Genomic DNA, 487,587 nt, shown 5'->3' with positions numbered 1-487,587 from the left:
CTCACTTGAAAATATAAGCATTAAGTGGTTTGAGTTGTCGCCCATCTGTGTTTGCAGCTTCATGGATGTCCATACGTGTTGGCCAGGTCGCACCCATGATTCTCGCATACTTGTCAACTCTCCGATCTACATAATTGCTGAAGATGCAGGTGGTCTGCTATTCCTGTGATGAAAGTGATTTCTAACAGTGAATTATGATGCCTTAACTGTGAAGTGTCTGATAAATCCCAGCTTTGTCACTGTTCCCTTCTGCTCCTCACCCACACACTATTTGATTGTATCACAGGTCTCCAGAAATGTGAATGGTGTGGAAATGTGCATTTGATCAGGGATCAAAAATGGCTGATGAAGGGGGTTCAAGCAACATCACATTCAAGCTAGAAGGGTTGTGGAGAATGCATTCGGTCGTCTCAAATGTCGCTGGAGGCGCCTGTCCAAACGAATAGATATTAATACCGCCTTTGCATCTGATGCAGCTGTTGCCTGCTGTGTCTTGCATATCTATGAGCTGAACAAGGAGTACTTCCTGGAAGAGTGGAAGGCTGAAGTTTCTGATCTCCCTCCTCCAGAAAGTGTCCCTTACAGTGGGGCCACAAGCTGTGGTCCACAGGCCATACGTGAGGCTATAATGACAGTCCTGTGTGGAAATGAGGATATGACTGAGTATAATCTTATAGAAGTCTATAAAACCTTATTGCTTGTCCTTGAACATAGTGCAACTGTTAAATTCAAAATTTAAAATAACAACTGTCTAATAACCATTGGAACTTTATGTACAATATCAATGTAAATATGGACAATAATTGTCAATAAAGGCAGTGCAAAAACTTTCTTGAATAAAACATTAACATGTTTAAAACACACATTTGCCAACTTTTGGTTCATATTTACCTTCAACTGGACTTCAACATACTACAGAATTGTAAACCTTATGACTTTGGTGAAGAACAAAGGATGTAAACTGATATTCTCATCCTCATTCTCCAGCAGGTGAAGAGCCGAGATAATGGCTTGATCAGCTGAACCCTCAGCACCTACAGGTAATGAACCAGTATGTCCCACCCGATCTGATGCCAGCATTGAGCAGATTTTGCTTTCAAACTTGCCACTTTAAAGACTGATTGGTGTTTGATTCCTGGGATCACTTGCAAGTGTGAAAGGGGCTACAGATTCACTCAAGGACTCTTACTTTGTAATTTATTTATCACCAAATCTTTATTTTCTGCATTTGTACAATTTATTTACATTTCTTTCTATGGTATACATTTTTTTCCCTTCTCGAGTACAGTTTATAGTTCCAGTAAATAAAAATGTTGCCTAGCCCAATGAAAAAGGATCTCTGTGTTGTATTTGATGTCATGCATGTACTCAGACAATAAATTTGAGCTTGAATATAAAGGTGCTACACAAAATAATCCTTGTCTGTATTCTGTTTCTCCAGCACTTCTGTATATTGCACTTTGCTGAACATTTCAGTTCCATCTCTCCAGTCAATTTACTTCTATTTTTCTCTGACCTTTGCCTTTGATCTTCTACATCCAGACAATGAGATCTAATAAGAGGTTAAAGAACAGCATCTAATCTTCCTTCCAGGATCAACAGAATATGATAATATCAGGTAACCACTCCAGTTTTCTTCCTCTCTCATCACATGTGGCCATACCTCTTGGTTGAGCTTTGTTCCTTTTCCTCTTCCATCTACCAGCATTTTTTGTGTGACAACTTTGGCCCTGTAACCGAAACAGACATTCCCTGCATGTTACACTCCTCCTCTTCTCGCATCTCCAGTTCTGATGTAGGGCTCTTGGCCCGTTTCTCCCCATTGATGCTGTTTGATTGACTCAGAGCCTCCAGCAATTTTCTGCTTTTGTTTCAGATTTCCAAGATCTGCTGTCATTTTGTTCCAAGAAATTGGGGTGGGGGGGGAAAGAAATACTGTTTACAGATAGGTTGCAAAACAAGCAAGAAAACATCTAATTTGACATTAAGACCCGAGGAAGCAATGCCTTTTGTAGATCACGTCCCATCCTGAAAGCAACACACACCGCCACACTCCAATACCATCGTCACTTGCTTTATAAGCCAAGGTCCTGCGTCAACCAAACTTTATTGGACATGCCCTTGCCCTGGTCCCTTCTGATTTGCTGCGTGACGAAAACATTGCCGCGACGCACGCGAGGGAACGGCAGTGTCCCGCTCTCCGATTGGCGGGCCGCGCGTCAATGAAAGCCTTCTCTGCACTTCCGCTGGGCGGGATTGGTGGGTCCCGACGCGAAAGGAGTGTGTTTTGGAGCCCTGCTCGCGCGCGCGCGCGAGGGAGGTGGAGGAGGAGGCGGCGGCGACGACGACGACATTTCGGCGTCTTTTTGGGGTAAATCCAAATCGCGACTGACCTTGAGGGGGTCCAGACCATCGAAAGGCCAAAGGGGGGGAAAAATCGTCCCCGTCTGTTCTTTCGGCAGAACGAGAAGCTGCGAGTGGAGGCAACAGGGGGCAATGACAGCGCGCTAGCCGGCTCCGTGGAGATCGTCAGCTGGAGACGGACAGCCACTCCCAGGGGAGAGGGGTGGTGGGAGCGGAGCGGAGCAGGCCGCGGGGGGCTGGGGAAGCAGCTCCGGCCCTCGCCGCCAACGTTCACTGCTGCTCCCACTCGTTTTATTTTGCACCCCTCCCCCCCCACCCCTCTCTCCCTCTCTCTCTCTCTCTCTCTCTCTCTCTCTCTCTCTCTCCCCCTCCCTCCTCCCTGAGGGTCCCTGGACTTGATCGCTCTCCGCACCCCCAACCCGAACCCGCTCGTCCTCCTGCTGCCCACTGTCGCGGTGGCTTTGGTCGTTAGAAGATGTCTGCAGCAGCGGCCGTGGTGACAGCGGCGGAGAAAGTGGACGGGTTCACCAGGAAATCCGTGCGGAAGGCGGCCAGGCAGAAGCGATCGCAGGGATCATCGCAATTCAGGAGTCGAAGCAGCCCGGTTGAGATACAGCTTCTTCCGCCCCTCAAAGGTACCGAGGTCCTGTTTAATGGTCTATTGACGCAGGTTCGAAGAACACACCTATGGGCATTCCATATATTAAGGATTAAAGACCTCACCCAACCCAGGCTGCTCCCCCCTCACACATCTCCCGCCCCAACACGCCAGTAATGACCCCCATCAGTAAAAATACAGAGATGCCGAGAGATCATGCCTCATACTGGAGCCTCTGGATACATCTGGACCCCTATTAATCCCAATACAGCGTGCTAAACTTTAGAGAATTACCAACAACATTTAATGTAAAACTATATTAGGGTAGCTGACTAACATTTTGGATGAATGAGTTGGGTCTTAAAGAGCATTTTGCAGCAGGAAAATATGTAAAAGCAGCAAGGTTTGAGGAGTGAAGCTAGGATAGGGCTTTCCAGCTTATTTTAAAGCATGATCCTTCTTAAACATTTGGATTTTTTTGTGACTTCAAGATGTTGACTATACCTGACAAACAAGTTTTTGAAATTTGTTTTTATCTTTATGACCTCAGAATATGTTGGGAATCTAAAAGGGTTTAAGAGTCTAAAAGTCAAAGGTCTGGCTGTTAGTGGTGGCACAATAAAATTGAGTTGTTCAAGCGGCCAGATTTTGGTGAGATGAAATTATAAATGCATGGAATGATTGGAAAGCAACAGATATAATTGTAAAATTGGGAGTTTAACTGGGATAGTTTAGATCAGAGAGTACTGCAGTGATGGATGAATTGGACTAAGAGTACTTTGGGATGTGGTAGTGAGATTTAGCATAGTCTTGGGTTAATGAGAAAAGATTGGTGGGACAATCAAGTCTCGAGATAACTGATGTGGACCGTAGAGTCTGCAGCAAATGAGCCAAGACTGTGAATGGTGGTAAATTAAGTCTGAAGTTGTCTTTGGAATTGGAAGCTGCCACCGATATTGCAATCTTGTCCTCTCTGATGTTTGCCAGATAGTGGCCGCTCCTGGTTATATGTTTATGATAGGTATTTTTCAATCAATAATTAGAGAAATTTTCTCATGCATTTCAGGACTCTGGAGAAGCAACTTGACAATTTGCAGTAATTGTAAGAATTAGGAGAATGTTGATAAGATGGAGTTTGGTGCCTTGTGTATGTACGATGAAATCGCTGCTGTGTTTTACAAGTTGTAAGTAATAGAAGTGTCCTTGTCTACTAATAGGACACCATTTATGCACACAGAAAGAAAAGTCATTGCAAGTGACTTGCATTTTGATTATGATTGGAGATTAAAACAATATCTGGAGCAACAAACAGTCTGCTTGAGGTGCTCATTGGGGTGAACAGCATCAATGGGAGAAAGAGAATTATTGATGTTTTGGGCCAGAACCCTTCATCAGATGAAGTTCTTTTTTTAAACCACTAATGTTGTTCGATCCACTGAATCCTTGCAGCAGACTGTTGGTTGCAACAAAACCTGTCTATTGGAAAGTCTTTGAAAGAGGCCATCAGTGTAGAAATAGGAAAGGATGCGAGTTAAGGGTCAGGGCAATTCATGCCCAATCCTCTTCCAATGCATTGCAATATGGAGATTCTATTCCCTCCCATTCATTGATAAATGCAAGTTCAGGTGTTACTGCTCCATACTTGCTGGGGTTTTACATTGGATTCCAGAGGATCCTCCCAAGCCCATTATATTTACCACACAGAATGTCACATACTGCAAAAGCAACCAAGTGCAAGTTTATCACAGTCATTGCTGGTGAAAATCTTGAAATTCCTTGCTCTGGGTAGCATGGTGGGAGGGCTTTCACAACAAGGATTGATGTGGTTCAAGGTGTGTTACCACAGTTTTGAGTGGACTTAGAGAATGGACTTTAAATGTTGAATTTACAATATTCTCATCCCATTTGAAAACTTCAGAAACATAATTGTACTGTACTTAGATTTTTTTTTGGAACCATCACTAAAGCAAAATGATTGATGTTTTTAAAAAAATCACCTTACTCGTGTAGAATTGTTGTTGATCATTAAAACTGCCATTCACAACTAATGTGCATAGAGATTGGGCTGCTGCAGGCATTTTTGATATGTTTTGTACAACATTTACATCAAATTGAAAATTACAAAAATGGTGGCAAAATTGTGTGATTTAAGAAACTAATTTTTTCCCCTTGAGAGATATTGAAACCTGACCTGTGTTGGGAACCATTGTTGCTTGTTAGGTTTGTGAGAGCAGTGACAATTACATTTATGTACTGACCTGCATGATAGCCTTGAATACATGTAGGGGTTTGGCAGGTAAACAAAATCAGTTTTTGGCTGAAGTACAACAGGAAATGATCTGTTTAATTATGTGAGGAACTATTGGACACGGGCATTTCAAAACTAGAGTTTGCTTTGTATGAGCAATTTATATTTATTGGGTGCTATTTCTTTGCACTAATATTGTTTCAGAACATTAGCTTTCACACAGCTTGAAATATTCAGATTTTTACCTATCGTTCACCAAGAATATGAGGAACTTGAGATTTAAGCTCACATTTGTTCATAAATATCAAAGTTCAATTTATTTTCCCTCCACCTCTCCAGCTACTGATAGTATTTAGGTGAAGAAAATATATTTTCAGCCTTGCTGAAAATTCTCTTTCTCTGGACTTAATCAACAAAGATTCAGAGACTAAAAGACTTTAGTTCAAGTTCAAATTTATTGTCCGAGGACATACAACCCTGAGATTCTTTTTCCTGCGGGCCAGGCAGGATTTCTACTTATCGGTAATCAAGAAAGGATACATATAGAGAAGAGAGAAATGTAAACAAACAGTGCAAATACAGAAAAAAATTCAGTAATACATAATGTGCAAATTATGAGTCCTTAAATGAGTCTCTGAGTGTTGTTTGGAAGTTTGTTGGTGGAGGGGTAGCACCTGTTCCTGAACCTGGTGGTATGACTCTTGTAGCACCTATAACCTCTTTCCTGATGGCAGTAGCAAGTCAGAGCATGTCCTGGGTGGTGTGGATTCTTGATGATTACTGCTGCTCTAATGCAGCTCAGTGTTCCACTCAGTTTTTCTCGATAATGGGGAGAGTTTTGCCTGTGATGTACTGGGCTAAGTCTGCTACTTTTTGAAGTTTTTCTGCTCTGAAATATTGGTACCCCCATATCAGACCATGATGTAGCAGTCAGCATACTTTTCACTACACATCTGTAGAAGTTTGCCAAAGTTTCTGACATTGCACCGAGGAAGTAGAAGCGCTGATATGCTTTCTTCACGTGATATTAGTATGTTTGGTCCAGAAGCCGTGATTAGCACAATACTGTTAAAGCGCCAGTGATCAGGACTGGGGTTCGAATACCACTTTGTATGTAAGGTGTTTGTATGTTCTCCCCTTGAGTGCGTGTTTTTTTTTCGGAGGTTGGTGCCAAGAGTGGGGAACTACAGGCATTCCCCACCCCTCCCCCCCCCCCGATATGTTCACGGAAAGCCCTGGCCATCAGACCCGCTCCCACCCTATCCCGCGTCTCTAGCGTCTAGGTTGACGCACGCTAGCGACTCTTCACCTGATCCCAGCTGTGTCACTAGCATGTGTCCAGCGTTAGTAGTGAATGGTGATGCTTGATGCAATAAAAGGAGCACCCTCGTGTCCTACATCGGAGGGGCAGATGGTGTTAACAACAGGTTAACACTAGAACCTCCCACCCCCTGCTGACAGGTAGGTTCCAACCACCAACCTCACCCCCATCCCCCTGGCTGAAGGAGCCCGTAGCTGAACTCTAGCTTGCTAATGTCCTCTTAAATTTGTTTTGGTGCCAACCCTGGACTCTGGTTTCCTCCCACCATTCGAAATGGGGGTGGAGGTGAATTGGGTGTTATTGAGCAGCACGGGCTCATGGGCCGAAAGGGCTTGTTACTGTGCTGTATATCTAAATTTAAATTTAAAATGTAATTTAAATTTAGGAGAGGTCCTCTGAGATGGTGGTTCTTTGGAATTTAAATTTGTTCACCCTCCCTCAGTTCACTAGATCCTGCAGTTTAATTAGTAAAAATTAAGTTAGTGGTGTGAAACAACCATGAAAATATATTTAAGACAAACATTTAAAATGTAATGGTGGTTGCTTAAAATGAAGGTTTTCATTTTAAAATGTCGTCTGTTGTAAAACAAAATTATGCCCTAATATGCACATGGCAATTTAGGTAAAATTTGTTTGGCATTGTTTTGTTTAGTGCATAGAATGAGAAGCAATTTGATGCATTCTCAATTACAGAAAGTTTACCACTGAATCATTTTACTGCAAAAAAGACTGATGCCTCGTTCTGATAAAGCATTAAATAATTTAAGAGTGGCTTACAAATATAATGCCACGAAATAAAAACAATATTTCTTGCTGGTTTTACAGTATAGGCTCTTGATGTTGGAGAATTGCTTGCAAAGTTGCAGTTATTTGTTATCTTAACATACTTTTGTTTGGCTTTCATCAATTTTTGGTCTGTAATTTTACATGTTCGTTATTACTTTCTATTTGGTGAAGGTGATAATTTTACACTGTAGTAATCAATTAACGTCAATTGTGGAAATTAGTCATCTTTCTTCTTTCTTCCTATTATAATTTCAAAGCCTTCCTTACATTTTTATTGTCACTTGATAATGGTTTCCTTGAAGTGCCTTTTTTTTAAAAATTTTTTTATTTTTCACACCATAAATCACATTAGCCATGATATACACTATTTCTTTTTCACACATATACAGTGAGTTTTTCTCCCCCCCCCCCCCCTTTCCTCCCAAACCACCCCCCCACCCCCCCTCTCATCCATTTTAGGTATACAATCTAGGTTGCATTAAGCCAGTCAGACAATGTTGTCATTCAACAAAATTACACCAGAAATTCTACTGAGTCCATTCTTTTCTTTCCTTCTCCTTCCATCAACTTAGATAATGTTTGTCCCCGGTAGGTTTTCGCTATTGTATTTAATGTAAGGCTCCTATACTTGTTCGAATATATCAATATTATTTCTTAACCAATATGTTATTTTTTCTAATGGAATACATTTATTCATTTAAATTTGGTAGTTTCTTCCTTTTAATTTGGTTATGTATTCCATTAATATTTAAAGTCATATAGTTCAGCATAGCCCTTTTATATTTTGTTTATCTTCTCTTTCCGTTTTTCCATCATTACCTTTCCTCCTTTTCCATTTCTGTTTTCTTATTTTCAACTCTTTATAAGACAACATTCCTACAACATCCAACATTTTCCTTATTCTCCTATTTCTATCTTATTTATCCCCAATCTCCCCTTCACCTCCTGAGTTGTCCTTTAACCCTTGTCGGACAACCACATCTCCCCTCTCCATTTGGATTTGCGAATCCACTCGCAAGCATCAACTGATTTTGCAGTGACCGCTATTTCCCCCCACCCCGCCTCCCCCAGAAAAGATTTCACTTTTCATATGTCACAAAGGTCACTCTTTTAATTCCCTCCTTATTCTCTCTATTCCATTACCTTCCCTTATTAATTCTTGTCTATACTATCTATATTTTCCTCTAAGTACAGATGCATTCACGTATGCACATTGTCTCTATTCACTCTTATACCTCTTTACCCGCATACATATCAATCGTGATCATTTTTACTCTCATTACCCGTCTTCATCCCTCAGTCTATTTTTGTCTTTACCCACATACATATCAATCGTGATCATTTTAACTCTCATTACCCGTCTTCCTCCCTCAGTCTATTTTTGTAATTGTTCTGCAAATTTTCGTGCTTCTTCTGGATCCGAGAATAGTCTGTTTTGTTGTCCTGGAATAAATATTTTCAATACCGCTGGATGCTTTAGTATAAATTTATACCCTTTCTTCCATAAAATCGCCTTTGCTGTATTGAACTCTTTTCTCTTCTTTAGGAGTTCAAAACTTATATCTGGATAAATGAAGATTTTTTGCCCTTTATACTCCAGTGGTTTGTTGCCCTCTCTTACTTTTTCCATTGTCTTCTCCAGTACCTTTTCTCTTGTAGTATATCTTAAGAATTTTACTACAATAGATCTTGGTTTTTGTTGTGGTTGTGGTTTAGAGGCCAATACTCTATGTGCCCTTTCTATTTCCAATTCTTGCTGTAGTTCTGGACATCCTAGGGTCTTAGGGATCCACTCTTTTATAAACTCCCTCATATTCTTGCCTTCTTCATCTTCCTTAAGGCCCACTATCTTTATGTTATTTCTTCTGTTATGGTTTTCCATTGTATCTATTTTTTGAGCTAGTAGTTCTTGTGTCTCTTTAGTTTTTTTATTAGATTTCTCCAATTTCTTTTTTAAGTCTTCTACCTCCATTTCTGCTGCTACTGCCCGCTCTTCCATCTTGTCCATTTTCTTTCCCATTTCTGTTAAGGTCATCTCCATTTTATTTATTTTCTCTTCTGTGTTGTTTATTCTTTTTCTTAAATCCTTAAATTCCTGTGTTTGCCATTCTTTAAATGACTCCATGTATCCTTTAATAAGAGCAAGTATATCCTTTACCTTGCCTTTCTTTTCTTCTTCTATTTCACCATACTCTTCCTCTTCTTCTTCCTCTGGGTTGGCCATCTGTTGTTTCTTTGTTGCCCTTTCCTCCTCTTCTTTCTTGTTTCTATTGTCTTCTGTGGTCTCTTCTTGCTGCAGGTGTTCTGCAGCTGTCGTTGCTGGCTGTGGAGATCGACTCCCCAGCTGGTCCCCCCTCCCGTCGGTGTGTTTTTTTTCATTCGCATCGCGCATGCGCGAAACTTCGCGCATGCGCGGTTGCGCGTTTTTACTCGGCTCTGCGAGCCATTTTTGTAGTCCATTATTTACCGACCTGAGGGAGCGGGTTTCTCTCTCCGCAGCGGGCCTCTTCGGACAGGTAAGGCCTTCACCTTTTTCCTCCTTTGTCTTCTCTTCCTCTCTTCTTACCGTTGCTTTCGACTTTTCTTTTTTTGTTGCCATCTTCTTTCCACCTTTATACTCACTTTTCTGTAACTTTTATTTCTGTGCCTTTGTGTTTTCTCTTGTTTTTCCCGACTTTTCTGGAGAGGGCTGGAGTTCACCGTCCGGCCACTACTCCATCACGTGACTCCTCCCGAAGTGCCTTGAAGTATTTATTACACAGCTGCTGTATTTATTGGTAATTTGAATATACTGTGTATCTCATTCCATGTTTTAAGCTCTTGTGGCCAAATATAATATTTTAAATGTTACTATTCTGCTAAGTTAATGTACCGAAGTAAATTGTGCTATCTGAAGTTACAAAATTGTGTACATGGATTAAAGTAGCTTTGGAATCAAATCTAATATTACAGTGATATCAGTGTTCATTTGTGAATGTCTTATACAATCAAAGGGGTTTGCAGAAATGTGAATCTGTATTTGATAGTACAGGTGCCTAACCTTTTATCTGGAATTCCAAATACCAGCATTTTTTTGGTAGATGATATCTGCTCATCAAAGAGTTTTGCACCAAACGTGGCCCAACACAACCCTTGCTCAACTCACATCACCTAATAAGTGGGCCTTCATGGCGTGCGCCGTCCCTAATTAGTTCGATTATCACTTTATAAGAGCAACTCCCAGTCAGGCGCCGTCACTGATTAGCGCAATCATTACTTTATGAACCCCTCCCTGTCAAGCCCCTCCCAGTCGACACTACCAGTTGAAAGCTCTGAAGCCTATGAATGTGGCAAAGATAGCTGCAGAGTCCCTTATTGGTAGCAGTGAGATGCAGAAAAGGAAGTGTCTGTAGTGGTGGCTACACTGCTCCTGCAATAACACGTACAACCAGATGGGTTGAGCTAAGTGAGCAGACTAGTTTATTGCAGGCTGCTGGGCTGCACTTGTACTCTCAGCCCGGACCTGGCTGAGAACCGTGCTGGAGGACGTTGATGTCACCCGGGCGTCACGTGGTCCCCAAGTGCTGGTTTCTGAGCCCCGAGCTGGAAGGAAGGGAAACCCCCGACGGTGCCATTTTGGCCGGCTGCCCCGCCACGTGGCTTACAAGTGGGGCCGGTTCACCTGCCTTGAGGTGAGCCGCCACACATCTTTCATTATCGATTGTGCAGATGATGGAGTTACTGCAGAAGCTTGATAGAGGTGTTTCTGTGAGTCGTCTAATGGAAGATTATGGTGTGGGATCATCTACTGCATACGATTTGAGGAAACAGAAAGAACAGTTGTTGAAGTTTTACAGTGAGAGTGATGACCACAGACTAATGAATAAAAGGAAAACTTTGCATAGGACAAAAGTTGTAGATATTGACTGAGTGTGACAAGGAAGAAGTGAATGCATGCTGACTGGTCTGCTTGTAATGAAACAAGCTTGAAAATTCCACAAAGAACTGAACCATGAGGGTGACTGTGAATATGCAAAAATTTAAGAAGCGTCACGGTATAAAATATCTTAAAAATTTGTAGGTGATAAAGCTTCTGTAGATTATGCACTTGTTAATGCATGGAGAAATGTAACTGAAGCAACATTAAAACATGTTTTGGCATAGACTTTGGCCATCTACAATGTTCAATGAAAATGAGCCTACAGGTGAAGACTTTAAAGATTTTTATGTCAGTGACGAGAGGAGGATGATCGCTAACCTCATTGCTTTATGCTAAAAGTGTTGCAGTGGAAAATGTCAACAGATTAGAGGCAGCTGACATTGAAGAGGTGTTGAACAAACACATTTAACTGAATTGGAGCACAAGAAATTAAAGAGAGATTGGGTAGGACATGTAACAGCAGCATCGTATAATTCAAAAGCAAGAGGAGTGGCTATATTAATTAGCAAAAATGTGCCATTTAAAATAGAAGAGGAAATAATAGATCCAGCAGGGAGATATGTTATGATAAAATGTCAGATATATTCAGAGCTTTGGAATCTACTTAATATATATTCACCTAACGAAGAAGATCAAAAGTTTATGCAAGATATCTTTTTGAAGGTAGCTAATACGCAAGGGAACATACTAATAGGAGGGGATTTCAATCTGAATTTGGATCCAAATATGGATAAAACGGGGAAAAAAATTAACAGGAAGAACAAAGTAACCAAATTTATAATTAAATCAATGCAAGAAATGAAACTTGTGGACATATGGAGGAAACAAAACCCAAAAGAAAAGGAATACTCATACTACTCGACTAGACATAAAACATACTCAAGGATAGACCTATTCCTGTTATCAGCCCACATACAAGGGAGAGTTAGGAAAACGGAATATAAAGCTAGACTATTATCGGACCACTCACCCCTGTTATTGGCAATAGAGCTAGAAGACATCCCTCCAAGAATGTATAGATGGAGATTAAACCCCATGCTACTTAAAAGACAGGATTTTAGAGAATTTATTGAAAAACAATTAAAAATGTACTTTGAAGTAAATACGGAATCAGTGGAAGATAAGTTTATACTATGGGACGCAATGAAAGCATTCATTAGAGGGCAAATAATAAGTTATGCAACCAAGATAAAGAAGGACTATAATCAGGAAACAGAGCAGTTGGAAAGGGAAATAATAAACATAGAAAAAAAATTAGCAATAAAGGAAGATACAACCAAAAGAAGAGAATTGGCGGATAAAAAAATAAAATATGAAACATTACAAACATATAAGGTGGAGAAGAATATAATGAAGACAAAACAGAAATATTATGAACTAGGGGAAAAAACACACAAAATCCTAGCATGGCAGCTTAAGACAGAGCAAACTAAGAAAACGGTATTGGCAACAAGGAAAAAAGACAAACAAATTACATATAATCCAAAAGAAATTAAGGAAAACTTCAGAGAATTCTATGAACAATTATACCGAACCGAAAACGAAGGGAAAGAAGGGAAAATAGATGAATTTTTGACTAAAATTGAACTACCAAAACTACAAATAGAGGAACAAAATAAATTAACAGAACCATTTGGAACAGTAGAAATACAAGAGATAATAAAAAATTTACCAAATAATAAGACACCAGGAGAGGATGGACTCCCAATAGAATTCTACAAAACATTTAAAGACCTAATAATACCGCCCCTCCTGGATGTAATCAACCAGATTGATGAGACACAAAACTTACCAGATTCATGTAAAACAGCAATAATTACAGTGATACTAAAACAAGGGAAAGATCCACTCTCACCAGCGTCATATAGACCAATATCTTTGCTAAACACAGATTATAAGATAATAGCTAAACTATTAGCGAACAGATTAGCAGAACAGGTACCGAAAATGGTAAATTTAGACCAAACTGGATTTATCAAAAAAAAGACGCACAACAGACAATATTTGTAAATTTATTAACTTAATTCATGCAGTAGAAGGAAATAAAGCACCGGCAGTAGCAGTTGCTTTAGACGCAGAGAAGGCCTTCGACAGAGTAGAATGGAATTACTTGTTCAAAGTATTGCAAAAATTCAGTTTACCGGAGAAGTATATTAATTGGATTAAAGCATTATATAAGGGACCGTTAGCGAAAGTGACAGTAAATGGACATGTATCAAAGCAATTTAACTTAAGCAGGTCAACGCGGCAGGGATGCCCACTATCACCATTATTGTTTGCGCTAGCTATAGAACCACTAGCAGAATCGATAAGAAGAGATAATAATATAAAAGGAATAAAAATAAAAGACAGGGAATATAAAATCAGTCTGTTTGCGGATGATGTGATAGTGTACTTAACAGAACCAGAACTATCAATAAAAGAACTATATAAGAAATTGAAGGAATATGGAGAAGTGTCGGGATACAAGATAAACGTAAATAAAAGTGAAGCAATGCCTATGAATAACGCGGATTTCTCAAAATTTAAGGAGGAATCCCCATTCAGATGGCAAACGCAGGCAATAAGATACCTAGGTGTGCAAATAAACAAAAATCTAGGCCAATTATATAAACTCAATTACAATCCACTAATGAAAAAACTACAGGACGATTTAGAGCATTGGAAAGAGCTACCACTAACACTGATAGGAAGGATAAACTGTATTAAAATGAACATTTTTCCAAGGATACTATACTTATTTCAGGCATTACCAATACAACTGACAGAAAAATTCTTCAAAGAGTTAAAGAAAATAATAAGGAGATTTTTATGGAGAGGGGGGAAACCGAGGATAGCACTAGACAAATTAACAGAATGGTATAAACAAGGAGGCTTACAATTGCCAAACTTCAAAAATTATTATAGAGCCGCACAATTAAGGTACCTATCAGATTTTTATCAAACAAGGGAAAAACCAGACTGGACGAGACTAGAATTAGATAAAATAGGGGAAAAGATACCTGAACACATATTATATAAATGGGACGAAAAATTGGTACAACATAGAACTTCTCCAGTATTACACCATCTCCTCAATATATGGAAGAAGATACATGTAGAAAGAAATAAAATAAATTACCAAATACCAAAACTAATATTGACGCAAAATAAGCTACTCCCTTTTACAATAGACAACCTTGCCTTTAGAAAATGGGAAAAAAAAGGGATTAAAAGAATAGAAAATTGTTTTTCAGGAAGTAGATTCTTATCCTTTGAACAAATGAGAGATAAGTACAATATAACGGGAGATACAGCGCTGGCATATTACCAACTGAGATCCTACTTGAAAGATAAATTAGGAAGCAACTTGAGTTTACCAGAGGGAAGTAACCTTGAATATGTGATTACAGATACAATGTTAATCAAAAGATTTATAAAAAATATGTATATTAAACTGCAAGAAAAGGAAAATGAGGAAACAAATGGTAAAACTAAACAAAAATGGGAACAAGATTTAAATATAAAGATAAAAAAGGAAACATGGGAGAAGTTATGCTCTGGAACGATGAGAAATACAATAAATACGAGGCTGCGTATGATACAATATAATTGGTTACACAGACTATACATTACACCGCAAAAGTTAAATAAATGGGACCCAACAGTATCTGATAGATGTTTTCGATGTAAAAAAGAAAGGGGAACAACAATTCATGCAATCTGGACATGTGAGAGAGTAGAAAAATTTTGGGATGATCTCAATCAGATATTAAATAAAATAACAGAAAACAATATACCAAAGAATCCAGAGATCTTTCTCCTAAGTAACATAAAAAATAAAGAATTTGGAATTGACTTGGAGGATGCACAAAAAAGATTTGTTAAGATAGCCCTAGCTGTAGCAAAAAAATGTATTATGTCAACCTGGAAATTGGAAGATAATTTGAAAATACAACAATGGTATATAGAAATGAATAAATGTATTCCATTAGAAAAAATAACATATAGTTTAAGAAATAATATTGAAATATTCGAACAAGTATGGGAGCCTTACATTAAATACAATAGCGAAAACCTACCGGGAACAAACATTACCTAAGTTGATGGAAGGAGAAGAGAAGAAAAAAATGGACTCAGTAGAATTTCTGGTGTATTTTTGTTGAATGACAACATTGTCTAACTGAATTAATGCAACCTAGATTGTATAACTAAAATGGATGAGAGGGGGGAGGGATGGGGGGGTGGCTTGGGAGGAGGGAGGGGGGAGGGAGAAAAAGTCACTGTAAATGTGTGGAAAAGAAAAAGTGTATATCATGGCTATTGTGATTTAGGGTGTGAAAAATAAAAAATTTAAAAAAAAAAAAAAAAAAAAAAGAAGAGGTGTTGAACATTGATGGAGAATTTGCTGAAATGGTGTAACATACCGATAAGCATGAGAGAGTAGTGATGAGGGCGAAGACATTGTGCGCACAGGTGAAAAATTGCCCATTGATGATAGGGTTAAAATGTGTGATTAGTTAATTGGTGAGATGGAACAATGTTCATTTATCAATGAGCCTGAGATTATGGGTGTTTATTCAATTAAAGAGAGACAACTTGGTCAGAAACCTCTTAATTAAACAGTCGACACTGGAAGAAGTTTTTAAAAAGAGTTCATTCTTACATAATGTTTGAGCTATAATGTGCGTGGACTGGATTTGCACTATTTGATATGTCTGTGAAGTCTCAGCCAGTTTTATTTTAAAGTTCACTTTAAAATAAAAAAAACCAAAATGCGAGTAATATTATGGTCTAAATTAATTTAATACCCTGCGCTCCCTGTTCTGTGCGAATTCTCTTTATTTATTTATTTATTGGCCACGATTTGGAACATTACATTTGCTTAAAGGGACGAATCCTGTTTTGTGTGATTTCTATTTATTTATTTATTGGCCACGATCTGGAACATTACATTTGCTTAAAGGGACAAATCATTTTAAAATGATTCTGAAATCCGGAAGATTCTGAACAATGGCTGGTGTCTGGTCTCAACAATTCCTGATAAAAGGTTAGGCACCTGCGCAGCAAAATCCCTGGTATCTGGCACCTACAGATGCCGGATAATTTCCCAGTTGCTTGAGACTACGTGGTTGTGTGAATGGATATCTATGATGAGGTGTGCCAATTTTAAACTTATTTTTTTTTAATCCATTTGTTTTCTTCATTTTGTTTGCTGGTTGCTAGAGACGGCCTCTTGCATGAATTCTGTATAACAGAGATTTTACTGTATGTAAATTTGTCAGTGTTCATCTCTGCTCACATTTAAAAGTCATTTTTCAAATGGGAAAATTGTAAGGGTGTTACATTTAATATCGAGGGAAATGTAAATATTTAAAAATGCTTTTGTTAAAAATATTCATAATTTTGTTAAATTCTGTAGTATGGAAAGCTATTCCTTGCTCATTTATCTTTCTGTAGCTTCCTAAAATGAAGAGAGACCATCACTTTTTTGTAATCAGCATTCATTTTGAATGCTAGCCTTGAAGAAGATGTGATTAATTTAACTGTATTTATTTCCTGCTTTATGCAGTTGGGATTGATACAGTTGCTACCAAGAAAAAAAAATAGCAATACTTCAGAAGTCTGTAAAATGGGAAACTTATTCAACTTTCTGTTTGCTATGCGCAGAGTTATGCATGTACTTCATTTGCCACAAGACTTTTCTTTGCCCTCTTGTATAACTTTCAGCAGTATTATCAACTCTCCCTTTCTTTATGTCAAATATCCCTTTCTTAATCTCTTCCCCACAAGTAAGCTTCCTACAAATAGCAGAAATTCAGCTCAATTTTTTAATTTTCTTACTGGTCAAAGGTGTTAATCCATAGAAAATAATTCCAATAAACAACACAATTTAGGATTATTAAATAAGATAAACACATAATCAGTTAAACACCACAGGCTGCAGACGCTGTGATTGTAGTAAAAACACCGAAATGCTGGAGGAACTGAGCTGGTCTTTTCAGCATCTAGAGGAGACAAAGATATATTGCTGATGTTTTGGGCCTGAACGCTTCTTCAAATAAAAAAATATAACTAGTTAAATCAAGACTATGAACAATACAGATTATAGTGTTGTAGACATTCACAGTATTTTGTTGCTGCCCACTTGTCTGCTGATATATTTGTCCTCAGTCTAGTTTTAAAAATTACAGTTTAGTGCAATTATTATATACTTTACCACCCTCTACTGGATCTATATGTCACAATGGATCTAATTCTGATTCTGCAATGATCATACAGATCTGTTCTTGAAATTCTATGACCAGTTCTTACATCATCTACTCATAATTGTGACTTTCCTGATACAAATTGGTTAGGTGATCATCACCTTAGTAAGATTGTTATCTTGGGTTCTATCTCCTGTTTGAAGAAAAATTCACATCATGGTTAAGTTTTATTTGTCATTTATAACATTTTGCATAAAATGACCATATTTTAAATAGACAATTATAGTCAGTTTTTTTAATGGAATGCAGTGTATTCCATAATTTCTTCATTTCTAATTTGCTTTTTTCCTGTGCAGTACTTGGAATTGTCATCAAATTGACCATCTAATGTTAAGATTTTTTTAAATGTTTAATTGAAATTGGTTTTTTTTTTGGGGGGGGGGAAATTGTGTTACATTTTATGAAAAGATTAAAAAAAAAGAAAATAAATTAACAAGAAAAATCTGAAGGTGCTAGGGTTTAGTGCAGTACACAAAAGTGCTGGAGAAACTCAGGAGGTCTGTAGAAGGCAGTCAACGATTTAGGCCTGAGCCCTTCTTCCAGATGCCTGAATAAAAAGTTGGGGGGCACGAAGGGGGAGAAGTGTGAGGAACACTGGGTAACAGATAAGTGGATAAAGGTGGGAGGGCAGAAGAGAAAGAAGTGATAGAGCTAAGAAAGCTCTCTGATAGAAGCAAGGGGAGAAAGTAAGTAGTTGAAGGGAAGAAGACGCATAGATGAGGGAAAGAGAGTCCAAGGGAGAGGGGTTAACAGTATTTGGAGGTCGATATTGATGCTATTTGGTTAGACTGCCAAGATGGAATACAATGTGTTGTTCCTCTATTTTGAGCTGGCCTCAACTTGACAATATTACAAGGCCATGAACAGACATGCAAGTGTGGCAATGGGGTGTGGAATTGAAGTGGTTGTCCACAGGGAGGTCCTTGCAGTTGCAGCAGAAAGAGCAAAGGAGCAGAGATTTCCATAGATTCACTGCTCTCCAGGGAAAGCAGTTCTTCCTCATCTCCGTGCTAAATTTACTACCTGAGTTTTGAGGCTATGTTCCCTAATTCTAGTCTCACCTACCAGTTGAAAGAACTTGCCTATGACTATCATAATTTTATTTTTCTATGATGCCCTCTTTTTCTTCTGAATTCCAGTGAGTATAGTCCCAGATGACTTGATCTCTCCTTCTATTCTAACCCCCTCATCTCTGGAATCAAAATCTGCACTCTCTCCCAAGCCAATATATCCTGCCTCAAGTAAGGAGACCAGAGCTGCATGCAATACTCCAGATGCAGCCTCACAGTTACAGCACAAACTCGTGCTCCTAAGTTCAATCATCCTAGCAATGCCTTCTTGATAGCCTGATCCACCTGAAAGCCGACTCCCAAGCACTCCCAAGTCCTGCACAGTAGCATGCTGCAATCACTTGCCATTTAAATAATAATCTTCCATTTTTCCTTTCAAAGTGGATAACCTTGCATTTACCAACAGTACACACAATTTCCCAGTCACTTGCCCACTCACTTAACCTATCTATATCTCTCTGCGCACTCTCTGTATACTCTGCACAATTTCATGCCATCAGCAAACTTGGATGCACTACACTGTCCCCACTTTCAAATCATCAATGTACAATATATCATGTTACATTGTATAGGGAAATATTCTGGTGAAACTTCTTACCAATAACATTTTTAAATAATTTGAAATCTAATCTGCCTGAGGGAGTACCAAAACTATTTGAAGATACTGTTCGGTTAATGCTATTGTTTTCAAATAGTAATACCATTTTATAAAACTTGCTACTACATATATTTAACTGATAAAACCTACAGTAGTCACACAATATGACTTAACAACTCCCTAAAGCTATTAGATTTAAGAATTTATTAGCTTTTCTTTTTTAATTTTCTGTTTGAATGAATCCAACAGAGCAAATTTAAAAGATTGTATTCCTATATACTTCATATTATTTGGAAAGATGTTTGCATTTATTCATGGTATACTGTTGTCATTCTGTTCAGACCCTGAGTTGATTAGATCTCGATGAAATTGTTGTATACCATTACCAGGTTTATGATACTTAAGTAACAGAAAATGTATATTTAAACATTTCTTCAAGTGTTTCCTTTCTGACAATAAATGTTTAGTCAAAAGGTATGTTTGTGAGAATTGTCATTTTCTTTTATTAGGAAGGATCCATATCTTCATTAGCGAATGCTGTGGTGATTCTCATGTGTTCTCTGAGATACCTTGCATGCATTATGGTATATGAGGAAGACAGTAAGAGTGGAGGTAGCACAGTCTGAAGATGCTGGTAGAATTGGAGAAGCTTCAAAGTAATCTTCATTATGAAATAACCTTTATTATTTTCAATGAAATTTAAAATAGAAATTATATTTTGCCGTTCTTGTAAGTCTTTTACTTTTTGTTCCTTCCTTTATCTATTAATTTAACAAACGTTTTTTAAGACAACAGTATTTAATGGGTACTCTGCTTTCTAAACTTAGAATTTTGTATCCTTACTTTAAACCTTACTTGCTGGTTTTAGACTTGTTTTGTACATTTAGTCACATGTATTCTTTTGATAAATTCAGTGATATTGGAAAACCACCCAAAAAGATCTTGTTTTATTCCTTCTTGAGTAAAACATGCAAGTCTCCAGATTCTGTGATTGTAGTAGAAATATAAAAATACTGGAGGAACTCAGCAGTCCAGCAGCATCCATAGAACATGGATTATTACAGCAATGTACAGGCCCTTTGGCCCACAATATTGTGCCAACCTATATAAACCTACTCAACAATCTAAACGTTCCCTACCTCATACCCATGACCCTTTAATTTCTTGCATCCATGTGCCTGTCCAAATGTCTTTTTAATGTCCCTATTGTATCAGCCTCCACCACTACCCCTGGCAATGGATTCCAGGCACCCAACTACTCTCAGTGTATAAAAGAAACAAAAAAAACCAACAGACGTTCCCCTAACATCTTCCCTAAATTATCTTCCCCTCACCTTTCACAGATGTCCTCTGGTATTTGCTACTGTCACCTTGGGGGAAAAGGTGCTGGCTGTCCATCCTCTCTATGCCTCTCACCTTTCACCCTTCTTTGCTCCAAAGAGAAGAGCCGTAGTTCTACAAACCTTTTCTGATAAGACATGTTCTCCAATCCAAGCAACATCCAGGTAAATCGCTGCACCCTCTGTAAAGCTTCCACAACCTTCCCATAATGAGGCAGCCAGAACTGAACATAATATTCCAAGTATGGTCTAACCAGAGTTTAATATAGCTGCAGTGTTACCTCTTGACTCTTGAACTTGATCTTAATACTAGGAGAAGGCCAGCATTACAAAAGTCTTCTTAACTACTCTATGAATCTGCGGATTTGGACCTCAACATCCCTCTGTTCTTCAACACTATTAAGAATTCTGCCATTAACTATATACTCCCCCTTCAAGTTTCACCTTCCAAAATGTATCACTTCACACTTATCCAGATTGAACTCCATCTGCCACTTCTCCACACATCTCTGCATCCTGTCTATATCCTGTTATAACCTATGGCAACCTTCTACACTATCCATAGAACCACCAATCTTTGTGTCATCTGCAAACTTTCTGACCCATCTTTCTAGTTCTTTGTTCAGGTCACTGACCTCTATAAAAATACGTTCCATCCACTACTACCCTCTGCTTTTTGCAGGGAAGCCCATTCAGAATCTACAAAGCCAAGATTTCATGGAAGTCATGACTTTTTGAATGAGTGTACCGTGGGAGATCTTGTCAAATGCCTTACTAAAATCCAAATACACCACATCTTTTGTTACTTCCTCAAAAAAATCCAATTAGGCTTGTGTGGGATGATCTTCCTTGCACAAAGCCATGCTGATTATTCTTGAACAGACCATGTGTCTCTAAATGCTTGTAAATCCTATCCATAAGAATAATTTCCAATAATATGCAAACCACTGACATAAAACTTACTGGTCTATAATTCCCAAGATTCTCCCAATTACATTTTTTTAAATTAGGGGATTGTAACGGCACTGATTTACTACAGTTTACAAACAACTCACTCATTTCTTTCAGCACACATAAAGTCAACTTTCTTTTATTATTCATGAGACACCACCAACTCCCCAAACACCACCCAGCTAAACTCCTCTTACCTTCTCATTGACTCACTGGCACACGGGTGATCCTGATGCTCTCACTCTCCTCCTCCTGCATCTGAGATTCATCACCCATATTCTGATGCTTAGCACACCCTCACATGCACGCTGTTACCCCTTCCCAGTGTATCATATTGCTTACGCCATCAGCAGCGGCCGGCATTGTCCCCGATAAAGGTAAGTACGCGATCACAACAGGATTAAATTTGCTATTCTCCAACCCTTCATTACCTCCTCTCCTGTGGCCAGGGAGGACGCCAAAGTTCCAGCAGTTTCCTCGTTTTCTTTCTCATCTGGTCATGGGGACATTTTGAAGCAGATCCAGAATGTTTTCTTTCTTAACCTCAACTTGCACCAGCATATAGATATTCTATACTAACTTCATATTGTCCAAGATCACTCTCCTTGTGAACAATGAAGCAAAGTATTCATTTAGGACCTCCCCTACCTCATCTGCCTCCAGACACGTGCTGCCCCTTTATCATTAAGCATCTCTATCTTCACTCTAGTCATTCTTCTCTTTGCATATGCATAGAACATCTTTGGGTTTCCTTAATCATTCTTACCAAGACTTTTTCATGGCCCCTTCTTGCTCTTCGGTCCTTTTTTTCAGTTCCTTCCTGGTTACCATATAATTCTCATGAGCCCTTCCTTGTCTTTTACTTCCTAAACTTTCTTTATCCTTCTTTCTTCCTCCTATTGTCAACCACAGTTCCCTTATCCTACCATCTTTTCCGTCTCAATGGGACAAACCTATCCAGAACCCCGCGCAAGTGGTTTGTAAGCATCCACCCACATTACTTCTGTGCTTTTCCGAGAACATCTATTCCTAATGTACTTTCCCCAGTCCCTACCTAATCCCAAAGTAAATAGGACTTGTCCAATTAAATACTTTACTATTTTGTCCACTCCTATCCTTGTCCATAGCTATGTAAAGGTCAGGGAGCAGTGGTCACTGTCACCAAAATGCTTCCCCACCAAGAGGTCTATCATCTGGCCTGGTTCATGTGAGGTAAATATGTACAACCAACGTTTTGGGCCTGAGCCCTTCTTCAGGGAATGAGCAAAAGCCAGCAGGTACCTGAATTTAAAGGATGGGGCAGAGGGAAGAAAGGGGGAATAGCAAAGGCCAACAGGCAAAAGGATATATTTGCATAAGAATAGGAGGATAGAGAGGGAAAGGAAAGAATTGATCAGGGGAGAAGGTGGTTCTGAATACAGAGCTGAAGGAAAGGAGTCGGAGGGGCAGGAAAAGAAAGAGAGCGAGAGGAAAGGCAAAAGAGGGTTAAGGGAATGGAAGAGATGGGGATGATTGGGTGTTGTGGGAGGTGTGTGGCTACTGTAAACCGGAGATGTCAATGCTCATGCTATCTGGTTGGAGGGTACCCTGGAGGAATGAGGTGTTGTTCCTCCTATTTGCGGGTGGTCTCAGTCTGGCAGTGCATGAGACCATGGACAGACACATCCACATAGTAATTGAGCATGGAATTGAAATGGGTTACCACTGGGAGATTCCCGCTATTGCAACAGACAGAGCAAAAGTGCCCGACGAAGTGATCTCCAGTATGCGTCCAGTCTCTCCGATGTAGAGCAGACCACCACGGGGGTACTGGATGTGGCAAATGACCCCTGCAGATCCACATGAAGTGTTGCCTCTCTTGGAAGGCACAAATGCAGCTTTTTAAAAAAAATTTTAATTGCGGCCACAGGGTAAGCGTCAAAGAAACAATTAGTAGGAAGGGAGGAGTGGATAAGGGAAAGGTCCTTGCAGAAGGAAGAGAGGGGATGATGCGTCTGGTGATGGGAACAGTGGAGTATAATATGTTTGTGTGGAGGCTTCTGGGTTGGTAGGTGAGGACAAGGGGAACTATGTCCTTGTTATGTGTGGGGGTGAAGGGGGCCAGAACAGGTATGCGGGCAATGAAGGATATGTGGATAAGGGCCGAGTTCATGGAAGTGGAGGAGAGGTCGCATTTCTTTTTGAAGTAGGAGGACATTTTAGATTAGGGGTTTCCATAGTTGTTGATATTGACTCCCTGAGGTCAATGGGGCAATCCAGGGGTCAATAAATGGCAGGGGGTCAATAACACTGGGAGTGGGGGAGAATGTTGATTTTAAAATAGTGCCTCCACACCATCCCCCTCCATCAAGCATGGGTGGGGGGATGGCTTTACCTGCCATGAACCTTTGTGCGCCACCGTCATGTTTCCCTTGTCACGCATGCGCCAGCCAGCTCTTTGAGCATTGCTGTCACATTTCCTCCTCATCGCACATGCACCAGCTGGCTGAGCATGGCCTGGGGATCCTGGGACACTGCATTTATTAGGTAAATGTCCTTTCTGCCCCTTAATTTGTCCTCCATTTGGGGATGTAGGTGCTACACCCCCAAATGGAAGGCAATTTAACATCCGGCTTGAGGTGGCGCCAGAGGGCTCAAAAGCTGGATTGTCTGGCCTAAAACGAGATGTCTGGCTACCCTACCCAGTGCCCTTGCCCCATCCAGCAACACCCTCCCCGGTCCTTGTTTGGGGGTTGATGAGAGACCATGTAAACCATGAAGGGGTTGATGGTCTAAAAAGTTTGGGGACCCCTGACCTGGAGGATCTCACATGGAAAACCTTGCCCTGGGATCTTGATACTCATCACCTTTGATCCCCATAATTTCCAGATTTTTATATGGGAATTGTCTGAAAATTTGCATTCTGTTTAGTATTATCACCCCGAGACCCATGATCCACTGAATTATCTCTGCTCCTCACATTTTCTTTCTTTGTTTGAATATGTTTGTATCATTGTTCTTATGCTTTTGATTGCTAAGGCCCAGTGCTCAGGTCCTTTAATTTGTCTGTTGCTCTATTTTTCTACCTCTTTGTTTTAAGGTGCTGTTTAAAACCTTTCACTTTGACCAAAATTTTGCTCATGTGCTGTCATACTTTCTTGTATAGCTTTATTTCACATATTGGTTGTTAAAATTTCTGTGATATGCCTTTTAGCTATTTTGCTAAGGATTGGGATTTGTTAAATATGGTAGTGAAATGCAGGTTGATTTGCAATAAATTCTTCTTTATTTCCTATTTTCCTTTGCTATCCTTAATTTGGAAATGTGAACTTTTGTGTATAGAAAAGCTCAGATATTCAATGTTGAAGCTTTCAGCACTCTTGCTTCTCTTTCATAGAAAAGAAACACAACGCCATTATTTTTTTTCATTCAGCATCCATAAAGCATGAATATTTTTTTGAAATAGGGAGACATTTTTAAAATGAGCTCTTGCTTTCTGTTATAAAAATTTAAAAAGAAATATTGGCAATGATAAATAAAAACACAATCAGCACCTAATAGCCTGAATATGCCTGGGATTGTCTGAGCTTAGAAGCTAAGCAGTCTGATTAATACTTGGAGGGGAGACCAGGTGCTGTAGGTTTCCATGAGGGGCGCTGGACAAAGTGGTGACTCTGTCTGCCTTACAGTAGACAAAAGTTAAAGAATTTCATGTATGTTACGTTCTAAATGTAGTCTTTTTCTTCTTTGGCTTGGCTTCGCGGACGAAGATTTATGGAGGGGGTAAAAAGTCCACGTCAGCTGCAGGCTCGTTTGTGGCTGACAAGTCCGATGCGGGACAGGCAGACACGATTGCAGCGGTTGCAAGGGAAAATTGGTTGATTGGGGTTGGGTGTTGGGTTTTTCCTCCTTTGCCTTTTGTCAGTGAGGTGGGCTCTGCAGTCTTCTTCAAAGGAGGTTGCTGCCCGCTAAACTGTGAGGCGCCAAGATGCACGGTTTGAGGCGTTATCAGCCCACTGGCGGTGGTCAATGTGGCAGGCACCGAGATTTCTTTAGGCAGTCCTTGTACCTTTTCTTTGGTGCACCTCTGTCACGGTGGCCAGTGGAGAGCTCGCCATATAACACGATCTTGGGAAGGCGATGGTCCTCCATTCTGGAGACGTGACCCATCCAGCGCAGCTGGATCTTCAGCAGCGTGGACTCGATGCTGTCGACCTCTGCCATCTCGAGTACTTCGACGTTAGGGGTGTAAGCGCTCCAATGGATGTTGAGGATGGAGCGGAGACAACGCTGGTGGAAGCGTTCTAGGAGCCGTAGGTGGTGCCGGTAGAGGACCCATGATTCGGAGCCGAACAGGAGTGTGGGTATGACAACGGCTCAAGCGTATACAGAGATCTTTGTGAGGTTTTTCAGTTGGTTGTTTTTCCAGACTCTTTTGTGTAGTCTTCCAAAGGCGCTATTTGCCTTGGCGAGTCTGTTGTCTATCTCATTGTCGATCCTTGCATCTGATGAAATGGTGCAGCCGAGATAGGTAAACTGGTTGACCGTTTTGAGTTTTGTGTGCCCGATGGAGATGTGGGGGGGCTGGTAGTCATGGTGGGGAGCTGGCTGATGGAGGACCTCAGTTTTCTTCAGGCTGACTTCCAGGCCAAACATTTTGGCAGTTTCCGCAAAGCAGGACGTCAAGCGCTGAAGAGCTGGCTCTGAATGGGCAACTAAAGCGGCATCATCTGCAAAGAGTAGTTCACGGACAAGTTGCTCTTGTGTCTTGGTGTGAGCTTGCAGGCGCCTCAGATTGAAGAGACTGCCATCCGTGCGGTACCGGATGTAAACAGCGTCTTCATTGTTGGGGTCTTTCATGGCTTGGTTCAGCATCATGCTGAAGAAGATTGAAAAGAGGGTTGGTGCGAGAACACAGCCTTGCTTCACGCCATTGTTAATGGAGAAGGGTTCAGAGAGCTCATTGCTGTATCTGACCCGACCTTGTTGGTTTTCGTGCAGTTGGATAATCATGTTGAGGAATGTAGTATTACGTGACAATAATGGAACCTTTACCTTTAAGATGTGACATCACCAGGCATCATCTTTGAATAGAAGAACAGTTAATGCTTCAGATTGATTGTTTCTCCATAGAATTTTAATGAATTAAGAGCTGTAGAGCAATAGATAGCAAAAATATAGGGATGTGAATTGGGAGAGGGGTTGAAATGGAAGGTTTATAAAAGCTTGAACAGCAGGATAAGTTAGTTAACAAAACAAATTAAGGGGTATTGAGAGTGCAAATCAAGGGAAATGTAAAGATGGATGGAAATGAAGCGTAGAACCACATAGGGGATTAAAAGCATTAAAAAAAATCTGACAAAGGTTGAAAGTTTTCTTTGGCTGGGAATGTGGAAAGGAAATGTACATGCAGACTATTCTATGTATCAGTGCAAATATTTTTCTACTTGGAAGACTAAGAAAATTGGGCATGTCCTTCAACAACTTCAACAGGTGCAGTATATATATGTGTGTGTGTGTGTGTGTGTGTGTGTGTGTGTATGTAATATATATATTTTTATATATATATATATATATATATATATGCCTAAGATTTGTTGTTCTCTTGTCTTTGGGGACCCTATGATAGATAAGACCAATCCAGCATGTGGAGACACCAGCTTGATGAAGGGTGGGTTTAGTTTGATAACAAAGGGGATGAGGCGGCATGATCCCAGCTGATCCATAACCCCTAGTTAGGAAGTACTGGTGTACAAATTGTACTTTCTACTCTTTCATTAAATTTGTAAACAATTCTGGTTTAATGATCTTTTGTTGACACAACTTACCTTTGTTAGTAAATGACTTTAAGGTTGATGATACTATCTGTGCGCTGGGATTTATATTTCCTTGCCATCAATTGGAATAGAACACATTTTATATCTATTTTTGAACAATAAAATCTGCTTATGCTGGGATTGAATGCAATGCACAGAAGTGTTGGAGAAACATAGCAGTTCATGCACTATCCATGGGATGTAAAAGGCAATCAGTGTTTCATGCCTGAGCCTTTTGTCAGGAATGTGGAAAAGCAAGTAGATGCCTGAATAAAAGTGGGAGTAGGGGAGAGAGGTGGACGTTTGGATGCTTCCTATGAATGCTGCACACCTATAAGACCAAAAGCTAAAGGAGAACAGATAGGTGATTTAGCCCATCGAGTCTGGCGCGCCATTTAATCATGAGCTGATCTATTTTCCCCATTTGGCCCCACTGACCAGCCTTCTCCCAATAACCTTTGATGCCCTGATAAATCAAGAACCTATCAATCTCTGCGTCAAATACACCCACTGACCTGGTCTCAACAACCAACTGTGACAACAAATTCCACAGATTTGCCACCCTCTGGCTGAAGAAATTCCTCTGCATCTCTCTTCTAAGCTGACATCCTTCAATCTTGAAGTTGGGCCCTCTTGTCCTAGACTTTCCCACCATGGAAAACAATCTTTCTACATCTATTCTGTCCATGACTTCCAACATTCAAAATGTTTCAATGAGATCCCTCCTCATTCCCCTAAATTCTGAGTACAGGTGCTCCTCTTATGATAACCTTTTCATTCCCTGAGTCATCCTTGTGAACCTCCTCTGAACCCTTTCCAATGTCAGCACATCCTTTTGTATATGAGGAACACAAAGCTGCTCACAATACTGCAAGTGAGATCTCACCAGTGCCTTATAAAACGTCAGCATCACATCCCTGCTCTATTCTTTTCTATTCCTCTTGAGATGAATGCCACTATTGCATTTGCCTTCTTCACCACCAACTCAACCAAAGTTAACTTTTAGTCATCCTCCCAGGTCCCTTTGCATCTAGGTACTTTCAATGTTCTCCTCATTTAAAAATATTCTGCCCTTTTTCTCCTACCAAAGTGCATGACTCTATGCTTTCTGACATTGTAGTTCATTGCCACTTCTCTGCCCACTCTCCAAATTAGTCTCAGTCCTTCTGTAGCCTCCCTGTTTTCCCAACATTATTAGCTCTTCCATACAACCTATTCTACCATTTATATTCATATTATTCTCAAACTTAACCACAAAGCCATTCATTCTATAATCCAAATCATTAATATACAATATAAAAAGAAGCAGCCCCAATACTGACCTTTGTGAAATACCATGAGCAATTGGCAGCCAACTGGAATAAAATCCCTGTATTCTGACTCTCCACTTCCTGCCAACCAGCATGGGGAGAGCCCTGGCTGATATGCTTCCTATTATACTATGGACTATTGTTAAATAGCCTCACGTGTGGCACCTTGTTAAAGGTCTTCTGAAAATCAAAATACACAACACCCACTGCATCTCCTTTGACCTATTTTGTCATGTGGCTCCAAGTAGTCTGTAACCTCATCCTTGACAATTGACTGTTCTTCCCAATGAGTTTTTTAGTGACCTGCAAGTTTTTGAAAATTTCCCAGTACTCTATCTTCCCACTAATAAATGCTTCTTTGTATGCCCTCTTTTGTTTTTTCATTGGCTTTGACTTTGCTTGTCACCCACAGTTGTGACATTTTTCCATTTGAATATTTCAGACATCAGGCTAACCGGTCTATAATTTTCTTTCTGCGTTCTCCCTCCCTTCTTGAATAGTGGGGTGACATTTGTGATTTTCCAGTCCTGCAGGACCATACCAGAATCTATTGGTTTCTGGAAAATCATTCCCAATGCTTCCACAACCGCAACCGCTACATCTTTCAAAACCCAAGGGTGCAATCCATCTGTTGCAGGGAACTTATCCACCCTGAGAACATTCAGCTTTCTGAGTACCTTCTCCCTTGAAATAGTAACTGCACTCATTTCCCTTCCCTAATATGCTTCGACATCTGGTACACTGCTGATGTCTTCCACACCGTGAAGCCAATGCAAAATACTCATTTAGTTCCTCTGCCATCTCCTCATCTCCCATTATTATTTCTCCATCATCATTTTCTAGTGGTCCTACATTTACTTTCATCTCTCTTTTATTCTTTATATATTTGAATTTTTTTTATATCCTCTTTGATTATTATTTGCTAGCCTACTGTTATACTTCATTTTTTTTTCCCACCTAATGTTTTTTTTAATGACCTGCAAGTTTTTGAAAATTTCCCAGCACTCTATCTTCCCACTAATATTTGCTTCTTTGTATGCCCTCTCTTTTGATTTTACATTGACTTTGACTTTGCTTGACACCCACAGTTGTGATATTATTCCATTTGAATATTTCCTCTTTTTTTTTTGGAGTGTATTTATCCTGTGTACCTTATTTTTTTTCGGAAACTCCATCCATTTCTGTTCTGCTGTCTTCCCTTCTAGTGACCCCTTCCAATCTACTTTGGTCAGTTTCTCTCTCGTGCCACTGTAATTCCCTTTACTCCACTGAAATACCAACACATCTGATTTTAGTTTCTCCTTGTTAAATCTCAAATTGAACTCAGTCATATTGTGATCACTGCCCCCTAATGGTTCCTTTACCTTAAGTTCTCAACTCACTTCTGATATATTACATATATTTAGTCCAGTACAGCCGATCCTCTCGTGGGCTCATCAACAAGCTGCTCTAAAAAGTAATCTTGTAGGCTTTTTACATATTCTCTCTCTCTCGAGATCCATTCTTAACCTGGTTTTCCCAATCTATTTGCATGTTAAAATTCCCCATGACTACCATATCATTGCCCTTCTGACACATCTTTTCTATTTACTGTTGTAATTTGTTGTCCATTTTCTAGCTACTCTTTGGAGGTCTGTAAATAACTGCCAACAGTGTTTTTTACCCTTGCCATTTCTTAACTCAACCCACATGATTCTATTATCTTCTGATAATCTGTCACTTCTTTCTAAAGATTTAATGTTGTTCCTTACCAACAGAGCCACACTACCCCCTCTCCTTATCTGTCTATCCTTTTAATACATGATCTATTTTTTCAATACATGATGCATCCTTGGACATTCCACTTCCAATGACATCCATCTTTAAGCCACAACTCCATGAAGGCCACAATATCATACTTGCGAATGTGTCATCCACTACAAGGTGATCCACTTTATTTTTTATGCTTAATTCATTCAAATATAAAACCTTTAGCTCTTTATTTCTTTTGACTCTATCCCTGTTGCATTGCACTCATCCCACTGGCTGCAATTTTGCCCAATCTGTCTGTCCTTCTACACAAATTCCCTAGCAGCTGTCCCTGTTCATTTGCCAACTGCCTCTATCTACCTCCTTACTTTGGTTCTCATCCCCATGCAAATTTAATATAGCCCCCCCCCCCCCCACACACACACCTAACAGCATCTTTCAGTTTTGACCTTCCCAAGCTTGTGGCACTGGGAGTAATCCAGAGATTATTACCTTGGAAGTTCTGATCTTCATCTTTTTTAACTCCTGAAACTTGCTTTGCAGGATCTCTACCACACTCCTGCCAACAGTGCCCACCATAATGTTTGGGACAAAGGCAGATTTTTTTTTCCTTTATTTACCCCTGTGCTTCACAGTTTTAGATTTGTAATCAAACAATTCACATATGATTAAAATCACATTTCAGATTTTATTAAAAGGTATTTTGAATGTATTAATGGGGATTTTGGTTTGACCATGTGGAAATTACAGCACTTTTTATACATAGCCCCCTTATTTCAGGTCACCTTAATATTTGGAACGTAGCAATGGTATTTATATTAAAGTAGTCATGTCGAGTACTTGGTTCTATATCCCTTGCCTGCAATGACTGTTTGAAGTCTGTGATTCATAAACATCACCAGGTGCTGAGTATCTTCTCTGGTGATGCCCTGCCAAGGCCTCTACTGCAGCCATCTTCAGCTCTTGCTTGTTTTGGTGTCTTGTTCCTTTAAATGTTCTCCTTAGCACATGGTCATGGAAGGCATGCTCAATTGGATTTAGATTGGATAACTGACTTGGCCATTCAAGAATTTTCCAGTTTTTAGCTTTGAAAAACTCCTTTGTTGCTTTAACAATATGTTTTTAAAATTTTTTTTATTTTTCACACTATATGTTTGAGAACATTGTCTTGCTGTAGGATGAAGCACCGTCTAATGAGTTTGGAGGCATTTGCTCGAACCTGAGCGGAGATGATGTTTCTATGCACCTCAGAATTCATTTTGCTACTGCCATCAGCAGTTATATTATCAATGAAGATAAGTGCACCAGTAACTGTGGCAACCATATATTCCCAGGCCATAACCACCACCATGTTTCACAGATGAGGTGGTAAAATTTGGACCTTTATGCTTCCATGCTTTGCTCTTGCGATCACTCTGATACAGTTGAATCTTGGTTTCATCTGTCCATAGACCTTTATTTTCCAAAATTCTACAGGCTCTTTTAAATACTTCTTGCCAAACTAATCAGGCCATCCTGTTTCTGTGGCTAACTAGTGGTTTGCATCTTGCAGTGTAGCCTCTGTATTTCTGTTTATGAAGTCTTCAGTGGACAGAAGACATTGAGACATCTACACCTGCCTCCTGAAGAATGTTTCTGATCTGTTGGACAGGCATTTGGGGATTATTTGTCATTATGATGAGAATTCTTCTGTCACACGCAGCAGACGTTTTCCTTGGCCTACCAGTCCCTTTGTGATTACTGAACTCACCAGTACACTCTTTCTCTTAATGATGTTCAAAACAGTGATTTTGATATTCCTAAGGTTTGACCGATGTCTCTTACTGTTTTATTCTTGTTTTTCAGTCTCATAATGGCTTCTTTGACTTTCATTGGCACAATTCTGCTCCTCATGTTGAAAAATAACAACTACAGATTCCAAAGATGATCAAAAGCTTAGAAGCAAGCCTAGTTCTCTTTTGCCTGCACCAATGAAACAACTAAACATACCTGAATAATCACAAACACCTGTGAAGCCAAATGTCCCAAACATGATGCTGCCCTGAAATGGTAAAACTATGTATAAAAAGTGCTGTAATTTTTACATAGTCAAACCAAAATGTATGCAAATAATCTAGAATAAATGTGTCTTTGTCCCAAACATTATGGAGGGCACTGTATTTCATTGGTACCAATATATGCCACAACCTCTGGCTGAGTTTCTCCAGCACTTTTGTATATTGCATTCATATGTTCTGAGGTTTCTGCTATGTAGCTTTAAATGTAAGAAAGAATTCACACGTAGAATCATATAGTTTAAAGCAGGACTCTTTGGGAGGTCCAATAAAGAAAAGGTAAATGTTCCATTATTGTCACAGACTTTGTCCAGAAGTTAAAGACAGAGAGTCACCTCTTTGTCCAGTGTTTCTCACAGAGTGAGGCCCCGGTGAGGATCAATCTCACAATCCCTGGTTTACAAGACCAGTGCTCTAACCACTGAGTTATCAGAGCCTCTCATTTGAAGGTAGAAGGTGAGTACTAGGGACAGAGGAATTTCGATATAGAAATCCAAGATTTCGACAAGATTATTGTACAGTTAATTAAGGTGGTTATGAAGTTATTTGGAATATTCTCTTAGCTGGGGTAGAGAATATATAATTGTACTGGAGAGTGTGCAAAGGAGATACAAGAGCTGTTGGTAAAGATAGGGGCATACAGGAAGTAAAAAGTGGGAAATCTCTAAAATGCATATATTTTAATGCTAGGAGCATTGTAAGGAAGGTGGATGAAGCTGAAGGTATGGATTGACACTTGGAAGTATGTGGTTACAGGAGGGATGTGACTGGCAGCTAAATATTCCTGGATTTAGTTGCTTTAGGTGTGATAGAACTGGGGGGGGCAAGAGGGGGTGGGGTGGCACTACTCGTCCAGGGAGGCTATTTGGGTGGAATTGAGGAATGGGAAAGGGGAAATTATAATTATAGGGGTGTATTATAGACCACCGAATGGGGAATGTGAATTAGAGAAACAAATTAGTCGGGAGGTAGCAGATATTTGTAATAAGCACAGGGTAGTGATTGTGGGGATTTTAATTTTCCGAATATTGATTGGGAAACCCATTCCGTGAAAGGGCTGGATGGGTTGGAGTTTGTAAAATGTGTGCAGGATAGCTTTTTACATCATTACGTGGAGGTACCAACTAGAGAGGGAGCTGTGTTGGATTTACTGTTGGGGAATGAGATGGGTCAGGTGAGAGGTATATGTTGGGAAGCACTTCGGGTCCAGTGATCATAGCGCCATTAGCTTCAAGGTAATTATGGAAAAGGATCGGTCTGGGCCCAGAGTTTAGGTTTTTGAGTGGGGAAAAGCTAGGTTTGAGGAGATGCGAAAGGATTTACAAGGGATGGATTGGGACAGTTTGTTTTCTGGGAAGGATGTAATAGAGAAATGGAGGGTCTTTTAAAGGAGAGATTTTAAGAGTAGAAAATCTTTATAAACCTGTTAGGTTGAAAGGTAAGGTCAAAAGCTTAAGAGAGCCATGGTTCTCAAGGGATATTGGAAACTTGGTTCGAAAAAGAGGGAGTACTACAATAAATATAAGAAACAGGGAAAAAAGGAGATGTATGGGTACTATATTAAATGTAAAAAGAATCTTAAGAAAGAAATTAGAAAAACTAAAAGAAGGTATAAGATGGCTATAGCAAGCAGGGTGAAAATAAATCCAAAGGGTTTCTACAAATATGTAAATAGCAAAAGGAAAGTGAGAGACAAAATTGATCCAATAGAGAATCAGAAAGATCAAATGTGTGTGGAGCCAAAAGAGATGGGGAGATCTTGAACAATTTCTTTTCCTCAGTATTTACTGAGGAGAAGGATATTGAACTGTGCAGAGTAAAGGAAGCAAAGGGGGTATATATGGAGACTATAGTGATTAAGAAAGAGGTAGTACTGGAGTTTTTGAAACATATAAAAGTGGGTAAGTCTCCAGGACTTGACAGAATTTTCCCCAGGACCTTGAGAGAAGTTAGTGAGGAAATAGAGGAGGCTCTAGAAGTGATTTTTCAAATGTCATTAGAGACAGGTATAGTGCAGGAGGATTGGCTTGTTGTGCATGTGGTTCCTTTGTTTAAAAAGGGTTTGAGGAGCAAGCCTAGCAATTATCGGCCTGTAAATTTGACGTCTGTGGTAGGTAAATTGATGGAAAGCATTCTTAGAGATAGTATATATAAGTATATGGAGGGACAGGGTCTGATCAGGGACACTCAACACGGATTTGTGCGTGGAAGGTCGTGTTTGACCAATCTTGTTGAATTTTTTGAAGAGGTGACTAGGAATGTGGATGAGGGTAGAGCAGTGGATGTTGTTTATATGGACTTCAGTAAGGCCTTCGATAAGGTTCTGCATGGGAGGTTAGTTAGGAAGGCTAAGTCCTTGGGTATTAATTTGGAGATAATCAAATGGATTCAACAGTGGCTGGAAGGAAGGTGCCAGAGAGTAGTAGTAGATAATTGTTTGTCAGGATGGAGGCTGGTGACAAGCGGTGTACCTCAGGGTTCGGTATTGGGACCATTGCTATTTGTCATATATAGTAATGATCTGGAGGTTGTGGCAGTAAATTGAATTAGTAAATATGCAGATGATACTAAAATAGGGGAAATTGTGGATGATGAAGAGGGTTTTCAAAGATTTGCAGAGGGATTTAAACTGCTTAGAGGAGTGGACAGAAAGATGGCAGATGGAGTTTATGCTGATAAGTGTGAGGTGCTTCATTTTGGAAAGAATAATCAAAGCAAGACATATGTGGTAAATGGGAGGGCATTGAAGAATGCAGTGGAGCAGAAAGATCTAGGAATAACGGTGCATTGTTCCCTGAAGGTAGGAGCACATGTGGATAGGGTGGTGAAGAAGGCCTTTAGTATGCTTGCCTATATAAATCAGTGCATGGAATATAGGAGTTGGGAAGTTATGATAAAACTGTACAAGGCATTGGTGAGGCCAAATTTAGAATACTGTGAGCAGTTCTGGTCACCGATTTATAGGAAGGATATTAACAAGATAGAGAGAGTGCAGAGAAGATTTACAAAAATGTTGCTTGGGTTTCAGTATCTGGAATACAAGGAGAGATTGAGCAAATTAGGTCTTTATTGGAATGTAAGGCTGAGAGGGGATTTGATAGAGGTGTTTAAGATAATGAGATGGATAGATAGAGTTGATGTGGAAAGGCTTTTCCCATTGAGAATAGGAAAGATGGATACATAGAAACATAGAAGATAGGAGCAGGAGTAGGTCATTCGACCCTTCGAGCCTGCTCCGCCATTCAACGAGATCATGGCTGATCTTAGAGTTCAGTACCCCATCCCCGCCTTCTCTCCGTAACCTTTTATACCCTTATACTGAAGAAATATATCTAATTCCCTCTTAAATATATTTAATGAACCTGCCTCTACTGCTCTCTGTGGCAATGAATTCCACAGATTCACCACCCTCTGGGTAAAGAAATTCCTCCTCATCTTGGTCCTAAATGGTTTGCCTATTATCCTCAAACCATGGCCCCGGGTTCTGGATTTTCCCATCATTGGAAACATCCCATCTGCATCCATTCTGTCCAGTCTTGCCAGAATTTTATATGTCTCTATGAGATTCCCTCTCAATCTTCTAAACTCCAGCGAGCACAATCCCAATTTGCGCAATCTTTCCTCATAAGTCATTCCTGCCATTCCAGGTATCAGCCTGATGAATCGCCTCTGCACTTCCTCCATTTCAAGAACATCCTTCCTTAGATAAGGTGACCAAAACTGCACACAATACTCCAGGTGGGGTCTCACCAAGGCCCTGTACAGCTGCAGTAAGGTATCCTTGTTCCTATACTCAAACCCTCTTGATATGAAGGCCAACATACCATTTGCCTTTTTAACAGCCTGCTGTACCTGCATGCTCGCCTTCAGAGACTGGTGTACAAGTACCCCTAGGTTTCTCTGCACTTCCCCATCTCTTAATCTATTGCCATTCAAATAGTAATCTGCCCTCCGGTTTGTATTACAAAAATTTATCCACATTGTAGTGCATTTGCCATGTATCTGCCCAGTCCCTCAATTTATCCAAATCACACTGGAGCTTCCTGACCCCCTCTTCCGTGCACACAACACCTCCTAGCTTAGTGTCATCTGCAAATTTGGAGATATTACATCCAATCCCCTTATCCAGATCATTAATGTAAATTGTGAACAGCTGGGGTCCCAGTACAGATCCCTGTGGCACCCCACTGGTCACCGCCTGCCACTCAGAAAACGAGCCATTTATCCCAACTCTCTGTCTTCTACCTGTCAGCCAGTTCTCAATCCACATCAATACTTTGCCCCCAATCCCATGAGCCTTGATTTTGGAAGCCAGTCGTTTATGCGGGACATTATCGAAGGCCTTTTGGAAGTCCAGGTACACCACATCCACTGGCTCTCCCCCATCTATTTTACCTGTCACCATCTCAAAGAATTCCAATAGATTTGTCAAGCACGATTTACCTTTTGTAAATCCATGTTGACTCTGTCCAATCTCTTCTCTGCCAGTCATATGCTCCGCTATTACATCCTTAATAATGGATTCCATCATTTTACCCACTGATGTAAGGCTCACTGGCCTATAATTTCCCGCTTTTTCTCTACCCCCCCCCCCCCCCCCTTTTAAATAGTGGGATAACATTAGCAACCCTCCAATCCATGGGTACTGATCCTGAGTCTATCGAGTTCTGGAAAATAATTCTTAAAGCATCTGCTATCTGAATGGCCACTTCCTTAAGTACCCTAGGATGTAGATTATCAGGCCCTTGGGATTTATCTGCCTTCAATCCCATCAATTTCCCCAAGACCATGTCCTTAGAGATACTGATTTCTTTCAGTTCCTCCCTTGCATTAGTCTCTATGTTTCCCAACATCCTTAGGAGGTTATTTGTATCCTCTCTTGTAAAAACAGAACTAAAGTAAGAATTTAATTGGTCTGCCATTTCCTTATTCCCCATTATATATTCCCCTGATTCCAACTGCAAGGGACCTACTCTGGATTTCACCAATCTTTTCCTCTTAACATATTTATAAAAGCTTTTGCATTCGGTTTTTATATTTGCCGCAAGCTTACTTTCGTAATTTATTTTTGCTCTCTTGATTAATCCCTTCGTCCTCCTTTGGTGCATCTTGAACTGCTCCCAGTCTTCGGTTGTGGTACTTTTTTTGGCCAATTGATATGCTCTCTCTTTGGACCTAATGCTGTCTCTAATTTCCCTTGTTATCCATGGTTGAGTAACCTTTTTTGGTTTATTTTAATGCCAAACCAGTATAAACGATTTTTGCAATTTCTCCATTAGATCTGTGAATGTTTTCCATTGTCTATCCACAGTCAACTCTCCCATAAACACCACCCAATCAATCTTACTCAACTCCCGTCTCATGCCATCATAATTCCCTTTATTTAAATTCAGGACCATAGTCTCGGTTTTAATTTCATCACTCTCCATGTCGAGTGAGAATTCGATCATATTGTGATCGCTCCTACCCAAAGGGCCTCGTACAACAAGATTGTTGATTAGCCCCTTATCATTGCATAATACCCAATCTAAAATGGCCTGCTCCCGAGTTGGTTCCTCGACATATTGGTCTAGATAACCGTCCCGTAAACATTCAAGGAATTCCTCCTCCTCAGTATTTTTACTAATTTGGCTAGTCCAATCTATATGCAAATTAAAGTCTCCCATGATGACAGCTGTTCCCTGATTGCACGCTTTTCTAATTTCTCTTTTAATGCCTTCCCTCACCTCTACACTACTATTTGGAGGCCTATATACCACCCCCACTAACGTTTTCCGCCCCTTGCTATTCCTCAGTTCTACCCATATAGATTCCGCATCTTCCGCGTTGATCTCCTTTCTGTCAATCGTGTCAATCGACACAAGAGGTCATGGATTGAGAGGTGATGGGCAAAGGTTTAGGAGTAACATGAGGGGGAACTTCTTTACTCAGAGAGTGGTTACTGTGTGGAATGGGCTTCCGGGAAAGGTGGTGGAGGCAAGGTCAATGTTGTCATTTAAGAAAAAGTTGGATAAGTATATGGATGGGAGGGGGATGGAGGGATATGTGCAGAGTGCTGGTAAGTGGGATTAGAGGAGGGTACTTGGATCAGTGCAGACTAGAAGGGCCAAATTGGCCTGTTTCCGTGCTGTAATTGTTATATGGTTATATAGGTTATTGACTGAGATTGAGCATTTTGGTTATGATGTAATCGGCTGAGTTTGTTTTGCTTTTAACAGAGGGAGGATCTGATCCAGATTGGAATCTTTGGCCCATTGTAGAAAGATAACAATGTTTAAGATGTATTTGGATGAGCTCTTGAATTACTAAGATATGGAAGGTTATGAACTCTGCTGGTAAATGGTAGGCATAAACATGGTGAGAAGAAGGGCCTGTTTCTGTATTGTATGGATCTTTCTATGGTTTATAGGCAGATTAGTGTATAATCAGGTGATTTTTAAAAATGTCGATACCAGTGTTTTTGATGATACTGTAATTTTTGTGCATTGAAATTTAGTGGATGTCATTGATTTATTTTCATTACTTTTCATTGCTAATAGGAAACTGTAACTTGTATGGAAAAGGTCACTTGTATACTGATGTGATCTGTGAATTTTTTATATTGAATAGAAAAATATTAATGAATATTAATTTTATTGATTAGTATTAATGAAAGCAGAAAATGCACAGAAAGCTGGCCAGACAGCATCAGTGGAGAGAAAAACAGCCTTAAAATTTTAAGTTTTCCTCAGAACTCCAAAAGCCCTAAAATCAAACAGATTTAAAGATGAAAATTATCTGTGATTGGATGGAAGGACAATGATTGATAATGGATCTCAAATGAGAGAAGCAGAAGGAGTAACAGTGGTAAAGGCAGCTGAGTGATTGTTATGGTCTTAAGCCTCAGAAATATATTTGTGATCACTTAACACTTTCCTTTGGAGTTTTAGGAGTTGGTTGTGAGCAAGCGGATTCAATGGGGCAGCTGAAAAGAAAGCTACACTGGTGCTCTGCTAAGCAAACTCTGGCAGGGGATGACAAATATCCATGAAGTTAATTGTATTTTAAAGCCTCCAGTTTAAGAGAATAATGATATGGACAATACCAGGAAAGTGCACCATTTGAAAGGACGAGGGACAACAAAGAATGGGATAATTGGATTATTGAAGAGGTTGAAAAGATCTTTCAGAATGCATTTATGAAACTTGGGGTTTGCCAAGAGTGGATAGCATTAGTAGTGAATTAAGGGAAGACAGCAATGTAGTGAGAAGTTAGATAAAGAGATGTTCAAATATTGCCTGTATCAAGATCTCTGTAGTGGGAACATGTGGTCTAAGGATGCCAGCAGAAGTTAATATTAGGTGCGTAAGAGGTATTTAATGATAGGCGCAACAGACGTAAGATCAAAGAGGTTAGCGGATTTAAGTAGTAAATTGAGAAATTCGTCAGAGAAGTTGTTAAAAAAAAGGTTTTCTAAATTGTAGATTGTAGTCACTTAGAATGGAAAGCAATCCTTCACTTGGGAGTAGAAAGTGGCAGAGGAATAGGAGAATTGATTTCCCAATAATAAGATAAATGTTAGAAAATTGAACTATTTGAGAGTCTCTGGCTTGGTGTGAGAAAATAATTAAGGATTGTTATGGTACAGTGGCTGGTGTTAAGAAATCAGATTATGGATAATTGGGTGATATAATTGCTTTCTGTGAATGGTTGAAAAGGATAGAGGTGGAGAAAGGGGAGTTGGTGTAGTTGAAACAGTCGATATTGCTACTAGGAAGAATTAGTGATGTCGAGAATGTCATGGATTGCACTTTTAATTGTTTGAGAGACAGGTTAATGCAGAGCTGGTTGGAGAGATAATGAGCTGAGTAATGTATTAATTGAGAGACACTTTCAAGAGAAGGAATAGGACATGACAACATTGAATGATTATTGCATTGAAACTGCAGTAAAAGTATATTGGTGTTGGGATGAATGGAATACACAGAAGGCCTTTCAAAAATTAGAATATGACTAAAAAAAATAGAGGCAATGGTATAGGTAGTATGTTAAAGTGGAAAATATTGGAAAATAGTGGTATTGAAAATAATAAGAGCATAAAATCTTTGAAAGTAGAAACATGGCCAGGTGCGAATAAAATATATTGCACATTGATAAAGAATACTGCCCATTGATTAGACGTGAAGCAGGAAATGACAGAGGCTCTGGCTGTCATTGGTGGCAGGGCTGGTGCTGTAGAACTGTAAGGCTGCCAAAGTCGGCTGTTAGATTGGAATTTGTAATTGTTGATTATTAATTTAGTACAGGCCAGTCAGCTTAACCTCAATAGTGAAGAGTATTGGAGAATACTGAGTTAATTATTGGAAATGTATTTCAAGGTATATTTGATGATGAATCATTCTTGAGGTTCAGGTTATTCTGGAGCAGTCTGCGCGGATGTACTGGGAGAAGATTGACTAACCCGATCAGATTTTTTGAAGAGGATCATTAAGGTTAGCACATTTGATGTGTGGCTTTTAATGTGTGGTACATTTGTTAGGTTAGAAAAGTAAACTTCCATGAGGTTGAAGAGCAAGTGGAAGGTTAGCTTAGTGACATGAAACAAAGGATAATGTGTGACAGCTATTCTTGTGATCACAAAGCTGCTTGCAAAAAGATTTAGAAAATACAAGACCTCTCACCATTAATAATGCATAGAAATCAATTGGACTTGAATCTAGAAACCAGATTGCTGTGGGCTTAAATACACAAGCCACAATTAAAAAATTAATGAATGACAACAAAATTGGTCAAATGGATGATATTGGAAATATATTTGTTGCTGTAGTAAGATATAAATTAATCGGTTAAGAGAGTAGCTAAATTGTAATCAGTTCAGCCATGAGAAATGCATTTGGAGTGAAACAAGGCAAGAAAATGCACAGTAAATGTTTGGATAGAGATTTGCATTCAAACATATTTTCAAGTATGAGGTACTATTATCATTTTTACTGGTGATCTTTTTTCTGTTGGCTGAAGCATAGAGTTACGAGAAGATCATTCTTGATCTAAACAACAGTTTTGGTCATCATCTTGCAGCATTCAAGTTTATTAACATTTGATCTAAACCGCAGTGCACACACACAATACACAACACAAAAATCACGTGATGTAGCGGCTGTGTGGTGTCGCGAACTGTCACAGGCATGGTTCTGCGGGCCGCGGAACAACTCAACAAACAGGTGAATACTCACCTAATGGAGCGGTACTGTGTGCTGGAGAATGGCGCGTTGTTCTGCTGAGTATCCTGCTGGAAGGTGCGAGATACGCAAGGATCAATTTAAACCTGCTGGTCCCGTGGATCAGAAGCACTCCAATAGCAATGTCCCACCTTGTTCGTGGTGCCCGTGATATGCAGGGTATAAAAGAAGATTGTCTTTTTCTGGAACATGGTGCACATCTGTCGTGAATTCTGAAATGTTTGATAAATGATGCTACTGTCTTGGCGACCATGGATCCGTTATTTTGCAGAAGGCAAAAATGAGTGGCTTATGATCTGTAAACACAGTGAAATGCCGACCTTCCAAAACATATCAGAAGTGCCATACAATGCCAACAGCTCCCGATCAAACATACTATATTTCACTTCCGCTGGCCTTAAATGTCGGCTAAAGAAAGCGAGGGGTTAGTAATGGCCATTGAAGTACTGGTGTACTCGAGGTGTCAGTACTAAGCCCCAAGGTAGCCTCAGGGTTAGGATGAATGAGCATTGCTGCCTTGGCCAAAGCTTCTTCAGCAGTCATAAACGCAACCTCTGCCTCTGATGTCCAGATAACGTCCCTGTGCTTGTTGGAGAGGATCTGAAACAGTGGTTGAAGAATGTCAGCAGCTGTGGGAATAAACCAGTAATAAAAGTTTATCATGCCCAAAAATTTCTGCAGTCCTTTAACTGTGGTAGGTTTGGAAAAAGCACGGACTGCGTCTACCTTGCTGGATAAGGGAAATATGCCTTTGGCCGTGATCTTGTGTCATAGGAAGTCGATGGTGCATCTGCCAAATTGACATTTGCCAGGGTTGATGATAAGTCCGAATTCCTCTAGCCATTGGAAAAGGCTGTGCAAATGCAGGTGGGTGATCCTGCTCAGTTTGACTGGCTACGAGGATGTCATCCAAGTAAATGTATGCAAACTCCAAATCCCTGCCTAAAGTGTCCCTAAGCCGCTGGAAGGTTTGAGCGGGTTTTTTTTTAATCCAAACGGCATTCTAAGAAATTCAAAAGCCTGAAAGGGGTAATAATTGCTGTTTTAAGAATATCCTTATGGATTCGTATTTGATGATATCCCTTGACCAGATCAATTTTGGAGAAAATGCGGTAATTGTATAGATGGACAGCGAAATCCTATATATATGAGGAATAGGGTACCTGTCGGGTGTAGTAACATCATTGAGCCTATGGTAATCACCACAGGGTCTCCATCCACTTGTTTTCTTGGGTACCATGTGTAATGGTGATGCCCAAGGACTGTTGAAGCGTCGAATGATACCCAACTCCTCCATTGCCATAAACTTGCCTTTGCTTGCAGCAGTTTATCAGGTGGAAGATGACGAGCCCTGGCATGAATCGGTGATCCTGAAGTGTCTATGTAATGAGACACACCATGGGCTGTTTTGGAACCATTGAAATTAAGAGTAAAAATTACAGGGAAATTCGTTGAGCAGGGCAGCATAGGCATCTTTATGCAGGGTATGCACCCCGCTGGGAAACTCTCCCTTTGCTGCATGCCAGTGGGTATGTTTGAACCAATTTCCTCCGTTTCACGTCCACCAGTAAGTCATGGGATTGTAAAAGGTCTGCACCCAAAATGGGCTGAGCAACAGAAGCTAAGATGTAATTCCAGTGGAAAGTGGTCCCTCCTATTCCAATTGTGATCCGTTTCGTGCCAAAGCTGGGAATAGTAGTCCCATTTGCCATTTGAAGAGCCAGGTGTTGTTGTTTATGTGTTTTTTTCAAAATAAGTCGGCGGGAGCAAACTGACCTCAGCACCCATGTCTACAAGAAACTTGCGCTTACCAGCGTCATCTTGAAGATACAATAGGCTGGAACTTGCGCCAGCTGCCGAGGCCACTACTGGCAGCCGTCTCTTTCATTTCCCGCCTTTTTCCTGTAATAGGTACATGGCTGGACACATTTATAGGCATTTCTTTTCCCCAACGGCGATGGTAAAAACACCATTCTCGACTCCCATTAGCACGTTCCTCCTTCTTTGATTGAACTGCAGATATAGGAGGCTCATAGAACGCGGGAGACGTATCTGCTTCTAAAATGGGCTGTATTTGAGCAGACTCTTATTTTGGAGTACGATAGAGCCTGTCAGCCTCCCGTGCTATATGTCATGGGGATGGCGGAAATCCATGTTAGCGATGGGTATTGCGACATGAGCTAGGATCTTGGATAGGAATAGAGTTTCAAAGTGCAGGCAATGAGAATAACCATCTGCTAATGTGAGCATCTCATTCATTAGATCAGATGGAATCCTGTCACCCAGGCCTTCCATATTCAAAAGCTGCTTGCCGTATTCACATTTTCAAGCGTATCCAGGAGAAATTGGCAGAACCTGGTGTACTGGTTTTCCGCTGGAGGATTGGCAATACATTCGCTTACTCGAGATGCGGTAGCAGCGTCCAATGCACCTACGATGTGCTAAAATTTTGTGTCCTCCGCCGTTATGCCCCGAAGACAAAACTGGTTTCAGCCTGAATAAGCCATACCCGAGGTTGATGGGTACTGAAAGGAGGCAAGTTAAGCCTTACTGCGTTAACTGCCGCTGCTGCTGTAGCTGTGTCCATTATAACTGTGGACTCAAGCTTCAGTTGAATCTTGTAGTCGGGGTCACCACCAATCTTCTTTTATACCCCACATGTCCTGGGATCCATGGGACAAGGCGGGACATTGCTACTGGAGTGCTTCTGATCTACGGGACTGGCAGGTTTAAATTGATCTTTGTGAATGTCCTGTGCCTTCCGGCAGGATACTCAGTAGGACAGCACGCCATTCTCCAGCACGCAGTACCACTCCGTTAGGTGAGTATTCACCTGTTTGTTGTCCCGCGGCCTGCAGAACCATGCTGGCGACAGGTTGTGTAAGGTAAAACATCATGAGATGGGAATGTGTAAGGAGTTACCCTGTACAGGGCTGTAACAAGATGTGAATGCATCCTTGTACTTACAAGATAAGAGAGACATTGATGGATTGAGAGGCAGGAAGCTAGCAGGGAAAGGATAGCAACAGTTTTAGTCATTGGACAAGTAATGATATGATGATGTTCTAAGCATGTATCCAAGGGTATAAAAAAATCACCATTTTGCTGATAACGGCAGAATGCATTCTCCGACTAACATTGTTAGTCGCAAGTGTTACAATCCGGTAATAAAGAACAAAGAACCCTGATTTCGACTCAGTCTGGTGTTTGTCTCACTCATTCATGAACAAAGCAGACCTAACAGTTGCGACACCGTGCTGTGTGCTTGCTCGGCCCGCTACACGGCTGCTCCAATGTATACATAAAGATATAATAGAAAATAAAGAATATATAGGAATAATTTACTTCTTAAGAGACCAAGGTTACAGAATAAATCTCACACCCTACGAGATGAAGCGATTTCCCAGCATGGCAGGCCTAATTTTCATGATGCTGTACCGCCTTCCTGATGGCAGTGGGCCAAAGATCCTACGTGCTGGATGGTAGGGTTCCTCAATATGTTTTTTAAGCCATATTTAAGGGACACATGCAGGTAACATCAGTGGAGGAAAGGGAGACCCCAGGGATCATCTCAGCCATTTTAATGATTCTTTGTATTGACTTCTGGTCTGATGCTTTGCAGCTACCGAACCACACAATGATACAGCCAGAAAGGACACTCACTCTCAATTGTGCTCTTGTAAAATGTTGTTTAGCATTGCTGACTAATGAGATTGTGTGTGGCTCAGGATAGGTTGTTTATTATATGTACACCAAGGAACTTTGTGCTCTCTACTTTTTCCACAATGGAGTCATTGATATGTAGTGGAGAGTTGTTGTCCTTCATTCTCCTGCTCCACGATCATTTCCTCTGTTTTGTTTACACTGAAACTCGCGGACCAATTGACAAGACCCTTAACCTCCTCTCTGTAATGCAACTCGTCATTGTTGCTGATGAAGTTAACTCTTGTATCATCCACAAACTTGATGATTCTGTTTGAACTGAGTCTGGTTGTAGCTTTGTGAACAACAGAAGGTTTTTAAAAATTTTTACACTATGAACCATACTAACCAAAATACACACAAACATTTCCCTCTTGAATGTACACAGTGTCATTTTCTCCCCTTTTTCCCCCCTCCCTTCCCTCCCTCCTTCACCCCCCCTCCCCACCCACTCAACGTTCAACCTTTATGATACATTAAACCCATTAACCAATGTCATCACACAATGAAAATAAACAAGAAATTTGTGTCTTCTACTTTTACATACTGGGTCAGTTCATTTCGTCGTCTTCTCCTTCTGTCATTTTAGGGGGTGGAGGTCCAAGGTAGGACTTCTGTTGTGTTCCATGTACAGTTCCCAAATTTGTTCGAATAATGTGATGTTATTTCTTAAATTATGTTATTTTTTCCAATGGAATACATTTATTCATTTCTATGTACCATTGCTGTTTTCTCAGACTATCTTCTAATTTCCAGGTTGACATAATACATTTTTTTGCTACAGCTAAGGCTATCATAATAAATCTTTTTTGAGCTCCATCCAAAGTCGAGTCCAAGTTCTTTACTTCTTATATTACTTACCAAATAATCCAGAGATCTTTCTTTTATGTTGCTTTTTGTGATTTTATTTAATACCTGGTTTAGATCTTCCCAAAACTTTTCCACTTTCTCACATGCCCAAATTGCATGTACTGTTGTTCCCGTTTCCTTCTTACAATGAAAACATCTTCTGATACTGTTGGGTCCCATTTATTTAACTTTTGGGGCATGGTGTACAGCCTGTGTAACCAATTATATTATATCATGCGTAACCTCGTGTTTATTGTATTTCTCATAGTTCTGGAGCATAGCTTTTCCCATGTTTCATTCTTTATCTTTATGTTTAGATTTTGTTCCCATTTTTGTTTGGGTTTACAGCTTGTTTCCTCGTTCTCTTTCTCTTGCAGTTTGATGTACATGTTTGTTATAAATCTTTTAATTATCATTGTGTCTGTAATCACATATTCAAAATTGCTTCCTTCTGGTAACCTCAGTCTGCTTCCTAATTTGTCCTTCAAGTAGGTTTTCAGTTGGTGGTACGCAAACATTGTACTGTGAGTTATACCATATTTGTCCTTCATTTGTTCAAAAGATAATAATTTATTTCCCGAAAAACAGTTTTCTATTCTTTTGATCCCTTTTCTCTCCCATTCTCTAAAGGAAAGGTTATCGATTGTGAAAGGGATTAGTTGATTTTGCGTCAATATTAATTTTGGTAGTTGATAATTTGTTTTATTCCTTTCTACGTGAATCTTCTTCCAAATGTTGAGCAGATGGTGCAGTACTGGTGAATTCCTATGTTGCACCAGCTTTTCATCTCACTTGTATATGTTCAAGTACCTTCTCCCCTATTTTATCTAGCTCTAATCTGGTCCAATCTGGTTTTTCCCTTGTTTGATAAAAATCTGATAGGTATCTTAATTGTGCTGGTCTATAATAATTCTTAAAGTTTGGTAGCTGTAAGCCCCCTTGTTTGTACCATTCTGTTAATTTATCTAGCGCTATCCTCGGTTTCCCCCCTTTCCATAAGAATTTCCTTATTATTTTCTTTAGCTCCCTGAAGAATTTCTCTGTTAGGTGAATTGGTAACGATTGAAATAGGTATTGTATCCTTGGGAAGATATTCATTTTAATGCAATTTACCCTTCCTATCAGTGTTAGTGGCAAGTCTTTCCAATGTTCTAAGTCATCTTGTAATTTCTTCATTAATGGCTGATAATTTAGTTTGTATAGATGGCCTAGATTATTATCTAGTTGTATAACTAGGTATCGAATTGCTTGTGTTTGCCACCTAAATGGGGATTCTTTCTTAAACTTAGTGAAATCCGCATTATTTATTGGCATTTCTTCATTTTTATTTGTGTTGATCTTGTACCCCGATACTTCTCCATATTCCTTCAATTTCTTATGTAATTCTTTTATTGATATTTCTGGTTCTGTTAAGTATACGATGATGTCATCTGCAAATAGAGTGATTTTATATTCCTTCTCTCTTATTTTTATCCCTCTTATTTTATTTTCTGTTCTTATCAGTTCTGCCAGTGGTTCTATAGCTAACGCGAACAGTGAGGGAGATAGTGGACATCCCTGCCTCGTTGATCTGCTTAATTTAAATTGGCTTGCTATATATCCATTTACTGTCACCTTCGCCAATGGTCCCTTATATAATGCTTTAATCCAATTAAGAAGATTCAGCATGATGCTGAACCAAGCCATGAAAGACCTCAACAATGAAGACGCTGTTTACATCCGGTACCGCACGGATGGCAGTCTCTTCAATCTGAGGCGCCTGCAAGCTCACACCAAGACACAAGAGAAACTTGTCCGTGAATTACTCTTTGCAGACGATGCCGCTTTAGTTGCCCATTCAGAGCCAGCTCTTCAGCGCTTGACGTGCTGTTTTACGGAAACTGCCAAAATGTTTGGCCTGGAAGTCAGCCTGAAGAAAACGGAGGTCCTCCATCAGCCAGCTCCCCACCATGACTACCAGCCCCCCCACATCTCCATCAGGCACACAAAACTCAAAACGGTCAACCAGTTTACCTCTCTTGGCTGCACCATTTCATCAGATGTAAGGATCGACAACGAGATAGACAACAGACTCGCCAAGGCAAATAGCGCCTTTGGAAGACTACACAAAAGAGTCTGGAAAAACAACCAACTGAAAAACCTCACAAAGATAAGCGTATACAGAGCCGTTGTCATACCCACACTCCTGTTCGGCTCCGAATCATGAGTCCTCTACCGGCATCACCTACGGCTCCTAGAACGCTTCCACCAGCGTTGTCTCCGCTCCATCCTCAACATTCAATGGAGCGCTTTCATCCCTAACATCGAAGTACTCGAGATGGCTGATCCAGCTGCGCTGGGTGGGTCACGTCTCCAGAATGGAAGACCATCGCCTTCCCAAGATTGTGTTATATGGCGAGCTCTCCACTGGCCACCGTGACAGAGGTGCACCAAAGAAAAGGTACAAGGACTGCCTAAAGAAATCTCTTGGTGCCTGCCACATTGACCACCGCCAGTGGGCTGATATCGCCTCAAACCGTACATCTTGGCGCCTCACAGTTCGGCGGGCAGCAACCTCCTTTGAAGAAGACTGCAGAGCCCACCTCACTGACAAAAGGCAAAGGAGGAAAAACCCAACACCCAAACCCAACCCACCAATTTTCCCCTGCAACCGCTGCAACTGTGTCTGCCTGTCCCGCATCGGACTTGTCAGCCACAAACGAGCCTGCAGCTGATGTGGACATTTACCCCCTCCATAAATCTTCGTCCGCGAAGCCAAGCCAAAGAAGAAGAATCCAATTAATATATTTCTCTGGTAGGTTGAATTTTTGTAGTACTTTGAATAAATAACCAATCTGCAAATTTACTTCTGACTGCTATGAGCCTGCATCTCTTTTTGCTAAGTATTGGGAGGTGTCATATTACTGGTTTTCTGTAATGTTATGCTCCACATTGTCCTGTTTGGTACTTTTCATCACTGAGTCTTCCAGGTAACCAGAAACCAGCGAGACAGTACGGCAATGAGACAAAACTTGAACATTCATTGCGATGTGAGCAGTGGAAGAAACACAGCCACCACATTCAGGGTCATTAATGACTGTTTTATTCAAATTCAGCACGCCCCTATAACTCAGTCACCTGGTGCATTCTGACATCATAATCGCTGCCCAGGGTGCGCGCTGGAAGGGATGCTGGAGTCAGAGAGAAACCTCTGACGACGCCATTTCCCCATGGCTGCCCCGCCACGTGGTGATACAGGCGGGGCCGGTTCACCATGAGGATGTGCGCCGCCACACAAACCCCCCCCCCCCCAAGAACCGGCTATGCGTCCTGTTGCTTTGGCGGCCGGCCCCGGTGCTTGGGCGCGGCCGTCTGCACTGAATGTGATAAGTCCAGATGGGCTGCCTTGAGGGGGTCCACCGTTTATATTAAAAAAAAGTCCTCTCACCCCCCCCCCCCCCCAATGTCCAGGGTGAAGGTTCTGCTGGACATTTTGCTGAGGGGGTTGTATGGCCTCTTGTACGGTCACTGTAGCGGTGCACCTTGTGGTCCCCTCCGCACGAAAATGAACTGGGCCGCGTTGTAGTCTTTGGGGAGATGAAATGGCCGGGTGCCATGGCATGTCGGGGGTGGGGGAGCTAGGGAGGCCAGTCGACTGCGTAGGTCTGCCAGCAGGTTTTTGTCGATGGCCGTGATGTCAAGGTCTGGGCCGAAAAACTGATCCGGCAGGGAAAGTGGTGCACCATAGACCATCTCCCGTGCTGAAGTCTGCAGGTCCTCCTTTGGTGCTGTCCTAATCTCGAGGAGGACCCAGGGTAGTTCGTCCGCCCAATCTGGTCCAGTGAGTCTGGCCATAAGCGATGCCTTCAGGTGTCTGTGGAACCTCTCCACCAACCCGTTGGACTGCGGGTGGTTTGCTGTGGTGTGATGGAGCCTGATCCCCAGGAGCTTCGCCATCTGAGTCCACAGGGCAGACGTGAACTGCGCCCTTCTGTGGCTAGTGATGTGCGCTGTGACTCCTAAATGGGCGATCCATTGGCTGACCAGAGTCCTGGCACACGTCTCCGCAGAGGCCTCCTTAATTGGGACAGCCTCTGGCCACCTTGTGGCCCGATTCACCACCATGTGGAGGTAACGAGCCTCCTTGGACATCGGCAGGGGCCAAATGACATCAACATGGATGTGTTGGAATCTGCGAACCGCCGGGTCGAAGTCCTGGATGGGGGCTCGTGTTTGTCGCTGGACCTTGGTGGTCTGGCACCTGGTACAGTTCCTGGCCAGTTCTGCCAACTCCTTCTTCAGCCCGTGCCGCACAAATCGCTCTGCGACCATCTGCATGGTTGTCTTTACTGCTGGGTGAGCGAGGTCATGGAGCAGACTGAAGACTTTCGCCCTCCAGTGAGGCGGGACCACTGGGCGTGGCGGTCCTATTGAGACATTGCAGAGCAATGTGTCTGGGCTGCTAGGCACCCGGACATCCTTGAGTTTGAGGCCCGAGATGACGGTCTGCAAGGCCTGCGTCTCTGCATCGTTCCTCTGTGCCTGAGCCAGTTGCCCGTAATCCAGGCCAGGCGCGAGAGTGTTGATGGCTGGATGGGAGAGCGCATCCGCCACTACATTGTCCTTGCCGGCCCTGTGTCGGACGTCGGTTGTGAACTCAGACACGTACGAGAGGTGGCGCTGGTGTCTGGTGGACCACAGATCCTTGGCCATCGCCAGTGCTTGAGTGAGGGGGTTGTGATCCGCGAAGGCTGTGAACGGCCTGCCCTCGAGGAAGTTGTGGAAATGGCAGATGGCCAAATACAGTTCCAGGAGCTGCGGTCAAAGGCGCTGTATTTGAGCTCCGGTGGGCACAGCTGCTTGCTGAAAAGGCCAGCGGACACCATTGTCCAACAAGCCGCTGTTCCAGAATCACCCCCACTGCTGTAGCTGAGGCGTCCACGGAGAGCGTCGTGCGAGCCTCCGGCCGTGGGTGCACCAACAGTGTGGGACTGGCTAGAGCCTCCTTTGTCGCAATGAAAGCCCTGTCCGCCTCCTTTGACCATGATAAAGTCTTTTCTTTAGTGGCCATGAGCGTGAACCATGGGCACGTGGTGGTGCGTGCGGCTCCAGAGATGAAACAATGGTAAAAGTTCACCATCCCTGCAAACTCTTGGAGGCCTTTCAGGGTGGAGGGTTTGGGAAATCGTTGAACAGCCACTACCTTCTCCGGCGCTGGTGTGGTCCCAGCCACTGAAATGGTGTCCCCAGGAATTGGATGGACTCCTTGCCGAACTGGCATTTGGCCACATTGACTGTGAGGCCAAAGTCCGCCAGCCGGGCAACGAATGTGCAGAGGTGGCCTTTGTGTTCGACGTGGTTGCGACTGGCAATGAGAATATCGTCCAGGTAAATGAACACAAAGTTCAGGTCTTTTCCAACCGTGCCCATGATGCACTGGAACGTTTGTGCCATCTTCTTTAGACCGAAGGGCATACACAGGAACTTGAAGAGGCCAAAAGGGGTGATAATGGCCGTCTTACCCACGTCGCCTGGATGCACCAGGATCTGATGGTATCCCCGCACAAAGTCCATTTTGGAGAAGACGTGTGTGCCGTGGAGGTTGGTGGAGAAGTCCTGTATGTCGACCACCGGATACCTGTCAGGGGTGGTTGCGTTGTTCGACTGATGGTAGTCCCCGCACGGTCTCCAGCCCCCGGATGATTTCGGAACCATATGGAGCGGCGATGCCTAGGCACTCTCTGAGCGCTGGACGATTCCCAGTTCCTGGAGCCTGAAGAACTCCTCCTTTGCCTACTGGAGCTTCTCGGGTGGCAGCCGTCTGGGTCTAGTGTGCAGCGGGGGGCCCTGTGTGGCAATGCATGGCAGGGTGACATTGAACCGTGGCTCTAAGATGGCGAGGAATTCATGAAGGATCTCATTGAACACGTCCCTGGCGGAGGCTACTGTGGCGATTTCGGACTTGCGGGCATCTGCTGTGTCCAGTCGGGTGGAGTGGAACGTTTGGGCGTTGACCAGCCTTTTGCCTTTCATGTCAACCAGTAGGACGTGAGCTCTGAGGATGTCAGCCCCTAACAGCATGGTGCCCGCGGAGGCTAGGACGAACCTCCAGTGCAACCTCTCCTTCCTGATCTGGATCTGTGCCCTGCAGGTGCCGTAGATTCTGATGGTGGAGCCATTGGCCGCCCGCAGGGTTGGAGCATGAGATTGGGTGCGAGTCTCTAATGCTGTAGGGGGAAGGACGCTGAGCTCAGCCCCTGTGTTCACCAGGAATCGACGGCCGATGAATTTGTCCATCACATGAAGGAGGATATTTGTGTGGCCAGCTGTCGCAGCCATCAACGGCGGCTGGCCTGGTCGTTTCCCTGAAACCCGCAGCGCTGGCGGCACTTATGGGCTTGCGCTCCCCAGCGCTGGTGGTAGAAACACCAGGTCGACTGGCCCTCCTCTGGCTTGGTCTTGGGAGCGGTTTGTGTTCGGCTTGTGATTGAGGGCTGCCTCATTCTCCCTCTTCATGCGCCAGAGGGCATCCGCACGGGCTGCTGCTCTCCTCTGGTTCGAGAAGTCTTCATCTATGAGGAGCAGCTGAATGTCCTCTGCATCTGTTCCAGGAATATCTGGCAGAAGAGAAAACAAGGCATGTGGTCTTCTGCCAGGGCCAGCATTTCGTCCATCAGCGCCGACAGACTACGGTCCCCAAGCCCATCTAGTTGAAGGAGCCTGGAAGCCCATTGTTGGGGAGTTAGCCCGAAAGTTCCAAGCAGCAGGTCTTTGAGGGCGGTGTACTTTGCCGTAGCCGGGGGGTGGTGGATGATGTCGTCCACCCTCACTGCCGTATCTTGGTCCAGAGCGCTCACGATATGATAGAACATCGTGGCATCTGAGGAGATGTTGCGGAGTTGAAATTGTGCTTCCGCCTGCCCGAACTACATTCTTGGTCAGTGGGTCCAAAAGGGGGGAAGCTTGATGGAGACAGCTTTAACCTCTCCTGACTCCATGGTGTTTTGAGTCCAGAAAAATGCCTGGGCTCGTCAGGGTCACCACTGTGGCGATGTGAGCAGTGGAAGAAACACAGCCACCACGTTAAGGGTTGTTAACGACAGTTTTTATTCAAATTCAGCACGCCCCTATAAGGGCAACATGAGCTCAGTCACCTGGTGCATTGTGACATCATAATCGCTGCCCAGGGTGCGCACTGGAAGGGATGCTGGAGTCAGAGAGAAACCTCTGAAACATGCCATGTGGTGATACAAGTGGGGCCGGTTCGCCGTGAGGATGTGCGCGGCCACACGCCCACATTAAAACAAAGTTTACTTATGGCAACTGGCTCAATGTGGGATCAGTGGCCATTTCCGATACCAATGACTGCTCAGCATTACCCTGGCGCTGACACTGGCAGAGCGGTTCCAGCTGCATGGGGGATTATAATTAGCGAAGATGGCCATTGTTCCATCTCCATGAGCTTCCAGGGTGGCCCTGAAGCTGCCCGATCAGATGGAGGAGCAGCGCTCTGGTGAACTCTGGCAGCACTACACCCCTGCTGCATAAGGTTAGCAATTTTAGCTAATTATCATCTTTAATCTTGGATGTTAACACAGATTATCATTGAGGTATCTTATAGCCACTAGCTGTTTAAGTTCATAATTCATAAACACGGGGAGTCCTTTAAACTGCGGGGCCCATAGCTTTTGTTACTTTTGCTCCTACGTTATTCCAGCCCTACCTTTTCATTAGTTGTGAGCATATGCCACTGTCTGATAGGGTGGTGGAGGCAAAAACCTTCAGCTAATTTAAAGACTACCTGGATAAAGAGTTGATGTGCAGCAAGCATTCAAGTCCAGTTGGAAAGTTGATTCTGTCTGAATATCTCTGTATTTAGCCATAAATACTGGTCCAAAAGACTGCCTCGTGGTGTAAAGAGTTAATGAATACAATGTCATGGTCTCTGCAAAGAAAATGAAGCAACAGTTTCGTGTGGATTTCTAGACCAGAGATGAGTGGAGATGGATGAAAATGTAGCTTAGTAATAATGACAGCAGCCTTTGTAGTAATAAAAGAATAATCTTTTGGAAAGTGTTTCAGCTTCTCTATTAATGTATGGACATTAAGTCATTTATGGATCAGAGATGGACCCAGTTAAGTTTTGAGGATGAAGTTACCTAGTGAGTTAATGGAAGAGAAATCAAGAAATGGAAATGAAAATGAAATTAAGTAAACCAGATATAGAACAAGCTCTGAAGGTGAAAGTTCCTTGAAGCATTCCTAATCAGTGTGAACGTGGAGCTAGATCCCAATATAAGCTTGTATTGATATTTAGGTTTATTTATTATTTGCCACATGTATTGAGATGCAGTGAGAAGCTTTTTTCTACCATGCATTCAGAATACTAAAAAGTCATCACACTCCTGCAATATCTTGCAAACAAAGAAAAAAAAGAGAAGTGCCTCAGAGACAGCGTGTGACCGAGGATCACACCACCTCCTCCAATGTAGCCGCTTCTGCAAGCACTACATGTTTCTGTTGTTCCCACATTTTGTCCAGTGGCACGGGTCCTCATATCCAGATGCCTATTCTTCTCAGCCCTCGTTCAGAATTTTTGAATCTGTCGAAAGCGGAAAGGCACCTGGTCTCAATAGCGAGAAGCTATTGGAAGATGGAGCTACTTGTGGCCTGTAGTAGATGGAGCCTGCTTTATTCAACCACTTTCACTCTACTGAATTCAGCTGCCTACACTCCATTCCAGGAGTGACAGAAGCTGCACCGGCTGCAGAATTCCAGCCTTTGAGTTTTGAACTTGTACCTCTTCCTCCTCAGTGTTAGTCACAGGTTCAGATTGTTGTAAGATTGAATCCATCCCTGTTCACACAGTGAATATCTTTAATTATAATAACATCTTTAAGTTTTACCTCCATTTAAGGTTCAAGTTTATTATCATCAGATTGTACATCCCATCGAACCATTTAATAATCACAAAAATTATCAAAATAAATACATATAAATTATTTAGGATAATTTACACAGTTCATCACTCTCACAGCCTGTGGGAAGAAACTTTTCCCCAACCTGGCAGACCTGATTTTGATGCTCCTGTACCACCTGGTTGATGATAGTGGTACTGTGTACTGAATGGAAAGGGTCTTCTATAATTCCTTGAACCCTATTGCCAGAACACTTCTAATAGATCAAAGGGAAACCCCAGTTATCCTCCTGGCCCTTGTAACGATCCTCCCTATAAACTTCCAGATTGTTGCTTTGCAGCTGCCCTACCCACAATGATACAACCAGACAGGACACTCTCATTTGCGCTCCTGTAAAAGGTTGTCAAGATGGAGAGCAGTAGCCTTGTCCTCCTCAACCTCCTGAGGAAATATAGGCACTGCTGCATCCTCTTGTCTAATGAGATGTGGTGAGTCCTGGATAGATTGTCCTTTAAGTAGACTCTCCACTCTCTCCACGATGGAACTATTGATGTATAGAAGAGAATGGTTGATCATCATCCTGCTATAGTCCACAATCATCCCTTTGTCTTGTTCATGATGAGACTCAGGCTGTTGTTCTTGCACAGTTTTACAAAACTTTCAACCTCCTTTCTGTAATGTGACCTATCCTTGCTGCCAAACAATCCAACTAGTGTAATATCATCTGCAAATTTGATGATTTGTTAGAAATGAATCTGGCAGTGCAGTCATGAATGGTCGATCTACTTTCATTAGAGAGTTTTTTTTAGTCCAGAAGCATTGAGTGTTTATACCAAATAAACATTCTGTGTGGATCAGTATTACTGTTGGAAAACATATATTTCAGATGAATGTCTAATATTTAGTAATTAAACCTAGGCTTGTATGACAGGCAATTAATGGAAACAAATAAAACTGAAGATGGTGGAATCTGAAACAAATACAGAAAAACTTGAACTGGGAGCGGATCTGTGAAAGAATAGTCAGTTAACATTTTGGATCAAGAACCTTCTCAGATCTGAAGTTGGACAATTTAGTGTTCATCCCAGAAGGCTACAAAATGCCTTAATGGAAAATAACAAATAACTTGGGCCTCACTCTGGCGGTGGAGAAAGCTGCAGACAAACAGGAATAAGAGAGGAGACACAAATGATGAAATCTGGAGAATAAAAAGCTGCAAGCTGCTGGAAGAACCCAGCAGGCTGATCAGCATATTTTGAGGTGGGTGATGTGGTGGGGGGAGGGGGGGGTAAAGAAAGAGGAGGGAGAGGAATTGTTGATATTTTGAGTTGCGACCCTGTAGCAGGACTGAAAGTGGTAAGCAATCTAGAATTCATCAGGAGAGCTCCAGTCCAGGACTTTAGTAAGCTAACAGAGGTAGTAATCCTGAAATTCAAGAGGACATTGGTCAGACAAACCTTGCAATATTTTTGATTTTGATATCAGCCTTGCCTATCTAATTAACATTTGAACTTCCTCCCAAGCATTAATTAATTTCTTACTATTGTGTTGTGCTGTGTAGCCATAGCAAAGGTGCAATTTTATCATACCCCATGGTCTGTTGCTTGTATGTTTATTCCAACATCAAAACTCTGGCAGTTACGTTTATTCACAGCATACCAATTCTGAGATCCATCATGTGCTTTTTATCAGTTAACAGTTCATTGTTTTATGAGATATTCTACTGCCATCTTTGTATGTTGAAATAGGAGGTATTTGGCCCTCTGTCAGTTCTCTTCATTTTGTAGAGAGAGCAAGAGAGATGCTGTTTGTTTTGAAGATATCTTTGGTGTAAAACAAGGAATCTATCATTTGCAGACAGAATATTAAAGGTTTGTTGTTTAGATATGACCTATCTCCCCATAGTCATTATTTTAAAGCCTCCTTGGTTTGCAATATTTGTAATTTTTCTAAAATAGATTTTTGAAAAACACATGACAGTTCCACCTCAAAAATGTTGCACAAAATAAGGGCCTATTGAGTTTGGGTAACATATTGATATGGATAGAAAATTTTCTTTTTAACGAGAATAGGAAGGAACAAAATATTTTCAAATTGTCAGACAGTTTCTCCTGGAGCTTCAGCTACTGACAAATTATAGGTCTGATTTTGGTAAAAAGATAGGTTACATTTTAATGTGATCAGAAATAAGCTATTTAAGATTAGGATGAGAAGAAAGTGAGTCTGAGGTGGACAGTCTAAAAGAGCATGAATTGATAAGCAAGTGGAAGATGGACAACATCAAAATATGTGAAATAAAAAAAACAGAAAGTGCTAGAAACATTCAGCAAATGAGATACTATTGTTATGAGCCCAGAGGACCCATAAACCCAGCAGCAATAGATATTCACCAAAACAAATGGTTACTTAAACAAAAGTTGCTTTTAATTATCTTTAAACATGAAAATAGAATCACACTTTAACTTGTCACTATTGACTTAACTAGCCTAACTTAACCCCTTCTAATTCTAAGCACGTGTATGTAATGTGTGTGAGTAAGTTCAAAAAGTTCTTTGGTTCACAGTCCAATCTCACTTCTCATTCCTCCAGGTTCACTGGTTGCAGGCAATTCTTATACTGTGCACTGAATTTAACATTTATAAAGTTGACCAGGCTTCGGTGCTTGGAAGGTAAATGATTACCACTCAGGAACATTTCTGTCAGTTTTCAGAGAGAGATTTGTTGTTCCAGACATGCACAACTGGTGTATTTCCATCAGCCACTCGAGTGTCTTTTTGACAAAACTTGCCTCTTCAGGGTTCTCCAGATGATGACCTCTTTCTTTCAGATCACCACAGAGCACCTTTTTGTTTCTCTAATTCCAAGTGAAACATTAGACAGCCAGTTCTCTCCTCTTGCATGAACCACAAGGGCTTTGACCAGGCAGAATCAAGCACTTCCAACCCGTTTTCCACAAGCTTGCCAGTTTGACCTGTTCCAGTTCCAGCTGCTATTGCTGACTGTAACATTGTCTAAGTGATCTCTGTCTGTCTGTCTGTCTGTCTGTCTGTCTGTCTGTCTCTCTGTCTGTCTGTCTCTCTGTCTCTCTGTCTCTCTGTCTCTCTGTCTCTCTGTCTCTCTGTCTCTCTGTCTCTCTCTCTCTCTCTCTGTCTCTCTCTCTCTCTGTCTCTCTCTCTCTCTGTCTCTCTCTCTCTGTCTCTCTCTCTCTGTCTCTCTCTCTCTGTCTCTCTCTCTCTGTCTCTCTCTCTCTGTCTCTCTCTCTCTCTGTCTCTCTCTCTCTCTGTCTCTCTCTCTCTCTGTCTCTCTCTTTGTCTCTCTCATATCTCTGTCTCTCAGAGAAAGCCTGTTTGACTCTCTTTTTGAAAAACCACATGACTCTCTTAGAACAGCTCCAGACAATCTGCGGCTCCCATTACCTTTTTGCAAACAACAATCCATTAGTGAAGTATTTTGGACTCTCTCCAAAGCTCTTGCAAAAACTGGCCCTGACATGTCTAGCATGGGCCAGAGATCCAGTATTTTAAATAAGATCTGTTTTAAAATGTTTGTATGTGACCTACTCTAACAAATCTTTCCCAATTTATCTCCCCAAAACATATCTATATACTCTTGTCACACTATCAAGGAAAATAGAAGCAGTTAACATTTCAGATTAAAGATACCAGATCTGGTGAAGGAAGGCCAGGACAAAGGTAATATCTCTAAAAAAGTGAGTCCGGAGTTGCTGAGGTAATTCTACTGTTTATGGAAATTCCACTGAGAGGAAATAAATAAAGGGAGATATAAAAACTTAAAATGATGGTCAGAGCTGCTTTTTTAAATGTGAACTCAAAAGAAGAATGCTGAAAATGCTCTGTAGATCAGGCTCAGTTAATAAAGAAAAGAGAATTTGATTTAATATCACAAATGGAACTGTAATATTAGAGTAGAATTTGGCCAGTTTTGATACAACCAGAAGAAGCAAGTTATCTGAAATAATTACATTTAATATTGAACCCTGAAAAGAGTAACATTCTGGTATGGAATAAAAAAAATCCAGTTCCTCAATTTTGTAGTAGGCTTTGTGAGAACAGGCAGATAGGTCAAGGCAGAATAAAGGTGAGATGGATAATTGATAGGTCAGGAAGCAGGTGTCATTTTTCTTGTAAATGAATTTTTGAATGTACCAAAGGAATTTTCTTTATAAACCCTAAAACTCTTTGCACCCAGAGGAACCTGTGTGTGTGTTGATTCAGGTAAAGTTGAACATTAAAGCTCAGACACTATAAACAATGGGCAGCACAGTTTGTATAGTGGTTAGCATAATGCTATGACAGTGCCAGCGACCTGAGTTCGAATCCGGTGCTGTCTGTAAGGAGTTTGTACGTAATCCTTATGGATGCATGGGCTTTCTTTGGGTGCTCCGGTTCATCCCTCCCTTCAAAATGTATGGAGGTCATAGGTTAAATAGGATATTTGGGCAGAATGGGCTAGAATGGCTGTTCCTGTACAGTATGTCCAAACTAAATTAAAATTTAAAACATCATCTTGCTGAGATCAAACTGAAAGAAGAATGTTCTTGCCTGGTGACGTGCAGTCTAGATTTTTAAGATTAATTTTTGGTAGGAGGCTGTTGCCCTATGAAGAACAATCGAAGAAGGTCAATATATTCATTCTAATTAAGAATAATGAAAATTGTGGTGAGATGTTTGAGATTTTGAAGACAAAAAAGACTGCAGATCCTGGAATCCAGAACAAAAAAAGTCAAGGCTGGAAAAACTCAGCAGACCAAGCAGCATCCATGGAGGGAAAAGTTATCAATTGATATTTAGGATCAAGACCTTTCATCAGGATTGAGAGGGAAGAAGAAAAATTGCTAATGCATTGGGGCTGTTGGTAATACCTGGAAACTGATGGGGAGGGGTTGATGTGTGAATGAAGAGAAGGAAACTAGGTGGGTGTTTGTTTTCGTAAGAAGAAGACCATGGTGTGGGTTACCTGAAATAGGAAAACTCAATGTTCATACTACAGACTACGTAGAATATAGAACACTGCAGCACAATTCAGGCCTTTTGGCCCTCAATGTAGTGCCAACCCATATAATCCTTCCAAAAAAATGAACTAAACCTTTCCTACCTTATAACCCTCTATTTTTATTTCATGTGCCTGTCTTAAGAGTCTCTTCAATGCCCCTAATGTTTCAGCCTAACCACCATCCCTAGCAAGACATTCCAGGCACCCACAAATCTCTGTGTATAAAAATAGACCCTGATGTCTCCTCTCAGCTTCCATCCCTTCACTTTGTACATATGTCCTCTGGTATTTGCTATTCTTGCTCAGGGGGAAAAAAGCGCTGGCTGTCCACCTTGTCTAAGCCTCTCAGAATCTTGTAGTCATCTATTAAGTCTCCTCTCATCCTTCTTCATTACCAAAAGAAAAGTCCCAGCTCTGCTAACCTTGCCTCAAAACTTATTTTCCAATCAAGGCAATATTCTGATAAATCACCTTTGCTCCCTCTCCTTAGCAACCATATCCTTTCTGTAATGAGGTGACCAGAATTGAACACAATACTCTTAAGTATGATCTCACCAGAAATTTGTAGAGTTGCCACATGACCTCTTGACTTTTTAACTCAATCCCCAGCATCCCTTAGGCCTTGTTAACTATTGCAACCTTGAGGGTCAAATGGATTTTGATGCCAAGATCCCTCTGTTCATCTACACTGTTAAGAAACTGACCATTAACTCTGTACTTAGCCTTCTGGCATAGGTTGGAGATGTGGAAAAATGCCTCTCCTGGCAGAATTAATTAAAACCTAAATTGAAAATTTTAAAAAACTTTTCTTAAACCTTACTAACAAAGGCTATGAAGAAATCTAAAGATCAAGTTGTGGAAAAAAAATGACTACTAAAGATTGAAGAAGCGGGGCCTACCTTCATGACTGAGCCTGCTGAATTGGGGCTGTTGGTAATACTTGGAAACTGATGGCAGGCGACTCATCAGAGTCCATGTTACTCCAGTGCCACTTCTCCGGGGAGCTGACAAAGATGGTGCTGGAGTGAGGAAGAGAATCCCCGAAGTAATGTCATAAGAACAACTGTGCATGTGTGCTACGACTGGAACGGCTGTAGTATATCAAACTACGAAGCCTGTGAAACCCTTGTCAACTAGCGTTGCTGGTCAGACCTGGGGTAAACAAAAGGCCCATAGGCAAATAAAGCCTGTCGCTACATCTACAGAGGAAGAAATAAGATCAAAAGATGAGCCTTCACAAGAATTAGAGGGAGAGGAACTGGTAGAATATGAATATATGCCCCAAACTCAACAGACTATTCAAGGTACAATTTAAACCTCTCAGATTGTTCCATACTCTGTTGATCCTTCAGGTTAAATTTAGTTTGATTTCTCAACAAATTCAATCAATGACGAATCAAATGAAACAGATGTTTACATCTTTAAGGCTCAATTTAATTCATAATTTGAATCTATTAAAGATGAAATAACTACTATTAAAACTGATATGCCAAAATATGCTAAAGGTGTGGATAAAATTAAAGTTCAAAAAATTGAAGAAGACTTTCAAGACTACCATTTTGATGTGGAACAATATAAAGATACAGTCAACAAAATTCCTTTATAGTCAACAAGATCCCTTTATAGTTTGGGAAGTTCAAAGGAAAGATAATTCACAGAAAATTGATGTATTGGAGAATAAAAGCAGTAGGTATAATATTAAAATTGTTGGATTGCCTGAAGGTTTTGAAGGTTCTATTCCAGTACAGTTTTTCAAAAATGGATACCTGAAGTTTTAGGTTCTGAAAATTTTCCTAATGATTTGGAATTGTATAGAGCTATTAGAAAGAAACCATTTCCAGGACAGATGCCACGCTCTTATCTTAATCAGATGTTTGTGTTATCAAGATAAAGAAATAGTATTAAGATTGGCAGTCCAAAATGGTAGAAAGCAACAAGGTCTTGATGATTGGGAATAAGAATATTTTTTAATGCAGACTAGAGTCAAACTATTGTTAAGAGAAGGAAAGAATTTAATCCAGCAAAATCAGTTTTGTGGAAGAAAGGATATTAATTTGCTTTTCGATATCCTGCTGTACTTAGTTTTTTTTAATGGAGAGTTTCAGTCATTGTTTTTTACTGATGAAGATGAAGCATTGATGTTTGCTAAGGTGTTGCCTAACAATAAACAAAATGGCAACCAAAGTTATTCTTAGCATCCTAAAATGAGTCAAGATAACCCACGAGATGGATCTCAGATGTTGGAATGTCAAGAATCGATTGAGATTGAAGATGATCAAGTGAATAAAGATCTTGAAGAACCTTATCATACTTGATGGACTGATAAATAAAGATTTTCTGTATTCTGTCCAGGTTGGAGGTGGGGGACAGACTTTGTCTTCTCCTTCCGAACTCAAGTACCACTTAATGGCAAAGGCCACTTCCCGTATAGTAGGAGGTAGTACTGTTTTTTTTTTCAGTACTTTTTTTCCTCTTTTTAGGGGTTTTCTTCTTTTCTTTCTATTAAGTGATGTTATTTACTTTAGGAGACTGCTGTGGAGCTGGGACCTACTGGGATGGGGAATGAGGTTGGGTATTTTAGGTATTTAATATAGTGGTGGAATATTAAATTTTGTAATATATAATATGAACGAGCTCAATAATCCAAATAAGAGAAAGAAGATTTTGGCTTATATTAAAAAAAATTGAGAGTTGATATTGCTTTTTTACAGGAGACTCATTTATCTGAAAAAGAACATCAAAGATTAAAAAGGGAATGTGTTGGTCAAGTTATAACTTCATCTTTTAATTCTAAAGCAAGAGGAGTTGTTATTTTAATTAATAAGAAATTACTTTTAAAATTACAATCTACTATTATTGATTATGCAGGGAGGTTTGTTTTAGTTAATTGTCAAATTTATTTGGAATTTTGGACTCTTATGAATGTTTATGCTCCTGTAAAATGTATTCAGGATTCTTTTCTTAATCTTGCAGAAGCATATGAAAATGTGATAATTGGTGGTGATTTTAATTGTTGTTTCAATCCATTATTAGATAATTCTCAAAAATCAATAACAAAAATGAAAACTGCAAAAATAATTTAACTTTGATGAAAGATTTAAATTTGGTTGATATTTAGAGAAGGTTGAATCCGAAGGAAACGGATTATTCATTTTATTCTTTTAAGTTTGATTCTTATTCTAGAATAGAATTCTTTTTAGTTTCGGCTCAATTTCAAGGATGAGTAATTCATGCAGATTAATTACAAGGCTAGGATTTTATCAGATCATTCACCTTAATTGATTTCATGTTTAGGATCTTAAGAGATTACTTCAATTTATGGATGGAGATTTAATTCTTCATTGTTAAGAAATGTTGATTTTTGTAATTATATGAGAAATCAAATTCAATAATATTTGGACATTAATACTGATTCAGTGGATAATAAATTTGTTTTATGGGATTCTTTAAAAGCTTATTTGATGTCAAATTATAAGTTTTTCTAGCAAAATTTAGAAACATTATCTTGAAGTAAACTTGGAGAAAGAAAAATTATTTAGAGAAAGATCTGCAGAAATATTCATTTGAAAAGAAAAAGATAGATTTAATAAATAAAAGATGTATTATAATTCGATTCTGAATTATAGAACAGAGAAGTTAATTCAGAGAATTAAACAGAAAAATTACAAATTGGGGAGAGGGTTCATAAGGTGTTAGCTTTGCAATTGAAAACGGAACAGGCTTCTAGAACTATTAATGCTATTAAAAGAAATTCAAAAGTTGCTAATTTAATAATGATGAAATAAAGATCTTTTTTTTATCTAAAGTTCATCTTCCTTCTTTAAATTGCCAAGATTGTAAAAAATTAGATTCCCCATTTACAGTTAAAGATGCTATAAATACACTTAATTCTATGCAGAATGGTAAGTCTCTAGGTGAAGATCGTTTTCCTTCTGCATTCTATAAGAAATTTAAAGATTTATTAATGCCTCCATTAATTGGAGGTATTGAAACAAGCAAATGAAGTCCATTCTTTACTGGAGTCTTTTTCCAATGCAATTATAACAGTAATAACCAAGAAGGATAGAGACCCATTAAAGACTGAATCTTATAGACCAATTTCATTATGAAATGTTGACTATAAGATTGTAGATAAATTTTAGCAAATAGATTGGCTAAATATTTACCAAATCTGATTCATTTACATTAATCTGGATTTGTTAAAAAATGATGTTCTGCAGATAATATTGATAAGTTGATTAGTTTAATTCATGTTTCTCAGACGAAATGTGATTTAGCAATGGTTTTATCGTCGGATGCTGAAAGAGCGTTTGATAGATTAGAGTGGAATTTTTTATTTAAGCTGTTAGAAAAATTTGGATCAGTATATATTAATTGGATTAAAACGTTATATAAAAATCCTTATGTTAAAGTGGTGACAAATATCTTGTGCTTTTTCATTAACTAGATCAACTAGACAAGGATGTCCTTTGTTTCTGGCTTTATTTGTTTTAGCTATTGTACCTTTAGTACAATTAATAAGACAAGATATTACTATTAAAGGAATTAAGGTTAATTCTGATGAATTTAAAATTAATTTATTTGCTGATGATGTTTTGATATACTTGACAGATCTTGAAAATTCTGTGTTAGTTCCATATGAGATTAAAGGAATATGTTGAAATATCAGGTTATAAAATTAATTGGGATAAAAGTGAAATTATGCCTTTGGTTGAGGGAGTTTATATTCAATGCAAAAAAAATAAGTTCAATTTAAATGGTCAGTTAAAGGAATTAAATATTTGGGTTTTAAAATTGACAAAAATTTAAATAATTTATATGAATTGAAGTATTTATCATTACTTAATAAAATTAAAAAGATTTGAATAGATGGAATGATTTACCTATAACTTTAATAGGCAGAGTGAATTATATTAAGATGAATATTTTCAGATGGATTCACTATCCTTTTCAATCCATTCCTCATAGTATACCTCAAAAAACATTTAAGGATTTAAATTTAATAATCAGTAAATTTTTGTGGAAAGGTAAAATGGTAAGAGTATTTTTAGAGAAATTAACTTGGAAATTCAAATTAGGAGGAATACAACTTTTACATTTTCAAAATTATAAAGCTGCTCAATTGAAATTTATTAATGGAATGGTCGACTTAGATAAATCTTTAACATGGGCTAATATAGAATTAGCTAAAATAGGTTAAAAAATCTATATTAGAATTTATTTATAAGTGGAATACTAAATTATTGATTGGTTATAATGATCCACCTATATTGAAACACTTAATTGAATTGTGGAATAAAATAGATTACGAGATAGGTGGAAAAAGTAAGATTTCTCGTAAAACACCATTATATCAAAATAAACCTTTTACTTTTATTATTAACAATCAATTTTTAAAGATATAGAGTTAAATGGCGATTAGAGTGATAGAAGATTGTTTTGAAGCTGGTTATTTTATTTCTTTTCAATGAATGAAAGAAAAATATAATATTCCAAATATTACCTTTTTTGTTATTATCAAGTTAAAGCTTTTTTAAACTGAAGAATTAGGACAACATTTAAGATTACCTAGACAATCTGAGTTAAAAAATTTTACTTTCAGAAGGGGGTATTAATAAATTTATTTCAGAAATGTATAAATTACTTCAAAGGAAAATGCCTAAATGGGATATTCATAAATCAAGATTAAAGTGGGAAAATTATTTAGTTAGAATAATATATCAAGATGATTGGAAAATGTTATTTAAGGATAATGTGACTAAAATTATTAATGTAAGATATAGATTGGTAAATACAATTTTTTGCATTAATTATATTTAACACCTCAAAAATTAAAAAAAAGATTTGATTTAATTTCTTCAGAATTATATTTTAGGTCTCATAAAGAAATAGGTTCTTTCTTTCTTTCGACTTGACAGTGTATAAAGGTTAAGTCTTTTTAGATGCAAATTAGATTATTTTTAGAGAAAGTGTTAAAGGCTAAACTTCCATTAGATCCAATGTTATTTTTGTTATGAAATATTAAAATGTATAGTTTAAAATTAAGGTTAACTATGAATCAAATTGAATTTTTAAGATTGGCTTTAGCTGTTTCGAGGAAATGTGTAGCTATTACCTGGAAGTTTGATATAGATTTAGGGATGCAAAGATGGCATATACTGAAATGAGATCTTGTATTCCTCTTGAGGAAATAACATAATTTACGTGAATAAATATCATTTTTTTTAAAATATGGAGCCCATATTTACAACAAGTAGCTTTGAAAATTTAAACTCTCAATGACTTGTCCTGGTGGTACTTGGGTCCATAGCGGCTAATTATAATTTATATATTCATTGATATCTCTTTCTTTTTTTCTTCTTTGGGGTGTTTGGGGGTAGGTTTGTGGTATGTAAGGGAGGGGGGTGGTGGGGAAGGAGGTATGAAAATACCACATACATTCCTTAATATGTATAATCCTTTATTAATTGATTGTATTGTGTTTTTAAAAAAAATTTAAATTAAAATATTTTTAAAAATCCAGAGATCCAAGAACAGATTCCTGTGGAATTCCATTAGCCACCTGAACTCCAGGCAGAATACTTTCAGTACACTACTACTCTGGTTTCTACATGCAAGCCAATTTTTTATCTACATACAAAGATTCATGACTTTCTGAATGAGTTTCTCATTGGGGACCTTGACCAATGTCTTACTAAAATCCATATAAACCACATCTACTACCTGCCCTCTTCAATTTCTTCACTTACCTCCTCAAAAAACTAAACTAGGAGGCTTGTGAGACACAATCTTCCCTTCACAAAGCAATGCTGACTATCCTTGAATAGACTGTACGTCTCCAAATGCACATAGATCCTATCCTAAAGAATCCTCTCCAATAGTTTGCACACCACTGATGTAAGACTCAGTGGTCCATAATAACCAGGATTCTCTCTTTTACCTTTTTTAAACAAGGAGACTACATTTGCCATTCTTCAATCCTCCAGTACCTCTCCTGAGGCCAACGAGGACTTAAAGATCATACCCAATGCCCCAGCTATTTCTTCTCTTACTTCCCTAAGCAACCTCGGGTATATCGCATCTTGCCCTGGGGATTTATCAATTTTCATGTTTTTAAGAAGATCCAACGCTTCCTCTTCCTTAATCTCAACATCATCCAGCACACAAGCCTGTTCTATTCTGACTTCACCCTGATCAGGGTCCTTTTTTCTTGTGAATATTGAACCAAAGTATTTATTTAGGACCTCACTAACCTCCTCCACCTCCAGGTACATGTTGTCTCCTCTATTTGCCTAACCTTCATTCTCATCATCCTTCTGTTCTTCACATGTGCATTGAATTCCTTGGGATTCTCCTTAAGCTGATGTGCTGAGGCCTTATGCTCCCTGTTATGCTTGTTCTTTCAAGAAGAAGAATAACATTACATGGGTTTAACACTGAACTGACTTTATTTTCCTTGAGCTGCTTCAACCAACTTCCAACGATAACCCCTGCCATATGTCACTTCTGCTTTCTGACCAACCATGTGCACTGCATGCTGGGAAATGTAGTTCATATTTAGACATAAAATAATACATCTTTCCCCTTTAAAAAAAAACACAAACACAGTACTATGTCTGCATATCAAAAGTATCTGCATTCCATGGTCAGTCTCTTTCCACCAATTGCATCTGATGACCTCAGTCTTCACAAAGTCAGTCAGGTTTATTCAGGTCTTCTGCAAGATTCAGCTGAAGTTCAGAAATCCGTGAAGAGGTTTTTTTCTTGCTCTTCATTTTCCAACCGTCAACAGTAGCTGTTGATTTTTGCTGTTGCAGTTCCTTAACATTACGATAGGTCACCAGATGCTTATGTCAGCAGTACTAACTTCATCTTCACGTAAAATATGATTTCCTTGTGCATCTTCCAGTTCCATCAAAAGCAGCTTATTCTGCTGTGTAAGATCTGACATTTGTATTTTGTATCTGATTTTCCCTGTTGAGTAATGCATGCTTATTTGCCTCATCATTGTATTTTTGCAAACAGTGAATTTTCCTCATGGCATCTTCTAATTTAGCTGAGAGATTTGCCACAGATTTTTGCACACATTCATATTCTTTATGCTGGCACTTTAGAAGTGGAGCTTTCAGCTCCACTTCTTTCACAATTTCATCCAAATATTTTATCACCCTCTTATTTTCCTGTTTTGCTAATACCAATTGATCTTGGGCTTCAACATAATCATTATACAATTCTGTGAGCATCATTCCAGGCTTCACTATCTCGCCCACAGATGTTGCAGTGGGTGACATAGCTGCCATTTCCTCTTTAGATAGTGTGGTAGCTCCTTTAAGCTTTGTAGTTGAAAGAAGATGGTTTAGATTTTCCAATTCCTTATTATGAAGAGACTCTTCAAATTGTTAAGAGTTCAGGTTCTTGTATTAATATATTCTTATCCTCTTATGCACCCATTCTTTCTTTTAGATGAAAATTAAATCACTCATTGGAGTTGAGTCTCTCAATGCCTTAAACATTCTTCTTTGCTGCCATACCGCTCTTCAGCTTTTGTCAGAGCTGAAATTCGCTGGGCAAGTTCAGCTTCTACTTCTGGTAATTTTTTTGCTTGCCTCATTGTTTGCTGCAGTTTCTGTTCAGCAAATTCCAGACATTCCTGCATCTTCTAGCTGGCGTAAGAAGGCATCCTTATTTGGCAACTAATTTTCCAGATTGTCATTCATGTCATGTAATGAGGTTGATTCTCTATACATTCAGGTATTGCTTCTCCATTGTAGTTCTCCTTTCTTCCATGAATATTGTGCACTTATCTTTGGTCTGTGAAGCCACTATGAAAACTCTTTTCATCAGGTTGAGCACTTCATATGCACATAGGCCTAATATTGGCTGTACTCTCTGCAAACAGTAACTATGACTTTAAATGCTACCCTTTGTGTTTGAATGTCACATACAGCCCCCTTTTACTAGAACGTTCTCTCTAGTGTAGCCTGTCACTTTTAATTTCACAGGATAAATCTTGCTCTTTATGGTGAGTGTCTTGTAAATGTCCATAGAAAACAGTTTCACCTGGGCTCCAATGTTGATCTTAAATGTGTCTCATTCACAGTCACTGGAAGGATCAATTCCATTTTTACCAGCAGCAGTTTGTAGTGAATCCACAAAGAATTCCTCCATTTCTTCATCCACTGTGTATACCTTTCTCTTGGTATCCCCTGCTTTGCAGAACTTTGCAAAATTCTTCTTCTTATATTTATAGCAGGACTTTCCAAAAGCAGGTCACATCTTTGGAATATGTCTACCTCTGTATCTGCTGCATTTACTGTTTGAGCTTATCACTTTGCTTTGTTGTTGCTTTGGGAAACTCTTCGTCCTCTGCTTATCTGTTTTCATCGCATGCACTGTTGTGTCTATCCTGTGCAGTTCCTTAGCTTATGATTGTGTGGTCTCTGCTGTCCTACACATATTCACAGCCTTTTCCAGAGGCAAGTCTTTTTCACGCAATTGTCTTTCTCTAAGCCCATTATCTGGGATTATGCAAACTATTCTGTCTTTAGTGAGTGAATTTTTGAAACTCCAAATTCACAGGATTTATTCAGTGTGTGAAGCTCAGCTCAGTAATGGTCGAAGCTCGTATCTTGTTTCTGGTCACAGGAGAAAAACTTGAACCTCTGAAATGTGACATTTAAAAAAATTTTATTTATGATTTTCAGAACATAAATTCAAACAGTTATCAATATTAATATCAATTTACATTTCTATTATCATTTCTATACAAGATTTTCTGAAGATTTTTTTCTGTCCCCCTTCCCTCCCCCCTCCCCACACCCTTAACATTTAACACTTACTTAACCAACCACAATTACACACAACATTCAGGACCTTCACAACAAATGAATAACATATCTATCAGGGGTTTATGGGTTTGTCATATCATGGCAGCTAGTGCTCAGGCTGTTTTCTTTCCCTTGGCTTTTCCTGGTTGGGAATGGATGGACTACCTTTCTCCCCCCCCCCCCCCCCCCCCCCCACAAATTGAGGGGTAGGCAGGAAAGGTAGGGCGGCGAGGCACAATGGTCCACATTATAATTGTGCTCCTGTGGAATTTAAGTATGGTTGCCAAATTTTCAAAATTTTTAAATTAAAAAAATAAAGTTGTTAGTAATTTTCTTCTAGGGAACACAGCTTTACATTTCTGTGTTCCAGCACGCAATGCTCAAGCAGGAGTTGGACTTCCAGCTAACCACTATGCACTTCCTGGCCACTTCCAATGTGATCATTTTGAGTCGAATTTGAAATTTGGACAGGTTGATCATAAATCTTATGTCTATTATATTTCCCAACAGGAACAACTCTTAAGTCCTGTAGGAATTCTTTACCTATTATTTTTTTTCAAGGCTTGGCCCAGTTCCACCCAGAAGGGTCTCATCTTGGTACATGTTCAAGTTGTGTGCACAAAGGTTCCTGTCTTAATGAAGCATTGGTCTAATAATTCTGATTTAGATTTGTTCAATTTTTGTGGTGTCATGTACAGCTGGTGTAGGAAATTGTATCGTGCATTAATAATTACAGTCATGCTGATCTGACACAGGTTGGACCTGCACCACTCATCAATCGTTATTTCTAAGTTTGACTACCACCTCTGCCTTGATTTGTGAAGGTCTGGTTTAAGTCCTTCTGCTTGGAATAAGAAATGTATCACCGAGATTAACTTCCTTGAGTTTCCCCTTTGAATCAAGGTCTCTATGTCATTGCATGCTGGTAGGTCCATAGTTGGTCCTAATTTGTCCTGTAGAAAAGATCTTATCTGAAGGTAGCAGTGGAACATATTATTTGATGTATCATTTGAACAACTTAGAAATAAGTATGATTTTCGCTGCCCTCTCTTGTAACAGTCCTATGTGCATCTGATGCCATTACGACGCCAGGTATCCAGGATCTTGTTACCTGCCATTAACAGTATTAATCTATTTGGAGTTAGGGGTGTTTTTGGGGACCATTTTGATTCCAACATATTAGTTAATTTTATTCCAAATGAAGATTATTTGTTTTAGTATAGGGCTGCCTGTCTTCCCAGAGGTAGGTGGTCAGGAGACACTCACCTCTTCTTCTGGCGACTCGTGAGGAGCAAAATGCTCCTCAAAATTTGTCATCAAGGTGTCCAACATGAAAGCTGTCTCATAATTTGAAAACTGTTTTAGATGTCCAAGGCATCTTCACCCATCACGTGCAGAAACATAGATGCATTCCATTTTCCACTGGTCTCTCGCATTCCACCAGCTTCTAAATCAATGTTGAATTGCTCTTTGAAGCTTTTCCAGTTATTGGTTAGATTGCTGGTAAATTGCATTGGTGTGGGAGGACTTAACTTATCCATGCTTACAAATTATTGTCTTTTACTCACTCAGACAGTTCTGACACCATGTTATGCTTGTAACGTTGTCATACTTGAAAGAACGTAGGTTTAACACTTACCCGACTTTATTTTCCTTGATCTGCCTCAACCAACTTCCACTGATGACGCTGTCATACGTCACTTACGTTTTCTGCACAACCGTGTGTATTGCATGCTGGTGCAATGTCGTTCTTATTTATACACATAATAAATAATAAGCTCCTTCCTGGCTCCCATATACTTCTCATGACCCCTTCATGTTTCCTACTTTCTAAATCTAATGTATGCTTTCTTCTTCCTCTTGACTTGCTGCCTCACCTGTTTTGTCAACCTCAGTTCCCCTTTCCTACCACCTTTTCATGTCCCAGTGGGACACAGCTCTCTTGAATCCAGCACCTGTTCTCTAGACTTCCTCCACATTAGTTCTGTACTTTCACCCTTGAACATCTGTTTCCAATTTACTCTCATCCTGCCTCATCCCATTGTAATTATCCCTTCCCCAATTAAATATTTTCCCATTTTGCCTGCTTTTATCCTATACATAGCTATGCTAAAGCTCAGGGAGTTGTGATCACCGTATAACCATTATTAATGCTCCTCTATCAAGGGGTCCGCCACCTGACCAAGTTCATTACCTAGAATTAAACCCATTTTATCCTCTCCTCTTGTCAGCTGGTCCACATACACAGGAATCCTTCTTGAACACACCTGACAAATTTAGCCACATCTATCCCTCTTCAGGAAGTGCCAGTCAATATGAAGGAAGTTGAAGTCTCCCATAACAACAACCCTGTAAGTCCCACATCATTCCAAAATATGCCTGCTTATCTGCTCTTCAGTGTCCTGAGGACTATTTGGGGGTGGGGGGGTGGGGGGGGAATGCTATAGATCACTCCCCCGGTACAGTGATTGCTCCCTTCCTATTTCTGACTTTCAACCACACCAACTCAGTAGCCATTCCCTCTGCAACGTTTATTCTTTCTACAGCAGCAAAACTATCCCTGACCAGTAATGATACCCCCCACCTCTCATACCTACCATCCTATTCCTTTTAAAACATCTAAACCCTGATACCTTCATCAGCCAATCTTGCTCTTCTTCCAGCCGTCTCTGTAACAACCACAATGTCCTAGTTCCATATACTGATCCATGCTCTAAGTTCATCCCATTTATTCCTAATGCTCCTTGTGTTGAAATAGACACATTTCAAACCCTCCAACTGACTACATTTATGTTTCCTCCCCTATCTATCCTCCCTCAAAACTCAGAACACATTGCATCATACTTTTGACCTTCTGCACTAGTTTCTCCATTCACATTCTGGTTTCCACTGTTCTGCCAAACTAGTTTGGGTTTTTTTCTCCAAAACTAAATAAAAAATTCCATTCGACCCTATCAAAAGCTTTTTTAGCATCTAAAGCAACTACCGTTGGTAGGTTGGGTTGCTGACGTGAAGCGTTGATCAGTGAAATCACTCTTAAGAATATTGTCAGAAGCATACCTATTTTTAATAAAACTAGCCTGGTTAGTATGTACCAATTATGGTAAATACTTAGCAAGTCTATTCACCAATAATTTCGCTATTATTTTATAATCCACATTTAATAAAAAAATTGGCCGGTATGAAGCTACATTCAAAGGATCTCTATCTTTTTTTGGTTATTATTATTGCACTTAAACACAAATCTGGTAGAGCTTGTTCCTGCATTACCTGATGAAGAACATCCATAAATAAAAAGGACAGATCATTATAAAAATCTTTATAAAATTCAACAGTGAACCCATCATCTCCTGGAGACTTCCCATTAGGCATTTGTTGAATAATATCCTTTATTTTTAAATCTGTAAAAGGAGAATCCAGTTTCCTCTCATCATCTTCCCCTAATATTGGCAAATTTAGTTCTGACAATAAAGATTCAATGGAACCATCATCTCGAACTCCCTCAGAAACATATAATTTCTGATAAAATTATAAAAATTGGTCATTGATTTCCTGAGGTTTAAAAGTAACTGAGTTATCCTTCTTCACAGTGTTAATAGTTTTTGATGCTTTTTCTGTTATCAGTTGCCACGCTCTGTCCCCTAACTCATAATGACGTTGTTTAGATCTTTGAATCAAACATTCAAATTGATATGTTTGTAGTGTATTACATCGTAACTTCAATTTAGTCAAAGCTGCCTTATTATCCTCCGTACATTTCCTCTGAAATTCTTTTCCAAATCAGTTATCTGTTTTTCTAATGACCGAGTCTCTGCCAAAGATTTCTTTTCCTTTGATGCATAGCTAATATTTTGACCACGTATAAACGCCTTCAAAGCATCCCATAAAGTAAAATTACTCTGAAGTGTATTCCTATTCAAATCCAAAAAAGAAACAATTGTTCCTTAATGAATTTGACAAATTCCAGTTTTTTCAATAGCATTGCATTAAACTTCCACCAAAAAGTTGATTGAATAACTTCCGGCCCAACACAAGAAATGAATAGCAGTGATGATCAGAAATTATTCTACTCTAAAATTCACCTTGAATAAAATGAGATTGCAAATATATTGATGCCAAAAAGAAGTCGATCCTTGAAAATGAATCATGACGCAAGGAATAAAATAAAAAATCTTTCTCAGTTGCGTTTAACCTTCTCCAAACCTCTGTCAAATTTAAGTCTTTCATCAAGGAAACCAATTGGACCACTGCTTTTTCCATTTTTTCTTTATTACGATCCACTTGTTCTCTACAAACTTGAAAGGCACCTTCATTTTCTTAAAATTGTCTTGAACTGTATCCACCATATTCAAGCATCTATTAACATCAACTTTAACAATAGAAATATCTTTCTTAACAGAAGAAACTTCTTCACAAATATTATTCATTTTTTCAGTCATGTTCATAAATCCATGATCAATCTGGGTAGACATTGATGTAGACATATTACCCATTTGATGAGCTATAGATTCCAAAATTGTAAAAACAGCATCAAAAGTAGTGTCACTGGTGTCTCCTTGAGGCATACCTTCTTTCACTTCAGTAACAGTCAATGATTCTTCTTCCATTTCTTCAGTTTGAAAAGAAGTTTTCCCTTGTTCTTTTGATTCTACCTTTGATTTTATCATCTTGCTTCTGGTTTGCATGCCTACAGACCCTGTCCTGACGTGGTCAGGCCTTTGCTGACCAACTTCGCTGACAGCCCAAATCCTATCCAGAAGATCGCAAACCCGGGACGCACCGCACATGCCTGGCAGTGCCGGGGCCCATGCATGCGCCTCTTCCAATGCGCTGCCTCAGGCCTCCGCGCCACTGGGACCTGCAGTGGTGTCGCGCACAGGGCCCGACACTTAGACTCCGGCAACTCTACAGCGCACCCAACATCGCAATCGCGCTGATTAAGATAAGAGGAAAAAATTGGAAGCCCGGTGCCATCTTGTGAGGGCGCCGGGGTAATACTTAAGCGAGCTGGAGTGCATTGCTGCTTAGGTGGCTGTCCAATTGATTCTGTGGATTCCACTTGGTAAGTAGGCCTCATTTATTCTGTACTCTTAAAAGGAAGTTTCTTCTGAATCTGTGTTTTTGATTTCTTTGTATTAGCAGCCATTGTAGTCTTTTAACATTAAGACAACTTCAGAGCAATCTTTCAAGACTTTTTTAAGTATTTTAATTCGGGTATTTATTAGTCCAACTGGGGGAAGACGGAATTACACTACTTCCTTTGCCATCAGGCCACGCCCCCCACCCCCACCCCGCCAAACTAGTTTAAACCCTCCCCAGCAGCTTCAGAAAACCTGCTGGCCAGGATGTTGATCCCTTTCCAGTTCAGGTACAGGGTGTCCTTTTTTTTACAGATCAGACCTTTCCTGATAATCCACAAATCTGAACCCCTGCCTCCTACACCTCTTCAGCCACGCATTCATCTGCCACAACTTCCTATTCGTATTCTCACTGGTATGTGTCACAGGCAGCTTACCACCCTTGAGGTCCTACTTTTCAACTTCTTTCCATACTCCCTATATTCCCTCTTCAGGACCTTATCCATACTCCTATCTATATCATTGGTCCCCACGTGGACCATGACATCTGGTTGGTCACCCTCCTGCCTGAAGATGCTGTGTACTCGATCAGAGTCCCTGACCCTGGCACCTGGTAGGCAACATACCATCCAGAAGCCTTGATCTCATTCATAGAACTTCCTATCTGGTTCACCTAACCAACGAATCCCCAATCACCTTATCTCTCCTCTTCTACCCCCTTCCCTTATGAGCCAAAGGGCCAAACTCTATGCCACAGACGTGACCACTACGACTTGTCCCTGATGGATTGTCCTCCCTATCTTGTATCCAAAACGCTATGCTTATTGTTGAGGGGAACGGCCACAGGAGTGCTCAGCACTTTGCCTATTCCACTTTTTTCCCCTAACAGTCACCCAACCACCTACCTCCTGACTTTTGGGGGTGACTGTCTTCTTGAAGCTCCTGTCTTTCATTGCCCCTGGCTCTCAAATGATCTGGAGTTCATCCAGCTCCAGTTCCCTAACTCGATCTCCAAGGAGCTGCAGCTGGATGCACCTTTTGGAGGTGTAGTCATCAGGGACAATTGTGCTGCCCCAGATTTCGCTCATCCTACATTCATGGCATTCTACTGCCATAGCTGGCAATTCCATTAACTATTCTTTGTTGAAATGCAAAGATCTTACTTGGCCTTACCTTGCTGGAAACAAGCTCATCCTCAGCCTCTGGTCACCGAAGTCTCGCGAGCCAAAGCCTTAAAAGTCCCAGTCTTACACTGGGGCACTCGCACACTGGCTACTCTACTTGAGCTTCCCCTTTTTCTTTCATTTGCCACTGTCCGTTATCTACAGTACTCCCACCAATCACTGTTCTGTTTTATACTTGTCCTCCGCTTCCTTTTTTTAAATGCACTTACTGAAAACTTGGTCCCAACACTCATTGTTTTCCCATGTCCCTTGCCCCTCCTCTTGCAGCAAGTGTCCCAAAACATCCAAGTAGAACAAAATAGTTTGTTCTTCCAATTTGCATTTGCAAAAGAGAAAACCAAGAACAGAAGAGTCAGTATGGGAGTTGAAAGGAGAGTTAAAATGTCATTCATCTGGAAGCTCAAGATAGCTGTTGCAGAGTGCAGATGCTCTGTAATATGGTAAAACAAGTTCCACCAATAAAATAATATAAACATAAATACTACCACCAGTATGTTAGATATTAGATGACTCTACTGCATGTAAGATGTATTATTCTACAATCTGACATACTCCAATAGGTCACCTTTGGCAATTTAATTGTGCAAGGATTCCTTTTGATGATTATCACCTCCATTTCTCTTTGACCAATATACAAATCTTTTATGCCCATTACCACCATAAAGATGCTTTGATGGAGGAAAGGTTTGAATTTATCAGCAGCACCCCCCCCCCCCCCCCCCAACCGATATTTACATTTGGAAGTGCCGACTGAACATAGACCTAACTTCGCAAGAGTCCTCTTGTTAACGATGCAATCAATGACTTGTCATTTGGGAGAGATTGTCACATAGTGTGATCCAAGAAAAGCTTGTGTTAGCATGAACATATAATTCAGGATTTTCTTTCCAGCTCTCCTGGCAATGAGCTCGGATCCAAATTTAAAAATTACAAAGTTGCTCCAACCCTCAGAAACCTGGCAAAGTTTGTTGACTTGTATCTCAATTGCACAAAATGTTTGGTGACTTGTACCTAAATTGCCTACAACCTGAGATAGATATACTTGCAGACTCCCATCTTGCAGACATGCCAGACTGCTCAATCACAGACACTGGGGATCTCTTGTTCCATTGGCTGTGAAAGAGGGCAGGAAAAAGAGTGGTAGGGCATTAGTCATAGGGGATTCAATTGTAAGGGGAATAAACAGGAGTTTCTGTGGCCGCAAATGAGACTCCCATTTGGTATGTTGCCTCCCGGGTGAAAGGGTCAGGGATGTCTCGGAGCGGCTAAAGGACATTCTGGAAGGGGAGGGTGAACAGCTAGCTGTCGTGGTCCATATCGGTACCAATGATATTGGGAAAAAAAAGGGATGAGGTCCTGCAAGATGAATTTAGGGAGTTAGGAAATAAATTAAGGAGTAGGTCCTCAAAGATAATAATGTCTGGATTGCTACCAGTACCACGAGGTAGTCAGAGTTGGAATAACAGGATAGCTAGAATGAATATGTGGCTTGAATGGTGGTGTAGGAGAGAAGGCTTTAGATTCTTGGAATATTGGAACCGGTTCTGGGGCAGATGGGACTGGTACAAACTGGAAGGGCTGCATCTGAGCAGGGCTGGTACCAATCTCCTTGGGGGTTTGTTTGCTAGTGATGTTGGGGAAGGTTTAAACTAATGTGGTAGGGGGACAAGAACCACTCCAGAGATTCAGAGGGGTGTAAAAAGAAGAAAGAGGCAAAAAATAGCAAGGTGAAAAGCAACAGTGACAGGCAGGTAAGACCGGGGCGAAAGTCAAAAAGAGATACTTATTTACATGATGGTGAAAGGGATAAGAATGTGGCTAAATAAGTCTGAAGACCTTATGTCTCAATGCAAGGAGCATTCGTAATAGAGTGGATGAATTGAATGTGGAGATAGCTATTAATGACTATGATATAGTTGGGATCACAGAGACATGGCTTCAGGGGGACTGTGACTGGGAGCTCAGCATTCAGGGTTACTCGACATTCAGGAGGGATAGTCGGAATGGAAAAGGAGGTGGAGTATCATTGTTGGTTAGGGAAGAGGTGAATGTGATAGCAAGGAAGGACATTAGCTTGGAAGATGTGGAATCGATGTGAGTCGAGCTGCAAAACACAAAGGGGCAGAAGACGCTAGTAGGTGTTGTGTACAGGCCACCTAACAGTAGCAGTGAGGTTAGGGATGGCATTAGGAAGGAAATTGGTAATGCATGTAACAAAGGGACTGAAGTTATATGGGTGACTTTAATCTACATGTAGACTGGGTGAACCAAATTGGTAAGGGTAAGGAGGAAGAGGATTTCTTAGAATGCATACGGGATTGTTTTCTAAATCAGCATGTCGAGGAACCGATGAGGGAACAAGCCATTCTTGACTGGGTACTGAGTAATGGAGGGGTTAATTAACAATCTTGTCAAGAAGAACCCCTTGGGCAAGAGTGACCAGAATATGGTGGAATTCTTTATTAGAATGGAATGTGACACAGTTGATTCAGATACAAAGGTTCTGAATTTGAAGAGGGGTAACTTTGATGGTATGAAATATGAATTGGCTAAAATAGATTGGCAAATGGTACATAAAGGACTAACAGTAGAAATGCAATGGCAATCGTTTAAGGATAGATTGGAATAAGTACAACAGATGTACTTCCCAGCTTGTTAAAAGAATAAATGAAGGAGGGTCGTGCCTCCATAGCTAACGAGGGAAATCAGAGAGTATCAAATCCAAAGAAGCAGCATATAAATTAGCCAAAAAAATAATATTCCTGATGATTGGGAGAAATTCAGAGTTCTGCAGAAGAGGATAAAAGGATTAATTAGGAAAGGTAAAAAGAGATTATGAGAGGAAGCTGGCAGGGAACATAAAAAATGATTATAAGAGTTTTTATAGATACGTTAGGAGAAAGAGGTTGGTTAAGACAAATGTGGGTCTGTTGCGGACAGAAATGGGTCAGTTAATCATGGGGAACAAAGGTATGGCAGACTGTCTGAATGACTACTTTAGTTCTGTCTTCACCAAGGAGGACATAACTCATCTTCAGTAAATTGTTGAGGATAGGGGACCTAATGTGAGGGAGGATATAAAGGAAATAATTGTAAGTTGAGAGGTTGTATTAGTTAAATTGCAGGGATTAAAGGTGGATAAATCCCCAGGGCCGGATGGTCTGCATCCAAGAATGCTGAAGGAAGTAGCCTAGGAAATAGTGGATGCATTAGTGATAATTTTCCAAACTTCCTTAGATATTGGATTAGTTCCTGAGGATTGGAGGGTGACCAACGTAACCCCACTCTTTAAGAAGGGAGGGAGAGAAAAACCAGGAAACTACAGACCAGTTAGCCTGATATTGGTCATAGGGAAGGTGCTAGAATCAGTTATTAAAGATGCAATCGCCGTACATTTGGAGAGTAGTGGTATCATCGGACAGAGTCAGCATGGTTTTGTGAAGGGTGATGAACCTGATAAGAGTTTTTTGAGGATGTAACCAGTAGAGTGGATAAGGGGAATTCAGTGGATGTGGTAGATCTGGACTTTAGAAAGGCATTTGATAAGGTTCTAGAAGATTAGCATACAAACTTAAAAAGCATGGTATAGGAGGATGGATTAAGGTGGATAGAGAAGCAAAGAGTATGTATAAATGGGTTCTTTTCAGAATGGCACCCAATGACTAGTGGGGTACTGCGGGGCTCCGTGCTGGGGCCACAGTTGTTTAGAATACATATCAACAAGATGTGGGTATAGATAGCAATATCTCAAAATATGCGGACGACATAAAGTTGGGAAGCGGGGTTGGCTGTGTTGAGGATGCTAGGAGGGTGCAGAGTGATTTGGACAAGTTAGGCAAGTGGACCAAGATGTGACAGATGCAATATAATCTGGATAAATGTGAGGTTATCCACTTTGGAGGTAAGAATAGGAAAGAGGACTATTATATAAATAGTATCTGTTTAGGAAAAGGGGAGATGCAGCGAGAGTTGGGTGTTGTTGTCGTTGAAAGTAGGCGTGCAGGTGCGGCAGGTGGTGAAGAGGGTGAATGGAATGTTGGTGTTTATAGCAAGAGGATTTGAGTACAGGAGTACAGAGATCCTGCTACAGCTGTACGGGGCCTTGGTGAGACCACATCTGGAGTACTGCATGCAGTTTTGGTCTCCTTATCTGAGGAGGGGGTGCAGAGAAAATTCACTAGAATGATACCAGGGACTTGGATATGAAGAAAGGTTGGATAGACTAGGCTTGTATTCTCTGGAATTTAGAAGATTGAGGGGCGTCGATCTTATAGAAACATATAAAATCCTTAAGGGATTAGACAGACTAGACGCAGGTAGGTTGTTTCCAATGCTGGGAAAAACTAGAACCAGGGGTCACAGTTTAAGAATAAGGGGGAAGTTTTTTAGGTCTGAGATGAGGAAAAATTTCTTCTCTTAGAGGGTGGTAGATCTGTGGAATTCTTTGCCACAGGAAGTAGTTGAGGCCGGTTGATTGTCAATATTTAAGAGTAGGTTAGATTTGGCCCTTGTGGCTAAGGGGATAAGGGGTATGGGGAGAAAGCAGGAACCGGGTACTGATCAGCAATGATCATATAATGAATGGCAGTGTAGGCTTGAAGGGCCAAACGGCCTACTCCTGCACCTATTTTTCTATGTTTCTAACCACTAAAGGTGGCAGCACAGGTGGATTGGAGAAGCTCTTGGAGTACTCAATATTGATGTTCAGACCCAATCAGATCAGCCATGGTAATGAGGTAAACCTCCTAGATTACAAGCTATCATCCTCCTTCAGCTGATAGATCAGTGCTCCCCAAGTTGGAAAATATTTGGAAGGAGCTCTGAGTAGCAGGGGCACAGCATGCACTCTAGATATGCATCACCAAGGACAAATGGATACCTCCATTGACCAAGCTCATTGAAATCTAATGCTGCACACTGCCTCATTGGCAGGTCATTGAATAAACATGAGAGATACTCTAAAGTGACCTTGGCCTCATCAATCTACTTGTGACAGATCCATTTGCCCATGATACAGTTGGTAAAAGGTGATCTCTACCTTTCATGTGCATACAACATTTGGTTGATTGTAAAAATGGATATTGGAAGATCAAAGCTTCTGAGCCAGCACAGACGTGGCCAATTGAGCAGCAGTGATCTCTGCCCTCTAACTACCACAATAATCTGGACCATAAAAAACTACAGCACAGAAAAGAGGCCATTCTGCCCCTCTAGTTTGCGCCAGCCATCATCTCCATAGTCTCACTGACCTGCTCCCATACCATAACCCTCCAGTCCTCTCACATCCATGTACCTATCCATTTCACTCTTAAAACACATGATCGAGCCTGCATTCACCACATCAGATGTCAACTCATTCCACACTCCCACCACCCTCAGAGTGAAAAGTTTCCCCCTAATGTTCCCCTAAACTTCTCCCCCTTCACCTTAAAGCTATGACCTTTCATATTTAATCCCCCAATCTAAGTCGAAAAAGCCTATTCGCATTCACTGTCTATACCTCTCATAAACCTCAGTCAAATCTCCCCTCATTCATCTTCACTCTAAGGAATAAAATCCTAACCTGTTTAATATTTCCTTGTAACTCAACCCCCGAAGACCTGGCAGCATTCTAGTAAATCTTCTCTGCACTCTTTCAATCTTATTGATATCCTTCCTGTAGTTTCCCAGAACTGCACATAATATTCCAAATTTGGCCTTACAAATGTCTTAAACAACTTAAACATAACATCCCAACTTCATTACTCAATACTTTGATTTATAAAGGCTAAGATACCAAAAGCTTTCTTTACCACATGTGAAACCATCTTCAGGGAACACCTTCTGCTCCTCCTCATTCCTCGGTGCCTTATCATTTACCGTATATCTCCTATCTTGGTTTTCCATTCCAAATTGCATCACCTCACACTTGTCTGCATTAAACTCCATCTGCCACTTTCTGGCTCATTCACTTAGCTGGTCCAGATCCCTCTGCAAGCTTTGTTAACACTCCTCACTGTCCACAGCTCCTCCTATCTTTGTATCATCAGCAAATTTAACTGATCCAACTCACAACATTATCATCCAGATCATTGATGTAAACAACAATGGTCCCAACATGGATGCCTGAGGCCCACCACTGGTCACAGGTCTCCAATCTGAGAAGCAACCTTCTCCCACACAGCCAATTTTGAATCCAGTTTACCAATTCTCCTTGAATACGTAGGAACCATATGCAAAAAGAAAATGTATTAATAATCCTGTTTTTTGTATTCTTCTCCAAATTCCCAGAAGGGAAAAGTGAACTATTTCAATACCGTCTCCCAGATGGAAGCCTAAGTCATATTCAGTAGGTTGGCTAGGCCATGTTGCTCAAAGATTTCCTAAACACTCTGATCTCTGCCAGAGAAACAGCTTAGGAGATTGCAAATTCAAAATGACTTACTTATCCCAATTCTGCTTTCTGTTAGTTAGCTAAAGTCTATGTCAACATATTCCCTCCAACACCGTGAGGAATTTTATGGGAACATTTAGATGCTACTCCCCCACATTGTGGAGGTGATTTGTTCCTTGAAAGCGGTCGGCATCATGATTTTGGGTAATGTGAAATCTTATTTCCCTTTGAATACCTTGCCAGAAATTAAGGTGCATTCCTTCAAGAGACTTTTCCACATAGTGATTGTACTGAAGCTGCATGGTGGGTTGGGTGGGGGCACTTAAGAGATTATCTTGTCCGTTTTCAAAGCAAATCTTTGAAGGTGCCAGCAGCTGTCTTTGGTGATGCAAACATCTGCAGTTGCTCATCAGCTTGAATAGGCACTTTAAAGCCAAATCAAATATAACTTGGCTGAATGGCGCACCAACAACAACCTTGCACTCAACGTCACCAAAACTAAGGAGCAGATTGTTGACTTTAGGAAAGGAAAGCTGAGATGTACAATCCAGTGATCATTGGGGATCAGAGATGGAGAGGGTGAGCAAATTTAAGTTCTTGGGAGTCACTATCTCGGAAGATCTTTCCTGGACCCAGCACACCAATGGCATTGTGAAGAAAGCACGCCAGCACCTCTACTTCCTCAAGAGTTGTGGAGGTTTGTTATAACACCAGAAACTCTGGCAAATTTCTACAGAGGTATGTTGACCGGCTGCAAAATGGTCTGGTATGGGGACACCAATGCTCCTTGAGTATAAAGCCCTCCAAAAGGTAATGGAAGCAGCCTAAGACATCACAGACAAACTCCCCCATTATTGAGTACATCTACAGGGAATGCTGCCTTTGGGGAGTAGCAACAATCATCAAAGACCCTCACCACCCAGCACACCCTCTGCTGCCATCAGAGAGAGGTCTAGATGCCACAAGACTCACACCACCAGGTTCAGGAACAGCTGCTACCCCTCCCCCATCAGACTCCTTAAGGACTCATTTAAGGACTCTTACTTGTGCACTTTATTGATTTTCTTTTTTATTCTCTCTTTCTTGCACAGTCATTTTGTTTATATGTGTTAGCTGTTTACAGTTCTTTGTTTGCATGTTTATGCTGTGTAAAATTTTTTTTTGCACTACCAATTAGTGGTAATTTGGTTGTGCCCGCAGGAAAAAGAATCTCAAGGTTGTATGTGATGTCATGTATGTACTCTGATAATAAATCTGAAGTAACTCAACAAACAACTTCCTGTGGCGGATCGCGCCACTCCATTATCAAACTGGGGTCCGTAGTTGCTGGCCCCCGCATGATCAGGAGTTCCTGGTGGCCGGGGGGCACAAAGAACTCTTGGAGGCGTGTGACTTGTGAGGTCAGGTGATTGTGATAATGTGCCAACTGTAATTATTTAAACTCCTCCAAAGATTCCATGAAACAATTCTGTTTTTAGCTCACAGACAATATTTGTTGCACCACTCGCTACATTGGTGACCCTGATGGTACAAACGATATTTTGGATTTCACTATGGATGCGCAGAATGCTGTTGCTCTCGGACTTCCAGTATTTTGGACCTCACAACCACAGGTCTGATTTGAGCAGGCCCAGCTCCATCCTCACCAGATAACTGCTAATGCAACAAAGTTCTACTATGTTGTGGCATCGTTGCACCAAGACACCATGGGGCGTATTGTCGATTTCTTATGCCAGCCTCAAGCCAACGACCGGTATGAAGCCATTAAAGTCCTGCTCATACATATTCTTGGCCTTCCCCGACACAACAGGGCAGCAAGACTTCTCTATATGGATGGCCTGGGTGACTGCACTCCTTCAGAACTAATGAACGAGATGCTTGCGCACATGATAGATACATGCTCTGTCTACTTTTCAAGCAACATTTCCTCAAGCAAATGCAAGAAAACATTCATTTACTGCTTGCAGATGAAGATTTTAATGACCCCAACCCCTGCCGTTGCTTAGCAGCCTGTGCTGATGAGTTGTGGCACACTAAGCAGCATGGTAGACTTTTGATTGGGTGCATAGTGGGGTCTTGGCAAAGGACACAAACCCTGCCCACCCTGACACTCTCGGCGTCAGACTCGATGTAGCGCAGACAGAGCAGTGGTGCTATTACCTTCAGAGACGGAGAGCAGCAGCTCTGCTTCTGTCCCCCCAAACACATCCAGGAAATGCTGAGGCAAGCCATCAGTAGTGGCCGCACTGGCCAGCCACAAAAACAACCTCCTTTTCCTCTGGGATCGACACTCAGGCTGTTGATTCTTGGTCGATGTTGGAACTGAGATTAGCTTGCTTCCCTCCTCCGGCCCTGACACAGGCTCAGGAAAGAAGGGCCCTCCTCTCACGGCCTCCAACAACAGCTGGATGTATGGGTCATGGACAGTTCCACTCAATTGTGGCTCATCACTGTTCAGTGGCCCTTCACCATTGCTGATGTATCACAACCATTCCTGGGAGCTGATTTTTTTTTGCAAACACATTCCCTTAGTTAGTTCAAAACATTTTGATTCCCTCACCTTGCACCCCGAGGCATTGCCCATACCTCGCCTCAACTCGTTGACACTCTTGCACACTCAATACGCCAGAATCATCGCAGAATTCCCCAGCATATTACTCAGCAGTTTGGATGGCCAAACTGAAATATGGAGTACAGCACCACATTCCGACTCATGGACATCCCCTGCATACTTGAACACACAGGCTACCTCTTGGTAAATTGCGATTGGCTAAAGATGAATTCTGATACATGGAAGAAATAGGGATTGTTCGCTGCTCTGACAACCCTTGGGCATCACTGCATTTAGTACCTAAGGTGTCTGGAGAGTGGAGACCTTGTGGGGACTATCGGCGTCTGAACGACATCACTGTGGCAGATTGCTATCCAGTTCCCCAAATACAGGATTTCTCTGCGATCCTTCACTCCACTAAGATTTTCTCCAAAATCGACCTGGTGCATAATTATGATCAGATCCCAGTTCACCCAGATGACATTCCTAAGACTGCCTTGATTACCCCATTTGGGATATTTGAATTCCTCCGTATGCCGTTCGGTTTAAAAAAACGTGGCCCAGTCATTTACAGTTATCTGGAGCCTGGATTTTGTATCTGTTTACTTGGATGACATCCTTTGCGCCAGCCACTCACGGCAGCGGCACTGGGCCCATCTCCGTCAACTATGGTCAGTGGCTAAATGATCACAGGTTAGCGATCAATCTGGCCAAATGCCAGTTTAGCCTCACATCAATTGATTTCATCATCCACTGCCTCAGTCAGCATGGAGCGGTTCCACTACCTTCCAAGGTTGAGGCCATTTGCAAATTTCCAAGACCCTCTACTTTTAAAGTCCTGCAGGAGTTTGTTGGAATAATTAACTTTCACCATCATTTCATGTCAGCTTCAGCCAAAGTTATGCAGCCACTTTTCAAACTCTTGCCTGTCATCCCAAGGAATTAAAAGAGAATGACGAGGCCTCAGCGGCATTTGAGACTGCAAAAGGGGTGTTAGCAAGAGCCACTATGCTCATGCCCCTGAGGGTTGACGTACCAACAGCTCTGATAGTGGATGCGTCAGGCACTGTGGTAGGCAAGGACCTGGAGCAGCTCATCATCGGCATCTGAAAACCCCTAGCTTTCTTTAGTTGTCATTTGAGACCACCAGAGAAAAAGTACAATGCTTTTTCCCTCTACTTGGCCAAACAGCATTTTCACTATATCCTAGAGGGCAAAGGGTTCACGATCTACACGGATCACAAGCCGTTGACTTTTGCCTTCGCCAGGATGTCAGATCCATGGTCAGCACGACAGCAATGACAACTCTCCTACATTTCAGAGTTTGTGACTATGATAAAGCACATCACCGCGAAGAACAATCTAATCACCGACATGCTGTCCCCCACCACCATCGCTTCCCTCCATTCACCTGCTCCCAGCTTTGGCAGCAGCTCAGCAGGAAGATGAAGAGATGGCCACGTATCACACTGCCATATCGGGACTGAAATTGGAGGAGGTGCGTTTTGGTCCAGCAAATGCCTCCCTACTTTGTGACGTATCCACCGGCCAACCAAATGCTATTGTACCTGCTGCGTGGTGCCATCAGATGTTTGATGCCATACACAGTTGGCTCATCATTTGATTAGGATGACAACACGGCTTGTGTTCAGCAAATTCATGTGGCATGGCCTGCGCATGCGTCGGCACTTGGGCAAGGACATTCATCCAGTGCCAGACCTCAAACGTTTAACGCCACACCAAAGCTTGACTACAGGATTTTTCACCCCTGCAGTGCAGGTTTGATCACATCCATGGGGAATCCGTCTGCCCGTTGCCCCCGTCCAAGGGTGCTACTCACCTCTTCGCAATAGTAGATCGCCAGAGGTTGTCCCGCTCTCCGCCACCTCCGCCTCAGCTTGTGTGAGAGCCCTCATCGCCATTTGGATAGTGCATTTCAGATTACCCATGCATATCTCCTCTGACAGAGGAGCTCAGTTTACATCCACAATCGGACAGTTGCTGGGCACGCAGCTGCATCAGTTAATGGCTTATCATCCTTGTCCAATGGCTTAGTGGAACATTTTCACCGTTATATGAAAATGGCTCTCCTGGCATGTCTTAAAGGACTGGATTGGATAGATGAAAAGCCTTGGGTACTTTTAGGTATCTGTACTACACGGAAGGAAGATCTAGCTACGTCCTCCACAGAATTGGTTTACGGAACCTCCCCTAATGGTTCCAGGGGATTTCATTCCAGCAGCATGTGGGCAACAGGAACCTCCCACTTCGGTACTCACATGCTTAAGGGAGAACGTGGGTACACCAGCCCCTATCCTAGCCACTTGGCATGTGTCTACAACTTCATATTCCGCCTGAACTCAAGGACTGCCTTTATGTATTCCTGCACAGGACGCCATGGCAACGGCCATATGAATGCCCTATCAAGGTGGTACGGAATGACGGCTCCACATTTGCTATAGATATGGGTGGCAGGCAAGAAACGGTTTTGGTAGATCACCTTAAATCGGCACATGTGAACCTAGATCAACCGGAGCAGGGGGCATCTGCCAGCCCATTCTAGCAGTAGAGGTGAGACTGCAGTGTCATCTCTGAACTCCGGTTCTTGGAGGTGGGTGGGGTTTATGTACGAACCACACCACTCCATCATCAAACTAGTTGTGGGCCCCTGCAGGGTCAGGAGTTCCCGGTGGCTGGAGAACACAAAAAACTGGGAGGCGCGTGACTTTGGAAGTCGGGTGATTGTGATAGCGCGCCAACTGTAATTATTTAAACTCCTGTGAAGATTCCATTAAACAATTCTGTTGGTTCAGCTCACAGACAGCTTCTGTTGTGCTTTATTCACTGCACCACTTGCTACAATTCACCTAAATTTGCTGACCCTTTTTCAGACATCTTGAAGTTAAATAATGTGGGAACAGCAGGTTCAGATAGAAAAAAAAACTGCAAATAAACTAAAATAAACCCCACAAAATTTCTGGACCCAGCACATTGAGGCAACCGTGAAAAAGGCATATCAATGCCTCTATTTTCTTAGGCATCTAAGGAGATTTGGCATGTTGTTGGATACTCTTATCAATGCCTCTTGTTTCTTAGGAATCTAGGGAGATTTGGCATACTCTTATCAGATTTCTTCAGTTGTACTGACTGACTGCATCACAGCCCAGTTTTGAAATTCAAGTGCCCAGGAACACAGAAGCCAGTGAACTTAGCTCCGACCTCCCATCCATTCCAAAAGTCTATGAGAGGTGCTGTCTCAAGAAGGCAGCAACATTATAGAGGATGCCCACCACACTGGTCACAAGCTCTTCTTACTGCTACTATTAGCCTGAGGATACAGAAGCCTGAAAACCAACACTTCAGGGTTCAAGAACAATTCCTTTCCTACTGCTATCAGATTCTTGAACCTGCCCTTGTTATTCTAATCGTGGACTACCCTGACAGCACAAAATGACAGTCTTCACTATTGCAAGACACTTTTTTTGAATTAGGATTACAGTGAATATTTGTTATCTATCTATCTTATGTATTTATTATATTTTCTATTTCAATTAAATTTATTATTATAGTTTTTATTTACAAGAACTTGTTTGGCTGCAGCAAGCAAGAATTTCAGTGCATGTGACAAACTCATTTTTATCCTCCGTGCATATGTCAAAGAAATATGGGGGAAAAAAGACATTCTTTCTTTCTTGTATCCTATTTTTTCCCATATAAATTTTGTCTAATTATTGTTCCGCATCTAAGATTTTTTAGTAATGATTTGAGAATTCTGTAAGATCAAATTTCCAAATTCCATAATCCAGGGATTGTCTTTTTCAGGACCTTATTAAATGCCTTTATTTCATCCACTTTGTTGCTCAACAAAGTTGATGCATTTTGTAATGCACAACAAAAATATACGCCAGTCAGGAAAAAGGGCAGCAAGGGAGGGAAAAATCAACCGTGGTTAACAAAGGAAATAAAGGAGAGTATAAAATTGAAGGCACAGGTGTACAAAGCTGCAAAGAGCAGGAGGAAACTGGAAGATTGGGATAACTTTAAGAGACAACAAGGGGTTCCAAAGCGGGTAATAAGAAATGGGAAAAAGGATTATGAAAGTAAATTGGCACAAAATATAAAAACAGAAAGCAAAAAATTGTATAAATATATAAAACGGAAGAGGGTGGCCAGAGTTAACATAGGACCCTTGAAGGATGAGAAAGGAAAACTGGTAGCAAAAAATGAGGAAATGGCTGAGGCATTGAACAAATATTTTGTGTCAGTCTTCATGCCCAAGTGCGGAGTTAAGGATGTGAATGTTGGGGAGGGCCTTGATAAAATAGTTGTTACAAAGGAAGTAGTGATGGAGAAACTAATGGGATTAAAGCCAGACAAATCACCTGCATCTAAGAGTTCTGAAGGAAATGGCAAAAGTTATAGTTGATGCATTGGTGGTCACATACCAAAATTCCTTGGATTCTGGGCAGGTCCCGACAGACTGGAAGACAGCAAATGTTTTTAAGAAGGGATGTAGGCAGAAGACTGGAAATTATCGGCCAATTAGCTTGATGTCTGTAGTTGGAAAAATGCTTGAAGCCGTCATTAAAGATGAAATAGTGAAACTTTTGGAACGTAAGGGTTCAATCAGGCAGACGCAGCATGGTTTTAGAAAGGGAAGATCTTGTTTGACAAACTTGTTAGGATTCTTTGAGGATATAATGGGTGCGGTGGATAGAGGGGAACAGGTTGATGTTGTATATTTGGATTTCCAGAAAGCGTTTGATAAGGTGTCGCACAAGAGACTTATCAGTAAGTTACAGGAAAGTGGAGTCTGGGGAAGTCTATTGGCATGGATCAAAAATTGGTTGTCTGACAGGAGGCAGAGAGTTGGGATAAGTGGGAGTTTTTCAGGTTGGCAGAGAGTGGTAAGTGGAGTGCCGCAGGGGTCGGTGCTAGGCCCACAATTGTTCATCATTTACATTGATGACTTGGAGGAGGGGACAAAATGTGGTGTAGGCAAGTTTGCGGATGAGACCAAATTGAGTGGAAGAGCAAATTGTAATGAGGATGTGGAGAGTCTGCAGAAGGATATAGTTAAGCTGGATGAGTGGGCAAAGGTCTGGCAGATGGAGTACAATGTTAGTAAGTGTGAGGTTATCCACTTTGGCAAGAAAAATAAAAGAGCTGAATATTATTTAAATGGTGAAAAACTACAGCATGCTGTTGTGCAGGGGGACTTGGGAGTGCTTGTGCATGAATCGCAAAAAGTTAGGTTGCAGGTGCAGCAGGTTATTAAGAAGGCAAATGGAATGTTGGCCTTCATCGCTAGAGGAATTGAATTCAGGAGTAGGGAGGTAATGTTGCAACTGTATAAGGTACTGGTGAGACCGCACCTGGAGTACTGTGTCCAGTTCTGGTCTCCATATTTGAGGAAGGATATACTAGCTTTGGAGACGGTCCAGAGGAGGTTTACTAGGTTGATCCCTGGGATGAAGTGTTGAATTATGATGAAAGATTAAATCGTCCAGGATTGTATTTGCTCGAGTTCAGAAGAATGAGAGGAGATCTTATAGAAACATATAGGATTATGAAGAATATGGATAGGATAGATGTAGGAAGGTTTTTTGAGCTGGCTGGGGAAACTAAAACGAGAGGACACAGTCTCAAGATTCGTGGGAGTAGATTTAGGACAGAGATGAGGAAAAATAGTTTTTCCCCAGAGAGAAGTGAATGTTTGGAATTCTCTATCCAGGGAAGTGGTTGAGGCTGCTTCATTAAACACATTTAAAATTGGGTTAGATAAATTTTTGCATGATGGAGGAATTAGGGGATATGGGGAGAAGGTAGTAGGTGGAGTTAGATCATAAATTAGATCAGCCATGATCTTATTGAATGGCGGAGCAGGCTCGATGGGCCATTTTTGGCCTACTCCTGTTCCTACTTCCTATGTTCCATTCTTGAAACACCCTGGAAAATTTGTCAAATATAATTTCTCCTCCATAAAACCATGGTATCACACTCTTATTAAATAGCAAGGTGAAGAATATGTTCCTGTTGGGGGTGAATTTTGCAGTGTCTCTTTGGCTGGCATATTGGAAGTATATACTTCAACTAATGTTACTTTTTGCCCACCAGAATTACATTGACATACACTGGTAACAGTATAATTTCATAACATGGATTTATTCCTTCTGTGTTTGGGATTTCTCATGTGGGAGTATTTTTGTGAGGCATTTTGGAACATTCTACTTATTTTTTGTTTACAAAGCAAATAGGCTATTTTCAAAAGATGATCAGAACTTTCATCCAATGTGATTCTAAGTATTACATTTTAAACTTATTCCATTGATATAGATGAAGGACAAATTGAAAGATGTTTTAGTGCTAAAATAAGCATCTTTCAATTATCCATCTCCAACTTAAATGTCTCTATTGCTTTTCACAAACCTATTTAGTGGATACATTTCAAAGGAAATATTAGAATTTGTGATTAATGTTGCAAGAAGCTATCCAATTTAGAATAGAATTTCAAATAAGCAGATCAGGAGGAAGAAGAAATTCTAGTATTCTACCTTTTGATATTGTCATCCAGTCTTTTGAAATTCAGTTATTCATGCATTCTCCGTTAATGTGAAAAATTATTTCCTTTCTCATGCAAGTTTAAATTCCCCGTGAGATATCTTTTAAAAGCCTGATTTGTTTCGAATGAATATTACTGGGTAAGATCTGCAATTTTCCCTGAAACTCCAAAAAGATTTTTTTTTTAAATTTAGATATACAGTGTGGTAACAGGCCATTTCGGTCCACAAGTCCATGCTGCCCAATTTACACCCAATTAACCTACACCCCTGGTATGTTTTGAAGGGTGGAAGGAAACTGAAGCCTCCAGGAAAAACCCACGCAGACACGGGGGAAAACGTACAAACTCCTTACAGACAGCGCAAGATTCGAACCCAGGTCCTGATCGCTGGTGCTAACTTCTTGTCGCCTATTATTGAGTTTTTCTTCACATCCCAAAAAAGCGTTAAATATGTTGAAACACAAAGTGCTGGAGAAACTCAGCAGGTTACGCAGCGTCCATAGGAAGCAAAGGTATATAACCAATATTTTGAACCTGAGCAGTTCATCAAGGTATGAGCATAAAGAAGGCAGGTGCATGAATAAAAAAAGGTTGGGGAAGGAGTGAAGAAGCACAGGCCAACAGATGAGGGGTTATAGGTGGATATGGATAGGAGGGCAGAAGAGAAAAAAATCTGAGAAGTGATAAAGAGAGGGTGTTGCTCTCTGAATGGAGAGGGAAGTGCGTGGGGAGTTGACAGAGAGGAGATAGAGAGACAAGGAAAAAGAGAAAGGAGTGGGGCCTAATGGAATCTGGAGAAGTTGATGTTAATGCCATCTTCTTGGAGAGTGCCTTACTCGAGTGTTCTGGCATTGAAGATTGTGATTCAATTGGAATATTCTGGTTTTTTTAAAAATTCAGTTCATGATCCAGATAGCTGCACAAACTGCCAATGCTATATTTAAGAGCTCTATCTAATTCTTTCTTGAAAGCATCTAGAAAATTGGCCTCCAGTGCATTCTGAGGCAGATCATTCCACAGACCCACAACTCTCTGGGTGTTCTTCCTTAACTCCATTCTAAATGGCCTACCTGTTATTCTTAAACTGTCGCCTCTGGTTCTGGACTCCCCCAACATCAGGAACATGATTCCCACCTCTTGGATGTCCAATCCCTATATATTTCAATCAGATTCCCTCTCATCCTTCTAAATTTAAGTGTATACAAGCCCGGTCGCTCCAATCTTTCATCATATGACAGTCCTGCCATCCCGGGAATTAACCTCGTGAACCAATGCTGCACTCCCTCAATTGCAAGAATGTCCTTCCTCAAACTTGGAGACCAAAACTGGAAAAAATACTGCAGATGTGGTCTCACCAGGACCCTGTACAATTGCAGAAGGATCTCTTTCCTCTTGTACTCAACTCCCTTTGTTATGAAAGCCAACATGCCATTAGCTTTCTGCATGGCCAGTTGTACCTGCATGCTTACTTTCAGTGACTGATGACCAAGGACACCTAGATCTCATTGCACTTCCCCTTTTCCTAACTTGACACCATTCAAATTGTAATCAGCCTTAATAACCTCACATTTATCCACATTAAACTGCATCTGCCATGCATCTGCTCACTCACCCAACCTGTCCAAGTCACCCTGTATTCTCATAACATCCTTCTCACATTTCACACTGCCACTCCACTTTGTATCATCTGCAAATTTGATAATGTTACTTTTAATCCCTTCCTCTAAGTCATTAATGTATACTGTAAATAGCTGCGGTCCTAGCACCAAGCCTTGCGGTACCCCACTACTGTGGATAAAGGAAGATCCATGGATGTAATATACTTAGATTTTCAAATTACATTTGATAAGGTTAGAGGGGAAAAAATGCAGGAAGTAAAATAATGGTGTGGTTGGTTATCATCAAATAGTGGGTATAACTATGAATATTTAATTGAAATGTGAATATTTATGCTTTTACGCAACTGTGAATATTTATTTATCAATCCTTTTAGATTTATATTTTTTCTTATAACACATTATAGTTATGTAATTTTTACAATTGTTGGTATGTCTTGCGTATTCATGTGGCTGTTTTGGTGTTTATGTAGGTGACAATACACTCCCAAATGAATCTTTTGCTCGTTGGCAAGATAGATAGAATTAGTAACATGCCATGGGGATTAAGGCAAATTTAACAACTTTTATGAATGTCTAAGCTGCCAAGTCGGTCCTGACCATTGTGCTGTCTATATGCTGTCTATATGTCTATATGGATGACTGGAAATAGGTAATTGTATGGATTTGGTGAGCTGATGGGTCTGTTTCCATGCTGTGTGACTTATTTGCCATGGGAAAAAAAAACACAAGCACCATTTTCTAAATTTGCTGATGGCACTAAGGTAAGAAAGTAAGTTGCAAAGAGATCATAAGAAATATGCAAAAGGATTTAGATGGACAAAGATGTGGAATATAATATTGGAAAAATGTGAGATTGTCCATTTTGGGAGGGAAATAAAAATGACTAGAAATTGAAAAGTTCTGTTTTAAACCATATATGGTGGATGAATCCACAGGGCCTGACAAGATATTCCCCCAGATGATGAGGGAGAAAATTGCAGGGGCCCTGGCAGATGTATTTAAAATTTCTTTCGTCATGGGTGAAGTGACGGAGGATTGGAGGGTAGCTCATATTGTTCTATTGTTTAAAGAAGGCTCCAAAAATAATCCAGGAAATTATAGGTCATTGAGCCTGACGTAAGTAAGACGTAAGTTATTGTCAGGTGTTCTAAGAGATCAGATATACAAGTATTTGGATTGTCAGGGTCTGATTAGGGACATTCAACATGGCTTTGTGCATGGTAGGTCATGTTTGAACAATCTAGAGTTTTTCGAGGAGATTATCAGGAAAGTTATTGAAGAAGAGGCTGTGGATGTTGTCTACATGGATTTAAAAAAAGCCTTTGTCAAGTTCCCAAATGGGAGGTTAGTCAAGAAGGTTCAGTCACTTGGTATTCAGTAGTAAACTGGATTTGACATTGATTTTATAGGAGAAGCCAGAGAGTGGTAGTGGATGATTGCCTCTCAGACAGGCTCAGGCTGTGAACTGCTGGAGTCAGGCTCATGGGGAAAGAAAGGGGCGCTGAAGGGCCTCTAGCACTGAAGGCTTCCAGATTGTATCAGAGGATTGTATCAGAGATTTGGACCTGAAGCTCAGGATGCTAATGGTTTGAACACGAGTCTGTGTGGTAGCAGAGGTGGCAGGTGCACTGGCTACATGCGATGTCTTTGCTTGTCATTCGTTAAAGGCACAGGACAATGCTCATGGAGACTCTTTATTTGCCTCATGACAGACAAAAGTTGAAGTATATCATGTATTTTGTTTATTATTACATGACAAGAAACTTTAACCTTGGCCTGCCTGTGATTTGTGGTGTGCCTCAGGAATCAGAGCTGGGTCCATTATTGTTTGTCATTTATATCATGATCTTGATATTGTTACGAGCCCAGAGGACCCATAAACCCAGCAGCAATAGATATTCACTAAGACAAATGATTACTTAAACAAAGGTTGCTTTTAATTATCTTTAAACATGAAAATAGAATCTATTGACTTACTTAGCCTAACGCAACCCCTTCTAATTCTAAGCACACATGTATGTAATGTGTGTGTAAGTTCAGAATAGTTCTTTGGTTCACAGTTCAATCTCACTTCTCATTCCTCCAAGTTCACTGGTTGCAGGCAATTCTTATACTGTGCACAGAATTTAACATTTATAAAGTTCACCAGGCTTCGGTGCTTGAAAGGTAAATGCTCAGGAAGGTTCTTGTTGGTTTTTAGAGAGAGATTTGTTGTTCCAGGACATCCACAACTGATGTACTTCCATCAGCCACTCCAGTGTCTTGCTGACAAAATTTGCCCCTTCAGAGTTCTCCAGATGACAGCCTCTTTCTTTCAGGTCACCACAGAGTTCCTTTTTGTTTTCTTTATTCCAAGTGAAACCTTAGACAGCCAGTCCTCTCCTCTTGCATGAACCACAAGGGCTTTGACCAGGCCGTCTTCCAAATGCTACCTCTGCTGGTTATAACACTGTCAAATGATCTCTGTATCCCTCTCTCTCTTTCTCTCCCTCTCTTAGAAAAAGCCTGTTTGACTCTCTCTGCTTGCAAAACCACATGATCCTCTTACAACAGCAAGTTCTCCTCCAGACAGCAGCGGCTCTGACATGCTCTTTCATCTGTTGCCTTTTGCAAACAACAATCCATTAGTGAAGTTTCTTGAGAACTCTTCAAAGCTCTTGCAAAAGATGTGTAGCTGATATGTCTAGCATGGGACAGAGCTCCAGTATTTCAAATAAGATCTGTTTTAAAGTGTTTGTATGTAACCTACTCTAACAGACCTTTCCCAATTTATCTCCCAAAAACATATCTATATACTCTGTCACAATATAATGTGGTAAATTTGATCAGCAAGTTTGCAGATGGCACAAAATTGGAGGTATTTTGGATAAAGAGGGATACTTTCAAAATTTGCAAAGGGATCTGGACCAGCTGAAAAAATGGGCTAAAAAATGGCAGATGAAATGAATGCAGACAAATGTGAGGTGTTGCATTTTGAAAGGTCAAATTAAGGTAGGACGTACACGATACATGGTAGGGCACTGAGGAGTGCAGTAGAAAAGAGGGATCTGGGAATACAGATATTATTCCATGAAAGTGACATCACGGTTTGATTGTGATGGAAAGAGAGTTTTGGCACATGGACTGAGCTTTTGGACTGTGGACTGTTATTATAAAGGTTGAATTTCTGCTAAGAACTCTGTGCAACTTGTGGAACAGCTGAGTGTTGAATCGCTAATTGATTGGAACTTTCAAGAACAAAGGGAGAATCCAGCTGTGAAGCAGAGAGAGGCAGTTGGAGAGACAGAGGCCAGCTGGAGAGCTGTGTGAAATGCACATGCCTCATAAGAGAGGATTCATAAATTTACTGCCACACAACACCAATCATTTCTCTCTCCAATGTTCAATACAATGTCCTTTATTACCAGTTAGAGAACTGAACTTGGACATTGAACTTTTTTTTGTAATTCTTTATTTATCGCACTATGAACCATATCAACCAATATATTTACAGATGCATCTCTTTAAATATTCTCAGTGACTTTTTCTCTTTTCTCCCCATCCCTCCCTTCCCCCTTTCCACCCCCTCCCAAAAACAGTAAATATTGAACATATAAAATACAATAAAACAATCCCCCTTTCCACCCCCTCCCAAAAACAGTAAATATTGAACATATAAAATACAATAAAACAATATCTTTATAAAAAAGGAATACAAACAAAAAAGACGTATCATCTACTTATACACATTAAATCTGATTGTGTTTATCTTCTTATCATTTTAGGTGGTGGTGGTCCTAGGCCTGCTCTTTCTGTTATGTTCCATATATGGTTCCCAGATTTTTTCAAACATTGTAACTTTGTCTTTTAAATTGTAAGTGATTTTTTTTTTCCAGTGGGATACACTTTAACTTATATATTCTCTTAATGTTTATAGTCATATAGTCCAACATGGCCATCTTATATCTTTATTTTCACTTCTTTTCCGCCTCTTCACTGCCTCCATCCCTTTTTTCCATTTCTGTTTTTTAAGTTTTTCTTTTTAATCTCAATATATGACAATGCACTTAAGACATGAAATACCCCAACAATCCCCACAAGCATTAACCCTTTAACCCCAAATGAACCTCCCCTCCCTGGATTGCCCCTTGTTCCTTGACGGCAACCACAACTCCCCTTTCCATTTGGTTTGCGAACTTACTTGTAAACGTCAACCAATTTAGCAATGACCATTATTCTCGCCCCTCCAGCCCCCCCCCGAGAACATTTTTCCTATACTTATAACAAAGCTCTCTCTCTCTCTTTTTTACTTTCTCTTATCCATCTTTAAATCTTTATATGTACATTATCTTTACTTTATATTTTTACATATTTTTGTATATTTTCTTGCCGGTCAGTCATCCTTCTTGTCACTCCTCCTCCTCTCTTTTCCTGTCCTGCAAATGTTCAGCAAATTCTTGGACTTTCTTTGGGTCTGAGAACAGTCTATTCCGTTCCCCAGGAATAAATACTTTGAGAACTGCTGGATGTCTTAATATAAAGTTATACCCTTTCTTCCATAAGATTGTTTTCGCCGTGTTGAATTTCTTCCTCTTCTTTAAACGTTCGAAGCTTATGTCCGGGTAAAAAAATATTTTTTGTCTCTTATATTCCAACAGCTTATTGTCTTCTCTAACCTTCTTTCTTGCGTGCTCCAGTATGTTTTCTCTCGTCAAATATCAGAAATTTTACCAATATGGATCTCTGTTTTTGATGTGGTGGTGGTTTCGGTACTAGTGCTCTATGCGCCCTTTCGATTTCTATTTCTTCATGTGAATCTGTCATTCCCAACACCTTCAGGGTCCATCCTTTTATAAATTCCTTCATATCTGACCCTTCTTTGCCTTCTTTCAGGCTCACTATTTTATGTTGTTTCGCCTACTGTAGTTTTCCAATACGTCAATTTTTTGAAACAAATTTTGTGCCTCTAATTTTTTTTTTTGCTCTTTTCCAACTTCCTTCTTAAATCATTTATCTCCATTTCTACAGCAGCTTCTCGTTCTTCCACATTTTCTACTCTTTTCCCTATTTCAGTCATGACCAACTCTAAGCTTTGCATTCTGTCTTTAGCTCTTTTCATTTTTCTTTTGATAGAACTAAATTCTAATGATAACCATTCTTTTAATGACCTCATTTGTTCTTCGAAAAAGGCTTTATCTGAACTTTGTCCTTGTATTTTACCTTCTTTGAAATTCTTGGTCTTCTTCCTCCTCTTCTTCTGTGTCTGTATCTATGTGTGTGTCATCTTCTCTGTATCTGTGTATCTTCATCCTTCTCTGGTGAGCTGCTTCTGTATCCTTGCTGGGCCTCCAGCTGCTGTGTCTCCTGTTGTTGGGCCTCCTGCTGCAGGTCGACCCGTTGTTAGGCCTCCCGCTGCAGGTCGACCCGCCGCTAGGCCCCCTGCTGCAGGCCGACCCACTTCTGGGCCTCCTGCCGCAGGTCGTCACCCTGCTGATCGCCCCGTTGCCGCTCATCCTCTTCCAGCCCTTCATTCTCTTTCTCACCACTCTTCTTCTTTCTTGCTTGCTTCCCCCAGCCGAACGCCCCTATACTGGGCGTCTCTCAGCTGGCCGCACCTCAGCTGAGTCCCCTCCCGCCGGCGTTAACCTTTTCTTTTACTTGCGCACTGCACATGCGCAACTCTTAGCGCATGCGCAGTTGCGCATCTCTTCTTGGCTCTGAGAGCCATTTTTGAAGTCCGCCGGTCGGGAGGACACCGCTCCTCTGGGGACTCACCAACACCGGAGATCGGCCGCTCCTCTCCACGGTGGCTTTCTGCTCCGACGTGTAGGTAAGGCCTCCTTCTTTCTTCTCCAGTGATTTTCCTTCTTCAATTTTCATTGTTATTCTTTTTCTCTTTGGGTGCCATCTTCTGTCTCTTCTCTGTAACTTTATCTTTCTCTTCCTGTATTTTATGTTTATTGAGCTCTGTTTTTTCACACTTTTTTTTTCTCTGGAGAGGTCTGGTTCCACCCGTCCAGCCACTACTCTATCATGTGATTCCCTCCAGACATTGAACTTTGAGATTGAATTCTCTGGACTTTTTTTGGACTCCTTTACTTGACTGACTGACCTGGGGTTTTGGGGATTTTTTTCTTTCCTTTTTTAATATTGGGTACAAACTGTAATGGTCTGGGTTTTTCACATGCACAGTTTTTATAAATATATGACATCTGTATATTTTCTATAGATACTTATAATGGGGTTAATTGTGTTCAGACATTATATTGTTAATAGTCATTAATAAATATAGAATTAAAATTTAACCCTTTTGAATTGCGTCTTCTCTTGTTGCTGGTTTGAGACATAACACTTCATAAATCAAAATATTGATTAAAGGAGTCGGATTATTCATGGTAAAGTTGGTGAGGCCAAATTTGGAGTTGCACTTATGATGGTTAGCCTGTATCCAGGAGTTACAGCAGTCAAGTTGTACCACACAAACAGGACCTTTGGCTCACCATCTATATCTCAACCTTTTGACTCATATACGCTAATACCATTTGTTTACCTATGGAATATATTCTCTATGTCTTGCCTATTTAAGTATCTGTCTAATGTAATAATGGTATTGGATTTCACCAGGCCCTCTGGGTGCATGTTTTTGATATCAGCGTCTTCTACGTTGGAGAAACCAAATGCAGATTAAGTGACTAGTCTGTAGAGTCCAAAGGGGGAAAACTAAACTTCCTGTTGCCTGTCTTTTTAATTTCCCCATCCCACTCTCACTTTGAACCATCAGTCCTCCTATTACAATGTGACCCAAAGCAAGCTTGAGAAATAGCATCTCATCTTCGATCTAGACATTTTGAAGCCTTCTTGACTTTGCAACTTCAAGTAACTTGAGTAAAAAAAAAACAATCTGCTGAGGAACTCAGCTGGCCAAACAGCATCAGTGGGAGGGAAAAATTGTCGACATTTTAGATCGGAACCTTTCATTAAGACACATTATCAGTGGTTCTTGATCTCGAAGGTTTCAACATGAAACATTGACAATTCTTTTTCCTCTACCGATGCTGCAACAGAAGCTTGTTTTTTTGCACCATATTTCAGCATCTGCAGTCCCACATGTGTTTCAAGTAACTTGGTCTTTATCAGTTCCCGACCTGCTATTGGCGCGGCTTTTTTTTAATGTTTCCTTTTTCTTTTTCTGATGGAATGGAGGACATGCCCAGCCTAACCAGCCGGGCAGATCTTTTTCACTGTATTTTGCAACATGTCAGAGCAGTAAAACATAGGAATATGTCCTCCTGCCCACCATATCCTTGCTGACCACGAATGCCAATTTAAACTATTCCCATCTGTCTGCACATGGTCCATATCCCGCCATTCTCTGCCTGTTCATGTGCCTATTGGAATCCAGTTTATTGTCATGAACATGTGTCACGAAATTTGTTTTGTGGCAGGAAATGTTTTTTAAATTTTGTTGTCAGCTCTCCTTCCACCCCTTCCTTTGGTTGCGCATTTGAGGCATCTAACACTGTTTTTAAAAAAAAAAGTACTTGTCTCATAAATTTCCTTTTAAACTATCCCCATCTTACCTTAAATCTATGCCTTCTAGCATTTGTCATTTCTATCCATGGGAAAAGACATAATCTGCCCCATTTATATTTTTCATAATTTTCTATTCTTCTATCAAGTAGCCCTTCAGCTTCTAAAGCTCAAAGTCCTCTCAAAATCACATTTAAATTTCGTTGCTCAACCATACAGTTTATCTGAGACTTCAGACTTATTTCCCTAAGTGTCATGGATGTTTTGATGGGTACTGTTAGGGTTTTAAATCAGCCTGAAGTCAAGAATCTTCCTCACACAAAGCCAACAATGTTCTGCATGGTATAATTTTCTCAGTAATCTCTTGCCATTGGCAAAAGTAGGGAAATAAGGGGAAGTGATGGGGAAAGATGCTTTGATTTGTCCACATGAATTAGTATCAGGTTATCTGGGGGAATATGAATGAAGTTAATTGCATACAAGACTTATTTGCAGGCATGGATTGCAGTTCTGTATGCAGAACTATTAACACATTTCTGTAGGGGAGAAATGCATCTGGAGTACAAATAGTAATGATGTTATGTGAGTAAAATGTAATTATTTTGAAGTTTATTTCAAATACACAGGCCACTTAATATGGCTAATGAAAGTAATTAAATGCTTAAAACAGTAGGAAATATTTTTGTTCCCTCTGGAGGATATCAATTTTAAAGCAATATTATATGAAGCATGACTGAATATAATTAAAAGTCTTTAGAATCAGAGGCTGAATAGCTAACTCCATTTTGACGTTCGCAAAATTAATTAAAATTATTTTTTCAACGATAAACCAGATAAGATTTCACAGATTTTTTTCACTACAAAATGGGAGGTCAATACAAATCAAAACTTATTCTTCATAGATTTTTAACCTGAGAGGTATGTGAAGTTTATATTTTTTGACTAATGGGTAATGGCTTTTGTTATAACAAAATATATAACATAAATTCTTGAGCTTCAAACATTAAAATCATGAAAGAATAGTGTTGATATTAAATTGAAATATAAATGTATGTGATTTCTCTCTTTTCTCCACAGATGCTCCGAATGATGACCAGCATGATCTCTTCTGTCAGAAGCTGCAGCAATGTTGTGTTATTTTTGATTTCATGGATTCTGTTTCGGACCTAAAGAGCAAAGAGGTGAAAAGAGCAACATTGAATGAATTGGTGGATTTCCTCACATCCAATAGAGGTGTGCTTCTTGAATCGGTTTATCCTGAAATAGTGAAAATGGTATGTAGTCATTTTTTGTGTAATGTCATTTGCGTCGGGAAAAATCTGATATAAATGTTTACAGGAAAGAGAATTTACATGCTCCAAATGAATAAGAGCTTAACCGATACTATAAGGTCTGGTATTACAGAAAATGACCACTGTACAATCATATTATTGTGACTACGATTGGCTTTCAAAGACCATGTTACTAAATCAATATTTGCATGTTGATGTAACTCCATGTTGAAACAGAATTTTTAAGGTTTAAATCCAGGAGATGACAACTCTATCATTACAGCTAAACTATTAATTTTTATTTTCTTCAACCCCTGATATGGTCTGCAATCTTTTGCATAACTGACCACACATCCAACATCCCTCCACTATTGTCAAAGGTTACGACATATTCTTTGTTCTTTTTTTTAATTAGCTAGTTGTAATCCAAGAATCACTTGAAATAAATTCCCTTTCAACTGGTACACAGATCTGTAAATGATCTCCCAGTTAAATTTTACAAAGAATTAGCCGTTGTGTTCATTTTCCAATTGCAGCAAATGCAGGCCTAGAAAAAAATGAGTGAGCCATTGAATGTTACTGAACAGAAACAGGTCCCTTCGGCCTTTCTAGTTTGTGCCAAACTATTTTTCTGCCTCATCCGACTGACTTGCACCCAGCCCATAGCCCTCCATACCATGTGCTTGCTCAAATTCTTCTTAAATATTAAAATTGAGCCCACATTCATTACTTTAGCTGGCAGCTTGTTCCACACTCCCACCACTCTCTGTGTGAAGAAATTCCCCCTAAATTTGTCCCCTTTCACCCTTAACCCATGTCCTCTACTTTGTATCTCACCTATCCTCAGTGGAAAAAGCTTACCTATATTTACTCTGTCTATCCCCCCTCTATTATAAATACCTTTATCATATCTTTCCTCATTCTTCTGCATTCCAGGGAATAAAGTCCTAACCTACTTATCGAGGCAACATCTTAGTAAATCTTTGAACACTTTCTATCTATTGATATCTTTAGTCCAGGCTCCGAGTGTCTGGGATTATCCATTCTTTTATTTATTAATTTGTTTTGTAAATGAAATCTTTCGTCACTGTCTCCCCCATGCTATGTAATCATATGTTAACCCATTTTGGTGGTTCACCTTCTTCAAATAAAGATGTGAGGAACCTCAGCTGGGCTGCCAAGTAATATTTCCTAAAATCAGGTAATTGTAGCACCCCCCCCGCCCCCTCATTTATAATCCAATGTCAATTTTTCCATGGAGATCCTGGAGTCTTTACCATTCCACAGGCAAGTTCTTAAGCTGCCATTTAATATTTAATTGTTTTTTGTGGTATATAAATAGGAATGGATTGAAATAAATACTGTAATCTCGGCAACACCTTCATTTTTCTCCATCTGTTTAAATTGTCTTCAATCTTTTCAAGGCTGATGTTATAGTGTACTTAACAGAACCAGAACTATCAATAAAAGAATTATATAAGAAATTGAAGGAATATGGAGAAGTGTCGGGTTACAAGATCAATGTAAATAAAAGTGAAGCAATACCTATGAATAATGCGGATTTCTCAAAATTTAAGAAGGAATCACCATTTAGATGGCAAATGCAAGCAATAAGATACCTAGGTGTACAAATAAACAAAATTCTCGGCCAACTATATAAACTCAATTATTATCCACTAATGAAAAAATTACAGGACGATTTAGAGCATTGGAAAGATTTACCACTAACACTAATAGGAAGGATAAACTGTATTAAAATGAACATTTTTCCAAGGATATTATACTTATTTCAGGCATTGCCAATACAACTGACAGAGAAATTCTTCAAGGAGTTAAAGAAAATAATAAGGAAATTTTTATGGAGAGGGGGGAAACCGAGGATAGCACTAGATAAATTAACAGAATGGTATAAACAAGGAGGCTTACAACTGCCAAACTTTAAAAATTATTATAGAGCCGCACAATTAAGATACCTATCAGATTTTTATCAAACAAGGGGAAAGCCAGATTGGACGAGATTAGAATTAGATAAAATAGGGGAAAAGATACCTGAACACATATTATATAAATGGGATGAAAAATTGGTACAACATAGAAGTTCTCCAGTATTACATCATCTCCTCAATATTTGGAAGAAGATTCATGTAGAAAGAAATAAAACAAATTATCAATTACCAAAACTAATATTGACGCAAAACAAGTTACTCCCTTTTACAATAGATAACCTTTCCTTTAGAGAATGGGAAAAAAAAGGGATTAAAAGAATAGAAAATTGTTTTTTAGGAAATAGATTCTTATCCTTTGAACAAATGAAAGATAAGTACAATATAACTCAAGATACAGCGCTGGCATATTACCAATTGAGATCCTACTTGAAGGATAAATTAGGAAGTAGTTTGAGTTTGCCAGAGGGAAGTAACCTTGAATATGTGATTACAGATACAATGATAATCAAAAGATTTATAACAAATATGTATATTAAACTGCAAGAAAAGGAGAATGAGGAAACAAATGGTAAAACTAAACAAAAATGGGAACAAGATTTAAATATAAAGATAAAAAAGGAAACATGGGAGAAGTTATGCTCCGGAACGATGAGAAATACAATAAATACGAGGTTACGTATGATACAATATAACTGGATACACAGGCTATACATTACACCTCAAAAGTTAAATAAATGGGACCCAACAGTATCTGATAGATGTTTTCGATGTAAAAAAGAAATGGGAACAACAATTCATGCAATCTGGACATGTGAGAAAGTAGAAAAATTTTGGGAAGATCTAAATCAGATATTAAATAAAATCACAGAAAACAATATACCAAAGAATCCAGAGATCTTCCTCCTAAGTAACATAAAAAAACAAAGAATTTGGAATTGATTTGGAGGATGCACAAAAAAGATTTGTTAAGATAGCTCTAGCTGTAGCAAAAAAATGTATTATGTCAACCTGGAAATTGGAAGATAATTTGAAAGTACAACAATGGTATATAGAAATGAATAAATGTATTCCATTAGAAAAAATAACATAGTTTAAGAAATAATATTGAAATATTCGAACAAATATGGGAGCCTTACATTAAATACAATAGCGAAAACCTACCGGAGACAATCATTACCTAAGTTAACGGAAGGAAAAGGAAATGAAAAGAATGGACTCAGTAGAATTTCTGGTGTATTTTTATTGAATGACAACATTGTCTGACTGGTTTAATGTATCCTAGATTTTATACCTTAAATGGACGGGAGGGGGGAGGTAGGGAGGGTGGGATGGGAGGGGGGGGGGGAGAAAATGGCACTGTATATGTGTGAAAAGGAAAAAGTGTGTACCATGGTTAATGTGATTTATGGTGTGAAAAATAAAAAATAAAAATAAAAAAAAATCTTTTCAAGGCTAGGGGTATAGTTGAGTTTATATAAGTTTCCAAAATCTCTATCATTGTTATCATTAAGTATTTAAAACTACCTGATTGCTACTTGATGCGGCTCCCCTGTTTGTATCTTTCATAATCTGAATCAGTCAGGGGCATAATCCTACTTTTTTCCAAATTTACTTTATATCCAGAGATTATGCCGTAATCTACCAGGGTGGCCTACAATTTGGGCAATGGTTCAGCTGGTTCCGTCAAGTATAATAGCACATCGTCTGCAAATAGGTTTATTTTATGTTCATCTTGGCCCATCTTGAATCCTTTTATGTGTGGGTCCCTCCTGATATATTCTGCTAATAATTCAATAGATAATACAAATAGCCCTGGGGACAGTGGACAACCCTGTCTGCTAAACCTACTTAAGGGGAACTTTGATGAAATTTGGCCTTTTGTTTTGATCCTTGCTATATTGTTTTTACCCAATTAATATATGTTTGTCCCAGCCCAAATTTTTCCATTACTTTAAATTGATATGGCCATTCTATTCTATCAAAGGCCTTTTCTGCATCCAGAGATACTGTTACTCTGGGATCTTCTCTGGATTGTGTCAAATGTATTATATTCAATAATCTTCCCAAGTTGTCAGCAAAATGTTTTTTATAAAACTTGCTTGGTCTGAATTTATTAATTTTGGGAGATATTGGCCCAATCTCTCAGCCAGTGCTTTGGCTATCTTGTAGTCTATTTAATAGTGAGATGGGTCTGTAAGACGCAGGTTTTTATGAATCGTTATTCTTCTTAGGTATCATCACAATTATTGTTGTTGAAAAGATATCCGGGAGAATCTTTGCCTCCGCTGCTTGATTAACCTCATGAGTGGCATCAACAAACCTTTAAATTTTTTGTAAAACTCAGGCAAGAAACCGTTCTCTCCCAGAGACCTATTAACTTGTAACAGTCCCAAAGTTTTATCAATTTCCTCCCTAGTGAGGGGGGGCATCTAACCTCATCTGGTCCACTTGGTTCAATCTCGGCAGTTCAATTCCATTCAGAAAATCATCTATTTTTGTTTGATCCTGTGGTGATTCTGATTTATATAATTCTATATAGAATTGATTAAAAGTATCATTAATTAATTTTGGATCATGAGATATCATATCTGGCTCCGGTTGAAATCGTCCTTGAGGTTTCCTCTGCCTTTAGCTGCCAAGACAAAATTTTGTGTGCTCTTTCCCCCAATTCATAATATTTTTGCATTATGTATTTTTACATTTTGTATATTTGTATTGTATTGTATTGAAGCTTTTTATTTATTAAGATTTGGTATTTACCTTTGAGCCAGATTTGTAATATTTGTTCTTTAGTGCTTTAATTTCTTTTTCCAGATTATTAATTTCTGTCATATGTTTTTCTTGACATTTTTAATGTAAGGGTACGAGATATCACAAATTGGGTCCAAAATATTCTGAGATGAGAGTGAGAGCAGCCTGATGTCTTGGTACATGTGGGTACAAACGACATTGACAAGAAAAGGGAGGGGGTAATGAAAAGGGATTACAGTGAGGTGGGACAAAAGCTGAAAGACAGGAACGCTAAGGTGGTGATCTTGGGATTACTATTTGTTCCAAATGCAAGTGATGAAAAGAATGTAAGGATAAGGAAAATGAACGTGTGGCTGAGGGGCTGGTGTACAGGGCAAGGATTTGGCTTCTTGGATTATTGGGATCTCTTTTGGGGAAGGCATGATCTTTACAAGAAGGACGAGTTGCACCTAAATCCAAAAGGTGTCAACATTTTGGCAAGTATGTTTGGTACAGCAGTGGGGCAAGGTTTAAACTAATTTGGCATGGGTATGGAAACCTGAGTGATAGGGAAAAGGGTAGGGAAGATAAAGAAATGGCCAGGAAAAGTAAAATAGGAAAAGAAATGTTGGGAGGAGAAAGTAAAGAATCAGATGGTGCAGTGAGTTTTCGGGTCAATGATAGTGATAAGAAAATTACAAAGAAAAATAGTGGGCAGAAAAGTCAAAAGAAAAAGTTACAGAAGTCGCTAGATATTAAAAGGACAAAGAGCATAAGGGCACTTTATCTGAATGCCCGCAGTAATAGAAATAAGGTTAGTGAACTTGAGGCGCAAATCGGTACCCATGCCTATGTTTTGGTAGCCATCATGGAAACATGGCTGCAAGGTGACCCTAAATGGGAATTAAACTTTCAAGGGTATCAGGTGGTGCAAAGAGATAGACAGGATGGTAAGGGAGGTGGAGTTGCATTCTTAATCAAAGATGAACTCCAGGCAATAGTGAGGGATGATATAAGATCTAAAGAGAATAATATTGAGTCCATTTGGGTAGAGATAAAGAATAACAAAGGGAAAAAAATTATTGGTGTGTGTTATCTATCGCCCACCTAATAACAATAGTTTAGTGCGACAGGAAAAAATAGAGAGATAAGTGAGGCATGTAATAATGATACGGCAGTAGTCATGGGGAACTTTAACTTCCACATAGATTGGGAAAATCAAGTTGGTCGTGGGAGTCTGGAAGAGGACTTCATAGAATGCATCCGCGATAGCTTTCTTGAGCAGCATGTTAAGGAACCAACAAGCTCCAAGAAACGCTGTGCCACTGGGGTTCCGGGCGCTGGGAAGTGGCCTTGGCTTCCCCTGACACCGGCCAGGCTGCGCTGCGGTGGGGGGGTGGGGGGGTGGGCGGGGGGACACGACAGCGTGTTTTAATTTGGTTATGTATTCCATTAATATTTAAAGTTATATAGTTCAACGTAGCCATTTCATACTTTGTTTATCTTCCCTTTCCGTTTTTCCATCATTACCTTTCCTCCTTTTCCATTTCTGTTTTCTTATTTTAAACCCTTTATAAGATAACATTCCTAAAACATCAAACATTTTCTTTATTCTCCTATTTAAAACTTTTTTAGCCCCAATCTCCCCTTCCCCTCCTGAGTTGTCCTTTATCCCTTGTCGGACAACCACATCTCCCCTCTCCATTTAGGTTTGCGAATTCACTCGCAAGCGTCAGCTGATTTTGCAGTGACCGCAACTCCTCCCCACCCAGCCCCCCCCAGAAAAGATTTCACTTTTCATATGTAACAAAGGTCACTCTTTTAGTTCCCTCCTTATTCCCTCTATTCCATTTCCTTCCCTTATTAATTCTTGTCTATACTATCTATATTTTCCTCTAAATACGGATACATTCACGTATGCACATTATACATATACACACTTATACCTCTTTACCCACATACATATAAATCGTGGTAATTTTTACTCTCATTACACGTCTTCATCCCTCAGTCTATTTTGTAATTGTTCTGCAAATTTTCGTGCTTCTTCTGGATCCGAGAATAGTCTGTTTTGTTGTCCTGGAACAAATATTTTCAATACCGCTGGATGCTTTAGTATAAATTTATACCCTTTCTTCCATAAAATCGCCTTTGCTATATTGAACTCCTTTCTCTTCTTTAGGAGTTCAAAACTTATATCTGGATAAATGAAGATTTTTTGCCCTTTGTACTCCAGTGGCTTGTTGCCCTCTCTTACTTTTTCCATTGTCTTCTCCAGTACCTTTTCTCTTGTAGTATATCTTAGGAATTTTACTAAAATAGATCTTGGTTTTTGTTGTGGCTGTGGTTTAGAGGCCAATACTCTATGTGCCCTTTCTATTTCCATTTCTTGCTGTAGTTCTGGACATCCTAGGATCCTAGGGATCCACTCTTTTATAAACTCTCTCATATTCTTGCCTTCTTCATCTTCCTTAAGGCCCACTATCTTTATGTTATTTCTTCTGTTATAATTTTCCATTATATCTATTTTCTGAGCTAACAGTTCTTGTGTCTCTATAACTTTTTTATTAGATTCCTCTAATTTCTTTTTTAAGTCCTCTACCTCCATTTCTACTGCTGCTTCCCGCTCTTCCATCTTGTCCATTTTCTTTCCCGTTTCTGTTAAGGTCATATCTATTTTATTCATTTTCTCTTCTGTGTTGTTTATTCTTCTTCTTCTTAAATCATTAAATTCCTGTGTTTGCCATTCTTTAAATGACTCCATGTATTCTTTAATAAGAGAAAGTATATCCTTTATCTTGCCTTTCCCTTCTTCTTCTATTTCACTGTACTCTTCCTCTTCTTCTTCCTCTGGGTTGGCCATCTGTTGTTTCTTTGTTGCCCTTTTCTTCTCTTCTTTCTTGTTTTCATTGTCTTCTGTGTTCTCTTCTTGCTGCAGGTGTTCTGCAGCTGTCGTTGCCGGCTGTGGAGATCGACTCCCCAGCTGGTCACCCCTCCCGTCGGTGTGTTTTTTTTCATGCGCATGCGCGGTTGCGCACTTTTACTCGGCTCAACGAGCCATTTTTGTAGTCCACTTTCTACCGACCCGAGGGAGCGGGTTTCTCTCTCCACCGCGGGCCTCTTCGAACAGGTAAGGCCTTATCCTTCTTCCTCCGTTGTCTTCTCTTCCTCTCTTCTTACCGTTGATTTCGATTTTTCTTTTTTTGTCGCCATCTTCTTTCCACCTTTTTCTTTAACTTTTATTTCTGTGCCTTTGTGTTTTCCTTTGATTTTTCCGACTTTTCTGGAGAGGGCTGGAGTTCACCGTCCGGCCACTACTCCATCACGTGCCTCCCCCCCCCGCCAGCGTGTTTATAAAACCACCCACCACTACTTTTCAAGGATCAGGATTTTTCTCTCTCTCACCCTGGGACACAGCGGTTACTGTGCATGCGCTATACTGGCGCGGCGGCCAGCGGGCCACCTCTAATACATTTTTGATATGATCTTGCAGGCCAAATATAATTATTTCGCGGGCCAAATTTGGCCCGCGGCCCAGAGTTTGACATGTGTGCTTTAGAGCAATGGTTCTCAACCTTTTTCTTTCTACTCACCGACCACTTTTAAGTAATTCCTATGCCATAAGTGCTCTGTGATTAGTAAAGGATTGCTTAAGGTGGTATGTGAGTGGGAAGGGAAGGCTGAGAATCACTGCTCTTGACCCAGTTGTTACTGAAATATTTTGCTTGAGAAAAATTGTCATTGGCCCATTTCCTTTGGAGTTTTGAAACCGTGCATATAACAAGTTAATTAGGTACGATTAAAGTAGGCGTTTTAAAACTTTTTCTTCCCACCCACATACCACTTTAAGCAGAGCACCTATGGCAGAGGGAATAATTAAAGTGGTATGTGAGTGGAAAGAAAAAGGTTGAGAACCACTGCTTTAGAGTTAGAAGATGAAGCTGTAACTTGACCCACCCAATCCCTTTTTAATTTAGAATGTTCTTTTTCTGTCTAATAAGTTTCTTGTAGAAATGCATTATCAACCTTCATCTTTTTCATATTACTTAATATTCTTTTCCTTTGGATTTTACTGTTTAGCCCATTAACATTAAAACTAAAAGAAAATATTTTTATCATCTATTATCCTGAATCAAAGTCTCTTTCAATCCCATTCTCCCAGGTCTCTTTATCAACTCTACCTGGCTCTTTTGTACATCTCTGTCTCTAAAGAAAAAAAATAGAAAAAGAAATTAATAAGTTAAAAATTCAGTAATAATTCAACAAAGGAAATATTACTTAAAAATTTTTTTTAAAAACCCTGAAAAGCACTGAATAAAATTATTACAGCACTATTTCCCTCCACCGTATGGGTTGTGGCTCCTGACATGATATAGCACATAATGGTTCAGGCAAGCAAGGAAAACCCCCCTCCCCCCCTCCCAAACCCCAAAATTAATTAAATATGCATTAGGAAATAATAAATCACTGGCTGCTTCAAAGACCATGTTAACTTGATCATTATCAATTAAAGATGATTCCTTCTGAGTTTCTGGCTTCAACTGTAACTCTTTTTGACAACTTACAATCTGCTTCGGCACAACCTTCTTTGGTGTAATTTGAATCTGTAACACTTCTTTTTGTACTTCTCATTGAGGACTTAAATTCAACAGTTCTTGTTGCTCTTCCTTAATTGTAGCAAGTGACTCTGTAAATCTTTGTGCTTCTTCATCTTGGGTTCTTCATTCACCAAAACACCTTCATCACAGCTGAATATCTAAAAGTAAACTTACAGCCCTTGTTCCAAATAATCACCTTCACTGGATTAAATTGTTTTCCTCTATCCACCGCTGCCTTACTTAATTAAATTTCCTTAATTTACTTAATTTTATTTCCGTCAATAACCTTGGGTCTCATGTTCTGTCTTGTTTTCTGGACTGCCAACCTTAAAATTTTCTCTTGATATCGCAGACATTTAATCAATATAGCTCCAGATGGGTGATTTGGCAGTGGCTTCCTCTGCGAAGTTCTATGAGCCCTTTCCAATTCAATTCTATTCGGAAAATTTTCTTCCCCCAAGATTCCAGGAATCCATTTTTGAAAAAAATCCACAGGGTCACCACTTATTTCACAATCTTCTTTAAGGACAACAATCTTTTCATTTATTTGGATTTTCCAACATATCCATCTTATCTATAATTTATTTCTTTTGTTTGCCCCAGAGTATATCAGAATTTTCAACCCTTTCAACTCTATCCATATAGATGCCCATATCATTTTTAACCCTCTGATATCAATGCCCATATCGATTCCCATATCATTTTAACCCTCTGATATAGATGCCCATATCATTTTTAACCCTCTGATATAGATGCCCATATAGATGCCCATATCATTTTTAACCCTCTGCAGATCCAAGTCAACTGTTGCTTTAACTTCATTCACTTCTGAAGCATATTCAATATTTCACTTTTAACTTCCTTCATATTAAATCTGACATCTGTAATATCTGCTCTTCTAACTTGCTATTGGACCCATTATTAGTCAGTAAAGATCTTTCATATTTGGTTATTTTTTTCCAAGACCTGAAGCCCCGGTATTTCCTCTCCATCTTCTTGATCATCTTCATCATGATCTGATTCTTTTTGAACTCCCTTCTTATCTTGATCACCAGCTGTCAAAATGGCAGATGCTCATGACAGTTCTGGCACGTCTGGTATGTGTATCTGGAGTTCCTTCACTCCACCAGTACCACTGTGAATGGCGCTATGGGGCGACCATTCCAGAGTATATTCTTCGCGCATGCGCATAAGGTTAGTATATTCTTCAGGAGAGATCTGGATCGATCTGGCGCCCATCTTCCCCGGTATCCACGGGAGGTGGCGCTGGCTTCGGTTGAAAATAGGCTGTCATCACTTGAGTTAGTCGTGGGGGCTTTGGAACTTACCAACTGTAAGGTAGGCTGCTCTTCTTCAATTTTCTTGGTGTCTTTACTTATAATTTTATTATCTCTTGCTGCTTTCCTTCCTCATATCCAACAGCTTCCAGCTAGGTTCAAGAGGATTTAATATATTTGAAATCTAAAATTAATTTTTAATTTAGACTTTGTATTTTAATCCCCCAGGAGAGATGCGAGTCCACCTCCTTCCCCGATGGCTTTATGCTCTGCCCCCATCTTTGTCATGAGCTAATAGCGAGATTTCTCTGAGACACCATTACCATATAATGTGTTTTTTACAGGCTCTGGTTTTGCAAGGTGACTGAGATGTGATACTCTATGTTTGGCCAAACATTCATTCCTGGACTGTTCTTGTCAATGTCAACAGACCTTCCCAGTGAGTTATAGCAGATCCTTGTCACGTTTCAGCTATTGAACATCAGTGCAGACTAAGATTCTGTTTCTGTAATTTTGATGAGGAGCAGGCAGCTTTTCAGGAACTGGGATTTATAGCACAGCTGGTTTCCCATGAATGCAGCTAGCCATTGATTTGATTAATGCTTTCATGGACACCCATGAATCCAATTCTTTTACAAGGAGAAAAGATTTCCACTTAGTGTGCAGCTGATTGAGGATCTTAAGAAGAACTTTTTCATAATGACTGTCAGTTTTTTGGGAAGCACATTCAACTTCATTATCTTGAGGGATCCACCCTTCTGGGGATTTCCAGAAGGATGGATCTTGGAGGATTAGGGCTGATGATCATTTCTGGAACTTCTCACTAGTGTGTTCTCAAGCACCTATACCAGACACTGTGAGAGCTATGCAGATAAACACATTTTGCTGGAGGAACTCAGCTGTTCAAACTGCGTTAGTGGGAGAAAAAGAATGATTGACATTTCAAGCTGAAGACCTTTATGGAGACTGGGAAAATGAAGGAGAAGCCAATGCTTGATAGTTGTGGGAAAACTCCAAGGTGAGATTTTGTTGCTTGTGTGAGTCTGAGGTCACCCTATAGACATGCTTTTCAGGTGTAGAAAGCTCATTGTGCAGCATCCCACAAGTCATAGACGGGAACTGTTGACAGAAGGATAACAACAAGGACATTTGGAAACCAAAAGCAAGAGAAGATTATAAAGAAGAAACTACGAGGGGATGCCCCTTCTCAACATTACACACCGAGTATAGATGTCAGGCATTGGTTTTGCCTGTATAGGGGTTCTCTAATCAATGGATTTCATGAGGACCCTGCAAATAAAACTTCCTCATGCAAACTATTTTCACCCTTTAATCATTAACACCTCTGGTTAGTATAGTGGTTAGCACAATACTGATACAGCGCTAGCGAGCAGGGTTCAAATCCGGTGCTGTCTGTAAGGAGTTTGTACATTTCTCTGTAGCTGTGTGGGTTTCCTCTGGATAGTCCGGTTTCCTCCTATGTTCTATCCATACTCGGATTGTAGGTTAATTGGGTGGCATGGGCTCATGGACTGAAACGGCCTGTTACCATACTGTATGTATACATTTTAAAAATGATATTGATATTTAGCCCAGAGAGGCCCATGACTCGTGTGCACCTCATAGCTACCTGTGCCAAATATAACACATAAATAAATGAATCCTGCTACATTTATTTTCATGACTTGCTGGAAAATCTGAAGATCTATTTTCTAAATCACAGTGTGGATTATATCCATCTTGAGATACAACGGATATGACCTTCACCAAACCTCAATTCCAAGTTAAAAACCAGAGGCAGTATCAACAACAGTGCAACCTGTAACTCTAATTATAGATTACAGCAGGCCCAATTTCAGTGTATCTTGGTGTCGAGTAAGGCCAAATCATCACCCCAACAGTTTTGTCTTTCAGGTTGAAGTACTGTGCCTCACTTTTACCAATCTTCTTGCTGGAGTGCAATAAAAGCACAGTGCTGGAGAAACTCAGCAGCTCAAACAGTGGCCTTTATATAGCAAAGATAAAAATGTAGAACCGATGTTTTGGGCTTGAGCCCTTCATCAAGGTACAGTACAACTCTGAAATGGTCGGGTCCGGGCCTATTTCAGTTAAATGATATTTTTGGATAACTGGTCAGTTTTTGAAAACAGCCCAGTAGCAACAGCAAATCACTTGTAACAGTGTTAAAAGATGCTTTCTAAGCATGAAATAATGTTTTATTCTCACCAAAAAAAACCCAACTTGAACAAAATAATATAAATCCAACACCAAAAACTCTAAATTCTACTTAGAGGTTTTTTCAAACTTCCAAAGTTTTTTCAGTCTGTGACATCATTTCGGCTCCAGAAAAAATTTGGATAAATGAAGATTTCTGATTTTTCTGAAATCATCAGTTATCCAAAAAATTTTTTTTTGAGCCGAACAGACATCACTTCCGGGTCCAAAAAAATTTCTGATAAGTGAGGATTTTGGAACATCTAATTTCGGATGATCGGAGTTGATGAATAGAGGCAAATAAGTAAACTGAAAAAATGTCCTTTCTCAGAACAAGATCCCAAGAATTGAGGCTATTGCTTCATTTAGTCAACAGATTCCCAAAACAGAAACTCGAGCATGGCATCTTCACCAAGAGGACAAAAGAAACAATTGAATAATGTTCTCTAATCTTCCTTGTGCTCCTCTCTCCTTCTCCCACAATCTTAATGACCGATGAGCACTCAAAATAGAGATCGAGCCTTTGGAATAACATTGAGAATCTCAAATCTCTTCAGGAATATACAATAGCCATACATCAATGGCAAAAGGGGTTATCATTTCCCATATTACCCACCTTATCAAACTGATAGAAGATTATACTCAATTGCAAATGATTATCTAAAATCATTGGCCAGAACATTAAAAATATATTTCTGACAAATCTCTACAAGTCTCTAAGGCAAACATGAGAAAACATATTTTGGTCAGTTTTGATAACCTTTATTTAAGGAAAGATATAATCAGAATGAACAGTAAGAATTTTGCTGAATACATACAGTTTACAATGTAAACTCATCATTAATTATCAACTGATTTTCCTTATCAGTGAGCATAATATCTAAAGGACATGGATTTAAGTTATTTAATAATGAAAGCATAAGAAGGAACTGAAGAATTTTGTTTCAGCGTCAAGAAAAAGAGTTTTGGAACTCACTGTCTGAAAGTTGGTGGAGGCAGAAATTTCCATTACCAAAAAGAGTACTTGGATAGGCACTTGAAGAGTCATGACATGTGTAACTCCGTACGAGGACAGCATGGCTTTCAATAGGTTAAAATGTTGACTCCGAAGCCAAGACCACTAAATGCTCTATCTATGACAGTTCAGTATTCAGCTCTATCATCCCTTCAATTGATTAGCAAACTGCAAGACTTGGGGCTTTATACCCCACCATACAATTGGATCCTGGATTTCCTCACCTCCAGACCAAAATCAGTGAGGATTCATAAGAACATCTGCTTCACAACCTCCATCAGTACCGGAGCACCACAGGACTCTGTTCTTAACCCCCTGTTTTACTTGCTATACACCAATGACTGTGTGGCACCATATGACAAACAACACCATCTACAAATTCGCTGTTGATACCACAGTAGTGGTAGTCAGCATACAGGAGAAAGATTGAAAAATTGGCTGAATGATACACCAACAATATTCTTGCACGAGATGTCACCAAAACCAAGGAGCTGATTGTTGAATTCAGGAAAGGAAAACCAGAGATGTACAATCCAGTGATCACTGGGGGATCAGAGGTGGAGAGAGTGAGCAAATTTAAGTTCTTCGGAGTCACTATCTTGGAGGATCTTTCCTAGATTCAACACGCTAATGGCATCATGAAGAATGCACGTCAACACCTCTATTTCCTCAGGAGTTTGCGGAGTTTTAATATGACATTGGAAACACTGGCAAATTTCTACAGATGTGTGGTGGAAAGTTGACCCAAGATATTTCTCCAAAGCCCTTGGTGAGCTTAAAAGTTGGAAATGGACAAGGAAGTAGTGTTACGAGTCCAAAGGACCCCAAAACCCAGCAACAATAGACATTCACCGAGACAAGTGGTTTTTAAAACAAAAGTTATTTTTAATCAACTTTAAACATGAAAATAGAATCAAATTTTAACTTAACTATGTACTTAACCAATGCAAATTAACCCCCTTCTAATTCTAAGCGCACGTGTATGTAATGTGTGTATAAATTTAAGAAAAGTTCTTTGGTTCACAGTTCAATTTCACTTCTTCTTCCAAGTTCTCTAGATGCAGGCAATTCTTATACTGTGCACAGAATTTAACATGCATAAAGTTCACCAGGCTTTGGTGCTTGAAAGGTAAATGTTTACAGCTCAGGAAGGTTCTTGTAGGGTTTGCAGAGAAAGATTTGTTGTTCCAGGATTTCCACAACTGAGGTACCACCATTAGTCACCTCAATGTCTCACTGATGAAACTTGCCCCATCAGGGTTTTCTAGGTGGTAACCTTTTTTTCAGGTTATGATAGAGCGCCTTCTGTTCCTCTTATTCCAAGAGAAACTTCGGACAGATAGCACTTCCAGCCATCCACTGCTTTTGGAATTTTTCATCAGTTTCAACCAGCTCTTCCTGGCTTGCACTGTGTCACACACACACAAGCTGAAAGGGCTTCTCTTCTCTCCCTCCCTCTCTCTCCAACTGAAACTTCCAGCCAATAACATGTGATTCACTCACTTACAAAACCCCCCACCTTCTTTAGCAAACAACAGGAGTTCTTTCTTCTGCTCAAGCTGTTGTTAGATAAACAAAACCCAGGAGTGACATTCCTGTAAGCACCCTGCAAAAAGGCACTTGGAACCATCCTGGCTCCAGTTCCAAACAATGGTTATTCATTTTATGACGTCAGTTCAATTAACACCTACTTGTGAAAGGTGCATAACATTCTCCACAGAACTTCAATATTTCTTCAGTCTTTCAAATAAGATCTGTTTTAAAATGTGTGTACGTATGTAACCTACTCTAAATCGTATAAATTCTCCCCAAATATTACCAAATTCTCCCAAATTATTTAACCATTACAGTTGAAAGGTGGAAACTGAACAATTGATGGATTTCTGCAACATCAGAAGCGTAAATTAATTTCTAAAATGTGTTACATATTTCAAAGTGAGGGCCTGAAGCTGGGTTTACACAGGTCGAGGGAGAGATGGGAGTTGAACTTGGGCACAACAATAAATGAAGCATGGTAGCATGACCTGTGTTTGAACTGCATGACTGGAGTCATCAATTCCAAATACAGGTTGGTGCAATACAATTTCTTGCTCCAACTGTACCTCACACCACAAAAATTACACAAATCAAAGCCTGAAATTTCAAAAATCTGCTTCAGGTGTGATGTGGAGGTTGGAACTTTTGTCCACTCCATCTGTCTATGGTGGTAACAAGGTGGGATCCTTCTGGGAAGACCTGAGGGGCATTCTGAAACAAATTATAAAAGTGGATTTTCCACAGGATCTAGAGTTGTACCTTCTGGGAGATATTGGGGAAGTGCAGTATAGACTGACCAGATCTGAAATTCTATTCGTGAACATCGCATTGGTGGTAACCAGGAAATGTATAGCAGTTTCGTGGAAGTCTGACTCCCAACTAAATACCACATGATGGAATATGGAAATTTAGAGTTGCGTTCCCCTGGAGAAAATCACATGCAATCTAAGGAAGAAAAATGATGCATTCGTTAGAGTGTGGAAACCTTACTTGAAATATACCAATGTACACAGGTTGATTAGGCTTCCCCCCACCCCAAAAATAGGGCTATGATAGCAATCCGTTCTAGCAAGGAAATAAAAGTGATCAAGGAAGTGGGACATAGTGCAGGTGATATGCTCTTTTAGTTTAGTTTTTGAGTTTTTTTTCCTTTTAATTTTTTTCTTTAGCCTTTGTTATTTAACCATTTGTTTTTTTTTCTAGGCTTTTTGTGGTGGTCTCCCACCGGAATGTGTATCTGTACAATTTAATTGACTTTTTCCCAGTCGGGTAAAGGTGTGGGTGGGGGAATAAACACAGACTTTGTTGTATGAATGTTGAGACATTATACAGATTGTTTGAAATTTTTGAGTTTATGAAAATCAAAATAAAATATTTTAAAAAAAAAAGAAAGTATCCAACAGCAAAAAGGAACTTGGTCAAAACCTCTTCTCTGCTACCATCGGGTAGAAGTTCTAGGAGCCTGAAGACCAATACATCTAGGTTCAAGAACCGTTTCTTTCCAACAGTTATCAGACTTTTAAAAACATTTTTTTATTTTTCATGCTATGAACCATATTGACCAAAATATACATAAACCTTTCCCTCTTGAATATACACAGTGTCATTTTCTCCCCTTCCCCCCCTCCTTTCCCTCCCTCCTTCCCACCCCCCTCACCACCCACTCAACGTTCAACATATATGATACATTAAACCCATTAAACAATGTCATCACACAATGAAAATAAACAAGAAAATTGTGTCATCTACTTTTACACACTGGGTCAGTTCATTTCGTCTTCTTCTCCTTCTGTCATTTTAGGTGGTGGAGGTTAACGGTAACACTTCTCTGTTGTGTTCCATGTACGGTTCCCAAATTTGTACGAATACTGTGATGTTATTTTTTAAATTATATGTTATTTTTTCCAATAGAATACATTTATTAATTTCTATATACCATTGCTGTATTCTCAGGCTATCTTCTGATTTCCAGGTTGACATAAAACATTTTTTTGCTACAGCTAAGGCTATCATAATAAATCTTTTTTGTGCTCCATCCAAATTGAGGCCAAGTTCTTTACTTCTTATACTACTTAGAAGAAAGATCTCTGGATTTTTTGGTTTGTTGCTTTTTGTGATTTTATTTAATCCTGTTTCCTTACAGCGAAAACATCTATCTGATACTGTTGGGTCCCATTTATTTAACTTTTGGGGTGTGGTGTATAGCCCGTGTAACCAATTATATTGTATCATGCGTAACCTCGTGTTTATTGTATTTCTCATATTTCCGGAGCATAGCTTTTCCCATGTTTCATTCTTTATCTTTATGTTTAGATCTTGTTCCCACTTTTGTTTGGGTCTGCAGCTTATTTCATCGGTCTCTTTCTCTTGCAGTTTGATGTACGTTTGTTATAAATCTTTTAATTATCATTGTATCTGTAATCAAATATTAAAAACTGCTTCCTTCTGGTAACCTCAGCCTGCTTCCCAATTTGTCCTTCAAGTAGGTTTTCAGTTGGTGGTATGCAAACATTGTACCGTGAGTTATACCATATTTGTTCTTCATTTGTTCAAACGATAATAATTTATTTCCTGAAAAACAATTTTCTATTCTTTTGATCCCTTTTCTCTCCCATTCTCTAAAGGAAAGATTATCTATTGTGAAAGGGATTAGTTGATTTTGCGTCAATATTAATTTTGGTAGTTGATCATTTGTTTTTTTCCTTTCTACGTGAATCTTCTTCCAAATGTTGAGCAGATGGTGCAGTACTGGTGAATTTCCCTGTTGCACCAGCTTTTCATCCCACTTATATAGTATATGTTCAGGTACTTCTCCCCTATTTTATCTAGCTCTAATTTGGTCCAATCTGGTTTATCCCTTGTTTGATAAAAATCTGATAGGTATCTTAGTTGTACTGCTCTATAATAATTCTTAAAGTTTGGTAGCTGTAAGCCCCCTTGTTTGTACCATTCTGTTAATTTATCTAGCGCTATCCTCAGTTTCCCTGCTTTCCATAAGAATTTCCTTATTATTTACTTTAGCTCCTTGAAGAATTTCTCTGTTAGGTGAATTGGTAACGATTGAAATAGGTATTGTATCCTTGGGAAGATATTCATTTTAATACAATTTACCCTTCCTATCAGTGTTAATGGTAAATCTTTCCAATGTTCTAAGTCATCTTGTAATTTCTTCATTAGTGGCTGATAATTTAATTTGTATAGCTGGTCTAGATTATTATCTAGTTGAATACCTAGGTATCGGATTGCTTGTGTTTGCCATTTAAATGGTGATTCTTTCTTAAACTTTGTGAAATCCGCATTATTCATTGGCATCGCTTCACTTTTATCTTGTACCCCGATACTTCTCCATATTCCTTCAATTTCTTATGTAATTCTTTTATTGATAATTTTGGTTCTGTTAAGTATACTATGACGTCATCTGCAAATAGACTGATTTTATATTCCTTCTCTTTTATTTTTATCCCTCATATTTTCTGTTGTTATCAGTTCTGCCAATGGTTCTATAGCTAACGCGAACAGTGAGGGAGATAGTGGACATCCCTGCCTAGTTGACCTGCTTAATTTAAATTTGTTTGATATATATCCATTTACTGTCACCTTCGCCAATGGCCCCTTATATAATGCTGTAATCCAATTAATATATTTCTCTGGTAGGTTGAACCTCTGTAGTACTTTGAATAAATTATTCCATTCTACTCTGTCAAAGGCTTTTTCTGCGTCTTAGGCAACCGCCACTGTTGCCATCTTGTTTCCTTGTACTGCATAGATTAAGTTAATAAATTTACAGATATTGTCCGTTGTTCGTCTTTTCTTAATAAATCCTGTTTGATCTATTTTTGGTACACAGTCGGCCAATCTGTTTGCTAATAGTTTAGCTATTATCTTATAATCTGTGTTGAGTAGAGATATTGGTCTATACGATGCTGATGTTAGTGGATCTTTCCCCGTCTTTGGTATTTCTGTAATTATTGCTGTTTTGCATGAATCTGGCATGTTTTGTGTTTCTTCAATCTGGTTCATTACTTCTAAGAGAGGTGGAATTAATAAGTCTTTAAATGTTTTATAGAATTCTATTGGGAGTCCGTCGTCTCCTGGCGTTTTATTGTTCTGTAATTTTTTTAATATATCCTGTATTTCCTCTATTTCAAATGATTTTATTAATTTGTTTTGCTCCTCTTCTTGCAATTTCGGTAGTTCACTTTTAGCTAGAAACTCATCTATTTTGTAATCATTACTTTCGTTCTCAGTTCGATATAATTGCTTGTAGAATTCCTTGAAGTTTTCATTGATCTCCGTTGGGTTATATGTAATTTGTTTGTCCTTTTTCCTTGATGCCAATACCGTTCCTTTTTAAGCTGTTTTGTTCTGTTTTAAGCTGCCAAGCTAGTATTTTGTGCGTTTTTTCTCCTAGCTCATAATACTTCTGTTTTGTCTTCATTATGTTCTTCTCCACCTTGTACGTTTATAGTGTTTCGTATGTTTTTTTTTGTCCGCCAATTCTCTTCTTTTTGTTGTATCTTCCCTTGTTGCTAATTCTTCTTCTGTACTTGCTATTTCCGTTTCCAGCTGTTCTATTTCCCAATTGTAGTCCTCCTTCATCTTAGTTACATAACTTATTATCTGCCCTCTAATAAACGCTTTCATTGCATTCCATAGTGTAAATTTAACTTTCACTGATTCCATATTTATTTCAAAATACATTTTAATTTGTCGCTCAATTAATTCTCTAAAATCCTGTCTTTTAAGTAGCATGGAGTTTAATCTCCATCTATATGTTCTCGATGGAATGTCCTCCAGCTCTATTGCTAATAACAGGGGTGAGTGATCCAATAACAATCTAGCTTTATATTCCGTTTTTCTAACTCTCCCTTGGATGTGGGCTGACAACAGGAACAGGTATAACCTTGAGTATATTTTATGTCTACTCGAATAATATGAGTATTCCTTCTCCTTTGGGTGTTGTCTCCTCCATATATCCAAAAGCTGCATTTCCTGCATCGATTTAACCATAAATTTGGTTACTTTATTCTTTCTGCTAGTCTTTTTTCCAGTTTTATCCATCTTTGAGTCCAAATTAAGGTTAAAGTCGCCTCCTATCAGTATATTCTCCTGCGATTCTGCAATCTTCAAAAAGATATCTTGCATAAATTTTTGATCTTCTTCATTAGGTGCGTATACATTGAGCAAATTCCAAAATTCTGAATATATCTGACACTTTATCATTACATACCTCCTGCTGGATCTATTATTTCCTCCTCTATTTTGATTGGTACATTTTTATTGATTAATATAGCTACTCCTCCGGCTTTTGAAATATATGATGCTGCCGTTACGTGTCCTACCCAGTCTCTCCTTAATTTCTTGTGTTCCACTTCCATTAGATGTGTTTTCTGCACGAATGCTATATCAATTTTTTCTTTCTTCAGTAAATTTAGCAGCCTCTTCCTTTAGATTTGGTTATGAATTCCGTTAATATTTATAGTCATATAGTTCAACATGGCCATTTCATACTTTGTTTACCTTTCCTTTCCGCTTCCTCATCACCACCTTTCCTCCTTATCCATTTCTGTTTTCTTTTTTTGAACACACTGTAAGACAACACTTCTAAAGCATAAAATATTTCCACTAATCCCACATCTAAAATTTCCTTAACCCCAAATGTCCCCCCCCCTCTGAATTGCCCCTTGTCCCTTGCCGGGCATCCACAACTCCCCTCTCCATTTGGATCGCAAACCTGCTTGCAAGCGTCAACTGATTTCGCAGTGACTGTTATTCTCTCCCACCCAACTCCCTCCAGAAAAGACTTTTATCTTCACATATAACAAAGCTCACCCTCTTCATTCCCCCCTTACTTCCTTTCTTCCCTTTTCTTCCCCTCACCCCTTGCTTATACATTATTTTTCTTCTTTATATGAAGTTTGTCGTCATTCTCATTCTTGTTAAATCTCTTCATCTCTCTTTCTGTTTTGCAGGCGTTCTGCAAATTTTTGTGCTTCCTCTGGATCCGAGAACAGTCTGCTTTTCTGCCCCGGGATAACTATTTTAAGCACCGCTGGATATCTTAACATAAATTTATAGCCTTTCTTCCATAGGATCGAATTTGCTGCATTAAACTCCTTCCTCTTCTTCAGGAGCTCAAAACTTATGTCTGGGTAGAAATTTTTTTTTGACCTTTATATTCCAGTGGTTTTTTGTCTTCTCTAATTTTTTTCATTGCCTTCTCCAATATATCTTCTCTTGTCGTATATCTCAGGAATTTTACTAAACAGTCACTTTTTGTTGTGGCTGTGGTTTTGGGGCTAATGTTCTGTGTGCCCTTTCTATTTCCATTCCTTCCTGCATTTCTGACATTCCCAGGACCTTGGGGATCCATTCTTTTATAAATTCTTTCATATCTTTGCCTTCTTCATCTTCCTTAAGGCCCACTATCTTTATATTGTTTCTCCTATTATAGTTTTCCATAATATCCATCTTCTGAGCTATCAACTCCTGTGTTTCTTTAACTTTTTTATCAGTTTCTTCCAATTTTCTTTTTAAGTCATCCACTTCCATTTCTATGGCTGTTTCTCATTCTTCCACCTTGTCTACTCTTTTCCCTATTTCTGTCATGACCAGCTCTAATCTATTCACTTTTTCTTCTGTACCTTTTATTCTTCTTTTTATCTCACTAAATTCTTGTGTCAGCCATTCTTTTAATGCTTCCATATATTTTTGAATTTTTTTTTATCTATGTACTGTCCATTCCCTTTATCTTCCATTTCTCTGTGCAGAGCTTGATGTTCTCCTTCTTCTTCTTCTGTGTCTGCTCTAGGGTTTGTGTCTTCTACTTCTCTTCCTTGTATCTGTGTCTCTTCTGACTTTCTTGTTGGGCTGTTTGTCTCAGTTTGTTGGTTATTTTTATTTTATTGTGTCTTGATGTTGGTCCTCTTCTTCTGGGCTGGTTATCTGTTGTGTCTCTGGTTTCCTTTTTTCATTCTCATCCCTCCTGTTCCCGTTATTTTCTGTATCTTCCTGCTGGGAGCCCTGCTGTCAGTTCTTTTTCAGCTGTTTGTGCTGCGGAGTTCTACTCCACAGCTGGTCCCCCCTCCCGTCGGTGTTGTCTTTGTCGTGTGCGGTTGTGCACCTCTATTTGGCTCTGTGAGCCATCTTTGCAGTCCTGTTTTCGGTGGGTCATGACCCTGCGGGGTTTCCACTGATCAGGGAGTGGGCTCCTCTTTCCACAGCGGGTCCCTGTTTCTTTGTACAGGTAACCTTTCTCTTCCGGTGTCTTTCCTTCTTCTTTTCTTCCCGTTGTTTTTGGCTTTTCTTTTTTTGATGCCATTTCCTCCACACCTTTATTTTTTATTTGTTGTGATTTGTGTGTCTGGGGCTTTGCTTTTTCTTCCCTTTTTTCCTTCTTTTCTGGAGAGGCCTGGTATTCTCCTACCGGCCACTACTCCATCACATGACCCCTCCAGTTATCAGACTCTTGAACCTCCTTTGTTACACTAATCAGGGACTTCCCTGACACCACAAAAGGATTGTTTTTATGAGGATAACTGAATTTTTTTTTGTATTTATTGTTTCCTTTTAATTCAATTAATTATATTATCTTAGTTGTATTTGCAGTTTTCCCTCCACAAAGTACCTGTTAGCTTCATCAGGTAATAATATTTTTGCTTATGTACATTGTAAATGACAATAAGCTCATTATCATTGATGTTCAATAAATTATTCTGAAATTTAATTTACTTGGAAATGCAGACATTCTGCATAAACATCACTTCCATTTGAAGTCTGTATTAACTAAACTAAATGGGTTAGCAGATTGCAGCCAGAGGTCTGCTAATTGTAGTTTATAATTTGAGTATTGTTCAGTAAGGCTGACATATGGCATAAAGTCATACAAAATTTATTATAGAAACTACATCCTAGGTAATATACATGTACTGAACAGCTGTTACTGTCATTAAGTTACTTTCTCCACCATCTTCCTCTTTTCCTCATTTCTATTCCTCTGGTATTTGACATTAAATAAAAATGTGACCTCCTGTCACACTGTACAATTTAAGAACAGTTTAAAAATCGAATGCTTTAATAATTCTGAATGCAAAAATTCTGTGTAATTAATTTCAATTACTTCACTTCCAGAATACAAAAATGGGTCGCTAATGTAACATGATGTGGACCTTGCTGCAATGTACTATTGATTGAGTTTGATATCAATGTTAACATTCTCTGAGAGGTGGATCCTAAGATATGAGATGGATTTTTAGATGGCCTTTAAGAGCAGCTTGTTGATGACCCTACTAGGAGATTGGCTGCACTGGATTGGGTATCGTTTGCTGCACCAGACATGATTAGCGAGCTTAGAGTAAAGGAGGCAGTGATTACAATATGACTGAGTTCAATTTGAGATTTAACAAGGTGAAAGTTAAATCAGATATGTTAGTATTTTAGTGGAGTAAGTGGCATGAGAGAGGTATTGGCAAAAGTAGATTGGAAGGGGGCACTAGTTGGGAAGACGGCAGAGCAGCAATGGATGGAGTTTCTGCAAGAAATGGACAAGGTGCCAGATAAATACATTTCAAAAATCAAATTTCATGCCAATAAATTCTGATTCTGAAAAAAAAGAGGAAATATTCAAGTGGAAAAATGTCACAACTGTGGCTGACAAGGAAAGCCAAAGTCAATGTAAAAGCAAAAGTGAAGACATACAAGGAAGCAAAATTTAGTGGGAAGATAGAGCATTGGGAAGTTTTTAAAAACTTGCAGAATATAAATAACAAGCTCATCAGGAGCGAAAAGATGAGGTTTCAAAGTGGATTAAAAAAAGCATCTTCAAGAATAAAGAGTACAAGTGAGGACTGTTAGAAAAGGACACTGGAGAAATAATGGAGACAAGGAGATAGCAAAGAATTAAATGAGTATTTTGCATCAGTCTTCACTATGGAAGACATTAACAATGTGCCAGATGCCAGGGTATCAGGGAAAGGAAGTGAGTACAGTTACTATTTCAAGGAAGAAGATGCTCAGAAATCTAAATGGCCTCAGTGTGGATAAATCTCCTGAACCAGATGGATTGTACTCTTGGGTTTTGAAAGAAGTAGCAGTAGAGATTGTGGAGACATTGTAATGATCTTTCAGGACTCAATAGACTTTGGTATGGTCCCAGAGGACTGGAAAATCTCAAAAGCCATCCCATTTTTCAAGAAGGGAGGGAAGCCTCAAAAAAGAAATTATAGATCAGTTAGCCTGATGTAAGTGGTTGGGAAGATGTTGTCGATTGTCACGGATGAGGTAGAATGTGTTGACATTGGAGATGATTCAGAGGATGTTCACAAGGATTATTCCGGGAATGAAAGGGTTATCATATGAGGAGTGTTTGATACCTGTTGGCCTTTTCTCTTTGGAATTTAGGAGAATGAGGTGGGATCTCATTGAAACATTTTGAATGTTGAAAGGCATGGACAGAGTATATATCAAAAGGTTGATTCCCATGGTGGGAGAGTCTAGGACAAGAGGGCTGAGTGGATTGAAGGTCATCCATTTAGAACAGAGATGCAGAGGGATTTCTTGAGCCAGAGGGGGGTGAATCTGTGGAATTTGTTGCACAGGTGGTTGTGGAGCCCAAGTCATTGGGGGTATTTAAGGCAGAGATTTGATAGGTTCTTGGTTAGACAAGGCATCAACAGTTATGGGGTGAATGCTGGACAAGGGGGCTGAGTGGGAAAAATGAATCTGCTCATGATTAAATGATAGGACAGCATTGATGGGCTGAATAGCCTTTTTCTGCTCTGATGTCTTGCATGGGAAGTGATCTGTATTTACATGGGTCTTGTCATGAGATTTGGTCATCAGAGGTTAATGTGGTGAACATGGTCAGGTTGGTGAAAAAAAACTGGGTTTACGGGTGTTGAGTGTTTTATTTTCTGAACTCTGTCTTTGTTCATGTACAAATATTAGCACTGTCTCCCCATTAAGCTTGACCAGTTTGGGCAGCCTCTTGTGACTTTGGTTCTTGATTGTAGTCACCGTAGATTAGTTTTGCATTAATTTTTAAGATGTGAAGTTGGTGTGCTGAAGTGAGTTAAATTCGCAGACAATATCACTAGCCGCTTTCAGGTGTTCTGATAGAAGATTAGGTGCCTGCAGGCGTGGCTAGAGGAGTTCACTTAGCACGTTTAGGTGGCCACGGAATGGACAGCTTTCTGGCACCTAAACGAGCCAGATGACTGCCAGTTGTCTAGCAGCGAAAGCCGACTACTCCGTACAGGTTCCTAGTCCCACCCACACTGACCTCACATCATAGAAGCGTGTCAAGGCATGACTGACAAACAGTTCAGGCATGATTTGACTCCCGCTGCCGGCTCCCACCCCCTCACCCGACTCCCGTTGCTGCTGCCAGACTCCTGCTGCTGGTTCCCCTCCCCTTGCCCGCCCGACTCACGCTGCCGGTCCCGCTCACCTGCCCAACTCCTGCTGCCGGTTCCCACCCTCACCTGCCTAACTCCCGCTGCCGGTTCACCCCCCTCGCCCGCCCGACTCCCGCTGCCGGTCTCCCTCCCCCCCCACCCTAGAAGTGGCAGCGGGAGTCGAATACTCTTACCAAGCTTCTATTGGTGTGCTCTCACAACCTGATATTGAAACTTGAATGGAGTGATTGTGACAGAGGCCTTGTCCTGTAGGTAGCCTTGGCCAAGGTGGAGACCAATGTCAGAAGCTCGGTCCTGTATGCTGCCAGGTTCAACCTGAATGCTCAGGAATGAAAAGGCTGCATAAAGTGGCAAACCCAGCCAAGCCCATCACAGGCACCAACCTCCCATCCATTGACAAAATCCATGAGGTCTTGCCTCAAGACGGCAACCACATCATGAAAGACACTCAACACCCTGGCCATGCTCTCCTTTTCCCACTACCTTCATGTAGAAGGTACAGAAGCCTGAATTCAGCATTTCTAGGTTCAAGTGTTTTTCAATCTAACAGTTATCAAACTCTTTGTCCTCCCCACACTGCCTTTACAATGGCACAAGAAATCTATTTGGACTACTTTTTTTTTTTGAAAACTTTATTTATAGTTTTAAAATACATACATGTAAAAAATAACAAGACAAACTAAAATAAAATAAACAAAACCATCCTCCCTCCCACAACAAACCCCACAAGGGGAGCAAAAAAAACATATATCTGTTAATTACTTACATACGCTGTGTGATATTTCAAACTGACAATAAAAAAAATTAAGATACTTCTAAACCCATAAATTCCAAATAAGATGACCACATCTGAACAAAAAAAAATAATTATCATGCAAATTATAGGTTATTTTCTCCATATGAATACAAGATTTCAACTCATTATGCCAGCGGGCTATATTTAATTACACATTATCTTTCCAAATAATTGCAATACATTTCCATGCTACCGCCAATGCTAAACGAACAAACACCATGTGAAAATTATCCAACTGTAAACCAATTAAAGATACAATATAACCCAACAGAAAAATTAATGGATCCAATGGTAATTTAATCTTAAATAATTTTTCCAAAAAAACTTTAATTTTTTTCCAAAATGGTTGAACTTTATCACAAAACCAAACTGCATGTACAAATGTTCCAGTATGAAGTCCACACCTAAAACATAAATCTGAACTACTAAAGCCATATCTTTTTAACTTCTCGGGAGTCAAATACAACTAATGTAGAAAAGTATAATTAACTAAACTATATCTTTCACTTTTGTCCCAATTTACATTATACCCATATTGCTCCAAACACTTTTGCAAATGTTTTAAAGATTGTTCTGGATATGTTAAATATATCAAAACATCATCAGCAAATAAATTAATTTTATATTCATTTCCTGCAATTTTTATTCCTTTAATCTTCTCATTTTGTCTAATTGCTTGAGCCAATAGTTGTATGACCAATGCAAATAAGACTGGCAACAATGGACAACCTTGATGTGTTGATCTTGATAATTTGAATGACGAAGAAGTTTGGCCATTCGTCACCACACTAGCAACTGGATTTTTAAATAATGCCTTAACCCAACCAGTAAAAAGTGGTCCAAAATTAAATTTTTCTAGTACTTTAAATAAAAAATTCCATTCCACATGATTAAATGCTTTTTCCACATCAAGTGCAACAATCATTGGTTGGTTGGGCTGATGTCTCGACGCATTGATCAAAGTAATCAATCTAAGAATATTATCTGAAGCATACCTATTCTTAATAAAAGCTGCTTGATCAACATGTACCAATTGGGGTAAATATTTAGCAAGTCTATTTGCTAATGCTTTAGCTATTATTTTATAATCTACATTTAATAAAGAGATTGGTCTATATGAAGCTACTTTCAAAGGGTCTCTGTCTTTCTTTGGAATTACTGTAATTCCTCTCTTAAAGCCGGCAAATCTAAAGCAGATAAAAATGACTCAAAAGAACCATTTTCCTGAACCCTTCAGAAGTATATAACTTTTGGTAAAATAAACAAAATTGATCATTAATTTCCTGAGGTTTATAAGTAACTGTTGAATTCTTTCTAGCAGCATTAATAGTCCTGGATGCCTGTTCAGCCTTCAAGTGCCAAGCCAACACCTTATGGGGTCTGTCCCCTAATTCATAATAATGTTGTTTAGATCTCTGTATTAATCTTTCATATTGATACATTTGCAGTGTGTTATAATGAAGTTTCAATTTAATCAATGCTGCTTTTTTATGTTCAGTAGTATTCTTTTAAAAATCATTTTCCGAAACTGGTATCTCCTTCTCCAACTTCAAACTCTCCGCCAAAAATTGCTTCTTAAGTCTTGCTGAATAACTAATAATTTGACCTCGTAAATACGCGTTCAAAGCATCCCATAAAACAAAATTATTCTGTACTGAATTAGTATTTATCTGTAAAAAGGAGATAATATATTCTTAAATGTAGCTAATGAAAGCAGGCTGTTTCAACAACATTGCATTAAATCTCCACCAATAAGTCATCTCCATAACTTCAGAACCAACACAAGATATAAACAACAGAATGATCAGACACAATCCTACTCTTATATTCAGCCTGAGTAATCCGAGCCTGAAGATGTGCCGATACTAAAAACAAATCTATTCTAGAAAAAGAATCATGCCATGAGGAATAAAAAGAAAAATCTTTTTCTGTTGGATTTAATCTTCTCCTAATTTCAACCAAATTCAAGTCTTTCATTAAAGATGCCATCTGTACAGCCATCTTAGATTTTTTTATATTTTTTGGAGATTTATCCAAAAACTGATCAAAAACACTGTTAAAATCTCATCCAATTAAAATGTTTTCATTAGCCTGATTCAAAGTCAAAAAAAAGTTTCACATATAAATTGTTTGTCATCCACATTAGGTGCATACACATTCAATAATGCCCTTGATTCTGCAAAGATTTTACAATTCACCATCAAAACTCTACCAGCTGTTTCAAAAAATGATTCCAGTTCAAACGGTATCTTCTTATGAACCAGAATTGCAATTCCTCGTGCCTTAGAATTAAAAGAAGAAGCAACAATGTGGCCAACCCAATCTCTTTTCAACTTCATATGTTCTTCTTCAGTTAAATGTGTTTCTTGTAAAAAAGGCAATATCAACCTTCATCTTTTTGATATGCTAATACACATTTGCGCTTAATCGGATTATTAAGACCCTGAACATTAAAAGTTGCAGATTTCAAATTAGCCATATTTTACTATAAAACAACCCACACAGCTATTACAAATATATAAAAAAGGCTCTCCCTTGCGTAAATAAAAAAAACCCCTCCTTTCTAAAAAAGACCAAAAAACCCTAAAAAAAAATATATATATATATATATAAAAAAACCCTCCCTAAAACTACAACAAATGTACTAAGTCCCCAATTAACTGGGTGTGGACAATGCCACTAGTGGCAGATGACTTTAGGAAGTATCAGTGTCTTCCACCCCCCACCCCCCAACTGAACTTCATAAAAATTAATCATCTTATTCAAATTCATCCCACTGACTCCAGTCCCAAAGATTGTTCTGGATCTTCAATGTCAAGCAGACTTTGCGTCATTTCCTCTTTCTTCCCATTCCCATTCCCATTCCTCTTGTCAGATACTGTTCTCTTAGGCGATTGTGGTCGATCGGATTGAACACGTACATTTGGCAAAGAATTTGCAAAAATTAATGCATCATAATCACTCTCAAAAAACTGAGATTGATAATTCCCATAGAAAACTTTCAACACAGCAGGGTACCGAAAAGTAAACTTATACCCTTTTCTCCACAACACATCTTTAGCTGAATTAAATTCCTTATGCCTCTTAATTATCTCTTGGCTCAAATCTGCATAAAAGAAAACTCTACTACCCTGAACCATCAATGGAGCCTGATTTTGATGGGCTTTTTGAACAGCCATCCACAAAATCATCTCTCTATCCTGATATCTCAAACATCGAATTAGGACAGTCCGAGGCGGCTGACCTGGATAAGGTTTCTTCCTTCATGCCCTGTGTGCTCCCTCCAATTCCAAACCGTCTGGAAAAAAATCAGCACCCAAGATATCTGGAATCCACTTCTTAAAAAACGTAACCGGATCCGAGCCTTCAATATCTTCTGGAAGGCCTACATTATCTTCACATTATTACGTCGACTTTGGTTTTCCAAAGAATCAATCTTCTTCAACAATTCTCTCTTATGAATTTCCCAACCCAGAAAAGAATCTTCCACTTTCTCCATTTTTTCTCTATTTTGTTCCACTTAATCTCTACATTTAAGAAATGCCATTTCAATTTTCTTAAAATTATCCTGCGCTGTATCAACTGCCTTCAAACATTTGTTAATGTCAGCCTTCACAGCAGATCGCGCACGCGCGTATTTCCATAGCGGGTTCGTGCGAACTAGCTGATGACATCGCTAGACGCCTCTCTGCTGCCTCGTCTGCGCGCCCAACAACACGGGCGCGTGTTTCCGACTCAGCCGTGCACCGGTGTTATCCTCAGCAGGTTCAATCGATTTCGTGGCTTCTTTCTGGTAAGTTGGCTTCAGTGCCTTGGCACTTTTAAAAGGTAATTTCTTTTGTAATTGAGTCTTAGACTTCTTCACATTTGTAGTCATTGTGTATCTTCAGAAACTTTTTTTTAATCTTTCCAGGCTTCTTAATTCAGGCATTAAATAGGTCAGCTGGGGAGAGGTGGTTTTACACGTCATCTTCCTACGCCATCTCGCCACGCCCTCATCTGTTTGGACTACGAACTCAGCACATTTTTTGCACTATGATCTTTTTCAGATTGTGAATATATATTACTTATTTTTGCCTTCTTGTTTTTTTTCCTTTTGTATGCATCTTTATGCATCTGGGAAGCTACAGCAATAAGACTTTCATTGCAACTGTACGTAGTTCCTCGTTACAATATATGACAATAAACTTAATTCATCAGAAAGATTGAAAAAGTTAGTTTGACCCCAGTTTTCATTGAGATTTGTTTTTATTGGAAGTCAGTTGGTCAGTAACAGCATGCATGCTGTCATGAAACAAACACAAGGTAGAGACTAATTTCTGTGGGCTGCCATCATGAACCAATGTTTTCATACTCTCATTGAAGCTGAGTACTTACATTTTTCTGTGTTGGGCATGCCCTGCCCGATATTGATTTGAAATACAGCTTTGTAAATTTTCAGTGATCTTCACACTATAATGCTATTTGGCCTGTTGAATTTGCTCTGCCATTTTATCATGAACTGATCCACTCAGTCTCACTCCCCTGCCTTCTCTCCATAAACTTTGATACTCTGACTATTCAGGTACCTATGAATCTCTGCCTTTAATACACCTGGGTCTCCACAGCCACCCGTGGTAGAAAATTACAGCAGTTCACCATTCTCTAGCTAAAGACCCCTGCCACCTAATTACTCCCAAATCAACATACAGCCCCGAACGTTTGGAGGGTGGGAAGAAACCTTAGCACCTGGAGGAAACCCACACAGACATGAGGAGAACATACAAACTTCTTACAGGTGGAACTGGATTCTAACCTGGGTTGCTGGCGCTGTAATAGTGTCACGCTAACCACATAAAACTACCATATTATTGCACTATTTGTGGCTGTCATATATTTGAAATGGAAACTAATAGGATGAAGTCATAGGTGTGCATTTTCTTCAATGCAGTTTAAGATAATGTGTTACTTTTCAACTTTAATGCTTAATTAATCCTTTCATGTGGCAGTTTAATTTGAGTCAATATTTTTTGCTGCATTAAGATTTTGACAGTGTATTCCCCAAATTATTAAAGATATAATTTGTATGTTACTAAACTTTATTGCATGGTATCTACTAATAATATCATTGTGGCAGCTTTTAAGGCAGAGCTGCAAAGGAAAACACTGACTCAAGTTGTAATCAACAAGAACTGTTTTAATTTCTTTATAGACCACTTTTTAAGTCACTTCCGGTTCGGCGGTTCAGAAACTGGAAGTGACATCATAATACTCCCAACGCGTTTCTCAGCCCACGGGCTTCATCACCGAGGTGGGGGGGGGGGGTGTCCAGCGCCATCTCAAGCCGCTTTCAGGTGGAATAGCTGGGAGAATGAGGCTCCAGAGCCGGCTACGGGTGTGTGCGAAGCGACATTCAAGTGGCAGTGCTGAAGGCGCTGTTCTGGAGGGTTGGGTAAGTACTCTTTGGATCAGTGTTCTCCGCTTTAAGGTGGCCTCTCGACTGCTGGATTCAGGTATTTTAGACGGCTTTATGTTGGGGTATTCTGGCCACCTGAAAGCGGCTTCAGTATGGGCCCCCGGGGCTCTTGGTTGGCCGGCATTACAGGGACCATTCGAACATGAAGCCCCCCCCGCCCAACCTCGACTGCCGCTACAATCACTTTAATTCATGAGACAGTTTATCCAACATGTAATCAAGTTCTGCTAGTTGTTTCTCAAGAGTACTTAATTACAGATTTAATTTATTATTTTAAATTTTCTAAGGATGCACAAATAAAACTGATGACAAATACCGGTTAAATATTGGCTCATTTACATGTGACTTACTTTAATACTAAAACAATCAAATTCCATGCTATATTCTTTCCATTTGTTTAATGAAATATTCATTGACATTGGATGAGCTCACGTGAAGTTAAACAAAGGATATTTTCAAGGATTTGTATGCACTGTAGTGTAATTTGGCCAAAGTTATGAAAAGGCAGGTTATGTAAGATGTTAAATTTGATGGGTTTTTTAAATAATTTGAATAAGTGTGGTATGTGTAATGAATTTTAATACAATATTTTGGTATAGACTTTTTACTCTGTGTGTGTGTGTGTGTGTGTGTGTGTGTGTGTGTGTGTGTGTGTGTGTGTGTGTTTGTATAAATATGTGCATGTGTGGGAGCACAGAATAACAAACAAAAGATGTTAATTAGATATGGGTAGGAGGGACAAGAGAGAGGAAAGGTGAGAATTGATTGAGGTAGGGGGTGTTTGGCTCTGTGAATACCTCAGCTCTTTCCATTGCTATAACCGGGATCTCCCAGTGACCGCTCATTTCCCTGTCTCATTCCCTTGCCGACATGTCCATCCATGGTCTCATGCAGTCCTAGACTGAGACCACTCTCATATTGGAGGCAGATCTCCCCATATTCCATCTGGGCACCTTCCAATCAGACTTCTCAAGTTTCTGTTAGCCCTGCCTCCGCAATCTATCCCTATGTCTCCTTTCCTCTTTTGCTTTTTAAAATATTTTTTATTGTGTTTAATAGAAAAACCCTTTATACATGGTTTTCTAATTAATAATGTGACAGAGTATATAGATATGTTTTTGGGAGATAAATTGGGGCATGGTTTGTTAGTATAGGTCACATACAAACACTTTAAAACATCTTATTTAAAATACTGGAGCTCTGCTAATGCTAGACATGTCGCGACCTCAGAGCCTTTGCAAAAGCTTTGGAGAGTGCCCAAGAGACTTCACTAATGGAATGTTAGTTACAAAAAGGTAACAGATGAAAGAACTTGTTGGAGCCGCATATTGTCTGGAAGGTAACTTGCTATTCTAAGAAGTTCATTTGCAAGCAGAGAGAGTAATAACAGGCTTTCTTGCTGAGAGAGAGAGACAGAGACAGAGATCAGTTCTACAGTGATACAGTCAGCAACAGCAGCTAGAACTGGAACAGGACAAGCTGGCAAGCTTGTGGAAAGCCCCATTTGGAAGATGGATTGTGAGTGCTTAGTTCAGCCTGGTCAAAGCCCTTGTGGTTCATGCAAGAGGAGAGGTCTGGCTGTCTAATGTTTCACTTGAAATAAGAGAAACAAGAAGGAACTCTCTGGTGGCCTGAAAGAAAGAGGTTATCATCTGGAGAACCCTGAGGGGGCAGGTTTCTTCAGCAAGACACTGAAGTGGCTGGGTATCCATCGTACAAAAAATCTCTCTGAAAACCAACAAGAACCTTCCTGAGCGGTAACCATTTAACTTTCAAGCACCAAAGCCTGGTGAACTTTATAAATGTTAAATTCTGTACACATTATAAGAATAGCCTGCATCCAGTGAACCTGGAAGAATGAGAAGTGAGATTGGACTGTGAACCAAAGAACTTTTCTGAACTTACACACACATTACATACACGTGCGCTTAGAATTAGAAGGGGTTTAAGTTAGGTTAGTTAAGTCAATAGTGATAAGATAAAGTGTGATTATGTTTTCATGTTTAAAGATAATTAAAAGCAACTTTTGTTAAAGTAACCATTTGTCTTGGTGAATATCTTTTGCTGCTAGGTTTTGGGGTCCTCTGGGCTCGTAACAATAACATAAATCAAATCATATCATATACATATCACACAAAAATTGTAAATCAAAAGTATAACCATAATTATTAACTTATCCCATTCGAATTCTATGATTATATTGAGTTAACAGATATTCCATTCCTCATAATATAGCCAAAATGAACGTTGAATAGAAAATAGATAAGATATAATTAAGATTTCCTTTCCTCTAGCTCTGTCTCCTTTCCCTGAGTTTTACATTCACAGAGCCAACCCTCCCCCTCACCCAATCAAATCTTATATTTCTTCTCTCCTGTCTCCATATCCATATCCAATTAACACCTTTTGTTTGTTGGTCTCTGCTCCTTCCCCTACCCTTTCTTTCCCTCTCCCAACTTTTAATTCAGGAGCTTGCCTGCTTCTTGCTCAGGCCCAAAACGTCAGTTATATATTTTTACCTCCTATGGACGCAGTGAGACCTGCTGAGTTCCTCCAACATTTCTGTCTTTTTACTACAATCTGTAGACTTCTGTGTTTCACTCTATTTGCTTTTTAAATTAATTTAAGAATTTATCCACATTTAGTATATAATTAATTAACAACATGACTGTTCAGGCCCATTTGCAAAATCAGCAATTTTGAAATATATTTGCACCTATTGTTCTAATTTTGCTTTGCATTTGTTTCTTGCCTAGTTTTACCAATTTCGGTTTTAGGCACAGATACTGCTTCACTAACCACACAAGGGTAACCTAGTGTAACCATTAGTGCAATGCTATTTCAGCACTAGCGATCTGGGTTTGAATCTGTTATTGTCAAAAATGAGTTTATACATTCTCTTTTTGTTTGTGTGGGTTTCTGCCGGATGCTTCTGTTTCCTCCCACTTTTCAGAGACGTACAGGGTTAGAAGGTTAATTGATCACATGGGTTTATGTGGATGGTGCAGCTTGTGTTTTCATGCTGTATCTCAAAAGTTAAAAAAAAGAATTAATCGGCTTGTAGTTATTCAAAACTTTCAAGTAACTAATAGAAAAGGATACATTGTTGCTTTGGTGCCTGAGGCAAATTTGAAAAAAAAATTCTACATCAAGTTATGTATTGCATGACCTTGAAATTTTGAATGCCATGATATAAATTAAAGCATTGAAGTTTAACCCTCATAATTTGAGTCAACCTCAGATATGCCTTTAGAATTTTGTGGTAAAGATCAGAAGCTAAATTTGATAAATCTAGACCAAAATGAATATTGTTTTTTGCCTATCTAGTTAAATTACCAATTTACTTTCCTTGAGATTACTCATATAGACTGTGGTTTAATAAAACATCTTTGTTCATGTTATAATCTTGTTGCAGATTACCTGTAATATTTTCAGAACTCTTCCTCCCAGTGACAATCCAGATTTTGATCCAGAAGAAGATGAACCATCCTTAGAAGCAGCATGGCCTCACATGCAGGTAACAAACTTCAGGAAAAGGAATAATATAAACATCATTCTAAATCTGTAGTTGCATGTTAAAATACTGATATTACTCGGGGGGGGAAAAAATTGTTATTACAAATGCATCAGTGCATTTGTTTGGATATAAAAGAATCTGTCTTGACTTTATGATCAGTTACGGGAAATAATATATATATTTTTAAACAACTGTTTTTTTTTGCCTCTTGAATAAAAAGCTCTGGTCCTAAATGTTATTATCAATGGGCAAATTGGATCCAACTTTGACTTGGTAATAGGAGACAGATCAGGGTAATTAAAGTTGGTTTTGTGACCAGTGCTGTACCAAGGTGTTCGTGCTGTGATCCTTACTATTCATTATACATTGTAATAGTATGGACGTGAACAAAAGAGGTATGATTAGGAAATTTGCAAATGGGGACACATTGTTGATAATGTGATGAACAGTCTTGGGCGACAGCACAATATTGATTAGTTGGTGAGATGGCAGATTAATCCTGGTAAGTGTGAAGTTATGGATTTTGGACAGACGAATAAAGATACAATATACACAATGAATGTTGGGGTTCCAGGAATTATTGTGGAACAGAACAACCTTGATGTATATGTCCAAGGATCCCTGAAGGTGGCAGCACAAATAGGTAAGGCCATGAAGAAGGCTTGACGGCATCAGCTGAGATATAGAATACAAGATCAGGAAGATTATTGTGCAATATTATAAAACTTTCATTAGGACATAACTGGAATACTGTGTGCATTTCTTGTTACCACACCATAGAAAGCATGTGATTTCACTGGACAGGAGGCAGAGGAGATGTGCTGAATATTGCTTGAGATGGAGCATTCCAGTGGCAAGGAGAGCCTGAATAAGCTAGGATTGTGAGGTCTGAGAAGTGATATAATAAAATTGCGAGGGGTAGAAATGAAATAGTCAACAACCTTTCCCCATAGCAGAGTTTTTAAAACCAGAGGGCATAGATTTAAGATGAGGGTAAAAGGTACATTTTTCATCTGCCTGTTTAAGGTGGGAGGTAGTAGGGAGGGAGGGGGTTATACTTACATTGAGGAACAATTCAGAGATGATGTACTAAGTTGATTCTTTGATTTATGGAGGTTGTAAGGAATAGGCTTTTTTTCCAGTTGGGTTGGGTCCATTCATGAAAATTTTAAAAAGAAAAGATCTTTTGAAACATTCCCAAGATAATTAATGGGGGATAGATCCTGAGAGGATGTTTCCTTTTGAGGGAATCCAGAACTAGGATGTGTAGATTCAGATGAAAGGATAATTCATTTAAAATGGAGAGTTACATGTTTTTTTTTAAATCTGGAGAACTGCCTGTGTTCAAGGCTGTGAAAGACCATTTTAAAAATTAATTTTTTAAAAAATTTAGACAAACAGCATGGAAACAGACCCTTCCAGCCCACAAGCCCATGTCCCTCAAATACCCCAATTAATCTACAGCCCCAAAAATTTTGAAGGGTGGGAGGAAACTGAAGCACCCAGAGGAAACCCATGAAGACACGGGGAGAATGTACAAACTGTTTACAGACAATGGCAGATTTGAACTCGTGTCACTGGGCACTGTAATAGTTTTGTGCTAATCATGCCGCCCTCTTTGAGCTTTAGTATCATTAGTAGGTAACGCAGAAAAGACAGGAAAGTGGAGATGAGACCATGATTAAATAAGCAATGACCTTTTAAATGTTGAAGATTGCTTGAATGATATACAGGTACTCCCTGACTTATGACCATAATTGGGACTGAAGGATCATAAGTTGGAATTTTGCCCATGAGCATGGAGTATCTAAGTCTTAAAGCAAACTTTTAAATCAAATGTTGTATTTGACAAACTAGAACAGGGATGCAGGGTATGTAAGAGCCAAAATGTGCGTACTTACCTTGTTAGTCGGCGTCTCAGGGTCCACAGGCTGGGCATGGCTATCTTGATTCCTGTGTGCACGTGCGAGTCTTTGGTTGGTGCAGTGAATTGTACTGATGACTGGCTCCAACCCCATATGTTCACATATATCCCTGGTTTCCCTCCTAAACCTAGAACCCTTCTGAAGACTACTGTGAAATCCTACTCATAGTTATAAGCTAATAGAAATATTTGTTCTCCCTCCAGCTGTGAGAGCTTTTATTCATGCTACAATTTTATTAGCTTATTCCCTAAACGATGGAAGCGCTACTCAAGCCAGGTGTGCTACTGATAGACCCACTGCCCCCCAATGTGGCTGAGGAGTTCACATACTGGCTAGACTGCTTCCAGGCCTACCTAAATGCAACCAGAGAAGTCTTCAACAGCGATGAATTCAGGAGTTCCGCACTCGTTTCGAAGGTAGGAACAAAAGGATATGCAGTCATCAGGGATTGCTCTACATAGGGCATTGAAGGCTTGGTACCTGAAGTCGCAAAATGAGGTCCGAGCAAGGCACCGACTCGCTCTACATCCCCAGTGGCCAGGAGAGACCTTTGATGACTACCTGCTGGATCTGTGGATGTTTGCCAAGAAGTGCAGGTACGAAGCGGCTATGGGCTGCGTTCGTGAGGAAGAACAGATCCCGGACACTAGTCATGAGGGTCCTCTCAAGGTACATGAGGCAGCAACTACTTGAGTTTGGAAAGAAGGGCCTGGCTAGCCACGTTGAACTGGCCAAATCGTTGGAACAGGCTAAGCTCGAGAACAATGACCTTGAAGCCAGCGAGCTTGTTTACCTAGGCAACCCTTTCCAAGGATCAGTTACTCCCGCTATCCCTGCCCTAACAGCTGCCGCTTCCCGTGCTAGGGAGTGCTTTTTCTGTGGCAAGAGCCAGCATCCCGAATCTCATTGCCTGGCAAAAGACTCTGTGTGTTCCAGCTGTGGCAAGAAAGGGCATTAGGCGAGGGGAAGCCTGGGGAAGTCTGTGGCCTGCACCACTCCGGATCTGATACCAGCCTTAAGCCATCTGCCCCGAATTTAGCTGAACCCACTTGCTGCGCTACATGCCAACGGAGGGTGGCAGTGAGGAAGTGGCGCGAAAATGCTCGGCGACCATCCTGCTGCAACCTGAATTCAAACTCAGTGCCATCATCGTCAGAGAAGGAAGGAGGGCGGCCATCTTGCTGTGCCACGAAGTCGACACTATCTTACCCATGCAGGGCAACCCAGTACGGAGGGGGCAACTTGAATGAGGAGCATGGAGTCTCAGGTGACCTAGCCTCAATGGTCCTAGATCAGGACAGACCTCACCAGCTCAACAACTACTTAGTGACTGTGAAGGTAAATGGACATTCCACTTAATGCCTAATCGACACAGGGTCTACTGAAAGCTTCATAGACTCACAGACTGTGCAAAAATACAACCTGAATGTGTATTCTTCCAATTATCACATATCCCTTGTATCTCATTCACATTCTATGCATGTTCAACAACATTGTATAGTACATCTGTTGTTTGAGGGGTGGGGGGGGGGGAGTTCTATAAATTTTGCTTGTATATACTTGATGAATTGTGTGGTCCAGTGTTTTTGGGTCTGGACATCCTGTGTCACCTTAAAAGCATGACCTTGGAGTATTCTGGACCCCAGCCCCCTGTAACGGTTTGGAGGGCCCCTAAAATCAGAACCCACATGCAGCCTCTCCACACTGAATATCGATCACCCCATTCTCTTCCCGAATCTGTCCTCAGACTGCAAACTCATTGCTACCAAGAGCAGGAGGTACAGTACAGCAGACCAAGATTTCATAAAGTCTGAGACACAATGTCTCCTCAACGAAGGTATCATCGAACCTATCACCAGCCCGTGGAGAGCGCAAGTGATAGTGGTAAAATCGGAAAACAAGTCCAGGCTAGTAATTGACTATAGCCAAACTATTAATCAGTACACACTCCTGGACGCATTCCCCCCCCCCCTCGAATTTCGGACATGGTGAATGATATTGCACGGTATTGGGTCTATTCGACCATTGACCCGAAAGCTGATTATCACCAGCTGCCAATCTGTTACGAGGACCGTCCATATATGGCATTTGAGGCTAACGGTTGTCTCTATCAATTCCGGAGCATTCCTTTCAGTTTTACTAACGGGGTTTCTATCTTCCAGAGGCAGAGGGACAGAATGGTAGATGAGTATTGGTTGAAGGCTACCTTCCCCTACCTCAATAATGTTACCATCTGTAGCCACAGCATGGAAGACCATAATGCCAACCTCTAGAGTTTTTTCCATGAGGTGAAAGCCCTGAACCTCACTTATAACTCTGACAAATGTGTGTTCAGGACTAAAAGTCTGGCTGACCTTGGCTATGTGGTGGAGAATGACATCATTGGCCTCGATCCTGATAGGATGCGCCCCCTGTTAGAGTTCCCCATTCCCAGGACCACAAAGGCTTTTTCTCATATTACACCCAGTGGATCCCTCAATATGCTGATAAGGTTCACCCTCTCTTAAAAGCCGCTCATTTTCCCCTCTTGGCTGAAGCCCAAACGACTTTTAACTATCCCCAAAACCACATTGCGAAAGCCACCATGCACACGGTGGACAAGAATGTAACTTTCCAAGTGGAAAGCGACGCTTAGGATGTAGCCCTGGCCGCTACCCTCAACCAGGTGGGCCGGCCGGTTGCATTTTTTCTCAGACATTACAAGGACATCAGCTCCAGAACCTTTCTGTGGAAAAGGAGGCTGAAGCCATTATAGAAGCCGTGAGGCACTGGAGACACTACCTGGCTGGTAGTAGATTTGCACTCCTCACTGACCATGTTTAGTAATGTCAAGAGGGGCAAAATCAAAAATGACAAGGTTGCTAGGTGGAGGATCAAGCTCTCCATCTACAATTATGACATTGCCTATCGGCCAGGAGCTCTTAATGATCCTCCAGATGCCTTATCCAAAGGAAGCTGTCTCTCTGCACACACCAGCCAACTGCGGTCTCTACATAATGAGCTCTGCCATTTAGGGGTCACCCGCATGGCTCATTCTGTCAAGGCGTGCAATCTGCCCTACTCCATGGAAGACGTCAGGGAAATGACCAGGTCTTGCCAGGTCTGCCCGGAGTGCAAGGCGTACTTCTACCGCCCCACAAAGGCGCACCTGATCAAGTCATCCAGGCCCTTCGAACGGCTCAGTATCGATTTTAAGGGACCTCTCTCCTCCATGAACGGGAACACCTTCTTCCCCTTTATCGTTGATGAGTACTCCCGCTTCCCATTCACTTTGTCAGTCATAAAGGCCCTAGACTCCATTTTTGACCTGTTCAGGTATCCCAACTATATTCATAGTGACCGCGGCTCATCTTTATGAGTGACGAGCTACGTCAGTAGCTGCTGGTGAGGGGCATCACGTCCAGCAGAACTACTAGCTACAACCCTCGGGGGAACGGGCTGATTGAAAAGGAGAATGCCACGGTCTGGAAGGCTGCCAAATTGGCCCTGAAGTCAAAAGGTCTTCCAGACTCATGCTGGCAAGGTCCTCCCTATGGCCCTCCATTCCATCCAGTCGCTACTCCTCACAAGCTCCTATTCACTGTCGAAAGAAGGTTGGCATCGGGAACTACAGTCCCAATCTGGCTCATCACTCCTGATCCAGTCCTTCTCAGGAAACACTTGAGGAGAAGCAAGACCGACCCCCTGGTGGAAAGGGTGAAACTGCTCCACGCCAATCCCGAGTATGCCTATGTGGAGTACCCGGTTGGCAGGGAGGACACTGTCTCCATCAGGGACCTGGCAACTGCGAGCCACGGGGCTCATTCTTGCCACCTCCCAGTCAGGGCCTCAGGGATCCAATTCAGGAAGAAAGTGCACCCCCCTCCACCTTTGAGCCAGAGATCCAGCCTGCCTCTCCTCCCTCACAAGATGACCAGGAGACCCAAGGAGTCCAAGGCCCCCTTGTGCTATGGTGCTCCTCCAGGATCTCCAGACCCCTGGTCCACTAAAATCTGTAAATTTGTAAATAACTGTGTATTTTTCAACCATTTTTTTCTGAACCCATGTTCTCCATCTTCATTCACAGACCATAAATTCTACAGGAAGGGGTGAATGTAGTAAACTGGGATTCATTGCTAGTGTGTTGTGTTGATGGCTGCCCCTTCCTCCTGGCTCAGCCCCCACCTCCTCACATATAACCCTGGTTTCCTACCTAAACCCAGAACCCTTCTGAAGACTTCTGTGAAACCCTACCCATAGCTATAAGCTAATAAAAGCATTTGTTCTCCCTCCAGTTGTGAGAACTTTTATTCATGCTTCAGTTGGCGCATGCGCGGTGGGTTCGCGCATTGGAGTTTGGTTGACGCAAGCGTGAGAGTTAAGGGTGCAAATTTAATATTGTCAGGGTGCTTAACTCTTGCGCATGCGCCAACTAAACTCCAATACATGAACCCACTGCGCATGTGCCAACTGAAGACTCGCGCATGTACATGAATTCAAAATAGCTGTGCCAGCCTATGGACTCCGGGCCACCGACTAACAGGATAACTATGCACATTTTGGCTCTTATATACCTTATAGTTTGTCAAATGCAACATAAACCATGTAAATTTTATATATTTTTAATATATTTTTTTAAAATTTGGTCGTATGTGCAGATGGATGCAAGTCATATAGGTCACAAGTCGGAGAGTACCTGTAATCTAATTCAGCTCCCATTTCTTTTGTGAGAATAATTTATGCAAATATATCCACAATTTAAACCTTTTGGACAATTGAAATAATTTCTATTAATTTATCACTTCTTTTTAAGCTTGTGTATGAATTTTTCTTGCGGTTTTTGGAGTGTCCAGATTTCCAGCCTACTATTGCAAAAAGGTTCATTGATCAGAAATTTGTACTTCAGGTGAGTGGCTTTTACTTTATTTTGCCTGGTTAGTCAGTGACCTTTTCTACTTTTCAGGATCATATTGGGATTTGCCTGAACTAAATTTTGCACCGACACAAAATTCTAAAGTGTGTTCCAGTTGAAAAGTACATCACAGCTCACTGCAAGATTAAACAGTATTGCTCCAATTATTCCATTCTGTGTCCCATTTTAGAATTCTGCAATGTCAGTAGCACTAAAATTATAAACATTTTCTGTAACAAAACATCTCATAAAGGCATCGGTTTTATGTTTACAGCAACAGCTGTCCAAAGGTATTTCATGACTTCAATACATTCAGAATCTGAAATAGTGCAGAATGTTCCACAGAGAATCTAAGATGCATATTAACAGGGCAAAAATCCCTGACTCAGACCTAACCATGTAAATCACTAATTTTCTTGAGTAAATATAAGATTGTAGCTTAAATGCAATGGTTGTAGATACTATCACCTATCTTAAGATGTAATCAAATATAGAAATGTCTATGTACTCATATCTTTAAACGAATATTTCTGATGTCCACTGCATGAGATTTTAAATAAAACATTTAATTGGTAATTCCCCAAAATTGTTGGTCCAAATCCTTAATCAGGTGTGTTTATTCTGTAGTTTTAAGCTAGTTTGATTTTGTTTAAATTAATTGCATAACAGGATATTAAAAAGAATAGTCACTTATCAGATATTTTTCTGGTGAGTATTGGTTTTTGAGAACACAGTATTATGAAAGACATATATCTTGTAGTTGATAACTTAGCGACATTAAAAAAATATGCCCTTAAACTGTGGAGCAAGTGCTATTTTAGTAGTGTGGTGTTCTTGATTGTTAATGTTGCAAAGATAAAAACAAAGAACCATGAACACTTTGTATTTCAGATTGTTTTCTCATACTTTTACTTTCAAGGTTTTAGGGAGATACTTTAACATGTCTTAAGCAGACAGTGCAAAAAAAAAATATTTGATTTAATTTGCACATAAATTGATTTAAGTAAATTAAGAAATATTTAATCATAATTCTCTGGCATGGAACACAACATGGCAGTTTTAGGAAGTAAAATGTTTGCATGCTTTAAACAAATGGACATCAAATAAGTATTAATATTCATTTCAAATAAAAGCCTGTTAGCTTGCTTTTGATTTATGTTTTCTGTGAACATTGTACAAAGGTTGTGATGTAGATTCTATTTTAGTTAAATGTTTAACCTGTAACTGAAGTAAATCCCTTGTTTTATTTGTATTATAAATTGGCTGCCCCTTTACATGAGGGAAATGAGGATTAGTTGAACATTACATCTTGGACTAGAAATTTTATTAGTAACATTCACTGGTTTCCTCTAACAAATTGGTTTATATGTCTACATAAAACCTCTCTATTTTGTAAGGAAATTAATTTGTTCTGTCCTGATCCCTACAGGGATTTTTTTCTATACTAAAAACTTGCTGGATTATATTACCCAACTGGTATTCCAATTGCAATGTTAATTATAGACAACATCACAGCCAGTCTTCATCTTTTCTTAAACTTAAAAGTTTACATACTGCTTACTGAATCAATGTCAGAGAGAAATTCTAAGTCAACCACCCCAGAAATCTAAGTTTCAAGAGCCAATTTTAGATACCCATCTACAACCTGGTTCAAGATCAGCTATATTGTAATTTTTAAACAAAAAAAAATCACTTTTTTTCCATTTTAAGCATGCAAACTGAAGTATTGCTTTTTGGGTTTTTTAAATTTTATCTATCTTCCCAGGATAGTGTTTTGGTGGTTGAGCTTTTGTAAGCATTTGTCAGTGCCATACCACTATTGATTTGATATGTATATAACCTTAAGTGTTTTTTTATGTATTCCCTCTGAAGACCAAAGGTAAACTAAATTTTATGAACTATTTGAGGCTTGCTAGGACTTGGTGCAAGGAACATTGAACAACACTTTGTTTCGAAAGGTTTTCTAGGGATTATGATAGACAACTTTAAGTTGAACACAAAGATAATTTCAGATTTGCTGTATCATGTAGAAAGTTGGAGAAACATTAAATTAACTTTTATTAAATTTAGCATATTTCGTCATATAATGATGCTGACACGTTGTGTTAGTTCAGTGGTTTTTCAAACTTATTCTTTCCACTCAGATACCACTTTAAGTAGTCCCTATGATTAGTAAGGGATTACTTAAAGTGATATGTGAATGGAAAGAAAAAGTTTGAAAACCATTGTTTTACTTATACCTAATTGACTCATTATGTGGACAGTTTCATAACTCCAAAGGAAATGGGCTAATAACAATTTTTCTCAAGCAAAATATTTCAGTAAAATACCACCTTAAGTAATCCCTTACTTATCACAGTGCACCTATGGCATAAGTGTTATGTGAGTGGAAAGAAAAAGTTTGAAAACCACTGTGTTAGTTCAACTGATCTAAAAATGTTTTGCCACTGACTTTCGTTGCTACACAGCATCTGTTGCCTCTCGTGTCAGTGTCCAAAAATAGCCAGCCAGCATTGAAGGATTCCAGTTGCCCTGATACCACTTTTCCATGGTTGCAATGTCCTATTGAAACCTTTCACCATGTTCATCACTGGCTGCACCAAGATCAGGAGGGAAGAAGTCTAAATACACTTCATGGATTTGCATGCTTAAAGTAGACTTAAAATATGACAGGGAATCATGAAAATAAGTTGTAGCTAAAATATGGAACGTGATAGGAAATTTTAAGGTGATTTTTATGATCATCAGCTCAAAATCCATTAAATACACCTTATCCAGTGTTATCAACCATTACTAAGTTTAAATGAGGCAGTGCAAAATTTGGATCTGTAGCATGCAACATTCTACATTGTACTTTATCTAAGCCATTATATAATTTCAAAAGTGCTTGACCTGTTCATAACACTCCAGGGCATGGTAGAGCTGAAGCAAAACCTCTTGTTTTTATATCTAGCAGATATGTAAATCAGCGTTACTTTAGTCTTTTCAATTTTTTTCTGTACATGTCCATAACTTGTTCAAAAAAGATATGGACGTGAGCTGCTGAATCCTTTTTGGAGTTCCACTGTTTTCAACTTTTCAGTGTTTTGAGATTTTCTATTTTTTTAAGATCAAAACCTGATGACCTCACGTTTATCTACATTTCAATTACTTTCTCATAGTTTAGCTAAGCCAGTCAGTCTTGTAATATGTTTCCATTACATCACATACAGTCACCTATTTTTCCATCCCACCATCTGGGGAATGTATATTAAAGATAGGTTTAAAAAATAGCAGCCCCAATATTTCTACTTGCAAGATGTCATTAACATCATCCCTCTTTGTTTCTAAGCCAATTTCCATAATTAATAAAAAATTTGTATTCAGATCTGAGTTTCAACTACTGAGGGATCTTATGCAAACATCAACAAAATGTGTGAACCTTGATTTGATAACTGCACCTCTTCATAATTCAGTCATGTTCATTTCTGCTGATTACAGATGTGGCATGTGGAATATTTTAGGTAAATAAGAAAGACAACAGTGATGTTCCATGAAATTGCTGCCATTCTCTCTCAAATGCTTCCACAATCCAAGAAATTTTTTAAGGGCAAATTGTTGCACTTGCAAGTTGCCTCATCCAATGAGTTTGAAGTCACAATAGCAAGAACCTAATCTTGAATAGTCTGAGCATCCATTGACATCAGATGTTTTTTTTATTTTAATAAAAGATGAGGTATTACTAGATGGTTTTGCCACCTCTTCAATGTCAGACAGTTTGGGCCCCAAACATTTCACAGAACCCATGCAATGTTCATGCCAGACTCTTCCATGCTCCTCTACATGACGTATGTGGATTTTGACATGCTTGTAATACATATTGTCCTTTCATGCAGTCTTTTTATGTAGCCTGTGCCTTTGAAGATTTTTTTTGTTGCATCCTTTGAAGTTGAACTAGTGTGTTACCATGCCATGGCTGCAGTTCACTCATGCTCAATCATATGTTATCTGCAAAACACGATTCAAAGCCATCTTTTAAATTATGCAGTGTCAATATCTGGACAAATGGCTGTGAATATAAAATAAGGTGATGATCTTTTTTTCAAATTTTATTTTATTAGCACATGTAACAAAATTGCATAGAGGATCAAAAAAATTATATATCAAAATCAATGCTTTTTTATCCTTTTCTCCCCACCCACTCCCTCCCACATGGAAAAATTCCAAGAAAGAACAAAAAAAAGGAATAAAAGAAAGAAAAGAACAAAAAAAGAAAAAGAGAAAGAATAGGCTGATTTTTAAACAATACCTTATGAATAAATTGTGATCTGGTTATTCTAACACAACTATCATATATATCTTTTAAATATGAAGTATATAGTAAAATAAAACACAGCTATCATACACTACATGAGACGTAATGAAAATCTTAAATATAAATATATAAAAAACACACACAAGCAACATCTAATTGAATAAAATAAAATGAGCTATCTTGAGGTGAGGCCAGGGAGTGACAAAGTTTGCACCAAATTCTACCAATTGACATAACAACTTAAAAAGTTGTAACACCAATCTTTTGCATATATGGAAACAAAATTTTCAAAAAAATTATCATATTTGTTCTTTAAATTATATGTAATCTTTTCCAAAGGTATGCAACTTCGCATTTCACCATACCATCTATCTACCATACCATCTATCCAATTTCCATGAGACAGCTATACATTTCCTGGCAACTGCTAGTGCGATCTTTAAAAATTCTTCTGGAAACCAATTTAATTTTAAATCTGGACTAATCCTTGATATCCTCCATAAGAAACAACATAGAGTTTCTCGGGAGTTTAACACCTATTACCTGTTGAAGGTGATGATCTTTCTTAATCATCTTTAATTTCTTGATATTCTTTCACTCCATCGTCAGTTTGGAGGTGTCTACCAGGACAAAAGCAGAAGGTGGAGAAGTAATGGAGTTTTTGAGAGGGGGATGTTTTGGGAACTAAATGGTATACATTTACAATTCCTGCAGATTCAAGTCACTGGGAATTTTGGGATATGGAGAGGAGGTTTAAGAAGAAGAATCAGATATACAGATATCATCTATTGGCATAATTTTTAATGGGAGCTTCATTAATGGCAAATACTGTCTCTTCCATGGGGATAAGATGCCACACACAAAAGAACATGTTTGGGATGAAGGTGAGGAAGTTCAAGGGAAGTGTGCATGACAAAAATTTTACCAGGTTCCTGGAGCAGGCTGCTGGGAGTAGTGAAGGTAGCAGATACAATAATAGCCTTGATGGTGGGTACAAGCAGATGTTTTAGTTTGATTTGTACATCATGTTCGGCACTTACATGTGGACCAAAGGACCTGTTCCTGTGTGTTGTACTGTTCTATATACCACTGATGTTCAATGGGTGTAATATTGTTTATCTAGATGACACTGAGCAATTTGACAGATGTGGGTGTAGACTTGCAACAGTGATGTGTTTATGAGAGTGATTGGACCTATGAAGTGTGATGAATAAAGTTAAAAGCTGTGGAAAAAAATGTAAGAGGAATGCAGCAATGTGGGACACTAAAGAAAGAGAGTTTGTAGTGGGAAAAAATGATAGACATCTCTGAAGTTCTGGTCAACTGTTGCTGATTGAAGGAAGGCGTTTTACAAAGCATTCAACCAATCTGCATTTGGTTTCTCCAATGTCGAGAACACATATTAAGCAGCAAATGCAATACAATAAACTGGAAGAAGTGAGGAATAACCTTATAATGGGCAGATATAAGGTAAATAGTTCTTGTCTTTTACCCAGAGGGGTCCAAAATTAAAGGATTTAAGGTGAAAGAGGATTCAAAATGGATCCAACAGGCACCTTTTTCCACACAGGATGGTGAGTATGTGGAACGAGCTGACAGAGGAAATCGTTGAGGTGGCTACATTTGCAATGATCAAAAGACATTTAGACTGAAGAGAAAAGGTTTAGAAGGACATGGTTGAATGTAGGCAAATGGGACTAGCATGGTTAAATTGGGCATAAGAACTGGTTTCTGAGCCATAGAACTCTGGCTGTAAATGCAAGTGAATTGCTGTTTTACTTGGAAAAATAGTTTGAGCTTTTGAATGGTGGAAGGAAAGGGCAAGTGTTCCTTTTCCCATAGTTAAATGAGAAGTAAACAGGTAGAAAGAGATGCAAGGGCATATCAAGGATTGGAGTTGAGAATGTTTCTTACATGACTTTTTAATAGATGGGGAAGTAATATTTTATTTGATAGAATCCTTCACTAGATTGATAAAATTTTGGAAGATATCCAATCTGATGTGGAGGCTGGTATGATGGAAGGTGTAGTCTGGGGAACTCTATCTGTATTTTGTCTAGGAAGAGAGGGTGTGAGAGCAGAAATAGGAAATAGAGGAGATATGCTTGAGACCTATGGTTAGCGAAAGAGGGCGACGACATAAAGAGTTTTGTGGATGCCTTACCTTCAAATTTGTTACATGGAGACTGAGGAAATGGAAGAATAGAATGTAGTCCTTATCGGAAGCATTTTGGGGGAATGTGTAGCTGAGATAGCTGTGGAAATTGGTGGGGTTATAATACATATTGGTAGCTAACCAGACTCCTGAGATGGATTGAGATATCAGAAAAGGGAAGGAAAGATTCAAATCTGGACAGTAGGAAACTTAAATTAGGGTGGACATTTTCTGCAAAGATAATTAAAATTGAATGTTTTTGTGTATGGGAAGCAGCATCATTTTCTGAGTGAGGAGGCAATATTTTGCCTCCACAAGAATAATGTGATGGTTATTCCCACCAGAATTTGTAATAGTAGATGCAAGATAAATACAATGGATAGGCAAATGTCCTACTCAGAGTATAGCTTGTGTCCTTGCTATTGTTAGTCCACATATTCAATAAGACGATGTATTATGCTGAGGGAGGTTGCTATTGTATAATCTGGAGATTTTCTTGCTTGTTTGATATAATGACATGAGACTTGATGGGTCTATTTCATTATTAGAGGCTATGAGGGTCACTGTTCTAAATGTAAACCACTGTTCCATTTTCTCTGAAATTTTATTTTCAGATTGGATTGCAGGAATCCTATAAGAGGAAGTAGCTAGTACTAATTAATTGGAAAGCTGCATCCTGAATTGATTTGGTACTCAATGTTCTTGCAGTGTGAATGAGGTTGATAAAGTTGATTATTTCAGGGGTCATTTATGTAAAACATATTTTGTCTTAACTATTACATAATCAGAAACTGATAGTTTAACTTGTATATATGAAGTTGCTGATCTGAATTTTTGACAGCATAATTTGTTCAATGTTTAAACTCCTATTCAATTTTCTGCTCAAGTTTTTAACCCAACTCTCATTCCATTATTGATTTTAAAATTGTAATTTGTAAAATGTAATGGAAAAGTACATAATTGCATTGCAGTATGTTTTGCTCCTTCCTAGACCTACTTAAGGATCAAATGAAGGGAAAATGTTTGGACTTTATTTGCAATCCAGGCCTGCTTCTCATTAGCTATTTCCCTCTGTACCCCATCGCCAGCATACTCTCTGTACCATTTGAGACCAACCACAGACTGGTTTGCTTTAGCACACAATGGACAATTCCTGCAGCCTCGTAATGACAGCTCGGAAACAAAGCTTATGGTTTTATTAGATTGCACGTCTGTACCACCAAAGGAACATTATTAGGATTTGTGCATTGAACGGGGAAGTCTAATAGCTCATACAAATTAGTTAATGAATCAAGTTGTCTAATTCAACCTAAGGCATCTATATGGATGATCCATTTGTCGATATAGTTTAGAGATGTCACTTTTTATGAAGTAAGAATGTCATTTTTATGTGATTCTTCAAATTATTTTAACTTGTGATATTTTTCCCTAAATCTATAAACAAATATCCCTGAGCGTAAAGTCCTCCAAAAGATAGTGGACACAGCCCAAGGCATCACAGGCAAAACCTTCTCCACTATTGAGTACATCTACAGGGAACGCTGCCGTCAGAGAGCAGCAGCAATCATCAAAGACCTTAACCACCCAGCACATGCTCTGTTCTCACTGCTGCCATCAGGAAAGAGGTTATAAGACTCATACCACCAGGTTCAGGAACAGCTGCTATCCTTCCACCATCAGACTCCTCAATGACAAACTCAATCAGAGACTCATTTAATGACTCTCACTTATGTGCTTTATTGATTTTCTTCTCTCTGTATTGCACAGTCAATTTGTTTACATTTGTTTTCTGTGTACAGTTTATTTTTTGCACTACTAATTAGTGGTTATTTTGCCATGCCTGCAGGAAAAAAAAACTCAAGATTGTATGTGATGTCATGTATGTACTCTGACAATAAATCTGAAATCTGTTTGACACCTAGTTCCTTTGATAAGTTAGAATAGGATGCTCTTCCATTCAGTAAGATGATTCTCAAAGTCCACTTTTCCACTTGTTTTATGCCCCTCAATTCCTTTAGTATCTGACAATCTTTTTTAATATACCCCACAGTTCCTTGGGGTTTAAAATTTCAAAGATTTACAGTCCTCACAGTAAATTCTCATAATGTCATGATTTGAGATAGATCTGCTCGCTGAGTAGTGTCACAACAATATAGTCAACACAAAGGAACTGATTGTGGACTTCAGGAAGGGGAACCTGGGAGAACACAAAACAGGCCTCATCGAGGGGTCAGCATTGGAGAGGGCAAAGAAACAAATTCCTGGGTGTCAACATCTCTGAAGATCTATCCTGTGACCTTCATGTGATGAAATTATGAAAAGGCTCACCACCACCTATATTTTGGGAGGAGTTTAAAGAGATTTGGTATGCCACCAGACTCTTGCAAATTTCTACAGGTGTTGCATGGAGAGCATTCTGACTAGTTGCATCACTGTCTGGTATGGAGGTGCCAATGTGCAGGATCGGAAATGGCAACAGAGGGTTGTTAACTTGGCCAGTACCATCATGGGTATTAGTCTTCACTTCATTTAGGACATCTGTAAGAGTCGCTGACTCAAGAAAGCTGCCTCCATCCATCAGGGACCCTCACCTCCAACCAGGCCATGCCCTCTTCTCACTGCTACCATCAGGAAGTAGGTACAGGAACCCGAAGACAAGCATCCTATGTTACAAAAACAGCTTCTTCTCTTCCGCCATTAGATAGATTTCCAATGGACAACAAACCACAGAAAATACCTCACTTTTTTTTCCTTTTACACTTTATTTTAAATAGTGTATTTACAGAAATGAAATTGTATTAAATTTTGCATAATACAGCTGTTGCAAAACTGCAAATTTTGTGACATGTTTATGAAAATAAATCTGATTCTGATTCATTGATTCATCTCTTGCAGTGACTATGTCTTCCTCTAGTTCTGGACTTTGTCACGAGGAAACTGCTCTCCACTAGTTTAAGTTCAAGTTTTTTGACACGAGTACTGAGGTAGAGTGATAAGGTTCATTTTGTGTGCAATAGAGCTAAACACCCCATTCATAAGTGCAGCAAATAATACTCGGTTTAGAGTGCAGAGTTACCGAGAGAGAGAGAGAGAGAGAGAGGTTAGAATGGAACAAGGAAACAGTATTTTACTAATGAGGTTTGTATAGGAATTAATAGCAGCAGGAAAGAAACTGTCCTTAAATCTGGTGGAAATTCCTGAATCTTCTTCCTAATGGGAGGTAGGTGAAGGGAAGGTTGCTGGGGTGGGATGAATCCTTTAATACTTTGCTTTTCCAAGGCAGTGTGAAGTGTTGATGGAGTCAATGGTGAGGAGGAAAGTTTGTGTGATGATCTGAGTTGCATTCACCACTCTGCAGTTTATTGCAATCTTGAGCAGAGCAGTTCCTGGTACTACTATGCAGAGATGCTACTGACAACTTGATGATCCCTGTTATCATTATTGAATTTGGAGAAGCTCAGTTCAGTTTAAATCAGTCATTATGATAAGCTTCCAGGCCATAATCGAATTATATTCCATTCTCTACTGCTGATGCATCTGGAGCTACTTAGGCATATTTTCTACATCTGGAGCCACTTAGGCATGTTTGCTACATGTGCACCTGGCTATTCCACGCCACTGCATCACTTTGAGTAATTTTTTTTTGCTCTGTTCATTTTTTAAAAGATTTTAGATGGCCAGACTGAATTGCTTTGCATTTTTTAATGTTTGTAATTGGTTCATTTTGGGGTTTATTTTGCATTATTCTTTCAGTGATTTCCTTATCCCTGTTCCAAAAATATTCTCACTCCTGTTGGAATGATCTAAAAGATCATTTTTGTTGAAAATTGCCTTTGACTTTATATGTTAATCACCCTTCCAGGTACAGATTTGAATTTGCCATTGAAACTTTCAACATACTATTTGTTCCACTTCATGTTTTCTTAAAATGTCTTGTTTTGAATGATTCTTGCTTTTATTGTCATTTTGTGAAACTGAGTATGCTGTAAATAGCTTTTAAAGTTCAGACTCTAATTTTTTTTCTGGATTTTGCGCAGATGAGCCATGATTTTATTGAATGGTGAAGCGGACTTGAAAGATCGAATGGCTTAAAACCTGCACCTCATTTAGATTTTCCTTTTGATTGAATAACAATACAGTATATTTTTATTAGAACATAATGTTAGGAATGTAAAAAAAAGAAATAACAGGCAGTTTTAACCAGATATTCATGTCCTTATGTTTTTAAGACCATAAGACATGGGAGCAGAAATAAGCTATTCAGCCCATCAAGTCTGGCCCACCATTCAATAATGAGCTGATCTATTCTCCCATACAGATCCACTGCCGGGCCTTGATGCCTTAGCTAATCAAGAACATATTAATCTCTGCCTTAAATACACCCAGTGACTTTGTCTCCACACCCGCCTATGGCCGGAAATTCCACAGCTTCACAATCCTCTGGCTCAAGAAATGCCTCTGCATCTCGGTTTAAGTGGATGCCCTTCAATTGGAAAGATTTGCCCCTTGACTTAGACTCAACCACCATGGGAAACAACATCTCTACATCTCCTCTGTCCATGACTTTTAATGTTCAAAATGTCTCAATGAGATCCCACCCGATTCTCCTAGATTCCAATAAGTACCATCCAAGAACCGTTAAACATTCCTTGTATGGTAATCCTTTCATTTCGAGAATCATTCTAACGAACCTCCTCTAACATCAGCACATTCTTTCTTCATGAGAATCCCAAAACTTGCGCACAGCACTCAGAGGTTTCGCCGGTGCCTCATTATCACTTCCCTGCTCTTGTATTCTATTCCTCTTCTTTTTTTTTTAGAGACACAGCACAGTAATAGGGCCATTTTTGCCCATAAGTTCAACAATTAACCTACACCCCCAGTATGTTTCGAATGGTAGGAGGAAACCAGAGGCCCTGGGGAAAACCCATGCAGACATGGGAAGAATCTACAAACTCCTTACAGACAGTGTGGGACTTGAGCCCCAGTGTTGATCACTGGTGTAATTGCTACAGCAATTGTGCCTGTATTAAAATGAATGCCTGCATTGCGTTTGCTGTCTTCACCACATGTAAACTTACCTTTAGGCTATCCAGCAAGAGATCCCTTTTCATCTGGGAATTTTCAGTCTTCTCCCCATTTAGAAAATAGTCTGCCTGCTTATTTCTTCTACCAAAGTGCATGACCAAACACTTTATGACTTTGTATTTAATTTTACGCTTCTCTGCCCATTCTCCTAATCTGTCTTGTCCTTCTACAGCCTCCATCCCTGTTTCCTCAACACTATCTGTTCTTCCAACTATCTTCATATTATCTGCAAATATGCACAAAGCCATTTAATCCATAATCTAAATCCATTATATTCAACATAAAAAGAATTGGCCCCAACACCAACCACTGTGGAACACCATGAGCAACTGGCATCCAACCAGAATATGATCCCTGTATTCCAACTCTCCGCTTCCTGCCAATCAGCCAATGCTCTACCCACACTACTATATTTCCTGTTATACCATGGGCTTTTATCTTGTTAAGTTGCCTCATGTGTGGTACCTTATCAAAGGCCTTCTGGATTTAATGATGGAGCAAGGCTTAATGAATTGTTATAAAAGCAGAAAATAATGGAAATGGTCACTAGATCCAATTTCTTTGGCTTGGCTTTGCGGACGAAGATTTATGGAGGGGGTAAAAGTCCACGTCAGCTGCAGGCTCATTTGTGGCTGACAAGTCCGATGCGGGACAGGCAGACACGGTTGCAGCGGCTGCAGGGGAAAATTGGTTGGTTGGGGTTGGGTGTTGGGTTTTTCCTCCTTTGCCTTTTGTCAGTGTTATCAGTTGTAAACCATTTCATGGTAACTTGAATATCTGGAACAAAAAATATGATCATCTTCACTTAGTTTTAACAGTGAAATAAATACTGTACTCAAAAAACAGTTGTAAATAAACTGCATACTGTGCAATACAGTATTAATGAGTCTTCACTAGTTTTGCTTTTACTGTTATTAATGCTCCTTATGATATAATATTAGATTAGCATTAAATACAATGTGGTAAACTTTATACAGTTCCAATAAATGCATGAATTATATTTACTAAAAATATTTACTATTCTAATTGTATGAATAGTTTATACACAAAAAGACTTTTTGTATGATGTATATTTTTTGGTGTCGGAGTAATTTAATAGTAGCTACTTTAAAGAAAGTAAAAGTTAGTTTAAATGGAACTATTTATAACATTCTGGAGTAGAAGAGATATTTTGTTGGCAAAAATTGTATGAGGACATATAAATTGTTAGTTCTTTGTCTTATTTTCTTTGAAAACAATTATAACATCTATCACTCCTTATCTCAAAAAAGCATTTAAACCCTTCTGTGCTTGTAGTAAACAATTCCTTCATCTCCATGAACCTTTTTTAATGTCCTTGAATGTTTGGCCATATTTATAAGCCACACTCATCTCTTGCACATCAATGTTTGAATCTCTTTCTTTATGTTTCTGCCTTTGGTACAGTTCTAAATTAGTTATTATTTAAAGTTAAGCATTCTAAGAGACTGAAGATAACCCCACCCCATTACAATCATTTCCTGTACATATCTTACTCCTCCTTCACTACATCTAATGAAAACTACTCTTGCCTGAGCCAATTCTTGTCCAAAGAATCACATCCCACTCTCACACTGTTACCTCAGGTGTCTCTGGATATATTCTTAATCTAGTTTTTAATGTTAGATATGCAATGCCTCTGTGATATTATTCACATATGAAGCACTATCTCCCACAGGCAGATGATACCTTGCCATTCATTATCTCTTGAGACCCCTCTCTTGCCTCTGAATTGAACATGAAAGTCTGTTTTCAATTACTGAATAAGATGGGTGTCCTTCTAAAATCACTAAAAACATTGCCTTCGGTTCCTGTCACACAACTCCTTTGCATAGGCATCAACTCCTTCCTTCCTCTTTGCTGAGGATGCACTAGATTGTCATGATGTTCTATTTATCTCCAAGGTGATGTTTTGAATATTATTTGTACTATCACTAAGACTGTTTCTCTAACATCAGCTGACTCCATCCTTGCATCACCTTGTCAGCAGAATAAATGAACTGTCATGCGTTCTTTTGTTGTCAATGGACTTGACTATTCAACCGTATTCATGGCTGACATCACATTCTTAACCTCTTTTTGTGGTAATGCAAAACTGCTACCAACACAAGAAAATAGGAGCCCCTTAAGCCTGCCTTACCATTCAAATAATCATAGTGGAATTAACCTGGGCATCAAATCTTAGCCAGTTTCATGATCTTTCAAAATTCTTCTTACCCCTCTTTAAATGTATCCACTGATATAACTTAAATTCCACAGGATAGAGAATTCCATCACTACCACCTGTAACAAGAAAGGCATCTCGGTTTTAATTGACTGTCCCACTACCTTGTAGCTATGGTTCCTTGTTTGAGACACTCATGGGAATGGAAACACTCATGTGTGGCCCCTTAGTCTTATGTTTCAATAAGATCATCATTCTATGAAGTTCCGTAGAATATAGATTTAACTTCTTAGCTGCATGTGGTAGAACATGCCTTTCATCCCAATAATTAGCCCCCTTAATATCTGTTGGATTGCCTTGCTAAATAAGGCGACTAAATTAAGTCCGTGTATTCTAACTTCACAAACACTCTATAATTATAAAAGTACTTCCCTGCTTCTAAATTTCTCACCTTCATGCAATGAAAGTCAGTCTGCCATTTGCCTTTTGCAACATGTTGCATCTGCCTCCTCTTTCTAACCCTAATGTGCATACCTAGATTCAGCAGTATCTCCCTTAATTGCAATTTCTCTCCATTTGGTTAATAGTTTGCCTTTTGATTCTTCTTCCCAAATTTCATGATCTCACAGTTTTACAAATTAAACTCCTTTTGCCAAGTTTTTGCCTCCTCAGATAACCTATTTGTAACCTTTTGAAGTGTTCAAATAACCTCATCACAACATGGCCCCTCATTTATTTTAGTTTGCTTTATGCTCCGCTTCCCTTCAGGTCATTGGAATCAAAAATACAAGTAAATCATTGGGAGCCAAGATTGAATCCCACTAGTTATGTCCACGTAACCTGAAAAAGATGATATCCTATTCCTTACTGTCCTGCAGTAATGCATAATTAAGAAGTGCTTCACTTATATAATTCTTACTCTTGCCTCTAGCTTCCTCCATAGCCTTTCTATATCCTATTTTTGTAATTATTTTCATACCTGTGATATTATAATTTCTGAACTCTTGCTCTCCCTTGATTTGAATCACTGCCCCTTTGTCGCCGCCATCTGTCAAGGCCCTGCACTCTGATTTGCCCTCTACCTCTTTTTCCTCCTTTTAAGATTCTCTTTATAACATAGATCCTTGACCATGTTTTAGGTCATCTTTGATTATATCTATCTCTCTTGTGTGCCTTGGTATTAAATCTTGTGTGATAATGCATCTGTGAAAAGCCTTCGAGTGTTTTATTGCATTTAAGGCACAATACAAATATAAGTTATTGTTGTTTCCAGCTTTTGGACTTATTTGATAGTGAGGACCCACGTGAGCGTGATTTTTTGAAAACGGTTCTGCATCGTATTTATGGAAAATTCCTTGGACTACGAGCATTCATCAGGAAACAGATCAATAACATTTTTCTACGGTAATCTATAGTACATGGTTTCCTTTGTGTTTATTTTAAAAAGTTATACCTGTGTGGCAAAGAGCTAAGTTGTTGCAAAAACCATGAAAAATCAATGTACCTTTAATCTTCTTGTACACTTTACTGAAATCTGGCTTTCTAACGTTCATCTGTCTTATTAACTATTGACTCCCTTTGCAGTTTTCAGGTTGGCATTATTCTGTTCTTTCATGGTGCAGAATAAATTTCTTAAACTCATTCAGTGAGGTAGTATGACGTGTTAGTAATCTCAAATATAGAGAACATTAGTATTCGTCTAAGTATTACCACATTCATTTTCATGTCCCCAACTGATTAAACATTATACCTCTCACTGTGCTCAAATCCTTCTTCTTTTCCAATAATGACATCAAGGACCTTGGTTAAGGGCAAAAAACAAGAATCCTACAGTATTGCTCCATGACTTGCGGTTAGACTGACAGCTAACGTAGGATATATGACCATCTTAGATCAAAGTGCTACCCCCTTTTTTCCCAATATGCTCATCAACTCAAAAATGTACTATTTCTAAGCCTCATAATTTTCTAGCATTCTTGTGGTCTCTTCCCTATTTAGTGCTCTGTCCAAAATGTCACCCCTTTTTAAAGTTCTAATCTTAGCCACTTTTCCTTCTCACATACACCTTTTTTAAAAAAAATGGCTTATCTAGACATTTTCTTTGTATAAGGATCATGCTTTTGAGCTTGAGTTTTTTCCTGTGAAAAAGAAATTTTAAAATATTTTGTTCAGACATCAGAAGACTCATAAACGACCTGATGACCACAGAGAAACCCATGACGCAGGTGTTAAAATTTATGCCCATTTTAGGACTTTGACCAAAATGATTTTAAATATAAGAATGGAACAATGAACTGTGCCAACTATAGAAAAGCAATCTGGCTTTAATAATAACAGAAAATAAGATTGAAAGTACATAAAACAAAGCATGTGATACAATTGCTTTCATATATGTTTTAGGGTTGAAAAACAACCTCATTTATCTTGTAAAGGTTTCCCTATTCCTTGATTGATCTAATGTCAACTGTGGATAAACTAAAATTAGCTTTTAGAAATTATGGATTATGCAATGCATAAAGTATTGGAAGAACTCAGTTGGTCACGCAGCATCAATGAAAAGCAATAAGCACTCGGTGTTTCGGACCTGAGACCTTCTTCCAGTATGCAAAAAATCAGGCAATTGCCAAAATAAGAAAGTGGGGAGAAGGGGTAGTAGCACAGGGGAACAGGTGATGGGGAGCTTTCTCACTCCTATGCCCCCTCCTCATCACCTCTCAGCTTTTCTTTCCCCCCCCCTCCTGTATCCACTTTATCACCATAGATGCTGCATGACCTACTGAGTTCCTCCAATACTTCTGTTTCTAGAATTAGTTCCCCACCATCTGCAGACTTGTTCACTTACATGAATTAATAATAAATTTTTGAATGTGGATGAGTTGATGGATATCATAATACATGGAGTTTAGGAAAATAATAAGTAAGTTTCATCAGAAATTTGTTTGTTCACAAGATTGCTGGTGGCTACTTCCTCACAAGGTTGACAGATGAGTAAGATAAATTAATGCATGAAGAGAAGGTGGGTTGAAAGATAGGAAATAATGAGTTAGGTTGGAAGCTCTATGATCTTGGTATGGATTTAATTGGACCTAATCATTGGTTTGCTACTGATGTTAAAAGTAGGAACTTTGCAACAATCAATAATGACTGCAAAAGATTTCAAGAAGACAGACTTGCAGATTGGGAAGCTATTATTTATTCATTTTGACTATGGCTCATATGCTTCAGGGCTGGTTCTTATAGCCCTCAAATTCCCCAATCTTTCAAAAATATATCCTTTAGGTATTTCCAATGACTGAGGCTCAGCAAACCAGGGTGAAGAATTCCAGAGATTTAACACCCTTTAGGAGAAATTATAATACAACTCAGTTTTACAAGAGCACCCCATTATGTTGTTACTATCTGCCCTTCAAGATTCTGAAACTGGTCAAAACACCTCCATGTCAATGCTGCCATGCCTCCATAGGATCTTAACTGTTTCTGTAAGATCACCTCTTGTTTTTCTATATTCCAAAGGGCACAATCAAATTCTTTAGCCACTCCTCATAGGACTTCCCTCTTATCCCAGGAATTAGCCTTGAGAATCCTTAATAATTTTCTACAAACCCATTAACTCCTTTCTTAAATTTAAGGGTAACAAAATTCTACTATATTTGATATGTGGTTTTTGCCATTTGCTCAACCCATCTATATCTTGATGCAAAATTCAGTTATCCCCATTGTAACTCCCACTGAATTTAATGTCATCAGTAAAATTGGATGACTTGTACATTGCGGTTTTGTTAGGCAGCAAACTCTTTCCAAATGTAAACAACTGATGGCCAAAAACTGATTTTTGGTGCATTTCTAGAGTGGTTTGGAACCTTTTTTCCCCACTCACATACCACCTATGGCATCCTTTTGGTGCTCTGTGGTTAGTAAGGAATTACTTAAATTGCTGTGAATCAGAAGAGGTCAGAGGCTAGTCATTTCCATCCAGTGAGGATGCAGTAACTCAGAACCAAACACTTCTATTTTGACAACCTAAATATGCAAACTAATACTTCCAAGTCATTCATCGAACGGCTATTGTTGCCAGATGAAAGTACCCAAGAGAAGAATTTTGCCCATTTTAACTATTTTGTTTAATAAGACTCTTTCAGATCAACACAATCTAAAAGAATGTTAAATGTTTTCACAATCTGTATTTGGAAAAAAAACTCTACTCTTGGTTGTAGCCTACTAAAACTTTGTTAAGCAACATAAAATCCTTTCTTGTAGCGAGGTCCATTAAACAATTGCTAACTGGGTCAGGCCGGTATTAGAGGAAATTTTAACTTCCACTGTTTGATTAATCAGGCTGATCTGAAGTTAAAATCACCTCTATTTTCTCCTCTCCACGTTCTTAGGCAGCAAATAATATGTCTGATTTTCGTCACAGTCTCCTTCAATATAAAAGTCTCACTCAAAAAATCCCATCGATAAAAAATCTTTGAACATTGAATTTTAAATACAATATGTCAACGATGAGCAAGACAATTGAGGAAACATGCTCTCATTTTGTAACCAACTTGAATTTTGTCCAGCATTTTATAATCATACAGATTTTCCCACGACTCCTGCAAAATGCACTAGAATTAAGAAAGAATAAATTGTGTTTAGAAATTCTGAAAAGTTCTGGCAGATGGAAGAGGATAGCATTTTGTTCCTGTGTCCTTGTCTGAAGATTGTGACAATTAGCAGTTAACACACAGATATTACATTTTGTGTAGGTTTTAGAACATGAATTTCTTTGTAATGAAAGTAGATTAAGAGAAAAAAGATATTTTATGTAGAGAAAGACGCATAGGAGAATACTAAATGAACTTCCATTAATAAATCTCCAGTTGGTTGATACTACAGTTACAGTTTTGGTATCCTAGCAATGGAAGAATGTTGATGGATTGGAAGCAATTCAGAGAGGTTTTTGAAACTAACATCTGAACAATTTGTCTAAAGAGGAAAAGTCGAAAAGGCTAAGCTAGAGTTTAGAAGAATCATTTGTGAAATTGATTTAAATATACAAATTCCAGAGAGATCTTGATTTGTAAAGTGAATGTTTCCTTTTGTGGGAATGTCTAGAATTAATGGCTACAATTTTAAGAATAAAGGGCCACACATTTAAGGTAAATGAGGAGACTTCTTTAAGAGTTATGTCTTTGGAACTCTCCCTCAAAGGGCAATGGAAGATAGATGATTTTTTGATGAGAAAGGAGGTTACTGCTAGAATACAGAGTTGAGGTACAATCAGTTCAACCATGATCTTGTGAATTAATGGAGCAAGCTTGGGGGGTTGAGTGCCCTACTCCTGCAAATTCACACCTAGAGTGAAGAAAAAAAAAGTGCCCTTGATAATTATTCTTTTATAATTATGTTGCTGCAGTTTCTGTCATATTTCAAAATGCTTCTTTAATTCCTTAAATTGACAGACTAAAAGCTGTGTTAAAGTCATTTTGTTCCTTATGTTACTGAAAATTACAAGTCAAAATCTATACTAAACATTTCTATGTTGGAAGAGAATATTTCAATAACAATTTGCATAAAGATTTATACAGATGATATGCTGAAAGCATTAAATAAGAATAGCCTGTGTTATATATTCAACTAAGGTTTCTTTGAAACCCATTAATGTTTTCTAACAATCATTTCTACAGGTTTATATATGAAACTGATCATTTTAATGGAGTTGCAGAACTCTTGGAGATATTAGGAAGGTGAGTAATATTTTCTATTTAATGACACACTTGATAATTTGCTTGTTTTTAGATTATAAATAGTCCAGATAAGGTTGCTAAACATCCTCTTTTTTTCTCTCCAAGTATTGGCCACATCAGTGGGATATCGAACATTACAGCACAGAAACAGGCCCTTCACCCCTTCTCATCTGTGTCAAACTATTTTTCTGCCTAGCACCACTGTCCAACACCCAATCCATAGCCCTCTAAACCGTTCCTATACTTGAATGTTAAAATTGATCCTACATTCACCAGATCTACTAGCAGCAGATCCTACCATTTTCTGTTTGAAGAAGTTCCCCTAAACCTTTCCTTTTTCACCCTTAACCCATGTCCTCTGGTTTGTATCTCATCTACCCTCAGTGGAAAAAGCCTACCTATATTTACTCTATCTAAACGCTTCATAATTTTAAATACCTCTATCAAATCTCCCCTCATTCTTCTATGCTCCAGGGAATAACCTTTCCTGTAATCAAATCCAGAAGTCTGGGCAACATCCTAGTAAATTTGTGCCCTCTTTCAATCTTAATAATATATTTCCTGTAGTTAGGTGACCAAAACTACACACAATACTTCAAATTTGGCCTCACCAAAATCTTATACATTTTTACCATAACATACCAACTCCTTTACTCAATATGAAGGCCAATTTGCCAAAAGCTCTCTTTACAACCCTATCTATCTATGATGCCACTTTCAGGGAATTATGTATCTGTTTTCCCAGATCCCTCTGTTCAAACGCACTCCTCAGTGCCCTACCATTATCTGAAATTGGATTGTCCAAAATCCTTAGTTATCCAAAATTTTTTGGACCCAGAAGTGTCGTCCGTTCGGCTCTTAACCATATAACCATAATTGAGGATTACAGAAAAATCAGAAATAATCATTTATCCAAAACATTTCAAAGCTAAAATAATGTATTTTGCCTCTGAAAAATTTTGGATAAATGAAGATAAACAAAACAATTATAAATCCTCAGTTACCTGAGTTTTTTTTCTGAGCCAAACTGACAACACAGGTTGAAAAAAATTTGGATTTTGGAAAAATCGATGAGTAGAATTTCAAATTTTTGGTGTTGGATTTACAGTTCAACTCCAATTATCTGAAATAATCGTGATCTGGCCTACGTTGGATAAACTTTTTTTTTTCAGAGAATTGGTGATTTTTTAAAAGCAGCCCAGTAGGAACAGCAAATCACTTGCAACAGTGTTTAAACAACAAGCAACAACAAGGGAAGGCTTTTTAAGCATTAAAATAATGTTTAATTCTCACAAAACAAATGCTGGCTGCTACTGATCATCAACACCTCCCCACCAATTCTCTGCTCCTGCCAGGAACCCAAGGTTCCTGCCCCTGCCTGGAAGCTCAACATTGCCCCCACTGCCAGGAGCCTGAGGTCTCTGGCCCTGCTGGGAGCCCGACATCCCAATTCCTGCCGGAATGCCACTATCCTTGAATACACCAGGCCAAGGTGTATTGCTTGCAGCTTGAAGACAGTGGCATGCAGTTTGAGAGGGAGGGTTAGAGAGGAACATCAATAGGGGTAGGTAAAAATGAAATGGAAAGAGAGGGGATAGGGAGTTACCTGAAAAGAGGGGAATTGTCATTCTAATTTCATTTCGAGTGAATTTTTTTTCAACCTGTGAAGTCAGGCTCCAAAAAAAATTTGGATAAATGAGGATTTCGGAGAATCCGATTTTGGATAATTGGAGTTGTACTGTATTTTGTTCAGGTTGTGTTTTTGGTGAGAATTAAACATTATTTCATGCTTGAAAAGCCTTCCCTTGTTGTTTGTGTTGTTTAAACACTTTTGCAAGTGATTTGCTGTTGCTAATGGGCTGTTTTTTTTTAAAAAAAGACCAGTCATCTGAAAATATCATTTATCTGAAATAGGCCCAGTCCCGACCATAGATAGAACAGTACAGCACAGAAAACAGGCCATTCAGCCCTTATAATATGTGTCTCACTATTTCACTAGTCCCACTGACCTCCTCCCACTCCATAACCCTCCATTTCAGATAATTTGTACTGCAAAATCTCATTATTTTTTGCATTAAATGCCATCTGCCATTTTTCAGTATATTTTTCCAGTTGGTCCAGATCCCTCTGGAAGCTTTGAATACCTTTCTTGCTGTCCACAATACCTCTAATCTTTGTGCCATCAGCAAACTTGCTGATCCAATTTACCACATTATCACCCAGATCATTGCTTTCAATGACAATCAACAATGGTCCCAGCACTGATCCCTGAGGCACACCACTAGCCACAGGACTCCAGAGAAGCAATCATCCACCACTACTCTCTGACATCTCCTGTCCAGCTATTGTCAAATCCAGTTCACTACTTCACCATGAAAACCTTGGTCTGAAGCTTACGTGTGGGATCTTGTCAAAGGCCTTACTCAAGTCCATGTTGACAACATCCACAGACTTTGCTTCATCAACTTTCCTGGTAATCTCCTCGAAAAACTCTAGGATTGGTTAAACACAACCTACCGCACACAAAGCCAAGATGGCTATACCCTGGCTATCCAGATACTTTTCTATCTAATTTCCTAGAACACTTTCCAGTAATTTACCTACTACTGATGTCAGGCTCACTGGCTTACAATTTCCAGGTTATTTTTTTGAACCTTTTTTAAACAACATGAGCGACCCTACAATCCCTTGGCACCACTCTCATGGCTAAGGACGTTTTAAATATTTCTGCCAGAGCCCCTGCAATTTATACACTTGCCACCCTCAAGGTCCAAGGGATTTATCAGGCCCTGGGGATTTATCCACCCTTATTTAGTTTAAGACAGCAAGCACCTCCTCTTCTTTAATGACATCACTGCTTGTTTTCCTAGATTCCCTTAACTGCTCCTTCCTTTGTAAATACTGATGCAAAAAAAACATTCATTATCTCCCCATCTCTTCTGACTCATACATTGCTGACAACTTTGATCTTTTAAGGAACAAATTTTGTCCTTTACTATCCTTTTGCTCTTAATATGCCTGTGGAAACCCTCAGGATTTTTCTAACCATTGCCCCTCAAAGCAACCTAATGTTTTAGCCTTCCTACTTTCTTTCTTCAGGTTTTTCTTGCATGTTTTATATTCCTCAAGTACCTCATCTTCATCATGTTGCCTATATCTGCTATACATCTCGCTCTTCTTCAGAACCGTTTATAATGGCCGTTGTTTGTTGAAAGCCATAAATATTGTGAAGGACAATCTTTTCTCCTTCCTGCCATCTAGGAAGAGGTACCGAAGCATTCTGGCCCTCATGACCAGATTACAAGACAGCTTCCCACACCCCACCCCCCCCCCCCCCCCCCCCAAGCCGTGAGGTACACAGGGCTCTTATGTAACATGATATTTATATGTGATATGTTATTTATAAAAAGTATCTGAGGTAATTTATCCATGTAAATAACCAGCTTTACAGTCTGGAGAAATGCTGTCTCGCTTTTCATTATACACTGCAAGGTTTATGGTATGAATGAGAAATAAATGCGACTTGACTTGGCTTGAACCAGATCCCCAATATCCCTTGAAAACTAAGGAAACCTATGCCTGTTAATTTTGCTTTTAATCTTGATAGGAACATACAAGCACTGTACTCTCAAAATTTCACTTACCTCGCATATCCTTTCCAGAAAACAATTTATCCCAATCCACGCATTCTAAATCCTTCCTCATTTCTTCCAAATTGATCTTTCTCCAGTTTAGAATCTCAACCTGAAGACCAAACTTATCCTTTTCCATAATTAACTTGAAATTAATGGCATTATGATTACTGGACCCAAAATGTTCCCCTACACTTGTCCTGTCTCATTCCCTAATATGAGATCCAGTATCCGGATCTCTAGTTGGTACCTATATAAACTGATTTAGAAATTTTTCCTGAACACCAAGCCACCCAGACCTTTTACAGTATGGGAGTCCCAGTCAATATGTGAAAATAAACTCTTGTACCATCACAGCCTTATATTCCACAAGCATCATAATGTTCATTTCAAATGAACATTATGCATTTCTGAACTGAATATTATGTCATTAACCTAGAATCCACACATATTTATTTTAAAAAATCAATTTATTGTGATGGAATAGAATCCCTGGCATAATTTTGTTCTTTCCTACTTGTCCCTACCCAATGGCACTGCAGATAATATTTAACACTAGGAATGCTGCTTAAGACAAGTTGAACAGCACTGGCAGACTAGACTATCTTCTGAATTTTTTTTTAATGCAGATTGATGTTTTGTTCCACAACTAATAACTATGTTTTGTATTAAATGGATTCTATAAATATTGTATCTTTACAGTAGTACAGGTACAGAATCCTTTATCCAGACATCTAAAATCCAGAACGCTCCAAAAAGCGGCAAGTGGGGAGAGAGACAGCAGCGTGAGTTGGGCGGGTGAGGGGGAGAGACCAGCAGTGCGAGTCAGGTGGGCGAGGGTGAGAGACTGGCAGCGCGAGTCGGGCGGGCGAGGGGGGGGAGACGGCAGCGTGACTGAAAGGGGGTGGGGGTGGATGTGGCAGCACAATTCGGGTGGGCTTAAATTTGGCTTTGCAAAATCCAGAAAATTCCAAAATTCAGAACACACTGTTTCCCAAGGGTTCCGGATAAAGAATTGTTTACCTGTATTCAGGATTTTCTCCACTTAGAATAGATTATGTTCTTTTGTGTCATATTGACCCAGATTGTAAAGTAATTCCAGCTGTAATACTGATGACTTGCTCCAGGACTAGTCTGATATGCTGAGTATTTTCAGATCTTTTGTTCAGATTTTCGTCCTTTTTTTATTTTCAACCAATTTTAGCATTTTGCAATGAATGAAGGTGAGCTAATAGTCTTTCAAGTGAATGGGCTTGCGGCTTTCTTATGTCATAGAATTTTATCAGAGGTTTGAAAGTGAATTTGTTCAGTCTACTTCCAGGATTTTAAGCAAATCAAACTCTTAAAAGTAAAACACGAAAGTCTTCATGAAGTAAAAACATAATGCTGGAGAAACTCAGCAGATCAAACAGTGTCCTTTATAAAGCAAAGATTAAAAATACATAACCAATGTTTTGGGCTTGAGCCCTTCATCAAATTATTAAAATATGAGGTGTAATTTGGCTATGGTAGATTGGAAAATACAATAAAAGGTATGACAGTATGCAATTCACTTGAACTGTTGTTTGCAACAAATTTAAACCCCTATGATCAGGAAAAGTAAATAAAGCAACAGCTTCTGTGGGAGGTTCAATACAGTATTAGATCCTGGGCGAAATGAATAAATGTTACAAAAAAAAGTTACAAATAAGTTAATGTTTTAAATAACTCAAGGACTGGGTAAATTTCACAATTTTGAAGAAAGGAGAACCTAGACATTGATCAGGAAATGGAATGTAGAACATGTAAATGAACCAGTGTGAAACATTAAAATGATTGTAAATGGCTCTACATACAGAAAATAGTAGCATGAGTTGGCATTAGGGTCTTCATGCCTGCTCTCCCATTTAGTTTGATCATGGCTGATTTCTGCTGGCCTAAACTCCTCTTTGATGCCATATCTCCACATCCTTCAATCTATCAATCGATGCAATTGTGAGGTACTTGAGGAGATTCAGTATGTCAGTGAAGACCCTCAAAAACTTCTACAGGTGTACTGTGCAGAGCATGCTGACTGGTTGCATCACTGCCTGATATGGAGAAGCCAACTCTCAGGTCAAGAAAAAACTCCACAAGATTGTTAACATGGCCTGCAACATCACAGACACCAGACTTCACTCCATTGAAGACACCTACAAGAGGCAGTGTCTAAAAAAGCAGCCTCTATCCTCAAAGATCCCCAGCACCCAGGCTATTCTCTTTTTACTCTGCTACCACTGGGGAAAAAAAGGTACAGGACCCTAAAGACGAGCACTCAGCGGCACAAGGACAGCTTCTTTCCAGCTGCCATCAGATTCCTGAATAATCAGTAAACCAGACACTGCCTTACTTTCTGTGCACTATTTAAAAAAAATTATTGTAATTTATATGAATGTTTGCTCTGTGATGCTGCCGCAAAATTCCGAATTTCATGACTTATTCATGACAAATTCTGATTCTCTCAAGTTGTACTCCATCTCCACTTGAAATACTTCTGGTAATCCAGTTTCAACCATTCTCTGCAAGAGAAATTTTTCATTGTAGATAGGTAAAAAGGAAAAGACTAACAGACTATTATTGAAGAGTAAGAAAGTCCCAGAGGAACAAGGAACTTAACACTCTTTGTGTTTGTCTTGTTACGGAGTCCAGGGGACCCCAAAACCAGCAGCAATAGATATGCACCACAACACAGGGTTATTTAAACAAGTAGTTTTTAATTATAATTGATCAAGAAAACAGAATTAAACTCTAACTTATTACTTAACCCACTTAAACCCCCCCCCATACTACACGCAGGTGTGTGTAATGTATATTTAAGATTAGGAAAGTTCTTTAGATCACAGTCCAATCTCACTGATTGCAGGCGATTCTTGTACTGTGCACAGAAGTTAGCATTAACAAAGTTCACCAGGCTTTGGTGTTTAACAAGCAAATGGTTACCACTCAGGAGGGTTCTTGCTGATTTTCAGAGAAATATTCCTTTTCCAAGACATCCACAACTGATTCCTTCTCAATCAGACTTGCTGACGAAACTTGCCCTCTTCAGGGTTCTCCAGATTATCCTCTTTCTTTCAGGTCACCTTTCAGACCCCAGTCTTCCACTTTGACAAGGCAGCCTTCTGAAAGTTGGCCAGCTTGTCCCTCTGGAACTGATTTCTGTGACTCCTCTCTCTGTTTCACACCCTCCCTCTCAGAGCAAAACTGTTCTCTCTCTCTCTCTCTCTCTGCAAAAATCACATACTTTCCTAGGCAAGATGTATTCTGCAACTTTGTTTCTCTTTCTGCAAAAAGCATTCTGCAAAAGTCCTGCAAAAATTCTGTTTTGAAATGCTTGTGTGTAAGCTGCTCTAGCAATTCCTCCCGAACCACCTCTAAGTACTCTGTCACAGTCTTCATGACTAACGATACAGAAAATCTACAAATAATAGTAAATAAAAAACTGAAAGTACCAATAGTTAAAAAAAATGGGAAATTAGTAGAAATGAAAGCTGATAAATCTCTGATGGACCTGATAGCCTGCATTACAGGATTTGAAGGCGGTGAAAATAGAGATAGATTAGAATTTTGGAAAGTGACAATGATTTTAGGATGTTTCTTACAGACTGAATAAGAATAATATTTTTGGATAAAAACTGTTGAAGAATGGAAGTAGAGAGAATACTGCAGACTAATTAGCCTGACCTTAAATACAGGGAAAATTATGGAATAAATTACAAATGCAAGTGGTAGCAGAATGCAGGAAACACTATAAGAATTAAGCATGGTCAACATGAATTTATTAAAGGGAAATCTTACTTGATTAATATGTTGCAGTGTTTTGACCTTGTGTATAACAGAAGCAATGAAGCATTAAAATATTTTAAATTGATTAGAATTCAACAGTTCCAGTGTAAAGATTCCACCCATATAGCCTCAATAGACAAGCTTTCTAATCTGTACGTTCTCAGCATCGCCGTGGCCTTTCTCCATCCTTTTTCAACCCTCCTTTTCTATTGTGTATAAAACAGCAGAGCCCCGGAACATTGAAATACCAGTCCTATTCCTCCTGCAACTGTCTTACTAATGGTCACACTGTCATAATTCCACTTGCTGATCCATGTGCTAAGCTCATCAGCCTTTCCTACAATGCTCCTTGCATTGAAGTAGATACAATTCAAAACATTATCCTCACTATGTTCAAACTTTCTATTTCTCTCTTTGATTGCAAACTTAACAACATTTTTCTACATCTACTCCAACATCTGCTCTTCGCTTTGATTCCCACCCCCCCCAACACACCTCCATAACTAGTTTAAACCCCTCATCCAGAGCACTTGTATTTCACATCTGTATGTTGGTCTGGTAATATTTTAGATCAATGCCGGTTTCCATAAGATATGCTGCCAACAACCAAGTATACTTCACCATTTGATTCCTCCTATTTATTCCAAATGACATACTTCCTGTCTGGCTTAATAGTTATGAATATTCATAAATTTATTCTAATTAAATGTTGGAAAAACCAAAGATTGTCTTTAGACCCTAACATAAATTTTGTTTTCTAGACCCTGATTCTTTTCCATTCCCTGGCAACACCCAAGATAGAACCATGCATTTAAACCCCAAGATGTTATATGAACCAAATATTCAAGTCATCTTTAGGACCCCCTATTTCTGTTTCTTTATTGCCATCTGATGTTGCACATGCTTAGTTCATCTGCTGCTGGAATTCCTTATTACCTCAGGCTTGAATATTGCAATGTACTACAACCTGCTCTACCTTCCATTAGCTTGAGATGATCATATATTCTGCTGCCTTGTTTTTAAATCTTGTTCTATTAACCCATCATTTCTGTGCTCTCTAATCTACATTGCCTAAGGCTTTACTGTTCCCTAGTCTCTAGCTAAAAATCTCTGGATAATATGCCTTCAACATCCATTTAAAAACTATTCAAAATTGAATTAGGTCCAGAGTTTAAAATGGTGAATCCTTTGAGCAGTGTAGAGCAGCCATACTCAATAGGCCACAGTATGTTTAAGACCAAAATATTTTCTTAATGGAATCAGTAGGAGTGAAGTACAGATGAAATGAACTAAATGTGACTGCTTCACAGGGAGGTGGAGGGGGGGGGGGGGGGCCATAAACTGATCACAGTCCTAAGAGGGCCCTAGCTCTCTAAAAGGTGTAGAATGGCTGGTGTAAAGAATGTAGGTAATTCACTTATGAAAGAAATAAGGAGGGCAAGGAGTGGGTATGAGATACCTCTGGCAGATAAAGTTAAGGAGAATCTACTAAGATTCTATTAAGGCAACAGAATAACTAGGAAAGGAATAAGGCTTCAACAAGGTCACCTGTTTGTGGATTCACAGGAAATAGATGAGGCCCAAAATGAGCATTTCTCTGTAGAGCATGACATGGAGTCTAGGAAATGTTGGTTATGCATCTTTATTTTTGCAATATAGTGTACATTGTTTGACCTGTAGAGTTTCTCCAGCATTGTGCTTTTACTTCAATCACGGTGTCTGCAGCCTTTTGGATTTTACCATGTAGGCCAGGGAAATTGGGAGATAAATAGCAATGTTTTGAAGAATGTCCATGTGAGAGAAGAGAAGATGCTGGAGCTCTTAAAATGCATAAAAGTAGATAAATCCCTGGGACCTGATCAAATATATAATAGACATTATGGGAATCTTGGAAATAAATTGTTGGGTCCTTACAGAGATATTTGCATCATCATTAAGTTGCCAGAAGACTGGAGGATGGCTAATGTTGTGACTTTATTTAAAAAATGCTGAGGACAAGCCAGGAAACTGAAGGCTGGTGAGCTTAAGGCCAGCCATGGGTACATTGCTGGAGGAGATTCTGAGAGACAGGTTTCGCATACATTTTGAAAGGCAAGGATTGATTAGAGATAGTCAGCATGGCTTTGTGTGTGGAAAATTGTGTCTCAAAAATTTAATTGAAGTTTTTTTTGAAGAGGTGACCAAGAAGCTTGAGGACAGGGCAGTTAAAACTGTGTATATGGACTTTAGTAAGGCCTTTCACAAGATCTCATGGTAGGCTGGTCTGGAATTAGCCTAATGGTAGGAGTCAGAGGGTGGTAATGAAGGGTTGTTACTTAGATTGGAGGTCTGTGACCAGTAATGTACCTCAAAGATCTATGATGGGTCTACTGTTGTTTGACATCTGTATTAATGATATAGTTGGATGTCAAGGTCATTGGCATGCTTAGGAAGTTTGTAGATGACACCAAAATTGGTGGTATAGTGGACAGATTATGTAAGACTACAACAGGATGCAGATGGGCTTGGAAAGTGGACCAAGGAATGACAGATGGAATTTAACTTGGGAAAGCATGAGGTTAAACCGAGGTAGGATTTGCATGGTAAATGCTGAGCCCTGGAGAGTGTTCAAGAACAAAGATCTCGGGATTTGTAGGGGGGAAGGGAACCAGAGTGGCAAACCAGATAGAGGGAAAAGATTATGTTAAAACTGCATGCACTGTTAGAGGTCAACAGGTTAAATGTAGTGGAAATGTTCTCAGATGCATCTATTTCAATGCGAGGAGTATTGGTGAGCTTAGAGTATGGATTGGCAAATGGAATTGTGACATTGTGGCCATTAGTGAAACTTGGTTGCAGGAGGGGCAGGACTGGCAGCTCAATGCTCCAGGCTTCCGTCATTTTAGATGCTGTAGAATGGAGGGGGTGGGTGGTGGAATGAATGGGGGAGGAGTGGCTTTGCTCGTCAGGAAAAATATCACAGCTCAGGCAGGACAGATTAGAGGACTCATCTATTGAGGGTATAAGGGTAGAGCTGAGAAACAGAAAAAGTATTACTACCCTATTACAGACTATTGTATTATAGACCGTCCAATAGGCAGTGATAATTGGAGGAGTAAATTTGTAGAGAGGTAGCAGGCAGCTGCAGGAAACATAATGTTGTGATAGTAGGAGATTTTAACTTCCACATATTGACTGGGACTCCCATACTGTAAAAGGGTTGATGGCTTGGAGTTTGTCAAATGTGTTCAGGAAAGTTTTCTGAATCAATATACCTGTATAGAGGTAGAGAGAGTGCAATATTGGATCTCCTAATAGGGAATGAGACAGGACAGGTGACAGAAATATTTGTTGGGGAACATTTTGGGTCCAGTGATCATAATGACATTAGTTTCAAATTAATTATGGAGAAGGATAGGTCTGGGCTTTATTACTGGGCAGCGAGCATTAGATATATCATTATTTGGATACATCATAAATGAATATTCAGGTGTCTCAGGATGGATTGACTGAGAGATTAAATCCATTAAAAGACAATCTCTTATCTCAATACTTGGAGCACATTTTTGCACCTCAAACTAACTGATAATTTTGTAGTTAGACATATTTTGTGTACTTGGTTCAATTTGGTAAGCATTTTGGCTATCATAGATTTTTATTAATTAGTCTAGTTTAATGCAATTCCTTTTTTTAACCTCAGTTCAAGACATTGATATACTCAATGGTCTAAGTTGGCTATTTATCCTTTCTTGGACTTGTATATAGACCAAACCCTTGCTTCTTTTGAGCAATTATCTGCCAAATTTCTTTCATTATTTACAGATTAGGAGTTCCTTAAACTCCTTAATGTTGAGGCTTCCCCAAGACTTAGATTTTAATCTTATCTCAGAAGTTTATAATTTTAGACCTCATCAGAAAGCATTGTTTTCAGCCCTTTATGAACTACTTTTAAGATTTAGCGATAGTTCTTTATCTAACATTAGGAAAATTTGGAAACCTGACTTTCAATAAGTTTCCTGAAGATACATGGGAATCTATTTTGAAAACTGTACATTCATCCTCTTTCTATGCTAGACATTCCTTATTACAATTTAAAGTAGTCCATAGGGCCCAGAATTCCAAAGTTCAATGAGCTAAATTTTACCCCAATATATCCTCTAAATGTGATAAGTGTACAACTTAGGAAGGTACTGTATATCATATGTTCTGGCTATGTCCCTCCCTTTGTAACTACTGGAAAGAGGTATTTACTACACTTCTTTAATCCTTGATATAAATCTCTCTCCAAGCCCTTTTTTTGCTACTTTTGGAATGGACTCAATTTTGACTCCTTCTCAATCCCATGTAGTTGTTTTTGCTCCCCTGATTGCTAGGAGACTCATTTTGCTGTGGTGGAAAGATGTTGTCCCTCGCACACATACATAATGACTATTGGATTTGATGGCATCCCTCTCTTTAGAGAAAATTTGGTGTTCAACCATTAAAACAAGTTTTAAAAAAATTCTCTTTGGGGCTCTTTTTTCAATTATTCTCAAAATGTATAGATCAATTATTTTTGCTCTTCTTCAATAATCTTTTTTTCTTTTTCTCCATTTTTTGAACAAGTAGTATTGAAATTAATAGTTGATGCCTGGCTTTGATTGTAATTGCTCAGATAATAGGTTGGGGTTAGAAATTACATTAGTTATAGGTTTTTTTCTTTTTTCTTTTCCAATTGACAGCATGAATCATATTTATCTTGGTTCCTGTTTACTTTTACCTGAACTTCATATCTTATGTATCTATGTATCTGGAATTATTATTTTCTCATAACCAATAAAAAGATTGAAAAAGAAAGAAGGATAGGTCTGTTCCTTGGGTTGAGATTCTAAATTGGAGAAAGGCCAATTTTGAGGAAATGAGAAAGGATCGAGAATGCGTGGATTGGGATAAATTGTTTTCGGGCAAGGATGTGCAAGTTAAGCGGAGAACCTTCAAAGGTGAAGTTTTGAGAGTACAGAGTTTGTATGTTCCTGTCAGGATCAAAGTCAAGGTTAGAATACATATGGAACCTTGGATTTCGAGGGATATTAGGGATGTGGTTCGGAAAGTGTATAACAGGTATAAGCAACTTGGAGTAAATGAGGTATTCGAGGAGCATAAATAATGCAAGAAAAACCTCAAGAAAAAAAATCAGGAAGGCTAAAAGATGACATGAGGTTGCTTTAGCAGACAATAGGAAGGAAAATCCTAAGAGTTTCTATGGGTATATTAAGAGCAAAAGGATATTAAGGGACAAAATTGGTCCCCTTGAAGATCAGAGTGGCCGGCATGGAGCCAAAAGAGATAGGAGAGGTCTTAAATGTTTTTTTCCATCAGCATTCTATCAGAAAAAGGGCACATTCATGTTATGCAGGGAAAACAAGCAGTGAGGTCATGGAACTTATCCAAATTAAAGAGGAGGAAGTGCTGTCTTAAAGCAAATAAAGGTGGATCAATTCCCAGGGCAAGACAAGATACTCCCTCGGACCTTGAGGGAAGCTAGTCTAGAAATTGCAGGGGCTCTGGCAGAAATATTTAGTGTCTTTAGCCACAGGTGCTGGGAACTGAGTTATGGGGAAAGGTTAAACAGGTTAGGACTTTATTCTCTGGTATGTAGAGGAATGAGGGGATATTTGAAGTATTTAAAATTGTGAGGGGGATAGGCAGAGTAAATGTAGATAAGTTTTTTTTTACTGTGGGTAAGGTAAGATACAAACCAGTGGACATGGGTTAAGAGTGAAGTGGAAAAAGTTTAGGAGGAACATGAGGACAACCTTCTTCACACAGAGAGTGGTGGGAGTGTGGAATGAGCTGCCAGCTGAAGTGGTAATAGCGGGCTCAATTTTAACATTTAAGAGGAATTTGGACATGTACATGGATGGGAGAGTTATGGAGGGCTATTGACTGGGTGCAGGTCAATGGGACAAGGCAAAAAAAATGGTTCGGCACGGATTGGAAGGGCCAAAGAGGCCTGTTTCTGTGCTGTAATATTCTATGGTATAGGTGCATAGTTTCATGACAGGGTGGTGAAGAAAGTGTTTGGCATGCTTGTCTAGATTTGTCAAGGCATTGGGTGCAGGGAAAGGGATGTCATGTTACAACTGTACAAGACATTGATGAGATACATTTAGAGTATTGTGCATAATTTAGGTCACTCAGCTACTGGATGGGTTAGAGTTTGTGAAATGTGTGCAAGATAGTTTTTTACAACAATATGTAGAGGTGCCAACCAGAGAAGGAGCAGTGTTAGATCTACTGTTGGCAAATGGGATGGGTCAAGTGACGGAGGTTAGTGTTGGCGAGCACTTCGGGTCCAGTGATCATAATGCCATCAGCTTCAATGTCATTATGGAAAGAGAGAAATCAGGGCCAAGGGTTGAGGTTTTTGATTGGGGAAAAGCTAGATTTGAGGAGATGCGAAAGGACTTGCAGGGTGTGCATTGGGACAATTTGTTTTATGGGCAGGATGTAGTAGAGAGATGGAAGTCTTTTAAAGATCAGATTTTGCAAGTGCAAATGCTTTATGTTCCTGTTAGGTTAAAAGAAGGGGCAAAAGATTTGAGAGAGCCGTGGTTTTCAAGGAATATTGGAAACTTGGTTCGAAGAAAAAGGGAGGCATACATTAGATATAAGAAGCATGGAGTTAAGGGGATGTTTGAAAGATACATTGAATGTAAGAGGAATCTTAAGAGAGGAATTAGGAAAGCTAAAAGAAGGTACGAGGAAACTATGGCAAGCAGGGTGAAAACTAATCCAAAAGAGTTCTACAAATATGTTAATGGTAAAAGGAAAGCTAGAGACAAAATTGGTCCCTTAGAGAATCAGAGTGGAAAACTGTGTGTGGAGCCTAGAGAAATGGGGGAGATATTGAACAATTTCTTTTCTTCGGTATTCACTAAGGAGAAGGATATTGGGAGATGTGAGATAAAAAAAGCAAATTGGGTAAATATGGGGAATATAGAGATTACAAAAGATGTAGTTTTAGGGCTTTTGAAGAATATAAAGGTGGATAAGTCTCCGGGACCAGACGGGATCTTCCCCAGGACATTGAGAGAAGTGAAGGAGGAAATAGCAGAGGCTCTGGCGGTAATTTTCCAAATGTCATTGGATTATGGGGATAGTGCCGGAGGATTGGCGCATTGCGCATGTGGTTCCGTTATTTAAAAAGGGTTCAAGGAGGAAGCCTGGCAACTATCGGCCTGTAAGTTTGACGTCTGTGGTAGGTAAATTAATGGAGAAAATTCTTAGAGATAGTACTTATAAACATCTGGATAGACAGGGTCTGATCAGGAGCACTCAACATGGATTTGTGGGAGGAAGGTCATGTTTGACCAATCTGATTGAATTTTTTGAAGAGGTGACTAGGAATGTGGATGAGGGTAGCGCAGTGGATGTTGTCTATATGGACTTCAGTAAGGCCTTCGATAAGGTACCACATGGAAGGTTAGTTAAGAAGGTGCAGTCTTTAGGTATAAATTTTGAGATAGTCAAATGGATTGAACATTGGCTGAAAGGGAGAGACCAGAGAGTGGTAGTGGATAATTGTCTGTCAGGTTGGAGGCCATTGTTGTTCGTTATATACATTAATGATCTAGATGATGGGGTGGTAAATTGGATTAGTAAATATGCAGACGATACTAAGATAGGTGGAATAGTGGATAATGAAGAAGGTTTTCAAGGATTGCAGAGGGATTTGGGCTGCTTAGAAAAGTGGGCTGAAAAATGGCAGATGGAATTTAATGCTGATAAGTGTGAGGTGCTTCATTTTGGTAAGAAGAATCAGAACAGGACATACGTGGTAAATGGGAGAGCATTGATGAATACAGAAGAGCAGAAAGATTTAGGAGTAATGGTACATCGTTTCCTGAAGGTAGAAACTCACGTGAATAGGGTGGTGAAGAAGGCTTTTAGTATGCTGGCCTTTATCAATCATTGCGTGGAATATAGGAGTTGGGAGGTGATGTTGAGACTGTATAAGACGTTGGTGCGGCCTAATTTGGAGTTCTGTGTGCAGTTCTGGTCGCCTAATTATAGGAAGGGTACAAACAGAGTGGAGAGAGTGCAGAGAAGGTTTACCAGAATGTTACCTGGGTTTAAGCATCTAGAGTATAGGGAGAGATTGGACAGATTAGGTCTTTATTCTTTGGAGCGTAGAAGGTTGAGAGGGGATTTGATAGAAGTATTTAAGATTATGAAAGGGATAGACAGAGTGGATGTGGATAGACTATTTCCGTTAAGAAGAGGAAAGATTAAAACAAGAGGACATTAGTTAAGAATTAAGGGGCAGAGGTTTAGAGGTAACATGAGGGGAAACTTCTTTACTCAGAGAGTGGTAGACGTGTGGAATGAGCTTCCGGGAGAAATAGTGGCGGCGGAGTCAATTGTATTATTTAAGAAAAGGTTGGACAGGTATATGGATGAGAAGAAGATGGAGGGTTATGGGGATTGTGCAGGGAGGTGGGACTAGAGAGGGGTGTTTGGTTCGGTGCGGACTAGAAGGGCCTAATGGCCTGTTTCCGTGCTGTAAATTGTTATGTTATGTTATGAGAATGCTACTAGGACTGTGGTGAATCTGTGTTGTGCTGTCAATCTCTCGCTGTGCTTAGTCTGTTTTACTGGCGTTGGACGTGTATTATCTCTACCACTAAAGACACTCCCCTTGGGTATAACTATGTATGCGCCCATAATGTCTTTCATTATTGTACCACTAGTTTCTGCTAATAAAAGCCATGATTCCTGCTTAACTACACAGCCTTCATCTTCTTCGTTAATTGGCACTTCTGACTGGTAGGCTTTAGTTATAAGGAGAGGCTGAATAGGTTGGGACTTTTCGTCCTGGAGTGCAGGAGATAAGGTGAGAGGGCTTGTAGAGATTCAGGAAAGTATAGGGCACAGATTAGATAAATTGTCAATCTTTTTACCAGGATAGAGGAATCTAAAACTAGAAGGCATGGATTTAAGATGAAAGATTTAAAATGGACTTTAAGGCTCCTTTCTTCGCACAGAGGGTGGTGGATATATGGAACAAACTGTGATAATTATAACATTCAAAAGATGTTCAGACAGGTATGTGGATAGGAGAGGTTTATGGACATAATGCAGGAAAATGGGATTAGCAAAGTTGGTGTAGCGGTCAGTGTGATGCCTTTACAGCGCCAGCGATTGGGACCGGGATTTGAATCCCATGCTCTCTGTAAGGAGTTTGTACGTTCTCCCCGTGTCTGCATAGGTTTTCCCTGAGGGCTTCGGTTTCCTTCAACCAGTCAAAACCTACCAGGGGTGTAGGTTAATTGGGTGTAAATTGGACAGCACAAAGTGAAATGGCCTGTTACCATGCTGTATGTCTAAAAATAAATAAATGAGCAAGTTGGGCCAAAGGGCTTTTTTCCGTGTTGTAGAAATCGATAACTTACAAAATAAGTTGCAATTGTTAGTTCATATTAATAGACTTACCTCTGTATTTCTTTTTCAGTATCATTAATGGATTTGCACTGCCACTGAAAGCCGAGCATAAACAATTCCTCATGAAGGTACTTATTCCCCTTCACACTGCGAAAGGTTTAGCGCTATTTCATGCACAGGTAGGCCATTGTTTCTTCTTGTATGCATGATTTATAATTTATTATTGAATATCCCAAATTCCACTTTACTGGTCCATTTTGTTGGGGTTTCTGCTGGATCAGTCAATATTCATGATTTTTTTGATTGGTTAGAAATTTGGATTAGAGTCAAGTGCATTTATTGAGTAACCTATTTCTGAGATAATGGGAAGCTACAGTTTCGCAAATCTAAGACTGTGGAATTAATACTTTATATCTAAATTTACATGTGAATTTTCAGAGGAGTTAAATATGATTATGTTATTGCTTTTTGCGGCATTTGAGGTTTATTTTATATGATGAGGAAAAATTGTTGTTGGGGGGGATAAACTGTTTATTGGGCACATTCTTTCAAGATTTTGGCAGCAATTCTGTAGTAAACTGTTGGCAAGTTGAGCATTTCAATGCACACAAAAATTTCCATTTGGCAAATGTGTCGAGTGCTATGAACGTGTATTTTCAGAATCAGAATTTATTGCCCTGAACAAGTCATGAAGTTTGATGTTTTGCAGCAGCGTCAGAATGGTCCAAACATTTGTATTATAACCATCTTATTGGCATTATTATAATAAAATAATAGCAATAATAGTTCATTGATTATTCAAGAATCTGGGAAGGAGCTGTCCTTGTGCCGCTGAGTGCTAATTTTTAGGCTCCTGTATCTTTTCCCTGATGGTAGCAGAATGAAGAAGGCATGGCCTGGTTGGTGGGGGTCTTTGAGGATAGAGACTGCTTTTTGTGAGACACCGACTCATGTAGATGTCCTCAATGGAGTGGTCTGGTGCTGTGATATCGCAGGCTGAGTTAACAACCCTCTGGAGTTTATTCTTATCCTGAGAGTCGGTGCCTCTATACCAGGCAGTGATGCAACCAGCCAGAATGCTCTCTATGATACACCTGTAGATGTTTACGAGAGTCTTTGGTGACATACTGAATCTCCTCAGACATCTCACATAGCCACAAGCAAGCCTTTTTTGTGATTGCATCAATGTGGAGACACCCTGACTGATCTCCAGAGATGATGACACCCAGGAATTTGAAGTTCTTGACCCTGTCCACTACTTAGCCCTTGATAAGGACTGGGTTGTGTTCCCCTGACTTCTTCCTGAAGTCAACAATGATCTTCTTGGTTTTGCTGACATGGAGCCTAAAACTTAATGGCCAGGGAATCTATTAATGCTCTCTTTGATGAGGAGAATTCAAAGAATAATAGCTTTTGCTTCATTGATGGCCAGATGAGCAATTTTGATGGAAAGACAACAAGGCACCAACACATATGCAATGGATACAGGATGTTATGATTTGCTTGAGTGGGAGAAAATTAGTTATAATGTTAAAGAAATCAAGGTTGACTTTGACAAGATATGGCCCCATTCATGAACTCTCATATTTTGATTACTTAGGCAGGGGTACTCTGGGGGTTTTCTGTCTGATGTCCAAGAGCCAATACTCGATTCTTTAGAATTTATTTGCTAGTGACCGTGTTTGGTGGGAGGGGTTAAATTAGTATGGTGGGTTTTTCTTTTTTTTTTCTTTTATTCCTTTATTTGTTTTTTCTGCAACTGGAAGAGATTGGTCTATTTAGATAATCACAATGTATATCTATATTAGAATATGAGGTGAAATTCTTATTTTTATTTTTTTCAAGAATTATATGAATATATAATTTATATGTGACTCATTCTGTATTGCATTATATAGAAGCTATATAATTAATTAATATCTAAACAATATATACATATAATATTTCTCTCAATCAAATTAATGAAAATATTTTAAAAAGGGAAAAAAAAGGAGAATTCAACTGCACCAACCCTGGAGAAACTGTCTCAGAGGCCAATGTCAGAACATCCTTCAAGAGGGGGAGCCCTGGCAAGTAGTCAGGCCCTGATGGCATTCCTGGCCACGGACTGAAAGTCTGTGCTGACCAACTAGCTGGAATATTCACTACATTTTCAATGTCTGCAGTCAGAGGTTCCCACCTGCTTCAAAAGGGCATCAAACATCCTGGTGCCCAAGAAGAGCAGAATGAGCTTCCTCAATAGGCACTTTCAAGCTGCCTTGTAAAATGGGGAGAACCGGGCAATTTGCAAGGCAGCTGGAAAGGGTCTGACCTGGTTAGCGGGGTCCAAAATCAACCAGATCCCTGTTCTAGTCAGGGAACCCAGTTCAACTTACCTAGGTCTCGTCCATCAGCGGCTTGAAAACAAAAATGACCAACCCAATTACTCCTGTGACATCACAGGAGCTGGCATCACAGGGGAACCCCAGCTGAAATGTCTGCCGTGATCAGGAGGGAGAGAGGGGTCGCTGCCATGGAGGGGTGGAGCACAATTGGGGGGGAGTGAGGTCACTGACATGGGGGGAGGGGTCACTGCCCTGATCAGTGGGGGCAGAGGGGTCACCGTGATCGGTGGGGGCAGAAGGGTCGGCTGCCACGGGGTGGGGGGGTTGCGATTGACAGTGGGGATGGGGGGAGGCTGACCACCAATAGTTTGCGTGATGCATCACCTACCGTGTCATTATGGGGATGAAATCCCCCTTAAATCATCTTGTTGATGATTTACTGGGTCAATTTCCACCCCCCCCCCCCCGCCCCCCCATCTGGAGGGCTACCCAGGTGCTGCAGCATAAAAATGCCTACTGACTATAGCCCAGGAGCATTCGCATCTACTGTGATGAAATGCTTTGAGAGTATGGTCATGGCCAGAATTGACTCTTGCCTAAGTAAAGATCCGCCACAACTTTCCACAGCAGATGCAATTTCACTGGCTCTCCATTCAGCCATGGATCACCTGGACAACAGCAACATGTACATCAAGCTGCTTTTCATTGATTACAGCGCAGCTTTCAAACTATCATCCCCTCCATACTGGTCAGTAAGCTTCAAAACCTAGGCCTCTGCAACTGGATCCTTGACTTCCTCAGTCAGTGTGGATTGGTAACAACATCTCCTCCTCATTGACAGTCGACGCAGGCACACCTCAAGGATGTGCACTTAGCCCACTGCTCTACTCTCTACACTCATGACTGTGTGGCAGGCACAATTCAAATGCCATCTACAAATTTTCTGATGACACTGGTTGTTGACAGCATCACAGTTGGCAATGTGGAAGTGTACAGGAGTGAAATCGATCAGCTAGTTGAGTGGTATCACAACAACAACCGTGTAATCAACATTAGCAAAGCTAAGGAACTGATTGTGGACTTCAGGAAGGGGAAACTAGAACACAAACCATTTCTCATCAAGGAGTCAGCAGTGGAGAGGGTAAAGAACATCAAATTCCTGAGCATCCTCATCTCTGAAGATCTATACTGGGGCCATTAGATGATGCAATCATGAAGAATGCTTGTCAACAGCTATAATTTGTTAGGAGCTTGAGGTGATTTGCTTTGTCACAAAAGGCTTTTGCAAATTTCTTAGTATATATTTTCTTAAATATATACAATATATTTTCTCACAAACACAAGAAACAAAAACAAAACAGTCCCTCCCCCCCTTCCTTTCCATACATACAGATCCATTCACTGTCAGAGCTGACATATATTTTAAGTATATAGAATTCAGTTGGGGAAACTACATTTTTATATATATAATAGTTTCTTTTATACCCTTTGTATGAACTGCAGACATGTTAGTTTGACATCTGGTGGTTGGATACTGATAGATAAAATCAATCAAGATGCGTTTCACAAACATTTCTCAGATTAGTTGACCCTGTATTGAATGTGCCCAGAAGTATTGAACTGCACGTTTTACAAACATTTCTACGTCTGATTCCACCTTCATTGAATTCGCCCATTGTTATTGAATGAAGATCTAACCGGGACCAATGCCTGAAGAGGGTGCACAAAATCAGTGAACCGGTGCGGACTCGAAAGGCCAACATGGCCTGTTTCCGCTCCGTAAATAGTTATATGGTTATATGGTATCTGGGCCAGACTTTTGCAAATTTCTACAGGCGTACAGGACAGGAAAAGACTACAAAGGGTTATGAAATTGGCCAGCAGCATTATGGGCATTCGCTCTATTAAGGACATCTCTAAGAGGTGGTGTCTCAAGAAAGCAGCCTCCAACATCAAGGACCCTCTTCCCACTCCTACCTTCAGGTATATTGAGGGATTTTATGTACTTTCTGACCACGACCACCCAAGTTCATGGTGGCATTGAGCCTGTGGCATATCCTCCCATTTATTTCCAGCCATGAGACTGAAGCTGAGTTAATTACTTACTACTGTTACTGTCCTGTTATTGCTCTCCCTCTATTGTCTTTCTAATCACAACCTCTATGAATATTTGAAGTGATTAAAGATTATTAATTGCCTTTGCAAACTAATCACTAGTGTTTGCTTCAGATTTGAACAGACTATTTTTATTAATTTACATTTATGAATTGGGAATACTATTGTAGAATTCTCCGTGGAATATTTAGAGGTAATTATGTTATGCGGGTATGTTAAACTAATTAGTTTTGAGCAGCTGTTTATTGTTTAAATTTATTACCACTTCAGTGAGTTATAAATGATGCCTTGGGAGTCATAGACATTATCACAGAGATGCAAATAAATATGACCTTGAACCTGCCTCATTAATGCTGTGAGAAATATGCTAATTCAGAGGACTGATTGCTCTCCTTTCTGGAAGTTTATGTTTCAGTAGTATTAAGTAGAGCATTATATGTAAATAACTCAAAAGCTTTATGAGACATTATGCATAATTATGTTCCAAATGTTCTGTTTCAAATCATGCAATCATTGAAATGATTCAAATGAATTACCTTTAGTTATATTACTGTCAGCAAAGGTCCCAAAGTGATCACAGAATGGTGGGTCTGGGTGTGTATCTGAGGGTGTACGTGAATATTTATGTACATGTGTGTTGGTTTTTCTGTTGAAAAGGGCACAATGTACATCTTTTTAATGTAATCGAAGTTGTGATGCTTAATAAAAATATTTTGAAGAAAAAATAATTTTGCCATTGAATCAGCATTATAAAATTGTCCTTAATGACCACTTGTGTGAGATGATGGTGGAAGTTTTATAATGATCATTTTCTGGGTGAGTTAAACCAAAGCCTTTGCATGAACTCTGGATAATTGGAATATATTATTTAACTGCTTTAAATTGTGCTTTTATCACGGGACTCTTGATTAATGGGGAGAACAGTTGAATGGACAGATTTTGTGGTAGAAATAGCTATGAGATGGTGCTTACCAGTTAGTGTGTAAATGGAAAGCAACTTCCAACTTTAAATGTAGAATTTAATTTTTTACGTTTAATTTTTATTGGTAATTTCATTTAAAGTGGTCATTTCATTTTTACCATTATCGTTGTTCCATTTTGCATTTTGTTTGGCTGCAGCAAGTATGAATTTTGGTGAATCGACATGTACTTATGTATATAACAATAAACTCAAATTTTTGTTGCATTGATTAAAATTAGGACATTGCTGTCCAAATGGCCCTCAGCAGTGAAAAAAGTATCCCATTGAGAAATGTGGCATTGAAATACATAGTGCACAGCAGATGCTGCTCTTTTGCGATTGTGCCAACTACATTTATCAAAATAAGTTATTCATGCCAATGTAGGAGAATTTTTAATGAGGTACAAATCATAATAATTGTTAAACAATTAACAAAACCATTATAACTATCGCTAGAAATTACATATGGAAATTTAGAAAGTTGTTCCTTTAGATTTTAATGTTGATAACATTTTACTACTTTTTCACAGGGTACTGTTTGCTCTTTCAATTTACTTTTTTGTTCCATATCTTTGGTTTAATTTTTGTATCTTATGAAATATTTTTAACTTCCTGGCATTGCTGATATAACAAGTTCTTGCTTTAGTCACAGGTTTCAGATCACATGCAGAGGGTACTGTGTAATTTACAAAAGTCTACATTGAGGAGCAGGGACTAGAGCATTCAGGCTTCTGAATAAACTCTATCATTTAATACAGTCATTTCTGACCCTCTATTTCAATATTATACTCCCCCTCTCTTCCCAAATCATTGTTGCTTTTGGTGTGTAGAATTTTTCTTTCAAACAAATCAGCAAATTCCACAGGTTTCCCACCCTCTAATTTAAGCAGTTCTCCGCCTCTCAGTCCTAAATCTGATAGATGGTAGCACGAGAATGTAACCTCTTATCCTAAACATCCCATTCAAGGAAAAGACCAGCCTTATCAGAATTATTTAAATTTCAATTACGTCCCCATCATTCTTCAAAGCACATGAATACAATTTGTTAACATGCTCTCTCTTGCTTCGATGGTCCCACTATCCCAGGAATCACTCTGCTTAATCTATGCCTCATTCCTCTATGGGAAGTACTGGTAGATCCTTATTAAAGTAAGGAGAGCTAAAAGCTAAACTGCACACACTGCTTCAGGTGTGGTCTTGACAAAGGCTTATAACAAGACGTTCTTGCTCCTATACTTAAATCACAATTGCTCCACGGCACATGCAATCTTACTGGCTCTCCATTCAGCCCTGGATCACCTGAACAACAGCAACATGTACATCAGGCTGCTTTTCATCAATGACAGCTCAGTACTTCCTCATCAGAGGACTACAGTTATTGCAGCTCGGTAACATCTCCTCACTGATAATCAACATATGTGCATGTCAAGGATGTGTGCTTAGCACTCTGTTCTATTCTCCCTGTACCCACTACTATGTGACTGGGCACAATTCAAATGCCATCTACAAATTGGCCAGTGATACCGCGGTTGTGGGCATAATCACAGACTGCAATAAGGAAGCATGTAGGAGTGAGATAGATCAGTTAGTTGAGTGGTGTCACAACAACAACCTTGCACACAGTGGTAGCACAACTAAGGAACTGATTATGGACTTCAGGAAGGGGAAACCAGGAGAACACAAACCAGTCCTCAATGAGGGGTCAACAGTGGAGAAGGTAAAGAGCTTCAAATTCCTGAGTGTCAACTTCTCTGAAGATTTATCCTGGGTCCTTCATGTCAATGCAATCATGAAGAAGGTTTGCCAGCAGCTTATTTCATTAGAAGCTTGAAAAGATTTGTTATGTCACCAAAGACTTGTAATTTTTTTTAAGTGTACCGTGAAGAGCATTTTGACTGGTTACATTTCTGTCTGGAATGGAGGTGCCAATGCTCAGAATAGGAAAAAACTACAAAGAGTTATGAAATTGGCCAGGGCCATATGGGCATTAGTCTTCACTCCATTAAGGACATCTATAAGAGTCGATGTATCAAGAAAGCAGCCTCCATCATCAAGGTCCCTTACTGACCATGCCCTCATCCCACTGCTACCATCAGGAAAGAGGTACAGGAGCCTGAAGACAAACACCCAACATTACAAAAACAGCTTCTTCCCCTCTGCCATCAGATTTCTGAATGGACAATAAACCACAGATACCACCTCAATTTCTTATGTTCTTTTGCACTAATTAATTTATTTTCAAATTAAGTAATTTATAGCAATTTTTGGACCTGTAATGCACAATAATGCTACCACAAAACAATGAATTTTGTGACACATATTCATTATAATAAATTCTGATTCATCTTGCTATCATTTGGCTTCTTGCTTTACCTGCACATTTACTTTCAGTGACTGTTGTACAAAGAAAACATAGTCTGTCAATTACTAAATTATTGCAGAAATCCTTGTTCACTTTGTCTAATCCCAATGATATTTTTTTAATGTTCTGTTATCTCAATCTTTGCAACAGTCTCCAACATTTCTGCTGTACTGATGGAGATAAGAAAGTAAGAGCAGAAGACTGCCAGACTCTTCAAGATTGCCTCACCATTCAATATGACCTATGCTAGTCTCAGATTTCAGATTTATTGTTAGAGTACATATATGACATTACATACAACCCTGAGATTCTTTTTTACTGCAGGCGAGGCAGTATTACCATAGTGGTAGTGCAAAGAAAATCTGTATCTTTTCTTTTCTTTGGCTTGGCTTCGCGGACGAAGATTTATGGAGGGGGTAAAAGTCCACGTCAGCTGCAGGCTCGTTTGTGGCTGACAAGTCCGATGCGGGACAGGCAGACACGGTTGCAGCGGCTGCAGGGGAAAATTGGTTGGTTGGGGTTGGGTGTTGGGTTTTTCCTCCTTTGCCTTTTGTCAGTGAGGTGGGCTCTGCGGTCTTCTTCAAAGGAGGTTGCTGCCCGCCAAACTGTGAGGCGCCAAGATGCACGGTTTGAGGCGAGATCAGCCCACTGGCGGTGGTCAATGTGGCAGGCACCAAGAGATTTCTTTAGGCAGTCCTTGTACCTTTTCTTTGGTGCATCTCTGTCACGGTGGCCAGTGGAGAGCTCGCCATATAACACGATCTTGGGAAGGCGATGGTCCTCCATTCTGGAGGCGTGACCCACCCAGCGCAGCTGGATCTTCAGCAGTGTGGACTCGATGCTGTCGACCTCTGTATCTATATGTCAAAAAATAAACAAATAAACTGTAAACAGATAACAAACTGTTTAAAAATCAATAAAGTGCACAAGTAAGAGTCCTTAAAAGTGTCTCTTATTGACTTTGTGGTTGAGGAGTCTGATGGCGGAGGGGTAGCAGCTGTTCATGAACCTGGTGGTGCAAGTCATGTAGCACCTATACCTCTTTCCTGATGGCAGCAGCGAGAACAGAGAGTGTGCTGGGTGGTGTGGATCCTTGATGATTGCTGTTGTTCTCCGACAGCAACGTTCCCTGTAGATGTTCTTGATGGTGGGAGGGTTTTGCCTGTGATGTCCTGGGCCATGCCTACTACCTTTTAGAGGGCTTTACACTTAGGGTTATTGGTGTTCCCATAACAGACAGTGATGCAACCATTCGGCATGCTTTCCACCACAAATCTGTAGAAATTTTCAGTGTTTCTTGTATCACACCAAACCTCCGCAAACTTCTGAGGAAGTAGAGGTGGTGATGTGCTTTTTTCACAATGCCATCAGTTTGTTGGGTCCAGGAAAGACCCTCTGTGATAGTTACTCCCAAAAACTTAAATTTGCTCAACCTCTCATCCCCCAATGATCACTGGATTGTACAGCTCTGGCTTTCCCTTCCTGAAACCGATCAGTTCCTTAGTTTTGGTGACATTGAGTGTAAAATTGTTGTTGGTGCACCATTCAGCCAAGTTTTCATTCTCCTTGCTACATGCTGATTCTTTGCCTTTCTTTATGCAACCCACCATACTTACCGAGCTACGCAGTCGTAGGAGTAAAGTGAGTAGAACAGGGCTCAACTCTTCTCTGTCAGTTTCTTAATTCTCTGTTAGCTAGCTTAAACGTAAATACTGTATGTTAATGATCTGGCTTCACTACCCTCTTAAAAAAATATTTATGTACCGCATGTGTAAGTGATAGGCACGTTGAACTATGTCCTCTTGTTTTATGACTCTCCCACTGGTGAAAAACTCTCAACACCTATGTTTTCCAGCCCTCTTACCATCTTGTGTGTTTGAATAAGTTCCCCCTAACTCCAAGGAATACAGCTCCTAACTATCCAGCCTTTCTTGATAGGACAATCAATCCTAGGAATTACCTCCAGTGATTCTCATTTGGTCTGCCTCCAATATTACTACATAACTTTTAGGCAAGAAGGCCAGAAAAGTATAGTATTCTGGGTGCAACCCCTCTAACATCTTGTACAACTATAACAAAACTTTTAAACTCCAGCATGTTTGCAATAAAAGCCAACTTGGCACCTTAGCTGCTCATTGAACCTGCCTGCTAACTTTTGGTGATTCATACATGAGAATTTCTAAATTCCTCTGAATTCCACTCATTTGTGGTCTCTCTCATTTAGATCATCCCTCTTCTGAAATGATGTCACCCTCCCCCACATTAAACTATAAAAACGCTACAGGTACACAATCCTTTATCCGAACCTCTAAATTCCAGAAAGCTCCAAAAACTGGCATTTTTTTTCCTGATGCTGGTACAGCGGAGGGGGAGAGAGAGAGAGAGAGACAGCAGCGCGACTAGGTTGGGCGGGGGGGCAAACGGCAGCGCGACTTGGGTGGGTGGGGGGGAGAGATATGGCAGCACGACTCGGGCGGGAGAGAGGCGACACCGCGACTCGGGTGGGTGGAGGAGGAGAGAGAGATGGCAGAGCGACTCGGGTGAGGGGGAGAGACAGCAGCACGACTTGGATGGGTGAGGGGGGAGAGAGACGGCAGCACAACTCAGGTGAGCGAGGCAGAGAGAGACGCCAGCGCGACTGGAAGGGGGTGGATACGACAGCACAATTTGGGTGGGCTTAAATATGGGGCAGCAGGCTTTTGTTCTGAAAACCGGAAAAATTCGAAATTCGGAACACACTGTCCTCCAAGGCTTCTGGATAAAAGATTATGTACCTGTATATTAAATACCCACCGGACTCAAACTATCTAAATCCTGTGAATTCAGTACTATATGTTGTCAACCTATTTCCATAACATCGGCAAACTGGGAAACCTTAAATTTTGTTTTTTTAGATTATTAATAAGAATTGTAAACAACTGAAGGCCAAAAATGAATGCCTGTGTTATTCCATTAGGTAGATTTCAAACATGAAAATAATCTATTTATTTATTCCAACTGTTTTTGAGATGATAGCCTGCTTTCAGACAATGATAATTTGTTTCCTCTGATATTTTGAACTCTTAATTTATGCAGCCTCTTACTGGGGACTTGGCCAAATGCCTTTTGTAAATCTAAATACACTTCATTTGTATGTTCCCCTCTGTCAACTCTGCCTGTAATAACCTCGAAGAATTGGAGCAAATTTATCAAACGAAATTTATCTTTCATAAAACTATTAACTAGGTTTGATCATATTCAGCTTTTCAAAATGATTATTTCCTGTTTGATTATTGACTCTAACATCTTAAACCAACTTCCCTATGGTTTTCTGCCTGCTTTTTTGAACAAGGGATTTGTGTTGACTTTTTTTCCAATTTCCTTACAACTTTGCTAGTTTTGAAAAATATCAGACAATTGGGCTTGTTTCACTGCAGCTGCTTCCTTTAAAACAAATGGCTGCACATAGTTGGCAATGGCACGGTTGGCATAGTGGTTAGCGCATCGGCTTTACAGCGTCAGTGATTGGGACCGGGGTTAGAATCATGTACTGCCTGTAAGGAGTTTGTACATTTTCTCCGTGTCTGCATGGATTTTCTCTGGGGGGGTCTCCGGTCTCTTTCCACATTCAAAATGCACTGAAGGTATAAGTTAATTGGGTGTAAATTGGGCGGCACAGACTCTTGAGCTGAAATGGCCTGTTATAGTGCTGTATGTCTAAATTTAAAAAAAAATAATAATCATAATGATCATATTGGGGGGTCATAACCATGGGCCAAGGAGGGTGACTTGAATACCATTCTAGGTTCACCCCTGGATTGGATGAGAAGCCACGTGGTAATGGGAGACAGTAGTATCTGAGGAGGTGGCAAGATTCTCAATGTCGCTGAAAGGCCTCTCTTTTGCTTATTTTTCTCTTCTTGGTAGGGCACTGGACTAGTGGCACCTCTCTGTGTGCTTTTACAGGCAACAAATATTTTTATGTATTAATGGACATAATACTGTTTTAAAGGAAATCAGTATTAGTTAGAAAATGTTGTTGGAGTAATTATGGCATACAAAGCTGAATAATCCCCAAATCTTGACAATTTGTAGCCAAGACTACTAAAAGAGGTAGCTATGAAGAAGCACAGTTGCTGGAATTTTGAGTAAACAATGAGATGCTGGAGGAACTCAGCAGGTCACAGTGTATTCACAATTAAAAATGGTCAGTCACTGTTTGAGGTCTGGACCCTTTACTGAGACTAAAGTAGGAAGAGGTGATATTGTATATCAAGATTGGCGGAAAGAAGCCAGGGTGGGGGTGGGCTTGGGGGGTGGTGGGTAAGAGATGATAGGGTATTGGACAGAAGGTGATGCAGGTGGAGAGACCAGAGAAGGAGAAATCACCAAGTTTGGGGTGGGGGGGGGCTGGTGCGGGTGCGGAGTGGCACGGAGTTGGGAGTTAGAGAGAAAAATAAGAATCAGACTAAGCAAAGAAGAAATTCACAAGATCATACTGCCCAGACCATCTGTCCAATTGTCTGCAGAACAGAGCTGGCAGCAGTTTTTACATCACTATCTTCAGAGATCTGAACTAAGATGGCATTTGCCACATATGGCTGCGTTGATTTAAGGGTCGAGGGCTCCGAGGAAGCAGTAGATCAGAGCAAGTAACTAGAACAAGAGAACATCACCTCTCGGTCCTGCTGAGCAGGAGAAGCCTTGGATAGGACCCTACAGAGTAGAAAACACAGCAGCGGACAAGGCTCCAGCTCAGAATTCATAGGTCTAACACCAAGCCACAGGAAACCAGTTTGTGGGAATCAGGTATCATGTCCAGGACTCATGGAGGTGCTGATAGCAAGCAGGGCTCCTGAAGACCCTTAGGAGCTGGCAGCTTCTTAAAGGTTTGGGGGTTCAGAACTGGAGGTCAAGGAAATGCCTCTTTATGTACCTTTATAGGGCAAATAAAGGAAGGATTTTTATGTATTTTGTGTACAGGACAATAACCGAACCTTGAATCTTAAAATATTAGAAAACCCACAGGCGAAAGGCTGACAAGTTAATAGGATCCAACTATGTGCAGCCATTTGTTTTAAAGGAAGCAGCCGCAGAGAAACAAGCCCAATTGTCTGATATTTTTCAAAGCTAGTTAAATTCCAGGGAGATTGGGGGGGAAAAGTTAACATGACTCCCTTGTTTAAAAAAGGGAATCAGCAGGAAGGAAATCATTGGGCAGTTGGTTTCATATCTTGACAAAGTGTTAGAGTCAATAATCAAACTGGAAATAATTAATCATTTAAATGAGGAAACTGTCGGTGCCCGAGTCCCTCCAGGACCCCTGCTTGCCAGCAGCACCCTCAAGAATCCCGGTCCCTAAATCTGGTTCCCATGAACGTTAATTAGATCCTTGATTTTTGTATCATTTCTGAAGCCTACTTGTGCTACTTTGTGCAAGTTTGTTTTAATTGCTCTCCAATTCCCTGCTCCCTGTTATGAATTTGCCTGTTTTTTCCCAATCTTCAGGTTACCTAATTACTACTTTGTCAAACTATCTTATACAAATCTTTATGGACCAATACTATCCTCCACTCCTTTTCTTTGCCAAGATTGGGGTACTTTTATGCCAGCTAGGCATTTATAACAACAACAGTTCATGCATTTATCCATAAAATGTTAGTTCTTGTCTATCCACCATATTAAAAACCTAGATGCATTTGAAAAAAATCAACATTCACTAAGTTATCAGCAGTGAAATAATAAAATAATCCTTAAATGCATATAAATTCTCATTTTAAAAAGTATGTAATGGTTTCAATTCAGTGCTCTTTGTAAGAAAGCAGAGGAAATATGGAATTTTTATAGTTTTAAATTTTTTTAAATTCTTCACAGAACTATCTAGTTTGAATTGTAGTTATAATTGTTATTTAACCTTCTAGAATTTTAACCATACTGATATATTTGAGTAGGTCGGATTTTTTTATATACTTTATTGAAAATTCAAAACCACAAAATAAACATTTACAATATTTCAAATACATATGATATATATATAGATATATATATATCTATATATATAGATAGATAAGAAAGAGAGAGAGAGAGAGAGAGAGCATGCAAGAAAAGGAGAAAAATAAAAAGAACAAGACAAGAGAACCACAACAGGAGTATTTCACTTTTTGATATCTTATGTAGACTTATAAGAGAAAGGGAATGTTCAAGATTCATTTAAATATTAGTACCCACATTTTTGTTATGGCAAGAGAAGTTAGTGTGGTCTTGGATTTTATAGCCATATCCTGGAGTTACTTTTCAAAATATTTTTAAAAAATTATTAAGTTTAATGTCTTTCTAGAAATCCATGGCCCTTTAACTGTTTTCATATGAACATTGACACATATATTGATCAGTGTAAGGATGTTGACAAAGTACTAGTGATGTGTGTGGAGACATAATGAAGTCATTTCAGCTTCATAATTTAGTTTGTATGTGTACAAAGTCAATTATAATTTCCACCATTTCATTTAATATGTTAAATACAAATAATATTATTTTGCTTGCTGAATATTTGTAATTAGATTAACTTGGTAACATAAAAGTTGAATGATTTTCTATTGTTCTAATGGAAAAATAAAGTGATAAATGTTTCCATAAGGATTACATTTGATAATAAATTGTTATCTCTGTTTTGTCCTCTAGTTGGCTTATTGTGTGGTACAATTCTTGGAAAAAGATGCAACTCTAACAGAACCAGTAAGTTGTCAGTTCACATTTAGAAGTTATTCTGGTTTGAACTTTTGTAATTGATTTGTGGTAAGTTGGCAAGTGTGGCAGGAGAAACGTTTAAATATTCTGATTGCCGTTAGCATTGAAATTTCATTTGCCTAACATTTGAAAAATAATGCAATCATAATTTTGTGCATGTATATAGCTTATGAAGAATGTGGAGACAGAAAAGGGAGGGTACATCATAAACATTTCAAATACACATGATTATTGTATTATACCTTCCTGAAAAGGAGTAAGTGAATGAAATTCCATAATCAAGAGACCTGCAAAATAGAGACTTATTTCTCTGCTTCAAATGAAACTTTAATCCACTTTACACAATTTCATATCTCATTTTCTCATTTTGTAAACAAGTTTTTTTTTGTAGCTTGTCACTTCCAAGAGAGGGCAAAATAGGCGAGAGGGTATCAGTGTTGCTAGATTTCTTGTAAAGATTAGGTCTCTTAATCTCCCAATGGAAATTGATAGCAGTTTTAGACTGACATCTACTTCCTATGGGAGATGCTAATGCATAAAAGGATTGCAATGTCAATATCTACTTGCATTCCCTCTCCTTACCCTATTTTTTCATTATGTTGAATATCATTAATTCTTGTTGATAGTATGTTAATGATTCTTGGATAATGTGATTTGGAAAGGGTGGATTTTACCAAGCAGACATTTGCTGCTTAAATAGGTCACAGGGTTGCTTTAAAGTTAACATTTTTAGAACATGAACATTTTGATTTGATCCTAGAAATTGAAACCTTATTGTTAATAACCAAAATACACGAGAATTTGGAGGATACCAGTCATTTGATGTTTCTGCATTCAAGGACTATGTCTTTGTACCATTATTTCTCACTTCATTGTTATTGATAGTGCCTTATTTGTCTGGATTTGTTTGAGGATAGGCCCCAGAGTAGCTGAGAAACTAGAAAAATTTTACCATCTAATACAATAGTACCAGGAAGAGTAAACTTTCTCACAGGATTCTGGACGATATAAAAAGAATCTTGATGGTCATTAAGGGTCCATTTCTAGATTCATTCATCATTTATCTTCTTCATTGTTGATACCTGAAAATAGATTTTTGTATGATCTCTTCAACCAAGCTGAAGGGCATTTTAAATATTTATGAAGACCAAAAGTTATTGCACCTTCTCTTTCACACCATTTCTTCTGCACTCCCTTTACTTTAACTTATTTAGTTTTCAAAGACTGACCTAAACTACATGCGGAAATATGGATAATTATAAACGTGAGTTTACCTAAGAAGTGTGTATATTTTCATGATGCTTCATCTGAATTTTCACTAGTTCTTAACCGTATTGAACTGAAATTATGAATCAGATGATTATATTGTATTGGCAATTAGTGCCATATTTTGGCAGTATTCTTTATTGTCTGCATGTGCCAAACATGAAGAAAGTACTGTCTGCATTTTGAGTAAAGATTCAGCCAAGTAACAGAGAATGGACATTAATATCAAATCAATCTGAACTGAACAAGCTCATTGCCTTGATGAAAAGATGGTGTGCAGTAATTCATTTGCTGCTCACTGTCCCTTCATTTTAAGAGTTGCACACTGAAGGCAGTGGAGCTGTCTCACAGTTCTATCTGTCCCAGTTTAAATACTGATGTCTGCTAGTAGTTGTATTCTCCGTGTTGCCATGTGGGCTTTCTCTGGGTTCTCTGGGTTCCTCATATAATCCTAATTGGGTACTGTAAATTATCCCTTTTAATAAACACATGTGAGTGAATAGGTTGCAAGAAAGTAAATGTGGGGAATGGAATTAATCTGAGAGTTGGCATACTCAGTGGCCTGAAAGGGTGCCTCCTGTTATGTAATGAAATATTAAAATCTATTTCTTCATCATTTTGCACTAAATTATGTTCAAGAACTGTTTTACTACATTACAGTAATTCTACTTTATGAAAATTCATATCTGATGTGACCATTCACAAATTGCAAGTATTTAAGTGTTAGTGTTCTGTAGATGTTTGTGGTCTCCTAAATGTCAGGAATGTTTCCTTTTTTTCTAGGTAGTATATGCATTATTTACTCTTGGAACTACAGATTCAACATTTATAAGTTAATGATATATTTCATAATTAAAATGTGATTGTATTTTTGTACATTTGAATTAATTGTTAGACTTTTGAGTAACTTTGATTAGCTTGTTACTCTGTTTCAAATGGATTTCCGGTTTGGATCTAATCCAACTCCAAGATTTTCTTCTTGCATAGTTTAATGAAGCAAGCATTAGACACTAATGAATGCACCTGTGCATTTATTATTAGATATGAAAAACCTCTGAGGATCACAGAAATAAAGGCTGAGTTAGGCCAGTTAAGAGGAGGCAGCACAATGGCAGATAAATGGGAAGTACTAATAGCTTGGCTTTCATTAGCAAGACAAGAATAATTCAATAAGAATTAATTGCCAGTAACTTTAACTTAGATAGTGCCTAATCAGTATAGTTAAAACAATTCAGTGTTGTGCTATGTTTCTTGTATCATCTTAAATTATTGCCTCAAGTTGCTCCCAGTGCAGAGAAGGTTCACGAGAATATTGGCAGGATTTCAGGGTCTGAGTTACAGGGAAAGGTTGTGCAGACTGGAGCTTTTTTCTCTGGAGCGTAGAAGATTGAGAGGGGACTTGATAGAGGTATTTAAGATTTTAAAAGGAACAGACAGAGTAAATGTGGATAGGCATTTTCAATTAAGAAAGGGGGAGATTCAAACTAGAGGACATGGTTTAAGATTGAAGGGGGAAAATTATAAGGGGAACACGAGGGGAAATTTCTTTACGCAGAGGGTGGTGGGGATGTGGAATGAGCTTCCGGCAGACGTGGTCGAGGCGGGATCATTGGTTACATTTAAGGAAAGACTGGATCGTTACATGTATAGGAGGGGACTAGAGGGGTATAGACCGGGTGCTGGTCAGTGGGACTAGGAGGGTGGGGATTTGCTACGGCATGGACTAGTAGGGCCGAACTGGCCTGTTCTGTGCTGTAAGTGGTTATATGGTTATATGGTTACAGTGCTATCTGTATTCATTTTCGTATTGTATAACATAGAGTTTACATGACTTTGGAAATGAAAAATTCATAATTGTACCACTGAATGTTTCAGCAGAAAGGAAATTATAGACTGATTAGTCTGACTTCAGTGGTTGGGAAGATGTTGGAGTCGATTGTCAAGAATGAGATTATAGAGTACATGGAGGCACCTGACAAGATACACCATGGTTTCCTTAAGGGAAAATCTCGCTTGACAAACCTATTGGAATTCTTTGAAGAAGTGACAAGCAGACTAGATAAAGGAGATGAAATGGATGTTTTCTATTTGGATTTTCAGAAGGCCTTTGACAAGGTGTCACATATGAGGCATGGTACAACAGGAAACATACTAGCATGGGTGGAGCATTGGCTGAATGGCAGGAAGCAGAGAGTTGGAATACAATGATCATATTCTGGTAGGCTGCCAGTTGCTAATGTTGTCCTACAGGGGCGATGTTGGCTTGCTTCTTTTTATGTTGATTTAGATTATGGAATGAATGGCTTTGTGCCCAAGTTTAAAGATGATATGAAGTTAAGTGGAGGAGCAGGTAGTGTTGAGAAAATAGGGGGGGCTGAAGAAGGACAGACAAATTAGGATAATGGGGAGAGGTGGTAAATTAAATACAATGTCCAAAAGTGTGCGGTCATGCCCTTTAAAGGAAGAAATAAATGGGAAGACTATTTTCTAAATGGGGAGAAAATTGAAAATACCCAGATGCAGAGGGATCTAGGAGTCCTCATGCAAAATACCCTGAAGGTATATTTTAGGTTGAGTCAGCAGTGAAGAGGACAAATGCAATGATGGGATACATTTCAAATGGAATAGAATAGAGCAGGGGCGTCAAACTCAAACTCACCGAGGGCCAAAATCAAAAACTTGGACTGAGTCGAGGGCCGAACTAAATATTCATTGAAAATTTTCAACAACATCTGCATGTTTTCTCTCAACATATGGAATGTTAAACTTTTTCTTATTAAAATAAATGTTTAATAATAGTTTTGGATAAACTCTTTCCAGAAGCATTAACAAATGAGAAATAAAATATTCAATAAATAATATCTCTCTATAGAGGATTTGTCAAATGTTGCTAGTGTGCTGTCGAATAGTAAAATCTGAGGGCTATTGAGAATGTGAGAGAATAACATGATTCCTGAAACAATCAAATGGGTGACTGATTGTGGGCATGAACTCTAGCAGGGTTATTTGCCATGCCCTTTTTCCATTGGTACAGATATCCTTTGATTTACACACTTTTCAAGTTTTATGCCTAATAAGCTCATTATCCAGGTGCAGGACCATTTTTAACCAGGAATATATTTATCACTGTGACATGAAACTATTGGAAGATCGTTTTATCCTGAGATTAAAGTTCATAATCCTTACTCAGGCCTGTGTGCGGGAGGGCGGGGTTTGCGGGCGATCGGGTTGGACGACGACAGTGCGGGGACATCGGCTCTCGCTGCAGGGCGGCATCTCGGCAGATCAGCGGCCCCGTCACCGTGAGTCGCGGGTCGGCCTGCGGCAGGGAGGGGGAGTGGGCAACGGTCCTGGCGAGGTCAGGCCCGAGGCCTCCGGTTCCGGGCGCTGGGAAGCGGCCTTGGCTTCCCCTGGCACCGGCCAGGCCCCAAAACCAGAGTCCACGGTGAGACCCTGCAATGTAAACAGAGGAGGTGGGGGCGATTAACGGGCTGACGCCAATGCATTCTGGGATTTGTTGTATTACTGTCCATGCGCTATACTGGCGCGGCGGCCAGCGGGCCACCTCTAATACATTTTTGAAATGATCTTGCGGGCCAAATATAATTATATCGCGGGCCAAATTTGGCCAAAGTTTGACATGTGTGGAATATAGGAACAGGAATCTGATGTTGAAGCTTTATAAGGCACTGGTGAGTCCTCATGGAATATTATTAGCAGTTTTGGGTTCCTCTTTTAAGAAGAGATGTGCTGGCATTACAGAGGGTTCAGAGGAGGTTCACAAGGATGATTCCAGGAGTGAAAGGGTTATCATGTGAGGAACATTTGATGGCTCTTAGCCTGTCCTCATTGGAATTTTGGAGAGGGGTGGGGGGGGTGGGGGGATGATGACCGGGTTTACTTTGAAATAATTTTAATGTTGTAAAGCATAAACAGTGTTGCTGTACAAAGGTTGTTTCCCATGATGTAAGTCTAGGACAAGAGGGTACAACTTCAGCATTTAAGGGCGACCGCTTAGAACAGAGATGCAGTGTAATTTCTTTAGCTAGAGGGTGGTGAATCTGTGGAATTTGTTGCCATAGGCAGTTGTGGAGGCGGTTGCATGTATTTAAGGCAGAGATTGATAGGTTCTTGATCATCCAGGATTATGGGGAGAGGGTCAGGCAGAAAGGCTGAGTGGGAAAATGGATCAGCTCATGATTGAATGGTGGGGGAAAACTCGATGGGCTGAATAGCCTATTTCTGCTCCTATGTCTTGCGGCTTTATAATCTTGTATTTCAGAGATGTAGTTTCAAAATTTCACTGGGTTTTACATGCTATCCCAGGTTCTTAAGCAAGTTGTATTAATAACATCAATTATGTGGCACAACAGAAAGCAATAGTGATACAAAAAGAATCCCATTTATTGTTGAGAACTGCAAATAGGAATATTTAAAAATGTAAATGAGTATTATTCAGGCAATAACAAAGTCATTTTTTATTTTCCACTCAATTACTTCAAGATTTTCCTGCACCAGCCATATTTTAGGCAAAGCATATGCCCTGCCTCCTGCAATGGTTACACCATTTTTTCAAATATTTATTTTGCTTAAGAGAAAAATAAAGATGGCAGATGCTGAAATTTTGAACAAAGATTTGTTAGAGGAACTCTGCAAGTCAGGCACCATTCATGGATAGAAATGGTTAGTCAATGTTTTGGGTTTGCACCCTTTATCAAGATTAAAGTATAAAAGGAGGTCCAATCATGTATATAAAGGGGTAAAGAAGCTGGGGAAGTGGCCAAGAGATGATAGGATATAGGATAGAAGATGTGGAAGGTGGGATGTTTATCACATTTTGCGATTACAGTGGGAAGTGTCGGTGGGGGTGATATGGAGGGAAGAGCAAACTAGGGAGTCTTGGAGAGACATCTCTGCGAAAAGTGGATAGAGGTAGGGAAGGGAAGATGTGGTGGTATCACGTTGGAAGTTGTTGAATGTGTCAGATGCAGAGGCTGGGGGTGGAAAGTGAGGACCAGAGGGACTCTGTCCTTGTTCTTCCTTGTGGGCGGTGGAAGTATGAGAAAATATGAGAAATTGAGAGTTTCAGTGCCTGCATTGTTATTCTTTTCTGAAAACATAGGAACACATGAATTGTGATCAAGAGTAAACTACCCTATTCTATAAACCAGCTCTGCTATTTAATATGATTACAACCATATCATTAAATCCTTAACTCCACTTTCTCATCAATTTCAGATCAGATTTCAGATTTATTGTCAGAGTACATACATGACATCACATACATCCCTGAGATTCATTTTCCTGCAAGCGAGGCAGAATTATGACTTGCTGGTAGTGCAAAAAAAATCTGTACACAGTGTATGCATATAAACAAAGAACTGTAAATGGATAACAAATGTAAACAGCTGGCTACAATAGAAAGAATTTAAAAAATCAATAAAATATACAAGTAAGACTCCTTAAATGAGTCCGATTCTGTTTGATGTTGAGTAGTCCGATGGAGGAGGGGTAGCAGCTGTTCCTGAACCTAGTGGTGCAAGTCTTGTGGCACATATACCTCTTTCCTAATGGCAGCAGTGATAACAGAGCATATGCTGGGTGGGGTGGATCCTTGATGATTGCTGCTGCTTTCCAACAGGGGCGTTCCCTGTAGATATTCTCAATAATGAGGTTTTGTCTGTGATGTCCTGGACTGTGTCCACTACCTTTTAGAGGGGTTTATGCTCAGGGGTATTGGTATGCCCATACCAGACCGTGATGCAGCCGTTCAGCACTCTTCCCCCCCAAACATTGTAGAAATTTGCCAGAGTTTCTGGTGTCATGCCAAACTTCCGCAAACTTCTGAAGAGGCGGTGACGTGCTTTCTTCATAATGCCAGAAAATATCCTCCGAGATAGTGACTCCCAAGAACTTAAATTTGCTCGCCCTCTCCACCTCAATACTCCAATGATCACTGAAGTCAACAATCAGTTCCTTGGTTTTGGTGACATGGCAAAGTTGTTATTGGTGCACCATTCTGCCAAGTTTTCAATCTCCTGTATGCTGACTCCTTGTCTTTTTTTAATATTTGATTTATAGATTTTCAAACTTGAACAATTTCCAATAATCAATCACAAATTACACTTATCCATTATATACAAGATTTGTCTGACTCTGAGCCATTTCTCCCACTCCACTCCTTCCCCCCCACCCCATATCAGGGATTTGTCAAGGCTCAACAGCTGGCACCTAGGCTGTTACATTTTTCTTGATTTTACTTTATTGGGCTGGAATAGAATCTCCCCCCCCCCCCCCCCCCCCCCACTGTCCCTGCTTTAGTAGAGGATAGTCGGGGAAGGCAGGGCAGTGAGGTATGCAGATCCACACTATAACTGTGCTCCTATAATATTTAAACATGGTTGCCAAATTTTTAGAAAAATGTTTTATTTTTTCTTTAAATTATAAGTAATTTTCTCCAGGGGAACACAGCTTTGCATTTCTGCATTCCAGCACAAAATGCCCAAGTGAGAGTCAGATTTCCAGGTGACTGCTACATATTTCCTGGCCACTTCCAATGTGATCCCATTTTGTGGCAGATATTACGATTGAGTGGATCATCTGACCAAACTTTATCCTATTACTTGCAGGCAGTGTGAGCCATAAGAGGTTTAACCTTGCAAATAAAGTGTGTGCTGCACATACTAATTTGAGTTGATTGTTGCACCACCTAGCAAAATGCATTATTTTATGAAATGGGAGGCAAGAAGTTAAATTTCTTTTATATTTTGGTTTGGCTGTATTTTTTTTTATTTTAATCAGCCTAATTCATAAATTATAATTAGAGCTATTTAATTTGTTTATTCTTCTGGTATGTCTGTCCCAGAGAATGCTAGAAAATATATGGGGATTTTCTCTTAACGAGTTATATTTACCTAAGTCATTTGGTGATGGCCATTGTTAGATGCTGTGCATTTAATATCTTACTCTGATTTGCAGGAAGAAATAACTTGCTTATTGTGACCATCATTTCAACCCTTACATTGTTCATTAGAAGGGTCACAGATGTAAAATAAATGAATTTCATAACATAACATGTTTCTATATATAGCTATTCCAAAAATTACAATGTTCAGTTTACAATTTTTTTGCTACATCACCTTCAATAGTTTGGGACAGCTGAAATATACATATTTATTTATATACTGAAAAAATCCACAATGCATTTCATTTCATATAAAATTTTTCAGGTTCATGCTTCATTTGTAAATTGAGGAACAACACTACTACCAATGGATTAACTTGTTTGAAATGTTAAAATGCATGTGAATAGTCCAGAGGGCATATTGCTACAAGGCTCTGATCTGGTAGTTTAATCAATTTCTAAAGTTCAAAATGAGATTGCGTGAAGATTTTTCAGGACCTTAATTGTTGACACACATTCGATACATTGCAGAAAGAATCTATCTATCCAACAAACAAAAAAATTAATGCTAAAGCTGCCCTCATGCACATTCACATTTTAAAAAAAATGACTATTACATAACCTGTGGAAGATCAGATCTGTAGTGCTTAGATCAGGTGATTAAGAAGGATACAGTAAATCCAGGTACAATCATTAGAAGGCCATTATCAATTGCAAAAAGGATAAACTGGATTCTCAGATGAATGCTCAGCAGCTGAGACAGGGTTTATATGTCACTACATCCTAAAAGGTGAAACGATGTAGTATTATTAATGGAAAAAAAAATCTCTTTCAGATGAGCTCAAAGTTTTCTATTTATGCTTCAGAAGAGAAAACACTGATAAAGCCTAATGTGCCCCTTCAGCCCCTGGCGACTCTGTGCTCCCAATTTCTGAAAGTGACATGAACAAGAACCTTCATGAGGGTAAATCCTTAGAAAGTGTCTGGCCCAGGCTGTGTACCTGGCTGGTTCCTTAAAACCTGTTGGTTGCCACTAACTGGAGATTTTGTAGACATTTTCATCCTCTCGTTGTTACTATCTGAGGTCCCTTCGTGCTTAAAACAAACACCGATCGTACCACTGCCCAAAATGAGGAAAGTGACCTGCGTCAATGACTATTTGCTGGTGGCACTTGAGTCTACCGTGATGAGAGAGAGATTGGTTATGGACCAAATCAATTCCTGTCTCAGGAAGGACCTGAACTCTCTTCAATTCGCCTACTCTCACAAAAGACGCCAGCTCACTAGCCCTCCAGTCTGCATGAAATCACCTGGACGACAATAACACTTTTTCAAATTGTTATTCATCTCAGCATTTAACACGATCTAACAGTGTTAACACTGTTTAACACTATTTAACAGGAAAACTAATAGTTAAACTCTGGGATCTGGGATTCTGTTCCTCTTTGCAACTGGATCCTCAGTTTTCTTATTGGCAGGCCCTAATCAATGCACATTGACAACATCGCCTATTCTTTGCTGACCACCAAGACAGGCATTTAAGGTTGGATGTTTAATCCCCTAATCTATACCATGCTTGCAGATGATTGCATAGTCAAGTTCAGCTCTAACACATTCTACACATATGATGAGGACACTATCACTGTTGGCCTCTTAATATTATCGGTAATGAATGAGTCAATCTAGGATGGAGTTAAAGAATCTGGTTGTGTTGGGCCAGAACACAGCCTTGCTTTCTCAACATCAGCAAGACCAAGGAATTTATTGTAGATTACACTGTACAACAATTTTTTTCCAATTTCAAACTTGCTGCATCATGTAGGAAGTTCAAACATTAAATTAACTTTTATTGAATTTAACATGTTTAATCGCATAATGATGCTGACCCATTATATTAGTTCAACTAACCTAAAAATGTTTTGTTGCTGATTTTAGTTTTTACTTAGCATCTGATGCCTCTTGTGTCAGTGTCCAACAATAGTCAGCCAGCACCGATTCCAGTTGCCCTGATACTGCTTTTCCATCGACGTAATGTCCTGGTGAAACCTTTCACCATGCTCGTCACTGATTGCAGCAAATCATCAGGGAAGAAGTCCAAGTGCGAATGCAGAAATTGAATTTTCAGTTATATGTTGCACTTCATGGTATGCCTGAAGTAGACTTAATTTTTTTAAAATGTAGACATACAATAGAGTAACAGACCCTTTCGGCCCACAAGTCCGTGCCATCCAATTACATCAATTGACCAGCAAAACCTGGTACATTTTATTTTAAGCGTTGGGAAGAAACTGGAGCACCTAGAGGAAACACACGCAGACATGGGTAGAACATACAAACTCCTTACAGATTTTATAAAACCAAGGAGCTGATTGTTCACTTCAAGAAAGTAAAGCCAGAGGTATACAATCCATTGATCAATGGGGGATCAGAGGTGGAGAGGATGAGCAAATGTAGGTTCTTGGGAGTCACTATCTCAGAAGATCTTTCCTGGAACCAACACACCAATGGCATCATGAAGATGCTATCTATACTTCCTCAGGAGTTTGCGGAGGAGCTAGTGGAGTTGTTCAAGTGAACCAGTACAGACTTGAAGGGCCGACATGGCCTGTTTCCGTGCTGTAAACGGTTATATGGTTATATTGTGGGTTTCGAATCGCAGTCCCGATTGCTGCAGCTGTAACAGCATTGCGTTAACCACTGCACTAACCGTGCCACTACAATGACAGGAAATCGCAAAAATAGGTTATATCAAAAAAATAGTACGTGATAGGAAAATGTTAAGGTGATTTTTGTTATCAGCAACCCAAAATCCATAAAATACATCCAAAAGTGTTCAAAATTCTTTGTTGTCCAATGTTGTAGAAAGGGGAGCCTGAGGGACTGTGCATCTATCCTCATTGATAGGAAAGCAGTGGAGAGGGTTCCTATCTTCACATATGTGGGAATCCACATGTTGGAGGTCCTCTCCTCAAGCCAGCTTATTGAGAAGTGTAAATTTGGTATATTGTTATATGTTATATCAAACTTCTTTGATGTACTGTGGAAAATACACTGACTACTTATATTGCAGTCTGGTTTAGAAACTTGAGTGCCCAGGAATGTAGAAAGCTGCAGAAAGTCAAGACCATCAGGGCACTGACCTCCTGTCCAATGAAGACATCTATGAGACAGCCTCAAAAAAAATCAGCCAACATCATAAAGTATCCCCATTACTATGTTCAATCTCACTGCCTCTTTCAAGCAGAAGATACAGAAACCTAAAGTCTAGCAACTCCAGATTCAATAGGGTGGACAGCTTGCATCTTTTTCTCTGGGTGAGACCAGCAAACACCAAAGGTAAGGGTAGGAAAATTTAGGGGAAATGTCAGGGTTATGTTTTCTTACAAAAAGAATAGTGGATGCCAGGGATGGTTGTGGAATTTGATACATTAGGGATATTTAAAAGACTCTGAGACAGCCACGTGGATGCAGAAAAAATAGATGGTTATGGGTGTGAGTGGGGTAGGTTTCGTTTGTTAAGTAGGTTTGTATAGGTCAACACAACATCGTTAGCTGAAGGGCCTGCACTGGGCTGTAATGTTCTATTCATTTTTTTTCCCTATAACCATCAGGCTGACAAACCTCCCTGTACATACTGAAACCCTAACCACAAATTGCTCTCACCAAAAGATCCAACTATACTATCGAAACATCACTGATTTTTCTTGCATTAACTCAACTGTGACTTTTTATCTCATTTTATCTTTATTATCTTTTTATCTGCCTTGTCTTTTAATTTGTACTATTGTAGTTGGTGTATCTTTTGGCTCCATAAGAATGTTGGTGTACTTGTGTATATAACAATAAACTTTCATCATCACTTGAGAAATTAACTCATGTCGCTTGCAGGTCTGCCTTTCGATTATAAAAGATTGATAGACTCTTTAGTTATGTTCCCAAAGCTTTTGTAGGTGAAAAGATGTGACCAATATGATACATGACTATTTTATTTCAAACATATTTATCTCTGTTATAAAATTGCACATATTATTTCTTAACTGAAATGAATGTGTGCATTCTGTATCATTGTGTACTTTTTGAAAAATGAGTACAATCTGTGCATAGCATTTAGTTGAGAAGGCCAGTCATTTTGTGGCCAATCAATCATAAGAAAACCAACAATTGGGTGATAACAGAGATCTACTTTGATGGTTAACGTTACAAGCTGATCATCCTGTTTGTTTTAGTGCATGTCAAATGATCTCCACTGGAGCCATCCGCAGTGCTCTGCTGCTGTTATTAGAAAGGATTGGTTGTGAGAAGCCTATTGTTCAAAGGAGAAAGGTATATGTGTGTTAAGTTCCAATTACAGAAATGTGCTGAGCAGCACATAGGCAATTTTTAAATTATTTCATGTTGTTCTGCTAAACTCTAAAAAGAAAAATAGAAAGTTATGATGTAGGAAGGGTTTAGTATATTTTTGAGTAGAAATATCCAGGTCGGCACAACATCGAGGGTTGAGGAGCCTGTAATATTCTAAACTAAGTGGCGTTCTGCAAATTAAGAGGTAAACCCTGCCCAAAATCTAATTTCTTTATATTTGCTACTTTGGTCAAGCTTTTTGAAGTTTGAGCTTATCTGTCACATTCTGAGATTGCTCACAGAAGAATCTTTCCCATTGTACTAACCATAATACAGCCAAGTAAAGAGCACAATTTACAGGGTTTAGATTTACAATGAAAAGAAGCATCATTCAGTTCCAAGCAATGGCAGTATGATCGTACTGTGGTGAGAATTATTCAAGAGGCTGATGGCTGTGGGGAGAAAACTATCTTTAAGCCTGTTTATACATGCTTTCCCTCTTTTGAGCCTTCTCACTGATGGGAGGATGGAGAAAGGAGTGTATCCGGGGTGTAATGGTTGCATCAATACATTGGCTGCTTTTCTTAGATGGCAAGAGATGTAGATGGAGTCCATGCATTATGTTCAGAGCTCCATTTACTATCTTCTGTTTACTCGGTGTTAAATTTTGTTTGATACTCATGTGTAGGATCTGTGCCTTTAATAATGCTAAAGATGTGATGTGATGGTATAATGAGTTTATTGACATAGACATTGTACAGTCTACAAGTGCACCCAAATTCTTCCTTGCTGCATTCAAACAGATTCTTCAATAAAATTTACTATAATAGTATACATTAAATTAAAAAGAGTAGATGGATAATAAATATCCACAATTACAGTGACATTGCAATAGTACAGAAATTCTTTTTTGTTGTGTCGGAATGTTTTATGATCAGTGCAGTAAGGGGAGTTTCAAGAGCCTCATAGCCATTGGAATGAAACTGTTTATAATCCTGGAGGTAGCACTGAAAAGAGGTTGTGCTCAGAGTTATATGGATCCTTTTTCTTGAGGCATTACCTCACATAGATGTATAACTAAGTTATTATTTATCCCTGCACATACACTGTAAATCTTCCAAATTCAATGTCAATTAATCCTGAATTCTGGTACTGTGGAGTTTCCATGTTGAAACCACACGAGTTTCCCACATATTGTAAAGCCAACATTAATTACTTGCTGTATCCACATGCTTACATTGTCCTTCATGTATAAAGACAGCTAGATCATCTGTGATCTTGTTTAAAGTAAAATTTTTCAAACACTTCCTGACAAAGTGGATGACCTCAGATTTTCCTCCTTTATTTTCCATCTGTTCATTTTTATTAGATTTATCTATATTCCTAAAATGACTTATAGTTTGTTTTCTCACTTACCATTATGAACAGATTTGGAAATATTGGAAAATGGGCAAAGGAGTGGCAGAGGAAAGACAGTGTATAGTCATGTTCTTTGGTAGAAGGAAGAAAAGCATATGCTATTTTCAAAATGGGGAGAAAATGCAAGTCCTAGTGCAGAGTTTTCCATAGACTAACTTGCAAGTCAACTCAGTAGCATGGCCTGTGAGGAAAGTGTCATCTATATGGCCATGTGAAAGACTAAGACAGACGTATTTTGATCGAGCTATCCATGAAGAGTACCAAAAAGATGGTTAAAACTAAAATTAAGATTTTTTTTAACTAAAAACTAGACAAAATAACTACTAAGATACCAAGGCACTGAGAACAAAAAATGAAGAAGTTACTACTAAGCCAGGAATGTTAAAATTTATGAGTCTAAATGTTAATGGGATAAATGGGATTGTGAAGAGGAGGCAGGTCTTGGCACACCTAAAAAAGATTAAAGGCGAATATAGTTTTTCTATAAGAAATGCATCTTACCAAATTGGAACATCCTAAATTAAAAAGAGGAAGGGTGGGACAAGTAATATCATCTACATTTGGCTCAAAGGCAAGAGGAGTATCAATTTTAATTAATAAAAAATATATCAATAATAATAGAAGGGGCACTGACTGACCAAGCCGGAAGATTAGTAATGGCACATTGTAAAATTTACATAGGATCATGGATGTTTATGAACATCTGTGCACCAATTTATCATCATGAAGCCTTTATGAAAGATAATTTTTTTTTTAAAAACAGCGAGGGAAGACAAAATATACTGGTTGGAGGAGACTTCAGTTTCTCTCTAAATCCAATACTGGATGTCAGCCAGAACAATGACAGGGGCAAAAGCTGCAAAAACGACACTATCATTTATGAAGGATTTAAATTTGATTGATATATGGAGGCAGCTTAACCACATAAAAAGAGACTACTCATTCTACTCAAGGGCACATGATTCACATACAAGGATTGATTTGTTTTTAATGTCTGCCCAGTTAAAAAAGTAGAGGGGTAAAAATTGAATATTTGGCAAGAATTCTATCAGATCATTCACCATTAACTTTAACTATTGCAATAATGGAAAAACAGGAAAATGTATATCAATGGCGTCTCAATGCCACTGTTGAAAAGGAAAGACTTTAGTGAGATAATTAAGAGATAAATAAAATTATTCTGTGAAACTAATCTTTCTTCTAATGATGTTAGCTTTTTAAATATGGGATTCGCTGAATTAAAGCTTATTTAAGAGGACAAATTATTTCCAATACAAAAAAATCAGAGAGAAAATGCTACAGAACTAAATGGTCTAGAGAAAGATATATTGAAATTGGAAAAAAGACAATCAGGGAGCAGAGTCACAAGAAAAATATAGACTGTTAGAGAATAAAAAATTGAAATATAACACATTATTAACATAAAGAATGGAAACATTTTAAAAACTAAACAAAAAAGTTATGAATTAATGGAACAGGCACATAACGTTTTATCTTGGCAGTTAACAGCAGAGGGGTCATCTAGAATGCTAAATGCAAAATTTACCAAATTTTAATAATTATTTTATAGCAGCTCAATTGAGGTTTTTGTCCTCCTATTATCAACAGGATGAAAAACCAGCTTGGATTCAAATATAAATAAATAAAATTGGTGAAACTATTCCACAATTAATTTTGTATAAATGGAGTAGTGAGTCATTTAAAGGAACTAAAGATTTTTCCATATTGAAACATATATAAAAAATATGGAATAGAATTCATATTGAGAGGAATTAAAAATTATCAATAAAAAAAACATAAACATAACAATTACAGCACGGAAACAGGCCATTAGGCCCTTCTAGTCTGCACCGAACCAAACACCCCTCTCTAGTCCCACCTCCCTGCACAATGCCCATAACCCTCCATCTTCTTCTCATCCATATACCTGTCCAACCTTTTCTTAAATAATACAATTGACTCCGCCGCCACTATTTCTCCCGGAAGCTCATTCCACATGGCTACCACTCTCTGAGTAAAGAAGTTCCCCCTCATGTTACCTCTAAACCTCTGCTCCTTAATTCTTAACTCATGTCCTCTTGTTTTAATCTTTCCTCCTCTTAACGGAAATAGTCTATCCACATCCACTCTGTCTATCCCTTTCATAATCTTAAATACTTCTATCAAATCCCCTCTCAACCTTCTACGCTCCAAAGAATAAAGACCTAATCTGTCCAATCTCTCCCTATACTCTAGATGCTTAAACCCAGGTAACATTCTGGTAAACCTTCTCTGCACTCTCTCCACTCTGTTTGTACCCTTCCTATAATTAGGCGACCAGAACTGCACACAGAACTCCAAATTAGGCCGCACCAACGTCTTATACAATCTCAACATCACCTCCCAACTCCTATATTCCATGCAATGATTGATAAAGGCCAGCATACTAAAAGCCTTCTTCACCACCCTATTCACGTGAGTTTCTACCTTCAGGGAACGATGTACCGTTACTCCTAAATCTTTCTGCTCTTCTGTATTCATCAATGCTCTCCCATTTACCACGTATGTCCTATTCTAATTCTTCTTACCAAAATGAAGCACCTCACACTTATCAGCATTAAATTCCATCTGCCATTTTTCAGCCCACTTTTCTAAGCAGCCCAAATCCCTCTGCAATCCAAAAATGTTGTTAAAACAAAATCATCTTCTTCCTTTTACTTTGAATAACTCTTTATTTGACAATTGGTGTGGTAAAGGGGTACAGAGAGTAATGAATTGTTTTTAGATCTTTTTTCTTAACATTTGATCAATTAAAAGATAAATATATACATAATAATGCAATTTTTGCATATTATCAATTAAAAATGTATTTGGAAATAAAGACTGGGATCAGATTTGAGACTCCCTAAACAAAGTCATTTTGAAGATATAATAACAGATACATTTGTTGTTAAGAAATTTATTACTAATATGTATATAAAATTACAAGAGATTACAAAGAAAAAAGATTTATATAAATCAAAAATGCGATGGGAGAAAGATTTATATATACAAATTCAGGAGGAGATTTGGTCAAAATTATGTTATGAAAGTGTTATGTATACAGTAAATGTTAGATATCAAATGGTTCAATAGAATTTTCTTCATCAGTTGTATTATACTCCACATAAGTTAAATGGACTAAATACTAATTATTCAAATAAATGTTTTTGATATGTGAAAGAGGGACTTTTTTTTGCATTCAATGTGGTCTTGTGAAAAAGTGGAAAGATTTTGGAACGAACTGAGTTTATTATTAGGACAAATTATGAAGAAAAAGATACCTTCGGCAGGTGTTTCAGCAGCCTGTGCGCCAATGCTTTGCAATAATTTTGTAATCTGCATTCAGCAATGAAGTAGGCCTGAACGAGGCAGGTTTCAGGGGAATCCCTGTATTTTGTTTTGGTATTACTGCATTGATCGATGTTGAGGAAGATTCCAGGAAGGGGCAACAAGAGGTCCTTGAACTCCTTGTAAAATTCAGCAGAGAAGCCATATTCCCACAGGGACATGCCCACATGTAAAGAGCCCAGAGCCCGTTCCATTTCATCCTTAGTAAATGTGGCACGCACCCCCTCCTGTCCTAAATTTGGCAAGTCCAATGTGCACAAGAAGAAAACGACACCAAAGGATCTGAGACTATTTTTACTTGGGGATATCTATGAAAAGGATATAAAATTGAAATTGGACAAATATCAAGAAAATTTTTAAAGTATTGCAATAGCAACTGGAAAAAAATGTATAGCGATATGGAAAGACAATAGAGAAGTGTTATTAAGTCGATGGTATAATGAGATGAGAAATTGTATACCTTTGAAAAAAATTATGTATAGTTTAATGAATCGAGTTGAAAATTTTTTTAGTATTTCAAAACCATATATGGATTTCTTGGATAATTTCCCCTCCACCTCTTCTATCTACCCACTCCTCTTAGTTAGTAATTTTTAATAACAATTAATGATCATATATGCTAATATTATTGTATATTAAATGGTAGGTGTTTCGTTTTCTTTCTTGCTTTTGGGTGGGAGGAGGGATGGGGAGAAAAATATAAAAGTATTTTTTGTATCATTGGATATGGATATTTGATTAATGTTTTATTCATTTTTTTCTGTAATGATGCAAACAATAAAATTTTCAAAAAAAGAAATAAATAATACTTTTAGACAATGTTATATGAAACAATATAAATCAAAAATATTAGAAGAAAATAAAATGGATGAATTTTTAACAAATGTTGAACTTCCAAAATTAAAAGATAGAGAACAAACGCCTCTTTCACAAGAGAAGAAATTAAGAAAGCCTTGGATACTTTACAAGTTAACAAATCTACAGGGGAGGATGGATTAACTCCCGCTTTCTACAAACAATTTAAAGATTTATTGATACCTCTTATGACGGATGTATTGGACTGGGCAATGGAGACCCAGACCCTCCCAGAATCTTTCTCAACTGCTATAATTAACAATGCTACCGAAGAAAGGTGGAGACCCATTAAAGTCTTCATCATATAGACCTGTATCACTCCTTAATGCTCATTATAAAATATTGACAAATATATTAGCTAATAGATTGGGACAATATCTACCAAAATTCTCCATGCCTTCTTTGTCAGTACATCATTAGTGTCCCAGCAATAGGGACAATAAATTTTGTTGATCGATGAGAGAGGTCATTAGTTTAATTTTAAAGATAACTTTTCAGAAGTTATGGTCATATGCCTTTTATAACACAAGATTTTATTTTATTCAATTGAATAATTTTCTTTCAGATATATTTTTAATACTAATGCATTTATTTATTTATAACTAGCAGGAAACCCGGCGTTGCCTGGGAAATAAAACACTCAGTTAATGACTACATGGTTGAAACAAAATACCCAAAAAACTTTATGGTAATTCTGCATAAGTATATTTTTTTCAAACACAACATTTATATTCTTTGTAACAAAGATGCACATTTTTGTTTGATGCACAGCACTGTAACTAATTGAGGTGTCCCTGGTACAAGTTCAGTTTTTTTTTTAATTCATATGACCATAAAGGTTAAATTCAATGGGGTCATGACATTCAGCATCACATGTTACCACTGTTATGTATTTGTCATATAGAAGTACATAAGTACACAGAGATGTGAAGCTCCTCTCATGGTTTAGTACATTAAAGATGGTTCCCCCAGAACACAGTATATATGAGAGATAACGTGATGATGTCATATGCACACAGGCACATATACAACACACGCAGGTGCATATATATAACACTCTTCCCACCCCCATAAAACATATGTTCTTTGAAAATAATATAAGGGCAACATTTGAACTAAACTAAATTACAATACCTTTATGGTGCCCCTAGACAAATGGTGAGGAATCACTGACAAAAGACAAAGGAGGAAAAACCCAACACCCAACTCCAACCAACCAATTTTCCCTTGCAACTGCTGGTCACTGCACATAGTCCTTCAGTTGTTCTTGGATCGTCTTAAAGTAGAAGCCATTGGGGTATTTTCCAATTTTTCTAGGCTCTTTGCTTTCTGCGGTAATGCATCCATTTAACTTGGTTTTTGACGAACCCCATTTTGACTTTGTATAGGACTGCGCTGTTAGGTAGGACATTGTGTAGGACTGCTCTGTGGAGCCATAGAACTGCTCAGTTGAGCAGTCAGCATTGAAGGAGACTCACTTTCTAAAGATATATTTTTGAATATTGACGGTAGGTTCTGAAATCTCATCGGGATTGTGAGCGGTGGGTGTAGCCATAGGATAATTCACTACTCTCAATTGGTTGATATGCCGTTTCCATATTTTAGTTGCCATCAGTAAATATAAGAAATCAATGTGTTAAGGATAACGCCTCTCACCCATGGCTCCTTATTATCCCGGTAGTCTCATTCCATTACTGGTTCTCCCACTTCTCAAGATCTGCTGGGTTTACTGGGAGACATTGATTGTTCTATTAGAAGGCCAATGTTTGGGTGTACTGTAAAAAGTCTTGTTCTTAGTTAAGTCCAAACATAAATTCAGCTGGTGTTCTCTTGGTAGTAGAGTGAGGCGTGTTTTTATAGCTCAACAGAAAATCTGAAATTTTGAGGCTCTATAATGCGTTTTAAGTATTTCTTAGTCTTCATTGCTCTTTTGAAGGATTGTACAAAACATCCTACTTCCCCATTTGTTCTTGGGTGGTAGGGGACTGACAAGATGTGTCGTACATTGTTATTGCATAACAATTGTTTAAAAGCTTCCGATACAAATTGCGGACCATTATCAGAAACTAGTTCAATAGGTAGTCCATACAATGCAAATGTATTTCGTAGACTTTCAATTGTCCGGTCTGTTGTTTTTCTCATGTGTGACACTACTGGCCATTTCGAGTGTGCATCTACAACATTAAGGAAGTTTTCTTCCATAAAAGGACCAGCGAAATCAATGTGAATCCTATTCCATAGTCGTGATGGCCATTTGCTTGTGTTATCCTTGGCTTGGGAGCTTTGAGTTGCATATCTTGACAAATGCTACATCTCCTTTCCATCTGTTCAATATCAAGCTCTATCAAAGCCACCAGACATGCATATGTGCCAATGCCTTCATCCAAACCATTCCTGGGTGGTTGTTGTGGAGTTCTGATAATATGGCTGTTTGCCATTTTGTAGGGATGATCGTTCTAGTTCCCCACAGTAAACAACCTTCAATCGATATTTCAAGGCGCCCTGTATAATAGGGTTTTAGTTCTTCAAATATCATTTTGGCCTCAGGTCACCCATTTGATATGAAGTAAAGGACCTTTGATAATATCGCTTCTTTTCGTATGTCTTTGCTGATCATCTTTGTTGTCATTGGTAAATGATGAAGCTGTTCTTGATTAATAGCTGTAGCCTCTGCTGTCCATTTAATTATTTTGTCTTCCTGCTCCATTTCTGGTAGAGGTAAGCAAGATAGAACATCCCTATGGTTGTTTTGGATTGCTGGTTTATGTTTCAAATCATAATCATATGCGGCGAGCATCATGGCCCACTTTTGAATTCTTGTTGCAGCTAGCGCTTGTATTTCCTTTTTAGTGCCTAGAATCAAACTCAGTGGCTTGTCGTCTGTTACTAATGTAAACTTTCTACCATAAAAATATTGGTGGAACCGTTTGAAACCAAAATATTAAGGCAAACCCTTCTTTTTAAAGCTGGGCAATATTGGATTCACAAGTCATCAAAGACCACTGGTTGTTTCCCTTTTTACATTAACTGTGACAGCACTGCTCCTAATCCCACTGATGAAGCATCCATCGCAAGGATAACTACTTTTCCTTGATCATAGTGGATGAGAACATTGTCACTGGATGTTAATAGTTCTTTCAAGCTGTCCACTGCATTACTAGTCTCTTCATTCTAGCACCATTTTTGGTCTTTCCTCAACAATTAATTTAATGGGTTGAAGACGTTGACGTATTTGGAATGTGCTTCTGGTAATGGTTAACTAAACCCAAGAATGACTGCAATTCAGTTCAGTTTGTTGTGTATAGTGCTCTGCTTTGGTACCAGTGGAGTCCTGACAGACTCCTTCACTGTTAATTGTAAAGCCCAGATTTGTGACAGAAGGTACCAGAAATACAGACTTGTGCTGTCGCAGACGGACGTTTGCTTGTGTTACGGAATAAGTTAGTAAAATTATGATAAAATGTATCTTAAGAGGGTAAGATTGTGAGGTTTAGTTGTTAGGTCACATTTCACAAACAGACATCTCATTTGCCATGCAAGAGCTATGCAAGGGTAGACTTTGTGTCTACATTTGGCTTTGCAGGGATAATGGGGAGTGCTTGTGAGAGTTTCACAAGTAGGTATTAATGGACCAGCACGTTTGAACAGCATCCAGGCTCAAGAACTGAGAAATCTTTTGGCTGCTAAACTGGTGCCAGAATTTTACTTTTCTGGATGAAGTTTGTTGTCCTCAGAGAGGCCACATGGTTTTACAGAGAGAAAACATCCATTGTTTGGGAGAGTATTCTGCAGCAGTTTTTGGTGAAGGCTGCAAGTTGGCAGACTTGCTGCAAGACCCCATTTCAAGATGGGTTTTGAGTTCTGAGTTCAGCCTATTCTAAATCTCTGTAGTTAATTGCAGAGATTGTGTCTGGTTATTGTGTTTCTGCTGAAATAGAGGAGAAAGAAGAAAACCTGGAATAAGTTATCTTTTGGAAAAACCCAAGAATGGGCAGTTTGTGTGTCCAACAAACAAAGAATATCCCTTTGAAACCAACAAAGACCTTCCAGAGCGGTAACAACTTAAGTTAAAGCCCCAGAACCTGATGAATATATGAACTGTTCAATTCTGTGCACAGTATGGAAGATTGCCTGATACCAGTGAACTTGGAGAAGTGAAAAGTGACTAATTGGACAGTGGAAAAGAACTTTCTTGAACACATAAACATTATATACACGTGCGCTTAGAATTAGTGGGGGGGGGGGGATATTTAGGTTACGTTGAGTTAATAGTCATAAGTTAAGTATTGATCTTATTACGTATTAAGAAAATAAAACCAGTTTTTGTTTAAGTAGCCATTGTCTTGGTGAATATCTGTTGTGCTGATTTTCGGGTCCTTAGGGCTCGTAACACTTGTTGCAGTTGGGTTAGGACCTTTTTTAGCTTGGATAGGGGCTCAGAGTCGACCCGACCTGTAATTATGAAGTATCGAAGTAACTGAAGTGCCAGTTAATGAAGAAAGTGAAGGCTGTGTAGTTAACCAGGAATCATGGCTTTTATTAGTAGAAACTCAGTAGTACAATAATGAATGATAATGGGTGCGTACACAGTTAGAGCCAAGGGAAGTGTCTTTAGTGGTAGAGATAATACACATCCAATGTCAGTAGAGCAGACTAAGCACAGTGAAAGACTGACAGCATAACACAAATTCATCACAGTAATATTCTACATTGATGCCATGTAATAATTTGTCCAGGTTCGCTTGAAATATTGCCGGGGCTGCTATTATTCCATATGGCATTCGGGTATAGGTGAATAACCCTGAGAGAGTATTGATTGCCACATACTTATTTGAGTCTTCATCCAACTCTTTTTGTTGGTATGCCTATGATAAATCCAGTTTTGTGAATTTCTTTCAGGCCCTGGAATAATTCCTCCACTTTGTGTATAGGATGTTTAGGTGGCTGCAGAGCCTGGTTAATGGTGACTTTGTATCCACCACAAATTCGGAATTCTCCATTGGCCTATCACACTGGTATGATGGGAGCAGCCCAATCACGGTATTGAATTCGTTCCAGTATTTCCTTGTTTTCTAATCATTTCCGATTCAATCTTTCCTTTTATTGCAAAGGGAACCATTCTGGGCTTAAATAACTTTGGTTCCACACCTGATTTCAGTTGTAGTTTTGCCTGCACTCCCTGGACTTTACTTCTGCTTTTTTTGAAAACCATTTGATATTTGTTGAGAACTTGTTCCAGTTTTGACTGGGCCTGTTCTTCCTGGCTTAAGTTCATTATTTATCCAATTTCGACCCAGACAAACTGGATATGTGCTAGCCAGTTTCTTCTAAATAGAGCTGGCGCCTTCTTGTCCATGTTATAGAGGGATAGTCTTCTTGGTGGACGTTCTTAGTATTGCAAGTTCAAGTTGCAATTTCCAAACACTGTGACCTTATCCCCTGTGACTATCTTTAAAATTGTACTGGTTTTATTAATGGGGAGTTGTAGTAGGAGTTATTGTTTTAAACATATAGGTATTAGTGACATGTCGAGCTCCATTCAGAGGTTCATTGGTGATTTTCAACTGGATATAAATTGCTGAGTTTTTATCATTTAATTTGTGAACATACATATGATCTCCAATATCTTGTCTTTCTCTGAGTCATTTGTTTCTTTGCCGGTGCTGGGGCTTTCATCCTTTTCTTCCACTATTTTCACCCTGGATGGGTGCTTTCCGTGTTTTGGTTTCTGCCTTTTATCCATTTTTCTTTTTTTTTCTTGGGAAAATGATGTGTCCTTTATCACAGAGATGACATCTGGATTTCTTGAAATAACAATCATTCAGAATGTGGTTGTATTTCATACAGCAGAAGCATTCTTGGTGGGAAAATTTCCAAACTACTAGGCCAATGTCCACGTTTTTATCAACCATTTTTGAGTCAGAGGCTGTCTTAAATGTTATATCCAGTGTTACCTCGTCCATGCTCAGTAATTTTTGTTTGGTATTGCAGTCAGCCAAACCCATTACTAAATGGTCTCGTAATGCTTGGGTTAGGAATGATTAAAATCACAATGTTTTGCTAGTTTAAATAATACAGCCAATATTTGGCTTACTGTTCTTTGTTTTCTCTCATTAAAATCTCTGTCTTTCAGCCATAACCACTGGTTTGGGTGGTTTACATGTACCTGCATTGTTGTACACAGTTATGTATGATTTTGTTCCCAGATTCTCAGGTGTCAGCAGGGACTTGAGTAGATCAAACATTTTACTGCCCATTAAGCTCAAAAGCAGAGATGGCTTTCGGTTTATAGGCAGCGTCTTATCAATATTATGGGCTAGACAGTAGTGATCGAATCTTTCTATATAGTCACTTTTCTTCTGACTTCATAAATGCTCCAAACTTTACTTCTGTATTTTCTGCCATTTTGACACTTCTGTTCTTTGTTCTCTGTGGCAGGGGCTGTGGGGTCTACTGTGTTGAAAATCTGGCATTTTCCCCTTTAAATCTTTGCTCTACTGTCTGGAGTACGGTGAGGAGGGAAGTGGGGAGTCCGTTTTGATCCTCGTCACCACTAATACATAAGTACCCAGAGATGTGAAGCTTCTCTCATGGTTTAATACAAATTAAAGATGATTCCCCCAGTACACAATATATATGAGTGACAGCATCATCACATTGAGCATGATGACATCATATGCATGCAGGCTCTTAAACAATGCACACAGGTTCATATACATTACAACCACAATTATAATAAACAGTAATGCAAATCAGTGCTGGCATTCTGTTTCCCGCTGCCTGCCCCTTGCATGTCTGGAAGCATCAACAGTGAAGCGAGACTGATGTTCCTCTGCTGTCTCTCGCTTTCTTTTTTGTCTAACTCTACGGGCTTCTGAAGAGCTTCTGCCAATGTTGCTTTGCTCTTTTGGGCCCATATTGAACTGGGTTTGGCCACTTGATTTTATTCTGAACGTATAGCACTGCAACTAATTGAGGTGTCCCTGGTGCAAGATCAATTTTTTTTTGGAACTTTTGAACTTCATATGTCCTTAAAGGTTAAATTCAATGTAGTCATGATGTTCAGCATCAAATGTTACCCCTACTGAACCTCCTTGGACATTTCTAGAGTGCTCCATTTTGATTTGATTGGAGAACAGACATGTACAAATATATATAAGATTATTCTTTGATGTATGCTTAGAGTTTGGAACAAATTTATATACCCTTTCTTTCTCCACATAATCTGTGTTTGGTATTTGATGTTCATTTGTTACAATCGATCTGCTTTTATTATATAATAAAGGGAAATATTATAATTATGATTTCTTATGCCTTAAATTAAAGATTGAATGTAAATATATTTTCATGGTTTCCTGTAGGTCATTAGAGGATTACTAAAATTCTGGCCAAAAACTGTAAGTCAAAAAGAGGTAAGTTATCTTTCTTCTTTTGTTTTGATTGCCTTGATATCTTTTTTGTTTGCTTATACGTGGAATAAATAGACACAGTAAATTCTGTGTTTTAGAAATTTCATTAACCTACTAATATGATCTTTTCAATTGTTTTTTGATTCTAATGTAAAGATGAGTTAGGGGATTGGTGTGCAATGAAACAATGAGAGATGAGACTTTGGGAGAAGAAGTATCGGAGAGAAAAGGGACAGAGATTATCCACATTTCTTCCTAGATCATAATCTGATTCAAATAATTCTTCCATTACCAGGATTAAATTTGTTCATTTTTACATTATGCTCCTATTTAAACTGGACAGTCTGAAAAACTTACACAAATTGTCCCTGAAAATGTGAAGTAGGGGGAATTACTTGTCTTCATGAGAGAAATGGGAATGGATTTAACAAGCTCAATATGGGCCTGGTTTATTTGTGGGATGTACAGTTTTTAGTCAGTAGTGAGACAGGAGGTGGCTAATCTGCACCAGTTCTCCCTGGACTAGAAAAGGGTATACTTGCAAACTTGTCCTGTCAAGGTTACTGGGTTCTTAAATTTTATAAGCAACTATATCAAACCAAAATCCAAGGGAAGAGTGCCAAAATAGATGAATTCTTGTTAAATATTGAATTACCTCAATTACAATTGGAAGAACAAAATAAATTACTAAAACCCCTGAACCACAGAAATATACAATACACTAATGACATTGCCAAATAATAAAGCACCAGGCAAAGATGGATTTCCCACAGAATTTTACAAGTTATTACAATTCCGTTCCTCTTAGAAGTAATGAAACAAGTGGAAGAGACCCAGAATTTGCCTGACTCTTGCAAAATGGCAATAATCTCAGTAATTCCAAAAACAAGAAAGGACCTGCTGTCACCGGCTTCATATAGGCCAATATCTGAACTAAATACAGATTACAAACTAATTGTAAAACTATTAGCGAATAGATTAATGGATTGTGTGCCGAAATTAGTGAAGTTAGATCAGATGGAATTTGTTAAAAATAGAAGAATGGCAGATAATGTGTGCAAATTTATTAACTTTATTCATATGGCACAAACAAGCAAAACATAAATTGTGGCAGTAGCTCTTGATGCAGAGAAAACCTTTGATAGGGTTGAATGCAGTTATTTTTAAAAGTTCTACAGAAATTTAAATTACTGGAAAAAATCATTAATTAGATGAGGGCACTATATAATGGTCCTATGGCAAAAGTGGTAACAAATAGATGTGTTTCAGATTACTTTAAATTGAGTAGATGAACAAGACAGGGATGCTCACTATCACCTTCCCTATTTGCTTTAGCTACAGAACCATTGGCAGAACTGATAAGAAAATACCCCATGATAAAGAGAATAATTTAAAATTAGCTTATTTGCAGATGATATTATAATATACTTAACACACCCAGATAAATCAATAAAAAAGATTGTACATAAAACTGAAAGAACACGGGACGATATCAGGATACAAGGTCAATATCAATAAAAGTGAGGTGATGCCAATGAATAAAGACTATACAGAATGTAAAAGGGAATCTCCTTTCAAATGTCAATCAGAGGCCATACATTACTTACATATCAGAATAGATAATAATTTAAATCATTTGTATAAATTAAATTATCAACCATTAATAAGGAAAATATAAGAGGATTTTGAGAAATGGAAAGAACTACCACTAAGTTTAATAGGGAGAACAAACTACATCAAAATGAATATTTCCATGACTACAGTACGTATTCCAAATGTTACCGATTCTCTTGACAGGAGAATTCTTTTAAAAATTGAATAAATTAAAAAGAAAGTTCCTATGGAAAGGCAAAAAAATCAAGAGTAGCTTTGGATAAACTAACATGGTCAAATAAACAAGGGGGAATTGCAGTTACCAAATTTCAAAAACTATTACAGGCAGCACAATTAAGATTTTTGTCAAACTTTTACCAGACAGGAGAAAAACCAGCTTGGCTTAAGATAGGGTTATATAAATTAGAGGAAAATGTTCATGAACACTTCCTCTATAAGTGGAATGAGAAACTGGTGCAACATAACAACCTACCAATACTACATCATATATTAAAAATACAGAGAAGAATACATCTAGAACGAAGGATGATAAATGATCAAATACCAAAATTATTACTAATGCAAAACCCATTAATTCCTTTTACAATGGTTAATTTATTCTTCAAGGAATGGGCAAGCAAAGGAATTAAAAGAATAAAGGATTGTTTTTTGGGAAATAATTTATTGACATTCGAACAGTTAAAAGATAAATATGGAATATCACAGGGTACAATATTTTTGTATTATCCATTGAAAACCTATTTAGAAGAGAAGGTGGGAGATAGTCTAAGACTACTTGAGAGTAGTTGCTTTGAATATTCAATCACAGACACTGTGATTAGTTAAAAAATTTATCACAAACATGAACAGTAAATTACAAAACAAGGAAAATGATGGTGATATATAAACCCAAACAATATTGGGGAAAAAAACTTAAATATACGGATAAAGAATGAAACATGGATGAAATTATGTGCAGGTACCATGACTAATATAATAAATACACGGTATCGTATGATACAATACAATTGGCTCCATAGATTATATATTACCATGGAATCCAACACTATCAGACAAATATTTCTGTTGTAAACAAAAAATTGGTACGATCATACATGCAATTTGGACATGTACAAAAGTGAAAACCTTTTGGGAGGATTTAAACTTAATATTAAATAGAATTACAAAAAATAAGATACCAAAAGACCCAAAAGTCTTCCTGTTAAACAACATAAAAGATAAAGAATCAGGTCTAAAATTAGACAGAGCTCAAAAACGATTTATGATGATCACACTGGCAACAGCAAAAAAAAATACATAAAAATAATAACTTGGAAAATGGAAACAGCCTTAAAAATATGACAATGGTGCATAGAAATGAATATGTGTATTCCATTAGAAAAAATTGCCTGCACCCTAAGGAACAAATAGTCTTTATTTGAACAAATTTGGGAACCATTCATAACGAATATTAGAAGCCTCCATCTCTTGATGTGACAAGTTACAATTAAGTTAAGTATAATATATCGGACAACACAATCTTTCTTTTCACTTTCTTTAATGTTTGGTTTTTCTCTTTTTCTTGGTTTAAGGAAGAGGGTTGGGGAGGGGGAAAAATGAAAATGTCACTGTGTACATATTAATACTGAATATCTGTATATATTGTTACTGACATGGTTCACGGTGAAGTGTTAAATAAAATATTATTAAAAAAAGGTTATTGGGTTCTTAATTTGGTGTTACTTAGTCAGAAGTCAGCATTGGCGCCATATTTGTATTCAAGATGTCTAACCTCCTAACTTGCATAACATCCCCTATCATCAACATCTTTGGGGTCAGCAGTAACAAGAAATTCAAGTCTGGGTTCCAAGAACTGGCCAAAGACTGGGTATCCTATGGCAAGTGGTTCACCACATGATATTCTCCACCATCAACAAGACAAATCAGTAGAATGATAGAGTAAGCTTCATTTGTCCGGATGAATACAATTGCAGCAATTGTCAAGAGACTTGATAACAACCAGGATAAAACAGTCTGATCTAAGCTTACCAAAAATTCACTGATTCTACTTCATGGCTGTCATGTATACAATTTTTGAAATAGCTGGATTAATCCAACTCTTAAACTTATGATTTGTACATGAGGCAGATAAAGACGAGCAGCCGCTTGAATGCACCACAACCTGCAGTTTCCCCTCCAAATTTCACCATCCTAACTTGGAAATTTATTGCCAATCCATTGTCACTGAGTGAAATCTCTCAGCACAGCAACATCATGGGAGTTCTTTGCGCTAAAGGATTGCAGGGGTTCATGAAGTGGCTGAACACTATTCCTGTGGACAATAAAGCAGTGGCATCAAGAAAATGAATAACTAATTTTTTTTTAAATGAGAGAAGAAAGCACTTGCTGTTCAACCTTTTTGCACTTCCCATAATTTTATACTGCTGAAATAAATCTTCTCTCTGCCTCAAAGAAACAACCTCAGAAAGTCGATCTTTCCCCATAATTGTAATTCTTCAGCCCTGGTGTTACCACGTCCTTCCTGTATTGTGATCAGAACTGTACAGTGGTCAACTTAGTATTTAAACATTTTTGAAATGATCTGTATGTATTTCATTTCTCACCCAATAAGAACAAGTATCCTCAATGCCTTTTCTTTAAACCACTTTAAGTATTCTGTTTCTGTGGATAAGCATCTCCAGATACACCTTATTTCTTTAAGGAATTGAATATTCTGTCATTTCATGTTTTTCTGCCTCTCTATTCACCCTTGCCAAGTATGTTAATTCACATACTTTTAGATTGAATTCTATGTTTTTGCTTGCCTACAAGGCCATTGGAAAGTTACTGGCATCCACAATTTTCTTCATTATTTTGAACACCAACAATTTTGGTATTTTTACTTAGTTGGTTCATCAAATTATAATCTTGCATCACCTTTCTTGGTTTTCAGGTTATGAGTGTTGCTGTCAAACTATTGCAAAGGCCAAGTGTTGGAGCAATTGGGGCCTGTGTTGTGCACAAGATATGTGTACTTTTTTCATGGGGACAAGTTATTTTAGAAAAAAATGATTTTAAAAATATGTTTTCAATATATTAGAGGATAAAGATTTTTAATTGTTTAAGATTTTTTTCAGATTTATAATTCAAAATGCATGCTTTCAGGTTATGTTTTTAGGTGAAGTAGAAGAAATTTTGGATGTGATAGAACCTTCTCAGTTCAAAAAAATCCAAGAGCCTTTATTCAAGCAAATAGCCAAGTGTGTGTCAAACCCACACTTCCAGGTAAAGAACTGTATCTGATGAACAAAGCTATAACATGTTTTTGGCCTCCTTTCCAATTGTGACAAGAAGTTATAGTAGGAATAATAAATATATCTTTGCAGACTTCAATTTACAAATTAAGATTGAGTTCCAGAAGAATATTAGGATAACAGTACAGGTGACCACCACTTTATAGAAAATAGAACATTACAGCACAGTACAGACCCTTCGGCCCTCAATGTTATGCCAACCCATATATTCCTTTAAAAAAATACTAAACCCACCCTATCTCGTAACTCTCTATTTTTCTTCCATCCATATGCCTGTCTTAAGAGTCTTTTAAATGCCTCTAACCATCCCTGACAAGGCATTCCAGGCACCCACAACTCTCTTCATAAGAAGAATTACCCCTGATGTCTCCCCTAAGCATCCCTCCCTACACTTTGTACATATGTCCTCTGGTGTTTGCTATTCCTGCCTTGGAAAACAGGTGCTGGCAGCCCATCCTATCTATACTTCATAATCTTCTAGACATCAGGTCTCTCATCTTTCTCTACTCTAAAGAAAGAAGTCCCAGCTCTGCAAACCTTGCCTCATAAGATTTATTTTCCAATCCAGGTAACATCCTGGTAAATCTCCTCTGCTCCCTCTCCATAGCTTCCACATCCTTCCTATAATGAGGTGACTACAACTGAACACAATACATTAAGTGAGGTCTCAGCAGAGATTTGTACCATGATCTCTCTACTTTTGAACCGAATCCCCCTATTAATGAAACCCAGCATCCCATAGGCCTCCTTAACTATCCTATCAACCTGTGCAGCAACCTTGAGGGATGTATGGATTTGGACTCCAAAGTCCTTCTATTTATCCACACTCTTAATTAACTGACCATCACCCTTGTACTCAGCCTTTCCAAAATGCATCACCTCACCCTTATCCAGATTGAAATCTATCTGCCACTCTTCCACCCAATTCTGCATCCTGTATATACTGTATAACCTCTTGTAACCTTTAACAACCTTCAGCTCCATCCTCAACTCCTCTAACCTTTGTATCATCTGCAAACTTTGTGACACACCCTTCTGCCTCTTCATCAATGCCATTTGTAAAAATAGAGCAGGGGTCCCAGAACAGATCCTTGCGGTACTCCACTAGTCACTGAACTCCAGGCACAATGCTTTCCTTCCATTATACTCTTTGCTTTCTACCTGCAAGCCAATTGTTTATCCACATAGCCAAGGTTCCATTGATCTCGTGCCTCATGACATTCTGAACGAGTCTTTCATGGGGGACCTTGTCAAATGCCTTACTAAAATCCATCTACCGTCCTACTTTTGTTACCTTCTCAAAAAACTCAATTAGGCTCGTGAGGCACGACCTTCCCGTCATGAAGCAAGGCTGACTATCCTTGAGTAGACTGTAATTCTCCAAATGTTCATAGATCCTATCCTTAAGAATCCTCTACAATAGTTTCACAGCACTGACACAAGACTCACCAGTCTATAATTCCCAGGATTCTCCCTATTACCTTTTTTAAACAAGGGGACTACATTTGCCATTCTCCAATCCTCTGGCTCTTCCTCTGCAGCCAACGAGGACTCAAAGATCATAGCTACTGCCCCAGCTATCTCTTCCTTCGCTTCCCACAGCAACCTGGGGTATATCTGTCCAGCTCCGGGGACTTATCAATCTTGATGTTTTTAAGAAGATCCAACTCTTCCTCTTCCTTAATCTCAGCATTGTTCAGTACACAGCCTGTTCTATTCCAACCTCACCCTGATCCAGATCCTTTTCTCTTGTGAATACTGAAGCAAAGTATTCATTTTGGACCTCCCCAATATCCTCCGCTTTCAGGCACCTGTTGGCTCCTTTATCCTTTAGTGGCCCCACCTTTATTCTCATCATCCTTCTTATCTTCACATACGTATAGAATGTCTTGGGGATCTTCTTAATTCTACTTGCCAAGGTCTTCTCATGCCCCCTTTGAGCTCCCTTTCTTAAGATCCTTCCTGGCTATCATATACTTCTTGTGAACCCTTCCTGTTTCCTGCTTCCTTCTTCCTTTTGACACTAGTTGCCTTACCTGTTTTGTCAACCACGGTTCTCTTTTCCTTCCAACTTTTCCTTGTCCCAGTGGGATAAACCTATCCTGAACCTTAATGTGTAGGAAGTTTAATCACAAGCGGTCCCTAAATTCCCTTCACATTAATTCTGTGCTTTCACCCTTGAATATCTGTTTCCAATTTGATCTTGCTAGTTCCTGCCTCATTCCATTGTTATTAGCCCTTCCCCAATTAAGCACTTTCTGTTTTTATTCTTTTCCACAGCAATGCTAAAGCTCAAGGAGTTGCGTCACTCTCACCAAAATGCTGCCCCACCAAGAGGTCTGCCACCTGATCAGGTTCATTACCCAGAATTAGATCCAGTATGGCCTCTCCTCTTGTCGGCTGGATTACATGCCTTGTTTTGGACTCTCCTGACAAATTCAGCCCCATCCTTCTTTCAGTCAGGAGGTGCCAGTCAATATTAGGGAAGTTGAAATCATAACTACAACCCTGTATTTCTGCACCATTCTAAAATCTGCCTCTTATCTGTTCCTTGGTGTCCTGAGGGCTATTTGGGGGCCTATAGACGACTTCCAGCACAGTGATTGCTCCCTTTCTATTTCTGACTTCCACCCACACTGAGTCAGTGGACACTCCCTCTATAGCCTCTTTCCTTTGTATAGCCATGATACTATCCCTGACCAGTAATGCTACTCCCCACTCCACCCCCATTTCTTACCTCCCATTCTATTTCATTTAAAACAACTAAACCCTGGTACCCGCATCAGCCGATCCTGCCCTTCCTCCAGCAAAGTCTCTGTAACAGCCACAACATCGTACTTCCACTTACTGATCAATGCTCAAAGTTAATCCCCTTTATTCCTAATACTTTTAATGTTGAAATAGACACATTTCAAACACTCTAACTGTCCGCATTTATGTTTTGTCCCATGCCAGTCCTTCCCCACAAACTCAGAACACATAACATCATGGTTTTGTCCTTCTGCCCTATTCTCTGCACTCACATTCTGGTTCCCACCCCCCTGCTGAACTAGTTTAAACCCTCCCCAACAGCTTGAGCAAATCTGGTCCCTTTCCAAATCAGGTGCAGGCCATCCTTTTTGTATAGGTCAGACCTTCCCGAGAAGAGATCCCAATGAACCACAAATCTGAACCCTTGACCCTGACACCAACTCTTCAGCCATGCATTCATCTCCTACATCTTCCTATTCCTACCCTCTCTGCTGTGTGGCACAGGCAGCAGTCCCAAGATTACCACCCTTGCTTTTTAACTTCTTACCTAACTCCCTATATTCCCTCTTCAAGACCTCCTCACTTCTCCTCTCTATGTCATTGGTCCTTACATGGACCACAACATCTGGCTGCTCACCCTCCCCCTTCCAAATGCTGTGAACTATATCAGAGACATTCCTGACCCTGGCACCCAAGAGACAACAGGGAGCCTCGATCTTGTTCACAGAACTTCCTATCCACTCGCCTAAACAACATCCCCAATTACCATAGCTCTCCTCTTCTCCCCTCTTCCCTAATGAGTCAAGAATCCAGCCTCTGCACCAAAGATGTGACCACCATGGCTTGTCCCTGGTAAATAATTCCACCCGCCCCCCAAAACAGTATCCAGAACAGTATACTTATCGTTGAGAGAAACAGCCACAGGTCTGCTCTGTCTGCCTATTCCCGTTCTCTCTCCTAATTGTCACTCAGTTACCTATCTCCTGACTTTTGGGATGATTGTCACCCTGAAGCTCCTCTCTATCACTACATTTGCTTCCTGAATGATTCGGAGTTAATCCAGCTCCATTTCCCTAACTCAATCTCCCAGGAGCTGCAGCTAGATGTACCTCTTGCAGGTGTCATCATTAAGGTCAATTGCGCTGTCCTAGATTTCCCACATCCTGCAATCAGAGCATTCCACTACCTAGCTGCTGTCACCATTAACTCTTCCTAATTTAAATACAAATATCTTACCTGGCCTTAACTCACTGGAATCAACATCAGCCACTGCTCTCTAAAGCCTCGAGCCAAGGCCTCAAAGTTCCACTCCTAGCCTAGCCGGTCTTCTTGAGCTACCCTTTTTATTTGTCGCTGCCCCTTATGTTTATTACTCCTCCCACCAATCACCGTTCTGTTGAATCCTTAACTTGCCCTCTGCTCCTTTTTAAATTCACTCACCTCCAGCTGGTTTCCTGATACTCACAGCTCTCCCGAGACCCTCACTCCTCATTTTTCAGCGACGGTCTCAAAATTTGTTTGGATTATGGAAAATCACCCTCAAAATAATGAAGCCGATTGGCAGGGTAGATGCTGAGAGGAATTTTCTCCTGAGAAGTTGGGGAATAGCTAGATCTAGGGGGGTGGGGGGAGGGGGCAAGGTTTCATAATAAAAGGTTGCCCGTTTCAGAAAATGGGAGATTCATATAACTCACTGTTTCTTCCACAAAGGTGCCTAAATATTCAAAAGGAGATGCAATGCTTGTTCTAGAATCCCAATTGTAATTTACAAAGACACATGGATTTAAGTGGTATGTTACAAACTCCCTGCTTGTCATAAATCTGGATAGTGCATGTTGGGAGGCTGAAGAAATATTTTTCAGATCAAAGAGAGTAATCATCCTCCTTAGCATATAATTAATCCAATGACTGCAAATAAGTAAAATACGAAAATCTGTAGACACCATGTTTGAAGTAAAAGAACAAAGCTGGAGAAACACAGTAGGTCAAGCAGTGTCCTTTATATAGAAAAGACAAATATAACCGACATTTCGGGTTTGAGCCCTTCATTAAAGCATGGAAAAGGTAGGCATCCGAACAAGAGGTTTTTTTTAGGGGGGGGAGAGGCATGGTCGCAAAGGCAGGAGGTAATAGGTGGAGAAGGGAGGGAGAGAACAAAGGCAAGCAAGGGCAAGAGGGATGGGTAGGTGAATGGAGAGGGAGGAGGAGATCTGGAAGGGGGGGAAGGAGAAGTGAGAGAGGGGAGAGCAGGTTAGCAGAAACTGGAACAGTGGATGTTAATGCCATCTAGCTGAATAGTGCCCAGACAGAAAATCAGGTGTTGTTCCTCCAATTTTGGAGGTCTTGGTGGGATAGTACACAAGGTCATGGACAGACATGTGAGCATGGAAGTGTAGCACAGAACTAAAAAGGTTGGCTACTAGGAGGTCTCTGTCACAGGTGTGGGGCAAAGGTGCTCAGCTAAGTGATCTCTAAATCTGCGTCCAGTCTCTCCAATGTAGATAAGGCCACAAAAGGAGCACTGGATGCAGTAAATCAATCTTGTGAATACACAATTAAAGTGTTGCTTTACTTGAAAGGCCTGTTTGGGGCCCCAGACTGTGGTGAGGGAGGAGTCTGGCACCTCCTGTGGCCACAGGGGAAGGTGCCGAGGGGTGGGGAGGGATGAGTGCATGAGGAAATCATGGAGGGAGCGGTTCCTGCAGAAGTCAGAGAGGGGGAGAGGGGAAGATGCTCTAATGTTGGGATCCTGTTGTAAGTGCCGGAAATTCTGGAGGATAACGTGTTGGATGCAGTGGTGGTAGGCAAGGATAGGGGAAATTCTGTATTTGTTGGTCTAGGAGCAGAGGGGTAAGGGCAGATGAGTGGGAAATGGAGGAGATGCTGAGTTGATGGTGGTGGAGGGGAAGCCACTTTTGTGGAAGAAGGCAAACATTTCAAAAGATCTGGACTGAAAGACCGCATCTTGGGAACAAATGTGACAGAGACATCCCCTGCCTGGCAGTCACCCTCTTCCACCTGATAGTCACTCTGTACCACCACCCTCCTCTGCCTGGCAGAACTTGTCCTCACTCTAAACAATTTCTCTTTTAACTCATCCCACTTCCTCCAAATCAATGGAGTAGCCATGAGTACTTGCATGAGTCCAGCTATGCCTGCCTCTTTATGGGCTTTGTGGAGCAATCCATGCAGCAAGCCTACACAGGCAAGACCCCTTAACTCTTTCTCCACTATATTGATGACTACATCGGGGCTGCCTCATGCACCCGTAATGAGTTTGTCAACTTCATTCTCTTTGTGTCCAACATCCACCCCGATCTCAAACTCAACTGGTCCATCCCACAAAATTCTCCCTTTCCTGGATCTCTCTGTGTCTATCTCGGGAAACAAGCTTTCCACTGACACATATTACAAACCCACCAACTCCCACAAATATATTGACTACACTTCCTCACACTCTATCCCCTGCAAGGATTCAATCCCCTTCTTTCAATTTCTCCATCTCCGCCGCATCTGTTTCCAAGATGAGATCTTCTTGTCTAGATCTTTTAAAATGTCTACCTTCTTCCACAAAAGTGGCTTCCCCTCCATCACCATCAACTCAGCCCTTACCCACATCTCCATTTCCCACTCATTTGCCCTGGCCCCTCTACCCCCCCAGACGCAACAAACACAGAATCCCCCTCATCTACCACACCACCAGCCTCCACATCCAACACATCAGCACTAAAAACAGGGCCCCACTACCAGACATATCTTGCCCTCGCCTCCCCTCTCTGCTTTCCATAGGAACTGCTCCCTCCGTGACTCCCTTGTGCACTCATCCCTTCCCACTAATCCTTCCCCTCACCTTCCCTGGCACTGTCCCCTGTGGCTGCAGGAGGTGCCATACTTGTGCCCACACATCCTCTCTCACCACAGTCTGGAGCCGCTTTCAATACTTGTGTATCAGTAGGATTGATTTACTACATCCAATGTTCCCTTTGTGACCTGCTCTTCATCGGAAAGACTGGGCGCAGATTGGGAGATGGCGCACCTTCGCTCTGTCTGCACCAGTGACAGAAACCTCCAAGTAGTGAACCATTTCAGTTCTGTGCCACACTCCCATACTCACATGTCTGTCCATGGCCTCATGTACTATCCCACCAAGACCACCTGTAAATTGGAGGAACAACACCTGATTTTCCATTTGGGCACTATTCAGCCAGATGGCATTAACATCCACTTTCTTGTTTCCTCTACCTTCTCTTCTCTTCCCCCCCCCCCACCCCCACAACTTCCTTTCGCCCTTACAGCTCTCTTTCCCACCCTTTCCCTCTCTATTCATCTATCTATCCCTCCTCGCCTTGGTCACCCTTATCCCCTCTCTCCCTTCTCCACCTATTATCTTCTGCCTTTGTGACCACGACACCTCCCCCTACTCTTTTGTTCGGACACATACTGACACTTTTCCATACCTTGATGAATGGCTCAAGCCCAAAACGTCAGTTATATTTTCTTTTGCTATATAAAGGACACTGACCTGCCAAGTTTCTCCAGCATTGTGTTTTAACTGAATGTAACTTCTCAGCTCAGAAGTCTTTAGACTATTGTAGGATATTTTTCTGCTGCTTGCAGCGCTAAGAAGGTCTATCCAAAGATAGTTTGGAAAGTCCTTTGCTCTGGACACTGCTAGAAACCCAGTTAGAATTCAGTACAGATGTGCGGAAGGACATCAGTTTGCCATAATATGAGAAAAATGCACACTGATTAGAATATTTGTCAGGTACTGATAATATTTCTCTATTTGATTTAAAAAAGACTTTCAATCTTTAACGTGCCATTTGCTTGGAGGTATTTGATTGTTTTTAATTTGTCATTAACTGTTGCACATTCATTGTTATTAACGGTTAAAGTATAATGGTAGACTAGCAAATTGACGAAGAAAGGCAGAGTAAATTATATTATGTACAAACAGATGAAGAAGGCTTAAAAAAAGAGGTTGACTGTCCAATTCCCTGTTGTCATTGGTGCACTTTACCCTGAGGTCATAAATGGTGAAAATACTTTGAATTAATCACCTTATCATTTATTTTAAATTAAATATTCAGAAATGGATTTTTGTCTCAACAGGTTGCAGAAAGATCTTTGTATTTCTGGAATAATGAGTACATTCTTAGTCTTATTGAAGATAACTCTGAGAAAATTTTACCAATTATGTTTGGTAGTTTATACAGGATCTCCAAGGAACACTGGAACACGTAAATACTTTTATATGTTTAAAATATATGCATTAACTATTATAAGTATAAAATTGATGACTGTACTCTGAATTTAACAAAAATGGATTTGATTTTACTGGCATTTCTTACTGTAAGTGTTGGGATATTTTAAGTCGTTGTTGTGATCTCAAACTTGTGTGCCATTTCCAGGCTGCTTTCTGTTGCTGGACTTCTCATGGAGTCCAATGACAGAAAGATGCTTTCTGAAACATCCTGGTACTTGGACTGAGGAATTAGATCCTACATCGGATTAGGTTTTATGTATATTATATTTGATTGTTGCTTTCTGCGGGATAACTGATTAAAACAATTTCAGTTATATATTGTGGTATATACCAGTGGTTCTCAACCTTTTTCTTTCCACTCACATACCACTTTAAGTAATCCCTATGCCATTGATGCTCTGTGATTAGTAAGGGTTTGTTTAAGGTGGTATGCGAGTGGGAAGGGAAGGTTGAGAATCACTGCTCTAGACCCAATTGCTACTGAAATATTTTGCTTGAGAAAAATTGTCATTGGCCCATTTCCTCTGGAGTTATGAAACTAAGCACTTAAAAAATCAATTAGGTACAATTAAAATAGTGGTTTTCAAACTTTTTCTTTCCACCTGCCTACCACCTGAAGCAACCCCTTACTAATCACAGAGCACTTATGGCATAGGGAATGCTTAAAGTGGTATGTGATGAGAACTACTGCCTTAGACCATAAGTTTAGGAGCAGAATTGGGCCATTAGGCCCACTGAGTCTGCCCCACCATTTCATCACATCTGTTTACTATTCTTTTGAACCCCATTCTCTTGCCTTTGCACCATAACCCTTGATTATCTTCCTAATCAAGAACTTAGCAGCTTCTTGGCCATCTGCAGCAATGAATTCCATAGATTCACCACCCTCTGCTTATCTGTTCTAAAGGGATGCTTTTGTATTCTGAGGCTACGCTTTCTGGTCCTGAGCTCCCCCAGCATAGGAAATAGCCTCTCCATGTCCTTTTTATCCAGTCCTTTCAATATTCGATGGGTTTTAATGAGATCCCCCACCCCCTCCACCATTTTTCTTTGTAGCTCCAGCGAAAACAATCCTAGGACCATCAAGCACTTCTCATTTGATAACCCTTTCATTCTAGGGATTATTCTAGTGAACCTCTTCTCACCCTCTCATGCCAACATATAAAGAGCCTAAAACTGATAATACTCCAAGTGCGGTATAACCAATGCCTTTTAAAGCCGCAACGTTACATCTCTGCTTTTATATTCTATCCTTCTCAAAATAAACGCTGGGTTTCCATTTGCCTTCCTTTCCCGCATCCCTGCCTGCAATTTAACCTTTAGAGAATTTTGCACAAGGACTCCCAGGTCCCTCTGCACCTCTTGATTTCTCAACTTGTTGCCTGTTTAGAAAATAGTCTATATCTCTATTCTTTCCACCTGTCTATCTTCATACACTTCTCTACACTGTATTCCATCTGCTATTTCCTTGCCCACTCTCCTAACCTGTCTAAGTCCTTCTGTAGACTCATTGCTTCCTCATCATTACCTACTCCTATTTTTGTATTATTCGCAAAATCTCTGTCTCCTGCCAGTTATCCAATCTTCTGTATACGCTAATATCTTTTCAATAATGCCCTGGACTCTTATCTTGCTTAGCAGCCTCATATGTGGCACCTTGTCAAAGGTATTCTGAAAATCTTCATCCGCGAAGCCAAGCCAAAGACATCCACTAACTCTTGCTTTTCTGCCCTTCCTGCTCTCTCCTGAAAGAGTTCCAATGGATTTGTCAACCAAGATTTCCCTTTAAGGAAGCTATGCCAACTTCTGCCTATTTTGCCAAGTGCCCTGAAACCTTGTCCTTGACAATAGATTCTAAAATCTTGCTAAACACCGAAATCAGACTAACTGGCCTGTCTTTTGCCACCTTCCTTTCTTAAAGAATACGGTGACATTTGCAACTTTCCAGTCTTCTGGAATCCAGTGACTCTTGAAAGATCACTACCTCAAATCTCCTTTACAAGCCCTGGATTATAGTCCTATCTCGTCAGGTGATTTATCCAGGTGATTTTAAACTTCCTCAGCACCTTCTCCTATTCTGCCTTTTCTCTCCCTTGACATTCTCAAACTTTAGTATATTTCTGGCATCTTCTACAGTGAAAACTGATGCAAAATACTGGTTGAGTTCATCTGCCATTTCTTTATCTCCCATTACTAACTCCCCAGTGTTTTTTTTCCCCCAGTAGTCTAATGACCAATGTAATCGCCCCTCTTGTGCTCTTTATTTATCCGAAAAAAAATCACATCTTCTCGTACATTGCTAGCTAGTTTATCTTCGTATTTCATCTTTTCTCTTCTTATTGCTTTTTTAGTTGCTGTTTGGTTTTTAAAAGAATCCCAATCCTTCAGCTTCGCACTAATTTTTGCTATATTGTACGCGCTCCCTTTTGCTAGTTACTTGGCTTTACCTTTTGAGTATTCGGAAATAAAGTGAGACATTTCCGTCTGAGAGTCTCTTTGCTTTTAGTGGGAACACTTTAAAGCTAATCCATGAATGCAAAACTACATTTGCACTAACTATTTTGCTGCTTGCTACAGATGTTGTGTTTTTTTTCCTACTGTTATGCACTGTCTCCTTAAATTATATGATCTCACAAGGGAATCCTGGAAATAATGATCACCTGGAAAAATTCCTTTCGAATCCTCCAGCACAATTGAGCAATGCCTCAGAAAACACTGGTAAACTTTCATTCTATTATTCACAGCTTCCCTGGATCTTTACAACTGGAAATATTTTACTCAGAAATTGCCCTGCTTTCTCTGGGAATCCTGAATAATAAACCTCCCAATTATCTTTTCAAAGTTGGAAGGAATGGAATGGACGGGTGGGGGGCCTGAAATGATTGAATGATTCTTTGTTATAAGTATTTGTAGCATTCAGTAGAATTTCTTACTTTTTTACTTAATTTGTATGCCACCTGTTATTCCCACTCCAAAGTGAACAGATTCTCTTGGGATTTTTGTACTGGTTCTGATCCAGATTCTCCAATGGTAATTGTAACTCATTAAGCCAATCCTGATAAATTGTGCCCTTCAAAGTGGAAACCCTGTTAGTTATTCTGCTCTATTTCCTTTACATATCATGTGTTGTTTCAGATTGTGAAATGAATACACTATACCATATATTTTAAAATGGATGCCCTATTTCCAATCCCCACTGCTCTACAAAGTATGTCCTGCAATTAAAAAAAGTATATAAATGCCTTAGAGATGAAAGAAGTGATTTCTCCAACTTAGCTCACAAAGCTTGCAATTCTGCATTCATCCCAACTTGCAGCTCTTAGATAACTCCTCCCATTGTTTGTTACTCCACCCGGAATGGCAATCTGCAGATTTGGCATTTTACTTGTGACTAAATCTACTTGACATCACTGTTACATTTGGCCTTTTTTAGTTTGAACTACTCATTTTATTTAGTTCTATCTTTCTACACTGCTTTTCATCTCTAAGATTGGACTGCAGACAATTCATCACATTTATTTTGTCCAGTTCTTCCTTAAATTCTTTGTAAATGTAATCACCTTGTACATTTAAATGAATACAATTTTGTTTTACAGAACCATTGTTGCACTTGTTTACAATGTACTAAAGACTTTAATGGAGATGAATGGGGCATTGTTTGATGAACTTACTGCATCATATAAAGCAGAAAGACAGCGGTATGCAACCATGTTTCTTTAATTATTTTATGTTTTCCCCATTCCGAATGTTTATTGGCCTTAGAGTAAACATTGCTTAGAGAAAACGCAGACCATTACTTTGGACATCTAAGCTACTTTCCTTCCACTAATGGCCGACTGGAACTCATTATTAATATGACCTGCAAACAGATTCAGGAATGAGCTATTTTGGTCCTACTTAACATTTGTGCAATATAAAAATTACAACATTGAACAAATGTATAGTCATTTTTTTCTAAGGTCCTCTTTGAAAGTCATACAATGTTTGTTTAAATCATGTTTTATTCTCTAGGTCATTGTATGAGAAATAGCAAAACCTATTTTTATATAGAATGTTGAATAGAAATTTAATAATTTGCAAACCATGTCCATTATTTACAGGAATTAACCTCCCAGTCTGTATGTTTTAAGTAATCTATTAAAGTTTACTGTTCTAACATTTACAACAGGAGATAAATTATGGAAGGGTATAAAATCTAAATGATTAAAATACTTTTTAAGACAAAAGAAAATGGTGCTAGCATTATATTACCTTGTTCATTCACAAATATTTTTTAAAAATTTGTGTAGTGAAAAAAAGAAAGAACAGGAGCGCGAGGAACTTTGGAAAAATCTTGAAGAGTTGCGGCTCCAAAGGAGTCGAACACTTGCTGAAGTACAGAATAATACCGACAATACACAAAATGCTCAAGGTGATCAATCAAGTGCCAAATGACCAGCAGACGAGGAGTGATGGGGTATTCCGTACATTTTGGAATATGTGTGGATTAAATACATACAACAGACAAACTTCAGCAGTATACTTCCAAAAATGACCAGCTTTTTTGATGAGCTATAAACTATGTTAAAAGGAAAAGATATGAACTTCGAACATAACTGTGTGACCACAATATTTGTATCTTTGTCTGATCATGAATTTATTATGTCACTTTTTAGAATTCTCAGAGAATAAATGAATTTATCATTTGTGGCCAGAGTGAAAATAATTGGTGGAATTATGACTTGAAAAAAATAATTTTTTGATTGTGCTGCACATAGAAAATTAGTCAGCTATTTAAATATAGATTTTTCCTATTTTATATGTGCTTCTCACGATGCTATGGACCTTGACTGACCTGAGAGGGAGTGAGTTAATCCTACAGAGAAAACATTAGAAATTCAAGCATAAAATATTGTATGTTTTTCTTGACTAAACATTCTGATGTCATGTCAGAGAACCATTCCATTCTGTAAACCTTTGGCAGTGTGAAGCTCTTTTGTAATGAAACACCTGATTTGGGGTTCTGAGCAACATTCAATAAAGACTACATAATGTTTGTATTTGGATTTCAACATTTTTAGCATTTCTGTTTTACAAAGGAAGATATTATACAGTTTCTGGTGGAATTGAAGGCTACTGATTAAATATCAGCTCCAAGCCTTTCATTTTTTAAACACAATATTTCAATATCCCATTGAGATGATGACCATGGTCTGACATGAAATTCTTTTGGGAAACTAAAGCTGATTCCTTTTTAGCTTAGATTTTATATCATTAACAGAAGTAATTGAAGTCTGACACAAATATAAATGTTCTAATGAAAATCAGGGTGCTTTTCTGAAATTACAGGGTACATTTCATTTCTTTTAGCAGCAGGGTACAATGAAGTTTCCCAGTTCTTTACCTGATTCTTGAACAAGCTCCAATTGAACATTCACTATAAGTATGAACATATTATGGATATTTCATTGCTCGGGCCATGGAATTATTAGAAGTAATTTTGATCTGAGAATATATTTACATACTAGAAATTGTTTAATTTTATTTGCTTTCCTGGATGATCATCTTTATTGACACAGCCTTAGTGAGCTCTACCGCCTGTATCAAACACAACCTACTAAAATGTTTGCCTCCTGCTTTGAATCAGTTTTGTGATAACATTAACCACAGAAACCTTGAATTTCCCCTGCATATTATCCTCAGGTGACTGGACCAGGACTTATTAAATAAACTGGCAAAAGGAATGTAGTTGAGAAAGCAAGTGTTGGTGGAGGGAGGGTAGCGTTTAATGCTGACTCATGGCAATGGATGTTAAATGTATGATTCACACTATTTATATTGATAATCAAGTAAGAGCCCATCAAGAAAGAGTCATTTTTAATTTTACTTTTTTTTAGAGTGAAAGCAACAATCTAATGTGACTGGTTTATATCTTTTGTAAAGTGCTGCCTTCAATTTACTCCCATAATTGTAATGAATAATTTATATAATGATAAAGTGAAATTTCCACTTCTTATGTCTGGGTGGAAGTATTTGATTGCATCTGTATAAGTGGTGATTGTTCAGAATCTATCACCTAAATTTTCATTGATGGTCCAGCACACAAATGTCATCGATCATAATGCCAAACTAAGCCTGATTCTTTATTCACCAAAATAAATAAGGACTTGTGGCCCTGTCTTTTGGGATAGTGTATGATAAATTTACTTGCTTTGCCCTATGTTCCTGAATTATTTTCCTTAATCTCTCTACATCCACCCTCTTGATTTTCTTAAACCTACCCCTTTAAGGCAATTTTTGATCATGTTCCTTATGTAATTCAGCAAGATTTTGCTGCTGAGAAGAATTTTGACATGTTTCTGCTATTAGTAGCAAATTATGTTTATTGTTGAAGGAACTATTTAAAATTCTAGTAGTATTTGGCGTAGATTTTCTAATAAATATTTTAATTGGATTTATAGTAGTATTAAAAATCTAGCCTCTAATGTGGTTCTGGCCATCTTCAAATATTTGTGTATGTCATCCTCCAGTTTTCATGTTCTTCAGTTCCTTTAAATGTGAACAATGTATGTTAGCTGTCCTACCAAAGTAATTAACATCTTTGTCTTCATTCAATTTCTTCTGCTGTATGTCTGTCTGTTTGGTCAATTTGTATGCCTGCCAGAAATCTATTTCTATCCTTACCAATTTCCAAAATACGAGTCATTTGCATAATTTCAAATTGTGTTCTATATACCCAAATCTGACCAATGGTTGTCAAAGGGGAATCAATAATTCTGATCTCTGAAGGGTATTTCTGTAAACTTCATTGCAGCCTAAAAAAACAAGTTACTGTAGCTCAACCCATTCCTTTGTTTCTTAGTTTTTGTACCCTATTACAGTCATGTAATTGTGGCAATTCAAAATCTTTCTTTTAAAAATATTTTTGAGTTTAATTTTTTTTAAAAACATAAATCCAATACATAAGCTGGAATATAAGAAAAGACAGATACTTTGTACATTTCAAATTAAACCTTGATCGTACATAGTACAAATTGTGTGCACCCTTCCATTATATCAAAATACTAAAAAAGAAAACAAGAAAAGGAAAAAGAAAAAGCCCTCCCTATTAATCAAACCCCTCTAAACAAGGCAAACTTGCATATCTAATATATTTAGGAAACGAAGGATGACATTTGGACATTCAGAATCAGAATTTATTGTCATGAACAAGTCACGAAATTTAGTGTTTTAGTAATAAACAAGGCAGATTAAAACAATTTCATTTTTGATATCAAGTTTTATCAAAACTACATTTTGAAAAAAATGATTCAAATATGAAAGCAGTATTTATTAAAATCTGCTACTTTTATTTTAAAAATTAGGTAACATTTGACAAGTTTAATCATTAACAGTGTCTCCCTTTAAAACATCTGAAATAATGGTTAGTGTAGATACAACTATTAGGATTGCATCATTACAAGCCAATTACCCAATAACCAACAGCTATGTAGCCTGTTTAACCTATTTAGATTAAGGCTATGCAAAAAACTTTCCATAACAGAAATATAATTACTTTTACATCGGCTGAGGACTATCTTAAAACATTGATTCAATTCTTGTTCTTTATTTGGCAAGAACTGTAAAGGCTGTCATAGCTAAAGGGTGGTAGTGGGGACAAGCTCCCACTGCACCACAAATGCTCTTCATGGCATGTGACTCAAACAGCCTCTGAAAACCAAGTCCAGCTCCTGGCCTTCTGCGTGGCATGGTTCTTATGCCTGGCGGAGCTATTCTCACTCACAGAAGGAACAAAGGCAAGCTACTGATGCCTTGAAACCAGTTGTTCTGGGCAGATGGGGCTGGATAACCATGGATAATATCATGAGAGGGAAAACTCTGATTTCAAACTTGCGCTGCCTTGTGGCTATACCTGCTCACAGGAAAGGCTTTGGGAATAAACCGAGGAAAAATTCAGGGTTGGAGTCCCGAAGGTGGCACTGGCATAGCAACTCCTGCGATGCTGCTGGCACCAAATTGTATCGACTTTTGTTGTTCCTTTGGACCTGTCTTTAGCATGGAGAGTTTGGGGGGGGGGTGGGGGGGGGGGAAAGGGGTCCCTCTGCATAGGTAACTGATAGGTCTCCATATCAATTCTGCCTTGGGTTGCACCCTGGAGAGGCCACTTCAGCTACTACCAGAGGTGCAGTACCCATGGTCGGCCACAATGAACAGAGGCCACACAATTTAGAGAGTTGATTTTGGCATATCACCCCATAGACTATTTTATGATCACAAGGAAGGTCTTAAGGTAATGATCACAAAAAGATTGAAGCTCACCTGGATGAGAGCATTTTCAAAAAGATAGGATGTTCAGATGTACTCCCATTTTTGGCCAAATGAGAATATGAAAGTACACACTAATATTAGAGAACTAGAATGTATTATGTCCTCTTTCTCTCTACCAGTTTCCAGACAGCATTATTTTATGTAAAGGTTCCTTTCAAATCTGAACAAGGGTCCAGAAGGAAGCTTCCTGGCAGCAAGTGAAAGTGCTGCCAATTGAGTCATAACCAACACTAGTTCATTCAATATTCTAATATAAAATATGAGTTTGTAACATGTAGCTGTGAAGAATACAGAATAAATCTCCAACACATTTTACTCAAATAATTTAAGATGAGCTTATTAATGTTGGAATCTTCCTTCCAGACATATCCAATGTCAGCCGAGTTTAACTGACTCCTGTTTACGGTTGGCATGTACAGACTTTTTTAATTTAGACAATTCAATCACCTCTAATAATTGCTTCAAACTGTTAACATGATTCTGAAAATAGCAGCATTTCAATGTTAATTTTGCACAGTCCCTTTTTGTGCTGGATCCACACTGCATTCAAATTTCATTGGACTTCCTGAATACTTTCTGCAAATTATATGAATTTATACACAAAGTGGATGCTGATGTTAATCACTGGTCAAGCATCAATAATATGACAGTAGCATAATGGACAAATAAAAACTGCTTGGCCAATGTGTCTAAAATAACTTTATTTCAAGAAATGGTGAACCATTATCCAAAAAAGGCTAACGGTAGCAATACTGTGGTGTAATGTTTTGTTCTTACCAATGCTTTTCTTATTCACATGGATTGAACATGTGACTAATTCACCAAGAATGAAGTATCTGATTCCCTTAGCTTAATTATAGTTATATGAATATTGGAGGCTTTATAACACCTTTAAATTCCACACCACATACAAGTCCAGGGAGAGTGAAAAAGAGTGGATCTGAACTGTATGCCTTCAAAGGACTCAAATTGGGTCAATGACCCAAGCATGCGCAGATTTCTTGTTTACTCAAATTGGGTCCTTGCTTTAACTCATCTGGTTCAGTTCCTGGGCCTTGCGCCTTTGTTGTCTCTTTCTAATTTTAATCATCCATTTTATACTGAGCTTTGCGAACTCTGCAGCCTTGAATAAGGCCAAAAAAACACCACAGAGGATGGCAATTGTGTTCCACTGATTGGCTGTGATTATCTGCAAATGATCAAAGGATAATAAAGATACATTAAGATTTACAGTTTATACTTGTGATAAATGGCTTTATGCAGAGTACAGGAAAATACATGAATGACATTTCATGATTGTAAATATCATGTGCTTATTTGTACAAAATCATTTCCCCTTGAGAAGGTGGTTAATTGTGTTTTGACTGAATTATCCATGAAACAATATATTTTACTCAATTAAACCATAATTTTAGAAATATTTTTCCCCCCTTTCACTAATCTCACAAAGCAGAAACAAAAAAAGAGCACTACCTCTGCCATCTGTGATGACCAGAAAGAGGTTTAACAAAGTGTTCCCTGTCAGCTATATTTCAAATATTTACATACTGGTAAATTGTAAGGCCGTCGGCTTGTTTTTCTCTAGTCACTCAGCTAATTAACATACAAAGTAAAGCAGTGAAAGAAGATCCCACGTACATCTTGGACTTTCTGAATGAACGGATCTTTCCACTCAAATACAACAAAGAACCACTGGTCACTTTGTTCGGAACCAGGCCGACGGTCGTTATATCTCACGAGAGTGGACTGTGTGAACAGTAGAAGTTATTCAGAATAAAATCAGTTGAATAATTCATTCTCACAATAACGTCAAAACATAATAAAAATAGAAAATGCTGGAAAACTGCAAATGGCATGGACCCAAAACATTAACTGTTTCTCCTTCCACAGATGCTACCTGATCTGGACAATGTTTCCAACATTTTGCATTTTTATTTCCAGAATTTGCACTTATTTTTGATATTCATTCAATATCCATATGAGTTTAATTATGTTTACTGAAACCAAAGCAGTGCAAGTGCTGGAACTTTGAAATAAAATCAAAATTGCTCAAAAATCTCAGCAGGTACAGCTGTTCCTGTGCAAAGAATAAAGGTCCACTTTGTCCTCAACCCTCACCTTCCATCTCATCATCATCACTGACAACAGTTCATCCACTGTAATTTCCCAAAGCCTCAGTGAGGTGGAATAACACCATTTATATTTACCTTACCCCTTTGTGACACTGGTCTTCCCCAAACAACACTTTCCTTCTCAACGAAGCAACTACAAAGAGAGAAAACCTGCCCCTTTTATCTCTTCCCATTCCCCTTCTCAATTTTTAATTTTTTAAAAATATAATAAATACAGGTCAATGAAGAAAAGAACAAAACTGAAAATACATCACGTGTGTGTGTGTGTGTGTGTATAAAATATTAAAATAAAACTTCAAACAGTATAAACCCGGTTCACCCCTCCACTGCACAGGGTAAAGACATCAATTATAAACCCCACCTAACCTACTCTATTAAAAAAAAGTTACATATATTTTGTAGCTTTTGATTAATACCATGAATCAAAAAATAAAGGTAAGATATCTCATATGGAAGAGTGAAAACTGAAAACATTTACAGCAAATGAAGATATAAAAGGTCACCATATATCTTCAAATTTCACCAACGAGTCAAATGCATGATATCTCTTTGTTTCTGAACTTAAATAGGACATGAGAGAACCACTGAAACACTTGCAGGATTAGAGACTTTCCATTTGAACAAAACAGCTCTTCAAGCCAACAAAGTAGAGAAGGACACAACCCGTTGTGCGGGTACAGAAAAATTCCCTATGTCTGGTTCAATAACCCCAAAGAGCAGTTATTGGATTGGGACAAGGCTCGACCTGAAATACAGTTGAAAATAAATTAAAATTTTCTTTCCAATAGATTTCAAAGGATGGACAAGACATGTGTGTCAATGTAGCAATATCAGATTTGCATCTGATATTGATGTCACAAGTAGAGGAGTAATATTAGAAAAGCCATCTTTGGACATGCGAACACAATGCACGACTTTGAATTGGATTAATGAATGAATGTCGGGCACATATCGTAGATGTATTCAGCAGTTTAAGAAGTTTCAATTCCCAAGCCTTTTTAATCTTATTGTGAAGTACTGAACCAAATTTCAATAATCTATCATATATAATTCCAATTAATCCTTTCTGAGAAGGATTCAATTGAAAAATATTATTAACTAGATCTGGTAGATAAACAAATGTAAAGTCCGGGAATATAGTATTTAAGAAATTTCTAATTTGTAAGTATATAAAAAAATGAATATTTGTTAAGTCATATTTACTTGCCAGCCTTTCAAAAGACATTAAAACAACCTTCCTTAAATAAATTTGCAAGGACATAATATCTTTGATTTTCCATACAGAGAAAGACTGATCAATTATTGATGGTTGAAAAAAATTATGAGACAGCACTAATGAAACAAAGTTTTATCTTTCTTTTTCAATCATTTTAACATTTCATAATATACACAGCATAAGGAGAATAGAAATAACACAATTAAAATGATACGTCCAAGTCTACATAATATGTATCATAAATTCCAAAGAGTGAAAATGTAACATGTAAAGCAGAGATAAAGAAATAATTGTAGCCGTGCGCTACTCGAAAAAAGACACATGTAGGTAGTGTAGTCAGGTTAAGCTCTGAGTTTTATTAGGACTCAAGCCCGACTTTTATACTTGCACTGTTCCCGCCATGGCTCGCCTTGGCTGACATCACAACATGCATAACAAAAGCGGGTTTCCTGTGCATGGGTACTTTCCTGCATAATAATGCCCTTCTTCCCCACGCGCTGTCCCTGTCTGTTGGCTGCGCAGCAAGGCCAGCGCCATTTTGGGGTTGCTGGTCTTTATGCTGCCCTTGCCATTCACCCGCCGATTCGCTTGTTGGGGCCAGTGCTGCTGCATGGGCTGCTGGCCTTTGGTTGCGCTAGCTGCCTGAAGCGGCAGCCCAATTTCTGTGGCCCGCCACTTAATTATATATTTATAAAAATTAATCTACTTAAAAAAACATTTAAAGAAAATGGAGTGGCCTATCCCGAGGATCTATCGAGTAGTTTAAAACTTAGCTCCAGTCCACATCTACAGATGACAAAAACAGCAAGAATTATATTACATCTGGAAAGGAGGAGTTAATTCATAGAATAACACCAGTTTTACCCCATGAAAGTAATCAATAAATGATTTCCATGTTTCTTCAAATGTAGTAGTTGTATCTAAAATATGACTTCTGATTTTTTCTAGATTTAAGACATGACATGAGAAAGCCACTGAAATAATGTAGGAGAATCAGAGTCTTTCCATTTAAGCAAAATGGCTCTTCTAGCTAATAGTGTAAAAAAGCTATAACTCAATATGCAGAAATAGGTTAACAACCTATATCTGTAATTCCAAAAAGAGCAGTTAAGGGGTTAGGTTGTAATTGAATAACCAGTATCATTGATAGACCTTTAAAAATATCTTTCCAAACTTTTTCTAACACAGGATATGACCAAAACGTGAGTCAATGAAGCCACATCAGTTTTGCATCAATCACAAGTAGGGCTAGTTATCTTTAGACATATAAGCTCCATTAACTATTTTAAACTGTATTACAGAATGACATACACAAAGTGAAGAAATATTAACTAGTCTAGTAGTTTTTCCCCATATTTCAGGAGATAATGTTCGCTGAAGTTCCGATTCCGATTGTCAAATTGTATCCATGGGGACTGATCTCAAATTTAATATAAGAGTACCAATTAAACTCTTCTGAAAGGGATTTAACTAGAACAAAGCATCAAGAAAATCCGGTTGTTGTAATGCTAGATAATTAGTCATTACCATATTCAGGAAATTTCTATTCTGTAGATATCTAAAAAAAATGTGTGTATGGTAAATTACATTTGGTAGAAAGTTGTTCAAAAGACACCAAACTACCATCAGCAAATAAATTTCCAAAAGAGATAATTCCTTTAATCTTCCAATAAGGAAGGTTCGATCAAAAGTAGGAAAAAAAATTGAGATATATAATACTAGTCAAGCCAAACATTTTAGTCCAAAAAAACCTTCGAAATTTAAACTAAATATGTAATGAATATTTAATAATTGGATTGGAAATATACTTACTGATCTTAGATAATCTAAAAGGTAATGATGACCCTAAAAAAAGATAAGGAATAATTCTGAACAGATTTTAATTCCAAATCTACTCAGAGTTGAAGATCAAATTTATCACAGTAATATATCTAAAAAAATCATCTAGCGATTATCCCAATAGAGTAACCCAATCGTAAAATCTCAAATTCAGTAAGGCCATACTGCCATCTTCTTGGGTTTCTGTAAGTGAAACTTATTCAATCTGACCCCTTACCATGCCAAATATAAGATGAAATCTTGGAATCAATATTATCAAAATAAGATTTCAGAATAAAAATTGGAACAGCTTGAAATTGGTACGAATATATAGGTAATAGTCATCTCAACAGCATTAATACGACCAACCAAAGACAAAGTCAATGGGGATCATCTAGTAAAAGATTGTTTCACAAAATCGTATAACGGAGAAAATTTTAATGTAAACAAATCTTTAAATTTTATAGTGATTGTAACACCTAAATAAGTAAAATATTCTTTAACAATCTTAAATGGCATGTTATTATAAATAGGATCACGTGAGTTTGTTGGGAATAATTAACTTTTATGAAAATTTAGTTTATTTCCAGAAAAACTCCCAATATGTAATAGTAAAGAGAGCATCGCAGAGATAGAATTAGCAGGATCTGAAATATAGACTAGAAGATCTTCTGCATATAGAGAGACTTTATGCCAGTGTTTCTCAACCTTTTTCTTTCAACTCACATACTACTTTAAGTGATCCCTATGCCATCGGTGCTCTGTGATTAGTAAGGGATTGCTTAAGGTGGTACGTGAGTGGGAAGGGAAGATTGAAAATCACTGCTCTAGACCCAATTGTTGTGGAAATATTTTGCTTGAGAAAAATTGTCATTGGCCCATTTCCTTTGGAGTAATGAAACTATGCACATAACAAGTCAATTAGGTACGATTAAAACAGTGGATTTCAAATTTTTTCTTTCCACCCACATATCACCTTAAGCAATCCCTTACTAATCACAGAGCACATGGCATAGGGAATACTTAAAGTGCCATCTGAATGGAAAGAAAAAGGTTGAGAACCATTGCTTTAAGTATTTCATCTCCTTTACTAATACCTTGAATCTCATTTGATTGACGGAGTGCAATTGCAAGGGGTTCTAACGGCAGATTAAAAATAAAGGGCTGAGGGTACAGCCTATCTTGAAACAATTTGAGTGGGGAAGATTTTTGATTATTAGTAATAACTACTGCAGTTGGTTTAAAATAAAGTAACTTAATCCAGGAATTAAATCCGGAACCAAAATGAGGAACCTTTCCAAAATTTTAAACAATTAACTCCATTCAACTCTATCAAAAGCTTTCTCCACATTTTATATTATACAGTCTGAAATCTTAGATAAAGCAGAATAGATTATATTCATTAGTCTTCAAATATTACTATGTGAGTATCTCTGTTTAATGAATCCAGTTTAATAATTTGCGATAATCTGTGGAAGTTTTATCATGGATTAAATTGATATATAGTTCCCCCTTAGCTATGGTGGTTACTAATATTAACAAATCCTCCTTTTAGGCTGTTAAGGGGAACTAGACAGGGATGTCCCCTTAGCCCCTTGCTATTTGATCTAGCTTTAGAACCTCTGGTAATAGCTCTTAGAGACACTCATGAGGTTCAAGGGATTGTCAAAAGCAGAGTAACTCACAAGGTTTCTTTGTATGCAGATGACCTATTAGTTTATATTTCAGATCCCAAAAGATCTATTCCAGCTATGTTATCTGTGATTTCTCAATTTAGCTCTTTCTCTGGATATAAACCTTCATAAAAGTTAATTTTTTCCCATTAATATGCAGGTCCCTATCTACACTCATGTTCTATTAAAGATTGTCAGAGATAATTTCACATACTTAGGGGTTAAAAATTACTAAACAACTTAAAGATTTATACAAATTCAATTTCTCTCCTCTATTAGAGTATATAAGATTGTCTTTTTTCTAGATGGTCTCCTTTATCATCATCTTTAATAGGTCATATTAATGCAGTTAAAATGATAATATTACCTGTTTTTATATAGTACAACTCCCATTATCTGAAATCGGGTTCTCCGAAATCCTTTTGTCATTTTAAATTTTTTTTAAAAATTTCAGATAAATGAGGATATCTGAAATCCTCATTTATCCAAAAAATTTTCAGAGCCAAACTGACCAAGGACCTCAGGCTCCCGGTACTGGTTGCAGTGCAGCAGACCTCAGGCACCCAACACAGGCAGCAGCCCAGTAGACCTCAGGTTCCCAGCGCTGGCAGCAGTGTCGCGGACCTCAAGCCTACAGGCAGGAGCAGGACCCTTGGGTTCCTGGCATGAGCGGGGCCTCGGTGGAGAGGTGTCGGTGATTGGTGGTGGCCAGCATTTTTTTGGTGAGAATTATTTTAAAGCTTAAAAAGCCTTACCTTGTTTTTTTTTTGGTTGTTGTATAAACACTGTTACAAGTAATTTGCTGTTGCTACTGGGCTTTTTTTTGAAATGACCAGTTCTCCAATAAAAACGTTTATCCAAAATTTCAGATAATCAGAGTTGTCTATTTCAAGCGATTCCAGTTTTCATCCTAAAGTCTTTTTTTTATATAATAATGACTCAAAAGTTTCTTCCTTTATTTGGAAGAACAAAAATTCTAGAATTATTAAATTTTATTTACAAAAATTTAAAAAGATGGCAGTGAGGCCCTACGTATTTTTAGATTTTATTATTGGCCTGTTACTATTCGTTATCTAACTTTTTAGATTTTTAAATTCTGACGAACTGGATAGTCCATTATTGGCAGATTCAGAATTGAAATCTATACAGCAGTGGCCTCTTTACTGGGTACCTCTCTTCCATTTAGTTTTTCCAAGATCAATAAGGATATATCTAATTCAGTACTCAAATATATATTGTAAATCTGGTTACAATTTAGGAAATTTTTTAATTTAAAAAAAACCTCTTCCTATTCTCAAGAGTACCAAGCAGTCTTTCCAGGGGGAGCATTGACTCACTTGCACCTCTCCCCATTTCAGAAAGTACATTTGGACATGGTGCGATCCTTTCTACATTACAAAGTTATGTAGATTGGGCAATCACTTTGCAAAGCCTTTTTGTTCTTCCAACCCCTCCTTGTGCTGCATTTGCTCTCACTTTTCCAGGTCATCAATTTGCAACTTTAGCCGTCTCCCTCTGAAGATGCTGTTTGACCTGCTGAGTATCTACAGCATTTGACAGTATCAGAGCCTTGGAGTTCTGCAGGGCAGAATCAGGCTCTTCAGCCCATACCTGAGCGATTCACTTTTGCACATATTCCTCTCAACTTTTCCTACTCATGTTGACATTTCTAAAAATCTTTTAAACATTGAAATTGTACCAACTTCTACCACTTCCTCTGGCAGCTCTTTCCAGGTGTGTGGAAAAAAGTTGCCCCTGTAGATGTTGGCAGGTGTTCTTGCCTATGACCTCAGGTGTGCCATTCACACATGGTTGGGAACATTTGATGTTTTGGGTGGTATTGAAGAGATGGAATTACAGAATACTGCCATTTTCACTCCCAAGCACGACGATCTAAGAAAAGAGTGGAAGAATGCAACATGGCCACATCTTAGCATCTCACCTCAGAAACATGGCTTGAAAGATGTGGAACAAATTCTCATGCAAAGAAAACTTCCTGTACCGCATGTCGCCATGGTCCTTCCAAATTGACAGTTCACAGATTTTAACAATCCTTGATCCTAATCATTTTGTCCTGGACAGCAGATGCGAGTAATAATTCTGCTATCATTTACAGTTTCTCCAGACTCATTAATATTCTTTTTCTTGTCTCATTACTATATTTTTTAGCCTCACATTATAGTCAATTTTGTCATTTAGCCTCTCCTCCTTCCATCCACCTACAATCCTTCCCTTTAATTATTTCCTCAGTCACTTTCCCAGGGTGCCACTTTTGCTTCAGTTTCACTAGAATTCATTCTCAACATCAGGAACCCATTCCAAGCAACTAACACAAGAGGATCCAATTGAATCTGAAATCAAAAATAATGCCCACCCCATAAAGTAGGCCGAAAAGGCCTGTTACCATGCTGTGTGTCTAAATTTAAATTAAAAAATAAAATTCTCCTCTCTAGTTCACTGGCTGATTCTCTGACATGTCAAGTGCAATTGGTATTTCATCCATGTTCCCAATGCATAATAACTTGTAGCCTTCCTTCTTCTGATGTCTGATTACAAACTGCTGAATCAGTAATATTTTATCATCCAGATCAGCAGGCAGCTTTTGTGAAATCTTATTTCTCTGCCAAAGTCATACTGCCTCATGGACCTTGTGCACCATCCCATAATATCTGAATTTCTTTTCTTCCTTGCATGGATTCAAATGGCACCACGGGTAACACATTTTTCATCTTGTCAATTTTCAATCACTCACTCAGCAACTTTTTATTCCCCCCCACAATTGTGACCACTTGCGAGATTTACCTCCATCAGCACACTTTCTTTTCGGCATTGTTTGGTTTGTTTGATATCTTTCTCCAGTCCCTCACAAGTTTCTCTGATACATTGCTTTTGTTGCTTCACAGTTTTAAAATTAAATTTTTAAATTAAGATGCTAACAGGCCATTTCAGCCCACGAATCCATGCTGCCCAATTTACACCCCAATAACCCACACCCCTGGTACGTATCAAATAGTAGGAGGAAACTTGAGCCCCTGGAGAAAACTCGCAGACACGGGGAGAATGTACAAACTCCTTACAGACAGTGCAGGATTCGAATGCCAGTTCCTGGTGCTGTAAAGATGTAGCGCTAACCACTACATCAACTCAGCAATTTTAACAGCCTGTAATTTAAATGTCACTGTATTTTTTCCGGCAGGCATTTTGAAATACAATGGAGGCAAAGTTTTGAAACCTTGAGTGCTGGATGCAAGCAGAGCTGCAAAGAAGGGTAGTGGCCCTTCCTTGCACTAACGCATTTTTACATTTTCACGCCAAGTTTTGACACGTTATATCTGGAAAACGTGATTTTTGGTCCAAAAAAATTAAAAAGAAACTCATTTTCACATGGGTCACACAAAAACACGAGATTTTCAGGCCAAAAAGGGGAGATTGGGGAGTTTCACTATTGAATGGGTATTGATAATTACATGAATATATATGGTGCAGGAGGAGGATCAGTTTTTTAGGAGAGGGAAAGGGAAGAGACAGGTACAAGAGGGCTATGACTAGCCCTCAACAATAGGTACTCCTTCTTGAATACTGTTGGGAGGCAACAGTCAACCTTGGGAAAGCATCAGTGGCTGTACCTCTGGCACAAAGTTAACCTCTGTCGCTCGGAAAGGTAGGGAAAGGAAGAGGGCAATAGTTATAGGGGATTCGATGGTCAGGAGGACAAATAGGGGATTCTGTGGATACAATAAATAAAACCAGATGGTGGTTTGCCTCCCTGGTGCCAGGGTTCGGCATGTAGCTTCTCGTGTCCATGACATCCTAAGGGGTGATGGTAATGAGCCAGAGGTCATGGTACATGTTGGTACCAATGGCATAGGGAGGAAGAGTGAAGTGGTCCTAAAAAATGACTATAGGGAGTTAGGTATGGAGCTAAGAAGAAGGACCGCAAAGGGGATAATCTCTGGATTACTTCCTGTGCCATGCGATAGTGAGGGCAAGAATAGTATCAGGTGGAGGATGGAATGAGTGGCTAAAGGGGTGGAGTAAGGGGTAGGGATTCGAGTTCTTGAATCACTGGGACCATTTTTGGGGGAGGTGGGGCCTGTACCCAATGGATGGGTTACATCTGAATCCCAGAGGGACCATTCTCCTTGGGGGGGTGTTTGCTAGGGCTACCGGGGGGCTTTAAACTAGTATGATTGGGGGAAGGGGTTCATGTAAGGGAGGACAGCAGGGAGAGATATTGTAGGCAAAAGGAAAAGGCTCATTCACAAAATTTGGGGGTGGAAGAGCAGTTGATTGAGAAGGAGAGGGATAGATGCTATGATGGGGAAGGGAGGATGGTGACAAATAATAGTATGGATGGCAGAGGGGGATAGGCAGAAGGGAAGATGCGGCAAATCTCTGAAATGCATTTACTTTAATGCTAGGAGAATTGTAAGGAAGGTGGACGAGCTGAAGGTGTGGATAGACAATTGGTAGTATGATGTGCTGGTGATTAGTAAAACATGGTTGCAGGAGGGATGTGACTGGCAGCTAAATATTCCAGGATTTTGCTGCTTTAGATGTGATAGAATTGGAGGGGTAAGAGGGGGTGGGGTGGCATTGCTTGTCAGGGAAACTATTATGCCGATGCTGATGCGAGATAGATTCGAGGCTCAACAAAGGAGGAGGTATGGGTCAAATTAAAAAATGGAAAAGGAGAAGTTACAATTATAGGGGTGTTTTGTAGACCACCTAGTGAGGAGCAAGAAATAGAGGAGCAAATGTATAAGGAAATAGCTTAGATTTGTAATAAGTACAGGTTGTGTTAGTGGAGGAATTTAATTTTCCTAATATAGATTGGGAAACACATTCTGTGAAGGGGCTGGATGGATTAGAATTTGTAAAATGTGTGCAGGATAGTTTTTTGCAGCAATACATTGAGGTACCCACTAGAGAAGGGGCAGTGTTGGATCTACTGTTGGGGAATGAGATAGGGCAGGTGACTGAGGTGTGTGTTGGGGAGTACTTCAGATCCAGTGATCATGGTACCATTAGTTTCAACATAATTATGGATAGGGATAGGTCTGGTCCGAAGATTAAGGTTTTTGAGTGGGGGAAGGAAAGCCAGATTTGAAGAAATGAGAAGGGATTTGCAAGGAGTGGGTTGGGCTGATTTGTTTTTTTGCGAAGGAGGTAGAGGAGGTTTTGAGGGCATTTAAAGGGTGAGATTTTGAGGGTGCAGAATCTTTATGTTCCTGTTAGGATAAAAGGCAGGGCCAAAAGTTTGAGAGAGCTGTGGTTTTCAAGGGAGATTAGCAAATTGGTTCGAAATAAAAAGGAGGCCTACATTAAATATAAGAAACAAGGTATAAACAAGATGCTTGGAAAATATATGGATTGTAAAAAGCTTAAGAAAAAAATTAGGAAAGCGAAAAGAAGGTACGAGGTGGCTAAAGCGAACAGGGTAAACGTAAATCCAAAGGGATTTTACAAATATGTCAATAGCAAAAGGGGAGTGAAGGATAAAAATGGACCCTTAGAGAATCAGAGCTGTGTGTGGAGCCAAATGAGATGGGGGAGATATTGAGCAAGTTCTTCTCTTCAGTATTCACTAGGGAAAAGGATATGGAATCCTGTAGGATAAGAGAAAGGGGTGATTATGGAAAATGTAGAGGCTAAGAAAGAAGGAGTGTTGGAACTTTTGAGGCATATAAAAGTGGATAAGTCTCCAGGTCCGATGGGATTTTCCCCAGGACCTTGAGGGAAGTCGGGGAGGAAATAGTGGAGGCTCTGACAGTGATTTTTCAACAGTCACTGGAGGAAGGTGTGGTGCTGCAGGATTGGTGTATCGCAAACGTGGTTCCTCTGTTTAAAGTGGGCTCCAGGTGTAGGCCCAGCAATTATCGGCCAGTAAGTTTGATCTTGATGGTCAGTAGACTAATAGAAAGTATTCTTAGGGATAATATGTATAAGTATCTAAAGAGGCAAGGATAGATCAGGGACACCTAACATGGGTTTGTACGGAGACGGTCATGTTTGACTCTATATTCGAGTCTTCCCCTTGAGGGTAGGGGAGATTGGAATGAGAGGTCGTGAGTTAAGGGTTGGGGGGGGAAAGGTTTATAAGTAAATATAAGAAGGGGCTCCTTCACTCAGAGAGTGGTGGTTGGGTTGAATGACCTTCCGGAAGAGGTGGTTGCAGCAAGTTCAATTTTGTTAAATGAAAGTTAGACAGGTACATGGATGTGAGGGGATTGGAGGGCTATGGGCAGGGTACAGGTAAGTGGAACTAGAGGAGATCACTTGAATCAGTATGGACTAGAGGGGCTGAGATGGCCTGTTTCTGTACTGTAATTGTTATATGGTTATAGATATTGCTGATTAACATTCAAGTTCATTTTCCTGCAGAGGCTCTTTCTTTTCTTCCAGGGAATGCAGCAAACATTCAATATTCCAATGTACCAACAACCTGTTTGCTTTCTAACAAGAATAAGTTGTCAGAGATGAGATGAAGATTACAGACAACAAACTAAAGGAGGATAGCTCCAATCCAATTTACCTGATTTAAAGACAGGAAATCAATTCTGTTACAAAACCTAAAGCACAAATAGATAATAGTCACTGGCATTACTGGAATAGTCATAAATCAATCCATGTCATAATCATAGTGGTCTTATTACCTCTTGTCTGAATTCCACCGATTCACTTTTATCTTTCTCTGTAGTTTTTACCAGAGACATTTTGACCCATGTTCGAAAACCTCCAGAGAAAGTCCAGATGGAGTAGGAGCGTTCACAATCCTGCATGAACTGAGCTTTATCAGGACTGGAAGATAAACATCAGATATCTCTGTTCAGTTTACAAAATCACTTATTACCAGACACAAAACATTGCAGAACAGCAGACAGAATTCAGCCACTTTTTTACAAAATTTAATCCTGTCATTTTTAAATGGGACATTAATAATTTGGCAAACAAGACACCATGCCATTGCAAAATACTTGGAACAGAAATAATGACATCGATTATTTTTTTAGACTGCAATGTCAGGAAAATAGCTTTAAAAAATTAACATAATTACTGCCCGTGTGGTCATTCACACTGGGCACCTTTTTAGACTGCAGTACTCGAGTGCAACAGTCCTAGTGGTTGGACATGCATTTGAGCGAATGATCAACAACGAATTTTCCCGGTGCAATTACACTGCAGGCTTCCTCCAAAAGGTTGTAGGGGTCCTGCAGGATAATTCGCAGTGCAGGAATTGACTCAAAATTCCTGCATATTCCTTGATTGCCTGTGTAGCGGCAAAATTCCTCGATTGAGCCGTTACATGCCTGCAGTCTAAAAGCGTAAATGAGTAGCCATCAGCATTGGTCTTCATACAAAACAGGCTAGTCGACATTATGCACTTCTCCCAGTGTCCAGCATACATACACCTATTAACGGGCAACATTTTCATAAGAAGCTGTATATGTGTGTGTGTGTGTCTGTGTGTGTGTGTGTGTGTCTGTGTGTGTGTGTGTCTGTGTGTGTGTGTCTGTGTGTGTGTGTCTGTGTGTGTGTGTCTGTGTGTGTGTGTCTGTGTGTGTGTGTCTGTGTGTGTGTGTCTGTGTGTGTGTGTCTGTGTGTGTGTGTCTGTGTGTGTGTGTCTGTGTGTGTGTGTCTGTGTGTGTGTGTCTGTGTGTGTGTCTGTGTGTGTGTCTGTGTGTGTGTCTGTGTGTGTGTCTGTGTGTGTGTGTCTGTGTGTGTGTGTCTGTGTGTGTGTGTCTGTGTGTGTGTGTGTGTCTGTGTGTGTGTGTGTGTCTGTGTGTCTGTGTGTGTGTGTCTGTGTGTGTGTGTCTGTGTGTGTGTGTCTGTGTGTGTGTGTCTGTGTGTGTGTGTCTGTGTGTGTGTCTGTGTGTGTGTCTGTGTGTGTGTCTGTGTGTGTGTCTGTGTCTGTGTGTGTATATATATATATACACACATACATATATATACACACATACATACATATATATATACATACACACATATATACATATATATACACACACACATATATATATACATACACACACGTATATATACATACACACACATATGTACATATATATATACACACATATATACACACACAAATATATATACACAGACACACACATATATATAATACATATATATAATACATATATATAATACACGTATATATACATACACACACATATATGTACATATATATAGACACACATATATACACACACACAAATATATATACACAGACACACACATATACATATATATATAATACATATTTTCCCTTGCAACCGCTGCAATCGTGTCTGCCTGTCCCGCATCGGACTTGTCAGCCACAAACGAGCCTGCAGCTGACGTGGACTTTTTACCCCCTCCATAAATCTTCGTCTGCGAAGCCAAGCCAAAGAAGAAGAATACACGTATATATACATACACACACACATATATATATATATATATACACACACACAAATATATATATAATACATATATATATATATATATATAATACATATATATATATATATATATATATATATATATATAATACATATATATATATATATTTCTTTGGCTTGGCTTCGCGGACGAAGATTTATGGAGGGGGTAAAAAGTCCACGTCAGCTGCAGGCTCGTTTGTGGCTGACCAGTCCGATGCAGGACAGGCAGACACGATTGCAGCGGTTGCAAGGGAAAATTGGTTGGTTGGGGTTGGGTGTTGGGTTTTTCCTCCTTTGCCTTTTGTCAGTGAGGTGGGCTCTGCGGTCTTCTTCAAAGGAGGCTGCTGCCCGCCAAACTGTGAGGCGCCAAGATGCACGGTTTGAGGCGTTATCAGCCCACTGGCGGTGGTCAATGTGGCAGGCACCAAGAGATTTCTTTAGGCAGTCCTTGTACCTTTTCTTTGGTGCACCTCTGTCACGGTGGCCAGTGGAGAGCTCGCCATATAATACGATCTTAGGAAGGCGATGGTCCTCCATTCTGGAGACGTGACCCATCCAGCGCAGCTGGATCTTCAGCAGCGTGGACTCGATGCTGTCGACCTCTGCCATCTCGAGTACCTCGACGTTAGGGGTGTGAGCGCTCCAATGGATGTTGAGGATGGAGCGGAGACAACGCTGGTGGAAGCGTTCTAGGAGCCGTAGGTGGTGCCGGTAGAGGACCCATGATTCGGAGCCGAACAGGAGTGTGGGTATGACAACGGCTCTGTATACGCTTATCTTTGTGAGGTTTTTCAGTTGGTTGTTTTTCCAGACTCTTTTGTGTAGTCTTCCAAAGGCGCTATTTGCCTTGGCGAGTCTGTTGTCTATCTCATTGTCGATCCTTGCATCTGATGAAATGGTGTAGCCGAGATAGGTAAACTGGTTGACCGTTTTGAGTTTTGTGTGCCCGATGGAGATGTGGGGGGGCTGGTAGTCATGGTGGGGAGCTGGCTGATGGAGGACCTCAGTTTTCTTCAGGCTGACTTCCAGGCCAAACATTTTGGCAGTTTCCGCAAAGCAGGACGTCAAGCGCTGAAGAGCTGGCTCTGAATGGGCAACTAAAGCGGCATCATCTGCAAAGAGTAGTTCACGGACAAGTTTCTCTTGTGTCTTGGTGTGAGCTTGCAGGCGCCTCAGATTGAAGAGACTGCCATCCGTGCGGTACCGGATGTAAACAGCGTCTTCATTGTTGGGGTCTTTCATGGCTTGGTTCAGCATCATGCTGAAGAAGATTGAAAAGAGGGTTGGTGCGAGAACACAGCCTTGCTTCACGCCATTGTTAATGGAGAAGGGTTCAGAGAGCTCATTGCTGTATCTGACCCGACCTTGTTGGTTTTCGTGCAGTTGGATAATCATGTTGAGGAACTTTGGGGGACATCCGATGCGCTCTAGTATTTGCCAAAGCCCTTTCCTGCTCACGGTGTCGAAGGCTTTGGTGAGGTCAACAAAGGTGATGTAGAGTCCTTTGTTTTGTTCTCTACACTTTTCTTGGAGCTGTCTGAGGGCAAAGGCCATGTCAGTGGTTCCTCTGTTAGCGCGAAAGCCGCACTGTGATTCTGGGAGAATATTCTCAGCGACACTAGGTATTATTCTATTTAGTAGAATCCTAGCGAAGATTTATATAATACATATATATATATATATATATATACACACACACACGTATGAAGGATAACAAGTTATATTGATGGAACTAGATAAATTGGAATTGGTGGTGAATTAACAGCAGGACTGCAAGTGTGTGTGAAAATCTCAGTTCTGTGTTATACACTACATGTTCTGTGATTCTCGGCAACCTGCCTCAATCATTTGAAAAAAATAATATGAAACAGGCATGACTTTTTAAATAAGTAAATTTGGCAACACACCATGTCATCTGCTGATTAGATCCAATGGTATTCAGCTAACCATCAATTTTATCCAAAGAAGGTTAAATAACTGCATTTAAACATTCCCTCCCATTTCCATCCATCACCCTCCATCACTGCCAGATCGTCACGGACCTCACTTCTTTGAGAGATCTTCTCTCAGCTTGGCTGTCTCCTACCCAACAGAGCCCACTTCGATCTACTGACCAGCAAATCTGCCTGGGAAACCCTATTGCCACATTAAGTTTATTTATTCTAACTTTGAGTCCATCCTTTCTCCTCAACATGCATCCTCTGATGCTCGCTACCATTTCTGATGCATGGCCAGTTTACATTTCCATGGACGTTGCCTGATTTATTCAATGTGTATCCAGCATTTTTGTTTTATATTTAAACGAGTCCATTGACTTCGTACGAAAGGCAGAAGCTGTTTTGACAAACACGTACTCTATTTGAAGTTCCCAATTCCTTCCATCCTGCCCCGTCATCCCCGCAGAACAAGTGTCTCTAATCTAGTTTCTCACCTCTCTTGAAACTCCTCAAATGAAGAGAATAAGAGATACCCAATTGCACTGAAATCTTCTTCTGTTTCATTTAGATGGAACTGCAGGAACACCAGCTCCTTCTTTCTCACTTCTTGGGGTCCGCGAAGAACCAGGGCTGATTTCTACAAATATGGAGAAGCACAACTAATTGGATTCAAAATAACCTGACAAATTTTCCAAGCAGCATAAATTGGCAAACAATAGGAAGAAAAGAAGAATTGTGGTCACCCATAAACATTAATGGTCTATTCCAGATGATGCGTTTTGTTTGCATCAAGCTTGGAATCTAATCAAAATTCTGTACTCAATTTCACAGATGGAATTTGAATACAGAAAATGAATGTTGATTAAATAGAAAGACATAGATAATAGTATGAAAGAGACAAAAAAATGCATGGTATTTACCCATGTTTGGTTTCTGTAAGGGTCCATGAAACTGACATTTTCCTTGATGCAATCTATTTCTCCTGGTTGGCCTGGATTCACCAGAAACTGAACATGATCATGAAAATGATGCTTACAACTCAGGAGCTCAGCCTCACCAAGATAAAATGCTATGCCTGTGACACAGATTGAGACACATTCATTAAGTGAGCCACTGTAAAGGATTCAAACCTTATCCTCTGCCTCCTACCTATTCAATCAATGCTCTTCTGATCCAGATACGAGGAACCATCCAAACCCCACAGACCCAGTTGCCCTACAGAGGCAGGATGCGTGGATGTGGAACATTCTTCCAGAAAACAGCCTGCAGGATCTTTAATACTCACCTATTCTGTGTAATTCAGCAAAAATATGGGCAAGGTCAGAAAAAAAAGAAAGTACATCAGGTAAAGGCAGCAGGGATCAGGTGAATCTCTTGAGGAGTACAAGGGATGTAACAGTACACTGAAGAGGGAAATAAAGAGGTCAAAAATGGGACAAGAGAAATCCTTGGTAGGCAACATACAGTAAAATCCCTGTTATCCGGAATTCAAGCAACCAGCAAAAAAACCAATGAAGCAAACAAATAAATAAATAATAAGATAGCTAAGAATAAATAAAAATATAAATAAAAGTTGCTTGTTTTCCAAAGGAACACACAAACCCTTGGTGAAGATGGGAGCAAATATTCAGCCAGCAAAGTGCCCAGATGTGCCCTACCCACAGCAGCTGTTTGAATAAAGTGTCTTTATCTTTATTAGTACCTGTATATTATTAAGTATATTAGGTAAGGCTTTATCTGTAAACTTTGTGGGGGGGGGGGCGGTGTTAATTATGATGGTGGCATGGTTGGCACAATGTTGTTACAGTGCCAGTGACTTAGGTTTATATTTAAATTTTGTAAATTATGGGAATTACCTAATTAAAATGAACTTTACATAATTAAGGGCTACAATACTGATTTTTTTTCCCAATTACTTCACATTTTGCACTGTCTTTTGTCTTTTAAACTTTATTATTAATACTGGTGTATTAGTTAATCATTATAAAACTATGTCTCAAATAACAGAAAACTCCCATGTCTGACATCTACCATTCCCCGTAGGTGCTGGATACTGGGGAATTTACTCTATTTATAAAATCTTCTAGGATTCTCTATTAACTTAACACCACAAGGATAACTAGGAAGAAAATAGGGTCCCTCAACAATCTGTGGTCAATGTGTGGAGCCATTGGGAGACAATGAGGTCTTACTTCTAGTCATGAGGTAATGAAAGCTTGGGGATTCAAAGAAGGAACTAGTGATGACCTGAAACATATCCATATTACAAAAGAGCAGGTATTAACAGTCGTGAGGTACATAAAAATGGATAAATCCCCAGGGCCTGACCAAAGATGTTGTGGGAAACATTGGAAGAAACTGCAGGAACAGTGGCTGGGATTCTGTGTCTTCTGTAGCCATGGGTGAGATAGCAGAAGATTGGAGGGTGGGTAATGTCCTGCCTTTATTCAAGAAGGGCTTCATGAACAAGTCATGGAATTGCAGGCTGGTGAAATTAATTGTTGGTGGAAAAATTACTGGGAGAAATTATGATAGACAGGGTAGTCTGCATTTGGAAAGGCAAGAACTGGTTAGGAACAGTCAGTATGATTTTGTGTATGGGAAATCGTACTTCATGAGTTTGATTGCGTCTTAAAAAATTGAGCAGGAAGGTTGACAAGGATCCTATCTATGTGGGCTTCAGCAAGGTTTTTGACGAGGGTTAAACAATAATTCTCTCCTCACAAGATTCCAGCCATTTTAAATGCTATTAAAGATTAGTTTCATTTTGATCGGAGCAGATTTTTTAAAAAACCAAAAGCAAAATTGTTACAGAACTATGACTTAAACATTAAGCACTTTACTGCAAGTCCAATTAACAATTTAAGTAGAAAAATATATTGATGAAATTATGGCAGTTTTTAATTAATAGAAAGTGATCTAGAGCAGCCATTCTCAACAGGGGCCGGTTCCACCCCCACACATGCACAAACATACCCCAGGGGCCACAGCTCATTGAAGGGAGAGTTGAGTCCAGACTGAAATCATAAATTATATTTAGGTTTTTTATATAGTCGGTAGAAACTAATTATACTCGACTGCTTCACAGGGAACTTTGAGCAGAGTCCGAAGGGGAAAATAAAAAGTTGAGAATGGCTGATCCAGAGTTTTGGACTTGTAATTATAAGATGGAGAATTTAAATTTGGTTAATTTAATGATGTGGAATTAATGATCAATAAAACAGTCTCAATAATGGTGACAATGAAACCACTGGATTGCCCCCGGTTCACGAACGCACTGAGCAGGGGAGGATCCAGCCTAAATGTGATTGCAACCCCACAATCAGCTGCCTTCTGAAACTGCCCTGCAAAACATTTGGTGTTATCATATTCAAAGGTAATTCAAACCTGATGGAAGGAATTAGGGGTCTGGGAAAGAATGCTGCTTTCCCAGTAGTGCCCACAACCAGAAAATGAATCTCAAAGAAGTCAATGACTAAGATTTGTCAAGACTTGCTGAGACTCAACACTTGCATAACTCCAATTAAGACTGTGAATGTCTCAGCATAAAAATATCACAACAGATGACTTATCTGTACGTTAACAACTGTGGACTGCCAATATGTTTCTGCATTACAAAGGTACGTTACTCATAACATCCAGCACCTGAATAAGATACCGCCTCATGGCAGCACAGATTTAAATGTCATATTTAAGTAGATGAAAGGACACTTTTTTTTAAGTGCAAAGAGCTGAAATAATAAATATCGTAAGTTCGTGATAATTAATAAACAACAGTATATGAGTAAATACAATGTTCTACTTAATGACAACCTCAGATGGTCCAAGAAACATGCTGTGAAAGAAAATGTATTTGTATTTACATCCCACCCTCAGGCTATTCCAAAGCACATCACAATCAATGAAATAATTTCATTTGGAAGTACAACCTTTGTCATCCAGTTAGCTGGAACTGGAAAAACCAAACTCTGACCATGCAGTTCTGGATACCTGATTCTGGTCAGGCTCTATTTACAAGAAAATATCTCATGCACAGCTGAGGAAAGTGAACACAAAGAAAAATATTTATCAAAGAGTCAATGGCAAAGACGAAGCAGGGTAGAAAAAGGGAGGACCAAGAAAAAAATTATAAGCCATTTAATGTTGATAATGCAGGTAAATTTATCACTGTGCAGTGTAAGGTGAAAACAAATTGAAATAGGATTTTTATAAGGTAACATATACCCTTTTATTACTTGCAGTGGATAATTCAATCAGATCCTGAGATACCAACACATTCTCCTGACATCACTTTCTCACTATTAATGTTTAACAAAAAATAATAATTTAAGCCCAAGATCTAGCTTTAGTTCGACAGGTACATGGTCACATACCAAATCTAACATTCTAAATTAGTAAAGAAAGTAAAATCACCAGTAACTAAGCATGTATTTTGCAAAATAAAACTGATTCAAATCACATTAATTATATAGTGAACCACAAATAGTTGAATCTAATTAACTGTATCATTAAAGTTACCTCAGTATCAGTAATTAGGATAATAAATATCAGGAGATTTCTATGCACAATTTAAAAAGACAAGAACGAACATCTGTCAGCAATTTTATAAGCAGATAACTGTGTTCTTACCAGGAGCATCATATTTCTGAACTTCCTGAAAAGAGACAGACATGACTGGATGTTTGAGCTTTTCTCTGTAGTCAGAGATGGTCTGATAGGCCAGGAACACTGCCACCGCCATCAAGAGTAGGTAGATGAAGATAAGAATTACAGCAAACGTGTTCTTCAGACAAACTTTACCAAAGATAGTTGAAAGACTTGTGGAGCTAACATCATTGTCTGGAACAGGAGAAAAATCATCAATTTCCTTCCCTTATTTTATGTAATTATTCTGGTCAGATTTAACATATTAAAACTGCAGAATAATAATTTATTGACAGGGTCAAAAATAAGATTCAGTGTCACCTATATACATTAACATACTCAGCCATATTCTTAAACAGAACAACAAACATTATATTCATGGAAGTGAGGGGGAGCATGTTTGGGTGGTATAGTCAATTCACTGAGGACCAGAAATAATTCAATGCAAATATTGAGAGATGGGGAGAAAAGTATCCTGACCGAGTGAATATGGAGAAGATGTTTTCACATGAGAGAATCTGTAATCAGGTTCATTGTTTAAAAAGAGATAACTATTTAAAACAGAGTTGAGGTGATACTTTTTCTCTCTAGAAAGGCTGTGAACTTTTTTTTTAAACTTTCTTTCTCAACAAGTTGATTGATACGGAGGGTTTGAATGTATTTTGTGGAAGAATTAGATAGATTCTTCATGGGAAAGGAGGTCAGAGGTAATCAGGTACAGGTGGGAAAGTGGAATTGAGGTGACAATCAAATCAGATGTGACCCTACTGAACAGCAAAGCAGTCTCAAGAATTCAGGGGCCTACTCACTTGGAAGTTTGTACAAATGTTCATAAAGGTTTAAAATCCTTGAGAATTAACAGAGCAACAGAAGTTTAAAAATTTGTGAAGGAGAGGCAGGAATGTGCCAAAAGCAACAGAAAATGCTTAAGGCATAAGGGACAGGTGACAATTATTTTGTAATTTCTTCAAATACATGTTTTATTGCAGCAATGCCTCAAAAGAAATTTCACGGTGAGCAAATCTTTCTAAGTAACCGACAAAAACAAGACAACAAATTTTTCCAATGTTTCAATTACGTGACCTAAATATAAAAATGATCTGAAAGAACAAAATAAAGATCAAAAATTTCCACTCTAAGAATTTAATTAAAGAATATTTTCATCCACAGTCATGCCAATTCAACCTTTGAAGCAACTTAATAACTTCTCTATAATCTGGGTGGGTAACGTTCACAGACATACAAGAACTAAAATGGAATGAAGGCGAGCTAACATCTGATTGTATAATCGAACACAAAAAGATACTTCAGAACTGCCACCAAGTTCAAATGTATTCACAATTTTAGTCTCCATTCTCTATAGCCAATACAAAATAGATATTATAGACAAAGTGCTAGCCTTATTCACATTCCAGACCCCAGCTGCACACTGGTTCTCATCACCTTCACACCCCATCCCCAATGACAGACCTCTAAAGCTCAGCCACTTCATGCAAGAGAAGTTGGTTTGAGGAATGCATTTTTCTGGATTCCAAATGAACACAAATGCAAAATGATTTAAAAGTAACCTCTTTCTATAATGGCACAACATTAGAAAAGTATGGAATAGAGCCAGGCATCTTCCTGCAGAGAAAGATGAAATTGCAAAGATAAGGCAGTTTTCAATAAACATCTATACCTTGTAACTCCGTGCCCTTAGCATCCTCTTCATCTGATTCTTTCTCATCGTCGAGATTACAATTATGATCCCTTTCCTCCATCTGATCATTTGAAAGCTACAGAAAAGTGCAAACATTTTATAAGCATTTGTGGAAGCTTTGTTATTGTAAACTCGGTAAGGAATAGTATCTGGTGAAATGAAATCTGAGGAGATCCAAACACTTTAGCACATCACAGAGCATTTTAACCATCAAGATTTTAGTATTCTTTTCTTTACAGAATAGGCCCATATCAGGGTTTGGTTCTCCAATATCAACAGCATTTTGCAAAGTTCATTGTGTCTCAAACAAATGGTTGGTAAAGAAAGAGCAGAGACTGTAGTTTTTGAGAGGCAGAACCCATTTCTGGCACAATGTACACACACACACACACACACACACACACACACACACACACACACACACACACACACACACACACACACACACACACACACACACACACACACACACACACACAGTATATGTAGCCTTTCCTCTTCAGACCTTTTTCTCAAGGCCTTTTACTTTATCACTCTTTATCTCAACTATATGGTTGATGGTCATCTGCAGAAAGCTGCCACAGAAAAACAGCGCGCTTCCCCTCCCTGTACTGACTCTTTGAAAGAATTATTCTGTTTTAATCACAGACCCCAGTCTTAATCCCCAATCCTCAGAATCAGTCGTCTTCATATTCAATGTTCCTATGGAATCTACTGCCACCATTCTGTTAATTTTTAACATCCACAACCTCTGCTCCTTTACCAAAGTAAAATATCCTCAACATTCAGATTCCACCCCCCCCACACTTAACTTCTGCAAAAAAAAAAACCATCTCTGCACCCTCCACAGGCAGCTGATGTCTTCATTCCTTGCTATCGGCCATGTTAAATTCTCTATGCACTTGATATTTTTCCCTAAGTAAGCTGCCCTGACAAAACCTACACAAAGATTTACGAGGTCTAGATATACAGAAACCAATAGCACATACAGTTTCGTAACTGCTCTTTCTATTTAGTCTGCAAGCTTTAAACAAACACGTACTATGTGTACATTTTAATTTTGCAATTGTTCAATAATGTTTGCAGGTTGTTGGCCAAATAATATTTATCTAGCATATCACACCCAACACCTTCATATTTACAGCAGGAAATACTTTTAAAGTAGCCAAGCATATGTGTTTGAACAATAAATAAAATACTCCATCTTAGTCAGAAATTCTGTTCTTAATGTTAAACTACTAAACCACAACTGCATATCATTATACCACTTGACATTCAAACATCTACAGTATGTCTACTCTCTCCAGACAGCTTCATGAAAGGGAAATAACTACCTCTGATTAGATTTTCCTAATTTATCAGCCTAATTTCCAAACACAATTGGCCAGGGTTCAAGTTTATTGTCATATACATATACAACCCGACGGGAATAGGGGGGCGAGGCAAGATGGCGTAGGAAGAAGACGTGTGAAACCACCTCTCCCCAGCTGAATAATTAATGTCCGAAAAATAAAGACATTCAAAATATTTAAAACTTTTTCTGAAAAGGTTTGAGTGTCGACTACAGTAAAAATGAGGAAAACAAGAGACCAATTGATGAAGAAACTACATTTTAAAAGAGCTGAAAGTGCAGAGGAACTGAGGCCTACCTTTCAGAAGGATCCACGAGAGTCAATTACCGAAGCTCCGAAGTCGCAGAGGACTCTTCAGGCAAAGTTATCCATTACCCTCTTTGGGTTCGGGGACGCAAGAGGGCACCGGTGCGGTGAGTCCCGTCTTGGAGTGGGGGCACAAGTGCAACACTAAACGCTCGCCCAAGGAAGTTGGGGAGTACGAGGGTGAGCGCCCTGAACGCGAACATGTGTGCGTGGCCAGCGGCGCGGCAGCCGCTGGTGCAGGGTCAGAGGAACTACACCTCTGGGCCCTGGCCGAACTGGGCATGCACGGTGAACCAGGCTGTGGGAATGACTGGCCTCTGCCAGGCCGATGATGTTGCCTCGGCTTGGGGTGGGGGAGGGGGTTCAGACCCACAGCTAAGTGGCACGGGCTGAGATGGTCCCCGTGGAGCAAGAAGAGGACGAAGAAATGTTGTCAATGATGGAGGAAGAAGAAGAAGAAGAAACAATATTACAAGCTGCAAGAATTATTGAAGGTAGGCCTCAAAGATTTAAATCTCTTCCACTACAAACTTTTAAAGCTTCAGTTGTTGAAGGGGATGCTTCTGTATCTTTATCAGAAGATTTTATTGCTAAGAATGGATAACATGGCAGTATAAATAATTCAGGGTTTTATGGACAATAAGACTCAACTGACTGAATTAAGAGGGAAAATGTCCAATATATATGAAGAAGTGTCTGCAATTAAAAAAGATGTTAATAAATGTCTGAGAGTGGTGGACACGGTGCAAGATGAATTTAAAGAAATTTAATAGGAAAGATATACTGAAAAGATGGATTATGTTGAACATTGTATTAAGAGCTTCTGAAGAAAATTGACTCACTGGAAAATCAGTCGGCACAATAATGTTAAGATAATAGGACTGCTGAAAGATATAGAAGGAACAGATCCAGTGAAGCTTTTTCAGAAATGGATACCCGAAATGTTGGGAGAAGATGCGTTTCCAGATGGATTGAGCACACAAGGCGATAAGGCAAAAACCTTTCCCAGACCAACCCCCAAGAGAGGTTCTTATTCAATGTTTGGGATATCAAGATCGCAAGTTGATTTTATGTGCAGAAGGCTCGCCAAAATCAGGGACCTTTGGTGGTCCAAGACAATAGAGTGTTTTTTTATGCCAATTTGAGTCAGGATTTGTAAGGAGACATAAGGAATTTAATCCAGCGAAGGCGGTTTTAAAGAAGAAAGGATACAGATTCGCTTTCAGATACCCAGCTGTACTCAAAGTGTTTTATGGTCATTTGGAGGCTCAGTTTTTTTGAAGATGAGTGTGATACTTTAACATTTGCTAATTGTTTACCAAATAACCCAACCAGTTCTGAGTTGCAGAAACAGTTGAAATCTCAGGTATCCTCAAAGAAAAATGGGAATGGAAATGGAAGGAAGAATTTGGAGGAGTAGAAATTGATTGAGATTGGGGAGGACGATCAAGTTGTTGGTGACATAGAATCCGTGGGATGAATGTCTGAATATGGAAAAGTTTTCTTTTGGATTATCGGATGGGGGTGGGGGGAGGAATGATGGTGGATGACTGAATCTTCTGAAGTTGTCTGCCACTAGTGGTACTTACCACACCTGGTTTATAGAGGGGGGTTCCACTTAGGTGGTTTTTTTTGGTTTGGGTTTTTTTTTTAAACTTTATTTTTACTTTATTTTTTGTAAAGGGTTTTTATTATTTGATTTGTTTTTTTTTACATTTTTCTTATATAATATATATAGGTAGTTTTAGAGGGGTTCTTTTTTTAGGAGCTTATATTTTGTGTAAGGGTTTGTTGTGTTGGGTGCCATTTTAAGGTGAACAATGAGTAATTTGAACTTTGTGACATTTAATCTTAAAAGGCTTAATCATCCAATAAAACGAAAATGAGTATTGGACTATATTAAGATGAAGGTGGATATTGCATTTTTACAAGAGACCCATCTGACTGAGAAAGAACAATTGAAGTTGAAACGGGATTGGGTTGCTCATGTGATAGCATCTTCTTTTAATTCCAAAGCTCGAGGAATAGCAATTTTGATACATAAAAAAGTGCCTTTTATTCTGGAATCTTTCTTTGCTAATTCAGGTAAAGTTTCTTTAAAATTTTATTTAATAATTTGCAAAATACAATATAATAAAAACAAATGCAATATAATAAAACAAATACATAAAAACAAACAAAAACTATAAACTACAACCCCTCCCCCCACTAAACTAAAAAAAAACAACCCACCCTCCCCCTTCAGAGCCTTAAAAGAAGAGTATTAAATATTCTGTATTTGGTGAGTCATTTACTTAAATTCTACAGAGATATATTTTAAATACAAACCCCACATAGCAAGAAAAAAAAGAATAATTATTTTTTAAATTACATGTTATTTTTTCTAAATAAAAACACGACTGCAGTTCATTGAGCCATCTTTGCAAACTCAATTGTACATCATTTTTCCATGTAATAGCTATATATTTTCTTGCTACTGCTAACCCTAATCTTAAAAAAACTGAGTACCGTTAACTCTATAAAAGGCACATTAATATAATCCATTAAACATATCAATGGATCCAATTGCAAATCTATTTTGAACAAATCTCTCAAAAACTTTACAACTTCCTCCCAAAAATGTTTAACTTTCTTATATAACCAAACTGAATGTATAAAAGTGTAGCGGCTCACCACAAGGCAGGCGAACCGCTTGTAAGCCATGTGGCGGGGCAGCTTGCCAAAATGGCACCATCAGGGGTTTCCCTTCTGTCCAGCACGGAGCTCGGAAACCCACACTGGGGGACCACGTGACACCTAGGTGACGTCAGCACCCTCCAGAGCGGTTCTCAGCCAGGTCCAGGCTGGGAGTATAAGTGCAGCCCAGCAGCCTGCAATAAACCAGTCTGCTCACTGAGCTCAACCCGTCTGGTTGTGTGTGTTATTGCAGGAGCAGTGTAGCCGCCGCTACAATTGGTGACCCCGACTGGTTCAAATGTCTTTGAAGCCATCATGAATGAGCCTGGGATTAGCGCTATAGCGCTATAACTGTCTGAATTCTGGGTTCAGGAGCCAGAGACCTGGTTCGGCTATGTGGAGGCTCAGTTTCACCACCACCAGATTTCGTCCGACATGACCAAATTCTACCATGTGGTCGGTGCCCTGGACCAGGCACTGCCAGATGCGTGCTGCACCTTGTTCAACACCCACCCGCCGAGGTGAAATACAAGACCATCAAGTGAGTGCTTACCGGGTCCCTCAGACTATCCAGACACCAGCGTGCCACTCGGATGCTGCACCTCGACTCCCTGGGGAATAGGTCCCCAATGGAACTGATGGACGAGATGCTCGCGCTCATGGGCGAGCACACCAACTGCCCACTCTTCAAGCGCATCTTCCTCGAACATATGCCCAGGGACATCCGGCCGCTGCTGGTCCAGGAGAGCTTCACTGACCCGAGGAAGGTCACGCAGAAGGCCCGAGAGATATGGCTCGCACGATTCCCGGAGGGCTCAGTGTCCAGCAGGTCACGGGGCATGGGCAAGACCACCCCAACCCCGTCCCAGCGTTGCTGTAGAGCACGGCCCCTGCAGGGGCCCCCAAGAGCATAACCAAGGCCACAGCATCCACTTCAGGCCTCTGCTTCTACCATCAGAGCTGGGGAGCCAAGGCTCAGAAATGTCATCAGCCCTGCTCGTTCCAGGAAAAGTCCAGGCTGGCCACTGTTAATGGCTATGGCGGCTGGCCAAGGACACAGCCTTCTCTACCTGTGGGACTCAATCAGCGGCTGGCGGTTCCTCGTTGACACTGGAGCCCAGATCAGCGTCATCTTGGCCACGGCCATCGAATCCAGGAACCGACCTTGTGGACCTCCCCTCTGTGCGGCCAACGCAACGGCAATCTGGACATTTTGTGTGGTGGTTCATCGTCTCGTCCCTCCCAATTGCCATCCTGGGTGCAGACTTCCTCCTCGCACACGGGCTTCTGGTGGACATTTGAGGTAGACATTTGGTGGATGTCCGTACCTTCCAGGCCATTCGCCTCGACGCCTCCCGCTCAGAGCAACCATAGATGGCCATGATCAGCACGCCCAGAGACAAGTTCCAGTGGATCCTGGACGAATTTCCGACACACCTCAAGCCACAGTTCTCCACTGCCTCGCCTTGCCGCGCCACGGGGTGTTCCACCACATCCCCACCCAGGGCCCACCGGTTCATGCCAAGGCACGCCAGCTCCCGCCTGACAAGCTCCAAGTAGCGAAGGAGTAGATTTCACACCTGTTGGAGCTGGATATCATTTGGCGGTCCGACAGACCATGAGCCTCGCTGCTCCACCTGGTCCCGAAAGCATCCAGTGGCTGGCGTCGCTGCAGAGACTATCGACGGCTCAACGAGGCAATTGTTCCTGACCATTACCCCATCCCTCATATCCAGGATTTTACGGCCAACCTGCATGGCGCGAGGGTCTTCTCCAAGGTTGACCTGGTGCGCAGATATCACCAGATCCCGGTGCACCCTGAGGACAAACCCAAGACAGCCATCATCATCCCCGACATTCGGCACAAGGCGGGGAAGTACAATGTGGTTGCCGATGCACTCTCGTGACCGGCCATCTGCGCGCTGGTGCCCAGCCTCGACTTTGACCAGCTCGCCTGGGTCCAGGAAGTTGATGAGGAGACAAGGGCCCTCAAGACTGCCATCACCGGCCTGCAGTTCCGAGACCTCCCGACTCCGAGCAGTGAAGGCACCATCCTGTGCAATATCTCCTTGGGCACCCCATGGCCAGTGGTTCCCCAGCAGTGGCGGAGGCAGGTCTTCCGTCACATCCTCGACCTTTCACATCCATTCATCAGGTCCACGGTCTGGATGGTGGCAGAACGGTTCATATGGCATAGGCTGCGGAAGCAGATCAAGGGCTGGGTCAGAACACGCACCCATTGCCAGATGTCCAAGGTGTACAGGCACACCAGTGCGCTCGTACAGGAGTTCGAGCACGTCTAGGAACAGTTCAGCCACATTCGCATGGACATCGTCGGGCCCTTATCTGTTTCCTGGGGCAACCGTTACATGTTTACAGTGGTGGATCGCACCACCCGCTGGCCTGAGGCGATCTCAATGCCAGATGCCTCCACCGACTCCTGCTCCCGAGCACTGTTGCGTGGTTGGGTCGCCTGGTTCAGTGTCCCAGCTCACCTCACCAGCGATCGGGGCACCCAGTTCACATCTGCGCTTTGGGCACGACTCGCCAACAGGTTGGGGATCCAGCGACACTGCACCACGGCCTACCACCCGCAGGACAATGGACTGGTCGAACGTCTGCACTGCCACCTTAAGTCAGCGCTCATGACCTGCTTCACTGGTCCCGACTGGGCAGACAAACTGCTTTGGGTGCTCCTGGGCATCCGCTCCACTCCCAAGGAAGATCTGCAGGCGTCATCAGCTGAGCTGGTCTACGGTGCGCCGCTGGCACTACTTGGTGAGTTCGTCAACGCACCCCACAATCCCCAATGGACGCCACATGAACTACTTCCTCACTTCAGGGCACGCTTAGACTTCTTTGAACCTCCACTGCCGCCTAGGCATGGTACCCACCCGTCTCACGTTCCCGGCGAAATGCTTTCCTCAGAGTACGTTTTCGTTCAGCTGGGCCCGACCGCGGTACCTCTGCAGCGACCATACAGGGTTGTACAGCGTACCGGCTCAACGTTCACTCTGGACATGGGCAGCAGGCAGGAGCTGTTTACCATAGACAGGCTGAAGCCAGTGCACCTTGATCCCACCAAGCCCGTGGTCGTTGCCCAGCCCAAGAAGCTAGGCTGCCCAGCAAAAAAGGACATTGCCGCCGGTTCTGGGGGGGCTTTGTGGCGGCTCACCACAAGGCAGGCGAACCAGCCCCGCCTGTAAGCCATGTGGCGGGGAAGCCAAGCAAAATGGCGCCATTGGGTGTTTCCCTTCTTTCCAGCACTGGGCTTGGAAACACGCGCTGGGGGACCACGTGATGCCCAGGTGACGTTAGCGCCCTCCAGCGCGGTTCTCAGCCAGTGCGGGCTGGGAGTATAAGTGCAGCCCAGCAGCCTGCAATAAACCAGTTTGCTCAATGAGCTCAACCCGTCTGGTTGTGTGTGTTATTGCAGGAGCAGAGTAGCCACCACTACAAAAGTACCTTTCTGCTCTCCACATCTAAAACACAAATCCTTTAAACTAAATCCATATCTCTTCAATATTTCAGGCATCAAATATAATTGATGTAAAAAATAACCATATTATACCTAACATTAATTAACTTTATAACATTATCCACACATTTTTTGACCATTCTTTCCATGTCAAAATATCTAAATCATTTTCCCATTTCTCTTTAACTTTATTCATATCTACTTTTTCCATTTTCTCCTGTAACAACCTACATATACCTGAAATAAAACCTTTTTCAACTTTATCCGCAATTAATAACTCAAATTTTGTTTGACCTGGTAAAATTAACTCCTGTCCATAATCCTTCTTCAAAAAATTACAAAGCTGATAATAAGCAAACAAAGAATTTGACAAAATACCACATCTCTCCTGTAACCTTTCAAATGAACAGAATCTCCCTACCTCAAAACAATCCAATGTATTAACTAATCCTCTAGTCTTCCAATCTTTAAAATAAGGGTTATGTAAAGAAAAAGGAATTAATTTATTTTGATATAATGGTGACTTTATAGATATTATCTCTTTAGAACCTATAAGTAAATTTCAATTAGACCAAACATTCATTATATGTCGTAAAACAGGTAACTTAAATACTTGTAACAATAAAGGATTCCATTTATAAATAAAACAAGTCATATTATTTTCAGAACTCTGATCCATCTCTATTTTTCCCCATCTAGGGGGCTGTTCAATATCAAATAACCTATTAATAAACTTCAACTGTGCAGCTTCATAATAATTCTGAAAACAAGGTAACTAAATCACCTAACTCATAGCTCCAAGTTAATTTTTGAATAGAAACTCTTGACAATTTACCTTTCCAGAAAAATAACCTAATTACTTTATTTATTTCCTTAAATTTTTTTTTGGTATTACACATGGTATTGATCGAAAAAGATATTGTATTTGAGGATATAAATTGATCTTTATGCAATTAACCCTTCCAATTAAAGTCAATGGTAAATCTTTCTACTTATTTAAATCAATTTTAATCTTACTCAATAAAGGTATATAATTTAAATTATATAAGTCCTGATATTTTTTTATTTACAACTACTCCTAAATATTTAATTTTACTAGACCATCGAAATTTAGTAATTTGCCTTTTTCCTTTGGCTTGGCTTCGCGGACGAAGATTTATGGAGGGGGTAAAAGTCCACGTCAGCTGCAGGCTCGTTTGTGGCTGACAAGTCCGATGCGGGACAGGCAGACACGGTTGCAGCGGCTGCAGGGGAAAATTGGTTGGTTGGGGTTGGGTGTTGGCTTTTTCCTCCTTTGCCTTTTGTCAGTGAGGTGGGCTCTGCGCTCTTCTTCAAAGGAGGTTGCTGCCCGCCAAACTGTGAGGCGCCAAGATGCACGGTTTGAGGCGTTATCAGCCCACTGGCGGTGGTCAATGTGGCAGGCACCAAGAGATTTCTTTAGGCAGTCCTTGTACCTTTTCTTTGGTGCACCTCTGTCACGGTGGCCAGTGGAGAGCTCGCCATATAACACGATCTTGGGAAGGCGATGGTCCTCCATTCTGGAGACGTGACCCACCCAGCGCAGCTGGATCTTCAACAGCGTGGACTCGATGCTGTCGACCTCTGCCATCTCGAGTACTTCGACGTTAGGGATGAAAGCGCTCCAATGGATGTTGAGGATGGAGCGGAGACAACGCTGGTGGAAGCGTTCTAGGAGCCGTAGGTGATGCCGGTAGAGGACCCATGATACGGAGCCGAACAGGGGTGTGAGTATGACAACGGCTCTGTATACGCTTATCTTTGTGAGGTTTTTCAGTTGGTTGTTTTTCCAGATTCTTTTGTGTAGTCTTCCAAAGGCGCTATTTGCCTTGGCGAGTCTGTTGTCTATCTCATTGTCGATCCTTGCATCTGATGAAATGGTGCAGCCGAGATAGGTAAACTGGTTGACCGTTTTGAGTTTTGTGTGCCCGATGGAGATGTGGGGGGGCTGGTAGTCATGGTGGGCAGCTGGCTGATGGAGGACCTCAGTTTTCTTCAGGGTGACTTCCAGGCCAAACACTTTGGCAGTTTCCTCAAAGCAGGACGTCAAGCGCTGAAGAGCTGGCTCTGAATGGGCAACTAAAGCGGCATCGTCTGCAAAGAGTAGTTCACGGACAAGTTTCTCTTGTGTCTTGGTGTGAGCTTGCAGGCGCCTCAGATTGAAGAGACTGCCATCCGTGCGGTACCGGATGTAAACAGCGTCTTCATTGTTGGGGTCTTTCATGAAAGTAATTTGCCTACAATCTGTATAATCTTCATCAGCCATTGGTAAAATCTCACTCTTTTCCCAATGAACTTTATATCCTGATAACCTACCATATTAATTCAGTAAATCTTGTAATGACTTTGATGAACTTTTTGGGTTTGTTAAATATATCAAAACATCATTTGCAAACAAACTAATCTTATATTCACTTCCTCTCACCGTAATTCCTTTAATATTAAAATCCTGCTGAACACCTTGAGCCAAAGGTTCTATTACCAAAGCAAACAAAGCAGAAGAAAGAAGACAACCCTGTCTTGTGGAACGAGATAAATTAAAAGAATTTGAAATCTGACCATTCGTCATTACTCTTGCTGTAGGTCCAGCATACAAAGCTTTAACCCAACCTCCAAATGACGGACCAAAATTAAATCTTTCTAATACTTTAAACAAAAATTTCAATTCAACTCAATCAAATGCTTTTTGAGCATCCAAAGATACTACCATTGTTTGATTAAGTTGATGTTTTGCTGCGTTAATTAATGAGTATCTACACTGCCTAAAGAAATCTCTTGGTGCCTGCCACATTGACCACCGCCAGTGGGCTGATATCGCCTCAAACCGTGCATCTTGGCGCCTCACAGTTTGGCGGGCAGCAACCTCCTTTGAAGAAGACCGCAGAGCCTACCTCACTGACAAAAGGCAGAGGAGGAAAAACCCAACACCCAACCCCAACCCACCAATTTTCCCCTGCAACCGCTGCAATCTTGTCTGCCTGTCCCGCATCGGACTTGTCAGCCACAAACGAGCCTGCAGCTGACGTGGACTTTTTACCCCCTCCATAAATCTTCGTCCGCGAAGCCAAGCCAAAGAAGACCTTTAACAAAACCTACTTGATCAATATGTACCAATTTTGGCAGATAATTTGCTAATTTATTAGCTAAAACCTTAGCCACAATTTTATAGTCAACATTCAATAATGATATCGGTCTATATGAAGCCACTTTTAAGGAATCCCTATCTTTTTTTGGCACAATTGTAATCAATGCTCTTGAAAAAGATTCTGGAAATACACCAGTTTCTGTTGCCTGTTTCACTATATCCTTGTATAGCGGAAGTAACAAATCATTAAATTCTTTATAAAACTCTATTGTAAATCCATTCTCTCCAGGAGACTTCCCATTGGGCATCGAATGCAAAGCTTCCAACTCTAAATCAGTAAAAGAAGCATCTAAATCTTTCATATCCAGCTCAATCAATAATGGCAAATCCAATCTAGATTAAAAAAGAGTCAATTTGATCCATCGCTTGATCACCCTCTGATGTATATAATTTTTTATAAAATTTTAAAAATACCCCATTTATATTCTCTCGCCTATAAGTAATCTCCTAACAGCATTAATTGTTCTCGATACTTGCTCAGTTTTAAGTTGCCACACCAAAACTTTATGGGCTCTTTCATCCAATTCATAATAACATTGTTTAGAGGGCAAAATTATTTTTTCATATCTATATGTTTGTAAATTATTATAATGTAATTTCAATTTGGATAATTGTGACTTAACATCTTCAGTACATTTTCTTTGTAATTTTTTCTCCAAACTTTCAATTTCCTTTTCCAAACTTAAACTTTCTGATAAATACTGCTTTTTAATCCTTGCTGTATAACTAATAATTTGACCCGTTAAATAGGCTTTTAAAGCATCCCATAAAATGAATTTACTCTATATTGAACCTCCATTCATTTGTAAATAAAAAATTATTTGATCCCTTACATATTTAATAAATTCCGGTCTCTTTAATAACATCTCATTGAATCTCCAATGATAAGCTGTCTCAGTTACTTCAGCACCTAAATATTTGACTAACAACAAAGAATGATCCGACAATAATCTACTTTTATACTCTGCATAATTAAATCTCTCCTGTAACTGCGTAGAAATCAAAAATAAATCTATTCTAGAAAAAGAATTAAGTCAAGCTGAGTAAAAATATCTTTTTCAGTTGGATTTAACTTCCTTCATATTTTCACTAAATTCAAATTTTTCATCGTCTCAAGCAATCTTTTTGCTGTTTTTGTTCTTTTACAGTTTTTAGAGATTTATCCAACAAAGGATCCAAACAACAATTAAAATCTCCTCCTACCAAAACATTGTCATTTGACTGATTCAAATTTAAAAATACATCAGAAATAAATGCTTCATCATCTTGATTTGGTGCATATACATTCATTAATGTCCAACATTCAGAAAAAATTTTTACAATTGACTACAAAAACTCTCCCCGCATTGGCAGAAAAAGAATCCAAACTGAACGAAACCTTTTTATTTTATTTACGAATATCGCAACCCCTCTAGCTTTAGAATTATAAGAAGAAGGAATTACATGTCCTACCCAATCCTTTTTCAACTTCAAATGTTCTTTTTCTGTCAAATGAATTTTTGCAAAAATGCAATTTCTACTTTTAACTTCTTAATGTAATCTAAAACTCTCCGGTTAACAAGAGGAGTTACTGCTTTTTCAGTTTTTCTATTTGGGGGGTTAGCGGGGCTTTTTTGGGTTTTTTTTAAGAATTAATTTTAGACAGAGCCAATTGTATAAGTTTGGGTGCCATTTAGTAAGACATAATGAATACTCTAAACTTTGCAAGTTTTAATGTTAAGGGGTTAAATAATTTGATAAAACAGAAATGTGTTTTAGATTACATTAAGAATTTTAAAACAGGTAGAGTGTTGAAGGTTAATTGCAAAATATTTTCTGAAGCATGGACTTTGATGAATGCGTACGCACCGAATGAAGATGATGCAGAATTTGCTACAGATACATTTTTGCATTTGAACCATTCAAATGATATCATAGTGGGAGGGGATTTTAACTGTTGTCTGGATCCATTGTTGGACAAATCTCCAAAAACTGTGAAGAAAACTAAAATGATGGGAGACCTAAATTTAGTGCAAATATAGAGGCGGATGAATCCGACTGAAAAGATTTTTCATTTTATTCTGCCGGTCATGATTCATTCTCAAGAATAGACTTCTTTTTGGTATCAGCACATTTGCAGGGTAGAATTAGTCAGACTGAATATAAGAGCAGGATTTTGTCTGATCATTCACTATTGTTAATTTCATGTAGTGGCGCTGAGGTGGCAGAAATTACCTACCATTGGAGATTTAATGAAATGTTGTTAAAAAAGCCTGAATTTATTAAATTTGTAAGAGATCAAATTAGCTTTTTTTTTTAGAAACGAATGAAGGTTCAGTTCAGAGTAAGTTTACTTTATGGAATACTTTAAAGGCATATTTGAGGGGTCAGATTATTAGTTATACAGCGAAAGTGAAGAAACAATATATGGCACTAAGTCAGAACTTAGAAAAAGAAATTGCAATATTAGAGAAGAAATTTCAGAAAAATTCAACAGAGGATAATAAGATACAATTGTTTAAATTGAAGGTAACGTTATAATACCATGCAAACTTATAATAATGAAAAATGATTCAACGATCAAAACAACATTATTATGAGTTGGGCGAATGAGCTCATAAGGTCTTAGCTTGGCAGTTGAAGACTGAACAAGTATCTAGAATGATTAATCCAGTTAGGAAAAATTCAGAGATAACATAAACCACACGATATTAATGATGAATTTCGTACATTTTATTGAGATTTGTATACATCTGAAGGGACTTCTGATACGGATCAGATTGAATCCTTTTTGGCTAATTTAAATTTTCCTTTGTTAAGTGATGAGGATATTTGGGAATTGGGTGGTCCATTTACTGATTTGGAATTTAAGGAGGCATTGTAATCTATGCCTAGTGGGAAATCACCTCGAGAAGACGGATTCACAATGGAATTTTATAAAGAATTTTATGACTTGTTACTTCCTGTATATAACTACTTAAACAAGTGACTGACACAGGTTTATTTCCAGAGTAATTTTCAAGGGCATTAATAACAGTTATTCCAAAGAAGGACAGAGATCCATTAAAAGTAGTTTCATATAGACCAATATCTTTATTGAATGCAGATTACAAGATTGCAGTAAAGGTATTAGCAAACAGATTGGCTAATTTCTTACCAAAATTAGTACATGTGGATCAAGCAGGATTTATCAAGATTAGGTATTCAGCTGATAATATTACTAAATTGATTACAATAATTAATGCTTCAAGACAACAACTCAACCAACCAATGATACTAGTACTAGACGCGGAAAAAGCTTTTGACCATGTGGAGTGGAATTTTTTATTTAAGGTGTTTGAAAGATTTAAATTTGGACTTCTCTTTACTGGTTGGGTTAAGGCATTATATACTAATCCTTCTGCTTGGGTGGTGACGAATGGGCCGATTTCTCCGGTATTTAATTTGTTCAGATCAACTAGACAGGGCTGTCCGCTGTCACTAGCCTTATTTGCATTAGTTATAGAACCTTTGGCTCAAGCAATAAGGCAAGAAATTAACATTAGGGGATTTACAATTGGTGGTCAAGAGTATAAAATTAATCTGTTTGCAGATGATGTGTTGATATACTTATCTCATCCCAAAAGTTCTTTAGAACCATTACAAAATTTGTTGAAACGATATGGAGTAATTTCGGGGTATAAAGTAAATTGGGATAGTGAGATAAAACCAATATCGGATGAATATTATTCAGATTGTAGACATCTTACGAAGTTTAAATGGTCCAATAAAATTAAGTATTTAGGAGTAATAGTGGATAAAGAATATCAAAATTTATATAGTTTAAATTATATACTTCTATTAAATTTGATTTAAATAGATGGAAAGAGTTAACATTAACTTTGATTGGGCGAGTAAATTGCATTAAGATGAATAATCCTTATTTGAAAGGTGTGATATTAGTGGAGGATTGTTTTGAAGCAGGTATATTTCTTTCCTTTAATACACACATGTCAAACTCTGGCCCGCAAAAGTGGTGGATGGCCAGGTACAATTATATTTGGCCCGCAAGATCATATCAAAAATGTATTAGAGGTGGCCCGCTGGCCGCCGCGCCAGTATAGCACATGCACAGTAACCGTTGTGTCCCAGGGTGAGAGAGAGAGAGAGAAAAATCCTGGTCCTTGAAAAGTAGTGGTGGGTGGTTTTATAAATACGCTGTCGTGTCCCCCCGCCCACCCCCCCCCACCGCAGCGCGGCCTGGCCGGTGTCAGGGGAAGCCAAGGCCGCTTCCCAGAGCCCGGAACCCCAGTGGCACAGCGTTTCTTGGAGCTGCAGATGGAGTCGGGACGCTGGAGGGAAGATTGGGGCTCCCCGCCGGGCGATGGGGGTGCCGGCCGCCAGCCGCCCTGCGCCTTCCCACCGGACCAGCGGCGGGTGCCCAGAGTACACGTGGAGAGTGAGGCTGGTCGGGCAGGTAGGGTGGAACTCCCCACCAATCTCGGGAGTGGCGTGGGCTGGATCGGGATTAGCCGCGCTCACCTGCTCCTCCACCGCTGACCAGGATCCCAGCGCGGTCCTGAGCGCGGAGACTGCCCTGGAAAGGTCCTGGGACACCGGCACGGAAAGAAAAGGGGGTCCGGGAGAAACTCAGCAGGTCAAGGGGGGTCCGGGAGAAACTCAGCAGGTCAAGGGAGGTCTGGGAGAAACTCAGCAGGTCAAGGGGGGTCCGAGAGAAACTCAGCAGGCCAAAGGGGGATCCGGGAGAAACTCAGCAGGTCAAAGGGGGATCCGGAAGAAACTCAGCAGGTCAAAGGGGAATCCAGGAGAAACTCAGCAGGTCAAGGGAGGTCCGGGAGAAACTCAGCAGGTCAAGGGGGGTCCGGGAGAAACTCAGCAGGTCAAGGGGGGTCTGGCAGAAACTCAGGGGGGGCCTGACCTCGCCAGGACCGTTGCCCACTCCCCCTCCCTGCCGCAGGCTGACCCGCGACTCACGGTGACGGGGCCGCTGATCCGCCGAGATGCCGCCCTGCAGCGAGAGCCGATGCCCCCGCACTGTCGTTGTCCAACCCGATCGCCCGCAAACCCCGCCCTCCTGCACACAGGGCCTGAGTAAGTATTATGAACTTTAATCTCAGGATAAAACGATCTTCCAATAATTTCATGTCACAGTGATAAATATATTCCTGGTTAAAAATGGTCCTGCACCTGGATACAAGCTCATTAGGCATAAAACTTGAAAAGTGTGTAAATCAAAGGATATCTGTACCAATGGAAAAAGGGCATGGCAAATAACCCTGCTAGAGTTCATGCCCACTATCAGTCATCCATTTGATTGTTTCAGGAATCATGTTATTCTCCCACATTCTCAATAGCCCTCAGATTTTACTATTCGACAGCACACTAGCAAAATTTGACAAATCCTCCATAGAGAAATATTATTTATTGAATATTTTATTTTTCATTTGTTAATGCTTCTGGAAAGAGTTTATCTAAAACTATTATTAAACATTTATTTTAATAAGAAAAAGTTTAACATTACGTATGTTGAAAGAAGAGAAAACATGCAGATGTTGTTGAAAATTTTCAATAAATATTTAGTTCGGCCCTCGACTTAGTCCAAGTTTTTAATTTTGGCCCTCCGTGAATTTGAGTTTGACACCCCTGCTTTAATAGATTCAGTATATTACCAAAAACTTTATTTGCTTATTATCAAGTATGAGATTTATTAGAAAGTTTTGGTAGAGAGTTAGTATTGCCTGGTCAAACAAAATTTGAGAATTTAATCGTTGATAAGGGGAAGAATGGATTTGTTTTGGAAATGTATGTTGCTATAGGAAAAGATGATGAAGGTTGATGTATATAAAATGAAAGAAAAATGGGAAAAGGATTTATCTATTTCTATATCTTTGGAGGAGTGGTCTAACATGTGTGTTGACAGTGTTACGAAGTTAATTAATGAACGATACAGTTTGGTAAATTATAACTTTTTGCATCAGTTTTATTTAACCCCTGAAAAGTTTTTAAAAATATGGATTTGTGGCGGTGCACTCGCTCAGGGCAAATTGGCCTTGCTTGTAACGCCACGTGGCAGGACATCCCTGGGAAGATGGCGCTGTCAGGGGTTTCTTCCTCAGTCAAAACTCCAGCACGATGAGTGCTGCAGGCAACATAGTGATGTCATCACGCACGTGGTGACTGAACCAACGCTGCCCTTAAAGAGGCATGCGCCAGATTCAAATAAAACAGTCGTTAACGACCCTCATCGTGGTGGCTGTACTTCTTACACTGCTCACACCGCCACAGTGGTGACCCCGATGAGTCCAGACATTTTTCTGGACTCAAGTAACATGGATTCAGCGGAGGTTAATGCAGTCTACATCAAACTTCCCCCTTTTTGAACCCACCGCCTGCGAACTTTGTTTGGGCAAGTGGAAGCGCAATTCCAGCTTCGCAACATCTCTACAGATGTCACGATGTTTTACCACGTCGTGAGCATGCTGGACCAAGACACGGCAGTGAGGGTGGACGACTTCATCCACCACCCACCAGCCGTCAGCAAGTACACCACCCTCAAGGATCTGCTGCTGGGAACTTTCGGGCTCACTCCCCAGCAACGGGCTTCCAGGCTGCTACACCTGGACAGGCTTGGGGACTGTAGTCCCTCAGCGCTGATGGATGAGATGCTGGCCCTGGTGGAAGACCACAAGCTGTGTTTTCTCTTTCGCCAGATATTCCTGGAGCAGCTGCCGGAGGACATCCGACTGCACCTTATGGATGAGGATTTTTCAGACCCGCGGAAAGCAGCGGCCCGCGCGAATGCCCTCTGGTGAACGAAGAGGGAGAACGAGGCATCCCTCAACCAGTTAATACAACTGGGACCCAGCTGCCCGCAAGCCGCACCCAAGACCAAGCCGGAGGAGAGCCAGTCTGCCTGGTGCTTCTACCACCAGCGTTGGGGAGCACAAGCCCGTAAGTGCTGGCAACCCTGCGGGTTTCAGGGAAACGACCAGGCCAGCCGCCATTTATGGCTGCGACGGCTGGCCACGTGAACAGCCTCCTTCATATCACTGGCCGCTGCTTCCTGGTGAATACAGGGGCTGAATTCAGTGTCCACCCCCCCCCCCCCACGGCCTTAGAAACTCGCACCCAATCTCGCGATCCAACCCTGCGGGCAGCCAAAAGTTCCACCATCAGGACCTACGGCACCTGCATGGCACAGATCCAGATCAGGAGGGAGAAATTCCACTGGACATTCGTCCTGCCCTCGGTGGGCACCGCACTGTTGGGGGCCGACTTCCTGAGGGCTCACGGTCTCCTGGTCGACAAGAAGAGCAAGAGGCTGGTCCACACCCACATGTTCCACTACATACAAAGAGCAGAAAGCCCACCTCCACACCCTCTTTGCCCAGCTGGCGGATTTCGGCCTCACGGTCAATGTGGCCAAATGCCAGTTCAGCAGAGAGTCCCTCCAGTTCTTGGAACACACCATTTCAGCGGCTGGGGCCGCCCCGGCGCCGGAAAAGGTGGCGGCCGTCCAACACTTCCCCAAATCCTCCACCCTCAAAGGCCTGCAGGAGTTCATGGGTTTTGTGAACTTTTACCATCAGTTCATCCCCGGGGCCGCTCGCACCATGCATCCATTGTTCGCGCTCATAGCCACCAAAGAAAAAACCCTGGCCTGGCCGGAAGAGGCGGACAAGACTTTCGTGGCAACAAAGGAGGCTCTGGCCAGCGCAACGCTGCTGGTACATCCATGACTGGAGGCCCACATGGCACTCTCCATGGACGCCTCAGCTACAGCAGTGGGGGGTCCTGGAACAGTGGCTCAAAGAACAATGGCGCCTGCTGGCCTTTTCCAGCAAACAGCTGCGCCCGCCAGAGCTCAAATACAGTGCCTTCGACCGGGAGCTGTTGGCGCTGTACCTGGCCATCCACCACTTTTGCTACTTTCTGGAGGGCAGGCAGTTCACAGTTTTTACCGATCACAAGCCCCTCACTGGCAATTGCCAAGGACCCATGGTCGACCAGAAAACAGCGCCAACTCTCGTACGTGTCAGAGTTCACTACTAACATACGCCACAGGGCCGGCAAGGACAATGTAGTGGCGGATGCACTCTCACACCCAGCCATCAACACTCTCGCCCCCGGCTTCGACTACGCTCAACTGGCTCACGCCCAGAGAAACGATGCGGAGACACAAGACCTGCACACCACCATCTCAGGCCTCAAACTCAAAGAAGTCCAAGTGCCCAACAGCCCAGACATGCTGCTCTGTGACGTTTCGACATGTACGCCACGTCCGGTAATACTGCCACACTGGAGAGTGAGAGTCTTCAGCTTGATCTACAACCTCGCTCACTCGGCGGTGAAGATGACCGTGCAGATGGTCGTGGAGTGCTTCATATGGCACGGGTTAAAGAAAGAGGTGGCGGAGCTGGCCAGGAACTGCACCAAGTGTCAGATCTCCAAAGTCCACCAACACACACAGGCCCCCATCCAACCCTTCGACTCGGCAGCTCGCAGGTTCCAGCACATCCACGTCGATGTAATTGGTCCATTGCCGGTATCCAGGGAGGCGCGTTACCTTCTCACAGTAGTGGACTGCATCACGAGATGGCCCAAAGCTATCCTGATCAATGAGGCCTCTGAAGAGATGTGCGCCTGGGCTCTGGTCAGCCAGTGGATTGCCCATTTCGGATTCCCGGCACATATCACCAACAACAGGGCGCACTGTTCACGTCTGCCCTGTGGACACAGATGGTGAAACTCCTGGGGGTCAAGCTCCATCACACCACGGCATACCACCTGCAGTCCAATGGGCTGGTGGAGAGGTTCCACAGGCACCTGAAGGCATCGCTCATAGCCAGACTCGCCGGCCCTGACTGGGCGGACGAACTACCCTGGGTCCTCTTCGGGATCAGGACGGCACCCAAGGAGGACTTGCAATCCTCGTTGGCGGAGATGGTATACGGCGCACCACTCTCCCTGCTTGGTGAGTTCTTTGGCCCTGAACCCGACACCGTGATCACGGATGCAAACTTGCTGGTGGACCTCTGGAGGAGACTAGCCTCCCTGCCTCCCCCACCTCTGTCCCGCCATGGCACCCGGCCAGTCCACCTCCCCAAGGAGCTCGACTCTGCCTAATTCATTTTTGTGCGAAGGGGACCGCAGGGGGCACCGCTGCAGCACCCATACGAGGGGCCGTACAAGGTCTTGCACTGGTCCAGCGGAACTTTCACCTTGGACGTTGGGGGAGGGAGGAAGGTGGCCAATCTGGACTTATCACAGCCGGTGCAGACAGCCAGGCCCAAGTGAAGGGGCTGCCCGCCCAAGCAGCAGGATGCATAGCCGGTTCTGGGGGGGGGTTGTGTGGTGGCGCACTTGCTCAGGGCGATCCGGCCCCGCTTGTATTACTATGTGGTGTGGCAGCCCTGGGAAGATGGCATCTTCAGGGGTTTCTTCCTCAGTCAAAACTCATGCGCGGCGCAAGCCCCAGGTAACCGAACCAACACTGCCCTTAATGCACCAGATTCAAATAAAACAGTCATTAACGACCCTCAACGAGGTGGCTGTGCTTCTTACACTGCTCACACCGCCACAGATTCAGTGAATCAGATTCGTGTTTTTGGTGTGGTGAACAGACAGGTACTTTTTTACATTCAGAATGGGAATGTACAAAAGTCAGACCTTTTTGGGAAAAAAAATTAAGTTTTTGTGAGATTTATTCAAGATAGATCTACATATTGACCCATGGGTATGTTTATTGGGATATATGAATACACTAATGAGATTTGTGACTGGATAAATCTCAAATTCCATTCATACGTTTAGGGTTGTCAGTAGCTAGAAAATGTATAGCTGTCACTTGGAAAAATTATGTTGAATTTAATATACAAAGATGGCATAATGAAATCCAATCGTGTATTTACTTGGAAAAGATAACTTACAATTTGTGGAATGACACCATAGTTGTCGGTAGAATCACAAATGGCAATGAGGAAGTGTACAGGAAGTAGATCAGCTCGTTGAGTTGTGTAAAGACAAGAACCTTGCACTCAGTGTCTGCAGAACCAAGGAGATGATTGTGGACTTCAGGAGGAAGTCAGGGGAACACAACCCAGTCCTCATTGAGGGCTCAGTAGCGGAGAGGGTCAAGAACTTCAAATTCCTGTGTGTCAACATCTGAGAATCTATCCTGGAGCCTCCATGTGGATGTAATCACAAAGAAGGCTCACAGTGGCTGTAGTTTGTGAGGTGTCTGAGGAGATTTGGTATGTCTCTGAAGACTCTCGTAAACTTCTACAGGTGTACCATGGAGAGCATTTTGGCTGCTGCATCACTGCCTGGTATGGAGGCACCAAATCTCAAGAGAGGAATTAACTCCAGAGGGTTGTAAACTCGGCCTGGACATCACAGGCACCAGACTTCACTACACTGAGGTCATCTATATGAGATAGTGTCTTAAAAAAGCAGCCTCTATCCTCAAAGACCCCCACCACACAGGCCATGCCCTCTTCACTCTGCTACCATCGGGGAAAAAGGTACAGGAGCCTAAAGACAAGCACTCAGCGGCACAAGGATAACTTCTTCCCAGCTGCCATCAGATTCCTGAATAATCAATAAATCAAAGACACTGCCTTACTTTTTGTGAACTATTATTTTAATTTTTTTTTATATCTAGTAATGTTTTAAGATGGTTATAATATGAATGGTTACACTATGACATTACCGCAAAAACACCAAATTTCATGACTTGTTCATGACAATAAATTCTGATTCTGATTGTACAACTTTAACATAACATCAAAACTCCTATACTCAATATTTTGATTTATGGAGGCCAATATACCAAAAGCTGTTTCTGCAACCCTATCCACCTGTGGCGCCACTTTCAGGGAATTATGTACAGATAGACCCAGACACGATATTTCGAAGTTACAATGATCAGAATCCGTTTTGAATAAAGGTAAATTGGGGTCTACCTGTATCCATGTGGTTGCTTTTCTTTCTCCGAACGTCATCATTTTGGTGCTCCTCTTGTAGTGACATCAAGGAAACATGCTTTGTTGGACCCAACACTTTTTTATAAAAAAAAGGTGATTTGGAACACATAAGCAGATTGCCATCGCTGAGGAGCGAGAGAGAGAGAGATGAAGAGGGAGAGAGAGCAACAGCAATCTGCACATGTTTTCCAAATCACAATGTATTTTGCGAAGTGATGTCGCTGCACCTAGTTACCTGGCGCCCCCACTGCCACCGGGAGGCCCATGTCCATTTACCATAATATCCCAACTCCTAAAATCAATACTTTGATTTATGAAGGTTAATATGCCAAAAGCTTTCTTTACAACCCTATCTATCTGTGACACCACTTTCAGGGAATTATGTATCTGTATTCCCAGATCTCTCTTCTACTACACTCCTCAGTGCCCTACCTATTACTGTGTATGTCCTTTGTTGGTTTATCCTTCCAAAATGCAACACTTCACATTTGTCTGCATTAAATTCCTTCTGCTATTTTTCAGCCCATTTTTCCAGCTGGTCCAGATCCTTCTTCAAGTTTTGAAAACCTTCTTGGCTGTCCAAAATGCCTCCAATCTTAATGTCATCTGCAAATTTGCTGATCCAATTTACCACATTAATATAAATGACAAACAACGGTCCCAGCACTGACTCCTGAGGCACACCACTAGTCACAGCCTTCAGTCTGAGAAGCAATCATCCACCACTACTCTCTGGCTTCTTCTGTCCAGCCATAGTCGAATCCAGTTCACTACTTCACCATGAAAACTTAGCGCCTGAACCTTCATCAGGAGATAATTTCAAGATTAGCTTGATGATAGAAACAAAGTTTATACCACAGTATGTTATGAAACAACACATGTATTGTGAGTTAAAAGAAAATTAGTCCTGAAGATGCTGGAAATCTGAAACAATAAACAAAAATGCTGAAAATACTCCACAGGTTATTAATAAAAAAAGTTATCCCACTGTGGGGTATATTATTCACTGCAGTCCCTGGAACAGAATTACTTTTCATGATCTTTGTTTGTTCCAAATCACTTTTTAGCCCATGAAGCACACCAAAAGTGCAGTCAGGATTACAATATAGGATCTCTAACAATAAAAATCAATTTTATCTTAAAAGTATTACTTTAAAAATAATCCCAAGCCATAGTAAATACCACTCCATCAGCCTCCACATCCAACATAAAATTCAACAAATGACTTTAAATATTTAGAGGAATGGTTTGTGAAAAATCTACAAAACATTACTTCATGCCAAATTTAAGCACTGAATTGCAGTTTCAACAGATGGGAGAACAATAACTACATTCGGTAATTACTTTGACATTTCAAAATAAGAAGTCAATTATTCATTATGGGTTGGAGTAAAACAGGAAAGTCTGCAGACACTGTGACTGAAGTAAAAACACAATGCTGGAGAAACTCAGCAGGTCAAATAGTGTACTTTATATAGCAAAGATGAAGATACATAACCAACGATTCAGACTTGAGCCCTGAGCAAAAGATAGTCAGGTGTCTGAAAAAAATGGTGGGGAGGAGCACAGGAAGAAGGTAGAGAAGGGAGGAAGGGAAAAAAGGAAAATAAGGGGAGGGGGGACATTGCCCCCTCCTGTGAGGTAAGAGGGTGGAGACCTTGAAAAAGGAGACAGGGATAGGGAAAGAGGGAAAATAAGGAGTGGTCTCACAGAGAAGTCCATGTTAATGCCATCTAGATGGAATATTAGATGTTTCTCCTTCAATTTATTTGCTTTGGCACTGCATAAGGCCATTAATAGACATGTTAGCATGGGAGTGGGATTCAGAATTGAAATGGTCAGCCACTGGGAGATTCCTGTCATTGATGTAGACAGAATGAAGATGCTCAGCGAAGTGATCTCCCAGTCTGAGTCTAATCTCCCAGAGAAGGCCGCAATGACAGCACTGGATGCAGCAACTGACTCCCTCAAATTCACATGAAGTGTTGCTTCACTTGGAAGTACCATTTGGGGCCCTGAACGGCAGTGACTGGGGTGGTGGCAAGTGTGGCGCTTCCTATGGTTACAAGGGAAGGTGCCAAGGGGTGATTAACAGGAAGGGATGAGTGAACGAGGCAGTCACGAAGGGAGCAGTCCCTACAGAAGCTGGAGACGGGAAGATGTTCCTGATGGTGGGATCATTTTGTAAATCATTTTGTGCTGGAGGAACTCAGCAGGTCTGAAGAAGGCTTCACTCCCAAGACGCAGACTGCCTTTTGTTTTCTCTGGATTCTGCGAGATCTGCTGAGTTTCTGAAGCACTTTAGTGGAGACCCTCGCATCTGCAGATTTATTTACCTCCAGGGACAGAATTAGTCACAAATTTGAGAAACATGGAGTGGATGGCCAGCCCTATTTTCCCAGGCCAGGGGGGAAGGGGAGGGGAGGGAAGGGGAAGGAAGGGGGAGGGGGAGAGGGGAGGGGGTGGGGGTGGGAGGGAGGGGGTGGGGGGAGGAGGGGGAGGGGGTGGGGGGGAGGAGGGGGGAGGGGTGGGGGGAGGGGGAGGGGGAGGGGTGGGGGGAGGGGAGGGGAGGGGGGAGGGGAGGGGGGGGAGGGGAGGGGGAGGGGGTGGGGGAGGGGGGTGGGGGAGGGGAGGGGGGAGGGGGTGAGGGGGAGGGGGAGGGGAGGGGGAGGGGGGAGGGGGGAGGGGGGAGGGGGAGGGGGAGGGGGGAGGGGAGGGGGGGAGGGGGGGAGGGGGGGGGAGGTGAGGGGGTGGGGGGAGGGGTGGGGGAGGGGAGGGGAGGGGGGGGTGGGGGAGGGGAGGGGGAGGGGGAGGGGGAGGGGGGGGGGGGGTGGGGGAGGGGAGGGGGGAGGGGGTGAGGGGGAGGGGGAGGGGAGGGGGAGGGGGAGGGGGAGGGGAGGGGGGGGGGGAGGGGGGGAGGGGAGGGGGGGAGGGGAGGGGGGAGGGGAGGGGGAGGGGAGGGGGGGAGGGACCCCCGAGTGCTAACATCGGCCCTAAACAGCCCCATCGTTCTGCGATGTGAACGGTGAAAGTTCATTCGCTCGTGTCTCGGTGGTCTCACGCACCGGGCGACCCTGCCCGCTGCCCCGGGGGTGAAACGGCAGTAAATCCTACTGCTGGAGGAGGAAGGAGTGATTAAACCAGGCTCCAAGTCAACCTCGATCCCGACAGGGAAACTCGGGCAGGGAAACTCGGGCAGGGCTCGGTTCCCTGCTTCGGTCGCTTACCTCTCGGTAGGAGCCCGCGGTTTCCCCTCTGGCCATCGCCGGCGTCCGGGAGTGGTTGGATCAACAGGCCAACCGGGCACGAACCATCTCCCTGAACCGGCCAACACCCGGCAGCGGATCATGCGGTCAGCAAGAGCGGGGCGGCCGAACCTGGGGCACAAGTCACGGTCTTTCCTCTGGCGGTGGAGCCAGAGCTCACTGCCTCCCCCACCCCCCCTACAGGGGCGCTGGGGGCAGTGCTCACTGCCTCCCCCTACAGGGGCGCTGGGGGCAGTGCTCACTGCCTCCCCCTACAGGGGCGCTGGGGGCAGTGCTCACTGCCTCCCCCTACAGGGGCGCTGGGGTCAGTGCTCACTGCCTCCCCCTACAGGGGCACCAATGCCTTCCAGAGCCCCATACCAGAGCTCGTACTCTTCAATCCCCTGCCTGCTTACTGCCCACTGCTTTCCCCATACAGGATTTTTCTTTGTGCTCACTTCCTCCCCAATCCTGAACTGCTGTGTTGTTCACTACTTAAGCAGCCAGCCAGAGTAACTAGTGTTCACTGCCTATCCCACCCAAGCAGGTTTAACAGTGCATATTCCTCCCAATGCCAAAGTTTCTGTTAACTGGGTTGTCTATCTTGGGCAGCTGTGCCAGTGCTCATGCCTTTCCCAAACTAAATATGATTTTGTGAAAAGTCTCATCTATTTAAATTGTCAAATACTGTACCTGTTCAGCTGCAAAAGTAAGAATTCCAGTGCATTTGTATATTATGTAATATGGATGACAATAAACTAATTATCATTATTTCTCAGTGAACATGACTTTTCTAATTACATTGTTGATCTCTTACTGCGACTAGATGATGAACACTGAAATCAGTGGCATTTCATGCCATCAAGGTGCATCAGTACAAGATCTTTATTTATTGACATTACATTTTGCTTACTGTGCAGGAAGAAAGATGATGGCAGAGAGAGTGACAAAACTTTGTAATCACAGCTGATCGATCCAGAGTAGGAGATGGATAAAGGGGGAATGAACAAGACCAGGGGAGAGATGATTTTAAAAAATGCATTTACCTTCGATGCAGAATGGAAATGCTCATTTTTTAAATTTTTAATTTAAACATACAGCATGGTAACAGTGCCTTCTGGCCCACAAACCTGTGCTGCTCAATTACACCCACTTGACCTCCAACCTCCAAATGTTTTGAAGGGTAGGATGAAATCAGAGCAGCCAGAGAAAACCCACACAGACATGGGGAGAACGTACAAACTCTTTACAGACAGTGCCGGATTCAAATCTGGGTCGCTGGCAATGTAACAGCTTTGTGCTACCCGCTTCATTAAATGTGTCACCTAATTATATTTATTAATAATTATTTAATAATTAATAAATAATGATCATTGTAGCATTTGATGCTTCAGCTCATTTTGAATTCTCTCCTGAACAGTATTATCAAGGAAAATAAAATCTGAAGCAAAACAAAAAGAGAAAATGCTAAAAAAAAGAAAATGCACTCGACTACTGCTGCACCACCATGAAGAGCGCCTACAGAGCCATACCACGACCGCGCTTTACCAAGTATTGTGAAAGATTATATTTTTTATTCATCCAGAAATGAAAATTATTAAGCAAAAAGATCACTGATTTGTCTTTATTCATGCAGAATTCCCTAGCCTTGCAGATAAGCCAGTGTTAGAGAAAAAAAATCACAGTTCATGTTTACTGAAAGCAATCATTAGTTTTTCCAGACAGCTAAATTACCATTTATGTTAACAGAACAAGTCAACTTCCAATTGCACATTGATAAGAAGTCTATTAGAACCTGTAACATTCTTAAATGGCTCAGTGATCTGTCAAACCTGTTTCCATTCATAATTGGCTGGCCAATAAGTGATCTGTCAGAATTACTACAGTAGGCAGAAACATCACACATCCCTTGGCATTTTTACACAGAAACTTTGAAACTATTCCGAAAAAAAATTTAGCATACTTACCTCCGGTGTGTCCCAGTGTGGTCATTTACATAGGGAACTTTTAGGGCACTTTTACACAGCCTTCTTGTGTTGTGGAGTTTGTCGGAGGGGGAGCATCGTATTTATTAGGCCTGTTTCTTATGCAGCCACTCTGTAAAAATGTGTTGGGGTCCCAGTGGAAAAATTACAGGATGGAATTTACATAATAAATCCCATCTCAATATTTTTACACTGCCAATGGAGCAGAAAATTTCAAAGATCCTTTGTGTGTTAAAGATTTGATTAACAGTTGTAATGTCAATAAATTGAATAATTAGCAGTTGGTAATTAAATCAAAACCCAAAAATTAACATAACATGGATGTTCGGTATATATTGGAGGCAAAACCTCCAGACGTTACCTCAAATGTTTAAAGATCTTAACCTTAAACGGGATTAATTGTTAATGTATGTAACTTTGACATCAGTAATTTACATTTCTTAAAAAAGAACCACAATGACAAATGCTGATAGGAAAATGGAACAATTTACCTCAAACAAAGTCAAAGAACTTGTTTATCAACTTGTGAGAAATATGTACCAAAATATGCCATAAATGCTGTACCAAATCACTGTAATCTTTGACTGAGGGTTGATATTGACAAAGGTGATTCTGTCTACCTGAACTGATATTTCTCACCTCCGCTAGTGTAATGTAATAAATCTGTTTGTATGCTTTATGGTTCTGCTGTGTATTTTGTGTCTTGACAGTGTGGGCTGACTATCACAGTGTGATCACCTGACTGAACTTCTACTCCCAGCATACAAGCAGAGACTGATGACCACAGCACCAGTAGTGAAGAGAACAAAGGTATGATTGAGGGAAGAGGAACATCTGCAGGACTGCTTTGAATTGTTGGACTGGACTATATTCAAGAACTCATCCTTAGACTTCAATGAATATGCAACACATGTCACCAACTTCATCAAGTCCTGCTTGGACGAGTGTGTGCTCAAGAGCACATACTGGGTGTACCCCAACCAGAAGTCTTGGATTCACCACCTGCTGAGGGCAAGATCAAGGGATCCAGATTTCTACAAGAAGTCCAGGAAAACAACCTGCAGAAGGGTGTGGTGATTGGGATTTGGTGATCCTCCTGACCACTTGAGCGTAGCAGAGATGGAATGTCCCACCTCAGGTTAGATGCACAAAATGGATGTGTCCCACAAAGTCATGAGTTAAAAATAATATATAAGTAATACAAAAAAACCTCATTTTTAAAAATCTCATTAGAAGAAACATATCATGGTTTCCAGGAGTCGGAATCAGTGGGAGGCATGGAAAGTGTGAAGCTGCCTGACATTGTGAATTGGACTGGGATTTTAGAGTGCGAGTGGCGGTTATTCATCAAACAATGATTCATGCTGTATCTGCAAGCCATTGGACTCAATAGCAAACTAAATGCAGGGAAGATTGCACTGTGACTTACCGTGGCAGGACCTTAAGCGCCACAATTTTTCAATGTTTGTTTTTGACGAGGCAGATTGCCAGGGCAAGATCGACAAGGTAAATGAGAGTTTTGATGGACACTGCTCACCAAAGAAAAAATGAAACGTTTTTTGGACCCAAAAGACTTGACTGCCAATATAAAAAGAGAACATTATTGGATTGCAACCAGGGATGAAATTACAAGTGAGATGGCCGTTGCAAAGTTTTTCACAAAATTGTACTCATCCCAGGGTTTCTGGCAATTAAAACTACATGAAGATAGCACAAAATTCTGTACCTTCAATATTCTGTTTGGCCGATAATCCTGTTTAAGGATGCCATTTAGAATTTCCTCAGCTCCTGAAGTGTTCCACAGGAAAATAGAGCACAACATGGAAGGCATAAATGGGGTATGCATGTACATGGATGACATGATCCTATGGGGATCTACACAGGAGCAACACAATGAGAGGCTCATCAAAGTGCAACAACACATCCAGAACTAGGGATGCTAAACAGAGAAAAATGTCAGTTTAGTGTGAAGGAAATTATTTTTCTGGATGATAAGCTGTTGGAGGCAGGTGTGGAGCCAGACAAGAGCAAGGTGAAAGCAATTCTAGTGATGTTTAGTCTCACTGTCAAAAGGAGCATCTTGAGAGGGCTGGGAATAATCAATTTACCAAACCTGTCTTCCAAAACAATGTACCTCAGGAGGTTGTTACAGGACAACTGTGAATTCAAGTGGACAGACAACCACAAGGAAGAATGAGACGACTGAAGACCATTCTAACTTTGGAACTGGTGCTTTTGACATTTTTTTTGACCCATCCAGAAAATACGGATGCTTCAAAAGATAGAATAGGTGCTGTACTACTTCAAGGATGATGACAACTTCTGAATGTTGATATGTGCAGATAGAGAAAGAGTGTCTAGGGCTGGTCTATGGACTCAAGAAATTCCGCAGTTATGTGTATGGTCTACCAATGCTCGTGGCAGAAGCAGACCACAAGCCATTAATAGCAATAATCAAGAAAAACCTCAGTGAGATGTTGCCACAAATCCAAAGACTGATGATGAAACTACAACATTATGACTTTAAATTGGTGTACACATCAGGGAAACATATTGAGTTAGTTGATGTGTTATCCAGGGCAACAATGCAGAGTGAAGCACACAATGAGAGTTCCACAGAGACAGATGTGAATCTGATCACTGAATCTCTTCCCATATCTGACATGAAATCCAAGCAGATCATAGCTGAAACAGAAAAGGACATTGTTTTACAGAATGTCATCAAGAATCTGAATGAAGGTTGGTCTGGAGGAGACTGTCAGTCATACTACAACATCAGAGCTGAGCTGAATGTTGTCAATGGGCTTCTGCTCAGACAGAGCAGAATTGCCATTCCTCATTCACTGCAACAAGGTGCCTAAGGGGCACCTTGGAATGGAAAAATGCAAGAGGAGGGCCAGAACTGCTGTTTATTGGCCAGGGATAAATGCTGACATCAACATAATGGTCTTAAGCTGTGAGACCTGACTGAACAGCACACAAAGAAGGCAAAGAAACCCATGATCATAGCTGACTTACCAGATGATCCATGGCAGAAAGTTGGGACTGATGTGTTCCACATGGATGGAAATAATTAACTGCTGTTTATTGACTATCTATTGAACTATCCTGAGATGGCATTGCTTCCCAACATGTCTGCTGCTTTCATGAAGTTGATCTTTGTATGACATGGAATTCCTCAAATTGTCTACAGTGACAATGGACCATGCAATGTTGTAAATAATTGCAGAACTTTGCAAAAGTGTATGATTTTCAACATATGTTTTCAAGTCCTCTGCATCCCCAGTCAAACAGTAAAGCAAGAAAGGAGTTCACATAGTTAAAAAGTTCCTCAAGAAAGCACTAGACGGGAGGAGTCACGTGATGGAGTAGTGGCCGGACGGTGAACTCCAGCCCTCTCCAGAAAAGTCGGAAAAAACAAAGGAAAACACAAAGGCACAGAAATAAAAGTTAAAGAAAAGTGAGTATAAAGGTGGAAAGAAGATGGCGACAAAAAAAGAAAAATCAAAATCAACGGTAAGAAGAGAGAAAGAGAAGACAACGGAGGAAGAAGGAGAAGGCCTTACCTGTTCGAAGAGGCACGCGGTGGAGAGAGAAACCCGCTCCCTCAGGTCGGTAGAAATTGGGCTACAAAAATGAATCGCTGAGCCGAGTAAAAGTGCGCAACCGCGCATGAAAAAAAACACACCGACGGGAGGGGGGACCAGCTGGGGAGTCGATCTCCACAGCCGGCAACGACAGCTGCAGAACACCTGCAGCAAGAAGAGAACACAGAAGACAATGGAAACAAGAAAGAAGAGAAGAAAAGGGCAACAAAGAAACAACAGATGGCCAACCCAGAGGAAGAAGAAGAAGAAGAGGAAGAGTACAGTGAAATAGAAGAAGAAGGGAAAGGCAAGATTAAGAATTTACTTTCTCTTATTAAAGGATACATGGAGACATTTAAAGAATGGCAAACACAGGAATTTAATGATTTAAGAAGAAGAATAAACAACACAGAAGAGAAAATGAATAAAATAGATATGACCTTAACAGAAATGGGAAAGAAAATGGACAAGATGGAAGAGCGGGCAGTAGCAGCAGAAATGGAGGTAGAGGACTTAAAAAAGAAATTAGAGGAATCTAATAAAAAAGCTATAGAGACACAAGAACTGTTAGCTCAGAAAATAGATATAATGGAAAATTATAACAGAAGAAATAACATAAAGATAGTGGGCCTTAAGGAAGATGAAGAAGGCAAGAATATGAGGGAGTTTATAAAAGATTGGATCCCTAGGATCCTAGGATGTCCAGAACTACAGCAAGAAATGGAAATAGAAAGGGCACATAGAGCATTGGCCTTTAAACCACAACCACAACAAAAACCAAGATCTATTTTAGTAAAATTCCTAAGATATACTACAAGAGAAAAGGTACTGGAGAAGACAATGGAAAAAGTAAGAGAGGACAACAAGCCACTGGAGTATAAAGGGCAAAAAATCTTCATTTATCCAGATATAAGTTTTGAACTCCGAAAGAAGAGAAAGGAGTTCAATATAGCAAAGGCGATTTTATGGAAGAAAGGGTATAAATTTATACTAAAGCATCCAGCGGTATTGAAAATATTTATTCCAGGACAACAAAACAGACTATTCTCGGATCCAGAAGAAGCACGAAAATTTGCAGAACAATTACAAAATAGGCGGAGGGATGAAGACGTGTAATGAGAGTAAAAATGATCACAATTGATATGTATGTGGGTAAAGAGGTATAAGAGTGTATAGGTATAATGTGCATACGTGAATGTATCTGTACTTAGAGGAAAATATAGATAGTATAGACAAGAATTAATAAGGGAAGGTAATGGAATAGAGAGAATAATGAGGGAATTAAAAGAGTGACCTTTGTTACATATGAAAAGTGAAATCTTTTCTGGGGGGGGCTGGGTGGGGGGGGAATAGCGGTCACTGCAAAATCAGTTGACGCTTGCGAGTGAATTCGCAAACCCAAATGGAGAGGGGAGATGTGGTTGTCCGACAAGGGATAAAGGACAACTCAGGAGGGGAAGGGGAGATTGGGGCTAAAGAAGTTATAAATAGGAGAATAAGGAAAATGTTTGATGTTTTAGGAATGTTGTCTTATAAAGGGTTTAAAATAAGAAAACAGAAATGGAAAAGGAGGAAAGGAAATGATGGAAAAACGGAAAGGGAAGATAAACAAAGTATAAAATGGCTACGTTGAACTATATGACTTTAAATATTAATGGAATACATAACCAAATTAAAAGGAAGAAACTGCTAAATTTACTGAAAAAAGAAAAAATTGATATAGCATTTCCAAGAAACACACTTAACTGAATTGGAGCACAAGAAATTAAAGAGAGATTGGGTAGGACATGTAACAGCAGCATCGTATAATTCAAAAGCAAGAGGAGTGGCTATATTAATTAGCAAAAATGTGCCATTTAAAATAGAAGAGGAAATAATAGATCCAGCAGGGAGATATGTAATGATAAAATGTCAGATATATTCAGAGTTTTGGAATCTACTTAATGTATATTCACCTAACGAAGAAGATCAAAAGTTTATGCAATATATCTTTTTGAAGGTAGCTAATACGCAAGGGAACATACTAATAGGAGGGGATTTCAACCTGAATTTGGATTCAAATATGGATAAAACTGGGAAAAAAATTAACAGAAAGAACAAAGTAACCAAATTTATAATTAAATCAATGCAAGAAATGCAACTTTTGGATATATGGAGGAAACAAAACCCAAAAGAAAAGGAATATTCATATTACTCGGCTAGACATAAAACATACTCAAGAATAGACCTATTTTTGTTATCAGCTAGTATGCAAGATAGAGTAAGAAAAACAGAATATAAAGCTAGAATACTATCGGACCATTCACCCTTAATATTGACAGTAAAGCTAGAGGACATCCCTCCAAGAATGTATAGATGGAGATTAAACCCCATGCTACTTAAAAGGCAGGATTTTAGAGAATTTATTGAAAAACAATTAAAAATGTATTTTGAAATAAATACGGAATCAGTGGAAGATAAGTTTATTCTATGGGATGCAATGAAAGCATTCATTAGAGGGCAAATAATAAGTTATGTAACCAAGATGAAGAAGGACTATAATCAGGAAACAGAGCAGTTGGAAAGGGAAATAGTAAATATAGAAAAAAAATTAACAATGAAGGAAGATACAACTAAAAGAAGATAATTGGCGGATAAAAAAATAAAATAAGAAACATTACAAACATATAAGGTAGAGAAGAATATAATGAAGACAAAACAGAAATATTATGAACTGGGTGAAAAAGCGCACAAAATCCTAGCATGGCAGCTTAAGACAGAACAAGCTAAGAAAATGGTATTGGCATCAAGGAAAAAAGACAAACAAATTACATATAATCCAAAAGAAATTAAGGAAAACTTTAGAGAATTCTATGAACAATTATACCGAACTGAAAACGAAGGGAAAGAAGGGAAAATAGATGAATTTTTGACTAAAATTGAACTACCAAAACTACAAATAGAGGAACAAAATAAATTAACAGAACCATTTGGAACAGTAGAAATACAAGAGATAATAAAAAAATTACCAAATAATAAGACACCAGGAGAGGATGGATTTCCAATAGAATTCTACATAACATTTAAAGACTTATTAATTCCGCCCCTCCTGGATGTAATCAACCAGATTGATGAAACACAAAGCTTACCAGATTCATGTAAAACAGCAATAATTACAGTAATACTAAAACAAGGGAAAGATCCACTCTCACCAGCGTCATATAGACCAATATCTTTACTAAACACAGATTATAAGATAATAGCTAAACTATTAGCAAACAGATTAGCAGAGCAGGTACCGAAAATGGTAAATTTAGACCAAACTGGATTTATCAAAAAAAGACGCACAACAGACAATATTTGTAAATTTATTAACTTAATTCATGCAGTAGAAGGAAATAAAGCACCTGCAGTAGCAGTTGCTTTAGACGCAGAGAAGGCCTTCGACAGAGTAGAATGGAATTATTTGTTCAAAGTATTGCAAAAATTCAGTTTACCGGAGAAGTATATTAATTGGATTAAAGCATTATATAAGGGACCGTTAGCGAAAGTGACAGTAAATGGACATGTATCAAAGCAATTTAACTTAAGCAGGTCAACGCGGCAGGGATGCCCACTATCACCTTTATTGTTTGCGTTAGCTATAGAACCACTAGCAGAATTGATAAGAATAGATAATAATATAAAAGGAATAAAAATAAAAGACAAGGAATATAAAATCAGTCTATTTGCGGATGATGTTATAGTGTACTTAACAGAACCAGAACTATCAATAAAAGAATTATATAAGAAATTGAAGGAATATGGAGAAGTGTCGGGTTACAAGATAAACGTAAATAAAAGTGAAGCAATGCCTATGAATAATGCGGATTTCTCAAAATTTAAGAAGGAATCTCCATTTAGATGGCAAATGCAGGCAATAAGATACCTAGGTGTACAAATAAACAAAAATCTCGGCCAATTATATAAACTCAATTATTATCCACTAATGAAAAAATTACAGGACGATTTAGAGCATTGGAAAGATTTACCACTAACACTAATAGGAAGGATAAACTGTATTAAAATGAACATTTTTCCAAGGATATTATACTTATTTCAGGCATTGCCAATACAACTGACAGAAAAATTCTTCAAAGAGTTAAAGAAAATAATAAGGAAATTTTTATGGAGAGGGGGGAAACCGAGGATAGCACTAGATAAATTAACAGAAGGGTATAAACAAGGAGGCTTACAATTGCCAAACTTTAAAAATTATTATAGAGCCGCACAATTAAGATACCTATCAGATTTTTATCAAACAAGGGAAAAACCAGACTGGACGAGATTAGAATTAGATAAAATAGGGGAAAAGATACCTGAACACATATTATATAAATGGGATGAAAAATTGGTACAACATAGAAGTTCTCCAGTATTACATTATCTCCTCAATATTTGGAAGAAGATTCATGTAGAAAGAAATAAAACAAATTATCAATTACCAAAACTAATATTGACGCAAAATAAGTTACTCCCTTTTACAATAGATAACCTTTCCTTTAGAGAATGGGAAAAAAAAGGGATTAAAAGAATAGAAAATTGTTTTTCAGGAAGTAGATTCTTATCCTTTGAACAAATGAGAGATAAGTACAATATAACTGGAGATACAGCGCTGGCATATTACCAACTGAGATCCTACTTGAAGGATAAATTAGGAAGCAATTTGAGTTTGCCAGAGGGAAGTAACCTTGAATATGTGATTACAGATACAATGTTAATCAAAAGATTTATAACAAATATGTATATTAAACTGCAAGAAAAGGAGAATGAGGAAACAAATGGTAAAACTAAACAAAAATGGGAACAAGATTTAAATATAAAGATAAAAAAGGAAACATGGGATAAATTATGTTCTCTTTTCTTTCTTTGGCTTGGCTTCGCGAACGAAGATTTATGGAGGGGGTAAAAAGTCCACGTCAGCTGCAGGCTCGTTTGTGGCTGACAAGTCCGATGCGGGACAGGCAGACACGATTGCAGCGGTTGCAGGGGAAAATTGGTTGGTTGGGGTTGGGTGTTGGGTTTTTCCTCCTTTGCCTTTTGTCAGTGAGGTGGGCTCTGCGGTCTTCTTCAAAGGAGGTTGCTGCCCGCCAAACTGTGAGGCGCCAAGATGCACGGTTTGAGGCGTTATCAGCCCACTGGCGGTGGTCAATGTGGCAGGCACCAAGAGATTTCTTTAGGCAGTCCTTGTACCTTTTCTTTGGTGCACCTCTGTCATGGTGGCCAGTGGAGAGCTCGCCATATAACACGATCTTGGGAAGGCGATGGTCCTCCATTCTGGAGACGTGACCCATCCAGCGCAGCTGGATCTTCAGCAGCGTGGACTCGATGCTGTCGACCTCTGCCATCTCGAGTACTTCGACGTTAGGGATGTAAGCGCTCCAATGGATGTTGAGGATGGAGTGGAGAAAACGCTGGTGGAAGCGTTCTAGGAGCCGTAGGTGGTGCCGGTAGAGGACCCATGATTCGGAGCCGAACAGGAGTGTGGGTATGACAACGGCTCTGTATACGCTTATCTTTGTGAGGTTTTTCAGTTGGTTGTTTTTACAGACTCTTTTGTGTAGTCTTCCAAAGGCACTATTTGCCTTGGCGAGTCTGTTGTCTATCTCATTGTCGATCCTTGCATCTGATGAAATGGTGCAGCCGAGATAGGTAAACTGGTTGACCGTTTTGAGTTTTGTGTGCCCGATGGAGATATGGGGGGGCTGGTAATCATGGTGGGGAGCTGGCTGATGGAGGACCTCAGTTTTCTTCAGGCTGACTTCCAGGCCAAACATTTTGGCAGTTTCCGCAAAGCAGGACGTCAAGCGCTGAAGAGCTGGCTCTGAATGGGCAACTAAAGCGGCATCGTCTGCAAAGAGTAGTTCACGGACAAGTTTCTCTTGTGTCTTGGTGTGAGCTTGCAGGCGCCTCAGATTGAAGAGACTGCCATCCGTGCGGTACCGGATGTAAACAGCGTCTTCATTGGGGTCCATGAAAGACCCCAACAAAATTATGTTCTAGAACGATGAGAAATACAATAAATACGAGGCTACGTATGATACAATATAACTGGTTACACAGACTATACATTACACCTCAAAAGTTAAATAAATGGGACCCAACAGTATCTGATAGATGTTTTCGATGTAAAAAAGAAATGGGAACAACAATTCATGCAATCTGGACATGTGAGAAAGTAGAAAAATTTTGGGAAGATCTCAATCAGATATTAAATAAAATAACAGAAAACAATATACCAAAGAATCCAGAGATCTTTCTCCTAAGTAACATAAAAAACAAAGAATTTGGAATTGATTTGGAGGATGCACAAAAAAGATTTGTTAAGATAGCTCTAGCCGTAGCAAAAAAATGTATTATGTCAACATGGAAATTGGAAGATAATCTGAAAATACAACAATGGTATATAGAAATGAATAAATGTATTCCATTAGAAAAAATTACATATAGTTTAATAAATAATATTGAAATATTCGAACAAATATGGGAGCCTTACATTAAATACAATAGCGAAAACCTACCGGGGACAATCATTACCTAAGTTGATGGAAGGAGAAGGAAAGAAAAGAATGGACTCAGTAGAATTTCTGGTGTATTTTTGTTGAATGACAACATTGTCTGACTGGTTTAATGTAACCTAGATTGTATACCTAAAATGGATGGGAGGGGGGGGGGTGGGGGGGTGGCTTGGGAGGAGGGGGGGGGGAGAAAAAGTCACTGTATATGTGTGAAAAAGAAAAAGTGTGTATCATGGCTAATGTGATTTATGGTGTGAAAAATAAAAAAAATTTAAAAAAAAGAAAGCACTAGACAGTGGCTCTGTTGAGTTACAGAGCTTCACCACTTGAACATGGCACGTCACCTGCAGAGCTCCTGATGGGCATAGACTATGCACTACACTTCCCTACTCTGCAGACCCAAACAAGAATAGAGATGTCAAATGGAAACAAAATCTGGAAAGGAGACAAAAAGCAAACTATGACAAGTCAACAAGAAGCTTATGGCCACTGGCACAACACATTACAGTGAGAATCAGATATTCCAACACCTGGAACAAGAAGGCCACTGTTCTGGAGGATTTAAATCTAAGATCTTACACTGTCCGAACAGAGGATGGTCAAATACTGAGGAGGAATCGAAAGAGACTGCTGAAAACACCAGTGACACTGTAAGGACAGACAAATGCAGAAGATCCAGCCTGTATAGGAAACACCACCAGTGCTAGACAGTCATGGACCAGTGGAGCTGACATATTCACCCTTGTTGAGAAGATCCACACACGGTATCAAAGCATAGGAGAGGCAGTATCTCAAAAAGTAAAAAAGAACTGCACATTTAAAAGGTTTTTGATGTTTGTGTTTAACTTTAAACTGAAATTAATACAGGTTTCCCCCACTATCCAAATGTAGAGCATTTCTATGAAACCTTTCGCAAGCCAAAATGGCATAAAGCAAAGAAGAAGTTACCAGAAATTTATATGGAAATTTTTTAAGCATTCCCAGTCTAGTTTTACGCTAAGTGTAACACTCTTACAAGCTTTCTTAGGCTTTTCTGATACCTTAGGACACATCTTGTTAATGGATACACAAAATAAAGATAAACCACAGATGCTCACAGACACAATTCAAAGCTATGGCAGCTTGATGCTGAGATGCTGAGTGTAGTTCCAGGGAAAGGAACTTGGTGGCATCATTCTTGCTGCTCTGTGTGCATGCTGCCTCTATATTGGCTCGCTATGAAACAAACGCTGAACACTATTTTTGCTTTTCACTTTTTTCCGTAAAAGCGAAAATCCTCTTTAGATTTCTTTCAGTTAGTGAAAACAGGTACTATTGTAGGTCTTTCATAAAAGCAAAGTGGTGTAAAGGGACTCCTGTACTGTATTATCATGTAATGTTGCTAGATTGAACATCTTAAGGAAAGAGGATGAGGTGATTGGGAGTTGGTGATCCTCCTGACCACTAGAGGGCATCAGAAATGGAATGTCTCACCTCGGGCTAGATGCAGAAAATGGATGTGTCTCACAGGCTCATTAGTTGATAATAAAATATAAGTAATACAAAAGAACTCAAGTTTCTTTATCACAATAGAAGAAACATCACAGAAGGCTATCTCATAAGTACGGTGGCAATTCCAGAGGAAGCTAGAGACAAATACACACCAACTATGGCAGGGAGTGCAGGCCATTGCATGCTACAAAGTGAGGGCAAACACCATATATTACCCAATGAACTAAACACCTCCAAGACTGCTTTGAGAAGAAGAACCCAACAGTGCCTACTAGAATCCCTGCAAAGGCTGAGGACCCTGTGATTTCTGTATCTGAGTCTGACATCAGAACATCATTAAGAGGATGAACCCACACAAGGCATCAGGCCGTGATTGTAAAGGTTAATACCTTGTGTTTATGATTTGTGGTTGTTTTTTCACTTTCTCTTCAAGAAAGATTGTTATTTTGTATTGTTCCCATAGTTACCATAACATAATATGCTGTAATATCCGAACATTCTCATTCTTGGAATAACCATGGAAGGAGAATAAGCTCACTCGAGAAACTTTTCTTTGAATTTATCATTATTATTCATTATTAATCATTTATTATCATTTTAATTCATTTATATTTGTTTGAAGTTGAGTATTCTTATCTTTTACAATATGCTATGTTTTACTCATCATTATGAAGTATGAAGCTATGAAAATGTTTATCAACAAAAAAATGCTATTTACAGCTGCAATTATGAAGCTTGATTTATTTGGATGAGTAAGATGCAATTCAGAATATCAAGGCTTACATTTCTTGGAAGATTACATGTTTTGAGATTGGGAAATATTAGGAGCTGGGAAGTGACATCTATAAAGATGGCATACCTGGCAGAGTACTGAAAATCTGTGCCAACCAACTAGCCAGATGTTCACAGACATTTTCAACGTCTCATTGCTACAGTAAAACATTCCCACCTGCTTTAAAAGGGCATAAATCATCCTGGTGCCCAAAAAGAACATTGTGAGCTGCCTCAATGACTATCATCCAGTAGCAGTAACATCTAACATGATTAAATGCTTTGAGAGGTTGGTCATGGCCAGAATTAACATATACCTAAGCAAAAGTCTGGACCCATTGCAATTTGCCTATCGTCACAACCGCTCCACAGCAGATGCAATATCACTGGTTCTTCACTCTGCTCTGGATTTCCTCGAAAACAGCAATCATATATATGGCTGCTCTTCATCAACTACAACTTGACCTTCAATACCATTATTCCCTCAGTGTTGGTCAAGAAGGTCCACACCCTGAGCTTCTGCATCCTTGCAACTGGATCCTTGACCTTCTTATCAGAAGACCACAGTCTGAATGAATTGGAAACAACATATTGTCTTTACTGACTATGAACACAGGCGCACCTCAAGGATGCATGCTTTACACTGCTCTACACACTATACACCCATGACTATAAATTTTCTGATGACACCAGAGTTGTTGGAAGAATCACAAATGGCATTGAGGAAGCATACAGGAGGGAGATAGATCAGCTCGTTGAGTGGATTAACGACAACAATCTTGCGCTCAACATTAGCAAAACCAAGGAGATGATTCTGGACTTCGGGAGGAAGTCAGGAGAACATGATCTCGTCCTCATCGAGGGATCAGTCATGGAGAGTTCAAGAACTTCAAGTTCCTGGGTGTCAATTGTACTACCAATCAACCATAATTAAACAAGGTATAATAACAGATTAATAACCTATTATTATTAATATGTAAATAAAATTACAAGAAACTACAAGCAAAATTGTGAAATATAAAGTGTTCACAATCACTACTCTGGAGACAAAGTGTTGGAGAATAGGTTCAGCTTTATTTCGAGTCTGCAGAGTCGGGTGTCCCTGGTATGGAGACACACCAGAGGTTCAGAATCATCACTCTTTTGTACAGTCCCGCGCTCAACATCACCCCACCTTCATTTACCTTCTTCCAATCAGAATCCCAATACATTACAACATTCTCCTTTTCCCTTCCATCAATACAGGTATCACTCAGTTTCTCCCTCTTCATACATTGCATGTTATGTTAATTAGTTCATTCCCTCCTTAGGGGCATCTAAGTTAATTTTCATGTCTCTATTAAGCAAGCGCAGTACTAGCTATAGACTACCTTAGGTCACTGTACCAGCCTGAACCAGATCCTTGCATTCTTGATAAGAAGAGGCCTACTAGCTAGTATTGTCTGTTTACAAGCTCTCATCTACATTCTTTGCATTCCATCCCTTTTCCTAGAATGGTGCGAGTTTAGTTCGAGTTTAATCATCTTCAACCATATTTCACAATTCCTCCCTTTTCTCTTTACCATGTATTTTTGATTAAACTGCATTATTGTTTCCTCAAATTGTTGTAACTTGAGTTGAATTTGTCGTTGTTCATCTGCCATGGTTTTTTTTAATACCATCTGCTTCACTCCAGTAGCTGAGTAGATTAATCTGGTAACAACACATCGTAGGATGGCCAATCCAATAAATAAACCCACTATGATCATTAAACCATATAATGCAAGGTGCATTAACCATGGCCCCCAACCTCCAAAATTCCCATTTCCCCATGTCCAATCACCCCATACACCTCTTTTTTGATATTTGTCTCCAGCCTCCCGGATTTTCTCTCTAACTTTTTAATATGGACCGCCAAATCTGAGATATTAGCTGATTCATCCGGGATGTATGTGCAACATTCAGACCCAATTAAAGCACAAGTCCCCCCTCGCTCTGCTAAAATAAAATCAAGGGCCATGCGATTTTGGAGGACTGTAAGTCGAATGGCGGCCATTTCTGTAGTTATTGCCCACACTTGAGATTGGCCTTCCCCAAGCACCAGGTCTGTAGCATTTACTAGTTCATCTAAGGTGGCTGCTAATTCTTGAATCTGAACCCCAGCTCGTGTGGCTCCATATGCCAGGAAAAACATCCACATGAGACGATCGCCTTCAGTCACCCTTCTTTTGCTTTGCCCATGGGATGAGACTAGTACAGGTAGGTGGTTAAGAACACGGACATGGGGAATTAAGTAGGCCAGGTAACAAAATCCACTCCAACTTTTACGGGTCAATTTAAACCCTTTTGTCTGATTCCAAAATTCCTTTTCCCCGGGTAACCATGAATAAATTTTACGTCCACACACCCAATATGTGCCATTTACAGGCTGTGGAATTCACAGTTGTGTGATGGTTAAATTCTGCATGCAATTGGAAACTCCTAGTTGGTCTGGGACAGATCGATTTACATTTACAGAGGCAAGTTGTATTTTTGAGTCCCTCCTCAAAAGGAAGCAACTCTCCAGATTGAGTCATTGCTGACCTTGTTGGTTTTGGTCGTATCGACCACCCTTTGTATTGATCTTCAGTAGTTGGATCACTGTTGCTGGGCAAGGTGTATATATCAAATAATTTGTGTAGGGAGAGAGGGACTGCTACTAAGGGGACTCCTGACTTGCCATGGTGTGGTATTTTTGCACATACCCAACAATCTGTTTGATTTTGGTTCTTAGCATAATTAGTACATACGGAGATAAAAGAATTTTTAGGTTCAACATGCAAAACTATGATATGTATAAGTACAAATTGAGATAGTAAGCGTAAAAGTTTCATTATTGTAATTTTCTTTTCTGTCCCCTTTTACTCCTCTTTCTTTCCCTCTGTGGCTGGTGGTGGGTCCACTGGTCCCTTTATTCTTGAAGCGTGAGTCCACCCCTTTTCCTTTGTTCAGACCGCTGTTTCTGTGGTCAACAGTACCAGATATGGTCCGTTCCACTGGGGCTGAAGCTTTTCTTCTTTCCTCAATTTGATCAGGACCCAGTCACCAGCATTCACAGAGTGGATAGGGAAATCCAGAGGAGGGCTCTGCGCCAGCAGACCCTTAGCTTTTAAATCTGCAAGAGAACGAAAGACTGCCAATAAATAGTTCCTTAAAAACACATCATTACTTTCAACTGTAAGTATTCCTTCTACCTACCCCAAATATAGGAGTCCAAATAACATCTCGTAAGGGGATATTCTAATGTCTTATCGTGGGGCTGTCTGAATTCTGAGAAGAGCTATCGGTAAGCTCTTGGTCCAGGGTAATTTAGTCTCTTCTTTTAGTTTTGTAATTTGCCTTTTTAAAGTGGCATTCATTCGCTCCACTCTTCCTGAACTCTGTGGATCCCATGGTGTATGCAGCTTCCATTCTATCTCTAAGGCTTCACAGACCAGGCTGTGAATTTTAGAAACCAAGTGCGTTCCCCGATCTGAATCGATGGACTTGGCTATTCCATATTGGGGTACAATTTGTTCCACAATTATTTTTGCCACTGCTTGTGCAGTGGCATTGACGGTGGGGAATGCTTTGACCCATCTCATGAAGTGGTCCACTATTACTAGTAGAAATTTCCATCGCTGGACCTTAGGGAGTTCGGTGAAATCCACTTGTATCCACTGAAACGGCCGGATTGCTAAAGGTTGTCCTCCTCCAGGCATAGCTTTCATAACTTTCTCATTAACCTTTAAACAGATCACACAGCGGTTCACTGTCTGTCTTGCAAGGGTATAGACTCCTCTGCAGACATAAGTTCGTAAGAATGCATCACACAGAGCTTGCGCTCCACAGTGAGAGCGTGAGTGCAGTTCCCCTAGTATCTGCTGGGTGATTTCTTTATTTAACAATTGTCTTCCATCAGGGAGCCACCATTTTCCATCTTCCATCTTCTTTGCTCCCATCTTTTCCATTTGTTCTTCTTCAGGGAGGGAAAAGATAGACACCTTCTTCAGCCCTTCTCTGTGAGGTATCAGAGCCATCATGTGGATGCACTGTTCCTGATCGTGTCGCTTGTCGGGCAAGTTCATCAGCATCTGATTTCCTTGCACTTCCAGTGAGTTCCCCTTCTGATGTCCTGGTACATGTACTATGGCAATTCTTTCTGATTTGATTAATGCTTCCAAAGTCTTTTCAATTAGTTGCTCATGAGCTAGTTCTTTTCCTCTTGCTGTTATCATCCCCCGTTCTTTCCAAATTTTCCCAAATGTGTGTACCACTCCAAATGCATATTTCGAATCTGTATATATGGTACCTTCCTGCCCTTCCAACAGTTCCAGGGTTCTCATTAGGCCATACAACTTGCAGGACTGACTGGCCAGCTGCTGGGCAGATGCCCAGTTTCCACCTTGGTTCTGGTAACTCTATCAACGATAAGCATATCCGCTGCATCTCTTTCCATCTATACAGCTCGACGATCCATCTATGAACCACCATTGTCCTTCCGAGAGGGACTCCTCTTCTAAGTCATCTCGACTTTTCATTTGCAGCTCGACCACCTCGCTACAGTCATGCCCTGAGTCCTCTGGTTCTTTAGCTTCTCCTGACGAATACAGGATCTGTGAAGGGTTCAGACTTTTATCTGTACAAATTGTTAAGTCATCTTTTTCCATTAAGATTGCTTCATACTTTAAAATTCTCGAGTCTGTCAACTATCTGTGAGACTTCCGAGTTAAAATGCTTCTGACAGTGTGGGGAGTGAATACAACCAGACTCCCTCCAAAGGTAAATTTTTGGCTTTCTTCCACTAATACTGCCGTGGCTACTACTGCTTGAATGCATTCTGGCCACCCTCGTGATGCTGGGTCCAACATTTTTGAGGCCTTTGGCCTCCTCTTTTCTGAGCTAGCACCCCCAAAGCTATCCCTTTTTCCACATTTACAAACAAGTGGAAAGGCTGATTAATATCAGGCAAAGCCAGGACTGGAGCATTAATCAAGTCTTTCTTCAAGCGATTAAATTCCTGCTGTTCCTCTAGGTTCCACTCCACATTTTCTTTTTTGCTTCCCAGTTTTTCATCTAAGAATCGGACTTTCTGTGCGTATCTATCTATCCGCAGTCGGCAATACCCAATTAATCCGAGAACTTCCTTATCTTCTTTTTAGGTATAGGCAGACCGGTGATACCAGCAATTCATTCAGGTCCGATTCTCTTTTTCCCTTGACTAATCAAGTGTCCCAAATACTTTACTTCCTGTTCCACGAATTGCAGTTTGTTCTTATAACTCTTAACCCTTTCTCTCCCAAGAAGTTTAGCAACTCAATAGTGGATTCATGTACTTCATTTTCCTTTGTTCCTGAAATCACAGGTCGTCTACATACTGTATTAACTGTCTTCCTGTAGTGGTTGGGGGTTCTTCTAATACTTGCTCTAAAACTTGTCCAAATAGATTGGGAGATTCTGTAAACCTTTGGGGGAGGACTGTCCATCGATACTGCTGTTTTCTTCCCGAGTGAAGGTCCTCCCACTCGAATGCAAACAAGTCCCAACTATTCTCACCCAAGGGGCAACTTCAAAAAGCATCTTTCAAATCTATAACATTAAACCTCTTGTTTCCGGGGGAATTTGATTCAATATGTTATAGGGGTTTGGGACTACTGGATGTTATGTCTGAACAATCTTATTTAATACTCGTAGATCCTGGAACAAGCGGAAATTCCCATCCATTTTCCATACAGGGAGGACAGGGGTGTTATAAGGGGACATGCAACTTTCTAGCATTCCATCTCGCAGCAAATTTTCAATAACCGGCTGAAGGCCTCTTCGTCCTTCTACTGAAATAAGATACTGTTTCACCATACTGGCTGGAATCCCTCCTTTAGGGTTATTTTGAGTGGGGTTATTTGCAGTCCTCCCCTGTTTCCATCTCCGGCCCAGACACAGTCCCCAATTTCCTGGATATCCTCTTCTCTCAACAGGTACAATTTCACCATTATACGTCCTTCCACTGGAGCGGTACCGACTCCTAGTCTAATTTGCAGATTTCGTCCCATCAGATTCACCCCAGCTTGGGGAACCAGAATCAGGTCTTCAATTGCCTCCCTGTCTTGATACTTCACACAGACCCCCTACTCCCGAAACCTTTAATTATGGACTAGTGAATTTAACTCCCTCCGGTATAACGTTTAATGATGATCTAGTGGCCTCTATGTCCACCAGAAAAACGGCATCCTCTTTATTGGATCCCACCTGGAAGAAACCCCTGATACCTTTAATCCTCCCCAAAAGTCATCCAAGGGATAGCATCCCTTTCCCTCTTTAATTCAGGACATTCCTGTTTGAAATGTCCCACTTTCCCACAATAGTAACACCCTGGCTGCTGGGGTTACCCAAAATTCAAGTACATCAACATAATAACAACCGGAACATTTCCATCGCTCGATTTCTCTATCAGAGGCATCTCTCTGGTGGAGTCTAATCTCCTGGATGGAAGGTATAAGGCTCATTGAGGAGGACTCATGTTGAACTAAATCTTTGGGGTTCCAATCCTGATAACCCTTTAGATACTTTATCTGCTGCCTCATTAAGTTAAGAAATCACATCTTTATCATGGGTATGTGTTCAACTTTAAATTGCAAACAAATTGGTATCTTGTGTGGCCCCTTTAAGAGTATTCCTGGCTGTCTTCGTTCTCTGCTCTGTAGTATTCTGCACAAACTGGCTGCGTTATCCCTTCTTCTGGGCTTCCTGCCAATTTGCCTGGCTGGTATCTTATGTTTTTATGCTGAGTTCTCTCTGTCCTCACTGAGAACAGCTTAATTTTTAAACTGTGCACATGCAGACAAATGTGTTTTAACAAAAGCTTCTAGAATTTTCCACAGACTTTAAATCTTAACTTCTTTGTTACAGTGGCTGGATGATTTATCATGGCTCTGGGTTCGAGCACCAACAGTATCCGAAAATACTTTGGGTATTGCTGGCTAGGGGTCTAGATACAGGCAGATGATATGCTAGTGGTGGTCCTTAGGGGGTCCCCGAGGAGTACTCGGGCTCACTTGTCTCTCCCTCCTCCATCAGCCTTAGGACTTCCATTTGATTACATAGTCTTTGTTTATCCTCCTGGGCAGGAGACTTCTCTTGCCTACCCTTTGCTTTTTTTCCTTTCCTGATTTTTCCTGTCCTGCTCCTTTCTATGCGTACATTCTTTCTGGAGGACATCCATAGGTTTACTGTCCCCCCTTCTGCCAATTTTACAGTGTTAGTTTGGCAACCTGCAAACCTATCTCTTTTCTTTCTTTGCTAACAGGTTGTAGAGCTTGTCGAAAGAACCAAAGACTTGTTGATCCAAACCAAGACTTTTATTAGCAAAAGACAGAAGCTCTTCACAGGTGGTCGACCAGTCCGGAATGATCCAACCTGGCTAGGGATACAACCCTTTAAGGCCCAGACAGTAGGCGTGGCTTAGCTCTCAGCCAATCGCTGTAAGCACAGTCTAGATACTGTAACTATATACACTATATACATTGGTGATAGATCTGTACTATCACACAGGTGCCACTTTCCAATGGGATCTTTATCATCCCAAGTATCCCCCAACGGCCAGCCTTCTCTCCCTAGTCTTTTATTTAATGTCTCAGGAATGTTTCAATTATATTTTCAACCTCCAGATAGTTGCATCTACACAATTCCCCATTGTACCTCAGGTTCCCAAAACCTGAGCTCACCGAGCACACACATACACACAAACACACTAACGGTCCCTGACTGGACTAGTTCCCTGAACTCTGAACTGAGCTCCCTGAGCTCTTATTCAACCACGGTCCTGGACTGCCAAGTTCCCTGAAGTCTCCCCAGAGACATTCCTTTTTCTCCGACCCGACCCTTTTACAGGTCTGTTTCCTAATATCCCCTTCTCTTTTTCTCATGCTTTTCCTGCCTGTCCGAGCTCTTCTGTCCTGTCTCCTCCAGCCCCGGGGCACAGGCCTCAAACCCTCCATCGGACTCTCTCACCTGTTGGTGTCCCTCGGGAGGGATATCACCAGCATCCTGATGATTCTCCCCTCCCCTCTGATTGTCATACAGTGGGGGCATGTACTTCAAAGGATCCCAGGGAGGTTCATCTTCCTCCTCATTTTTCACAGCAACCTTAAACATTTTAATTCGGTCACCCCGATCCAACATGCTGTATAATCTAACTCCTCTGGGTCGGAAGGACTTCTTTCATTTACGAATAAATTTAATTTCTGACATATCCAATCTTCATCTGACTCCAGTCGGGGCCACCAAACCGAAGATCCCATAATCGGAGTCTGAGGCCATTTGTAATAACAAAACTTTATCATAGTTTCCTTAGTCTTTCCCTGGGTCCTTCCCCGACCCCAGTTTCCTAACATCCGCCCCAACAGACAGTCAGGCAGAATGTCAATACCGGGACCCCCACTCTGGAATCCCTTCTTCTCTCGGGTTCTCTTATTACCCATATCCCTGTCAGATCACTCACTCCTGACAGAATCCCGGTCGCCCGAGTCGTACTTAATAGTCAATTTTTCTTACCCGGGTCTCGTGCACGAGAGTTGCCCCAACCGAACCACTCCTCCTATCGGAGGCCCTTCTTCTGTTCCACTCCCTCTACCGGAGCTTCCCTAGGTCCTGTTCTCCAGTGTCTCCTGTCCGAATATCACTTGCTCAAACTGTTGACGGCAAGCAAGGAAATCAGAGACCACTGAAATCAGTGGGATGCACCTTCTCGTTCTTCGATAGCCAGTTGCCAAGTGGTGGGAGTTGAGGATCCCGGACGAGTCCCCCAACCTTGTGAAATATAAAGTGTTCACAATCACTATTCTGGAGACAAAGTCTTGGAGAACAGGTTCAGTTTTATTTCGAGTCTGCAGAGTCGGGTGTCCCTGGTCTGGAGACACACCAGAGGTTCAGAATCATCACTCTTTTGTACAGTCCCATGCTCAACATCACCCCACCTTCATTTACCTTCTTCCAATCAGAATCCCAATACATTACAACATTCTCCTTTTCCCTTCCACCAATACAGGTATCACTCAGTTTCTCCCTCTTCATACATTGCATGTTATGTTAATTAGTTCATTCCCTCCTTAGGGGCATCTAAGTTAAGATTCTGTCTCTATTAAGCAAGCACAGTACTAGCTATAGACTACCTTAGGTCACTGAACCAGATCCTTGCATCCTTGGGGCTCCTGATAAGAAGAGGCCTATTAGCTAGTATTGTCTGTTTTCAAGATCTCGTCTACATTCTTTGCATTCCAAATCTTTTCCTAGAATGGTGTGAGTTTAGTTCGAGTTTAATCATCTCCAACCATATTTCACAAAAATCAATTTATAAAAATCAAAATTACTATGGGAGAAAGATTTAAATATACAATTCAAGAGGAAATATAGTCAAAATTTTGTCGAGAGTATTACAAATACAGTTAATGCAGATATCAAATGGTTCAATATAATTTTTTTCATCAATTATACTCCACATAAATTAAATGGACTTGCGTCTAATTATTCAGATAAGTGTTTTTGATGTACCAAAGAAATGGGGATTTTTTTTACATTTGGTTTAGTCCTGTGAAAAGGTGGAAAGGTTTTGGAATGGTTTAAGTGTATTATTAGGACAAATTATGAAGAGAAAGATACAAAAAGATCCAAGAATATTTTTTCTTGCGAATATACATGAAAAAGATACAAAACTGAAATTGGACAAATATCAAGAAAAATGTTTAAGTATAGCAGTAGCGTCTGCAAAGGAATGTATAGCGGTAGTGGAAAACAAAGAGGGTGGTACTATTAGGCAGATTGCATATTGAAATGCAAAATAGTATACCTTTAGATATAATTACATATAATTTAAGAAATCGAGTTGAAATCTTTTATAAAATTTGGAAACCATAAATGGCTTTTATGAATAAAATTCCATCCACCTTCTCCACCTTACCCACCCCTCTATTCTTCTTCTCCCTTCTTTGGCTTGGCTTCGCGGACGAAGATTTATGGAGGGGGTAAAAAAGTCCACGTCAGCTGCAGGCTCGTTTGTGGCTGACCAGTCCGATGCGGGACAGGCAGACACGATTGCAGCGGTTGCAAGGGAAAATTGGTTGGTTGGGGTTGGGTGTTGGGTTTTTCCTCCTTTGCCTTTTGTCAGTGAGGTGGGCTCTGCGGTCTTCTTCAAAGGAGGCTGCTGCCCGCCAAACTGTGAGGCGCCAAGATGCACGGTTTGAGGCGTTATCAGCCCACTGGCGGTGGTCAATGTGGCAGGCACCAAGAGATTTCTTTAGGCAGTCCTTGTACCTTTTCTTTGGTGCACCTCTGTCACGGTGGCCAGTGGAGAGCTCGCCATATAATACGATCTTGGGAAGGCGATGGTCCTCCATTCTGGAGACGTGACCCATCCAGCGCAGCTGGATCTTCAGCAGCGTGGACTCGATGCTGTCGACCTCTGCCATCTCGAGTACCTCGACGTTAGGGGTGTGAGCGCTCCAATGGATGTTGAGGATGGAGCGGAGACAACGCTGGTGGAAGCGTTCTAGGAGCCGTAGGTGGTGCCGGTAGAGGACCCATGATTCGGAGCCGAACAGGAGTGTGGGTATGACAACGGCTCTGTATACGCTTATCTTTGTGAGGTTTTTCAGTTGGTTGTTTTTCCAGACTCTTTTGTGTAGTCTTCCAAAGGCGCTATTTGCCTTGGCGAGTCTGTTGTCTATCTCATTGTCGATCCTTGCATCTGATGAAATGGTGCAGCCGAGATAGGTAAACTGGTTGACCGTTTTGAGTTTTGTGTGCCCGATGGAGATGTGGGGGGGCTGGTAGTCATGGTGGGGAGCTGGCTGATGGAGGACCTCAGTTTTCTTCAGGCTGACTTCCAGGCCAAACATTTTGGCAGTTTCCGCAAAGCAGGACGTCAAGCGCTGAAGAGCTGGCTCTGAATGGGCAACTAAAGCGGCATCATCTGCAAAGAGTAGTTCACGGACAAGTTTCTCTTGTGTCTTGGTGTGAGCTTGCAGGCGCCTCAGATTGAAGAGACTGCCATCCGTGCGGTACCGGATGTAAACAGCGCCTTCATTGTTGGGGTCTTTCATGGCTTGGTTCAGCATCATGCTGAAGAAGATTGAAAAGAGGGTTGGTGCGAGAACACAGCCTTGCTTCACGCCATTGTTAATGGAGAAGGGTTCAGAGAGCTCATTGCTGTATCTGACCCGACCTTGTTGGTTTTCGTGCAGTTGGATAATCATGTTGAGGAACTTTGGGGGACATCCGATGCGCTCTAGTATTTGCCAAAGCCCTTTCCTGCTCACGGTGTCGAAGGCTTTGGTGAGGTCAACAAAGGTGATGTAGAGTCCTTTGTTTTGTTCTCTGCACTAATCAATGGATATTATATATGCTAATAATATTATATATGTAGAAAGAGGTGTTCTTTTTCTTTTTCTTTCTTTTGGGAGGGAGGGGGTTGGGGAGAAAATTTAAAAATTGTTGTATCATTTTGTATAACTTACAATAATTACTGTATTATTGAATTATTTATGTTGTATTGATGAAAATTATAAATAAAATTTTCCAAAAAAAATCCACAATCAGACAGAAAATCATGATTAATAGGTTTTAATCACCTTAAAGTGTCAACACAGCTTGCACGTTGCTGGTCCGGTTCCAAGGCAGGTACTGAGGGAGGGATTTGGGTGTAACAGCCTTTATGAGAATATCTGGGAGGGAGGAGTCACAGGTTCAGAGGACAGGCCAGCTCATACAGTACATACATATATATATATATATATATATATTATATATACATAGTGGTAGCACCACATTCACCCCTCCTTTTTAAACAAAGTCCAGTGAGGTGGTGTGGTTTAGTGTTCATTGCAGCTTTGTGATATTTCAAAGTCACTTACAGATTCAGCCTGTCCGGTGGTCTCGTCTGTCGCTGCGACCATCCCAGGGCCAGCTGTCGCACAGCTGTCAGTTCTTGGGCGGTGCCTTCTGCAATAGGCAGTGCCTCTGGTGGCGGAGGGGGGTTGGTACCGTGGTGCTGTTCAGGTCGGTTGGAGTTTGGGATGCAAATTCAGGCACCGATAGTGGGGCCGGTTGCTCTGAGTTACTGGGGGAGGGGATTGGCCAGTCAGTTGAGGGGCCTCCTGTATGCGCCAGACGGTGTTCTGTCAACCATCCTGCTACTCCATGTAGGCGTATTGGGGGTGGACCTTCTCAACCAGAGGGTCAGTTTTGTTGTGTCTGATGTGCCTTTAAAGCAGTATGGGCCCAGGGTTTGTCAGCCAGGATGCAGAGTGGTTCCGGATGCCGATTTCCTGGGGAAGGAAAAGAGCCTTTCATGTAGTGTTGCGTTTATGGCTGTACAGAGACGGGACTAGTAGCATGGAGCGCCTCAGGGAGAGCATCTTGCCACTGGGAAGTAGGCAGTCCTTTCAATTTAATGGCTAAGAGAACTGCCCTCCAAACAGTGATGTTTTCCCTCTCTACCTGCCCGTTCCCCTGGGGATTATAATACTCCTTCTTGTAGCTATGCCCTTGGCCAACAGGCAATGGCACAGCTCCTCACTCATAAAGGAGGACCCCTGGTCGCTATTGAAAGCAAGGATACCCAAACAGAGTGAAGATGATGCGTAGTGCTTTTATGACTGTGGCCAAGGTCATATCCGGGCAGGGGATGGATGGCGAAAGGGAAGCGGGAGTATTTGTCCATGATGTTTTTAAAAAAAATTTATAACAAATCTCTAACAATATCTATGCAAACTCAGTAGGTATATTTCCATGGTGACATTTTCCATTTTCTCCCCAATCCCTTCCCTTCCACCCCCCGAAACAGATTGAAAGAAAAAAAAATGAAGACAAGAAGAAGAAGCGTGTCATCTAAATATTGTGTGATTCACTTTTTCCTTACATATACCAAGTCTCGTTAAGAGTTGGAGGCCTGAAGTTGGTGGTTACTAATAAATGTTACATATGGTTCCCAAATTTTTTCATATTGAACATAATTATACCTTAAATTATAAGTAATTTTCTCTAATGGAATACATTTGTTCATTTCTATGAGCCACTGCTGCATTTTCCACATTATTATTATGCATTTTCTTGCTGCCATTAATGCAATCTTGATAAATCGCTTTTGAAATCTATTTAAATTTAGTTTTAAATTTTTATCTTTTATATTGCTTAACAGTAATATTTTTGGTATCTACTTTTTTGTAATTCTATATAATATTGAATTTAATATTTCAATTTTTTCCTGTTATGAGCCCAGAGGACCCCAAAATCCAGCAGTAAAAGACATTCACCAAAACAAATGGTTACTTAAACAAAAGTTTCTTTTAATTATCTTTAAACATGAAAACAGAATCACATTTTAACTTATCACTATTGACTTAACTAACCTAACTTAATCCACTTCTAATTCTAAGCGCACGTGTATGTAAGTTCAGAAAAGTTATTTGATTCACAGTCCAATCTCACTTCTCATTCCTCCAAGTTCACTGGTTGCAGGCAATTCTTATACTGTGCACAGAATTTAAAATTTATAAAGTTCACCAGGCTTTGGTGCTTGAAAGATAAATGGTTACCGCTCAGGAAGGTTCTCATCAGTTTTCAGAGAGAGATTTGTTGTACGCTGGACACCCAGTCACTTCAATGTCTTGCTGAAAAAACTTGCCCCCTCAGGGTTCTCCAGATGATAACCTCTTTCTTTCAGGTCACCAGAGAGTTCCTTCTTGTTTCTCTTATTTCAAGTGAAACATTAGACAGCCAGTCCTCTCCTCATGCATGAACCACAAGAGCTTTGACCAGGCTGAACTAAGAACTCACAACCCATCTTCCAAATGGGGTTTTCCACAAGCTTGCCAGCTTGTCCTGTTCCAATTCCAGTTGCTGCTGCTGACTGTAACACTGCAGAACTGATCTCTGTGTTGCTCTTTTTCACTCTCTCTCTCTCTCTCACTCACTCACACACACACACACACACACACACACACACACATACACACACACACAGAGAAAAAGCCCATTTACTCTCTCTGCTTTGCAAAACCACATGGCAATTTGTGGCTCCGACAAGCTCTTTCATCTGTTGCCTTAGTGAATTCTCTTGGGCTCTCTCCAAAGCTTCTGCAAAGACTGTTAGCCCTGACATGTCTAGCATGGGGAAGAGTTCCAGTATTTTAAATAAGATCTGTTTTAAAGTGTTTGCGTGTGACCTACACTAAAACCTGCCCCAATTTATCTCCCAAAAACATATCTATATTCTGTCACATTCCCAAAATGGTTTCACTTTTGCACATGTCCAAATTGAATGCATTATTGTACCAATTTCTTGCTTACATCAGAAGCACTTGTCAGATGATGTCAAGTTCCATGCTTTTAATTTTTGAGGTGTAACACATGGTCTATGAAGCTAATTATATTGCATCATTCGATACTGAGCATTTATTGTATTTGTCATGGTATCTGCACATAATTCCTTCAGAGTTTCATTATTTATTTGTATGTTTAAATCATTTTCCCAATGGTATTTGGCTCCAAATATTGCTTCATTTTTTCCTTTATTTTGTAATTTGATGAACATATTTGTAATAAACTTTTTAATTATCATAGTGTCCGTGATTATATATTCAAAGCACCTACATTCTGGAAACCTTAGATCATTTCCATGCTTTTCTTTTAAATACATTTTTAATTGATAGTATGAAAATATTGAACCATGTGATATTCCATAGTTATCTTTTAGCTGTTCAAATGCCAGTATGTTTGTATCATAGCATATTTCAATTTTTTTCTCTGTCAATTGTCTTTTTTTCCATATCTTCTCCTTTCATTAAATCTTTCTCTAGACTTACTATATATTTTTCCAATTGTTCTATTTCTTGGCAATGTTCTTTTTTAATTTTGGTTGTATAACTTATTATTTGCCCTCTAATAAAGGCTTTCATTGCATCCCATAATATAAATTTATCTGATACAGAGTTACCATTCATATCAAAATATATTTTAATTTGTTGTTCTATAAATTCCCAAAAATCTTGTCTTTTTAGCAGCATGGGATTAAGTCTCCATCTATATCCTTTAGTTGGAATATCCTCCAGAGCAATTGTTAGCCATAAGGGAGAGTGATCTGATAACAGTTTTGCTTTATATTCAACATTTTGAACTCTCCCTTGTACTTGAGCAGACAGTAAAAACATATCAATCCTTGAGTAGGTCTTATGTCTTTTATAATAATATGAATAATCTCTATCTTTTGGGTTTGTTTATTATTTTATTTTAATGTAAATTTAGCTGATTTTTTTTTGGTATTTTTCCCAGTTTTATCTACTAACAGATCAAAACAAATTAAAATCTCCACCAAGTAAGATATACCCTTGTGTACCTGATAATTGTAGAAAAATGTCTTGCATAAATTCCTGATTGTCTTTATTAGGTGCATATACATTGAATAAGTTATAGGATTCTGAGTAAATCTGGCATATGATCATAACATATCTCCAAGCTAGGTCTGTAACTAATTTTTCTATTTTAATAGGCAGATTTTTATTAATTAAAATAGCTACCCCCTACCCTTTGAGTTATAAGATGACACTAACACATGACCTACCCAGTCTCTCTTCAATTTAAGATGTTCTACTTCTGTTACATGTGTTTCCTTAACAAATATTATTATGTCTATTTTTTTCCTTTTTTAGTAATGTCAATAATCTTTTTCTCTTAATTTGGTTATGTATTCCATTAATATTTATAGTCATAAATTTCAACATATTCATTCTGTTAGCCCTTGTTTTTCTACATACCACCCTCTCAGATCCTCCAACTCTCTTCCTCTTCAACCATACTCTTGAAAGTTAATATATTTTACTATACACGATGACCAAAAACTTTGAAAAAATTAAGAACCATAAGAAGACTAAGAAACTGTAGAAAGGAAAACGTAGAGAAAACCTCCCTAAATGAGTTGCCCTTGTTGACCTGCAGGACAACTACAACACCCTTAACTTTATGGACTGCGGTGTAAACCACAACTGTCAAATGATTTTGCAGATTGTCCCTCCCCCAGAGAATTTACAACATATTTTTAAAGACTTAAACAAAGCTTTTATATAATCCAACTATTAACCTCCAAACATATTTACATATATATTATCTTTAAATGTCTCTTAGTTCTGTTGATTACTCTTTTCCTTGTTGAATATTTGGCACTTGTTCAACGAAGCACTGCCAGGTGTCACAAGACAAAATTGTAACCTTTTCTCCATAATGTGTCTTTTATTGGATTAAACACCTTGTGCTTCTTTAAAAGTTCAAAGCTTATGTCTGGGCAGAAAAATATTTTGTTCCTATTATGTTCCAATGGACCTTTAATTTCTTTTGTTCTTCTGGCCTTACGCTCCAAATTTTTTTCCCCCTTGTTGGATATCTTAATAACTTAACCAGAATGGAGCATGGTTTTTGCTGCAACTGCAGTTTGGGTGCCAAAGCCCTGTCGGCTCTTTCGATTTCCATCTCTTCCTGAAGTTCTTCAGTCTCTAGAATTTGCAGGATTCATTGTTTTAGAAATCATTTTGTATCCATACCTTCCACACCTTCTTTCAGGCCCACTATTTTTATATTATTATGTCCACAAAAGTTTTCAAGAATGTCAGTTTTCTGGGCCAATAATTCCTATGACTTCATGACCTCTTTATTTCTCGCTTCCGCTTTTTCCTTTAAAGCAGTCATTTCCATTTCCACACCTTTCACTCTCTTTTCTACTTCTTCACATTGTTTTTTCATATCCATTCATTGAATTTTTGTAATCGCTTCTAATACACATTCTCTATTAACTTCAATCTCTGACATCAAAGTTTCCATCTGCACTCTCATCTGGTCATCAAAGTATTTAATGTCTACCATTTGTTTTTGGCTTTTACCTTTAATTTTCTTCTGTATCTTGTTGCTTCCAAATCTTCTGTTTCTTGCTCCACGTCTTCACTTTATGTGAAGTCTGCTTCCAAGGCCATTTCTCCTGCATTGCTCTCTACTGGGCTTGCAGTAGCTTGCTGCTGGTGTCTGCTCTCCTCAATGTCTTGCTTGGAAAACGTTCCGCGTTGGCATTCCTCGTTCCGTCTCCGTCAGCCATCGCTGAAGCCTGCTTTTTGCTATTCGATGCAACTCTTTCTTTCATCAGAGCCATCTTCTTTCTTTTCCTTCAATGTTTAACTGTTGATTCCTATACTTTTTAGCTTACAGCTTGGTTTATTTTTCACTTTTTTAACTATTCTCTGGAGAGGGCTGGTTTGATTGGACCAGCCGCTACTTCATCACATGACCATCTCATCCACAATGTTAATGAAGTATACATGGGAGAGGGCCCTTAAAGTCCATGCTCAGCTGTTCGAAGAGGCGGGTGGCTTTGACAAGTTAGGTTTTGTCTGGCCGGTAGAAATGGGGTTTGTACTCGGCACAGACTGCGTAGTTGCACGTTAACTCTCTACTGAGTAGGGGAGGTTGCAGGCTCTAACAAAGTAGTAATGCCTGGTGACTCCGAGGTGGCAGAGTTTGTTATGGAGGATTTGGAGATGATCCAACTGTGGATTGGTGCATGTCCCCTGTGGCAGGCATCAGGGGGCTCATTGAGCTTCCCAGGCCGGTACAAGATCTCGTAGTTGTAGGTGGATAGCTCAATCCTCCACCTTAGGATCTTGTCATTCTTAATTTTTCCCCACTGTTTGTTGTTGAACATAAAAGCGACTGCACATTGGTCAGTCAGCAGGATGAACGCTTTAAAAACCTTAGGGTCAGTGTCTAATTTATCCGCCCATATTACCTTGTCCATGGTCTCAAATTAAGGTGATTAAATTGTACTACCAATCAACCGCCATCAGACAGAGAATTGTGTCTAATAGTCTTTAATCACCTTAAAGTGTCAGCACAGCTTGCATGTTGCTGATCTGGTTCCAAGGCAGGTACTGAGGGAGAGGTTTGGGTGTAATAGCCTTTATGGGGATATCTGGGAGGGAGGAATCATAGGTTCAGGGGACAGGCAGCCCATACAATACATATTATATACATAGTGGTAGAACGACATTAACATTTCCGAGGATCTGCCCTGGAGCCTCCACGTTGATGCAATCATGAAGAAGGCTCACCAGTAGCTATATTTAGTGAGGGGATTCGGTATGTCGCCAAATATTCCTGAAAACTTCTACAGGTGTACCATGGAGAACATTCTTGCTGGTTCCATCACCAACAGTCAGGACAAGAAAAAATTCCAGAGGGTTGTTAACTAGTCCTGTGACATCACAGATACCAGACTTCAAGAGGTGATGTCTTAAGAAAGCAGCCTCTATCCTCAAGGACTCCCATCACCCAGGCCAAGAACGGGACCATTAGAGGGTGCACAAAATCAGTGAACCGGTGCGGACTCGAAAGGCCAACATGGCCTGTTTCCGCTCCGTAAATGGTTATATGGTTATATGGTTATACCCTCTACACTCTCTACCATCGGGAAAAGGGTAAAGGAGCCATCAGATTCCTGAATGATCAATGAACCAAAGACACTGCCTTACTTTGAATTTTCATGCACTATTTTTATTTATTGCTGTAAGGTGGTTTATAACGAATGAACGTTTGCTCTATGATGCTGCAACAAATTTCATGACTTATTCATGACAATATATTCTGATTTTGATTCTAAACAAAAGCCCAAATTGCAGGTCAAGCATTTGTGTGTTGTCAAAGGTTAATCTTGATGGACCAAGAGGATGAACACCAATTATTTGATGATATCATTTATCTCCTACTTAGTTAGATAATTGCTCTTCATTTTTGGAGACTTTCTCCCATCTCACTCTCTTCAATCACATTCCCTAAATGTGGCAGATGATATTTGTGCTCATACAGCATCATGTTGAAATAACAAGACCACACCTGAAGTTGTCAGCCAGCAAAGAGAAAAGCATTTATTGCAGTGTTATCAACATGTGACCTGACGGCATGACATCTGAAGTGCTAACAACCTCATGACATAACTAAATTGAGTAGGCCATGGGTTCTCAGTAGACCTACAAGTGCTGCTGAGTCACTGTGCCTCCTGGCTGTAGTGGTTAGTAGATAGGAGGTTGTTGTGTCCAGCTGTCACAGCTGTTAGCGCTAGTTCTGCCCACTCCTTCCAAGCTTGCTACACAGCTCCCCCCAGAACCAGCAGTAAATGACTAACTGGCTCATCAATTCCAAATTAGTGTGGACGTTCTACCATAGAACCGAGCAGGGAGAGCGAAAACCAACTTGCCATTTGTGGCGCAGTGGCGGAGCATCATGTATGAAGGCTGCTGGGGAAGGAAGTGATATGTACCGTACATCCTAACAAGGCTCAATCAAGTTGAAAGCCGCAAACAATTATTGACAACATGAATAAATACAGTAGGAATCATGTGAGACATTTAACATCTCCGAACGGTAATCACAGACAGTTATAAAAAGTCAGAATTGATTACAGATAATTACAGTTAAGCCACATGAGAAATCCAGAACAGTATCAAACATTTGAGATGCATTACCAAAACTGAAAGTCCATACTGTAAGCAGGTTGTTGGTAATTAAGAGAGTCCATAGTGCTAATCTCAACGTCTGGTAGGAAAGAGTTAACTGTAGAAAGTTAAGTAGCAGCTAAAGTCTGCTGGTGGGTGGCGCTCTGTGGAGTGACTGTCCATTGCTGCTTAATGTCTGTAGTGTCATACAGGAGTTGATAGGTGGTGCTGTGCTGAGCTCATGAAAGTTTGCTGGTGGTAAGTTGTGCTGAGTAGTGCTGCACTGGGACTGAAAAACCTGTACTGTCTGCTTGGTCGGCAGGAAAAGGTCACAGTAGCATCAATGACAGACAATGCTGTTCTGAACGAGTGACTGAAAACCTATTACAATCTGCCTTGTTGGCAGGAAAAGGTCTCAGTGGCATCAATGACAGGTGGCATTTTTTATGCTTTAGTTCGCCCGTTAATACCTGGGTCACAGAATCTTCCATCATGGGGGTGGCTGGCTACCCCCTGGGTCATGTGATTTTGCCTCGGGGGGAGTAAGTGGTTGTCCCCCAGATCATGGGCTTCTTCTCTCAAGGAGGGGTGGCTGGTCATTCCCGGGTCAGGTGGTCTTCTTTGGGGGAGGCTGGTGAAACATGGGGGATGTTCCCTCTGGTCACATCTACTGAAATGCAAACTCCCAAAGTTTGAACAGGCAAGTTTTAAATGTCTGTGCTGCCAGCTGCAGACAACTTGCTGATAAATGACCTCTTCATTGTAATGGAGTGTGGGGTGTGGTAACATTCTGGAAAAATTGAAGCGCTAATGCTATGCTATGTTGAGCAAAAACTTGCAGCCTTTTGATGTCTGCAGACAGTTTAAAATGTTGCTGATAAGTGACATTGCACCTCGTTGGCTAGACTTGTTGCGCAGTTCATGAAGCACACTAGACAACAACTTGGCCTACTCTGAGTCACCAAAGTGAGTGAGTCGCTTGAAAAACAGTCTTTTAAACATCCTAACGGTTACCTTCTCTGATGCCCCTTGCTGTTCGTTCAGTCGACCATGGGAAGGAAGAGCGACTGGCCTCCTGGTAATTTATTTGCTGAACTGTGATGTGACACTGATTGATTTGCAGTCATTCGTAGCTACAATCAACTGGAGCAGCGCGGTCAGGTAGCCCCTCATTCGTTCCTGGCTCACTGGAGTATTACTGCAAGCAAGCTGCTTGTTGCTGCAAGTGATTGGAGCTTGGGCTTGCAGAGTGTCCATCGAGTGTGTCTATTATTTATTGTTGGCTCGTTGTTGTTGAGCATGTCCATTGTAGGGTCTAACTACCAGCTAGACCTGTCAGGTCACTAATGTGGTGGATGATGTTTGTGTTCATATCCCATCATGTTGAAATAACAAGACCACACCCCAAGTTGTCAGCCAGCGAAAAGCGATTATTACAGTGTTATCAGGCTTGATATAGACACACAACATGTGACCTGGTGTCATGACATCTGAAGTATTAACGACCCCATGACGTACCTATGTTGAGTAGGCCAGGGATTCTCAGTAGACTTACAGGTGTTGCTGAGTTATTACGCCTCATGGCTGTCATGGCCAGTTGCTAGCAGATAGGAGGCTGTTGTGTCTAGCTGTCAGGAGCTGTTAGCGCTGGTTCTGCCCACTCCCTCCAAACGTACTGCTACAACATCTTATTTTTCAGAATGACAAATAGGAACATCTGATAAACCAATTGTTCATCTCCTCCATTTTAATCTGGCCATTGTCCATCTGAACAATTCTCACTTAAACCTGTCCTTCACCATGCCTTTATTTTGTAGCAAGGAAGAATTTGGGTGTATATGTACGCTGAATAACAAACCAATTTTCCGCTGCAACCGTGTCTGCCTGTCCCGCATCGGACTTGTCAGCCACAATCGAGCCTGCAGCTGACGTGGACATTTACCCCCTCCATAAATCTTCGTCCGTGAAGCCAAGCCAAAGAGAAAAAGAAACATTGTATATGACAATCAACTCATCAATGTTCTAGCCCCACCTATTTTGTTCCTTTCGTCCCTGCACATTGACATCTTTAGGAGTCACAGCATTATTTTCTTTCTGTGTCTTCCAGTTGATTTTTTAAAAAGGTAAGAACTGAGCTGATGCTGAAATCTACAGCAAAACAATCCTCTGCAGGAACTCAGCAAGTCAAGCTGCATCCGTGGGGATAAAGGGAACATTCCCATTGAAACCTTGATGAGGAATGTGAGTGCAGAGGTAGTATAGCCAGTCGAAAGAGGTGAAAGGGAGGTGGGGGGTCTGTTTCCACCTTATCACCCGCCAGCCTCCGTCTCAAAATTCTCCGGCTCCCATCTGTCCATCATGGCCCACCCATCACGTACCACCCCCACCTCTCCTTTCAACTGACCATCTTCCATCCACACTCCCAGTCTCGAGCTGAAACTTGTACCTCCACAGATGTAACAAATTCTTTTCTAGCTTGTTTTTTTAAACTTGAAATCATTAGGTCCAGTCTATTATTTTGTCAATTTCAGGACCCCCCCCCCACCCCCACCCCCACCCCCACCCCCACCTCCACAGATGTGACAAATTCTTCTCGAGCTTGTTTTTTTTTAACTTGAAATCATTAGGTCCAGTCTATTATTTTGTCAATTTCAGGACCCCCCCCCACCCCCCCCCCCCCCCCACCCCCCCCCCCCCCCCACCCCTTCCTTTCTCTTCAGTGTCACAGAAATTCTCCAGTCGTTCAACCTTTTCCAGTAAACTGATCCAGGCTGCTTGAATATAACAGTGGGACTTGACACCTGTACAGAACCCGGTCTCATTCCCACCGAAATTCCCATTGACCTTCTGCACAAGAAAGGACATGTATCAATCAGATTAGGGTGAGTCCTCTATTTCTATTTCCATGAATGCTGACAGACCTGATGACTGCTCCCACCTGTGGGTTTTTTGGATCAGAATTCCTTCGATTTATTTCGAAATTCGCGTTCTCTATCGTGCAATGATAATGCAAGATCACTCTCAGAATTCTTCAGCGGGGGGGTGGGATTTCGTTCCATATAACGCCACTTATCATTGGCCGCCTCTGGCAAGATCCGGACGGCTATTGGCTAATTGAGGAATTCTTGATTGTTGGGGATGTGGTTGTTTATTGGCTGGTGTTCCTGATTGACAGCCGCGTCTTCAGAGCCCGCCCCGGCCCGGGCTCTTCTGCGAGAGGATTCCGTCCGGGTTGGTTGAGGGGGGTAGGGGAGGGAGTGGAGAAAATGTCGGCGTGCGTGCGGCGATGCGCCCGGTTCGCTTTGATCAATTGGTTGAGTTTGAACGTGTTGCTCGCTGAGGAGGTGAAGCTGAACCATTCGCCTCTTCCGCAGAGCGCCGTCCGTTTGTTTACCGACGAGGATTTGGCCAAATACAGCGGGGAAGAGGTGAGCAAAGGCACTCCGCTCCCAAGGGCATCCTGCGATGCAGTCCATCTTTCGGTGGAACATGACGAACTGTGCCATGGTTGTTCTGTATCAATAACGTCTTCTCTGCTATTTCCAGAACAGGCTGGGGATTATGTCACTTGCAATGGTGCATTGAACATAATCATTCAATATGAAATGACCTAATGGCACAGATTTTATAAAAAAGGATGCTGTGAACTTTAAATGATCTGCATTTGCGGATCTCGACTCTTGAATAGGCAAGGCATGGAAGTCCTGTTGTGATGAGCACGGTGGGTGAAGGCCTGTCTCTCTGCTGTACCACTCTGGTTTGATGACATGTTGCATCTTCACAGCATTATTTTCTTTCTGTGTTGATTAATTGTCTTCCAGTTGATTTTTTTTTAAAGTAAGAACTGAGCTGGAACATTACCTCAGTCTCACTCCACAGATGCTTCCTCGTATGTGAAAGGATTACATTTTCTATTCTATGTGCACACCTTGAGCGTCTACGGAATTTTGCTTTCCCAAGTAGTCACATCTTTGGGAAGTAAGTCCCAAGCTCCTCTGAAGTGGCAACATGATCAGATAAAGTAATTTTCAAGTAGTTCCTGCTCAGGATGAAGGAGAGGTTGTTGCTGCTTTTTGGGGTGAAGAATAAGGTTTTTTTAAAAAAAAAAAGAACATGAGAAATGGGAGCAGGAGTAGGCCGTCAAGCCCGTTCCACTCATGGCTAATCTGGTGATAGGTTCATCTCCACCTACTTGCCTTTTCCCCATATCCTTCAATTCCCCAACAATGTAAAAATCTTATCCAACCTTTTCTTAATGAAAATTTACTGAGGTAGCCTCCACTTCTTCAGTGAGCACCAAATTCCATAGATTCACCACGCTCTGGGAAAAGTAGTTCCTCCTCATCTTTGTCCTAAAACTGCTACTCTAAATCTTGGAGCAATGTCCCTAGCTCTTGTCTCCCCCACTAATGGACACCACTAAACTACCTTGATCCTGTCTATACCTTTCATAATTTTTATGTGCTTCAATTAGATCCCCTCTCATTCTTCTAAATTCTAGTGAGTACTGTTCCAGATGACTCGATCTCTCCTCATAGACTAACCCTTTCATCTCTGGAATCAACCTGGTGAACTTCCTCTGCACTGCCTCCAAACCAGTACATTATAGAAACATACATTTTTTTTTAATGGGGCTTAAAAGGACACATAGAGCTGTGATGCTTCCTCTGTCTAGATCCAGGGTTTGAATCTAAAATTAAGGGGTGGGACATTCAGTACTGAGTTGAGAAGAAAGATCATCTTGGACAGAGTGGTGAATCTTTGGAATTCTCTCCCGAGAAGGGATGTGGAGACAGAGTTGCTTAGAATTCAGAAAAATAAATTGATAGATTTTGGGTGTTAAAGGAATCAAGAGAGGTGTGGTCAGTACAAAAAAGTAGCACTGAGGTAAAATATCAGCTGTGGTGGTTTTGAATGACAGAAGCTGAATGGCCGTCTGCCTTTACCTTTTTTAATAAAAACAAATGCTGGTGAGTAATTAAAGAATTCACCAGGATGTTTTGGGTGAGTGTTTCTGGGGTGAAGATTATTTGAGAAAGGGCAACACTTGTTGTTCTGGGCTTCAGACAGTTTATTACTGCTGCAGATTATTTGTGAGTGTCCTTGGAAAATGCTACCATGTCAGCTAACATGCATCCTGAAGCAGAGAGGCTAATGACATGCTTGCAAAATTCTGGAGCTGAGTTGCAAATGTGCAGTCAAGTGAGAATCTTCTATTTAGTGTTATCCAGAGGCATGTTTTTCCAGAGTGGGCGTGTGATGTTTCCCTCCCCACCCCCCACCCCCATTTTTCAGTTCATTTTATTTGAGTGGGATTGTGCCTCAAAGAGAACAGATTTAACAACCTGCCTGCAGAATTTGAAGTGACTGGAACTAGCAGCAAGCTTTGAAGTCATTGCATTCCAAAATGGATACAATTGAAGAGAATCAAGGCAGTGTCTCTAAAACCAAGATGCAGAGACCATGTAATCAACAGATTCACACTGAATACACAGGAGTGGCTGCAGGCCATTTTGAGGAAGCAGCACAAGAGTCAACAGCTCTCCGACCTCCTTTGTGGAAATGAGAAACCCATTTGGCTTCATTGTGTGGTTATAGATCAATGGTTCTCAACCTTTTTCTTTCCACTCTCATCTTCTTTCTTTCTTTGGCTTGCCTTCGCAGATGAAGATTTATGGAGGGGTAATGTCCACGTCAGCAGCAGGCTCGTTTGTGGCTGACAAGTCCGATGCGGGACAGGCAGACACGGTTGCAGCGGTTGCAAGGGAAAATTGGTTGGTTGGGGTTGGGTGTTGGGATTTTCCTCCTTTGTCTTTTGTCAGTGAGGTGGGCTCTGCGGTCTTCTTCAAAGGAGGTTGCTGCCTGCTGAACTGTGAGGCGCCAAGATGCGCGATTTGAGGCGATATCAGCCCACTGGCGGTGGTCAATGTGGCAGGCACCAAGAGATTTCTTTAGGCAGTCCTTGTACCTCTTTGGTGCACCTCTGTCACGGTGGCCAGTGGAGAGCTCGCCATATAACACGATCTTGGGAAGACGATGGTCCTCCATTCTGGAGATGTGACCTACCACTCCCATACCACTTTAAGTATTACCTATGCCATAGGATAACTTGAAGAGTTGCAGTTGATTTCTGTCAATTGTGAGATCCAGACGAAGAAGATATCTAAAAGGATCAACAGAAACACACAACAAAAAGAGGAAATGATTTCCACAGAAGTACCTGCCAGGCCATGGCACAAAGAGAGAGCAAACTTGTTCACTGAGAATCAAGAGAGGTATTTAATAGTAGCCTGTTGCTACTCTAAGTTTCCATTCGTCAAAAGGGTGAAAGACATGAGAGTGTCAACTATCACCTCAGAAATGAGAGCACTACTGGCTGAATACCCAAGCAAGTAATATGTGATAATGGAACATAGTTCACGTCACAAGAATTCAGAGAGCTGGGTGCAGAGTATGAGTTTGTTATCACTACATCATCCCCATACCACCCCAAAGGTCATGGGTTCATTGAAAGACAAGTGCAAACTGAAAAGCACACTAGTTAAGTATCACGAAACAAAAGAAGACCCACACCTAGCTCTTCTCTCATTATGAGCAACACCTTTAAAGCTGACATGAAGTCCCCAGCAGAACTTCTAAATGGCAGGAGATGCAAAACAACTCTGCCAAGCAAAATACACCCTCCAGAAGACCAAAAGGAAACCAGAAGAAGACTGGCTGACACACAAGAAGGACACCAGCATTATAACAAATATGCACAAACATTGCCAGAACTCTTCAGAGGGCAGCATGTGCATATTTAAGAGTCGATGTTGAAAACATGGAACCCAGCAAAAGTCATCAGAGAAACTGAGACACCAAGATCATACATTGTCGAGACAGACTCTGGCAATCAGCTGAGGAGGAAAATAATACCCATCCGGCTGACACAAGATGTGATGAAGCAGAAAGCTTTAATACCAGCAAAGCCTGCAACACCAATATCAAGTGAAGAGACCACAACCTCTAATACCAAAACATCAACACAATAGTTGTCAGGTGAAGAACAACAAACTACATCACCTACACATGTACCAGCAACACAGAGCCCAATGGTCGCAGCCAAATCCACAAGATGGTGAAGCAACATACTGTCGCCAGTGCAATATCGATGAACTATTTAAAAATAGTTTTGTAAATAAACTTTATCTTGAGAAGGAGGGATGTTATATAATCAGGATAATGTGAACTATTTTGTAATTGCATAAGAATACACTCTTCTCACTGTAGAACAGTAGTGCACCACTGTGAGGTATATGTATAGAGTGTGTGTGAACAGTTTCCTGACATGGTGGAAGGCATCAGTAAGTAAAATCTCTTCTGTTATTTGAATCTTGCATCTCTAAGTTATTTAAGAAGCCTCCCAAGTAACATCAGAGACATAACAATTAGTAAAGGATTGCTTAAGGTGGTATATGGGTGGAAATAAAAAGTTTGAAAACCACTGTTTTAATCATACCTAATTGACTCGTTATGTGCACAGTTTCATAACTCCAAAGGAAATGGGCCAATGACAATTTTTCTCAAGCAAAATTTCAGTAACAATGGTCTAGGGCAGTGATTCTCAACCTTCCCTTCCCACTCACATACCTCCTTAAGCAATCCTTTACTAATCAAAGAGGAAAATACCGATGGTATAGGGATTATTTGAAGTGGTATGTGAGTGGAAAGAAAAAGGTTGAGAACCACTTTTTTAAATAATTTTTTTATTTTTCACACTGTGAACCATATCAACCAAAATATATATATACATACATATATACATACATATATATACATATATATATATATATATATATAAATAAATGTTTCTCATTAAATATACACAGTGGCATTTTCTCCCTTTTTTTCCCCTTCCCACCCCCCTCCCAAACCAATAAATATTCAACATATACAATACAATAAAACTATTAAACAATGTCATCACACAATAAAAAATGAACAAGAAAAATGTGTCATCTACTTTTATACACTGGATCAAGTCGTTTAGTCTTCTTATCATTTTAGGGGGTGGAGGTCCGAGGCAAGCCCTCTCTGTTATGTTCCATGTATGGTTCCCAAATTTGTTCAAATAATGTGACTTTATTTTTTAAATTATATGTTATTTTTTACAATGGAATACATTTATTCATTTCCATGTACCATTGCTGTATTCTCAGGCTCTCTTCCATTTTCCAAGTTGACATTATACATTTTTTTGCTACTGCTAAGGCTATCATAATAAATCTTTTTTTGCACTTTATCCAATTTGAGGCCTAATTCCTTACTTCTTATATTACTTAGAAGAAAGATCTCTGGATTTTTTGGTATGTTATTTTTTGTGATTTTATTTAATATCTGATTTAGATCTTCCCAAAACATTTTCACTCTCTTGCATGCCCAAATTGAATGTACTGTTGTTCCCATTTCCTTCTTACAGCGAAAACATCAATCTGATAATGTTGGATCCCATTCTTTTAACTTTTGAGATGTGATATATAACCTGTGTAACCAATTATACCGTATCATGAGTAACATTGTGTTTATTATATTCTTCATCGTTCCAGAACATAACTTTTCCCATGTTTCATTTTTTATCTTTATGTTTTAATCCTTTTCCCACTTTTGTTTAGGTTAATAGCTTATTTCATCATTTTCCTTATCTTGCATCATAATGTACATGTTCATTATAAATCTTTTAATTACCATAATGTCTGTAATCACATATTCAAAGCTGCTTCCTTCTGGTAATCTCAGTCTGTTTCCCAATTTATCCTTTAAATAAGCTTTCAATTGATGATATGCAAAAATTGTACCATGACTTATTCCATATTTGTACTTCAACTGTTCAAATATTAATAAATTATTTCCCAAAAAACAATTTTCTATTCTTTTGATTCCTTTTCTCTCCCATTCGATAAAGAAAAGATTAACTATTGTAAAAGGGATTAGTGGGTTTTGTGTCAGTAACAATTTTGGTATTTGGTAATTTGTTTTTTTTCCTTTCTAAGTGGATCTTCTTCCATATATTAAGTAAATGATGCAATACTGGTGAGCTTTTATATTGCACCAGTTTTTCATCCCACTTATAAAGTATATGTTCTGGTACCTTCTCCCCTATTTTATCTAGTTCTATCTTTGTCCAGTCTGGATTTTCCCTTATCTGGTAAAAATCTGATAAATACCTTAATTGTGCTGCTCTATAATAATTTTTAAAGTTTGGTAACTGCAAACCACCTTGGTTGTACCTCTCTGTTAATTTATCTAACGCTATCCTCGGTTTCTCCCCTTTCTACAAGAATTTCCTTATTATTCTCTTTAGTTCATTAAAGAATTTATCTGTTAAGGGAATTGGCAACAATTGAAATAAGTATTGTATCCTTGGGAAGACATTCATTTTAATGCAATTTATCCTCCCTATCAACGTTAGTGGTAATTCTTTCCAATGTTCTAAGCCTTCCTGCAATTTCTTTAATTTAGTTTGAACAGGTGGCTTGTTATTATCTAACCTAATACCTAGGTATCGGATTGCTTGTGTTTGCCATTTAAATGGTGATTCTTTTTAAAATTCTGTATAATCCACGTTACTCATTGGCATCACTTCACTTTTATTTGCGTTGATCTTGTACCCCAATATTTCTCCATACTCCTTCAATTTCTTATGTAATTCTTTTATTGATATTTCTGGTTCTGTTAAGTATACTATGATGTCATCTGCAAATAAACTGATTTTATATTCCTTTTCCTTTATTTTTATCCCTTTTATTTTATTTTCTGTTCTTATCAGTTCTGCCATGGTTCTGTTGCTAAAGCAAACAATGAGTGGGATAATGGACATCCCTGTCTAGTTGACCTATTTAATTTAAATTGGTTTGATACATATCCATTTACTATTACCTTCGCCAATGGTCCATTATATAATGCTTTAATCCAATAATATATTTTTCTGGTAGATTGAACCTCTGTAATACTTTAAATAATTCCATTCTACTCTGTCAAAGGCTTTTTCTGCATCTAAAGCAACTGCCTCTGTTGGCTTCTTGTTTCCTTGAACTGCATGAATTAGATTAATAAGTTTACAGACATTATCCGCTGTTTGTCTTTTCTTAATAAATCCAGTTTGATCTTGTTTTACTATTTTTGGTACACAATCGGCTAATCTGTTTGCTAATAATTTCACTATTATCTTATAATTTGAGTTAAGTAGAGATATTGGTCTATATGATGCAGGTGTTAGTGGATCCTTCCCCGTCTTTGATATTACTCTAATTATTGCTGTCTTACATGAATCTGGCAAGTTTTGTATTTCTTCTATCTGGTTCATTACTTCCAGGAGAGGAGGAATTAATAACTTTTTAAATGTTTTATAGAATTCTATTTGGAATCCATCCTCTCCAGGCGTTTTATTGTTCGGCAGCTTTTTTTTTTAATATATCCTGAACTTCCTCTATTTCAAATGGTTTTATCAGTTTGTTTGGTTTCTCTTCTTGCAATTTTGGCAGTTCAATTTTAGCTTAAAAACTCTTCTATTTTATCATCCTTCCCCTTGTTCTCAGTTTGGTATAATTGTTCATAAAATTCCTTAAAGTTCTCATTAATCTCTATTGGGTTATATGTAATTTGTTTGTCATTTTTCCTTGATGCTAATACAGTTCTTTTAGCTTGTTCTGTTTTAAGTTGCCATGCTAATATTTTATGTGTTTTTTTTTCTCCCAGTTCATAATATTTTTGCTTTGTTTTCATTATGTTCTTCTCCACCTTGTACATTTGTAATGTTTCGTATTTTTTTTTGTCCGCCAATTCTCTCATCCTTTTTTACTAGTTCCTTTTCTGTACTTACTATCTTCCTTTCCAACTGCTCTATTTCCCGGTTGTTGTCCTTTTTTATCTTAGTTACATAACTTATTATCTGTCCTCTAATGAAGGCTTTCATTGCGTCCCATAATATAAATTTGTCTTTCACTGATTCCGTATTCATTTCAAAATATGTTTTAATTTGGCGTTCAGTAAACTCTCTAAATTCCTGCCTTTTAAGTAGCATGGAGTTTAACCTCCATCTATATGTTCTTGGTGGGATGTCCTTCAGTTCTATTGCTAATAATAGGGGCGAATGATCTGATAGTAGTCTAGCTTTATATTCAGTTTTCCTAACTCTCCCTTGAATATGGGCTGACAATAAAAACCTATAAATCCTTGAGTATGTTTTATGCCTACTTCTCTCTTGGGTGCTTCCTCCTCCATATATACATAAATTTCATTTCCTGCATTGATTTAACCATAAATTTGGCCACTTTATTCTTTTTACTTGTCTTTTGTCCAACATTGGATCCAAATTAAGTTTAAAATCCTCTCCTATCAATATATTTCCTTGTGTATCTACAATCTTCAAAAAAAATCCTGCATAAACTTTTGATCCTCCTCATTAGGTGCATATATATTGAGCAAATTCCAAAATTTTGAATATATCTGACACTTTATCATTACATACCTCCCTGCTAGATCTATTATTTCCTCCTCTATTTTGAATGGTACATTTTTATTAATTAATATAGCTACACCTCTAGCTTTTGAATTATATGATGCTGCAGCTACATGTCCTACCCAGTCTCTCTTTAATTTATGTTCCACTTCAGTTAGATGCGTTTCCTGCACAAATGCTATACCTATTTTTTCTTTTTTCAGTAAATTTAATAGTCTCTTCCTTTTAATTTGGTTATGTATTCCATTAATGTGTATAGTCATAAAGTTTAACGTGGGCATATATATGTTGTTTACACCTCTTTTCCGCCTCCTCGCCACCTCCATCCCCTTTTTTCTATTATTGTCTTTAAGTTTCCCTTTTTAATCTCAATGTACGACAACACACTTAAAACATAAAATACTCCAACAATCCCCACAACCAATAACACCTTAACCCCAAATGAACCCCCCCCTCATTGGGTTGCCCCTTAACCCTTGCCTGGCAATCACAACTCCCCTTTCCATTTGGATTCCGATCCTGCTCTCAAGCGTCAACTGATTTCGCAGTGATGGTTATTCTCTCCTCCCCCCCCCACCCAGAAAACACTTTTTTTTTTACACATATAACAAAGTTCTCCATTTTTTTTCCCTTTACTTCCTTCCCTTCTTTAGTTCTTTACATCTTTATATATACTTTATCGCCGTTCTTCATTCTTATTACATCTCTTCATCTGTCCTGCAAGCATTCTGCAAATTCTCATGCTTCCTCCGGATCTGAGAACAGTCTGTTTTGCTCCCCAGGGCTAAATATTTTAAGCACAGCTGGATGTCTTAACATGAATTTATAACCCTTTTTCCATAGGATCGATTTTGCTGTTTTAAACTCCTTCCTTATTTTTAAGAGTTCAAAACTTATGTCTGGGTAAAAAAAAATGTTTTGACCCTTGTATTCCAATGGTTTATTGTCTTCTCTAATTTTACTCCTTACCCGCTCCAGTGTATTTTCTCTTGTCGTATATCTCAAAAATTTTACTAAAATGGATCTTGGTTTTTGATGTATCTGTGGTTTCGGAGCTAGTGTTCTGTGTGACCTTTCTATTTCCATTTCTTCCTGCATTTCTGTCGTTCCCAGGACCTTTGGGATCCATGTTTTAATAAATTCCTTCATATCTGTGCCTTCTTGTTTCCCCTACTATAATTTTCCAACATATCAATTTTCTGAGATAACAACTCTTGTGTCTCTTTAATTTTTTATCACTTTCTTCCAATTTTCCTCTTAAGTCATTTATTTCCATTTCTACAGCATTTTCTCGTTCTTCCACATTTTCTACTCTTTTCCCTATTTCTGTCATGACTAGTTCTAATCTTTGCAATTTATCTTTTGTTCTTTTAATTGCACTAAATTCTAATGACAACCGTTTTTTTTTAATGCTCTTATTTGTTCTTCAAAAAAAGCTTTATCTATATTCTGTCCATCTGTTTTACCTTCTATTTCACTCTGAAGATCTTGGTCTTCTTCTTCCTCTTCTGTGTCTGAATCTGTGTTTGTGTCTTCTTCTCTTCTTTGTATCTGTGTCTCTTCTGATTTTTCTGAAGAGTTGCTTGTCTCACTTTGTTGGGTCTCTTCTTGCTTGGCCACTTGTTGTTGGTCCTCTCCTTCTGAGCTGCTCATCTGTTGAGCCTCCTGCTGCTGTTCCTCTTGCCGTTCACCCCGTCAATTTTCTTTCTCACCTGGTACTTCACTCCCTCTCCTGCCGCTTTCCTCATCTTCCAACTGAGAGCCATGGTGTTGGGCGTCCTGTCTCCTATCGGTGTTTTCCTTTACCTTAGATTGCGCACTGCTCATGCATGACTCCTCGCGCATCCGCAGTTGTGCACTTTTGTTTGGCTCAGAGAGCCATTTTTGCAGTCCACCGGTCAGGGGGGGTCGCGACTTCACAGGGCCGACACCAACCTTGGAGAACGAGCACACTTCGCCACCAAGGCTCCCTGTTCCTTTGTGCAGGTAAGGCCTTCTTTCTTTTCCAGTGTCTTTTCTTTTTTTTGCCGTTTTTACTTTTTTCTTCTTAGGTCCCATCTTCTTTCTCTTCTCTGCAACTTTATCTTTTATTTCTTATTGAACTTTCTCTTTTCTTGACTTTTTTTCTTCTTTTCTGGAGAGGGCTGGTTTTACCCTACCGGCCAATACTCCATCATGTGACTCTTCCTTGAGAACCACTGTTATAGACAGAATGTCATAATTCCTCCTTTTGCTGAAAGAGAAATGAGAGACCATTTCTACTGACCCATTAAAGGGGTTTTTAAGTTGCAGAAGAAAAATTGACATGAAAAGGGTTTTAATTGCTGAAGAAGGCACTCCTCTAAAAAGGACATTTCTCTGAAGCATCCTAACCAGGGTCACCCCTGGTCTCTTTCACCTACTTCAGCAACTGTTAACTTCATCTAAGGCCCCCGCGCCCCCCCGTTCCTCTGAGGCCCCCGCGCCCCCCGTTCCTCTGAGGCCCCCGCGCCCCCCGTTCCTCTGAGGCCCCCGCGCCCCCCCGTTCCTCTGAGGCCCCCGCGCCCCCCCGTTCCTCTGAGGCCCCCGCGCCCCCCCGTTCCTCTGAGGCCCCCGCGCCCCCCCGTTCCTCTGAGGCCCCCGCGCCCCCCCGTTCCTCTGAGGCCCCCGCGCCCCCCCGTTCCTCTGAGGCCCCCGCGCCCCCCCGTTCCTCTGAGGCCCCCGCGCCCCCCCCGTTCCTCTGAGGCCCCCGCGCCCCCCCGTTCCTCTGAGGCCCCCGCGCCCCCCCGTTCCTCTGAGGCCCCCGCGCCCCCCCGTTCCTCTGAGGCCCCCGCGCCCCCCCGTTCCTCTGAGGCCCCCGCGCCCCCCCGTTCCTCTGAGGCCCCCGCGCCCCCCCGTTCCTCTGAGGCCCCCGCGCCCCCCCGTTCCTCTGAGGCCCCCGCGCCCCCCCGTTCCTCTGAGGCCCCCGCGCCCCCCCGTTCCTCTGAGGCCCCCGCGCCCCCCCGTTCCTCTGAGGCCCCCGCGCCCCCCCGTTCCTCTGAGGCCCCCGCGCCCCCCCGTTCCTCTGAGGCCCCCGCGCCCCCCCGTTCCTCTGAGGCCCCCGCGCCCCCCCGTTCCTCTGAGGCCCCCGCGCCCCCCCGTTCCTCTGAGGCCCCCGCGCCCCCCCGTTCCTCTGAGGCCCCCGCGCCCCCCCGTTCCTCTGAGGCCCCCGCGCCCCCCCGTTCCTCTGAGGCCCCCGCGCCCCCCCGTTCCTCTGAGGCCCCCGCGCCCCCCCGTTCCTCTGAGGCCCCCGCGCCCCCCCGTTCCTCTGAGGCCCCCGCGCCCCCCCGTTCCTCTGAGGCCCCCGCGCCCCCCCGTTCCTCTGAGGACCCCGCGCCCCCCCGTTCCTCTGAGGCCCCCGCGCCCCCCCGTTCCTCTGAGGCCCCCGCGCCCCCCGTTCCTCTGAGGCCCCCGCGCCCCCCCGTTCCTCTGAGGCCCCCGCGCCCCCCGTTCCTCTGAGGCCCCCGCGCCCCCCCGTTCCTCTGAGGCCCCCGCGCCCCCCCGTTCCTCTGAGGCCCCCGCGCCCCCCCGTTCCTCTGAGGCCCCCGCGCCCCCCCGTTCCTCTGAGGCCCCCGCGCCCCCCCGTTCCTCTGAGGCCCCCGCGCCCCCCCGTTCCTCTGAGGCCCCCGCGCCCCCCCGTTCCTCTGAGGCCCCCGCGCCCCCCCCGTTCCTCTGAGGCCCCCGCGCCCCCCCGTTCCTCTGAGGCCCCCGCGCACCCCCCGTTCCTCTGAGGCCCCCGCGCCCCCCCGTTCCTCTGAGGCCCCCGCGCCCCCCCGTTCCTCTGAGGCCCCCGCGCCCCCCCGTTCCTCTGAGGCCCCCGCGCCCCCCCGTTCCTCTGAGGCCCCCGCGCCCCCCCGTTCCTCTGAGGCCCCCGCGCCCCCCCGTTCCTCTGAGGCCCCCGCGCCCCCCCGTTCCTCTGAGGCCCCCGCGCCCCCCCGTTCCTCTGAGGCCCCCGCGCCCCCCCGTTCCTCTGAGGCCCCCGCGCCCCCCCGTTCCTCTGAGGCCCCCGCGCCCCCCCGTTCCTCTGAGGCCCCCGCGCCCCCCCGTTCCTCTGAGGCCCCCGCGCCCCCCCGTTCCTCTGAGGCCCCCGCGCCCCCCCGTTCCTCTGAGGCCCCCGCGCCCCCCCGTTCCTCTGAGGCCCCCGCGCCCCCCCGTTCCTCTGAGGCCCCCGCGCCCCCCCGTTCCTCTGAGGCCCCCGCGCCCCCCCGTTCCTCTGAGGCCCCCGCGCCCCCCCGTTCCTCTGAGGCCCCCGCGCCCCCCCGTTCCTCTGAGGCCCCCGCGCCCCCCCGTTCCTCTGAGGCCCCCGCGCCCCCCCGTTCCTCTGAGGCCCCCGCGCCCCCCCGTTCCTCTGAGGCCCCCGCGCCCCCCCGTTCCTCTGAGGCCCCCGCGCCCCCCCGTTCCTCTGAGGCCCCCGCGCCCCCCCGTTCCTCTGAGGCCCCCGCGCCCCCCCGTTCCTCTGAGGCCCCCGCGCCCCCCCGTTCCTCTGAGGCCCCCGCGCCCCCCCGTTCCTCTGAGGCCCCCGCGCCCCCCCGTTCCTCTGAGGCCCCCGCGCCCCCCCGTTCCTCTGAGGCCCCCGCGCCCCCCCGTTCCTCTGAGGCCCCCGCGCCCCCCCGTTCCTCTGAGGCCCCCGCGCCCCCCCGTTCCTCTGAGGCCCCCGCGCCCCCCCGTTCCTCTGAGGCCCCCGCGCCCCCCCGTTCCTCTGAGGCCCCCGCGCCCCCCCGTTCCTCTGAGGCCCCCGCGCCCCCCCGTTCCTCTGAGGCCCCCGCGCCCCCCCGTTCCTCTGAGGCCCCCGCGCCCCCCCGTTCCTCTGAGGCCCCCGCGCCCCCCCGTTCCTCTGAGGCCCCCGCGCCCCCCCGTTCCTCTGAGGCCCCCGCGCCCCCCCGTTCCTCTGAGGCCCCCGCGCCCCCCCGTTCCTCTGAGGCCCCCGCGCCCCCCCGTTCCTCTGAGGCCCCCGCGCCCCCCCGTTCCTCTGAGGCCCCCGCGCCCCCCCGTTCCTCTGAGGCCCCCGCGCCCCCCCGTTCCTCTGAGGCCCCCGCGCCCCCCCGTTCCTCTGAGGCCCCCGCGCCCCCCCGTTCCTCTGAGGCCCCCGCGCCCCCCCGTTCCTCTGAGGCCCCCGCGCCCCCCCCGTTCCTCTGAGGCCCCCGCGCCCCCCCCGTTCCTCTGAGGCCCCCGCGCCCCCCCGTTCCTCTGAGGCCCCCGCGCCCCCCCCGTTCCTCTGAGGCCCCCGCGCCCCCCCGTTCCTCTGAGGCCCCCGCGCCCCCCCCGTTCCTCTGAGGCCCCCGCGCCCCCCCCGTTCCTCTGAGGCCCCCGCGCCCCCCCCGTTCCTCTGAGGCCCCCGCGCCCCCCCCGTTCCTCTGAGGCCCCCGCGCCCCCCCCGTTCCTCTGAGGCCCCCGCGCCCCCCCCGTTCCTCTGAGGCCCCCGCGCCCCCCCCGTTCCTCTGAGGCCCCCGCGCCCCCCCCGTTCCTCTGAGGCCCCCGCGCCGCCGTTCCTCTGAGGCCCCCGTGCCCCCCCCCCCCGTTCCTCTGAGGCCCCCATGCCTCAACCATCTAAAGCCTGCATGTCTCACCATTCATCTAAGGCACACATGTCAAACTCAGGCCCGCGGGCCAAATTTGGCCCGTGTTATAATTATATTTGGCCCGCAAGATCATATCAAATATGTATTAGAGCTGGCTCGCTGGCCGCCGCACCAGTATAGCGCATGGACAGCTAATACTACAAATCCCAGAATGCTTTGCAGATGCGTTGGCACCGGCCCATCAGCCCGCTAATCGCCCCCACCTCCTCTCTTTACTTTCATTAGCATCTGCGACCTGTCGCCCAACTCACATGTAATAAACCCCTTACGAAAAATGGCCAAACGAAAGATAGAAAACAGGACCTTTCAAGACAGGCGGGAGGCAAACTCTGACCCCAGAGTTTGATGAACTTGCATCTAAGAAGAGATGCCAAGTATCTGGTTTAGATCCAGGTGCATCAGAGTAAATCACAGCGTAGCAAGCTAAGCTTGGATTAATATTTTCTTTGGTTAACTTTGGACTGTTCATAGTTGAAAGATTGGATTTTCATTGAAGCAAGTTGTTATTTTTTTGACTTGTTGGCTTGTGGAAAAAAATACATTTAAAAGGAGCTTAAAGGCTATAGAGAAATATTATTTATTGAATATTTTATTTCTCATTTGTTAATGCTTCTTCTGGAAAGAGTTTAACCAAAACTATTGTTAAACATTTATTTTAATAAGAAAAAGTTTAACATTACATATGTTGAAAGAAGAGAAAACATGTAGATGTTGTTGAAAATTTTCAATAAATATTTAGTTTGGCCCACGACTTAGTCCAAGTTGTTAATTTTGGCCCTCTGTGAATTTGAGTTTGACACCCCTGATCTAAGGCCTATGTGTCACCTCAATTTCAAGCCCACGTGTCATCCTTGAGTTTCTGAACTATAAACCGAAATGCCTTTGAAGAATTGAGCCTTAAGCTGTAGGGGCTCGGGGTATTCTGCACACACCAGTAAATTTAATTTAAAGTTTAAATTAGATAATTATATATAAATTTAGATAAGTTAGAGTAGGTGTTATATTATTGTTGATTAATAATTAAAAATATTATTTTAAATATAACTAGGCTCATTTTTATCATTGCTGTTGTGTACGTAACAAATGAAAATATGACTCCATGCTCATTGTGTGGAGCAAGGTTCTGCACTTGGTAAGGCAGGTTATGTGTCCATGTGGCTAGGCCACTGACAGAGGATGAAAGTGTTTAATGGTTTTTGGCCCATTCTGGAATGTGGTTTATTTTCTTATGGAGAGAGCAAGGATAATTCGAGCTGGCTTTCTAGTCTGATGAGGTCTATGTCTTCGGAAGGCAAGCTGCAATGATTAAGTGAAGACAAATGTGGAGGATCGGTTTGGTCATGGGTAAAGGGGATGTGGTCAGTGGTTGCACCTTGCACAAGGTTGGAAGAGAAACCCTGGACAGCCACTTCGTAGGGAAACAAAGGCCAAGTCACAAGACTGTTGCCTTCTCACTGGACAATCCCTTCTCTCCATATTGTGCCCAGATGAACAGGTAGTGCCCAGGTGAAAATGGGCAACCCCTCTAGTTTCACACTGATGAGGGCTACAGTAAGGATGTTGAAGTTGAAGCTGGACCTCCAAATTCATAAGATTCAAAATTCCTTTATTGTCAGGTGATGATATAGAATGTAATATTGCACAGAATTGGCCTTCTGCCTCCCATAAAGCAAAGAGTTGGCTGGGATAGCCTCACTTGGCTGCTTTGGCCCTTTGGGGTCACTATCTGTGGCTCAAAATGTGGCAGAGCAATGGCTGTCTTCCCTACCCATAATCCCCCACACAGCTGGAACAGTTCTTTCCAGCTGCCTGGGAGATTATGGGTAGGGAAGATGGCCATTGCTCTGCTGCGTTTTTATGTGGGTGGCACAATGGCACTAGTCGCCCCAACTCCATCGGGTCCGGAGGATGCTACGAGGTGTCTCTGGATATGAATGGGACGCTGGAGCACCCTTTTAAAGCTGCTGTCTGAAAGGTGAGTTCCCAATTTTTCATCAGCTCAGAAGCCGGTCTCAAGGCGGAGGTCTGACATGAAATGGCCATTGATAAGGGTTTGAATCTGCTGAGGATGACACTGTGCTGTCCTCTTTTTTAAGAATTCTTACTTTGCACTCTGTTGACAATTCTTGGACTTGATTTAAGGATCCTGGGATTTACTGCATTTACTTTAACCATTTGAATGTGTGCCTTTTAAGTGTTTAATTCTTTCTTTTGCTATTAGGACAATCAACCAATCTACATGGCAATTAAAGGAGTGGTGTTTGATGTCACATTGGGTAAAGGTAAATATCTTACCCTGGTGGTGTGGTGGTGGGGGGGAGGGGGGGTGGGGTGGGTGGGTTGCGTGTGTTGTAGATGGTGATAACAACATTTTTATTTGAAAATAGGGGTGGCATTGATGCTTATCACAAATTTGAAACAATGTAAATAACAGTGTGTGTGTTTAGATGTAGTTCTGTGAATAGTTTGTGTTTTGTCATGTTTGAATAACAAAGCAAAACAAAAAGAGGTAAATGTAGCAATGGCTGAAGGATCGCACAACCAGAAGGGTTGAGTTCAGTGAGCAAAACTGATTTATTGCAGGCTGCCTGGCTGGTCTTATATTCCCAGCCCGGACCTGGCTGAGAACCCTGCTGGGGGGCCCCAACGTCACCAGGGCGTCAGGTGGGTCACCAAGTGCAGGCTTCTGAGCCTGGTGCTGAGGTCGGGAGGAAACCCCCGACTGCACCATTTTGGCCGGCTGCCCCACAGCGTGCGTGACAAGCGGGGCCGGTTCGCTTGCCTAATGGCATACCGCCACACAGCACCCCCACCCCCCCCCCCCCCCCCAGAACAGGCGCCAATGTCCTTTTTTGCCGGGTGGCCTCGCTTCTTGGGTTGGGCCACAACTACTGGCTCGGTGGGGTCAAGGTGGGCTGGCTTTAACCTGTCCACGGTAAACAGTTCCCTCTTACAACCGATGTCCAGTGTGAAAGTGGATCCTGAACACTGGACGACTTTGTACGGCCCTTTGTATGGTCTTTGTAGAGGTGCTGTGGACGGGCCCCGCATGACAAAAACGTACTCTGCGGAATACAGCTCGTTGGGGATATAAGAGGCCCGTGTGCCGTGTCTGGGTGGTGGTAGGGGTGTGAAGGAGTCCAACTGGGCCCGGAGGTGGGGAAGTAGAGCTTGTGGTGACTGCTGGGGGTTGTAAGGTGCATTGACAAACTCACCAGGTAGGGCTAGTGGGGCACCGAAGACCAGCTCGGCTGATGATGCCTGTAGGTCTTCTTTGGGTGTTGAGCGGATGCCCAGGAGCACCCAGGGCAGTTCATCCACCCAGTCGGGGCTGGTGAGGCGGGCCATCAGTGCCGACTTAAGGTGGCGGTGCAATCTCTCAACTAGCCCATTGGCCTGTGGGTGATAGGCCGTGGTGTGATGTAGCTCGATCCCCAGCCTGTTGGCGAGCTGTGCCCAGAGCGCAGAGGTGAACTGGGAGCCCCAATCACTGGTGAGGTGGTTCGGGACGCCGAACCGAGAAACCCAACTGTTCAAAAGTGCTCGGGAGCAGGAGTCCTTGGAGGCATCTGGCATCAGGATCACCTTGGGCCAACAAGTGGTGCAGTCTACTACTGTGAAAAGGTAATCGTTACCTCAGGAAATGAGTAATGGTCTGACGATGTCCACATGTATGTGGCTGAACCGTTCCTGGACGTGTTCGAAATCTTGTACGGGCGCTCTGGTGTGCCCGTGTACCTTGGAAAGCTGGCAATGTGTCCAGGTTCTGGCCTAGTCTGCAATCTGCTTCCGAAGCCCATGCCAGGTGAAACGTTCTGCCACCATACGGACTGTGGACCTGATGGGTGGGAAAGGTCATGGATATGGTGAAAGACTTGCCTGCGCCACTGCTGGGGAAGCACTGGACGCGGGGTGCCCATGGAGACATCGCACAGGACGGTACCCTCACCATGAGGAGTCGGGATGTCCTGGTACTGCAGGCCCATGACAGCAGTCCTGAAGGCCTGCGTCTCCTCGTCGAACTTCTGGTCCCGGGCGAGCTGGTCGGTCAAGGCCGGGTGTCAGTGCGCAAATGGTCGATTGTGAGAGTGCGTCAGCGACCACGTTGTCTTTCCCCACCTTGTGCCGAATGTCAGTGGTGAACTCCAACACAAAAGAGAGGTAACGCTGTTGGCGGGCCAACCAGGGATCTCTTGCCATAGCGAGCGCCTGAGTGAGGGGTTTGTGGTCAGTAAAAATGGTGAAAGGCCTCCCCTCCAAGAAATAGCTGAAATGACGCACTGCCAGGTACATGCCCAGGAACTCGTGATCAAAAACGCTATACTTGTGCTCTGGCGGGCAATGGAGTCGGCTAAAGAACGCCAGTGGTTTCTACAGTCCATTCACCTGCTGCTCCAGGACGGCGCCAACAGCTGTGGCAGAGGCATCGACGGAAAGCGCCATATGCAGGTTGGTGTGTGGGTGGACGAGCAGGGTAGCCTTCGCGAGGGCCTCTTTCGTGGCTTCGAATGCCCTGCCAGCCTCTGGAGTCCAGGTGAGTGTCTTGTCTTTGGCCACGATGAGGGCAAAGAGCGGCTGCATTATGCATGCAGTGCCTGGAATGAAGTGGTTATAGAAATTGACCATACCCGCGAACTTCTGTAGCCCCTTGAGGTTGTCTGGGCATGGGAACTCCCTGACTGCAGCGACCTTTGTAGCAGCAGATGTAGCTCCTTTGGCCCTGATGGTATGGCCCAGGAATTGCATGGACTCTTTCCTGAACTGGCATTTGGCCGGATTGATTGTTAGGCCGAAATCGGCCAGTCGGGAGAAGAGGGTGCGCAGGTGAGACTTGTGTTGTGCCCGGTCTCTGCTGGTGACAAGGTTGTCATCCAGGTAAATGAATACGAAAATCAAATCTCTGCCCACTGCGTCCGAGGCACTGGAAGATCTGGGCAGTGTTCTTGAGCCCAAATGGCATGCGTAGGAACTTGAACAAGCTGAAGGGGGTGATGATGGCCATTTTGGGTATGTCCTCGGGATACACTGGGATTTGGTGATACCCGCGCACCAGGTCGACCTTGGAAAATACCCTCGCGCCATGTGGGTTGGCTGTAAAGTCCTGGATGTGAGGGATCAGGTAATGGTCAGGTACTGTTGCGTCGTTAAGCTGTCGATAATCTCCGCAGGGGTGCCAGCCGCTGGTGGCTTTTGGGACCAGGTGGAGTGGTGAGGCCCAAGAACTGTCGGAGCGTTGAATGATCCCCAACTCCTGCAGATGCGAGAACTCTTCCTTTGCTATCTGGAGCTTGTCTGGCGGGAGCCGGCATGCCTGGGATGGACCAGCAGGCCTTGGGTGGGGATGTAATGAAACATCCTGTGGCGTGGTGAGGCAGCGGAGAACTGCGGCTTGAGTAGGGACGGGAACTCGTCCAGGATACGCTGAAACTCGTCCAGGATACGCTGAAACTCGTCCAGGATACGCTGAAACTCGTCCAGGATACGCTAAAACTCGTCCAGGATACGCTGAAACTCGTCCAGGATACGCTGAAACTCGTCCAGGATACGCTGAAACTCGTCCAGGATACGCTGAAACTCGTCCAGGATACGCTGAAACTCGTCCAGGATACGCTGAAACTCGTCCAGGATACGCTGAAACTCGTCCAGGATACGCTGAAACTCGTCCTTGGGCATGCTGACCGTGGCCATCTATGGCTGCTATGTGCGGGCGTTGAAGCGAATGGATTGGAAGGTACAGGCATCTACCAGTCGCCTACCTCGAATGTCGACCAGGACTCCATGGGCAAGGAGGAAATCGACACCCAAGATGACAGTTGGAAGGGACGAAACCGTGAACTTCCACGATAATTTTCACTGGCCGATCTGGAAGTGGACAGTGTTGTCTCCATACGTCCAGATCTCCGTCGAATTGGCTGCATGGAGGGGAGGTCCTCGAACCTGGTTCCGGGACTCCATGGCTGTGGCCGGAATGATGCTGATCTGGGCCCCGGTGTCAACGAGGAAGCGTTGGCCACTGACTGAATCCCACAGGTAGAGAAGGCTGTGTTCTTGGCCAGCCGCCGCAGCCATTAACAGCGGCCGGCCTGCTCGTTTCCCTGGAACGAGCAGGGCTGATGACACTTCCGAGCCTTGGCTTCCCAGCGCTGGTGGAAGAAGCAGAAGCCTGAAGTGGATGGCTTGCTTCTGGCTATGCACTTTGAGGCCCCTGCAGGGGCCGGGTGTTCCACCGCAGCACTAGAGGAAGGATTGGCGTGGTCATGCCCATGACTTACTTGTAATCTGCTGGACTGCTGAGCCCTCTGGGAATCGTTCAAGCCATAGCTCCTGAGCCTTTTGAGTGAACTTCCTAGGGTTGACGAAGCTCTCCTGGGACAGTAACAGCCGGATGTCTTCAGGCAGATGGTCGAGGAAGATGCACTTGAAGAGTGGGCAGTTGGTGTGATCACCCTTGCGTGCAAGCATCTCGTCCACCAACTTGATTGGTGTTCTGTTCCCCAAGGCGTCGAGGCGCAGCATCCGAGCGGCACGCTAGCGCCTGGAGAGGCCGTGGGAGCCAGTGAGCACCTGCTTGCTTTCTGCGGGTGGGTGGATGCTGAACGAGGTGAAGCACTTGTTTGGCAGTAGCCTGGTCCAGGGCGGCGACCACGTGGTAAAACTTGGTCCAATCCGATGAAATCTAGCGGAGGTGAAACTGAGCCTCTGCATGGCTGAAGTAGGTCTCTGGCTCCTGAACCCAGAAGTCAGGAAGCTTGATGTCTATAGCTCGAAGGGTCATTCATGTCAGGTTCAAAGACGTTTGAACCTGTCAGGGTCACCAATTGTAGCGGCAGCTACACTGCTAACTGACGGATCGCACAATCAGTGAGCAAAACTGATTTATTGCAGGCTGCCTGGCTGGTCTTGTACTCCCAGCCCGGACCTGGCTGAGAACCGTGCTGGGGGGCCCCGACGTCGTTGGGGCGTCACGTGGGTCGCCAAGCACGGGCCTCTGAGCCCAGTGCCGAGGTTGGGAGGAAACCCCTGACGGCGCCATTTTGGCTGGCTGCCCCGCCACGCGCGTGAGAAGTGGGGCCGGTTCGCCCGCCTAATGCCGTACCGCCACTTAAATATCATTTTTCACATACCGATCTCCTTTTACTTTGGCAGATAACATTCAATCCTTTAAATCTGCCTGATATAAATCAATGATGAAAAATAATACTGTTTGATGGTACAATTTTTTCCAATTGTGTGCAATATCACTTTCCTTGGGAATCCATAAACAACAATTCTCATTGTAACTAAACTTATCCAAAACAACGTTTTATTGAGCTTGGGCTAAATTTTCCAAGGTAAGTAAAAATAATAAATGCACATTACCATTAGACTTTTCCTTGATTTCTTTCAACAGCTCTGATAAATCTTCTCTCCTGGGTGACAGCCATAATTTTGGCTACAGACGTCTGTTTGAGATCAATAAATGTGATCTCTTTGGGCTTTCCCTTGTATTTTTAAGCCCTGTCACCATTAAAGTTTTTACTCTTGGCCTGAAAATCCAGTGATACACTACCAATTTTACTCTGAAGTCCAAGAACCACAGATATGCATGTGTTTTTAGTGCACAGTTGATTTAAACTACAGTACAATTGCGATTATCCAAAATGGTCAGGACCGGGCCTTTTTCAGATAAATGCTTTTTTTGAGAACTGTTTTTTTAAAAAAAACAGCCCAATCGCAACAGCAAATCACCTGTAACAGTAGCAAACTACAAGGTAAGTTTTTAAAGCATTAAAATAATGTTTAATTCTCACCAAAAAAAACGCTGGCCACAGGAGCCTGACGTCCCAGTCAGTTTGGTTCCAAAAAAAAATTCAGATAAATGAAGATTTCTGATTTGTTTCAGATATCCTCAGTTATCCAAACTTTTTCTTTAAATTTCAGATAACTGAGGATTTTGGAGAATCCAATTTTGGAGAATCGGAGTTGCACTGTATTTCATTATCAGATCTGTCTGCACTGCATCAAGCAATACTTTTGTTTGTTCTTGTGGGTCAAAATTGTTCCCTGCTTGATTGCCCAAAAAGGCTCAACTTATTTTCTCTACAATTGTTAACTTAAACTCCTGTTTCCTTCACCCTTTTCCAATCAATGTGAGGAATTATCACGAATGTCGAGAGCATCCATTGCTTAGCTAAATTGTTCCTACAATTTTCTTACTGGCCTGGACTTAAACCTGCATCTTACCACCAGTTTCATTCCCATCTCTGCTTGTGCCTTCTGTGAGCTCAAGTTGTTTATGAGCATGTGATGCGCAAATTTGCTGGAGAAACTCAGCACGTCACAAAACATCTATAGTAAGTAAAAGGCCTGGGCTCTTCCTCGGAAATAAGAAAAAAAATGGCAGACACCTGAATTAAAAAGGTGGGGGGGGGGGAGGGAGGACTAGGCTAGCAGGTAAGAGGTGTGAGGGTAGAAGAGAAAAGCTGAGAGGTGAAAGGGCAGAGAGTAGCCCTCTGATAGGAGAAGGAAAGTGTGGGAAGCTGGAAGGAAGGAGACAGAGGGATAGTAAAAGAGGGAGAGATACAGGGAGGGGGTTAATGGAAATCAGAAGTCGATGTTAATGCTGTCTGGTTGGTCAGTGCAGTTGGCATTAACATCGACTTCGGTTTCTGTTAGTTCCCTTTCCACCTAACCAGTTCCCTCCACCACCACTCTCCTCCACCTGACAGAACTAAAACTCGCCATCAATAACTTCTCCTTTGTCTCATTCCATCTTATCCAAGTCGAAGGTGTAGTCATGGGTACTTGCCTTGGTCATAGTTATGCCTGCCTTTTTGTTGGATTTGTGGAGCAATCCATGTTACAAGGCTCCTCAACTTTTTTCTCTGAGACATTCTACCATCAGTGCTTCTGCCTGCTCCCATGATGATCTTATCAACTTTTCCACTTTGCTGCCAACTTCCACTCAGACCTCAAAATTCAATTGGTCCACCTCTGGCATTTCTTTTTCTGAATCTCTCCTCCATTTTGGAAGACAAATTATCTAGAAACATCTTTTATAACCCCTTAGATACCTTGACTACACCTCATTCACCTTGTCACCTATAAGGATTCTATTCCATTCTCTCAATGTGTTTATCTCTGCATTTGCTCCCAGGGTGAGGTCTTCCATCCAGGACATTGGAGATGTCCTCGTTCAAAAACATAGCTTCCTCTCTACTGCCAATAACTCAGGCCTCACCCACATCTCTTCTATTTCCTGCACATCCTTGCCCTACTTTCCCCCTCCCAGATGTAACAAGGACAGGATTCCCCTCATCCTCACCTACTGCCTCTGCATCCAATATATGATTCTCTGCAATTTCCACAACATACAAAGGGATCTCTCCCCATGTTCCCCTCTCCTTACGTCCATCCATTAGGGCCACTCCCTCGTCCACCCATCTCTTCCCACCAGTCACCCTTGATACCTGCCTTTGTGACTGCAAGAAGTGTTACACTTGCACTCTCCCCTCCTTCCTCACCACCATTTGGGGCTCCAAACAGTCTCTTTTCAAGTTCATTGCGAATCTGTAAGAGTCATTTACACCACCTGGTGCTCCCAATGTGGTGTCCTCTATGTCGGGGAGACTAGATGCATGCTGGGCAATTGTTGAACACAATCACGCTGCTGCAGCAGCAAGTGGCCAACCACTTTAATTCCATGCACTGTGGCTACACTAACATTTACATTCACGGTCTAATTGCCAAATCGAGACACAAGTGTGGTACTTTTTTATGGTCAGACTATTTCCCATGAGAGGGAAAATATGTATTCTAAGGTGACCCCATTTTGTTCTTCTGTCCATCTACAAGTAATGTATTTCCTTTATGCACTTGCAAGATTTAGCTTCATTGTTGTTAATGGGGTTGTTTTTCATGTAATAATGACCTCCTCCAGTAGAATAAACAGGACGGGCCTCATGGCAGAGTTGACAATATCCAGGGAGTGTGTATATATTTCAGCATGTATGAGATCTCCAGTTTTCTGGCTGAAAGAGTGATGGAGGCAGACACCTTTACTATAGCCGCTTTCTGGTGGCCAGAATACCCCACTGTAAAACTGCCTATTCTACCCCAATGCGGCTGTCGGTGGCCACCTGAAAGTGGAGAACCCAGCCAGGAGGAGCACTTACTAACTCTTCTCCTATAGGTATATTCTTCGGCTCGGAGAACCCCCATTGCACCTGAAAGCAGTACCAGGCAAAGCGGCTAGCAGCTTTCAGGTGCCTAGCAGTCCCCGCTGCCTGACAGTCCCCCGGCACAGGACGTCAGGGCTGGACGGCCACCTCAGCCCCGTAGTCCCGCGCTGGGGGGCTGTCAGGCAGCAGGGAGGTGAACTGTCAGACTCAGGAGCAGGTGTTTGCTCTGAGGCACCTCTCCCTGCTTCGGACCTTTCAGGTGGCAGAACACCGCTTTCAGAGCTGCCACCTGAATGTCCCTTCGCAGACCCCCGCAGCTGCTCCGGAGCCGCATTCTCCAGGCGATTCCACCTGAAAGTGTCTTATGTTTTCATCATGAGGGAAACTAATTTGCAAGACCTTGAACTGGGTAGTGGGGTTGGTCCAGATAATCTGACGTTCTTCAGCTCTTTGGCAAGTTAGTAGATTTTCAAGACTTTTGATTTATTCCTATCACTTCAATACACTTTATTTCACCCACTGCCCTCCCCCCCCCCCCCACCCCTCCACCATTCTGAAATAGTATAATAGTTAAAAGGAGGCTGAAAGTAAGCTCCAGTGAGTTTAAAAACAGCATGAGACACAGACTGTGAATTTCAGTTTTTCAAACCAGCTAAATCTTGCAAGCACTGCTCCAGCCCCTAGCTTCAGACACCAACCTATCCACGTTCCTTCCTATCTAAAAACATGATAGAAGCAGAAACAATTATTACATTTTAAACCAACTGCCTAGATAACATTAGGAGAACTGCTAACCAATCTGTGTATTGGGGGTGGAGGGGGAGAGGCATAGATAGTCCAGATCCTTTTTCCCACTGAAAGGTATCAGAAATTTGAGGGCATAGGTTTGAGATGAGAAGTGGGGGAATTGGGGTAAGATTTGTTTTTATAGTGATTGATACCTGGAATAAGCTGTCAGGAAGCTGTGTATTTTAGACAAATAGGCAGGCAGTAAAAGAAAACAACCTCACTAATGCAGGCAAATGGGTGGGCCAAAGGGGCCTCGTGGAGTATACAAAAGTGGGCTGAAAGGCCTGTTTCTGTGCTGTACAATTCTCTGACACCTGATGGTGCCTTCAGCCTTGCAATCTGCTCACATCCCAGTAAATCTGACCAACTCTCTGTTTGTGAATGAGTGAGTCAAATGCCAAACCAACAGTTGGATACCAGTTTAGAGTTTTGTAGGCTACTTTTCGATGGCACAGGTTTAATGGGCCTCGTAGGGACATCTGATGCTACAAGTCCCATCACTTTTAAGAAGACCTAAAAGATTGAGATGTTAAATTTGTTGGGTTTTTCAGTTGTAGGGGTAAAATTAATAAATCACATGAAGATGGATGCGTTCCCTGTCCTTTACCTCTTTGGCACCCCCCCCACCCCCCCCCACTGACCCAAGAGCCCCATGAGAAAGTTACCTAGGAAGGGTTGAGCTTTGCATTTGCAAGGACTGTGTCCAGTTGTAAATTGAGTGTCTGTTAGTGTAACATTGTGTATCTAAAACTGCTTTTCTCTTTCAGAATTTTATGGCAAAAATGCCCCCTACAATGCACTAGTGGGGAAGGACTCGACACGAGCTGTAGCAAAAATGTCTTTGGAGTCTAAAGACCTCACACATGATACTGTAAGCTTCCTTTCAGAATAGTATTTCCCGTAATTGCTGGCTTGTATTCTTTTTGATCATTTGATAAGCTAAGTCCTGTTTGAATGAAGGTCAAGGATATAAGATCAATGTAAGAAATTACAATGTGGCATTTTAATTAGTTGTGTTGTGACTTTGTTCCAGCATTTTTCTAGTTGGTAAAATTTATTTACATTAAATTTGATGTCTTGGATGTCATTTTGCCCATTATTCAGCAGTGGTTTGAATTTCCCTTTAGGTTGTACTTGTATTAAGTTATTTTTAAAATTTTACAATTCAGCCTGGTCAAAGACCATTCTGACCATTGATACATGTGGTGTCCAATTAACCTTCTAGCTCCATACATTTTAGAGGGTGGGATTAAACTGGAGCACCTGGGAAAACCAATGCAGGTCATGGGGAGAACATACAAACTCCTTACAGGCAGTGCCTGATTCTAACCCAGATCACTAGTGCTCTAATAGCATTGCGCTAAATGTACTGCTCTATGAAGCGAAACATTTGTTCTCTTTTGAGTCTATCTTAGCTCAGTAAAGTTTTAAAGACACCATTTTGTAATCTGTGCCGATCCTTTTTTTATAAAAATGTAGTCTGTGCAGGCTATCAGATCTTTGCCATTCCCAAGTAGGTAATGCATCAGTGCTTTGTTGCCTTGCAGCTAATTTTCTCTCACCTGCCTACAATAAGCAGCATGAAATCAGTTAAAAAATGGACATCTTCAAGATGTGGAAGGAAACTAGCATACCAAGCAGAATTGCAAAGAGAATGAGAAAATGCTATCTAGTCAATACCCAGGGTCAGGATGGATTTAGGTCTGTGACATAGCAGTACCAACTGTTGAATTACCACCACCTGCTTCACAAAGGAAAGCCCAATGTGAGTTTGAATATTGGCCCAATGTGAGTTTGAATATTCTCATTAATGTACAATTAAATTGCATTATAGCAGAGTTCATTAAAGGTTTTTCACCAACTAAAGGTTTGAAACATTTTGAATGTTTTGGGAAAAGATATTTTGTCCTTGTCTTAGTAATTATTTAAAAAAATTTAATTAACTATTTAAATTAAACCCCTCTTCTTTAAAGAGTCGCTTGTAGAGAGGATGTGAAAATCACAAGAAGATCATCTAAAATTTTGTAACTCCTCAATTTGTCAAAGTGCCAGGGTTTAATGTTTTTGCCTGCAGATTTGAGTTGGCACCTTAAGGATCTTGTGCAGTGTCAGCCCTGGGCCCAGCTTTGTGAATGGTTGCAGGCTATTACATCTGGCCCTTGTCAGAATCAGAATTTACTGTCATGAACAGTCACAAAATTTGTTGTTTTGCTGTGCAAACATTCATATAAAACACCTTACAACAATAAATAAAAATAAAAGTCAAAGTAAGGCAGTGTCTGGTTCATTTCCATGTTACTACAGAGATAATGCTGCTCAATTCTAGAGTCTGGATTGTGCTCATAATGGGTGTTCTTTGGCTGACCACGGCTGGTCATTTTTAGGCAGGAAGCCAGGAGAAGCCATATCTGGCCCAAAATGTCAATACCTATAAGTGGCACTAAAATGATGCAAATATTGTTAAATCCTAACTACTTGCTGTCACCCCACTAGGTGGTGCTCTGTTATTTTTTTGCTGAAAAATTACAGAATGGCCAGAAACCACTTTCAGAAGTAAAAATACAATGCTGGAGAAACTTAGCAAGTCAAACAGTGTACTTTATATAGTAAAGATAAAGATGCGTTACTCAACATTTCAGACTTGATCCCTTTATCCACCCCAAACAATGGTTATGTATCTTTGCTACATAAAGTACACTGTTTGACCTGCTGAATTTCTCTAGTGTTGTGTTTTTACCTTAATCATGGTGTCTGCAGACTTTTGTGTTTTACTCATAACAACTTTTAGAACTTGCCTTTTACACTCTATGGATCCTGTGTAACTTGTGGAGTTTCTCTAGCACTTTTGTACACTGCACTAGGCCCCAGCTTCTACAGATTTGTATACTGCACTAGGCCCCAGCTTCTACAGATTTGTATACTGCACTAAGCCCCAGCTTCTACAGATTTGTATACTGCACTAGGCCCCAGCTTCTACAGATTTGTATACTGCACTAAGCCCCAGCTTCTACAGATTTGTATACTGCACTAGGCCCCAGCTTCTACAGATTTGTATACTGCACTAGGCCCCAGCTTCTACAGATTTGTATACTGCACTAGGCCCCAGCTTCTACAGATTTGTATACTGCACTAGGCCCCAGCTTCTACAGATTTGTATACTGCACTAGGCCCCAGCTTCTACAGATTTGTATACTGCACTAGGCCCCAGTCTCTATAGATTTTTAGTTTGTTTACATTTTGTTGCATTTTCACTTTTGATCATTTTTGGCCCATATTTAAAAAGTGAATAATAGAATTAATTGTTTAATTTGTTTTTAATGGGTAATGTAAATTAAGAGTAATCTTCACATTCATATTTAAGATTTCTTAATTCATCATAATTGCACATGATTTGTATTGTCTGAATCACAGTTTTAATACAGTAATATGAATATCTGCTATTCCTATTTTTCCATAATGTAAAACAGCAGCTCTGAACCATTTTTTAAAAACATATTGCATCAGATAGTGCTTGGAAACCTATCAACTAGTTAGAACAAGTACTACAAAAAGGAGTGCCATTTTCTCACTAACTGTTAATAATGGCTTAGGAGATTTGCTTGTCATAACAAGTTGACTATTTATCAAAGATGTTCAACATACAGATCAAATTGCCTATTTTTTTAAAGACATACAGCGCGGTAACAGGCCATTTCGGGCCACAAGTCCGTGCCACCCAATTAACACCCCTGCACATTTTGAACAGTGGGAGGAAAGTGGAGCCCCTGGAGAACACCCACGTAGATACTACAAACACCATTGCAGGTCATGGGGAGAACATATAATGGGGAGAATCTAGAAACACTACAGCCAATGTGGGATTTGAACCCCTGGCTGGTGCTGTGAAGGCGTTGTGCTAATCTCTACACCAGGGGTGTCAAACTCAAATTCACGGAGGGCCAAAATTAAAAACTTGGACTAAGTCGAGGGCCGAACTAAATATTTATTGAAAATTTTCAACAACATCTGCATGTTTTCTCTTCTTTCAACATACGTAATGTTAAACTTTTTCTTATTAAAATAAATGTTTAATAATAGTTTTGGATAAACTCTTTCCAGAAGCATTAACAAATGAGAAATAAAATATTCAATAAATAATATTTCTCTATAGAGGATTTGTCAAACGTTGCTAGTGTGCTGTCGAATAGTAAAATCTGAGGGCTATTGAGAATGTGGGAGAATAACATGATTCCTGAAACAATCAAATGGGTGACTGATTGTGGGCATGAACTCTAGCAGGGTTATTTGCCATGCCCTTTTTCCATTGGTACAGATATCCTTTGATTTACACACTTTTCAAGTTTTATGCCTAATGAGCTTGTATCCAGGTGCAGGACCATTTTTAACCAGGAATATATTTATCACTGTGACATGAAACTATTGGAAGATCGTTTTATCCTGAGATTAAAGTTCATAATCCTTACTCAGACCTGTGTGCGGGAGGGGGGGTTTGCAGGCGATCGGGTTGGACAACGACAGTGCGGGGCAATCGGCTCTCGCTGCAGGGCGGCATCTCGGCGGATCAGCGGCCCCGTCACCGTGAGTCGCGGGTCGGCCTGCGGCAGGGAGGGGGAGTGGGCAACGGTCCTGGCGAGGTCAGTCCCCCCCTGAGTTTCTGCTGGACCCCCCTTGACCTGCTGAGTTTCTCCCGGACCCCCCTTGACCTGCTGAGTTTCTGCCGGACCCCCCTTGACCTGCTGAGTTTCACCCGGACCCCCCTTGACCTGCTGAGTTTCACCCGGACCCCCCTTGACCTGCTGAGTTTCACCCGGACCCCCCTTGACCTGCTGAGTTTCTCCCAGACCTCCCTTGACCTGCTGAGTTTCTCCCGGACCCCCTCCCCTTGACCTTCTGAGTTTCTCCCGGATCCCTCCCCCTTGACCTGCTGAGTTTCTCTCGGACCCCCCTTTGACCTGCTGAGTTTCTCCCGGATCCCCCTTTGACCTGCTGAGTTTCTCCCGGACCCCCTTTGACCTGCTGAGTTTCTCCCTTCTGGTGTTTTTACGAGAACCACAGACTTTCGCTCATACATTGATGAGGGGGATCAAGGGCCAAACATTGTCAGGTACCTCTCTGCTGGATAAAGGATACGGTTTAACCCGCTGAGTTTCTCCAGTGTTGGGTTTTCATTAGGTAGAGTCAAAGGGCCGAAGGGCCTGTTTCTGATCTGTAATGTTCTATGGACCCTGCTCTTCTTTCCGTGCCGGTGTCCCAGGACCTTTCCAGGGCAATCTCCGTGCTCAGGACCGCGCTGGGATCCCGGTCAGCGGTGGAGGAGCAGGTGAGCGCGGCTAATCCCGATCCAGCCCACGCCACTCCCGAGATTGGCGGGGGGTTCCACCCTACCTGCCCGACCAGCCTCGCTCTCCACGTGTACTCCGGGCACCCGCCGCTGGTCCGGTGGGAAGGCGCAGGGCGGCCGGCGCCCCCATCGACCGGCGGGGAACCCCAATCTTCCCTCCGGCGTCCCGACTCCATCTGCAGCTCCAAGAAACGCTGTGCCACTGGGGTTCCGGGCGCTGGGAAGTGGCCTTTGCTTCCCCAGACACCGGCCAGGCTGCGCTGCGGTGGGGGGGTGGGCGGGGGGACACGACAGCGTGTTTATAAAACCACCCACCACTACTTTTCAAGGACCGGGATTTTTCTCTCTCTCTCTCTCACCCTGGGACGCAGCGGTTACTGTGCATGCGCTATACTGGCGCAGCGGCCAGCCGGCCACCTCTAATACATTTTTGATATGATCTTGCGGGCCAAATGTAATTATATTGCGGGCCAAATTTGGCCCGCGGGCCAGAGTTTGACATGTGTGCTCTACACCAACCGTGTTGCCCTTGAGTTACATTACTTTGCTTGTTACATTTTTGTTGATACCCATATGGTTGAACAATGTATCCTCTCATTTCACAATTTCCTTAATTGTGAATCTGCATAGAGCCCTTACTTTTGATGAAAATTATTTTATTAATAATGATTTTAGGTGGTTCTTTATAGTCCCTGAGAAATTAATTGCTTCATTTTTTGCAGAACCGCCCTCCATGTAAACACAGTGCTAAAATCTTGTGCAGAAGCAGTAGAAGGAGGGGTATATTATGCAAAACAACCTCATTCTACAATTCAGAGCTGCACTGATTTTTTTTTAAAGCCTCAGTGGCCTCTTTTTCCTATTTTGCAAATTTGCTGCTCAGTAGTTCCTTTGAGCTAATTAAGTGGGGTTCAGGGTACACAGATTAAATGTGGCCAACTTTAATTTCTGCTACAGCATGCTCTAAAACAGTGGTTATCCAACTGCCCTGCCCCCCCCCCCCAAACTCACATACCACTTTAAGTAATCCCTATGCCATAAGTGCTCTGTGATTAGTAAGGGATTGCTTAAGCTGGTATGTGAATGAAAAGAAATTGCTGGAAAACCACTGTTTTAATCGTACCTAATGACTTATGTGCACAGTTTCATAACTTCATAATGGGCCAAATGACAATTTTTCTCGAGCAAAATATTTCAGTAACAATTGGGTCTAGAGAAATGGTTCTCGACCTTCCCTTCCCACTCACATAGCACATTAAGCAATCCTTTACCAATCACAGTGACATAGGGATTACTTTAGGTAGAATGTGAGACTAGGGGAGCAGTTTGAAAACCACTGCTCTAAAACTTGACTGTATCAAATTGTTTCAGCAACTATGCAACCAGGGTTGAACTTCTGGCCTTCTATTTCCAAGCAGTAGTTTTTTAGTTCATCATGTCACCTTGACCATATTTCTGGAGTGTTGCCATGACTTTATATACTGGCTTGCATTTTGCATCCTTGTAAACACTCATCCCATTTAATATCTGTTTTAATTATTTCACAGACTGGACTCACTGAAGATGAATTGAAGTCTCTAGATAATGTTTTCAACACTCTGTACAAGACAAAGTATCCTATTGTTGGCTATACTGCACGTCGAATTCTCAATGAAGATGGCAGCCCCAACAAAGATTTTAAACCTGAAGATCAGCCTCACTTCAACATTAAGGATGAGTTTTAGCCTTTTTGCATGAAAAAATATATTCCAAATTTTTGTATTTAAAGTTTTGTAGTAATCGTTTGTACACCATACAATACTTTTTTTTAAAAAAAACATAGGAACAAATGCATTAATGGAAACAAATAACTTTTATGAGAGTTAAATTGAATGGAATTTGAATGTTGTTGGAAATTACTCTGCATTGTTGGAATGTGCAAGTAAATGTTAAATACCTTTTGCAAACTAGAAAAAAGATTCTTATAAAATGTATTCACTATATTTGAGATATTAAATCTTTCTTGGGTACATTTTTAAAATGTTTGTTTTATTATTTGGTTTTGAAAAATCCTCTGCAGAGATCATTCATTGCATCTGAAAGGCAAACAAATTTTAGGACCCATAATTTGCACTGACTGCCCTTTGTAATGTTTGGGACAAAGACACTGATTCTTTTTCCTTTATTTGCCCCTGTGCTCCACAGTTTTAAATTTGTCATCAAACAATTCATATGGAATTAAAGTACACATTCTGATTTTATTCACTGTTATTTGTGTACGTTTTGGTTTGACTATTGTAAGGTAAAACATCATGAGATGGGAATGTGTAGGGAGTTACCCTGTACAGGGCAGTAACAAGAAGGGGAGGTGTCCTTGTACTCCTGTTAGGTAAAACATCATGAGATGGGACCGGAGAAGGAGTCACCCAGTACTAAGGAGTAACAGAATGCATCCTTGCACTTACAAGATAAGAGAGACATTGATGGATTGAGAGGCAGGAAGCTAGCAGGGAAAGGATAGCAACAGTTTTAGTCATTGGACAAGTAATGATATGATGATGTTCTAAGCATGTATCCAAGGGTATAAAAAATCACCATTTTGCTGATAACGGCAGAATGCATTCTCCGACTAACTTGTTAGTCGCAAGTGTTACAATCCGGTAATAAAGAACAAAGAACCCTGATTTCGACTCAGCCTGGTGTTTGTCTCACTCATTCATGAACAAAGCAGACCTAACAATTTGGTGACCCCGACGTGATGGGTGAGTGAACACTGGACGACGGTTTCTGTTTTTTCTGACAATCATCTCAGCCGGCTGATAAAAAGGTCCAGAGAAGCCTGTTTTAACAAAATTCTCTTTTTTTTTAAAAATCTTTATGATTGTCAGTAAGAACTGGAGATCGGACAAATTAGACGACCACAATTGAAGGTCGCATGCCAGGATTGTAACACGTAAGTGATTACAGACAAGATAAAAGTCCTTAAGGTGTTTGAATGACATTTATTAAGTGCTTCGCAAGAAACTACTAGAGTTTAAAAGTCTTTATTGTGTCGTTGCAAAGTCCAATAGAGTGAGAAGGTGGTCTATAAACAATTGAGGACCTGAGTTTTCTGCCCTAAACTGGTTATTAAGAGGAGAAATCTCCCACGTGAAGGTTGGGCTTTGAAAGAAAACAAAGGTTCAGGCTTATTGGCCTCAATTGTATCTGAGAGACTGACTTATAAATGTCCGGTAGGTATGATAATGTCTGTACACTTGAGAAGTTAAGAATTTATTTCCCCAATTCGCCGTGGTGGAATACCACAGCAGACACTAGAGACCTTGAGACAACAAAAAAGTACTCAGGGACGCCTGCCTGGTGAACAAGAACGACGACAGAAGGCTGCGACAGCTGTGTCCGGATCAGGTAGGAGATATTAATGAAAAAGTTGACAAACTCCTAAGAGACACCCAGTTTATTCGAAATACTTTTGATAAGTTAAATGAGGGTATTCCCAACATCACCAAGGAGATAAAGTTACGTAAATTCATAGATTGGTACAGGGAAACAGGACAAAAGTATAGCCCAAATATTTGGTTTTCTAGTTGTAATTTAACTTTCAGACCCCTTTGGGAAAACAGAGAGTGGAAAACGAGCAATCAGAGTATACAGGACAGTCTGAAGTCAATTGGAGGACAAGACTTAGAGACTGTTCTTTTAAAAGATATTAGTCATCCAGCTTGCAAGGAGACATTTTTAAAAGCAATTTTCGTTGACATAGATCCCCTAAACGGACAAGAACCTAAATTAAAACAGGCATTAGAAAGCGGTCCCGCAGCTATGGCTGTACAGTTGCCTGCTAAGACTTTTGACCAAGTTATTAAGGAAATTAATCAGGAATTAGAGGAGCGAAATACCAGTAATGCAGCATTGGAAAAACAAAAAATGCTCCTAAAATGTGTAGACCGCTGGAGGAAGAGGGGTTGGTTACCCGGGGGCACTGAGATGTTCCTGACAGGTGAGGGAAACAAAAATTTTAAAACGTAGAGGCTTAGATAAGCTGGAAGAAACAAAACACAGAAGGGAAAGGAAAAGTGCCTGTTTCCAGTTTCCAGCCACGAAGTGTCCGGGTTTGCACTCTCCCTCCCTCCTTTCACCCTCCCCCCTCCCTCTTCTCTCCCCCCCTCTCTCTCTTCTCCCCCCCCTCCTCTCTCACCCACTCCCCCTCCCAATCCCAATCTGTGGTGGTGCTGCCCTGAAATCCCCAGGTTGGGCAGGGCAGAGAAATACAATTTGGTTTTAATTTTGTGCCCACAATTCCAGCTCCGCATCAAATGGGATCCTGTTTTATCCTCTCTCCCTCCCTCTTTCCCGCACCCCCACCATTGCGGGATCAGGGCAGACATTGTGGGCTGACGTGTAGCTCACTCGAGGTGGGAGGGAAGGAAGGAGTGATAGTTCCCAGTGGTGGGAGACCCAATCTGATCCAGACCAGTGATCACAGGATGAGAACCTTTTAAAACCTTTGAAACGAAAGTGTTAATCTGAAGACTTTTCTCCCAGTGGGGCCAGTGCAAGGCATTTTCTCTCTCTATCTCTTGTGCTCTGTGTATCTGCCTCTCTATCTCTTTCTCTCGCTATGCTCTCTCTCTCTCTCTCTCTCTCTCTCTCTCTCTCTCTCTCTCTCTGGCACCCCAGATGGGACACTGGAGTCACGTCCCTTATATTCAGATATTGAGACACTGGGGTGTGACAAGAACCACGGGAATAGGGATACATCAGACGAGGTACAGGCCCCTTTAATAAAAATAGAAGGGGGAGTAATAGATGTAGAGACCCCTCTGGAGTCCAAGAAAATAGAAAAGGAGTTAGAGATACAGAAATGGAACATGAAAAAGGTTCAGGATAACATTAAAAACTTAAACAGAGATATTAATGTGCTGGGGCAGATCAGTGAGGATCAAAAAGAATTAATGGTAGGTGTATTGAAGGAAGTGGAAAAGATAACTACAACACTGTCAGGAGAAATTAAAGCTGAAGGAATGGTAATAGGAGTAAAGGACGAAAAGTGTAGTACAGAAGAGGAAACGAGATACGATCCACCATGGGAGGAAAGTAGAAGGAAAAGACTCAGGAGGGAGAAAAATAGACATGCCTACCTGGACATAGTTAGGACAAAAGAGAAAGATGTGAAACAACTAAACTATGGCCGAAAAGATTATCTTAGAGATGAACGTGACCAATATACCTTTGACCCTGAGACACTGGAAGCTGATAGGGACAGTGACAGTGACGAAGAAGAGTCAGAACAAGGTGGGATAAATAAATGCATGCCAAGAGTAAAGAAGGAGCAGAAATCCCCAAAATTGAGATATCAATGCCCATTACTGATCACTGGACGGGGAACTCAAAAATATGTACCCTGGTCACGAATGGACTTAGAGAGTTTAATGAAAAAACTACCTCCGTTGAGTAATGGGGCTAGTCCATGGATTTCTTGTTTTGAGCGAGAAACCTGCCAAGAACAATTAGCACTCGCAGATGTCAGAACTATCATGATAAAATTAAAGGCAGAAGGGGCCCTGAAGCAAATAGAGAAAATTGTAAGAAGCAGTAAATTGGGGGATGAAATAGAATTTAACCCACTTTGGAATAAATTTTGGGAAGCACTTAGAGAAACATTTCCTACACCCTATAGTTTGGATGCCTTGGTAACCCTTCAACTAAAGGAAGGAGAGACTGCACACGAGTATTTCACTCGAGCATGGGACTTATGGGAAACAGGGACTGGAGAAAGACCCGACCACAGCCCCTTAGGAAGGGCTCACTTTCGTAATGGGATAATAAACGGACTACCTGCTACGGTTCAAGCAAAATTAAGGGACATTGTGGGAGTAGAGACAATGTCAGAGGATTTGTGGAAAAGACACCTGACACATGCAATCAAACGACATCGTCAATCAGAGCATGCTAAGTCAGAAAGTGCGTCCCAGAAGGAGGTGGACAAAACAACCGATAAATTGGTGAGAGCCATAGAACATATAGGGGTTAAATTAGCGGCCCAACAGATAGTCCCACAGGTCATGGGGCCAGTGATAAATCCGGGACCCCAAGTAAGAAATGGTTGGGAAAGACAGCTAGGTACAATGTATAGAGGGGAACATGCAGTATGCAGGTACTGCCAAAATCCTGGACACTACCAGCGGAACTGTCCGGAGGCTGGGAGAGCAAGGGGAAAAAGATTACCCTCTATTAGAGGCTATCGGGGAAGAGGAGGAAACTTAAGAGGACAAGCAAGGGGTAGGGGTGGACACATTGATGGGCCCCAGAGAATCGGGGGGTGGCAGAGTGATCAACAAGTCCAGGCACCTCAGTGTAATGACTATATTGAGGAAGGTGCTGAATTTGATTATTGAAGGTGCCCAGGAGAATCAAAAATCACGCCTCCCTGGGAGCCACCAAAAATTTGGGGGACGGTAAATGGAGAAAAAATTGAATTTATGGTTGACACAGGGGCAGCAGTTACAACAGTGATTAAAAAACCCCCAGGGAGCACATTTTCGGGCAAAACATTATCTACAATAGGATTCTCCGGGATAAGGGAAACACAGCCCTATACAGATAACATCGACATGACATTTGGACGACAAAGGGTTAAAACGCCTGTCCTGGTTGTGCCAAGTTGCCCCATTAATTTATTAACAAGGGACATTCTTACCAAACTAGGAATAACCATACAATGTTCTGAGAAGGGCCTTCGGTTAACATACCCAGGGGATACAATAAGAAGGGGAGGACAGTTTATAGTAATGACCCCATCTAACGCTTCAGAAGACTCTGTGGAGGTTAGTATTTTCTGGAGTCGGCTACTGTATGATGAACCAGGCCCAGGGCTGATTAAACAGTTTTTTGAGTGGAGGGCCAGTATTCCTCGGTATGGGGATTACCATTATCCACTAGATCCTATGCATGTTACATTAAACTACACCATCCACCCGGACCAGGAATATGAGGAGAGGTGGGACTCTCTAAAAGAAGGGAAGACAGAAATGATACATTGTCCATTTATCTTTGTAGGTAAGGAGGGAATAGCTGCTATGGTTGTCATGACAGAAGAACAAATGGAGTGGTTCTGCTTAGGAGTAGAAAGTGTGCCTCATGTGACCTTGGGTATTGACAAAGATCATCACGCTCGACAGCTGGGTCCGATGGTAAAGGAAGCGATAGGGTGTGAATACAGGCAGACAGAAATCCCGGGATATTCCACCTCGGAGGGAGGAAAATTTGTCAGACTGAATATTGAAGCATGGGACCAGGTAGTGAATGAGAAAGTAGAAAGAGACCGAGCCATAGAAGGAGAAAATATTGATCACAGAGACTCAGACAAATATCTTTCTAATCTGAGTCCACATATATGGACAACGGGGCCCTATGATGTGGGAGTAATAAAAGGAGAGGTATTTCTAGAATTGGCCAACCCCGGGCAGAAACCAATATGGAGAAAACAATACCGCTTGTCGCCCAGTCAGGAGGAGGGTATTAAAGGAACGATAGAAGGGTTAATGGAGTCAGGGGTTTTAAGGGCGGCACCTGACAGTATGTGGTACACGCCCATCATGCCTGTTCCCAAACCGGGTAGAAAAGACTGGAGGATGGTACACGACCTCCGGGAGATTAACTTGGCTACCAAGACCATCGGGAGACCAGTCCCAGACCCATATGTAGCACTTAGGGCTCTGAGTCCGGAGCACGAATACTATACTGTCATTGATCTGGCAAACGCATTCTTCTGCTTGAAATTAGCTGAGGAATGCCAAGACTGGTTCACTTTCACTTACCAAGCACATCGGTACACATACACTAGATTACCTCAGGGTTATAAGGACAGTCCAGGACTGTTCAATCAGGCCCTTAGCGAAATCCTAATGAAATTAAAGCTCCCGGAAGATGTTACACTGATTCAGTATGTAGACGACCTACTATTAGCAAGGAAAACGCCACATGGGTGCCTGACAGGGCAGCCAAACAGGTTACTGGTTATCATGAACATATACAGGGGATGATTTTGAGGTCCCATAACAAAAAAAATGAATCTGAAACTAAGGAGACTTGTAGCAGATTGAATGACTACACAGATGAGTTTTGTGGAGGAAGAGTGCTGTACAACTGGCTCCCCGCTAACTGGGATGGTCGGTGTGCTCTAGTAACCCTTAATGCGCCAGTGCTGATTGTCAAAAGGCAGGAGGGAGACGAGGATTCCCTAGAATTGCGCCACACAGAGAGTTGGCTGTGGAGAAAAAGGAGGAGTGTTGGACTCTTGGGGCCGGGAGGAAGGAACCCTGATGGGGTATGGATTGATGCCATTGGCCAAGCCCGGAATATTCCGGACGAATTTAAATTAGCCGATGAGATTGCAGCTGGGTTTGAAAGCTTTCCTGTTTTTAGTGCAATTTTTCCCATCACTGTAAATAAAAATGTTAATAGGATCAACCTTATTCACTATAATGTCCAGCGCCTTGCAAATTTGACCAGGGACGTTGTTGAGGCAATACATCAACAACTGTCAGAAACTTCCCTTATGACACTTCAGAATAGGATAGCGATTGATATGGTCCTGGCAGAGAAAGGTGGAGTGTGTGCTATGTTTGGAGATCTATGCTGCACTTCTATCTCTAATAACACAGGGCCAGATGGATCACTCACTAAGGGGTTAACGAAACTTAGGGCATTGGCGAAAGAATTAAAAGCCCAGTCTGGAGTCTCCAATCCTGTTTTATCCTGATTACAGGGAGTGTTTGGGAGATGGAGCACATTGTTAGGACAACTTTTGCTGGGTTTGTTCATTTCTGTATCAATTTTTATCACTTGTGGCTGTTGTTGTATTCCATGCATTCGAACGCTGGTCACGAGGACCATAGAGAAAGCCTTTGCTGACCGTGATGAACTGCCTCCGAAATATCAAGCTGTGCAGGCTGTGGAGCAAGACTATCTCACATTACAGGAGACGGAGAAAGTTGCTGAGATCGATCTGGAGTCTGAAGGGGAATGTGATGGGAAGGAGGGATTGTGAATTAGATTGTTACACATATAATTTTAACCTTGCTTGTAACCCAAATATTATAACATTGATTGTAACACAAACATTATTAATCAGATTGTAGACCATATGTTAACTTGGGTATTTACTAATGTACGGGGGGTTAGCTAGTTTTTTGCTTGGGGGCAAATGGGATGAAACTTGTAAACGGGCAATGGGATCGGGGTGACGGATGGGGGGTGTACGCAAAGGAGGGTTGGGGGAGCCCTCGCCCACCAGCCGAACTGCCCTGTGAACAGAACCCGTATAGAGCTTGGCAATAATAGGCGAACTAATGTAACGCGGTGGTAGCATAGTCAGGGCGAGATTGTCCTCTAAAGAGGACAAAGGAGGGATTGTAAGGTAAAACATCATGAGATGGGAATGTGTAGGGAGTTACCCTGTACAGGGCAGTAACAAGAAGGGGAGGTGTCCTTGTACTCCTGTTAGGTAAAACATCATGAGATGGGACCGGAGAAGGAGTCACCCAGTACTAAGGAGTAACAGAATGCATCCTTGCACTTACAAGATAAGAGAGACATTGATGGATTGAGAGGCAGGAAGCTAGCAGGGAAAGGATAGCAACAGTTTTAGTCATTGGACAAGTAATGATATGATGATGTTCTAAGCATGTATCCAAGGGTATAAAAAATCACCATTTTGCTGATAACGGCAGAATGCATTCTCCGACTAACTTGTTAGTCGCAAGTGTTACAATCCGGTAATAAAGAACAAAGAACCCTGATTTCGACTCAGCCTGGTGTTTGTCTCACTCATTCATGAACAAAGCAGACCTAACACTATGCAGAAATTACAGCTCTATGTATACATAGTCCCCTTATTTTATGGCACTATAATGTTAGGGACATTTGGCTTCACAGGTGTTTGTCATTACTCAGGTATGTTTAATTGCTTCATTGGTGCAGGTATAAGAGAGCCAGCTTTTGATCACCTTTGGAGTCTGTAGTTGCCATTTTTCAACATGAAGACCGGAATTGTGACAATAAAAGTCAAAGAAGCCATTATGAGGCTGAAACACAAAAATAAAACAGAAAGAGACATCGCTAAACCTTAAGATGACCAAAATCAATAGTTTGGAACATTATCAAGAAGAAAGGGTGTACTGGTGAGCTCAGTAATTGCAAAGGGACTGGTATTCCAAGCAAGAGCTCCACTGCAGATAACAGAAGAATTCTCATCATAATGACGAAAAATACCCAAACATATGTCCAACAGATTAGAAACACTCTTCAGGAGGCAGGTGTGAATGTGTCAATGACTACTGTCTGCAGAAGACTTCATGAATGGAAAGACAGAGGCTACACTGCAAGCTGCAAACCACTAGTTAGCCACAGAAACAGGATGGCCAAATTACAGTTTACCAAGAAGTATTTAAAAGAGCCTGCAGAATTCTGGAAAACAGGTCTGTGGATAGATGTGACCAAGATTAACCTGTATCAGAGTCATGGCAAAAGCAAAGTGTGAAGGCATAAAGAAACTCTCCAAGATCTAAAGCATGCCATCTTTGCCATGGTTTGCATCTTGGAGTATAGCCTCTGTATTTCTGTTCATGAAGTCTTCTGTGGACAGTTGTGATTGACATATCCACACCTGCCTCCTGAAGTGTGTTTGGGGATTTATCTTCATTATGATGAGAATTCTTCTGCTATCAGCAGTGGAGATCTTCCTTGGAATACCAGTCCCTTTCCGATTACCAAGCTCATCAGTACGCCCTTTCTTCTTAATGATGTTCCAAACTGTTGATTTTGGTAATCCTAAGGTTTGAGCGATGTCCCTTACTCTTTTATTCTTGTTTTTCAGCCTCATAGTGGCTTCTTTGACTTTCATTGGCACAACTTTGGTCCTCATATTGAAAAATGGCAACTACAGGCTCCAAAGGTGATCAAAAGCTTAGAAGCAAGCCTAGCTCTCATACCTGTGCCAATGAAGGAATTAAACATACTTGAGTACTCAAAAACCTGTGAAGCCAAATGTTGCAAACATTATAGTGCCTGGAAATGAGGGGACTATGTATAAAAAATGTAGTCATTTCTGCATAGTCAAACCAAAATGTATACAAATAACCTCGAATAAAATCTGGAATGCACACAGTATTCACACGTGAATTGTTTGATAGCAAATTTAAAACTGGAGCACAGACACTGTGTGATCTTTTTCCTCCCCACAACCAAGCAATTAAAGATGATAGATTTGGTGTACTTCATATTTCAAATCTCTGTTCCCGAGATAAAATCCCAAAATGGCCAATTCAGGATCTTCTGTGTGCATGTAAGTGGAGAGTATTGGCAACTTTTGTTTTGCCATGACAACTGAGCCTTGATGTCCTTGGTGATGTTTCTTGAATGAACACCACACACCCCATTACCAACAGTGCTGAACATAATGGAGAACATGGTTATTTTGATGTTGTTTTGTTATCTTGTGATCTGCTTACTGTAAAGTTATTGGTTTAATTGTTAACTTTGTATGTAGGTTCATTGGGCAGTAGGGCCTCATGGGTCGAAAGGGCCTTAAAACCTTTTGACTGTTTTGAAGGAGTTCAGCAGGAATATCTTTCCTACTCTTCTTTTCCTCTAACATCAAAAACAATGTTTTATAATGTAGACTATACTTTTTTTGAATATTTTGATTTTCAAAGACTCACACAAATCCAAACAAACAAGACAATCTCTCTCAACAATGGATGTAGACTATACTTTTCCTTTTGTTATTCTCTATTATCTTCTGTTTTGCAGCAATTTGTTCAGTCAGTGAGCTCTGCATATCATTCACTTTGTGTGTTTGTGCTCTTGTGTAAATTGGTGGAGGGATTTGCAGTTTGGGTGATAAATGGACTGGTGAAGATGTGAGAAACTCAGCAGGTAAAAATACATAACCGATTTTTCAGACTTGAGCCCTTTATCAAGGTGTGGAAAAATGTCACCAGGCGTTTGAATAAAAGTGTAGGGGGAGGCATGGTTGCAAAGGCTGGAGATAAAAGGTGGAGAAGGGAGGGAGGGGACAACAGCAAGGAAGGGGAACAGGGATGGTTGGGTGAATAGAGAAGGAAGGGAATGGGGGGGGGGGGGGTGGAGAGAGAGGAGAGCAGGTTAGCAGAAACCAGAAAAGTCGATGTTGATGCCATTTGGATGGAGGGTGCCCAAACGGAAAATCAGTTGTTGTTCCTCCAATTTACAGGTGGCTTTGGTGGATTTCTCCAGCATTGTGTTTTTACTTCAACTACTGTGTCTACAGATTTTTGTGTTTTACTTGAAGATGTGAGCTGTCTTGTGCCAGCAACTGATGTTATACCAATTTAATCCCTTGTAGTGAGGTAGTCATCCACACCTAGATGGCTGCAGGTCAGCACAGAATTCCAAGATGAAGCCTCAAGCTATTGCCTTCTGAATCATGGAAAGTAATGTTGTGCCTTTGTTATTCCTCCAAAATTCTTGGGGGTTATAAATGTGTTAACCGTGTGTTGGCTCCTGTATATTTATTGTACAAATTTGGCCACAAATTATAAATTTAATTATTAAAATTGCTATCAGTGGGACATGAAGGTAAAAAATGTACATTACACTGATAAAATTTGTGCACTCAAAATATATGCATTTTTCATGGACTTTGCATAGTGGAGTTACTTCAAGACAACATAAAACCTTTTACATCTCCATAGATGTTAATTTTATGGCTCATCTTTTTTTAAAAAAAAATTCAGCACTCAATAGCACACTGGAAGGATAAATTTTAACCCTATATTGTGAGAAATATTTTGCATTTTGTAATGAAATTGTCAGAATGGCTTTAATATAACAAAGCATTATAACTTTGTTAATTTAAAAATGCTGGCTGTCTCTTTCATTTCTACTTATCTTGAATGAAGTAATTTACATGCATTATTTCAATCTAAAATGAGTTCTCAAGATTTCTTCATTTTGGCTTTAAGCAGTCACTATCAAAGCTGATGAAGGTGTTTATTTAGTTGGGGAACAGATTTTTGGGTTAAATTCCACATTGTTTAATTTGTGGGGTCTGTCAAAAAAAAGCTCATCTAATTGAGACATGTCAACTGGTATTAACTTTACCAAATATTTGCCATAATCCTTTTACTTTTCTGCAAAAATCAGGATACGATGAACAGAGGTTTGTATCAGATTGATAAATAACTTGATCTAAAAACGCACGTTTAATGAATTGAAACTCCTCTAGCATAAGAACTTCGCACAAAAGCAGAACATTTGGGTACGTGGGGTAGTAGTGGGCAATAAATATTTGTAAATATTGAAATGAGTAGTCAGTGAGCAGATACTCCAGGATTAGATTTATTTTCAGAATACATACATAACATCATATACAACCCTGAAGAGTTTTTCCTTAAGGTGTGGAAGAATTACCACTAATTGCTAATGCAAAAAGAAACTTTCCAGGTAATACTATAGAATGCATGTTAACAGAAAACTGTCTCAAAATTAATCTGCAGCGTTTATGCTTAATCACTTGTCTTCTAATTATGCAGGAATATCCATGTTTCCAGATGGCATTGTATTCCAATTATTACATTTTACAAGCTGCAGTCATCAAGTATGGTGCCAATCCCAACCTTCCTGCATAGGCTTGTTCATGAACTTTCATTTGGTGACTTGTTGGATGGGAATTTGGGTGACCAATGTATTACTCATAGGCCAAGCGTAGGCCCAGATTTTGTTGATTACACAAATCAGATGCTCTGGCAAAACCAGGATCATTGCTTGAAGCCCTTTCGAAACTTGAACTCTGAGTAACCAGATGGAAAGTAAGAATAATGGTGTCTCCTTGGCTTGAGTGTAGTACATTGGTGCCACATTACTCAAAGACCAACAGCAATATTCTTTCCAGCCAGTGAAGAGTTGTTTAAAAAAAAGAGTATTCATGTGAATGAGTAGTAAATGCACATGAATTTGAAGCATAATGCATCTGAGTTCTTTCAACTTGTTTGTGTAATTTAATCTGTTCTCTTGTCTTGATAAAGGGTTCAGACCTCAAAAGTTGATTGTCAATTTCTACCCATGGATGCTGTCTGAGCTATTGAGTTCATCCAGCAATTCTTTATTTGCTTAAAATTTCAGCATCTGCAGCTTGGGTGTATGGTAGTATTACAGTAAGGCCCCTGATATCTAGCACCTATGGCTAGATTCCAAATAAGAATATTTTCCAGTTGCTTGAGACTTAACAATGCTTAACTAATAAATCTGAATAAAGAGTTTAAAAGACAAAAATACTACTTATACTAAACAAACATCACTTACATGAATATATAAACTGTAAAACATTTTACTTTATTTTCACTCACATTCTTTGAAAACATTTAACTGTCGCTGCATCTGCAGGTACCTCCCTGTCCAAGGAGCTGCCAAAAGAACAATAACATTATAGATAATTAACCCACCACCCCCGCCCTCTAATTCCAAATTTACAGATAAAGCCTCTGACTGGGGCAACTTTTACTAAGCAGGGATAAGGAGACTCTTAAAGAGAGTCACCCCAATGGCGAGCGACATCAACCAGCTCTTCATCTTGAGTGATGCCAGTTCTGTTGCACACAAGTTTATTCAACAGCTGCTATCAGCAAAGCACAACCAAGGCACTCTGCTGGCTGAATATTTGCTCCCATTTTCAGTAAAGGCTTGTGTTACTTCAGAGAACATTTACCTATTATTAACTTTAATTTTTAAAATTTATTTTCCTCAAATTTTTTTTTCCTAGTTACTTAGGCTGCCAGTTGCTTGAATGCCAGATGCCAGGGGTTTTACTGTATTTAATTGTGTAGAGAATCGTCTGTGTACTCCCAGGTCATGGATCATCCACAATTCATGTCCACTGGGTCTAATGTACTTACTCCAGGTTCCACTGCAGCAGAGTTCTAAACTTGGAATTCTTTATCAGCAACAGATTTGTAGAACCTCTGAATGTACAAAAAGTCCCAAGACTCTTCGAGACCTGAGGTAAAGTTTGCTGCTCCAAAGAAGATGAGCAAGAGATAAGTATTCTTTGGGAGGTGAGGAAGTAGAATACTTTCCTAAGTAATGGCCCATTTAGCTGAAGATGTAGAGGCAAGTGAAGGAGCTGTACACAGAGATCCAGGTCAAAATAACATTGTGGATGAGGGTTAGAGGACTGGATCAAATAAAGTGTTCAGGTCAAGTTTTAGGTGGTAAAAAAAATTAATTGTTTTAACGTTTAATTAAAACAATAAAGCACTTCCTTGTCCATTTATATCTGCACGAGAAGGGCTCGGAAACCCTGACAAACTGCCATCTGAGGTGCTTGCTTTCCCTCCTCCCCCACCCCTGTGGTTTCTTCTGTTCTATCACTGTTTACAATGGATGTGTATCAAAAACCACACACTTTTTTGCATTAACTGCACTATACTATTTCACATAATAATAGAAAACTGAATAAAGTGTGCAAAATCCCATTGTACTTTAAAAATCTTCATCGTTGAACCGTCATGGAGTCAATGCAAAAAATATTGTGCATGGTGAGGAGGTAAAACATCACAAACAAAATTAGATGAATCACAAACATCTGTAGAAGATGATGTGCTTGTAAATAAATATGAACTTGAGCAGTGGGTATGCTCTTTAATAGGCAGTGGGGAATGTCACAGTATATTTGGAGCTAAAGGAAGGTATGGCGGTAAAGATGCAAGCTGCATATATGGAAAATGAAAGATGAATCACAATGGCAAGATAATGAATTTCACATGTGTCAGCAAAATCCAAAGTAACTTGAGGAAGTGGGAAACAAAAGGACACAAGGATGAACCAGGAGTTCATGTGGTGAAGGACAAAAATATGCTTATATATATATTAAAAAAAAATCAAATTGACTGGTAAGAAGCAGCCTCAACTGCTGTCAGCAAGAACCACTAGTTTTAGGAACAACATAAAATTCTTCTACCATGCAATGTCACCACAAGTCATTGAGTGTGGGGTTCAATTTTAGAAATGTAGAAATGCTGTTGCCAATTAGCATCAGGCTGGAGAAATAACACAATAGAGTTTTAGTTGATGGGTACTTTTCAATGATATTTGTGCTATAAGCTTTCTTCAAAGTCAGTTTGACAATACTGATTTGGTCAAAATCTGATTTATTTTTAAATGACTTTATTCATGCACTACAAAAGCATTTATTTCCAGTCCTTTTTCTACATCATTCTTGCTGTAAAATTCCGATGTCTTTTGTGGAACCTGTCAGTGCTTGTTTTACAGATCAGGATTCGAGAGAGATCTGGAGATCAGCAGCATTGAGAAATGTGCCGTGTCAGGGAAAACTGAGCAGTTGATTGACATTGTAATTGCTTGATAGTGCTATTTCACCTCAAGGTGTCTTTTAGAGCTGCTCCCGGAATATTTTAAATTCTTTCTTTCTGTACGTTCACAAAGCTTTATATTGAATATACTTAGCTGGTAGCAATTTTCATATTAGCAAAATATAAGAAACATAGTCTATTAACATTTTTGCAGGTTTAAAATCTATAAAAAGTAACTGATCTACATTGAAAGCTGTCTAGAGATCAACACAAAGGTGGATGATAAAATTCATTAATTTCAAAGGTATTTATTAGCATTGATAATTGTAACAATCTTGATTATGTTGTTAGTTGCTGGGGTAGCTACTCAAGATTAAACAACTATTGAAATGCAATGACAATAACATGTCAAAATATCCATCTCCAAATCTAAAATCTGCTCAGTTGTTCATGCATGAGAAAGATATTGCTTTAGCAATTCAAACAACATTATCCCTCTTCTTATTAGATCCAACTGTAATTTTGGTTCAAAACTAACAAAAAAATCTGAAATATATATACATTTCTAAAGAACAAGTAAAAAAGAAAGACAAACAAGCCAACCCATCAAACTATTGGACATTGAAGACTACAGTTGACCAAGGCCTGATTATTGGGGACTCTATGTTTAGTGCAAGCTTCTCATTATTGGCAGTGTTGACCAGTGAGTGACCAACCTTCCTACTTTCAAATGATTGTTCAATGCTAAATTACTTGTTCTTCTTCCTTGTTCAGCAACTGATGGGGCCTGTTTTAGTCCTTTGTTCCAATGAGGAAACATGAATTTATTTTTAGAGAAAGCAGGCAAGATGACAAAAAACACGCCTGTTACAGTATGTGAAGGCTTATTTAGGAAGCATGGCATTTATACAGAGCCATAGAATTTTACAGAACAGAAATTAGCCTTTGGACCCAAATCCATGTTGACGAAGTTGCCTGCCAACTGATTCTATTTGCCTTCATTCAGCCATATCCCTCTAAACCTTGCCTAGCCATGTACCTGTCAAAATGTCTTTTAATTTTTAAAAAATTTAGGCACAGCATGGTTACAGGCCCTTCTGGCTCACAAGCCTTTGCCACCCAGATACCCCAAGTAACTCGTGACTTCGATACATTTTGAAGAGTGGGATGAAACCCGCACACCCAAAGCAAACCCAGACATGGGGAAAATGCACAAACGCCTTGCAGACACCATCGAATTCCATCACAGGTCGCTGGTGCTGTAATGGCATTGTGGTAACCACTACTCTAACTGTGCTGCCCCACAATTGTATCTGCCTCTGCTCCTTCCTCTGGCAATTCATCTATGATGCTGCAGAATAGTTTTGAGGAGCTAGATAGCAAATTAAAAAGCAGGACTTTCAGGGATGTAATATCAGGATTACTACCAGTGCCACATTCTACTGAGACAAGAAATTGGAAGATAGTGCAGTTTAGTGAGTATAGCTGGGTGACCAGAACTGCACACATTATGATATCTAGTGCACTTTTATTTGACAGAGTAGGAGGCTGTTCATTCCATCAAGTCTCTCCTAGCTCACAGAGCAATTCAAACCCCAACTGTTTTAGCATAATTTAATTTTCCCGTGTTCCCATCAGGTACACATCCCACTTACACCACAAACAATTTGCAATGACAAACCAAACCAGACAGTGTTGTGTAGTAGCATAGGTATGTGCAAACACGACACAGGTCAGGATTGAGCACAGGTTCCTGCAACTTTGGGACAAGAGACACAACTGGCTACACCACTCTGTCGCCCCATTTAAAAAACGTCTACCTCATGTCCAGCTTCCAATGATCTAGTAGATGCGCAGAGTTGACAAATGTACAGGAAAGCATGTGGGAATTCTATTTTTTCACTGACAGGATTTCAGGATTAAGTGGTTTGAAGAACTGGATTGGAAAAGCTATAATTAATGTAGATGTCAGTGAAGGAAATGTCATGGTTATAGATATGCAAGCTCAATACAAATTGATGGACTGCATCCAAAAAACTTCAACAAAGCACAATAAAGAAAATATTTTTTGGCAGGAATTTTCTACAGTTTCTAAAAATAGGTATGCCACAGGTCATGGAGATGAAATACAAATTTTAAAGGAAGTCACAAAATGCTATGCTACATTTCATAAATAGTCCAAAATTTTATTTAGAACTAAAGAAAATTTTTGTAGCTCCTCACTATATCTTTCTGAACATACTCTATTCAGTGCTGAGGGAGCAATGGATGCTGACTGGCCCGCTGGGTTCCTCCACCATTTTATTGTTCACTCAAGATTACAGAATCTGCAGTTTATGATTGCCTCTAACGTAATATGTCATACTGAGGCGCCTCAGATTGAAGAGACTGCCATCCGTGTGGTACCGGATGTCAACAGCGTCTTCATTGTTGAGGTCTTTCATGGCTTGTTTCAGCATAGCAGCCTTCCTTGGTAACTCAGGAACTAAAGTATTGTAGAAGATTTGAATCTCCATTTTTTTTTTTTTTTTTTTTTTTTTTTTAAAAGGGGCCTAAAATAGCCACCTTCTGAGGAGAGCTGATGCATGCTTCATAGTATTTATAAATATTAATGTTCAGGTTCGAGTTTATTATCATTCGATTGCACAAGTACAACCAGATGAATCAGCATTCTCTGGTCCTTGGTGCAAAACATGCAGACACACAGCCAGACATAACACACATATGGACAAACAATAAATATGCAGGACAAATTATACATATATACAAATAAATAAATAGTCATTATTAGAGTCTTGGATGGTTAGTGTGAGCATGGTCATTCAGCATTTTCACTGCCAGCGGGAACAGTTGTTAATGTGGGATTGACAGTACTTGCAATACTCTGTCTTTTCATTCATTGTTTTAAGTTGAGTTAATGTAAATATGACCATTTTGAGTTTTGTGTGCCCGATGGAGATGTTGGGGGGGGGGGGGGGGCTGGTAGTCATGGTGGGGAGCTGGCTGATGGAGGACCTCTTCAGGCTGACTTCCAGGCCAAACATTTTGGGAGTTTCCGCAAAACAGGACGTCAAGTGCTGAAGAGCTGGCTCTGAATGGGCAACTAAAGCGGCATCGTCTGCAAAGAATAGTTCATGGACAAGTTGCTCTTGTGTCTTGGTGTGAGCTTGCAGGCGCCTCAGATTGAAGAGACTGCCATCCGTGCGGTACCGGATGTCAACAGCGTCTTCATTGTTGAGGCTTGTTTCAGCATCATGCTGAAGAAGATTGAAAAGAGGGTTGGTGCGAGAATGCAGCCTTGCTTCACGCCATTGTTAATGGAGAAGGGTTCAGAGAGCTCATTGCTGTATCTGACCCAACCTTGTTGGTTTTTGTGCAGTTGGATAACCATGTTGAGGAACTTTGGAGGGCATCCGAGTCGTTCTAGTATTTGCCAAAGCCCTTTCCTGCTCACGGTGTCGAAGGCTTTGGTGAGGTCAACAAAGGTGATGTAGAGTCCTTTGTTTTGTTCTCTGCACTTTTCTTGGAGCTGTCTGAGGGCAAAGACCATGTCAGTAGTTCCTCTGTTTGCGCGAAAGCCGCACTGTGATTCTGGGAGAACATTTTCGGCGACACTAGGTATTATTCTATTTAGGAGAATCCTAGCGAAGATTTTGCCTGCAATGGAGAGCAGCGTGATTCCTCTGTAGTTTGAGCAGTCTGATTTCTCGCCTTTGTTTTTGCACAGGGTGATGATGATGGCATCACGAAGGTCCTGAGGCAGCTTTCCTTGGTCCCAGCAGAGCTTGAAAAACTCATGCAGTTTGGCATGCAGAGTTTTGCCGCCAGCCTTCCAGACCTCTGGGGGGGAGATTCCATCCATACCTGCTGCTTTGCCACTTTTCAGTTGTTCAATTGCCTTATATGTCTCTTCCCGGGTGAGGACCTCATCCAGCTCTAGCCTTAAGGGCTGTTGAGGGAGCTGGAGCAGGGCGGATTCTTGGACTGAGCGGTTGGCATTGAAAACAGATTGGAAGTGTTCTGACCATCGGTCCCCCACATCTCCATCGGGCACACAAAACTCAAAACGGTCAACCAGTTTACCTATCTCGGCTGCACCATTTCATCGGATGCAAGGATTGACAACGAGATAGACAACAGACTCGTCAAGGCAAATAGCGCCTTTGGAAGACTACACAAAAGAGTCTGGAAAAATAATCAACTGAAAAACCTCACAAAGATTAGCGTATACAGACCCGTTGTCATACCCACACTCCTGTTCGGCTCCGAATCATGGGTCCTCTACTGGCATCACCTATGGCTCCTAGAACGTTTCCACCAGCGTTGTCTCCGCTCCATCCTCAACATTCATTGGAGCGACTTCATCACCAACATCGAAGTACTCGAGATGGCAGAGGCCGACAGCTTCGAATCCACGCTGCTGAAGATCTAACTGCGCTGGGTAGGTCACGTCTCCAGAATGGAGGACCATCGCCTTCCCAAGATCGTGTTATATGGCAAGCTCTCCACTGGCCACCAAGACAGAGGTGCACCAAAGAAGAGGTATAAGGACTGCCTAAAGAAATCTCTTGGTGCCTGCCACATTGACCACCGCCAGTGGGCTGATATCGCCTCAAACCGTGCATCTTGGCGCCTCACAGTTTGGCGGGCAGCAACCTCCTTTGAAGAAGACCACAGAGCCCACCTCACTGACAAAAGACAAAGGAGGAAAAACCCAACCCCAACCAACCAATTTTCCCCTGCAACCGCTGCAACCGTGTCTGCCTGTCCCGCATCGGACTTGTCAGCCACAAAATGAGCCTGCAGCTGACGTGGACATTACCCCTCCATTAATCTTCATCCACGAAGTCAAGCCAAAGAAAAAAGAAATGTAAATATGGAGCATTCACTGCAAAAACATTGGAAAACCCTCTAGGCTATGAAGGAGGCAACTGATAACAGAAGTTCTCTGTCTTTTTGAAATCCATAACCAAATGACACCAGGGAATGAGGACTTTGTATTGATAGCTGCTCGGGTGCTTGACCACTGTTTCAAAGAGGGATGTTAAACATGAAGCATTACATTCCCCAAATGTAAAAAGTATTGGGATCTTTAAAAAAAAATCAGGGTTGCCCCTTTGTCTTCCATTTATCCCTCATTCTCCAAAGATAGCCAAAGGCACAAAATAGGATCAAGTTTACACAATAAAACAAATGATTTAGTTTGCAGCTTTCACTCACACTTTTAAAACAAAGTGCATTTTTTTACAGTATGTGTATATGTGTGTGTGAGAAAACTTTCATGTTGTATTTTTAGAATTCAGAATTTTAGAATCTGTTTCACAGTTTTAACTTATTATGTAAAGCTGAGTTATAAATAATCTGCTGAGCACTGAGCTTACGTGACTGCATCTTCTTTTCCTCCAGGCCACAGAACAACCAAGTATCGTCATATTTTGCAAGAAATCTGCAATTGTCTTCCCATGACCAATGAGCTAATTCTGTGAATTGTAGGTCTGGCAAAGCTGGGAAATCCCCAGCAGGTGATTACTGCCTACTTCATTGGTGGTGGGGGGCGGGGGCATTAATCATTGTTTTGTAATTGTGCTGGAAACATTTGACCAGAGGGGCCCTGCTGATAAGAGGTTGAGGGTTGGAGCAGAAAGACACAGTTGAAACAACAATCATTTTTGGGAGGCAGATGTTAAAGAAAGGGCTTTCATTTTTTTCTCAAAAGAAGGTTAAAAGATATCTCTTCTGATTAGAAGTGGATCTGCAGCATGGTTGCCAACTCTATAAAGAAAAAAGGGTGTTAAAGGGACCCCTGAAATGTTGTTGATTTCTTTATTCAGGTCTTCCACACGGTGTATTAGCACTTTGAGCTGAAATATTCTCACCTGTTCCATTTTGCTGCTGGTATGTTAATTACCAAAACAGAAGCCCCAAATGAACATCCTTTAGACAACTATGATTTGTACATAGAAAAATTGGTGACCTTCATTTAAGGTGCATGTACAAGGACAATAACAATAAGGGTCCTGATGGCCAGCTCTTGTGTAAATTTCCTATGGCGCCAGAGGCACGGTCCTTGTATGGGAAGTGATTGAGGCAGTCCTCCATCTGCTGCGTGCAAACCTGTTTCCTCTACTTCCCTGGCATCTCTTTGGGAGATATCTTCCAGACATGGAATAGTAGTGGGTATTGTTAAAATTTAAACGGAGTTAATCTGTCTTATTATTGCCAAGAGTTCATCACTGAGATGTTATTTTATTGTTATTAATAAGTTTATATCAGAAGTAATCAGAATGAATTCACACATTTACAGGTTAGTAATGTTCAGTTGAAGACCAAATCTGTGTTGATGTTAAAGAATTAACTAAGCTAATAGGAATATTAAGAAATCTTAAGACAGACATCCAGTCAAAACTACTGCAGAGAGGTTGTGAGGGAATCAGATGCATGTTTTTTATTTTTTTTTAAATGTAGAGGTGCAGCATGGTGACAAGCCCTTTCGACCCACGAGCTCACCAATTACACCAATTGACCTACACCCCCTGTACATTTTGAACGGTGGGAGGAAGACGGAGCATCCAGAGGAAACCCATGCAAACACAGGGAAAACATACAAACTACAGAGAGCACGGGATTCAAACCCCAGCGTTGCTCTAACTGCCACTTCACTGTGCTGCCCGGAAAGCAAGAATCAAAAGAAATGTCCATTAAACTGGAATCAATGACATTGTGTAACTTGCTTAAATGAATCTTTGTTTGAAGTAAAACAGCTGAGTTTGATAAGAAATTAAAACATAGCTGCAAAGCAAAAAGGATCAAGTCCCAACAATAAACTGACAGATATGGATGATCTGTCCCAACAAATGAGAGAAATAGGTCAAAGGTTAATGCCAATCAAAATATTACCTGGCAGAAAGAATAAAAATGTTGACCATTGTAGGTGAGTGATACAATTTGCAGGAGTGATTGGGAATGTGGAGAGAATAGGTTATTGAGGAGCATTACTCTGAGGTCTCCTGTGTTGTAAGGAAACAAAGCAAAAATGTGAAATAGGAAGCCAGGATAAGTGTACACATGTGCATACGTAGGAAGCCAATATAAGGGTACGCATATGCATACATAGGAAGCCGGGGTAAGTGTATGGACATGCGTATGCAGGAAGCCAGGGTAAGTGTACACACGTGCGTTGGAAGCCAGAGTAAGTCTACACAAAAGTGTATATAGACAGCCAGGATAAGGAATATAGTTTATTTCATTGCTTGAGCATTTTCTGTGAATTGTTTTTGATAAATTATTGTCAGTTATGTTCATACATTGTACTATTACATAATGTCTGTGTTTCAGTATTAAAAATGTAATACTGTAAAATGGTAGCATCAGTGCAGCCTGCCGTTCAACCACTGACACACCATCTGGCTCATACATGGCAAAAGGTTGCCCGACCCTGGGTTAAATCATTCCATGAATCAGATTTACCAGGGAATATGGACTATAAAGGTGAAGCGCACCCATGTACTACACGGGGTCCTGTGCACAGGCATACATTTAGAGGAGCAAGACGTCTTTGTGGATGTCTGAGCCCCGAGGGGAAATGTAAATTGAATGTGGGAATTATGACCAAGATTTAAGAGCTGAATTTGCCCCAAAGATATCTTCATGGTAAATAAACTTTATGGTCACCTGCCCCCAGGAATTCCCCATCTTTTCTGATTCCATGTTCACCTGTTATTCATGTAAAAAGTGTCCAGTTATAATGGCCTAAAGAGAGCTCACCTCATCTGAGGGGAAATCACTATGCTCTACAGGACTTTGAAAGCTAACAATGAGAAGCAATGACAGCCATGTATCACACACAATGTGAAGGTCCACTTAAAACCAATCAGTTGGGAGGGTAGTGCAAACAGCATTGAAACTGTTGAGAGAAAAAAAGCAAATGGCAGGCGTCACAATCCTCAATCATCTGTGATAGTGGTGCACGTGATCGGAAACATTAAAATTGGTGCACAACTTGAGGAATAGCTTGTGAAGAATTTTCTCTAACTCTCATGAATATCCAAGGAGTGAGGTCCAAAGGACAAGGTTCTCACCCCTAGAGCTTGTTTCCTGGAGATTTATGCATTTCCCTGTTCACCTGTTGATTCCGACCCTGACAGGACAATGTTCAGCTGGTGACGAAGCACAAATTTTCTGGGTATATGTAGAATCACAGAGTAAGTGAAGAAGTAGGTAGCCATTACATTGGGAAAAGGCACTCACAAAATAAACTATTGCTACGTGAAATAGAATTCAAAACTTGTTGGGACAATCCACTAATTCCTTGATGGATATAGGTGGCCTAAATATTTTTCAGTTCTTATTGTTCAAGATGCAGGCTCCCTAAAATAATCCTCATTTATATTCATCTTTTCATATTCATTACCAAGCAATCTCTACATCACTGGTGGCGGTGAAACTTTTTAATAGTGAATAATGGGTTTCGTTCCAATAACAAGAACTGCATGGAATGAGCATTCAAATCATTAATATTTTGTGCTTGATTTAAAATGATGCACTATGAAGCCACCTCTACAATGTGTTGGATTGCTCAACCCTCCAATCTCTTGTCTTGAATGATCACCGTCACATCTACTCCCAGGATTTCCAACCTTCATTCTTAGCTATTCCTGGGTTATTTGGCCCCCTTCTTCACCCTGCAAGTGGGTCTCAGCCTCCCTCTCAGCTACTCTTAGGGGTTCTGTTCTCCCTAAGCCAGAATCCCTGACCTCCATCTCACCTACTTTCAATGTCTCTTCTACTCCTTGGGCTGTGATTTATATACTGATTTCCAGCCTCCAGAAGTACCCATTTCCACCATAGACCCCATTAAACAAAACCAACCATGTCCCTGGAAACTATTTCAATGAACTGCAATACACCAAAGGATGCTTGAAAGAAAAGCACGAAATAGCACCAAGTGTTACTTTTCCACAATTTTGTCTGTCTTTACTGTAATTGTTTGATTTAGTTGGTGCTTTGTCAATATTACTCCAATGTCACTGAAAATCACTTCCATTCTTCTCAGATATTTTTAGTTGTTTCCAATGTTTTCTACTAAACATTAATTGAAAAGCTTATTTTAATATGAAAACTTGAAGAATATTCTGTTCATTTTTATGCATTGTTTAAAATCTGGAATGTTCCTTTAAAATTGCACATCAGGACATTTACGCAATAGTGTACATTTGTATGTATTTGTATTTGGTGGTTACCTAGGAACAGTTTCCTGCTCTTGTCACTATTAATATCTCCGCTAGCCAATCAGAAAACGCACTGAAGGCACACGCTCCAAATGCCATGTATGGATCTCAGTACTGTATTCAGTTACCCACATTACAAAAATAGTGTATGTGCATATTTGTGTGGCCACTAATTATAGGAACATAAATAAACAAAATGCAATTCAAATAGTTTAGACAGAACTTCAGTTTTAGTTAAAGCGGTGTGAACCCCTGAAATTTTTTTTTCACTTTAGAAAACATACTCTCCCATTTGTAAAGGGTCTATAACAACATTATGTTCCCGGTGATATTGCTCAGAGTTAGTCTGAGGATGTATTGTTTTGTATCAGTGATGTTTTTAATCAAGGGAAAAATAATGCTATTGCTTAATTACCATTGAACAATTGTTCATTTATTGACAGTCCCTTACTGTGAAAGATTATTGTTTTTAAAGGACAATTTAACTCAAAGTCCAAAGATGACTGAGTCCAATCTGGAGTTAGTTTCTAATAACTTGGAAATACATATTTCTGAGTGGGATGGTGGGCATCTCCTCCACAATATAGACTTTCTGTCTTTTCCACTTTTTGATTTACTCTTGCTTTGTTATTGTTTTGTTGTGGTTTTTTTTGAATATTTTATTTTTTTTTCCAAAAATATACATAATAACATTTTAAATATACAATATATTAAACTTTTTCTTACAAACTCAACAAACAAAAACAGAACAGTCCCTCCCTCCCCACCCTTCCCCCCCCCCCCCTCCATACAGACAGATCCATTCACCATCCGATCTTAACATATATTTTAAGTATATAGAGTACAGTTGGGGAAACTACGTTTTATAGTTACTTTTATAACTCTATTTCCTTTTTATTACTGTATTTGGGCCCCTATGTGGTCCAGGTATGGCTGCTAGACCATTACGAAAGTGTCGTATTTGTTCTTTAAGTTATATTATAGCAACTCGCTACCCAGGAGGCGAACCGATACACAAAATGGCAAATAAACATGGCAATCTCGCAAAGTCGGCGCAGGCCTTTCTATCCGGTTGACAGCCTGCATGGCGGGAATACCGACCAATCAGTGGCTGGAACACTGTTGACATCATTTCTGCCAGCAACGGCGGGAAAGCCAAGCCCTGCGGTAGGATACTGAGCCTATATAAGTAAGAGGAGGGAGAGCAATAAAGCAGTTTTGACTATAACTGCATTGAATGTGTTTCGTTCCTCCACTCTCTGCTGTAGTGCATGCGACATTTGGACCTGAAGATGATTGATCAGTCAATGCTCCACATAGTTTCTTTGAACATTCTGGACATCACATCCACTGGTGTGGTTCGAGCAGGCCGAAGCCCATTTCCAGCTCCGACAGATCTCTGCTGACGCCAGGAAGTATTACTATGTGGTGATCTCACTTGACCAGGATACAGCAGCAAGGGCCACTGATTTCCTGTGGCAGCCTCCAGAAAATGCAAACACGATGTCCTCAAAGAGCATTTAACCTGCACTTTTGGGGTCTCACGGCATGAGCGCATTGCCCAACTGTTGCACATGGATGGCCTGGGGGACATTTGTTCTTGTGAATGACATGCTGGCTTTTTGAGCAGGTTTTTCTGGAACAGCTGCTCGCCAGCAAAGACTTCAGCGACCCCAGGAAAATCGCTGCCCGGGCGGACATGCTCTGGAGAATGAAAAGGGACAGCAGCGCCATGGTGGAACAGATCGCTAGGCCATGCAGGCAGGCCGTAACAACAGATGGAAAGGCAAGTGGTCTCCCCATGGACCAATACTGCTTCTATCATTAGCAATGGAGTATGGAGGCACGTTGATGTAGTTTCCCCCCCCCCCCACCGCACGTTTCAGGGAAACACCATGGTCAACCATCACTAATGGCTATGGCAGTTGGCCAACAAAACAGCCTCCTCCACGTCTGGGACTCTCTCTCAGGACGGCATTTCCTGGTCAACATGGGTGCTGAGATCAGCGTTCTTCCCCCCCCCCCCTCACCCAGAACGGGAAACCAGGCCTGGGCCTGAGAGCAGTGAACAGTAGCAGTCTAAGGACCTTCATCACCTGCACCATCCCGCTCCACTTTGGCAACAGCTCCTTCACATGGACTTTCACACTGGTGGTGGCACAACTGCTCCTGGGTGCAGACTTCCTGAGGGCCAACTTTATGCTAGTGGACGCCAGGACTTTATAGACTTTCTCCCTGGGTGAAGCTAAGTTACTGGCCCCCCACCTCGACTCCGTTATGATGTCTGACAACGAATTCACGCGCATCCTGGCGGAAATCCCTTCCACCGTGGCGCCACAGTTTACCTCGGCCGAGACCAAGCCAGGGTTCTGCACCACATCTTTACCTAGGGCCCCCACTCCACGCCAGGGCATGCTGCCTTCCTCGCAAGAAACTCAACCTCGTGAAAGAATGTATAAAAAGATGGAGGAGCTGGGGATCATGCGGCAATCCAACAGTCCCTGGGCCTCCCCCTGTACATGATACCAAAGGCAGCCAGAGGGTGGAGGCCATGTGGAGACGACTGCCACCTCAATGAAGCCTCCACACCAGACAGGTATCCTATGCCACATATACAGGATTTCACCATGAACCTACAGTGGGCTGGATATTCTCGAAGGTCGACCTCATCCAGGGCTAATATCAGATCCCAGTCCATTCCGATGACATACTAAAACCCCCTTTGGGCTGTTTGAGTTCTAAGAATGCCTTTCCAGCTCAAAAATGCAGCTTAGACCTTCCAGAGGCTGATTGTTGCAGTGGGTCGGGACCTCTGGTTTGCATTCGTTTACCTTGGCGACATCCTGATAGCCAGCCGCAATCACAAGGAACACATGGCCCCTCACTCACCCGAGTGACTTTGGCCTAATGGACAATCCGGCCAAATGTCAGTTCGGACTAGAGAACATAAACTTCCTGGGCCACAGAATTAACAAACATGAGGTGACACTCCAGCTGAAAGGGTAGAGGTCGTCAGGTGCTTCACCAAACCCCACACGCTGAAGGGCCTCCATGAATTTGCCGGTATAATCAATTTCTACCAGTTTCATATCGGTGACAGCCCACATCATGCGCCTTCTGTTCGCACTATTGGCTGGGAAGAAAAAGAGGTCACCTGGAACAGGGAAGCATTGGAGGCATTTCAGAAGGCAAAAGACGCACTGACCAATGCCATGCTTCTGGTGCACCCAGGACAGACACCCTGATGGCCCTCACTGTAGATGCCTCCAACACAGCGGTGGGGGGAGTATTCGAACAGTTGATCAAGGGGCAGTGGCAGCCCCTAGCGTTCTTTAGCAGACACCTCCAGCCACCTGAACTTAAATACAGCACCTTCAACTGCGAACTCTTGGCTCTGTACTTTGTGGTACGGCACTTCGGGTACCTTTTGGAGGGGAGGCAATTTAATGTTTTCACAGACCACAAGCCATTAACCTTCACCTTCAATAAAGTATCGGACCAATGGACGGCCAGGCAGCAAAGGCACCTATCCAACGTATCTGAGTTCACTACAGACATTGAACATATTGCCAGGAAGGCCAAAGTAGTGGCTGACGCACTGTCATGACTGGCAATCCAATCCATTCAGACCCTGTCCCAGGGGATAGATTACATGGCCCTGGCTAAGGCACAACAGAGAGACCCCGAAATTCCCACGTACAGGTCAGCAGTTTCAGGGATCAGTTTAGAGGACGTCACCATTGGCCTGGGTACCCAGAAACTCCTGTGCAATGTGTCCACCTGCAAACCTCGCCCCACCATACAGGCAGCCTGGAGACAGCAGGTTTTCAATGTGGTGCACAACCTGGCACACCTGGCCGTTAGGACCACAGTCAAGATGGTAGCCAACAGGTTCATCAGGCACAGCCTCTGAAAGCAGGTCAGTCAATGGGCCAAGATCTGTACACTCTGCCAGGTGTTGAAGGTACAGATGCACACCAAGGCACCCCCAAAATCGAGGAGTCACATGATGGAGTAGTGGCCGGTAGGAGAATACCAGCCTTCTCCAGAAAAGAAGAAAAAAGTGAAGGAAAAGCAAAGCCCTAGATACACAAAACACAACAAATAAAAGATAAAGGTGTGGAGAAAAGAAAGAAAATGGCACCTATGAAAGAAAAACCAAAAACAACGGGAAAAAAAGATGGAAAGATGCCGGAAGAGAAAGGAGAAAGCCTTACCTGCACGAAAAAGCAGGGACCCGCCGTAAACAGAGGAGCCCGCTCCCCGAGGTTAGTAGAGACCCCGCAGGGTCGCGACCTCCCGACCACGGGACTGCAAAAATGGCTCACTGAGTGAAACAGAGGTGCGCAACAAGGAAAAGGAGAACACCGACGAGAGGGGTGAGAAGCTGTGGAGTGACCCTACACAGCACGAACAGCTGGGAGATGCCCGAAAGCAGGGCTCCCAGCTGGAAGAAAAGGAAAGCAATGGGAAAGGGAGGGATGAGAAAGAAAAACAGAACCAAGAGACCCAACAGATAACCAGCCCAGAAGAAGGGGACCAACATCTAGAAGCCATGGGAAAAAAACCCAACAAACTGAAGCAAGCAGCTTAACGAGAAAGTCAGAAGAGACACAGATACAAGGAAGAGAAGTAGAAGACACAAACCCAAGAGCAGACACAGAAGAAGAAGACCACCAAGCTCTGCACAGAGGAATAGAAGGTAAAATGAATGGACAGTACATAGATTTTTAAAAATTTCAAGAACAAATGAAAGCATTAAAAGAATGGTTGACACTAGGATTTAGTAAAATGAAAAGTACAGAAGAAAAAGTAAGTAGAATAGAGCTGGTCATAACAGATGTAGGGAAAGGATTAGAAAATGTCGAAGAACGTGTAATGGCGGAAGAAATGGAAGTGAACAACTTTAAAAAAAATTCGAAGAAAGTGACAAATAAGTTAAAGAAACACAAGAGTTGTTAGCTCAGAAGATGGATATAATGGAAAACTATAGTAGGCGAAAAAATATAAAGATAGTGGGCCTAAAGGAAGATGAAGAAGGCAAAGATATGAAAGAATTTATAAAAGAATGTATCCCAAAAGTCCTGGGAATGCCAGAAATGCAGGAAGGAATGGAAATAGAAAGAGCACACAGAACATTAGTCCCGAAACCACAGTCACAACAAAAACCAAGATCCGTTTTAGTAAAATTTATGATATACACGACAAGAGAAAATATATTGGAGAAGGCAATGAATAAGAAGACAAAAAACCACTGGAGTACAAAGGTCAAATATTTTTTTTCTACCCAGACATAAGTTTTGATCTCCTAAAGAAGATGAAGGAGTTTATCACAGCAAAATTGATCCTATGGAAAAAAGGCTATAAATTTATGTTAAGACATCCAGCGGTGCTTAAAATAGTTATCCCGGGGGAGCAAAACAGACTGTTCTCGGATCCGGAGAAAGCACGAGAATTTTCAGAACGCCTGCAGGACAGAAAGAGAGATGAAGAGATGTAACAAGAATGAAGAACAATGACAAACTACATATAAAGATGTAAAAATAATGTATAAGTAAAAACTAAAGGAAGGAAGGAAAGGGAAGTAATGGAGAAGGGGGGAAAGAGGAGGGGTGTAAAAAAAAGAAAAAGAGAAGAAAAGAGGGGGAGCTTTGTTTTAATGTGAATATAAAAGTCTTTTCTGGAGGGGGTTGGGTGGGAGAGAACAACAGTCACTGCAAAATCAGTTGACACTTGCGAACGGGTTCGCAGTCCGAATGGAGAGGGTAGTTGTGGTTGTCCAGCAAGGTACAAGGGGTGACTCAGAGAGGGGGGGACGATACTTGGGTGTCAAGGGAATTTTAGATGTGGGAGTGGTTGAAGTATTTTATGTTTTAGAAGTGTCATAGATTGAGCACAAAAAAGGAAAATTGAGAAATGAAAATAGGGAAAAGGGGAAAGGTGGTAGTGAGGAAGCGGAAATGAGATGTAAACAGAGTATGAGATGGCCATGTTGAACTATATGACTATAAATATTCATGGAATACATAACCAAATCAAAAGGAAGAGGCTATTAAATTTACTGAACAAAGAAAAAAAAGATATAACATTCGTGTAGGAAATGCATCTAACTGAAGTGGAACACAATAAATTAAAGAGAGACTGGGTAGGGCAGCATCATGTAATTCAAAAGCCAGAGGTGTAGCTATATATTAATCAATAAAAATGTACCAATCAAAATAGAGAAGGAAATAATAGATCCAGCAGGGAGATATGTAATGATAAAGTGTCAGATATATTCAGAACTCTGGAATTTGGTCAATATATATACACCTAATGAAGAGGATCAAAAGTTTATACAAGATTTTTTTTTTAAGATTGTAGATACGCAGGGGAATATATTGATAGGAGGGGACTTTATCCTTAATTTGCATTCAAAGATGGATAAAACTGGACAAAAGACTAGCAAAAAGAACAAATTAGCCAAATGTATGGTTAAATCAATGTAGGAAATACAACTTTTGGATATATGGAGGATACAACACCTAAAGGAGAAGGAATACTCATATTATTCGAGTAGACATAAAGCATACTCAAGGAATGACCTATTCCTGTTGTCAGCCCATATCCAAGGGAGAGTTAGGAAAACGGAATATAGAGCTAGATTGTTATCTGATCACTCACCCCTGTTATTAGCAATAGAACGGGAGGACATTCCACCAAGAACATATAGATGGAGATTAAACTCCATGCCACTTAAAAGACAGGAATTTAGAGAATTTATTGAGCGCCAAATTAAAATGTACTTTGAAATAAATATGGAATCAGTGAAAGACAAATTTATATGATGGTATGCAATGAAAGCGTTCATCAGAGGGCAGATAATAAGTTATGTAATTAAGATGAAAAAGGACTACAATTGGGAAATCTTTCTTTGGCTTGGCTTCGCGGATGAAGATTTATGGAGGGGTAATGTCCACGTCAGCTGCAGGCTCGTTTGTGGCTGACAAGTCCGATGCGGGACAGGCAGACACGGTTGCAGCGGTTGCAAGGGAAAATTGGTTTGTTGGGGTTGGGTGTTGGGTTTTTCCTCCTTTGTCTTTTGTCAGTGAGGTGGGCTCTGCAGTCTTCTTCAAAGGAGGTTGCAGCCCGCCGAACTGTGAGGCGCCAAGATGCATGGTTTGAGGCGATATCAGCCTACTGGCGATGGTCAATGTGGCAGGCACCAAGAGCTTTCTTTAGGCAGTCCTTGTACCTCTTCTTTGGTCCACCTATGTCTCGGTGGCCAGTGGAGAGCTCACCATATAACACGATCTTTGGAAGGCGATGGTCCTCCATTCTGGAGACGTGACCTACCCAGCGCAGTTTGATCTTCAGCAGCGTGGATTCGATGTTGTTGGCCTCCGCCATCTCGAGTACTTCGATGTTGGAGATGAAGTCACTCCAATGAATGTTGAGGATGGAGCGGAGACAACGCTGGTGGAAGCGTTCTAGGAGCCATAGGTGATGCCGGTAAAGGACCCATGATTCGGAGCCGAACAGGAGTGTGGGTATGACAACGGCTCTGTATATGCTAATCTTTGTGAGGTTTTTCAGTTGGTTGTTTTTCCAGACTCTTTTGTGTAGTCTTCCAAAGGCACTATTTGCCTTGGCGAGTCTGTTGTCTATCTTGTTCTTGATCCTTGCATCCGATGAAATGGTGCAGCCGAGATAGGTAAACTGGTTGATCATTTTGAGTTTTGTGTGCCCGATGGAGATGTGGGGGGGGCTGGTAGTCATGGTGGGGAGCTGGCTGATGGAGGACCTCATTTTCTTCAGGCTGACTTCCAGGCCAAACATTTTGGCAGTTTCCGCAAAACAGGACGTCAAGCGGTAAAGAGCTGGCTCTGAATGGGCAACTAAAGTGGCATCATCTGCAAAGAGTAGTTTACGGACAAGTTGCTCTTGTGTCTTGGTGTGAGCTTGCAGGCGCCTCAGATTGAAGAGACTGCCATCCGTGCGGTACCGGATGTAAACAGCGTCGAAAGGGAAATAGTAAGTACAGAAAAAGAATTAGCAACAAGGGAAGATACAACAAAAAGAGAAGAATTGGCGGACAAAAAAAAAAATACGAAACACTACAAACGTATAAGGTGGAAAAGAACATAATGAAAATAAAGCAGAAGTATTATGAGCTAGGAGAAAAAACGCACAAAATACTAGCCTGGCAGCTTAAAACAGAACAAGCTAAAAGAACGGTATTGGCATCAAGGAAAAAGAACAAACAAATTACATATAACCCAACAGAGATCAATGAAAACTTCAAGGAATTCTACAAGCAATTATACTGAACTGTGAACGAAGGGAAAGAAGACAAAATAGATGAGTTTCTAGCTAAAATTGAACTACCAAACATGCAAGAAGAAGAGCAAAACAAATTGATAAAACCATTTGAAATAAAGGAAATACAGGATATATTAAAAAAGCTACCGAACAATAAAATGGCTGGAGAGGACGGACTCCCAATAGAATTCTATAAAACATTTAAAGAGTTATTAATTCCTCCTCTCCTGGCAGTAATGAACCAGATAGAAGAAACACAAAACTTGCCAGATTCATGTTAAACAGCAATAATTACAGTAATACCAAAGACGGGGAAAGATCCACTAACACCAGCATCGTATAGACCAATATCTCTACTTTACTCAGATTATAAGATAATAGCAAAACTATTAGCAAACAGAATGGCCGACTGTGTACCAAAAATAGTAAAACTAGATCAAACTGGATTTATTAAGAAATGACGAACAAAGGACAATGTCTGTAAGTTCATTGACTTAATCCATGCAGTACATAAGATACCAACAGTGTTTGTTGCTTTAGATGCAGAGAAAGCCTTTGACAGGGTAGAATGTAATTATTTATTCAAAGTATTGCAGAGGTTCAACCTACCAGAGAAATATATTAATTGGATTAAAGCATTATATAAGGGACCAATGGCGAAGGTGACAGTAAATGGATATTTATCGAACCAATTTAAATTAAGCAGGCCAACTAGTCAGGGATGTCCACTATCTCCCTCACTGTTCGCTTTTGCAATAGAATCATTGGCAGAACTGATAAGAACAGAAAATAAAATAAAAGGGATAAAAATAAAAGAGAAGGAATATAAAATGAGTCTATTTCCAGATGACATCATAGTATACAGAACCAGAATTATCAATAAAAGTATTATATAAGAAATTGAAGGAATATGAAGAAATATCGGGGTACAAAATCAACGCAAATAAAAGTGAAGCGATGCCAATAAATAATGCGGATTTCACAAAGTTTAAAAAAGAATTACCATTTAAATGGCAAACAGAAGCAATCCAATATCTAGGTATTAGGTTAGATAATAACTTAAGCCACCTGTGCAAATTAAATTATCAGCCATTAATGAAGAAATTACAAAATGACTTAGAACATTGGAAAGATTTACCACTAACACTGATAGGAAAGGTAAATTGCATTGAAATGAATATCTTCCCAAGGATACAATACCTATTTCAGTCATTACCAATTCCCTTAACAGAGAAATTCTTCAATGAACTAAAGAGAATAATAAGGAAATTCTTATGGAAAGGGGAGAAACCGAGGATAGTGGTAGATAAATTAAGAGAATGGTACAAACAAGGTGGTCTGCAGTTACCAAACTTAAAAAATTATTATAGAGCAGCACAATTAAGATATCTATCAGATTTTTATCAAACAAGGGAAAATCCAGATTGGACCAAGATAGAGCTAGATAAAATAGGGGAGAAGGTACCAGAACATATACTTTATAAGTGGGATGAAAAACTGGTACAATATAGAAGTTCACCAGTACTGCACCATTTACTCAACATTTGGAAGAAGATTCATGTAGAAAGGAAAAAAAACAAATTACCAACTACCAAAATTATTATTGACACAAAATCAACTAATCCCTTTCACAACCTTTCCTTTAGAGAATGGGAGAGAAAAGGAATTAAAAGAATAGAAAATTGTTTTTTGGGAAATAATTTATTTTCATTTGAACAAGTGAAGTACAAATATGGAATAACTCACGGTACAATGTTTGCATACCACCAACTGAAAATCTACTTAAAGGACAAATTGGAAAGCAGATTGAGATTACCAGAAGGAAACAGCTTTGAATATGTTATTACAGACACAATGATAATTAAAAGATTTATAACAAACATCTACATCAAGCTGCAAGAGAAAGAAAATGATGAAATAAGCTATAAACCCAAACAAAAGTGGGAAAAATATCTAAACATAAAGATAAAAAATGAAATATGGGAAAAGTTATGCTCCGGAACTATGAGAAATATAATAAACACGAGGTTACGCATGATACAATATAATTGGTTACACAGGCTATACACCATGCCCCAAAAGTTAAATAAATGGGATCCAACATTATCAGATAGATGTTTTCAGTGTAAGAAGGAAACGGGAATAACAGTGCATCCAATTTGGGCAAGTGAGAAAGTAAAAAGTTCTGGGAAGATCTAAATCAGGTATTAAATAAAATCACAAAAAGCAACATACCAAAAAATCCAGAGATCTTTCTTCTAAGTAATATAAGTAAAGAACTAGGCCTCAAACTGGATGAAGCACACAAAAGATTTATTATGATAGCCTTAGCTGTAGCAAAAAAATGTATAATGTCAACTTGGAAATCAGAAGAGAGCCTGGTACATGGAAATGAATAATTTAATGAATAATTGGAAAAAAAAACCATATAATTTAATAAATAAAGTCACATTATTTAAACAAATTTGGGAATCATACATAAAACACAACAGAGAGGGCCTACCGCGGACCTCCACCCCCTAAAATGATAGACTGAAAAGAAGACGAAATGAACTGACCCAGTGTGTAAAAGTAGATGACACAATTTTCGTTTATTTTCATTGTGTGCTGACATTGTTTAATGGGTTTATTGTATTGTATACGTTGAACATTTAATGGGTTTGGAGGGGGGTGGGAAGGAGGGAGGGAAGGGAGGGGGAAAAAAGGGGAGAAAATGACACTGTGTACATTCAAGAGGGGAATGTTTGTGTGTATTTTGATTAATATGGTTCATAGTGTGAGAAAAAATATAAAAAAGGCACACCCAAAATCTTCAAGCTAGCACGACGAAGATTCAGTCACCTCCATGTAGACACACCTCCATGTAGACACTGTAGGACCACTGCCAGTCTCCCAGGGGGCAAGAAACCTTCACAAAATGGCCAGAAACAACAACTAAGGACTACACCAGAGCCTTGATCAACACCTGGAAGGCAAAGTTCGGAGTCCCAGAGCGCAATCCACCTTGGAGATCTGGGCAACACCAGCCAACTTTCTGGGAACCTAACTCCACCACACAATAGCATATCACCCTCAGGCTAATGGGTTGGTGGAATGATTCCACAAACACCTGAAGGTGGCTTTAATGGCTTGGCTTAAAGGACCACATTGGACGGACGAGCTACCATAGGGAACTCCTGGGGATCCACACGGCACCAAAAGAGGACTTCAATGCCTCAGCAGCAGAAATGGTATATAGCATGCTCTTAGTCATCATGGGGAGTTCTTGGCCACTGCCAAGGACACAGAAGTACCACCAGAGGCAATGTTGTAAAAACTGAGGGAATGACTAGGCACTCTAACCTTGACACAGTCTTAACCACATGGCCAACCCAAATCATTCATCCCAAAAGATCTAAAGACATGCAAATATGTCTTTGTGCGATGGGGAGCACACCACATGCCTCTGCAGTGACCGTATGAGGGGCCTTACTGAGTGACCAGACACAATGTCCACAGTGGTGGACATTGGCGATAAGGAGGAGATGTTAACTATCGACCACCTCAAACCAGCACACATGGACACTAGCCAATCAGTCACCATGCAGCCCCCAAGACACAGGGGCAAGTTACCAAAATCAAAGGACACCACCTGGATCGCTGATTCTGGGGGTGGTGGGGCTTGTGTAATGGGCCACTACCCAGGAGGCTACCCGATAAACAAAATGGCAGACAAACACGATGATCTCACAAAGCCCATGCAGGCTAATGGCCTTTCTTCTCGGCCTACAGCCCGCGCTGTGGGAACACCAACCAATCAGAGAACAGAACACCATGGATGTCTCTTCCACTGGATGCTGGAAAAACTGGGCCTATTGGTGGGAAACTGGGCCTATATAAGCAAGGGCAGGGAGAGGAATAAAGCAGTCTTGACTATAACCGCATCAAGTGTGTATCTTTCTTCCACTCTCTGCTGCAGTGCGCTACAATATATGATTTTTTTTCCATAGGTGTACAGCTGTTCATTTCCGCAGTCAATTGTGTTATAAGTAGAGGGGAGTCGGACTTCCAAGTGATTGAGACATTTTTTTGCTACTGCCAGTACTATTTTTATAAATGAGATTTGATATTTTGTCAATTTGTTGTTTACTTACATGAAACTCGAGATGGCAGAGGTCGACAGCATCGAGTCCACGCTGCTGAAGATCCAGCTGCGCTGGATGGGTCACGTCTCCAGAATGGAGGACCATCGCCTTCCCAAGATCGTGTTATATGGCGAGCTCTCCACTGGCCACCGTGACAGAGGTGCACCAAAGAAAAGGTACAAGGACTGCCTAAAGAAATCTCTTGGTGCCTGCCACATTGACCACCGCCAGTGGGCTGATAACGCCTCAAACCGTGCATCTTGGCGCCTCACAGTTTGGCGGGCAGCAACCTCCTTTGAAGAAGACCGCAGAGCCCACCTCACTGACAAAAGGCAAAGGAGGAAAAACCCAACACCCAACCCCAACCAACCAATTTTCCCCTGCAACCGCTGCAATCGTGTCTGCCTGTCCCGCATCGGACTTGTCAGCCACAAACGAGCCTGCAGCTGACGTGGACTTTTTACCCCCTCCATAAATCTTCGTCCGCGAAGCCAAGCCAAAGAAGAACATGAAATTACCTAGTAGATATAGCTCTGGGTCGCTTGTGAAGACCACTTCTGTTATCCTGTTTAATTTTTCTGCAATTTCTTGCCAAAATGGCTTCACTTTCACGCATGACCACGTGGCATGCAGAAAAGTTCCTGTTTCAGTCCCACATATGAAACACATCTCTGAAATTTCAGCTTTTGATCTGTGTAACGTTTGTGGGGCAAGATATAATTGGTATAAAAAAATTATACTAACCCAGTCCATATCACTATAATTGATGTCATGCTGTCCTCACACCAATATGACCAGCTTCTTTCTGAAATCATCACCTAAGTCCAACTCTCATCTGCAACTCTGGTTTTGCACTTTTGCTCTGGAGAGCATAGTACATTTTTGTTATAAATTTGCATGCATTCCCCATCCAAACTGTTCATTCAGTTTCACTAACTTCAGATGGGGTCAACGTTGGTCTCCATCTTCTCTTAAGAACAATCTAAGCTGGAGAAAACAAAAGAAGGTTCCATTGGCCACTCTGTATTTGTGTTTTAATTGTTCAAAGGACACAAGAGTTCGTTCCATGTAAATGTCCTTAATATATTTTATACCTTTGTCATACAACAAATTTAATATCTGTTTTCCATGTTCATAGGCAATACACATTTTTATACAATGGTGCTTTTGTTGATATCCCTACTTTTTTTCCTTTATATTCATTAATTTCTTGCCATGTTCTTATCATATATATTAGAATGGGGTTATCTGTCTTTTTCTTTGGTGACTTGATGCTCCATTTATAAATAAAGTCTTTTGTTTCCCCCTCCTCTATTGAGTACATTCCCATTTGAACCCAAGACGAGGGTTATTGTTTCATTGTGTTGAGATCTTGCTGAAGCCATTCTGTTCATCGAGAGTGATCCTCAGTGATAGTCTCCTGTAAGCTGATGTTAATATTTTGCTTCACCATGTTTGCCCAGAGATTGTTTTTGAAATACTTTCATTGCCCTCTATTCCACCATTCACCACCACTGAGCTCAGAGAAAATAGCTCGCTCTGGATTCCACAGTTCAGCATGCACATGATGCTTATTGCTTTAATGCTTGTTATGTTTACACGGGAGAGGATGTTCCTTTAAGTCCACCTGTCCTCTGACTGATGGCACTGCTCCTGTATTTTGAGAAGTCTGCTAAATGGCATCCGCATCTCCGCTCCATAGTGTAGAAAGGGATCACAATGAATTTGTAAACCATCAGATATGATAGCAAGGATGTTCCCTCAGATGATTCCAAGCTGTACTTGTTGGCTTTGAAGATCTAACTACTGGTAAGAATTTGTTTCCCTCAGACAGGGATATAATGCTGCACATTCTCCAAGTTTCCCAAGGAAGCTGAATTACTGATTTCTTTCTCGAAAATATATTAATAGCTTTGCTTTGTGTGATAATTTGATCATTCTATGCACCCCATAGGTGGAGAGGCTTCTTAAAAATTCTATCAGATTCAGTCATTAATGAGGGAGGGGGGGGGGAAAGATTCAGTAATTAATGTGATCTAAATTCACCAGCCCCTCTGGTAGAATTTGCATGTCTTACTCCTGGACTTTGGATTTCTAGCCCATCGGTGTCATCATAATATTTTGCAACATATAATCAGTCTCACACAGCTTCACAGCTGAAACCTTGGTGTTCTAAAATTAAGACAGAAAATGCTGGAAAGATTCGGCAGGTCAAGCTGCACCTGTGAGAACAGAAACCAAATCAATGATTAAGGTTAGAGGCCTCCATGTCAGAAATGGGAAGGAGACAAAAGGAATTATGTTAAACATAGGGAGGGCGGGGTTACCCTAACAGAGTAAAACTGGGGTTACCACGGGACAAGCTGTAATCAAGGTGAGTGAGTGAATGATGGGAGCAGATGGGGAGAGAGAGAGAGCATAGACACAAGAATGTTGTTGTGAAACACAGAGCAAGAAGGCATGCCCAGCAGGTCAGATTGAACATGTTTCCCCCTCCCAGAGAAAAGAAAAAAATCTAGATGGTCCATTGCAGCCTTCTGTACTTTTTATTGAATTTTACAACTTTTCAAAGTACTGTAATGTCAGTCTGTATCAGTTGTCAATCTATTATGTTCGCTCAGCTTTTTTTTGTTGCTTTCGACCCTAACCCTTTCTCCTCTGAGTGGAGGATGTGTTTAGTCTGACCTGCTAGGCAGGACTCCTTCTCTGCAATTTCTAACTTCCACACTCTTTTGTCTAGGTTCTCACTCTCGATCTGACCCCATTCACTTACTGACTAGATAACATTATTTTCAGCTTCATCCCATGGTCATCTCAGTATTGGAGATTATATCCCTCTCCTCCTCCCTGCACCTTAGTAAGTTCCTTTTGTTGTCTTCCCAGTTCTGATTAAGGGTTGTTTAGCTCAGTTTCTCTTCCCGAGTCTAGCCACCTGATCATTTCCTGTTTTTATTATAGATTTCTAGCACCAGCATTTTTTTTGTTTTTGAAATCATGTTCTTTTGCTAGATATATCAGCTGATGTTGAATAATATGTTATCCATGAAGAAATTTAGCAAAACTCCAACTGGACCTTGTTGGGATCAGAAATGCTTCTGTTGTAAAGAATATTGAGGGTAATTTTGGAAGAATGGCTCAAGTCTTAATTTCAACAGGGTTTATGTTGGATCAATTATTAAGAATTGTTGCTTACATTTTGTAATAGAGCAAGTTGTTGGTAGTGATAAAATATGGAGAGGACTGCCACACTAAGAGATTCCTCCATCTTGTTTCTTGATTGAACGATAAAATATAGGCTTTTGTTGATCAAGGCACATTTCCTTAAAATTATTGTCAGTTGTACAGTTTGACGGCCTATGCAAGGGATGTTGGGGGATAGATGTGTGTGTGTCACTGTTTGCTATCATTAATCACAGGCAGGACTTGCTGAGACTTGGAAAATTGCTTCTCAGATTTTATACTAGTTAGACATGGAGTAGGGGATTTCAAAGATAGGTGAACTTTAAAACTCTCATTGGAATATTAAAAGGAGTGTGCATTTAAGCATCAGTTACTTAAAACAATGAGCAAACTAGATATTTTGCATATCTGATTGACATGAATCTGCCATGGTGGCAAAATCTGGATATATTACATAAGCTTTTCTCATACAAGACACTGACCATAGATTTCAGAATCAGGTTTATTGTCATAAAAATGTTTTATGAAATGTGTTGTTTCACAGCAGCACTATGGCGGAGAACAAGGTGCAAAAATTACTATAAAATTACAATACATGAATGCAAGATTTTTAAAAAAGTCATATAAGAAAAAGAGAAAAAGGAAAGTAGTGCCCATAGGCTCATTGCCCATTCAGAAATCTGATAGTGGAGGGGAAGAAGCTGTTTTTGTAATGTTGAGCGTGTTTTCACACTACTATACCTCCTCCCTGATGGTAGCAATGAGAAAAGGGCTTCCATGGTGGTGAGGTGTTGAAACCCCGAAATGTGAAGTTTCTTATCCTCCCCTCTGCTGATTCCTCGGTGAGGACTGGCTTGTGTCCTCCTGGCTTCCGTTCCCTGAAGTCTGCAATCAATTCCTTTGTTTTACTGACGTTGAGTGCAAGGGTGTTGATGTGACAGTACTCATCTAGTTCATCTATCTCACTTCTGTGTGTTTCCTCATTACCATCTGTGATTCTGCCAACAACACTGGTGTCAATCGCAAATTTGTATATGGCATTTGAATTGGGTTTAGCCGTAGAGTCCATGTGTTCATCAAAAGAGTTTGTTTAACCTCTTTTAAACTTTGGCATAAAAACTCAACTCAGCTATTGATGATAGGTTTGTGGATCAGGAACCAGCTTGTAGGCATTTGATTCTTGATAAATTAATGTATATATTTTCTTTCTTTTTCAATATTTTCATTAACATTGAAATTTCACATCCAAAATACAGAGTACATACGGATATGTTAAAAGTAAAAAAGATACATTACATTTAAATCATACCATTTCATCATTTTATTCAAACTGATTTTATATTTAATATAAAAAAGAAAATCTAAACCCAGTACCAAGAAAGAAGCTGTTTGACCAAAAAAAGGAAGGTATAATTCTTACCAGAGAGATAAGTTACCTTATTAGTTAACAGTTCTACCATCATAACAAATCACTTTCTCCAACAATACGAAATAAAGCAGTTAATGGATTAGGTTTAAAATTAACTTCAAAAAGTGCAGATATAGTTTGAAATACTTTGTTCCAATATTTCTCAAGACTCTAACATGTCCAGAACATATGAATTAATGAAGCATCTCCATTTTTGCATTTATCACAGTGAGATAAATGTTCATGTATATGTTTTTAAAAACAAAATAACAACTACTGTAATATGATTGGATAGGTCATTTTATTTTGATAATTTGTTCATAAAAACCTTATAATTAACTGGTTTAATTGCTGCCTGTTGGATACTTAACAATAAAGTATCTTGTAATTTTGTGTTTTTCCTCTCATAACTTTGGTATTTCCCCTAAGTGTACCCCCGCGTTCAGGAAGCATTCAGTAAACATGTATTAAGAGATAAAAATACTACCATTTACAGGAATCTCTGTTAGATTATTCAAATTCACAGATAACAAATTTAAGTCTCTAATGGGTGGATTAGCATTCAAAACTACTACCTCAATAGTAATTTTAGAAAACTTCAAATATGCAAGAGTGTATCTAGTTCACAAATTCAGACAGCAGAGTTTTAATAATTTTTTTCCTAACTTTATTTTGCCAAGTTCCATTTTCAAGCTCTTCATTATTTTGTTGAGACTTAATTTTGGATGAACTCCTTAAGGAATGAAACTCTTCACTGAGTGAACCTTCTAAGTATTTTTGATATAAAAATACTGACACATTTTTTATTCAGTATTAATAAATTGCACCAACATTTAAATTCTATTAAAATAAATTATACAATTATAGAAAATAAAAATTACAAGTTTGAACTCTTCACCAGCAAAAGCTTAAAAACAATTGAATGCATAGTTAATTCAAGAAATGTAAAGTTACCAATGACTTGCTTCTTTCCTTCATGTAACCAGCCCCATCATGAAAGGACCTCTCGTCTGGATCAGGTTCAAAAAGCACATTTCCCAAGATAATTCTGACAAAATGCAGGAAAAGTAGCATTCCACCACTCCATTCCTTGAGGAGTGAATTTGGGAATTGAGCATTCAGAATTCCCATTGCCCATCCTTACAAGGAAGTCCTAAACCTTCTGATAGTCAAATAGGGGAACACCAGTAGTTCTATGACAGTCTTACTATGAAAATGATTATCAGTAGAAAGAACCTGATAGAACATTTGTCATTTCCAAATCAAAATTAAATACTTTTCATTTAATTTCATATAAACTGTGTACATTTTGTTCACAGCAATATACATAGTTAATTGACAAAGTTTTACAATCAATTTATTTTTGGTCATACTATGGTGGAACATTGTAATACATGCAATGTACTGGTTGGACTCTCCCTGATACTGTAACTCCTCCCCCTCAGGATCCCAATCCCCTCCCCCAAGTACTGCCTTGGAATCGGGCCAACAGCATGCAAGATATCCCTGTAAGTTTATAGCGATTAAAGCCTGTTAATCTCAACTTCTGGTCTGTCGGGTCTAATTGATAGTGCTACAATTTAATCGCTATATCTACATGCCATGCGCGGAGAAGCTGGACACTGACCCCAAGGATCCAGAGACCTCCGTAAAATTCGACCAGTGGATGCACTGCCTGAACACCTTGATGAGGTGACACGATATTCAGGAAGAGTCAACAAGAGACACCTGCTGTTTTCACAGATCGGCCACTGCATTTTGCATATGATCAGGGACTGTGACATTTACTCAGTTGCCATGGGGATCCTGCAAAAGCCATACTGGGCCCTGAAGAATGTAATCTATGCCAGATACCTCCTGGGCAACTGTCGACAGGCACCTGGTGAGTCCATTGATAAATACATTTGGGCCTTGCGGGAGCTGGGGCAAGCTTGTGGCTGCTCTGAGGTTACGGCAGCCATCTACCAGGAGGAGCTGATCAGGGACATGTGTGGTTGGCTTCAGGTCTAACTATATCAGACAAAGGCTCCTGGAGAAGGGTGATCGGACCCTGCAGGACATGGTTGATTTTGCCAAATCACTGGAGACAGCCCAACAGAATGCAGAGGCTTACTCCTCCAGCTATGCGGCTGCTGTGAGGGAGCACAGCTGCCACCATCTTGGGACGTGGGGTCCCAAACAGCAGCCGCCATTGCCGAGCACCCAAAGTGCTATTACTGCGGCCAGATGAAACCCCGCCAGAAGCATGACCTGCTCCAGCTGTGGAAGAAAAAGACACTACGCAAGGGTTTGTAGGTCCAAACCTTCCCCCTGCAGCACCCCATGTGGACAGCAATCACTGCCATCTTGGACCACGTAATTTCTGGCTCCACTTCCGGTCGCAGAGAACAGCGCAGTGGGAACCCGGGGACGATGACCCAGGTCGATGTCACTTCCAGCGGAAAATGTGTGTGAACCATGGAGCAGCCATCTTTGGGGAAGACATCTTGGAGGTCACCAATGCACACATAAAACAGCAGCGAGTCAGACAATGAGATGACACTGGCATCCATTGTTCTGGACCAGAGCAGCCCACATCAATTAGCAAGGGCCACCATGGACATCGTGGTAAACAGCCACATTACAATCAGCTTGTTCGACATGGGAAGCAGCGAAAACTTCATATACCTGGCATTGTACAGCGTTGTTCCCTCACAGTGACCCCAGTCCAGTGTAAAATCTCATTGGCCTCCAAGTTCCATTCGACTGAAATCCGAGGTAGCTGCACACAGTAATGTTAACTGTGGGTGGCACCAAGTACAAGAATTTTAAGTTGCTCGTGATGCCATAACTCTGTCCACCAGCCATACTGGGACTGGACTTCCAGTGCCAACTTAAAAGTATTCTGATGGAATATGACGGTCTCCACCCCACCCTCATGGTCCATAATAACCAACTTTTAAACCACCCGCCTGTCTCCTCAAACACAACCAACCAGCGACCCGAACACTGCCCACTGCTCATGACTTGAGGTCTGTCCACACTCCAGGTCTCACCAACCCCTCTGTTCGAAAACTTCACTCCCAACTATAAGCCTGTGGGACTAAGAGCAGGCGATACAGTCCCAGGGATAAAGCCTTTATCAAGGATGAGGTTAAATGTCTCCTGGCCAAGGGCATCATAGAGCCCAGAATCAGCTGTTGGAGAACGCAGGTGGTGGTGGTAAAGAGTGGAGAGAAGCACAGGTTGGTCATAGACTACAGCCAGACAATCAACGGGTTTACCCTCTTGGACACCTACATCTGACATGGTGAACGAGATCGCCCAGTACCGGGTTTTCTCCACCATAGATCTCAAGTCAACCTATCACCACCTACCGATCCGCGCAGAGGACAGCCTATACAAACGGCATTTGAGGTGAATGGCCAACTTTACCATTTCCTCAAGATCCCCTTTGGAGTCATGAACGGGGTTTCGGTCTTCCAGAGAGAGATGGACCAAATGGTGGATGGCCGCGTTCCTCTACCTGGACAATGTGACTATCTGTGGCCATCACCAGCAGGATCAAGGTGCTAACCTGCAAAAATTCCTCCAGATAGCCAGCAGAAATGCATGTTCTGCACTTCACATCTGGCTATTCTAGGGTGCAAGGTGGTGGAGGATGGAGTAATTGGACCCCACCCTGAGTGTATGCAGCCCTTGCTGGAGCTCCCACTCCCCCATAGTCCCCCATGGATCCCAAATTATGTGGACAAAGCCCACCCTCTGGTAAAAACTTCTACTTCTCTCCCATCGTCAGAAGCCCAAGCGGCCTTCACTCACATCAAAGGCGATTTTGCCAAGGTGGTGATGCACACCATAGATGACTTCATCCCATTTCAGGTGGAGAGCGATGTGTCCGACTTCGCTCTGGCTGCCACATTGAACCAGGCGGGCAGGCTGGTGTCATTTTTCTCACAGACCCTCCAGGGCCCTGAACTCCAGCACTCAGCCATTGAGAGAGGCCCAGGCCATAGTGGAAGCTGTGTCCCACTGGAGGCAGTACCTTGCCGGCAAACTGTTCACCCTCTTCTCTGACCAATGTGCAGTCACATTCATGTTTAATAACAAACACCGGGGAAAAATTAAGAACAAGATCCTGAGGTGGAGAATTGAACTGTCCACCTACAACTACGAGGTCTTGTACTAGCTCAGGATGCACAACAAGCCTCCTGATGGCCTGTCCTGGGATTCCTGCATCAAGGAGACTGCCTCCAAGCCCTTCACAATAGCCTCTGCCACCTTGGGGTCACCAGGCTCTATCACTTTGTGAGAGCCTGCAACCTCCCATATTTGGTGGAGGAAATCAGGGAGCTGTTCTGCAGCTGCCCAGTCTGTCCTGCAGCTGCCCAGTCTGTGCGGAGTGCAAGCCGCACTTCTACTGGTTGGAGAAAGCTCACTTGATTAAGGCCACCCGCCCCTTCAAATGTTTAAGTATGGACTTGAAGGGCCCCCTTCCTTCCACGAACAGTAAGTGTATTTTATTATAAAAAGAAAATCTAAACCCATAACCAAAAACGAAGCTGTTTGGCAAAGATATGAAAAAAGATTTCCTTATCAGAGTTACAGATTACCTTATTAGTCATCACCTCTGCATGAATACCAAATCAGAGATTATGAAAGTTAATCAAAAAGGGTCACCACAGTGTTTGAAAGTTTAAGTCGGAAATTGAGCAACTAATCTTCTCTAAATTTGAACATGACATGATGATGTCACGTAGCCATTGAACATGAGTAGGCGAAGCATCATCCTTCCATTTGAGTAACTGCCTGTCTCGCCGTGAGAGAAATAAAAGCTAAAACATATAGATCAGTTGCCGTTAATGTTATGCTACTCTCTCCAACAATACCGAACAAGATGAGGCTTAAAATAACCTTAAAAAGTACCGAATAAGTTTGAAATACTTAATTCCAGTATTTCCCCAGACTCTGGCATGTTGAAAACATACGAATTAATGAAGCATCTCCACTGTGGTCATACAATGTTCAATCTATTTTTTTTAAAGATAGCTCATAAACTAAGTTCTTCTGTAAATCATATGCAAAGGAGACTTGGAGGATCTTGCACAGCAGCCTATCCCCAAAAATCTGTTGAACTCTATGTTAAATATCAAAGTTAACGCAACACCCCAGCCTCAAGGGGTAAACAATTCATTTACTTGCATGTGGGAAACAGCTGAAGATTTTTCCACTGGTTCACTAGTAGTCAATAGCTTTTATACAGAAAATACAAATATTCACCCCATTTCTGTGGACATTTTGCCTTGTATATATTTATCACTGATCTCCATTTCTGTGGACATTTTGCCTTGTATATATTTATCACTGATCTCCATTTCTGGGGACATTTTGCCTTGTATATATTTATCACTGATCCCCATTTCTGCTGCCTCATGCTGGATCACACAATTGCCAATCAATAGGTTTACATTATGTTCATTTGCTTATTGATCATTCTGTTAATGGTTTCAGGAGTCAATGCTTTTGCTGTTTGTTTTGTCCCAGGCTAAAGTTCGAACTGCATATATCGCCTCCACTCGTTGATCATTCTATGCTTCCGTGCTTCAGATTAACTGACCTTTCATCCTTCTGGTCCTTTGCTTAGGTTGGATTTTGAGTGTATCCCATCTGGTACTAGTTGGCAATACTCTGGTGTACCTTGAGTAGACCAAAGGGCCACTACCTTGGGTTGTTGGTCTTCTCAGAGTACATCTCAAGCAACAACTCATGGAGTACAGAGACTAGTGTAATTCTATCCATTGCTGACAAGCCAAGTTACATGTCAGCACATCTTTTTCAAGAACTTTCTCTCAAAGGGTCATTCAAGAGTTAGTGGATGATAGCCCTGTTGGCCTTACAACAGGATAGTATAGAGTGATATTGCAGTTCAGTGCACATTGCAAGAGATGGACTTGCTCTGCACCAGGCCTTATCTGATATCCATTGCACGGTGCTTATGAGACATAATAGGGTGTCTCTTTTATAAACTGTGCACATGTTTATAAAATTCTCCAGAAAATCTCTGGCTAATTAACAGGAGCAGAAATATGCTAGCTATTCACTCCAAAGGCCAGGATGCGGACTGATTGCTTATACAGATACACAATCCTTTATCTGGAACCCTTGGGGGACAGTTCCAAGTTTCAGATTTTTCTGGATTTCGGGAAGCCAGATTTAAGCCCACCTGAATTGTGCTGCTGTATCCACCCCCGCCCCTTTCCAGTCGCACTGCCATCTCTTCCCCCCCAACCCGCCCAACACCCACTGCCCGTCTCCCCCCCCTTGCCCGTCCGACTTGCACTGATGTCTCTCTCCCCATTTGCCAGTTTTTAGAGCTTTCCAGATTTTAGATGTCCAGATAAAGCAGTGGTTCCCAACCTTTTACTTTCCACTCATATACTACTTTAAGTAATCCCTATGCCATAAGTGTTCTGTGATTAGTAAGTGATTGCATAAGGTGGTATGTGAGTAGGAATCACTGCTCTAGACCCAATTATTGCTGAAATATTTTGCTTGAGAAAAATTGTCATTGGCCCATTTCCTTTGGAGTTATGAAACCATGCATGTAACGAGTCAATTAGGTACGATTAAAACAGTGGTTTTCAATGTTTTTCTTTCCGCCCACATACCACCTTAAGCAATCCCTTATTAATCACAGAACACTTATGGCATAGGGAATACTTAAAATGGTATGTGAGTGGAAAGTAAAAGGTTGGGAACCACTGAGATAAAGGATTGTGTACCTGTAGCAAGTTGTGTAATCCTATGCCAATGGATTTTCTATAAAAATTAAAACTTGAGCCCCCGATAATTTTAGACAGTCAATTTAAATTTTAAAAATTGATGTTAAGATATGAGACATTGTCAGGCTCTCCAAAGCTTTTTCACTTTCTACAAGGCTTTGAGCAAAGGTTTGACAGAATATTTCTGATTTAGCTAGAAATATGCAGTCCTAATCAGCTTCAAAATTCTTATCACTATTTTGGGGAAGGAATCCCATTTGATTGACACCCTATTATGTCTGGAGGAGATGTGGGCTCCCTGCCTGCATGGAATGTGTGTATTACAGGTGGTCATGTGTCCTCCCCCTGTCTGGAACTTATTTGGAAGTCACATCACCTCTCAATCAAGGTTGGGCTCCGGCCTCTAATTACATCACCTGTCAGTCAAGGTTGGGCTCCGGCCACTAATTGGTGCACATCTTGCTAATTCAAATCACTCAGCATCACTATTGGTGAGACACACAAATTAGCATTCTATTTAGCACCAGGACGGAGCATATTTCGGTGTCTCTCTACCTCGTAATGATAGCCCCAGACACCGCTCCATGCCAAGGTTGCTACTGTGGATGTCACTTGGAAGGGTTGCGGATAAGGTGTGCACTGCACTGAAGTTGAGCCGTAGTATTGTTGTAGTCTAAATTGCTATAGATGATACTTGCAGTAGAGCCGCAATTCCTAACGATCAGGGTGTGAGAGTGTGTGCATATACCCCTACAGGTACCATTTGTACCAGAGCCGCCTCTCAACAATCAGGAGTCTGGGAAAGGTGGATATTACCCCTGATATAGTGTGTGAATGTCAGCATTGCATGTGTGAATTATAAATTGAGTACTGTGTAATGTTTACCCATGCTTTGTTAATAAACCGTGTGTTATTCCCATAACGTTTTCCCACACTCTTTTATAAACTGTGCACATGTTTATTTCATTAACATTTTCCCACACTCTTCTATAAAATGTTATGTGTTAATAAAATCTACGTGCGATTGCAGACCCTTGTGTCCAGACTTGACTCCCTGTGACCCTACCGAATCTGATACTTTCTCAACACAACACACTCCTGCATTTAATATTCTCTGGCTCCACCAACACCAAACTGTAGTTTCAATGAGTACCAAGAACAAAATGAAGCGCACATTTCCTCTTCAACAGGATCTCCACATGTTGCATCTTTTAACACATTAAATGACCTGGACAGCAGGTGCATGTGAACAGAAACAGAACTAGGTCAGTTGACCCATCTGGCATTTAACAATATAGCTGATCCAATGCTCTACTCAACACTACATTCCAACTGTCTCCACTGCCCATTGATTCTGCTGCTATTTAAATGTCCGAAAACCAGTGTTTAATTATATTCAATGACTGCCTCTAAATAGTCATAACCGAGGGGAGTCACGTGATGGAGTAGTGGCCGGTAGGGTAAAATCAGCCCTCTCCAGAAATAAAGAAGAAAAAGTCAAGAAAAGACAAAGCTTAACAAATATAAAGTATAAGAAATCAAAGATAAAGTTGCAGAAAAGAGAAAGAAGATGGCACCCAAGAAGGAAAAAGTAAAAACAATGGGGAAAAAAGAAGAAAAGTCACCGGAAAAGAAAGGAGAAAGCCTTACCTGCACGAAGGAACAGGGAGCCCAATCTCTGACATTGGTGCCGGCCCCGCAGAGTCGCGATCCCCCCGACAAGTGGACTTCAAAAATGGCTCTCTGAGCCAAACAAGAGTGCGCAGTGCGCAATCAAAGGTGAAAGGAAACACCGACAGGAGGGGGCTCAGCTGAGGAGCGGACAACCACGGCGCGGACAGCTGAGGGACACCCAACACCAGGGCTCTCAGCTGGAAGATGAAGAAGGCGGCAGGAGAGGGAGTGAGGAAGCAGGTGAGGAAGAGAGTTGATGGGGTGAACAGCAAGAGGCCCAGCAAAAAGAGACCCAACAAAGTGATACAAGCAACTCATCAGGAGAATCAGAAGAGACACAGATACAAAGAAGAGAAGAAGAAGACACAAACACAGGTACAGACACAGAAGAAGAGGAAGAAGAAGACCAAGATCTTCAGAGAGAAATAGAAGATAAAACAGATGGACAGAATATAGATAAAGCCTTTTTTGAAGAACAAATGAGAGTATTAAAAGAATGGTTGTCATTAGAATTTAGTGCAATTAAAAGAAAAATGAAAAGAACAGAAGATAAAATGCAAAGTTTAGAATGGGTCATGACAGAAATAGGGAAAAGAGTAGAAAATGTGGAAGAACGAGAATCAGCTGTAGAAATGGAAGTGAATGACTTAAGAGGAAAATTGGAAGAAAGTGACAAAGAAATTAAAGAGACACAAGAGTTGTTATCTCAGAAAATTGATACGTTGGAAAATTATAGTAGGCGAAATAACATAAAAATAGTGGGCATAAAGGAAGATGAAGAAGGCACAGATATGAAGGAATTTTTTTTTAAATGGATCCCGAAGGTCCTGCAGGAAGAAATGGAAATAGAAAGGGCATGCAGAGCACTAGCTCCGAAACCGCAGTCACATCAAAAACTAAGATCCATTTTAGTAAAATTTTTGAGATATATGACAAGAGAAAATATATTGGAGCAGGCAAGGAATAAAGTTAGAGAAGATAATAAACCATTGGAATACAAGGGTTAAAAAATATTTTTTTTTACCCAGACATAAATTTTGAACTCTTAAAGAAGAGGAAAGAGTTTAATACAGCAAAATCGATTCTATGGAAAAAAGGTTATAAATTCATGTTAAGACATCCAGCCATGCTTAAAATATTTATACCCGGGGAGCAAAACAGACTGTTCTCAGATCCGAAGGAAGCACAAGAATTTGCAGAGCATTTGCAGGATAGAAGGAGAGATGAAGAGATGTAATAAGAATGAAGAAAGGTGATAAAGTATATATAAAGATGTAAAAACAATGTATATGTAAAGAACTAAAGTGGGAAAAGAGAGGGGAAGGAAGGAAGGGGGAAAAAAGGGAGAGCTTTGTTATATGTGTAAAAAATAAGTGTTTTCTGTGGGGAGGGTTAGGGAGGGAGAGAATAGCTGTCACTGCAAAATCAGTTGACGCTTGCGAGCAAGATCGCAACCCAAATGGAAAGAGAAGTTGTGTTTGCCTGGCAAGAGATAAGGGGCAACTCAGAGAGGGTGGGCATTTGGGGTTAAGGTAATATTTGGTGTGGGAATTGTTGGAGTATTTTATGTTTTAAATGTGTTGTCAGATATTTAGTTTAAAAAGGGAAAACTGAGAGATGAAAATGGGAAAAAGGGGGATGGAGGTGGTGAGGAAGTGGAAAAGAGGCGTAAACAAGATATAAGATGGCCACGTTGAACTATATGACTATAAATATTAATGGAATACATAACCAAATTAAAAGGAAGAGGCTATTAAATTTACTGAATAAAGAAAAAATAGATATAGCATTTGTGCAGGAAACACATCTAACTTAAGTGGAACATAAATTAAAGAGAGACGGGTAGCGGCAGCATCATATAATTCAAAAACTAGAGGTGTAGCCATATTAGTTAACAATAAACACAAGGTTACGCATGATACAGTATACACAGGTTATATATCACTCCTCAAAAATTAAAAGAATGGGATCCAACATTATCAGATAGATGTTTTCACTGTAAGAAGGAAATGGGAACAACAATACATATAATTTGGGCATGTACGAAAGTTAATACGTTTTGGGGAGATCTAAATCAGATATTAAATAAAATCACAAAAAATAACATACCAAAAAATCCAGAGATCTTTCTTTTAAGTAACATAAGAAGTAATGAATTATGCCTCAAATTGGATAAAGCACAAAAAAGATTGATTATGATAGCCTTAGCAGTAGCAAAAAAAGTGTATAATGTTAACTTGGAAAATGGTAGAGAGCCTGAGAATACAGCAATGGTACATGGAAATGAATAAATGTATTCCATTGGGAAAAAAAATAACATATAATTTTAAAAATAAAGTCACATTATTTGAACAAATTTGGGAACCATACATGGAACATAACAGAGAGAGCTTGCCTTGGACCTCCACCCTCGAAAATTATAAGAAGACAAAACGATTTGATTCAGTGTGTAAAAACAGATGACTCATTTTTCTTGTTTATTTTTCATTGTGTGAAGACATTGTTTTATGGTTTTATTGTATTGTACATGTTGAATATTTATTGGTTTTGGAAGGGGGGGTGGGAAGGGGGGAAAAAGGGAAAAATTGCCACTGTGTATATTTAATGAGAAACGTTTGTATATATTTTGGTTGATATGGTTCAGAGTGTGAAAAATAAAAAATTATAAAAAAATAAATAGTCATAACCCTCTGAGAGAAGAAATTCATTCTCATCTCTTTTTTATAATTTTTTATTTAATACTTTACCGTGAGCTATATTAATAACAATATATACAAATATTCATCATTAAAATATACACAGTGACATTTTCATTTCTTCCCCTTCAACCCACCCTCCCCACTCCCTATAACTTAAAGCAAGAAATAAAAGATAGAAAGAAGAAAAATAAATAAAAATTAGAAGAACACAAAAGAAAAGAAAAAGAAATCGTGTCGTCCAAAATTTCATATTTAAATATTTTTGTACTTGTTTCTTATCACTTTAAGAGCTGGAGGCCTGAAATTGGCAGTTTCTAATATACTCTATATATGGTTCCCAAATATGTTCAATAAAGTATATTTGTCTTTTAGGTTGTAGGTAATTTTTTTCCTAATGGAATACACTTGTTAATTTCTATGTACCATTGTTGTATTTTTAAGGTTGCTTCCGTTTTCCATTGCGAACTTTATTGCTGCTGCAAGCACAACCATAATAAATCTTTTTTTGAGCCCTGTCTAATTTTAGGCCTAATTCTTTGTCTTTTATGTTGTTTAAATGGAAGATTTTTGGATCTTTTGGTATCCATTTTTTTAAAATTCTTGTTAATATTAGGTTTAAATCCTCCCAAAAGGTATTCACTTTTGTACATGTCCAAATTGCATGTAATGTTGTTCCAATTTCTTGTTTACAACGGAAGCATCTGTCTGATATTGTTGGGTTCCATTCTTTTAACTTTTGAGGTGTAACATATAATCTGTGTAGCCAATTGTATTGTATCCTACAAAACGGAGTATTTATTGTATTACTCATGGTCCCTGCACATAGTTCCTTCCATGTTTCGTTCTTTATTAGTATATTTAAGTCTTTTTTCAACCATGATTGGGTTTATATATTGCTTCATCATTTTCCTTGTATTACAATTTGCTCGACATGTTTGTGATAGTTTTTTTTTACTATCATAGTGTCCTGTAATTAAGTCTTCATAGCAGCTACTCTCAACTATCAAGTTCCCAACTTTCCTTTTAAATAAGTTTTTGACTGATAGTATGAAAATATTGTACCATGTGATATTTTGTATTTATTTTTTAACTGTTCAAATGTTAATAAATTATTTCCCAAAAAGCTATCTTTTATTCATTTGATTCCTTTTCTTGTCCATCCTTAAAAAATAAATTGTCTACTGTAAAAGGAATGAATGGGGGGTTGCACTAGTAATATTTTTGGTATTTGATCATTTATCATTTTTCGCTCCAGATGTATTCTCTTCCATATTTTAGTATATGATGTAGAATTGGTAGTTTTCTCCTAATTTACATAATTTTATCCTGAACCAATGCAGTTTTTCTCCCGTCTAATAAAAATCTGATAGCTATCTTAACTGTGCTGCCCTGTAATAGTTTTTGAAATTTGGTAGCTGCAATCCTCCTTGTTTATGCACCCATGTTAATTATTCCAAAGCCACTCTTGATTTTTTTAGCCTTCTATAAAAACGTTCTTATTAATTTATTTTAGTTTCATAAAAAATTCCCGTTAAGAGAATCAGTAGCGCTTGGAACGAATATTGTAGCCGTGGAAATACAATCATCTTGATGCAGCTAACACTCCCTATTAAAGTTAATGTTAAATTTTTCCATTTCTCTAAATCTTTCTATTAACAAATGATTTAAATTATTATCTATCCTGATACCAAGGTAACATATAGCTTGTGATTGGCATTTAAAAGGGGATTCCTTTTTACATTTTATATGATCGACCTTGTTCATTGGCTTCACTTTTATCATTATTAACCTTGTATCCTGATATCGCCCCATATTCTTTCAATTTTGTATATAACCTTTTTATTGATTTATCTGGGTCTGTTAAATATACTATAATATCATCCGGAAATAAGCTAATTTTAAATTCTTCCTCTTTTACTTTTATTCCCTTTATTGTAGGTTCCTTTCTTATCAGCTCTGCCTCTTTTGTCAAACCAAACAGGGAAGGTGATAGTGGTTGACCTAGTTGATCTACTCAATTTAAAGTGGTCTGAAACATATCCATTTGTTACCAATTTTGCCAAAGGACTATTATACAGAGCTCTAGTCCAATTAATAAATTTTTCTGGTGATTTGAATTTCTGTAGTACAGGTACATGATCCTTTATCCGGAACCCTTAGGGAACAGTGTGTTCTGAATTTCAAATTTTTCCAGATTTCGGAAAGCGCACCCAAATTGTGCTGCCATATCCACCCCCACCCAAGACCGCCGGTCCCTTGGCTACCCGGACGTCTCCCCCGACTGCAGTCCCTCAGCCGTCTGGACATCTCCCCCGACTGTGGTCCCTCGGCCACCCGGACATCTCCCTTGACCGCCGGTCCCTCGGCTGCAAGGCTGCCTCCCCCAACCGCTGTCCCTCGGCGCCCAGACGTCTCCTCCGACTGCCGGTCCCTCGGCTGCCCAGCAGTCTACCCCGACCACCGGTCCCTCAGCTGCCCAACAGTCTCCCACAACCGCAGTTCCTTGGCTGCCTCCCCCGAACGTGGTCCTTCGGCCGCTTCCCCCAACTGCCGGTCCCTCGGCTGCCCAGCAGTCACCCTGACTGCCAGTCCCTCAGCAGCCCAGCAGTCTCCCACAACTGCAGTTCCTTGGCTGCCTCCCCCAATCATGGTCCTTCAGCCACTTGGCTGCCTCCCCTGATCGCGGTCCCTCGGTCGCCTCCCCCGACTGCCGGTCCCTCGGCCGCCTCCCCCAACTGCCGGTCCCTTGGCCGCCCAACAGTCTCCCTGGCCACCTCCCCCGAGCACCCAGAAGTCTCCCCCGACCACCGGTCCCTCGGCCCCCCGGCAGTCTCCCCCGGCCACCTCCCCCGAGCGCCAGTCCCATGGTTTCCTCCCCCATCCGCCTGTCCCCACTTGCCAGATTTTGGAGCTTTCCGGATTTTAGATATCTGGATAAAGTATCGTGTACCTGTACTTTAAATAGATAATTCCATTCCACCCTATCAAAAGCTTCCCCTGCATCTAGAGTTACTGCCACAGTCGTTGTTTTATTTATTTGTGCTGTATGAATTCAATTAATAAATTTACAGACATTATCTGCTGCTCTTCTATTTTTAACAAATCCTGTCTGTACTAAGGCACTTTCAGGTGGCCAATTGCTGTGCTTGTAAAGCCGCATATTTTGGCAAAATGTGGCTGTAGGAAGGCCACATGAATGTGCAGGAGGTGCCTGCAAGGTGAGCTTGGTAACCCTCCTTGGAGAGGGATAATCCCCGCAGCACAGTAGCCTCACCAGCCATCTGAATGCAGCCACCTAAAAATGGCTGTATTCAGATGACAGTCAGTGGGCCAGTGCCTGACAGCTCCTCTCCCAGTCCCCACACTGTCAGGCGGCTGGCACAGGCTGTCCCCACACTGTGGGGACTGATTTCGGGAGTGGGGAGAAGGGGGCTGGAGCAGCCAGCGGGGGAGAAGGGGGATGGCCAAAACAATGCTAGTACCTGACTTGTGCGCCTCCTTCTCCCCTGCTGGCCACTCCAGCATCTTTCTCCCCCGCCTGTCACTCCAGCCTCCTTCTCCCCCCCCCCCACCCCGCCGGTCGCTCCAGCCTCCTTCTCCCCCTCTGGCTGCTCCAGCCCCATGAGTGGGGAGAGAATGGGGTAGTGGGATTAGCGCAGGACGGCCCTGCGCTGATAGCCCGCACTGGCTGTTCCAGCTATCCTGACTTGACAGCCCAAGGGACGCTGCCACCTGAACTGCAATTTAAAGGGCCGCTTCTGCTTCTTCAGGCGCATTCTTAGCAGAGAATGCACCTGAAAAAGCCTCTAGTGTCATTAAATCGATATACAGTCTGTCAACCTATTCGCTAGTAATTTTGCTATTAATTTATAATCTGTATTTAGTAAAGATATTGGTCTATATAACACTGGTGACAGCAAATCTTTTCCCGTTTTTGGAATTACTCTAATTATTGCCATTTTACATGAGTCAGGCAAATTCTAGGTCTCTTCCACCTGTTTCATTACTTCTAAGAGGGGTGGAATTGCCAGGGGTTTTAGTCATTTATTTTGATCTTCCAATTGTAATTGGGGTAATTCAATGCTTGATAAAAATTCATCTATTTTGTCATTTTTCTCTGGATTTTCAGTTTGATTCGATTGCTTATAAAAAGTTTTAACATTTCCATTAATTCCTAATGGGTTATATGAGATCTGTTTATCCTCCTTCCTTGTTGCTATGATAGTCCTTGTTGCTTGTTCTGTTTTTAGTTGCCAAGCTAATATTTTGTGGGTTTTCTCTCCTAATTCATAATATCTTTGCTTTTTTTTCATAATGTTTTTCTCCACTTTGCATTTTTGTAATGTATCATATTTTAATTTTTTTCTCTGCCAATTTTCTCTTTTTCTCTATATCTTCCCTTCTCATTAAATCTTTTTCTATAGTTACTTGCTCTTTTTCCAACTGTTCTATTTCCCGATCATATTCTTTTTTAATCTTGGTCATGTAACTAATTATTGTCCCCTAATAAAGGCCTTCATTGCATCCCATATTATAAATTAGTCTGTTACCAAATTTGTATTTGTCTTGAAATATATTTTGATTTGTTGTTCTAGGTATTCCCGACAATCTTGCTTTTTTAACAATTTAGGGTTTAGCTTCCATCTATATGTTTTTGGCAGAATATCCTCTAAAGCAATTGTCAATAACAAGGGTGAGTGGTCAGATAAAAGTCTTGCCTTATATTCGGTCTTTTGAACTCTCCCCTGAATCTGAGCTGACAAGAACATGTCAATCCTAGAATAGGTTTTATGTCTGTTTGAATAATATGAATAATCCCTTTTGGGTGTTGTTTTCTCATATATCAATTATCTTCATATCATGCATTGAGTTCAATGTAAATCTAGCTGCTTTATTATTTATAGTTGTCTTCCCGGTTTTATCTATTGATGGGTCAAGGTTAAAATTAAAGACTCCCCCTAGGAAAATGTGCCCCTGTGTGTCTGCTATCTTTAAGAAAATTCCTGGTCATCTTCATTGGGTGCATAAATGTTCAACGAGTTCCAAAATTCTGGATAAATCTGGCACATCATCATTATGTATCTACTCGCTGGGTCTGTAATTACTTTCTTTATCTTAATTGGCAGACCCTTATTGACTAATATAGCAACTTCCCTGGCTTTTGAATTGTACAATGATGCCATTACATGACCTACCCAGCCTCTCTTCAGTTTTTAGTGTTCGGTGTTTCGGTTTGAGTTGAGTGTGTTTCTTGTATAAATGCTGTCTATTTTCTCCTTTTTAAGTAGTGTCAGAAACCTTTTTCTCTTAATTTTATTATGAATTCCATTAATATTAATAGTCATATAGTTCAATGTACTCATCTTACCTAACAGTTTTCACCTCACCAACCCCTCCATCTCCCTTCTTCTAAAATTACTCTTTAGATTATTCTTACTCTTTACTATACACGATGACACAACTAGTAGGAAAATAACAAAAACCATAAGTAAACCAAAAAATACTATTAAAGAAAAAAAAACAACATTAAATCCCCCTTTACTTAGTTGTCCTTGCCACCTCGCAAGAAAACCACATTTCTATGTGGGTTGCAGAATGTTCTACAAATATCAACAGATTTCACAGTGGGCAGATCTCTCCCCCACCCCCCCCCACTCCCCCCCCCCCACTTCCCAGTCCTTCCCCAGAGAAATCACTATATATTATTCTTAAAAATATAACAAAGCCTTTATAACCTCTTTTTTTCCCTTAAACATCTATACTCAAACTATTAACATTCCAACTTATTTATTTATACAGTAAAACCTCATTAGAACGCGATAGTTGGGGTCCAAGATTTCATACCGTGTTACGGCCGAGTTGCGGAACAGATGCAGGGGCGGCTGCTGCAGGATGTCAGGGCAGGGGCGGCTGCCGCAGGACAGGGCAGGGGCAGCTGCCATGGGACAGGGCAGGGGCGGCTGCCGTGGGATATCAGGGCAGGGGCGGCTGCCGTGGGATGTCAGGGCAGGGGCGGCTGCCGTGGGATGTCAGGGCAGGGGTGGCCATGGGATGTCAGGCCATGGGATGTCAGAACAGGAGCGCCCTGTTCCAGCCACCCCTGCCCCGAAGTCCCGTGCTGGGGGTAGCGTGAAGGGGGCTGTCAGGCAGCGGGGAGGGTGGTTGTCAAGTGCGGGGAATTGAGTCGCCAGTTGATTGTCATTAGTCTGACCTTTAGCAGTTTGGGGTCAACAGACAACTGCGCTATAAGCGATTCCGCGGATTAACAAATCACGTTCTAACGAGGTTTCACTATATTATCTTAACAATCCTTTTAGTATTTCCTTTATTCCTCTTCTTGTTGCTTATTTAGTAATTGGTCTGCAAAGCGACGGGCTTCTTCTGGATCTGAAACAGTCTATTTTGCCCACCAGGGATGAATATATTCAACATTGCTGGATGCCGTAACACAAAGTTATAACCTTTTTTCCATCATACAGTTTTTGCTAAATTAAACTTCTTTCACTTCTTTAAAAGTTCAAAGTTAATATCTGGATTTTAAAAATATATATTTTTTCCCATTGTATCACCTACGGCTCCTAGAACGCTTCCACCAGCGTTGTCTCCGCTCCATCCTCAACATTCATTGGAGCGCTTTCATCCCTAACGTCGAAGTACTAGAGATGGCAGAGGTCGACAGCATTGAGTCCACGCTGCTGAAGATCCAGCTGCGCTGGGTGGGTCACGTCTCCAGAATGGAGGACCATCGCCTTCCCAAGATCTTGTTATATGGCGAGCTCTCCACTGGCCACCGTGACAGAGGTGCACCAAAGAAGAGGTACAAGGACTGCCTAAAGAAATCTCTTGGTGCCTGCCACATTGACCACCGCCAGTGGGCTGATATCGCCTCAAACCGTGCATCTTGGCGCCTCACAGTTCGGCGGGCAGCAACCTCCTTTGAAGAAGACCGCAGAGCCCACCTCACTGACAAAAGACAAAGGAGGAAAAACCCAACACCCAACCCCAACCAACCAATTTTCCCCTGCAACCGCTGCAACCGTGTCTGCCTGTCCCGCATCGGACTTGTCAGCCACAAACGAGCCTGCAGCTGACGTGGACATTTACCCCCTCCATATATCTTCGTCCGCGAAGCCAAGCCAAAGAAGACTCCAATGGTTCCTTATTTTCTTTCACTCTTTTCATTGCCAGTTCCAATATTTTCTCCCTTGTTGTATATCGTAGTAGTTTTATTAGTAGGGAGTGCGGTTTCTGCTGTGGCTGCGGTTTTGGCACCAACGCTCTGTGGGCTCTTTCAATTTCTATTCCTTCTTGGAGTTCTTCCACACCCAAGATCTGTGGGATCCATCTTTTTATAAATCCTGTTATATCTGCCCCTTCTTCACCTTCTTTCAGGCCCACTATTTTTATATTATTATGTCTGCTGAAATTCTCTAAAATGTCAAATTTTTGGGCCAATAAATCATGTGCCTTCTTAATCTTCAAATTTTTCTCCTAACTCATTCACCTCCATTTCCATGCCTATCACTCTGTCTTCTACTTCATCACTTCATTTTCTCATGTCTGCCATATCATTCCCCATTCTTTGCATTTTTACATCTGTCTCTTGCATGGTTTTTTTAATAGTACTGAACTGAGCCATTATTGTTTCCATTAGAATCTTCATATGACTTTCAAAGTATTCCTTATCAATCATCTGCTTCTGTTTTTTACCTTGCATTTTTTCTTGCAAGTCCTTATCTTCCTCTTGATCTTCTTTCTCTAGCTCCATTTCTTGGCTGCGTGTTGATCCTGCTTCTCTCTGTGTCTTCTCTGCGGCCTCTCCTATTGCCGATTCAGCATCTTGCTGTCAGCATCCGCTCCCACCTGTGTCCTCTCTACAATGCGTACCACACATGTGCGAGGAGTCACTTATGCACACTGGCATTTTTTTTCCTGGCTCTGCAAGCCAACTTTCGAGACCACCCCGGGGGACGTTGCCACTTAGCTGCCCGCTCACTAGCTTCACCGATCGGGCCATCCTTTTGGGGAGAGCTCCCTGCTCCCGGACACCTGTAAGGCCTTCCTCTTTTTTTCTCCAGCAATTTATTTATCTTTTCTTTATTTGACATTGTAGACTTTTCCTTCCTTGGAGACATCTTCAATTTCTTCTTATACTTTTTATCTTGTGACTTTTTTATATTTTTCTTCTCTGCCTTGTTTTTCTACCTTTTTTTCCAAATTTCTCTGTGAAGGGCTGGTTTCCCTTAACCAGCCACTACTCCATCACGTGACCACCCCCCCATTCATTCTCATCTCTATCTAAAATGGACAACCTCTGCTTCTAGATACCCCCACTCGGGGAAACATCCTCTCAGTACCCTCTTGCCAATCACCCTTAAAATCTTATATTTCAATAAGAAAACTTCATTCTTTTATATTCCAATGAGAAAAGGCTTAACCTTCTCACCCTTTCCTGATTTGCAATGCTCTTACCTCAACATTCAATTAAATGAACCTATTCTATACTGCCTCCAAAGCAAATCAGTATGAACATCAATGCTGTGTGCAATACAAAGGTGCCCTCTAATAAGTGGTTGATTCAATGTTCCACCAAAGATTTTCTAGTTTTATCCTCTCTATTTCTTGCAATAAAGTTATTGTTAACATAAGAACATAAGAAATAGGAGCAGGAGTAGGCCATCTGGCCCATCAAGCCTGCTCCGCTATTCTATAAGATCATGGCTGATTTGATAATTGACTTAACTCCACCTACCTGCCTTTTCCCCATATCCCTTAATTATTTTTTATGTAAAAATCTATAACTGCTTCCCTGGGCAGAGAATTCCACAGATTCACTACTCTCTGGGAAAAACAATTTTTCCTCATCTCCATCTTAAATCTTGAGGCTGTCTCCCCTAATTCTAGTCTTTCTGGTCTCACCTATCCCAGTGAAAACAATTTTCCTGCCTCCATCTTAGCTATCCCTTTCATAATTTTATATGTTTCTAGAAGATCTCTCATTCTTCTGAATTCAAGTGAGTATAATCCTAGGTGATTTAATCTTTCTTTGTAGGTCAACCCTCTCATCTCTGGGATCAACCTGGTGAACTTCTTCTGGTCTGCCTCCAAGGACACTATATCCTTCTACAAGTATGGAGACCAGGGGAGGAGTCACGTGATGGAGTAGTGGCCGGTAGGAGAACACCAGCCCTCTCCAGAAAAGAAGAAAAAAAGTGAAGAAAAAGCAAAGCCCCAGATATACAAAACACAACAAATAAAAGATAAAGGTGTGGAGAAAATGGCACCTAAGAAAGAAAAACCAAAAACAACGGGAAAAAAAGAAGGAAAGACGCTGGAAGAGAAAGGTGAAGGCCTTAACTGCACGAAAAAGCAGGGACCCGCCATGGAAAGAGGAGCCCGCTCCCCGAGGTTAGTGGAGACCCCGCAGGGTCACGACCTACCAACCGCGGTACTGCAAACAGAGCTGCGCAACTGCGCAGGTGTGAGGAATCGCACATACGCGATGTGCACGACAGCGAGAACACTGATGGGAGGGGGGACCAGCTGTGGAGTGAAACTCCACAGCATGAACAGCTGAGAGAGACCCAACAGCAGGGCTCCCAGCTGGAAGATAAAGAAAGCAACGGGAAAGGGAGGGGTGAGAAAGAAAAACAGAACCAAGAAACCCAACAGATAACCAGCCCAGAAGAAGAGGACCAATATCAAGAAACCATGAAAAAAAAAGCCAAAAAACTGAGACAAGCAGCTCAACAAGTAAGTCAGAAGAAACACAGATACAAGGAAGAGAAATAGAAGACACAAACCCAAGAGCAGACACAGAATAATAATAATAAGAACACCAAGCTCTGCACAGAGGAATAGAAGGTAAAATGAATGGTCTGTACATAGATTTAAAAAAATTTCAAGAACAAATGAAAGCATTAAAAGAATGGTTGACACTAGAATTTAGTGAAATGAAAAGAAAAATGAAAAGTACAGAAGAAAAAGTGAGTAGAATAGAGCTGGTCATAACAGATGTAGGGAAAGGATTAGAAAATGTGAAAGAACGTGTAATGGCGGTAAAAATGGAAGTGAAGAACTTAAAAATAAAATTGGAAGAAAGTGACAAAAAAGTTAAAGAAACACAGGAATTGTTAGCTCAGAAGATGGATATAATGGAAAACTATAGTAGGTGAAACAAGGCAAAGATATGAAAGAATTTATAAAAGAATGGATCCCAAAAGTCCTGGGAATGCCAGAAATGTAGGAAGGAATGGAAATAGAAAGGGCACACAGAACATTAGTCCTGAAACCACAGGCACAACAAAAACCAGGATCTGTTTTAGTAAAATTTCTGAGATACATGACAAGAAAAAATATATTGGAGAAGGCGATGAATAAAATTAGAGGATTTTGTATTCCACTGGAATACAAAGGTCAAAAAATTTCTTTCTACCCAGACATAAGTTTTGAGCTCCTAAAGAAGATGAAGGAGTTTAGCACAGCAAAATTGATCCTATGGAAAAATGGCTATAAATTTATGTTAAGATATCCAGCGGTGGTTAAAATAGTTATCCTGGGGCAGCAAAACAGACTGTTCTCAGATCCGGAGAAAGCACGAGAATTTTCAGAACGCCTGCAAGACAGAAAGAGAGATGAAGAGATGTAACAAGAACAAAGAACGACGACAAACTACATATTAAGATATAAAAATAATGTATAAGTAAGAACGGAGTGAAGAAAAGGGAAGTAAGGGAGAAGGGGAAGAAAAGAGGAGGGGTTAAAAAATAAAAGAAAAAGATAAAGAGAAGAAAAGAGGGGGATCTTTATTGTAATGTGAAGATAAAAGTCTTTTCTGGAGGGGGCTGGGTGGGAGAGAATAAAAGTCACTGCGAAATCAGTTGACACTTGCGAACGGGTTCGCAGTCCGAATGGAGAGGGGAGTTGTGGTTGCCCGCAAGGGATAAGGGGCGACACAGAGAGAGGGGGGGGGACACTTGGGGTTAAGGGAATTTTAGATGTGGGAGTGGTTAAGTATTTTATGTTTTAGAAGTATTCAAAAAAAGAAAACTGAGAAATAGAAATGGGAAAAAGGGGAAAGGTAGTGGTGAGGAAGCGGAAATGAGATGTAAACAAAGTATGAGATGGCCATGTTGAAATATATGACTATAAATATTAAAGGAATACATAACCAAATCAAAAGGAAGAGGCTATTAAATTTACTGAAAAAAGAAAAAAATAGATACACCATTCGTGCAGGAAACACATCTAACTGAAGTGGAACACAAGAAATTAAGGAGAGACTGGGTAGGGCACGTTACGGCTGCATCATATAATTCAATAGTCAGAGGTGTAGCTATATTAATCAATAAAAATGTGCCAATCAAAATAGAGAAGGAAATAATAGATCCAGCAGGGAGATATGTAATGATAAAATGTCAGATATATTCAGAACTCTGGAATTTGGTCAATATATATACACCTAATGAAGAGGATCAAAAGTTTATGCAAGATATTTTTTTGAAGATTGTAGATACGCAGGGGAATATATTGAGAGGAGGGGACTTTATCCTTAATTTGGATTCAAAGATGGATAAAACTGGGCAAAAGACTAGCTGAAAGAACAAAATAGCCAAATTTATGGTTAAATCAATGCAGGAAATGCAACTTTTGGATATATGGAGGAGACACACCCAAAGGAGAAAGAATACTCAGATTATTCGAGTAGACATAAAACATATTCAAGGATTGACCTGTTCCTGTTGTCAGCCCATATCCAAGGGAGAGTTAGGAAACTGAATATAAAGCTCACTCACCCCTGTTATTAGCAATAGAACTGGAGGACATCCCACCAAGAATATATAGATGGAGATTAAACTCCATGCTACTTAAAAGACAGAATTTTAGAGAATTTATTGAGCGCCAAATTAAAATGTACTTTGAAATAAATACGGAATCAGTGAAAAACAAATTTATATTATGGGATACAATGAAAGCCTTCATCAGAGGGCAGATAATAAGTTATGTAACTAAGATGAAAAAGGACTACAATCGGGAAATAGAACAGCTGGAAAGGGAAATAGTAAGTACAGAAAAAGAACTAGCAACAAGGGAGGGTACAACAAAAAGAAGAGAATTGTTGGACAAAAAATTAAATATGAAACACTACAGACATTATCCGCTGTTCGTCTTTTCTTAATAAATTCAGTTTGATCTAGTTTTACTATTTTTGGTACACAGTCGGCCAATCTATTCGCTAATAGTTTTGTTATTATCTTATAATCTGAGTTAATTCGAGATATTGGTCTATTCGATGCTGGTGTTAGTGGATCTTTCCCCGTCTTTGGTATTACTGTAATTATTGCTGTTTTACATGAATCTGGCACATTTTGTGTTTCTTCTATCTGGTTCATTACTTCCAGGAGTAAAGGAAAAAAAACAAATTACCAACTACCAAAATTATTATTGACGCAAAATCAACTAATCCCTTTCACAATAGATAACCTTTCCTTTAGAGAATGGGAGAGAAAAGGGATCAAAAGAATAGAAATTGTTTTTTGGGAAATAATTTATTATCTTTTGAACAAATGAAGTACAAATATGGTATAACTCATGGTACAATGTTTGCATACCACCAACTGAAAACCTACTTAAAGGACAAATTGGGAAGCAGGCTGAGGATACCAGAAGGAAGCAGCTTTGAATATGTGATTACAGACACAATGATAATTAAAAGATTTATAACAAACATTGTACATCAAGCTGCAAGACAAAGGGAATGATGAAATAAGCTGTAAACCCAAACAAAAGTGGGAACAAGATCTAAACATAAAGATAAAAAATGATATATGGGAAAAGCTATGCTCCGGAACTATGAGAAATACAATAAACACGAGGTTATGCATGATACAATATAATTGGTTACACAGGCTATACACCATGCCCCAAAAGTTAAATAAATGGGATCCAACATTATCAGATAGATGTTTTCACTGTAAGAAGGAAACGGGAACATCAGTGCATGCAATTTGGGCATGTGAGAAAGTGAAAAAGTTTTGGGAAGATCTAAATCAGGTATTAAATAAAATCACAAAAATCAACATACCAAAAAATCCAGAGATCTTTCTTCCAAGTAATACAAGAAGTAAAGAACTAGGCCTCAAACTGGATGAAGCACACAAAAGATTTATTATGATAGCCTTAGCTGTAGCAAAAAAATGTATAATGTCAACTTGGAAATCAGAAGAGAGCCTGGTACATGGAAATGAATAATTGTATTCCATTGGAAAAAAAACCATATAATTTAATAAATAAAGTCACATTATTTGAACAAATTTGGGAACCGTCAATGGAACACAACAGAGGGGCCCTACCGCGGACCTCCACCCCCTAAAATGATAGACTGAAAAGAAGACGAAATGAACTGACCCAGTGTGTAAAAGTAGATGACACAATTTTCGTTTATTTTCATTGTGTGCTGACATTGTTTAATGGGTTTATTGTATTGTATATGTTGAACATTTAATGGGTTTGGAGGGGGTGGGAAGGAGGGAGGAGGGAAAAATGGGAGAATATGACACTATGTATATTCAAGAGGGAAATGTTTGTGTGTATTTTGATTAATATGGTTCATAGTGTGAAAAATAATTTAAAAAAAAAGTATGGAGACCAGAACTGCACACAGTACTCCAGGTGCAGCCTCACCAATACCTTATATAGTTGCAGCATGACTTCCCTGCTCTTGAGTTCAATTCCTCTAGTGATGAAACTCAAAATTCTATTTACCTTCTTAATCACCTGTTGTACCTGCAACCCAACTTTTTGTGATTCAATCACAACCACTCCCAAGTCCTTCTGCACAACAGCAGGCTGCAGTCTTTCGCCATTTAAATAATAATCTGTTCTTCTATTTTTCCAACCAAAGTAGATGACCTCACATTTACTAACGTTGTACTCCATCTACTAGACCTTTGCTCACTCACCTAACTTAACTATATCCTTCTGCAGCCTCTCCACATCCTCTGTACAATTTGCTTTTCCACTCAATTTAGTATCATCCTCAAACTTGGCTACACAACACTCTGTCCCCTCTTCCAAATCATCAGTGTAAATGGTGAACAGCTGTGGGCCCAACACCGACCCCTGTGGCCCCACTTACCACTGTCTGTCAATCAGAAAAACACCCATTTGTCCCGACTCTGCCTTCTATCAGTTAACCAATCCTCTATCCATGCCAATATACTTCCCCTGACTCCATTCATCTGTATCATATTGATATTCTCCTGTGTAGCACCTTATCAAACGCCTTCTGGAAGCCAAAAAGTACAACATCAACCTCTATCTACCGCACCCATTATATCCTCAAAGAACTCCAGCAAGTGTCAATCATGACCTGCCCTCTCTGAATCTGCCTGATGGAACCCCTTCGCAATTTCATCCTAATGACAACTTCAAGCATTTTCCTGACTACAGACATTAAGCTAACTAGCTGACAGTTTCCCATCTTCTGCCTACATCCCTTTTAAAAAAGTGGCGTGACATTTGCTGCCTTTCAATCTGTTGGGACCTGCCCAGAATCCAGAGAATTTTGGTAAATGACTACCAACGCATTGACTATAACTCCCACCATTTCCCTCAGTACCCTGGGATGCATCCCATCAGGACCAAGGGATTTGTCTGCCTTCAGTCCCATTAGTTTCCTCATCACTATCTCTTTTGTAACAATTATTTTATCGAGGCCCTTCACATCCCTATCACCACTCTTTGGCATGCTGGGCGTCCCTTCCACGGTGAAGACTGACACAAAATATCTGTGCAATGCCTCAGCCATTTCTCATCTTCCAAGGGACCTACGTCGACTCTAGCCAATCTACGTGGAAATTCAAGTCCCCCATGACAACTGCCGTTTCGTTCTTATATGCCTCAGTTATCTCTTGGTAAATTGCCTGTGTCACTGTGCTATTGTTATTTGGTGGGCGATAGACAACCTTTTACTATTCTTAATCTCTTCCCAGATGGACTCAACATTCTGCTCCTTAGATCTTATATCATCTCTCATTATTGTCCCGATCTCATCCTTAATTAAGAGTGCCACCCCACTTCCTTTACCTTCCTGTCTATCTTTTCATATTTCCTGATACCCTTGAATATTTAATTCCCATTCATGCCCACCTTGCAACCATATTTTGTGATGGCCACTACATCATATGCCTGGGTACTGATTTGCGCCTCAATTCATTAACCTTGTTTCTAATACTACAGGCATTCAGACAAAGTGCCCTTATGCTCATTGTCCTTTTACAATCTAGTGACTCTGCATCCGTTGCTTTTGACTTTTCTGCCCTCTTATTTTTCTTTTCCTCCTTCCCTACTCTAGCTTTGGTCTCTGTACCACTTTCCTCATTCTTTCTTTGTAGGTTTCCATCCCCCTGCCCCATTAGTTTAAACCTTCCCCAATAGCAAACAATCTACCTACCCAGATCTCAGTCCTGCCCAGATGGAGACCATCGAGTTGGTACTGGTCCCATCTGCCCCAGAACCAGTTCCAGTGCCCCAACAATCAGAAATCCTCCCTCCTGCACCACCGTTCAAACCACATACTCATTCTAACTATCCTGCTAGTTCTACTTTGGCTTGCTCGTGGCACCAGTAATAATCCTGAGATTATTAGTTTTGAGGTCCTCCTCCTTAATTTTCTTCCAAGAGCCCCAGATCCTTGTGCACTACAAGATTTTGTAGTCTTGTTCCATTTAGATCATAACCTGTTTATTTTAATTCCTCCAAAGTTAATAACACTTATTTTCCTGTATTTATTCTTCAATCGCCAACTTCTTAGCTCTTCACTCAACCTTTTTCCTGGCCCTTTGCCGGATGACTGTATTCTCCTCACATTTTGTATCATCGGCAAATTTGGTTTACAATACACCCCATCCTTCATTAAAGTCATTGATGTGACTACAAACGGTTGAAGACTTGGCATTGTTTCCTGCAGCACATGACCAAGCTGAAAAAGGCCCATTCATCCCGACTCCCAGTTTTATTATTTGTGACTTCCCCGCTTATCAGATCTAAACCCATACATAGTTGCACACTAAACTTGTAGATGTCACCTTATCAAGAGTCAACAAGAGCTTCAAATACACACCGACTGATTCCCCTATCTCCACCCTGTTGTTACATCCTCAAAAACTCTTGCAAGTCTGAAAAGCTCAATTTCTCTTTTTGACAATTAAGTTCACTCTGAGTGACTGCATTACAATTTTCCAGACCTGTTAATTATGGATTCCAGCAATTTTACAAATGAATGATTTGTATGAATGAATAATGCCACCACTTTAGGCTTCCTTTCCAAGGGGACGCATCACCGTGACTTGAAAAAATATGGCCGCTTTTTCATAGCCACCTGGAGCCCTCGACCTCAGCAGTTTGGGACTAAATTCAAGGGCGGAGTGGAGAGTTTCAGTCAATTCACCCATTTTTGGAAATGGAATCATAGAAGGGGAATAAATGCCAGTGTCCATATCCAATGAGTGATCCGAGAAATAACTCCTGGAATTCTATCCAGAAGGGAAGCCCCTTGGCAGAAACATATTGAGTGGGGAAAATGGTGACTATTGGACTACTCACCAGGAGGACCCTGCTCTGAAAGTCTATATGATAATGACACTGCAACCTTCCAACAGTTTTAATAGGTATATGCTACAGTCTTGTGTTTTCTGATATCCAGCATCATTCTGATGCACGATGAGAGCATTGTTTACGATGAGGCGACTCATCAGATGTATTAAGTTCATGGTTTTGGATGATGTCAACACCACGTGGAGACAAACAGTGAGTGAGCAATTACTGATGCAATCTGAACGGTAACTGTTCAGATCAGAACATCTTGAAAGGCAATAGGGAAGTCGTTTTTTTGCATCATTGCAAAATGCATGTTCCCATTCCAAAGCTGATTCTCTGAATGCTGAGAATGAGATGTTATTCCATCCGGGCATGAGACCGGTTAAAGGAAACTCTGCCTCCTTGGACACACGCTCTCACCGCACCCCCTCATCTTTCGCATTGCACTGCAAGTGTTGTTTCCCTTTCGGTCCCGTTGCCGACCTTTGCTTCGGATCAAAGACAACGACTCCCCTCGTCTTTGCTCCGCTGCCACGGCGTCACCGGCATCCGGGCTCGGTGCGGGTGGGAGTCACCGGCTTGACCAGGAAGCAGCGGGCCGAAGGGGGAGAAGAGGCTGCCGCAGCCTCCTGGCTTCTTCTCCCGTTCCTGCGACGATCGCGGGGAATTTGATGACCTTTGCAAATCACTTGGCGACCATCCCCCCCCCCCCAATGAAGGCCTGTTCCTGGAATACAAGAATGACGAGCTCAGCGCGGTTCGATTCCAGTAACTCAGCGCAGCCTCAATCCGACCGCTCAACCCAAGACGAATTGAAGAGTAACAGTGTTTCCCGGAATGTTGCGTGTCCTGGCCCAGGTTTCTGCCATTACAAACCACCCCTGTCGTCCGCGCCTGAATGCACTCATTCTGTTCTTGAGAGAGAGCCAAAGTTTCGGGAAACGAGGATGGGTGGTGGGGGGGGTCACTTGGGCCACTGTCGACTCGAGCCCAGAGTTGACTGAACTGCCCAACTTCACCGTTCAGCCTCCAGGGGTCAAGCTGCATTTCAGGCTGTTCACTTCCTGGCCCTGCAGATGGTCAGTGAAGAATGCAGGGTTTTTGGGGTGGTATTTAGACAACAGACTCGCCAAGGCAAATAGCGCCTTTGGAAGACTACACAAAAGAGTCTGGAAAAACAACCAACTGAAAAACCTCACAAAGATAAGCGTATACAGAGCCGTTGTCATACCCACACTCCTGTTCGGCTCCGAATCATGGGTCCTCTACCGGCACCACCTACGGCTCCTAGAACGCTTCCACCAGCGTTGTCTCCGCTCCATCCTCAACATCCATTGGAGCGCTCACACCCCTAACGTCGAGGTACTCGAGATGGCAGAGGTCGACAGCATCGAGTCCACGCTGCTGAAGATCCAGCTGCGCTGGATGGGTCACGTCTCCAGAATGGAGGACCATCGCCTTCCCAAGATCGTATTATATGGCGAGCTCTCCACTGGCCACCGTGACAGAGGTGCACCAAAGAAAAGGTACAAGGACTGCCTAAAGAAATCTCTTGGTGCCTGCCACATTGACCACCGCCAGTGGGCTGATAACGCCTCAAACCGTGCATCTTGGCGCCTCACAGTTTGGCGGGCAGCAGCCTCCTTTGAAGAAGACCGCAGAGCCCACCACACTGACAAAAGGCAAAGGAGGAAAAACCCAACACCCAACCCCAACCAACCAATTTTCCCTTGCAACCGCTGCAATCGTGTCTGCCTGTCCCGCATCGGACTGGTCAGCCACAAACGAGCCTGCAGCTGACGTGGACTTTTTACCCCCTCCATAAATCTTCGTCCGCGAAGCCAAACCAAAGAAAGAAGAAAGATTTAGCTCAGGAAGGGAATGGCTTGTGGTTCGATGAGTGGAAAGTGGGATTGAATTGGGAGGGATTGAGGAGTCTGCAGGAGTCATGGGGGCTCCAGGTGAATGCAGCGCCCAAGTGGAGAGGCAGAGCTTTTGTTTATAACCCACTGACGAGGTACTGCTGGCAGGAGTGAACTGTCATAATCAAACACAGGCCACATTATATAACCCTTTACTGAGTGGAAACAGGCCATGTCGGCCTTTCGAGTCCGCACCGGTTCACTAGAACAACTCCACTCGCTCAAACCTCCCGCTCTTGATAGGGGACTCTGGAACTGGTGAGCTCTGGCAGGAATGGGGTTGAGAAATGGGGTCGATCTGAATTTTGAAGTTCATTCATTCATTTTGGGATTATCTTACTCCAAGTAGCCTTTCCAGCATGTGCAATTTGAGGCGGTAGTTTTCTCTCTCGGGTGCAGTTTTGCATTCCATGAACTGAAGCATGAATGATCCACAATGAACACCAAGGTTTTTATTCCTGAAATTACTTTGAAATGACTCGACCTGCACTAAAGATTTTTTTGTGATTTCACTACAATAGATGCTTAAGAGCTGCGTTTTACCCATGACAATTTCTGACATCCATACTGTTCACAAAATATTAGTTTCAAAAGCTTACCCTCAAATAGAGCCATTCTCTTTTCTTTCAGGAAGGCCCCAAAATATCATCAGGGGATACAATATCTGAGGATTGTGATGGAAAAGGACTTTTCATGTCATTTGAACAGCTGAAGAAGAAATATGACTCATCTAATAAGACCTTTTTTTTCCCTTCAGTTGCGATCCTTGCTTAGGGCCAAAGTGGACTCACTGAAAAGGAGAAACTACTCCATGAAGAAAATGTATATGTTTATTTCTAGCATGTACTTTTTATAAGATGAGTGCGAGCCCAAAGCATGCTACAGGCAAGGCTCCTCAACACTTCTTCCACTCCATCAATGACTACTTTGGTACTGCCCCATGCACCCATTGACTTTATCTCAACATCTGTCCTGTCATGCTTCCTTAACAGCATTGTCTATATTTCAACCAGATCACCCCTCATTCTTTTAAAGTAAATGGAATGCAACTTCTTTAACTAATGATTGGGCCACACTTTTGTTCCAGGAATATAATAAAAGCACAATAGGGTTGACTATCTTTTGCATCTTCACTTCATCCCAATCATCCTGAGCTTCCTAGAAAATACAGTTTTCAGAGAGGTATGTGTGATAAAAAGATCTCGACTTGATATTCATTTTTAGTAACAAAACAGCAATGCTAATTTCAAACTATTGGATGGACTAGAAAGACAACAGTGACAGTTGTGAAACCACTCAATATAATGGTTTACTTGTACTAACTAAGCTTGTGTATTGTTCTGCTGTTTCTAGGACATTAAATGTCTTTGCAATTCTTAGGCTACTTTTAAGTGCTTACACTAGCAAAATAAAAAGGTTAAGGTTTATTTTAGAGTATATAAACAAAGCTGTGTATTGTATGCTGGGTATTTGTGGTCCCAGAGACGAGCTGAATGGTAACAAGAGACAATCCACTCTCTGAAAAGTGGGCTTTGTACATCTCCATAAAAAAAGTAATTGATTGAATTAAAAACATTTCACCCATTTCCTTTCTGTTCTTGTTGGCATCCTGGCAGGGAAACCAGGCACTCTGCCAGCATGCCTTAGCCAGTCAGCTTTGGAGACAACCAGTAATGTCAACAATATACTCAGTTGCCAACAAATTCACCTGTGACCTCCTCTACATCACTGAGACCAAACGCAGACCAAATCACACACCTGTCTGTGGATCTAAGCTAGAATTCCCACCAACCAACCATTTTAATTTCTACACCATTCCCACAAACATGTCTGTCCTCAGCCTCATCCATTGCTACAGGGAGGCCAAATGTAAACTTTGGACGAACACACCACATTCAGGGCAGTCTTAAACCGACAGCATGAACATCTATTTTCCTAAATTTTCTCTTTAATCTTTTCCCCTTCTCAGATTTCAGATTGTCAGAGTACATACATGATATCACTGGAGATTCTTTTTCTGTGGGCGAGGCAGAATTACCACTTAAAGGTAGTGCAAAAAAACTGTGCAGTGTATACATGGAAACAAAAAACTGTGAACAGGTAGTGATTGTGATCAAATTGACTGTACAATATAGAGAAAATTTTAAAAATCAATAAAGTGCACAAGTAAGAGTCCTTAAATGAGTTCCTGATTTTGTTGTTGAGGAGTCTAATGATGGAGGGATAGCAGCTGTTCCTGAACCTGATGGCGTGAGTCTTGTGTCACCTATACCTCTTTCCTGATGGCAGCAGCGAGAACAGAGTGTGTGCTGGGATCCTTGAGGATTGGTGCTGATCTCTGACAGCAGCATTCCCTGTACAAATTTCCCAACAATACCACAGCAATTGTGGGAGGCATTTTGCCTGTGATGTCCTGGGTTGCGACCACTACCTTTGGCAAGGCTTTACACTCCATACCAGACTGTGATCCAGCCAGTCAGCTCACTGTCCACCTCACATCTGTAGAAATTTGTCAGGGTTTCTGGTATTATACCAAACCTCCGTAAACTCCTGGGAAGTAGAAATACTGATGAGCTTTCTTCATGATGCCTTTAGTGTGTTTAGTCCAGGAAAGATCCTCTGAGATAGGGACTCCCAAGAACCCAAATTTGCTCACCCTCTGCACCTCTGATCCCCCAATGATCTCTGGATTGTTTCCCTCTGGCTTTCCCTTCCTGATGTCAACAATCAGCTCCTTAATTTTGGTGGCATTGAGTGCAAGTTGTTGGTGAACCATTCAGTCAAGTTTTCAATCTCCCTTATGTATGCTGACACATCCCCTTCCTTTATACAACCCACATCCATGGTATTGTCGACAAATTTGTAGATGGTGTTATTGTTGTACCGATCCACACAGTCATAGGTGTAAAGTGAGTAGACCAAGGGGCTAAGAATGCAGCCCTGTGGTGCTCCCATACTGATGGAGATTGTGGAGGAGATGTTTTTGCCAATCCTCACTGATTGTGGTCTGGAGGTGAGGAAATCCATGATCCTATTACACAGTGGGGTGTTGAGTCCTAGGTCTTGGACCTGGGACTCAATACCCCAATGGTGCTCCCTCCCTCTCTACCATTCTTGCCATCTCACCCATCTTCAGTCCAATACCCTATCAGCACTTATCCCCTTCCCAACTTCTTACCCCCATCTTCATCCTCTCCCTGAAATATTTGATATCACCTCTTCCTACTTTAGTATTGAGAAAAGTTGACAGACCATTTCTACCCACGTGTGTTGCTTGGTCTGCGGAGTTCCTCCATCTACCCATTGTTTGTTCAACTTATCTGTTGGTTTCCCAACTTCTATTCTCTTTGAATGAGAGGTAGAATGAGAAACCAGATTGTAGAATTGTTAAAAAGGGTTTATATATGTTAAATAACAACATTCGCCATCTTTTTAGATGCAAATAATTCATTTAAATTTCTACAGATTATTATTTATGATCTATTGCCATATGATCCTGATGAAGAAAAAACTAAATGGTTTCATTTGTACTTGAATTAACAGTTCTATTGTCCTTTGTCTTCAACGGTTAATTACTTGGGGTCCATTGATTTATGCACAGATAAGTAAAAACTTGTTTGATACTGGCTTATTTTTAATTCATCTTCTAGTTGTCAGGAATCTCCATGAGTCAGCTCATGATTTTACATGAAATCAGCTCCATGAAAATGCTGGATTTATCAGTGTGAATCCTGAGAACTGGCTCAAATAATTTGGGTCCCAGACATAAGTTGGTGTGACCAATATAAAAAGATTTTTAAGCATTTCAAGAAGGTCAATGAGTCTGTGGGAAACTGGCAACAAAAACCATCATTCTATGCTACTTCAAGAAAGCTATCACACTAGAAAACAGTTTTATCGATGAGCAAACAATTCTTCGCAGGTTCTTTGACTAATGGGAAATTAAATTACAACTGAGCATTTGATCTTGAGACATATCCTCCACTTCACGTGAGACTATAACCCTCACTGTTTTAATGTTTACCTTTTGTGCAGAAGAAGGTACTGTTTGAGGTGGACAAAATGTTTTATTTCATGATCATGTTCCACCTATTGTCTAAAATCAATGTCAAGATTCGAAACTGATTTTCTTGAATGTGGGTTCATTCAAGATTGGTGTAAACAGCAGGGGTGGATTGTACATACTGCCTCTTGTAAACTGGTCAAACATTTCTAGTGAGCTGCATTCCAAGGCATTTGTGAAGACACAAAAAGATCTATCAGCAACAATAAACAAGCCGTAGAGTTCTAAGCATGGAAACAGACCCTTTGTCCCAACTTGTTGATGCCAACCAAGTTATTCCCATTTGGCCCATATCTTCAATTTGCCCCTCTGGTTTCTCCCTTTAGTGTATTCCTAAGTTTCTTGAGGGATTTGCTTGATCCCATTTACATGTCCCGTTTTGTTCTGAACAAGGCCTCAATATCCCTTGTCAACCAGGGTTCCCTGAACCTCCTGCCTTGCCCTTCACTCTACGGGAGAAGTAAACGATAGCCCTTTATCTCTTTGCACCTGTGTAGAGCTCGTCGAAAGAACCAAAGACTTGTTGATCCAAACCAAGGCTTTTATTAGCAAAAGACCGGAGCTCTTCACAGGTGGCCGACCAGTCCGGAATGATCCGACCTGGCTAGGGACACAACCCTTTAAGGCCCAAACAATAGGTGTGGCTTAGCTCTCAGCCAATCGCTGTAAGCACAGTCTAGATACAGTAACTATATACACTATGTACATTGGTGATAGATCTGTACTATCACAACCTGGAATGTCACTGTGAAACCCTTTCAAGAATTTTGTAGGTTTTGATGAGGATTCATCTCGTTCTTCTTCAAATTACTCAATCTCTCCTTCAGGCAAACCCATCAGATCTGAACCTAGTCAAATAAATCACTGCTGCATTCCCTAGAACAACTACATCCCTTCTTAGGTAAGGAGCCCACAATGCTCCAGGTGTAATCTTATTAAGATTCTATGCAATTGCTATAAGAATTCATTACTCATGCAATTATAAACCCTTTTGTAATAAGTACTATTAAACATGTCATGTTGATGTTGACCTTCAATGACATGTGCAAACACAGTTATATTTTACCCAGTCTTTCACCATTTAACAAATACTTTACCTTTCTGGTGTGTGCATCAGGGTAATGGCCTCACATCCTACCACATTGTATTCCATTTGCCATGTTTTCATCACTCATTCAGCTTGTCCATATCCCCCTGAAGCCTCTTTACATCTTTCTCTGGAATCACAATCTCACCTGGTTCAGTGGCATCAGCAAACTTGAATACAACATATTGCTCCCTCAGTTAAATCATTGATATAGATCATGAACAGATGGGGCCCAGAACCAGTCCCTGAATTCCCCTGCCTACCTGAGAAGTAGCCATTTATTCCCACTCTTTGTTTTATATCCAATAACTAATTCTCACTCCATGTCAGTACATTATCTTGATTCCAAATGCTCTGATTTTAAAATCATTCTCCCTCCTTTCTTAAATAGTGAGATTACATTTGCTACCTGAATTGAATTGAATGGTTTATTGTCACGTGTTCTGAGATATAGTGGAAAAACTTCATTTTATGTGCTATCCAGGTGACCCCAATCCATATTTAAATACAATAGGTAGTGCAATATGAAACAATAGTGCAGAGTATAATGTAACAGAGGAAAATGTTCAGTTAAAACAGTGTAAGGAATCATTTTATCAATGAGGTCTGTTCAATAGTCTAACAGCAGGAAAGAAACTCTCCTTCCTTGTCGGTAGTTTTGCTAGTGCTGCTTCGGGGGTGGTGGGGGGAGAGGTTTAAGCTAGATTTTCAGGGGGAGGGGAACCAGAGTGTTAGAGCAGATAGTAAGATGGAGGATGTAAAGACAAAGTTGTTCCAGAAAGGAATGATTTCACGTGCATCTACTTCAATGCGAGGAGGATTGTCGGTAAGGCAGATGACCTTAGAGTGAGGATTGCCACGTGGAATTATGACATTATTGCTATTAGTGAGACTCGGTTGGAGGAGGGTCAGGATTGGCAGCTCAGTGTTCCAGGGTTCTGTTGTTTCAGATGGGATAGAGGGCAAGGGAGGGAAGGAAGAGGTGTGGCATTGCTATTCAGGGAAAATATCACAAGCCATAGACAGGATAGCACTGAGGACTCGTCTACAGAGGCCATATGGGTAGAGCTGAGGAATGGGAAGGGCATGGGCATGCTATTACAGTCCACTCAATTGTCCGAGAGAATTGGAGCATCAAATCTGTAGGGAGATAGCAGAAAGTTGAGATAGTAGGAGACTTTAACTTTCTGTTCATAGACTGGGACTCTCATTCAGTAAAAGGGCTGGATGGGTTGGAGTTTGTCAAGTGTGTACAAGAAAGTTTTCTACATCAATATGTAGAGATACTAACACCTGATCTTCTTTTAGGGAACCAGGCAGGTCAGGAGGCAGAAGTATGTGTAGGTGAGCATTTTGGGTCCAGTGACCATAATATCATTAGTTTTAAGTTAATTATGGAGAAGGACAGGTCTGGTCCTCGAAATGAGGTTCTGAATTGGAGAAAGGCCAATTTTGAGGAAATGAGGAAGGATCTCAGAAGAGTCAATTGGAATAAGTTATTTTCTGGCAAGGATGCATCCAGCAAATGGGAGGCCTTCAAGGATGAAATTTTGAGAGTGCAGAGATTACATGTACCTACCAGAAATAAGGGCATTATTAACAGACAAAGGAAACCTTGGTTTTCAAGGGATATTAAGCTGGTTAAGAAAAGGAAGGGGCTATATATATATATCCAGTATAGACAACAAGGAGGAAATGAGCTACTTGCAGAGAATAGAAAATATAAGAGAATGTTTAACAAGGAAATTAGGAGGGCAAATACTTTGGCAGATAATGTGAAGGAAAATCCAAAGGGTTTCTACAAGTATATTAAAAGTAAAAGGATAGTAAGGGACAAAATTGGACCCCTAGAAAATCAGAGTGGTCAACTCTGTGTGGAGCCTTATTATTTACGCAGGAAACTGACATAGTGAATAAGAATGGAAGGGAAACAAATAGAAGTGTCATAGAACATACGGAATTTAAGATGAAGGAGGTCCTTGCTGTCTTGCAACAAATAAAAGAAAACAAATCTCTTGGACCGGATATGATGTTCCCCCACACCTGAGGGAGACAAGTGCTGCCTGAAGATATATTCAAAATGTCCTTAGTCACAAGGAGGTGGCAGAGGATTGGAGGGTGGCTCATGCTGTCCTGCTGTTTAAGAAGGGTTCCAAGAGAAAATCAGGCAATTATAGGCCAGAGAGCCTGACATCAGTAGTATGTAATTTATTTGAAGGATTTTTGAGAGATAGGATATATAGCTAGCTATTTGGACCGTCATCAATTGATTAAGGACAGTCGACATGGATTTGTGCATGGTAGGTCGTGTTTAACAAATCTTGTAGAGTTTTTTCAGGAAGTTACCAGGAAGGTTGATGCAGAAAGGCTGTGGATGTTGTCTATATGGACTTTAGTAAGGCTTTTGACAAGGTTCCACATGAGAGTTGGTTCAGAAGGTTAGGACATTAGGTATACAAACTGGCTTGGTGGAAGAAAACAGAGTGGTGGTGGATGGTTGCTTCTCAGACTGGAGGTCTGTGTTGAGTGGTATGCCTCAGGGATCTGTGTTGGGACCATTATTCTTCGTTATCTATATAAATGACCTTGATGATAACATGGTGAATTGGATCAGCAAGTTTGCTGATGACACAAAGAGGTGTTGTGGACTGTGAGGAACATTTTCAAAACTTGCAGAGAGATCTGGACCAGCTGGGAAATTAGGCCAGTAAATGGCTGATGGAATTTAATGCAGATAAGTGTGAGATGTTGCACTTTGAAAGAGCGAATCAGGATAGGACGTACACAGTAAATGGTAGGCCTTTGAGGAATGCGGAGGAGCAAAGAGATCTGAGAATACATGTACATTGTTCCCTGAAAGTGGTGTTGCTTGTGAACAGGGTTGTAAAGAAAGCTTTTGGCATCTTAGCCTTTAGAAATCAAAGTATTGAGTATAGGGGTTGGGATGTTATGTTGAAGGTATTCAAGTCATTGGTAAGACCACACTTAGAATATTGTGTGCAGTTCTGGTCACACAGCAGCAGGAAAGATATCAATAAGATTGAAAGAGTGCAGAGAAGATTTGCTAAGATGTTTCCAGGTCTTCAGGAGTTGAGTTAATGGGAAATATTAAATAGGTTAGGACAATAGTCCTTGGAATGAAAAAGAATGTGGAGACTTGATAGAGGTTTATAAGATTATGAGGTGTATAGACAGAGTAGATGTGAGTAGGATGTTTCCACTTAGATTGGAGGAGATAGCAGGTCATAGCTTTAGGCTGAAAGGGGAGGAGTATGAGGGGAACATTAGGGGGAAGTTTTTCACTCAGAGAGTGGTAGGAGTGTGTAATGAGCTGCCATCTGATGTAGTGAATGCAGATTCAATCTTGAGTTTTAAAAATAAATTGGATAAATACATGGACAGGAGAGGTCTGGAGGGTTATGGAATGAGAGCAGGTCAGTGGGATTAACTAGTTTTATTGGTTGGCACAGATTAGAAGGACAAATGGCCTGTTTTTCTGTGCTGTAACATTCTATGGTTCTAGTGGGTGTTTTCAACCTCATGTATCTTCTGTCCAAGGAAAGAGGGGAGAAGAACGTGTGACCAGGACGGAAAATTTTTGACCTGCTGCCAGCAGATTCTCTCCTTAGCTTCCAATCCACAGAAATTGCAAAATCTACAGACCCTTGAAGGTGAAAACTCAGACCCTTGAAGGTGAAAACTAGTGCATCCAGTATCTCCAAAGCAACCTCTAACAATACTCAAGGATGTGAATAATCAGATTTCAAGCTCACCACTAGCTCTTTTTTTTTTTAAAATTAATATTTGTAGACCACATTAGGCTCTTTAGGAGAATGTTTGCTGGAGAATGATAAGTATCCCAAACTTTCTGGCAATTAGATCAAAAGCATTTAAAGGGAGCAGTTGGACAGCATCAACAGAGTTAAATAAAGTAGCATGAAAGAAAGTTCTTGTGAATTGTGAACACAATATACACCTGTTGAGTCAAATAATTTGTTTCCGTGCTTTAATTCTATGAACTGTGACTGACAGCTGTTTCCTCAGATACTCTACTTGTCTAGCTTATTGTTCTGCATTATTTGTATAATCTAGTTTGGTTTCATATTATTTGGTATGCATGATGGTAATTAGGATTCATACCAAACTGTTTATTCTGAGTTATTGTACAAATATTTAAATTCTTATAAGTTACTCAAATTTGAGTAACATTAAAATTCAATACACAAATGTCATGTAAACCAATGAATCATTTAATTTTGTTGCTTAAGTTTTCCTTTCCCACCACAGGAAATAGAAACCACTTTAATAAAAGTACACTCACTTGTTGATGAGTTAGATTTTTTAAAAAAAATCTGGTGATTCTCAGTGTGGTAAAGTTTAAGTTCAGATCTTTTGTTTGAGGTAAATAATCTTCACAGTGGTTGATGGAATACAAAAGGCCTTGGAGTTCTGAGTTATGCTGGGGAAAGTCAGCCAGAGGTTGCATGTATTCTGCACAGTGCAAGTGGAGTAAGGAAATGAGGTTTTGCTGAAATGCATGGACAACATTCAGAAATTAATAATGATGACCTGCCTAAATTACCTGAAGTACCTCTGAAATAGTCTTCATCGAACACAGCAAATTAGTAAATCATTTTCTTTTGTAACTATTTTTCATTGTCTTTTTCCTTCAACAACCAAAAATTTAACCACTTAATAATATATTTAATGGCAGAGGTCTATTTTGGAATGTAACTTAAACTGACATTGTAGTGCATTGACCAACAGTATCTAAAAATTAGTGACTAAAATATACCATTACAAAGCTATTTCTTTGGTTAGCCAAAATACTTTATATGTGCGTGTCTCATTGGCATTGGTTCCTGGACTATTGATGTGGCGAATACAAGAAATATCATCAAATTTCTCAACAATACTCCCATTATTTTTAAGGAGTAATTTTGGTTTTTTTTTTGCATAGTATTGTCTACAAACCACAGCTATAAAATTGAACACCCGGGCCAATTGATTCATCTTATTGATGCAGACTTGTTATTTTATAATCAGTTGCATGTTGGCTCACTGAATCACTTCCAAAATTGTTGTTTCTGCCACCACAGCTGAAAGTCATAGGGTATTTTCTATTAACAATTTTAATGAGAAGTATAATTATTTTCAGTAATTCTTACTGATGATCGGCTACATGTGTTTAAACAAATGTAAAGCTTGGTATATTTTTGTAGAATAGTTACATAATTCCACCCCTCCTTCCTGTAAAGGAACTGTGACAGTATAGAATCTTTTAAAGGAGATACATTGTGTTTTTTTTTGGTCACAAAAAGATACAAACACTTCAAAACAGATCTCATTTAAAATTCCAGAGCTCTGCTCAAGTCAGACAGTCCAGCTCCAAGTGCCTTAGCTAAAACTTTGAAGAATGCCTATAGAGACTTCACAAGTAGGTGTTAATTGGACATGCTGTGGAGTAATGGATTATTGTTTTGGAAAGCAACAGGTGAAGGGACTCAGAAGATTAGGTCCAGAGCTGCAGTCTGTTTGAATGCAATTTGCTGTTCTAAGAGGGTCATGTGGTTTTCTCTGAGAGAGGGGAAATTCCGTCCTACAGTTGAGCAGCAGCAGTTGGGACTGGAACATGACAAGCTGGCAAGCTTGTGGAAACACCCCATTTTGAAGATGGGTTGTGAGTTCTTAGTTCAGCCTGGTCAAAGCCCCTGTGGTCCATATAAAAGGAGAGGGCTGGCTGTATAATGTTTCACTTGAAATAAGGAAAACAGTAAAGGAACTCTGTGGTGACCTGAAAGAAAAAGGTTATCATCAAAAATAGTGTGCAAGGAAAAATAATCAGATATAAAATCAGGAAAACCCTGATGGGGCAAGTTTCTTTGGCAAGACACTGAAGTAGCTGATCGGTAGGGATCAGTTTGTGTCCAACGCATCACAAATCTCTCTCTGAAAACTGACAAGAACCTTCTTGAGGGGTAACCATTTACCTTTCAAGCACCAAAATTAGTGAAATTCATAAACTTAAATTCTGTGCACAGTATAAGAACTGGCTGAAACCAGTGAACTTAGACGAGTGAGAAGTGGGATTGGACTGTGAATCAAAGAACTTTTTTTGAACTTGTATACACATTACATACATGTACGCTTAGAATTAGAAGGGAGTTAATTTTGGTTAAGTTAATAGTAATAAGTTAAAGTTTGATCCTGTTTTTATGTTTAAAGAAAATTAAAAGTAACTTTTGTTTAAGTAACCATTTATCTTGGTGAATTTCTATTGCCGCTGGGGTTTGGGGTCCTCTGGGCCCATAACACACCCAATAACCTCAAAAAAAATGTTAAATGGAAGTAACTAAACATGCTTAAAGCTTTCAAAATGAACAAGTAGATAATGTATGCATCTTGTACTACCCAGTTCTACAAGCAAGTTACAACATAATTTTCTCCCTGGTTATGCTAACTTAGATTATCTTAGTCATATGTTGATACTTTAAGAGATCAGGCTAGGAAGAAGAAGAACTACTAGATTTATTTATTCTTAATCACCACCTAAAAATGTGTATTAGAAATAATATCATGAGATCTTGTGCAGAATGTTTGATAGTGAATGGGAAAGATAAGTATGCTCTCTTACATGAACAGGCTGTGGTGGGACTCCTATGAATTTCCAAGCTCAGAGGCATTGGCCAGAGGCCTGCCTCTGACTTGCAGAAACCACAGGGGTTGCATATAAAGGGCTCTTAGAAGGAAGAAAAGTAAAGACCATGCCCATGCATGTTTTCACCGTAATTCTTGCATGGGGAAGCCATGGTCTAACTGTCAGCACTGGAGGTTGGACAAGGCATAGATGGTGAAGTTTGGTAGAAAAAGGCAAAGCAGAGAGGTTTCCATCCAGTAAGCCACTGCCAAACCTCATAACTGCCAAGGAATCATGGCATCATGTACAGCCACAGAGCTGCATACATGGCATTGGAAACATCAAGCATGGATTTGGTCAAGCCTTAGATAAAGATTTTACCTCATTGTATATACTGCATGGAATGTGATCTTAGTCCACACTTAAACAGAACCTTCATATCTTATGCTGATGAATGTTAAAGAAGGCAGGACTGGGAGTCCTCAGGAAAGCATGGCTTGCTATTATTGTGAAGTCAGTGTTCAAGGCTACTGGCTAGAGATGGAGAATTTGGACCTACTTCTCAGGCTAATGAAAAAATAAGGTTTTGTTTTCCAAAATATTGTGTCGTCCAGTGGGTCTGATGATCCTAATGAGAGACGAGTCTGCCAGAATTCTATGAAACAATAAAATATTGGTTGGTAGAGTTCAAACATTATCCTATGCTCTGGGAGAAATATAACATTTCAAATTTAAATTTAACATTTTTAAATTTAAAAAAAATTAAATTAGGACATACAGCACGGTTACAGGCCCTTCCGGCCCACAAGCCCGTGCCACCCAATTGATCTACAAACCCTATATATTTTGAAGGGTGGGAGGAAACCAGATCACCCAGGAAAAACTCATGCACACGCAGGGAGAATGTCCAGACTCCTTCCAGAGAGCGTTGGATTCGAATCCAGTTTGCTGGCGCTGTAAAAGTGTGGCAGTGACTGCTGCACTAACCATGCCAGACTGGCATAAAAGGCAGTGTGTTTGTATTATTTTCATTGTGCCATCAAGTTCCATCATTTACATCCAAAATAAATGTAGTATGAAAACTGGATCACAGTTAGATATACACTGGCACTTCCTTTCTAAAAAAAGATATCACTGCAATGCCAGAATGCTGAACTGTAATACACTGGGGTTGGAAGGCAATCAGGGAAAATAGCTTATATTTGTGGTTCTAATTTAGATTCTGTAATTACACAGGGAATTCTGTTTTGCATCTTTTATTTTATATCTGATTATTTTTCCTTGCACGCTATTTTTCATAATGAAAGAAAACCGTAAGAAGGCCACAACGTGTCTGTGTCAGGTTCAGTGAACTCCTGTCTTACTGGTGATATAGATCTGTTGCAATTTGCCTACTGCAGTATCAGGTCTACGACAGATGTCATCTCACTGGCTCTACACAAACCCTGGAACACCTGGACAGCAAAGATGCATACATTAGATTGCTCTTTATGGACTACAGTCTGACATTCAACACCATCATCCTCTCAACACTGATCAGCTAAACAGGCCTCAATACCCCACTGTTTAATTGGATCCTGGATTTCTTCTCCTCCAGACACCAATCAATGCAGATTGGCAAGACACCTCCTCCAAAATCTCCATCAGCATCAGAGCACCACAGGCAGCACTTTTCCACCTGCTCTATTAACTTTACAGCTATGACTGTGAGGCTTGAGACAACAACAACACCATCTACAAATTTGCTGATTATACCACAGTACTGAGTTGTATAAAAAGAAGTGATATGTCTGCATACAGGAGGGAAATTGAAAACTTGGCTGAATGTGTACTAACAAAAACTTCTCACTCAATGTAACCTAAATTAAGGAACTCACTGTAGACTTTAGAAAGGGAAAACAAGAGATTTATGATCCAGTGATCATTTGGGGATCAGAAGTAGAGAGGGTGAGCAAATTTAAATTCTTGGGAATCACTGCCTTGGAGGACCTTTCCTGGAACCAACACATTGTGAAGAAAGCACTGCTCGTGCCTCTAATTCCTCAGGATTTTCCGCAAGTTTGGTAAACCTACATAAAACAAGGCAAACCTACAGATGTTTAGCTGACTGGCTGCATCACACCATGGTATGGAGGTACCAATACCTCTGAGCGGAAAGCCCTGCAAAAATTAATAGGCAGTACATCACAGACAAAACTCGCCCCAACATCACTGCCTTCAGAGAGCTGCAGCAATCCACAAGAATCCACTCCACCCAGGACACTCTCTGTTCTTGCTGCTGCCATCAGGAAGAATGTAGAGGTGCCACAAGATTCACACCACCAGGTTTAGGAACAGTTGCTACTCCTCCACCATCAGACTCCTCAACAATAGACTCAATCAGAGACCCATTTAAGGACTCTTTTTTTGCACATTATTTATTACTGAATATTTGCAATTTTTTTTCTGTTTTGCACAGTCAGATTGTTTACATTGCTCTCTTTTGTATAGGTATTGTTTCTTTTTATAAAAAAGGTCACGACAAGCAATTTTATTCAAAATGTATATAAGACCATAGAGTAATAAGAAGCAGTAACTACAATAGAACATTCATGTTTATTCTGTATTCAGAATTTCAGATCAGAAATGGACATCACTTCTTCTCATTCAGAAATGCTTTATGTGCTTTTCTTTCGGCAAATTCATCAATTACACCAGAAAAATCAAGCAACTTTGCCTTGTCACGGTTGATGTTCAAAATTGCAAATCCATTCAAATGTTCTTGCACCATTGTAGACCGAATGTATGAGTTAATTTGAATGAGGACCCTGAAGCTCCTCTCATTAGAGGCCACTTTTGCTGTCAATTACAGAAAAATGCCCAATCTCAAGCTCAATATTGACCATAAATTTTCTTCGATAACGCAGCATCAAGTTCGAAATTCACATCTAAAATGATTTTTAAGTACTCCACTCTGAATGTCACTTGAAATATGACTCAGTTATCACAGCTGGAACTGATTAGCTTTTCGTAACAATTGAATATTTTATTTTAAATTTTTTAGACCATACATGTAGTCAAATACAAAATTTTAAAATACGAATACATAAGTAGACAAATTTATGCTGCATGATGGTTGTAACCCAAACTCTCCAACCCACCCCCATCCACCCAAAATACCCAAAAAAAGTGTATGGGAAGAGAAAAAGAAGAAAGAAAGAAAAATAGAGTGAATAATAAAGGTTGTTGTAAAATGCCATTCATTCAATGGATTTCAATTCATTATTTAACTTCTTTGGAGAAGGTTAACAAGGACTTGAGGACTGGAAGAAATTCAACTAAAGATTTATACGTAAGATTTGTAAATATAACTTCCATATTTGCAAAAATATGTCATATTTATTTCTTTGTTTCTAAGTAATTTTCTCAAGGGGACTGCAGCATTTCTGCATTCCTAGATGACAGTCAGACATTGAAGTAACTGCAGTACACTTTCTGTCCACTGCCAATGCAATTTTAATAAATTCAACTTGTTAATACATACACAATTGTCCACAATATAAATTTTAACGTTTCCCATTCAGAACAATTTAATACATCAAAGAAGAAATAATAATATTAAGATATATGTTTTTTTAATCATTACCAATCGGCCCAGATGAGATTTCTTATTTCCTTTTTTTTAGGAAGGAGACAACACTGCATGGATGAAAATAGAACTATAAAAAGTAGGTGAGAGAATACTAGAAAAATTTATATATATATATAAATATATATATATATATGAATGGGAAGCAAAATTAATATCTGGTGAGAAAGAAGCCCTCTTGTTAAAACATACAATTAACATTTGGTATAAAATAAATTATGAGATTGGAACAAAAGGGAGTCTATATCCTAAAACACCTCGGATTCAAAACAGGTTTATCTCTTTTACAATGGGTAATAAAATTATAGAGACTTGGTCTCAAAAAGGGATCAGATGTGTTGAGGATTCCTATAAGAATATTTAACAACATAATCTTCTGCTATTTTCAATTAAGAGCCTAAGCAAGGGAAAAATTGGGGCCAACAATGTTTTTATCAAAGTGTAATGAAGGGAGACTCTGATTCAAAAGGGAAACACAAAGAGATTTGCTTCACCCATGTACTTCTTACTTCAAACGGGAGCCCCTAAACAGGGGGCTCACAAATCTAGACAGAGATGGGAATCAGACTTGAATGTAAGTATTAATGATTTATTTAAGGACAGTATGACAAATACATTAAATGTAAGGCATAGTTTTTTGCAAACAATTTTTTGCATCAGTGGTATCTCACAACACAGAAATTAAATAAGTTAAAGTCAGACATATCAGATATATGTTTTAGATGGAGCGAGGAGATAGGAACTTTCTTACACTCCACTTAATGTTCCAAAATGAGACCTTTATGGGTAGATTTATGAAATTTTTTAGAACAAATAATTGGAATTCCATTTCCACAAAACCCAATATTGTTTTTACTGGGAAATACAGTTGGGTTAGACCAAAATTGAAATCATCTAACTACGTACCTTTCTTTTTTTTTATTTTTCACGCTGTGAACCATATCAACCAAAATAAATACAAATGTTTCTCATTAAATATACACAGTGGTATTTTCTCCCCTTTTATCCCCCCTACCCTCCCTCCCCCCTTCCCACCCCCTCCCAAACCAATAAATATTCAACATATACAATACAATAAAACCATTAAACAATGTCATCACACAATGAAAAATGTGTCATCTACTTTTACACACTGGATCAAGTCGTTTTGTCTTCTTATCATTTTCATCATTTTAGGGGGTGGAGGTCCGAGGCAAGTCCTCTCTGTTATGTTCCATATATGGGGTTCCCAAATTTGTTCAAATAATGTGACTTTATTTTTTAAATTATATGTTATATTTTCCATTGGAATACATTTATTAATTTCCATGTACCATTGCTGTATTCTCAGGCTCTCTTCCATTTTCCAAGTTGCAAATCTAAATAGGTCATATGCATTAAATGGTAGGCTATTGAGCTGTGCAGAGCAACAAAGGGATTTAGGAGTTATGGTAAATAGTACCCTCAAGGCTGATGCTCGGGTAGATGGTGTGGTGAAAAAGGCATTTGGAATGTTGGCCTTCATAAATCGGAGTATTGAATTCAAGAGTAGGGAGGTTATGATGAAATTGTACAAGGCATTGGTGAGGCCAAATTTGGAGTACTGTGTACAGTTTTGGTCAGCAAATTATAGGAAAGATATAAACAAAATAGAGAGAGTGCAGAGAAGGTTCATGAGAATGTTGACAGGATTTCAAGGTTTGAGTTACAGGGAAAGGTTGTGCAGACTAGGGCTTTTTTCTCTGGAGCGTAGAAGATTGAGGGGGGACTTGGTAGAGGTGTTTAAGATTTTAAAAGAGACAGACAGAGTAAATGTGGATAGGCTTTTACAATTAAGAGTGGGGGAGATTCAAACTAGAGGGCATGGTCTAAGATTGAAAGGGGAAAATTATAAGGGGAACATGAAGGGAAATTTCTTTACACAAAGGGTGGTAGGGATGTGGAATGAGCTTCAGGCAGACGTGGTCGAGGCAGGATCATTGGTTACATTTAAGGAAAAACTGGATAGTTACATGGAGAAGAGAGGACTGGAGGGGTATGGACCGGGTGCTGGTCAGTGGGACTAGGAGGGTGGGGATTTGTTACGGCATGGACTAGTAGGGCCGAACTGGCCTGTTCTGTACTGTAAGTGGTTATATGGTTATATTATACATTTTTTTGCTACTGATAAGGCCGTCATAATAAATCTTTTTTGCGCTTTATCCAATTTGATGCCTAATTCCTTACTTCTTATATTACTTAGAAGAAAGATCTCTGGATTTTTTGGTATGTTATTTTTTGTGATTTTATTTAATATCTGATTTAGATCTTCCCAAAACATTTTCACTTTCTCACATGCCTAAATTGCATGTACTTTTGTTCCCATTTCCTTCTTACAGCGAAAACATCTATCTGATAATGTTGGATCCCATTCTTTTAACTTTTGAGGCGTGATATATAACCTGTGTAACCAATTATACTGTATCATGTGTAACCCTGTGTTTATTATATTCTTCATAGTTCCAGAACATAACTTTTCCCATGTTTCATTTTTTATCTTTATGCTTAAATCCTTTTCCCACTTTTGTTTAGGTTTATAGCTTATTTCATCATTTTCCTTATCTTGCAGCTTAATGTACATGTTCGTTATAAATCTTTTAATTATCATTGTGTCTGTAATCACATATTCAAAGCTGCTTCCTTCTGGTAATCTCAGTCTGTTTCCCAATTTATCCTTTAAATAAGCTTTCAATTGATGATATGCAAACATTGTACCATGACTTATTCCACATTTGTACTTCAACTGTTCAAATGTTAATAAATTATTTCCCAAAAAACAATTTTTTATTCTTTTGATTCCTTTTCTCTCCCATTCTATAAAGGAATTATTGGGTTTTGTGTCAATAACAATTTTGGTATTTGGTCATTTGTTTTTTTTCCTTTCTAAGTGGATCTTCTTCCATATATTAAGTAAATGATGCAATACTGGTGAGCTTTTATATTGCACCAGCTTTTCATCCAACTTATAAAGTATATGTTCTGGTACCTTCTCCCCTCTTTTATCTAGTTCTATCTTAGTTTTTCCCTTGTCTGGTAAAAATTTGATAAATACCTTAATTGTGCTGCTCTATAATAACTTTTAAAGTTTGGTAACTGCAAATCACCTTGGTTGTACCTCTCCGTTAGAATTTCTCTGTTAAGAAAATTGGCAACGACTGAAATAAGTATTGTATTCTTGGGAAGACATTCATTTTAATGCAATTTACCGTCCCTATCAGTGTTAGCGGTAATTCTTTCCAATGTTCTAAGTCTTCCTGCAATTTCTTTATTAGTGGTTGATAATTTAGTTTGTACAGGGGGCTTAAGTTATTATCTAATCTAATACCTAGGTATCGGATTGCTTGTGTTTGCCATTTAAATGGTGATTCTTTTTTAAATTCTGTATAATCTGCATTACTCATTGGCATCACTTCACTTTTATTTGCATTGATCTTGTACCCCGATATTTCTCCATACTCCTTCAATTTCTTATGTAATTCTTTTATTGATATTTCTGGTTCTGTTAAGTATACTATGATGTCATCTGCAAATAAACTGATGTTATACTCCTTTTCCTTTATTTTTATCCCTTTTATTTTATTTTCTGTTCTTATCAGTTCTGCAAATGGTTCTATTGCTAAAGCGAACAATGAGGGGGATAATGTCTAGTTGACCTACTTAATTTAAATTGGTTTGATACATATCCATTTACTGTTACCATCGCCAATGGTCTATTATATAATGCTTTAATCCAATTAATATATTTTTCTGGTAGATTGAACCTCTGTTATACTTTAAATAAATAATTCCATTCTCCTCTGTCAAAGGATTGTTCTGCGTCTAAAGCCACAGCCACTGTTGGCTTCTTATTTCCTTGAACTGCATGAATTAGATTAATAAGTTTACAGACATTTTCCGCTGTTCGCCTTTTCTTAATAAATCCAATTTGATCTAGTTTTACTATTTTTGGTACACAATCGACCAATTTGCATGCTAATAATTTCACTATTATCTTATAATCTGAATTAAGTAGAGATATTGGTCTATATGATGCTGGTGTTAAAGGATCCTTCCCCATCTTTGGTATTACTGTCTTACATGAATCTGGCAGGTTTTATGTTTCCTCTATCTGGTTCATTACTTCCAGGAGAGGAGGAATTAATAATTCTTTAAATGTTTTATAGAATTCTATTTGGAATCCATCCTCTCCAGGCGTTTTATTGTATGGCAGCTTTTTTAATATATCCTGTACTTCCTCTATTTCAAATGGTTTTATCAATATGTTTTGCTCCTCTTTTTGCAATTTCTGCAGTTCAATTTTAGCTAAAAATTCTTCTATTTTATCATCCTTCCCCTTGTTCTCAGTTTGGTATAATTGTTCATAAAATTCCTTAAAGTTCTCATTAATCTCTATTTGGGTTATATATAATTTGTTTGTCCTTTTTCCTTGATGCCAATACAGTTCTTTTAGGGTTCTGTTTTAAGAATACATACCTTTCTTGAGTACAGTTTATACTACTGATAAGTAGAAATCCTGCCTGGCCCACAGGAAAAAGGATCTCAGGGCAATATGTGATGTCATGTATGTCCCCAATATAAATTTGAACTTTGACTTTTGACAAACTTTGGGAAAAGTTTGGCAGATGGAGTATAAATTGGTAAATGTGAGGTTACCCACTATTCCAGGAAGAATAGATTAAAATATTCCTGTTTGCAAGAGCTGGTTGTTTTCATTTAATTTCAATTTAATTTAGAGATGCAGCATGGTAACAGGAGTGTGGTCCCAAGAGCCTGCTTACCATGTTCTTATGCTGTTGTCAATGTGGGAATATTAATGCTCTTAGAACCATAAAACACTACAGCACAGACAACAGGCCATTCAGCCCTTCTAGTCTGTGCCAAAATATCTTAATATTAGTATTTCTTATTTGATGTATTAAATTGTTCTGTATGGGAAATATTAAAATTTATATTGTGTATAATACTGGTAGTGTATGTGTTAACACTTTGATTAAATTGTAATTACAAATAATGTTTTACAATTTCTTTGTAGAATGTCAGAAATGTAATAGTATGGCACATACTCATTTTTTGCCATTGCAATTTGAATTTCTTGCAGAATCCTAAACCTGAGCATGCATTAAATTCTGAAAAATATTTTATCCATCAATACTTGGAATGTCTCCACCTAATCCTGTGGCAAGATTCTAAATCATAGAGCTGTTTCTATGAACTTAAGCTCCTCTGAAACATATCAGTTTTATGAGGAGGCCACTTTGACCACTAGAATCTGGTTCCCTATGTACAACCTCAAGAGTATAACTGAAGATATCAATATGTTTCTATTTGGTAAATTGGTTATACTCAAAAAATATAGTAATTGAATGTTCACAAAATCTTTACCAACTTGTTTGTTACAATTTTTTGGTCTACTCTACTTTGGTGGTTTTTGTCATAAGTGGAGTCATTTAACTCACCTTCAACTTCTGCATTAGAGAGTTTTAATGATATAATAACAAAACCTGCTGCATGCACTTCTTCAATTCTGTTAGTAGCCAGAGTAGATAAATTGAAATTTAATTCTTATCATTTATCTGTTTTATGCCTCAACAAGATAAACATATTCAGTAATAGCTATTGTAACTTGTTGTGAGTGAGGAAACAGGTTTGGTAGATCTCAAAAGCAAGGATCTGGACACAGGTTTTGATAGCAAAAAAGCTTCATTTGCTAGCAGCAAAGCTGTGGGAAAATGAGGTTGCACACAGCACACACGGGTATATAAAACAACCATGGGAAGGGTGGAATAACGGTGAACAAATGCATACAGTTTATTACTTAGTGTGGGAATAAGAATCTGATAGCATGGGAAAAATAATACTGGCAATCTATAACTTGGTAAATTTATTTCTAAATTGTGAAAATGATAAGGTGCCTAATTTAGGTCGCATCACCAAGAGTTCCCTTGAAACATAAACATTTCCCCATAGAAACACACGCACACAGCTAATAAATGGGCATGGGAAAAAAGAATACATACATGCGTACAATCAAGGGAAAAATAAATTCATCTCCTGCCACCCCTTAGCTCTGGGTGAACACAGCTCTGTGCTAATCTAGGAACACTCATCAACACTTCCAACCTCTATTAAATGGTACCCTCATCTCACCAGCAGCTTCTCCAGCACAGGTCCATTTCTTAGCCCAGGGTGGCGTGGGGGGGGGGTTTCCCTTGAAGATGGCAAGAGAGTGAACAAAGGGCACATGGCACCTTTATAATGCTGGAGTGCAGGGGAGTCCAACCCAGATGATTGACTGCGGGGGGGGGGGGGGGGGGGAGGGCAATGGCTCAATGCCAGGCATTATGGAAGCCAATGACCTGAGATCATACAGGCAGGCTGGAAGGTGTAGGGCAGGTAATTAACATGGGCAACAGCAAGGTGTCTGATAGTTGGGGTGGTTCAAATGCTTGATTGACAGCTGGTGTGCCCTCTGACTAGGTAGGGAGGAATGCTGTCACATGACAGCCATGACCTCTCCCAATACATTACTTAATTCGATTTAGCTCTGAGTGATGAAAATGCTAGAAGTTGTAGATTGCATGAAACATATATAACCCTTCTTGCTTGGTCCTACATTCCCATACTGAGCCTCTCTTCATCATAGCTACTTCTTTCATGACTGTCTCTTCAGAACCTTTCTTTCCTTCTCTTCCCCTCCATTGATGTCTATGTCTTTTAAAAAAACATTTGATTATGAAATTCACCACTTTCTACTTTAGAGCACATATTAACTTGACAAACATTTTAGTAGTCTTTAATAATATGTGGTCAAAAAATCCTGAAATGTGGCAATCTAGTTATTGATTAAAATGTCCAGAAACATAACTATATGTTTAGCATCTGAAAAGTGTTCCAAACTATTCCACTGCAATATAAGAAAAACTCCATAAAGTGTCACACATGACACATAAATTCTGGACTGTAGTTGCATTTCCTGACAATTCACTGTTAATTATATACTGGAATTGGGATAACCTCATAACCAAATAAAAAATATATAGTGGTTGAACTTGCTGGAAAAATTGCATGGAATTTGATTTTAAAATATGATATTTAAGTAGCTTTGATAATGTTAGGTAAAAGTAAGGATTATGCAAATTCAATTGCAAAATATAGAAAACATGAATAATACAAACGAGTTGAGTCAAAATTAAAGCCGTTGTTTTATCCTGTCATGCAGTGCATTGCTGATCTGTTCTTTGGAACAAAACACTAAGATAAAGTAAGTGAGCTGAATGTCTTCTATGGGCACCCTGTAATGATTCAATATTAAATTAATTTAGGTTTACATTGGAAATCCAAAAATACTGGGATGTGCTCCAAGATTTAATTTTTCAAAGCTCAAAAATTAATTACTTCAATTTTATAGAATGCTTGCATTCAATCCTTCGAAAATATTCTTATAAGAGTGTGTCAAATTGTCCAACTGTTCAATCGGATGTGACAATTGGCTTCACACTCAGAGCGAGATTAAGAAAGGAAGAAAAAGAAAACAGTGTTCTAATATTTTCTATAAAACAACATTTTTCCTCCAGTAGTTACATTATCTAGAATTGAGTTTTAGGCGAATGTCGCAAATCTTCTAAATTTTAGTCTCTGCTAACAAAGTATAAAATTAATTAGGGTATAAAATTTGCATTGAACTCAATCCATTCTGTCATTATTTCCAGGAAAATATTCAACTTTTTACTTAATTAACTTGGGAGTCAATAGTATGTGAAATGAATACTTAAGAAGACTGAACTCATAATACTTAGGTCACATCACCAAGAGTTCCCTTGAAACATAAACATTTCCCCATAGTATTATTTGTTTGCAATGAACCTCAACATGGACTTCTGACAATGTGCATTTACTGCAGCTATTTTTGGATGTCTTATTTATTGAGTTACACTCAACATTATTTAGAATTATATAGTTGTAACGTGTTTCTTATTTTAACATGCACCCATTCCATGACTTAAAATTGGACTATATTTATCAAAGAGTTTCCATTCTAGGTCATTTTTAACTTTTGTGAAATTTCTGTTAATGTGAGTAGCTTGCATACAAAAGATATTTTGGAAAATATTACTCCATTCTGTTCCAAATATAAACAAAATAAAACACAACAGATTCATTAAATTCTAACCTCATTTGTCAACTTTTTGAACAATCCACGTCTCAACCTTCCAACAAAGAACAGAATTGGGAACATTATGAATGAATGAAAAAGAATAATAAAAGATAAGCAGTTTGATAGAATATGAGGACAACTACGTCTGGTTGGAATTGAAAGGAAGGAGACGAGGTGAAATCAGAAGTGAGGTGTAAGTGAAAACTATATAAACTCCTGGAAATATTGGCATTTAAAGTAAGGTATGACAATAAAACAGGACTAAATCTATAATAATTTACATGCTGTACTTTATCTCAAAGAACTTCCACCCACAGAGCTCCGGATTTCTGAAGCTTGTGAGTAAAGAGTTATTTATTTTGGACAATTCTCCAACTATTATTCAGTCAATAGGAGACTCTTAAAATATACGTCTTAATATTTGATATTTTAGGGTGTTTAACTGTTTTAACTTATATTTATATAAATATGCTCCGTGATCCAGGAGAAACGGTCTTCACGATGTGAGCATGGTGTGAACGAGAAATAAAGGCGACGACTTGAAAATACAGGATAGAACGTTTTGTATCATTTTTAGCATTGTGTCAAAGTTCACCTCAGGTATCAAAGGATTTTCAAAGCCAGAAGCTATGACATTTCATTGAATACGTGAATCATTCTGGCGGTTTCTGCTCCAGAATTATTTCAGTTTTGCATTTTGTTCTGCTCGATATTCAACTATTGTTTCCTATGGCGATTAACGTGGAACTGAACGTTTCTTCGTTACTGGACGCAACCCTGTTTAATTGAAAGGCACGTATTTTAAGCAGAGAGAACAATATCCCATCGATAAGACCTCCAATCCAATGCTTTCCGTGCGCTTTCTAGCCACCCCTTCCTTCAACGTCGTTGCCCGATGGGAACTAAAATAAATTTATAACAGTTTGAAGTCAAAATTACACGAGGAAAATACAACCCCAATTTAAGCATCGTGGCCATGACGACTGGGGGGAAAAAATGGAAAATATACCCAACTTACATGGAGAAGTCACGAAAATAAGGTCGAAAATAATCCGCAAGTCAGGAACCGATGGAGGCAGAACTGCTCCGAACGGTGAAAGTTTCGGGTTTCTCAACAAAAACAGCTCAATGGTCACTTTCGGTGTATTCGGAAGCTTCAGGGGCCAATGTTTGATTTCCATCAGGCGTTGTCCAACTTCGTCCGACTATCAAGACCGTTGCCCCACAGAGGCAGGGAACATCGATGAACCGGGTCGTCATTCATCCAAGCAGGGGTTGGCGAATTTATGGTGGGAGCCTAATTTGCGCCTTGAAATAAATGCACTAATGGGGACAAGTGACTGAGAGGATAACACCGCAAATTCCTGTGTGGGTAGTCATGGAATACAAGTCCATTCCCTGATCACATAATACATTACTGACGACTGGATGCCAAGTACTTTTAGTCATTTGACGTTTATAAATATTTCCGTGTTTTAAATGTATGAATAAGAGCTGAAGAGTTTCAAATATCCTTGAAGTCCATGATCGTCCTTTAAACGTTACCGTTACCCTTACCTGGCACCTCCTGGAGGACCGAAAATCGCCCCCCCCCCCCCACCACCACCTCATTGGATTGGAGGTCTTATTCAATAGAAACTTTGAATATCATCGAGCTTTTCCATTTGAGTAATACTTCTATATGAATAAAAATGGATGGTTTACTCTTTGATCATGTCAGCAAAAATCGAAGCCAGCTGACTATTAGATGCAGCAGGTTTGAAAGAATGATGACCTATCGATCATGGCACACGTTTGATTACGTTCGTCGTTTGCCAGCTCGGATGTTCAGGGGGCGAAGCTCTCAAAAGGTTATTCCACACTTTCGGCAAGAGTTCGTTTCATCCTGAAGGACAAGCATCGGTTTTGGATTGGAAAAATCGAGATTTATTTTGAATGTTGTTTCTCTCGAATTTTTGTTCCTAATGGAAGAATATCAACGGCGTGGCTTGAGCTGTTGGTTTCTACAATAAACTTCGTGGCATGGATTGGTCCATCTAAAGTACAGTAACTGATAATAATGATTTATAATCTTGTCATTTGTACTTTTTTTGTACAAAGTGTATCAATGTCAAAAGAAACCCAGCAGTGTCAGTACTAATAGACTGTTATTGGTGCTTCTCAAAATAAAATACATGTTTTGGAAAATTGTTGTCCTCAAGGCAACTTGTCTATTTTAGACAAACAGCTTAAACATCGAAGTTCGGGACCCCTCATCAGATAGATGCCTGGTGTCTACTGTCACTTCGTTGTTCGGAGCCACATTTGCTCATTACTAGACCATCCCTGGGTTTCATCAAACTGATAGGATCCTCTTATGGTGCGGGGAACTCAGTTCCCTTGGACTGGGGCTGTTGCATCATCACGTGGAAAGCTTCCCCGCTCTATAAATAGAATGACGTCAGTTGCCAAGGCTTGTAAATACCAACGCTCAGACTCACTATATAAGGGCAGTGATGCAACCTCGAGCGGTGTTCCGCAACTCATTCGGAAGCGGCGCGGGTTAGGCGGCAGAGCGGAGAGAGCGCGTCGCTTGTCACAGCGAAGCAGCAGCCCCCCGGAGCCAGAGGTAAGTCCGCTCGCGTCCTGCCAATGGAGCCTGGGGGATCTGAGCCTCTCTCTCCCGGGCCAGTTCCAGCCTGAATGTATCTGGGTGGAGGGATCCGGAGAGAGACCCTGCTCCCCCGTAGACTTTCAACGCATGTCTCATTCTGAAGACGGGAACCGTGAAACGTTGCCGTCTCTGTGACTGCAGCGCACTTCGAGGGGCGGAGAAGCCCCACGGAGAGCTGTCAAAGCCGAGGAAGGCTGTTGTGATCCTTCCGGTCTCGTAGAAGGACACACCGAATCGATCCTTCTTTTGCCTGTCGAGTTTACTGGTCGCGGCGACTCTCTGCCCGGACAGTTTACCGCAACACCGGCCAATCCTCTCCAGCCGCCGCGCTTTAAGCGGTCGCCCAGCCCCGGACAAAGTTAACCAACAGTCCCGATCTGCTTAGTCAGAGCACCGAGAAGCGGCGTCACTAGTCAGATGATACAGTGGAGTTTCCTGTAAATAGAAAGGGCCGAAGTTTTCCAATCGCTGCAGTTTGTAGTTGTAAAGTTCACCCGTTGCAGTGCCTCCATTTCCACGCAGGATGGAAACGCGGAGGGTGTCAGCCCTGACCTGTTTCCAATCTCAATTGAATGACATCATGTCAATCACTCCCACTATCCAGTCTTGGAAAAGAAGGACAAGGCAGTACATTTTGTGTACAACAATTGCAACGCTTCTTTGTTCCCCTAATTCTGCACAATTGGGGTGTGTGACTTTTTCTGGACTTGGATTGTTTGGCCTCTGCTCAGAGTTGAGCGTGCCCTTTGGTGTCAGAAGCAGTGAGGAGATGTCCCTCTGTGCTCACACTGCCTGCATGCAGCCAGTCAGTCGCTCCTGAGCGTGGAAGCCTGTTCGCTGTTGATTGACTGTTCGGGAAGGAGGAGCTCTCTCCAGGAAAATATCTTTGCCTCCCGGAAAGATCTTCACTCCTCCCCTGAAAGGAACTGTAGTAAAACGTACGTCTGGTTTGAATGTTTGGAAAAGGCGGCTGTATTGTCAGGGGCGGGTTAGGCTGCACCCACCTGCAGCGCTAGCGTCACCGAAACATCGTTTTCCATTCCTGTCTCAAATTCAATGCAAATGATGGTTGACGTTCCAATGACTTCATTATTCAACCACAAAGCGCTTTGCAAGGCCAGTTTAAAATTTAGAAACGTCATGTGTTTGTGCGACATTTTTAATCTAGTTTGAGGTTGCACAATATTCTAACCAGGACCGCAGGGGAACTGATCCTTGCTGGACGTGGTCCAGTCGCATCTGATCACAAACACAGGTTCTTCTGTCCCCTCGCTGATCCCTGGGGTGAACTTTGACCCAATGCTAAAAATTAAACAGTGTTGTATCCTGTATTTTCAGGTCGTCCCTTTTCTTTCTCGTTCATGCCGTGGTCGCATTGTAAAGACGAGATACTAACCAGATCAGCAATAATGAATTAAAATACTATAAGCAATAACAGTAGTTTAATACCCTGCCACTCCATTCAGTTTGTAAATTACTTTGTGGTATTTAATGTCTGTAAATATTGCCATAAGCATTCAGGCATTGTAATTTAATGTGAAATAGCAGTGGAAAACAATCAATGGAATAATTGAATTGCATAATGTTTTAATTAGTAACACGTTGTGATGAAATGCTTAAAATGAACATTTAGTTTCTATTTGGCACTGTGGTGAAGACTAATAACTTGAAGTCAAATCATAAGGCTATATTTTTAGCAGAATGCAACTGTAAATTGAATCAAAAATAATTCTTAATTGTGACAATTTGTCAAATCCACCTGATGAAATTCAGCTGGACATTTGCTTTACAAAATGCTGTCAGCAGACCTGACAGTATTTGTGCTTTGAGATTGATTGTTGAACCATCATCAGATTTGGAAAATTGAGAAAACTGGCACATTCATGATTAAGGGTCCTAATCCAAAATGTTGACTGACCATTTCAACCTATGCATGACCTGCTGGATTCTTCCACCATCTCATTGTTTGTTCAAATTCCAATATACATTTGGTTTCTGATCAGTTGTTCTGTACTACAGCCATTTTCCTCCCCATATACTACATACCAAACCAAATGGCATCCTCCAGGGCTGTCCAAATTGTTGATCTTTAGACCTACCTGTTTCCAATCTCAATTGAATGACATCATGTCAATCACTCCAACTATCCAGTCTTGGAAAAGAAAGACAAGGCAGTACATTTTGTGTACAACAATTGCAACGCTTCTTTGTTCCCCTAATTCTGCACAATTAGGGTGTGTGACTTTTTCTGGAATTGGATTTTATTCCTGTTAGATGTTGCATCATCGAAACTTGCTATTGTGTATATCGTAAGTGGTGCTTGTAGAAATTGTAAAGTTTCAGTAACATATCAAGAATGTTTAATAATTTTTAAATGTTACATGAGAATCCATTTTTGTTAACTTCCCACTGAAAATGGCATGTATTCCAAGACTTCCTAAACTAGATTTGTATGTGTATGGCAATCTCTTTATCCTAGTATTTCTTCTCACTTGTTTAGTTTGTGTTGAAACTTAATAGACTAAATGGTAATAAATAGTTTTTTAAAAGGTCCATAACGTTGACTGATCATTTCTATCTGTGAATGCTGAATTCCTCCAGCAATTCTTTGTTTTCTCAAGATTCCAACATCAGCAGTTTTTGGGTTGGACTAAATCAGTGGTTCTCAACCCTTTCACTCATAGACCACCTTGTGTATTCCTTTACTTACCATGGACCACTGATAACAAATCCACACACTCCCTGGGCAAGGGGTGGGGAGCTATTGAGCTTGTCACTTCCAATAGATTTTTTTTGTGTATTTTCTGGGGGATGGGGGGGTGTTTTGACACATTTACAATCGTGTTTTGCATATTAGGTATTGTATCACCACAGTCTGCAGACCACAGGTTAGTAAACACTGGGTTAAATAATAATGCAATGATTGCATTGGTTTGGCTCAGATGCTGCCATGCAATTGCAGAACACTTTGGAGAAAGTTTAATTTTGATATATAATTTAAATATAGTGTCAACTGCAATGAATTACCAGAATAGAAAGAAAGTACAGATAAAGAATTTAGTTTTGTTTGAATCTCCATTAGGTTTCAATTGTAAATGAAACCTCTACAGTTGGTTGATGTAGTGCAGGTTTCACAATTAATTTTGGAGGAGCTCACCTCAGTGAGGTTTTGGGCATCTTGAATAGTCTTTGTTAAAAGCAATTAACAGAACTGTGATTTATATCTATCTGATGTGTTTGAAAGAGAAAATTCTACAAAACATGGTCATTACCATTTTAGGAGTAACAATGTGGGGGTGGGGGGGGGAACTTACCAAGTCATTAAGTAACACTGAAGTTAAGTGAAAGAATACAGTTTTGGTGACGAGTAATGGTGACTTGCTTTCCTGATTTGATTAAATCTCCTGCGTCTCTGCTAAATATATCCTGTATACATTCATGTTGAACTTGTAAGTTGAAAATGCACTTCATTATTAACTTTATTCCAATCTGCCCTCACTCTAAGGATAGAGTATTTGTGTGTGTTTTTAAATGGGTGAAAATGAAAGCAGGAATACTTGTGAATATGGGTCTATGGAAATCTGACATAAAATGTAATATAAATCTAAGGTGGTTGTTATTCAAGATATATTGAATTGGTCAGCAGTCTTGTATGCAGCTTTCCTTTGTTCACTTGCCTGCTTTTCCCTGAAAAGGGTATGTGGAAAACAAACTCCTGCAGGTTGGGGTGTTCAGGGATAGGTCTTAATTTTTTTAAAAAATCCTGATATTTCATAATTAAAATTGGATAATCCACCATTTCCTTCATTTGAGGTGCTATGGACCATGAAATTGAAGGTGGGCTTAGCCTACATGCTCTATTGGCTAACAGGACAGAATGGGCTGAATAACCTCCCATGTCATATTTCAATGAAGAACAGAATTTTTCAAATGGTAGTTGATGAAGAACATCATCAAGGATGCATCTCTCCCTTACTCTTCTTCCATTTTTATTCTTCTTCCATCCGGTAGGCACTACAGGAGCTGTCGTTCTCGAACCAGCAGGCTCAAGAAGAGCTTTTTTTTTACCTGAGACTGTGACCCTGCTGAACCTCAAATCACAGCACTGAGTGGTACTGCCCTCACATTGTACTGTCAGTACTTTTATAGCCACTTGCTTGCTGAATGCACTTTTTTTATTTGCACATATTTATTTGTATATAACCAAAAAGAAAACACTTGTTGGATGCTAATTGTATTTCATTGTATTTTACTTGGTGCCATGACCATAAAGTTGACAATGTTTAAGTAGGTCATTTTTATTTTAAAGTCCAAAGCATCAGGGATATTGGATGGTGAAAGGAAAATAATGTGTACTAAGAGCTGGGTGAAAGGTCATTATGACTTCTTGAATGGCAGAGGATCAACACCACCTTTTACTGTTCCTCAGTTCTGAAATTGACCTGCTGTGCATTTTTGCCTTTTTGGGAAAGGTGCCGTTTGCTCTGTCAGGCCTTCTGAGCTTTGAAATTTTCAACGTTAAAATGATATTCAACAATGATTTGGGTAAAACAATGGTCAAAAGAAAAAGTCAGGACATTTAAAAGGAAAATTAGCATGGAATATTTCAATAGAAAAAATGAAGGCAATGAAATGGGAGGTAGAGGGATTGTTGTTTGGAGAGGAGGGACACTTTATCAATCAGAATCATTCTTGATCATTGTGGAGTCTGTCTTTTATCCTTGGGAATCTGTCTTTCACTTAATTCATTGTGGCAAAACCAATATTTTGTGTTTAATGTCTATTGCCCACAGCTGAGCTAACTCCAATCATTTTCTATACTTAGAAATTTGATTTAACCTTTATCTAATGTGCAAAATGCACATTGTGCTTCTGGCCAATCAGAAACCAAAAACATTCAAATGAGGACATCCTTGCTTTAAGAAATTGTTATCATGGTTCCCTCTCTATTTAAAATGCTATCTATGCAATTTTAGACATTTTGCAATGATCATAGCTGCATGTCAATTGTGAGCTGACTGCTGGGGGGAAAAGGTTGGCACCGTTAAAATGCATTCTCCATGGCAATCAATTTACTACTGGGCTGGAAAGCAATAAGAATAGGTGTAAATATTTCAAGTGCCTGCAAATGTTATTTTTATCTGTATAAATGGGCCTAATTAGTCCTATTTAAATAGGGAAACAGTGACAAACTGAAGAATCATACTTGTGGAAAATGAGTCTAGCAGGAAAATTAACAATTCATTCAAATGTCCCCAAAAAAAATTATTTTAAAGGCCAAAATGATGTGCTGAATGAGCAGGTTTACATGCATTTGCTGCTTGGAGAAGGGACAAACAATTTGAACTTGAGGAAAATGGAGTTCATTCTAGTTTTGGGAAGCACATCATTCATCAGAGGTTACTTCAGGTTATTTGCATTTTATGAGATCATTAGTCATCATTAGTCATCATTGGCCACTTGTTTCTTGTGTCCTCTCCCTGATTGCCACCAAAATGAAGATTTAAGGACATTGTTTGCAATATTAATAGAACCATTTAACAGAAAACTTGTGAAACAAATCCATGAAGTTAGCATCAATGATTTGTCTGGGTGTACTTGCTTTTTTTCCTGTGTAATTTCTTCAAAGGAAAAACAAATACGCAGGAAATCTGCTTGATCCATCTCATTCTCTGCTTATTGCAACTTTAAAAACTGGCATCAAAAAAAATCCTGTCAGTCAGTGATAATGATCTCGCTTAACTATTAATGCCAAAACATTATCAGTAATCTTATTTCAATGTCCCAAGCCAAAAACTGCCATTTTATGACTACCCACAAATTGGAAGAACACCTCATTAATCTGTCTGGACACATTCCAAACAAATCTTTCCCCTTAAGAAGCACCCTACTTTCTATTTGTTCTAGCCCATTCCAGATATAGAAAATGGGGTAATTGGGGAGTGTAGAGTCAATAAGGGTTTTGAGTTGGAATTATCAGCATTTATGATCGTTATTACCTTCTTTAAACTGATCCCCAAAACCATTCAATCTTTAATGTACTTATTAAATTCTACAGGATGAAATTGTGATTTTTTTTTAAATTTTTCACATTATGAACAGTATTAACCAAAATGCACACAAACATTTTCCTCTTGAATATACAGTATCATTTTCTCCCCTTCCCCCCCCTCCCTTCCCACCCCCTCCAAACCTATTAAACGTTCAACATATACAATACAATAAACCCATTAAACAATGTCATCACACAGTGAAAATAAACAAGAAATTTGTGTCATCTACTTTTACACACTGGGTCAGTTCATTTTGTCATTTTATCATTCTATCATTTTAGGGGGTGGAGGTCTGTGGTAGGCCCTCTGTGTTCCATGTATGGTTCCCAGATTTGTTCAAATAATGTGACTTTATTTTTTAATTGTGTTATTTTTTCCAATGGAATACATTTATTCATTTCCATGTACCATTGCTGTACTCTCAGGCTCTCTTCTGATTTCCAAGTTGACATTATACATTTTTTTTGCTACAGCTAAGGCTATCATAATAAATCTTTTTTGTGCTTCATCCAGTTTGAGGCCTAATTCTTTACTTCTTGTATTACTTGGAAGAAAGATCTCTGGATTTTTTGGTATGTTGATTTTTGTGATTTTATTTAATACCTGATTTAGATCTTCCCAAAACTTTTTCACTTTCTCACATGCCCAAATTGTTCCTGTTTCATTCTTACAGCGAAAACAGTCTGATACTGTTGGGTCCCATTTATTTAACTTTTGGGGCGTGATATATAGCCTGTGTAACCAATTATATTGTATCATGCGTAACCTCGTTTATTATATTTCTCATAGTTCCGGAGCATAGCTTTTCCCATATTTCATTCTTTATCTTTGTGTTTAAATCTTGTTCCAATTTTTGTTTGGTTTTACAGCTTATTTCATCATTTTCTTTCTCTTCCAGGTTGATGTACATGTTTGTTATAAATCTTTTAATTATCATTGTGTCTGTAATCACATATTCAAAACTGCTTCCTTCTAGTAACCTCGGTCTGCTTCCCAGCTTGTCCTTTAAGTAGGTTTTCAGTTGGTGGTATGCAAACATTGTACCATGAATTATACCATATTTGTTCAAATGATGATAAATTATTTCACAAAAATCAATTTTCCATTCTTTTAATTCCTTTTCTCTCCCATTCTCTAAAGGAAAGGTTATCTATTGTGAAAGGGATTAGTTGATTTTACGTCAATGATTTTGGTATTTGGTAACTTGTTTTTTTTTCCTTTATTCCTCCTCTCCTGGAAGTAATGATCCAAATAGAAGAAACACAAAACGTGCCAGATTCATGTAAAACAGCAATAATTACAGTAATACCAAAGACGGGGAAAGATCCACTAACACCAGCATCGTATTGACCAATATCTCTACTTAACACAGATTATAAGATAATAGCTAAACTATTAGCAAACAGAATGGCCGACTGTGTACCAAAAATAGTAAAACTAGATCAAACTGGATTTATTAAAAAAAGGTGAACAACGGACAATGTCTGTAAGTTCATTAACTTAATCCATGCAGTACAAGGAAATAAGATGCCAACAGTGGCTGTTGCTTTAAATTCAGAGAAAGCCTTTGGCAGGGTAGAATTGAATTATTTAAAGTATTACAGAGGTTCAACTACCAAAGAAATATATTAATTGGATTAAAGCATTATATGAGGGTCCAGTGGCGAAGGTGACAGTAAATGGCTATATATCGAACCAATTTAAAATAAGCAGGGATGTCCACTATCTCCCTCACTGTTTGCTTTTGCAATAGAACCATTGGCAGAACTGATAAGAACAGAAAATAAAATAAAAGGGTTTAAAATTAAAGGAGGAGTATAAAATCAGTCTATTTGCAGATGACATCATAGTATACTTAACAGAACCAGAATTATCAATAAAAGAATTGCATAATAAATTTAAGGAATATAGAGAAATATCGGCGTACAAGATCAACACAAATAAAAGTGAAGCAATGTCAATGAATAATGCAGATTTCACAAAATTTAAAAAAAGAATTGCCATTTAAATGGCAAACAGAAGCAATCGAATATTAGACTAGATAATAATCTAGGCCATCTATACAAATTAAATTATCAGCCATTAATGAAGAAATTACAAGATGACTTGGAACATTGGAAAGATTTACCTCTAATGCTGATAAGAAGGGTAAATTGCATTAAAATGAATATCTTCCCAAGGATACAATACCTATTTCAATCATTACCAATTCCCTTAACAGAGAAATTCTTCAATGAGCTAAAGAAAATAATAAGGAAATTCTTGTGGAAAGGGGGGAAACCGAGGATAGTGCTAGATAAATTAAAAGAATGGTACCAACAAGGTGGTTTGCAGCTACCAAACTTTAAGAATTATTATAGAGCAGCACAATTAAGATATCTCAGATTTTTATCAATCAAGGGAAAAACCAGATTGGATCAAGATAGAGCTAGATAAAATAGGGAAGAAGGTACCAGAAAATATACTTTATAAGTGGGATGAAAAACTGGTGCAATATAGAAGTTCATCAGTACTGCACCATCTGTTCAACATTCGGAAGAAATTGTATGATTTGCAGGTGGATCGATCACAGATGTGTTGTAGACACCTTGATAGGGTTTCTTGCAGAAATTCGTCACTGGGTTTTGATTTGCAATCCTGCTGGCCTCTTCTGAAGCAGGAGGTGCTTTCCAGATGACACTGGAGCAATCCAAGGCTGTCTCAGACCCAGGATTATTGCTACTATGTTAGTGGATGTATCTGACTGAGAAATAACCTCAACAGTACAAGCCGTTTGCAAATATTGTTACAGATATGGAACTCTACAAATGCTACTTCCATTTGTGGTGGTGGTTTAAAAAGATCTGCTGTGGCTGATGGCACTGGTCAATACCAATCGGTGTGTTCTGAGGGCTGCATTTGCTGCTTTTTTTTTCTGAGCACTAATGTGGGTAATTTATAAGATTTGGGTTAGATGTTACTAGAAAATAATTCCGTGCACTACTTCTAGCAGAAGTGGTCCATTGATTTTTCAAAGTTTGATCTTTGGATTCTCATTCCTCAGATAGAACTTGACTCTATTCTAAATTACTTGCCCAAATATTTCACCTGGAAATAATTGTACAAGAACATTTCATTTTTCTGCAGATTTCTCTCTATTAAAATAGAGGCAGACTGCTAACAAAAGGTAATATATAAACCTGGCTCTCTGACACTTTCTGCTCTATTGATGCTCAATCTGAATATGAGGATATTTAAAATTGGTATCAGCATCTTGATTTTTCAATGGAGACCATTAAAATAAGCTTTCTGTATTTATATTTGTGGACAAATCTCATTATGAAAATTCTTTGGAGATTTGGAAAGTTTTAGCCATTCATGGCCAAACTACTTCACTAGCTCAATGGATCTGATAAGGGCAGGTCTACAATCACAGCATCTGCAGATTCTTGTGTTTCAGGTCCGTTGTACTGACGTGCTATTGTGTTTGATGGAATCCTGGGAAATTAAACTATAATGAGGATTGTAAAGTCAATGCCATCAGGAGAATAGCCAAAACCCAGCAAGTTTTTGTGGTTCAAGCTATCCCCACTATAAAAGCTATATAGTTGTCCATTCTTTCCAGTTGAGTCAACAACTTTCTCACACAAATGAAGTTGAAAACTATTATTGAAAGGGGGAGAAACTTTAGATCAAACTTTGCCAGTGTTTTTACTGTGCTTTCTTAAGACAGGACAGAAGCTGTCATCAGAAAGATTTTGCGCTGTGTTAAGTTGTCAAAGGCTTTGGTCCAAGACATAAATTTAAACCATGTAGTGTTGAAATACAATTATTAACTCTGTTTATGGTGTTCAGTATTTAAATTGTTTTGCATCCTATGAAAAGCCTTATCAAAGTTGTATTATGTAAAAAGGAATGCTGCAGTCAATGCCTCCCAGTTCTTTTTTCTATTAATCTCATTCTGCATGCCAAATGCAATGGGGGCCAACAATTGTATTACAGGATGGCTTTTAACATTCTCCCCCATTTAGTCAGACATACCTTTGTGTGTCCTAATGTTTGTAATCCTCATGTTGGATCTTGCCTGGTGATGCAAGACCTTTAACTATTGCTGCACAAATACTTATGAACAAAGTAAATATCACTATATTACAAATTGTTCATAACATAATAACATAACAATTTACAGCACGGAAACAGGCCATTAGGCCCTTCTAGTCCGCACCGAACCAAACACCCCTCTCTAGTCCCACCTCCCTGCACAATGCCCATAACCCTCCATCTTCTTCTCATCTATATACCTGTCCAACCTTTTCTTAAATAATACAATTGACTCCGCCGCCACTATTTCTCCCGGAAGCTCATTCCACACGTCTACCACTCTCTGACTAAAGAAGTTCCCCTTCATGTTACCTCTAAACCTCTGCCCCTTAATTCTTAACTCATGTCCTCTTGTTTTAATCTTTCCTCCTCTTAACGGAAATAGTCTATCCGCATCCACTCTGTCTATCCCTTTCATAATCTTAAATACTTCTATCAAATCCCCTCTCAACCTTCTACGCTCCAAAGAATAAAGACCTAATCTGTCCAATATCTCCCTATACTCTAGATACTTAAACCCAGGTAACATTCTGGTAAACCTTCTCTGCACTCTCTCCACTCTGTTTGTACCCTTCCTATAATTAGGCGACCAGACTGCACACAGAACTCCAAATTAGGCCGCACCAACGTCTTATACAATCTCAACATCACCTCCCAGCTCCTATATTCCACGCAATTATTGATAAAGGCCAGCATACTAAAAGCCTTCTTCACCACCCTATTAACGTGAGTTTCTACTTTCAGGGAATGATGTACCATTACTCCTAAATCTTTCTGCTCTTCTGTATTCATCAATGCTCTCCCATTTACCACATATGTCCTATTCTGATTCTTCTTACCAAAATGAAGCACCTCACACTTATCAGCATTAAATTCCATCTGCCATTTTTCAGCCCACTTTTCTAAGCAGCCCAAATCCCTCTGCAATCCTTGAAAACCTCATCAAGTAAATTGCTATTTTCTAGGAAATCATTGTGGAATGAATATATCTTTTCATTTGCATGACATCTGAAGTTTACACCATCTTTCTCCAGCCTTTGCTGGAATTTAGCAAATTGATTGGGATGAACTCAGTCAGTGGCAAAGTGATGATATTATTACAAGTACTTATACCTATTGATAGTCCTGGCTTCTTTAGGGTAATGGAAAGTGCCTCTTGGAGGAGTAGCAGTTTGGATTTTCTTGGTTACAAAGACCTTGCTAATAAGGAGGGTGCAAATAGCAAAACTATTTTTGTTTTATTTGGTGACAGTGAAATGTTAAAATTGTGTTTGTCAATTGCAGAAATTCCCAGATTTCAAATTTGATCAAGCCACAGATTAAGATTAGTTATCCTCTGTTACAGTATATTCATTTCTAATGAATAAAATCAAACCATTTGATTTGGAATCTCTTGATTTAAGCTTTCATATGAAACCCAGCACCACCTGTACCCAGCAGTAAGCGTTCTTTCCAGTGAGGCTTTGACAAAATCCTCCAACTTGAATGGGTTTGCCATGAAGCATGCGGAGTATTTTCTTGTTGAAGTCGGTTATGGCTGCCGAAGTCGGTTATGGCTGCCGAAGTCGGTTATGGCTGCCGAAGTCGGTTATGGCTGCCGAAGTCGGTTATGGCTGCCGAAGTCGGTTATGGCTGCCGAAGTCGGTTATGGCTGCCGAAGTCGGTTATGGCTGCCGAAGTCGGTTATGGCTGCCGAAGTCGGTTATGGCTGCCGAAGTCGGTTATGGCTGCCGAAGTCGGTTATGGCTGCCGAAGTCGGTTATGGCTGCCGAAGTCGGTTATGGCTGCCGAAGTCGGTTATGGCTGCCGAAGTCGGTTATGGCTGCCGAAGTCGGTTATGGCTGCCGAAGTCGGTTATGGCTGCCGAAGTCGGTTATGGCTGCCGAAGTCGGTTATGGCTGCCGAAGTCGGTTATGGCTGCCGAAGTCGGTTATGGCTGCCGAAGTCGGTTATGGCTGCCGAAGTCGGTTATGGCTGCCGAAGTCGGTTATGGCTGCCGAAGTCGGTTATGGCTGCCGAAGTCGGTTATGGCTGCCGAAGTCGGTTATGGCTGCCGAAGTCGGTTATGGCTGCCGAAGTCGGTTATGGCTGCCGACGTCGGCTATGGCTGCCGACGTCGGCTATGGCTGCCGACGTCGGCTATGGCTGCCGACGTCGGCTATGGCTGCCGACGTCGGCTATGGCTGCCGACGTCGGCTATGGCTGCCGACGTCGGCTATGGCTGCCGACGTCGGCTATGGCTGCCGACGTCGGCTATGGCTGCCGACGTCGGCTATGGCTGCCGACGTCGGCTATGGCTGCCGACGTCGGCTATGGCTGCCGACGTCGGCTATGGCTGCCGACGTCGGCTATGGCTGCCGACGTCGGCTATGGCTGCCGACGTCGGCTATGGCTGCCGACGTCGGCTATGGCTGCCGACGTCGGCTATGGCTGCCGACGTCGGCTATGGCTGCCGACGTCGGCTATGGCTGCCGACGTCGGCTATGGCTGCCGACGTCGGCTATGGCTGCCGACGTCGGCTATGGCTGCCGACGTCGGCTATGGCTGCCGACGTCGGCTATGGCTGCCGACGTCGGCTATGGCTGCCGACGTCGGCTATGGCTGCCGACGTCGGCTATGGCTGCCGACGTCGGCTATGGCTGCCGACGTCGGCTATGGCTGCCGACGTCGGCTATGGCTGCCGACGTCGGCTATGGCTGCCGACGTCGGCTATGGCTGCCGACGTCGGCTATGGCTGCCTGTATTTTCCAGTAGAAGTGAAGAGCAAGGCTGGTCTGTAACAATCTTCATATACAGTTCTTATTTCCTGTTATACAATCAATTAACAACAAAAATAAGCTATCCATTAAACTAATATCAATTGCCATTTATATAGAATTCAAGTTTTGTACTCTCCATTTTAACTCTAATATATACTCATGAAGCTGACAAACTCCAATCTCTATCCATGGCCAATGTACGTGTTTGGTAATTGGGTTGGGATTATTGAGGATATTAGCATCTTTTTCTTGGCTCTTCAAGAAGCTCCACCTGCCCTCATAACACCATCATTCTTTTATTGTAAGCCATAATACACTGGGAATGCACATCTTAAATCATCATTCAGATCCACTAAATATCCCATCCATTGTGTGGGTGACAATTAGTCAATTAGAATTAAGTCCAGGAGGCTGGCTTCATTCATTCTAATTCCACACCTATTCTTCCTACTAATTTTCCCTCTCCATGCCATTTTCAGTGGGAATAGATGGGAACTACTCTTTGCAGACGATGCTGCTTTAGTTGCCCATTCAGAGCCAGCTCTTCAGCGCTTGACGTCCTGCTTTGCGGAAACTGCCAAAATGTTTGGCCTGGAAGTCAGCCTGAAGAAAACTGAGGTCCTCCATCAGCCAGCTCCCCACCATGACTACCAGCCCCCCCACATCTCCATCGGGCACACAAAACTCAAAACGGTCAACCAGTTTACCTATCTCGGCTGCACCATTTCATCAGATGCAAGGATCGACAATGAGATAGACAATAGACTCGCCAAGGCAAATAGCGCCTTTGGAAGACTACACAAAAGAGTCTGGAAAAACAACCAACTGAAAAACCTCACAAAGATAAGCGTATACAGAGCCGTTGTCATACCCACACTCCTGTTCGGCTCCGAATCATGGGTCCTCTACCGGCACCACCTACGGCTCCTAGAACGCTTCCACCAGCGTTGTCTCCGCTCCATCCTCAACATCCATTGGAGCGCTTTCATCCCTAACGTCGAAGTACTCGAGATGGCAGAGGTCGACAGCATCGAGTCCACGCTGCTGAAGATCCAGCTGCGCTGGATGGGTCACGTCTCCAGAATGGAGGACCATCGCCTTCCCAAGATCGTGTTATATGGCAAGCTCTCCACTGGCCACCGTGACAGAGGTGCACCAAAGAAAAGGTACAAGGACTGCCTAAAGAAATCTCTTGGTGCCTGCCACATTGACCACCGCCAGTGGGCTGATAACGCCTCAAACCGTGCATCTTGGCGCCTCACAGTTTGGCAGGCAGCAACCTCCTTTGAAGAAGACCGCAGAGCCCACCTCACTGACAAAAGGCAAAGGAGGAAAAACCCTACACCCAACCCCAACCAACCAATTTTCCCCTGCAACCGCTGCAATCGTGTCTGCCTGTCCCGCATCGGACTTGTCAGCCACAAACGAGCCTGCAGCTGACGTGGACTTTTTACCCCCTCCATAAATCTTCGTCCGCGAAGCCAAGCCAAAGAGAGAAGAGATGGGAATTTACTTGTGGTTTTATACCTATAGGGAAACATTTGAAATTGGGTGCATTTGGGACTTTTGTGTCAGACTAGCAGATCTTCCAGGCTACTGCATGTTTTTCCTATTAATAACCAAGATGCTTTTAATTTACTTTTTTGGATGTTAGGCAGTATTACAATGAGCTATACAGTGAAGTGGTTAAGCTTGAAGGAAGCCTGAAAAGCAGAAGTGGAAGGGAGAACAAATGGAGCTTTAATGTGTCCGGTGACCAACCATCAAGGTTTCTGTGCAGCAGGAAAGTGAATGGTCAATAATTTTAATCCACTGGTTATCCAGTTTCCTTCATAAACAAAGCCTTAAGTTGAAACTCCACTCTGGCAGTAGGAATTTGGATGAACAAATCAAGAATTTCTAAAAGATTAGGATTAGTAATTAAAAAACAATCCATAAGATTGTTGTGAAAAATCTCTGCTCTGGTCATCCTTTCTTAATTTCACTACCAATCTCTCATGCATAATCTCTGAACTCCAACCTAATTTTTTTCCCAACCGCATACTGCCCAGTTCTACCTCCTACTCAAGATCCGCAAACCAATTGTTCCAGTAGACCCATAATCCCCATCCACATCCACAATACTTCACAGGCCCTCCATCACTTTAACTTCCAGTTGCTTGGACTTGACTGCCTCATCTTTGCCATGGACATCCAATCACAATACGCCTCCAGCCCCACATACTGCTTCCCTCCTCCAGCTAGCAGAATTTGTCCTTGCCCTCAATAACCTCTCCTTTGACTCATTCCAGTTTTTCCTAATCAAAGGGGTAGCCATGGGTACCTGCATAGGCCCCAGCTATGCCTATCTTTTTGTTAGTTACATGAAGCATTCCATGCTACAAGCCTACATAGGCAAGGCTCCTCAATTCTTCCTCCATTTTGGTGCTGCCTCATGCACCTGTGATGAGCTTGTCGACTTCATTCACTTTGCTGCCAACTTCCATGCTGACCTCAAATTCACTTGGTCCATCTCTATCAACACCCTCTGATTTCTTGATCTGTCTTCATCTGGGGAAATAAACTCTTGACCGATGTTTTCTACAAACTCTCAAACTCCCACAGCTACCTTGACGACACCTCTATACCCTGTAAGGATTCCATTCCTTTCTTGCAATTCCTTTGACTCAATCACATCTGTTCCTAGGATGAGGTCTTCCATGCCAGATCATCCAAGATGTCCTCCTTTTTCAAAAAATGTGGCTTCCCCTCTATTACCACCAACTCTGCCCTCATCTGCACATCCTACATTATCTACACAACTGCCATGTCCCCTCTGCACAAGAAGGACCTGATTGCCCCTTGTCCTCACCCACGACCCCTCCACATCCAAAATAGCCTCCTTTGCCATTTCTGTCACCCACCACCGGATAAATCTTCCCTCTCAGACTGGAAGATCACTTTGCTGTACATCCTGGCTTTGCCTGCCACAATCATGGGAATCCACTTCAGTTCCCCATTCCATTTATGCTGACATGCCTGTCCATTGGCTCAGCACTACCCAGGCTGAGACTGCCCACAAATTGGAGGAACAATGTCTTCTATTCTGTCTGGCCACCCTCCAATTAAATGGCATTTCATCAACTTCTCTGGTTTCTGTTAGCCTCCCATCCCCAATTCTATCCCTTTTCCTTTCCTCTAGCTCTTTTTGTCTCCCTTCCACCCCCTCCCCTGACCAATTCTCACCTCTACTCTCCTGTCCTCCTATCCAGTTTCGATTGTCACCTTTTTGTCTGTTGGTGTGCAACCCCACTGCCCACCATAGAACCCCTTTATTTCTCTTTCCAGCCATTTAATTTGGGAACTTTCCTGCTTTTTACTTGTACCTTGATGAAGGGTTCGGGTCCAAAATGGCAGTTGTGGATCTTGTACAGATGTTGCGACATCGTCTGAATTCTTCCAGCATTTCTGTGGCTTGACTAAGTAAAACAAATAGTGGGTAGTGAATTGATGGATTTTCAATTGGAATTTAAATCCAATTGAATCTCACTACAATAACTGTTTCAATGTAATTATGAACCAGATAAGATGAACTGCCTATTACTGTGTTACAACCTCTGCAATGCCAGTGATTATTCTGGTACATCTTGTTCACACCCAGTCTCCATGTTTATGGAATGTTTAAATGTTTACCACCTCAAAAGGAAATGAGCTGATTATTAATGACCATTTTATTTAAATGATGCCTGTGATTTTTCTTTTATCCTAACTACCTATTAGTTCGTAAGCTGCACAGAGCCAAAAGTTGATTGGAGAATAGCTTGCATTTTTGTTGTCCCAGCTTGCTCATTGTGATTCTAATAATTTTGTAGCATTTTTGATGTCTACTCCTGACAAATTATGTGCTAAATGATAACAGTGACTTTCTGACACCCTGCGTTTCCTCTAGATGTCTCTGGATTGATGAGAAATTTAGAAATTAAGTGTAGAAGGAGAACATCATCTTCCCAGGCTAGAAAGATTATATTGAATCCCATTCCCCATTTTTAAGAATCATGTACAGCATGAGTTTATATTAAAAAAAAATCTTTTTAGCCCAGTTTGTCATCACTGACCAGTAAGCACCTTTTGCATTAATCCTGTCTCCCAACATTTGGTCTGTAGCCTTTCTGTGCTTAAGTAATTCAAGTGCTCATCAAACCAACTTCAACTACCCTCTCTCAGGCAGCATGTTCCAGATAACACTTGGCCTGTTGTATTACAGGCTATGGCATTTTAGGTATTCATTTCTACTCTTCTAGGTGGTGAGTTCCAGATCTTCACTATTCTTTAATTTCCACTAATTGCCATAAATGTTTCCTCTCTAAGTGAAGTAATTCCTTGCTGCTCATCCTGGCTAGGCCTTGCAGTTTTATACAGCTCAATAAAAGGTCCCGTATGTCTTGTAATAAAGAAAACTACTATTGTATACCTTCAATAATTTTTCTGGACTACACAACTATCATGGCCCCCTGTTCTCTTTACCTCTACATATCTGTGAAGATGTATTTCAAAGACTCTTCTCTTTGTTTACATTTCTTATTGCTATAACTGCCACTTAATGAAGTCGAGCAACTTGTATTGAGTAGTATAATAAGCAGTGAAATGAACGAGTGATTTAATCAAATCTCAAATTGTGGGAGACCTTTTTTCCTGATTGATTGTGGTGATTTACAAAAAAAAAATGGGTGGTTCTGCTATTTTGAAGCAAACAGTGAGGAAAATGTGCATTGGTTTCTCAATGGATAACTTTTCCTTGTTTCTCTATTTCTTTCCATTGAAATCTCAATGAGGAACACCAGCTCAGTGGAAGGGGGATACTGCATACCTCTACTACAGTGCATCGAATTGGTGGAAGTGCTCTGTTCAGGATGGAACCTTGAGTTCTGACACAAATCATTCATGGTTGTGTTACTGTAATAAATAATTGATCAGCAGGGTGTTGACAGGGCTACATTCAGTAAGGGTTCATACTGAGCTGTCAAGGAACAGCTGTCTTCTAATCTCTTGGCTGTACTTTATTTTTCTGAACCACAGTGTGACATCACATCCCTTCATTGACAGCTCCCTGTTTCTTGGAAGTGGACATCGTTCTTCAAATTGCACTTTGACAACTTTGTGTGATGTCAATTCCAGTATAATTCTTGTCTTGTCACAGTCATTAGTGACTAAAGGGTTACAGTAACCATTGGTTGAAAATACTTCAGAATTGAAGTAGACTCCAGTGAATTAGAATATTTCAAAATATTCTAATCAAAATGTAATTAAAAAGTTCTTAGGCTTGTAAGAAAAGTTGGTAGAGGATGGGAAACCCTGGGACCACCTCACATTTAAAGCTATTTCAATTTTTTAATCTATTATTGCTCCAGTTTCAATGCTTGAATGTTATCTTTGAGATTACAGTATCCAACTATAACTGAAACAGAGAAACTGATGCCTCTGCTCTGTGCTGATTAAGCCAATTTCAGCCAGTCATGAAAGTTGTTGTACCATCAATTGCCTCAGCACCCAGTGCTATGAAAAACAAAAGCACTGAAAGGGTGAATGACCTTCAACTTGGGCACACATTTAAAGAATGATAAATTTGAATAATAGAACTAGAAAATAGTTTACTAAACTATTCTCTAGAGGGCTTTTTGCCAGTAGCTGAGGGATGAATATATCTGAACACACAGAACTATTTTCCTAAAGATGTATTCATATTCCCACTAAATTTCTATACAACTTTTACAGGGCTAATTTCTGAATCTCTACTTCAGGGCCTTCCTTGCTTAGTTAAAACATAATGGGAGATTCTGCCCATTTAGATAGAATGGACATCATTGTTTCCTGCTGGGTGCTCATTTTCTAAATTGGGCCCTTCCATTGGAGCCTTGAGCCTCTGGTGGTCAGAAAAGCTGGTAAATCTGAGGATACAAGGGGAGGATTGGTTTGTCACTGATCTCCTTTCTCTATTCTGCTGATGAAGAGAGCTTGGCAGCAGCATGACTGAACTTGTAAAATGATTAAAATGGATATTTAAATTTGTGCCCCACAGAAGATCACATCAGATGGCATGATTTCACCAATCTAAGTCCATTTTGATTTTTAAATTTGTGTGACCTACTGAGTTTATAGCCAGTACTTGTTTACCAAGCTATGTTCTTAATTATTAACATTACTCTCTTCAGTACAATTTTAAATTAGTTGCCTATCTCCTAAACACACCCCTTGATCTCTCTGACCTTTAAAGGTGCCACCCCATTTACAATTCCTTTCCTCTCAAGACCTTGCATTTGGTGTAACCTTTCAAATGTGTAGGTACTTCTCCAAATTGTTTTATTTCCCTACAACCACATTGTCTTTGCTACTGTATTGCAATACCTCTGGGCAAAGTCACTAATTCTTTAACATATCTTGAAGATCAAAGCCATTCACTATGGCCCAACCACAAACTCTGACCATTGAACACAAACATTTGATTACTCCCAGGCAACCATTCAAATAATTTATAACTTTGTCATTTTTGATTCAAGATGCTCGTGTATATTGAGACCATGTATTTTTTCTGTAATGCTATCTGATCCTATGTTCTATTTTTCTACTGAAAGCTGCATGCATGCCATTATAATCTTGAAGATTTGACCATTTCAATAAATTTCTGGGTTGTTTATATAGTCCTGCCCACCAGAAACCTGTCATTCAAAATTTTGTTGGATGTGCTCAAATTACTCTTCCCATTCATGCTTTCTGGTTGTAACAGTCATCCTTTTAATTCAAATTTCTGACCTGGCTCCTTGTTTTCTTTATAATTTCCTCTTTGTCAACAATCTACCTAGGCATCTGTATGCTTCCAGTTTTGTCTGTTATTCATCAGTATTTAATTATTCCACCAATGGGGGATGTGCCAAGGCTCCAACCTATGGAATTTTCTCTCAAAGCACCTCCAACTCTGCTCCTTTAAAGGTGCTTGTTAAAAGCTACCAAGCGAACTCCTAATCTATCTGTATGTGACTGCGTGTTGTGGTGAGTTTGAGGTGCGTTGCTATACTGCTGCAGAAATGTTCCACATTATCATTAGACCCTTTCATGCCAAGTCTCTGCCTGGAGGCTGGCTATAAGTGCAGAGGGTGCAACTGCTCTGTTTCCCACAATGGTTCCAGCTGTATGGGGATTATGGGTAGGGAAGACTGCCATTGGCCTGCAGTGTTTTGAGTGGCCTGGTGAAATGACGGAGAAGCTGGAGGGGCTGTCACAGCTGCCCTGATGGTCCCCATTGGCCCCTCCTGCCCTGAGGGGGTCGTGGAGGCAGTGGGGCGATGAGTCACGACATCATTAGCTAGCCCCTTGCAGTGGCATTACATTCATGCTAGGCGGTGGAGCATAGCGCTCTACCGATGATCCTTCTCCGAGAATGATTGTAGTCCATGCCTTGCAGCCAGAAAGGGCACATTCATAGAGATAAATCTCCAGACATAAGAGCAGAGAATCTGTGCCTTTACAGTTGGGCTTTTTAACTGCATGAAAGGGCCTATTGACTATGGAGTCTGTAACCTGATCCTGTGAAGTGACTTGAGGCCTGGTGGGTGGGAAAAAAGGCATATCAGACTGCAGACTGCACCCTGGTAAGGCTAATGGATTACAGATACCATGAACCTGCCATAATCAGCCTTTTAGGCACAGATATGCAAGGTCTAAATAGCCATTCTCAACCTTTTATTGGCTATGGCCCCCTTGGGAGTCTGCTCAAAGTTTATGGACCCATTTCCTTGTGAAGCAGTCAAGAAGTTTTGGATTCTTGCATGCTTCTCTCCTACTGAGAGGTGAAAAGAGAACTCTGCTTCTACTTAAATGTGCCGTGGCCTCGGGGGTGGGGGGGGGGGGGTGGGGTGGTGGTGAGAGTGAAAGACTCCCATTGATTATGGCTGCTGCAAATTGTATTAATCCTTTAAGGTGCTGCATTATGGAACAGTTCCAGACCTGTGGCTTTGCTTCCTACCATCCCCAATCCAACCAATCAGAAGTTTGTCTGTCCATCTGATGTTGGGAATGACTAGAAATTGAGCTGAACATCCATCAGCTACTTTAATAAATGGCACTGGAGTGGGCAGTATACAAAGAGAAATGAGAAGCAAACATTTTGAAATGTTAACTGAATTTCACCAACTTAATTTGGTTGTCAATCCCCTTTTCAACAGACAAGGCGAACATGCTCCAACACATTGGACAAGGATCTGCATCAGATGTCCGAACAGCGGCAGTTGTTCCATGTACCTCGCCCTCTATGTCTTTTGTGTTTGATGAGTTTACGAACATTACACCTTTGGTCAAGGAAGAGCTGCGATTTGCCATTCAAAGCAAACGGGTATCAAATGGAGCACCAACCATGGAATTTGTACTAGAGAGTGAAAGTTCAAATGAGGCAGTGGAAAGACTGGTATGTTGATTAAACTTCAAATACTGAAGTTGTACTATAAAGTGAGCAGTGATACGGAAAACATTCAGCCAATAACAAATGATCTTGGTTGATATTTGATATTTTGGTGCTGCATCCATGTTGCAACAAATTAAAATTTAAAAAAAAATTAAAAAATGAACTTGGATATTAATTCTTGCAGTTGACTCCACATGAAGATGAGAGGAGAAGAAGAAGAAGGGAAAGAAATAAAATAGCAGCAGCCAAATGTCGAAATAAAAAGAAGGAAAGGACAGACACGCTGCAAAAAGTAAGTGTTTATTCACCCAAGTACATTTAATTTGACCTGATGTATGAATCCTGAGTTACTTTGATTTGGTGAAATTGGGCTTGTCAATGAAATGGCCATTTTCTATCTGAAAGAACTGTGCTGTAAGGCATGCTTATTTTCTAAAGCCACTGCGCTATTTGTTCATTTAGAATAATTGTTTGCCATGTTCGTGTGAGTGGGTGAAGCCTGAAAGTTTTTTTTTTCCCCAGTACAATTCGGGTATTATTCCTCAAAATAAATTCACTTTGTTCCCTGCCAGCAGTCTTGTGACATCGTAATGTAATGGCTATTCAATATTGAATTTCAGTTTAATTTGAGTGAGGTGCTTTTGTGGAAATATAAGTAAATAGTTGGTCACTTGTGGATAAAGCTTTGAGATAAGCTATGGAAACTGAAAACTTCATTTTGGAATTGGCAGAAATTGATAATGCAGTAATAATTTGGAGTGAATCTGCAGTTGAGGACTTTATCTTAGTCGCTTGGAGCTGCTAAATGGCACTGAAGTTAACTCTTACTTCGGTTATTGGCGTTCTCAAAAGTAGCCTCGATGTAAACCAAGGTGAAGAATCTAAATCAAAATATCTATGAAGCTAACTATTTACATGCAGAATTCTTGTCTTTGTGGGAGTCCAATCATTATATATTTCTAAATAACTCTTTAATGAGATTCTTCCTTAAACCAAGCTAATTTTTGCACAACCACGTGACAAGGTACGTTTTCCATTTTGTTTCAAGACTAAGTAATGAATTAAAATTGCCATTTTTGGGTTGAGTTGTGCTTCAGAGTACACAGTCTTTTATGTCACTGGCATACCTGCACATTCACCACCCTTTATCAATCAAGGCAATAAAATGCAACATTCAAACATGCTCTTGAAACAGTCTGCAGATGCTGTGATTGTAGTAAAAGCACAAATGCTAGAGGAATTCAGCAGGACTCACCGCCTCCATAGGAGGTAAAGATGTACTGTATAACCAACATTTCTGGCCTGAGCCCTTTAAGGTATGAGATTAAAAACAGGCAAGACCTTGAATTAAAAGGCTGGAGAGAAAGAAAAAAGGGCAGAGGGAGGAGCACAACAGATAAAGGTGTTAATTGGATATTGATAGGAACATAGGAAGTAGGAACAGGAGTAGGCCAAAAATGGCCCATCGAGCCTGCTCCGCCATTCAATACGATCATGGCTGATCTAATTTATGACCTAATTCCACCTACCTGCCTTCTCCCCATATCCCCTAATTCCTCTAGCATGTAAAAATTTATCTAACCGAATTTTAAATATGTTTAAGACAGAGGAAATGTAAAAATTGATCAGTGGAGAGCTGGAGGAAAAGGGACAGAAAAGGAAAGGGGGGGGGGGAGGGGAAAGGGACAGCTAGAGGAAAGAACAAATAGGGATGGACCCTTCAACTGATCTCTTTTTAAACTAACAATTCCATGGTGGTCATACTATGTGAATTGGTAGTGGGACCACATGTAATAACAGTGCCTATTTCTCCCTTTTGTAATTTGGATGTCCAATTAGTTGTATGTGTCCAGCAGGTAATATGGAAAAATGTGCTCCAGATAATTAGTTCTATTGGCTTCAGCATTTCTGAAATCTCAGGTTTGTAATTTGAGTCCATCTTGCCTCTCACGCCATCTTATCTGCCCCAAATAAGTTGTCATCCTGCTTTGAATATTTCAAATTCCTCTGTCTCCTAACACTATTTCAGGAAAACGAGGATTGGGCTTATTGAGCAATAATTTTCAAGATGCCTGTTTTTGTTTAGCTTGTGTTAAAATACAATTGCTATATTCTGATCTTGGGATTCTGTTTATGTTTCATGTGGGGTTTTTTATATAATGTCCTTGCAGGTATGCTATTGAGGTCATGAATCTTGTGGAATCTATCCTTTTAATTCTATCCTTTTAATTCTTGCAATAGTTTCACAGTAGCTGTCTATACACACTGAGTGTCATTTTAAACAGTGTCTTTGATCTTTTGAAATATGAAGAACCTAACATGGGAAAATTTTGTCTTTAGGAGTCTGAAAAACTGGAATCTTTGAATACAGAGCTGAAAGCACAAATAGAGCAACTCAAAACTGAGAAGCAGCAGCTGATTTACATGCTGAACCTGCACAGGCCCACGTGTATAGTCAGGGCTCAGAATGGGAGAACTCCAGAAGATGAGAAAAATCTTTTCATCCAACAGATCAAAGAAGGAACACTACAGAATTAAACCCTAAAGAAATTTGATCCTAGATCTGGATGATATCTCCCAGGAAACACTGAGAACAGAAGTACCTTAATGTTAGTACATTACTGACTTGCTAAGGAAGGACTTTCATCTGTTTCACTAACTGTTGAACTTGGAAAAGCCCTGCATATAAACTGCATGCAACTGGGAGGAAAAAAACACTTACTCTTTTGCCTTGACATTAGGCTGCACAATTATTTTTTTAATTAGTGACGCAGGCGTCATGCCTTTATTGTTTATTGTTCATGTACCAGCATGCCAGCCGTGTTTGTGGTATTGTTACTTTTGACACTGTTTGACTCTTGTATCTTGAAGCTTTTCACTCTGGTCTAAAGCACTTGTAGTTGTTCAGAATGTTATTGTGAGCGTGTTAGATGAATTTTGGAAGGAAAAGTAATGTTATGAAAGAATCTAAGCATGTATGTATAAGTACTAAAGAGTTTTAAATGGAGTGCTCTAATTTTTTTCTACACTGATAGTTGAGGTTTGCCTTTGATACATTTAATAATAAAATATTATGATATAATTTGCTAATCTTGATTTCTGTTATGGGATGAAAAGGATACTTGCATCTAAGAGTCTTGCAGGACATTCCACAGCTCTTTACAGCCAATCAAACACTTGAAGTCTTGCTCTCAATGCATTCGACATATTGCCAATTAGTAAAGCGTAGATGAGCTGAAATGGTAATGTTGGTTGTGGGACTATCTTTTTCCAAGGCTGTAAATAGTGCAAAACTGAGCACATTGCCCTGTCTTCTACATCTGTATCCATGTGAACCAAATGTGATACCACACCAGAAGGCTGTTAACTAATTCTTACCCAGCAGTCTTGGTACCTTCATTCTTTGGCTGATGGTGGGATGGGGGATTAGCACAGGTTGGCTACTTGATGACAAGTGATATGTTCTCTACATGTGACTCAGGAGAGATCACACCCTTGGGACAAATGTTGATCTGATTGCTTAGAAAATCATGCTATCATTGGGTGCTTTGTACGCTATATAATGTTGCTCTCCAGAGGACTCACTACTTGCCACTACCAGGGCAGGAAGCCACCTTCTATCGGGTGCTAGGAATCTCACGACACATTGTCAGAGTATACTGATTGAAGCAAACTGTATGTATATATTTACCCATTGGCCAACTGCATCTGTAGCCTTTCTCACAGACTCCTGAATAAAGATGACTGTCCCTGAGCCACTGGTAAGTTTGGGACAGATGACGAGGTGGGATGTGCCTTCATTCTATTGCTAATAAAAGCCTCAGTTTTGCTCAACTTCAGTCTTTTTGTTTAGCTGTTTAGCTTTATCCTCATTGATGTTTCATCACCTGCCTATCATAATCCTTCACTGTTCGCATCTGTATGGTCGCATACAGAAAGTTTGACATTAGCCCCTCAGAATGATCCAGCAAAAATAACAGTGGTGATGCATTTCAAGTTGGCGTGCTGTGTGATTTGAAGGGGCTGCTGCAGGACACAGTGGTCCCTTGCACCTGGTCCTCACCTTGATTGTCAGTGTCACAGATTCCATAAATACGGTCAGAATATATACAAGGCATTACTATGGCAGAGTCCCTTCAATATTCTGGAGATTGCCACCAATCACAAGCTTAACTGGACAAACTATATTGGTGCCATGATTACAAGGGAGGTCAGAGGCTGGTGAATGACTTGCCCCCCTGATACCCCAAAGATTTTATACCGTCTACAAATCCCATTCCTGAATTGTGCCGAAATGCTCATCATTTGCCTGGGTGAATGTTGTGGCAACCCTTAAGAATCTTGATCATGCAGGACAAAGTACCAGTCTTGATTGGTAGCCAGCCAAGGTTAGTACACAGCCCCTCCCAAACCTTTGACCACTACATCAATGTAGAGAAAAGCAACAGGCATAAGAACACTGCCACCTGCAGGTTCTCCTCAAAGTCGCACGTTATCTGACCTCAGAAGTTCACTGCCATTCCTACATTATTGGATCTAAACCCTGAAACACTCTACTCAGCAGTACCGGCAGAGGCTCATCACTCTACAGTCTGTAGTGGTTCATGAAGGTAACTCGGTATCACTTGAGGGCACTTGGGAAAAGGCAATTAATGCTGGCTGTGGATTGCATAAATTAAAAAAAAAAAATTGCACACTGCTGTCAAGGTGGAAATGAATGCTGAGGACAGGGGGTGGGCTGCCTTGTTGGAGGAAATTAAATGTCAAGTGAAGAGTACTCAATCAGGCTCCTGCCTTGCGTTGTCGTTGGTGAGATGTGGTAGTTGGGGAGAGTGCAATTGGCTGCTGAGAATCAGGGTTAATGACCTGGAAAATTCTCAAGGGTTGGCAATGGGCTCGGGATCTGTTTGAATGACAGAGTATGGGTTGCTGAGCAAAAGTGACAAGGAGTTGCAGGGTGGAGGAGCCACCACTGTGGATGGACGTGAATAAGAGTTGCTGAGTAAATATCTTAAGGGGCAACTACTGTATGTGGATGGATTCCCAATGTTGGCTGGGAACCTGCTGAGGGAGGTTATCGATTTAAGCTGTGTCGAAGAGAGTCTCAATTTCACACAATAACCACACTCATTGAGTTCAGACAATAGGAGAGAATGTGTTGGGAGAAAAAAAATGCATTCACTAGATGGTGCTGCATGTCTGTCCTGTTAAGGCATTAGTCTTGCATCATTGTTGACAGTAATGTAGGCAAGATGCACTTCAAGGGAAATGCTTCAACTAATGTCATTTTAAAAAATTCTTGTTCTGTGGAGAACACAAAAAAACAGCATCTATATTTTAGAAGCGGGAGTGATTGTTCTGCCTGGTGTGCTGTTCAATAAGCACATGCTGAACTTTTCCCTCTGCACCACTTCCATGCAGTCACCCTATCTCTCTTCTCTCTCTTTGGCTTGGCTTCGCGGACGAAGATTTATCAAATACCTTATCACCTAAAAACCTGTTTGTCTACTTCTTCAATCCATTCCATGACTGAGATTCCTCCACCTTGGAAAGAAAAATCCAAGGAATCAGCAGCCTTTGGGTGAAGAAATATCCTCATGGTTTTATTCCAAACACTGACCACCTCTTTTGGATATTGCAGAGAAACAGGGCAACATTTCATGTTGATGGTTAAGGTTTTTTTCATTACCTTGACAGAAGCAACAATGACATGAAGGTGGAAGGAAAGGGAAACATTGGCAATGTGAAATAATGTTGCCATTGATTCAAAACAAGTTGAATTGTTCAAAGTAATGTTAGAATAGTGAAACAAGGAGACGATGAGATGAACATGGAGAGCGTGTTATGAGATATGTAGGGAAGGCTGATTAGGGGCAGGGCTTTGGTGTGGGGATAGGTAAAATGAAGGGAAAGTACAAGATGTTGCTTGCAAGGTATCAGCTGGGAGGGTGAGAGCAGGGTTCCCATTGGCAAATCAAAATCTTTCTCTTCTCTTTGACTTGGCTTCGTGGACGAAGATTTATGGAGGGGTAAATGTCCACGTCAGATGCAGGCTCGTTTGTGGCTGACAAGTCCCATGCGGGACAGGCAGACATGGTTGCAGGGGAAAATTGGTGGGTTGGGGTTGGGTGTTGGGTTTTTCCTCCTTTGTCTTTTGTCAGTGAGGTGGGCTCTGCAGTCTTCTTGAAAGGAGGTTGCTACCTGCCGAACTGTAAAATCAAAATAAAACTGGAAGGAAACTGAAGAGTGATTAGAACCACTGAAAATGATGTATTAAAGAAGCATTTCTTGACTTGCCTTCATTAAAAAAAACACTACACTGTAAAAGCCAATTCTGTTCATTGAAAGCCATGCTGCTCAATTTCACCCAATTAACCAACAGCCCCGTACGCTTTGGAGGGTGGGAGGAAACTGGTTGCCATTGGGATAGGCTGCTTGTTTGTTCTCTTTCCCAGTTCTGAGCAAAGGTGCTTCGACCTGAAATGATAACTTTGATTTTCTTTCCACAGACCTGTTGAGTCTTTACAGCATTTTGAGTTTTTAGTTCCCACTTTGGGAATGATCATGAGCTTTTCTCATTTAAGATTTGTGCAGAGGGATTTCCTGACATCCTAATGATAACGGAGTCAATATTTTACTCCTCGCTACTGTTCGTGTGGTTAATGATATTAACCCCCTTGCTTGTCTCTTCACATTGCTTAGAATAAAAAAATTGTTTCCACGTCTACTAAAAATCCTTCAAAGATCTGAATAGTGTCAGCCAGATTCTCACATTTATCCATGTAAGAATCACTGTATTGACAAGCAGTTGTGTGAGTGTAGCTTACAAACAAACATGCTCAAATTTAGGGAACAGAAAGTATACCTGAAGTCCCTTGAGAGACCATTGGCTGTGAGTATTTTGAGCAGTAGAGTATCTAGATGTTAATGGATGGAGTATTGGTGCTTGGTTAGATAGTGAAGCTGCCAGTGAAGGATAAACATATCACAATATTCGCTTAAATTACATCACTGGTCCATGGTGTATAAACAAAATTCTGAAGGAATTACACCACCTAAATTGTGAAAGATCATAGAAAAAGAAGTTCCATTGAAATTCTGAATATTTTAATTGGACACTCATTCATACTTCTCTCTTGTCAATCAGTTGTCTGATACTTGAAGCAGTCACAAATGTGTATAGGGATGCAGAAGTCCTGGGGATATAAATTCAATGTAAGTAGTGTAGAGCACACACAGAAAATGAAAGCAAATGTAACTCAGTCATTCAGAAGTATTCACTGCAGTAAGGTTGCACCCCATCTCTCTTCTACACAGGGAAATAACCTACAGGAGAGGCAAAAGATTTGAAAGCTGCGCCGAATCCCTTGTTTCCATTCAACTCAAGAATCTATCAATCGCTGTCTTTATTGATATTCAGCCTTCATAGTAATCTGGTTAGAAAATTCTCTTGAAGAATTATTTTTCTGATTTCCATCTTGAATTACAAAGCCCATATAATCCCTGATTCTAGACATCCCATTCTGCAGAAACATGATCCCTTCCTCTATTCTGTCACTCTCGTCTATCCCATTTCATACTCCCATTTATCTCCCATACTCCCTGTATCTTCTAATGGCAAAGTCGATCAGATAATCTGTGCTTGTGGAATTATTGCCTATTCTCTGTGCTTTGGTGCTTTGCTTGACAGGTGTTAGATTTTTTTTAGAAAGAATCCGGTCAACATTGTGGAGGCTTTTTAGCAAAGTTACAGTAGTAAAATGCTACTGATGCAGAGTATTTAAAATAAAAATAGAAAATATTAACAGACAACATTGATGGAGAAAGAAACATAGACTTAACATTTAAATTAATTGATTTTTTTCCTTTGGGTTTTGGAGTTGTTGGAGATAAAAAGAAGCTTTGTGCAGGGAAGGAAGAGAGAACAAAAGGAATGCTTAAACAATAGTGATAGTGTAAGGTTCAGTGAGAAAGGCAAGATTAGAATGAGAGGTTGAATAATTACCTGAAATTACCAGAAGGGAAAAAAAATTGTAAGCAATGGAAATGTGTAATTCAAAATACTGAAAAGCTAATCATCTGAATTTAGAAACAAAAAAAACCAGGAAGTGTAGGAAATAATTCAACAGGTCACATAAAAAAAGAGAAACAGAGTTAACTTTTCAGGTCAGTGACCCTTCATCAGAATTTGAAAGGCTGTTGTCAGTCCGGTGAGAAGATGAGAAACATAAAGACTGCAGATGCTGGAATCATTGAGCAAGCAATGAGCTACTGGAGGACCTCCATGGGCCAGAGAGCATCCATGAGTAGAAATGGTCGGTTGTTGCTTCAGGTCGAAACCTTTTCTTGAAACTAATGTCAAAAGGGGGTGATGTTATGTGTGTGAAGGGGTTATGTGTGTCTCCGCTCCATCCTCAACATTCATTGGAGCGACTTCATCTCCAACGTCGAAGTACTCGAGATGGCAGAGGCCGACAGCATCGAATCCACGCTGCTGAAGATCCAACTGCGCTGGGTAGGTCACGTCTCCAGAATGGAGGACCATCGCCTTCCCAAGATCGTGTTCTATGGCCACCGTGACAGAGGTGCACCGAAGAAGAGGTACAAGGACTGCCTAAAGAAATCTCTTGGGGCCTGCCACATTGACCACCGCCAGTGGGCTGATCTCGCCTCAAACCGTGCATCTTGGCGCCTCACAGTTTGGCGGGCAGCAACCTCCTTTGAAGAAGACCGCAGAGCCCACCTCACTGACAAAAGACAAAGGAGGAAAAACCCAACCCCAACCAACCAATTTTCCCTTGCAACCGTGTCTGCCTGTCCCGCATCGGACTTGTCAGCCACCAACGAGCCTGCAGCTGACGTGGACATTTACCCCTCCATAAATCTTTGTCCGCGAAGCCAAGCCAAAGAAGAAGAAGGGGAAAAGAAGTTAATCTGGGTTTCATCTCTTCGTATATGTAATATCACCCCCTTTTTACTTTAATTTTGATAAAGGGTCCAGAGTTGAATTGCTGACTGACCATTTCTACCCAAGGATGTTGGCTGACCTGCTGAGTTCCCCCAGCAGATCATTGTTTTCAGGAGATGAGGCTTTATTGACAAAGTTAGCTCAGAGTCTCACAAAGTTAAATGCAGTTCCTTCCCATCTCACACGATGCTCGGCAAGGTGTCTTTTGAAAAGAAGCTACACACTATTTTAATTTACTTAGCAGATTATACCCTCTTGACCTGGTTTGTATGGCAATCTTTAGACTAATAGAACCCCGAAAACTCCTGTAAGTACGTATCTTTCCAGAGTACCAAGAATAGAAAGTTCACAACAAGGAAATGTTCCCCTATTTTCTGTAATCATGGAGAAAAGGACAAGAATTGTTCTTGGTAGACTGACTGTAGTCACATTCTTTTCGGATCCTCTTCTGATGTTGCAACACCAAACCGGAAGAGATGATTTTGCAAGAGCAATGCCATTGATTAAGAACGCATTTTGTGTTATTTCCACAAAAGATTTTGGGATAAAGCTGGATAACAATTCAGTAATCTAAAAGTATATGTTGTATCTTAGTGGTGCTTGTGAGATAAAAGAACTGCTGACATAAAAGGGACCAACTCTCAGAAACCCCAGCACCTCTCAAATACTGGAAGCTGTCAGTCACAATAGAAAATGAAAGATGAACATGAAGAAAAGGGAACCAGTGAATCCCCACAAGTGGATCGTTTGCTTGGACTCAATGAAAAATACTGATGTTGAAACACCTTCTTTAACTGTTTGAGTACTGAATATTTTTTCCAGTTCTCTACCATGTATTTGCTTTCGTAGTATGACCTAAATCAGATTGTATTCCAAGTGATTGAATATGCTGGAAAGGGAATTGGAAATGTTCTTCTCCACTCTGCTCCATTGCACAATAAATTT

The 487,587-nt window shown here is 40.4% G+C and overlaps 4 protein-coding genes and 2 long non-coding RNA genes across 12 annotated transcripts; 3 read left to right on the top strand and 3 right to left on the bottom strand.

Moving 5' to 3' along the window:
* The first annotated feature begins 2,270 nt into the window (after positions 1–2,270).
* On the top strand, positions 2,271–238,616 carry ppp2r5a (protein phosphatase 2, regulatory subunit B', alpha isoform). 7 transcript variants are annotated; one of them, XM_069931341.1, is made up of 14 exons: positions 17,546–17,643; positions 19,662–19,808; positions 101,811–102,007; positions 137,402–137,503; positions 144,221–144,313; positions 159,312–159,442; positions 163,708–163,767; positions 180,673–180,781; positions 195,025–195,078; positions 220,606–220,656; positions 225,412–225,531; positions 233,424–233,551; positions 237,174–237,275; positions 237,867–238,616. In XM_069931341.1, exons 2-14 carry the CDS (start codon positions 19,781–19,783, stop codon positions 238,009–238,011), a joined length of 1,320 nt encoding a protein of 439 aa, XP_069787442.1. In that variant the 5' UTR covers positions 17,546–17,643; positions 19,662–19,780; the 3' UTR covers positions 238,012–238,616. The 7 variants fall into 7 exon arrangements, with proteins under 7 accessions (XP_069787446.1, XP_069787440.1, XP_069787439.1 ...); XM_069931345.1 differs by lacking the exons at positions 17,546–17,643; positions 19,662–19,808 and adding an exon at positions 2,271–2,371; XM_069931339.1 differs by lacking the exons at positions 17,546–17,643; positions 19,662–19,808 and adding an exon at positions 2,281–2,999 and having other exon boundaries at positions 180,673–180,730.
* On the bottom strand, positions 147,872–183,109 carry LOC138760588 (uncharacterized). Its single transcript, XR_011355721.1, has 3 exons — positions 182,978–183,109; positions 156,322–156,633; positions 147,872–148,306 (listed from the first exon to the last, which is right to left on the bottom strand). It is a non-coding gene; the product is annotated as an uncharacterized lncRNA (long non-coding RNA).
* Positions 238,617–242,565: 3,949 nt separating the features above from the next.
* Positions 242,566–290,848, bottom strand: pacc1 (proton activated chloride channel 1). Its single transcript, XM_069931346.1, has 8 exons — positions 290,599–290,848; positions 265,412–265,508; positions 263,719–263,928; positions 260,010–260,164; positions 259,584–259,726; positions 255,380–255,524; positions 243,523–243,630; positions 242,566–243,073 (listed from the first exon to the last, which is right to left on the bottom strand). The coding sequence occupies exons 1-8, from the start codon at positions 290,632–290,634 to the stop codon at positions 242,912–242,914; spliced, it is 1,056 nt and encodes a 351-aa protein (XP_069787447.1). The 5' UTR covers positions 290,635–290,848; the 3' UTR covers positions 242,566–242,911.
* A 15,190-nt stretch (positions 290,849–306,038) lies between these two features.
* LOC138759846 (uncharacterized) lies at positions 306,039–313,779 on the bottom strand. Its single transcript, XR_011355146.1, has 2 exons — positions 313,534–313,779; positions 306,039–308,119 (listed from the first exon to the last, which is right to left on the bottom strand). It is a non-coding gene; the product is annotated as an uncharacterized lncRNA (long non-coding RNA).
* A 13,948-nt stretch (positions 313,780–327,727) lies between these two features.
* nenf (neudesin neurotrophic factor) lies at positions 327,728–360,547 on the top strand. Its single transcript, XM_069931337.1, has 4 exons — positions 327,728–327,928; positions 343,816–343,876; positions 353,311–353,414; positions 359,432–360,547. Exons 1-4 carry the CDS (start codon positions 327,767–327,769, stop codon positions 359,606–359,608), a joined length of 504 nt encoding a protein of 167 aa, XP_069787438.1. The 5' UTR covers positions 327,728–327,766; the 3' UTR covers positions 359,609–360,547.
* A 95,648-nt stretch (positions 360,548–456,195) lies between these two features.
* Positions 456,196–481,508, top strand: atf3 (activating transcription factor 3). The gene is made up of 4 exons (XM_069931336.1): positions 456,196–456,306; positions 477,439–477,677; positions 477,859–477,966; positions 480,015–481,508. Exons 2-4 carry the CDS (start codon positions 477,450–477,452, stop codon positions 480,210–480,212), a joined length of 534 nt encoding a protein of 177 aa, XP_069787437.1. The 5' UTR covers positions 456,196–456,306; positions 477,439–477,449; the 3' UTR covers positions 480,213–481,508.
* The last annotated feature ends 6,079 nt before the right edge of the window (positions 481,509–487,587 follow it).

Source organism: Narcine bancroftii, chromosome 4, assembly GCF_036971445.1.
Source record: "Narcine bancroftii isolate sNarBan1 chromosome 4, sNarBan1.hap1, whole genome shotgun sequence".
Lineage (NCBI taxonomy): Eukaryota > Metazoa > Chordata > Chondrichthyes > Torpediniformes > Narcinidae > Narcine > Narcine bancroftii.
This window is presented reverse-complemented; position numbering and strand designations above follow the sequence as displayed.

Coding starts and splice junctions, on each gene's coding strand:
- atf3 (XM_069931336.1), top strand. CDS start 477,450: ATGCTCCAACACATTGGACAAGGATCTGCATCAGATGTCCGAACAGCG. Junction 477,678..477,858: donor ATGAGGCAGTGGAAAGACTG/GTATGTTGATTA, acceptor TAATTCTTGCAG/TTGACTCCACATGAAGATGA. Junction 477,967..480,014: donor GGACAGACACGCTGCAAAAA/GTAAGTGTTTAT, acceptor TTTTGTCTTTAG/GAGTCTGAAAAACTGGAATC.
- nenf (XM_069931337.1), top strand. CDS start 327,767: ATGTCGGCGTGCGTGCGGCGATGCGCCCGGTTCGCTTTGATCAATTGG. Junction 343,877..353,310: donor TGATGTCACATTGGGTAAAG/GTAAATATCTTA, acceptor TTTCTCTTTCAG/AATTTTATGGCAAAAATGCC. Junction 353,415..359,431: donor AAGACCTCACACATGATACT/GTAAGCTTCCTT, acceptor ATTATTTCACAG/ACTGGACTCACTGAAGATGA.
- pacc1 (XM_069931346.1), bottom strand. CDS start 290,634: ATGGCCAGAGGGGAAACCGCGGGCTCCTACCGAGAG. Junction 259,727..260,009: donor CTTACAGAAACCAAACATGG/GTAAATACCATG, acceptor CCATATTTGTAG/AAATCAGCCCTGGTTCTTCG. Junction 255,525..259,583: donor TTTGAGGAGTTTCAAGAGAG/GTGAGAAACTAG, acceptor TTTATCTTCCAG/TCCTGATAAAGCTCAGTTCA.
- ppp2r5a (XM_069931338.1), top strand. CDS start 2,840: ATGTCTGCAGCAGCGGCCGTGGTGACAGCGGCGGAGAAAGTGGACGGG. Junction 3,000..101,810: donor GCTTCTTCCGCCCCTCAAAG/GTACCGAGGTCC, acceptor TTTTCTCCACAG/ATGCTCCGAATGATGACCAG. Junction 102,008..137,401: donor ATCCTGAAATAGTGAAAATG/GTATGTAGTCAT, acceptor ATCTTGTTGCAG/ATTACCTGTAATATTTTCAG.